The following is a 576,716-nucleotide window of genomic DNA, read 5'->3' on the forward strand; positions in this document are numbered from 1 at the left end:
TGGTACATGCAGGGGCTCGATTTGCTTCCAAGTGATGACAATGACAGCTGAAGCACGGCAGACATTGATTTGGGTATGGGGATTGTGCCATGGGATCTATGTGTCATGGTGGGTTGTGGTGGTTGGCACTGCTGTCATTGCCATGTGAAGGGAGGCAGTTGTAGCAACCAGTAGGTGTGGGCTGTGATATGGTTGTCCATGTAGGTGTTCCACTGTGAAGTGGTACAGTGAATTTTGGCTTTGTGGGGTGTGATGCATTGTGGGAGTTGTGGTTCTTCCCATTGTGATTGTTATCTGTGCATTGGGGGAGTGTGTGGGGATGGTGAGAGAAGGGTGGTGTTGCATGCAGGAGAGGGGTTGGGGTGATTGTAGGGTTGCAGTAGTGTTGGATGGGGTGGGTAGGCGAGTGGTGGGTAGGCATGGTGGGTAGGAGTGGTTGGTGCCTGGGGAGTATTGCTGACATACCAGTGTTGAGACCTCTGATGATACCAGTGAGGCCCTCAGGATGCATAATGTCCAAGACCTTCTTCTCCCAGGATGTTAAGTCAAAGGGAGGAGGCGGGGGCCCACTGCCAATTTTGTTGAGGGTGATCTGGTGCCTGGAAGCCATGGAATGGGCCTTCTCCCTGAGGTCATTCTACCTCTTCCTGATATCCTCCCTTGTGTGTGGATAGGTGCCGACTGAATTGACCCTGTCAACGATCCTCTGCCATAACTCCATTTTCTTGGACAATAATGTTGGCTGGACCTGGACTCCCATCAGTTGTGGCTCTACTCTGATGATCTCGTCCACCATGACCCGCAACTCATTGTCTGTGAAGAGTGGATGCTTCTGGCGTGACATGTTGTGGGGGTGTAAAGTGTGCAATGTGCAGGTTTTGTAGTATATGGGGTGTGCTTTGTGGCTCATGTCTCTATGACTGGCCGTGGTAGTCGCAAGAGATTGTGGGTGTGGTACTGTGAACAGATGTGTGTGGTCTGTGTATGTGTTTCAGGTGTGGGGTAATCAAACTGTCCAATGTGGTGTTGGCTACTATTGGCAGTGCCTTTTTGTTCCGCAGTGGTGCAGACCACTGTTGGTTTACCGCCGTGCATGTGCCACTGTGATGAAAGCTGACTCGTAATAGGGCAGTCGAAACGGGGTCGGAGTGTCAGTCACCATTTCACCATCGGACGGCCTGTTGGTGTTGGTGGCTGTATTTGGGCGGTTTGTTCTTTGTGACTAGTAGTACAGTGATCGCTGTTCCGCCACCACTGGCAGAATGGTGGCAGCATTTCTCATGAAGGTTTTGCCCAAAAACCACCAAAGTCGTAATGAGGGCCTCATTCCTCAAATATTTGACCTTGGTCCCTTTGTGCTCACCTGATGTAAAAGCAAAAGTGCATTCCTGTTTTTCAGTTGTCTGGTTCAGGATGCTCCCAGGTTCTACATGACTAGCATTCCTGGTGGCCAGTGATTTTAAGGTTTCATGAAAAGACCCTGAGGAAGGAGTGCACTGCAGAATTCTCTTTTATTTTTACACACTATTGTCATATATAGCCTCCTAAACAAAGTCCACCACTTTTTTCTCAGTTTTGCTATAAGAGCAATCTTTTCACTCACTGATGTAAAATAACAACAAGTACTTTTCCTTGTAGGTGCAGGGTAGTGACTCTACAAAAGCAGACAAAACAGACAATTTAAAATGTACAGATCAGTCTCAGTCACAAGTCAGATATTCAACTTGAGGTTAAATGGATTTAACATTTGATTTAATAATGTTGAGCTACTACCATAAATTATGTGCAAGGCTTTCCATAAAATGATATTGATTTGTTCTCTGCGAGAGGCAAAAATTAACAAATCGTCTTGAAAGGAATGACTACTTTTCATGACTTGAAGACATTTTTCATCATCTGATGAAAAACAGCAGATGTCAAGCACAAGCCAAAATGGCTACTGCAAAATCAATATGTTCCCTCCAGTAAGGATTATAAATGCAGTCAGTTTCCTGTAGTCTTGGTGCAACTTGGCCCTACGGTATGCACCAATGAAGTAAAAGGCGAAGAACACTCTTGTCTATTAGGGACATGGCCATCTCTTAGATTAAAGGCAAAAATTGGAAGTCTGTAGGCATGCTGTGATGCATATGGCCTAAGTCAGTACAGAGCCTTAGGTCTCCCTCTTTTCATTCTTGTTATAATGACAAGGGATTGCAATTGTGTAGCTTTCATTGACTTTTTAACCCCTGCCTTAGACTATTCATTCAAAATGTTCTTCATTTCTTTTTGAGAAGATAAAGTGATATTTCTTATTTTTTACTCCACAGGTTGAACTCCTTCTACTAACACTATTTAGTTCCACAAATTGCTTCTCCATGTACTTGCAGAGCATTGACCAAAATCATCAACCACAATACCAAAATGTATAGTTTTTTAGAATGGTTCAGCTGCACCTTGACCATCACATATACTATTGGTGTAGCAACCCTCTCATGAAATTTTAATTTAAACTTGGTTATGAAGAATTGGTTTGAATTTATCTTTGACCCCATCACACCTCAGGGGCTGTTTTGTCATACATCAATTCTTCCTTGTACTGTATGAATGCACTAAGTTTCCTTCTCATTATAGTAAGTCTTGACCATGTATCAACTAGGAAGAACACAAAACTTTGTTTAGTTTCACCGCACACACATGTTACATTTTATCACCATACTCCAAACCCAATGTGGCCACCATCGGCAGCAGGTCCTTAATCTATTCTTCTGTCTTTTACTATCTTATGTTCCTCAACTGCATATACTCTCTTTGTAGTCACATATTTGCAGACTTAGGAAAAGTACCCTTTCCTTACATTTTCTGCACCCTTTTCCCACTACTGGGCACTTCCATTTTGCATCATGGTTTTGGCACCATGACAGGTCATATAAATGTGCTTGTCGGTAGAGCTGTCTTTGCTCCATCTTGTACCATTGCTTTTTTATCTTCAACCTTGCATAATACACATACTTTTGTTGCTGGTTGTTCCGGCCTCCACAAGATGTTATCACTTTTGCTGATGTTCTATACTCTTGATGATGGTGACTACCTTTTCCAGACTCTGATGATCTCTGTAACCTGTGTTGGCACACCTGATTTGCCAATTTTCTGTACAATGGGGCATTCTCTGGGACAGGCATGTGGCTGCTTCACAGTAAATACAACATTAGTAGGGCTAGGATATGAAGTGAGTTGTGCAAGCCACCACTCGCAGTCATGTAGGGACCCACTGGAAGAAGAAGTGGAAGCTGCCACCCACATGGGTCATGCTGACTGCAACTCCAGCATGCCATCTCCATGCTTCTGGGAGTATTTGGTGGTCTTAACACACGGATATTCAATTCTCCTGGAATACAGAACCATTCTCTTACCTCCTTTCCAGTGCAAAAAGTGAAAAGACTCAAGCCAAAAGGAATATAAGGCTGGCCTTTTCTGACCACTTTACAGCTACAATACAATGACCAGAAGCTCACTTGTATGCTGCATTCTGTTGTGGGCCTCCTCTGTTCTTGCTTTACTGTTTTTGTTTCCAGGATAGTCTTCCCTGCCTAACCTCTTCAGTGACCTCAGATGCCTAACCTCTTCAATGACTTCAGGTGCCTAATCTCTCCTCTGAGTTCAGTTCCTTCCCCTGTCAATTCTCCCCTTGTCTTTCTGAGTCTCACCTATCAAAATCTGCTAGTAAACTGTCACCAAATGAACTCAATTCTACTGAAATTCACCTCTTCTGTTGCTACCTCTGTCTCTGTTTTTTCTTTGTGTTGGTTCACTATGGTGTAGGAGACTCAAGGAGAGACTCTGTATAAAAGCTATCCACAGGTCTAGGGACCTTTTTGAGACCTACTTTTTTTAGTATCTAAATTGTCCCCCGGATTAGATTACCCCCTTCTTTGGACTTTTTTCTGTTTTATGCAAATGATAAATAAATCATTATTAGACTTGATAGCAGACTTGCACTTTCTCAGTCTTGTTTTCAAAATTGTCTTTCTGTAGTAACTTTGTGGATGTGAAGAATCTCTCTCAAGCTGAATTCTAAGAAAACCAAAAAGCTAGTTGTAGAGGGCCCACCTCTTGTCCTGATAGTAGTGTAGTCCTATAGGCCCCCTTCTAACAACTGCCACAATGGTCCAACAGAAGTCCTTTCCTCGCCCTGCATATAAATAAAGCCACCTTGAACTACTTTTGTTGTCTTAAAGTTCTCAGTAGGATCATCCACTATCTTCTTCCCTCTTATCACAAGATAGCTGTCACCTCCCTCAGATTACATTATGGAAAGGATTTATTTTCCAGATTATATTATGGGAGGGTTTTCCATCATTAGTAAATGTTTCTAGGAAAGCATGCAGTAAATTGAAAAAAGAAATACTACTTGTTAGACCTGACAGCCTTAGAGTGGTCTTCTCCCAACTTTTTCCCTGCCTCCCTCCATTTTTCTGACCTCATTTTTTGCTAGTTTTAGGACTTTACTATTGCTGACCAGTGCTAAGGTGATTGTGTTTCCTCCCCTTAAAATTGTAATACTGGCTCACGCCCAACTGGCAGATTTAATTTACTATGAAGTCCTTAGCAAAATGCACTACATGTGGCAAGGGCCTATAAATTAAGTGCTACTAGTGGGCCTGCAGCACTGATAGTGCCACCCACTTAGTTAGGCCCTTAACCATGTTTCAAGCCTGCCATTGCAGGGCCTGTGTGTGCAGTAAACTGCCACGTCGACTTGACATTTAAAACCCTTGCCAAGCCTTAAACTCCCCTTCTATTACATACAAATCACCCCTAAGGGAGGTCCTGGGTAGCCCATAGAGCAGGGTGCTATGTAACTAAAAGGTAGTAAAGGTACTTGTAAGATTTACCTGTCCGGGTGGTGAAAAACTCCCAAATTCATTTTTCACTATTGTGAGGCCTACTCCTCACATAAGCCAACACTGGGAATTCCTTAATACACGTTTAAGCTGCAATTTCTGATCAGAAAGGAGAAGCTTCGTCATATTCCATATATTTGGATGGTAATGATAAATCCTTTTGACTGGTAAAGATTGCTTTAACATTACGATTTTACAAATGCCAGTTTTAGAAAGTATTATTTCTCTGCTCTTACAGATCTGACTACCTTAAGCTTGTTTCCTACACACGTCTGGGGTGGGTGACAACTACACTTTGTGCATTCCCTCTAGACAGCCACAAACACAGGAAGATTAGGTGTGTCTGAGTACTCATCTGCTTTCATCTGCATTCTGATAAAAGAGCCTCTGTGCACTTCAAAGATCCTTCTTTGAAGTCCCCCCCACTTCAAAAGCACAACTGGGTATAGGTACTAGGCCTCTGACCTCACCAAATCAGACACTTCTGGACCTACAACTGGACTCTGTCAGAAGAACTGCTGTCCTGCAACAATGACTGGTACTATGCTGGACTGCTGTCCTGGAAAGACTGTTTTTCTGCTGTACTGCCCTGCTGCTGTCTGAGCCTGCTGAGGGAGAATTGGACTCTGCCTTGCACCACAAGTGATCTACAAGGTCTTGCTGGCTTGCCTTCTGTTGCTTGAGACTCAGGGATATCAAATTTTCTACCCCTGCTACTGTTTCACTGAAAGTTGACCCAAATACTTGTGTCACAGAAATTGACGCACCTCCTGTCTGCTTGCAGCAGAACCGGTGCATGGACCCGGTTGCTGGAGCAGAATCAGCAAATCACTCTCAGAACCAACCCATTGTCTTGAGAGCCCAACACATCTGAACCATGCTTTGCAGCCGCAGCAGTCTATGAAAACAGACCCATCCCTAGACTTTGTGTAGAAACCCAATGCATTGCACTTCGGAACCAACGCATCTCGGCTCCTGCACTTGTCTTCAGAACTGACGCATCACCATCACTGTGTGGGACAGAATGGCACCACTTTCTTCCCCAGGGCCTGCGTGGGTCCTGTAGCCAGCCTGCGATCCATTGCAGTCAGTCCGAACTTTGACTTTACCTCGGTCCACACTGCCTAAAGTAATTCCTAAGAGTGCTATTTGATTCTAAGTGCCATTTTGCATTTATTCTTTGGAAAATAATATCTCAACTTCTACTCAGTGGATGTTGGTTGTTCTAGTCTTATTTATAAAATCATAATCTATTATTCTAACCTGGTATGGAGGTTTTTTTGTGGTGTTTTCATTGTGTTACTGTATGAGTTATTGCAAAATACTTTACACATTGCCTTCTAGGTTAAGCTTGCCTGCTCTGTTCCAAGCCACCAGAGGGTGAGCACAGGGTGTTATGACTTAACCTGATTAGGATTCTGGTACCTATTTGGACAGGGTGCATACCTCTGCCAACTAGAGACCAAACTACTAAAGCAGGTGGATTTGCAGAGAAAGGTTACCAGCGTCCGAAGTATAGAATTTGCACTGGCTCGTACACAGATAAAACTGGTACCTCCCCACCACCTTCTCTGAACATCGCTGGACTTGGGAGACATCAAGAATAGAGAACAGAGAAGATCTGACTGACTGCGTGGTGAAAGAAGATTAAATGACTCCTGCTGGCAAGCAGAGACTGGAACTGGTCTCTAGGAAGTTCCTCGCCTCCTTTTGCTGTTCCAGTGGAAAAGGCAGAAGGGCTCCCTGTTCTGAATTAGGCCAAGCAGACCAGTGGACATGGAAAGTTTAGACTTCCCTGGCTGGAGAGATACCTGGTCTCTGGAAACCTGGTCCTGAGGACCTAGGGTCTGTAGGAGATACCAGGAGTGACTTTCCAAGCATAGAGAAATGTCTGGGACTTAGTCCTCTGGAGAATTGGGACAAAGTGCTGAGGTTACCTCAGGAAGGGTGCTTCTTCTGTTGGCAAGACATCTAGGTTTATCCCACAAGAAGCTTTTTATCAAAAAGACAAGCAGTACCTCATGGTGAAGGTATCAACCTCAGGGAGCAGCCCAAATACTTGCTCTCCTCGAGTACTTTGAGAACCAAAATAAGAGACTACATCAAAAGATAAATCTCGGGATCGTGGCAAGGCAGCAAAGTAACTCCAATGCTAAAGCACCCTTCATGGCTACAAAATCCTGATGTGTCCAACTTGCTGCTTTTGGCATGAAAACTGAAGGTTTGTTTCAGCAAAAAGGCAATAACATCAAACCTGTCTGTGAAGAACCAATTTCTACTTCTGCATCTTTTGTTCATCTGTTGAAATATGTCCAGAACAAAACATGTATCACAATCACAAGGGAAAAAAGTTTGACCAGTGTGACCTGTTCGACTTTGCAGTCAGCCTAAAATGTTGCTTACAACCCAGTCGCCGTCAAACAGTGACTTTCAATAAGCGATCTGTGTCTTCCTGGTGCTTTTTCCCATAACACTTTAAAGTCCTGTTCTCCTTATCTTATTTTAACTATTTTCCTTTCTTTTTGTTTATTAAAATGTTCTTGGTTTTTCTAAATTGTTTGAGATTTTATCTTGGGTTGTTCCTAACTTTAATTTTGCTTGGCAATGTTTGAACTTAGCACACATATATTTGTAGAATTGGCTGCTGTTCGTGTCATAACTACCAAAGGAGTAAACAAAGAGCCAATCAAAAAATGTTGTGACCAACCCCTCTCACAAATGAATAATCCACTTTCTGGCAAATGCTTATGAAATGACCTTCTTTCATTCATTCAGGACTTGTGAGAAGATGCTTGGCAGGTTATATCTTACAGCCCAATCTACAAATGTGAAAAGAATCCTGTAATGGTTCCTCATGTGATCTGAAGCAATTTCAAAGTTAAATTTATTTAGACATAGCCCATTTTGCAACCACTATGTTACTAGAAACATGGCACTTCTGTGTGGGTATGGCGCTGCCTGTTAGGAAGTGGGTATGGTATCTGGTCTAGGTATTGTGAACACTATATACATACTATGTTACTTCAAGTGCCTCCATTTTTATATTCATTCTCAGTAAACCCACTCTGTGTGTGTATCAACATACATAAAATAGATATGTTCCATGATAAGTTACTTATTTACTGTATTCCCTGTCGTATCACAGCAGAATAGCAAATAATTCAACAATAGATTTCCAGAAAACCAACTATTTACATTATCACAGGTTACAAAACCACAAACACTCTTCCCTGACTTGATAGAGTTTAGCTCACAATGGTGAGGTAATTGCTCTTCCTTCACTCTATCTCCAGCAGGGCACCACAAACCTGCCTAAGACGTGGTCTGTCCCAGAAGCATCCTAAATCTAATTTGGGAACTAAGCAGTGAATTGTGATACAACTTTTCATGGAAGTTTGTGTGGGATATGGTACGTTAATGCCCCTCTTGGGTCCACCTAAGGTGTCGGGTTCTGCCACTGCTCTCTTGTTGAGGAGCGCAGAGATGTACATCAATTACTACGTGCCCAAGTCTTTGTGGGAAGGAACCCACTAAAAGTGTGCTCCTTTCAGATCGCAATACCTGTTCACGTTTTTGGTAGACCTTAATGGTGAATCACTGCTCATCACCCAATTCATGTACACCAAAAACTTGCATATTCAAGTCCTCTTTTTCCTCTCCTCCTACTCACCTCCTGAATTCCAGGGCATACATGTGCTCAGGTAGTCTTCCTGCCCGTGCTGTGCCCAGCCTTTATGCCTGTCACTCAGTTCTTTTGTCCCTTTTGTCCCAGAGAGGGTCTGGACACTCCTTTCATGAGTGGAATCCTGGACAACCAGGTTGATCCACCTTTCAGAGATGATGACAGGTCCTTGCCACTTATGCCAAGCATGTCAGGGCAGAAGCTTCACCAAGCTGTCCATGGAAAGATACCACAAGTGTCACTCAGCTCTACTCACAAAGCACCTACTCAGTAACTGCAAATTGATCAATGCTGTCATACATTCATAGAAATGCAGTCAGCAAATCACAGCACACTCCACAGGCATAAAGTAGAGAGACCCACTACTTCACCCACTTCAACATGAACCTGCTCTCCTTTGTTAACTTCCTCCCAGTCCTCCAATCTTGGATCTCCTCTTTTGCTCACTCAACAAGGTGCATGCTGTAGTTCTCAAACTCTAAAATGAATTTTCACACATTCCTGTAGTGAGGGCTGAGCTACATCCTCTCTCACTGAAAGCAGATAAGCCCCTCTGTAGAGGTCACCATTTTGCATTCACACACACACACAGGCACCAATTACCATAACTGATAAATTCCTAAATTTACAGCAGTGTCTGGATATCCAGTCAGTCCTTAAGTACATATTCACCCCGCAGTGGACAAACAGTCTATGAACTTAATTCATACCATAAATCTAATACACTCAGCAAATTGCTAGCCTATATATGTACAACCTTGTGAATCGGCCATCCTAGGCATACTCATTATCAAATCATCTGTTCTTGTGTATTTACTGAGCTCAATTGCTGTTCCTTACCCAGGAAGTTATAAAAATATAATATACAATATAAACAATACTTCTAACACCCACTTACTTATATGAAGCAGCTTAGTCATCAACACCACTGTTAGATCAAAGCATGCAGCCTATGGCCTCTCCCAGCCCACTCATATGGCCAAGTATCGCACATGAGTTCTACAGTAACTATGTAGTGTCTCTCCTATCACACTTTTGAGGAACTCAAAACAGCACACCAGAATCCAACATTTAGAATGAGAATGTGTCTCATCTAACAATAAATGGTTTGCCTGTAGACTGTGATATAAAACACAACTCTTGAGAAAAGCCTAAAATGTCTAACATGTTTGATGCAAAAACAGCCACCATGCATGCAAAACAGTGCACAGCAATTGCATTAATGACGGATAAGGGTTCCCGCCTTACATCAGTTGGTGCATAAAATGCTAAAATCCATACACTAGATATATTGTACACAGTCTTTTCTCAATACAAGATAATGAAAACAAAGACATGTGATTATACTGTTACTCAGTGAAAATAAATGAGCAGAAGCCAGGATCATCTCCTGAGAAAGAGTGTAAGTAGTCCTTGAAGATAGGTATTGAAGACACAAACAAGCTCTGACCACACAACTTTCCAAAATGTACACTTTATGGTAGAAATAATTAAAACGAGGTTATGCTTACTACACAGTGCAAATGTGCAATTGTACACTAAATAAACTCCTTCTAATGAATCAATTTCATACAAGCGTATAACTTCAGTTTTACCATCCTCACATGTTGCAAGAAGATAATTGTGAACAGCGTTTTTATTAGCACAATTTAGCTGGATGATGCACATACTTAATTTTATTAAAACGTATCATGGTTCCCTCCCCAGTGTCAGCTACAGCCTCATCGCTTTCACCTGCTATCTTAAACTGGTCCCTAATAAAATTAGCAAGGGCCTGTCTTTCCCTACTCATGGGAATCCTACACCCTCTGTCAATACACAAACCCTTCATCTGATCTGTGGACATGGTGCTAAGGTGAATTCCCAAGCTTGTGTTCACCTTTTCCTATGTATGTTACCTTAGAGCAGGGTGGGAAGGAACAGAATGATGTGGTGGACTTTGTTATTGGCCTCAGGAGGTTGATGGCGCAATATGTGAGTCAGGCAAAGGAAAACCTTCTGACTAGCCACAGAAAAGCCAGGAGATGTTGGTGCAAAAACCTATTTGTCAAAGGGCTTTGAAGGATAAACGTTGTGGGCAATACAAAGTATTTCAGAAAGTATCTGAGGTAAACTACTTGGTAGACACAGGTGCCACAAGGAAGCCCAAGAGGGAGTTTCGTGTGAGCAGACTGAAGCCTTTCCTTTGGAGAGACTACACAGAAAATGTCACGGCTATAGCAGAGAAAGTTGAGCAAGGTAATGAGTGTCTTTCTGACTTGCTGCATAGTGACATGAAGTATGGCACAGTGGAAGGGTTTCTCTCAGCCCCTGAGTTAATGCCTCAGCAGCAGACAGAATGTACAGAGGTACTGGGGCAGTATGTCAACCACTTCTCTCTAACTTCAGGCGTTGACAACTGTCTGTGTGCATGACAAAGACATGGGGGACAGTCCATGAATGGCAGAATGTGCCGAATGTCTGACTGGGTTCAGGGATGCATTAAGGTGGACGTTGCCAAGATGTCCTTGAGTCCCTCCTTAGGCAGTCTCAGTGAATTATCTAGTCCCAGGAATCCAATAAAAAGTCTTGAATTCTGGTTTGTCTCTGGCCTAACTTTTAACTCGCAAGAAAAAAAACAATTGCAGCTAGCTGCTTTGGCATCTTGAAATTGCTGTGTAAGGTCATTCATCTACTCCCTTCCAACGGAAGACAAATAGTCATTCAGGCCCTTGTCTTAGCCTGCCCTGACTATGAAAATGCCTTATTTTTAGGATCCCTGGCTATGTCATGAGGAAGTTGCAGATGGTACAGAAAGTGGCCACGCACTTCCTGATGAATGTTCCCATACATGCTCGGCATCGATGGCCCTGAGGGACTTGCACTGGCTTCCAGTAGAATGCCTAGTGCAGTTTAAGTCTCTCTGTATCATACATAGAGCGATTCATAACAAGGGCCCCTCTCTGTTAAGAATTTTAGCCTCTTTTTATCAACCAGGTAGAGTTCTTTGCTTTTCGTCTGCCACACTGTTGAAGGTTCCCAGGATTCACAGGTCTCTCTGGGGAAGCCTGTTCACTTCTTTTCTAGTCCCCAAGCTTTGGAATATTCTGCAGCTGAAACTGCGTCTTCTGAAGCATAAGCTTTCTTTTTGCAAGGCTCTGAAGACCTGGCTCTATAGAGCATGATCCCTTTCAACTCCTATCACCATCAATCTATTATGGTGTCGGTAACAGTGCTGGGAGGCCTTTGGGTAGCCATACGCTATACAAGAACGCAAGAATAGAATAGAATGTTGAACCTGGGAGTCATTGAGAGATCCTGCAGTCCTTGATCTAGTGCTGTGGTTCTAGTAGCAAAGCAAGGGTCTACTGACATGCAGTTCTGTGTGGAATACTGAGCTCTCAATGAGGTAACAAAAACCGATGCCCATTGTGAGGTAGCATAAATGCTGGATTAGTCTTGATGGAAGAATGAGTCTTTCTTGTACAAGTTACACGTAGATAATATGTGCAGCTGCAGCTCCTCCTGTCCGTCAGCTGTCCGTTGAAGCTCACACACCAATAGTCCAACATTAAAATCCCCACATGTCAGCCAGTAATGCAGAACAAAATAAATACAGTGAGTGCACAATACATCTTCCCCTTTCAAGTAATAAAACAGACATAAAAACACAGCACAACAAAACACAATATAAACAACCAAACAAAGTTGGCAAAAGGACAAATATAAATACTTTCTACTCTATGCTATAAGAAAGTATGTCAACAATTTAAAAATAGAAACACAAATTACTATAAGTTGTTAAACTAATTGATCCAAGAACTAAGGCCCTCATTATGACACTGGTGGTAAATCCCACGTACCGCCACGCTGACGCCCCCAACTTACCGCTGCGGCGGTGGATTTCCATCCACCATATTATCACACACACACACACCAATCCGACAGAATACAGCCACATACACAAATCCGCCAGACCAAAGGTCAGTGATAAAGTGGCGGTCCCAAAACCTACACAGTTACACCAACAGAACAACACCCATCACATTATGACCCACGAATCACCACGGAAGACATTCAACGGTGGTAAACCATTGGCAGTACATACCGCTGCACTCAGAATGGACACCAACAGAAAAAACACCACCACATTAGACAATTCAAACAACACACACCTGACACACACACACACACCACATCCACTCACCCACACCACTATAAAACACACACCCACATTACCCACAACCCTTACGAATACAAATCATTGCCACCAGACTGACACCAAGACCACTACCACAACTAGAGCCACACGCCACTCACACCCATAAACCCTTCAGGCACTCCACATCACACACCCCAACATATTACTCAACACACCCTCACCAACACACATCACATAACACCCATGGCACCACAAAGGCACCCCTGTTTCACTGAGGAGGAGTTAAGGGTCATGGTGGAGGAAATCATGAGGGTAGTGCAGCAAATATCAATAGCTAGGAAGATGGAGCTCTGGGGGCAAATCGTGAACAGGGTCAATGCCATGGGACAGCACTCCAGAACAAGGGACAACATCAAGAAGAGGTGGAACTACCTATGGGGGAAGGTACGTTCCATAGCAGCAAGACAACAGCTTGCTATACAGAGGACTGGCGGTGGACCCTCTCCTCCTCACCCACAACTCACAGCATGGGAGTAGCAAGTCTTGGCAATACTGCATCCTGAGGGCCTGGCTGGAGTCAGAGGAGGACTGGACTCTGGTATGTCAACTTCCAACAATTATCACCTCCCATACCTGCATGCCATCACATACACCCACCCTCACTCCCATCACTCCACTCCATCCCACACACCCCACCATCACATCATACAAATCCCAATGCCAAGCCCTGCATGCATTACCAATACAGGGGCACCCCTCTCAGCCCTCCATGGACACTCATCACTAAAGCATTCACAGCATAGGGAAACTTACAATTCCACAATACACCAACACACACAAGTAATAGCTGGAAGGGCAACACCAACCATAGAGGGGAAGCCAGGGATGTACAATATGTCATACACATGAAGCATAATACATCATTTACATCCCCACCGGTACCCCAGCCAATGCCACTGAAGAGGAGGTGCCACCACTATCCAGTCCCCCAACAGAAGAGGCCCACAGTGATGACAGTAACTCTGGTCTTCTGGATCTGGATGATCTACCTGGCCCATCAGAGACCACTGGACAGCCGGTCACCCAGTCACAGAGCACCACAGAGCCTCCTCCATCAGGAACCAACATCACAGCACCCACCCAGCGTCCCCAAACCTCTGTCCCCAGGACACGTCAAACAGCAGTGTGCCCACCTCTACAGGGACCCCAGGCTACACCTCACACACAAGACAATCAGGGTCATGATGGGCTAGATCCTAGACCACATGCAGGAGAACAGGTGGCTGCAGGAGGGACAGTATCAGGGGATCAGAGAGGACTTGCAGGCCATCAACAATACCCTGATCTCCATAGCAGGGGTGCTGGCAGACATGGCTAACAATATGAGGGAGGCAGTGTCACACCAGCGGGCCCCTGCCACTAGCCAGTCATCTGAACAGCCATCCACTTCTGCTGCCGCTAGCGACCAGGAGGCCCCGCCACAGGACCAACAGGCCACCAGCAACCCTCCCCCTGCAGAAGGTGAACCACCCCGCAAATGTTCCCTGTGATCCAGACAGAAGCCGGAGACACTTGCCAAGACCCCCACCAGGAAATTAGACTCTCCTGATTGTCCCCCTTGCGTCCCACTCTGTCACCTTGTCCACCTTGAACTGCCATTGCTCCTCTTCCTATGTCCCCTTGGACACCCTGGACTTTCCTCCACCATCACATCATCCCATTGCACTTTCCCTTCTATATGTTAGCACCACAATTAACACCCTTTGTCAAAAATCGACTTCAAGTATGTCATGTATTACAAATATGTATTGATTGAAACAGCTACAACCATTGCAAATGAACTGTACGTAGAATGAGCATATAATTAATTACCTTTAGCTGGCTGTTGTGATCACACCAGGAGAATTTGTCAAATCACCAACATCTGCACGATGAATATCCAGAGGGAACAATAAGTGGGCAAAGAAGTGGGAAATGCCAGCATGCCAATGCCACTCAAACTACAACCAAAGTCATTGAAATGTAAAGGTGCACTGTCTCACCTGTGTGTCATTGGAAGTGCTGACGGATCACAGATGTTCAGTTGTCCACATCCTCATCCTCTGCCTCCTCATCCTCACTGTCCACAGTGTCCACTGCTGCCACAGCAGCATCTTCAGTCTCCTCCTCCTGCAGAAAAGGTACATGGCATCTGAGGGCCAGGTTTTGCAATGTGTAGCATGCCACTACTATCTGGCAGACCTTCTTGGATGAGTAGCACAGCGACCCACCTATCAGATTGAGGCACCGGAACCTGGCCTTCAGGAGACCAAAGGTCCTTTCAATGATCCTTCTGGTTCGCCCATGTGCCTCATTATAACGTTCTTCTGCCCTGGTCCTGGTATTCCTCACAGGGGTCAGCAGCCATGATTGGTTTGGGTAACCAGAGTCACCTGTAAATATCGAGGGATAACATTTAGCCACACAATATCATATATGGCCAACACCATAGGCATACACCAACATACACTGGGTGGGAACCAGGGCTCCCCTATCAGCCACACCCTGTGCCTCTGTAGTTGGACCATTACATTTGGGATGCTGATATTCCTCAGGACAAATGCATCATGCACCGACCCAGGATACTTACCACTGACGTGGGAGATGTACTGATCCACCAAGCACACCATCTGCACATTCATGGAGTGGAAACTCTTACGATTCTTGAACACCTGTTCATTCTGGTGGGGGGGCACAAATGCAATATTAGCATCATCTGGTGGAGGAGCAGAGCCACCGGTGACAAAGGGAGCTGCATCCCACAGGACCCTGGAGGCAGAGTCCACCGACGCTGAGGACACCAGTGGGACGGAGGGAGAGGGAAGCACCACGGAGGAGACTGGAGGGGACAATACAGAGTATGATACCTTCTCCGATGGGAGCCCTCTGGTGGTGGCGGACACCTCTGTGACCACCCCAGCTGCAGGTACTGCTGCCACCCTTAGACCAGCACTGCCCTCCCAGTGGCCCCTCAGCAAGTTGCCCGTACCCGCTCTCTCAGGAGGGTGGGCATCTCCTTTGCCCCAGGAACCTCAGGCCCTGCCCCAGTGAGCTCTGCTGCCCTGAGTGAGGAGGCTATTGACCTCTTGAGATCCATCTCTGTAGGGCAGTCAACCATTGTGAATGCCATCAAGGGGCTGGCAGCCCAGATGCAACAATCTAATGCATTCCTGGAGGGCATTCACAGTGGATTGGCGGCCCAACAGAGATCAATTCAGGCTCTGGCCTCCTCTCTGATGGAAGCCATTGTCCCTGTTTCAACCGTCCCCCCTCCAACTTCCACTTCCCAGTCCAATTCTCCTCAACCCCAACCCATCCCAAGCACACAGCCAGAGGAGCATGCACACAAGACAACACCCAAGTGTGTCACAGGCAAACACAAGCACCACACTTCATCCCACAGGCACTCACACAAACACCATTCATTTGCAGACAACATCCACTAGTTCCACTGTCTCCCTCTCTTCCTCCTCCGCCACCCCTCACCCAGTTACGTCCACACTCACACCTGCATACACTACATCAATTTCCACTACCAGTATCATCACCACACCAAGCAGAACACACACCTCACTGGCAGACACCTCCACAACATCCATGCACACGTCCCCTGTGTCCTCTCCCACTGTGTCTGTCCGCCCTCCTAAAGTACACAAACGCAAGCACTCAGACACCCAACAGCCATCCACCTCAAAACAGCATACATCCCATGCACCTGCACCCACATGCAGAAGACAAAGTCCCATTACTCCTCACTCTTCCCGTTCCAGTGTCCCTAAAACGCTTTTCCTTTCACAGATTGACCTCTTCCCTACCCCTCCAGCCCCCTGTCCTGCACGTATGGGCCCATCCAAGCACATCAGCCAAACAGTCCACGGGCCCAGTGGTAGCAGCACCTACTCGTGGTGGAAAGGATTCCAGGCCAAAAATACTGAAGGGGAAGGAGCCTGCACCAGCCACAAAGAAGGGGAAGGCGCCTTCACCAGCCACAAAGAAGGGGAAGGAGCCTGCACCAGCCACAAAGAAGGGGAAGGAGCCTGCACCAGCCGCAGGGAAGGAGAAGGAGCCTGCACCAGCCACAAAGAAGGGGAAGGAGCCTGCACCAGCCACAAAGAAGGGGTAGGAGCCTGCACCAACAGCTGTCACGGAGCCCCCACCGCCAGCCATGGTTGTGCAGCCATCAGAGAGTGCAGGGGCTGAGCAGGAGCCTCCCACAACCACCATCACAGTGCAGCCATCGGAGGGTGCAGGGGCTGAGCAGGAGCCTCTCACAACCACCTCCACAGTGCAGCCATCGGAGGGTGCAGGGCCTAAGCAGGAGCCTCTCATAACCACAGTGCAGCCATCGGAGGGTGCAGGGGCTGAGCAGGAGCCTCCCACAACAACCACCACAGTGCAGCCGTCACCGCCGGCAGACACCATATAGTCCAGCCTGTAGTGTAGCTATTTTTAATATAGCTTCATGCACGTTAGTTTAGCATACTAGGCCGCTGTGCACTTTGCCCTAGATATATTTTATTCAACTTCGTACTGTTATTTTACAATAACCAGTTTTACGGTCTTGTTTTAATTTCTTCTATTTTACTGTTTAGCTTAGTTCAGCACTGTGTTCTCAAATAATGCATTCTTGATCGCCCTGTGCTTCAGTCAAGGTTACAGTCTGGTACATTGCCGGTAAACGTGGTAGAAGTTTAGTCTCCAGTATTCATAGAAAATACACATCCTTACGTAGTGACATTTTCTTAGCACATCTGCATGTTAGTATAAAAACACTTCCTAGTCCTAGTACACGTCAAGAGGGAGATTCAGGCCAGGAACCTACAACTAGATGCTGAATGCCCCATTGCAGATGCTGCTGCAGATTACAGGCCTTTGCTCAGGTATGAGGGTTGATGTCCTCCTGGGGGAACCTGAAAGGCAGACTTAGAGGTTCACATGCTGTGCTCAAAATATAACTTAGAGAGAAAATAATCTAGCGGCACTATGATAGCCTTATTCTTGTGCTTCACTCTCATCGTTACAATTTTAATCCTACTGTGTTGTGTAGTTCTGATTATTGTAGCTCACACTTTGCTATCTAAAATGCAGTCGTTTTATTAAACCAATCTTTAAAACTTAAACTGCCTTTGTCATTTATATATGGGACCCTACTGTGTATGAGAGAACCGGTTGTGACCTGAGTGACCACGACTTCCCTGGGAAGTGATAAGATGTCATGCGCTCGGCTGCCCAATTTTCTCTCCAATTTGGGAGAGATGAGGCACTGCTAGTTAGCCAGAGCAAAACCTGGATTTAGAGTGACAAGGGTCCTTCACCGTTGGTCAGACTTAGTCCCCCACACTGTGAACGATCTTGCCGCTCAAAATCCAGTAATCTCATTAGGATAATGAGAGCCTACACGACAAGCCTTCATGGTCTGCTGTGCAGCCTACCCCCTCCAGAACCACTGGGCAAGTCACCCACCTGAGAGACTGCGGCCTTGCACTCCTCAAGACCAAGCACAGGGCATGTTGCCCCCTCCAGAACCAGTGGGGTATTCACCCACTCGAGAGACTGTGGCCTTGCACTCCCCAGGACCAAGTACAGAGCATGTTGCCCCCGCCAGAACCAGTGGGGTATTCACCCACTCGAGAGAATGTGGCCTTTCACTCCCAAGGACAAAGCAATGGGCATGTTGCCTCCTCCAGGACTAGTGGGCCACTCACCCACTCCACAGACTGTGGCCTTGCACTCCGCAGGACCAAGCACAGGGCATGTTGCCCCCTCCAGAACCAGTGGGGTATTCACCTACTCAAGAGACTGTGGCCTTTCACTCCCCAGGACAAAGAGCACAGGGCATATTGCCCCCACCAGAACCAGTGGGCAAGTCACCCACCTGAGAGACCGTGGCCTTGCACTCCCCAGGACCAAGCACAGGGCATGTTGCCCCCTCCAGAACCAGTGGGGTATTCACCCACTCGAGAGACTGTGGCCTTGCACCGCCCAGGACAAAGAGCAGAGGGCATGTTGCCCCCTCCTGAACCAGTGGGCAAGTCATCCACTCGAGAGACTGTGGCCTTGCACTCCTGAGGACAAAGAGCACAGGGCATGTTGCCCCTCCAGAACCAGTGGGCAAGTCACCCACCTGAGAGACTGTGGCCTTGCACTCCCCAGGACCAAGCACAGGGCATGTTACCCCCTCCAGAACCAGTGGTCTTTTTCCGCATCCGGCTGAGGTGCCCCCCAAGGTGCCTGCCTATTTGTCAACTGTTGAACCTGCAGTGCTCTCCGTATTGGGCCAGGATTCAGGTGGGGCCTTGGACTTTGCCCTGTGGCCATGTGGGCCCTATGAACTAAGGACTGGGCAGTGTCCCTTTTTTGTACATTTGTACATATCTGTTCCATTGCCACACTGATGTATTGTTTTTTTTGTTGAAATGATTACAATCACTTTAGTCAATTCCTGTTGTCCTTGCATTATTCTGCTGATTATCAGGGACAAATTGTTTTTGTAATGCAGCTGGTTGTGTGTATGGTGTATAGGTGTCGGGTGTGTGTGGTGCATGTGTGTGTCACTCTCGTTTTCCTCCCCGCTCCTTTGTGTGCTAGGCGGCTGTACTCACTGTTGTCATATTCGCCCGCGTTGGAGTTCCAGGTGGAGCATAACATAGAAGATCATCTGGAAAACATGCAGTTCTGGTTCCATGGCTGCATGGTTCTTCTCTGTGTCTCCAAAGGTAAGTCCTTTGACTTTTGTGTTCTGTTACCGCCAGCCTTTTGATGGCGTTGGTACCGCCCCAGAAAGGGTGTCGGATTTAAAGGTCATAATATGGTGGGTGGTACTTTGTCTTCCGCCTGGCTGTGGGCGGCTACCACCGTTGTTTCTGCCCTGGTGGTCGGTGTGGTACATTGGCTGTCTATTGGAGATATCACCGCCATTGTCATAATTTGGCAGTAGTAACCACCAGCCTGTTGGGGGTATTACCGCCACTTTACCACCGACCACCAGGGTCATAATGAGGGCCTAAATCATTAAATCTGGCTGGACATTATGCTTTTCTTTCTACTGAGATCGCAGAATTCATTGGTTTTACCACAATCATTGAAATCACTGATAGGAGTGTTCTACAAAAGGATTTCCAACTACTTATTCTACTTTGACTGCCCCTGCACAATTCCACCATTGTCCACTGTTAAATTGGACAGCACATAAGTTTTTGACTCCATCAACCAAACAAGGATCTTTCCCTTCATCACTCTTGATTCAAGTAGATTGACTCGGACCAAATCACTTTTTTGAAATATACTTCCCTGGTCCTCTTTAGAATATCATAAGCACTCTTGCTTTTCTCATTACTGACCTCAACTTCCGTATGAGCATGATTTCCAAATTTGACCAAGAGACTATTTTTTCAGCAGATGCAACATTCTCAAAATTATTTAACAATGTAGGTCTGAAAAGATCACACTCAATGCTTTACAATGTGAAATTCCTGTGGCAGTGTGGGGTGTGTTGCAGTAAGACCATTTCATTTACATCCACACCCTCCATCATCACTCCTCTGACACACTCAGTAATTACTCTGTTTGCTCTTTCTACTTGACGATTCTTTTGTGGGTGATAACAAATACATTACTTATGTTTGATTCCTGTATCTGTTAAAATGTCTTCATTTTCACTGACATAAACTGTAAACCATACACCATTATCAGATACAGGCTCTGACCGGAATCCTTCTCTATCAGAAACATTAGTTAAAAATTGAATAACACTTTTGGTGTTGGGATCATACACAAACTAACGATTTGGATAGATGGTCTTACATAACTATTGCAAAAATCTAATTTTGAACTAAGTGCTAACTGTGCACTACATTTATTAGGATGGTAAAAGGGCAAACTGTGCTGGGATGTGAGCAGTGTGCTCCCAACCCTCCTTCTGTTTAAAAGGCTCCCTTGACAAGCTTCGGAGATGTACCTGTGTGCCTGTGAGTGGTACTGTGACCTGAGAGTAATTTGGCAGCATTTCTGGCAGCTCCAGATGAATTTGCTTTGCTCTCTGTTATGTCTAAACTCTACTGATGAAGGGCTAAACCCAGAAACACGTGTCTTGTGATATACAGCGATGTTTGCACCAACTTTGGTGAAAAACTACAGCTAATTTTGAAGTAAGCACTGTGTACTGCATTTACCAGGATGCAAATGGGCAAACTATGCCTGGATGTGAAGCAGTATGCTCCCAACCACCCTTCTATAACAAAACAATGTTTTCATTGAAGAAGATAGAAAGGGTCAAGAAAATCAATATACTCTATCTCCCAAACTCCCTTGGGCTCTTCCACTTGCCCATGGGAGGAGTTTTGAACTTAAGACTCTTGTCATTATGCGCACATGCTATACACTTATTATTCCATTCTTTAAAAATAGCTTTACCTAAAATTACATGTTGTAGATATTCTACCTCTTGTACTTCAAATACACTTTTGCTTTCCTCAGTCATTACCCTTTGATTTTAGTGCGGTGAGAATTTAATCTAAACTTTGCCTATGTTCATCATAATCTTTACCAAAAACATGTATGTCACCCTGGAACACTAACACTCCACAAAGAACTTTTAATACATTACCAATGACACGGTGAAAAACTACTGCACCTGAGGTGAGTCCCAAAGGCATCCTGCAATATTAGAAGACTCCACAAGGAGTGAGAAAAGCTGGGAGATCTCTGGACTCTTCAACTAATACTACTTAATGGTATGCAGATTGTGTATCAGGTTTAGAAAATATTGCGTATCAAGTTTAGAAAAGAAATTAGCACCAGCTAGAGTGACAATCATTTCGCCACTTTTGAGCAAAGAATGATCATCAACCAATATTGTTTTGTTAATACTTCTAAGGTCAATGCGCATCCTTAATGAATTGCTTTTTGTGCAATCACAACAGGCGACAACCACAAAGGTGATTCCGTGGATACTATGACCCCCTCAGAGCACAGTTTCAGAATACGTTTCTTCAGACTTCTCACAGTCAAAGGCAGACTACTCAACTTATGCTTCACAGGTATGCTTCCTTCTTTAATTTGTATGATATGCTTGAAACCATGGTGTTTGCCAAGCTTTTCCACACAAACCTCAGACTTTTTCTTTAACATACTCTGTAAATCTGATTCTTTCAACACAATGTTAACATCAAGGACCTGCAAAATTTGATTAGTGCAACTAGGTTTGAGGGTCAAACACAAACACCCTTGATGGTATCAAGAAATGATGTCAGGGCTAGAATGTAAAACATAAACTGTTCCTAGAACATCCCTCCCTTTATACTTAAATGAAGTGTCAAAATAACCTTTAAGATCATTTATCCCGCAATCATAACCTTGAGGACAAATGTCAAGAGAATTTAAATCTCTGAATAACTTCTGTATTTCAAAAGTCTTCCTGGAAATAATAGTGATTTTCAGACCAGAGTCAGTTACCAAAGGCCTGGACACAAGTGGCAAAAAGCTCAACTGGATCTCTGGACTTAGGGAAGTCATCCTCATTCACTCTTACACACAGTACTAAATTGTCCCTGTTACTAGTTAATTCATCTTCATTTCTAGTCTAAGATTCAATAACTGTGTTGGCACTAGATTATATATTAATCATACGACATACTCTGGCAAAATGATCAGTAGTGACACACTTCACACACTGCTTACCCATAGTAGGACACTGTTTAAAGCAATGAGAATTTTTGTTCCTCAACGAAAACAGGATCCATTTGTTCCCCTTCTTTGTGCAAAACTAGATTTGTTGGATTTACAACTTTTTATAACAGAAACCGTGCGTTCAGCTTTCTTATTCAATGCCTTGATAGATCCCCTTGTATACTGTTGGCAATTCTTACTGTCTCTTCTAGGGATGGACTCTTGCACATCAACAACCTCTCTTGTATATTTTTGTTTTAAACAGCTCGTAAGCAACTGGTCTCTGATGAGTTGGTCAGTGAATGAATTAAATTCACATCTAAATGTCTGACAAAGGAGTTGCACTGGTGTTTGCTCAACTGGATGACAAAGGCATACACAGTCCAGAAGCCTTTATTAGTAGGATAATACTTGAGGGGCAGAACTTGGTGGCTCTTGAGATGGAAAGCTTTGCCATATTGAGTGCTTTGCTTAAGTTATGTCCATATTTGTTTGCCACTAAGTTTGGGGTGCAAATGGATCATAAGCCACCGAAATGGTCAAAGGCTATGAAGAGAGAGAATCCCAAGTTGTTGAGATGGTCTATTTCTTTTTCGTGGAGCACAGAGCCAGATTGAGTCATAGGAATTCTCACAGACTTTCCCACTAGTTTTACTGATCTTACCAGCCAACCTTTCCAGGTTAGGAGTTGGTTTGGGATGTTCGGATCTGGGTGGGGCATCGGTTGGAATGGAAAATTGCTCTGCATTGTAAAAAATGTGTACCCCCTGCCGTGAGTGTCCAAATGTACTTTGTCTGGATCCCTAATGCTGATTGCTTTGTCATGGGGAAACAAGGATAATGTGTGTGTGCCATGAGATAGGTCTGTGTCCTGGATTGCAGTCTTGTTGGACCAGAAAGGATGCCCAAAGCACTACTCTCAAAGTGGTCAAAGGGTACCACCTTCTCCAAGAGTTAAGCAGCATGAGCACATGGTAGCAGCATACCATGTAGTGATTAGTAGAAGTGAACGGGTTCTTATCACCCTATGTCACTGTAGTGAGACCTAAGAGCTCATTCAGCTTTTTTTTAAAAGTTCAGCTGCTGTGTGCTTAACTAATACTGGACCTACATCAGTTGGATGTAGAGTGCTGCACAGAGCAAGAGTGGTTACTCTTTGCTGTGTATATGTCTGCCTGCGAAGGGCATGGTACAGGAATAGAGCAGTGCTGAGCAGTAAAAGCATAGAATGTGCATGTACTGAATGTACGTATGCCTGCGAGGAATACATTATATGAGAGATGTGCTGTAAAGCATGTGCTGGGTGTATGTGTGCTTGCAAGAAGTACAAGACATGAAGAGTGGAGTTTTGTGCAATGTGTGCATGGTGAGTGTGTGTGCACTGGCAATGTGTGTTTGCAGACAGCACACCATGGCACAATACAAAAAGGGTATAGTACTGGCAGTGCACACAGTGGGATTATGTATGCTGGATGTATGTGTGACTGGGGTGGTACAATACAAGGAGATAACAGTACTGGACAATATGTGTTCTGTGTAGATACAATGCGTGCAAGTGTGCCTGCAATGATACATTACATTGGTGGACCTTGGGTTCCATTTTGGGAAGCCCAGGCCTGCCTGGTAAGGAAATGAGGATTAGAGGAATCTTGCCCAGATGGATTTGTTTTACTGCATTCTTTAGAGCTAGGTAGGGCTCAATGGAGGAAGGGAGAGAGAGAGAGACCCCTACTACATGTCAAAATGGTGCTCTTTGATTCAGTGATAGATCACAAAGAAGGAGCCTGAACACGTCTATGGATGGGGATGGTGCAGTAAGGGAATCATTTAAGAGTAGGATGAGCACCTGGGAGTAACTTTTTGATGCACATATCACTGTGGCTGACATCCAGGTATGAACTCTAGTCATTCCCATGGCCTGTGTTGTAGGACTATCAGCTTCTAAGCCTCCCCTGCTGTAACATACTGTCTTTCAAGAGGAAGAAGAAAGAAAAATATACACTTCAAAAGAAGCAGAACCCCCAACATAAAACTTCAAAGACCCAGACCCTAAGTCACATTTGGTGTCTGGAAATTGACTATAAGAAGGGGAGGTTGAGACTCCAAGATTTGTCATCTGCCAAGCAGCCTGATGATAATAGGAACCTCTGTATCACCTTCGCCTGTGACCAGGACTGGGGACCAAGGTCTGCTAGTCTCCATGCTGGGTGAAGGAACACCACCCCGGGAAACCAAGACCACCTACCTGGGGCCTGGAGCACTTATGCCTGCATGCTTGCCAAAGACCAGTGTGCCCTGTGAGGCAGTGGAGAGTGTTGGAGGGACCAAGGTCCAGTGGGGAGCCTTACTGAGAGGACTCCCAGTGTGAGGAGGAAGAAGTTCACCAATCGGGTTGTTGCCCATGTGTATTGAGTGCTGTGTGTGAAGCACCAACCCCATACTGCCTTGTTGTGTTGTCACCCTATATGCCAGAGCGGGCACCAGTAGAAGTGACTGTGTCACCAATGTGCCAAGACTTGTGTAAGCCTTATTGGTGCCCCTGTATGATGAGCAGGTGCCGTGGTATTGATGATTGCAAAGGAGACATCTACACCTTGCCAAAAAGTACCACGGCCATCCGTATGCCCGGGGGCTGCCATAACTGTCTATTGCCAAGTTCAGGCCGTCACCCCAGAAAATTGAAGCTGCAACTGATTGTCAAAATTGTGCATCAAGATCTGCCCCTTAACCAACCCCATGGACTCTGTAAGATGCCAAGAATACTTCACTCCGTCACTTGCACCGGTCAGGAGCACAGAGATTAACTCCTCCCCATGTGTGAAGAAAACTAAACTTACTGCATTGACAGAAGCTGTAAGTACCTCTAATCACTTTTGAGGCTGGCAGTGCTGCTTGGGAGACAGCCTGCATCTGCTGGGTACTGCTGCGTGTACCAGGAGCAGCTCGACTACTCAGAAGAAAATCAGAGCTTGCAAGTGCCTGCAGTCGGGTCAGCCACTGAACTGCTGAACACTTCCATGCTGCTCTTGGTCCCTGAGGGACTAGCTGCTGAAGCTGCTGCAGTACCATAGACACTTTTGACTATTACCTAAAGTTTCAAAGGGGTCTCTTGTGTATGACTAATGGCCATTCCCTGGATGCAGCCACCAGTGAATGGGGAATAACACCGACCACAATGCAAGGAAGAGGGTGGGACAGAGATTTGCTAGATAAACCCTAAAGCCTTGCCCTCACGGCGGATTGTGTTATTGATCAGGGATGTTGTTATTTCTATGAATCTGTTGACTTAGAGATAAAATACTTTTTCAAATAAAAGCAAGTATTTGCCTGGACATTGATTTATCCACATTGCTGAGTGCACTTTTAGTTATGAGTCATGTTAATTAAGCTGTATCTACACTCCTCCACCAACGCCCCAAGGGAGGCTTTGATTGCTGATCCACAGCTACCATTGAGAGTCAAGTACTGAATATGCTCAGTATCCATAGTAAGTTGGGCCCCAGGACATCAGGAGTAAAAGGCCTCAACTACCATGGTTGGGCCCAGTAGCCCCTACATGCCCTGTGGCCCTCAGAAAGGGGTTCTGACAACAACAATCAAAATTAATGCAATTGCAAAGATTTTTCATCTCACAATTCCCAAATATCCCTGGCAACTACGACCAGAATTCAATTAAGTTAAAATATAATCTGTTCTGAATCTCATGTATTTTCTTAACACTATCCTTAACATGCTTGTTAGACTTTTCATCCTTGGCGTGGTCTCCCTTAACTTTTTGCTGGACTCTGATTTTACTGTTTGTTTTACTCTGGGCACTTTTCCACTGCTAACCAGTGCTAAAGTACAAGTGTTCCTTTACAAAATGTGTATGTAATTGGCTTATCCATGATTGGCATATTTGATTTATTAGTGAGTCCCTAGTACAGTGCACTAGAGGTGCCCAGGGCCTGTAAATCAAATGCTACTAGTGGGCCCGCAGCACTGGTTGTGCCACCCACATAAGTAGCTCTGAAATCATGTCTCAGACCTGCCACTGCAGTGTCTGTGTGTGCAGTTTTAACTGTAAATTCGACTTGGCAAGTGTACCCACTTGCCAGGCCTAAACCTTCCCTTTTCTTACATGTCAGACACCCCTAGGGTAGGCCCTAGGTAGCCCTAATGGCTGGGTGCAGTGTATGGTCAAGGTAGGACATATAGGGGGTCATTACAACATTGGCGGTAAAAGCCGCTTACCGCCGTGCAGAAGACCGCCAACACACCGCCGCGGCCGCGGAATTCCCCCACAGCTATTATGACCCACATTTCGGAATCCGCCAAAATTCAGACACCCACACAAGTCCGCCACACCAAAGGTCAGTGATAAACTGGCAAAAACAAAACCTCCACCGTCACGCCAACAGAAACACGCCCATGCTATCACGACCCACGAATCTACTCGGCAGTACACACCGCTGCACTCAAAATACACACACATCTCCAAAACACTGCCACATTGGACAATTCGAAATACACACACCTGATACACATACACACACCACTCCTACACAATCAATACTATATAAAACACACACCCACATCACCCACAAAGCCTTACGACCAAAAATTTAGACGAAGGCCAGAGAGACAGCACAGGATAGACAACCCCACCATACAGAGGCACACAACACCATCACCCACACTACTTCCACGCACAAAACACCACACACCAATACATATCACCACACTCATCACCACATACACCACCCCACACATCATCATGGCACGGCAAAGACACCCCAGGTTCTCGGAGGAGGAGCTCAGGGTCATGGTGGAGGAAATCGTACGGGTAGAGCCACAGCTATTTGGATCACAGGTGTAGCACACCTCCATAGCTCGGAAGAGGGAGCTATGGCGAAGAATAGTCGACAGGGTCAACGCAGTGGGACAGCACCCAAGAAATCAGGATGACATCAGGAAGAGGTGGAACGACCTACGGGGGAAGGTGCGTTCCGTGGTCTCCAGACACAACATCGCGGTACAGCGGACTGGCGGCGGACCCCCACCTCCTTCCCCACAACTAACAACATGGGAGGACCAGGTCTTGACTATTATGCATCCTGAGGGCCTCGGAGGAGTCGGTGGAGGAATGGACTCTGGTAAGTCAAATCTTAACTATCATATCCCCCACCCTACCTATATGCTATCACAGACCCCCACCCTCACCCCCTCCCCTATCAATCCAACTCCTCACTAATGTACTACTAACACAAACCACACATCCCAACCCCAAGCCCAGCATGACACAACAAAGCATGGACACCCCTCACTAAAGCATGCCCACTGCACATACCCATAACACCCCCCTCAACCATCATGACACAAGCCCCCACACAGGAGTGCTAGCACTGGGGTACACGCTCACCCACCCATTGCACACCATGACACAGTAAGATGCAATAATCATGCTTTTATACCCCTGTAGGACCACTACCCAACGTCACCAGACCCAGATCAGTCATCTCTACCCCACCCACAGAAGAGGCCCACAGTGATGACAGCAGCTCTGTCCTACTGGATCCAGATGACCAGCCCGGACCATCGTGGGCCTCGGGACAGTCGGTTCCCCACACCCAGTCACAGGCCACCACAGACCTTCCACTCTCTGGTAACACCAGCACAGCACCCACCCAGCGGGCCCATACCTCTGTACCCAGGACACGTCAATCAGCTGTGTGTCCACCACTACAGGGAACCCAGGATAACCCACCACCCCAACAACAGGGGCCTGGGGGCAGTGGTAGTGGGCACACGGTCCAGGGGACGGAGGCACAGGAACACAGGGGAACTGGGAGGGCTGCCGTGCGACAGAGGGCGGACAGGCCTAGGGAACCCACTCTCCACTAGGCCCTCTCCTCCATCATGGGAGCCTACCACCACTCCCAGGAGACAATGGCAATGGTACTGGCCAAGTTTCAGGAGACCCAGCGCATGCAGGAGGAACAGTATTTGGGCTTCAGGGAGGAACTCAGAACCATCAGCTCCGCCCTGGGCACCATCGTAGGGGTGCTGAAGGAGATACTTAACACCAGGAGGGACACCGTGGCACTCCAAGGGGCCCCTGACACTAGCATGGACAAAGAAATGCACACCACCTCCGCCGGCGCTAGTGGACAGGAGGCACCGCCACAGGACCACCACACCAGCACCCCACCCCCTGCAGATGGAGGACCACCCCGCAAGCGGTCCCTGAGATCCAGGAACAGGACAGAGCACGATGCCAAGACCCCCGCCAAGAAATGAGACCACCCTGATTGTCATCCCACTGTCCCAATTTGTAACCCTGTCCATATTGGAACTGCCCCAGCTCCACTTCCTATGCCCATATGGGCAGTGCACCTGTGAGACTAATAGACTGGACTCTGCCATGGACATTCCTCCACCGTCACCCATCACCATTTTACCACCCCCCTCCAATATTTAGCACTCCAATAAACACCCTTGAAGCACAAAACAATCTGGAGTCAGTCTGTGATTTTGAAAATGTGGGCAATGACAGTGACAAAATCTGTTCTCAAATGTAATGTCAACATACCTATGTCACACATCTCAAGTCCATGAGGAATCTAAGCAGATGACACACGTTGGTAACTACACCTGTGAAACCATAATGGAAATGTACAACTCAGTTACCATATACTGGTTGAAATCGACAGACAGGATAGAGGTAGAAGTGTGAAAGTACTTGTAGTAGGCAGGAATGTGTACTCACCTGTGTGTCACTGGAAATATTGATGGATAACTGAGTCCCTGTTGTAAATGTCTTCTTTCTCTGCTTCCTCCTCATCACTGTCCACAGGCTCCACAGCTGCCACAACACCGTCATCTGGACCATCCTCCTGCAGAAAAGGCACCTGCCGTCGCAAAGCCAGATTGTGAAGCATACAGCAGGCCACGATGATCTGGCACACCTTCCTTGGTGAGTAGAATTGGGAACCACCTGTCATATGGAGGCACCTGAACCTGGCCTTCAGGAGGCCAAAGGTGCATTCGATCACCCTCCTAGTCTGCCCATGGGCCTCATTGTAGCGTTCCTCTGCCCTGGTCCTGGGATTCCTCACTGGGGTCAGTAGCCATGACAGGTTGGGGTAACCAGAGTCCCCTAAAAGCCACACCCGGTGCCTCTGGAGTTGACCCATCACATAAGGGATGCTGCTATTCCGCAGGATGTAGGTGTCATGCACAGAGCCAGGGAACATAGCATTTACCTGGGAGATGTACCGGTCTGCCAAACATACCATCTGTACATTCATCGAATGATAACTCTTCCGGTTCCTGTACACCTGTTCACTCCTGTGGGGGGGTACCAGAGCTACATGGGTCCCATCAATGGCACCTATGATATTAGGGATATGTCCAAGGGCATAGAAGTCACCTTTCACTGTAGCCAAATCCTCCACCTGAGGCAAAACGATGTAGCTCCGCATGTGTTTCAGCAGGGCAGACAACACTCTGGACAACACGTTGGAAAACATAGGCTGGGACATCCCTGATGCTATGGCCACTGTTGTTTGAAATGACCCACTTGCAAGGAAATGGAGCACTGATAGCACCTGCACTTGAGGGGGGATCCCTGTGGGATGGCGGATTGCTGACATCAGGTCAGGCTCCAACTGGGTACACAGTTCCTGGATTGTGGCACGGTCAAACCTGTAGGTGATGATTAAATGTCGCTCCTCCATTGTCAACAGGTCCACCAGCGGTCAGTACACCGAAGGATTCCGCCATCTCCTCACATGTCCCAGTGGACGGTGCCTAGGAAGGACAACAGCGACCACAGAGTCAAACAACTCAGAGCTATGTACCCACAGTCTACACAGAACACGAAACATAATCCAAAAAGTTGCCTGTATGTGTGTTGAGTCTAGGCCTAGGTTTGTGTGACGCAGTTGAAATTGAAGCCATGTGGGCCCCTGAAATGGCGACTGCCTGACCTCTAAACTGGGACAATGGGATGTGAGGTAACTGCGCTGGCGTTGTACACCGTCGCGGTAGGCGGTCGAAGACCGCGGAGCAATGATGCATTGGTTAACATTGGACCCTATGGGTCCCAGGAGCCAATGACGAAGTGCGCCGGCGGTGATGATACGCACCGCCACGGACGTCACCGCCGCAGACGTGACCGCCATTTTCTATGTGTTCAATCACTCGATACCTGATCTTCAACAGGAGAGGACCTACACTGCAAGTGCTGCTGTGACCTCGGTCTGGAAGAGACAATGGCTCGTGCGTCTGGGGAAAGGGCCCCTGCCTTCACTGGAGTTGGAGAAGCTTGTGGATGGGGTCTGCCCCAGTACACGCTACTCTACGGTCCTCCAGACCAACAGGTAAGTACACAGGGAGCACGTTGTATGGGATGTGCCTGAGTGTAGAGGGCTGGTTGTAAGAAGGAAGGGGCCACAGTTCTGCGTGCATGAAGGACTGTGAATGCCTTTGCCACATGGCAAGGATAGGGATGTGGGCCACTCAATTCGGCGGTGCAGTTGCTATGACTTCTCTTCTTCCCCTGTACATTTCATCTAGGTTAGCGCCCACCAGAAAAAGGACAGTTGGCGTGCCATCGCCAAGGACGTCCGGATCCTGGGGGTCCACCACAGACAGAGCACCCACTGCCGGAAGAGATGGGAGGACATTCGCCGCTGGAGCAAGAAGACGGCAGAGGCTCAGCTGGGGATGGCCTCCCAATGTGGGAGGGGTGCCCGTCGAACCATGACCCTCCTGATGTTCCGGATCCTGGCGGTGGCCTATCCTGAGTTGGATGGGCGCTTGAGGGCATCACAGCAGACACAAGGGGGTGAGTACAACATCATTCTGCGGACTTTGCGCACAGTGAAGGTGTCTGGGTGGGGGAGGAGGGCTTTGGGTTTCCCTAGGCCAGGGCGAGTTCCGTAGGCTAGGCCCCTCCGTAATGCAGGCCATGTGGCACTCCACCCCACCTCTGTAGAGTGCCAAGTACAGGTATACATGCCCCTGTGTCATCTATGTGTGCAGATGTCCACCACAGCCATGTAGGCCATATCCCAGGAACTGCATCTGTAGAGGCCAACAGCGCGGCATAGTGCAGGGGACTGCTGTGTCTGTATTGTCCGCCAATGGTAGCGGTAAGCCATGCACTCAACCTGTCTTTCTTCTGTCGTCGTCCCCCCTTTTTGTGGTCTCCCTGTTCTTGTGTGCTTCAGCATCATCAGGCAGAGGTACAGTGGCACCGGAGCACGAGGGAGCTGCATCCCACATGGCCATGGAGGGCCACACCACAGACTCTGAATACACCAGTGGGACGGAGGGCGAGGGGAGCTTTACGGCGGTCACAGGATCTGCAACGAGCGACAGGGACTCATCCTCCGATGGGAGCTCACTTGTGGTGGCGGCAAAATCTGTGCCCCCCACTTCTACAGGTACAGCCGCCACCCCCCCTACCAGCACCGCCCACCCAGCAGCCCCTCAGCCTTCGCCCCGTGCCCGCTCACCCAGGAGGGTGGGCATCACCTTCGCCCCAGGCACCTCAGCCCCTGCCCCTGTCACCTCTGCTGCCCTCAGTGAGGAGGCCATTGACCTCCTCAGGTCACTCACTGTTGGGCAGTCTACCATTTTGAATGCCATCCAGGGTGTAGAAAGGGAATTGCAACACACAAATGCATTCCTGGAGGGCATTCATTCTGGTCAGGCTGCCCTTCATCGAACCCTGCAAACTCTGGCCTCAGCACTGATGGCAGCCATTGTCCCTGTCTCTAGCCTCCCCCCTCCAACTTCCTCCACCCAGACCCAATACCCTGTACCCCAGCCTACCCCAAGCACACCATCAGACCAGCATGCACACACGTCAACACCCAAGGAAAGCTCAGGCAAACATAAGCACCACACATCCCACAGGCACTCACGCAAGCATCACACACATACAGACACAGCAACATCTACTGCCTCCACTGTGTCCCCCTCCTCGTCGTCTCCCTCCTCCCTCCCAGTGTCATCTACACTCTCACCTGCATCCACTACCACTATAGCCACTAGGTCCCGCACCATCACACCCACCAGCACACCCCGCTCACCTGCACTCACCACCCCCACTACCATTTACACATCCCCTGTGTCCTCTCCCAGTGTGACTGTGACACCCCCTCCCAAAGTACACAAACGCAGGCACACACCCACCCTACATCCACCTTACGACAGCCTCCAGTGCATGCACCTGCACCCAAAGCCACAAAAGTTGCACCTCCTTCAACCACCTCCTCTTCCTCCACTCCCAGACCACCCCAGCTACCCGTCTCAGTGTTCCTAAGAAACTTTTCCTGACCAAGCTTGACCTCTTTCCCACCCCCCACCCCCTCCAATTCATTGGTCCCGTACTAGCACCTCAGCCAAAAAACCTCCGGGACCAGTGGTGCCTGTTGTTAGAGGTATGTGGAGTGCACCGGGCACCAGGGCAGCCAGTGTGACACGGAGCCACAGCACAGCCACTCCCCCCCCCCCCCCACTGTGAAGCACCGGAAGTTGGACAGTGCCCGGCGGGAGTGGCGGAAGACTCCAGCCAGCAAAGTCGCTCACAAGGGTCCGGGGTGAGTGTCCACTCAGCTGTGACTCCTCCCAAGGTGGGGAAGGGGCAGAAGAAATCGCCAAAGTCTGGGAGGAGCAGCACTGCGGAGAAGACCGCCATCATCCCCGCTGCCCAGGAGGCCACCGCCAGCCCGATCGTCACTGGCCAGGAGGCCACCGCCAGAGTCAGTACCCAGGAGGGCAGCCCGATCGTCACTGGCCAGGAGGCCACCGCGAGTCAGTGCCCAGGAGGGCAGCCCGATCGTCACTGGCCAGGAGGCCACCGCCAGAGTCAGTGCCCAGGAGGGCAGCCCCATTGTCACTGGCCAGGAGCCACCGCCAGAGTCAGTGCCCAGGAGGGCAGGCCGATCGTCACTGGCCAGGAGGCCACGGCCAGAGTCATTAACCAGGAGGGCAGCCCGATCGTCACTGGCCAGGAGGCCACCACCAGAGTCAGTGCCCAGGAGGGCAGCCAGATCGTCAGTGGCCAGGAGGCCACCGCCAGAGTCAGTGCCCAGGAGGGCAGACCGATCGTCACTGGCCAGGAGGTCACCGCCAGAGTCAGTGCCCAGGAGGGCAGCCCCATCGCCAGTGGCCAGGAGGCCACCGTCACTGGCCAGGAGGCCACCGCCAGAGTCAGTGCCCAGGAGGGCAGCCCCATCGTCACTGGCCAGGAGGCCACCGCCAGAGTCAGTGCCCAGGAGGGCAGCGCCATCGTCAGTGGCCAGGAGGCCACCGCCAGCCACAGCCCAGCTGCCCAGGAGGGCCCTGGCAGCCACAGCCCAGCTGCCCAATGAAGGAACGCCAGCCCAGCTGGGCAATGAAGGACCACCATGGCAAGCACCGCTGAACAGGGCAAGCACCGCTGAACAGGGCAAAGACCGCCATGGCAAGCACCGCTGAACATGTCAGAAACTGCAAACTCAAGCACCACTGAACAGGGCAAGCACCGCTGAACAGAGCAAAGACCGCCATGGCAAGCACCGCTGAACAGGTCAGAAACTGCAAACTGAAGCACCGCTGAACAGGGCAAAGACCGCCATGGCAAGCACCGCTGAACAGGGCAAGCACTGCTGAACAGGTCAGAAACTGCAACCTCAAGCACCGCTGAACAGGGCAAAGACCGCCATGGCAAGCACCGCTGAACAGGGCAAGCACCGCTGAACATGTCAGAAACTGCAAACTGAAGCACCGCTGAACAGGGCAAAGATCGCCATGGCAACCACCTCTGAACAGGGCAAGCACCGCTGAACAGGTCAGAAACTGCAAACTAAAGCACCGCTGAACAGGGAAAAGACTGCAAACTCAAGCACCGCTGAACAGGGCAAAGACCGCCATGGCAAGCACCGCTGAACAGGGTAAGCACCGCTGAACAGGGCAAGGACCGCCAACTCAAGCACCGCTAGCCCATGAGCGGCAGGGGCAGTGACGCCACTGGGACCGTCACGGGGAGAGTGATGCACTCTGGGCACCAGTCCCCCTCCAGAACCAGTGGAGACATGCATCCACTCTGTCTGTCCTTAACAGGATGAAGCACTCTGGGCACCAGTCCCCCTCCAGAACCAGTGGAGACATGCATCCACTACCTCAGTCCTTAGCAGGATGAAGCACTCTGGGCACTAGTCCCCCTCCAGAAGCAGTGGAGACATGCATCCACTACCTCAGTCCTTGGCAGGATGAAGCACTCTGGGCACCAGTCCCCCTCCAGAACCAGTGGAGACTGTTATCCACTTGTGAGACTGTGGCTTTGCACTCCCCAGGATGTTACAGTGGGCAAACCACCCACTGTAGAGACTTGAGAGACTGTGGCTTTGCACTCCTCAGGATGGTACAGTGGGCAAACCACCCACTGTAGAGACTTGAGAGACTGTGGCTTTGCACTCCCCAGGATACATCAATGGGCATGGAGCCCCCTCGTGGATCTGGCGTGGTGCACTCAGCCGGCTGAGGTGCCCCCCCTTCCCTTCCCCCTGAGGTGCCTGTTGTATTTCTATCTGATGCCCCAGCAGTGTTCTCTCCGTTTTGATCAGGTATCGTGTGTGGGCCTCGCCCATGCATTTTGGGCCCAGTGGTCCACGGACAATGAATGGTGCATTACCTGCACTACTAATCGTGATGTATATTTTGTTGAATGTGTATATATATCTGTATATATTTGGTTACTGTATTTTGATATATTACAATGGTTGAACTCATTTCCTTTTGTCTTTGCATTCTTCCGGGGGGGGTTGGGGGTTGTTACTGTAATGTTTGGATATGGATTGGTGTGTGTGTTGTAGTGGGTGAGGGTCGGGGTGGGGGTGTTGCGTGTGTGTGTCCCTGACTTTTGCCTCCCCCTCCCCTATGTCGTAGGTGCAGTACTCACCGTTGTCTTCGCCGCCGGCGTTGATGATGGTCGTATAGGACAGGAAGACCATCTCAGGGAGAATTTGGAGTTCCGGTTCCATGGTGTTGTCGTTCCTCGTGGGGTGTGTAGAGGTGAGCGTTTTCCCTTTGAAATGGCTGTTTCCGCCGTGTTTTTATCCGCGGTGAATCCGCCCCGGAAAAGGTGGCGGATTGGTGGGTTGTGATACTGTGGGCGGTACATTGCCCTCGGCCTGTCTGTTGGCGGTGACCGCCAAGCTGTTTGTCTGTACCACCGTGGTGGCCAGAGTGTTAAAGTGGCTGTCTTTGTTGGCGGTTTCCACCACGGTCATAATTCCCATTTTTTTACCGCCGGCCTGTTGGCGGTCTTACCGCCGCTTTAACACCGTCCGCCAGGGTTGTAATGACCCCCATAGTACTGTGTTTTATGTGTCCTGGCAGTGAAATATTGCTAAATTTGTTTTTCACTGTTGCAAGGCCTGTCCCTCTCATAGGTTAACATGGGGGCTACCATTACATCTGATTAAAGTGTAGATTCCCTTTGGGAGTGGATGGACATGTGGAGTTTGGGGTCTCTGATCTCACAATTTAAAATTACATCTTTTAGTAAAGTTGATTTTAAGACTGTGGCCCTCATTCTGACCTTGGCGGTCTTTTCGCAAGACCGCCGAGTTACCGCCGCGGTGAAGACCGCCGACCGCGGCGGTATGCCGCTGTGCGCATTCTGACCGCTGGGAGCGTTCCGCCGGGAAACCGCCAGCAGCCACACTGGCGGTCGGCGGGAAAGTGGAGACTGGTCAACCTCCACCGCCACGCCAGCAGAACACCGCCCACAGAATTACGACCCACATTTCTGTGTGGCGGTCTTCTGTTGGCGGTCTTCTGTTGGCGGTCACCTCCCCATGGCTCCCGTCGCCTCCCGGAGGACCAACGCACAAGGTAAGTTGATCGTCCGTGAGGGGAGGGGGTGGGGGGGTGTTGTGTGATGTGGGCGTGCATGGGGGTGTGCGTGTGAGTGTGTAGAGGGGGTGTGTGAGTGCGTGTATGCGGGCGGGGGGTGCTGCTGTGTCTATGGGTAATGTGTGCTGTTCGGCAGGTGCGCGTGTCTGCATGTATGTGTGCGGGTATGTGTCCCCGTTGTGTATGTGTGTGTAGGGGGTGTGTATATGTGCATGTTGGGGGTGTGTGCATGTCGGGGTGCATGTATGTGCATGTCGGGGTGGGGGTGGGGAGGGGGTTCGTACCACCTCTGGGGGGTGGCAGGGGGGTGGAGGGTGTGGGGGGAGGACTTGGGTGGGTAGTGGGGGGTGGGGGAGACCCCTATCAGTGCCAGGGAAGGAATTCCCTGGCCCCGATAGTGCTTACCGCCATGGTTCGCACGGCGGTTCCCGCCCGCAAGAAACCGCGGTGGTAGGCAGGGTCATAATACCCTTGGCGGTCTTGGGAAGACCGCCGGGCCGGAGTGCGCAAACTCCAGCCCGGCGATCATGACCGCCGTGGCGGTCGGAGTGGAGAAGTGGCGGTCGGTCGCGGCGGGGACCGCCGCGGTCAGAATGCCATTTTTAATACCGCCGGTCTGTTCGCGGTCCGACCGCCGTCTCTCCGCCGACCGCCAGGGTCAGAATGAGGGCCTGTGTGTTTAAAAATGCCACTTTTAGAAAGTGGGCATGTTCTTGCTTACACCATTTCTGTGACTCTACCTGTTTGTGGATTCCCTATCTGGGTCAGTGTGACAGTTGGGCTGGTTGCACCTCACACTAGACCGTGACACAAAGGGAGCTGGGGTGTAGCCTGTATATCCTGATGAGCCATCTGTGCTAGGAGGGTGGGGAGGAGTGGTCACTCACACCTGAAAGGGCTGTGCCTGCCCTCACACAATGCAGTCTCCAACCCCCTGGTGAGTGTCTGGGGCCTGACCTGGGCAAGGCAGGATTTCACATTCCAAAGAGACTTTACTTTGAAGTAGGCCTACTTCAAAGGAGAAATTGGGTATAAGATGGTCACCCAAAACCACAGACTTTAGAAACCCTTCTGAAAACAAGAGGAACCTCTGTCTGGAGAAAAGCTGAAGAGCTGAGGAAGAAGAGCTGCCCTGCCTGTGACTGTGCTTTGTGGAGCTATCCTGCAGTTGCTGCGTCTGCCAGAGTAAGAGGGCAAAGACCGGACTTTGTGTGCCTTCCATCTTGAGACAAATCGCCAAGGGCTTGATCTAGAGCTTGCCTCCTGTTCTTTGAAGTCTCAGGGACAGCAAAGACTTCTCTCTGCCAGCACCTGGGTTCTCTGGAGAGACTCTTACTCTGCCCTGTGGTGCCCATCCAGTTCCTGGGACCCTGAAAGGAGAAGCTGGAAGCCTAAAGACAAGGAAATCCACACACACAGCGCCGTGCGGGGAAAAGATTGACGTGACTCCGATCTGCGGCTGAAGAAACGACACGCTGCCGGCTCCGCAGGTGAGAGACGACACTCGCAGGAAACACGACCGAAGAATCGGAAAGAGCAGGAGAAATGACGCACAGCATCACTGACGGAGGCTGGGAGATCACAACCCGTGCTGCGGGGTTTTCGGATCATCATGCGGCTGGATTTCCAACTCAAGTACCGCCGTGCGTGGAAAAACAACGCAAGGCCTGCCCGGACCCGAGAGTGCTGACCGGATCGTCGCACGGCTCTCCTGTGGAGAGGCAACGACGCGCCCCGACCCAGTGAAATGAGAAACGACGCACGGTCCTGCTCGTAAGTGGAATCAACGCCTCACAAGCCCGTTTTGACGCGCACTCGCCCGTGCAGGGTTATTTTTGACGCGCACTAGGTACATTTTCACGCTAGCAGCGCTAGTGTGTATTTTAAACTACTTAAAGACTCTTTTTGCAATTTTATTGATAACTTTGCTTGTGTATTGTGGATTTTTGTCGTTTGGTCTTGTTTTGTTTAGATAAATATTTCCTATTTTTCTAAACTAGTGTTGTGTCATTTTGTAGTGTTTTCATTAAGTTTCTGTGTGTGTTTGTACAAATACTTTGCACCTAGCACTCTGAAGTTAAGCCTACTGCTCTGCCAAGCTACCAAGGGGGTAACTAGGGCTTAGCTGAGGGTGATTCTCTTTTACCCTGACTAGAGTGAGGGTCCTTGCTTGAACAGGGGGTAACCTGACTGTCAACCAAAGACCCAATTTCTAACAGTGCTCTATTTCGTCATGTCTGCTACAAGAGGTGTTGGAGAAGTATGTGCAGCACTAGTGGTCAGATGTACATACACTGGATTTGCTTAAATTGGTCTCAATTTGGGCACAGAATTATAGCAAAACCAAATAGGCCGCTTCACAAGATACCAAACTGCAGTGGGTCACAATTTGATCTAATTAGTGAATATTAATGAGGTAAGTCACAAATTAAAAACCACTACGATTCGCTGCCATCACGGGCGTGGTGGCCTGCTGGGGTTAGCAGACAACCATGTCTTTTAAATAAAGCATTTTATTTTTTAAAAAGGGATGCCCTACAAAAAGAAACAAAAGAAAATGGATTAACACCTCTTTTGAGGTGTTGGTTTTGCGACCACATTTAAGTCATGAAACATTAATACATACTCTAAGAAGTCGCTATTTGGGGGGGATGCCCTTAACAGGCCCCTTATAAACAGTGACTCCTTATGATTTCCTAAAAGCTTTTAGGGGTGCGATAACATGTTACAGAATTGCTAAATGAGCTTAGTACATTTGAAAAACATTTTTTCTAGTCATAAACCTGGTGATTTACAAACCCTGTAATTTACCAAATCGCAATGTTTGCGACAAGAAAATGTTTCAGTGCACATGGCCGTAGTCTTCTTCTATAGCACAGACAACACCCCTGGATGACAAGAGGTAGTCTAAAGCCTTTATATTCTCTAGGAGCATGGTAAACATTTAATAAATCCAATAAATCAGTAATCAATCCAAAAGCAGTGGTGGTTGCATTTAACTACTTCTAATTTTTCAGCATTGTGTCTAGTTTATGTCATACTCCATATAAAGCAAAGAGAAATGAAACAAATATGTTTGTTTCAGATATCTCACAGCAGATTTGCCATTGCTGGAGAGTGTCAATGGCAGAATGGCTAATAGCAGGGACAATGTGACAGAGCGTAGTGCCACCTCAATCGAGTTTCTGAACGTATGTTTGCCATCTTATTTGTAAGGGCGCCATTATTACTCTCTGCCTTGCCAGCTGACTCTGGGTGGTTTGCACAGTGAAATGCTGCTCTATCCCTAAGGCTTTACAGATCTCCTACACTCTAGTCAGGATGAAGTGTGTTCCTTGGTCACTGTATAGCCAGTTTGGTATTTCAAAACAGTGAGTAAAATCCATAAGTAAGCACTTTGTAACAGGAATGGTATGTAGATTTGCGCAAGGCTAAGCTTCCACCCACCCTAAAAACATAGATCATCTCTGGGATATATAAATAAAATGTACACCTCGTGATCTATACAAAATCCATATGTAGGTGCACGAAGAACCCGAAGGGTGAAGGTGAGCAGCAGGAATGATCTTGGTCACTTTCTCAGCACGTCTGCAAAGGATTCAACAAGGTGCGAAGTGACAGCCACAGAGCAAAGATATGGCAGGAGCCCAGCTGCAACTGGGTCCAGGCTGCAAAATAGTATGTCCAAGTTTATCCACAGGCAAATTTTGTGTGTTCATGATAATAAAAGGTAAAGGGCTTAGCATATTCAGGAATCCCTAGAGCAGGCACAGAAGGTAATGTATGTTTTATTTGTACAAATAAATTCTCATCTTCCCTAGATAAATGCAAGGATTTGAGGGTGTCTCTTCTGACATACAAATAGAAGGCCTTACCATAGTGGTGTAGCCCAGAATCTATTACATACACTATCCAGCAATACCCAGAAAGGTACTTACCTGGGAAACAACAGGACTGGGCAACTAATGAATGGCATTAACGTGGTCGTGAGCCAGGTGGGACTTACCAGCAGACCAAAGAACCACCCTCAGGAAAGACAAAATGTTAGTTTTTATTTTGAAGCTTTGTGTGCCCTTTTTATTCAATTCGGTGAGGAGTTAAATTGAGCAAAACTTGCAGTGATCTAGATTAACAGATGCCAACAATAAATCATCAATGTATAAACCAAAGTCGAACCTCAGGGAAAAACCAGTTGACATCCTTCTTTAAAGCTTGGGAAAAGATTAATGGAGACCTCAAGGGAGTCTTTGACAACAGAGTTGAGACTCTCGACATGAGAATGGGAAGAGGAACTGATTTTCTTCGTCTATGGTGATGGAAACAAAGGCAGAATAGGGATCCACCATGGTGAACCATTGGGCATTTGCAGGGATGCATGAAGAGATGGTGGCAGGATGGATGGATTTTCATTGGTTCCATAGATAATATGACCCAATCATTGGCCCAGTGAGCTACAGTGTGGGCGGTACCTGGGGAAGAAAGTCAGTTGGATCTGGGGAAATTTCATTTTTGTTCTTATGTATGTTTAAATAGACTCCATCTCGGTACAAAACAAAGTGCAATAAAGTATATCCCTCTCTAACACAATAGATGGTAAAGTATCACTGAGTAGCAAAGAAAGCTTGTCAGTGATGGGTTCCAGGGAAACAGAAAGAGGGTCTGAAATGTGATGGGGAACTCACTGGATAGAAATACTGACTGTGTCTATGGACAAGCCTGAATGAGGTAATGAGGGAGACCGTGTTTTTTTTAAGGCAGATTGGCTAATGCCAGTGTCTATGGGGCAAGTGGTACATTTACCTTTTAGAACGCAGTCTACATAGGATCTTTTCTGTTCTACTTGGATTAAGGTATTCATGGCACAGTTGCAACCCCTTGGTTTGTACTAAAATTCAGGATAAGGATTCTGAGTAACTTGATAAACTTCAGTGTCGTTGGCAAGGGCTGGAACATTAGACAATGTATCAGGGCAATCCCGCTTCCAATGACCCAGGTGACAAAATCAAAATAGGATCCTCTGGTTCCTAGGGCTTCTTCTTTGCCCCTTCCACTTCCTCTCCCTCTCCCTGCTCTTGCGCTGTCCTGTCTTCTGTTCCTCCTTCTTTGTTTCCCCCTTTGGAAGTGGAGGGCTTTCCCTCCCTTCACTGCCTGCTGAATAATCTGCAATTTTAATGACATCAGTTTTGATTCAATATTCTCTTTCCTTCTTTTTCCTGCCAATTTCTTTGTTTGCTATCCAATACATATTGTCATAAATTGACTTGTAAATATTTCAGTAACAATCCCTGCACAAAAGTGACACCTACAGCTTCTTGAGCCAATTGTGTCGCACACGCAATGCTCAAATATTTTTCAAACATATCCGTGAGCCTGACTAGATAATCTGTGGGGGCTTTACCTTATTGTGCTTACCATTTGAGATCTTAGTCCATTAGTTTTCAACAGGCACACAAGTGTGACTGCATTCAGCAGCATATCCTTTGCAGCATTCAAAGTTCTAACATTGGCGAGGCCTGGGCCTCAGCCATGCTGTCTTACCAACAACGGATCTCTCATTTTGCTAGTTATCAGCAGACAATTGGATCTAGACACCTCAAGCACACTTTGTAATTCTTCATGGAACTGGGTTGAGTTTCCCCTGAAGTTAGTGAATTGCTTCTTAATACTCGTTAAAGTAAGTAGGGGTCCAAGAGACTTGAACCTTAGTTCTATCCCTGGAGCAGTCCAAGAGTGTGCCACACATCAGCATCACTAGAATAGGGAGAATGAAATTGTCTACTATCTGGTTGGTCTGCTGTCTTTCTTAGGCTTTCCCTTGTAGTTTTGGGGCTGCACTCTCAGGGGTCTCTACAACCTGCGGGGAAAGAGTCACACTTGTGCTCTAGATCAAGACACAGTAGCCTCTTCTTTTGTCATTCACACCCTTCTATTGGGTACTTTATTGTTAGTCACTAGTATTGCAGCACTCGTATGCACTTTAACTCCTTATGCTCGCACATGGCTTTACCATACTAATGAGATAAAGTATGGGCAGGAGTCCCTTTAGTTCGGGGCACACTAGGTTTAGATTTTCCAGCCCCATCACAATTTCCTGTCATTCACTCACATGAGTAACAAGAAAAAGGAGCTGCTGGCCTGTCTCCAGAGCTCATCTCATAATGTGAGGGTGGAAAGGAAGCAGAAAAACAGGATAACGGTTCCCTCAGGTATATCTCTAACTCTTATGGCTATCAAGCACTAATTTGTGTGGTTCTGCAGGTGGACAGTGGAGATCCGAGAAGCTGACCCTCAACTTTTTCTCGGTCCCGGGCCCTTTCTGTGATCTCCACATGGCTAGTATGAGGGCACCCAGGGGGAAGGGGAATGGGATGAACAGAGAGAACAAAAGAGAGCGCGAGAGAGAGAGAGCAGTGTGAGGAGAATGGTCCCTTGCTCTGCTGTGCTTTGGGTAAGCAGGTAGTAGTTCCTTCTCCCAATTGCTTGTGAAGACCATTAGGATCTTCTTTTGGCTTGTAATATTAGGAGATGTCTTATCATACGCTCTACTTATGTTGGCTTTAATCCCTCTCCCTGCTTCCCCTCAGTAGTGGGCATTGTATACTTTTAGCTGTTCCCTTTCCCACGCTGGTGAACTCTCTTCCTCTGTTCTTGGGTAATGTGTCTGTAATTGACTTAAGAAGATAGAAATTGATAGATAGTTGTTCTAAAGTGTTCTGACTAAATCCCACTGTGCCTCTCAAAACTTTGTGGTGTATCTACCAGGATCTCCCTATCTCCCTGACTGTAATGACCAGGAGCAGAGTTCAGCAATGTCTTTTTGCAGATACTCTGTGGACACATCGTTTAGTAGTTGTCGTTCAGAATCTACATATCTTAAACAACACCATGTTTATGTCCCAAATACAATGTGCTTATTGTAAAAGTAATGCACTGTTATACAAATGCTCAGTACTTATCTAATAACAAGCGAGCTACAAGCTCCAGACAAACAAGGATTAATTCTAGTCTTTCCTTCCTTATAGAACAAGAGAATGCTGGTAACACTCAGGGTAAGTTTTTGATTCGTCTTAATTAAGCACTAAATTCATAGCATGTTACTGCTTGATACATAAGCTCAAATGTTGTCCCAAACCCTTCTCTTTTCTTCCCTTTTAGATGTCCACTCATGGTGAAGACTGTGCAGAATCTGAACAGGAATCTGGGTGCAGGCTGGAGCATCGACGTGGATGTGGATTCTCTCCAGGTAAGTATGCACTGGTAATTTAGAGTTTAAAATACATTTTAACATCAGTTTTATCTTTTTAACTTGTGATTTAAATTTAAAAAACACCTAAGTCAAACTTTGAAACAAAAGCAATTGCAAATTTAAAATGCATGTCAGTAAACATTACTTTTTCTCTCATTTACTTTCACAAATTTAAACTTGTCACATTCTGATGACTTATGTGACATGACTTATAGCACTACATTTTAAGCTCTGTCAGTCCTCTTTTGATGGCAAAATACACCATCTCAAAAGGCCACATTCTCATTTTAAAATGACAAGTCAAAATTTTGGTGACTGATCCTGATAAGGTCTGAGGTAATCCTCTGATTTCTTGAGGTTACAATCATAAGTGCATCTCCTAGTCTTTGTTTCGATCTCCTCTTTCTTCTGCCATACCCTTTGCTCTTTTCTCTGTCCATATCACGTATAGTTTGTAAAGTCCAAATGTAACTATGATACAGAAAGCCACAACCAACAGGGATCTCACAATGATTCCTTCTATCCCACATTCCCAAACCATTCAAAATGGGTGAGAAACCACTTCCAATAGCTTCCCATGCACCAGTGGCTGCCAGACTTTTCAGGTCATTTTTCAAATTGGTCATGTTTGTAATGCACTTTCTTAGCTGTTTACTATTAGCAGGATTGTATGTGAAACAAAGTTGTGCACATGTAACTTTTCACAGACTCCACCCTCCTTTGCAAGTAAAATGTCTAACACAGGGCAATTTTGCAAAACCATTGATCTCACAGTAACCATCTCTGTGTCTATTAATGGCATAGCTCCTGCAGTGTCAGTAGATAATTTGTGTACTATTGTTGATAACTTCCTAATCTTGAAATCCTTAAATATTACTCATGCTGATGGAATTATGGCACCAAAAATATCTCCCACTTCCTCTGAGGCACTCACTCCTCTTTTTACTCTGGAGTTTGATTTTGCATCCCAGACTGGATCATTAATGTTGTCCATATGAGAAATTTTCTGAAAAACAAATCCCTTGTAAAATATTCCATACCAGCCTTTCAATAGCTTGTGATAGGCCTTTTTTACATATATAAAATCTGCACCTGGTATGGTGGGATCCTATCCATTTAACATAAAGATCCATGTGGTTTTCAACACAAAACATATCTACATTTGCTAGTACCTACAAAAGGTGTGTCTGTCTTTGACTTTGGTGTGTTTACACATAATTTCCCTACATGTTGTCAATCCAAGTCTTAGAATCTTTGACTATTCTACTGTGGCATGTGCAGGGGTCCTTTCCCAATCTAATACACAACTCCCTTTTCCAATTTGGCTTTCATTGCCCTCCTTCTTTCCTCAACCTGTCAAAAATCTATTTTTCTACTGGGCTAAGAATGCATGTCAAATTCTTCTTGTGGGCATATACTATTCCAAATGTCAAGGTAGGTTCAAAGAATCCTCCCACAGTTTCAATGTTTTTCGCTTTAGCAAAGCTACTCAGGTGCTTCATGATAGGAACAAAAGAAAATACCAGATCATACTTAGAATAGAAGCATTAGTAATACTTCTGCTCATACAGTAGCACTAGTAACAAACTACAAGAGATTTCATATATTAGTGGCAAGCTCTGGTGTGTGATTCCTCTCTGTACTGATGAGGGGATTTGTGTGCATACCTAGCAATCACAAATTTCCATGGTTTTCTCTAATACACATTTGATGTCAAATCTCCCTGAGAGCTATCAGTATGTAAAAGTCTCTCATTCTCATACTGGGGATCTTGATCTATGAATAAATCTTCTAAATTCAGGGCTCTTGTGACAGATGTTTTCTCAATCTTATGCATAACAGGCACACTCAATCTAACAATCATCAAAATATTCACAGTCACACATACTAATGCTAAACTTACACAAACACACTTACATATACTCCTTTTACTTCGATTGGGTTTCATGGCTTGTCTAGATTCATTATGGCTGTGTTACAACAAACCACATGAAGAAGGACTCCCTGAATTTCTTAAGGCCACAGGGCAGGGAAAAATACAAAAGAAGAAGAAAAAAGACCCCCGCTCAGACTGCTTGATTAAAAAAGACTTTGGCCCTCATTCTGACCCTGGCGGTGTCTCACCGCCAGGGCAGAGGAAGCACCGCCAACAGGCTGGGGGTGCTTCCGGGGCATTCTGACCACGGCGGTAAAGCCGCGGTCAGAAAAGGGGAACCAGCGGTTTCCCGCCGGTTTTCCCCTGCCCCAGGGAATCCTCCATGGCGGCGCTGCATGCAGCGCCGCCATGGGGATTCCGACCCCCTTCCCGCCAGCCTGGTTCTGGCGGTTTTCGCCGCCAGAACCAGGCTTGCGGAAACAGGTGTCGTGGGGCCCCTGGGGGCCCCTGCAGTGCCCATGCCACTGGCATGGGCACTGCAGGGGCCCCCTAACAGGGCCCCAACAAGATTTTCAGTGTCTGCATAGCAGACACTGAAAATCGCGACGGGTGCAACTGCACCCGTCGCACCCCAGCAAATCCGCCGGCTCCATTCGGAGCCGGCTTCATCTTTGCTGGGGCTTTCCCGCTGGGCCGGCGGGCGATCTTTTGAAGATCGCCCGCCGGCCCAGCGGGAAAGTCAAAATGCTCCCCGCGGTCATTTGACCGTGGGGCGGTGTTTGGGCGGTTTCCGCCCGGCGGGCGGTGCCCGCCGGGGTCGGAATGACCCCCTTTGTCATGTAATTATACGAGGCTCAGTGGGATGCAAAAAATATTCAATCATATTTTATTAATATCACAATTTAGACATTTGAGAGTTAGCTTGTAAGGTGTTGGGTAAGTCACTTTGAAAGAGAGTATTACTAAGTGAGTAATGTTGTGGTATGAGTCTGCAAGGTGTGCGTTTAAGGATTGTTTGGAAGTAGTGAACGTCTGGTGGTAATATCTAGTTATAGCATATAAATTTTTTATGAAAATGTTTTTTTTGTAAATTGTGCTATTAATAAAATATGATTTAATATTTTGTATGAGCCTTTTCACGGACTCTCGTATCATTATGTTTTTTTTCACTAAGCAGGCTAAACGGGGGTCTTTTTTCTTCTTCTTTTGTCTAGCTTCAGACCAGATTATACTCCCTTATCCGAAACAAAATTAAAAATCCAAAAATAAAAAATGCAAAATCGGCATTCAATTATGTCACTGTCTCTTTCAGGTTTTTCTCTGTTTCAGCAAAGCAAAATCAAAAATAAAAATTGCTGCGATTGTTCACAAAGTTCTTTGATCTTCCAAAAACTTCATCAAGATTCTCTCTTAATTACAAAGATCCAAAAGGTCCCACTAAAAGTCCAAATTACTGTAATAATAAACCATCTGATAATCACTAACAAGCATTTCCAGCAAATAATATCTTTGTTCATCAAACGGCAATGAGATTTCAGAGTTCAGTTTCAAAACAATTTCAATTTCTAAAATGTTCAACTGGAGTCGAATTGTTAACACAAAAGGCAACAAACTCCTTCTTCTGGTCATCAGTTGTGAAATAAGTACATTCAGGAGCAGAATATCTTTGACTTGCCACTCTTTTTCTCTTTGACCTCTTTGTTAAACGACCCTCAGTTTCACTTTTGACCTGATTCTTCAGTTACTTCTGCACTGGTATGAGGCATTTTTATCACTGGCTCTGGGATTTTCTTGGGCCGCAGGTCTCCAGGTATAACTCTTTTCTATGGCACGACTGGGGTTTCAGAGTGATCTGAGCTAGCAGGAGTCACCTGACTATGTCTTGACCCTTCTGTACTTTCACCTGCTGTTGACTCGCTCAGAATCTCACCAAACGATGCATGCTCCGAATTAGCTACTTGTCCAGTTCCCACAGTTTGGCCAACCTGGACCCTCTCTCTCACTGTAATCGACCCTTTGGGAACAGGTGCTGTTTCATCAACAGAACATAGAACTTTGTGCATGTGGCTTGCATGGGTCCAGTTTGGGAGACCCGCACATTTCACAGCTGTCGTTGTCACTGGAACAACCTGTTATGACCCTTTCTTATGCGGTTCCATTTCTTTCTTATATGCTTTTTCATCAACACTCATGTGCCAGGACTCAGGTCATGACGGAGTTCTTGTTGCAATTGTGCAATTCCTTCTCCAACCTAGCAAGACAAAGAATGAACCACATCAGCTAGTCCTTTGCAATAATCCAATACAAAGTCTGCAGGCACTGCTCACAATTGTATAGCATGCCCCATGATGATCTCATGTGTGTGATAATCCTGTATTTCTGTCAGGTGTGCTGTGCATACTCATCAGGACAAGAGGAAATAGATCTGACCATTGTAGTGTTAAAGATGCACGTACGTTTGCCAGTCAAGACTTTAGTGTTCCATTTATCTGCTCTCCCAGTCCTGAAGCTTCTGGTCTGTAACTGCAATGCAAACTTTGCTCAACTTGTAATGCTGCACACAATAATTTAAGAATCTCACTGTTGAAATTAGTTCCTTGGTCTGATTCCAGAGAAGTCAGGAAACCGAATCGAGGTATCAACTCTATCAATAGCAGCTTTGCAACTGCAAGGCTATCTTTCCTTCAAGTACACACACCACCTCCAAAATGTACCTCAGCCCATTGCACACTGGCAATTCAATGACATCAAGCTGCATTCTGTTGAATGGTCCTCTTGATCTGCCTATATGTGTGACAAGTGTGTTTCCCTACATTCATCTGCTGACAAGTTACACATCTGTGACACTCTGTTTCTGCAACCAATCTAAACCTGGGGTTGTACCATGTTTGTCTGAATGTTCTGAGTATCGCATCTCTACCTGTGTATGCCTGTCCAGTTAATACCTTGCCATCTGGGGCAATAAGCTATTTGGCAACACTGCTTTACCATCACTCAACACCCAAACATAATCCTCATTCCTCTGGACACATCCTGGTCTAACCCAAACCTCCTTTTCTTCCTTTATCACCTTTCCTGTAATCTTTTAACGTTTTCCTAACTATCAAAGCTGCCATAAAGAAATTTTGACTTGCCTCATTGTCATTTGCATAGCTCCATTCCTCATTAAATGAAGTGCGATGCAGGGCACAATAACTCACCACTTCATGTGCGCTGGTACTGCCCAAGGATATATAATCATTTGAGTTTTGCTGAGCTTCACAATTTACAAATGCAATTTTCACAGGTAACTGTAGTGCTTTCAACAATTGATAAACTTTGTCACCATTTTAGATAGGTGAGTCAGAAGAGGTCATGAAATCCTTCTTGGAACACAACTGTCCAAAGTAGAAGTAGTGAATGACACTAAACCCATTGTGGCTAACAGTGAAAATGGTCACTTTTGAGCTGTTCAGAAACACAGCATGCTCTAGCAAAAGCAATTAATTCAGCAACTTGGACAGAAAAGGCTCCTCAATGCCAGAAGGCTTCTATCACACCAGAGATTGTGCAAACTGCATAACCTGCTCTGTACCATCAGGAGCTCTGAAATAGGAGCCATCAATGAACATGATATAGTCGTTTTTGTCCAAGGGGACATCTTGAATTTTTGGTCTTGGTTTGGTGCCCAGTTCAGTCACATCGAGACAGGCATGTTCAACCTCACCTTCGCGGTCACTTGCATTTTCAACTGGATTTGCAAAAGAGTGACTACATGTAATACATTGCATCTCTTTATACTAATATTTGAATAACTCAAATTAACTTGCTCATAAGAGGTCAAATGTGCATTAGTCAGATATCCAGTCTTGGTATGGGTTAAAAAAATCTCCACTGAATGGAGGATAAAAAGGTGCAGTTGATGGCCCATAACAATGCCTTCGCATTGTTCAATGCTGACTCTCAAAGCTGCCATGGCTCTTAGACAACCAGGAAATGCTGCAGCTACAGGATCAAGTGTAGTTGGAAGATATGCCACTGGCTTATTTGCAATTCCATGTAACTGTGTCAAAACAGAGAGAGCATATCCATGTCTCTCACTGCAGAACAAAGAAAAACATTGTTGTAATCGGGCATTCTCAGAGCTGGGGCTCAGCACAAACTTCCTCCCTGCTCAGTGAAGGCACGCATGTATTCCTCATCTACTGGTACCGGATCACACATATCCTTGTTTGTCAACCTCTGTAAGGGCTTGGACAAAAAGGAAAATTTTGGAATTCACTGGCAGCAGTAACCAGCTATTCCCAGAAACATTCTGACTTCTTTCTCGGAATAACTGAGGGATTCATCTGATTCTTCTGCATGATTGATTAAATTTTATCTTGAGACACCTTTCTTGCACCTTTCTCTATGTGATAACCTAAGTATCAGACTTCCTTATTACAGTACTGCAATTTTGCTGGGGAAACTTTATGTCCTTTTTCTCCTAAATTATTCAAGAGAGCTGTGTTATCTCTACTTCATGCTTCACTAGTGTTTGACGCAACCAAAAGGCAGTCAATACATTGCACTAAAACTGAATGATTTGGCATTTAAAGGGTTTCTAAGTTCTTCTTCAAAGTGTGATTAGATTTGATGTCGATTACATACACCCCTGTGGAGTACAAACCCATGTTAAAATACAACTGCCACATTTCAAGGCAAAAAAGAACTGGCTATCTTCATGTAGGGTAATGGAAAAGAAGGCCTGACACAAGTCAATGACCGTAAATTACTCTGCTTCACATGGGATCGGAAACAAAATTACTGCTGGATTTGGTACCACTGGACGACATGGAACGACAATCTTGTTCACTTTTCGCTAATCCTGAACTATGCCGTATTGTCCATTGGGCTTCTGCAATCCTAACGTAGGGGAATTATAAGGACTTTCCAAAATTTCATTCAGCAGACATTGCTCAATCAGCCTCTCAATCAAGGGTGTTATGCCTGCAATTGTCTCGGTGCCATGTTGTAAATTGGTATCCTCAGATACATTGTTATTTTGCCTGAATCAACTCCTTTCATAAGTCCTATATCTTTTCCTGAAATATCCCAAATCCCAGAAAAAAATTCTCTCCTGCAATTCTTTGGGTAGCTCATTACGTCATCACTGGATACAGTGACACAAATGGCTACTGTTCTACAGTTTTACAGGGGACATCTCCTTCCTCATTTGTTTGTATTTCTATTCCTCAAGGTGTGCAGCTAATTTAACAGTTTAGCTTACACAACAGATCGAATCCTAAGAGGTTTAACGGACTTGAATTGCAAACCACAAATTAACGCTAATCTTCAAATGAACCTCTCTTTACTGGAACATGTTCTGTAGCGGGATTTGTCGATTGCTTATTTGACACTCTTACAACCTGAATTCTCCTTCCTAAGAGGGGCGAGTGTGCCACTTCTGCAGTTCTGACAGTGGAACATGTAGCTCCAGTGTCTACCAAGAATGACACATTATGTTTCATAAGGTTGGCATTTACATAGGGACTACGTTGATCTTCCTGTGCTGATGCAGCTAACATGCAATCTTCATTATCAGAACTATCACTGTGAAAGGTCTCTAAGAATTCCTCATCATTCTAATCCAGTGGTTCCCAACCTTTTGACTTCTGTGGACCCCCACTTTATCATTCCTGGAACCCAAGCACTCCCACTGAATCAGTATTAGAATCCGGGGACCCCCCACTGAGTCATTACTGAAAGCTGGGGACCTAATCAGTTAATGTTATTTAATTTTCTAAGTAGTCGCGGATCCCATGATGAGGCTTCGTGGACCCACAGGGGTCCCTCGACCACAGGTTGGGAACCACTGCTCTAATCAATTAAGGGAAATTGTGATGCTATCTGATTCACATTTGCATTTGCCACCTGATTCATGTTTTGTTGATGAAAAATCACCAGCTGCTGTGTCATTGGGGGCTGGTGGTACCTGCATCTGTTGTCCTAGGGACACTTGTACATTTAGAATTTGGGGTCTTTGGACTCTCTGAGGCTCTGATTTATACTTTTTTAGCTCCGCATTTTCATCATTTTTTGATGTAAAAGCGGCGCAAACTCACAAAATATAATTGAATTGTGTACGTTTGCACTGCTTGTGCGAAAAAAAATGACGCAAATGCGGCGTTACAAAAGTATAAATCAGGCCCTGAATTTGAACTTGATTAACTTGAGCTGTAGCTACTCCATCATTCTGTACCAAATAATTTACATTATTATAGGGACATTCTCTCTGCAAATGAACAAAGTTTCCGCAAGCATGACAAAGATTTGTTTTCTTCAATGACTGATTGTCAATCAAATTTCCATTCTGATCTACCTGAACACCACGATTTCTACTTCTAGGCTGAACCACATTGCTAACCTGTTGTTGTACATCTTGCATTCAACTTGTATCCACCATCATCTGTGGGCTCTGACTTTTTTTCTGTGCAGCATTCAATTGCATCACAATCAACTTTTCTTTTTTCAATTCAATTTCATCACTACAGTACCTTGCATACCGCAGGATCTCATCAATGGGTTTGTTCTGCCAACAATTCAAGTGCGGCTGAATTGTTTTCACTAATGTCTAGATTCAATCCTTGCACAATTCTAAACACAAAAGAACCCATATCCTTAGGCTCTACATTCTCTGTCCCGCTACATTGTTCAAAAGCTTGGACTCTTTGGTTTCCTGTGATACTTTGTCAATTTTCTGCCAATCATTATAATTTGGGGACACTTTGGCCCTCATTATGAGTTTGGCGGTTTTTGGGCAAGAGTACCATGCGAAATTGCACCACCATACCGCCAGGAGTAGCGGTAAAGCGACCGCCGGATCACGTGTCACAAAACATGAACAGCCTAAAAATCAACACCGCCAGGCCGACCCACGGCAAAAGAGTGACTGGTCAACTGCCGCCCCACCACGCCGACACCATTCCGACCATCATATTTAGAGGCAAACTCCAGCACAGCAGTACATGCACAGCGGTAAACTGTTGGCGGTTCGCACATGGGTGGTACGAAAAAGCACTGCCGAAAATAGCCAACACCACATTGGCCAGTTCTAATATCTTACACCTGAAACTCATACACACACCACGCACATGCCACCATATAACCACCCCACACACACACCCACAATCCCTAGCTACAAATACGAGCTGACACACTCGACACTAAGCACACCCCAAACACAACAAAGACAATCACACTGCACACAATGTACAAATTTCCACCATAGCCCACCAGCACACACAGCCAAACACCCCCACATCACCACACAACCCGTACTGTACCCAACACGCACACCACATACCCACTCCAAAACATGTCACACCAGAAGGACCCACGGTTCACCAACAATGAGTTGCAGGTCATAGTGGGCGAGATCATCAGAGTAGAGCCACAGCTCATGGGAGTCCAGGTACAGCAAACATTGAGTTATGGCAGAGGATAGTCAACAGGGTCAACGCAGTTGGCACCTACCCACGCACAAGGGAGGACATCAGGAAGTGGTGGAACGACTTCAGGGGAAAGGTCCGTGCCATGGCGTCCAGGCATCAGATAGCCATAAACAAGACTGGGGGAGGGCCCCCACCTCCTCCCCTTGACTTGACATATTGGGAGGAGAAGGCCCTGGACACAATGCAGCCTGAGGGCCAGACTGGCATCAGCGGAGGGCTTGACTCTGGTAAGTCAGCAATACCCCCCAAGCACCAACAAACCCTGCCCTGCATGCCTCCCCACCACCCACCACCTTCCAACCTACTACAACCCTCCCACTGCACCTGTCCCAAACACCCCACGCCCATCCTCTGCATACCACACCACCCCACTCCCACCATCCCCACTCACTCACTACTAATGCACAGATGACAATCACAAAGTGGAGAACCACAGTTCCCACAATCCAGCACAACCCACATAGCAACACACCACAGACTCACTGCACAGTGGAACATAAGCATGGACAACCATACCACAGCCCACAACAACTGGCTGCCACGACCTCGTCCCAACACTTGGCAATGACAGCAATGCCAACCACCATCCACAACCCCCCAGGCCTCATGGAAATCATGCTACAACCCCCTACACCAAATCAATTTCTGCAGTGCAGCAGCTGTCATTGCCATCACTGGGAAGCAAGTCGAGCCACTGCATGCATCACAACATGGACATAACAACTACAGTTACACAACTAATCTCTACCGTTTCCATCCACAGATCCCCCTGCCACTGCCACCCTGCAGAGGATACCAGGCTCAGACAGCCCTCCCCGGATGAAGGCCCCACTGGATGTCTGGATGGGGATGACTTGCCTGGGCACTCTGGGGCCCTGGACAGTCCACCAACAGCAGACCCACCCTGGACTCACCGGATGCCCCCACCTATGTGGCAACAACACAACAGCCAGCCCCTGAACCCCAAACATGTGCCCCAGGGACCTCACAATCAGAGGTGTGCCCCATAGTACAGAGGCCAGAGTCAAGGACACACACCGGCTGCTACTGGGAGTGGCCACACTGTGCCAGGGGCACACTACCCCTGGCCACACTGTGCCAGGGGCACAGGGGGCCAGGGGTAGTGGGAGGGAAACCGTGGTCCAAGGCTCAGGCAGCCACAACAACTGACTGCCCAGGAGGCCCTCAACCACGTCCTGGGTGTATACCAGCAGACCCAGGACACAGTGGCACAGATCCTTGCTACTGTGCAGGAGACCCAGAGGCTGCAGGTGCAATATACTCAGGAGACCATGCAACAGTGGCAGGCCCACAATGCCGCCATGGCCTCCATAACAGGGGTGCTCAAGTACCTGACCACCATCATGCGTGAGTCCACAACCCACCAGCGGGCACCTTCCACTGGCCACGTCCCATCAGAGCCCTCCATGTCTGCAGCAGCCAGTGATATGGAGGCCCCACCACAGGACCCGTAGAACTCCAGCACCCCTATCTCTGTAGTTGAGGAACCCCCACATAAATGAGGACATCCACTAGACATCCAGCAGGACATGATGCCAAAACCATGACCCACCGCCAAGAAGTGACCCTCTCCTGAACATTCTCCCTTGTGTGCGTCTGAGACACCCTGCCGACTGTCCACTCTCATGTCTACATTTTCCCATGGCCAGCATACTGGACCTGGACTACCTACATCTGGCCTCACCACTCTGATGTTCCCAGCCGCCATGACCATACTCATCACCCCTTGCACTTGTCCCTCACACATAAACACCATTGAGCACAGTAACTGCCTATGTCTTTATTTGCCATGTGTACGAATGGAACAGCCAATGCATGTGCAACTGGCAACCAAGCACATGCATGGAAGGGTGACAGAGGGGGAGCAAAATGAAGGGAGATCAATCGTGGAGCAGTCAGTGGCTGGAGATATGTGTTGAGGAAGGCAACATGTCAGACAGAGACCAGAGTACACCACTACAATGTCCTCAAAGTAGAGCAAGACAGGGACAACGTTTACTGTAAGAGTCACAGATCCCAAGTCAACACAAAGGCACTGTAGGAACAGGTGTCCAAGGATCTGATAGTCAAGTCCATCCATGTACACTGTGACTACCTAAGTCATGGGCACATGTGACACCCCCTAACCCAGCCAGAGGCAGAGCTGAAACCAATACCGTCAGGTCACAGACAACAGGTGGTAGCAGGGACAACGCAGACAGGTGCAGAGGACACATACCAGACAGTTGACACATACCTGCATCTCAGTCAAAGTACTGTTGAATCAGCTCTGCCCTGGAGTCAGCTACCTCCTCATCATCATCCTCTTCATCACACCCCATGTCCCTTTCATCAGCCACTTGTACAGCTACCCCTCCTCTGCATCCAGCAATGGGATATGATGCCTCAGGGCCAGACTGTGCAGCATGCAGCAGGCAGCAATGATCTGGCACACCTTCTGTGGGTTGTAAAGCAGGGCAGCCCCGGAGATATGCAGACACCAGAATCTGGCCTTCAGCAGGCCAAAGGACCCGTCTGGTATAACCGTGGGCCTCATTGTAACGGTCCTCTGCATGTGTAGTTGGATGCCTCACAGGTATCAGGAGCCAGGGCACGTTGAAATAGTCAGAGTCACCTGTGTGCACAGAGGTAAGAGGCATGTTAAGACCGGAAGGGCGATAGGGCAGTGACACAAGAGTGCAGAGAGCTGATGGGCACACATATGCAGGGATACATACTGTTAAGCCAGGGCCGGTCCCTCTTAAGTGGTGCCATCATGTGTGGGACGCTGCTGATCTGCAGGATGAAGGAATCATGCACAGAGCCTGGGAACCTGGCCATCACCTGGGAGATGTATTGGTCCATGCGACACACCACCTGCACGTTAAGGGAATTAAAGTTTTTACGGTTCCTCCTCCTGGGTGGCACCAGGCCAATGTGGGTGCCATCAATGGCCCGAATGACATAAGGGACGTGTGCCAATCATAGAACGCAGCCTTGACAGTGGGCAGTTCTGCACGTTGGGGGAACCAGATGTAGCCGCCCAGATGTTTGAGCAGGGCACGTAGTATGTCTCTCAGGACGTTGCTAAACATGGGCTGCAACATCCCTGCTGTAAAACCCACTGTTACCTGGAAGGAGCCTGAGGCCCCTGCACTGTGGGAGGGATGGCATTGGGATGGCGAATGGCAGGTAACAGATCCGGCTCCAACAGGGCCATCAGTTCCATGATGGTCTCACTGTTCAGGCGATATGTCTGGATGATGTGACGCTCCTCCAGGGTGGCGTGGTCGACTAGGTGCCTGTACACCGGTGCTTTCCTCATCCTCAACCTTACATCATACATGGGAACAGGAGAGAATGGGTATCATGTTGTGCACCGTAGACTGTGTAGACGGTGTTGATGTGGCCACCGGTCACCAAATGCCACCCATGATGCACTAACATTTCACCCATAACACACATTGGACATGTAAAATGTCAGCCCCCTGCCCTGCATGCATAGGACAGGTGGAGGTGAGGTCATCCCACTGGCATAACACGTCATGGCGGTAGGAGGTCATAACTGCCATGCAACTCACCATTGGTTAACACTGTTGCCTATGGGAGGCAGGAGCCAATGGTGATCACCGCCGGAGGTGTCAGTGATGTCCATGGCGGCCGTGACCGCCATTTCATGTGCTCATGCTCACTTGACACCTGAACCTCATGCACTGAAGACCTCCACTGTGTGTGGTGCTGTGTTCTGACTCTGGTATCTGGTAGCCAAGATGCCACGTCCTGCAGGAGACAGTGCCCCAGCCTTCATCGAGGAAGAGTTGGAGCGGCTCGTGGTCAGGGTCCTGCCCCTGTATGGCAGTTGTATGGGCACCAGAGCAGCTGGTGAGCCCAGTGTCATTGTCCTTTATGTGAGTTGTGCGAATGGGGATGGGGGCCTTGGTGGGTGGCAGTGTGTCTGGAGCATGGATGTGGGTGAGGGGCCTATGGCTACATTGGGTGATGACTGTGGGTGTGGAAGTGTGATGTGTGCTATCCACTGGTGTCCCAGGGTTGCCACTCTGTATGACTGTGTCCTTCTGTCTGTGACTCCCATGCAGGTCAGTGCCCATCAGAAGAAGGGGATTTGGCGTGCCATCGCCAAGCAAGTGCGGACCCTGGGGTTCCATGCCCAGCGGAGCACCCACTGCAGAAAGCGGTGGGAGGACCTGAGACGCTGGGCCCGGAAGACAACTTAGGCCCAGCTGGGGACATCCTCCCAATGAGGGAGGGGTGCCCGTAAGACCTGCCCCCCCATGGCCTTCATATTGGCGGTGGCCTACCCTGAGGTGGATGGGCGCTTGAGGGCAGCACAGCAGCCACATTGGGGTAAGTACCCACTCTCTATTGCTACATGTGTTGCCATAGTGGCGCTGGGTGGGTACCATTGGGTAGCTGTGACGTGGTTGCTTGGTACAATGATGTCTACTATGGGTAGAGTCTATTTGGGCAGGATTGGCATCACAGGTGTGGGTAATGCCTTGCAGGCAGTAGTAGCAGGGCAGCCACCTCCAATGTTGAAACAGTGTGGCCACTTACTAGATAGATGTGCTTGCCAGCTCATGGCAACAGGAAGATTGGACCTGGGGTGTCAGAACGTTGTGATTAGTCTTTGCCAAATACTGTGCCAGAGGTGGATCCTGGGACCTCAATCAGCTGGCAGGCACTGCATGTGTAATGGGGTAGGGTGCACCAAGTGGTCAGAGTGCTAACTGACAATAGCCAAGTAGGCCTGCCAACTAGCCATGCAGGATTCTCTTGGGTGTGCAGTCCATCACATGCATGTCTCAACAGTCATGGGTAGGGGACAGGTACTGGACAGGTTTTGCGGGTATGCCACTCCTAATGTAGATGTTTGCATCAGTCAGACCATCAGTGGTTGACATGGGCATTGTTGTGGTTTCCCCCATGGTGTTCCCTAGATGTAGGATGTGCAGGGGTTGGCATAGAGTATCATGGCATGGCGCCAAGTGCTGATGTTCTACCCTGTGTTTCTGTTGTGCTGGCATTGACCGATTGCACTCTGTCTCTCTCTCCCTCCCTTCCTGCCCTCCTCTGTCTTTGTGTGCATCAGCATCATCTGGTGAAGAAGAAGGGACACCACCAGTGGGGAAGCTGCCACCACCAGAGCCGAGGGGACGAGTGGGACAGAGGGTGAGGGGAGTGCCAGAGGGCAGACAGGATCGACCACAGCATCTTCTGATTCCTCATCTGGGACCACCCCAGCACCATCCTTGTCTGTCACCCCCTTCACCAGCACCCCTATCCCTGTAGCTCCCCACCCAGTTGCCCATGCCTGCTCACCCAAGAGGGTGGGCATCTCCTTTGCTGCATGCACCTCTGCTTATGCCCCAGTCAGCCCTGCTGCCCTCAATGAGGAGGCTATTGACCTCCTGAGGTCCATTTCTGTGGGGCAGAAAGCTATCATGAATGCCATCCAGTTACTGGCATCCAACAGAGCAATGCGTTCCTGGAAGGCATTCATGGTGCCTTGTCTGGCATACAGATATTGTTTCAGGCTCTGTCCTCCTCCTTGACGGCAGCCAGTGTCCCTTCTCCTTCTGTTCCCCCTCCAGCTACCTGTTCTAATACATAGACCCCTCTCCCCTCACCCATCCAAGGCAAACCTACTGACCCACATGCATCCACATCAACAGACACGGTACGCAAGGACAGACATAAGCACCACAAATGCTACAACCTCCCTGCACACACACAAAAGACACATGCAGACATGACAACATCCACACCCTGCACTGACTCTCTCATCACCTTCCCCCTCGCAGTCAGTATTCCACTCACACCAGCAGTCAGCAGCTCATCAGTCACTGTTCCTGTCACATGTGCCCTCACTGCCACCGTCACCACATTATCTGACCCCCATTCTTGCACCTCATACTCAACTAGCGCAGACACCACAACTGTCAACACACCCACATGCAGCACTTCCACGCTACATGTAGACACCACCCCAAAATACACTCACACGTCCCCCCTGCCATCTCCCTGCATCTCCACCCCACCTCCTCCCAGAACATCTAAACACCCACACTCACCCACCCAACAGCCCCCAGAACAAACATTTCATCTACCCACGCACCTGCACCCAAGACACCTCCACGTACACACCTCACAACCCTACCCACTCCCTCCGCTCCCAAACATCTTTACCCTGACCTCCCTTGTGTCCCCAAAAAATGTTTCCTCAGAGAGTTTTCCCTGTTCCCCCCCATGCCCCCTGCTACCCTTCCGCGGGTCCCTGCCTTCAGCCTCTCAGTCCACCACTGCCCCTCGACATGTCCCTCCACCACCTACCACTTCTGCCCCTGTCACGTCCACTGCTTTGTTTTATTCAGAATTTAAACTTTTATAACATATAAGTGGCACAACAGCGTTGGTGTCAATGGTACCTACTTTGTCCTATCTTTCCTTCCACATGTAGGTTTGGTGGTTGTGAGTATTAGCGTGTATGTGTGTGTTGGTACGAGAGTTTGTTTGCGTGTGTGTGTGTGGGCATGGCTTCCTGTGTCATGTGTTTTGTGTGTGTGTACTAACTTCGTTCACTCCAATGTGTGCTCGGCTGGTGCACTTACGGTTGGTATCTTAGTCACCGTCCTGGTCCAGGAGTTGCATGGCCAGGTAGATCATAGGGAGGAGTTGCAATTTGCATGCCATGGTGCATACGGACGTGCCTGTGCTCATGAAGGTGGGTGTTCCCCTTTATATTGTTTGTTTCCACAAGGATTTTGGTGGCGGTGGATCCGCCTCAGAAATCCTGGTGGTGTGCCTCCTCATTATGTGGTCGTGGGATACTGCCTGACCACCAGCCTTGCAATGGCTTCTGCCAGCCGCGCTGGCCCCTCCACTGTGGCGGGCCGAACAGTAACTTGGCTGTGTTATACAGTTGCCTTCCCAGTACTTTTGATAAGGCAGTGCGACCGCTAACTCCACCGTGGCGTGACCGCCAAACTCGTAATGAGGGCCTTTGTTCTATAGAAATTCAATTACCTTATAATCCTTTTTCATCACTTCTTTAGAAGGCACACCTGTTACTGGATCCCTCCAAAGTTCACAATCTGGCCAATCAACACTTATTTTGCTCTCAGTTCACAAGTAAGCTGGAACCACAATGTCAAATTATTCAAATCTTCCCACAGGCATTTTGAAAGTTTCACAAATCTCTCTGTCTGCTTGTACCTTTCCACTGGCTTCTCCTTCAAGCTCCGGTAATCATTAGTGAATTGACAAGTATATCACTTCAACTCAAGGGTACATGCATATAACCTCCACCTGGTATTTCCTCATATGCATCATTTTTACTTTGTCCTCAGCTTATATTTGCTCCATCCAGAGACAAATTCTGCTTTGCTTTCTTCTTATCTCTTTTCTTTGCCCATCTGCCTTCCCGTATATCCAATGCTCCCCATGTTTGAATGTATGTAATAAATTCCTTAATGTGCATTATCATTCCGGGTGAACTCATGTTGATAATATCTTTGGTGCTGCACTTTAATCTGTAACTCCTCTTCATGGGTTTTGATTTTTCTAAATCAACTTCATATTTCTCAGCCAATTCTGCTATCTTTTCATAAGCCTATCCTGCATATTGAGTAAAATCATTAAACAGGATATGCAATTCATCTTCTGTGTATGTTTCCCATTACTACATAATTAATGTTTCCCAAATAAATTGGTTTAATTCTAATTTTAATATGGGCACATTCACTGTCATATCTCTCTCTCTTCTGTGTCTTCTGATCTATTAATGCCAGATTGCAGGCTCAGATTGTTTAACCAATCCTTTAACTAATGTGCTGAAAGACCTTGCAAACTGATAATATTACCATGTAATTGATCTGGTGTGGGCATGTAAGGAAGTTGGGTTCTCTGTGTAAACCTTGCATCACAAACTGGTCCTGCCTGGTTTAACACCTAGTTAGGTTCTGTAACTCAATTAGGAATCAAAGGTGTACCAAAAGAAGCTGATCCCTCCATCTCTGAATTGTCTGAGTGAACTGATCTCTGCATACCAATTGGTGATATCCCAGCAGATGCAGCTGGCATCTCAGGAAGGGCTGTAACACTCATTAAATGGGCATTCATTCTAGAATTATCTGAAGCACACAAGGGAACAACTGGACCTATAGTCACAAGAGCTGTTAATGCATCAGGACCCCTCAGATTTGTCTGATTCTGTGGAGTTGAAATTCCTGTACGTTGACCTGTTAAAGCAGTACCAAAGGTCTGTCTTGTTTGATTCGGGGTAACATATGACATTGTCTGTACAGCCATAAACATAGGTAAAGGCTGATTCTACACAGGCGTAGTCATATTAGGCATCCGCACTATATGGTTCCCACTAGGCTACTTGGCATTACCTGATTTATAATTGGGCTTGGTATTGCTTGACTTACAACTAGGCTTGAAATGGACTGTGTTGTATTAACATTTGGAACTTGTGGATAAACTGCAGGCACTTGTGTCACTGAATTAGCAGGTGTATCTAGAACTGTCTGTTACTGGACATGTGCGACTGGAGCAGTTGGCACATTCAGGACTACATTCTGTACTGCTTCACTACTCGTTTCTGCTCCAACTGAATAATACAGTGGGGATGATTCATCAAAACCTGATTTATGAACTTGTCTTCCGAATCACTCTCATGTGACTGTCTTTTTACCATCATCTTCTGCTGTCTGTTCTGTAATAGCTGGTAACATTCCCATTCCAGCTAATATGCCTACTCTCCACGTTGTTTTTTTCTGCATCCCATCTAGCTTCTGCTGTCTTAATTGGTTTCTGCATTCTATTCTCTAATTTTGTCATTGTTTTCTGTCTTGCAATAAGTTCCCAAATACTAAGGGCTTCAAATTGTGTGGGTCGTGGAGGTGGCTTTGACTTACACATTATTTTCCTCAAATTTGTCTAATACTCTCAATTGAAATGTTCCATAATTGGGGATACCTAAAACACCCTCTTTTGCAGTCATTTTACATCATTGTTCAAGCCATACTCACCCTGAAACTCCTTTTAGTGATGCCACATGATAAGCATGGGTTCCTTTGGTTGGTCTCCTGCACCCTTTCTAACTGGAAATAAACACATCTCCTCTTAGCGCACAAACTAATGCCTTGAACATTTTCATTTTTGCTCAAATTCAATTATCCACAATGACTTTCAATCAAATCAGGAAGTAATTTCAATCCCACAATACTTTTCACAAGCTGTTCTCACTCAATAGCAATGCAATACTGTGCACCACTTCTCTGAGCAGCCGCAATCCCTTTGCAATTGTCTCTCACACAATCGCTCACTCACACCTAATGCAAAGTTTTGCGAGCAAAAACCAACAACCTTTCTGCACACTATGGGTAGGAATTCAAACACCTCAAAAGTTGTACCTGCTACATTTCTGACTGTAGCTTTCACATTTACACACCAAGTGAAACTTGACCTGCAATTCTCACTCTGACTGATATAGATCTTCCATGTTCACTCAGGATTCAATAAATACCAACCAACAACTCACACTCATTCAAGGAAAAACTACTGGCACCGTCAATGACGTCTCATGACAAGTACCTCACTGCAGACAATAAATTAACCAAGTGTTGCCTACACTTGTGCATTATCCCCGGATCTTAGGGCCACGATGGACCCATCAACAACAACCAGGACATTTTTTAGCATAAAGCGCCACGATCGCTTCGAGTACGGTGACTCTGGAAAATACTTCACATCACGACACTTCACCACAATCGTCAAGCCAAAAGCATTGCAAGCGCAAAACCCTATTTATAATCATTCAACACGTCACTTGTAGGCACAACACTGGAAATTCATCAGTCTCAGGAACGGACCAGGGGACAAATTATGGGTTGGGCAATTTTTGGACCTGGCCAAAATGTGCGACCAATCCTAACTCCCTAACACTGAACAAAACCATCAGCCTGCTACCAGATCTGTTGATGAATTTTTCAACCTTCCCAGGAAGCAAATGTTCAGTGATGTCGATAGACCTTTTGACCCAGAAAGTAGTGGGGTGAATCCTATTAACAAAATTTCAACGACACCCCAAACAATTTAGACACTATGGCCAATGTGGCCACGGGAAAAAAACACCATCCGTGAATAAAGTTAAAAGATTTATCACAACCACAAAATCAAAGTCATGAAGACAGTGCGCAAAACCAATTTACAAAGATACATTATTTCCAAGGGTTGTCCAAGGCATCAAAATAGATTCAGGCGAACTAACATTAATAAAACTAAGCATTCAAGAAGAAGAATACATAACATCAATACGAATATCTGAGACACAGATATTACTCACAGCTCAGAATTTACAATCATTAGTCAATGAAAATCTTTCTTTGGGCACAGGTTAACCCTACGGCTACACAAATCAGGGAAATACATGTGTGAAGAGAAACACATGTGGGCAAAATACAAAAAGAGCACAAAAAGCACAAAAGTAATTTGGAAAAAGATAATCTCGGACTGCAGAACACTAACCAAGTTTGGCAAAAGATACATAAAAAGTGAAAGCGTCAGCATATCAGAAGCTTAATTACTAGTCTTCCGAAGGAGCAAATAAAAGAACTACTAAATCTAAAAAGGCATTTCAAGGGTAAGGAAACATGGGGGGAGTGGAAGATACCTCTTCAAGGGTACATCATTCAGGGAATCTGCATCAGCAAGACATCCAAATCAGCAAGCATCATCACAACCTCTGCAAGCTGCAAAGGTCTGCTCAAAACTGCCTAGGAAAAAGGCTGCATGTCACATTGAATAGACATTAACCAATGAGGGTAATAGAATGACTCCAAATTGACTCAATCACATATCTTCCCAGGTCTGTCATGGGAACATCTCCTTTCCGTGTGACTCCAAGCATGTTTGAAACAAATGCATACAATCTCAGTCCATGTTCCTGCAACATTCTCTTTCTCAACGGCAAATGAATGAATTCTTCCATGTTTCAACAATAGGTCTATTACAAGAGGACTTTGCTTCTCAGTTGAACGGAATCTGAAAAAAGACTTTATGTATGAAAAAAGAATTCAACACTTTTACATGACTGCAAAATGCAAGCTTTGTAGGCCTAATGTATGCTAACACAAGAAAAATATAAAATCCATTTAATTAATACATTTAGTAAAACACAGAATATGCAAACTTATAAATTCAACTATAATAATAATTAATCATTATGAGTAATTTCATTTAAATGGAAAAACTTTTTTATGAATTTCATTAAGTTTAACCGAGAAGTGCATTTCTCTCACTTGCACATATTTTTAAACTCATTAATCTTTCATTAATCACAAGAATTTCAAAACTGTTTCTATATGCACTGCTAATTTAGAGTCTAAAATACATTTTAACATGTGATTTAATTCAAAAGGCACCTAAGTCCAATTTTGAAATACAGTTGCACTTTTAAAATGCATGACAGTGCAGCTTTCTACATTAGTTATTTTTCTCTTTTAATTTCACAAACTTAAACTTGTCACATTCTGATTACTTTTGTGACACGAGGGACAGCACTAAATTTTAAGCTTTATCAGTTTCATCTTGTCCTTCTTATCTATGTTCGAAGACTCAATCCTCAAATTAGAAGGGAGTATTTGGCTTTGTGATCTCCTACCCTGCATTATGGGACATGATACCAGTCTTACTCTGGCTATTTGTTGGTCAGTATGTGATCTGATAATTGAAATTAGAGAAGAACATCCACCAATTAGCCTGCTGTGAATGTATCCACTTCCTGGAGATGAGGACTAGTAAATGTCTATGGTCCATCCAGACCACAGATGAATATTAAGCAAGTTCCCAAAAAATGCTTCCAATGACAAAAGTCTTCCTGGACTTCAAATAGTTCTCTGTGACATGTGGTATTATTACTTTCGGCTGAATGTAAGGTGCAGAAAAAGACAGCAACTGCATGTAACTCCTGAAACATGCAGTTTCATTGTGATAGGATTCCCCATTTGCATATGATGAGGAATCTGCCTCAATGAAAATTGGAAGGTACGATCCGATTGCTGGAGGATGGGAGCTGATGTGAGTACTGTCTGTAATTGACAAAGGAGCTTTTATTGGCTTTGACTTCAAACAAAGGGGGATGATTTCTTTGTCAGTATTGTATTTGACAATGGAATGGAGGAGAGATGCCAATAAAAACTGTTGAAACCCAGAAATAATTGTACTTCCTTTTCACTGCTTTGGGAGGGCCACTCCTGATCTACTGAGTCCTGCCTCTGAGCCATATTAATCATTGCCCCACCCCCAAATGCCTGAGGCAGCTGGCACAGTATTTATTGAAAACTCAGTTTTAAACTCAGTTTATCTAAACCACATTCACATTTGAATGCCTACAGTCCAATCGGAAAAAACATGCTGGAGTTCAGAAGGTGAATAAACAATATAAATGACTTTTTTCATTGATTTTCTTTCACTGCATGCTCAAAGACAGAGGTTAAATATCAGGCTATATCTTCTGACAAACTTGAGATATTGTTTACTTTACTTTCTATGACTGCAAAGTGAGAGGATTTTGCAAAGTGAACTATGTGACAGGCAGGGCCACTGGAATTATGCAGCAACAGAGTCCCAAATTATGCCGCAAGATTGACTAATTTATGTAGCAAGAATATACCAAGTATGCAGCTTAAATCGTCACATTTTGTGAAAGTATTACTACATTATTTTGACATTCTTACACATGTTAGCACCTTCTAGGTAAAGGTTTCACTTGATTAGTACCACGTCCACATCCAAATACAGGTATAAGTAACTGGAAGGTGATCAGTTAGCCTTTGTGAAGGACCTTCCACCTCTTGGCAGCATGTGATGCAGCATTTTAAGTAACTTTTGATTAATTTGAGCTAGAAACAATTTGTTTTGTTAAACTCTTCAGATTATGCACCAGATGATAGATTATGTGGCAAATAGGGCAAACTCATAATTATGCAGAAAACGTAGCAGCTGCAAAATCGAATAATTCTACCGGCCCTGCGTATAGGAAGTGCAAACAAAACAACAGTAGGATTCCAATTTATTTCCAATCCACAAAAAAGTAAATACTTTTAAATAAACTGTACAAATATTTCAACATATATCAGCAGTTATAAAAGCACATGAAGCACATTTTGTATTATAATTCTGGATTACACTGGAAACAAATATTGTAATAGAATCAAAACAAATCTTGGTGGTACCCAAATTATAAATATTGTATTGTATTGCAACATTTGTATAGTGCTTACTATCCCTATGTGCAGAACTGAAGTGCTTACACACATGGGCAGCAAGCCACGCGATATTGTGGGGTGTGTGTTTGGAAGGGTATTGTTTTCTGACCCTATGTTGGAAGTGTTTTCTTTGTGTGTGTGATGACCACTGAGGTGCAGTTATCTTGTTATCGGATGCAGCACATAGCAGTGTGGTGGATGATGAGGTGTGAGAGACACAGATACACAGTGTATGTTTTTTCAGTACTCTGGCACCTTTAAACAGCTCTGCAGGTCCCTTTATGTTTTGTTTATGACTATAATGTGCTTAGTTTTGGGCTTAAGCTTACATGTTTGGAGGGAGAGAGAAGTGGAAAGCTCTCTGACAATCTCTGATAACAATGTGCACTGTTACTATCATCCCATATCTGAGTGTCATTGTGAGATGTAAAGCAGCGGCCATAGCGAATAGATTTTAGGGAACTAGATTAAAGTCTTCTGATTGACCCACAGTGGGTGACAGATTTCTTCTTTTATTCCATGCCTGTTCATTTGGTGATGGCTGGTTTACTGGCTGCACAGTGCGGGTGATAGACAACACTTGTAGCAGATATGTCTTGTGTGAATGTAAGAGGTGTAAGTTATAGTTGACTACTGACTGCTGAGTGTTATAGTTTAGTAGAAGTGTGGGCCAGAAATAGTATTTATAAATTACATAGCTATATCATAACCCAGTTAATCACAGGTCAGTCCTCCTTAAGCTACCTGCCTATCAAAAGTAGTTTGCTGGCTGGGTTGTTTCCAATCTGTGGATTGTGAGCTGAAGATTGAGCTTGAAGGTGCAACTGTCTTTCTGGGTTCTGCTGCCCAAGTGTGGTGGTGCAGTTGTCTTGGAAATAGCTATTTTTTCAACTGCCTTCTGAAGCGTATATGCTCCTAAGTGCTTTGAATGCTGTCTGATGGTGACAGCCTGTCAATAGGTACTGAGAAAGCAGGGCCTTTTATGGATTTCTTATAGTAAGGTTGTATGACAAGTGGTGCATGCCTGCAGCCCAGTGTCCTGTTTTGTTTGTATTGCTTGGATTTAGCATGTAGGTATAATGGTCCTTTTCCTTGTACACTCTTTGGAAATGCAAAGTGCTTTGAACATTGCCCTTTTTGTTAGACGTAGCCAGTGGAGTAATTGCAAGACTGAACTTGTGTTTTCGTGGGTGAAGGTAGAGAAAAATTCTTGCAACAGCATTTTGGATGAGCTATATTTTGCGCATGATGAATGCGAGTGCAGCATTGTGGCCAGTTGACATATACAAGCTTGGAGATTCTGAGTGTGAGTATAGCTTGCAGTTTCTGTTAATATCCAATATAGACACATCCCTGAATGCCCTCCTGAGCCAACAATTTGCTCCCAAACACTATGACCACATGAGCCTCGCACTGTCATGTTACATCATCCCCCCTCCATGTTAACTTTTACAGAGGTATCCCGACTCACTAACAACACGATGGAACACCATACCCCTCAGAACACTTGGTTCAGACCTTTCAGTTAGTTTGCACTGACCCTATCCCGGCAGTGATCAGCGTATGGCTCTGACCCCACCTCCAAACCAATCCAAGCGCGCTGAGGACTTACCTTAAGACAGATATGTATATCTTGCCTCCTGCTAACTGTGAACTGCATGTTATGTTGTGATTATCCTGCCATGTCAAATAGTGTCAATAAAATATCTCTATAAAAAGAGTTTGAAAAATAAAAGAAAGAAGAAGTAGGGAAAAGGTTTAGAGAGGCATTGGGAAGAGATTAGGAGACGGGGTGAGAATAGAGAAAGTCAGAGAGAGAGCCTAAAGGAGAAAAATGAGACCTGGATACAAGTGAAGGAAAGGTGATTAGAGAGCTCAAAACATGATAAGGCACAGTACTACTGCTTTAGATTGGTAGTGAAACACGTCAGGGGTTGCTTTTGCTCATTCCACATTGGTTTGGATGGTATTTTACCAATCCAAAGCTGTAACACTGTGCCTGGAGTGGTGAAAGGCTTGTAATTTTACAGCTCAGCAAGGATGGCACTGTGCCAATCCTATCCTTGGCAAGGAATGCCTCAAATATTTAGAGGCATTAATGGCAAAAGACTTTGGGGCATATTTAAGAAAAATGGTGCTGCACCCACTTTTCTTGGGCCCTCTAGCGCCCCCTACCGCCACCATGTGTGCGCCCTATTTAAAATACGGTGCACCATGGCGCAGGGTAAGAGGCAATGGCGTTTTTTTTTTTTGTTATGCTATTGATGTACTCTGCAGGAGTTGTGCCCAAATTTTGGTGCTACTCCTGCAGAGTACATAGGGGCCCATTGTATACAATGGCATGCCCCCTTTTAAAGCCTGCTCTAAGCAGGCGTTAAAAGTGCCGAATAAAGATGAAGCAAGGAAATCTTTAAGATTTCCTTGCGCCGTTTTTTAAGCCCAACAGGTGAACACCCCCTTTGCATACATTATGCCTGGTGCAGGCATAATGTAGAGCAAAGGGTTACAAAGTGGCGCAATGCATGCGTTGTGCCACTTTGTAAATATGGTGCTGCATTTTACCTACTAATGCCACATTAGCATCAAAAAATGATGCTAAAGTGGCAATAGAATGGCGATAAGGCTTCTAAATATGCCCCTTTGTGCCTTTTTAGCTTGGCATGGATGGCACTCTGCTAATCCAATGCTTAAAAAGTTGATAGAAAAACAGACATTTCAGGTGAGCAAATCTAGAGTGGCACTGGTGTTGAAGGGTGCTCCTTACTGGAGCTGCTGTCCAGCTAAACTTGGGAAATAACTAGAGCTCTCTCTTCTTCTTTGTGTATATATATATATATATATATATATATATATATATATATATATATATATATATATTATACATTTCATTGTGATTTTCCCGTATTTGCTTTTTATACTCATTTCTTCCTTTCATGAGCTAGCTGTACTAATCATAATATGTAGAGTAATTTAATTTACCTTGATTACATGTTGAGCTCTAATGTGTAATTTTTTTTATTTTCTAATGCCTTAAAAATGTATTAAAATTGTAACTAACTACATTCTCAGAATCGACAATGTAAGGAAAGCATGAATTAGGCAAAAAGCACAACACGTTCCCCTCGGGAGTCATTCTAATGGGAACCGCCAAAGACTAGCCCCTGCGGTTTTATCTACTTGGTCCCTCTCTCTTAAAATCTGGAATTCTCCGACCACATCCTCCCACCTCTCGCTACACCGCTCTGCAAGGGGAGAGTGTTCTCTGCAACGTGCTGTCTCTCTGGTGAATGCTTTGGTATGCTTTGTCTTCGCTGGTGTTTGTTGCTGCTGGCATCCCAGTCCTGGCTGTGACTGCCCCCGACTGTGATCCCGAAACTTGACTCACCAGCGCATGCCACAGGTGGCTGAATCATTTACTTTTAAGGCCACTTTAGGAAAAATCGTACTACTTTATATATTCTATCACAGGACCGGAGGCGAGGATTATGCAAATCTTTCTTCACTCTTTATTCAACAGCAAGTTCAAAGTTAAACAAAACATGAACAAAAAAACTACAAGTTCCATGAGCCCGCCGCCATGGTAACGAGTATCCAATGAGGTGCCCTCCTTCACGTCGGTATAAATAGCCCGAGACACGTCACACTTCCTCTTTCTTCACTGCTCCGTCAGATAAGTGCCTTTACTGCCTCCGTTTAAATTTGCTCTTGGCTTTGTGTTTGCTTTGCTTGGCGCGTTATTGCCTTTTGTTTCGACTGTGGTAGCAACGAGTGTTGCTACGGGAGTGTGCTCGACTCGGAACACGCGTTCCGCTCGAGCGCTTTGACTTTTACATTTTTCCGTTTAGGCTGTTGTAACAACGAGCGTTGCTACGAAGGTGCTCGGAACACGCGTTCCGCTCGAGCGCCTTTATTTTCATTACTTTCAGTCTTCTACACACGCGTCGCACTCGACTGAGGGCGCGCAGTGTTTGTTTAAAGCGTGTTTGAGCGCTCGGGTGTTCTGAACACTGGGCGCTCGGTTTGTGGATTTATTTCTTCCATATTTTTCAACACCTCTGTGTTTTTTGCTGTTCCCTACCCCGTGACACCTGTTGGTCGGTAATACCCCCGAGGGGAAGACATTTTTGTTTATAATTGTGATTTTCTTGACAGAGGGGGTAGGGAATTACCCTTTATATATTTTTTTTATAGGGTGTAATTCTCTGCCACATTATTGTGCTTCGTCTGAACCTCAGCATGCAATCCTCTCAGGAACATGAGTCTTTTGCCAACATGTCCCCAGGTGAGGGTCCCTCTCACCGTACCATTCCCCCTGGGGTGGACGCTTTGTTCTCGCAAGCGTTTTCGCACGCTTTGGCCCCTCTTAGGGAGACCGTAGCTGAAGTCACAGAACAGGTGTCCAAGGATACGGGCATGTTTGGCGTGACGGGAGCGGAGGGTGATACATCTACCCTTCCAGCTCCCAAGAATAGGCGCAAGCGCGACGCGGGGCACCTGGAGGATGGCGATTTTTTATCACACTCCAAGAGTGCGCGCGCGCATACGCGTTTACCCTCCCGGGAGGGTCGATTGCCCGGAGTAATGGGTGACATGCTTCACCATCTATGGAACCCTGATTCAGGTTCACCTAAAGGCATCATGGGTGGTTCAGACGAGGATTCCTCATCTTTGGACGGTGACTCAGGTCGCCCTTGGCGTCCTAATGCTACCCTACCGGATCCTTCTGACCCTGGGGATTCTGACTCAGATATGTTTGAACCGGAGGGTATCTACCATCCACGTTCCTCTGAGTGGCGGCCAGACCTCAAGGTTGCGGAGTATGTCGCCAGTAAAATTAGGCAACCCTTGGACAAGGAAGTGCGTGCTCGTTTACGGGCCGAATGCCCACGCCCATCTTTATCAGATGAGGTCGCTTTTACTCCGGATATAGACCCTTTTATAAAAGACTTGGGTAGATTCGTTGCTACTTTTTCGGCTCTGGATAAGGCTCAGTCATCCATTAAAAAGATTTTTTCCAGTAAGGTTTTTGGCGGGGCCGGACGAGGCAGGGGTCGCTCTTCCGGCCGTCCTTACCAACAAGGCCCCGGTTCCTTCCGAAACAACGGTTGGCATGATGGCCGACAGGGAATGTTCTTCCCCAACAGAGGAAGGGGAAAAGGCAGAGCTTCCAGAACCGCACGTAGAGCAGCCAATGCCCCAGGAGGTCCCTCTGGTAAGGCTTATCCCTTTTTCCCCTCGAAATTTCGGAGGGAGATTGCGGTATTTCAAGACCAACTGTGGACGTATTACATCAGACGCTTGGGTGCTACAGACAGTGTCGGGGTTTCAAATAGAATTCTGGGGTACCCCAATTCAAGGGAAACTGCCACCACCGATAGTGTTTTCTGCAGCAGACTGCGAACTCATGGATTTAGAAGTTCAGGATCTTCTGGACAAGGGCGCCATAGCCTTAACTTCCCGGCACCCCAGGGGTTTTGTAAGCAACATCTTCTTAGTAAAAAAAAAAAAAAAAAGGACAAGGGTTTTCGGCCTGTTATCATTCTTCGTGCATTCAACGAATGGGTTGTTTACAGGCATTTCAAAATGGAAGGTATTCATTTGCTCCACGACCTCCTTCTTCAGGGGGACTGGATGGTGCGCCTAGATCTCAAGGACGCATACCTCACCGCCCCTATTTTTTCCCCTCATCGCGGATTCCTTCAATTCATCTGGAACGATCAGGTATTCGAATTTACCACTCTCCTGTTCGGTCGCTCGTCGGCACCGTAGTGCTTTACCAAACTCCTCAAACCAGTGGTGGAAACACTGAGGTTGCAGGGCATACGGCTCATCATTTACCTGGACGACATCCTTTTATTGGATCAATCCAGGTCTCAACTTTTATCCAATATAGAATACTTGGGCGGATTGGAAATCCCGTTTTCTCATGGATTCCAGCGATTGGCAGTTACATCGACCGATTTTTCAGGCGATCATGACCCGTTGGGGTCCCTGCACAGTAGACCTCTTTCCGTCCAGGTGGAATGCTCATCTTCCCCTATACTTCAGCTGGCGCCCGGATCCGGGAGTGGCGGCAGTAGATGCGTTTCTCCAACATTGGGGGACACTTCAAGGTTATGCTTTCCCACCGTTTCTTCTTATCCCGTGGGTCGCAGCTCAGGTTCGCCGTCACGAGGCGACAATAGTTCTTATCACCCCCTGGTGGAGGTCTCAGGCTTGGTTCCCGACTCTGCTGGAACTCTCCTGCGAGTGCCCCCTTCGTCTCCCAGTTTTTTCCTCGCTCCTCCGGGACCCGTCGGGATTTTATCACCCCCTGGTCCTTCAGGGTCATCTCTCTCTCATAGCTTGGATGATTTCAGGCATCGTTGGCAAGACGACCGACTTTCGCAGGAAGCTAACAACTTAATTGCGCAGGCCTGGGCCCCTGGGACATGCAGACGATACAGTTCAGCATGGAACAGATGGTCTCGTTGGTGTGTGGGCAAACACCGTGATCCCATGGGGGCCAGTATTACAGACATCATAAATTTCCTTGCAGAATTAGCGGAATCTGGTCTCGCTTATTGTACGATTAACTCTTTTCGTTCAGCTATATCTGCGGGTCACCCCCCTCTGAACAACCTCCCGGTCGGCGAACATCCCTGGATATGTAAACTTCTCAAGGGTATTAGACTCTCCAGACCTCCACAACCCAGATATGCGAATCTCTGGGATGTAAACATAGTCCTTAATCTTTTAGCCTCATGGCAGGATAATCAGTATTTGTCACGGAAGGAGTTGTCTGCCAAATTAGCCATGCTTTTATGCCTCATTTCATGTAAACGTGTGTCAGATATCAGAGCTCTGGATGTATCAGCTCGTGTTTTTTCTCCAGAAGGAGTCACGTTTACTATTTCTAGGAGAACAAAGAATAATACCAGGTCAGTATCCTATCCAGCTTTTCCTGATTCCCCAAAATTATGCGTGGTTAGATGTCTCAAGGTCTATGAGGAAATAACCGTGAATCATAGACCTCCAGGTGGAAATCAATTATTGATTTCCATAAAAAGACCGTTTAAGGCGGTTTCTTCTCCTTCCATTGCCAGATGGATCCGATGCATTCTGTCTGAGGCAGGTATCGATATTCAGGTTTTTGGCGCCCATTGTACACAGGGAGCCATGGCCTCTAAGGCCATACAAGTGGGGGGTAGATTGGAGGACATCATGCATGCTGCGGATTGGTCTTCTGAATCTACTTTTAAAAAGTTTTACTTTAAACCAATTCATGAGGCAGCCTCACTGGTGGTGGGTAAGCTTTGAACTTGCATAATCCTCGCCTCCGGTCCTGTGATAGAATACGAAATTTCCTAGCTATCGTGAAGGAAAGTTTCAATTCTATTAAGGACACGGAGGCGAGGATTATCCCACCCACATACATTTCGCGGATATGTTCCCTCCCGATTACATCTATCTGCGTAGCAAGGTAGTATACTTGCGTTTATGCCTTTGTTTATTGGTTATTCTGCTCATGTTTTAATTTTCAGGTAAACACTTGATTCAGATGTATTTTCATTTATATGTGTTTTACGGTTCATAACTTTGTTGCCTTTGGTGGGTTTTCCTGTGTTCTTTCGGATTTGCATCTAATTATACCTATTTTTTAGGTTCCGAAACTACGACCAATTGACTCTACTAGGATTCCTTCCGCAGTGAAGTCGAGGAAGTGTGACGTGTCTCGGGCTATTTATACCGACGTGAAGGAGGGCACCTCATTGGATACTCGTTACCATGGCGGCGGGCTCATGGAACTTGTAGTTTTTTTGTTCATGTTTTGTTTAACTTTGAACTTGCTGTTGAATAAAGAGTGAAGAAAGATTTGCATAATCCTCGCCTCCGTGTCCTTAATAGAATTGAAACTTTCCTTCACGATAGCTAGGAAATTTCGTATTTTTAACTGAATATAGTCATGCGATTGGTAGCTGCACCATACAATGAATAACTACTATTTCAACTTCCGGTTCACTTTTGCAACCAATCGAAGGATTTTGTGCTGTCTACGTTAAAAGCATTTAGGCGTTTTAATACTATCATGCTTTACTGCATCTTGTAATGGCTATAATATATGTTTTGGGCAAAGAATGCAATGGAAGAAATATAAGATGATGCACTGACCACTTGCCGAGAAATTCAGTTCTTGCTTTAAAAAAGCAGACGGATTCTAAATGTCGGTACTGATAGAATTAAAGGCAGCGATAACCTGATCTGTTTTTCAGCCTGGGGTGAAATCATGTTTGGGATAACCAATCCGTGACAACTGGATTCCTACCGAGAGACGAAAATGCCGTCAACACACTGTTTCAAGTTACAGAAACCCAATCGCTTCCCCTTCGACAGACCCCGCCCTGTTCCAGTCCATCCGGTTTTACCTGCAAATTAAACATTACTTCACATTTTGAAACCAAGCCACACTTCTCCGTTTTGTTATTGCATGCAAATTTTGCATAAAACAATTGCTGTGTTGGTGTAATTGTGCAATATTCACGAGGATACAAGGTAGTGTAAATATTAGTTCCTTATAGAACTCAGGTTGGTTCGCAAATGAAATACTGAAGGGAGGAGCCTGGATAAAAAAAATTCTAGCATTCGCCTTAAGAATTTTTCAATTTTATTAAGGACACGGAGGCGAGGATTATGCTTCTTTTTCCATGCTCTTTATTTTAACAGCAGCCAATGAAAACCATGGAAAACAAAAAACTACATATCCCAAATACTGATATGTCATGTGATAACCATAGAGGAGGGAGCCTATAAAGTGGTGCTTCACACCCAACCACTCCTCTTTCTTTGTCCAATATTCGCAACAGATAAAGTAATAGTCTTAAACATGAATCTTGCAAACGCAATCCTGGAAAAAAAGATGAACTGGGTAATGAAATATATGGATCCAACTCGTCTGGAAACTTGAAACGGTGACACAACGGACCGAAATTTACTTCTTGTCATTTCCTAGGAAAAAAGAAAATTCAGACCTTAAAACCTGAACATCATAAAATGATACTTGTATCTACTACCAAATAGGGGGGGGTAGCACTGAAATACAGAAATTTGTACATGAACTTCATATTAACATGACGTACTACAAGATAACATATACATACAGTGCGGTGGGATAATCCTCGCCTCCGTGTCCTTAATAGAATTGAAAAATTCTTAACGCGAATGCTAGAATTTTTTTTCTTCTATGTCAGGACCGGAGGCTCAGATTATGCTTGTTCAAAGCTGATTCACCACCACCGATGCAATATCCACAATAGGTTTACAATAGAAAGTTTTAAAAGTAGAAGGGGAAGACCAGTCTGCTGCCCTTAGAATGTCCTCTGAATGAGCACCCAAAGCAAAAGACTTTGAAGCCATAGCACCTCTGGAAGAGTGAGCACCAAATTTAGAAACATCAATGCCTGCTTCATTTAATAACCATCGCATCCATCTAGCGAGGGTGGCCGATGAAACAGAATGATAAGGCTTAACCAAGGAAATGAGCAACTGACCCCCCATATCAGAACAAAACTCTTCTGTACTCACCTCAAAATCTCTAAGACACTGTACAACGCAAAGTTTGGGGTTGTCCACAAAACAGGGATAAGAAACGGACTTCAGATTGCATTTAGTTCTACGTGAAATAGAAAAAGTAACCCCTTCGGGGGAAAACTCTCTCCCTGCCAAATCCAGAGCTCTAACATCTGATACTCTCTTACATGAAATTAAACATAACAACATTGTGAGTTTCGCTGAAAGTTGTTTCCTAGACAAAAATCTATTGGGAGGCCATGATTCTAAAAAACGAAGAACAATGTTCATATCCCAAAGGGAAGAGTAACGAGGACGAGGAATATTAGCCAGTCTGATACATCTCATAAATTTACAAACAATGGGAAACTCTCCAATAGGTTTGCCCTCAATAGGTAAATGTCCTGCCGAAATAGCAGACTGATAATTATTAATAGATTGATAAGCTAGACCTGATGCTGCTAAGGAAGATAGAAAATTTAGGACCAGACAGCAATCTGCTGAAGAAGGATCCGCACCCCTAGCACCACATCAAGAACTCCAGCTCTTCCAAGCCGAAGCGTATCTCTTGTGAGTACTGGAGGACAAGGAACCTGCAATGAAATCGGAAGACTCTTGCGAAAGCCCTGGGATACTCCATCTTTCCCTGAAAGACGCCATGCCACCAGAGATAGCTGACCTGACAGGATCAATGGATGTAGAAGACCTAGAGGGTCCTGGAGAAGATTCTCCCGGAAGGGAAGCAGGATCGGATGATCGCAACTCAACTCCATTGCCAACGGAAGCCATGCCTGAGACCTCCAAAGAGGTGTCACCAGAATCAGCTCCGCTTGCTGACGTCTTATCTGTGCCTATACCCTGGGTATCATTAAGAAGGGGGGGGAAACGTAACTCTGTTCTTGAGACCAGTTCTGAAGGAAGGCATCCGTGTTCGTTGCTTACGGATCCGGCCTCCAACTGAAAAAACGTTTGATCTGCCGATTGAGGCGAGACGAAAACAAGTCTATCGAGAAGGGACCCCACCGAGCAGAGAAAGAGAGCCGGGAAAACCTTGGGGTGTAATCTCCAATTGCTGTAATCTCTCAGGTGTCGTTCCAGTTCGCCACCATGTTGCTGGGCCCTGGAAGGTACTCAGCGACAACTGAAATCCTGTGCTGAAAGCAAAAGTGCCAAAATTCCTTGGCTATCTCCGCTAAAATGCGGGAACGAGTTCCCCCCAACTTGTTGACATATCTCACCGCCGAGATATTGTCCATGCGTAGAAGAACACAACAATTCGCCCTGAGAGGGGAGAGACTCTTGATCGCAAATGAGCCGGCTAGGAGCTCCAAACAATTGATGTGAAGGTTCAGCTCTGTGTTGGACCATCTGCCTCCCGTGGAAACTGATCCGCAACGGGCTCCCCAGCCCCAACGACTGGCATCGGACTCTATCACAACATCCGGGTACGAGCTGAAAATAGCTCTGCCGTTCTAACCACCAATTCATCTCTGCATGAGATTCCTCGGAGAGGAGAACCTGGTCCGCATAACTGAGACCCCTTTGTAGATGGGAGATCTTTAAACGTTGAAGGGCTCGGTAGTGTAGAGGGCCCGGAAAAATCGATTGAATCGAAGAAGAAAGCAGGCCCACCATGTGGGCAATCGCCCTCAAAGATACAGTCTGTTTGGACAATAGAGACCTCAACTCCCTCTTGATCGAATGAATCTTCCCGGAGGGAAGTACCAATTGAGATCGGACTGAGTCTATCTGGAAACCCAGAAAATCCATCTGTTGTGAGGGGGTTAGAATGGACTTCTGGGCATTGATTATAAAACTCAGGCTCTGAAGCAGAGCCACCGTGCACTCCAGATGGGAAAACAGCAGGTCTTGATTCTGGGCCATGATCAGATATCGTCTAGATAAATTATTAGACGGACCCCTTGAGAACGAAGGAACTCCACAACTGGAAGCATCACCTTCGTGAAGCAGCAGGGGGCAGAAGACAGGCCAAAGGGGAGAACTTTGTACTCGTAATTCTCGCCCTCCCACTGGACTGAAGAAATCTCCGATGCGGAGGAAAAATAGGAATGGCCAGGTAAGCGTCCTTCAAATCTAAACTGACCATCCAGTCTCCCTCTTGGAGAATGTCTCTCAACAAATGAATGCCCTCCATCTTGAAATGACGATACAGTAAAAAAACGTTGAAGTCTTTTAAGTTTAGAACCGGGCGAGACCCGCCCCCTTTCTTGTCCACTAGAAACACTGGACTGATAAACCCTGAAGGGTGATGCGGTACCTTGACAACGGCACCTTTTGTTATCAGGGCAGATATTTCTGCGGAAATGAGACTGTGTTCTTGAAGGGAAAAATATGTTGGCCGAGGAGGGCACAGCTGAGACGGGGACTCGTAAAATTCTAGTTTGAACCCCTGCACAGTCTGTAAGACCCAAGCATCTGAAGAAATCAGACCCCATGCTTGCAGAAATTTCCGAGTTCTGCCCCCCAACATTACATCTGAACTGGCAATCAATCTCACCTGTGGCTCCCGACTCCTGGGAGAAAGAGTGATGGCCTTTGGACCTCCCTCTGCGGAATCTGCCTCGACCAGACCTTGGTCTTGATGGATAGAAGGTTGAAGAGGAGTCATACTCCTGAAAACCGCCTCTTCCTTGATGGTAGTAACCACGTTGAGGGCCTTGTTGGTTGAAGCGGCCGAAGGCACGCCCTCTGTAGCGTCCGGCCCCTCTAAAAAGTGGACGTAGCACCCTTCCGATTGAACCTTGGGCCTTGTCCAAACTGGCGTAGGTTGAAACAAATTTTGAAAGTTCCTTTATGAAGGGGGAACCAAACAGCAAACCCTGGGCCACAGGGCCTGATTCAGAGGTAGCGCGGTCTGTCAATTTGGGGTCTAATTTCATCACCACTGATCGGCGACGCTCCGGAGATATGGCGTAATTGGCATTGCCCAGGAAACAAAGCGCTCGTTGAGCCCAACCCACTAGAATGTCAGGGTTGATGGGCTCACCTGACTCCTTGGCCTGAAAAGCCAACTCTAAAATCTTCGTTAACGGACCAGAGACGTCCAACAGCTTATCCTGACATCCACGACAGGCGCAATCTATACCCTTCTTTGGGTCCTTGGCAGATTTGTTGAGGAAAGTGCCCAGAGTAGGGTCTAGTTCGGGGGTCTCAGTCACCTTGGAGGGGAAATCCGGCCTGGGGCATTCAGACCGCAGCCTGGAGCGAACCTCCTTATCAAAGCTATGTCTAATGTGGGATTCCATTTAATCCGCCACTTCAGGAGGTGGTAACCAAAGCGAAGACCTGGGATGTACAATGTCTTCCAGCTCGAATATCATGACCCTAGGGGTAGGTGCTTCCTGATGATGAGCCTTCTTCTTGCGCTTGCGAGGGGGATCATCCCCCTGCTCGGAGGATTGTTCAGAAGAAGAAGAAGCTGGGTCACTTGCAGCTTTCTTTTGTGATCCCGAATTATAATCATGCTCCCTTGCCATATTTCTAATAAGGCTTTCAAAGTCCGCAGAATGCAGATTAGTACTCAGCTTAGAGGCTTGGGTGTTCGCTGGAAGGGGAGGTTCCATAATGGGTTGAATGCCTGACGGGGCTACCCAGCCTTGTTGTTCCGCAAAACCCAAAAGGTGGTGCTTAATGGGCTTAATAGCTTGAGCTAAAGCTTGATTAACAGTATGACGCACTCCTGCGTAAACAGCATATACCAAGTCTTGTTCAAAGGAACCAGCTGGTTCATCCAGATAATATCCATCATCGGCTTGGTCTTCATAGACAGCCATACTGTTATACAGCAGATGAGCCCCAAAGGAGCAGTAGTAATAATAACAAAACAGGGCAAACAAAATTCGTTGTTTAGGACGTGGAGGGAGCTGCCCTGGGATCAGAAACACCTTTAGTGCAGGCCCAGCCTGAATAAATAATTTATTGCAACCCCAGAGTAAAGGCACTGGTGTGTAGATGGGGAGCTGAGCCGGTGTAAATTTCTTTGGAAGAACCTTGTATTTAAGTCAATAAACGCTCCAGACTACGAGCGTGTAAACATGGAACTCCTCGAGATTCAGAAGGAAAAACGCTCTTGAGAAGAAGCGTGTAATTATTTTTATTATTGCCCAAACCGAAGCTTGACTTCTCATAAAAGACGCTCTGGACAAGAGCGCTTGATAATTAGGCCCCCCGGGGCAGAGTAAACAGAGCCTCGGCCCGGCTCATAAATACGCTCCGGACACGAGTGCCTGAAGAATTAGGCCCCCCGGGGCAGAGTAAATAGAACTCTGGCTCCTCTTCGAGTACCAGTTGAATAAATATGCCCCCAGGGCAGAACAAATATCCGTCAGGATCCGGCACAGAAACGCATGCTCGAATAAGCTGCTGCGCGGACTCTAGACGGCTGAGGCTGGAGCTGAGAGCGCGTTGCTGTTTTTAATCGGCAATAAAAAGAGGACTGCGTGGAGACGCGCGAGTCCTCGCTCCCCTACTCCCAACTCCACAAAAGTGAAAGCGAGCCGAGCGGCCGCTTTAGGGAGGGAAAACACCGCTCCCAAACACATACAGAGTAAAACACTATTTCATGTGAAATAAATCAAAGAATCACTTAGCTGGCTGCGAAGCAGCAACGAAAGAGGTGTGGTTGGGTGTGAAGCAACACTTTATAGGCTTCCTCCTCTATAATTATCACATGACATATCAGTATTTGGGATATGTAGTTTTTTGTTTTCCATGGTTTTCATTGGCTGCTGTTAAAATAAAGAACATGGAAAGACAAGCATAATCTGAGCCTCCGGTCCTGACATAGAATTCGGGAAATAGGAAGACTATGAAGCAGTGCTTAATTTGTGCTGCTTGTTTCCGGTGCGAAGCACCTGCACTTCTTTTTGAGGGCCGGCACTTATTTTTCATCCTCAAGCATTTACTGAGAGCAAATGACACACACATGGGAAAGATGGAGGAAGAGAAAAGCCAAAAAGCGGCACAAAGGGAGAAAGCAGAAAGCTGCAAGAGTGAGCTGAAGGGGCAGAGAGTGCCTGTCTATAGATTAAAGAGGCCCGAGATAGCTTCAGGATTAATCTACCACAGAATTCTGTGTTCGCACATTTAATTGCAGCAGCTGCCTGTTTAACAGGAGGACTTTGGGCACCGGCACGTTTTTATTTACAAATTAAGCACTGCTATGAAGAAGCCTAGATGGACCATGGAAATACACAGGGGAAGCACGTATCTTGTCCTAATGCAAGGATTTGCAGGTAAATGAACAGTTACTGTAAAGATGAAAGCACAGGCCAACTTCAAGTTCCAAAGGTTTATTTGTCCAAGATGGAAAGTATGTCTTAACACAACCGCTACCAATCCAAGAATGCCAGATACCTCTCTCCCCACGTTCCTCGTTCCCACATTCTACATTCCACACCACTCAACCTTCCACTGTGATTGCATACATGACACACTTTCCCTCCTTAAAACAAAAAAAAACATATAAATAGAATATATGTATACATGGCAACAAAATACAATAAACACATTGTAAATAAATATGTATCAACAAAATACAACACATACATTGTAAATAAAGTTCACATCTTTTCCTTATTGTTCTCCTATTTTCTTTTTTTTTATCTTTAAACAAAATCTTTGCACTTGGCAGGTTCACGTCTTGTCCTGACATTGGCTTTTACTTGTGATGCAACATAGCTATCTCCCATAGCAACATTAACCTAACTATCATCCAACTGCATAATATTCTCTCCTTCACCAGACTCCCCCTCTCCAGATCCATTCTCTACGACCTCCTGTTGATCACGACCAACTCCTTCATTCCTACATTCAACAGACTGCATACCATTACCAAACTTAATCAACGTATCTATTCCATAATTCCTGTCCTGGTACTTAGCATTCCGTGCCCACTTAGCTAATCTACTCACATTCCACACTTTACCGTCCTGTGTAACAACACTTTTTCTGAACACTTTTATCACTTTCAAAGCCTCTCCGAACTTAGCTGCCCCTTTCATCAAGAAACCAGGCTCACACACCTTCACCCAATCACCCACCACAAAACTAGGTTCTTTCACTTTCCACTTATCGTCATACCTCTTCTTGAATTTCTCTTGTTTCCTCCATACCCTTTCTCTGACTTCCTCTACTGAGACTTCCTCCCAGTCCTTACCGTGCTTCTTCTTGAACCACCACAGGCACAATTTAGACACAGGATGTCTACCTTTAAGTAGTTTGAACGAACTCACCTCCGTACTACTTTGAGGGGTAATACGATAATACCACAACTTCTCCCTTAACTTCTCTTTCCACATTCTACCAAATACTCATGCCCAGAAAATACTATCCTTAAGAACACAATTGAATCTCTCTACTTGACCATTACCTTGAGGATCATACAAAGGAGTAGTAACATGTTTGATGTTACTATATTTAAAAAAACTTTGCATCTCACCAGTAGTCAACTGGACACTATTGTCCGAAATCAAAACCTCCGGATAGCCTTCCTAGCAAACACCTCCTTGAAAAACTCAATGATGGTTGCAGATGTCGCCTGGGCAACCAATTTCACCTCTGGCCATTTGGAAAAGTAGTCAATCAACACCAAAGCGTAACGTGTATCTGTCAGAAGGGAAAAGAATGGGCCCGAAATGTCGAAACCCAATTTCTGCCAAGGAGAATTCGGCCAGGGAACAGGAATTAGAGGAGCAGGTGCCGTCTTTAACATTTTCTCTGCATTCACACACACACAACATTCCCTCACTACCCTGTCTGCCATTTTATCCAACCCTGGGCACCAAAAACATGTGCGTATCAATCTTTTCATAGATGACATTCCTGGATGACCCTGTCAGGATACTTCAATTCGATTTCCTCAGAAGCAGAAGATAACTCCTCAGTCCCGACCCGAGCTACTCACAACGAATATTAATCCTTCGTGCTGAGTACCCCGGAGGGGGAAAGGGGAATGGGATGGTAGAGAGACTGCCACAGAGATGATGAACGCCAGTACTCAGTCTGCCTCTTCACATCTAAGATTGGATACAGCACCTGCAAGAGTCACAGTCGCAATTACTAGGGACATACAACATCAGTTTTTCACTTTCTACTCTCAACACTTAATTCTCTTTAATTCTATTATTTCTTCACTCATCCTGAGTTCTCTGTAGCCTTGATTCTCTCTATAAATGATAGCTCTTCTTTAAAAAAATGCTTATTACTGATTCTGGAAGAACTTCTCAACCTTTGTTAGAGATTGGTTTTATGTTGCTATATATATATATATATATATATAGTTGGTGATAATGCGTTCTTCAAATCAGCTGATGTTATTTAATTTCTCCTGTCTTATTGTGACTTCTGTCAATACTTGTATTTGTAAATGCTTGTTTATTAAAGTTCGTTTCTCCTTTCTTACTTCGACATTTGTTGATAACTTGTATTTGTAAATGCTTGTTTATTACAGTTAGTTTCTCCTTCCTTACTTCGACATCTGCCGATAACTTGTAGTTGTAAATGCTTGTTTATTTAAGTTTGTTTCTCTTTTAAACTCTATTTTGGTTTATTACCATTGAATTTGTAAATGCTTATTTGTTAACAGTTCGTTTCTCCTTTAAACTTGGCCTTTGTTTATAACCTTGACATTTGTAGATACTTGCTCTTTTAAAGTTTGTTTTTTCTTTGACTTTAATATCTTAAACAAGAACCTTGTAAACATAAGGTTAATTCATACATTAACTCTGTAGCCTTGCCGACTTCCACGGGAACGGTCTACTATCAAACTCTTCGAATAAACCTTGACAATATTTATCCGTTTTCTGTAATATAATCTTCAAATGTAATTTTACCTCACAGGAGTTTCAGTTCTGAAGCGCGCTCTCTCTCCACAAAGCTGATTCCTGTCAGACCTCAGTTGAAGTGCAAGGCTTCCAGCTGGAGAGCTCGTAACCTAGCAACCAACTGATTGCAAGACTAGAACTGTAACTAACCTTCAGGACTCACAGCGGCCATCTTGGATCTTCTCTTCTTGATTCTTCCTTTGAAATAAGCGCAAGATTAATCTGCAAACCTTCTTCCAGTTTGGGCTTTGCTGTCTCCACTGAGGATATCTCTTTGCTTTTCTCATGCACTTCTTTGATTTGACTTGGCAAGTTTGTGTGGTCATGACAGTACTCCCCCTCAAGGAACAGTTCTCCAATTTAGGTTTGCTTGGGTAGGTTCTATGAAAGTTTCTCACTAATCCTGAAGCATGTACATACTCGTGCGGCTCCCAGGATCGTTCCTCTGGACCATAACCTTTCCAATCAATTAGATAATAAAGCTGGCCATTACGGATTTTGGAATTGAAGATTTGATTGACCTCATACTCTTCTGCAGAGCTAATCTGGATAGGAATTGGAGGGGAGTTTTGACGTAAATTTGGAGGACTGTTCTTTAACAAGGAGACATGGAAAACAGGATGTATCTTTAGATGAGCTGGCAACTGCAATTTAACTGCCACTGGATTGATCATCTTGTCAACTTTGAATAGGCCTATAAATCGTGGCTGAAATTTGCGATTTCCTTTGAGACGTAAATGACGAGTGGATAACCAAACTTTGTCTCCTTTCGAATAAATGGGGCTCTCTCTTCTTTTTCTATCAGCCTGAGTCTTATATGAGTCTTTTGCTTGAATGATGTTTTTTCTAACCCTAACTAACGTGGTCTGCAAATCCCTCACCATCTCTTCTACTGCAGGCACTGAATCATCTTCTTTACCCAACATTACATTAGGATGTCTACCATGGTTCAGATAAAAGGGGGTGAACCCAGTGGTGGAATGAACAGCATTATTGTAAGCAAATTCAGCTGCCCACATCAACTCGGACCATTCCTTCTCTTTATCGAATAAATTGAGTCTTAAATACTGTTCTAACTCTTGATTCACTCTCTCTGTTTGCCCATCGGTTTCAGGATGGTAACTGGTAGAGTAACGAGAATCAATTCCTAATCTTTTACTAAAGGCCTTCCAAAAGCGAGAAACAAATTGGGACCCCCTGTCTGAAACTAGAATTTTTGGGATACCATGGGCGCGTACTATGTGTTGTGTAAACAACTGTGCAACCTGTGGGGCTCGAGGGATTTCTTTCAAAGGAATGAAATGCGCCATTTTAGTGAAAGTGTCTACAAAAACTAGGATAGTGTTAAAACCTTGGCTACTAGGGAGGTCCACTATAAGATCAATAGTAACAGTATGCCAGGCATGGGGTGCAGTGGGCAAAGGTCTTAACAGACCTTGTGAAGCTGTTCTATTTGATTTCCCTCTTTGACATTTGTCACAAGTTGACACATATTGTCTTATCTGAGTTTTCATTTTTGGCCACCAAAATTCTCGTTGTATTAGATTTTGAGTCTTTTGAATTCCTTTGTGTCCAGCCAATTGATCGTCATGATAAGCCTGAAGAATTTTTTCTTGCAGCTCCACAGTCAGAACATACAGTGCACCTTTAAAGTATGGCAAACCTTTTTTGATTTCTCTTCCTTGGCCTTCTTTGGACCACTTCAGCATTCCTTCAAATGTTAAGTTTTCTTGAATTTCTTTGGTTAAATTTTCATACAATATGGCAGATATGAACTTCTCTTGTGGAATAATCAATTCTTTTTCTGGAGGCTCTTTAACTGCACTGGTATCAATTCGAGATACAGCATCTGCCTTCCCATTTACTTTTCCTGGTCTGAAAGTGATAACAAAATCAAAGTCTGCAAAATATAGGGACCAACGCAGTTGTCTAGCTGTTAGAGTTCGAGCTGATTTTAAAAACTGTAAATTTCAGTGGTCCGTGTAAACGGTCACTTTATGCTTAGCTCCCAAAATGTAATGCCTCCACTCACGAAAAATGTCTTTGACTGCCAATAGCTCCTTATCCGCAATTGAATAATTTATCTCTGGTGGTGTTAATTTTCGAGAGAAATAGGCCACTGGATGTAATTGACCTGTATCTTTATGACGCTGGGAAAGGATACCTCCTATGGCAACATCTGAAGCATCTGCCTCCACATAATATGGCTCATCTGGATTGGGGTGGAGCAAGATTGGAGCAGAGACAAAGGAATTCTTCAAAAAATTAAAAGCATTTTCAGCTTCTTTTGTCCACTCAAACTTCACTCCTTTCTTCAACAATCGAGTAATGGGTGTAACTGTTTGAGAAAAATTGGATATGAATCTTCGATAAAAATTAGCGAACCCCAAGAAACTCTGGATCTCTTTGACATTGCAAGGAGAAGGCCAATGTTGCACTGTCTTTATCTTGGCAGGATCCATACTAACTCCTTCTGGTGACAAAATGAATCCTAAGAACTCAACTCGTTCCACATGAAATGCACACTTCTCCAATTTTACATAGAGATGGTTTTCTTGCAACCTTGTGAGGATGGATCGAACATGGGAAATGTGCTCCTGTAGATTGTCGGAAAAGATTAAAATGTCATCTATATAAACCACGGCAATCCGGTCGAGGAATTCTCGTAATATATCATTAACGAAATGCTGGAAGGCAGCGGGAGCATTGCATAACCCATAAGGCATCACTTGATATTCAAATAATCCGTATCGAGTCCAAAAAGCGGTTTTCCATTCATCCCCTGAAGCCACTCGAATCAAATGATATGCTCCTCGCAGGTCCAATTTGGTGTAGATTCTAGCATTCTTTACTTGATCTAATAAAACTGACACTAAAGGCAGTGGGTATCGATTCTTGATGGTAACCTGATTGAGGGCTCGATAATCAATGCAAGTTCGAAGACTCCCATCCTTCTTTGGTATGAAAAATAGTGGGGATGACACTGGAGATTCAGTAGGACGAATAAAACCATTAGCAAGATATTGATCCAAATACTCCTTTAAATGTTGATTCTCTGCTTCGGTCAATGCGTATATTCTGCTACATGGCAATATCGCACCTGGCTCCAGTTCAATTTTGCAGTCGTAGGGTCGATGTGGTGGCAATTTCTCAGCCTCCTTTTCATCAAAAAACGGCGACTAAATCCTCATATTCTTTTGGGATTTCTGCTGTCTTTAGTGCACAGATCATTGAAGAGTGTGATGATAAACAGGCCGCTTGGGACTTGGTAGACACTTCCACTCCATCATGAAAGCAATTCTCTTTGCAGTAAGAGGAATTCATCTTGATCGTTCTTTTGCTCCAATCAATTTGTGGATTATGTTCTGTAAGCCAGGGCAGACCCAAAATGAGTTGAAATTGTGGAGCATCTATCAAATTAAAGATTATCTGCTCCTGATGTCCACCAAAACCTTGCATCTGAATTGGTTCGGTCTCATGGGAAATGGGTCCTGAAGAAAGATTGGTTCCATCCACATTAGATTTCTTGATAAATCGAATACCCATTTTACGAGCGTATTTGATATCACAGAAGTTGCCCGTAGCTCCAGAGTCTATCATAACTGAGATCCCTTGATTTTCCTTCTCAAGGGTCTTAACTGATACTGTTTGTACCAAATGTGGCGCTGCGGTTTGTAAGGTATTCGCCACTCGTTGATCTAAAGGAGTTGTCTTGGGTTATGCTTTCATCAGGGCAACTCCCTCTACTGATGAAGCTGGCCTTTTCCCGACTGAAGAGCTTTGGGTTTCTTGGGACAGTTTTTAACAAAATGCCCAGATGCACCGCAATATAAACATAGTTGATTCACTCTTCTTTTCTCTTTTTCTTCCTTAGATAAAGGACCTCGGATGGAACCAATTTGCATTGGTTCTTCTATCGTTATCCCTTCTCCGGCTCTCGTATGATCATTTCTTACACGATCAATTCTCAGTGGAAATGGTCAATACTCTCTTCTCTTTTCTGCTCTTCGTTCAGTTAACCGGTGGTCAATCTGTAACACAAGATCAATTAACTCTGAAATTTCGGTGGGTCTATTTGGAACTTGTGCTAAGGCATCTTTCAATTCATCTCTCAGTCCACGATAAAATATGGCGGCTCTTTTTGACTCCGGCCAGGCAGTCTCTACAATGAGTTTATTGAAATGAGCCAGATAGGCTACTAGATCTTTATTACCTTGCCTGATTTCCACTAGTTCATTGTCAGTGGCTTGAGCTGCATTTCGCCGATCAAATATTCTTAAGAACTCTTCCTTGAAATTTTGGAAATTATATAAAACAGGATCATTTCTGGAAATTATTGGCATAGACCATGCGGCCGCATCTCCTGTCAGATAAGACAATATAAATGCCACTTTGGACTGGTCTTCGGAAAAAATGACTGGTCTACATAAAAAATGCAATGAGAATTGGGTCAGAAAAATCTGCGTCTTATTTGGATCCCCACTGAAGCGCTCAGGTTGAGCCAAAGGAATAATAGGGGAAACCGCATGAATTACTTGAGTGGATATACCTGCAGACTGTGAAGGGCTAGGGATTTGTGAAAACACAGATTCATTTGATTTAGCGGTGTTCCCTAACTCATTTATTCGCTGTTTTTTTTGGACTGTTTCTTCTATGGTGTTATTTAATTGTTTCTGTAACCCTTCCAAAACGGTGGCTAATGCTTTTATATCAATTCCTTCTGCCATTCTGCTCAGGAGGAAATCTGTTTTTTCCCTAAAATTAGGGTGTTGGCACTTCAATCTGTCAGGATACTTCAATTCGATTTCCTCAGAAGCAGAAGATAACTCCTCAGTCCCGACCCGAGCTACTCACAACGAATATTAATCCTTCGTGCTGAGTACCCCGGAGGGGGAAAGGGGAACGGGATGGTAGAGAGACTGCCACAGAGATGATGAACGCCAGTACTCAGTCTGCCTCTTCACATCCAAGATTGGATACAGCACCTGCAAGAGTCACAGTCGCAATTACTAGGGGCATACAACATCAGTTTTTCACTTTCTACTCTCAACACTTAATTCTCTTTAATTCTATTATTTCTTCACTCACCCTGAGTTCTCTGAAGCCTTGCTTCTCTCTATAAATGATAGCTCTTCTTAAAAAAAATGCTTATTACTGATTCTGGAAGAACTTCTCAACCTTTGTTAGAGATTGGTTTTATGTTGCTATATATATATATATAGTTGGTGATAATGCGTTCTTCAAATCAGCTGATGTTATTTCATTTCTCCTGTCTTATTGTGACTTCTGTCAATACTTGTATTTGTAAATGCTTGTTTATTAAAGTTCGTTTCTCCTTTCTTACTTCGACATTTGTTGATAACTTGTATTTGTAAATGCTTGTTTATTACAGTTAGTTTCTCCTTCCTTACTTCGACATCTGTCGATAACTTGTAGTTGTAAATGCTTGTTTATTTAAGTTTGTTTCTCTTTTAAACTCTATTTTGGTTTATTACCATTGAATTTGTAAATGCTTATTTGTTAACAGTTCGTTTCTCCTTTAAACTTGGCCTTTGTTTATAACCTTGACATTTGTAGATACTTCCTCTTTTAAAGTTCGTTTTTTCTTTGACTTTAATATCTTAAACAAGAACCTTGTAAACATAAGGTTAATTCATACATTAACTCTGTAGCCTTGCCGACTTCCACGGGAACGGTCTACTATCAAACTCTTCGAATAAACCTTGACAATATTTATCAGTTTTCTGTAATATAATCTTCAAATGTAATTTTACCTCACAGGAGTTTCAGTTCTGAAGCGCGCTCTCTCTCCACACAGCTGATTCCTGTCAGACCTCAGTTGAAGTGCAAGGCTTCCAGCTGGAGAGCTCATAACCTAGCAACCAACTGATTGCAAGACTAGAACTGTAACTAACCTTCAGGACTCACAGCGGCCATCTTGGATCTTCTCTTCTTGATTCTTCCTTTGAAATAAGCGCAAGATTACTCTGCAAACCTTCTTCCAGTTTGGGCTTTGCTGTCTCCACTGAGGATATCTCTTTGCTTTTCTCATGCACTTCTTTGATTTGACTTGGCAAGTTTGTGTGGTCATGACAGACCCTCATGTGCCAATCTCAAAATCTCCTCTTGCATTCCCTTGGGAGGAATGCATTTCCCATTCTTAAACAACAATTCATTCTCTGTATCCAATTCATCCCTAACTTTAACAAAGTCTCTACCTCAGCAGCTACACTATTCAAAGTCTCTACCTCAGCAGCTCATCAGCTACACTATTCCTTGCTGGCCAACCATCCCTCACATATCTCTTAACTTCTTGGAGCACTAGATCTTCCTCATCACATCTTATCCATTCATTCTCTTCTATACTACCAAATTTAGCAGACATATAACCGGACACAGCAGATACAACGTCACTCTCCAAAATACCCTCAAAACCTCCTCTCTCCTCTTGCGGAAGACGCGATAAGCAATCCGCTACAGCATTGCTTCTTCCTGGCACATACTCAATTTTAAAACAATACTCTTGCAACCTGGAAACGAATCTGGCAATACGTGCAGTAGCATTCCAGCCTCCACCTGGAGATAAGATACCAACCAAAGGCTTGTGGTCTGTTTGCAGAATAAATTTAGACTCCCAAATATAGTCCCGGAAATGCTCCACAGCCCAAATGCATGCTAACAATTACTGCATACCTTCTTTCTGCCTCAGTCAATGTACGAGAGGAAAAAGTAACATTCCATTTGTCCTTCCCACACAACTGAGACAAAACTCCACCAATACCATACATACTTGCGTCCACCATTACAATGCATTGCGCTCCCACACAGAAAGGCCTCAAAGTAGGTGCCTCCACAATTTCTTTTTTGATCTTCTCAAATGCATCACTCTGTTTTTCTGTCCAAGCATACTGAACTCCTTCGCGTGTAAGCTCCCTCAAGGGTTAAATTTTTTAAGCAAAATTCTTAATAAACTTGCTATAATACTCACACAGGCCGGTGAATGATAATAACTTCTCCCGAATGTCAGGAGCAGAGGCATTGACTATTGCTTCGACAAGGGATCATTTAGGTACCACCCCTTCTCTCAAAATTGTGTGACCTAAGTACTCAACATATTTCGAAAAGAACTTGCATTTCTTCTCCTTTAAGGTTAAACCACTCATACTCAGGACTTTAAACACATTTTCCACATTCTGTTTATGTCCTCTCTCATCCTTTGAGAAGATTAGAACATCGTCCTGAAAACACTTCACGTATTTGTCCATGTCCTTGAATAGATGAAACATCGCTCTCTGGACGACAGACGCTGCTGACGCCAAACCAAATGGCATCCTTTTAAACTGGTATAATCCTTGCCGGTTGATAAACGCTGTGAGATGTCTAGAGTCTTCCGTTAATTCAATTTGGTGATACGCTGATCTCAAATCCAGCGTGGAAAAAATATTTGCCCCTTCCAACATACTAATAACCTCATTAAACTTGGGTAAAGGATGACAATTCACAATGATATTAGCATTTACAGCTCACAGATCCACACACAGTCTCAAAGATTTGTCCGATTTTCGTGCCAAAACAATCGGAGAAACCCATTCAGAAGATTCAGTCTCCTCTATCACACCCTCATTCAGCATTTCCGATAAGATCTGCTTTAACTCTTCTCTTACACTGAAGGGAACATTCCTAAGTTTCTGTATCACAGGTTTAGCATTAGCCTTAACTTTAATTCTGTGACTATAATTGGCCAATTTGCCCAACTTACTAGTGAAGACCTGTGGAAACTTAGACGTAATCCACTCTGTCGCTTCCTTTGACTCTACAACTAAAACAGGGTCGCTACACCGGGGATACAAAATTATTCCCAGTTTGCCTTGGTCTCTCCACCCTAGGACATTGATACCTTTAACAGAAACATACAATTTAATGTTGCCACATCATCCCTTATAGTTGATTACAGTATCAACAAAACCAATCACCTCAATGGTTCCCCCTTCAAAACTTTCAGCAATAATATCTGGTTCTTTCAAATCAGTCTTATCCCAAATTCCATCAAAGATTTGTTTAAAATAATCCTGTGTGACACTTGTCCAAGGTGACCCCGAATCTGCCATTAACTCCAATTTCCTCCCAGCAACTCGCACCTCACATCTTGGTTGACTTAATCGTTCGTACTCTACCTCATCTCCCTGCTTAAGTGACAACACCATGCCCCTTTGCTCACCATCACACTCCAGCCAGTCTTTGCCATATTTGTTGCTACTTACACACGCCATCTTTCCTTTGACAACATAGTTACTTTTCTTGAAATATTTGCACACCCGAGCAAAATGTCACAACCTCCCACATTTCATACATTCTTACCCCAACCGCAGGACACTGCCAGATGGTTCAAACTACCACAACGAAAACATAATGGTTTTTCCATCCTATCGTGCTTCACCCATTTCCGTCCGACAGCAGTATTCTTGACAGCAGAGTTATCGCTCAAATTACCATCCACCATTGCACCCACCATCTCAGTTTCTAAACATTAACTTTATTGGTATCCTGTACTGATCTCATCCATCGTTCGGATTGCTCCTGGGCTTTCGCAGTAGAAATGACATCCTGCAATTTAGGATCTCCTATAACCCACAGATGCTCCTGGATTTTCTTACTTTTGACAAGCACTATAATTTGATCCCTTATCATCTCATCAGTCATATCACCAAAATTGCAATGTACAGATAATCCATGCAGCGCTGTAAGGAACTCATCAAATGTCTCCTCTGAATGCTGTACCCTGGTGTAAAATTTTAATCTATTTAATGCTAGGCTCGTAGTAGGTTTGAACCTCTTCTCCAACCTCATTAGTGCCTCTTTGAAGACGTCCACTACTCCATCAGCCTGATCTTGTATTGGTACTGGGGGTAAAGTTCTGAAGACCATCTGCCCCTCAGAGCCCAAACAATGCAATAAAATATTTTTCTTCCTTTCTTGCGACATGTCATCATCAATAGCTTTCATGTAAGTTAAGAACTCCTCTTTCCACCTAGTCCAGTGCATTGGTGGATCTCCATTGCTCTGTAAAAATTTAGCTGGGGGTTCAAACTGCATTTCTCTCTTTTTTTCCACAATAAGAAGAGAGAAAAAAAATGCAACACAAGCAGAACAAAATTAAAAAAATATATGTAGCGGTTTCCTTTTATCCACAAGATATCCTTCTTTAACAGTAATGTATTTTGGTCCTTAATAACTGACACTGGAAGGAGGAATTGCACTTTAGTCCTTTCTTAGTGTCAACACAAATGTTTTTTAGTCCTTCGTTATTGACACTGACAAGGAGAACTGTACACAATTCCTTTCTCAGTGTCCACACAGTTAAATCCAGGCTCCACCCAGAATTATCTCAGCGAACAGCAAATGTGGTCGAAGCAGTGCTTAAATGCAGGGCGCATACCAGGTAAGATACAGTTCCCGATTTGGTCGCAGCGCGACATTAACAACTTCAAGGAGTCACGCGCATGGTTCTGAGGAGTTCTGAGGTTGAGGATTCATCGTGGACTTCGCGCATAGCAACGTGATAGAATTCTCAACCGGGTGTCGCGCGGCATGTTGTTTAAAATGGAGCTGCGCAACTGTCCACAACTGCCGTTAGGAAAATGGGCAGTGAAGGTAGAAAGGAATAAGAAACAAAAAAACGTGAGAGACCCCTTAACCCCTTTACTACTGTGTCTGTCATGACTCACGTGCTGCTTACGCCTGGAATCCGCAGATCGAGTGGCGTGGGTCTTGAGTGTTCGGCTTTGGCCCAGAAAGGGGCGACTCTTTCTAGTAGCCACGGTGCTGTAGGCAATGGTAACGCCAAGAACAGACCGTGCCTTTCAGAAATAGCGCCAGAGGGAAAAAAACCCTGAAAGGGGAAAAAACCTCCAAAAAGTTGATTCCTGAAACAAGAACAAAAAACCAGGAATCAAAAAGAGACAAAAATGCAGGTAAACGCTAATCTTGACGAGATTCAGAACCGAAGGCAAATAATCAGGAGCGAAGACACAATCAGAGCAGAAAGTGTTGCAGCGCAAGGAAAGGAAGAAAACAGGACCCTTAAATACCAAGAAACAGGAAATGACCAACAGGAAGTAAAAGGACACCATCTTAGATAGGGAAAAGTACATAGAACAGAATAGAGTAGGAACCATAGAGAATAAGGAACAAGGAATGCTGGGAAGAGAAAGGTAACATGGGAAGGGGGAAAAAACATAAAGAAAGTACAACAAAAATGCCCCAAGAAAAAAAGAAGAAAGAAAGAAAAAAGAACAGGTAAGGAAGGGTCAGGGGGCTCCAGGAACGCAAGGAAAAGCAGAGCGAGGCCCCAAGCAAAATCTGGGGCCTCGTGAGGTGCACAGAAGGCTCGGGGCGCACCGCGTCCTGAGGACGCGCTGTGTGGCGCGAGCCGAATGCTCGGCTCGCGCCGCGTGGTGCGGCGCGACAGTAGGTCCCCCCCGAAGGCCCAGGCTTGAGGGGAAACAAACGGTGAAAACGAGAAATCAGAAGAGGTGCGTGAACAGAAGATGCATCTTCCGAAGAGCATTCACTAAGAGGATATCCCTTCCAGTGAATCAAATATTGAAGACGTTTGTGAAAAAGGCGAGAGTCACAAATTTCTTGAACCTCATATTCAGGTACATCATTCACCAACACAGGAGGAGGACAAGGAAACTGACGAGAGAAAGGGTCAGGTACATAAGGTTTGAGCTGGGAAACATGAAAGACTGGATGAATTTTCCAAGTATGAGGTAAGCGAAGACGAACAGTGACAGGATTAATCAACTGAAGAATACGGAAAGGCCCGTAATAGCGAGGTGTGAACTTATTTAGAGAAAGGCGTGAGGGCAAGAATTTGGAGGAAAGCCAGACTTTATCTTGAGGGTGATAATCTGGAGTGGGTCCACGTTTCTTATCTGCGATCTTCTTCATATATCTCTTGGTGTTTAATAAATTAGATCGAATTAGTCTATGGATTTGTAGAAGACGTTTGGAAAAAGAAGTAATCGCAGGCAGAGGAGAGGTAGATTGAGGAGAAGTAGGAAAAGAGGTAGGATGATAACCATAGGAACAGAAAAAAGGAGTGACTTTGGAGGCACTATGGACAGTATTGTTGTAGGAAAATTCAGCAATAGGGAGATAAGTGTTCCAGTTGCTTTGGGTAGAATTACAAAAACAGCGAAGGTATTGCTCTAATCCTTGGTTCAGACGCTCAGTCTGTCCATTGGTCTGAGGATGGAAACCGGATGATAGTGCTATATTGATATTTAGTGTCTTGCAAAAATATTTCCAAAACCGGGAAATATACTGAGGTCCTCTGTCAGATACAATGGTATGTGGAAGTCCATGGAGACGGAAAATATGGTCGATAAATATCTGGCTTAATTCTTGGGATGTAGGTAACTTTTTTAGGGCAGTGAAGTGAGCCATTTTAGTAAAGGAATCTACAGTGACCATGATGACCCGGTTTCCTGCTGATGGTGGAAGTGAACACATGAAGTCAGTAGAAATAGTATGCCATGGAGCTGGTGGAACAGGCAAAGGCTGTAGTAATCCTGCAGGTCTGGTACGAGGAATCTTGACCTGAGCACATATGGGACAAGCCTGAACGTATCTTTCAACATCCGACTTCCAGGTAGGCCACCAGAAAGATCGTGAGAGAAGTTCTTGTGTGGCCTTGATGCCTCTATGACCAGCAACCGGTGAATCATGGCACATCTGTAATGCCTGTCTCGAACTCTGTTAGTAGGGAGGAATAACAAATTCTGATGATAATAGTATCCTTCCTTCTTGCATAAAAAGGGTCTTAGTCTCTCTACTTCGCGGTTAGACAGGCTGGAGTACTCCAGTTGTACCTCCTCCAGGAAAGACTGAGCAACTCCAATGATTTTACTAGGTTCAAGTAGATACTGAGATGGGGAAGGAGTACAATCTGGATAACGGCGAGACAGAGCATCAGCCAGAATATTTTGGGATCCAGGAATATAGGTGATGTAAAAATCATACTGACTGAAGAAAAAGGCCCAACGGGCCTGGCGACTATTCTGGCATACAAAATTACGTAGACATTGTAGATTACGGTGGTCTGTTCTCACCTCAAAAGGCTCCTTGGAACCCATCAGAAACTGTCTCCATTCTAGGCAGGCTGTTTTCAGAGCTAATAACTCCCTTTCAAGTACTGAGTAATGTTGTTCTGCTGTAGAGAGTATATGGGACAAATAGAAAACAGGATGTTCAAGCCCATCATCTTCTTGTCGTTGGAGTAAGACAGCTCCAATGGCTCTTTTGGAAGCATCGGTAACTACAATAAATTGTTTGTTGGTATCTGGGTGTCTTAAGATGGGAGCTTGAGTGAAAGCCTTCTTTAAATCTTGAAAAGCTGTTTCAGCCGCCTTAGTCCAGACAAACCCCTTCGTTAAATTGTCCTTCTTTAAAGTGTGAGTTATATGGCTGGTCTGTTTAGCAAAGTCTAAAATGAACTGCCGATAAAAGTTTGCTAATCCTAGGAAACATTGTGTTTCTTTAATAGAAGAGGGAGAAGGCCAATCCAGAATGGCTTGTACTTTTTCTTGGTCCATAGCTATGCCAGTGGGACTTAAATGATAACCCAGATATTTGACTTCCGTCTTATCGAATTCACATTTTTCGGGTTTACAGAATAGTTGATGTGCCCGGATTCTTTGAAGGACTTGTTTCACATGGGAAGAATGGAGTTCGGGGTGTCTGGAATAAATAAGGATATCGTCTAAGTAGATTACAACTGTCTGGTTCAAAAGATCAGAAAACACTGAGTCCATAAATCTTTGAAATATTGCGGGGGTATTAGTAAGACCAAAAGGCATGACCCTGTACTCAAAATGACCAAATGGTGTCCTGAATGCTGTTTTCCACTCGTCTCCTTCCTTAATACGTAAGAGGTAGTAGGCTCCCCGAAGATCCAATTTGGTAAAACGTTGAGCCCCTCTGACTGCCTCTAGAATATCCTTGATGAGAGGCAAAGGATAACGATCCTTTATAGTTATCTTATTCAGGCCTCGAAAATCCAGGCAAGGACGAAGATCTTTTGTCTTCTTGGGTACAAAAAAGAGAGGAGGCCCTGCCGGAGAAGACGATGGAACAATAAGACCACTCTGTACATTTTCTTCCAGATACTCCTTTAGAACTTCCTTTTCAGGTTCCGTGAGGGAATACATCCTTCCAAAGGGGACGACAGTTCCAGGTTCCAAGGGAATAGCACAATAGTATTCTCGATGTGGAGGTAATACAGGTCTGGATGGTTTTTGGAACACATCTTGAAACTCTAAATAGTGTTCAGGAACTCCTTGGACTGTATTGATGGAATATTCCGTAGTAATCGGAATAGGTGTTAATCTGTTCGGTGACCAATATTTGTCAGAAGCAAAACAGTTCTCGTGACAAAACTGTGAGGACAAAGAAATAGTCCGGGTTACCCAATTCACATACGGATTATGTCTTGTAAACCACGGAATTCCGAGAATGATGGTATGGTTGGGGGATGATATGAGATCAAAGGAGATGTGTTCTTGATGATTACCAAACTGTAAATTTAACATCAGGGTAGTAGTATCGACTGGACCAGAGGATATCAAGGATCCATCCACTGTGTGCACTTGTTCAGGCATTTCTTTGGGTTGTGTTGGAATCTGTTGATTAGTGGCCCAAGTCTTATCCATGTAAATACCACCAGCACCACAATCTAGTAATGCCATAGTCCTTTCTTGACGGCCGTCTGGTAGTTGTAACATGACAGGTAACACGAACAAGTATGTCGTATTGTCATTAAATGAACTGATGGAAGGTATAGCTGATGATCCCGCCCCCTCCCTTCTTACAGAGGACGGGAAGTGGCGTTTCCCGATGGTCTTGGTGGACGTACAGGGCAGGTACGAAGCATGTGACCAGCAGAACCACAGTACAGGCACAATCCTTTCTTACGTCTGTCTTCCCGCTCACTAGCAGAGAGCGGCCCTCGAGTAGTATCCACTTGCATGGGTTCCCCCTCTATGTCTCTAGCAGGAGGACGAGATTCCTCAGAACGAGGCAGATACACCCGTGAAGTGCTTGGCTGGGAAGACCCTCTACTCCTTCTCTTCTCCATTCGTCGTTCTTGAAGACGATACTCGATGGAAAGTGCTTGATCCATCAGGCCAAGAAGATCTTCAACTCTGGTGGAATGTACTAATTCATCTTTTATTTCTTCTTTAAGTCCTCTGCGAAACAAGGTCACCAGGGTACGCTCCACCCAGGTGGTCTCTGCCGCTAACTGACGAAAACGTGTAATATATTGAAGGACATCTTGTGAGCCTTGTTGGATGTCACATAAGGCTTCTTCCGCTGAGGCCTCCAATCCTGGACGACTAAACATTTGTTTGAAGTGAGTCACGAAAGCGGAATAGTCCGACAATACCGGATCGTTGGATGACACCATCGGGGTTGCCCAGGCCAAGGCAGGACCGGATAACGCACTGATAAGATATCCCACCTTTGTCCTGTCATGGGAGAATTGGGTAGGTCGGAAGGCGAAATGCACCGTTAATGCATCAAGGAATTCACGCAGTTTAGTTGGTTGACCAGAAAAACGAGGAGTAGAAGCGGAGATAGTCGGAACATTGCCACTGCGGAAGGCCAAAGCCTGTCGTAATACAGCATTCTCATTGCGTAGTTGTTGCAATTCCTGAGCTTGTTGCTGAATTGTTGTCAGAAGAGATTGATCTGGATCTGCAGCAGCCGCCACTGTATCATCCATGGTGTCAGAGGACGTCGGGATGGTTAGGCGCTGCAATCTGTCACGACTCACGTGCTGCTTATGCCTGGAATCCGCAGATCGAGTGGCGTGGGTCTTGAGTGTTCGGCTTTGGCCCAGAAAGGGGCGACTCTTTCTAGTAGCCACGGTGCTGTAGGCAATGGTAACGCCAAGAACAGACCGTGCCTTTCAGAAATAGCGCCAGAGGGAAAAAAACCCTGAAAGGGGAAAAAACCTCCAAAAAGTTGATTCCTGAAACAAGAACAAAAAACCAGGAATCAAAAAGAGACAAAAATGCAGGTAAACGCTAATCTTGACGAGATTCAGAACCAAAGGCAAATAATCAGGAGCGAAGACACAATCAGAGCAGAAAGTGTTGCAGCGCAAGGAAAGGAAGAAAACAGGACCCTTAAATACCAAGAAACAGGAAATGACCAAGAGGAAGTAAAAGACACCATCTTAGATAGGGAAAAGTACATAGAACAGAATAGAGTAGGAACCATAGAGAATAAGGAACAAGGAATGCTGGGAAGAGAAAGGTAACATGGGAAGGGGGAAAAAACATAAAGAAAGTACAACAAAAATGCCCCAAGAAAAAAAGAAGAAAGAAAGAAAACAGAACAGGTAAGGAAGGGTCAGGGGGCACCAGGAACGCAAGGAAAAGCAGAGCGAGGCCCCAAGCAAAATCTGGGGCCTGGTGAGGTGCACAGAAGGCTCGGGGCGCGCCGCGTCCTGAGGACGCGCTGTGCGGCGCGAGCCGAATGCTCGGCTCGCGCCGCGTGGTGCGGCGCGACAGTGTCTCCACCATGCGCCCGCCTCCTTATTCGCGTTCCTCAGACCGTACAGCTTTCATAAAATACAGTTCCTCTGTATTGTACACATCCTGTTACCCTGTAGTGCGTCATCCAGATTAAACTCTTCGCCAAAATGTAAAGATGAAAGCACAAGCCAACTTCAAGTTCCAAAGGATTATTTGTCCAAGATGGAAAGTACATCTTAACCCAACCACTACCAATACAAGAATGCCGGATACCTCTCTCCCCAAGTTCCTCGTTCCCACATTCTACATTCCAAACCACTCAACCTTCCACTGTGATTGCATACATGACAGTTACACTGATGGCTTACTAGTCTATTGATTATTACAGAAACCCTTTCTGTCATTGCTCCTCTATTTTATGGAGAGCTGTCTCCACCCATGCTGTTCCCTGCTCTCCTCCCCACACTCCCATCCTGTCCAGTCCTCTGGACAGGAAGTGGTGTCCAGTGTCCTGGCTATGGATCTTGGAAGGACTCTGCCTGCAGGGTCCTAATGCCCCCACTCCCCACCTGCACCCCACCTCTCCATCCCCCTGACAGCTGGCAAAAATCAACAATGGACTCTGGCACGAGCTGTCCAAGATGGACATGTCTAAGAGGCGATAGCAACATATCTTTAATAATGATGTATCAAGTGGAAATGACCTGTCGCTGTGCTCACTGTATTTGACATTAAACTACTCTCTGCAAGCAGCATGCATTCTTTGTCCTTAGTTGTAGCGGAACGCCATGGCCTATTCCGCTGTTCATTTGTGGTTGGGTGATCAAGTGATATCACAAGATTTCATCCTCACTGAACTCACATCTATCCAAAAAGCAGGATAGTCTGCTGCATTGAACACAGACATGTTCTCCTACCCTGAGTGTGCAGCTGCATGTGCAACTGGTATCTTGATTTGTTTGGCTCTAGCACCACATTAACCTAGCATGTGCTCAGACGCTTAGGGCTGTCCCTGGTAATGTGAGGTCCACACCTGTCCTATGAGCTGTGGGAGCACACATGGCATATCATCATAGTAGGTATAGGACTGCTGCCCTTGCCTTGGGGATGTCACATAAAGTGATAATGGAAGCAAGTTTTATGAATCAATAGAGTGGCCAGACCTTTTGCTCTGTGTCCAGTAGAGCGTGGTCTATTGACCCCTCTCGTGCTGTTTCACTATTGTATGAAGCCCAGATCCTTCAGTTCCCATTTTGTATGTGTGTGTGTGGGTGTCAAGGACATGTATATGCAGTGAGTGTGTGGCACATGTATGGTGGTAGGACACTGTGTGTGATGAAAGTCCAAGTGCCAGAACCAGTGCGATACACCTTGAGGCCCCTTGGTTTAATATGGCAAATGACAGAGGGTGGAAACAGCTTAGTCAGACTGTATTGAGTACATTCCTTTGACTGGAGGAGGGAGAACCAAACATTGAAGTGAAGAAGGTTTGAGACAGGGTTACCTTTAAGAAATTAATAGATTGAGGGCCTTGTTAGCAAAGGGCTGCTGATTAGTTATTCCTGAACATAGCCATTCTGATGTTAGTAGAGATGCGGGAAGGGATTGCGGTTTCCATTATTGAAGACCTTTTAGGCAGGGACAGTCCTTCAGTTTGTCCATGACTGCTGCTTCTGGGAGGCTAGTGACAGGCAGGTGCAGAGATTTCATTCTTCATTGTACCCTCTTTGGATACTCCTGCCTGGAGCCAGCCCTGATGCTACCTGTTGTGAGAGCCACCACCTTGGACAAAGACTGTCTGAGGAACAGCCAGAAAATAACATTTGAAGCAGAACCAACCCAAACCAGTTCTGAAACCTTAGCCAGTAGATCAGCATAACCTATCAGGAAAGGTGTATGAAGTGGCATACAACACATCCACTTTGCTTCGAGTTTCAATGTGTTAATGATCAAGGAAGGGACTGCTCTGCAGAGGAGTCGATGAGCTGCTGAGTTACCAGGATTGTGGTCTGCATGACAGTTAGTTGCCCTGATGTGAGAGGATTTTTCCACTTTCTGCTAAAGGAGCTAAGATTCTGCCTAGAGCCTATAAGCCAGGCCACTAGAATTATGCAATTTTTTTGCAGCTATAGCATTTTACACATAATTATGGAGTTGCCACATACTTCATCATCTGCTGCACAATATGCAAGTTTCAGCAATAAAAACATTGTTTATAGCTTATACTGATTAAATGTTACTATGTGCAGTTGAAGTACTTGTAAAGATTAACTAGTCACATCTAATTGAAGTATTTGGGTGTTAAACTGTTACAATAACAGCAACAAAAAATAAGTAAAACTATCACAATATGTTCATAATTTGCCACAAAATGTAGTCCTCACCTTCTGCATAATTCCAGTGGCCCTGCCTGTCTGGCTGGTGAGAGAGGGAAGGTATGTGCCTGGCCCTGCCGAAGAAGATACTGTCCAGGAGAAAAAGTCTAGCACCTTCTTGGTGTGGGGAAAAAACAAGGAAACAACTGACTAAGAGAGAAAAAACTAGGTCTGAACCATGTTCGCAGGGGTCCCCTGGTCTCCCTAAAAAGTTGTTGCTGGTAACTGCACCAAGACCTCTAAGAAGTACCAAGAATTGTGTGTAACTGGTAGCCATCCCTGGGACTGATGCTGCTGTTGCAGATGTCACAGCCAAAATACCTTTTTAGCGGCGAAGTGGGAGCTCTGACCATCCTGGAGGATGCAAGTGCTGAAGACTTATGTTCACTATTAACCTGGAGGTTGCAACCAACCTCCTTGTGCTTGTCTGCACCTGGCCAAGGGAGGCTCTTCTGAAGATGAGTGCCACCATGTGAGCTGCCAAGCTGACATCTTCCAGCCTTCAAGTCAAATCATGGTCGCCTCTGCCCCTACAGTTTGGGAGGCTCACCCATAAGAGCGAGACAGTTGCTGGCATCTGTCACGCAACAATAAAAATGGAAGTGATCACAGGACCTAAAATTGCAAGTGGAATCAGGGACTGAGGAAGCCCTCTGAGGTCTGCTATACCAACTTGGGACTTTTACTGAGTAAGTTTAAAGAGGTGAAAGAGAACTGAACTGTTATGTTGGTTGACTGTTGAGTTATGAATTCTTCCCCCTCCATACTCCTTTCCTGTGATAATTTTGCTCCCCTTCCCCACTCTGAGAACCACTTGCAGACAGGGTGTACTTGGCCAGTTGGGGAGAGATAGTAGGACAGACCCAAGCACATCAGAGGCAAACACCCTGGTTAGATCACATAGACGCTGTTTTCCCTGTGGCTCACCAAAGGGGGTCTGGCATATGGGCAGGAAATCTAAACCCTTTATGACCCTGTAGTAGGTGTTGCCATGTTAGCATAATGTAGATATTTTGTCGCTGCTGTTACCATGTAGCTACAGAGGTGATGACATAGTACAAGCACATTATGAGGTAGGATGGAATGTTTGAGAGAGGAGCAAGATAAACTAGCTGTACAGCTGGATGGATGGCAGCACCTTTCCACTGCTCTCTGTTCTGCTAGTTTGTTTTAACGGGTTAACAGGAGTTAGCTTAGCCATAGGCTTGTAAACTCGTGCCCCCGTCACCCAGTGACTTTTAACCTACTTAGCTTGCTCTGGCTTAGTCCATTTAATTATTTATTTCCGTTAAGATGGCGGCCTTGTTTATAGTTAGGCAACTTGTTATGGGTTCTATTATCAGTGTCACTGCGCCAAGGCGTCAAGATCAAGCACGAAAGACAAACATACAGTAGGCATTCACACTTAGGGATTTTCCCTCTCTATACTTTCGAGGGATTGTTGATATTAATTGCCGTCCCAAGCATGCCTGTTATTTATTGTTATGAATAACACTTATGACAGGGGACCTTGTAGATCTGTATAAATACAACACACTTTTAGACAGATAATCAGAGGGATTCCGACCAGAGGGCATCGCCACCATCGCTGATACCGATGCTGCAGTCATCTTGACACTGATCCAGTCTTCGTGTCCCTGCGGAGTCTGAGATAGAGACCTCATTCCAAGGTAACGAGGGTTGGGGCTCCACTCATGGACACGGTTTTGGCAGATTAGGTTTAACGAACCCAGCTCTTCCTTTTTAGGTAGAAGGTTAGACATACTCTCCTTAGGGTATTAGGGCTTATTCCATCTTTTACATATACATATATTTTATCTTATATTGCATAATGGTGGGGGTCTTTATAACAATGACTCTCCTCTTTACTATACTGTTGCTTGGTATATTCATTATCCTAATCATTGCAGTTCATGCAACTTATCACAAATTGCAGTTATGTTGAATAAAAACTATTATAACTTTACTGCATCTGTGTTATTGCCTTTGTTTGTATGAGACATTATAAATCTGTGAGAAAAGGGTAATTTCCGTTTAACCACGACAACCCTGAGATATTGTATTTTGAGTCCATGCGTAAGCGACTGCTACAAATCACCTTTTACTATTGTGTTTTCGGTGAGGTACTGCTAGTAAGCCGGTAAGGTTTGGACAACAGTTACAAATAGTTGTAGGAAGAGACCTAGTCACCTACGAACGAAAGTACTGTCATCCTGAGACCAGCAGTCTTGCTCAGAGCAAGAGTCCAAACTATGACAAGGCCTTATTTGACAATAAAGCTTTCTGTCAAATCTACGATGTGTGTTCTTCGTCACTACATTAGGCATTGTGAGAAACTTATACTGCTTTCAGTCTCAATTCCAGAGCTCTCAATTGTGCCTTGTAATAACACTCATACAAACCCTCAACTCACCCTACAAGCCTCATATGCTCTTAAGAAAAAACTACCAAAAACATATGGAAAAACAAAATACACTTAGGCAAGATGAAGTCAAACGTGATAACATGAAATACGTTAAGGGTTTTTAAAGCCATTGTTGAGAATTTTACGACTGTTGTTACTTACAAAAAGTAAGGCAATGAATATAGAAATTAAAGTCAGCTTTAGTTAGTGCTGTGTCTGAGCACTCACAGGGCCCGCTCCACTTTTTTTTTTTTTTTTTTTTAAATCTGTTTATTGGTTTTTTAATTTGGATACAACATACATAATAAAACATCACTGTATAAATGATCTGTTACATATCGTTATAAAGCTGTTATACAACAACGCACAGCAAGCAAAGACTAGAATTGTGGAGGAGAAAAATGTATCTGTACCAGCAAGGCATCACCTACAGTATTATCGACAGTAGGGCATAAGTAGGGTGGTGTATCATGCGTGAATCAAATGCTGGGAGATCTTGTACCATATTTATACAGAGTGGAAAAAGTCAGAGATACATGAGCTAATAATTGAGTGTATACAATTCTATAAGTGAGACATTATGGGGCGTAATGTAATCCAAGATAGAAAAAATATAGTAAGCTACAGGAACCAAAAAGATTAGAAAAACAATGAAAACAACAATAAAGAGCTACTTGGTGAAGAGGAGGCGCATCGGCAAACAGTTTGGATGGGCACATCATCGAGGGAGGCGCAATAGTTTGATGTGAAATAATTACGATCAGAGAGAGTGGGGGGAGAGGGAAGCAATAAGTGATGCAACACAGCAATTGTAAAGTAGGGGTGAGACGATGTGAGGGAGCAGGGAGTTCAGAGCACGAGAACTGATGGCGGGTCGGGACTATGGAACTGACATATACGATAAGTTTAGCTAGGATTGGATGGGGTGTCCGCACAGAGTGTAGCGATGGGGGCAGGAGCGGTCAATTTATCTTCTACTTTCACTAGATACGTGTCCCATAATGTAATCCCGCCCTCACCCCCACGTTTGCGGCTGTCATATTCAAGTGCTTGTGCTTCAACCGTAGTCCAGTGTAGCACCCCTCAAAGCCATTGCGATATATCAGGAGGTTTCGGGGCCTTCCAGTTCATAGCAATCAAGCGTTTAAAGAGGATGAGGGCGAGATCCACAAACCTTAAATAATATTTGGACAATTTAGATCTGCGAGTTATCCCTAAGAGGCATAGTAGTGGGTCTAATGGGATGGGAACATCTACAATATCGGAGATATGCTGCACAACGTGTGCCCAGGTGCGAGATATGTCAGCGCATTCCCATGTCATATGTAGGAAGGTGGCATTGTTTTGGACGCATTGTGGGCATACCGAGAGAGCTCCCGGAAATATTCGATGCAGTCTATGGTAAGTTTGGTGGATGTAATTGAATTGTGTAAATTTCAGTCTGCCATTCCGCGATACGTATTTGACTTGTTGTAGGGCCATTATCCACTGGGGGTCTGTGAGGGTCACTCAAAAGCCCTGGTCCCATTTAGATCTACTATGGGGGTGGGGTACCACAGGTGTGTCCGTTAATAGGGCGTATAAATTAGTAATTGCTTTCCTTTCCCCCGTCCTGGTCAATAAATGGTGAAGTATGGCGTGAACTGGAGGTTCCAAGGAGCAAAGACACCATATTTTCCGAACTACAGCCTGCAGAGCTGCATGAGCTAGGAGTTGTCCGGGATCTAAATGATAGAGGGTACTGAGTGCCTGGAAAGTGTGCAGTTTCCCATCTTGAAACAACTCACCAACGCAGGACAACCATCCCTCGTGCCACACGTGAAAATCATATAGTCGCTGGAGGTCATGAACCTGGGGCAGTTCCCAGTTTGGGAGCTCTGGGGGATAGGGGAATTGCTGTCGACGTCTGTGGATAAACTTAACCCAAGTGGCCTTCGCCGTGCGAAGGAGCAAGCCCACGCGTGTGCCGGGCTGAGGACGGCCAAAGAGCCAATGCAATACCCCCGCGCCACCTGTCATCTGGCAGATCATGGTCCCCTCCATGGAAGGGGTCTCTGATAGCCAAGACATAAGCCAGTGGAAATGAGCCGCAGCATAATAACTGCACAAATCCAGAATCGCCATACCCCCCTCTAGAGTTGGGTGTTGTAATACATCGAGGGAACCCCGTTTGCGGCCCGAGCCCCAAATGAGGGAGGTCAATAAACTGCATGCGGCTGCGAAAAAAGGTCGCCCCGGAAAGAATGGAAGGGCCATGAACAGATATAAGAATCGGGGAAGTATTAGCATTTTGGCAATAGCCGCTCTACCCATCGGGGAGAGAGGCAAACGCAGCCAAAAGGGCATGGACCCACGAATAGAAGAGAGCACTCTATTATAATTGCCTTCCACAAAATCTGTGGCAGTGTGATATATATCTACACCGAGATAGCGGAATCTGTCGGCCACCCACGGAAGTCTGTCCTGAGGAGACGTCCAAGATGCAGCGTCGCCATCTCTGCATAGGGGAAACATACAGGACTTACCCCAGTTTACTCGGAGGCCGGACAATTCACCGAACTGGTCTAACAGGAGGAATAAATTGGTCAGGGCAGTAGTCCTATCGCGTAGATAAATTAGTACGTCATCGGCGTATAAAGAGGTAATGTGCCAGTTACCATCGGCCCACAAGCCCCATGCAGTTTCCTCCTGCTGTAATCGTATAGCAAAAGGTTCCATCGCCAGGGCGAAGAGTACTGGTGATAGGGAGCATCCCTGCCGGGTCCACCTTTGAATGGGAAAGGAATCAGATACACATTGTCCAGTACGAACCCTAGCACGAGGAGCTGTGTAGAGAAGTTTTATCCATGGCAACATTTGGGGACTAACACCAAAGCGTTCCAATACCCACAATAAGTACGGCCATCCCAGAGTATCAAACACCTTCTCAAAGTCTAAAGACACTGCCACTGGACAACCGTCCCCTCCGGACAGTGTATCAATGAGGTGACAGAGACGTTGAACGTTACCATAGGTAGTTCTATGAGGAACAAAACCATTTCGGTCGGGGTGAATCAAGGAAGGAAGTAGGGGGAGCAACCTGTTGGCCAATAATTTACTACGGATCTTATAATCAATATTGAGCATGGAGAGGGGACGATAGGAGCCCACTTCTAGGGGATCTTTACCAGGCTTTGGAAGAACCACAATACGTGCTTCGTTCAATGTAGAGGGGAGTGTGCCCTGTTGGTACGATGTCTCGTACAAAGTCAGTAATTTGGGTGCGAGAGTGGTCCCATAGGAGGCATAGAACTCTACGGGGAGACCGTCTGGACCTGGAGTCTTCCCTCTAGCCATCTGTTGTATTACGAGGTTCACCTCATCAATTTGTAGTTGGTGGTCCAGGTCCTGTCTCTGTTGTTGTGTAAGGGAGGGTCCCCGAAGATCCCTTAATAACGGATGAAGATCAAATGTAGGGGGGGGTCGGTCATGCTGTATACAGATTTTTATAATAATGAGCAAAGGCTGCGTTAATTGCTTCCTGCGTATTGACCTCTGTACCATGTTCGTTACGGATTGCACCTAGCACTGTTCGTGGAACCTCAGAACGCAGTAACCACACTAATATACGCCCTGGTTTGTCACCCTCTCTGTGTTGTTGCAAAGAGTATGTCTTATAATCCAATTTGCCGAGTCTGTGGGAGTCCTCCCGATGTTGGCGGCGCCGCGCGGACAGACATTGACGGACGGAAGGGTCAGTGACAGCTGCAACTTCCAATTGCCGTATTTCACGTTCAAGCTTCCCTATACTGTGGGTAAGGGCCGATCTCGCTCCCCCGGAGGAGGCCATGCAATGGCCTCGAATCACAACCTTCATAGCATCCCACTCTGTTCCAGGGTCCCCAACAGAGCCTTCATTATGTTCAATATATTCCGTAATGGTGGTACCGAGTTGAGTTTTAAATGGCGCGTCTTGGAGAGCTGCCACTTGCAGCCTCCATAATGGGATTCGCAGTCTGGTCGGCCCCCATTGGAACGACACCCTAAGGGGATTATGGTCCGACCAAGTTCTACCTAGATATTCAGAGCTACGAATGTGTGGCCACAGAAGGGAATTACAAAAAATATAATCTAGCCTAGTGTGTATATGGTAGCTAGGGGCATAATACGAATATTCCCTATCGTCTGGGTGATGTAAACGCCATATGTCGGATGAGTGCATAGTCGAAAATGTTTAGTGGCTAGGAGACCAGGGGTGTTTGGCAGAGGAGGAGTCGAGCGATCCATTGCAGTATGTTGAATACAGTTAAAATCAGTCCCCCACAGACTGGGAGTATTGGGATCTAACAATAAGGTAGGAGTTAAATCATCGAAAAACGTGCCTTATAGGGTGTTAGGGCCATATACAGAAGTCAGGAGAATAGGGCGCCCATTTAGAAGGCCGTCCAATATGACATACCGACCATCTTGATCAACATGAGATCTAGTTTTAGTGAATGGTACCTCCGGCGTGAGCCATATGAGGGTGCCTCTGGCATACGCGGAGTAGCTGGTACCAAAAACTTGACACTTCCAGCGCCGCTGCAATTTAAGTAATTCACCATAGGTCAAGTGTGTTTCTTGCAGGCAGGCGATATGGATATGGCGCCGTCGGAGGTAAGTATAGATTCTATATCTTTTTATGGGATTACCCAATCCACAGATATTCCAGGTTAATATATTATAGTCCGTAGACATAGGCAGCAAGAGCGCAAAAGCATAGCAGTAAGCCCCCGAACTCCCAAATAGAAGCGATCTCCCTCATGTCTAACACCAAGCAGTCTCTAACTACAATAAACATTAGAACAACTCCCAGAACCCAGGCCTGTATCGTAACAGATAGCATGCCACAACCCCATGAAAAAGGAACAAAAGCACATAACATTTTATGAGAAACAGCTCTGACTAAGAGATAGTATACACGCAGTATCCCCTGCGGTCGGGGCGGGTTGTATGTATCATGACGTACAATAAAGAACATCCCAAGGACCCCAGAATAGCACCATATAATTGTGCCCTGGGGCCACGAGAGAGACAGGAGGTGTCACTAACATGGAGACACGGGACAAAACATCACCAATATTCAGGAGCCATAGATTGTGATGTGTCAAAGATCATCAGCCAGTCTTGGAGTTATCAAGGGGGCACGTTCATCACCAGAGGTCTTGGAAGGTGACGTGGCCCCAGCATCTGAATCGGAGGAGAACTGAAACTTGTCGGATAAAGCCAAAAAGGAGTTGTGAGAGAAGTGCGCCGCTTCCTGTATCGCTTTCTCTTGTTCAGTAACCGCTTGAGCGCGAGAGGGGCCAGCTTTACTTGATTTCCGCTTGCGTCATTTGGAGTGTGGGGTTAACCAAGTGGTGTCCTCCAGAGTATCTGAAGCTGAGTGTACCAAGCCCTTCGCATGCAACCAGGTCCACGCATCCTCCGGGGATTGAAAAAGTCTAGTGGCCTCACCGTCAATCACCCGCGATTTGGCTGGGACTAAAAGTGCATATTTATAATTTAGTTCCCGGAGACATTGTTTCACTTTGGTGAAGGAGTTACATTTCGCTTGTACTTCGGCCGTAAAGTCAGGATACGCTGATATCGTGCCATTTTCATACTGCCATGGGCCGTGGGAGCGAGAGCGCTGTAAGATTAAGTCTCTATTGCGGAAATTCAATTACCGGGCGATAGTAGGTTGTGGTGGTGCCCCTGGGCGGGGGGTTCTGCCGGGGACTCTGTGTGCCCTCTCCACGGAGAAAAATTTAGGAGGCTTGCCATCTAGCACGTAATCAATCAGCCATTACTCCACAAAGAGTTCAGTATTGGGTGATTCAGCCTGCTCAGGAAACCCCACAAGTCTAATGTTATTCCGATGAGAGCTGCCCTCGGCGTCCTCTGCGCAGTTATGTAGGGTAGACAGATCCAATTGCATTTGTTTTAGTTGGGAATGCAGGTCTTGCACTGTGGGACAGAGAGCTGACAATGAGGATTCAGTTTCTTCCACACAATCAGCTAATTTACGATGGTCGGCCCGGAGTAGGGTAACGTCTGTGGCGATTGTGTTGATTCTGGTTTCCAAGGACGTTTTGGTGTCGAGAATAGCTTGAAGAACCCTATCGAATTGGGCAGAATGGGATTTGAGTGTAGTGTCTAATTGTGCCAGGGTCTCCAGGACTCCCCCTTCCTTTAAGGTGAGATCAAGCTCAGGCCCCGGAGACCTGGGTGCCTTAGGTTTGCCCATCATTGCCGCCCAAAGAGGAATACAGCGGGCGATGGAGTGGAACACTGGGGGGAGCAAAGTAAGGAGCGGATGCAGCGGTGTGGGGTTCCGTGAATTTGAGGTGCAACAACAAGAGCAGGAAGCGTCGGAGCTACGGGAAGTCGCCAAGCACCCCCAAAGCCCAGAGGAGTCGCAAAGTTTCTAGGCGGGTAACAGTCAGGGCGCTTCCAACAGTTCTGCTCACCTCTGTGTAGTAGTCCGTCACCTCGCTGGGTGCACATACAGATGAAAATCCCTCCTGGTGTCTGCGGAACGTGCGCTGTAAGTACTATATGCAGGGACCCAAAGCAGGGCACATCAGTAAAAGGAAGGATCGGCTGCCGTATCGGAGTAGCTCGCTGCGGGTAGCTAGCGGTCACCCGTGTCTCAGAGTCTCTAGAGATGCATCCCAAAAGCTCTGGGCCCTCCGGGCAGGGGCCAACAATTAATTCCAGTGTACAGCGTAAGTATGTGAGGCCCTGGGGGGCCCAGCCGGGCAGATCATGCGGGCCGCCGTCATCAGTGGGGGAGACCCCCCGGGCAGTGGGGGTACGGCACAAGCACCTGACGATGGGAAGATGTGCAGCGCACACGGCCCTCCAACAGATCATGGGGCTCCGTGGGCCCGGAGGTGGGGCACGCCCACAGCGAAGGCCGAGCGCCCACTCAGATCCACCTAGGTACTGTCGGGTCCGGTTTGGGTATCACAATAGGGGTCCTCTGTGCTGCTCCACTCAGCGCTTACTTGGTTGGTGCTGGTGCGTTAAAGTGTGCCATCCGCGAGGGTCCTCCCTCCGCTGGCGCCGCCTCAGCGCATCGTTGGGTCGGGCCGTCAAGGCCCCGGCCGCGGTGGGGCAGCGGGGCAACTCGCCACCCCAAAAACCACCAGCCAGCTGTCTCCGGAGCCACCAAGCCGCCTCAAGACAATGTTCCCTCGGGCCCCAAGGCAGCAATACCGCCGTGCCAGGATAAAAGTTCTGGGGCCGTTGCGGAGCTCTGAACTACGCGTCCGCTCCGGCCGCCATCTTGGCTCCGCCCCCTCGAGCCCGCTCCACTTAATGCCCTGAATGCATCCTGCAAGGTTTATTAGCAGCTGATCTTCAAAGCCCCCAAATTAAATAGAGAAGGACTATTTTTAATAATATAACCCCCTTCTCTCAGGCTGGTAGGGTGTAAAGCCCAGGCCAGGAATAACATATCCAGCTACACCCTTACTTTTGACCGTCCTGTCACATGCACACAAAAGAGTACGTGCTATTTATTATGCAGGTGAATCAAAATGGGAGGAAAAGCACAGGCGACACTTGAAATATGAATAATAACACAAATAGACATGGCTGGGCCAGAATGCTCCCTTGGGAAGACCCAATATCGGGCCCCGGGTCCTGGGAGGTGCCAAGACAGAGCCTGATAAAAGTTAACTTAGTGAGAGGGCAATGGCAGCGTTTTGCAACTGTGCCAGTTTTGGGCTGTCCCAAAATAATTTTGAAATGTGTGACTGCAAAGTTTTCAGAGGTTCATTGTCCTAAATAAGGCTTTCTCCCCACTGCACTACAGCAGAGCAGTGGGCATATACATATGACAAATGAAGGGAAAGCAAAGGTCATTACTGTGCAACGAACCTTACTGGCACAAGTGTTGAAAATACCAGCAACATACTTTTTCTCTACACTTAGTACCGTTTTTGAAACATTTATACTATATTTTAAGTTTAATGCTTTTTGAGCTCTCAAAGTTCCCTTCCAGAATGGCATGAACCTTATGTCCCTACCTTTCTAGCTGAAATGAGCCTGCATCTCGTTCAAGGCCACTAAAACAGCTCGCGTAGTGATGGGCAGAGCCCTTCTGTCACAACGACAGTAGAAGTAGTGCTCCCAAGTAGGGGGTCAACATAGCACATTGGACTACGCGGACCACAGGATCACGACCAGGGCATAGGCCTAGTCATTGATGACTTGCAACCGGCCGCCTAATAATAGTAGCGGATGTGAGGCAAAGCTATCCCCTATTTTAGACAGAAAGGTACAGTGTGTTTAGCTAAATCTAGAGAGGGAACCATCCCACAGCAACACTCTCACCTCCCTATCCACCTGGACAAAATAAGACTCAGGGACCACGTGGTGGGTGACCTGCAGAATATACATATTTTCTTATTTTTATGCTTGTTAACACTGTCTGGGCATTGATTGCATCTCATTAGTATCAGTTTAATACCCACGTATGGTAATAAGCAACGGAAAGATGAACAGCCAACCGTTGCAAAGATCCTTCCATTGTGCAGCAACATGTGCAGCTGTGTTTTGGAACTTTTGAACCGTTTGAGTCAGAACCAATTATTTTTTGTTAAATCTGGAGATTATGCAGCAGATGATGTATTGAGTGGCAAATGCAGCAAATCTATAATTACGTAAAAATTGCCAGAGCAACACAATCAGACAATTCGAGCGGCCCTGGATATCCCCAAGGCATCCACACTCGTTTCAGGATGCACCTACATGATGGACTAGTCTTCCAGTATTGTAAATGACCTACCCACGTCTGCTTAACCCCAAACATTATTTCACTTGTCTTCACCGCTTTTAAATTGGTTTGGTCCCGATATGTTTCCATTTCAACTTGTTCAGCGGGATGCTAGATGCTCATTTTGTAACATTAAACAATTTTACTCTACCCAGTTAGTGTGGGATTAGCCTCCCAGCTTTGTACTTATTCACTATACAAACACAGTGATGTTACTGTAATCTTTTTAGTAACCTAAACTGTGTGTTGTGTTGTGTGCCTCCAACACATGGGTAACGTGACAGCCTAAAACCTACCTTTCACTGTCATTGAAGCAGATATAGCAGTGTGATACAATTTACCATTTGTGGTTTGGTAGTCACCTACTTTATTTCAACTTTTGTTTGCTTTCTATGCAGTGCCCAGTTTGCTATGTATATTTGACTTCTGGAACAAAACAGCCAAGAGTGTGTGACATTTATCATACTTAACAGAGGACAAGGAAAAGTTCCACTGTGTGGTTCTTGGTCAAATCGTTTGCCTCATCGGAAATTCCTGAGCGATTACCTTTGGGTACCAAATCAAATCCCAAAAAAGAACTCTGATGGGTAGTGGGATGTTTTCCTCAGAAAGTAAAACTGGTCATTTGGGATACCTGGTATTCGATTATAGGTGTCAATAAGAAGCTATCAATAGGCCTGAAGCCTACAACATAAACATGACAAAATAGTATAATGCCAAGTTAGGTGTCAAACCTTGGCAACATATTAGGAGGTCACAACAAGGGAAACATTAAAATCTTACTTGCTGAGCCCCTGTTAGAATGAAGATGATTGCAAGGGCTGTGGAATCAGTCTTCTCATTTAGTCTCCAGTTTTTGGGAGACTCTATAAATTGCAAAGAGATCTAGATGCCCATGTGTAGCATGAGTGGGGCTGCAGCAGATGTTCCATGGCCATCAAGACATCCGAAGCGCTGTCAAGCAACCAATAAGGAATTATGTCACATGGGGGACCTTATAGGTTATATGTTTTTAAAAAAAATCTCCCTTAGAAGTGTGGCCTAGCTGCTACAGTGATCCTTTATCCTGGGGAGCCCCAAGAGCTTTGTGCATGGCCCTGTGACAAGGGGCGGGAACCCTGCAAAGCATTCAGACCAATAGCACTGCTCTCCTACTCCTCTCTCCGCCCACCGTCAACAAGGGGCTGAAGAGCAGGAAAACGGGAGACAGAAAGATTCCACTTGTCACAACCAGGAGGATGCCAGGTATTTTGGGGCTCTTAACAGCGTTTCTGCACTCCAGTTAATGCTGCAGTAAGGGTGATTTTGCACCAAAATGGGTTTTCCTTTTTACATGTGGTCCCAAAAGCCTAACTGCTTTGCACCACAAGGTGATTGTGAATATCAATATGCTGTCACCCAAACGTAAGGTCGTACTGGTGCGCACCTTTTACAGATAATATAAGTTACCAACGCACGTTCTTCTTGGTATTGAGGTATACCCGGGGACTGCATATCGTGGCTGTCCCATGCGGAATTTGATATGATCAACGATATACACCTTTTTCATGTGACCTTATGGCCACCAAACCTAAAACAAACAGAGCATCACATCAAATCAGGCTTCAGGATGCAAGTGACAACACTGGGAGATTCTGCTCCCGCTGGTCTATCCCTAACGGCTGTCAAATACCAGAAACCCTGGAGAAAGCAGAATATTGATTGGCTTCTTTGAGTTCACAGACTTGAGTCTTTTATCATCATTATGTATTTATAGGGAGTCACGCTAAGGAGAGGGAATGGATATTGGTGCTTGCAAGTATACTCTTTAGTAATCATTATTTAACTAGTGCGGACTCCGCTTAAAATATATCAGAAGGCTGGCATGTCAATGCATTTTGAAAGGCGTCCCATATGAGCAGAACTCTCAATGCAAAGTAGAAGTGAAAGTGGAGGAAATAATTAAATAAAACAAATATCGGTGGTTCATTTTGATAGCAGTTACAGAATGCTAACAAAAAGAGAACATGAGTTGAACAAAGGATAGAGTATCAGTTTTTGTTACTTAAAGCAAAATGTTAAACCTTGGGCATGGCTCTTTAGATGCATGACTATGAAGAGTTGGCAGCCTTCAACTACTTGAAGAATCTGCATGTCTGCATAATGATCCATTAGTGATTTAGATATAATGCTTGGAGTCATTTTGTGACGGCCTGAATTGAAACCAAGCTAAGCAGTACAGACATCTGAAAGTTGGGACATGAAGTAACAAATGACATGACAGTGATTTTCTTTTGTGCATTCACAAATACTAAACCACACCCGTTGTAGTGGGTATTTACATACATTTGATGGGTATAGAGGGCGGTCCAATCACATTTGATATTGGTGAGATACCTGCTCAGGAGAGTCATTAAAGTACCTATCATTCTTGACATTTATTTTGGTGCAAGAGGAACATTAGATCAGAAACTAATTTGTTAAAGTAATGGAACGAAATACTAAAAGTATCAAAATGAAGACAATTTATTTTAAAGCTAGTGCTTCACAGGGGTCAAAGACTTAATTTGGTTTATCTGCAAATGTCCTGCTTATATCTTCTGCTGCATTCATCAAGAAAGGGTGCCTCTGAGGACCATGATCAAACTCTCTTTTGTTTACAAATGATGGCACTGCTTTGCCTCATTTGCAAACAGTGAACATTGTTGAATAGCCCATTGCTACATACTACACTATTTGGATTCCAGATAAAGATGACTCATGTTGGACCTGACTGGTTTTGCAGGGTTATTCCCAAACTTTGTGCCTTCTTCCTCCTATTTTCTCTGACCTATTTTTGTTGGCTTTAGAGCCCTGGGCACGTTATCCCTGCTAACCAAAACTAAAGTGCGATCGCGCTGCGGGGAAAATTAACAGATGAAGTAGTCCAGAAACCAGGCTCAAAACATCAAGCCTCGTATGTTTCTAGTAGTTCACCGGTGCTGTGTAGGCGGGCTAAACACCGGAAAAGGTATGACGTACGCATGCCTTTCACAAATGAAAGCAAGCAGATTTTGAAGAGGAAGCCCAGGAACCAATGAAAGAGACTGACGTGACCTGGGTGTGGCTTGAAACCCAAAGAGAGGTTACTTTATGGACGGAGCGCTTTGCGCTCACCCATAAAAATGGTAGGACATGTACTGGTATGTTTTACATGTCCTCACAGTGAAATACTGCTAAATGTGTTTTTCACTATTGCAAGGACTATCTCTCCTATGGGGTAATATGGGAATTGCCTTGAAATATCTTTTAAGTGTAATTTACCATGGAAAGCAGATAGAGATGTGGAGTTTGGGGTCTTGGAACTCACAATTTAAAATACAACTTTTGGTGAATTTATTTTTTGTATTTCAAGTTTGAAAATGCCACTTTTAGAAAGTGGGCATTTTCTTGCTTAACCATTCTCTGCCTTTGCCCGTCTGAATACACATGTGGGTCAGGATGACAGTTGGGCTGTTTGTGCAATCACTCTAGGCGGTCAGACAGAGGGAGCTGAGGTGTGCCCTGCATATTCTTATGGCCCATCACCAGGCTGATGGGTCTTCCTGAGCTAGAGTGGTGGGAGGAGCTGACACTTGTACCTGAATAAGGCTGTGCCTATCCTCACAAAAGCAGTCTCCAACCCCCTGGAGTGTGTCTGGGGCCAGGGCAGGGAAAGGCAGGGTCTTGTGCACTACAAAGACTTCTCTTTAAAGTTTGCCTACTTCAAAGATATAAATGGGTATATGTTCTGGACCTCTGACACCACATAGTTAGAACACGTCTGGCTGAGGACATTCTGCCAGGAAGAAGTGCAGGATGCTGTAGGAGGGACTGCCACTCTGCCTGTTGCTTTGTTGTGCTGGCCTGCTGCTTTCTGCTTCTGTCCTGGAAGTGAAAGGACTGGACTTCGCTTTCTACATCCTGCTTTTCAAGGTTCTCCAAGGGCTTGAACTGAGCTTGCTTCCTGTTGAGGAGTCTCAGCGCTACCAAAGGCTTCACTTGCCAGTGCCTGGGCTCTCTTGCTGAGAGCCCTGACTTGCCAAGTGGTGCGAAATCCAGTTACTGGGCCCTTGGAAGTGAGCTCTGGTGTAACCAAGAAGAAACTAAGCACATCCACTCCCGAGCGACTTTGGAACCAGCGCCGCTCTTTGACTCCACGACGCTGCCTGTACTGGAGCCGTGGTCCCCGCTGACTGCAACAACCGTGACTGGCAACACAAGCCCGACGCTGTCGCAGCACCTCCAAAGTCCCGCCACAGTGTCAGTCCCGAATGGTGTGTCACCAAGGCATGTGGTGTGATTGCGAAACTGCAAAGTCAACGCTTCAAATCCTGACCTACTGAATTCATCAACCCCACCTTGTCGTAAGGAACAGATGTCTCACTACTGACGCAGCATCACCTCCGCTGCAACCGCAAGGAACCGATGTCTCACCTCCCCTGCCTAGCAGTAAGGAACCGAAGCCTCACCTGCCCAGTAGCAGTATGGAACCAACGCCGCACCGGCTCCAGCAACACCTCACCTTCCTGACTCTCTTCAATGTCTTTGTGTCCTCATCTTTTTCCAAGGTGTCCCCGGTGTCTACTTGACTGCGAGAGCGGCCCGCATTCCCTCGCGAGTGGCGTCAGACTATTGGAAGTGATTCTGTCAAGACGCTGTGATAGCCCCAGTTGGAGCTATTGTGTTTCTAAGCACTATACTAGGATTTAATCTATGTCTTTACTTGTGTAGGTTGTATTCTTGTTGTTTTTGTACTGTTTTACTATGATAAATATTTACTGTTTTTTCCTAAACTGGTGTGGAGTTCTTTTTTGGTGTTTTCACTGTGTTACTGTGTGTGTGTGTACAAATACTTTACACACTGCCTCTGAGATAAGCCTGAGTGCTTGAGCCATGCTGCCAAGGAGTTAAGCAGGGGTTATCTTAGCTGTGTGATCCCCTTACTTTGAAAAGAGTGAGGGTTCCTACTTAGAAAGGGAGCAATCCACTGCCAACTACAGAACCCATTTCTAACAAGTCTTGTTATGTGATTTCTGATTTTGGAACATACATCACTTTATTTACAGATAATACACTGTAGAATAATTCCAACAGTAAAAGCATTGACTAAGGAGGGAGAAAAAATAACACCAATTAAGTCTCATTAAGTGTGGCCACTTAATTCCGGTATGGTTGGAACAGAAGCTACTGGCCCATTAGAATTATGATATGTTTTTTCACTCAGTAAACGACGTGAAAGACTAGAATGAAGTGTGGAATTATGAGGGAAATCTGACCAGAATGAACAACTCCTCAGGTTATTCCTGATTTTGTGGTGGACCTTCAGGCTCCAACTTGTAATGGACTGGATTTTCCCTTCAGTTACCGTTATCCCAATATCAGTAAATCTGGGGATAGGGAAAATAATGGTCAACTTCCGTGGCCACTTGTAATGATGGCCTTTGTATCTCTTTTGGATGCTGTGGGCCGGATTCACAAAGCCCTGATGTTTAGGACTGAAAATGGTTTTAATTATGCCTGTCTGGTATCCATAAAAATAACTGGAAGGCATACTATTTTTTGTATTTCTGCATAATTGTATACCACAACTGCGTACAATTCTGGATAGGTAAAATACATTGAACAATTATACAGTCTTTCCTTAATTCTGAGTTGTATTGCGAGTACAAATCCGCGTGGGAAAAGAGCAAAAGTCACATGACAAATGAGCTGACACAGCTTTCCAGATGTGCTGTTGGGAACGTTTGTGAGTTTCCAAAAGTCTTAAATGTTCACCCCTACCTAAAGGTAAAGGTGTAAATGAATGCCTTTGTGAATCACACCCTGTGCGTTTATTAATTTCTAAGGAGTTTCATAAAGTCATTAAATGTTGACTCGTGGCCATTCCACAACTCTGGTGTAGTTTCAGAGTTGACTGTGACCCACAATATTATTCATTGTGTATCTCAGTCATCTTGATCTCTTTATAAAACAGATCACAGCATTTGAGTAGTCCATGGACTGATTTCGAAAAGATCTCGAACAAAAGGGAAGGGTGGGTGAGAAATATTCTCACTCCTTCACGACACAATAGTAAGGGGCTTGCAGACATCGGCTTTATGAATCAAAACACAATCATACTTGGCTCCCTTTCAAAATAATTAAGCATATACAAGACCTGTAGCCTCAAGGGCAATAGAAGGACGTTTTAAAATAAATGAGACAGAAGCAGGTAGGGCTCACAGAGCAAAAGCCAGGGGGACACAGCGTTCAGGTACAATACGTCTACACCGAGAACATTCTCCTGGAACACTCTCAGGTGGCTCTTGAGGGACTAACCAGGCAGCCTACACAATGTGTCAGGTGACAACAGCTGGTGTATACCAGACACCTTAGGACTAAAACTTAACCCCACCTTCCGCTGAGGAATAATAAATGTGCCTTTTCTTCTGCAAACAAAGAAAGTTCTCCGTAGGCAAAGCCAAGGTGTTAAGCGTTTACTCTCGTCATGTAGGACAAATGCATGTAACTCGGGTTACAAGCGAGGAGTGCAGGAAAATAACATCTGTACAGCCAGAGACGGGATCGGGTATTGCGGATGGCGGGCAGTGAGAAGCCCTGGCGGACTCGCCTCTACAAACTAATCCCCATCTGCTGCGCTCAAACAAGTTGCATGAGCAGTTGATCACTCATATTTCACAAACTACACCTTGTTCCTGGCTACATTCAGCAGAGCTCTTTCTATGGGCACACAGTGATGCGAGTGACAAATGAAACAGCGGGCATCGAACCAAATTAATATTATAAGTAAACAGTGAGCGTGCAGAATGAATGACAAACGATAGCTTTAAACCAGGGCCACAAGAATTATCAGATTTTGCGAGTGCAGAGTTTTCCACTACCTATGTATTTGCCACATAATCTGCAGATTTTAATAAAAACAATTTGCTAGCTCAAAAGGATCAAACGTTACTAAAAACGAGCAGACACGTGTTGCCACACAGTCGAAAGACCGTCACAATGGATAACTGGTCACATTTTTGTTACTTATTTCTATAGTTGGGTGTCAAACTGGTACTAATGATAGTGTTATCTTGTGTAAAGATGACAAATTATTGAGGTAATACTGTCAAAAAATGTACCGCATTATGCTGCATAATTTGCCTGCTCTTGATGTATAATTTAGTCAGTCCTCCCCTGTCGCAAATTCCACTGGCTTTGCTCTAAACCCACAGGTATCAAGCAGGAGAAATCCGTTCAGTGGAAAGATTATGCAAGACACTATTTTGATCAAAGTTGTAAAAAATTAAGTTCTCAGTGTTAAATTTAGCTCTACTTTCAGTTTAGAGTATACAGCTGAGACTTGATCTCAAATCGTTTTAAATACTACACTATCAGTAAGGCCCACTACCAATACTATATTATAGCATTTCTTCCCAATTTATAGTCCTGAGCTGCATAATGAAGAAGAGGGCCTTTATCAACCAACCAGCCTGAGCTAGATGGGCTATAATGCACCAAGAAACCAACGTATAATGCCATACATTAAACGGGGAGAAGCATTGGAAGGGTGGAGCAAACGGCCTATACCGATCAGTATTGCCTTTCTGCTGTTCCGTTGTCTTCAATGGATGTCCAATCATTTCATTGTTCTGCTATAGCACACATCCCCTGCCAATGGTTATATCTGTTATTAAAAGACCTGTAGGTGAATTACAGACCCCCAGGGTGAGGGCCTACAACAAGTAAAATCAATCAACAGTTTTTGTAAAGTGCGGGTACTCACCGTGAGGGTCTCAAGGGCCTTCAACAACAGTATGAAAAAACGCAAACTGCTGTTAGCACAATTAGAACGATCCATACACTGATGGTAGAATGTTCTAAATTAAACAGAAAGACAACATTGCAATGCTGGAGCAGGAAGTCTCTATCAATAATTTGTGGCCCCATGCCACTTACTTGACTTCAGTGGCGCTTCATATAGGCTGCTGTTCTAATTAAGTGCTACTGACTGAAGATATAGGCAATATTAAGGGTGCATTTACCCACTAAGGCAGTATTAGGCACAAACCGCAGACGAGGGCCCATAAAGAGAGGGAGAGTCATTTAGAAACATTGGACCTGATTTGGATTTCGGCGGACGGGATATCCGTCACCGTTGTGAGGGAGTACCACGCCCGCCAAAATCTAAATCATCCCATTATTGTCTAAAGGTGAGGCAAAAAAAAAGCTTTTAGCACCTGGCCACAGCTCCTTAGCGTTCCTCATCATTGAGCAACTGTTTTCACCACCTCCGTGGTCACCTGCTTCTCGGCCTGGAAAAACACGTCAAAAGTGTCACCCTTTTTTTTTGTGCAGTAACCCCTGGACTTCATACGGATCCATAGACATTCAAGTCCAACCCATAGGAAGGACACTTGCTAGAAAAAAAACCACAGAGGTCTAAGGAGAGAGGAAGATGTGTGCAATCGGACAGGTTTAGGAAGAGGGGCTATATCAACACGACGGATAGCAGACAGGCTCAAAATGCCTTCTAAGCAGGCCTATTCCAGTAGCTCTTGCCCACAAACGAAACGTTGTGACTGAGTATGGAACGCATGCTTGAAATCATTAGTAATACATGTTCCTGCACATAACGATCCAGACACAGAACTAACACGAGGTACTACTACTACTACAGATTTATGAATGTGCTTAATATTAGAATATATGACCTGTAAACATAATATGAGAAACCTCAGTGATGCAATGTGGTGCTAAATTAAAATGACGGTGTAACAAAAACGAAGTCGTATTTCCTACCAGTGCCACTGCTGCCACATTCATGTTTTCAAGTTTGTACCGTGTGTGCATTCTGTTTCCACATTTGCTGTAGTAAGAATGAACTATGCCACACATAGGAAAACATAAACGTAATTATTAATGCAAAGAGGTAGCGCAGAGAGTTAACAACTACAGTAATTCACAGGAGGCATGTCAATTACATCATTTGTACAGGTACGGCGTTCTGAGAAAGGACAACCTGAAATCTAGGAGACATCTATGAATTCCCACAAAGAATCCTCAAGCCCTTTTTCTTTACGAGATATATTTAGACAACACTATATTCTAGGTTGTTTTCTTTAAGGCCGTGGACACTGGGTTTGCCACAGGTGTAAACAGTGGACTATCGTAAGTGTGGCAACAGTAATATTTGGACAGTCTGCTCATGGTTCTGTAGCACGATTTAAACCTATGTCTAACTGTGGGATGACGTTTACAACATTATTTGCACCCATTTTGCATGCACAATTACGATTTGTACACAGGTCTGCACAGGAAATTACTACCATTTTGAGCCTAGTGGTAAATTCTCAAGTAGAACAAGGAGCAGCATTTGCACTCAACTGCTAATAGGTACAAGCCTAAAATCAAGGCATAGATTGAGTTTGCAACAATTTTATACTAGCGATCGGATTTAAATAATCCAGTTTGTGTTGAATAGCAGGCAAACATAGAAGCCCTTCCTGTGAGGAAGGTTAGGAGGATACAGAGGGTCTGAATTGCAGTAGACCTTTGGCAGGTATCCGCGTATCTAAGTTTTTATTGGACTGTGTGTGTCAAGTACAAATCCTGCAGTAGACATTGCTAGCTCGCCTTTGCACCACAGCTGAAGCCTCACCTTTGCACTAATTCCGGCCTTTTTGTCTGAAGGCTGCCAACTTTGTGTGAACCTGGTGCTGAACAATTTTTTTGTCCTTCAAACAATGCAGTTGAGGAAGAACCCAGAAAAAATAAGCACCGTTAAAAAACAAATCAACAGTTCACAATGAAGCGTTTTTCTGATACACCAAGAAGGTCAAATACTTCACCTTTGAACTTAGGGGCTGATTTAGAGTTTGGCGGAGTGGGTAGTCCGTTGCCTGTTTTATATTTGGGCAGACCTTAAGTATGTTTGCGACAGAGCTTAGTATTTTTGGTCATGGACATTATCTATCGGGGAAGACTGGAAGATGTAGCCAGGCAGGGCTCCACCAGACAAGATACATTTATCGCGAGGTCCAGCTGAGTCCATTTTCTGTGCAGCAAAATGCTCTGAGTGACAAACCTAAATTTCTTACCTGACTTGGATATAAACTCCTTGAAACACAGCTCAGCAATTTGTCCCAGTCCTATTCGACGATGGAAAAAGATGACCAAGCCCCTCTTCTGTCCTGCTGCTGGAAAAGTTTCTTCTGGTCAGTCTTTCAGTCCCTAGCTCTTTTAAGACAGATAGTTAGGCTTCAGATTTCTTTCCAGCCAGATCTGCAAAAGAGTTCAGTCTTCGATGGTGAGCTGGGCCCTCTTGGAGTCAGGAGTCCTTCAGCTTTTTGTGCCCCTGAAGTAGGCAAACAGCAGTTAAACCACTTGACTCACGGAGAGCAGTTCCAATCTCTGTGTACCATAAGGAGTCAGAAGTTTTTTAAGTTAGTCCTCCTCTTCCAGCAGGAGTCAAGAATCGGCTTCATTCTTGCAGGGTCTTTTTTTTCAGGTGCAGTTTTTTCAGGTCTAGGAATGTTCTTTAGAGGTGATGGCGAGGTACAGAAATAACTCCATATACAAAGGGAGAGAAAGAGGAGAACATGAAAGCATACCTTCCTTGTTCAAGGCAAAAAAAGTGTTTTTGTGTTTTGGGTTTATTTCTTTATTGCGAGAAGAATGTTTTCAGAAGGAGAATTAAGATTTTGGAAAGGTGGCCGCACCCACAATTTATCGTGGCATGCTTCATCGCAGGTGACCTCTCCGCACCAGGGCAGGTAAATACCACTGTTGTGGATTCACCTTATGAAGGGAGTTCCTAGGCAAGACTTTTCTGGATCACAGTAAGGGTCCAGATAAAAATATCTTAAGGTTATACCCAACAAGGAGTTTCCTATAATCAATGGGAACCTTAGATATCGTTAAAAACAAAACAGATAAATACAAACCTGCAATAGTTAAATTACCCTTATAGATAACCCAACCTGTTTCTGACGGATATTTTGCCCATTCTGGTCAGCAGCCTTTTTTCAGGGCTCCTAGGTTCCCTGGCTGCTTAATCAAAAGTGCCATGCACAGAAATGAGCCTAACACTCCGATACCTGTAATATTTCTCCCATTAGTAAGCAGTCAGTGTGGATTTGTGCTTGGCTCGTCAGTGCAGGGGGCACAACCCCTGTAGTCAGATATTAATCAAGGGGTAAGTGGTGCCATCAAACGTATTGCTTTCCCGCTGCTGAAACCAGCAGGGGTGTAGGAGTCCTGAGGAAGGCAGCTGACCCGAGTGGGCAGAATATCTAGCCAAAACATGCCAGTTTATTTGGCCCACCTTTTTTAGTTGACCATTTTTGATAAAGCATTACTAGATCCCGAAGGGCGGCACAGCACTTTACAACTAATCATTCAACGAGGCTGCAAGAACATTTGCACACCATTTGGTGGTCGTATAGATATACATAACGTACAGTGGTGAGGCAAGCAAGAGAAAACTGCATTTGTAGTCGGTAGTATGGCAAGTAAAAGATACATTCATTTCTGGACAGGACCAGTACAATATTTACTAACTTCAGGAATTTGAAAACGTTTAAAGATGTAGGCCTGAAAACAATGCGTGCAACAGAATCATACACGTTTTCCAGTGTACTACTGGAAAATGTGTTATTAATTCAATTTTCGCATGAGAAAATAGACGTGTAAATGTGCTCAATTCAAAAATTCCCAAGCAAGGGCAAACACATTTGTTTCCTTTTTCTTCGTAGAGAATATATTTTTCCTAATGGGGAAACTCCTTGCCATATACACTCACCAATTTTAGGGGTGTTGATTTTCCCTTCCCAACCTGGAAAACAGAGTTCCACATGCCCTTATCAGTAATACATTTCCAACTTTTTCAAGAGTGGAGAAGGCCAGAGAGGATTTGTTCAATCCCCCCAATTGCATACTTGTGGGTGTGGAGAAATGCACAGGGCAGTCCTGGGATGTCTATGTCCTGCTACTATGGGTAGATTTGCTCAGGCGAAAATATTTCTGTGCCTAAATGTGTTAAAGAGATTCCCAAACGGGTTGTGCACTTAAGAAAAGGCTATTTGTGTAAGAAAACTTACTCCTACAAATAGCTTTATTAATTGGGCTGATTGTGTGCAAAAATGCATTAAAAACACAGTTGCAACTGTTAAGTGAGACACTAATGGCTGCATGGTGTGACGTAGAGGTGGATTTAGAACACGTAGGCAGAAGAGCTTCATGGAACGCACACGCTGAGACCGAATCTTGACACAGGAACGTGTTCTCGCAACTATGAACGTCCAATGTTTGCAGTGCTTGTCAGTTTTGTGACACATTAGAGGATATGATGGTTGATTAGTAGTATCCTCTGGACTGTAGTTATTCCTTTCCGGTACTGTGTATATTTTGTGGTGATTTCGATTTCAAAGCACCCTGCCCTCACAAACAAGTTCGCTCTGACAATGAAGTAACTTTTTCACGCTCCTTGAATTTAAAAAAAAAAAAAAAAAAAAAAAAAAGAGGAAAGCGCCATGTTGACCTAGGTTAGGAGTGTGGTATGCAAAGGAATAAATACACACTTAATGGAAATCTATTGCCTGCTAAAGTAGTTGTAGGGGAGTCAGCAGCAGCTCCAAAAGAGGAACATTTTCCTGCTAACACCACCTGGAGCATCTGTTTCAGCCAGAGAGAAGGTAATGCTTCCTGGAGACAGATGGTGATAACTTTGAAGGTGAGGTGACGTACCTTCATATGTATGGCAATATCAACTACTCAAATTTTAGACTAGATTATTAGCGAAAAACAGAAGAGCATACTCCAGTACAACTTCAAGGCAAAGACGTTCTTCTGCTCTATACGACCAAACAACCGTGTAAACTGAAGTCTATGGCAAATCAGAAATTCAGTGACCAAACTGGAGTACAAAGAACATACAGTATAAAAGTCAGTGTAGAAACATGTCAAATGCATTAAGTCGTATGGCTAATATCTTAAAAAACGGCAAATCATAAGTTAGAGAATTTAGGGCCAGGTGTAGCAAAGGTTTAGCGACTCGCAAACTGCGAAAAACGACGTTTGCGAGTCGCTAAAGCCACTTTGCTATGTTGAAATGCATTTTGTGAGTCGGAACCAACTCGCAAAATGCATTTCCGAGTCGCAAATAGGAAGGGGTGTTCCTTTCCTATTTGCGAGTTGCAATGCGATGTAATTCCATTTGCGACCGCGAATGCGGTCGCAAATGGACTCGCAGTTACCATCCACTTGAAGTGGATGGTAACCCAGACACAAACGGGAAGGTTCCCCTTTGTGTCTGGCATAAAAAAAAAAAATTCAGAGCAGGCAGTGGTCCAATGGACCACTACCTGCCCTGAAAAATACCGAAACCAAAGGTTTCGTTTTATTTTTCAAAGTGCAGCTCGTTTTCCTTTAAGGAAAACGGGTTGCACTTTGAGAAAAAAAAACTGCTTTATTTAAAAGCAGTTACGAACATGGAGGTCTGCTGTTCCCAGCAGGCCTCCATCCCCGTGAGTGCCCTGAATCGCTATGGGGTCGCAAATTGCGACCCACCTCATTAATATTAATGAGGTGGGTCTTTGCGACCCCATAGCGACACGCAGACGGTGTCTGAGACACCGTTCTGCATAGCAAATTGCGAGTTGCAATTTGCGAGTCAGAAGGATTCGCAAATTGCAACTCGCAATTTGCCTTCTTGCTACATCTGGCCCTTAGCATCGCTCCAAAAGGTGTCAAACTAATGTGCTTCTAGTGAGTGGGATGTATTTGTTTGTACAACGTCTGCAAATGGGTAACAGAGTAAACAGAGACAGCTTCATCCTGTATTGACAAAGCAACATCCTCCATTCCTCCAATGTGTTATAGCATGAATACATTTTCTATAGCAGTTTGCATTTGTAATGTACAGCTCACCTAATGGAAGTAACTTTTGTCCAGATCTACTGTGGCACAAAACAAGCACATTTGGCTGTCCGTGATTTTGGATTTCAGTTTTTCACCAAATAGTATTCTGACACATTTTTGTCTTCACGTCATTATATAATTGATCCCATCTATTTATTTTTAAGGTTTTAGATTCCTTTCTCGTCTAGATAGGTTTGTTTGATGAAGGCAATGGTGACAAGCTGCTGCAGATACAATCTTTTGCTTGAATGGAATACTTATCTGCTTGGCATTGCATGGGACATATTTGATAAACACATTAGGTCCTGATGTTTTGGTGTGCAGAGTTTCATTCAGGTAATGTGTCTGTTTGGCTGGGTTGATCTCCCTTGCAGTTTCTTTTGTTCACACATTCATAAGGACAGCATAAGTTCATCATTTTCGTCTGGCGTGTAGTGAATCCTGATTTCTTTTCAATCTGCTTTCCTGTTGGTGCATTCACTGTACTGGCAACCTTCTTTCCTCGGGTGGTTTCTCGTTCTCTAACTATGTTTGTGAAAGGAGCTACCGCTGAAAGTGTGTGGTACATGGAAGACAACAGGGGGGTGTTCATTTTGGAGGCAGCGCCTTTTCCTCCACATGTGCTGCCCAATTGTTTTCTGAAAATGTTTCACTATGGAGGATTTATTAATAACTCGGTTGTCTCTTAGTCATCAACCGGTATGTAGGTCAGGTACTAGTCTGACCTGCTGGACTGATTTCCATTTTTTCTGCCGAGTTCAACTCAAGGAATATTTTAAGGCCACTGGTTTATCAAATATAGTGGTCCAGCCGTCAAATGTGATTTTGTATTTGTCTGGATGTATTTTAACAAATCGTAGCTTGTGGTATCTCCTAGTGGGCATCATGTCCGTGACTGTCATAATTCTTGACACAGTGGCTTTTACGAGGTCCTGTTATATGTAAAGTTGCTGCCTGCCCCTGGAACGTTTAAACTTGAGGAATTATATGATAACGCCCCTTGTTCAAAGGAATAGTTATGGTTGTTATTTGCTCAGGCTTAGGTAGTGAGCTCTTTGGATGTTTAGAGGCCTTCTGCTGGTAACTCCAACATCTTTGGCAGGTTTGTTAGGAAGCATAAACTTCCATTCAGTCAGTCTCCTCTTTCCCATTTGTCACCATATAGCCTGATACTGTACCCCCTGATTTTTATTTTCCAAATCTTCCTGAGCTCGCTGTAGTAAGTGGAATTGGAACTCCAAGTCTTGTGGCCTTCTTGAAAGACATTCAAATCAACTGTGGTTTTGCTGTCACTGATCCTGCTGTCATCTAGTTTTCCTTAATTTACACATACCACGGCAGAGGCCATGAAAGGTTTAAGTGACTTCATTTCCACCATGAAGCATACTATGGTCAGCTCATTGGAATTCTTCATGGACTATGGTGGGTTGCATTTATGTATATTACAGCTTGCATTGAGAGTGGTAGAAAGGTATTTTTTTGATCCGAGGCCTTGTCAGAGGAGGATTTGTGACTTGTGTTTCATCGAGGTCGATATCTTTAATGCTGACATTTAATCTTTTCTGCATTAGTTACAAACTAGATTAGATACTTGATTATCCTGGTTGATTGTGATCCCATGCTCTTCACTTGTCTTCACGGTTGCTTGTTGATATGCTAGTTTTTTCAGTTTTTGATGTTTGCTTCATACCTTCTTGCTTGCTAGTTCACCTAACTTGAGGTTTGCTAATACTATATTATTTACCTGCTTGCTTAACAACTTGGTTGTTCACTGTGTAATTAGTTTAGTTACAATCTTGTTCACTTGTTCCTAATTGCCTACTTGCTTATTAATCTGCTTACTTGTACTCTTGCTCACTGGTTAATTTTGCTTCCCTATTATATTTGTATACTGTGCGCCTTGTTTCTTGCGCTGTGTTTTTAGCATTCTTTTCTGTCGTGTCTCTTCTTTCTTGTATCCTTATGTTCAGTCTCTGGCTTCATGCTGCTTGCTTGATTTCTTAAGGACTAATTACTGCTTACTTGCTGGCCACACTATGGTTAGTCTTACGTATTACTTGCCTTAACTGTTGGTTTATTTACTTGATTCACTTGTTTGGTTTGCTGGCTTGATCCTGGTTGCTTGATTTCTCACTTGCCTAGGTTGTATCACGTTCTCGGTTTGCTAGTTGTTACTTGCTTGAGTGTAAGTTTAACCAGTGAGTTAATGGTACTTGTCGTTTCTTATCATTTATTTATAAAGCAGATCAAAGTTCTTGTGAATCTGTTAATTCCCTCTATGTTAGATTGCAAAAATGCACCTGTACACTGCACACCAGTCAGGCTCTATAACCCTGTCTGACCTTAAAATGGTACATCAGAGGACTTCAAAATGCTACCCTGAGCAGTTGCCAGCGGTTAGACTTATTGGAATCATCCCTCTCATTACCACTTGTGAGTTTAATAAAACATAAAAAAGGAAACAAAAAAGGCTGTTTTGTTCAAAAGTTAAACATAACGTGATCATTCAGTGTTCTTTAGAGATGTAAAATAGTACCGCATATATTGCAATGCCAGCACTCCATAGAAGTTGGAATGATACACCAACAGCATGTAGTGACATGTAATGCTCTTCTCAGTGTAGTCAAAGCCCACTTTATGTATAAAAAGGATTAGTAACAATAGGTCTAGCGAACACTTGTGCTTTCAAGCCAGACATGAAAAAAATTAAAGGGTGGCATGAGTATTATGGTCTACACAGCTATCTTGGGTTCTGGTGCAATTTATAAACAAACAAACCTTCAGACTTCTTGTTTATTACATTATGAGAACGTCTTAAAGGCATCTGTCGACCACATTACACAGTTATTTGATTTGCATTGTGTTTATCTAATAAAACATTATTTGTTATAAAGGACTGCTCTTAGAAATTAGGAATTGAAAACAAGAGAGTATTGCCTCCAAATTGTATACCTTTTTCAGAAATTTGGTGGGTAACTCATATGATCCAGAACTGATGCCATATATACGTGGTTTAGATTATAGAACTGTGAACTGAAAGCAACTGTTCCCAAATGATTTCACTGTCTTATATCAAGGAGGTACAGATGACATGGAGGCAAGAGTACATACCAAATTTGGGAAGGATAATAAACGTCATGGAAAACGTGATTAAGTGTGAAATGAAGGATTCTAAATTTATATCACTTCATTTTACCTATACACCCACAGACACAAACTCTTACCATATCCATTGTCTCCTCTTGAAGTGTTTCCCAGTGACACTTGGTGCATAACAACCCCATCTCAATTTCTAGATGCATTCTGTATTTCAGTAGAACGAGGTCAAGAAAACAGTGCATTGATGTAGCTCATTCTGCTCTCAAAACAAAATAAATCTATGCATTTTGTCACTCATTATCTATTTAAAACACTTAGGGTAAAACAACTACCTTTGGATATTGGACAAATTCACTAGAGTAGTCCCATTCTTTAGACATTCACATCAAAAAACTGAAACAAGACGTTTCTTAAATAGTTAATATTCCCTCTTTGATAAACTCACACACACCTACTTAAATGTGTTCACTATCACACATGCCCAATTCTTTTTTGTAAAACAATATCTTGTATGCCTTACAGAATTTGCTTTGAGATACACAAAACTGTTTATTAATGCAAAATGTGAGCAACCATAAATTATAGCAACCAGCAATGGAAATTAGGGAATTAAAAAGTGTCTCAGCACACTGAAGTACAGCAAAATAGTCGTAAGGATGTATTATAAATATTCCTAAAACAAACCACAACTTTGCAAATTGGTATTTCATCTCCGCATAAACTGAATTCAGTTGTTTTGACTTAAAGTTTAGCTTAGCATAGTTTATGGTGTCTCTGTTATCGACTGTTGTTAAAAGTGATTTTCTATTGATCAATGGTTAGTAAATCAACCAGATTACCTTAAACCAGTCACAAAACAATTTTGGAGCTGCTTTTGTATGTTTCCAACAGTACATAAGCTACACCGAATTAATGTCTAATTCATTGTATACCCATTCATTACAAAATGCATTCTGTTAAACTAAATTAATTGGTAAAACGATTCATCCTCAATTTTCAAATCACGAAAGGGAAAACAATATAGATAAGTGGGTGGAAGGTGGAGGTAGTGTCTGGTGTTATTCTACAACTCATACGATTTGTTGTTATACAATAGCATTACAAAATGTTAGAAACACAGTGATAATATTTATGCATAGAAGTGCTTGCAAAAGGAAATAACAGTGACATCTACATCTCAACTCTCATAATTCATGTAGAAAGGGAAAACACGGGGGGTCGGGAGAACGAAAAGTTTAAACGTCAAATATGCTTCAGATTGTACATTTTTGCACAAATGATAATTCTGGCACATGGGTGTCTGGAAAATGGACTATAGAGCCAAGGCTGTGCATGTCCACGAGAAACATATATTAAAAAAAAATTCCCGGGAATAAATATGCATTCTGTACATGATGTCAATTATTTTGAGACTTCACATTGTAGTGAAACAAACATATGCTTAAAGTTTACACTGCAGATGTCCACTGCTGGTTCATGCTTTGGTGACTGTACCCGTTTGACACTCTTGCTTGACTTCTTGCAATGATTACTTTCTTCCTCTCTTACTGGTCTTGACACAGAGTGATGCTATGTTACAGAATAAGAGGAACAACATGGAATCCATTAGAAACTTGTAGAGAAATTAATTGTGATCTCATGGTACAGAAACACTAAACGGATTCATAGTTTTATAAACAATACTCTGCTGGAGGGCAGTTGTAGCCAGCCTTAATATAAAAGCAACAGATACACCAGGATCAGGACCCAAAATGAGAAAATCTATTGCCAATCAAAGAGGTATTAAGGGAGTACAGAGAGGCGCAGCTCCTCCGCATGGGCGGAGGAGCGCCCCCACCTGCGCCCCCCCCCTCACCAGCAGCAACCGCTGCAAATCCTTTTACACGAAAAGGATAATGAACTCCGTTTATTATCCTTTCCACGTAAAAGGGGTGGGGCATTGGGGGTGACAAGCTGAGGGGAGTGCACTGTGCAGTCCTCTCAGAGCGCATGTGTGTTTGGACGGCTGTCTCGGGCCAGCCAAACACATGCGCACAGGGCTTTCTCCAGACCAGCAGCACGGGTCTGGAGAGAGCCTGCACAGGCTCCCAGTCTTCCTGGGAGCGCCCTGGCTGGGCACTCCCAGCCAATCCTGACGCTGCTCTAAGCAGTGTCAGAATTGGCACAGAGCAGACTGGGAGCCTGTGCCTGCAGCAACGACGGGTGAGGAGCCCGGCATGGGAGGAAAGCAGGTACATTTTTCTGTTTGTTTTCCCCGCGCCCTCCACGTCACCCTGTGCTTCCAGCCCGCCCAGGCACACGAAATGGTCCTGAGTACAGAGGCCTTAGGGGACTTATAAGTCCCCTAAAAAATTAGCCCAACTCTTAACACAATAAACAAGCAAAGTACTTCGGTATATAATAGCACAATCATTTTTTTTTCTTCTAAAAGACTTGACCATTTATTCACATTCACTAGACACGGACATTGCAAAAGAAAAATCAAGAGTCCTTCTTGCGCCATCCTTTCCACATTTTGAACATTTTCCTCATGCTGTATGAAACCGTCTTCTTCACACCTGTAAAATAAAACAGATTTCTTTAGGACCCTCCCACTAAGAATGAACAATTCGAATTTGACTTACAAAACATACTGCTACTGCCAAAATACAACAATATTCTCACCTAATGTAAACATAATTACTTGCAGACCCAACAAATTACATTATTGCCTTGCTCTTTTCAAATAGCAGGTCGATGCCACTGTTCATCCATGGCTCACCAGAGATATAATTTGGAGGATTTGACTAAGGTAAACGTAGTGGCAGACAAAGTGATCGAAGTTTTCAAATTGTAGTTTGAAGTAGGTAGGAGTCAAAAATAAGAATAGCCCAAACAACAGTCAGACCGTGATAGACCTCAAAAGTATGGAACTCACTTGATTTGTAATAAGACCATTGAAGGAAAATAATTTATATATAAAACGTGACAATCAAACGAACGTAAAAATTATACTACAGAATGTTTACCCTATACTGTACTATGTTCATGTAACCGAACCTACATTGGCAAAACAGATTGGAAAAATAAGATCACGGATAATGAGAACAAATCTAGGAAAAAATGTAAAACACCAAATGCAGCCTTAGTTGAATATTTCTAAAATGCGAACCCCTCAGATAAACATATTCAGTGGACAGTGCGCTGACAAGTCACCCAAAATCCCAGAGGTGGAATGAGAGAGAAAAACAACAGCTCAAAATAGAAGCCCGCATGAAACTAACTTTTGACTCATACCACGCAAGTCTGAAAGCAATAGAATTACAAAACGTATTCTAACCCAGAATAAATTATAGCTGCCACCTATACAGTAATGGTCAGAGGGACTTACGTGAGATGACAGATAAAAATCCATACACAAGCTAATCAAATTACGTGGGAAAGGAAAGCTACTAAACCAAGACAAAGGGTAAAATCCATACAATATATACGTCCTCCCGAACCACAACTCTTTGCTGCATTCCACAAAACAAGATTCTGATGGCCAAGTAACCTACGAAACATTCTGCATAAAAATTTAGGAGTGTGTTCTCACCACTAGATGCTCACCTCATACGTAATGACGTGAAATAATTCTATTACACATCTTTTAAAAATAAAACACCCAAAATACATATGCTCCATCGAACTACAACCCAATTAAACAAGGACCTACTTCCCGAGGAATCCATGATACATTCTTAGTTATAACTTATGCAACAATGTTCCCACCGGTTCAGAGTCACATGGAAAGGTTTCCACAGACCAGTTAAGAAAGTAGGATAAGCCCACTAGAAAGTCTGGCGCCTGCACAAAATTGTCATCCAAGGACCTGCTTAACGGTTAGAACCTTTCACTTTACTCCTCAGAAGCCTGCAAACTAATCTGCAGAATGCCTAAGGTTCATCGCTCAGCCCCACCCTCTTTAACACATGCATGATCCCTCTGGCCAATGTCACAAGACAGCAACATCCTCTCCTTCGTAGACAACACACAGTTCATACTCTTCCGCTCAGACAAGAGCCCGAACACAAGAAACAAGTTTGCTGCCTGAATGAACTAAGTCACTAACAGGATGAAAGCCAACTGTCTCAAGCTCAACACAGATAAGGCAGGAGTAGTGATCTAAGCAAGAACACCTCATCATCGGACTCTTAATTGGTGGATGAACTTGGACCAACACTCCTATCCAGAATCCATGCCAGGAACCGCAGAATAATTATCAACTGTAAACTGGACATGATCACACATGTCAACACTGTTACTGCATCCTGCTTTCACACCCTGAAGATGATAAGAAAAATCTTGAAATGGCTCCCAAGCAACACTAAAAAAACTGTTACTCAAGCCCTAGTCACCAGCAGGCTGGACTGTGGGAACTACACTGGGATCACCAAGCAACTAACTAGAAGCCAATAAATCATCCAGAACTCGGCAGCCAAACTCACCTTCAACCACCCACAGAGAACTCACATCAGATTGCACCTCAGGGGACTACACTGACTCCCAATACACAAACACGCTCAATTCAAACGCCTCATACACACACATTCAAGGGCCCCACCTACCCGAACAGTCCATCTCCTTCACCAACCGTCCAGACACCTCCGCTCTATAGGACTCCTACTTGCACACATCCCATGCATGCACAGAACCAGATCAGGAGGACAGGTGTTCTCTTAAATCGCTCTTAAAGCATGGAAAGACTTTCCACTCCACATTAGAACCTTGTCCTCTCTTCTTGAATGCTGTAAGAAACTAAAGACCTGGCTTTTCAATTAACCAGCCTACCATAGGCAGGGCTAGGCGTACACACAAATGCTCAGTACCAGGACACCCTTGTCGGTGAGAGAGCTCTTTACAAATACACATAACATAACATTATATGCATCAAAACAAGCTTGTTGCAAGAAAAATCTCTGGACTTCTTAAAATCAACACAAAATGTGCAGTGCGCAACCAGAAGACCACCCCCAAAATTCCACTGTAGACTCTACCAGGGTCAGGCAACCAGTGAGAGAACCTAAACAACCCAAGTAAACCGACCAAGAAAGGAGCCCTGTAACCATAGGCACCAAACTCCATGTTATACCAAACCGCTAGCACTGATCTGACTTTAAAACACACCAAAGCAACCTAAGGCCGTACAGCCCTAGGAACACCAGGGAACCCTGAGCTTGTGCCCCCAAACTACAAGACCCACCATCCATTCCCCAATGTTGATTGTTGATGGTAAGCTTATTAGGTAAGCAGGACAATTATAAGCTCACTACTGATTTAACGTGTACCATAGTCACTGACATCAAACTTACTTACCTTCATATATCCACAAGCACGAGGACCACCAAATCTCTGCATGAGGTACCTGTCAACTTCTTGACAGATTCACTGAATTTTACAGATCCACATACTGAGCAAATAGTTACAGCTTTATTTTTCCAACTATGCAAGTCTGGACTGTTTCCTGAGGAAGACCCAAGGAAGTAGGGACAAGGGTCAGAATGCAACGCATCAACCAGCTAACCCAGAGGACCTACCCGCAAAAAGAGAGGAAACGAATACAACACAAATTAAAGAGTTTCTTGAGCAAACAGTGGTTTGCACTCCATTATGTTTCCATGCTGGACTATTTTCTAAATTAGAAAGCATATGTAAGAAATCTCCATTTAAAGGACAATATAAAGACTGCTATTATGAACTATACTTTTAGTACCAGGTTCTAATCCTAGCAATACCAACAAAGAACCAGCACTTTACTTTGTATGCTGTATGTTTGCACTAGATTGGCACTGAGAAGGAATGTGGTCTTAAAGCAATATGTATACATTAAAAAATATTCTTTTTAAGCTATAAGGTTGCAATGTTTTCAAAGATGATCAAGCTACAAAGACCTGAAAAGAAGAGTCATGACAAATACTTCCTTTAAAAGTAACTAAATTATTTTTTAATTAATTCCCACAGGATCCCTTTTACTAGTACTTCATAGATTAAAAGCAAAATGTTGCATTGTTTTGGCAGGTATGGTTCCTTTTAGTAGCAGCTGTAACTCAGGTTTGGCCATGCCCCTCTACCCGGCCTTATCAGGCTCTCCTTCATCCTTGATCTTGCTAAGTTTTCAAATTAGCATGACAGTGGAAGCTAACTCACTCCAGGCAGGTACAGAATTAAAGGTCTCTGGAGCTTGTTTTATTCCTATGACTCACACACTCAGCCAACTAGCATTTGGAGTCACTTGGGTAGTCCTGGGTTCAAGCAGCAAGGCAGTCCTCAGACAGCAGGGCAGTCCTGGTAGGTTACAAGGCAAGCTTCAAGCAGGAGGCCAGTCCTCTGGTAGCAGCAGGGCAGCCCTTGGAGGTACAAAGTAGGCCTCAATCAGCAGGACAGTCCTTCTGAAAGTATTCCGCTGGTCCAGGCGTGAACTGAAAAGTTGGTATGAGGGTCTAATATTTATACCTGGTGCCAGCCTTTGAAGTGCGGGAAACATCTAGGCTACTCATACATATGGCTCTGGAAAGTTTCTTCCTTTCCCTGTCCAGAATCCAAGTGGTCTAGGGTGGCATTAGGCTGATGTGAAGTTCAACTGTGAGTGTGGGACATGGAACAGCTCTGTCTCACCCATCCTGGCAACCCCTTTGTTTCCGTCTGGGAACATGTTGCAGACAGTAAAAAACAAGTTACTTACCTCCAGCAACACCTTATCTGCTAGAGACTCTAGCTAAGCCCTGTGCGGCGGTAGGTGGCATAGTTTGGCTCTGGGGAGACTGTCCCGTAAGTGATACACACGGTGTCTACATAGGTGTCATCCCAGAGTGCTGACATCAGATTCTTTTCGCGACTTTTCCACACCAGAAGCATGGAGCCATGAAGAATGCTAGTGAAATGGTGTGCATAACTTTGCGTCTCAAGAGGATGACCATATGCAGAAATCCATTTGTAGAGAGGGTAGGATGGGAGGGTTGGTTAGGAAACTGCGGCTAGATGGAGTCTATACCAGATAAGGCATTACCGAAGGTAAGTAACTTATTCCTCTGATAGAGAAAGCTATCCACAGATAGATTCCTAACCTCAGAACAGATACTCAAGCAATACCTCCCTGGAGGTGGATCTGTGAACAGATTAGACCAAACAAATCCTGCAGGATCGAATGGGCTGACCTGGCATTTTAGCCAGTAGTGCTTATTAAAATGTGCTAACACCTCCATGCCTGACAGATGTCCAGAACAGGGACTTTGGGAGCTAAAACTGTGGTCACAACCTTGGCTCTGGTGAAATAAGCACACAAATCCTCAGTAGGTTGCTTTTTGGCCAGTGCACAGCAGATCTTAATGCAGAGCAGTATTCACTGTGAGATGGCCAGCCTCTTCAGAGACTTCCCTTTCTTCGTCCTGGAATACCCAACAAACAGTTGATTGTCCACCCGGAACTCTCTAGCACAATCAATGTACAACGACAATGCTATTTGGGTCCAGATGGTGAAGTCTCTCCTTTTCTTTAGAAGGGTGAGGTGGAGCAAAGAAAGCAGACAAGTTGATAATTTGGCATAAATGCAAGGGTGTCATCACCTTCAGAAAGAAGGAAACATGGGTTCACAAAAACAGTTTGTTTGGATAGAATGTTGTGTAGGGAGAGTGCAGGGAGTGCTTACAGTTGGCTCACCCTACTGACCAATGTTATAGCCAACATGAAAGCTGATTTTATGGTTAGTAACAGGAGTGGGCAGTTGTTCAATGGCTCATTGGGCGTGCACCTGAGAGAAGCAAAGATCAGGTTGAAGTCCCATCCAGGCATAATGAATGGCCTGGGAGATAACAAGTATTATAATCCCTTAAGGAAACAAGTCACAACAGGTAACTTGAATAAAGGAGGTTGGTCCGGCAACCGCATGAAAGTTGATAAGGCTGACAAGTAAACCTTATCAGTGCCCAGAGCAAAGCCCTGCTGGGCCTGAGAATGAACAAACAATCACACTTGGGATAAGGTTGCAGAAAGAGGAAGAATACTTTTGGATGTACACCATGTGACAAACTTGTCCCAATGGCAGGTGTGTTCCGCCTTGGAGAAGGAACGCCTGGCTGCCAAAATAATATCACAGACTTCGTGGAGAAGGTCAAAAGCTGTCACCACTCACATGTATGAATGAGGAGGATGCATGGGTTTGGGTGCAAGAGGCAGTCTGATGATAGGACTGATGCTCATACTCGGAATTCAGGATACCAAATTCTCCCTGCCCAATCCGGGGCCACAAAAATGACTTGGGGCTAGTCGTTCCTTATCATCTTGAGAACTCTGGGCAAGAGTGGTATTGGTGGGAAGGCATAGAGGAGTCCTGAGCTCTACTCGAGATGAAAAGCAATTCCCTGGCACACAGAACTGCTGGCATTGCGCATTCTCGGTGGCGGCGAACAGATCTAACCAAGGTTATCCCCAATCTCAGAACAGACCTTGCACCAACTCTAGATGGAAATGCCATTAGTGATCTGCTAGGCATTGGCGGCTGAGCTCACCCACTCCGCATTCAGAGAGCCCACCATGAGTTGAACCACAAGGGAAATGCTCTGGCACTTGAGCAATGTCCAGAGACGCAGGGCCTCTTACACAGCATCCATGACCCGAGCCACCCTTTTTGTTGCAGTATCACAGGGCAGTGGTGTTGTCTGTGAACACCAGAACTTGCCTTCCGTTGATCAAAGGAAGAAAGGCTTTTAATGCAAGCTGGATTGCCTGCTGCTGCAGCAGGTTGATGTGGAGCTGAGACTCCGCCGAAGACCAGAGTCCTCTGATCTCTATCTCTCTCGGAGGGCTGCCCCATCCCATTAGTGATGCATCTGTCACTACGGTCATCTGGGTGTGGAACGGAGAGGCATCTGCTGCTGATGCAATTGCGGTTGGTCAGCCACCACTGCAGACTTCTTTTGTTTGTGGGACTTACACAGCTACTTTGACTGGGACGACGATCTCCGGGAGTGACTCTGCAAGAGGTCACAGGACCTTCTGCATGGCCAGGATAGAGAGCACTGCTGGGTTGTCTAACATCAGCTGGCAAGAAGTTTTCAAAAACGTTCCCTCAGTGTGTTCAGGTTCATGGCATGGCTGTCCTCGCGGGTAGTTTTGGTCCTGCTCCAAGCAAACCAAGCGTGAGTCTGTCACATATATCTGCTTGTGATAGGCGCCACATGGTTTGTAACCCAGTGGCTTCTTAGGAGGCATCCCTAGCACACCAAGAGAAAATAAATTCACAAAAATAGCTTGACAAAAAATTGAAAAAGGTCAGTCAAAAAAATAACCAGGGATAGCTCTCTCTGGATCTGCGCTGACTGGTGCAGAAAGAAAAGAACAGATGTCACCATTCTGGGATGGTGCCCATGTAGCCGCCGTGCACATGATTTACGGTGTAGACAGTTCTGCAGAGGCAGAGCTGAACAATGCCACCTACCGAAATGCATGAGTGCTGCTCTGGAATTTCCGGATCCAGACTGATGCCTTGTGATAATTCTGAGGTAAGGACGCTATGGCTAGTAGTCTCTATCAGATTTTCTAGGTCAAGAAAATGTCAATTTTTTAAAAGTGGCATTCTCAGAACTGTGACCTAAAATTCAGCTTTACTATTAAAGAGGATTTTAAATTAAAATTCTTGGAAGACTAAACATGACATTTCTACCTGTTTTCAATCAAAAGTTAGCAGTTATTAATTGCAATGAGGCAACCCATTGTTATCCTATGGGAAAGATAGGCCTCACAGTAGAGAATAACACATTTGGGCACATGTCAAACTTAAAAACACATGTCCTATCTTTTAAATACAATGCACCATGCCCTATCGGCTGTTTAGGACCTACCTTAAAGGTGACATATATATATTAAAAAGGATATTCTAGGCCTGACCAAAGATTTATTTGGCCAGGTCGAACTGACAAGTTGAACTATGCACAGGCTGCAACAGCCGGCCTGAGACTACTTTAGTGGGTAGCATGATAAGTGCTGCAGGCCCACTTGTAGCATTTAATATACTGTACTTGGGCACATATAGTAGCACTTTCCTAGGACTTATAGGTAAGTTAAGTGTGGCACTTGAGTGTAAGCCAATTTTACAATGTTTAAAGGCAAGAGCACAGGCTTGCTAGCACTGGTTAGCAGTGGTAAAGTCCTAATGTCAATTAAAACAAAATCCAGACAACCGGAAGGGGAGAAGGCAAAAGAGTATCTGGAAGTCTACACCAAGGATGTCAGGTCTAACAACTGGGAATTAAAAGACAATGTCAGAAGGTAAAATGTTTGATGGGATGAACCGAGTTGGTGCATCCGACCCGTGCTCCATTGCAGTCTGCCTGAATTGTGTCTACGTCCCGTGACCAGACTATCATTGGGACTATTATAGCCACCTAGCGCTTTCTGTATCTATTCCTCCTAAAATCTTCAAAAATTAATCTCTGGTTCCCCTTGCTGGAGTTTTGTCATTTTGGTATATTTTTGTTTATTAAATGTTACTCTATTTATCAAATTTGCTTTGGGATCTTTATTGCCTTGAATTCTGACTTTATTACTGTTTCAGTACTGTGTAAATATTTACGCATTTGCTCTGTGCCATAGCTACCAGGGAGTTGAGCTCTGCTCGAGGGCTTTCAATTTGTCAGGATGAGCGGCCCAAGTAGGAGCACATTCAGTGGGGATCTGCAGTGGCTGCAGAGGGGAGGAGCAACTGTGAGGCAAGGTTCCAGCACAGTAGGTGCAACACCGCAGGGTAGTGGGTCGTGGTACGCGGATGCGGCCAGCGCAGGGGGCGGTGCAGCTTGCTCACCACCCAGCCTTCCCCTGGCTGCTCCCATTTTCGTTTTTCATGTGACAGCAGCCAGATCCTGGCACCAGGTTCCTGATAGCATTATTAGGCCTGAACAGTGAAGAAAGTGAGGAGAAGGAGATTCCTACCTGACTCGGAAGGTTTAAGTTCTAGTTTGTAATTGCTCCCAACTGAGCTAGACGCAACATCATCCAGCTCAGTTTAAAACTACAACTATTTATATGTGAATGCTGCTTGGATCCAACCACTGACAAAGGTACTGAAGATATAAATGACCCCTTTTTCAATCTCATTTCACATTTCTTTTACAACTGTAAGCTCTCACTATCTTTCAGTTTGTTTGCCCTCTTGCGTGCTTAAACAAGTAATAACTGATTTTGAAAGCTGAACATAGACAGCCAGTTCTTCTCTGAGTGGGGAAAGTCACTGCTATAAATCAACGGTCAGTGTTTTACCCACTAAACAAGTGCTTGGCAGATGAGTGCAATGAGAACTTGCTGAGTTAGATCTAGTGTTAACCATACATGTAATCACAACTTGGTGATCTCAAGTAGATCTAAAGGCTCAGCTGTGAAAACCTGTCTGCCGTTCACCAGACAAAGCTGTAGTTCAAACTGTCATGCATACATCACAATACAATCATTGTCAGAGGGAAGATGTTGATTCGTTTGCAATGTGAAAGCTCGTAAAACCCAAAACCAGACAACTGATCCATGGATTAAACTAGATAAAACACAATGGGGGTCATTCTGACCTCGGCGGTAAAAGGCGCCTACCGCCGGTCAGAAATCCTCCATAATCCCGCCGCGGTCGCGGAAACCCGCCACGGTCATTCTGACCCGCAGAAGGCAAACCTCCGAAAATCCGACCGCCACAACAGACCGCCAGACCAGCGGTCGGCGGAAAGGTGGAGGTGACCAAACCTCCACCGCCACGCCAACAGAAATACGCCCATGCCATTACGACCCACGAATCCACGCGGCGGTCATTCAAACGCGGTATTCCATTGGCGGGACACACCGGCGCGGTCAGAATACACACAAACGAACAAAACTCACCCACATTGGACGATTTGAATCCCACACACCTGATACACATACACACACCACTCCCACACACACAATACAATATAAAACACCCACCCACATCACCCACAAACCCCTACGCTTAAAAATTTGTAAAGAAGACAAGAGCGAGACACCAGCATCCAAAACATAACAGCCACAGCCACTCAACACCATCACCCACACACAAAACAACACACACCACCACACTCAACTCACTTAAATACACATACTCCACCCCACACATCATACACACCACCCCATGGCACCCCAAAGACAACCCCGCTTCACAGACGAAGAACTCAGGGTCATGGTGGAGGAAATCGTTCGGGTAGAGCCCCAGCTGTTCGGCACACAGATACAATACACCAGTATTGCCCGGAGGACGGAGCTATGGCAGAGGATTGTCGACAGGGTGAACGCAGTGGGACAGCACCCCAGAAATCGGGAAGACATCAGGAAGCGATGGAACGACCTACGGGGGAAGGTGCGTTCCATGGTATCCAGGCACAACATCGCAGTGCAGAAGACTGGCGGAGGACCCCCACCTCAACCCCCACAATTCACATCATGGGAGGAGGAAGTCTTGAACATCCTGCATCCTGACGGCCTCGCAGGAGTCGGCGGAGGAATGGATACTGGTAAGTTGAAGCTTCAATACTGCTTCCCCACCACCTGCATGCCAAATCAGACCCCAACCCTCACCCCCATCCTCGAACCCCACCCTCACCCCCACCCCCATCCTCACCCCCACCCTCACCCCCACCACCATCCTCACCCCCACCACCATCCTCACCCCCACCCCCAGCACACCTATTCCCCGCCAATGTCTCCCCATCACAACCCACACATCCCAAAACCTAGGCCTGCATGCGTCCACTAAGCATGGACACCCATCACCAAAGCATGCCCAATGCATATACACATCCCCCCCACAAGCCACCCTCACCAAAGCCCCCACACACGAATGCCAGCACTTGGGGACACGAGAACCCACAGATACACCCATATGCCACACATTGAAACTATAACCATACCTCTATACCCCTGCAGGACCCGACCGTCAACACACCGCGGCGGAGGGGCCAGAATTCTCCACACCCCCCACCCAAGAGGCCGTCAGCGATGACAGCAGCTCTGTCGACCTGGACACCGATGACCAGCCCGGACCATCGGGGACCTCTGGACAGTCGGTTCCCCTCACACAGGCCCAGGCCACTACAGACCCTAACCCCTCTGGGAACACCAGCACAGCTCCCACCCAGCGGGCCCATGCCTCTGTCTCCAGGGCGCGTCAATCTGCGGTGTGTCTACCACTACAGGGCACCCAGGATAACCCACCACCCCAACAACAACAGGGACCTGGGGGCAGTGGTAGTGGGCACACCGGCCAGGGGGCAGAGGCCCAGGGAAACAGGGCAACTCGGCGGGCAGCTGTGCGACAGGGGGGGGAGGAGAGGCCCAGGGAACCCACTCTCCACGAGGTCCTCACCACCATCATGGGAGCATACAACCGCTCCCAGGAGACGATGGCGACGGTACTGGCCCGGTTCCAGGAGATCCAGGTGCTGCAGGAGGAACACTATCGGGGGTACAGGGAGGACATCAGAGCCATCAACACCACCCTGGTTACCATGGTAGGGCTGCTGCAGGACCTCGTAAACAGCAGGGCGGACACTGAACAACACCCAAGGGCCCCTGCCACTAGCCTGGACCAAGAACAGCCATCCACCTCCGCCGGCGCTAGTGGACAGGAGGCCCCCGCACAGCAGCAGTCCACCAGACCCCCACCTCCTGCAGGAGAAGAACCACCCCGCAAGAGGGCCCTGAGATCTCGCAAGAAGACAGAGTAGGATGTCAAGACCCCCGCCAGCAATGGATACCACCTGATGTCATCCCACTGTCCCACATTGTCACCCTGTCCATCCTTGAACTGCCCATGCTCCATCTCTCCACAGGCCTCTGGACAATGCACCTGTGTGACTGTTACTCTGGACTCTGCCATGGACATTCCTTCACCATAGCCCACACCCACTTGAAACCACCCATCCCATTTTGAGCACTTCAATAAACACCTATTTTGCACCAAAATATCAGGAGTATGGCTGTGATTTCAATAGATTGTAATTGACATGACAGTGCAAATATGTCCTTGTACATGGTGAAGTCAACAAACAGCTGCCACAAAGCTGTAGTCCATGGGGAAACGAAGCACAGGACTCGTAGTGGGGACCCCAGATCTGAAATAGGGAGGGAAAAGCCAAAACTCAGTCATCATACACTGGGGCAAATAGACAGGCAGCAGAGATGCTGCAGAGTAGTTAACATTTACTAAATTATCTTTGAAATGTTACCTGTGTCCTATTGGAAGTACTGTTCAATGATTCTGTCCCTGTTGTCTGTTTCAGCTCCGTCGTCTTCCTCCTCGTCACTCTCCTCAGGTTCCACCGCTGCCACAACACCACCGTCTCGACCATCCTCCTGCAGGAAAGGCACCTGGCGGCGCAAAGCCAGGTTGTGAAGCATGCAGCAGGCCACGATGATGTGACACACCTTCTTAGGTGAGTACATTAGGGATCCACCGGTCATATGCAGGCACCTAAACCTGGCCTTCAGGAGGCCAAAGGTGCGTTCGATCACCCTCCTAGTACGCCCATGGGCCTCATTGTACCGTTCCTCTGCCCTGGTCCGGGGATTCCTTACTGGGGTCAGTAGCCACGACAGGTTGGGGTACCCAGAGTCCCCCACTAGCCATACACGGTGTCTCTGTAGCTGTTCCATCACGTAAGGGACGCTGCTATTCCTGAGGATGTAGGCGTCATGCACTGACCCAGGGAATTTGGCATTTACATGCGAGATGTACTGGTCAGCCAAACACACCACCTGGATGTTCATTGAATGGTAACTCTTTCTGTTCCTGTACACCTGCTCCCTGTCTCTTGGGGGAACCAAAGCCACATGGGTCCCATCAATGGCACCAATTACGTTGGGAATATGTCCAAGGGCGTAGAAATCACCCTTCACTGTAGCCAATTCGCCCACCTCAGGGAAAATGATGTAGTTCCTCACGGATTTCATCAGGGCAGACAACACTCTGGATAACACCTTCGAAAACATGGGCTGAGACATCCCGGAAGCAATTCCCACGGTTGTCTGAAATGACCCACTTGCCAAGAAATGTAGTACTGACATGACCTGCACCAGAGGGGGAATCCCTGTGGGTTGGCGGATGGGGGACATCAGGTCGGGCTCCAGCCGGGCACACAGTTCATGGATAGTGGCACGGTTAAGACGGTAGGTCAGGATAATGTGGCGTTCTTCCATTGTCGACAGGTCCACCAGCGGTCGGTACACGGGAGGATTCATCCGTCTCCTCGCCCAACCCAGCGGACGGTGCTAGGAAGGACAACATGGAGCACACAGTCAAGCAACCCACAGGTACGTACTCACAGCTAGCACAGTATACGATTCTCTATGCAGTGAATGGCGTGTCTGAGTGGCTATGCAAGGCCTAGGCCTGTGTGACGCAGTTGAAATTGAGCCATGTGGGCCCTGGAAATGGCGGCTGCCTGACCTGTGAAGTGTGACAATGGGATGTGAGGTCAATGCGCTGGCGTGGCACACCGCGGCGGGCGGCGGGCCAAGACCGCGGCGCGAAGCCGCATTGGTTAACATTGAAGCCTATGGGTTTCAGGAGCCAATGGCGAAGGGCGCCGGCGGTGGCGGGACGCCCCGCCGCGGTATGCACCGCCGCGGACGTGACCGCCATTTTCTATCTACTTATCCACTTGCGACTTGAACTTTCACAGGAGAGGACCTATACTGCAAGTGTTGCTGTGACCTCGGTCTGGAAGGGACAATGGCTGCTGCGACTGGGGAAAGGGCCCCTGCCTTCACTGGAGAGGAGTTGGAGAAACTTGTGGATGGGGTCCTCCCCCAGTATGCGCTACTCTACGGTCCTCCAGACCAACAAGTGAGTTTAATTCAATATGGATTTGGGGCCACTGGCTGGCTTGGGGGCCTGGCGGGGGGCCTGGCGGGGATGGGGGGCATGTTGGGCCTGGCGGGGGGCCTGGCGGGGATGGGGGGCATGTTGGGCATGGCAGGGGGCATGGCGGGGGGCCTGGCGGGGATGGGGGGCATGTTGGGCCTGGCGGGGGGCCTGGCGGGGATGGGGGGCATGTTGGGGCTGGCGGGGGGCCTGGCGGGGGGCCTGGCGGGGATGGGGGGCATGTTGGGCATGGCGGGGGGCATGGCGGGGGGCCTGGCGGGGATGGGGGGCATGTTGGGCCTGGCGGGGGGCCTGGCGGGGATGGGGGGCATGTTGGGCCTGGCGGGGGGCCTGGCGGGGATGGGGGGCATGTTGGGCCTGGCGGGGGGCCTGGCGGGGATGGGGGGCATGTTGGGGCTGGTGGGGGGCCTGGCGGGGATGGGGGGCATGTTGGGCATGGTGGGGGGCATGGCGGGGGGCCTGGCGGGGATGGGGGGCATGTTGGGCCTGGCGGGGGCCCTGGCGGGGATGGGGGGCATGTTGGGCCTGGCGGGGGGCCTGGCGGGGATGGGGGGCATGTTGGGCCTGGCGGGGGGCCTGGCGGGGATGGGGGGCATGTTGGGCCTGGCGGGGGGCCTGGCGGGGATGGGGGGCGTTGGGCCACTGGAAAGGAAAATGCTGAGTAACTTGAACGTGGTATTTCTCCCTCCCTGTACGTGTCACATAGGTCCGCGCCCATGAGAAGATCGGGATTTGGCGTGCCATCGCCAAGGAAGTCCGGGCCCTGGGGGTCCACCATCGACGGGGCACCCACTGCCGCAAGAGGTGGGAGGACATCCGCCGCGGGACCAAGAAGACCGCCGAGTCTCTGCTGGGGATGGCCTCCCAACGTAGGCGGGGTGCCTGCCGTCAACTGAGCCCCCTGATGTTCCGGATCCTGGCGGTGGCCTACCCTGATTTGGATGGGCGCGTGAGGGCAGCACAGCAGACACAAGGGGGTGAGTACAAGCATTATCTACTCTGTTGTCGCGCAGTGGAGGTGTCTGGGTGGGGGAGGAGGGCTGGGGGTCCCCCTAGGCCAGGGCGATATCTGTAGGCTGGGCACCCCCGTAAGCCCCTGTGTCCCCAGCCACCACCCTCAGTAGTTTGTCAGTACAGCCATCCCTGGGCCGTGTCATCCATGGGTGCAGTTGTCAACTCTAGGCGTGTAGGGCATGTTCCACGGAATGCGTAGCGTACCCCAAGTGCGCAACTTAGTGCAGGGGGCATCTGTGTCTGTCATGTCCGCTAACTGTACCGGAGATCCATGTACTCAATATCCCTTTATTTCTCTCTCCCCCCCCCTTTTTGTTTGTCTTTCTGTGCTTGTGTGCATCAGCATCATCAGGCGGAGGAGAAGTGGCATCGGGGCAGGAGGGAGCTGCATCTCACATGGCCCAGGAGGGCCATGCCACAGAGTCAGACTGGACCAGTGAGACGGAGGGCGAGGGGAGCTCCACGACAGGGACGACTGGAGCCTGCAGCGACACGGACACGTCCTCGGAAGGGGGCTCCCTTGCGGGGGTGGCACCATCCGTGCCCCCCGCCATTACAGGTACAGCCGCCACCCAGCGCACCATCTCCGCCCTCCCAGCAGCCCCTCCGCGTTCGCCCCGTGCCCGCTCTGCCAGGAAGCCGGGCATCTCCTTCGCCCCAGGCACCTCAGGCCCTGCCCCTGTTACCCCCGCTGCCCTCAGTGAGGAGGTCATTGACCTCCTCCGAACGCTCATTGTTGGGCAGACTACCCTTTTGAATGCCATCCAGGGGGTGGAGAGGGAGGTTCATCGCAGCAATGCGTACCTGGAGGGCATTCATTCGGGTCAGGCTGCCCATCAGCGATCGTTCCAGGCTCTGGCCTCAGCACTGACGGCAGCCATTGTCCCTGTCTCCTGCCTCCCTCTACTAACTCCCTCCTCCCAGTCTCCTGTTCCTCTGCCTGTCCCACCCACACCATCAGACCAGCCTGCACACACCTCAACACCCAAGAGAAGCTCATCCAAACATAAGCACCACAGATCACGCAGACATTCACACACCCAACATTCCGATGCAGACATGCCAACAGTCACTACCACCTCTGTGACCCCAACCTCCTCGTCTCCCTCCTCCCTCCCTGTGACGTCTACACTCACACCTCCATTCACCTCACCATCAGCCAGTGTTTCCATCACCAGCACACCCTCCACTCCAGTCCGCACATGTGCAGTCACCACCCCACTGCCATTTACACGTCCCCTGTGTCCTCTCCCACTGTGTCTGTCACCCCCTCTTCCACACCACACAAACGCAGCCACCCACCCACCCAACAGCCATCCACCTCACGACAGCCTATCCCTCCTGCACCTGCACCCAAAGACAGCAAACGTGACTCACCTACAACCACATCCTCTCCCTCCACTCCCATTCCCACTGTACCTACCACTCTCCATTGTCCCAAGAAGCTCTTCCTCGCCACTACTAACTTCTTTCCTGACCCTGAGCCCCCCCCTCCTTCTCGTCGGGGTAAGAAGAGCACCTCAGCCACCACCAGCCCTGCAGCCCCCTTGACAAGGGTGCAGGGGTATTGGAGCCCGCCAGCCCGCATGTCTGGATCTTCGCCCAGCAGCAAGGGGACAGCCAGCCCACCCCCTGGGAAGAGGAGCAGAAGGCGGAAGGGGCGCCGCAGGAGCCCGCCTTCTACATCCCCCCCGGACACCACCCAGAGACAGTCACCAGCCACAGCTCCAAAGGGAGGAAAGGGCCACAGGCCGACGACTAAGGAGGGCAAGGGCAGCAAGTTGGAGAGGTCAGGCAGCAGGCCTGATGCCCAGGAGGAGCCCACAACCCCCATAGCCGCTGCCCCGGGAGGAACCGGCACAGCTGCCCCGGGAGAGCCCACCAGCCCCATAGCCGCTGCCCAGGGAGGACCCAGCCCAGCTGGCCAGGAGGGCCCCACCACCCACAGCCCAGGTGGGCAGTGAAGGAGCACCATCCCCGCTGCCCAGGAGGGCACCACCAGGCATTTAGCAGTTGGCCATAGACCGTCCGCCGTCTCAAGAACCGCTGAACTGGGCCCCGCCGTCTCATGAACCGCTGAACTGGGCCCTTCAAGGCAAGAACCGCTGAACTGGGCCCTTCAAGGCAAGAACCGCTGAACTGGGCCCCGCCGTCTCAAGAACCGCTGAACTGGGCCCCGCCGTCTCAAGAACCGCTGAACTGGGCCCTTCAAGGCAAGAACCGCTGAACTGGGCCCCGCCGTCTCAAGAACCGCTGAACTGGGCCCCGCCGTCTCAAGAACCGCTGAACTGGGCCCTTCAAGGCAAGAACCGCTGAACTGGGCCCCGCCGTCTCATGAACCGCTGAACTGGGCCCTTCAAGGCAAGAACCGCTGAACTGGGCCCCGCCGTCTCAAGAACCGCTGAACTGGGCCCTTCAAGGCAAGAACCGCTGAACTGGGCCCTTCAAGGCAAGAACCGCTGAACTGGGCCCCGCCGTCTCATGAACCGCTGAACTGGGCCCTTCAAGGCAAGAACCGCTGAACTGGGCCCTTCAAGGCAAGAACCGCTGAACTGGGCCCCGCCGTCTCATGAACCGCTGAACTGGGCCCTTCAAGGCAAGAACCGCTGAACTGGGCCCCGCCGTCTCAAGAACCGCTGAACTGGGCCCCGCCGTCTCAAGAACCGCTGAACTGGGCCCCGCCGTCTCAAGAACCGCTGAACTGGGCCCTTCAGGGCAAGAACCGCTGGCCCTTTGGCAGACGTGGCAGGGCAGGATCTATCTCGGGCAGGGCTGCAGGATGTCCTCTGGCCAACTTGCCTCCTCCAGTGGCAGTGGGGTCTGTTATGGACTGTATGGACTGTGGCTTTGCTCTCCCCAGGATGGCCCAGTGGGCAGGCCACCCACTGTATGGACTGTTTGGACTGTGGCTTTGCTCTCCCCAGGATGGCCCAGTGGGCAGGCCACCCACTGTATGGACTGTATGGACTGTGGCTTTGCTCTCCCCAGGATGGCCCAGTGGGCAGGCCACCCACTGTATGGACTGTTTGGACTGTGGCTTTGCTCTCCCCAGGATGGCCCAGTGGGCAGGCCACCCACTGTATGGACTGTATGGACTGTGGCTTTGCTCTCCCCAGGATGGCCCAGTGGGCAGGCCACCCACTGTATGGACTGTTTGGACTGTGGCTTTGCTCTCCCCAGGATGGCCCAGTGGGCAGGCCACCCACTGTATGGACTGTTTGGACTGTGGCTTTGCTCTCCCCAGGATGGCCCAGTGGGAAGGCCACCCACTGTATGGACTGTTTGGACTGTGGCTTTGCTCTCCCCAGGATGGCCCAGTGGGCAGGCCACCCACTGTATGGACTGTTTGGACTGTGGCTTTGCTCTCCCCAGGATGGCCCAGTGGGCAGGCCACCCACTGTATGGACTGTTTGGACTGTGGCTTTGCTCTCCCCAGGATGGCCCAGTGGGAAGGCCACCCACTGTATGGACTGTTTGGACTGTGGCTTTGCTCTCCCCAGGATGGCCCAGTGGGCAGGCCACCCACTGTATGGACTGTTTGGACTGTGGCTTTGCTCTCCCCAGGATGGCCCAGTGGGCAGGCCACCCACTGTATGGACTGTTTGGACTGTGGCTTTGCTCTCCCCAGGATGGGCCAGTGGTCATGGAGTCCCCTCGTGGATCTGGCGTCGTGTACTCAAGTGGCTGAGGTGCCCCCCCTTCCCTTCCCCCTGAGGTGCCTGTCCTATTTTCTTTCTGATGCCCCTGCAGTGTTCTCTCCGTGGAGTTCTTGTCGTGGGACTGGGCCTTGCCCCTTTGCAAAGGACCCCTGTGATCCACGGACAGTGGTTGGACTACATTTAGTAGCTGTATATATTTTGTACATAGTTTATTTATTTATTGGGATTAATGGCGTACATATTTCAATATATCTGCCCGTTTATGATCTCTTCTTTTGGTCTTTGCATTATTTCGGAGGGGGGGGTTTGTGGGTTGTGACAGTGATCTGTGGGAATGCATTGATGTGTGTGTTGTAGTGGGTGTGGGTGGGTGGGTGTGTGCCGGTAATCTTTTCCCTCCCCTGTGTCGTAGGTGCCGTACTCACCGATGTCTTCCGCACCGCCGGGCGTGCTCCTGGTATATGAGGAGGAATAGGAGTGCGGGGATGACCTGCAACTCTGGCTCCATACTGCCGGAATCTCGCGTGGAGTGCGTAGAGGTGAGCGTTTTCCCGTTCGTAGTCTGTTTCCGCCGTGTTCTTATCGGCGGTGCTCCCGCCCCGGAAAAGGTGGCAGATTGGTGGGTCGTAATAGGGTGGGCGGTACTTTGTCTGCCGCCGGGCTGTTGGCGGGAACCGCCGCGCTGTTTGTTTGTACCGCTGTGGCGGTCGGAGTGTTAAGTTGGCGGGCTGTGTTGGCGGTTCCCGCCAGGGTCAGAATTGCATATTTTAGACCGCCGGCCTGTTGGCGGCTTGGCCGCCGCTTTATCACCGACCGCCAGGGTCAGAATGAGGGCCTTAGTAACACATTGTGCTCTATGACTGGTCTGGGAATGCCACAGTTGAAGTGAGGGAGGTTCCTTTGGAACCAATCCAAGATGCTGTAGTACCTAGTAAGAATCCACATGCAATTATCATGGCTGCAGACTTATTACCTCCATCTGCTATGAACATCTTAGAAGGACAGCACACTATCTTAGAGTAATCGGTTAATGAGGAAAACCAGGAAACTGATTAATCTATGGTCGAAACTGCTGAAGACTTGTCAGACTCTGAGCATGAACATGATCATATTGCAAGGATAATTAACTCATTTGACAATTCAATACTGCAGGATCAACTGCAGTGATGTGAAAATCTGAGGGAAATGTATTATCCCACTCAATTGCTGGCAAACACCGAGGTACACTATAAAATTCAGGTCTCTGAAAGATTAAGTAAAAAGCTTAAAAATTAAAAAGAGAAGAACACATCCCCGACTTATCCAGTACTGGCAGCAATGGGGGCAATCAGTAACACTGTCACACAAACGTCTGACATACTAACTAATAAGTCTTCGTTACTTACAGAGCAGGCTACATTATTAAAACAGATTACTATGGAGCTGGTATTGTTAAAAGACAACTATAAAATGATATCTTCAATTAAAGTTTGAGTGAATTGGTAACTGCCTCAAAAGCTCTGCAACGATCAAGTGACTTTGTCGACCTGCTACAACTACTTTCAACTAAGATCAATAACATCCTAGTAGGTGCTATTATGACTCAATTGCCACAGCTCCTATCTATTTTAAATCCTGAAACATGTATTCTTAGTGAAGCTGTCCACCAGATTTTCAAAAGCACCACATTGGGAAATTGAGCATTACAAGTAGTAAATCAATTATACAAGACAGACAAGATTCCCAGCATGATAAATCTTTAACTGATCAACAGTCAAAAACATTTCAAACAGATGAGTTAAGTAAAAATGTGCCACTTAAGAATCCTTAGGTTTTGTTCCATATTTAAGCAAAAGACGTCTGAAGAAATAAAAAAAGACTTAAGCAAAACTAACTCATGAATCAGATAAAGACAGACCAAAACTCAGACTCAATATTGGAAAACTTCCATATATATTTAAAAAACAACTTAAAAAATGGCCTCCCATAATGTAATTGAAACCAATGCTACAACATCTGCAGTGATCTTGGAATCACCTATCATGACGGATTTGGTTCTGTCTGCCACATTATTTTCTGATGATCAGCCTAAAAAAATGAATATAGATGTGGCCCTACTGAGGGGGACCTATCAACTTTCATTTTTAACACCACATCACCACTAAGAGCTAATGGTACCTTAACAGTAAACACTCAATCAACTTACAGGGAGATTGCAAAATCAAGATTGCCCTTAGCAAGGGCCAATGATATGAAGGAAGATGTAATCCTGGTCACTAGCAGCTCCACTCCTTGTACAATTGTTTCAATAAACCCACACCTTTGTCATGGTACACCAGAACCAACAGACAGCTGATGTCTGAATACTGGTGTCAGAGGAAGCACCCCCTCACACCCAATCTATAAAAATCAAGCAGAGATTGTGTTTGAGAGTCTCCAGGGCACATCATGAATGCAAGAGAATCAAATGTAGCAAATATCGCAAACAGGCAAGTTGCACACTATGCCAACCAAGAAATGTGTAAAATAGATTTTACACCCTTGTATAAATCAGAAGGTTATCATGACATATTAAATCGTCAAAATATGACAAAATTACTAAAGTCATCGATGAACTTAAAGATGTTGATGCTAAATCTTGGTTAAACGCGTGCTTACTTCAAATTAAGAAAGCTATTATTGATAGTGAAACCATCAGGACAACCTGGTCAGCAGAATCTATGGGCCAAAAAATATGGGCATGGAAAGAAATTGTTGCAGACTGGGGGATTATAGTTACAGAGATGGAAAAGCGAAAATATCCACACTTTCTCAGGCATAAACACCATTATCCACATCTTTAATCTCCCTATCGCCGACCATCCCACAGTATAAAGGCCAAGACTGGAACACAACGTTTGTAAACCTACAGATCACAACCAATGGATCTTCATCAAATAACCAAGCCATTTCCTAGCCTGAGGGCTCTTGTGTAAAAAGCCAACTGTCGACCTCAACCATTAGCCACTATACCTAATGTTACGAGAAGTTTGAAATATTCCCCTAGTGAACTATCCATAATTTCATGGAACATCACAGGCTTTGGTAGACTTTTAAATACAACAGGGGGAAAGTTGTTAGCCATTTAACAACCACTGTGTAGTATGTGTCCAAGATACATGGAAACTTTCCAAATTATTGACACCTATTTTTACTACCCATGAAATCTTCACAAGGAAGAATGACTTGGGGAGACCACGTGGGCGCTGTTAACAATGATTAGTGATAAATGTAACATTAAAAGTATTAAACTTAAACCAACCACTGATTATATACTACCAGTCCCATTAAAAAAATCGAAATTCTACAAAGTTTTTGATTATAAATGTCTACTTCTCCCTGCACCTCTTTAAAAACAAACAAGTACTCTGCTGCCCTAGAAGAACTTGACTTCCTTACTGAAAAATATAGCCTGCTATTCATCATCATAACTGAGAACTTCAGTCAGAATCTTTTGCCACCAGCATTTTATACTCTAAGCTCTGAGGATCTGGATCTAACCTACAACATCCCTCTTAACAATATAAATTGGACAGTGAAGATTGAGCTGGTAACCCCAATGAACAGATACATCTATAATCTTCTGGTTTACTGGGGGTACAGGTCACAATGGTAGGCTGGCAAATGACCAGCCAGCTAAGCCAACATTTTGGGGCCCGACTGCACACACCATAATCGATTAGACTTTTATTCACTATTCCAATTTTTTAACTTGTAAGACTTTTGAAATAGTACAAAAGACTGAAAGTGATCATGACTTCTAAAAGATAGTTTTTAATATTAAACTAGACCAGTTAGAATGGAGTAAAACTTGCAAATATCAATCATATGACAGTTGTAGAATTTTTAGAAGCTTAAGTGGAACATGGAGCTCAAGAATAAAGCTTCTAACCTGAGACATTAGCTCTGCTGGTTGAGATCACGCTTTGAGTATGAACAGTCCTATAACAGCAAAGATTGGATTAGAACTTGGCAGCACACTTCAGCAAGCATTCTGAATTTTTTGATGGTGAAATTAACAAACATGCGGAACACCATTCTTTACATGACTATTAGCCAGGAAATAGGTAATGCAAAACGGATTCCTCACAAGACACTGTGACACATATTAAAACAAGTCCCCTTTAAGTAACGCAGTAGAACAATTAGGAACCTGAAGATCACGCTCAAGATGAGAATAGCAGAAATAAATCATGACAATCAAGAAAAAGCTTGGGCCAAATTAATGCTTGTAATCTCAACTCGCAACAAGAAGTCATTCTGGACCCTGGTTAGAGAGTTTTCTGGGACATGTGTATAGCAGGACTTACACATCTCAAATGATAAATGAGATTCTCACATAAAGATGCTATATAAGTCAATTGCCAGTACTTCATCTGAATACTCACCAGACTTTGTACCCTTTTCAACTGTACGGAAACAGGATTTTTGAAGATTCCCCCTCACTTTTGCCTCATTTGGACTACTACCTGCTGGTTTTTCAAGAGTACACTGAGGCCTGCTAACCAGACTTCAGTGCCAGTGTTCTGATCCATTACAAAGTGTATCTTGAATTGGTAAGTGCTGACTTATTATGAGTCCCTTGTATATGGCACCCATAATACCAAGGGCATGCAAGGCAGCGTGTCCAACCAGGGTTGCAGCACTGTAAGCCACCTTCAGAGTGGCTAAGGACAAAATGGCTCCCGCCTGCCACTGCAGACAGAAAGGGCAGTGTTAACACTGCTAGTTCAATTTTTCCATTCAAATTAATGGCAATGCCACCTCTTCTCTTAACCCTATATCTATGTATCCCACAAGGAAGGCCTATAGACCGTAAGGCAGGAGGTTTATATTATTAAGTAGGGCATATATTGTTATGTATGTCTTAATAGCAAAACCCCACAAATTGTCATTTTGCTGGGGAAAAGTTTGTAGCCCCATTGGCGAACAATTGGTTACCAGCTGCCACCCCAGCCTGGCTAACTTCTGAATGAGACTACCTAACTGGGCACTGTAAGGTATCAAATTAATTGAAGCATTAAACTCAACCTCATACCCAGGTCGAATTTAATGTCACAATTAACGTTCTACAACTTTTAGAAAGTTAGCACTCTGTGACCTAGCTGGTCCTGTAGTTTTGCAGAAGCCCTGGACAACAGACAGCTTTTTGCCCACCTGTGGAGGCATGCAAGCGACACCCAGGCATAGGAACAAAGGCAGATACTGCAGGGTGAGATGTTACCTCCCCTCTCAGAAAGCCACTCGGGGTGTTAGCCTAACAGGTGAGCTTCAGAGTGGAAGACACCTTTGAAGGGCAAATGGTGATAACGCTTCCAAGCAGGCTGCAGATTTTCATGTAGACAAGCGAGAAACAGGACCAGAGAAGGAAAACTCGTCCTCAACCTGGTTTTCCCATGGATGTGTAGCTCTTAGGTACTACACATCTGGTGCTCCTCACAGTTGAGAGAAGGTCCTGACATCTTGAAAGTGGCAAGAATATTGCACCTTGGGATCGCCAAATGCCACAAATTACCAGAACTTTGTCACCAAAGAGGAGAGGACCTATTAGCTTGTTGGCTAGCAACTGGGTTGCCATCTCGGGGCATTTTCCTGAGATAAAATGGGTACCCTCCTGCCCTGGACCTCAGTACACACTGGATTTGGAGAAAGGACCCTTGAAACTACTGTTCTCGAGACTGCACAAAGAGAGGCTGCACCTTAGGATTTACTACACCTGCTGCACATTGGGCTAGTGATGTTTGGACTGTACCTGTGGTTCCTGCCTCAGAGAAAAGTTGATTTCCAGACCCAGATCAAAGCAGTGTCTCCAAGGGCCCTCTGGAAAATACCAAGGAAATCAAAGCTGAAAGTACCAAACTGACAAAGCAGTAGCCACTTCTGAGGGATCGCCGCTGACTGCTGCAGGACACCCCAAGAGACAAATAAGACTCTAGCTCCCACCAAAGGACTGCCCCTAACAGCTCTGCCACAAGATTGGTAGCCCAACCCTAGCGGCCTTCCAATGTTGCAAAGAGGATGTTGTCTACCCAGAGTTCAGTGGCCAAAGTCACCCCTACCTCACCTGTGGACCGAAGGATCCCCACAAACTTACCCCAGTCGTACAGCACAAGGAGCATATTCGAGCATCTTTTCATCCTGCATCCGCAGCATCAGGACCATTCCATTGTTGTCTATGGTGGTAGTTTACTAAAGGCCGGAACTGGACTGGAAAAGGCTCTGGTGGCCAGGTAACTGTTTAAAGTAAACTTTCTGGTCCTGTAGACCTCCGCCCTGTCGGATTTGATCACTCAAGGCGGGCCAGAGTTGCCAAACAAACTCTTTCAAACTTTTCAAAAGTTTCCAAACTTTTTGTTGACAAACGTTCATTTGCAGTTAAATTACAAAGTCATTAAATGCTTAAAAATTCATATCTCTGGAACTCTCCAGTGGCTTTTGATGGCCAAGGACTCTAAAAATTCATAAACATATACTCTATTCTTATAAATTATTGTTGTGCCTCTTCCTTATTGGGTCGCTCTCTTATTCCTTTGTTTTGGTGCTGTTAAATGTTTTCCACTAAGTTACTTTGTTAAGCTTTGCTGCTCAAAGCCACTGCTTCCCAGGGTTGAGCTAAAGGTTGTACAAACGAGCCTGGCTGGACCCAAGACAGTTTTTGTGAGTGTATTCCATGGTACGGCCCCATAGCCTTAGCATATAATACACCCAAATCATCACACTGATGCTTAGCGGTGGGATCAAGAACTAGTGTTTAGCTGTACCAGACAATTAATAAGTTGGGTACCACCGAAAGTACATACCGAATAGAGTCTAAAGTAACAATTTAAAAAGTGTGCCAAAGTTCTGTATGTACTAGGCACAGTTTTTTCCAAGAGCTAAAGTCGTCAACAACCAGTTTTCCCGAAAGTGGAAAAAAGCTTTTGTAAAGTCTTAAAAGATGGATAACATGCCACTTGATGTGGCTACCCTGTCCACACTAAATAGCAATGAGTTGAGAGGGTTGTGCAGGAGAAGGAAAAAAAATCGGTCCAGGCATGACTGCCAAAAGGAGAATTTAGAAAAAGTCCTCTGAGAATGGGAAGAGGTAAGAAAAGCCCAGACACAACTGGCAGGATCAGTCACAAGTGATAGCGATGATGAAGAGGATATTGGAATAAATCCTTTTGAAAATGAGGGGGCAAAAGGAGTCTGGCCCCCAGCAGAAGATCAAGGAATGGCTCAATATCTGGAACTGAAAGGACCTTCACTTCTACAGGGAGATCCCTGGAACTGGATGACCAGCATAGCCTTCAAGAGTTTGAAGAGAAGAAGCTAGCTCTCCAAGCAAGAAAATTGGCCCCAGTCAAGTACTGGACCGAGATGGGGTTGACTTCCCAAATATTTGGTGTCAGCAACAAAAAAGAAGAGTTGTATACAGGTGGTGCCTATGATCCCTGGTTGCCCAAAGGGAGAGTTCCTAAGTTTGTATAATGAACGATATAGACAAATGACAGGCATCCTATGAGAGAGGACTCAGGATGACAAGGGTGAGTACTCACATTAGGGGGCCCTATTGTGGGAGTTACTACCAACAGTAGGGAGAGATAGATGGCTGACACTAGAATATGAGGTGGCAGAACCTTACACCCACATGATAAAGGCACTCACTGACCTATCTGGTCTTACACCAGAGGACTACAGACTTAAGCTGAGGTACACCAAAGGGGTCAACACAGACATGAATGGACTTTAGGGATTCATCTATGAAGATGGAAGGCTAAAGTAAGGGTAACAAGGTTGATACGTATGAGGAGCTCTACAGTGTATTGATTAAGGAACCCATTCTTACAATTTGTACCTCAGAGAAGTTATACCAGCATATAGTAGATTCAAAGTGTTCTAGTCCTACAGAGTTGGGTAAGAGAGCTGATGAGTGGGTAGGGGCAGGTGTACCCAAGAAAAACCAATGTGTTATCCCAAGAAAGGGGGATTAGGCCCACAAAAGGGAAAGGAGGGAGGTGGTAAACCCACCAGGAACGTCTCTCGGAGCAGAACTCTAAAAGAGGGGCGAACAAGACCCACTCCACCTCTAGTAAACAGAGTAGCGGGGATCCAGGGCTTAAACAACTCTTGGATAGTAAGCCTTATTTTCACAGTCGGCAATAGGGCACTACTAAGGGGATGCACCCTGTTCCAAGACAAAGGTTACCACTGGAGTGACCAGTGTAGCCTTAGAAGAGGATTCTCTGATGAGGATAACCTAGTAGCTTTTAACTGAGAAAAGGGCCTAGATAAGGAGTTGGTGATGCCTGAGAGTGGTCGTTCACACTTCTACCACCTCAAGGTGAATGGGATACCACCCAATGAAGGACACTTGTGCCAGTCACATCATAGTGGTGGACAGGTTAGTGTCCCCCAGACTAGTACATGCCAGGAGAAGGAAAGAGAGTAGGGGCTATATCAGGGAATGTCCCTACAGACCTGTGGCCTTAGTACCCTTAGAGATAGGTGCTAACCTTAGATGCCATAGAGGGATAGTCAGTCCAGACCATCACCTATATTGTCTTGTTGGCAGTGACCTTCCAGAGGTTGGTCTGAGCCCAGAGGAGGCAGCTGTCCAGAGCACTTCCTCACCCAAGGATCCATGGGGGGAAGGCAACCCTTAACAAGTGACCTCGAGACCCAAGAGAATTCTAACCCAGTAGGAGAGAACCCCAAAGTTGGCACTTGTACAGCCTGTCCTATTCCCTTAGTCCTGAGGAGTCGGGCAGCTGTACAGAGCCAGGGTGTCAGCCCTGAACTGTAGGAAGGCGTGAAAGACAGGCGGTGGTGGCCCCCAATTAGAAAAAGCTGGAAGGCTCTAGGAACTTAAAGTAGCCCCTGAAATAACCCATCCACTGTCAGTGGAGCGCTAAGTGTGTGGTTCTGGGCACTGACAGCTGTCAGTAGCCTCTCCTGGCTGTTTGCCCTTATGGTAGCACTGTCCCTAGCATGGTGGTCAGACCCTATGACAGGAAGAAAAGCAGGCCCCCTGACCCTGTTGGTCATGGTAGGGTTAGTCCAATGTTGGATAACGTCTTTGGCTGAGCTAAGTGTTGCCCTAGCTAAGGTAGGGTTAGGGGAGGCAGTTAACTCACTGCCCAAGGTACATGTCAAGGATGGGGAAGAAAAGAAGTAGCTAAAGTCCTGTTTAAGATTACATTGCCAAAACTGCACACCAGACTAGAGGCTAGTCTAGAAAGTAGAAGCTTCAGGAACACTGCTGTAGGGTAGGTCCATAATGAAGGACTGGCTGCAGAATATTATTGCACCTGTCTCCTGGCAAGTGTTTTCCTAGGGAGACATTTTCATAATTTGGGACGGGCGATCCCTACTTTCTAGACTAGCCTGGTGCGCAGTTTTGACAATGTAAGTGACCACAGTCTAACTGACTGATGTTTCTAGTTACACTCAGGTCACATTTGATATATAAGGAGAAGTATGTTTTGTTTTGGTCCTGAAGAAGCGTCGTTGGATTCTTTTGGACCCGTGAGACGCGAAACATGTTGACCCACTTTTAGAGGGCGTTGGGTAGTGTCCTTCTCCCCGTGCAGTTCTGATTGAGAGAGTGATAGAGCATTACCTCTACCCCCACTCTCTGCTTTCTTTTTAATCTTGGCCTTAACCTTTTGCTGATCTAATAAATTGAAGACAAACAAGTGGTTTCCAGCCAATTTTATCCTTTTTTGCTCTCCTATCCTTTTTGTGCTTGTAAGGCGGCACTGCTTGTTTTATAATTTCTCAAGGCACAGTGGCCCCCACCGGATCTACAACAAAGCCAGCCCAACCATCGCCCCCATACTTCGAGACATAATCACCAGCTCATTCAACACCGCCACCTTCCCGGACCCCTGGAAGCACGCAGAAGTTACTGCACTGCTAAAAATAACCAAAGCTGATCCAGACGACCTCTCCAACTACAGCCCCATCTCTCTCCTCCCCTTCCCCGCCAAGGTCGCTGAAAAACTAGTGAACGCCTGCCTATCCCACTTTCTCAAGGAAAACCACACACTCGACCCTTCCCAATCTGGGTTCCGCAAAAAACATAGCACGGAAACCGCCCTCATCGCATGCACTGACGACATCAGAACCAAAGTCGACAGAGGCGAGACTGTTGCACTCATTCTCCTGGACCTCTCCGCAGCCTTTGACACTGTCTGCCACCAAACACTTTGTACACGCCTCCACAGCTATGGAATTCGACACAAAGTCCTAGACTGGATCTCCTCCTTCCTCATCGACAGAACCCAATAAGTCTGCCTCCCACCCTTCCAATCCACTGCCACCAAAATCATCTGCGGAGTCCCCCAAGGATCATCCCTCTGCCCCACACTTTTCAACATCTACGTGATCCCATTAGCCAACATCCTCCAACCACACGGCATCACCATTCTCTTCTATGCAGACAACACCCAACTCATCTTCTCCCTCTCCCACAACCCCAATACCGCTAAAAGCAACCTCCACACAGCACTCCTCGACACTGCCGCCTGGAAGACAGCTAACCACCTCAAGCTCAACTCCAACAAAACCGAGATCATCATTTTCGGCCCCCACAAATCCATATGGGACACCTTCTGGTCCCCCCGCACCTATCCCAGCACCCCACGCACGCAACCTTGGCATCATCCTCGACCCCTCCATCTCTATGACCCAGCAAATTAACGCCATCACCTCCTGTTTCAACACACTGCGCATGCTGAAAAAAACCTTCAAATAGATTCCCACAGAGACCAGAAAAACCGTCACCCACGCACTTATCAGTAGCAGGCTAGACTACGGCAACGCCCTATATGCCGGCACCACACTCAAACTCAAGCGCAAACTCCAGAGAATCCAGAACACAGCCGCACGCCTCATCATGAACCTCCCCCGCCACGAACACATCTCACCACACCTCAAATCCCTTCACTGGCTCCCCATAGACAAAAGGATCACCTTCAAAATCCTCGTCCACACACACAAATCCCTCCACAACACCGGCCCATCCTACCTCAACGATAGAATAAACTTCCACACCCTCACCCGCCACCTCTGATCTACCAACCTTGCACTCGCCACAATACCACGCATCCAACACACCACCACAGGGGGCAGATCCTTCTCATATCTCACCCCAAAGGCCTGGAACTCCCTCCCCATCAACCTCCGCAAGACCCAAGACCTCCTGCTCTTCAGAAAAAACCTCAAGACATGGCTATTCGAACAGTGATCGTCCGACCCTCACCCCCCCCCCCCAGCGCCTTGAGACCCTCACTGGTGAGTAGCACGCTATACAAATTTCTTTGATTGATTGATTGATTGAATAAGATCTCCTGCAAAGAGCCCCCTTAATGGGGAGCCCGTCAGACATTGCAGCACCGGTCTGACGAGGAGCATGCCCAATGATGAAGCATGACATCTTAATGGATGTGTGAGGGCTGCTTCTCTTCTATTAAGAGGGTTACCCTGTGTCTCCTTCTTCTCTCTTTTTTGGAACAGTGTACCTGCTGTAATTTGGCCTAGTGGAGTTGGACTGTGTCTGTGGCTATGGGAAAAGTTGATTCCCAGCCCTGAATAGAAGCAGTGACTCCAAGGGCCAGTCACCTGCCACCCTGGAAAAGCACCAGGGACATCAAAGATAAAACAGCCCAAAATGGCAAAGCAGCAGCCACTTCTGAGGAATCGCTGCTGACCGCTGCCAGGCACCCCAAGTGACAAATCTGAAATTGCCAAACGCTGCACCAGAGTCTGCTGAACCAAAGAGTGCTATCTCATTCTGGATTTGTCGCACATGAAGGACACTAGCCCCCACCAAAGGACTGCCCCTGAGTGCTGCGTTGTGAGATCGGCAGCCCAGCCGCAGCTATCCTTCCACTTTCACAAAGAGGATGTACTGGGACCCCAGAGTTCAGTGGCCAAAGTTCATCCACCTCACCTGTGGACCTACGGATGACCAGGAACTTACCCCTGTTGACCGCAAAGCACCAAGAGCATGTCTGAGCAACTTTTCATTATGCATCCCCAGCATCAGGTCCACTCCACTGTCATCTACGGTGGTTGCTTACTAAAGTGCGGAACTGGACTGGAAAGGACTATGGTCTCCGAGTAACTTTACTGGCACCCTAGACCTCTGTCCTGTAAGATTTGGTCTCCGAAGCCAGCCTGAAGTTGCCAAACAAACTCTTTCAAACTTTTCAAAAGTTCCCAAACTTTTTGTTGACAAATGCGTGTTTGAGGTTAGATTTAAGAAGTATTAAATGCTTACAAATCCATATCTCTGGCACCCTCTAGTGGATGTTACTGGTCAAGGACTATAAAACTTCATAAAAATGTACTCTATTTTCATAAACTGTTGCCATGTCTCTTTCTTATTCTGATGTCTTGGAACTGTTAAATGCTTTACAATATCTTGCTTTGTTAAGCCTTGCTGCTCAAAGCCATGGCTACACAGGGTCGAGCTAAAGTTTGTATAAGCAAGCCTGACTGGACTCAAAACAGTTTTTGTGAATTCCACTGTATGATCTCACAACCATACCATATAATATAACCAAATCCTCACACTGACTATTACTAGGAAAGAGATAGCAAAACGTATTAATGGTTCCCACCTCTCAAAAGCTGCTGAACCAAATGACATTCCTTTAGACTTGGTTAAACATGACTTTTCACTTTGGAGCTCCCTATTGAACCACCTATTTTGTAACGTAGTGGGATGGTCCCTGCAGCACAGAAATGTGCAGTTATTCTTCCTATATTTAAAAGGGGCCCCAAACAAGGTCTGACAAGTTATTGCCTAACAGCCTTCCTGTATTTTGTTGCGAAACCTTTTGCCATCTCCTTACTAAATACTCTGCACACTGGGCAACAAGACAACTTTTAATACCACTAACCATAACGGGATTCTGTTTGGGCACTTCCACCGTTGATAAAATACTGTAGCACCGACTCATGAAAAGAAATCACTAAAAATAAAAACAGCTCTGTATGCCTGCTATGTAGACTACTTGCACAGTTTTGACAATGTGAATCACCATAGACTGTAGACAAAACTGGGGGACTGATACATCGTTCTTAGACTTCCTGGTCGAATTGCACACAGATACTTGGTTACAAGTAAACCTTTCTACTGATAACGTTCTGCAGAATACAGTTTATAAAGAGAACGTTCTGAAACAAAGCTGCATTCTCTTTATATACTGCCGACTTGTTTCTCAATCCAGAATATGGAGTACCATCAAAGTGGGGAAACAAGGGGTGACACATCTGGCCTGTGCTGACAATATGATGAAAATTTTGCAAACCCCTAAATGGCTACAATATAAATTAAACCATTTAAATGACTTCAAGTTGGAGAACACATTAATTAATAATTTATCAAAAGCTAAAATTATCTTATTCGGAAACAAACGTAGGACCCCATCCTAGGCTTTAGGAGATGCCACAATTGAAACAGCCAATCAATATGAGTCCCTTGGAGTTACGACTGACACTAGGTTATCATGGAAGAACCATCTGTCAACCAGAAACCTTAAAACTAACTACCACTACCACTATCACCAAATCCATGAGATTTTCCAAACTATTTTGAGGTAGAACAATTAAAAGTATTAAGAATGAAACGTATTACGTTTTTACTTCATGCATCGCCTGTTCTCAATAGTAGGACTATACTTAATCTTGACAAAACTCACATGCAGAGTTTATGAAATATTTTACATCTTTGCACAGCCATCCCTCACTGTGGCATCAGCTTAGAATTGAACCTAAAATCTAACTCCACTCCGTAATGGAGCTACCCTGAACTATCTGTGTGATTGTGCCAGGGCAGATTTTACAATCTTAAAATCCTTACTTTACTCTGAACTAAAAAAAAATACTCATAAGGACTGTGGAATTGAATGTTGCATCATCAAAGTTTTAAAAATGAATAACTTACCTGATTGGATATGCTGGCTAAGTTAAACCAAATGACTTGTAAATGTACGTCACAAAGGCCTTACTTAGCAGGCAGAGGGAGCACAACCGGGCCACGTTAAAGAATCAAACATGTGTCTCTAGTCTCGGAAACTTAAGTTTTTTACAGCTCAGGAATACAAAAGGTAGTCTCTGCTTGGTCAAAATTAAACTGAAATATTTAAGATTTAGACTCCTCTACATTTCTATCTACGACTTTGGGGCTGTGGAATCGAGTTTTCCAAGGCAAGTCTGCATGTCGACTCTGCCCACATAAAATGGGAACTCTTATGCATATAGTATATATTTGCTCTAACCTTTTGTATTTAAGAAGACTGTACTTGTGACCGATTTTTAAAGATGTAAAAATAAGATCTACCACAGAGGATGTCAGATACTGCTTTTTTTTTATCAAAGACAATACTCATATTATAACATTTCTAGACCATGCTTATAAACTGTTAGGATCTTGTGGTTATTGTATTTTAACTATTTTCCCATTACACATTCATGATTCATGTTTGGAACATTCTAACCATTTTTTACTACATATTTATGATGATTGTGAAATGCTGTTTTATTGTAATCTGTGGGATTCATACAATAAACTTGATTGAGACAAAGTTAATTTAGTGACCGAGGATTCACCCTGACAAGAGCTGTGATTATTCCTTAGGATGGACAGTTGTTGTGCGCCAATAATAATCCAATTTCGTAAATGGACCATTTCCTGTTCAAGAAGAAGTAATCCTTTTAGGAATTTCCTTATTGGAGGGATATTCCACATAGTTGGACAACAGAAAACATTAGTCAGAAGAATGCACATACACCCAACACTGCTCGAAAAAACAAGGAATAACACCCTAAACCACCACCAGCCAACACCTGTAAGCTAACATGACTTAAAAGGATACTGTAGATCCTAACAAGACAACAAAGACTCAGTTCCCTCCCGCACATACCTCAAGCTGACCAATACACACATCAATCTTCAGGTGGCACACCGCTAAAACTGATTAAGATCTCCGGCTACCCACACTCCAAACCACACTATAATCGAAGTATAAAGCATACATGACCAAGTAGCGTTCGTAATGAGACAGAAAACAGACTCAGGCCTGTGATGTAATCCTCAAAACCTGAGTGCAAAGGTACAAAAGCATGCGAATGCTACAGGGCCCTACTAAAGCCAGTATAGCGCTATACAAAGCTCTGTGAACATAATATAACAAAGTTAGCAGTGAGCAACAACAAACTCCAGTAAAGCCCCAGATGCACCAATGCATACCGACTATAAAGCTGGCACCAACCACAATGAAAAGTCCAATTGCTCACATAAACATCCTGGAAAACGAAATGCTGCTTGTTGTTTTTAGGTCTCTGTTTCGTGGTTTTGGAGAGTTTCCACGACACCCTGTTGGGACAGAGGACGTGACGATCTGATAATCAGACAGAGGTCTCATAGCAGACAGTGTGTGGAAAAAAAACTGACTTCATCACCAGGTGTGCTGGGAAAGAACCTCAATCGTTTGATCAAAGCAGCAAACCCGTGTTCCATGAGTAACACCGGCAGGATCATTAAGACAAGCAGGTCATTACCGCAGCTAAATGTTCAGGCCCCAAATGAATAACTGCACTCAGACAGAGGTGCACTCGGGAATAAAATGTCGCGATGATGTAAGCAGCAATTCTGGTGTATTTTACTAGATACGCATGAGTGCGTCACGGGTTTTCATATCTTGGAAATATGCAGCATTTCAACATGCAATATTTATGAGCTCTTATGTATCTGTTCTTAATGATGAGTATTCAGTACTGCAACAGAACTCGCTTTCAAAGTAACAGGATTTATGTCTAAGAAACACATTCATGTTCAAAATTAAACAGAAAGCAAAGGGGAGGTTAGATATTACAAATGCACGTTACATACGATGCCCTAAAATTTTACAATTAATCACACGGTTGAGTTTCAAATCCCTGGATTGAGAACGCAAAGAAGCAAAAAAAAAATGGAATGTTAGGCACACATCAGAGGAAAAACAAGAGGCAGGCGGCTAGAGAGTGGAAGATACATTAAACACAATTGTTCTCATTTCTGCTGCTTGCTAATTATAAATCCACTAAAAAATGATGAGGACAAGAAAAAAAAAGTTTATATTCTTCAAAGAAAGGTAAGAAAATGTTTGAGCGTTTTGACGCCTTTTTTTGTTTAGCTTACCCGCCGCCATCCTCTTTTACATTGTGAGAAGGATTATTTTAAATACTTCTTTAATATCCCACTGTGACCAACCAAGTACTAGTATGACAAGTGATAATAAACGCATGTTTATATGGTGCTTTATCACCACCACTGCAGGAAATGAAGGTAGGGTGACCAGGTTTTAGAATCCAAAAACTGGGAGCGGCCAGACACAGAATTAGGACTGGAGGCTGACAATGATGGAGATGTACGATTGACACAAACATACACACCGCAGTGTGGCGCAGTGACTTTCAATTTTTTTTAAACTCTAGATTTACAAAGGAAAGCTATTTTTGCATAACATTAGCATGGCAGGACCTCCATCCATCCTGACACCCCCCCCTCCCTCTGCCGCCCCCTATGCCACCTCACTCTATCATCCCTCTGCTGGGAGCATATAGCTGACCCCCCTACTGCACTGCCTGAAAGAAAACGATAAATGATCCTACTTATTTTAGACTTTAGCAGTGCCTGTGGAAACCATATTTTTAATTTTGCTTTGCAGGATGACTCAACCTTGGTTCCAAAAACTAGGACATGTATTTAGAAATTCAGAAAAGGGGGACTGGCCAGAGAAATCCAGAATGAGTGATCATCCTAAAGGAGGGGGATCCAACCTGACCCCAGTGAAATGCTGAATTTGTCCTGGATTAATTTGCAGCAAGCTACTTTCAGTAGCTCCTGCAAGTTGTCTACTTTCTGTTCTGAGCATCACCATGCAGGCAGTGAGGGGGATTTCTTATTTTTATCTCCAGCTGGGCCTGAAAAAAGGCTTTATTTCAAGGCCTGGCACCCTTCTTGATTGTAGCATCTACCTGCAGCCTAAATTCTAGATGCCAATGCAATTGATGAAAACAAAGACACACTGCTTAAGAGAAACTATGATTTGTAGACAAGGTTTTTGATTGTTTTCAGCTGCTGTATATAAGCCCTGTAAGAATCTCAAATGTATCCGTAATGTACCTGTCTATATTAGTAATACACAAATATTTTAAATAGGTCTGCATTTTTTTCAATTTTTAATAGGGCTTCTCATGCCATTTTAGGATGACAAAGAGCTCTACATCACAAACACAGATTATAAAGAGATGCATCGTATGATAATGTGTAAATCAATGTACAAGAAATGTTACATAAGGCTATGAGGGTTACATGGTGTAGAAGTCATATACCGTCCATAATGGTAAGCCTTATATGTTAAGTGTGCATGGCCAGGAGGAACACACAGTCAACATTTAAAATGTAGCTTTGTAGTTGACTTTGCCTGTACATTAAGATTGCATAAAGGAGTTCCTCTTAGCAACATTAGATTGCTTAAGAAGGTTCGAAACCCATGTCTTGCAGTCTGCATGATGATATTAACCGCTTGTTCATAGTTCACTGTGCTATATTAGAAGGAATGCAACTTATGAAGTGCAAGTAAGAAGAAGATCTCTGTGTTAAAAGCAGGAACTCACCTATCTACATAAAATACAAAGCTGTGATCTGCAAATTCACAACATGCTTTGCAGGAGGCATACTGACCCTCTATGCTACTGAATGAGTCTAAACTGTAACTAGACAAAACACAGATCCCCAGCAAGTACATTACCCATCAGAGTTATCCTACTGTTATTATTATCCCCCAAAATTGCTAGGGACACACAAGTCTCTGCAGCAGGTGCCTTAACCCCATACGACGTTAACAAATGCAGCCTCTGTGATCAATTAAGAAAACCTAGAAACAATTTACTGTCATGTTTTTCCTTGTCACCAATTTCTATGTGGTAGAGTTTAAATAAATAAAAAAAAGATGTATAAGTTGAGCGTCAGGCTCTGCTTTTCACGACTCTGCCCCTTCTGACTCTCCCACTGTTATGCTGCCACACTTTCACTCCCAATTTAATGGTACTAAAATTCTATTGACTGGAAAGGGATGAAAGCAGGCAAATATAGGGGTACTCTTAGGAGTTGTGTGATTTTCAATAAACATTGACATTGCTAATATATTATCAATACTCCCTTTTTCATTTCGAAAACCTGTGTGATACCAGGGTAATGTTTAGTGTTTATTAAGGGGTTAACTGCCGTTTTTAAATAGGGGATGTGGCAAGAAGCTGGAATTACATCTGTCTGGTATCAGCCCTTCGTTGTTCAAGGAGGTTAGACAAGCTGACCAGTACGAAATCTGATGCTTAATGTCAAAGGAAGACCATTTGGCTATGGGCACAGTCCGTCCCACTATTTTTCAAACGGTCTCCCAACGATTTCAACCGGGGTCCAATCCTGTTGTCATCAAAAGGTTTTTATCTGGGGCATTTCTTGGCCTTTTTGCATTGTAACACATAGTAAAAGCAACACATACGTTCTATTGATCAGACCAGGCATTTTGCCAGATTCTACGTTGGGGGGGGGAGGGGGGCTGCAAGGTGATTAACAGATGATCAGAGTTTCATTGATTCTTTTTGAAGTTATTCTTGCCGCTAAAACAAGGTAAATAAGATATTTTAGGTCTCGTAGCTTCCCAAACAGCTTGTATTTACATTCATGTTTCCATTTACTAATCGCCCGTATGACCTTATGGCAGAGGCTAACTTTGCTCCCTTGCTATCAATTTTTTTTTATTGTTTCAAATATTTTACTATAACAGCTCGACATAATCTGATGTAAGTTTTTATCAATTGTAGGACTACTAGTCTCACAAAGAATTTTTAACAGAATTGACATGAACTTAAACTACACTTCAAAGAACGTGGGGTTCTCCATGTTAAAGAAGTTTTAGTGTGAATGTTGATTAGGACAAAAGTGACCTGACTGAGAAGGCTATATTTAACATAACCAAACTGAACAACTGAGAGGATCACAAATCAGTGGTCCACGGATGCCAATGGAGAGAAAGCCTTCCCTCTGCTGGTGTTAGGGACCATATTCTGAGCCAGGGTGCTCCTCAAATTAAATTGCCTAAAAGGGCACCTGAGCTGTCACAACCATCACCACCATCAGTACGAGGCATGGGGAGGAACCCAGAGAACATGAGAACTTCTCCCGACTCCTAGTTGGAGACAACACCTCACAGGCAGGGCAAAAGTTGGGGTACACATGAGTGGACGGCGTCCACCCACAAATTTTACAGGGTAGACACCGTCCACCCTGCCAAGAGGCTAGGCCCCACTGTAAAATATTGTGAACTTCTACCGGGACTCATTCAGCAACGCCTGCACGTTGTTTGCTTTGGATCCAAGCAACAACGTTCACTTGGGGCAGCGGGTGGGGCGGGGGGAGGTGTCTTATTTCAGATTCCGGTTGGGCCCATAACAAAGCCCTAACTTAAGGGGCCATTTGGCCTCTTTTTGTTCGAGTCTCCTGGCTGGAATCTTTTGGTAGCCTCACACCAAGATGCAAATACAGTGAAGGGGAAACAAAAGCACACAGCTTGTTAACCCTTCACACGTACTTAAGAGAGGCATACTTTTAACTTTGGTCAGTCCTTGTATCACACAAGCCAACGTTTTAGAAGAGGGAAGTGGGAGATAAAAAAAAAAGAACGAATCAGGAAAATGTATTTCTCACATTGACTTTCACTGAGGCAGAGGCAAATTCCGGCGGGAGACAGACAAAATAAAGCATTTCTTGCTTTAAAAATAGTGAGTCTCCTGCCTGTATCTGGTCTATTGGCATGGATGTTATACTTAAAGAGATATGCAGGCACTTTAAGAATGCAGGATGCGGTGGCCTGTTGCAGTATTTACACGTAGTGACAATTTAAATACATATATCTATCATTGCATATCCCAATGCATGGTGTCAGAGTGCTTTACTTTACACGAACACATTATATTGACTGTCAACAGTACAAGTTTGTAAATTAATGTACAGGATATGTTACATAAGACAGTGAGGGTACAAGGTGTAGCAGTCACATATCAGCCTTCATAGCTTACTCTGCTATATTAGAAGGATTACAATGCAACTAGGAATAACAAAATGATATGTATTAAAAGCAGCAACCCACTTACCAATTTATATTAAATAAAAATCTGTCATCTGCATTTTACATGATGTGCTTTGCAGGAGGACAGATTAACCCTCTATGCTACTTTGAGTCAAAACAGGGACTAGACAAAACAAAGATCTTTCCAGCAAATGCGTTAACCATCAATCAATCAGGGAATTTGTAAAGCGCGCTACTCACCTGTGAGGGTCTCAAGGCACTGGGCGGGCAGGCAGGTGTGGGGGGGGGGAGGGGGGCAGGGTCTTGGGATGTGCTGCTACTGCTCGAACAGCCGAGTCTGGAGAAGTCTCCTGAAGGTAAGGTGGGTCCTTTGTCTGACGCATGTGGGTGGGAAGAGTGTTCCACGTCTTGGTGGCGAGGTGCGAGAATGATCTTCCGCCGGTGGTTGTTCTGCGGATGCGTGGGACAGTGTCGAGCGCAAGGTCGGTGGAGCGAAGATGTCGGGTCGGGGTGTAGGAGGAGAGCCGCCTGTTGAGGTATTCTGGTCCGGTGTTGTGCTGTGCTTTGTAAGCGTGGGTGAGGAGTTTGAAGGTGATTCTCTTGTTGACGGGGAGCCAATGCAGGTCTTGACCAGAGTTATCTTACCATTGTTATTTCCTCAGATGTACTAGGAACACAAAAATCTCCGAAACAGGTGCCTTAAGACCATTAAAATATTTTAATATTCAGAATTTGCAACCAGTTAAGCAAAATAGACTTATTGTCTCCTTTTGTCAATGTCTTTGTGGCAGAATCACAAAAACAATAAATGTATAAGTTCAGGCCCTGATTTTGCACTGGGATTGTGTCACTTTTCTGGCACACACCTGATGCAAAATCAGTTTTGGATTCACAGTGGCACAGAAATCCTGTTTTTATGGCTTTGTAAAAAAAAAAAAAAAAAAAAAAAAAAATATATATATATATATATATACATAAAAAAATAACGTAAGGCAGCACATTGCCATGCCTTGCATTACCTTGCATCATGTAGGCGTTGCATGGGTTGGTGCTTGGGCATTCCTGTACATTCACTCATGTATTTTGATGCAAACTAACCTTTACAAAGACTTGCAACCACAGATTTGCACCAAACTGGTGAGTCTATCTGAGGCTGGTGTTACAAGGAGAAATGTCTTTATTTCTACTCATTATTTCCTCTTTGTATGTATGCTGCATTCTGCAGAACACACACAAACAGGAAATAGCCTCAAAAGATATTTTTTGGCGCAGCACTGTAAAATAAATAAGTAATTTTTTTTTTTTTTTTAAACAGAAAGCAAGGCAGTGCATTGTGCTGCCTTGCACTACCATGTGCCAGGTAGGCATACATGGGTGGTGCATGGGCAATCCCATACATTCACCCTTGTATTTTGTGTACAAATAATATACACAGTCTTCTTAAGGTAGGCACACTAGCTTTCCTGGATCAGCTCTTGCATCCCACTTCCATGTCAAAGAATCATGTTTTTCCCCATTTATGTGAGGTGCCATTCCAGCTAGGCCTCACTAGTGAGTTCAAGTCTTAGCAGTTCCATGATGAGTTTGAGAAAGGTAAAGTGCCTCCACACAGTACTGTGTCAGTGAGCGAAAGTGCCCCCTACGCCTGGTAGCCCAGTAGAAGTCTTACCCACTCCTGCAAGGATGGAGGTTTAGAAGTCTGCATTACCTATGTGGTAAGCCTCCCTGAATATGGCGGGAGGTCTAGATTCCTCCCAGATTGTTGGGTAGTTGAATAGTTGCTCTTCCTCTGTGGGTAATTGCTTTCTTCTCCTTCACAGCTGCACACTGCTCCAGAGCGACAGCACTCCTCCGACTATACGAGGTTTGTGACAGCGTACACAGGGAAACGGCCCCTTCAAATCACAGCATTGCACAGGGAGACGGTCCTCTTCTCATTAGAGCAATGCACTGGGCGACAGCCCTCAACCATCACTGCGGCACCCACCTGGCAACAGAGGTCATGGGCAGCACACAGCTTTCAGGCATTCACTTTGTGCAATGCAGCCACTAAATGGACATGTCATTACTTCTCCTAATTCACATCAAAGGTTAATGTTTGTTCTTGGTGCATAAGGTTAGAGTGTGGCTGGCAGGCAGACACCACATGAAAGTCAAGTGTCAAATCAAGTACATCCTACATGTGGGCCTAGACTCTTATTATGCATGGTGCAACATTACAGCTTATTAAATCAAACACAAAGAGAGATTTGCCTAGGATCACAAATGTGGTCAAGCTAGGAAGCTTGGATTGATCCCAGGTTTTCTGCTTTCACACCGTGCATTTTAGCCATTAGATGGACATTTCTTTATTTCTCCTGTTTTACATCAAAGGCTAATGTTTGTCTTTAATTCTTGGTACATGAGGTTGGAGAGTGAGTGGGAGACAAATGCCGCAACTGTGCATATTTCACTTCAAGTAAGGACTGCCCTGCACAATCCTGCTTGATCCCCCAGATCTGTCATTTTTGTGCAGAAGTATATAAATCTGTCAAAATACAACACAAAATGATTTCCAAACATTTGAAATTATGTGCTTAATTTGCAGTTCCAATCACTAAATGTTGAAGGGCTGTTTCCCTTGAAAGGAAGACAAGTTGCTTTTTTATAGCTCTGGAAATTCGAGGGCACTGTATATGGCTGGGTTAAAAATTACGAAGTTGTTACCCTGCCCTGGTGTGGGTGGTCTTATCTTTTGTCATTCTCACACTTCCCTATTGCAGCAATGTTTCAAAGTTTGCAATATACTGTATTATTAGACAGTAACACAGGGTAGCTTTGTTGCATTGATGTTCTTAGGTCTGGGAGACTGATGTAATTCAGAGTTAAGCTATATTTGAAATGAAAGATCATGTGGGTTTACTTACGGCTGGCTCCTTCATCATGAGGTTACCATTAATGGAAAAGCCCAAAGGTCAGTGCTACTCTAAACAGGTAGGTCAAGTAGGCAATCTCCACTGCACCATGTGGGCAGTGAAACATGTCTAGGACATGCAGAGTTCTTATTAGCAAGCCAACCCTAGTGTAGATTCTGATTACTGGCCAAAGTTTGTGGTGTCCATCGTTGTTCCTACATATCCCCACTTGGAAAGTTTTCCTATAAACCTAACCATATTTCCTTCTGAAGGCCAATATTTTCTTGAAAGTGCTAGTTGTGACTGGAATCGCATGTGCTTTCTTGTGAGTTAACTTTATCACCATTTCCTTCTCATCCTTGGATTCTGTGTGGCTTACATTTATTTTGATGTGGAGCTTATACTGCTTACTTTGAAATTTATGGTCTATTCTTTGTGTGGATATTCTGATGGTACTGGTAAAAACATGAATGCAGAGCACTTAACATTTTCTTAGGGTCCTATTGCTGAATGCAAAGGTTGCCATAACCTTTTTCTTTCACCAATACACAATTGCTTATTCTTGCAGGTTGTTTTTTAATACGCTTTCTGGTCTTCATAATTATTTTCTTATCTCTATTTCTCCTTACTTACCTGTCTGTCTTTCTATCTTCCTTTGGGTCATGGTATGTTGGTGAAAAATTAGCACAATCTGCTAAAATGAGTGCATATGGGTAAAACTGGGAATGAATACTTCATAAAGGAGAACCATCTCACCTCTGGAGAGTGCAGGTAGCTAAAACAATCAGATATACCGGTACATGGAAAAGTGGTGCATATGGAATATTATGCCTGTTGGACTAGGATGGTGACAAAGACGTAAAACAAAGTTTAAACACACCCTCCTTTTCCCTCTGTAAACTTGGCTCTCCAGGTCCTTCAAACCATATTCCTATTGTATCCCAGTAATTTCCATCTTCAGCCAGCCCCATAAAACCTTTACCTTAGGGAAGGGGGTAATGTACATGTTAAAAAAACATAACGTAATATAACATACATATAATATCCTTACTCCCTGCTGCACATTGGGACATTGCTGCAATTAATTTTACATGGGGCTCTAGTCACAGTTTTTAGAATACTTCTACTAAAGGTACCACTTCCCTTTAGGTTTGTATTATCAAAATGCCATTGTATGCCTAGTAAACTAGATGGCATTTTATTATGCCATTCTGAAAAGTCCCTTTCAGCATGCTGCAACCACTGAACTATGCCATTCATATGCACGGTACAATGCATGGAAGCAGATAAAAATCCTTGTTCAACTATCAACATTAGCTGAGCTGTTTAAGCTCCTCAAATCTGACACCTAGTGCATTCTCTGAATACTGAAGAGCCCTAGATCTTATTAACAGAGATAATTGCAGCCAGTTGCACTATAATACCACTCTACGGTACTCTTGCAGTGCCCACAACCCACCAGGCCCTAACAGTGCTCTTACTGAGACCACTGGGGATTTCATTAAAGCTCTGTGCTAGTTAGTTCCTTAAGAGGGCAGGAGGAGCCATTTTTTATGATGCAAAAATGGCTTCCTAACAGAACTATTCATTGAGATAAGTCTCTCAGGCAGTTCTTAGCCTTTTGACTTTTGTGGACCCCACTTACTCATCATTGGGATCCAGGGACCAGGCGACGGCTCCTCCGTTAGGGTGGAGAAGCGTCGCAATCCCTCAACACCCCGCCAGCAGCTGCAAAACCTTTCATAAGCTGTGTTTATTATCCTTTCGTTGTGAAAGGGGCAGGGTATTGGGGGTGACGAGGAGTGAGGGGAATGCATGTGTGTTTGGCCCGCCGTCTTGGGCCAGCCAAACACACATGCGCAGTGTGCTCTCTCCAGCCTGGCACTGTGTTGCCGGGCTGGAAAGTGCAGGCACAGGCTCTCAGTCTGCCTGGGAGCTTCCAGCCAATCCTGACGCTGCTCTGAGCAGCGTCAGGATTGGCCAGAGGACAGGCTGGGAACCTGTGCCTGCAGCAGCGGGAGAAAGAGCGGATTAGGTATTTTTTTTTGTTATTTATTACATTTTACCCCCCCGACCTCCGCGTGCCCCACCCGCCCCACCTCTTGTGAGCGCAGCGAGCCGTTACTGCCAGGGAAGGCAGGGACTCCGGATTTTTTCATGTTTTGAAACGCTAAACACAACACACAAAAAATACAGAAACAAGCATTTATCAAACAAATGAAGAAATCACTATTTTTTTTATTTTAATGGGAATTTTTTTTGTAAATTCAGTTGAGGCCACTCATCACTCATATTTATATTCTGTTTTAATACATTTGCACTGCTTCCAAAAATCAATCGGAGGATACTTACTTAATTTTTAGCCTCCAGGTTTAAATACCTTCACATTTCCCGAACGTCTACATTTTTTAAATTTACATTTTGCTTCTTTTTTATATACACTTCATTATTCTGTTAACATTATTATATTTTCTAAGCGATTGCAGACCCCCTGAGAAGGCTTCGCAGACCCCTAGGGGCCCCCAGACCACTGGTTAAGAACCACTGCTTTTTGGAGTATATTAATGTATAAGGGATGCACACAGGACTAGTGGAAGATTATCTAGCACTTCGGGCAAAATAGCATTTTGATGTTGGAGCACTTGCTGCATCCCCTCTCAGCTCCCACCACCTTTTTGGCTTTGCCAATCCTTTTTAATATTTATCTCTGTGTTCACTTTTAAGAAGCAACAAGAACTGTTCCATAGGGTTTGCGTGAGCCAGAAATTGCGCCTCCTCTTCTCCAGGCTTTCCAGCGCTCTCAAAGGCGTGGTTTGGTGAGTGGTAAAGTAAAGCACACACAAGCCGAATGTTCCGATTTACAAAGACTTGGATTTGTTAAAGGAGATCGGGTGTACTTTCCATTAGAGGGGCTCCTCAAACATGTTAGTAAAGTGTACAACACAAATCAATATGTTCCTATCACAGTCTTGGTGACTGCTAATATATATTCGCTCTAAATAGGAAAGAATTTCAGAATAACTCACGATTCTGCTTTCTGTGCGTGCTGGGTCTAAAAATTATTTGCGTTCACTTTTCTCTGGACACCTGCACACTTACAAACGTGCCAGAGACTCAGTTCAAGTTGAAATCAGAAACGTTATAATTGAACGAAAGGATCACATCGACACACATAAAATACAGTTTGTTTATAATGGCCATAAACTAAACATTGTTTAAAATACTTGTTGGTCTAATAAAAAGCATTACTCCTACCACAAAGTGTACTTTTCAGGGACCAACGTGGCGTTAAAACCCTTTTCTATAAGATGTAAATGCATTTCAACACAAATAAAACCATTATGGAATACCATAACATAGATCTCGCAAGGTATTGCATTTCACTCACTCAGTATCCCTCTTGGTACAAATTCTTACCAGCTGTGAGTATGCCCTTGGCACTCTGACTTAGACTGGACGGTTTCACAATTCCAGAAATGCCTGTATACAGTAAAGATCAGACAGAAAACAGATGTTAGTGATCTCATATAGATTCTGCAACAGACAATGTGTCTGTGTTTTAATACAGCTTCTCAATTTAAAGGAATACAGCTGGGCTGCTCCAGGTATCTATTGCAGCTATTCAGTACGTTTGGAACATACTACTGCAATAACAAAACTATTTTAATTCCTATTATCATCCAGAATCAAGACATTGCTACTGCTGGGGCACGGGGGCAGGGGGGTTGGGGGAGGCAGAACCATCTTTTAAAACTATGTAATCTTTCACCAATAATTTCAAAGTCGGAAGTGCATCTTTTAAGCCTTTGGTTACTAGGGTACAGTGTTGTTGGAAGTCAGTGACTGTGGTTACTATAGTATGGGTTATATTAAACTACACAAACGTTCTCAATGGTTTTGTTCTTGGGCATTATTGACCACATAGGGTCTGCAGGGTCAAAAAAGAGGTTATGCACTGATTCCGAAACAGCGCCATTTTAGAGCTTGATTTGGTGCCGGGCATATGCATCAGTGGATATGTTAACATTAGTCTATGGACTAAGGCACGGAATTCATATGCAGGAGCACCTGAATGCAAGGCTGAAATTATTAGATTGGAATAATATGCTGCTGCTAATATCCCTTGAGTAAGAATTAGATACACTTCGTATTGATATATTGGCGGCTGATATTATCTATGAATAGTTATGTACAAAAAATCTTGAATAGGACAAATACTGGAAGATTCTTTGGCAAATAATAGTTTGTGATATGGAATGACAAATTTGAAAAATATACAACACTCGTGGCAGGGGTGGCACTTGACTGTGCAAAATTTCAGCATAATATCTGCGGCTGTCACTTTGCATGTATTTTAGACCTGGCAGAGAGAGACAGCTTTAGCTAATTAAGATCGTGATAATTATTACATCATATTTTTTAAAATACTACAAACATCGTTCAGCCTTCCGCAGGACAGCATACATAAAGTGGAGACTGAGTCAGCCCCTTTCAGTTACTGCCGTGTTGGCAATATCAGTCACAGTCTGAATCATCCCACAGGACACTCATTCTATGTTTGGCTGGTCAAGCAGTCTGAGTAAACGCATTTAGCGGCTTCCGCATCAGGAATGGACAACCACCAACAGGCGAAATAGTTCATGTCAATCTGTGAGCTTCTGGAATCCTGGTTTCCTGCTCTGCCCTTGTTTCTAGGACTTCACTACCGATTCACAGTTGATCCTGCTCTACCAAAGCCTCAATGTTACCGTGGCTTACAGAGGTCATGCCACATGACCGCTCATTTCTTTTCAATGGTAGGTACCTGACAGCCATCCTACATCGGAATATTTATTAAGAGGGTATGCAGTCCCGCTGTATCATATTTTGAGATGTTGACAATGCAGTGTCTAACTACTGTCGCAACTACCATTACCATGACAATTATCATCACCGTTAATACCAGTTTTATCAGTAGTGCCATCACCACGAGTACTAACACAAACACAATCTTTACCAACACCATTAGCATCATCGCCGCCATCACCACCAGGACTTTGGTTACCAGCACACATCTACCACTGCTCCCACTACTACTATTACTATAATAACTAATACATCCACCATTACAATTTATCACAAACAGCATTACCACCACCTCCAATAAAACCACACCACAATTATAATTAGCACTGTTATCGTCACCACTTCTACACCACTACTACTGCTACCTTCCTAACCACTACTAATGCCATCACACTATCACCTACATCTATGGGGAAACGAAAAACATCTTATATCAACCCACTTTTGAAAAAGCAACTACTAGATCAGAAGGATCTGAAAACACAGAAAAATAATCATCCATCCAGCTTTCATACTTTGTCGAAAAATAACCTCACCTTTCACCTCAAGGCACTCTATCAGCATTGATAGCTATCTAGGACACACTCAAGAACAGAGTATACACTCTGCTAGAGTCGCTACCCTGTACTACTGGACCTCTCAGCAGCCTTTTATACTGTAAGCCACCAACTATTACATAAAAGACTAGACAATATAAGAATGTAGGGCACTGCACTAAAATGGAAAGTTACACCTCAACAAGGCAGCAAAATTATATCACTAACTCCATTCGCATCATTACCATTCACATAAAGTGAAGGTGTACCCTAGGATCAACAATCACACTTTTTAGTTTCAACACATACCTGCCCTCAATAAACATAATTTACTCCAAATACGCCAGCAAAACCCAGATTATACATAAACTATGAAAAACAAACTCAAACCTTGGGACATCTGGACATACAAACTGTCTGCAGGCTCTTTATACCTTGATGAAATAATTATCTAAAATTAAATCCACCTAAAATAGCTACTACGCTCTGGATTATGGATAAGTGGGAGACAATAACAGCCTCCCTATGGAATTCACCTTTACTCCTGTCACCAAAACAGAACAGAAGTGACTGGGTGTGTCACAGACTTTAAATTGTTACTTGAATGTTAGGTCAATGATGTGACAAAAAATACCTCTAACATCGTGAGAACGCAGGCTGGGTTACCCCCATACAGTACAAGCCTCCACAGTTTCAGTGCTGTCAAGACTACATTATGCCAACAGACTCTATATTGATCTCACAAAACGCCTAATCACCAAACTCCAAGAACAGAATGCCACTGCCTGACAAGTTCTTAATCTAAACAAGAGTGATTACATTACTCCAGCCCTGAAGACCTTGCATGCCTAGTGGCCGAAAGAAGAATATAGTGGGCTGTACTGGCCATTAAAGGCCCGCTACAGCATTAAAGGCCTGAGTCGAAATTTTATGTCAAGACCGGAAGCTCATATTATGCTTACTTTTCCTGCTTTAATATCAATAGCAGCAGCAGTCAAGAATATTAACCAATCCCAGAAGGATAGCAGAACAAGCTACCAATGGGAGATAAAGAGTTAAAACAAACCAATCAGAATGCAATGCACATAAAGAAATACCCAACTTGACTGCAAGCAGCCCTCTTTTCTTGTTGCTCACAGTCGAGGTAAGTATATCTTTATAGCGTTCTTCACATGTGCATTTTACTTTGTCAAATTGTATACTTTATTATTATTATGTATTATAGCTTTATTTACTTTTGATACCGATATTGCCTTGTTTTTATGTATTTGCGTCTGTAAATTCCCTTTTCTCCTCCTACGGTCGTTGCGACCGTTCTTCTCGCGTTTAATGCACGTCGCCGAGCGTTCTGACATTCTCTTCAGAACGCTCCGGAGCACCTCACCTCATCGGCCGCAACCCTTCAGCACGTTGCTTCATTTCCTCGCTTCGTTGACTGGCATCCAACGTCTCAATAACTCAAATTTATTGGTGCTGGGCTATTTTTAGCCTCGGCTCGCACCGGAGTTCTTCAACTAGAGATACTTCCTGGGGGCGCGGCTTCCTGATACCTCACGTTCCTGTTGGCAGGGAAGTTTCATTTTACACGCCCCTTTCTCCCTCCCATTATTTTTAACCCTGTTTTCACCAGATTAAATCCCCTACTACGCTAAAATGGATTTTTCCAAATTTTTTGAAAATAATAAGGATGAAAATAATGATGACAACAATATATTTTCTGAAAATGTAAATACATTTATTTAATCTACCGTGGCAAAGGCAGTTTCTGCCTCCATGTCAAAAATTTCTAAGCAGTTAGAAAACACTGTGTCATCCTGTTTAACTCAATCACAACTGGCCCTATCTGCGGGGGAAAGCAGAAAGCGCAAAGCCGCGGAAGCTTCTAAAGATAATCATAATAAAGTTTCTGCGCTATTGGATAGTGAGTCTACCTCACACAGGTTAGAGGACGACGTTCCTCACAGGCCTCCTACTAAGGGGGGGGGGAAGTTCTATGGGTACTAAGAGCAAACAAAAATCAAAACATATACTCTCAACCCATAAAATAGTGATTAACAAAATAAATGACACGGATGACGACATGGATGACATAGACTCGGATAAAGACATAGACGATGCCAGTAATTCCGATTTTTGGGTCGGTCCTCCTGCCAAGAAGGCTAAATCAATGCCAGGAGATTTTGACTCCTCAATTCTTCTGGATGCTGATGGGATACCTATGTTCGATTCCCTCTTAATTCATCATCCCAATTCCACTGAGTGGCTACCATCTGAACATGTTGCTAATTACATTTCCGCAAAACTGCGCCTACCTCTCGACAAGCAAGTGCGCGCTAAGCTGAAATCTGAATGCCCCAGACCTTCGCTACCTCTACACATTACTGCTACCCCTTCCATAGATACATCCATGATAACTTTTTTCTCAAAATTTGGAAAAGACCCGCGAAAAGGAGTCGACACAGCCTGGTCAGTTTGTCAAGACAAAGTCTTAGATGTAGTAGGTCCTCTTGCACGCATCTTTGACATGGCAGAGTCGGCACGTCTAAACAACAATTCAATTGATCCAGAAGAGCTTTCCCTTTGGATCCAACAAGCGTTCTGTCTTCTGGGTAACACAAACTCAGCAATGACTCACGACCGGCGTAAGGGATTTTTACTCAAACTGGACCCTAAGTTAGCTAACCTTGCTGTTATGGACCCAGGTCCTAAAGCTGATGGTCTTCTGTTTGGCGATTCCTTCATTAAGGAATTAGGCAAATACGTCACTACCTTTGCGTCGCTTGATAAAGCGCAACAGTCGCTCAAGAAAGTCTTCAATGCTCGTGTTTTTGCCAGGGCCGGTAGAGGAAGGGGTCGCTTTACCAGCCGCTACACCAGAGTTCAAGGCTACAGAGACTCCTTCAATTCCCAACCTCAAGAATTCAGACCACAGTTCTATCCTCAGCGAGCCAGAGGCTTCCGGGGCAGAAACCAGCGTAATCCCAAGAATTATTCTACCACAGGTAAGCCCTGTTTCTGGCCATCTTTCCATAGGGGGTCGTCTAAAATTCTTTCTCAACGGGTGGAAGGAGATTACGTCAGATCCTTGGATACTCGATACAGTCAGAGGTTATTTAATAGAGTTTAGCGAAATCCCTCATCAACCTTTTCGCCCCCCCCCCCCCCCCTCTAAAATTCTCCACAGAAATGGCAGGTCTGGTTTCCTCCTAAATCCAATCCCTTCTTCTCAAATGCGCTATTCAATTGGTTCCGCCTCATCAAGTGGGTTTCCTGAGTACCATATTTCTGGTGATCAGGAGAAACAAAAAGATCAGGCCAGTCATAAATCTCAAGAAATTCAATAAATTCGTAGTTTATCGCCATTTCAAAATGGAGACAATCCTGCATCTCAGAGATTCTCTCCTTTTGAACGATGGGTTATTACGGCTAGATCTTCAGGACGCCTATCTAACAATACCTATTCATCACTCTCACAGAAAGTTTCTCCAGTTCCAATGGCAACAACAGATCTATCAATTCTCCTGCCTTCCTTTCGGTCTTTCCTCAGCTCCTTGGTGTTTCACCAAGTTAATGAAGCCAGTAGTAGCCCATCTCAGAGGACAGGGTTTCCGCCTAATCATTTACCTAGAAGATATCCTTCTCATGCATAAAAATCCCACCACCCTCCGCTCTGAACTTTCCTACACTACTACCCTTCTTTCAGATCTAGGTTTCATCAACACAGTCAAATCTGTTCTAACGCCATCCCAATCCATAGAATTTCAAGGATTTCTGGTCAGAAATAGCCCACTCTTTACGGCAGACTTCTCTCTCCCTTCGGTCTCTTGCAAGGATTTTAGGTCTTATTTCTTCTTCAATTCATGCGATCTTTCCGGGTCCCCTTCATTATCGAGCTCTCCAAAGGTTGAAAATTCAACACCTATGCAAGGGTCTTGCTTATTCAGATTCCATCCTCCTTGATCAAGAATCCCGTACAGAACTTCAATGGTGGTTAGACCATCTGGAAGCCTGTAACGGAAGGACTATCTTTGCGTCAGCCCCAGATCTTGTCTTAGAATCAGATGCAAGTCTAACAGTTTGGGGCGCATGATGTGGTCAAATATCAACTGGAGGCACATGGTCTCCTCAGGAGTCTTCATTGCACATCAATTGTTTAGAGATGCTTGTAGGCTCCTTTGCGATCAGAAGTTTTACCAAAAACAAAGTTCATTGTTCGGTCCTTCTTCGTTTGGACATCCTCTCAGCCGTCAGATACATAAATCATCTCGGCTGTACCAGATCCAAACCTCTAGCCAAATTCGCCAAAAGCTTCTGGGAATTTTGCCTCCAACGCAAAATCTCAGTTCAAGCAGAACACTTGCCAAGTTCTCTCAATTCAGTGGCAGACTGGTATTCTCATCTCTTAGACTACAGCGATTGGAAACTTCATTCTTCCGTCTTCAACCTAATCCACCGCAAATGGGTCCCTTCCACACAGACATCTTTGCGTCACGTCTAAATACTCAACTTCCCCACTTCAGTTGGAGACCAGATCTCCAAGCTCTTGCAACCGATGCCTTTCTTCAAAACTGGTCAAATGCAATAAATGATACCTTCCCTCCATTCATAATGATCAACAGAGTGCTTGCTCAAGTACGTCGACAAAAAGCCACAATCATCTTAATAGTTCCATTTTGGCAGTCTCAAGCCTTGTTCCCACCCCTCGTCGAACTATCTATAGACTTTCCGATCCTTCTTCCCTCCTTCCCATCAATAATTCGCAATCCCCAATGTCGTTCCCACAACCTAATTCTCAATCAATCCCTTCTCCTATCAGCCTGGAAGGTGTCAGGACTTCTTCCTCTTATCCAGAATTTTCGCTCGAAGCTTCAACCTATATCAACAATTCCTGGGCCCCCGGTACATCTAAAGCTTACAAGTCCGCTTGGTCAATCTGGTCTAGCTGGTGTATGGGAAAATCTTGTAATCCCTTTTCAGCAGATTTATCCTTAATAGCTCATTTTCTCGCTTCTCAAGCCAGTTCCGGAAATCTTACAGGACCATCAATTTGTATCGTTCTGCTATCTCTCTTCATCATCCTTTTATTAATAATAAACCAGTTGGAGAACATCCTCTCATTTGCCAGCTATTAAAGGGAGTAAAATTTTCCAATCCGCCTTTACCCAAATATTCTGTGTTATGGAATGTTAATCTTGTGTTACAAATGTTTTAGCTTGGCAAGATAATGAACTGTTATCTCTAAAAATGCTCTCTGCTAAATTAACAATGCTATTGTGTTTAGTCTCTATTAAGCGTCTTTCCGATGTTAGAGCTTTAGATGTGTCTGCTCGGCATTTCACTCCCACGGGTGTACTGTTTAATGGTTCTAGACGTACAAAAACCAATATCTCCTCAATGTTCTATCCCTTCTTTCCCAACTAACCTAAGTTATGTGTAGGTAACTGTTTAAAAGTTTATGAACAAAAGACTTCGGATCTCAGAACGTCTTCCACCTCTCAACTATTAATTTCCTTCAGAAAACCCTTTAAACCAGTTTCCTCTCCTACCTTGGCTCATTGGGTCAAATGGATTATGTCCCTCGCTGGAATTGATATCTCTAAATTTGGGGCCCATTCTTCCCGAGGTGCTATGGCATCTAAAGTCTTTTGGGCTGGTTCCCGCTTGGAAGACATTATGAGATCTGCAGATTGGTCAAATGATTCTACCTTTCATATTTTTTATTGCAAACCCGCTGTTAATGCTTCTTCTCTAGTGATTGATATGCTTTAAACAAGCATAATATGAGCCTCCGGTCTTGACATAAAACGTAGATTTTCCAAATAATTTATGACGGAAAGTCTTAATTTTATTAAAGACACAGAGGCGAGTATTATCCCATCACTCATCCACTATAATTTGTTTCTTCTTTCCCTCCCTCTAGTCTCTACAAACGCTCCAGCGACAACTTCAGGATAAAATCCAGTGCTCACCTTCCGCCATGGATCAGAGGCCTATTACTACTACAACAACTATGGATCTCTACCATTGTTCTCTCCTCAAATTGGACTATACTCTGGTTTTGGACTGGTTCCAGGAAGCGTTCTCTCTAATTTTAGCTATTTGTATAATTGCTTGTATATTTCCATTATTTCAATTTTATTAATGACTTTCTCGCAGAAGAAAAGAGGGCTGCTTGCAGTCAAGTTGGGTATTTCTTTATGTGCATCGCATTCCGATTGGTTTGTTTTAACTCTTTATCTCCCATTGGGAGCTTGTTCTGCTATCCTTCTGGGATTGGTTATTATTCTTGACTGCTGCTGCTATTGATATTAAAGCAGGAAAAGTAAGCATAATACTCGCCTCCATGTCTTTAATAAAATTAAGACTTTCCGTCATAAATTATTTGGAAAATGTATATTGTAGCCCAGCTACGAAGGGTTTTAAGGCTATTAGAAGATTTTGCTACTAGAGGGCAGAATTCTCAAATAAATAAAACAAAGGCCCCATGGAGCCCAAGAGGGATTGAAATCCCCTTAGGCCCCTTAAGGCCTTTGTTCACAGAATGTTGACGCTCCAGGCTTTTACCAGCCAATAAACTCCCCGAGCACTCTATTGTCTCCAATGGAGCTCCCAACATTCTAATGTTCTAACATACTTTAAAGCTCACTGCTTTGCCCACAAGGCAATATACAGCCCTGGAACAAATATTTTTTGCAAGTCAAATTCACACTCTACATTCAAAAGCGAAACCTCAAATCAGGAGCAGCACAACTACTAACTGTCTCTTTTTAAGAAGAATCTAAATCAGTGGTTCTTAACCTTTTGACTTCTGTGGACCCCTACCTAATCATTTCTGGAATCCGGGGACCACCATTCAATCATTATTGGAATCAGGAGATCCCCGCCTCCAAGTCACAACTGGAAGCCAAAGAACACAGCCTAAGCCATTTCCGACTATTTGAACTACAAAACAACACACATAAATACAAAAACAAACATTCATCAAACAAATATACAGAGGATGGAATATTTGATTTATTTCACAAATATTAAAAATCTTAATTTTAATAGGAAGATTGGAGCTTTTCTAAATTCAACTGAGGCCACTCATTGTCCCTACTATATTCTATTTGATGGTTGCACTGCTCCCACAAATCAACATGACAATAGTAAATTAATTTTTAGCCTACAATTTAAGATTCCTTCACATTTACAAACGTTTTTAATTTTTCAACAGCTTCTTCATTTACAACCACTTTATTTATATGTGAATATTATTTAATCGTCTTATATGTTGCGGACCCCCTGAGTAGGCTTTGCAGACCTCCTAAGTAGGCTCTGCAGAACCCCATGGGTCCCTGGACTATAGATTATGAACCACTTCTCTAGATATGTTGTAGCTTGTTCTCAGTACAAACATGAAAACTACAGAATACCTAGAAAATAAGGACAATCTGCAACCACCCCAAATTCACAAAGCAATAAAAACATGTTTCTTACTGAGATAAGGCATGACATCTCAAATGGATAACACTGCTTAAAGTGCCACCATGGACTACACTGATCGAAATCTTACTAGCTTGGAGCGAATGTCTTGGAGAGGTTTTGACAAGAACACCAATGGATAAGCCAATTATTGAATGGTTTACCACTCAATCAATTCAAGGTTCAACCCATGGAACCTACAAACACCACAAATAGCTTAACCCAATCACTACACAAAACGCAAGTACCCGCACGTGCTGCTACGTCTATCTTTACACTACTTTACAACACTTATGCTTATGTCCCAGAAAGCCAACTGTATATTTCTATCTATCTACAAACCACATGCATTACAACAAATTTCCTATACTGTTCTAACTGCAACTACCACACTTTCAGTCATGCCCTGATGGGTGACCAGGAACTCAATGAAAGTCAAAGCGCTTCAGTAACCTCATGAGAAATGACCCCCTATATAAAGGATACACACAGAAAAGATACTTGTGAAATAATCAGAAAGCACATTAGGCCTCACAGGGGGTATGGAAAGTGCTACACAAATAACCATATAGTCAAATTTTCTAAATCTCTCTCACAAGTGATTGACAACTCCAAGGTCCTACAGAACTCTGTTACGAAAAGTGCTGACATTGTGAAGTCCCAAATTTTTCCTGCAGCCTAACACAGCAGTTTTGTGAAGTAAAGAACATTCTTTCTTAGGTAAAATGATCATATGTGAAGAGGGAAGTACGACCTAGACTAACTGATTTAAATGGCAGTCAAACAGTGCTCAGAAAATAGCCATCTTGGAAAATACTTTGTTACTCTTGACAAAAACGCATTAGAGGGACACAACAACAAAGTTGCTTGTGCACCTTAATTTAGTCACAAATCTAGAGGGCCACTCAGCCGCCCCAGAATTTTTAACTCTGATGTGTCCCCTTTATTTTCTTAGAAAATTGAGGAAGACATTCCTTTCTTACACATTCTGCATTTCACCATTTATTTTATAATTGGTTGTTAATTATTTATTTTTTTTATTTCCTGGTGTATATTTTGTACGTGGAGAATAAAGCTTGATAGTTGGGGTTTGCTTTAATTCTCCCTCTTCTTGAGCACCATGTGCATTTAGTCTTCATTTACCTATTTACCTATGTTGTCTTGGTGGCATGCTGTCCACCTATTTCTGATGTACTCTTAATTAATCAAATCAGTGGTCTCTCACTTGACTTTGGGTACTAGGGCCGATGATACCAGAGCTTTTATGATTAAGAATGCTCTAAGAATTTTCTCTAGAATGTTGAAATATTGGGATATAGTCAACTGGTGCCTTATGTTTGAATCTTTATAGGCTATTTACATTTCTTTGTTTGCAATTTTAATTTAACCAGACAACAATGCCATCTAATATGATATACATTAACATGACCTAATAAAGTTTGCAGTATCAAACTGCCATGAAGGGACCAGCAATTATATGAAGTTTTATTTTCTTCATAAAGCAATCTGCTTGCTTCTACTTTGCAGTTTAATTATCCTAATGCAGTTATTTTCAATATTTTTTCCTTACCTGCAGATCTTAATGCATTCCAAAAATCAACTTCCCTAATTCATTTATTCAAATCTGCAGAACAAAACTGGCGTCATTTTTTCAGAAGAGATTACCTATTGGATAAGATTAGTTGCCACAAACTGTCTCCTAAAAAAAAAAAAGAATCTACAATTCAAAGCACATTTCCCATTCCACGAATAAGGTAAAGAGCATTTTCAGGGAATACTTTTACACTACATAGAAAGAACTATGGGTGCATAGACAGTTTAACAAGTATATTTGGTACTTAACCCTAAGTCAATGATTGTCTCTGATAAGTCACTGGTTCTCTCTTTTTATCCTAATTTGATGGACAACAGTCCTATCAGTGAAAAATAAATTAGTTTCAAGATTAGTAGTAAACTTTAAAAGGAATTCCATATTAAGGGATTGAATTCCTCCTGTTTTTATCAGCTGTAGACTGTGAATGATGGTCGATTCTGCCACAAATACCACTCCCCTCTACTACGAAAATGTTCTTCATTTGAGGCAACATAAATTGGTATCAGGACAAATGCTGTTGGTTAAGAAAGTGGCATCCAGACTTTCCAATAATCTCTAAGCCAGTCTGCACAATTTATGAAATCCTAATCTAGGAGATAGCCCCGCATGGGTGCTTTTTTTCAAAGATCCTTTGTAAAATTCACTGCCTTGGCTATCATGCCATGCATGAGGTTGCAAGTGACAATTCTATATCCCACATTTCCCTGCAAGATGTCTTTGCCATATACGACCATCTGTTCATCTTGCCTACTGGCATAAAATTAAAACTCACCCTTCAAAAACCACCTGCAACCCACTGGTTCAATCTATCAGTTTTTGAACTACTATTGTTTCCTTATCACCCTAACTCAATTTCTACAGCATCTCAATAAAGAACTCTTCTGGACTATTTCTTCAGTTGAGATCTTCCTAATATAGTTCATTATTTCCATGTATTTTTTATCTAGTATGTTTCTTATATCTTATGTTAGTTCAACTAGTTTCTACGTAAAGTGCCCTACTACTAGTAATGATGAAGGAGTACTATATAAAACAATGATTAAATAAAGGGGCTTGTGGCTGGTCATTGCAAATATGCAGAACACTACTCTCAAGCTCTGCAACCAATGCACAGCTCTCCCCTGATGTGGCCAGAAATACTGTATGAAGTGCTGTGATGTGAGATGAACCTGACAAGGGAAGCTACCCTGCATGTTGAGGTGGTGACTGCCACTACGAGGACCAACAGGAATCCTCAATAATGTGCCACCTGTGTCTGTAAAATGGTAGCCTGCAACTCGCTAACCTAGCAAGTAATTTATCCTGCCGTCTGAGTGTTCCCAGACCTGGAGCGGTCAGCATCAGAGAGGTCAGTGGTGGGGAACACTAGAGTGTGGGTGGGTGAAGGCTGCCCACGGACATGGTTCAGCCGAGGCCGCTGGATTGGAGGGACCCACTCAGACTGTTTTGACATTCTGCGACTTGTGAGTGAAAGGTTCCTCCACTTCCACTGTTGGCAAAGTACATTTGATGATTTGTATGGAGGACTGGGGCAATACATCAGTCCACTGCTGTTGCCGCATTACCACATGCTGGCCTCTATTCCCACCCCTGCCACTCTTAGGGAGTATATTCACAAAGGTCTGCTCCATCCTTCTTTGACTGCTCAATGTGGACTAGGACAGTAAAGGGTTACCAAGGAAAAGTGGCCTGTGAGGTGCCCTATCACTGGACCTTGAGTCATTCTTTCCATTCAGCGATCATTGTTTTCTAAACCTATGAGTGAACAGTCAAGCGGTCAGGGGGCACAGATAGAGGATACTGGCTGCAACAATTTTGCTGCCATCCTGGGTCTTATAAAGCCCTCCTGTGCCATCACTCTCTCATCATGAAGAAACTGAGGCTTGGCCACCAAAATTTACTGCCCTGAGCTGCCCGATGTTCTGGGCCCCTAGTCACAGTTAGGAATGAATAGACCAGCTGATACAGTGGAGATACTTAACATGTTTGACTATATCCTGTAGATGATTCAGGACACTCACTCTGCTTTGGAAGGTATAATGAATATGGATGTGGGACTACTCAGGGTGGATCACAAGCTGCTGGACAAGGCTTAAGCGACAGGTGTTATTTGCCTATTCCGGAGCCTGCTGTACTGGGACTACACCATCTTTAGGAGCAGGTGTGGTTTTTGGAGTTGCGAGCTGAAGATACAGGAGACATGAAGATACGGAAAACGCTACAGATGTAATAACATCAGAATAGTGAACCTCCTCAAAAAGTAGGAGCATCTCAACAGGAAAGTTTTTGGGAGGATTAACTGAGCAAATTTGTGAATTGTAAGGTACTCTCCAAGTTCTTCACAGGTCAGTGGTCACTGATGCTGCCAGACACAGAAAGAGAGGGAAGATAAAAGGATACTAATTGTCAGTCCTCTTTTCGACAGATGCAAGCCCATAGACCTAATATTACATGTCTGGTGTAAAGACTTCAAACATGCACTACAAGATACGTTTATGACAGATACAGTGCTGGTAGATAATTTCACATACAAACAGGAAAAGTGGTGCTTACCATTCATTACCCAATGGTTGCTCTGAGGAGCTATCAGGACGACGAGAATACCTCTTGTCTGAGAAAGAGTGGAGTTTGTGTTCGGACTCTAGACAGAGTCACAACAACCCCCTGCAGAATGGAGGAATGCAAGGAAAACAAACCAAGAAACAGAGGAAGGAAGAATAAAACAAATGTGTAGAACATCAAAGGTCTGTGTCCAAACTAGTACTTAGAGCAGGAAACCTCTGCAAAATAGGGAGTTGCCAGACACATTAGTGACTATATGAAATGTTTGTGTACTACTGATGCTACTATACCCCAGAAGTGTATGAAGTCTCCACAATCCAGTAAGCTTCACGGTCATACCCATCCTTTGTGTGACCATCCCTTTATTGGAAAAACTGCAATAAAACTTGGTTACGAACTTGGGGATAAGAACAAAGCCAACCATCTCCCAAGATCTTTCTGATGCAGCATAACCTTTCTAGGATTTCAAATACTGACGATAACCTCTCATTCTACTAAAACTCAAGACAGCAATTGAGGTGATTCATCAACTAAAACAAGAGGTTGGAGGAAAGAGAATGGACAGCTATAGCAGTTTTATATCTAAACATGTGCAACACCAGATGAATGTGCTAGTGAGAAGTAAGGGAACAGCTTCAAATTGAGAATTCCTACCCAGAAATGAGGAGACCACATCTGCCACAGGCCGCTGGGCTGTCTGAGTACATCCTTGTCAGCCTGGCCAGTGTTAGATAAGTCCTTTGTAGATAATGTAATTGTGTGAGATTGAATCTGGTGTTAGGGGAGACCTGTAGAAAGTGTTCGCAGGCTCTTCTCCATTCTGCCCCAGTAAACTCCTCAGGGCACTCCACACTCCAATGTTCCCTGTCTATAGATTCTGCTCTATCCTGCACTACTGCATGAACAACTCACCAGCACCCAGCCAACCTCAGGAACTGCTTTGCCACAGCATGTACAGGGAAGGAGGGCCAAACCCCCCTCACTACTTGCACCAAGTGCACACATGAACTGTCCCAATCCCAGATAAAACAGCTTCTGGACCTCAACAAATGAGAAAAATCTGTTGTTTGAACAAAGGTCTCCCACTCTCACACCCCACCTCCCTCCATTTCCCATATGATCTGTTGCGATCCAGGGCAGTGAATTGTTTCAATATGTATAGAGGATGACTGTCTCCAAATGGTGCCCTTTGAAGGACCCTGCAGGCCACTCTGACCCACATCTCTGCCATTGGGTGCATTAAGGACAAGAGCTCTGTTGGGACTCCATTCACAATCATGAGCAGTTCAGGGAGGGTGTATGGTTTGTGCAGGCCCGCTAGAAGAGGCTTATCCAGTTAGAATTGTTGTAAACCAACTAACAGCATGCTGGAGCTGGGTCGACGAGTAGTATAAAAATAGGTTGGGTATACACAACCCTCCCAGGGAGGCTTAAGACCCCCTAGCTGTACTCAGCTTCTCTTTCCTGCCCATACCAATGTGTGCAAAAGCCTGTCTAGCTGGACAAATGTGCTGCAAGGTTCCGGGCACATGGCATTTTGTAGTGCATACAGACATGTTGGCCATTTTAGACAATAGGACGCGCCCCATAATCGAGGGAGGCAGGGTGTTTCAGAACTCAACCAAACATCCCAGACCCTCTAATAACCGCCCCTCATTAAGATCAATGTGGGCTAGTGTACCGTTCGCCACCCAGATACACAGGTAGCGAAAACTGTCAATTTCCTACTACTATTCCAGTTCCCTAGACTGTGTGCCTCAGTTTTCCTAAACAGAATAGACTAGATTCCTTATTTCTAAGTTAGGAATCTGCTTATTAAGGTCTGGATGAAAGCCATATGACCCAGCGTGGCTGACCCATGTAGACCGTGACTGATTATAGACGTAAAGGATCACTGTGTTACTCCCGCTCTATATTGCCTTTGATTTTAATCTTACCCTGATTCCAGACAAAAAAAAAAACAAAAAAACAAGAAAGAATCGGAGGTAAATTTACTTATACCTCACATAGATCCCACTAAAAACAGCACACTTAGAAGTCCTCCCTACTTTCCAGAGGTTGAGCCCATTCTGACACACTAGGTGTTCAGAGTGATGAAGCATGCCACTAGTTGATTCTGGTGGGTGAGAGTCTCTTAAAAAACCTAATAGACTCCCTGTACACACAGGTTATTTGGGACCCCACTCACTTGTGATTATAGACTTGCCATTGGAAGCTGAGTAACTGTTTTCCATATCCTTCTTTCTCCTTGTGCATTGTTACTTAGTAGATTTCAATCAAAGCCAGGTCCCCGTCAGACAGACTCCCCAGAGATTCAGCCAGGCCCACAGCTAGCCCACCAGTGGCTCCAACGCCAGCACAAACAATACCAGGGACAAGGGGCGACCCTGTCTTGTTCATCTACCCAAACTCCACAGATCCAAGACACACGCACCCTGGCAACCAGTTCAGTATACAGCAGCACCAGTCACTGGGTGAAGGGGGGTCCACAGCCCATCGCCCTCAGCACCACCCAGCTATACTGCCAGCCAACTGTGTTGAAGGTACACTCTAAGTCCATCACTACCGGCACAAAGTCCCCATCGGAGGTCTCAAGTGAACGCAGTACATGGTTCAGTTGCTGAATGATGAACATTGTGCTACACCCAGGAATAATTCCTGTCTGATCCATTTGTACTAATGTCCCTACCACCCACAGCAATCTGTTTGTCAGGACCTTGCACATCCACTTTACGTCTGCATTTAGCACTCAGCAAGGTCTTCAGGAGGTTACATCTTGAGGATCCTTCCTTTTCTTGGGAATAAGGATCACTGTTGCCTCTCTCATGGAAAGAGGGAGGACTTTCAGGTCTCCCCGTCTAATGGAAAGAAGGAGTACTTTCAGGCTTCTGGCTTCCGGAAAACCTCCAGCAGTCGCTCTAGAGCCATGCAGCCTGATACAGTTCCACTAGGAACCCACCTGTACCTTGCATTTTACCCCATGGGGCCACTTCTAATGTCTCTTTCAACGCATTCAGTTCAATGATTAGCGGTTTTCCCCTGATAGCCTTGGCAAGGGTGACTCCGCCAAATATTGGTTCAGGACGTCATGCATGATGCTCTGGGTCTCAGCAAACCCCAACTTCAGGTACTCTGAACAGGTCCTGATCCACTATGTCAGAGTCATCAGGCCCTTGCAGAGACAAAATTTGTGCGAGGCTTCTCTCGTTTCAGGAGACATGCAAGCAATGTTCCTGGTTTGTTAGCTTCACTAAAGAGTTGTTATGTGTATCGTGTGCGGGTGTACTTCTGTAGAATAGTCCATGACTCTCCCACTGGTCTATTTCTAGGTGAGGCTGGAGCTTCACTGGGTCCGTTCCCACCTGGCCCTGGGCTGCCGATATTCCAGGTCGGTTAACTCATATTTGAGTTGCTCACGCACTCCATAAAGTTATGCACTCCCCTCTCAGTGCCACCTTGTAGGCTTCCCATTCCACACCTATACTTCCCTACATACTAGCAGGTTGCTGAAAAAATGCTATTGTATACTCCCAGATTTGAGCCCAAAATTGCTCATTCATCTCGGCCTCTACCGGCAAATTCTACAGTGGGATCCTAGGCCTATTCCAACCAGTCTCCAGTGTCACCATCTGCTGGGAATGATCCGATAGATACCTTTTAAGATAGACCAAGGACTCATAGGCATCCACATCCACACTTTGCACAAGAATATAATCTATCTGGCTCTTACTGCCATGAATATGGGAACACTAAGAGTATGCACTTTCCTCCATATGCTGGTGTAAATGTAAAGAGATTTGTCAGAGTGCATGGCTACTCAAGATAGTATCCAAATGTCCAGCAGTTGGAGGTCTTCCTTTGTGTGGATTTGGCAGGGGGTTTATCTGTCTGCCAGACCTGGATGCAATTAATGTCCCCCTCCCATGTGACATGTATTTTCATGTAGGTAGCAATGGCTCGAATCAAAGCAACAAAGAAAGCTTTATCATATACATTTAAGGCATAGATATTAACCAGGAAGGTATGAAAACTGCCCCCCCACTACCATTATGAAGCAGTCCAGTGGATCTATCAGGATTGCCCGTTCTATTAACAGGACTCCACAGCTGGATAGGTCACCACTCTAAGGACATAATTTGAGGATGTAGCCACATACTTGTGGCCTCTCCTAGCTTTTTTGCCCCTGCCCGGAGTGAATGGGTCTACTGTAGAATCACAATCTGTACTTTGTATCTGCGAAGATAGGAGCATCTTCTATGATGCTTAAAGTAATCATTCAGGACCGGACATTTCGAGTAACTAGTTTTCTGGTTAGTGGGAAGATATACTCCCTGCAGCGCCACCAGCAGGAGGTCTCTTGGCCATAGGGATGGGACTCCCACCCTGTCTGTCATCTATGGCTGATGCAAAACACTCCCTTGTGCTCACCGGTACGTGTCCGCGTAACTTCCCTGTCCAACAAATCTCTACTACCTGGTACCCGCACCCAGGAAGGCTTTTACGCATATTGGTATGTGCTGGAAAGAGAAGCCAAGTACAGCTGGAGGGACTTAAATTTTCCTGGGAGGGAGGAGGGTTGGGTGTACCAACCCTATTTTTATACTCCTCATCGATCAAGCTTCAGCAGGCTGTGAGTTGGTTTAACAACAATTCTAACTTGGTAAGCCTACTCTAGCCGAGTTGCACAATCCATACACCTCCCAGAACTGCTCATGAAGGGAGTCCCGACAGAGCTCCCATACTTAATGTGCCTGATAGCAGATGTGTGGCACTGAGCAGGGTCCTTCAAAGGGCACTGTTTGCGGATGATCAGTCTCCATGCATACTGAAACCATTCACTGCCCTGAATCATGACAGATTGTATGGGAAATGGAGGGAGGTGGGGTGTGAGAGAGGGATACCTGTATTCAAACAACAGATTTTTCTCATTTGCTCAGGTCCAGGAGCTGTTTTAGATGGGATTGGGACAGTTCTTGTATTATGCGAATGGTGCATATAGTGAGGGGGTTTAGCCATCATCCTGGGGGGGTCACTCTCACTCCTCCCGCAAGGGCAGCCCTCAACTTTCATCCAACTGTAGGACTCACCAGGTGTAACACCACCTCTCGCACCCTGATGGGTAATTGTGTACGCTACACAGCAGATAGTTTTGTCAGTCCTTCCGGCCACATCACTTCTTGAACCCTCTAGATAGATAGCTCTCTGTGTCACTTTCATCTGCCTGCTCCAGGAAGTCAATGAAACCTAGGTTCTTGGAGCAGGAGCGGTTCCCTGCTTCCTCTGCTGTGTCTTCCAATACAAGCACAGCTGATGTTTGTTTTGACAGTTGCGTTTTCAGTTTTTTTTAAACCCCCTTCTGTAGGTCTGACACTGTGCCTTCCACAGCTTGTATTCAGCCATCATCTTCCACAAATCAGTCCTCAGCAGGATCACATCGATCGAAACTGCCTTTATTTGTGACACGACCCACAAATGGCCTCCAGAAGATCTGCCCTGGAGGGCTCCCCCTCAGCCTCCTCAACTCCCTGCAGCATTGGGAATTTATCTGCCTCATGGACCTCTGTGTGTGGGCCGTGGCATCCTGCGTGATGTTATGCCATTGAGGTTTCACTCCCCTGTCCTTGTCCCATAAGGACTCTGCACCTGCCCTTAGACCTCACAGCCTCTCCTGATCAGGATCTCCATCATGCACTTTCAGGGTAGGGCCAGGCAGGGGTGCTAGAGACCAGGCCTTAGGTCATTTTGCTCACCACAGTCCCTCAGCGAGCAGTTCCCCCACTGTGCATTGACCAATAGGTCATCACCCCACCAAGCCCCAGCCACCACAATGGGGTTTGAAGAAGACTGATCTCTCTGCTGCAAATCCACTTTCCACAGCTCTCAGCCTGCACGACCCCCGACTGGGGCCGCCGCATTTCGATGACTCAATGTCTGGCACAGATGGGTCCTACAAGCCCCTGCAGAATGTCTGCATGCCTGTCTCGGGCCCAGGGCAAGTAGATCACAAAAAGGGAAGCTTCAGTTCCCGTGAGCTCCCACTCGGCATGCCGCTCCTCTCGGACAGGTCAGCTCCTCACCACCTGGTCGGTGCACCAGCTCTGCATTGCAGGCCGCTCTCTCATGGCTCAGTACTGTAGGCTCCCAATCATCGAGCCCCTCACCTCTGTTCCTGTTTGACTTGCTTTCTCGGCCAGTGGTACTGTCAGCACCGGCGCAGGCATCCTCTCTCCTGTTGCCAAGAGCTGTGGCAACAGGAGAGAGGTAGTACTGCTTCCAGTACTACCTCTAATCAGGGGCACCCACAGTGGCTTTGGCTGCTGCATCCCTGCAGCTCACAGGCTGATCCATTAGGGCCCCAGTGTTATGGCCGCATGACTGCTGTGAGGTCAGGGCAGCAGGGACATGCCAGGGGCCTCTCGGTCCTCCCGGGCATCCCTTCACAGCAGGCGGCTGCCTTCAGCTGCATGAGCCCTACCTCTTCCGGCGACCTATCTGACGTCATCTCTCCAGGGCCCTCCTCACCAACACCATACTTCTGGTCTCACGCTCTTGCGACTTAGTTTCCGCCGTTGGTCCCCTCTTTTGATTCTCTGCCCCCACCCAGATGGAGGGAGGGAGCTTGTAGGATTCGACGTGGAGCTCAAAAAATTCAGGGTAGTGTGCAGGATGAAGCAGGATTACTGTGGGGCTGGCGGAGCTCTGCCAATTCCCTTCTTGTTGCTCACCTTGCCGGTTACACCCCCTGTCGCTTGTGCTGTTTAATTTGTAAATGGAGTTACTGGAAGATCTTGCCAACAAGCTTAGTTTCTCACAGTGGTGGCCTGTAGGTTTAGCAGGACAGCTGGTGGTGGAGGGGGCATAGGGGTGGAGGGAGCTGGGCGCTCCCTCATGCATTCACACACAAACACACTCCCAAATATTCATGCATGCACGCACTAAACATTAAAAATAAAATCATACTCACCAGCACAGTTCTGCCTCGGAGATCCCATTAGAGAAGGACTGCTGCCTTTCCTCACTGGCTGAGCTAGGATCATGCAGTGAGGAAAGGCAACAGTCCCTCATTCGTCAGAGAAGAGTGGGATGGGGTCAGTGAGACTGCTGACTCCACCCCACTTTGTGATGAGGTGTCAGTGACTGACACTCAGCTATGGGCACTTCAGGGCTTAGAACTGAAGGACCCAGGTCCGAGGCAATCCGTGAACGCCCCCCCCCCCCCTTTGTGACAAGGGGAAGGGCCTTGAGGTGCTTTGCCAGGCTGAAGATATAAAGCCCACAGGAGCTGTGACTTCTTTAGCCCAGCAAAGTTGAGCTCTGGCAGCCAGGTGCCTGCACATTTAGCACATGTTTAGCTCCTGGCTACCTGACCTGAAAACAAAGAGTATCTATCAGGCTGACCTTTACTCAGCTTGAGAGGCATTCTTTTAAGTGGCCAAAAAATGAGGGGGCGTGGACCCTCAGCCCATTAGGACAGGCCACAGCTGGTCTCCGCGTACATTTTGGGTGTAACAAATCAATACTGGAAAACTTAATACTCACACAGATTTAAATCTCAGAGAATGAAATGACTTATTTTTGACAATTCTATTAATAAAGAAACAAATTAAATATTTACACAGGGACTGTGGGTGGTTCCATCTGCTTTAATGTAGGATTCAGTTACGTTAAAGTATATTTTTCACTTTTGTTCACATTTCTTTCTGTAGCCTACTGTTCCTTTTGAATCCATAAAATAATTAAATTGTCTGCATTCGTTTTTGACATTTAGAAAGGGATATATAAATACAGCACAATTACGTTTGCTACATGTGACCTGCAATGTGCACAATTTCAAATGAAATTGTCTGAGTGAATTAAACCATCAACATTTAAGTTGATTCTACTGGGTAGCTGCAAATGGGGGGTAATCGGGTCTTATAGGAAAGAGGGGCATCCTATGGGTATAAAAACACAACTATGGGGTTTTTATGTGAGAGAGGTATGTGCCCCAGTGTAGTCTCATATGTTCATTGAGATAGCCACAGCAGCTTGAATCCTGCTTAGCTATTATAAGACATGTTACTAAAAAAGTGTAATACAAACACCAGCTGCTATCAGAAAACAAGTATTGGCAAAGTCAATATATTTTACTTTAACATGGGAAAGAATTAAACCCAGTCCAATACTGGTAAAAGTAGCAATAAAAGATTGCTTTTTTCCTTGAAGGCATACAGGATATTCGGTTTGACTGTATGAAGCCCGATTCTACTTTTCTGGTGAGAAATAGTTCCTCAGGCATTCCAATGGAAACACTTCCTAGAAGGTGGAATGACGCACCAAAAAGGCATTAGGATGAGATGGAAGACAGATAAGCATCTGGGTGGCGCCAAAGCCCTTTCAATGTACAAGTTAAGGAACTAGTAAAAATACGTCGGGCAGACGGGCATGATCACTTAAACGGGTTTTCTCCTGTTAGCATACCTAGCTCCACAACTACTCCACAGTCTGGATCCTGTGCTACTTGCAGTAAGATCTCTTCCACGTCTCGGTTCTTTCCCGGAGGGTCCACTAAGGCAGTTATCTTTTGCTGCAGGGTTTTGGGCAGGGCCATTAGTTGTGTGAACTGCCCTTCAGGGCTTTTATCAATCTAAACACAGAGGGGGGAGAAAAAAAGGGTGTTAAAGAACAGATCCATAGAACAGATACAATTTCACATTTCTAGAAGAAAATGGACAACTAACAATGTCTGATCAATTTCCACTTCATCGTTCTCATGCACAGCGTCTTATAAGTGTGGAGCTGTGATTCTTTGAGTATACTATAAAAAGTCAAAGTGAAACACTAACTATCTTGTGAGAAAAAATGTACAGCATTTAAATGCACAGAACGTGTAAATCAACTATGCCATGCGAGCACACAGATCCAGACTTGCCCCTTTCCTCGGATTTACTGTATTTATAGATCATTTATACAATTCTTCCCTTTGTGGAAAATGATGTGAGTAAAGGTATTCACTTAGGGCACACTCCATAAATGCCATCCATTCTTAACATGGCTTGTAGTGTGAGATCTCTAGAAGGAGTGAAGTCAAACAGTCCCTTGACCCATAACCGAAACACACTTGGTTTCAGTGTGCATCATAGCAGTAGCTCACAAAGGAAGGCACAGCTTTGGACTACAGCTCTCTTAGTATGCACCTGAAATGGTCAGGTCCTCAATCAACCTCCACTAAATTCAACTCAACACACATACCCCTAAAAAGTTTTACTTGCAGTCCAAAGAACAGATGTTTTATCTAGCAAAACGTATATAATTGCATGAACTTTCAAATGATTTTTATCAATCAAACTCAAAGATCTAGTACTCCCATTTGCTATAGAAACAGGGAATGTGAAGCTGAAAGTGCAACCAGCCTGTCTTACAATAATCACCCTGACGGGCAGACTTAGTTAAATACAATAACATAATTGGCTAAGTAGACTTTCAATCATGGCGGAAGGGATTGCTTACGATGAGGAAGAGGTCCAGGCCATCCTCTCAGCACCATCCCTGTTAGGAGACTCTACAATTTCTAAAACAATAGCTCAAATAGGCGACTGGGACACCCTAATAGAACTAAAAAGGACACAGGTGAAAACCATCCTCCATGGAGCAGTCCTGACAGAGTACTTGTGGAACAATTCGGCACCTAACGGGCTGATCGTGACCACTGAACCCCATGTCTTTTTGGAAGACCGGGAGTTCAGGAAAGATTGGTCCATGATTGCCTGGAAATGTACGCGAGACTGGCTGATCTTGATTATCAAGACAGCAACCAGATTATATGAGGCCCTGGAAATCCAGATAAAGACTGCTGAAAATACCCTCAAAACAGATCTGACAACAGCATCCTTTAAGAAAAAGTTAGAAGAATCAAATAAGGTCATTAACAAATTTAGAGATTATTTGACATCGCAAAATTTAAAAATTCCAAAAAGACCTGCAAAAATTCTCACTTGAAAGAATATATCCATATACCAGGGAAGATTATGTCCCCAAAATCTCTAATCCCTCCGATACATCCTCAGGAGGATACACGAGCTCTGAGTCAGACACTGACCCCGCACAAACATCACGCCTCAGACGTGGTCGGTGGGGCCCTCAAAGGAATAGATGGAACCACCCACATGTGGTCCCCCAGTTCCCTCCTATGAGCAGTCAACCATGGCGATGGACTCCACATTCCAGGCGCCCCACTCACTTCCAACCCCCAATTTAATCACAACCAGTCGCACCCTGGCCCTATCACAATATTCCTTTTTTAGAAAAAGGCTAGGGAAGAGGGAGAGGCAAGAAGAAGGTGGTCATCTGGAGACCAACTGGAGACCACGGGAAGAACTAACAGAAACCAAAACCCCCAGCACAAGCAAGATCTGACAAACAAGTCAACCACAGTAATTAACCTTAGCCAAAGGATGCTAAAGGACAACAAACTAAAAGCCCTGGAGAAGGGCCTCAGCTTTGTCCCCACACCCAAACCAGACATCTTCAAACTGATAATTGAGTTGGCAGAGTTTTTCCGGAAAATCAGACTTAAGACCTACTTTACAGAGCATCCTATTACTAGTACTGGACTAGATAAGAACACAGGGCTACGTCCCAAATCCAAATTCACCCCCTCCAGTAATCAAATGCCACCGGAGGTGCTGGCCTTTGAGAAATCAGTTAGATGGAAAATCGACAACTTACGAGAGACTCCCTCAGACATATTCCAGAATATAAGCACTCAGGAACTAACAGCTCAACGGGATCTCACCATGGACCCCTTGATATCTATTAAACCGGCAGACAAAGGGGGTGACACGGTGTTAATGCCGACCGTATTGTACAATGAGGAGTGTTCACACCTGTTGGAGAACACTCACCATTATAAAAAACTCTCGAGAGACCCCACCAATAAGATCCAAGAGGAAATAGCCTCCCTAATATCGAAAGGTTTAGACAATGGATGGCTCACCAAACACGAGGCAGCCTTCCTAAAACAAGAGAACCCTAAAACACCTTACTTCTAAATATTACCCAAAATGCATAAAGGAGACCAATAGTATCCAGGATCGGGTCTATTCTAGAGCCTCTCTCACAATTTTGCGACCGGTTCTTACAACCATTTGTGAAGCAGATACCAACATACATAAAGGACACAAAAGATGTACTTAATCGGCTTGATGGTCTGGAATTTAGTAAAGAAAAAGAACACTTGATAACCCTGGATGTTGAGTCGTTGTATACCAACATTCCTCAGGAAGCCACACTGGAGGTGATGTGTGATCTTTTCAGAAATAGTGCCTGGAACTCCATGACCCCTCCTGAGTTTATTCTAGACCTAGCACACACAGCACTCACAAGAAAATTTTGTTAATTTAACAACTACTATCTTCAAATACACAGAACATCGATAGGCAGTACTTTTGCCCCAATTCTGGCATGTCTTTACATAGACCACTTTGAGAAACAATTTGTCCTTAATGAAGAGAATCCATACTATGACCAAATTAGGTTATGGAAACATTACATCGATGATGTCCTCTTGATCTGGACAGGCACGAGAGAAGACGCGATAACGCTTGTGGAATTGCTAAACGCTTTAAATCCTTTTCTGAGATTTACATCAACTACAGTTGACACAGAACTCTCCTTCCTTGATCTTCTTATATCCGAAAAGGATGGCTTCCTCAAGACGGAAGTCTTCTATGAAACAACAGGTCAGGAATAACTTGCTCCAATTCCATAGCTTCCAACCACGCTCTCTCTGAGAACCTGCCAGTAGGTCAATTCCTTCACCTAAGACGTAACTGCTCAGAATTGTCAGACTACACTAAACATGCCAAGAAACTTACGAAAAAATTTCGGGCAAAAGACTACCGGACCAATCTTATAAGAAGAGCCGAAAAAAGAGCTTGTTTCAGTCACAGGGACATGTTACTGCAACCAGCAGTACGAGCTGAAAAGGACAGCTTAATATGTGTAACCACCTTCAATCCATTGTCCTATACAGTCAAAAAGATAATCAAGGAAGATTGGAAGATCTTAACATCCGGAGGATTACCTTTTGACCTCCCGCTCAATGCCTTAAAAAAAGCAGAAAGCATCCGAGACATGGTACTCCAAAAACGTCCACGTGATAGGACCCCTGTAAACAAATCACTTTATGGCACCTACCGCCCCCCACGGGTCACTCCCCCTATGGCAACTGTAGTATGTGCCGGTTCACTAAAAAGACTACCAAATTAGAACTTGGTCTGCAGACCCCCTGGGAATTGAGGTCACTCACAAACTGCAACAGCAAAAACGTAATTTATATGATAAAATGCCCTTGTCAACTCTTGTACATCGGCATGACAGCCTGGAGAGTGGGTACACGCATATGCGAGCCCCGAAGTACCATCAGATGCCGACGGGATGCAACCCGTCCAACGGAACATTACATTCAAAGCAATCATGCTCCCGACGACATGGAGTGGTATGTCGTAGACAAACTCAGCAATCTGACTACAAGCATGAAACAAAAACTCCTATACTAAGAACAGAGATGGGTATAGAGGCTGCACACTGACACCACAGGACTCAACGATAATATCCAATGGTCATTCCTGTAGGTCCGACCGTCACTAATACCTCCTTCTCTTCCTCTCTAAAAGTATAACCCCCTTTTTCCTTCTCCTTGTCTGTTTCTTCCTCTCTTCCTGTTTTTTTCCCCCTCTTTCTTTTCATTTCACTTTTCTCTTCACTCTTTCCTCACTCTTTTCTTCCTTTTCTTTCCCTCTTCCTTCCTTTCCCTCACTCATCGCTCTCCTTCCTCCACATCCCCTGCCTTGACCCCGCTCCTTCTCTTTCCTCTTCCCGCTCTCTCAATTTGTCCTTCTCTTCTTTCCATCTTCCTCTTTATTCCACCTTTTTCCATTTGTCACACCCCCGCCCCTTCCCCCGCTCTTGTTGTTTTTCTCCTTCCTCCCCTCCCCCTTTCGTTTACCCCTCTCTTTCCCTCTGTGTCTCTGTCTCTTCCCCTTCTTTTTTTCTTTGCCAATTGTCTCTTCCCCTTCTTCCACTCCTTTTGCTCCGCCCCCCCTTTATTTCTTTTCTTCTTCAGCTCCCAAGAGTTGTGGGCTTAAGGCTCCCCTACTCGGGGAAGAACCCAGTACTCTGTATTGCACCATCGGGAGCAGCAGCTCCTAGGAGCCTCAGCATGGATCTTGGTTGCCTTAGCAACCTCTACACAAACGGCCCTCCGACAGCTGGGACTACATTTCCCAGCAGTCAGAGGCCTGGATAGATGCACAGCGTCTCTTGGACATTTCCTTCCGGCCTGCCAGTCAGCTGATACTCGCGTTCCCAGCACCGGAAGTCTGATAACAACGGTGCCCGAACGCAGGGGCACATGTGAGGTTAATTGGTATTAACGAACCCCCTGGGCTTCACTACTTATAGCGCACCACTCCCAGGCTCCATTGAGCAAGCAGCTAGGACACGGACCTCAAAGGTGCACTATTGTGTTGCTTCCTTTGGAGTAGTAAGTCAGTCCCCCCCCTATGTAGGCCCACCTTTGATCTTCTTTAAGATAAGTACTCCTGCATGGTTGTCTAGTGCTTGTCTTTTCATACTACAGGATTATTCTTATTTACCCCCTTGTAGCAGATTGCTATAGTTTTATTGCAATGCAGTTTCTACCTCCTCCATTGAACTAAGCCTTTTTCCATCCAGCTTTATTCTAAACTTTACCTTCCGTAGCCCAATTGTATCCCTGTTTCCCAAATAGAGTGTGACTACAAGGGGCAACCCCACTCTGTCAGTTCCGAGACCAGAGGCTATTCGCCTTGTTCATACAGGGTAAGACAATCAAGCAGGTTTCCCCCACCCTTGCATGCATGTGTGTAGTGTCCATGGCATGATTTTGTCACCCTTAGTGTGCTGTAGTTTGGAGTGCAGTGGCACAGAGATTTCACATCTTTTGATTTTTATACTCTTTCTTTTAAAGGCCATACCCCTTTAACATATTCAGGTAGGCCCTCTTCCTTTTAAACACCTTTACCAACGAGCATATAATGATGCTCTTCACTTCTAGGGAGACGACCTTGATGAATGCCCCAGACCGTTATGGCTCTAAGCATGGGAAGAAACATGTTGGTCCCCAATTTTTAGACTCCTTGAGTCATTATACCCAAAGGCGTCTCCATCCCTGTTTTTATTGTTACCTACAAACACCGATATTAAATTTCCGAACCCAACAGGTGATTTGTAAGGTAATTTTATCTATCACCACTCTATCTGGATCCCTTTTAAAATCCAGCTAGACAAAATTTCAGCACTCCCTCTGAAGTTCCTTTCACTACGAGGTTGAGTCCGCCCAGGTAGTACTATCTTCTTTGGGTGGGGCTAGGTGGCCATATGATGAAGCATGACATCACTAGTGTGTGTGAGACCACCTAGTCCGTAAAGGGAACTCCCTCACAGGTTTCGCCGACTGTCACATCCATATCCCCACAGCCACGAAGGCAATTGCCTAACCGGCATACTTCGAACAGGCCAAAAGAGGTTTGTTCTCTCTACTACCACCCACACACACTTTGTGTGATTGCTGCTGAAAGTGCAACCAGCCTACCTGCGCACACAGGTGATCAGTCAGCACCAACTGTTAATCTGATGCTGCACTCAAATACAAGCCAAATATAGTTGCAAACTGTATATTTAGCGATAAGGAGTCTTTTTCTGTTTAGCAGCAGCATCTGCGAAGCCTCACTACTCTGTGGGGACTTTTCTCTCCATTTGTTTCTCACCAGTGTGGCTTTTCTGTTATTTGTTTTATTTCCACTTACAGATTTGTTTTGCTACCAGTATAGCTTTGCCTTAGTGGAACTGGACTTATAAGACATGACCCACTTCCTTTACTCTTTCCTGCCCTCAAGATCACGCCCTTGCTGTTTCAAGCCCTTCTCGAGTCACACAACTTTTCAAAAAGGCCTTCAGATCCTCCCTTATTTAGCCCCTTCTCTCCTGGCACCCGGTAAAGTTTAAGTAAGACCTCTTGTGAAGACTGTCCTGTTTGGGCCTGTCAACACCCTGAGGCAAAAATCGTAAACTACTAAACATCTATCTCCTTCCCCTCCACTTATTAATCTAATAGCTTGCCCAATACAGGAGATCCTATCCCATCACGAGAAGAACCAATAAACTACTACTGTAGTGCTGTTTAAAGTGTCTTTCTAATCCAGTCGGCTGTACACGTGGCCTCTGCATATTCAAACTAGGTCCCTATGGGTTTTAACCATTGACCTACCACGGTGGAGGTTAATATTTTTAGAGCTGTAACTTAGATGCTTCTAGGCTGATTCTATGGATTCACTCCAGTGGGGTATCCAGTTTTCATTAATCCCTGGTCTGTTCTTAGCTGCTCCAGGGTCCAACAGACCTACTAACAATTCAACATTAACAAGGCTCTGTGGTGGAGGAGGGGTGGGATTTGCCACTTGTAGGGTGCCCCCACAGACCCAATAGTGAATGGTCTACGTAATATACAATGGCCATATCCTAACTGACCCTGGATTGACCCACGGAGATACTGCAGGTTTGTTTCTATTCACATCGCATTGCTGCATGTTAACTGCTCCTTGGTTAACCCAATAGGCTTTGTATTGTAGTATCTTTTTAAATCTTAGGGTTACGTGGTACCTGTTCTTGGATCACCTCTATAGGACATCTACTGTGGCATCTATTTAAATCCTGAGACATGCCGAAGCTGCTCCTAAATTGACCTCCATTTGTCCGCTTTTGTGTTGTCCATTTTATTTACAAGGACTCTGAGTTAAGTGTTCATCTTTCAATCCAACAGGCCCACTATTGTGGTGTTTAAACTCCTACGGCTACATCCTACTTCACCCTCAATGACAAAAGTCTCTAGTGCATTGGGATTCTGGCAGACTCCTAGCCTAGCCAAGAATATCATTTTTGACAGCTCAGGAGCAGCAGAGAGCAACCCATCGGTTTGGGCATTATACAATAAACCATAATATAACCCTAAGGAGACAAACCAGGTTTGGCAAGAAGCAAACTACTGGAAAAAGCATTATGCGAGGAGCTATATTATATGCTTCAAGGAGTCCACACATGAACAGCAGAGGAGAAACCTATACACACAAAAATTATATATTCAGCCATGTGAGGTCCAGAAAGGAGTGATGATAGCCCAATTAACTGATGTACGTGATATTAAGGAAACCAGAGAGGAAGTGCAATTATCATTTCCTGGATGGTGTTCTGAAGCCTTCTTGGGCCCACTTTAGTTTGCCATTTTAGCTTAGCTTTATCTTTCACACGTTTTAGGCTGACATCGCTTTAAGAATTACATTTTTAATGCTTCATGCTTGCAAGATATTATTCTGAGAATACGCTGTACATGTTGCTTGTTTTTAGTAGGCATTTCTTGACATGTAATCTGTGCACTCTGTTCAAGGCTAGGCACACAGAATAAGATATCCTGATGCTTGTGTTGTCCGTTTGAGACAGCTCCTGTAACACAGACATATAAGTGCATCAGGGCTGCACATCTAACACAGTGTTTCTTTCAATTATATAAACAGTGCACTGCCCTACAAGGGGCAGAGGAGCACTCTTGCCATGACTGTCCTAGGACGAATCCTGTGTTCGATATGCAGCTCTGTAGATTCTGATTTTCCATCTTACAGAAAAGGACTGCCACCTTCACTCTAGACCAGCACCCTGGCTCAGCTCTCCAGGTATGGGGGTCTCAGGCTATCCTCCTAGATCCGGCAGAGTGGACATCCGCTTTGCTCCCAGACTGTAGGTAGTACTAGGTAGGAAGATTTAGATCTAAGATTACTATGGTTGGACTGTTTATCCTTTTAACCATGTTTGTAACACTGGTTACAATGCTTTGTTTCATTTACCTTATAATTTCAGCTCATTCTCTCTATGCAAGAAAAGGATTGTTTCAATAAATATTTGAAAACCTTTATTCATATCTCTTTTGTGTTCATCCTGAGCATGACTGAGTAAAACAACGAAAGGGTAAGATCTGTTTCCACTACTTTATTGGAAGTTAGAGTATCATGTTCGAGGTTTCCGAAATCATCTGTTACCCTGGGAAGGTTGGGGTTTCAGGTAAGGCACAATGAACCAGTTCAGAATTGGGCAGACAGTTCCTGAGGGTGTAGACAGACTCAGGCGGTCATTATGAGTTCGGTGGATGTTTTTTACCGTCAGAGAACTTCCGACGAGGAGGTTGCTGCTACACAGGCTACCTCCCCGCCAGCCCCATTAAGAGTTTCCCTCTAGACCAGAGGGCGTAAACCTGAGTTTCAGCCCTCTGGCCTAGCAGCAAACAGGCTACAGCATTGTCTCCGGCTTGTAATCGAGCCAGTGGCAATGCTGCAGCGAGCAAGGTGCACAAGCACCCTCACAATGTTCACTGTCTGCAAAGCAGACAGTGGACATTGTGTGGGTGCTGGCCAGGGGGGACCTGCACTGCCACTGGCAAGGGCATGGGCAGTGCAGGGGCCCGACATGAAACCACTGGCGGGGAAGGGAGTCATAACCCCCAGGGCAGCGCAGCTTACACCAGCTCTAGACTGCTGCGATCGCCGATCCTGGCAAAGCTGGCGTTTCCTTGGCAGCCCGAGCGCCGAGGTTGCAATGTGGCACTTGGACAACTGCATTGGCGGCGGTCCGACCGTCATCCGCAAGTCTGGCGGTCTAGTGATTACCAGACTCGTAATGACCCCCATAGTCTACACATCCTGAAGTTCTGTCATCCTAATACACAATCTTATCTTTTAGAAACGTATAACAGTGGAGGACATTTCGATTAGTGAGAGGCAGGGTGTGTGGTTCAAGAGGGGATGCAGTGGCTCTGGTCCTAGCCCAAAACAGGTCCTGTATTAGGCCCAGAAAGAGAAGAAGGCACATGAAAATGCCCTCAACCTCTTCGCCATATGCCTTGCTGACCTAGGAAATTTAAATAACTAGAATTATGGGAAGGAAGGCCTAGGGGAAGGGGACCGTACCCTGGTAATGGAACCGAGGAGATGGTGATGGTGCATGCTGAGGGGTCCCAGTCCTTGACTGTAAATAGTGACAAAGAGCTACACATGTAAAAGGAAACCAGCCTACAACAAAGCAAAATGGCAAACAGGCTCTTTTACAGTAGTCAATGCTGCACTTTCAGCATACTTTACAATATGAACAAGCTCCTTACATTCGGTAATACTCTTTCTGGTGGACTATCTAACAAACAACCGATTCTTCATCCTGTGAGTATCCTCAGGCACCATACCGAATCAGAAAAACTCTAAAAGATTTTATGCTCCAGTAGGTGGCATTGTGCTACTGCGTCAACTCTGTTCCGCTCCGACTAGCAGAACCGCACATATATGGCAGGGCCTCTGAGAATGCCTCCAGGGTCACTTCTCAGGTCAGCTCTGTTTGCCCTGTTGATACCTTTGCTCTTCTTATAAGGGCCAGTTTCCCCGCACTGTGGCATGTCTGGTATTGGTCTCAGAAATGGTGGTGCTTTTGTGTTAAGAAGGATGGCTCTCTGGTGCATGGTGACGATTCAATAACTGGGTCTAATAGACTGTATCCAAGATTGTGTAAAACGCCATCATTGCTACCTTAGATAGGCAAATGTTTTCTTAGGACTGCAAGTCCGACAATCCCTTGAGTCGTGTCTGGAAACCGCGGCCATCATGGCCGGGTCCGTAGTATAAATGCAGCATGGCTCAAAACACACTGTTCGTTATTCAGCAGATTCCAGTAGATTTGAGTAGGTAGGAGTCTTTTTGTTCCAGACACAGAGATAATGGAATATCTTCAAGACAGCTGGTGCGGTAAGGGCATATCTGCCCCAGTCTTGACTCTGAAAAGCACGCTGGAAGAAAATAACTATTGACATTGCTATGGGTAGGAATCTGCTAGAGTTGCGTTTATCATGTGACAGCACTGAAACAGTGCGAAGGGGGTTTAAGTCGGCTCTTTTGGACTTTGGTACCAGCTTGGCAAAGTGAGAAACTTGTTCCAATGCAAAAAGTGACCACGGACAACAGTCACTCTTGAATGGAAATAAGGGATCCCAACTTGAAAACAATTCTGAATAAAAGTTAAGTGCTATTAGAGATTATTAAGTTCATTTTGAGACTTGCTTGATGAAAGAAACATAGTTTGATTACGGTCAAAACTAAAGTTTCATGTTATCCACATTTCCTTTGATTTAAAACTAGCAGGGTGACACCGATGACAACTAAGAATACTCTGCAAGCCCTTTCGAACTTAACTTGTGGTATGTGCTGATTGGTGAATTTTAATGTAAACTGACCCAATAGAAAAGAAGGAATTAGTGCATACATGAGAATCAAGAAAAGTTGAAACTCTTTCTGTAGCTTGTTTTCTCTAAAGAGAGAACAGGCCTGCCTGATATATGTAAATAGAGTTCGGAAAAAACAACACTAGCAAAGACAGACTGAAACATTTTCATAAGGTAACAATCTTTTGATTTTGGCACTAGACATTCTCCAGGGAGAAGACACACAGTATATTAACATTAACTTCTGAATCTAATCTCTTCCAGCAGTCCCTCGCAGCAGTCACAATCCCCAACCATTCTCCTTGCTCTTTGACTCAAATATTCTGCCCAATTATAGCAAACAAATTTGGAGCTGTTGAGAGGGGGACCAAATCTAAGCACTGAGCTGAGCCTGAGGATTTGTTTAGCTGACAATAAGTGCCACCAATGTGCACTGCTATCAGTTTCTTTTCATAAGCCAATTCATGCCCTCAGATGTGGCGCCCACCAGAGAACAGGAAGAAGCAATGTGTAGATTCCTAAACTGGGACATTTTTAGATGTAAATCGACCATTACAGAGCACAAGAAAGTGGGATGGCGGTGAGGAATCTGCAGTTACACATAGTATCCATCAGAAAGAGCATTACCGAAGGTCAAAAACTTGTTCGGCTGACAGATACTTCTAATTGCAGATTTCTCATCTGGTGAACAGATATCAAAACAGTACCGCCTAAGGTAGTGGGTCTGTGAAATGGATCGAACTAAAAAGCCCTGCAGGACGGAGCAAAATGCCCATCCAGACAGACCTGACTTTTAAGAAAGTGGTTCCTCATGAATGTGTGCACTGATGCCCATGAAGCTGCTGGACAGATGTGTCAACGGAGCAGTAGCAGCCTTGGAGCTGGAGGAATGAGTGCTCAGACCTTCAGAATGCTTTCACTTAGCCAGTGTGTAGCAGATCTTAATACAGAGGGCTATCCATCAAGAGATGGTTCATTTCTGAACCACCTTACCCTTCTTTCCCTCAGAGAAGCAAAGAGCTGATCACCCACCAAATGTAAAAGCTTAGTGCTCAGTAAACGCTCAGTGGTCCAAGCAATGGAGTCTCTTTTCCTCTTTTGGTGATAAGGCAGATCAAAGAAGGTCGGGGTAGTGATGGTTTGTCCAATGTGAAAAAGGCTTCACCGCTGTTGGCAGGAATGCTAATCTAATCCTTAACAGTTTGTATAGAAAAAAGGTGGTATAAGGAGGCCAGACCGAGGAGGACTGAAGCTCACTCACGAGGTGTGCAGATATTATCACGATCAGCAAGTCTGTTTTTAAGGTGAGGAGGTGCAATGGAAAACTATACATTGGTTGAAATGGAGTACACAGGAGAAAAGTGAGAACTAGATTTAAGTCCCACTGTTGCCTCACAAAGGGCTTAGGCAGAAGCATATGTTGCGAACTTTAAGGAAACAAATCACAACTGGACATTTGAAGGAAGAGGTCTGGTCCAGCAAAAGTAAAAAGACAGAAAGGGCTGATAAATAACCCTTAATAGTGCCTACAGCAAATCCTTTCCGGGTCAAAGACAAAACAAACAGTACATCTAACAGATTGGCCTGTAATGGGTTTGTCTGGTGGGTACTGCATCAACGCACAAACTTATCACAACACCCAGCAAACACATATTTCGTTGGGTGCCTGGATGCTAGGATGGCATCAATGACTTAGGGAGGGAGGTCAAAGGAGATTTACTGTCACCACTCAATATACACATACAGAGGAGGAGGTTAGGCTGGCCCAGATGCAAAACCCTGCCCTGTCGCTGTGACAGATGATATCCTCGAAGAGGCAGCCTGATGGTCAAGCCCAGACGTCTCAGGCACTACACTATCCTGGCCTAACCTACAATTACTAGGAACACTTGGTCCTGGTGGTTCCTGATCTTCATCAGAATCCAAAGCAGGATAGGTAGTCGTAGAAAGGCACACAGAAAGCACCGGCTCCATTCCTTGAGGAACGTGTCTCTGAGTGGGGAGTGTTCTTGGAAACTCAAGAGCACAAAAGAACAAATATTGTGCATTCTTGTGGTGATGAAAAGATCAAGCAAAAGTTCTCCAATTGTTTGAACACATCCCACGTAACCTCCAAGTAAAAGCTATTTGTGATCCGCCAGGCATCATAAGCTGAGTTCATCCGCTCTGGCATTTAAAAATCTTGCCAGGTGGAATACCATCATGGAACTGTCCTGACAAGTTAGCCAGTTCCAGAGGGGGAGATCCTCCTTGCACAGGACCCAGGCCTCCACTCTCCCTGCATGTAGCAGTACCACTTTGTAACTGTGTTTTTCTGTGATAAGCTGCATCAGACTCCTCCTGATGGAGTGGGGGCAGGAGGGCCTTAAATGCCAAGCGACTTGCCTACTTTCTAGCAAACTGTTGGTGAGGCAAGTATCCTCTGGAGACCAGAATCCTCTGAGCTCCATCTCTCCCAGATGGCCTCTCCAACCCAGCAGTGATATGTCTGTCAATGACAATTCTGGGTGGGGTAGGGATATGTTTCAGCCGCTCCTCCAATTTCTGTTGCAAAACTGCCATTGCACATCTTCTGAAGTTTACTATGACACCTGGATGGTGTATGACAGGTTCCCATAGTGCTGGGCCCACTAAGATTTCAGATCCCAATGCAGAGCTTGCACGTGCCATTAGGCATGGTCGGTGGGCAGCATGCAGGAGACTCGCAGGGCGCGAAGCCTCAGAGCCATCCTCACTGAGAACCACAAAAGAGGCATGAAAACTTATCACATCCTGATGGTGCCAATGAAGGGGAGCATCTGTGAAGGAGTCAGGTGTGACTTCAGCAGGGTGAGGGAAAACCAAAACAATGTCAAGAGGTTTGGGTGGTCTGGATGTGGCCTACAACGTTGACTGTAGCAAGACCACCTTCAACAGCCAGTTGTCTAGACAGGGGAAGACCCACCTACGAAGATAGACAGTTACCATGAATATCTCACATGTGAACACTCGAGGTGCAATGTTAAGCCCAAAAGAGAGCATGACAAGCTGAAAGGACTTATGGCCTCCCTTTAGCTGCAGTTAGCGCCTGTGGTCCTGCAGTAAAGGCATGTGAAAATAAGCAACATGCTTGTCCAATGCTACCATCCAGGCTCAAGAATTCAGGATAGATAGAACCTGGGCCAGCATGAGCATCTTGAATTTGACTTTGCGCAGGAAAGAGTTGACAAGGTGAGGGTCTAGAATATGAGGGGCTCCGTCCTTCTTCAGCACACGGAAGCAGAAATAACATCTAGTCCTCATTTCTGAGGCTGGTACTATCTCTATGACTCCTTTGGCCAAAAGAGCATGCACATTTTTGCATAAGACGGACAGATGGTCATCCAAAAACTGCTTTGATGTAGGTGGAAGGAGCAGTGTGTTGAAAAGGAATAACAGGACGTTAAACAAACTGAGGGTGCCACCAGTCAGACATAATGTTTTGGCAGCTGTGAAGGAAGTGGATGACCCTGCTTCCGATCAGATGGCTGTGAGAGTGCACTAAAGAGGTTTTGAGGTTGTCAAATTAATTGTTAATTCAAACCCGACAATGCTAAAATTGGATTTAAAGCAAAATCACCTTAACCCCGATTTAATGCTGAAATTGGAGTTAAAGTAACAGTTTATGATAAGGTGGCTTTAGAAAGTTACCACTTTCTTGCCTTAAACTTCTAGTAACCGTTTCTGGTTACCTACAGCAGTTGCCACTTGAGACAGCCTGCTGCCCCCTCCTGCTAAGAGATGTGACCTTCTCCTGCCAAGATGGCCCAGGGGCGGTGACCACAAATGACCCAGCTTCAAAGGGGCTACTGACTCTGAGAGGCAAATGTGAGTCATACCTTAGGCTGCCCGTTCCCTCGGAGTAGGTTGGCAGGCTGTCATGTTCTCCAGAGGGGAAACCCCTGTTGCAGAGCCGGTTTTCCAGGACCTTGACTTCAATTTGGCATGAGACCTGCATGGAGTCATGTGGTGCTTTGCTTTCGCGGAGGCACCCCTTGTGGGATCAGTCACAGATCTAAATTTGTGACATGTCCTACAAGATTCAAACTTCATAGTTCAGGGGGAGGCATGTTCCCTTACACACTGGAGCCTTGTGAAGAATAAAATCTCTTCTCAGATTGAAGGAGCGGAGGTGAGCTCTGGATCAGCATCTGAAGGAGCGGAAAGAAAGGAACTGATGTCAGCTTGCATGGGTGGCACTAATATGCAGCTCCACTCATTAGTTCTAGAGCATAATGCACTCTATGCAAAGTAACATGCCACCTATCGGGTGGAAGGCGCACTGCTTTTCGGAGTTCTCTGGATCCAGTCTGGTGCATGGATATATTTTACAAGATGAGGAATCGTCAGCTAGAAGTATTCCTCAGAAAGATGGGTACTGTCAGTGCAGCTCTGTTGTTGTACTAAGTGCATGTTACCTAATCTAGGCCGCAAGAGCGGGACTAGCTAAGTGAAAATGTACACACACTACCCAATACCTCCAACCCAGCCCAAACCATCCACCAATCCACTTACATTTTCTCAATAAATACAGTTTACCTTGCTTCAAAATCCCTTTTTCTTTGTTACAAAATAAGTCATCCACCATTCTCGAGAGCCATCAAAACTTGAAAGGGACTTGAAAGTCAGGTACTACTTTGGAGAATATACCAGAGGGAATATTTTCATTCATCTTAGTTGGGAAACAAAGCTTTTGCCAGCACATGACAAACTTCAAGCTTGACACTTACGATAAGTCACCAATATAACCTCTGCTTCAGAACCACAAACCTGACCTGAAGGAACTCAGCAACTGCCACTTCTTCACTTGACTCCTTTTCCTGGTAAAATCCTCAAGAGGGCAGGTGCCAGGCTAACACAACCTGTTACAATAACCTTAATCTGACTTCTGCGCCGCTCGAAAACATCACCCAGCCTCACAACCTCAACACCATCTCCTACACAGATGATACCCAGCTGATCCTCTCCCTCACCAAGGACCCCGCCACCGCAAAAAACAACCTCCTTGAGCTGCCTGAAACTGAATTCTGACAAAACTGAGGTCCTCATCCTCGGTTCCACCCCCTCTGCATGGGACGACGACTGGTGGCCTGACACAATGCGAACCGCACCAACACCCACCAACCATGAACTCAACCTGGGATTCATCCTGGACACATCGCTATCAATGACCCAGCAAGTCGACGCCATCTCTTCCTCCTGCTTCAACACCCTCAGCATGCTTCGGAAGATCTACAAATGGATCCCCACTGAAACCAGAAGGACAGTCACCCAAGCCTTTGAAAGCAGCAAACTAGACTACGGCAATGCCCTCTACGCAGGAACCACGGCCAAGCTCCAGAAAAGACTGCAACGCATACAGAATGTCTCTGCATGCCTCATCCTGGACATACCCCACCACAGCCACATCACAGCCCACCTGAGAGATCTGCACAGGCTCCACATCAACAAGAGAATCACGTTCAAACACCTCACCCATGTTCACAAGGCACTACACAACACCGGAACAGAATACCTCAACAGACGGCTCTCCTTCTCCCCGACCCGACAGCTTTGCTCTGCTGACCTTGCCCTCACCACCGTTCCACGCATCCACAGAACGACCGCCGGCGGCAGATCGTTCTCCCACCTCGCAGCCAAGACGTAGAACACTCTTCCCACCCACCTACGACAGACGCAGGACCTACTTACCTTCAGGAGTGACCTCAAGACCTGGGTGTTCGATCAGTAGCAGCCCCCTCTACACCCATCAGCACCTTGAGACCCTCACAGGTGAGTAGTGTGCTTTACAAATGCTTTGATTGATTGATTGATTCAGACGTTGGATGACTCATCTGGTACCTTTCAACAGTGCAGAATAATCCTGGGTCTTCAGTCCAAAACACCAGTCCAAACTGAATCTACAGCAAACCACCGGCATGAGGGCAATGTAGGACATTATGGCCCTCATTACAACCCTGCTGTTCTGGAGGAAGCACTGCCAACAGGCTGGCGGTGCTTCCCAGGGCATTACGACCGCGGCGGAAGCGATGCGATCACAACGCCGGGGCCGGAAGTTTCCCGCCACAGTGGCCCCGGCGGTTGTAATCCGCCAGGGCAGCGCTGCACAGGGGATTACCAGTCCCTCTACTGCCAGCCTTTTCCGGTAGGCTGGCGGTACTGGGAGTTATGGGGCCCCTGCACTGCCCATGCCACTAGCATGGGCTGTGCAGGGGCCCCCTGACAGGGCCCTGTGCAGCTTTTCACTGTTTGCTATGCAGACAGTGAAAAGCTCGACGGGTGTAACTGCACCCGTCGCACGGCCGCAACACCGCTGGCTCCTGTGTTGCGGCTGAGATCCCCAATGGGCCGGCGGGCGGAAACTAGGTTTCTGCCTGCCGGCCCAGCGTGGATCTCCAAATGGCTGTAGCCGCATTGGCGGCTGCCCGGCGGTCCGATCTTGGCAGGCGGCTTAAGCCGCCCGCCAAGGTCGTAATGAGGGCCTATGTCTTTTGATGAAGAGGAAGTCTGTGGAGAATGTAGTACACAGTTCGACCTAAGAAGCAGGATCCATTTGAGGCAGGTCCTGGTACTGGACCTTGTCACCAGGTTCCACCATCAGAGAATATTGCTCCCTGCAGCCTTCCTGGAAGGGGTTATCAAGGTACTCCCCATATAGTAGGAGATTGTGATTGCCTCTGCATCTGCATGGTGCGTACATCAATTTAATATAGGTAATATATTTATCAGAAATTCTCTCCTTTCCTGGGACATTTTTTCACCTTTTCCTTCAGCAATTTAGAGAACCTTATTGAATGTGTAATTTCTCCTTCCTCCTCTTTTCTCTACTTGTTTTTTCGTCTGGACCACTCCACATTAACCTTGTCATATTCAGGGTTTACAGTTACCACATTGAAGTAGAGGAGGATGCCAGACAGACTATAATTACAGTGGGCACTTGTCAGTGTGACTTAGAGCCAATTCCTAAACACTCTGATGTCAAGGGTGCAAGCATGATCTTCAAAGAGTCTTTAGTTTCCAGCTCTTAAGGGCTCATTACGAATGTGGCGGTCAGACCGCCACATTAAAACCCTGGTGGTCAGACCGTCAGGCAACCGCCAGCACCGCAAGGATCTTGGATCCCAGCAGTATGGTGGTGGCGGATATCCAAATCCACCAAGGCAGCGCTTCAAGCAACGCTGCCCAGGAGATTATGACCTTGTTCTCCACCAGCCTCTTCATAGCGATAACACCGCCATGAAAAGGCTGCCCCCTGCCCAGCACCATCATAATGTTCACTGTCTGTTCTGCAGACAGTGAACATTGCAGTGGTGCACCATGCGGGCTACAGCATTGCCACCGGCTCGATTACAAGACTGTCACAATGTTGTAGTATGTTTCCCGAGGTTTCCGCCAGCCTAGCAGGAAACTCTTAATGGGGCTGGCAGGGAGGTAGCCTGTGTGGCGACAACCTCCCGGACGGAAGTTCGGTGGATAGTAAAAACCATCTGCTGAACTCGTAATGACCCTCTTAATGTTGGATCAAGATACATTAGAAAAAATAAAATGACTGGATGATTCTAGCCTTGTGCCATGTGAACTATTCAAAGCATAAAAACTGTTTGTGTGGGGGGGGCATGGTGGGACTTAATCTTTAATCATTATTAGCATTATTAGTGAAATAAGATACCAGTTTATGAAATGTTTTGCTTATAGTTCTAATAATTTTGTCTGAATGAGCGCGAATATGAACTCTGCAATAAGATATTATTACATACTCCTGCGATACAGGGCACAACGCTATAAAAGAATATAAAAACACATTGACCTAATACAGACATTTAGGTCAGACCTCTTTTGCATCAAATACAAGGGAAATATTTACCTCCAGTCTGCCCTGTGTGTGCTTATACACCACCTGGGGGCACTCTTCAAGCATACTGCTGTATAACTTCTGAAAATGTGACATGTTGGCCTTCACTATATTTAGTACCTTTGACCGATCTTCCCCGATTATCATCCTGAAGTCACCTATTCAGATGAAAATACAGAAACTTATTCATGATCACATGACAATTCATTAGAAATGTACAGTTAGCAATTTTGGAACCATAAACAAAAAGCTATACAAAAGCTAATACAGGGCATTAAGGCGGTCATTCTGACCCTGGCGGTTGAAAACCGCCAGGGCAGAGTGCCGCGGAAGCACCGCCAACAGGCTGGCGGTGCTTCATGGGCAATTCTGACCGCGGCGGTAAAGCCGCGGTCAGAAAAGGGCAACCAGCGGTTTCCCGCCGGTTTAACCCTGCCCCAAAGAATCCTCCATGGCGGTGCTGCTCGCAGCACCGCCATGGGGATTCCGACCCCCTTCCCGCCATCCTGGTCCTGGCGGTAAAAACCGCCAGGAACAGGATGGCGGGAACGGGTGTCGTGGGGCCCCTGGGGGCCCCTGCACTGCCCATGCCACAGGCATGGGCAGTGCAAGGGGCCCCCTAACAGGGCCCCATAATGATTTTCAGTGTCTGCCTAGCAGACACTGAAAATCGCGACGGGTGCCACTGCACCCGTCGCACACCACCAACTCCGCCGGCTCCATTCGGAGCCGGCTTCATCGTTGCTGGGGGTTTCCCGCTGGGCGGGCGGGCGGCCTTTTGGCGGTCGCCCGCCCGCCCAGCGGGAAAGTCAGAATGACCGCCGCGGTCATTTGACCGCGGTGCGGTCTTCTGGCGGACTCCGCCCGGCGGGCAGCACCCGCCGCCCGCTGGGGTCGGAATGACCCCCTAAGTGTCCCCTTTGGTTTCCTGAGGCTCTAGGCAGGATGACACCAGGTAATAAGCTGAAGCTGCCTTTTGGAACAAATCAGGGTGCAACGCTACATCTGTTTTTTACTGGACCAGGTAGTATTCCAATTCAAAGATTAGAGTGTGTTTGCTCATAGCATCAATATTTCAATTATATTTAAATTACATTTGTTTGCGAATCTTTTGTTACATCGCATTTAGCAATTTCCAAACGACGATTTGGTAAAAAAACGCTATTTGGGAATCACAAATGTGGTGCTTCATACATATGGCCCTTAGTCACGCACAGAATTTTGTGAGAGTAAATATTATGCCAGTTGGAGAGAGTGGGTGTTCCAGAGCATAATGTCCGGAAGGTTTGTGCAGTTAATTTCCGATGTTTATTAAGCACCATTCACCAACCATTTCCAGACCAACTCCCACCATGGAAAATGCAGAGATTTACCCCAGTCAAGGGGAGGGATAAAACCCTTTTCAAGGGCGGAAATGGAAGGACACATCCCAAAAATGGTGGCAGTGTGGTAAAAGGAAGTTTTCTTCATGGAAAATATTTGATACATGGAGAAAAGTGTTTAAAAAAGAGGAATGGAGTGCATGTTGACTTATCCCATATTGTTGCATGAGCGAATATAAGTTTTTGAGTGAAAAAATTGAATTAAGCAAAGAATTTCATGAGTACTCCTGTGAAACTGCATCAGCTGTAACTGTCCACTGGTAACTCAGTGGACTAATGCATCCTCTACTAGAATATCTGTTTGACCCCACAATCATGAGTTTGGATCCTAGAGGGTACAGTCAGCCTTTCTTCCTTCAGAGGTCAATCAAATGAGTACCTGTGCACATCTCTTATTCAATGCCAAAATACCCCAGAAGGTGACGTTGTGCTTCGCCAATGTATGTTATGCCATGTTTTATATGTGTTTTCTTGGAAATGTTTGAGGGTTCTATGTCAGGATCGGAGGCAGAGATTATGCATCTTCTCTCTCCACTTTATTGCTCAGCAGCCATTACCAACATTACGAAAAACCTTGAACAGAATAAATACTACATATCCCGTGAGTCTTTGGGGGTTGAACTCATAACATCCATAAACAGAGTAAGTTCTACATACACATCCATCAAGGAAAAGTACTTCCTCTTTCTTAGCTGCTAACCAGCCAAGTGATTTTCCTTTTTGAATGTATTGTATTTCTGTTATTATTTGCTCTGCATTTGTGGTGATTCTGAGTCAGCGCATTTCGATTGTGCACATAGTGTGAACGGTGACGGATTCAAGCATGTGAAACAGGCTACCATGTCGGCTTTAGCCGCACCGTAACATTACTATAGGCTGCTCGAGAGCCCCACGCTGAACCCGATCTTCCCCAGCAGTTTAGCAGTGCGCTGCCAGGCCCTCTGGGGAGTGCATGGTGCACAGCCCACCAGCTTCTTACTCACTTCGGGAGCCTGAAGTGAGTTGCTCTGCTTTCCTCTGTGCAGCTCGTTGTCTCCTCCTTCCGCTTTGTGAAGGGAGGCGTTTTTGTTGTTCAAAAGAGTGCGCATGTTAGCAGTGTCACTCTGGTATTGCGCCACATTAGCGGCTCCTTTGCTGCAGAGCTGTAAATGACAGTCCATACTTAATTAGAGAGCGTCTAAGTGTCTTTTCAGTTCTAATATAAATAAGCATTGGCACACACAATTCTTGTGCTTAAGCATCTGGGGAGTCCTCTTATCTTTTGGGCCCGTGTCCAGTACACTGTGCCTGAACATCCATGGCAGGTGCAGGTAATTATTGGGAGTCGGTGGAAGAGAAGCACATGCTCCTTTCCATCCACGAGGACTTAGTGGACGCCACTGAATGCCTCTTTCCAGAGAGTCATTTCCTCAGCCCTGGAGCCTTTGAGTAGGCAAACTGTACAGCTTACAGCCCAACACAATATGTTAACCCGGACAGGGAAGGCAAGGGGCCTTTATCCCCTGTTGACACTCAGGACGATAGTAAGGGCAGGAGCACAGCTAATTCCGCCACCAAGGCAAGGTAGGTTTCGCCATCCTCAGATGCTTTTGATAGATTGCGGAAAGCCTTCCTGAAACAGCATCTCAATGCCCTTGGGGATCAGGAGGTAGATTCCCCACCCAGGGTGACCCCAGTTGATGATTCCTATTCCCCAAAGGGAATAGATGGGAATGCCGGGGACGACTGAGATAATCCCAATGGGCACTCTTCTGATCAACCAGGTTCCAGTAGATTGTGGTGGCCGGAAGGTGGTGCCAAGAGACCCAGGCTGGACGATCAGAGTAAGCCTAACCCGCAGGCAGCTGCAGGTGTGCCAGATGAACAAGTTACTTACCTTCGGTAACGCTTTTTCTGGTGGATACACTGACTACCTGTGGATTCCTCACCTTATGAATTCGATCCTTGCGCCAGCATCCGACGGAAAGTCTTCTTCCTAGCCGTCGACGAGGACGTCATAATGGCACGGCTCCGCGTGACTCCGTCTGACGTCAACGTGCCAATAAGAGGTCCTCGTCGGCGTACTAACGTCAGTTTCACCTCATTTTCCGTGTCCTTAAAGCAAATAGGAGTAAACCGACCATGAAAATTGATAAATAATATAGAAAGATATAGGCACACAAAAACCTTGACCATTTAAACCATCAATTCTTATTGAGAGTTGAAATACATGAATATACGAAAATATATAGAGAAATATCACTATATACATATAAATATATATGCGCATTCATATACATACAAATATATATATATATATATAAAAATATAAGAATAAATATTAATCTAAATACTGCAAGATAAGAATTTAACCAGGCAGGCAACGGGGAGGCGGGAGGGACCGTGAGGAATCCACAGGTAGTCAGTGTATCCACCAGAAAAAGCGTTACCGAAGGTAAGTAACTTGTTCTTCTGATGGATACAACTACCTGTGGATTCCTCACCTTATGAATAGAGTCCCAAGCAGTACCGCACTCGGTGGTGGGTGCCCGCCTGATTACACCAAGAAATCTTGCAATACCGAGCGAGCAAAGTGACCGTCCCTCCTCATCTCAGAGTTTAAACAGTAATGTTTTACGAAAGTATGGAGGGACGCCCATGTTGCCGCTTTACATATATCTATCAATGGAACTCCCCTCGCCAAAGCCGAGGATGCGGATTTAGCCCTAGTAGAGTGGGCCCTGATACCTTCAGGAGGGACCTTTTTTGCCAAAGAGTAACAGATCTTGATACACAAGATGACCCACCTGGAGAGTGTTCTTTTCTGTACAGCTCTTCCCTTTTGCTGACCAGCATATCCAACAAACAGTTGCTCATCCAAACGAAAGTCTTTAGTTCGTTCGAGATAAAAACTCAGGGCCCTCTTAGGGTCCAACCTATGGAGTCTCTCTTCTTCTTCAGACGGGTGAGGAGGAGGGTAAAAAGCAGGAAGAGTGATATTCTGCCCTATATGAAAAGGGGTGACAACTTTCGGCAGAAAAGCAGCCCTGGTTTTTAGAACCACTTTATCAGAGAAAAACATAGTGAAAGGGGGCTTAACGGAAAGTGCCTGAAGCTCTCCAATCCTCCTGGCAGAAGTAATTGCTATCAAGAAAACAGTCTTGAAGGCTAAATATCTCAATGGACATGAATGCATGGGCTCAAAAGGCGAACCCATTAAGAATGTTAAGACAAGATTTAAGTCCCACTGAGGCATGTGAATAGGAGTAGGAGGAAAGCTATTCACCAAACCCTTAAGGAACCTATGTGCAATGGGAGACTTGAATAAAGAGGGCTGGCCCGGAAGGCAAAGAAACGCCGACAGAGCTGCCAAATAACCCTTAACTGTAGCTATAGCACAGCCTTTCTTCACCAAACTAAGAACGAACAAAAGTACATCTGAAAGATGGGCCTTTAAAGGATCTTTTTGGTTCTCTCCACACCACAGCACAAATTTTGCCCACCTTCCGGCATAAATAGATTTAGTGGAGTGTCGCCTGGACGATAGTATAACATCCACTACATCCGGTGGGAGAGAAAAGGAACTCAGGTTGCCCCGTTTAATCTCCAGGCATGAAGGTGCAGGCTCTGGAGGTGGGGGTGTAAAACCTGCCCCTGCGATTGAGAGAGGAGATCTGCCCTGAGCGGGAGACGGAGCGGAGGGCACTGAGAGAGTTGAAGTAGGTCTGTATACCATACCCTTCTCTGCCAGTCCGGTGCCACCAATATGACTTAGGCCCGGTCTTGAAGAACCTTCCTCAAAACCCGAGGAATCAAGGGTATGGGGGGAAACACGTAAAGCAACTGGCCGCTCCAGGACATCTGAAACGCGTCCCCCAACGCCCCTTGCATCAGATACTGGAGGCTGCCGAATAACGGGCAATGCGCGTTCTCCCGAGTGGCAAATAAATCCACCTGAGGAGTACCCCACATCTCGAAGATGTGGAGGACTAGATCCGGATGGAGACGCCATTCGTGATCTAATGAGAAGTGACGACTGAGAACGTCTGCATGTACATTCAACACTCCGGCCAAATGATTCGCCATCAAGCAAATCTGATGGTCCTGAGCCCAGGACCAGAGTCGTAGAGCTTCTCGGCAAAGAAGATACGACCCCACTCCTCCCTGCTTGTTTATATACCACATTGCGGTAGTGTTTTCCGTCAGGATCCAAACTGACTGACCGCGAAGGGAAGGGAGGAAGGCCTTGAGCGCCAAACGTACAGCCCGCAATTACAACAGATTGATATGCAACATCTGTTCTGCTGGAGACCAACGACCCTTGATCTCCAGGTCCCCCAGATGAGCTCCCCACCCTATAGTGGAAGCATCCGATATCACTGTGGCCACTGGAGGCGGCAGTGAAAACGGTTTTCCTTGGGAAAGGATGCCGTCCTCTGCCCACCAAAGAAGATCCGCTACAGCGTCCCTGGAGATCTTTATTGAATCCCTGAGATCCCCCTTGTGCCGGAACCACTGTCTGCGGAGGCACCACTGAAGAGCCCTCATATGCCAGCGAGCATGAGTGACCAACAGAATGCAAGAAGCAAACAGACCCAATAGGCGTAAGACCTTGGGGACTGGAACTGCCGCTCCACTTTGAAACAAAGGAATCAGCCCCTGAATGTCCCGTACCCGCTGAGGCGGGGGTAGGCCCGAAACTTTGTCGTGTCCAGTACTGCCCCTATGAGCAGGAGGCGTTGAGAGGGCTCCAGGTGAGATTTGGGTACGTTCACCGAAAAGCCCAGATCGAACAACAACTGCGTTGTCATTCGCAGGTGAGACAACCCAATCTCTGGAGACTTGGCTTTGATCAACCAATCGTCCAGGTAGGGAAAAACCGCTACCTCCCTCTTTCTGAGATGTGCTGCCACAACTGCCATCACCTTTGTGAAGACCCGGGGTGCTGAAGTAAGACCAAACGGAAGGACCGCAAACTGGTAATGTTGCGATCCGACCACAAAACGGAGATACTTCCTGTGCGACTTGATTATGGGAACATGAAAGTACGCGTCCTGCAAGTCGACAGACACCATCCAGTCTCCTTCGTTCAACGCCAATAGCACCTGCGCTAGGGTTAGCATTTTGAATTTTTCCTGCTTGAGGAACAAATTCAAAATCCTCAAGTCTAGTATCGGCCGCAACCGACCGTCCACCTTGGGAATCAGGAAATACCTTGAATAACACCCCTGACCCCTTTCCTGCAACGGTACCAACTCTATAGCGCCCTTTGCCAACATGGTTACAACCTCCTGTTGCAACAACAGAAGATGGTCTTCTGAACAAAAGGAGGGACGGGAGGGAAGGGAGGAGGAAACTCCTGAAAGGGGAGAGCATAGCCCTTTTCCACAACTGCTAGCACCCACGAGTCTGTTGTAATTGACCTCCATTGCTGTAGAAAAAGACTCAATCTTCCCCCTACAGGAGAAGTATGACTGATAAAGTGGGGAAAACTAGGGCTGCTTCTGCTGTTGTCCACCAGAGGAGGATGAAGAAGAAGAGAGCTGCTGGGCTGGTCCTCTAGCCCTACCCCTACCTCGCCCTCTGAAGGCACGATAGGGCGGGTTGACAGGTTGTTGGGCATAAGACTGAGACCTACGAAAGGCAGAACCTCTAGCAAACCCTCGAAACCTACGAAAAGGTCTGTACAATGTAGCAGAAGGGGTCTGCAAACCCAAGGACTTAGCTGTAGCCCGACAGTCCTTAAACCGTTCAAGGGCAGAGTCTGCCTTGTCCCCAAACAGCTTTTCCCCATCAAATGGAAGGTCCATTAAAGTGGATTGTACATCTGACGAGAAACCCGAAGATCTTAGCCAGGCATGCCTTCTCGTAGCCACTGATGTTCCCATGGCCCTGGTAATAGAATCCGTGGTATCCAAGCCAGATTGAATAATCTGCTGTGCAGCAGCTTGCGCATCCAAGAAAAGGGACCCAAAAGATTTTTGCACTTCCTGTGGCAGATCTTTCGCCATCTCCTTAGCAGAGTCCATTAGGGCATGGCTGTATCTGCCTAGCACACAGGTGGAATTGGTAGCTTTTAGGGCCATGCTGCAAGAGGAGAAAATTTTCTTCGAGGATTGCTCCATCCTCTGTCTGTTGGAACACCAGGGAATGTACCAGGGGCAGACTTTGCAGAACATGAAGCCTGAACCACCAAACTCTCCGGAGACGGGTGACGAGATAGAAAAACTGGATCTCCTGGGGCACTTCTATGCCTTCTCGCCACTGCCCTGTTCACAGCAGGAGATGTCACCGGCTTTTTCCATAGGTCTATAATAGGCTCAGTCAAAGCCTCATTAAAAGGCAACAAAGGGTCAGCACTGGAGGAAGATGGATGAAGAACCTCTGTGAGCAGGTTAGTCTTAACTTCTGCCGAGGACAAAGGCAAATCCAGGTAGTCAGCTGCCTTCCTCACCACAGCATGGAAGGAGGCGGCCTCCTCAGTAAACTCCCCCGGAGAAGCAATGTCCCACTCCGGGGAAGTATCCAAACCACTTGCAGTGGCAAGTCCCTGGAAATCATCAGAAGGCTCTATCTCACCTTCCCCAAGCCTTCTGTATTCCTCTTCCTCCAGAAGCCTCAATGCCTTCCTTCGAGATCTTAAATGCGTCTCCAGAGCCGGCATCGACAAGGACTCCATCGACGCCGATGATCTCAGACCCCAAACCGGTTCAAGAAGGCTCCCAGATTCAACCGGCGCTGGAGCCGGCGCTGGCCCGAAGTCGGCAGATGACCTCCTCGACGCCGAATGAACAGAAGGAGATGGAGCCGGTCTGGATGAGGCCATCAATGACGCCGGATGGCGCGGAGAAGGAGTCGGATGAGAAGCCAACGGATCCACGGTCCCAGGCGAAGGACTCCTGCCAGGGGAAACCCCCAGCGCCGGACCACCAGGCTCTGTAGGGCAGACAGGAATGAATAGAGCAGCCCTGTACGACGCCAGCGAGCCCAAATTGAATGCCAATGGCCCCTTGGGACCCGCCGGTGCACCAGCAGGGGCCATGGATTGAAAAACAGCATACATCGCATTCAAAAATGCGGCCGGATCCGTCCCTGGAGTCGGGAAAGCCGGGTACTGCTGTGCAGAAGTCTTGGGAACATCAGGATCCCTCGGCGCCGGCAAGAAGCGAGGACTACGTTGAGTGACCTCATAGACTGAAGGCGCCGGTGACAACCCCGGACTCTCCGGCTGAGGTGTGACCGTAGGACTCATCTCCCACGTCTCCTGGCGCAGTGACGAACGAGATCTCGACCTCGAACGACTTCTTGATCGGCTCCGCTCCGAACGGCGCCGAGAGTCATGATGACGCCGATTCTTATGCTTTTTGGGAGAAGCATGGGAAGACACCTTCTTGTGTTCCTTCTTCTTTGCCTTGGCCAAAAAGAGCTTTGCTTCGCGTTCCTTCAGAGCTTTCGGATTCATGCTCTGGCACGAAGAACAACCTTCCACATCATGTTCGGAGCTTAAACACCAAATACAGTCCGAATGGGGGTCGGTCACTGACAACCGACCCCCGCATTCCCTACACGGCTTAAACCCGGACTTCTTCGGAGGTGACATTGTAACTTCAAGAGATCGCTACAGTTACCAACGGGCCAGGAAGAAAAAAACGTTGGCGTCGAAGCACGGAAAAAGGAAAAACTGACGTTAGTACGCCGACGAGGACCTCTTATTGCCACGTTGACGTCAGACGGAGTCACGCGGAGCCGTGCCATTATGACGTTCTCGTCGACATGGACGGCTAGGAAGAAGACTTTCCGTCGGATGCTGGCGCAAGGATCGAATTCATAAGGTGAGGAATCCACAGGTAGTTGTATCCATCAGAAATGTTAAACCTGGAAAATATATATCATCCCCGCTCTGCGGATTGTGTTCCCACAAACAAGGTAGCACTGTATGTGGCCAGTTGTATCCAGAAACCCATGGTAAAAGAGGTCCAGGACCTACTAAGGGCAGAATGTCATAGACCCTCAGCTGGCAAAGTCGCCTGTACCCGTGAGATTGATAGCAAAATGACGACCTTTATTGCTACGTTTTTCAAGAACCCGAAGAAGGGCCTTGATTGGTCCTGGAAGTCCTGCCAGGATAAAGTGCCTGATGTCCTAAGCCCACTCGCAAAGATCTTAGACATGGTGAAAGAGGCCCGGGAATTGGGCAACTTAATCAGTTCTACAATCCTCTTTAGCTAAGCACAATGGGCACTGTGTTTTTTAGGAAAAGCCAATTGTGCTTTGTCAATGGAGCACAGACGTTTTTGCTTATAAAGACTGACCCCAAGCTGAGAAAAATTGGCTACCATAGCAGCAGGACTTGTAGCTGATGGAGGCCTCTCCGAAGACCCTTTCATTAAAGAACTTACCAAGTTTGTCACAACTTTTTCTTCCCTGCATAAGGAGCAGCAGTCTATGCGAAAAGTCTTTGGCCAAAAGGTTCTACAGGGACTGGAAGAGGTAGGGGTCACTCCTCCGGCCGGGCGTATAAATCCAACCCCCACAAGTTACAAACCAGATATTCAATGCAGTGGCAGGACCAAAAGAGTTCGGGGGTTTCTTCCCCTCCCGTGGATGCAGCTGTGGATGAAGCGGCAAGGGAGCCTTCCAAGGAGTCAACAACATTGCTGAAGATACCAATGGTAAGCAATACCTCTACTTCCCCTACAAGAGATGAGGGAAGGTTGTAAAGACTCCTGCACAACTGGACAAACATAACAAGGGATACACAGTACTTCAAAAGGTGAGAGCTTTTCACATAGAGTTTTACAGTACTCCTCATCAAAGCTCACGTCCCAGGACTCTGGTTTTCTCACAGGAAGGTATGAAGGTGGTAGATCACAAAGTGAACAATTTGTTACTAAAAAGTGTGAGAAGAAAGGCAAAGTGTTCAGCTTCAAGATCAATTTGAAAGAATTCAACAAATGGGTAGTGAAGTGACATTTAAAGACGGAGTATATTCACGTCCTTCGAGATATACTTCTTTCAAACGATTGGCTAGATAAACTGAATTTGAAGGACACCTACCTTACCATCCCAATTTTTCCACCCCACAGACGTTTTCTGAATTTGAGTGGAGGGGACAAATCTTCAAATTCACCTGCGTTCCGTTCTGTCTGTTCTCTGCATCTCTGCACCATAGTGCTTCAGCAAGGTACTCCGGCCGGTCATGGAAAGCACGATTCCAATTGACATTATCCCTTTGCCAGCACCTAGGTTTTATTGTCAACTCCAAAAAAACGGAGTTACTCCCCACAGAGAAGCTAGTGTCTTAGGCTTCAAGTTAGATTTGATACTCCAGTCACTCAAGTTACCCCGGAGTGAATAATCCTCATTCGCAGTGAACTGTGCAAGATATTGGTGAGGGAAAGCATATCTCTTCGACATTTAGCCAGGATTGTAGGGCTTTTTCATCGTCTATCCAGGCTATTTTTCTGGGGCGGTTACATTACAGAGTGCTCTATCATTGCACCTCAGAAGGGGGTTGACATATGCTCAGGAGATTAGTCTTTCTCCAGAAGCCTGGATGGAGAATCGTTGGTGGCTCGACCACATGCACGCATGGACCAAAAGGACATCTTCGGTACGACCACGGACGTAATTACAGAATCCGACGCAAGCCGTCAGGGATGGGAAGCTCGATGTGAGGATGTTACCATAGAAGGACTGTGGTCAGAAAACAAAGAGGCTCTGCACATCAACTGTTTAGAATTTCTGGCAGGGTCCTTTGTGGTGCGAAGTCTAGTGCCAAACAAGACCTCTTATTCCATTCTCTTGAAGATGCACATCTTCAAGAAAAGATAGTCCATTACATAAATCACATCAGCAGCAAGCGCTTGAAGGCACTGGCAGACTTAGCCAGAGAGTTTTGGAGTAACTGCCTGTTAAACAAGATATCGGTAACAGCAGAGCACTTACTGGGCTGTCTGAACCAGACAGAAGATTGGCATTCCAGATATCTGAAGGATTCCAGTGCATGGAAGCTGGATCCAGGTCTGTTCCAAACAGTTATAGACATGTGGGGCCCATGTCAGGTGGACCTCTTAGCCTCCCGTCTCAATCATCAACTACCCCGATTCTTCAGCTGGCATCCAGATCCCCTGGCGGAGGCAGCAGATGCCTTCTTACAGGATTGGAGCCACATGAGGGGTTATGTGGTTCCTACCTTCTATATGATTGTCAGACTCAGCACTGGTTAGGCAATAGAAAGCAGAGGTGATCCTGGTGACACCACTCTGGTAATCACAAGTTTGGTATTCAGTTCTTTTGGAGCTTTCTATGGATTTTCCAATCCTGCTTTTCCAGGCTCTGCATCTTCTGATGGACAGTCACAGCAAACTGCTGCAGCTGCTTCAGTATGGTAATCTTCGGTTGATGGCATGGAATATTACAGGGGATGCTGGGACATCCCAGGCCTTTCAGCACAAGCTGCTCTCCTTATCAAAAGAGAATGGGCAGATTTTACAATCAAGCAATACAGCACAGTTTGGCATAGATGGTCACGCTGGTGTCTGCGATGGAATCTTGATCCTGTGAGGTCGGATGTAGTTTACATCATGAATTTTTGTCAGTATTGGCGGGTGCTAGTTTGGCCTATGACATGATCAATGCTTGTAGATTGGCTATATTGGCGGGACACATGCCATTACATGACGTTCCTGCAGGTGAACACCCACTGGTATGTAGACTGTTGAGGGGTATACGCTTGTCAAAACCCCTTTAAACACATTTTAATCCCTTTGGGATGTAAATGTGATTCAGTGCCTACTGCAATAATGGCAAGACAATGAGTATTTATGGCGAAGAGAACTGACAAGTAAGTTGGAGATTTTACTATGTCTAATATCATGTAAAAGAGTCTCAGATGTGAGAGCACTGGATATCATTGCATGTATGTTTACCCTAGATGGGAGCTCATTCACTATTTCCAGGAGAACCAAATTCAGGGTGGTTCACTACCCTGCTTTCCTTCTTACCCCATTCTGTGTGTCATTAGGTGCCTAAGAGCATATGAGGCCATCACCATTTGGGACGGCTCAGCTTCTCATAGCTCTCAAGAAGCCTTATAAGCCAGTTTCGCCGGATGGATCTTACAAGACACTGGCACTGACATGTCATCTTTTGAAGTGCACTCTGCTAGGGGAGCAGTGGCAGCAAAAGCCTTCACTTTAGGTGGTTTCCTGGAGGATATTCTCAGGGCTGCACAGTGGTCTTCCAAATCTACAATTAAGACCTTCTACTTTAGATCAGTCCCAGGCATGGCATCTCTGGTGGTCAGCCAGCTTTAAACAAGCCAAATCTGAAAGTCTGGTCCCGACACAGAATCTAAACTTTCCTAGCTAACGTGACAGAACGTTTCAATTCTATTACTGACTGGGAGGCAAGGATTATCCCTCCCACTCATTCATAGGACTCTACCTCACTAGTATGAAGCTCCGGACATATAATATTCTAGTTACGTTATTGGACTACTGTTTGAAGATCCCACAGTGATGTTGTTTCTCAATGTGTCTGGATTTAGTTTTTTAAATTATACATGATGTTGCAGCTTATTTCAGTGTGTCATCTTTTTTTTTTAGGAGCGGAACTGATTAGATATGATTTAGCATGAAGAAAGATGAAGAGCCTTTCCTTAAAGGATGTATATATAGGACCTACTCTATTATATGGATGTTATGAGTTTACCCTAAAGCGGAGAGAGAAAATGCATAATCCTCGCCTACATGTCCTTAACACGAGGTGACCAGCCTACCTCAATCACAGACTCTCCTTCTACACTCCCGCCAGACAACTTCGCTCTGCCGACCAAGCCCTCGCCAAGGTTCCCCGCATCCAGAAAACCACAGCCGGAGGAAGATCCTTCTCCCACATCACCGCCAAGACATGCAACACCCTTCAGCAAGGGCCTCAAGACCTTGCTCTTCGACTGATCCTCAGCACCTCCCTGTTCCTCCCCCAGCGCTTTGAGACTCTCACGGGTGAATAGCCACACTCTACAGATCCCTGATTTGACTAACAGAATTGAAACTTTCTGTCACGCTAGCAAGGACATTTTACACTTCCAAAAATAACCTGCTAGAAAATAGGGATATTCGTTTATTTTTAAGCCTCTTTGGCTATATCTTTATTGAAAAACCGGTCCTTTGGAGCTCTGGTGTTGCTCATATTGTGCCCGTGTAATGCCATAACAGACTGCCATGTTGGAGGGGAGAGGCGAGAATATTTAGGTCGCCTTCGCACTCAATAACATTTTTAATTTGTGCCTTGTTTTGAAGAGGAAACAAATAGAGAAAAGAAAGGAAATGCCTTTGCAGCGTCACGTCTTTCACAGCATTGTCAGGAAACCTCCTTTGCTGTTGCAAAAGACCAGAAGTCCTTCCTTGTTTTCCTTGCTAGGGAAGCGTTACCTCATGCGTTGTCTAGAAACCGCTACATCTGTTGCAGTTTGAAGGATATACCAACAGCTTCCGTCTGTGCGTTTTTTAGTTTTGCAGATAAGGAGCAATCTCTATTCTAGACCCCCCCCCTGCTGACTTAAGGAGGCAGTTACTTTTATATTTACTTTTTCCAAATTGTCATTCGTTATTCAAAGCTCATTTCCATCATTACCACCCTGAGCCTTAGTTTATTTTTCAGCCGAGCCCCCAGTTTGCAATTATTTGTTGATTAAAAAAAAAATATATATATATATATAGATGGAAGGCCCTAACCAACCGTCCCAAGCAGTAGCTGACCTTATGAGAGAATCCATTAAAAACATTTTGGAAAAGGAACTTCGGTCCTATGACCGAAGGCGGTGGACGCTGCACTGGCAGAGAGGAAGAGGGACCCCCCTCTCACACCCTCCACCGAGGAGAATTATTTTTCCCTCTTGGAAGGGAACTCCCCTTCTTCCTCTAAACCCCATGGCAGGATGGCAGGGGAAAGGCTTTCCACAAGGACAAACATGCTGAGAAGACTTTAAGCCACACATGTACGGAACAGGTAGCTTTGTGCTACAATGGAAAGTGGTGTTCCTAGCAGCACAAAAAGAAGGGGCTACATTGATGGGGCGCAAAGAAAAGTTGCCCTTAGTGGCATGTTTGAAAGAAGTGACCTTCATGGCACAAAAGAATTATTGGGCAGTCTAAATTCCACTGTCGACGACACTGACTTTGATTACATGGATTTGGACGAATACGTTTTTGATGCACATGATCTTTTAGGAAGCCTGGATGTTGACCTAGTTCAACAGGCCTCGACTTCTAATGAAGTAAAAGACCCCTTTGGGGGAGAGATGTTTAACCCAACTATGATTATACATCCATGTAGAGTGGTGGCCAATGGACCACGTTGCTAAATATATGGGTCAGAAAATCTATGGATAAGGAAACCTGGAATTTACTTCGGGCTGAATGTCCTAGACCCTCTATTGAGGATAACATTTGCAATACCCCTAACCTGGACCTGGAACTAATAACACTTCTGTTTAAGTTTGATAAAGATCTTAGAAAGGGTATTGAAAATGCCTAAAACAGTGCCAGGACAAAGTCCTCGACGTCCTGGGTCCACTTTTCCCACATCCTTGATACGGCCAAGGAGGCCAGGGGCAAGAATGGAAGAGTTAATATAGATCTCTTGAGGGGCTGGACACAAAGTGCCATTTGCATGCTAGGCAATGTCAATGCTAGCCTCATAACTGAGAGGAGAAACGCAGTGCTTATGAGGATGAACCCCAAGTTGGCTCACCTGTCCACTAGAGAGAGCATGGGAAACTCAAAAGGACTCCTCTTTGGGAAAAGTTTAGGGAACTCCTTGGGGAAATATGTTTTCACATTTACGGCCTTTAGTTAGGCCCTAACTACCATGAGAAGGGTCTTCGGCTTCAGGAGAGTTTTTGGACGGGCTCACAGGAGGGGACTGGCTATCAGCCATGGTGCCTTCAGGTCCCAGTTTTATTTGCAAGAACCAAGGAACTATGGTATCTATGGCAGGGGCTATCACCTCAACTCAAAGTTCTACCCACAGAGAGGGAGAATCTCGACAGGCCATGGTGGAAGATTTAGACCTTCCAGTTCTAGATTAGAAGGTGAGTGTTGTTTCTTCCCAGCCTAAAGTAGGAGGAAGGTTAAAAAATGTAATACAATTGGGAAATAAATTACAAGAGATATTTGGGTTTTAGAAACTGTGGTTGGTTTCAAGATAGAAATTTAGGAAATACCAGTTCCGGTCAAACAACCCAAAGAGTTGACTTTAGATGCAGAAAAGATGTCGCCAATAGATTCAGAGGTGGCCCAGATGTTATAAAAAAAAGGGGCACTGATTCGAGTTCCAGATCAAGAAAGATTATGAGGATTTGTGAGTACAATTTTCTTAGTAAAGAAAAAGGACAATGGTTGGCGACCTGTGATAAATGTAAGACACTTCAAAATGGAAGGCATCCATCTTTTAAGAGATATATTGCAGACAAAAGATTGGTTAGTAAAGTTAGATCTGAAAGACGCCCCCCCCTCCCCCTTTGGGCTGTCCTCAGCCCCATGGTGATCACCAAGGTGCTGCATCCAGTGGTAGCCTTCCTCAGACAGAAGGGAGTTCAAATAATCATGCACTTGGATGACATTTTACTAATGTCCTAGGACAGGTTAGAGCTCTTAGATCATCTAGGTTGGACAATCAAGCTTCCAGAGAGCCTAGGTTTCATAGTGAATACAAAGAAATCTGTCATGGTTCCAACTTAGAAACTAGAATTTTTGGGGTTCCAGGTAGATAAGCTACTATCTCAGTTAATTATTTCTCAGAAAAAGAGTAACAAAAATAAGGAAGTGAGAACAGTATTATCAAAGAAGGAAATTTTGCTAAGGGATCTTGTGAGAGTTTTGCGGTTTCTGTCATCCTGCATTCAGACAATTTCTCCTGGCCTTTACATTACAGGGGTCTCTGGAGAATGAAAGCTTGGGGACTGAGGAAAGGCTTACGGTACAGGAATTCTCTTCTCCTATCTGTGGATGCTCGAGAAAACCTAAACTGGTGGTTGAGGAATCTCGAGGCCTGGAACAGCAGAGCTATTTTTGGGACTGTCCCTGAATTAGTTTTAGAATTACATGCCAGCAATTTAGGCTGGGGAGGTCGATTGAATGATTTAGAAACAGGTGGAAAATGGTCCAAAGAAGAAAAGTTCCTTCATATAAATTGTTTAGAAATGTTAGCTTGTTTGAATGCTTTAATGAGCTTCAAGGAATCATTGACAAATTTGGTCACATTGACTGATTAGACAATTTCACAGCAGTATCTTATCTAAACTGTTTGGGCGGTTCGAAATCCAAGGCCTTGGCAAATTTGAAAAGGAGAATTTGGTATTTTTTGTTGGGAACATAAGATTGTGTTAAAAGCAGAATTTATTCCAGGCCTTCATAATGTGAGACCAGATAGAAATTCCCGGTATCTCTAGGATTCCAGTGGCTGGAATTTGAATCCAGAGATTTTCAAATGGATTCATGCATTATGGGTCTGATTCAAGTAGACTTATTTGCAAGCAGGTTGACCCATCAGGTTCCCATCTATTTCAGTTAGAGGCTGGATCCAGAGGCAAAGGCAATGGACGCTGTTCTGCAAGTCTAGAGAAAGAAGGGCAGTAATGCCTTTGCCAAGATTCAGAGAGTTTTAAGGAGGGTAAGGTTAGAAGGTCACAGCATTATTCTGGTAAGCCCCTTTTGGAACTCTTAACTTTGGCTCCCAGGGGTTATGGAACTTGCTGTTGCCATACCTCAGTTGGTCCCAGTATCCTTCGGTCTGCCGCAGGATTAAAACAGAGAAGAATGTTCTTTGGTTTTAGAGGTGAAAATTATCCATCTTGCCTGAAAGATTTCAGGGGTACAAGCAGATATTCATGCCTTTCAGGAGAAGCTTAAGGACTACAGGATGAATCTTGGGCCCCAGGAACAAGAAAAAGATACAGAAGTGTTTGGAAAAAATGGTGTAGTTGGTGCAGGGAAAGGGGGTTTCACCACATGTAGGTTCCTGTGCTTGAAGCAGCCAACTATCTAGGGGAATTGTTTAACTCAGGTCTGACATATAGGACAATTAATTGATACATATCTGCTATTTCCGCAGGTCATGCTTTGTTTAATAATTTTGCAATTTGAAGTGACCCTTTAGTAAGCAGAGTTAAGAACGGTGTGAGACTAAGGAGGACTCCCCCCCCAAAAAAAGTTCATTATGAGTCTCTCTCGGATGTCTGATTAATTTTCAAACTTTTTACTTCTTGGCCAGGTAATGATTACCTTTCTCTTAAAAAACATTACCTTAAAGTTAGCAACCTTACTTTGTCTAATTTCATTTATAAGGGTTTCAGACATTAAAGCTCTAGAAATAGCTATCTGACTTTACTCCCCAGAAGGGGTACATTTAAAAAAAGAACTAAAACAATGTCTGACTCAGTCTTTTACCCTTTCAATGTCAAAGAATCAAATCTGAGGTGATTATTTTAAAGAGAGTAGCTCTTCCCAGAAGTGAAGGTGGGAGCACCCTTCTATGGAGGATGTCTCCCTGAATCTATCTGGCAGAACTATCAAATTCCCGTCTCTCAACTTTGTTTGACTTCTAGAGTATCAATGCTCTGGGGAAAGATATCTTTGCACTCTAAATAGACAGGATGGGACATCTACCAAATTTTGGCAGATGTCCAGTATCTGCCAAACTCTGGATAAGTACTCACATAACTACTCTTATTTGTACACAGCTCTGGTCCAATAGATCTGTCTGTGTGCTCTGCAACCAAACTCCAAATCAGGCACTTAATATTCAGTGCAGATATAATTAATACATTTTCTGAAGTGAACAAATCCCTTATAACGCTCAGGTAGGGTGCCAGTTTAGCATACTTTCGCTGTATTCACTCATAGTTTTCATTTCAGATATGCTTAGAGATTTCAACAGATCCCATAATCCACTATTATGTCTGTGGTCTCAAAGTAGCTTAAAGCCAGAGTACTCTTAGCAAAATGATCGAGTACGGAGTAAAAGGTAGGGTACTTCCAAGTAGCAAATGGGTCAGAGGGCCCCATTGCGAAGCTGAAGGCTTCCACTGAAAGCTGAACAATGCCAGCCACCTATTCTGATGATTACTCAGATCTACGACAGTCCATCCCATCCTTTGCCCTCACAATGTCAACGGTTTTTAATATAGACAGTGCAGGAAATCCATCTTTTGTACTTGGTCCCCTGATATTCTTTCGTTTCTGTGTACCAGGTAGCTTGTGTTTTTGACATATGGACATTAACTACAGTACGGAGCTGTCTGCCAGAACCTCTGAAAGGAACTAGTATAGAGCTTCTTACTACATTTGTCTCTCCTCAAAAACATGACAACTGTTTTGGCTACTGAAGTGGCAGATTTGATGCTTTTATTACCCAACTGTAGAAGTGCACCGAAATGGTGACTTCTGCTTAAAAGGTCAAATACAACATGTGAGCCTTTAGAACAGATTTTCCCACTCAGATCAGAAAATCTTTATTTTAGCCACAATATGACCATAAAGTGACCAGCCTGGCATTTACCTTCAAACTTAATACAATTCAAGCATTAAAACCACATTCCCCCCAAAAACGCACATATTACGTTAAAAAGCTAAACAAATCTAAAAAGCAATTTACATTAAAAAAAATCAGAGAATTACATAATTTAACAGCTGCCTTTAAAAAAAGACCCATTCTAAAACAGACGTCCTGTGAATGCAATGACTAAAGGAAGAGGAGTGCTGGCCTAAACTTTGTGATACTTGCTTTACGAAGTACTAAAATCAGCAGGCTCCTAGTCAAGTCTCTGTAGAACCTACAAAAGAATAAGAAGTGTAATAAAGTGTGGTCAAACAACTCTTCGCAGGGGCAGCGACAGATAGTAAAAGTCTCATCTTGATAAAAGGGAAACATAGTTTACACCTAAGGGACCCCAGGCGGAATCTGGTAAGAAGAGACTGCTCCTAAGGGCTGGAGACCCACTCAAGGTATCGTTCAATTCCAGTACTCATCTGAGTTGACACAAACATGCCATAAGAATTAGCACTAGAAGGGCCAACGCCTTTGCCCTAGTGGGCATCAAAAGAACATTTCCGTAACCCATCTCTTATCCTCTTTTTTAATTGATGAGGGTTCATTAAAGAGGGACAGTCTACAGAGACTGGATAAAGTGTTCTGAATATATGCAACCAAGGCTGCGAAGGGCCGAGCACACAAATCAAACAGTCCTCTATTACATCCCTAGTGAGAGAGGCTTCTTCATTACTCCAGATGGTGCACCATAGTAACAGAGGAGCTAGTTTGATACAGTTTTTAGCAAAGTCTAGACCATGCTCCTTATGCACTTTTAAAATTACTACTACTGGGAGGGACACTTGACAACTTACGCAGTACCCTATTTTCCTCCAGCTGCAAGGTGTCCGTATTTGAACAGCACCAGATCCTAGAACCATAGGTCAAAACCGGCCCATCTGCGTTTATATATCTAAATAAGTGGGCAAATTGGTGTATTCCAAATACACGCTGACACATTGAAGACTGACCCTGTTGCTCGCTTAAAGCTAGAGCACCTGTTAGCCATGTACAGGGCCCAACTCACACTTTCATCATATCTAACACCTAAATACAGAAACAAACGCACCCTGTCAATGCGGTTGGCCTTAATATAGATGGTGCGAGTCTTCAAATTTTTTGGGCCACAAACCATTATAAAGGTTTTTGATTGATTAGTCTCCAAATTAAGTCCCTCCAGAAAATCCACAAAGCATCCGATAAGGTTCCTTAGGCCATTGGCAGTTCTGGCCACCAACACAGCGTCAACAGCGTAAAGAAGCACCAACCCAATCTTAATCTTGGCTCTCGGCACGTCAGCACCTAAGCCAACTAAAGCAGTCTCTAACTTGTTAATATATAAAAGAAAAAGGATTGGGGCTAAAATAAACCCTTGCCGGACCCCTCGATGTAAGCTCAAAAAATCAGAACATTCCCCTTTAGCCCAAAACCTCACTCTGGCATGTAGGTCCCAGTGCAGCTCTCACAAAAACTGCACAAGTCCGTTCTCCCTTACTATGGACAGCCAGACACCTCAGCACTCAAACCTGATTACTGTAGAAAAATGAAAGGAGTAAAAGCTGTGTCAAATTAGATTTAACCAGGGCCTTAACGACTCAAAAGACTAGGTCTTCCACAATCCTGGGCTGTGTAAAATTCTCAACAATACAGTCCCCATCAAAACTCTTCGGGCTCAAGACCACCCACCCACCCAATTCTCCGCACCATTAGGATATTATTGGTAAAACTGACAGGTAGATTGAAGTTAACCAAAGGCTAACCTTGTTCTTTAGTTCAGTAGTAGTTTCAACAGAACCCGGGGATACAGTGGGGACGACATTGGCCAACACCGTAACATAAGGACAAAAAGCTGACGGCTGAGGTAATGTCGAGACCCCCCCCCCTGTGCTCCTCCCTGAATGGTTTTGCCATTGTCTACTTATCCATTAGCTGACTGCTCCCTTTACAGCAGCAGTACCACTCCTCCGGATTCAGTCCTCTGCAGACAGAGGCTGAGTTGAGGGACCAGCAGCAGTGCTCCGGTCCCCAGCTGTATGGAGTAATAGGTGGGCAGCTCTCTCATAAGAGCAGAAGAACAGCGTTCTCTTGCTCCACTGTCCCAGAGTCAGTAAAATTGCTGGCGAGGCACCGTTGGCCTCTACTGGTTTGGATAGTAAAGAATCAATAATTGCCCGCTTGGAGATAACCGGGTTCGACCTACCACTTAAAGCGTCATCAAATTCTGCCTTAATTAGACTCACCAGGTCGCCCACAAAGCTAGCACCCGAGTGAGAGATGGTGGAGTCCAACTCAAGCGTCAGTGTAAGGGCCCCCTCTCCGTGATAGATAAATGACGCTCCGCTAGCTCGATCTCCTTGGCCACAACACGGACTGTTCACGGCAGGAAGCTGCTGATAGTCGAAATTCTTGAGGGAGCCAGGGAGGATAATGGTTTTGTTAGGGGCGTCCTTACTTTTCCCCATACTTAAATTATAACAAGGTGATCGCATGTGAAATCGGAGGTTCCAGGAGCTAGCAGATAAAAAGGGGTCGACAAGCAAAAATTAAAACCTCCCCGAGGTCCAAAGTACGAGAGGCGAAACCAAGGGGGTTTGCTCAGCTCAGGCGCTGTCAGGCGATGATGGGAGAAGACGGGCCCAGTCTTGGCCCGGTCGCGTCCCGGGTCCGCAGGAGTAGACCAGGCTTAAAAGCGCCTCCGTCCGAGCCCCACCTCCTGAAGCTGCAGATGTCTCCTGAGGACTTAAGTCTTCCCTTGGACAGCAGTGTCCAGCAGAATAAGCCAGCAAGTGTTCCACAGCAGCAAGCATCCGTGGGAGCACACTGCGCTTAAAATTGCCTCCACCCGCGCTCAATCTCCTCAAGCTGTAGATGTCTCCTGGGGATTGAAATCTCTCCTTCGGCAGCAGTGTCCAGCAGAATAAGGCAGCACGTGTCCCACAGCAGCTCCTGTCCCATAGCACCACTCAAATCAGGGGCAAAAACCAATCACACTACAAGGTATTTGTGACATTGCATGCAAGCCTCAGGGTTGGATTTAAAATCAAAAAAATTTCAAGTAAAATGCTGCATTTAACATTCGGTAAGTCAGTTGCGACTTTTCTTGTAAACGTTAGTCCCAGCTGCACAGTGCTTAAATCAAAATAAATGTTACAGCAGGCTTACATGTACAGAGGGTAATATGAGCTGAAAAGCTATAAAAGATAATGTTCGTGGAGAGCTTTTAAATATTTATTGACGTATATCCTTGGTTTAGATTATAACTAATTTATGAAAATAAAAATCACTAGTAAACATTGATTTTTATTTTATATGTTGCAAATATGTTGTAAAAACGGCATTAGCAGACCAACTTTAATCCCCAGTTTCTTGCTGGGCCCTTGTAGCTCCTTAGTATTGTCTTTACTTTACACTTCATCATTGATCAAGAGAAATTCTTCATGCCCACTAGTGAAATGCTGGCCTGAAAAGTAAATAACTTCATGCTGTACAACCACATGTTTAACCTCCACGGTCAAAGCCTTGTCTGTCAATCTATCATAGGCTCAATAGAAGCACAATTTCACCACAAAAAACCCTCCCGCCACTTCACTTCTGTTTTGTTAGCTATGGGTCAAAGGTACATCACAACACTGGTTTGCTCACAGAACCTAGTACGTAAAGAGCTGAGAGAGCGTAGCTTATATAATCTATATTAACATGAAATGTTTAGGAATTAATAATGCTGTATAGAAACAGATGTAGTGATTTTGCTTAAACGCGCACTTGAAATGTGACCACGGGGAGTGGCCGCCAATGTATATGTTGACTAATAACGATGACTAAAATGTTTATATAATAATATACTGAATACGTTTTATACTAATTATTAATGATTACGCTACTGATTTTGTGCTGAAATCCTTGTAGGCCTTAAGTTAGCATGAGTCGAAGCTTAGCTGCTTGGCTCTCATATTAAATGCATTTTTCTTATCTTGCAGTGTGCTGACTCGCAAAAGGACATGACCTCTTGTTTTCTTCAAAGTAGAAGCCGAATGTAACCATGCTAGATCCATTCTCACGAATTCTTCATTGCTTGTAGGGTGATATTAAACAAAATGCAACAGTGTAGATCAATGTAATGTATAAGGTCATTCAAACCGGTGAAGACAATGGATCTACTGACCAAAAGATGTGCAAAGAATTACAGAAAGATGAAATCATACCGGACGTGCCACCTCTGAAGACATCGAACTGGAGAACCAATGAGAGACTTGTAAAATAATATGGGGTGAAAGATTAATGACCTAATGTATTTTCTAATAGGTTAAAGATAGTGGGGTATAACCAAAGACCAATAACATTTTAGGGGAATGTACAACGAAAAAGGGATAAAAACCCATGACACGGGGAGCCATTTAGGTGGGTTAGGGAATGCTATTGATTTTATCTAGAAACTTTGTCATTCGGTTTGGTGACTTATTGGTTCGCTTAGAACCATCCTCGTCCTATGATTGCCCATATTACACTTTACCTCCTTATGAGGGAAGTGCCCCATTTTGCCCCGGAGCGGAGTTCTGACAGATGGTGATTTGACTGATGTCCTGAAGACTGACCTAAACTTTGGAGGGTAATTATGACAATGCATTTGTGATTTGTCTGTTTGCTTTTCTTTCTAGGTACCAACTGTTTACTTTTGACAGAGACCATAGTTAGATGTTTTCCAAATTGGTGTTCTAAATTGTTTTGCATGAAGCCCAACATGCTAATGCTAATCAGTGGGTAGGATAGGTGTTCACTAAATTGACGCAAATAGACAAATGACCGAATCTATGCTTTGTTGAACTGACGCGTTATTGACACTCTGCTAAAGTTGATCTATGTTTACGCCGTGTTATGTTTTGATGTTTGTGATTCTCGCCTTAATGAAATCTTATCAAAGTTGCCATATCGTGACTATTATGTTTCTTGGTTTTGAGATTGACGCATCTGCTTTTAGAATTGTAATCAATAGGGAATAAAACTTCATAAAATTCTACTAAACTGGTGTGGTTATTCATGACTGCAAGGTCATGGTAGAATCTTGAATTAATTGATGACTTTGACTAAAGTGAAATGTATTGTTATGATAGATATTGATGACATTGACATATTGATTGACATATTGATTAGCTATCTCGTCCTAAGGTGTCTCTCAACTGGGTCAAAAGATTCATTGGCCTAAAACGAGTCCTGATGTGTAATAAATTATCATAAAGGGACGCGTTACCAGAGCCATATTTATTCCATAAGGCAGGGTTCCTATGAGTGGTGTGTTTTGTTCTGATCTTAGATGAGCCACTGAGAAGAACCAGATCAGTGATACAAAGTCAAACCATGCTCTGTTCCACCATTGTAAATGCCAGCGAACAGGTGGTATTATCCTGGTCGTAAGTCAGCTTTGTGTACTAGGACTTCAGTGATGATGATGAAAAGGGGGGAGTAGATTGCATAAAAATACTGCCATGAATTGCTTAGAGAAGTCTATCAGTCCCTGCTTTCTTTACATTAAATAAACGGTTACACAAAACTCTCAAATCAGAGTGCTGTTGGAAACCGAGACGACACAGGAGGATTGCCTGTAAGAAGAACTCTTGCCTGTGTGCTGAAGGATTAAGTAGTGTAACACCTTCAGGTCGAATCTCTGAACCTTAAAAAAGTTGCCCTCATGGTTCAGGAAGTTGGTATCATGTTGACAACAAGACATCGATGCTTACTACAGGATGTGCAGGTGACCTGAATCGGTAATGACATTTGTACTGAGAATATCTCACTACTCAGTGGGAGGCAACCTAGATTACTTCATACGGATTGGCTAATTATCGATTCCAGTGTTGCTTCACTCGAATCCCAGTACTAAGGTCTGGTGATGACGTTACCAAAGTACTTCAATGCCTCCACATTATTATTATTTTGTTAAAGTTTATGGTCAAAAGACATACAACATGGTCTATGGCTCAGTGTGTGCTGTTTCCTTAGTGATATGCTGGCCCATTATCCATACATGATTGAACATCTGGGCAGAATCTCTGTCCAAGCTCAGCTGACAGGGTGCTTGGTGGCTTCTCTGAAGATGTTCAGGCATTTACTTCTCTCAGGCTTACAACCACACACACACACACACACACACACTCACTCACACTCACTCACTCTCACTCACTCACTCACTCCAGAATGAAGTATGGGTGTTGCATCTTCAGGCTCAAGATACTACTCACTTGCTTCTCAGATCTGACAGCAGAGAGCAGACAAGGAGCAGTGGCGGAGTGTTTATAGCGCAGAGCCACGCAACATGGTCAGTGGGTTAAGACGGAGAACTCTTGCAGTCTAGGGGAAGCTCCGGAGTACTGATGAAATTTGTTTTGTCCTTCTGGTCCTGTTTAGATCTGTAGTTCAGTTTCAAAGGTTGAACAATGCTGCAGTATTGACTAGGGAGCGAGGCGCTTTATGGAACTTTCATGGATCTGGTAGTGGTAGTAGAGACTCCTTGTAATATAGACTGAACACCTCTGTTGTCAAGGAGCATACTGTTGGTGCTAGGAAAATTCGCTATCACTAATCATTTGTGCCACATAAAACTGTCTTGTGTCCAACGTCTTGTGTCATTCTCTCTACTTTTTTATCATGGTTTTACTGCACCATTACTAGCTTTAAGTTGAAAAATGAGGATGCACCACAGGAAAATGAATTTGCACACTTATTCACACATCTTTTCACCTCCATCTCACTCAGCCACTCTATCTTCAGTTAAATTCTGCCTCCGTTCCCCGGGTGGAATGAGTCTAGACAAAAACAGGAAGGTGTAGTTTTACCTGCACAACAGGTAATCTTAATTCGGCCACTTACTGCAAAATAATCAAATTAGGATTTACAAAAAACAAATAGATCTTAATGAACACAAAATGAGATCCGTGATCTTTTCAGGAGAGTCCCTGCTAATGTGAAAGTTCTTTTGTGGGACCAAAAAGTAGAAGATCTAAGACAGAGAGAAAGCAACATCTGCCTCAAATAAAATGATCAGGACCAACTAGGACTCCAGGTTTTGTTGGAGTACTGATTGGAAGTGCGAAACAGTTTTTTTTCTCAATTGAACTTGTGGCAAAATGCCCAATGAACCTCCTGCACGCAATAAAAGCCTGGTGCAGGGGTCTCCAATCTTTTCTTTAGTAAGAGCTACTCGTGTTCAGTAAAAATCATCCCTTGCTACAAATATAAGTATTGTAGTGCTGTGATAATGACAAGATAATGACATGAGACAAGATTACTTTAGTGGCTACACTATGTAAGATTAGCTTCAGTGATCACCTCTGTGAATCAGGCAGGGATGTTAGCAGTAACGTAAAAAAGGATTTGCCTGTTTGCAATGCCATAACATCAGAAATACACAAAGGTCATAGCTGCAATTCCCCTGGCACTAGGGTAAAAATAGTAATAATATGTCTCCCCAGCACTATCAGCTTTAAATATATTTTGGAATTTCAACCATTTTCGTCTACAAACCTCAGTTTAAGAGTTTTAAAAATACACACAGTTGTTGCGCCGCGGCGGCCGCGGCCGCAGGCTCATGCGGTCACGGCGTGGCATTTTACAGCGGCCTGCATGCGGGCAGCGGGAAAAGCCGTGGCCGGCATGCAGACCACGGGGGAAGCCGCGGCTTGCGGGCAGGCCGCGGGGGAAGCAGCGAGTCCGGCCAGGGGTCGCGGCACTCGACGCGCCCCCTTCTTCTGTCTCCACAGCAAGGGCAGACGCGGCAGGAGATAAGACCCCGAGTTGGGTCTAGATCCTGCCGCGCATAGCGCATTTAGTGCGCTTTACATTTAGGCAACCTTCTGCACTTACCAGTATTCACAGGCAAAAGCCGGATACCTGCACATGGTGGTGTTTATATGCATGCCTTTTCCCTTTCCCAGCATGCTGCCCACTTCCTCTCTTCCCAGCATGCATTGTTTCTTTTTGTTGGATGCATGTTCTTTATTCAATGTTATACTCTTTTCCCCAATCCAAGATGGTGGTGTTTCTACTTCCTGTTCCCTACTTCCTGTCTAGGGGTATATAAGGGGAATTCAGCTGCTTGTTCATTGCGTTGTAACACTCCTTTGGTGGTAGTCACGCTCCAGCTGGTTTCTTCTTGTGGATCCAGTGTTTCCTGACCTGTCTTCGTCTCCAGTCTTCCTGTACTCTCAGATCTTCAGTTCTAACGCCCTTGTGTCCTCCTTCTGTTTCAGAGAGTTCCTGTTGGAGGTTTTTTACCCTATTGGGGTTTTTCCTCTGGGACTCCTTCTGGACGGCACGGACTGTAGTGGCTTGCTATTGTCAAACAGCACCGTGGCTACCGGAAGGGGTCGCCCCTACCTCGGCCAGAGTAGAACCTGCCGTAACCGGGGTCGTTCCCCATCCCTCATCAACTTCGACGGTAAGCCCAGTGAAAACCGTGACAGATTGCAACGCCCAAAAATCCAGTTGCAGTCCGGAACCATGGATAATCCAGTGGCAAATACGGAACCCACCAGCCAAACCCTGCTCATGACAATACAACAACAGGCTCAAGAACTCCAACAGCTACGTACTGAAAATACCGTCTATCGACAAGCCTTTGCATCCAGGACCACTGATGTCCCCTCAGTATCTGCCACTACACCTCGTTTCTCCGGGGAGCCTAACAAATTGAGAGAATTCCTGGATGCCTTGACGGTTTACTTTGCTTTTCGCCCCTCTCAATTTGTGCAAGACAAGACCAAGGTGGGGTATTTGATTAGCGCCTTATCGGGCCAGCCTTGGCTTGGGCCACTCCTTTAGTGACAAGAAATGATCCCTGCCTGTCTAATTATTCCACCTTTGTCACCAACTTTAAACAGATGTTTGAGCGCCCTGGACTCGAGGCTTCAGCAGAAGAAGCTCTTTGCGATATCCAATCAAGATGTATTACAATACATCACCCGTTTCAGACAATTAGCAGCAGAAACATCCTGGGTGGAACGTACCTTGGTGACACTGTTCCGCAGAGGTCTCAGAGAGGACATTAAGGACGAACTGGTGCACTCTGCTAGAATAGAGAACCTTAAAGGATTGATGGATCAGACTCTGACGATAGAATATTGGTTGAATGAACGAAGAATGGAGAAAAGGAAGAGTCGTTTGCCATCACACTCAGTGACATCTCGCACCTTCTCTCATCGTACCGAGGAAGTCCGCCCTGAACCTAAGGGGGCTACCGAGGAAGAGCCAATGCAAATTGATACGGCTCGAGGACCTTTATCAGCTAGTGAAAGAGAACACAGACGAAGGAAGGGACTTTGTCTATATTGTGGTGCAGCTGGTCACCTAATTCGCACCTGTCCCATTCGTCCAACCAAACCTTTGGGAAACGCCAACTCCCATCCTCAGTGAGAAGGGTGAGGACGAGATATTGTGAAATACCTTCCATTTGTTCTTCCAGGGAGGAAGGAACTGTTCTTTTTCTTTCACCAGTTATCCTTCACTTGACTGATGGCCGAGAAGAAAGAACCCTGGCCTTATTGGACTGCGGAGCCAGTGGCATCTATTTAGATGAAGCATGGGCCAAAGAACGACAGATAGCACAAATACCTAAGGAAGTACCAGAACAAGTACACACGGTGGATAGGTCACTCTTGGCCTCAGGACCCGTACAATATACCACCCCTACTTTCTGCCTACAGTTTGGGAAACACCAAGAAAACCTTTCGTTTGATTTAATTTAATCACCACACCACGTCATGATCCTGGGAATTCCATGGCTCACACAACACAACCCTTACATCAACTGGGAAACAAGAACTATTTCTTTATCCTCTCACTTTTGCCAGCACCACTGCTACCTAGCAGGGGATTATTGGTCCCCAAAAGGTCTTCTAACCGCACCCCCTAAGGTGGGATGCTCTATTAACGTCCTACAGGGAGTTCCCAGGCAATATCAGGAATATGCAGACGTACTCCAGAAGCCAGAAAAACCTGAACTGCCACCCCATAGAGAATACGATTGCACCATTCCTTTAGAACCAAATACAGTGGTTCCTTTCGGGCGAATGTACTCTCTCACGGAACCTGAGAAGCAGATTCTTAAGGAATACCTTGATGAGAACCTACAGAGCGGGTTGATTGCTCCCTCCTCTTCACCTGCAGGGGCTCCTCTCTTCTTTGTTTCTAAGAAGACTAAAGATTTGCGTCCCTGTATTGATTTTAGAGGATTAAACAAGATCACTATTAGGGATCGGTACCCGTTACCCCTCATTAAGGACATCCTAGAAGCAGTCAGAGGGGCAAAAAGATTCACCAAGCTGGATCTCAGAGGAGCCTACCATCTTTTAAGAATTAAAGAAGGTGATGAGTGGAAGACCGCTTTTAGAACACGTTTTGGTCACTACGAATATCGAGTAATGCCATTCGGACTCACCAATGCCCCTTCCATTTTTCAAAGGTTCATGGATTCTATCTTCTCCGATCTTTTGGAACAAACAGTAGTGGTTTATCTTGACGATATTTTAATTTTTTCTGTTCACCCAGAGGAACACTCTAAGCATGTTCGCCAAGTTCTAGAGCGACTCCGACAACACCATTTATTCTGCAAACCGGAAAAGTGTGAGTTTGACCAGACGGAAGTAAAATACTGGTATTGCATTAACCAAACCGGAGTCGCCATGGATTCAGACAAGGTACAAGCTATATTGAATTGGCCATCTCCTTCTTCCATCAAGGAGACTCAGTGTTTTTTGGGATTAGCCAACTTCTATCGACAATTTATAGCAGACTTTGCACAGAGAACCAGCTATATTACTCAAACCCTTAAAAAAGACAATCTAAAAAAGGGCTTTTGTTGGACACAAGACGCAGAGTTAGCCTTTCAAGACTTAAAGAAAGCCTTTATTCAAGCCCCCATTCTACGACACCCAGACACCAGCAAACAATTCATTGTGGTGGCAGACACATCCGAAAGAGCCATTGGGGCTGCCCTACTGCAAAGACAAGACGATGATGATTTAGAGCACCCGGTATTCTACCTTTCCCATATCTTATCCGACTCAGAACGGAACTATTCCGTGCTAGAACGTGAATTACTCGCCTTAAAGACCGCATGCACGGAATGGAGACACTTTCTGATGGGCTCGAAAGAACCCTTTGAAGCCCGGACAGACCACAGAAATCTACAGTGCTTAAGAAACTTTCAGTGTCAGAATAGCCGGCAGGCTCGATGGGCTTTCTTTTTCAGCCAATATGACTTTTATATTACATACATCCCTGGTTCTCAGAACATCCTGGCGGATGCCTTGTCCCGACATTACCCTGAGCGCAGTGATTCTCCTGTTCAGAACCTATTTGACAATAACAAAATCATTGGCTTAGTACAGACTTTTTTAGACCAAGTCAGGTCCGAATATACCCGTCTAGAAGACACAGAGTTGAATAAGTTGCGGCCGCAACTTCATATATAGCAAGGGTATTACTATCATGATAAGGCCCTGTTCTTACCCACTAAACGAGTACAGACTGAAGCCTTACGTATGTGCCATGATTCCCCCATCGCAGGTCATCGAGGAATGAAAGCGACTCAAGAACTTCTGCTTCGCTCCTTCTGGTGGCCAACTCTCAAGACAGATACGGAAGAATATGTATCATCCTGTCCTATTTGTGCTCAAGCCAAGACACCCCTTACTAAACCAGTAGGTTTACTTCGCCCACTACCAGTTCCCCCAGGCCCATGGCACACCATATCCACAGATTCCATGTGCTCATTACCCTCTTCAATGGGAAATCGCGTAATAATGGTAACCGTGGACTCCTTCACTAAGATGGCTCACTTCACGGCCTTAAGAAAGTTGCCAACAGCAAAAGATTTAGGTCAAATCTTTACACAAGAAATCTTTCGACTTCATGGATTACCTCAGGTCATTATATCGGATAGGGGTCCTCAATATATCTCCCGATTCTGGAAACAATTCTGTAAGACCTTGGGAATCGAAGTGGCCTTATCATCAGGGTTCCATCCTCAAACTAACGGACAGACGGAACGACTAAATCAAGGCCTCGAACAATATTTACGTAGCTTCTGTAACGCTACACAGAGTAATTGGGCTACCTATTTACCGCTTGCAGAATTTTCTTACAACAACTCCATACACAGCGCCTCGAAGGTCTCCCCTTTCTATGGCTCCTACGGTTTCCATCCTAAAGCCTTTCCAACTCCCCTGAAAGATACTTCCAATCTTCCTGCCATTTCCTCCTATGTTCGACAGCTACGGGGTGTCCAACGTGTTATCCATTCCAACCTTGTGGCCACTAAGTCTCGCATGAAACGGATAGCTGGTAAGAGACGTTGTGCGGCTCCTCACTATCAGGTCCATGATAAAGTTTGGCTCTCCTCTAGATTCCTACCTCTCCGTCTCACTCAGAACAAATTCAAACCCCGTTTTTATGGTCCCTTCCTGATTCTCAAAAAGATTAACCCAGTGTCTGTGCGTCTTCGCCTGCCCCGGACTTGGAAGATACACCCTGTATTCCATGTCTCTCAACTTAAACCTTGTCTTCCTGATCCTTTTCACAGACAATTCTCCTGTCCTCCCCCTCTGTTGGTTGATAATGTGCCCGAGTACGAGGTCCAGGAAATCTGTGACTCTCGGTTTTTCCATGGGCGCCTCCAATATCTTATTCATTGGAAAGGCTACCCTATGAGTGAGTGTTCCTGGGAGGATGCCCCTTCAGTTCATGCCCCTCTTTTGGTCCGTCGCTTTTTCCGACTCTTCCCTCACAAACCTGGGGCCTCGGGGGCAGGGACTTACTGTCGCGCCGCAGCGCGGCATTTTACCGCAGCCCGCAGGAAAGCCGTGGCCTGCATGCAGACCACAGGGGAAGCCGCGGCTTGCGGGCAGGCCGCGGGGGAAGCCGCGAGTCCGGCCAGGGTTCGCGGCACTCGACGCGCCCCCTTCTTCTGTCTCCACAGCAAGGGCAGACGCGGCAGGAGATAAGACCCCGAGTTGGGTCTAGATCCTGCCGCGCATAGCGCATTTAGTGCGCTTTACATTTAGGCATTTAGGTAACCTTCTGCACTTACCAGTATTCACTGGCAAAAGCCGGATACCTGCACATGGTGGTGTTTATATGCATGCCTTTTCCCTTTCCCAACATGCTGCCCACTTCCTCTCTTCCCAGCATGCATTGTTTCTTTTTGTTGGACGCATGTTCTTTATTCAATGTTATACTCTTTTCCCCAATCCAAGATGGTGGTGTTTCTACTTCCTGTTTCCTACTTCCTGTCTAGGGGTATATAAGGGGAATTCAGCTGCTTGTTCATTGCGTTGCAACACTCCTTTGGTGGTAGTCACGCTCTGGCTGGTTTCTTCTTGTGGATCCAGTGTTTCCTGACCTGTCTTCGTCTCCAGTCTTACTGTACCCTCGGATCTTCAGTTCTAACGCCCTTGTGTCCTCCTTCTGTTTCAGGGAGTTCCTGTTGGAGGTTTTTTACCCTATTGGGATTTTTCCTCTGGGACTCCTTCTGGAGGGCACGGACTGTAGTGGCTTGCTATTGTCAAACAGCACTGTGGCTACCGGAAGGGGTTGCCCCTACCTCGACCAGAGCAGAACCTGCCGGAACCGGGGTCGTTCCCCAACCCTCATCAACTTCGACGGTAAGCCCAGTGAAAACCGTGACAACAGTTCATCTTGAATACACACTTTCTAATTCAGCCAAGTGAAAGCTTCCAATTTAATAGGCTGGGCTGCGTACATAAGAGCTACTTATATGTAGCTGGAGAACTACCAGTAGCTCATGAGCTAACTGTTGGAGAAGTCTGACCTAGCAAAATCAAAACAGATGTGATTATGTAAATTCTTGAGATTTCCTTTGAACCCAAACTGAAAGGTATGAATCGTAAATGGTCAAAATTGGACTCTGCGTGAGAACTGTTAAAAGTAACAGAGTGAGACCAGTGATAAGAAAAGCTCGACAGTGTTAACAACAAGTAATTTGCTACAAGTATGTGGATTTAATACTTATGCTGTGTTTGAAATTCAGAAAGAAACATCATCAGTTGCATAGGCGGTAACTGAGGAGGATACAGTCACAGAAAATAATATATACAACAAAGTACATGTATTCCTTTTTGAGTGAATGGGTAGGTGTTTGTACCTCTGCCAAGGCTTGAAGATTCTTTGAAAAAGATTCTAGAATATGTATCAACAGTATTGAAAGATAGCATAGATTTATAGTTGTGATTCAAAGAACAAAATATTAATCTAGGCAATGTCCTAGGCATGTATAGTGAGTGGGTGTGGCCTAGCGGCTACAGCGGCTTCCCTTGGAACCTGGAAACCCAGGTTTGAATCTTGGCCTCTGTGCTCGACTCAACATTATGTGATTCTGGGCAAATCACGTAATCCCCCTGTGCCTCAAAAAAAGTGAAATGTAATATGTATTTGTGTAATTCATACCTGATGTGAACAATCTTGTAGATCATGTCCTATCCCTATCATGTCCTATCCCTATCCCTATCCCTATCCCCTCACGTCCTACACATAAATCCGTTACTTCATATCTAGGTCCACACTCTATATAAATACATACATATATGGCATTTTGAACCTTTGTAGAAGCATACCACACATTAAGAGTTCAGAAAAAGTAGACGTAAAGACTGCATAGGATTGAAACAAAATTAATTTTAAAATGTTTTTTTGAATAATATGAATCTTCTCATATTTTTTTTTTTACATTTTTGAAACAGAGTTTTATCAACAGACAATTGGACTTGCAATGGAAAGGCAATGGGAAACAATGTAGCCCCCATGTATGTGAACATTGTTATATTTGCCTTTAGAACTGGAAACATACTTGCTTGTAAAAGAAGAAAAAGGGCATTACCCCTTGAAGATATGTAATGGTGACATTGTATACCCTGTATATGCATGCACTGGTACCGACACTGGATTAAGGGAATTTATGGAATTCATTCAGTTGTGTATTTTAAAAAAAACAACAAAAAAAACTGCCATTTACAAAAGGCAAACAAAAGCACACTTTCTGGTTCTTATGATACCACCAGTGGACACATCTTTGAAACTAATCTGCATGTGAACATAAATGGATTGGAACAATTTGCACTACACCCATAATCTCTTAGAGAACATTTACAATAGAGTCAGTTTTTAAGGGTACTTACAAATGACTGTATCTTTCGGAAAAAAAAACCTTTGATAAAACAAGATTAAATACTGGAGACTGTTCATAAAGGAGGATGTAATAAATGATTAACTGTAACCATGGCCATACTAAAAGCAATACATACAACCTGCTATGAAAAAGCAAAACTGGTTTTGAAGAAGGTCGGGATATAGGAAAATTAATTAAATGGATTATGCCAGACAGCAGACAGTCACAGGAAAAGTAAGAAAACTATGCTATGTAACAGAAGCCTACTGGCAAAAAATAACAATGTAGAAAAAAAATGAGCAATTGAGAATTTAGCAGACAAACAGATAAAAGTAAAAAGTAACTTATCTCTGACTATAGCGTTCTAGTTGTAATAATGTTATAACAACATTTTAAAGCACCAGAAAATGGGCAAATATTTTCAGTTAATGACTTTCAACACCAAGAACATGACATATATGATCAGATGCCCTTGTGAGGAAGCATATAGGCAAGTACGGGGGCAAGATTTCTTGAGAATAGATTAACATAAATCTAGCTTTCACGAAAGAAATTCTATTACAATAATGGTGGGGCATTTAAGTGATACATTTTATAATGTCTCACAGTTCCAGTTAAGAGTATATTGTACACCCAGGTGGAGGACACATGACATCAAGACAGTTATCAATGTATTTCAATGTTATTTTCATATAAAAAAAGGGTGTGTTTGAGTGGTATATTTGTAAGTGAATAGCATAAATCTAGCCGGCAAGTGAAATGCTGTACAGTATCAAAGGCAAATATATAATAATGGAGGGATTGTTAGGCACCCAGGATCTGAGAACAGAAATGGACTGTTACTTTATAGTGATGTTTGGTCTTTATAGAGATGTGTCTACAGATCTTTACTAAATTGGAGATGAGTTGAAGAGGTCATAATGAACACCAGGATATTGTTTCAGAATCTGGATGCATAGATGGAGATGGCATGTTACTTTATTTTTTTCTTTTTGGTACCACTTGTCTCTAGCATCCTGACAAAAGGATAGTAAATGATCCTGAAACACGAATGGGAACTGTATCATTTGTAGACAAAATCAGTTTCAATTGTAGAAGATCAAATTAATGAAAGAAATGTAAAAAATATTAATCCCATGCATGCTGAGGACGGAACTGTTCTGTCCTCGGCCGTGGTGTGTGTGTGCTGAGGATGGAACCCTTCAATCCTCGCACCCACCCATGTAGGACGCGCTGCTGCTCCCCCCCGGGCCTCCCTTTTCAACAACCCCACAGGGGACAGCAGTGGAAGCACTTCTGCTGCCACCCATCACCCCCTGATGGCAATCGGATGATGACTGTGCACTCACGGCGTGGCATCATCAAATTGAGCCAGGGATGCCCTGGAAACCATTTGCTTCCAGGGCATCCAGAGAAAGGACGCATATTAGGTGATTCCTTTGGGTGGATTCAGGTATACAGAAGTGGGGGGAAGGATTCCTGCTCCAGGATCGTGGGTGGGGCCATGATCATGGAGCACTGGACCACCAGGGATTTTCTTACTATATTATTGGGGGAGCGACCCCTTAGGCAAGGGTTGCTCCCAAAGGCATGTTGTATCTGTGTTTCAGTCCCTCCTTCTCCCCCCGGGGTCTGATTTGGCTGTTTTTAGGCCAATCAGCCCCCTGCAGGCAGAGGGGGAGTCGAAACCCACTAGAAGCCAGGGAATTTTTTATTGTGATGATTATGGGCAAGGGTCTCACCCCTTAAGGGTTTTTGTTTTAATGAATTTCATAACTCCCACCCCCCTCAGAAAAGGCAGATCGGATGTTTTTATGCTGATCTGCCATCTGGAGGGGGGCGAGACATATGTCACTAGAAACCAGGGATTCTATGCTTTAGATGTCGGGGAGTGGCCCCTTGGGCAAGTGTCACTCACCTTCACTGGGGAAATGTTTTAGCTGTTATTTGCCCCCACCCTCCCGGGTATGCAGATCAGCCATATTTTTAGGACCATCTGCCCTCACCGGAGGGCAGAAAGCCACTAGACACCAGAGATTTTTACAGTTATATGTTGGGGAGCAGCTTCTTTGGCAAGGGTCGCTCCCCTTTATCAGGGCAATCTTTTGGCCTTTTCTGCCCCACCCCGTGGGCAGATTGGCCATATTTTTAGGTCCATCTGCCCCCCACAGGGGTGGGAGTAGAGTAGGGGTTGGGGTGAGTTTGGGGCAGAGTGTGACAGATAAGTGATTGATGTGTTCACACTATGTTTTGGGTCCTTCCCGGTCATGTTGCCAATCTCAAAAGTGAGATAGCTTTTTTTAATCAGAGGATCTGGGGGAATCCTGGGTGGTAAGAAACGTGTAGCTTACTGCAGATTCCAGGACTTTTCCTGACAAACGGTTGGTGCCTTGTTGCAGCTTTACAGGTCTCGAGCTGTGAGTCATTGGTTCAGTTTTTTGACCTTTCAGTTATTAACAGTGCATTTCATTTTGTGAAATCTCTTGTAAATAAAATTGTATGTCCTAAACCTTCACTAACCCTCGTGCCAAATCCAACCAGTATGTGTGCATACTTGAGGAATAGATGGTTGTGCAGTAATATTTGGAAGGGACCAGAACGTGTTGTGGAGACATCAAAATTACCTATCACAAAATGACATGGTTTTGCAAGGGGGGGTACATGTGATACCTCACTTGTGTGGGTGCCAAAAGCAGTCAGCCTAAAAACTTATCTGAAAAAAAAATGTCCTTTTGGACCCGCTTTTGTTCCCCCTGAATCTCTGCATGTTTTTTGTCACTTCCCTGTCGCAGGCACTTAGCCCACCTGCACTGGAGGTATAATTTTCATCGGAAGACCGAGGGGAGCACTGGGTGGAAGGACATTTGTGCCAGCACGGTGGTCCCACACTGAAATGTGAGGAAAATTTGTTTTTTTATCTAAATTTGAGGTTTGGAGGGGATTCTGGGTAAGAAAACAGTGGGGGAGCCATGCATGCCACACCTCTTTGGAATCCTCCGGGTTTCTAGGTTTCAGAAATCTCTGGGTTTCGTACGTTTCCTTAGATGGCCGCTGAGCCCAAAAACACAGGTGCTCCCCTTGCAAACACAGGTTGCTTGTGATAGATAATTTGAATGCGCCCACAATACATTTTATGCCCTTCACCGTTGTGGTCACTTGACCCACCCACCAAGTGACTTAGCATTTTTATCAGAAGACCTTGGGGAACGCTGGGTGGTAGGAAATTTGTAGTGGACTGCAAATTCTGTGACTTTTCCTGACAGAAATGCAAAGAAAATGTGTTTTTCAGGCAAAATTTGCATTTTGCAGGGGATTCTGGGTAAAAAAAAAGACCGGATGAGAGACACATAAGGTCACCCCATCCTGGACTCCCCCGACTGTCTAGTTTTAAAACATTTGCTGGCTTGGTAGAGCTGGGCACCATAACCAACAGCTACCCTCACTGAAAAAAACACATTGTTTTTGGGTGGAAAAATGTGATGCGTCAATATTGCATTTTGGGCCATTTCCTGTTATGGGCACTAGGCCAACCCGCAAAAGTGAGGTATAATTTTTATCGGGAGACTTAGGGTGTTGTGGGGCGAATGGCTCCACACAGATTCCAAAACGTTCCATCCCAGAAATGTGAGGAAAATGTATTTTGTTTGTCAAAGTTTAAGATTTGAAAGGGATTCTGGTTAAAAAGAAAAAATGTGATGACAGCCAAGCAAGTCAGCCCACTCTGGATACCCCTATGTGTCTAGTTTTCAAAAATATACAGGTTGGCTAAGTTTCCCTAGATAACGGCTGAGCTAGGTTCCAAAATCTACAGCTACCCACATTGGAAAAAAAGCCTGTTTTTGGTGGATAAATACGATGCGTCCATGTTACGTTTGGGGCCGTTTCCTGTCACGACCACTAGGCCTACACCCACACAGTGAGGTACCATTTTTATCTGGAGACTTGGGGGAATGTGGGGTAGGTGGAAGTTTGTGGTTCCCTGCAGATTCCAGACCTTCCCATCACAGAAATGTGAGGAAATGTTTTTTTTTCCAACGTTTGAGGTTTACAAGAGATTCTGGATACAAAACTAGAGTGGGAGCCACACAAGGTAGCCCACCCTGGATACCCCCAGGTGCCTTGTTTTAAAAAATGTACAGGTTTGCTAAATTTCTCTAGGTACCAGCTGAGATGGGGCCCAAAATCCAAAGATAGGCACAATGCAAAAAAAAGGAGTTAGTTTTCTGTGGATAAATGTGATGTGTCCACGTTGCATTTTATGTCACGGGCACTAGGCATACCCACACAAGTGAGGTAACTTTTTTTTTTTTTTAATCGGGAGACTTGGAGGAATGCTAGATGGAAGGAAGTTTTGCGGCTGCCTTCAGATTCCAGAACTTTCCACCACAGAAATGTGATGAAAATGTGGTTTTAGACATACTTTGAAGTTTGCAAGGGATTCTGGATAACAGAACCGGGTGACAGTCACACAAGTCACTCCATCCTGGATTCCTCTAGGTGCCTAGGTTTATAAAATGTACAGGTTTGCTAGGTTTCCCTACATGCAGGCTGATCTAGAGCCCAAAATCCACAGTTAGCACATTGCAAAAAAAAGGGTCAGTTTTCAGTGTAAAAATGTGATGTGTCCACACTGTGATTTTTGCCCTTTACTGTTGAATTCAATAGGCCTACCATACAAGTGAGGTACCATTTTTATCGGGAGACTTAGGGGAATACAAAATAGTAGAACATGTATTATTATCAATTGTCTTTCTCTGCATTTGTGCCTTCCAAATGTAAGACAGCGTGCAAGAAAGAAGTCTTTTTGAGAAATGCCTTCTAATTCACATCCTAGTATGCGTGTCCACAAATTCATAGATGTGCAAATAACCACTGCTTTTAAATTCCATATCTTGTGCCCATTTTGGAAATACATGGGTTTCCTGGATACCTATTTTTCACTCTTTATATTTTACTGAATGAATTGCTGTATACCCGGTACCCAATGGAAACCCATTGCAAGATCCAGCTCAGTTATTGGCTCTGGGTACCTCAGGTTCTTGGTGAACCTACAAGCCCTATGTAGCCCCACAACCTGAAGGGTCTAGAGGACGTAACTGTATATTGCTTTCCAAAATCTGCCATAGTTAGAACTTACGGATGAAAACGTAGACACAAATGGCTGTTTTTTCAACTCAATTTTACTATTTTTTTATGTCAACTGTTACCTTCTATAGGAAACCCATGAAGGATCTACACAAATGACACCTGGCTGAATTCAGAATGCTGTCTACTTTTCAGAAATATATAGCTTTCCAGGATCCACCATTGGTTTCACACCCATTTCTACCACTAACTGGAGGGAGGCTCAAAGCACAAAAATAGGAAAAATGGGCCACATCCCAGTAAAATGTCAAAACTGTTTTGAAAAATGAGGCTTTCTGATTCAGGTCTGCTGTTCCTGAAAGCTGGGAAGGTTGTAATTTTAGCACCACAAACCCTTTGTTGATGCCATTTCCAAGGGCAAAAACACAGACACTTTCTTCTGCAGCACTTTTTCCACGTATTGTTTTAACCAAAAAAAACAACATTTAGCTGTATTTTGGCTAATTTTTACACCCCCTTCAGGGGAATCCACAAACCCTGGGTACTTTTAGAGTCCCCAGGATGTTGATAAAAAAAGGAGACAAATTTGGTATGGATACCTTATGCGGACAAAAAGTTATGGGGGCTTAAGCGCAAACCACCCCAAATAGCCAAAGAAAAAGCTGAGCACATGGGGGAAAAAGGCCTAGCAGTGAAAGGGTCAGAAACTGAAAGGATTACATCAAGAAACGATGATGGACTATAAACAGATTTCATATTGAAAATTAGTGCACTGCTTACTCAGAGCACTTAAATGAATAGATATATTAGGTAGTGTCCAAGGAATATTCCTTGGAAGTTTGGGAATGTTTTAAGAAATGATAAAATAACTTATATAACAAGTTCTGTAAGATTAGAATTAGTAACATTCTAATCCAGGGAGGTCTGAGAAATTTTGTCAGGCTTATTAATGAGACACCACCTCAGCAAGTAAGAACTGGTTTGTCTGGCTCAAGGTTTTAAGCCGGAAAAGTTAAACAAAACCTTGCGAACAAGATATGCAGCCTAATGGAGCCAGGCCTGGACACGTTCTTTGACCTTACTCAGTGCACTGGTATTTTGGGAGCGACATATGTGCTAATAGGTCATTCACAATGTTCCAAATCATAGGGGGTTGCAATTTGACTTCCCTCATAAATATGCTAGGTCTCAAATTACAACCCACTAGTTTCTTGCAGTTACAGGAATGGTGTTCTACTAGGGTCAGCAGACCGCTATGTCTGAAATTGCTTTTAAATAAACCAATCATTCTTTTACAAAAATGCAGCTTGGTTTGCTGAAAAAGAAAATGGAGTGAGTAAAAAAAAAAGAAAAAAAAAAATGTTACACAAACACATTTTTTTAAAGAATAAATAGTGGTTCCAGTGCCGACTGCCTACTCCTAAAAATGTTTTTTAACACTCAGAAAGGGGAGGTGTCCCTTGAGGACCCCTTTCCGTGTCCGAAGGGCTTGCTACCTCTCCTTTGAGTTGTTGGTAAAATAGTAATGTTTTTTCCAACTGCATTTCAAAACAATAATACATATCATAAGAAATCAGTGGGAAGGGACACCGTCAACATTCCCCTTCCAAATACCGATTCGGTATGATTTCCTAAACTCTTGTAATAGGCTATTTTAACAGTCACTCTTCCAATTTACATTTGTATGTGAAATTTACAGAGTGTATTCTAAAATGTACTTAATTCTGTTGTAAATGATAGACCTATAGATCCGCATTATGTTCCAAAGTAGTCCACCTTTTTAACACTATACTTTGTGAATTCGTAATTTTTATCTATGTTAGTTTTCTGACTTTTCAGATTATCACTTATAGATGAATAACGTTTTTTTGATTGATTTCTTTACTAGTGAAAATCTTTTCCGGCTCATTAAATGACCTTAGCACATTTGAAAAGGGGTTTTAGAATGTGCAAACCCTCGGATTTACCAAATCTGCGGGTTTAGCTAACGCTAAAACCCTTTGTATATCTGGCCCTTAATCGTTTTAAATTAATAGGTTTAGTAATTACAATGTATTTTTTACTTAACTGTAATATTGCTGTGGTGCAGCTGTAAATGTGCCACATGAACTATTTTTTTCCGAGAAAAGCTTTGCTATTTGACTCAAACTACCAATGTTAAACTCAGTGACTTGCTTTTACTAGTTAGGCATTGGAGTATGCGGGAGCTCAGTCAGTTATAGGTCTTTCTTCCCCAATTTGGATTCCTAAAGTATAATAAAGTAAAACAGAGGAATGCTTGCCAATGAATGTCTAAATTCAGCGTTTGTCAGTCAGCAGGAAAAGATATGGTAGTCTTACGAACCAGAATAGGAGAGCCCGGCGATTTGGATGTAGAGTTCTTCTTCTGAGAAACTTTCAGGAAGCATGAGAAATGCTGCAGTGACTGCGCTCTTCAGGTTACTTATTAGTGCAGTATGTAGTTTACCCTTCTCATTCTGTGTTAGGATCTTCACCTATCAAAAGAAAATCAGTCTTTACTTCACAGAGAAGCATAAGAAATAGTGGACGAATTAAGTACTGCGGTATTTCAGCTGTGAAAAGAAACATTAATTTTTGGACCTTCTAAAAGGTGTTGTAGTGACAGGACCAGAAATAGAGGTTCTTTTTATGTCTCAGTAGTCTCACCTGTGTATGCCCACACATCAAATAACCAGCAACTCTGTTCACTAAAAACAACAGTACCCAAATCCCATGTTCATGAAATAAAAAATCTATCGGAATTGAAATATTTTGAAGATATATGTCAACGACATACCTCTAGCTGGAACACAATGTTGGATTTTGGATTTTATATTAACCATTACCAGCGAGAACCGGCAAAGCTCTAGAGGTCTAGCTTTTTAAAAAATTCTGAAAAGCACTTCTAAATTGATCATGAAGAATGACTGCGTGTACTATTTTGTAATTTAGTGTGTGCATATTAGTTAAGAGGGGCATGGGGTCAGTCATACGATCAAAGCCATTTCGGCAACTCTGAGCATTAATACACCTGTTCCAGAGGTCTGTGTATGAAAACAAAGTCCCAAGTTTCTACCACAGACAGGTATTCCAACAGATTATCACCCACTGCAGTGATCACTGTACAATGTGCACATGATATGTTCCAATCAGGGGAGGGCGTACTCCACTCTTCAAAGTTGATAATACGAGCAACAAATAGTTTGGTATAAGCATCCGATACAAATGGAAAAACACAATTTTCCTTGAGTCACGGAGGGCACTAAAGTGTAGTTCATCTCTTAGGGGGGAAAAGACTTAGTGGGTTTATATACCTGCATGAACCTGTTGTGAAAAAGGTGTAATTGTGTGCGCTGAAAGCCGGTCGAGGGTCCACATCTAGTAAGGGATGGCTCATCTATAAATCATGGTGAAGATGATAAAACGTTTACCACGGAGATGGAAAATGTGACTTGAGGAAATTTTTCGTGTGGGCTAGCATGTGTGAAAGAGTAGTAAACCTGAGGCAGAACGAGCGAATTCGGGTGTGCCCAGCTATTTGACAGGGTTCAAATACACAGCTGACTCAACAATTAATCTTGTGGGTTACTACTTTTGTGTATGTAACACTTAAATCTCAAATAAGTAAGGATATTTGAACCAAGAAGAGTAAATGGTAAAGCGTGCTGAATTCTCGCAAAACTGCAGTATTTGTAAGCAAGAAGTAATCTCTTTCATTAGAGATGACTTGCAGGAGACCTATTTTTCCAGCTTGATGAGATGAGTTATAAGAGGACCCATCGAGTCTATAAAGCTGGGTCTGGTAGCTCATTGGATTAATACATCTACTTCAGGAATCTGTGCTTGCCCTCAAGGCCACAGGTTTGAATACCAGCGAGCCCCACTCAGTCTTTCATCCTTTGAGCCCTTCATCTTTCCAAGGTCTAGACAACAAGTGCCGCTGGACTGGGTAACAATAAACATCTGTTATTTCAGCACTAAGAGACCCCAAGACTTGGGTGAACATGTATTATACAAATACTTGGTACATTTAGCGAAAAACCTAAGCTACAGGTTCCTAAAGTATACATAGGCTAGCTCCTAGGAAACCAGATTGCTAAACATAGAAAGGGAGTGAAAGGAAGGAGAACTAGGCACCTCAGGGAAAATAATGTAGATTCTCTAAATTTCATGATTAGAGAGTCTGGATTTCACTAAAGACACAGAGGCTACCATTATGCATTCATCATTTATTGCTGCTCCATGCAGCCATTCAAATAGAAATAGAATTAAGAAGACAGTCTATATAAACTCCAACCCAGCAGTCATCTTTCTGTTACATCGTGGCCTAACATTGCCAACGTTGAAAACTTATTAAAACATATTAATTAGAAATTCTTAAACTTGAACTTTTTTTCTTCGATTAAATCTTGGAATTTCTCTTTCCTTTCCCTCTGCAAACTATCCTTTGCAAGTTTTGATTATCTATCAGGAAAAAAGGAAGTTATTATTTGTCCTCCAAAGTCATTTAAAAATGGTTTTGTACAAAATTTTCAGAAATTACATAACATACTCAGAAAGTCATTTACAGTGCCAATGGCCTGAGTACTCAACCTCCTCCCAAGGGAAGGGAGGGTGGGATAACACTAGCCTCCATGTCTTTAATGAAATCAGATTCTCTCATCATGAAACTTGTAGAATCTACATTTCAAGTCAAGACCGGAGGCTATCATTATGTAGGCTCAAAGCTGTGAACAGCCACAAATGAAACATGTTCCACAGGTTTCAAATGGAATTGCGCAAATACATATGCATTTGATCAATCTGCAGCCTTCAAAATCTCCTCCCAGCTGCCCACTGAAGAAAAATCCTTGCTTGCCAAAGCCCCTCTCACAGAATGCGCACCGCATCTCTCCACATGAACATCTGCCTCTTACATACACATTCGGACCCACTGTGAAACATCTGCTGAACTCACAAGATTGTGTGGACATACATAATACAATAGCAGCTAAGTCACAGCATCCTTCCTGAATTCTGCCATCCTAGATTCGTATTCCTTCACACACCTCACTAAGTATAAGTTAGGATGATCATCAAAACGTGGGTAAAAAATGGAAGCTGACTATGGCCCTCATTATGACATTGGCGGTCCTTCCCGAACACCGCTGTGCTGGCGGCCGCCAAAAGACCACAGTGGTAGCAGTAATTCGCCAGCCCAATTACAACACACAAAAACAAAACTGCCAGAACACAGCCACAAACCTGACACCGTCAGGCCGAATGATGGCCGCAGAGAGGCAGTCCCACCACCCACACCGCCATGGCAGAGAAAGACGCACCCCCTAATACGACACACAAATCAGCACAGCGATCATAGCGCAGCAGTAATCCATTGGCGGTTGGGACCGTGGCAGTTGAAATAGAACCTCCACTACAAGACAACACCACATTGGCCAATTTGAATACCCCACACCTGAAACACATACACACTCCACACCACTATAAAACACACACACAACACCTTGCAATGACAAACGACTGACATACTTTGCATGCAACGCTGAAGATCGCACTGCACACAGACATCACAGACACCTGCACATCTCTCATGCATCACACTTCACTCAAAATATTTTACACACACAAACACACACATATCACTCTCACCATGTCCCGACAAAAGCACCCCTGTTTCACCGATGATGAATTAAGGACCATGGTGGATGAAATCATCAGAGTAGACCCACAGCTGTTCGGGGCACGAGTCCAGCAAATGTCAATGGCAAAGATGATCGAGTTTTGGCATAGGATCATCAACAAGGTGAACTCAGTGGGAAGCCACCCACGCACAAAGGACAACATGCGGAGGAGTTGGAACGACCTGAGGGGGAATGTCCGGTCCATGGCGTCCAGACAACAAATCACCCTCTTTTAGACTGGCAGTTGGCCCCCACCTCCTCTGCTGGAGATCACATCATGGGAGGAGAAGGTCTTGGCGATCCTGCACCGTGAGAGCCTCACAGGAATCCCCAGAGGACGGGAAACTGGTAAGACACCTATAATCCCCTTGTAGAAAGGGTACCTGTAATACATGATTCCCCATCCCCTGCATATCCTCCCTATCCCACTAACACCAGTCCCATAGTCTACACACCCAAAAGCACACAATGCATGTACAGCATGATGCACTACGACTCCCACAATACATCACCCTTTAGCCACCTAACAATGCACATTCCCCTCGCATGACTACACCTGAGTACTGAGGCATGACACATAGCACTCACCTCACAACAACTGGGAAGTACATCAGGCAGATGTGAATAGCAATCCCTGTCATCCACAGGTGCCACTGAAAATGTCGTCAGACAACCAGTGCCACATACAACCACCTGATGAAGACCCCAGTGATGACATTGACACAGGATGTCTGGAACTGGAAGACCTACCTAGCCCATCCAGGCTCTTCGGGCAGTCCACCTCCACCAGCCTCACCCAGGACACCAAAGAGCACCTACACAACCTCTGCCACCACAACACCTGTTGCCCAATGCAACCACACCAGTGTCTCAAGGCCACGTCAATCCATAGTGTGCCCACCTGTACAGGGACCTGAGTCAGCACCCACCACACAAGACGAAGAAGGTCCTGGTGTAAGTAGGAGTGGGCACACCGTGCCAGAGACACAGGTACAGGGGGCTAGACCCAGTGGGAGTGCACCTAGAGGCCACAGGGTGGGGCAACCCAGAGAGCCACCTGCTCATGAGGCCATAGCACAAGCTCTGGGAGCATACAACCTATCCCACAACAAGATGGGCCAGATATTAGACCTGTTGGGGGAAAACCTGAGCCAGCAGAGGGAGTACCACCAGGAGGCCAAACAGGAGTGGCATGCCCTCAATGCTACCATGGCCTCCATTAAAGGTTTTATGCAGGAGGTAGTCACAGTCCTGCATGAGTCCTCCACCCACCACCAGGCCCCTTCCACTAGCCAACCTACTTACCAGCCCTCTACATTTGCAGCTAGTGGGATGGTGGCCATGCCTGAGGACTCATAAGCCACTATTGAGCCAGCCCCTGTTGTTGAGGAACCCCCACGCAAACATGGTCGCAGACCCAGACATCCTGCAGACCAACCCCACTGCCAGGAAATGAGCCTCTCCAGAACTGTTACCCTTGTGTTCCACTGAGACATCTTGTTGACTCCATGCTGCCATAACCCATTTGCAAATACCACTGCTTGGCCTAACAGACTGATGTCGCCACACACCATGGTCCCACTTCTTTGCACCCTATCATTCCCTTTGTGATGCACAATAAATACACTTACACACAAGCTATGGTGTTATGTGTTTACTCATTGTAATAGTGCAACAAATATTTGACATGTCACAGCAATGGAGTCATAAAACACAGTGAATATGTGTATGTATCATCCTGCCATCCGGTTCCCTGCAGCAAAGCCAGTGTCCATACATCCCTGGGTCCTCAGGAAGCAGAGAGGGAAGAGTGTGAAACATCATCCACATCACATCTGCAAGTTATAGCACAGAATGTACATCGCATGTGAATTGCATGTTGCCAACAGTATGTACCTGCACATCATGATGGTTAACTGATTTACAATGTAGCTTTACCCATTGATAGACAATCCAATGCTATTGCACACGACCACAACCCTGTTCAGGTAGTATGAGACAAGGTAATCGCTGCATCTAACAGTAATTATCTGAGTAATAGACACTCATTGTAGTTGTACTACACTTCTCACATCCTTGGATGCCAAGTATTTACAACAACTGAAGTCACAAGAAGCAGCATACAATGCCAATGAGCATATGATACCAGCATGTAAAAGTCACAAATGTGTGAAGAAGAAGATAGGATGTCTAACATATATGCAACACAGAGAGATGAACTAGATTAGAACACAGTGGGACTGTTAACTACTTGTTAGACCACTCTTGTATACACACATCTGATACCCTAATGGGATCAACACCTACTCCTATCAGGAATAGATCAGGAAGTACATTTACCTGTACTCCAAAATGTGACATGTAGAGAAGTACCTACCAGTAGCTTAGCTGAAGTACTGCTGTATGAGCTCTGTCCTTCTGCCTACATCTTCCTCGTCCCCATCTTCGTCACTCATATTTCCTCCCTTCTCTGCCACCGGATTGTCCCCTACTCCTACCTCCTCCAGCCATGGAATATTCCTCCATATGCACCGATTATGGAGCATGCAGCAGGCCATCACAATCTGGCACACCTTCTGTGGTGAGTCCTGCAGGTAACACCTCAGAGATGTGCAGACCTCTGAATCTTGCCTTCAACAGACCGAATGTTCTTTCTATCACCCTTCTTGTTCTCCCATGAGCCTCACTGTACTGTTCTTCAGCCTTGGATTCCTCGCCGGTGTCAGTAGCCAGGAGAGATTGGGATAACCTGAATCACCTGTGGATAGGGTAACCTAACATTTACAATCTGCTATGTTGCATGCAGACTGAGTCAGAAGGCTGGGGTAACAGTAGTTAAATATACACTCATCATACTCACAGATGAGGTAGGCCCTCTCTTTGTAGAGGTGCTATCAACCGTGGGACACTGCTATTCCTGAGGATGTACGAATCAAGGACAGACCCTGGAAACATTGCAGTCACCTGGGAGCTGTACTGGTCAGTTAAGCAGACCACCTGCACATTAATGGCGTGAAAGCTCTTACGGTTCCTGTACAGTTGCACATGAGCCCTGGCTGATATTAATGCAATGTGGTTGCCATCTATGGCCCCAATCACATGAGGGATATGTCCCATTGCAAAGAAACCAGCCTTCACACTGGCCAAATCAACATTATGGGAAAACTGAATGTAGCTGTCCATATGTTTGACTAAGGTGGTCAAGACATTCCGCAACACATTGCTAAACATAGGTTGTAACATGCCTGTTGCCATTCCCACTATCACCTGGAATGAGCCAGGGGCCAAGAAGTGGAGGACGGATAGCACCTGCACAGTTGGAGGAATGGCTGTAGGTTGTCGAATGGCTGGCAGCAGATGACACTCGAACTGGGCAGACATCTCCCTGATTGTAGCACGGTTCAGTTGATAGTGGGAGATGATGTGGCGTCCTTCCATCATTGCCAAGTCAACCAGGGGTCGGCATAAACACATGGCATACAACGCAAGTGTGTCAAAGATTACACTTCATGCACCCTATTACATGGTCGCATATGGAGAATCAACATCACATGTGCTACCACTTGTTGCATGCGAAGCAGATTTCAAAGTACCAAGCTATTGCAATTCTCATGTTAGTTGCACATAGATCTTGGATTTACAATGGATGACATCAGTTAGCTGCATGTCTGTCACTGCTAGTGTAAGGTCACCATCAATATTTAAGTGTATTTCCTATCTGTCATGATGTCATATTCTGATTCTCTGCACACTCCGAGTTAACACTGCCTGATGAACAAGTTACGTACCTTCAGTAACGCTTTTTCTGGTGGTTACAGTAGCTACCTGTGGATTCCTCACCTTATGAATTCTTCCAATGCGCCAACATTCAATGGAAATTTTCTTCTCAGCATTTAATGTCAACGAGGACGTCACACTTGCACAGCTCCATGTGCGACTCCGTCTGACGTCATTGTGGAAATAAGAAGTCCTCGCCGGCATGCTGTCGTCAGTTTCACCATTTTGTACGTGCCTTCGAGGCAAACAGGTGAATACCGACCTCACAAGAACAATATATACCAATCCAAATACAAATATAAACCACAATATTTGTTTATATAAAGACACCAAAAACATATATACATTTATAATAAAAGAAGTCTTGGTATGACCAGACAGGCAACGGGGAGGTGGGTGACTCTGTGAGGAACCCACAGGTAGCTACTGTATCCACCAGAAAAAGCATTACCGAAGGTAAGTAACTTGTTCTTCTGATGGATACAACTACCTGTGGATTCCTCACCTTATGAATTGAATCTTAAAGCAGTACCGCACTTGGAGGTGGGTGCCTGACCGGTCACTCCAAGAAATCCTGCAACACAGAATGTGCAAAATGGCCGTCCCTCCTAACTTCCGAATCCAAGCAATAATGCTTCACGAAAGTGTGGAGGGAAGTCCAAGTTGCTGCCTTACAAAGATCCACAACAGGTGTTATGGGCCCTAATACCCTCAGGAGGAACCTTCTTTGCCAGTGAGTAACAAATATTTATGCAAAGAATGACCCACCTGGAAAGGGCTCTCCTGTGGATGGCTTTGCAACTTCATCATGCCCACATATCCAAAGAAGAGTTGATCATCAATACGAAAGTCTTTTGTCCTTTCAATGTAAAAGCTCAAAGCCCTTCTTGGATCTAGGTGATGAAGTCTTTCCTCCTCCTTTGAAGGATGGGGAGGAGGGTAAAAGGATGATAGTGTTATAGATTTCCGTATATGAAAGGGAGTGACAACCTTAGGAAAGAAAGCTGCCCTGGTTCTCAGCACCACCTTGTCAGCATGAAAGGATGTAAAAGAAGGCTTCACACTAAGAGCCTGGAGCTCACTCACACGCCTAGGAGATGTGATGGCTGTGAGGAAAACAGTTTTGAAAATTAAAAATCTCAACGGGCAAGAAAGCATAGGCCACAACGGTGAACCCATTAAAAAAGTAAGAACCAAATTCAAATCCCACTGAGGCATGAGAAACGGAGTGGGAGGAAACGTGTTAGTCAGGCCTCTTAAAAACCTAACAACTATAGGAGACTTAATAAGGAATGCTGATCAGGAAGGCGCAGAAAGGCCGACTACGCCGATTAATAACCCTTCACAGTTGCAACTGCACAACCCTTCTGTGCCAAGGAAAGGGCAAAAAGCAAAACATCAGACAAATGGGCCTTTAAGGGATCAATTTGCCTCTCTCCACACCAAGCAAAAAATGTGCCCATCTGTTGACATAGACAGTTTTGGTGGAGTGTCGCCTAGATGATAAGATAACATCCACCACCTCTGGAGGGAAAGAAAAAGATCTCAGATTGCCCTGTTCAATCTCTAGGCATGTAGGTGCAGGCTATGGAGGTGGGGGTGTAAAGCCTGCCCCTGCGACTGCGAGAGGAGGTCTGCCCTGTGAGGGAGATGGAGCGGAGGGCACAGTGAGAGTTGGAGAAGGTCTGAGTACCACACTCATACAAAAAAATGGACAACTCCTCTCCTATCTAAATTGCAAAGGAAAGCGTTATTATAAAATACAAATCAAACATAGAAAAACTACCTTTTATTATATATCACATAAAACTAAACATAAATGCCCAAACTTAAGAGAACAGATAACAGACACCGAAGATCTTATATATAGATAACAACACAACTTAGACTTACACAGACACAATCAAGACAACATATAACATACTATGTCAAAAACAGACGCATTATAACAAAATATCAAACAATCAAAAACAGATAACACAATCTTAGACACAAATAATATCTTCAATATAATCACAAAAGTTAATTTTCAATATCATTCTCAATATAAGCAGACATATATAACAAAAATAATAAGTATCCTTTCTTTATGTGTGGTGGTTTCATATATATCATCCACCCAAATCATATGTATTTATCCTCAGCCCATTTCTTATAGATCTCCAAAATATATATCGAAGTCTCTGCCTAATACGAGTCCTCCATACAAAACCTTTTTCCAAGTTCTTCAATTAACAAACACCTACTGATTCTCAACAGCAGAAAAAGTTTGAAATGTTGTTTATTGATGAAATGGTCAGAGTATAATAATGTGTCACTAAACATATTAAGCTTGAGCACTCCGTTGCCAACTTTAGTACTCCATTGCCAACACACGTTTAGATGGATTTAAGCTTTCTAATGTATTAATAATTTCGTAGCCACCTTCCTCAGGGCATATATGTAAAAGCACCAAAGGTAGATTTATGCATCGGATGGAGTTTGCCCTTCCAAGATAAGTCAAATATATTCATTGTTTGTCACTCTGATGGAGTTTCACCCTTTCAAGATATGTCAAATATATTCATTGTCTGTCACTCGTATGGTAAAGGGGTGATTGAATTCCTGCTATTACTGCATTCCGTCCATTCTGAGTACCACACCCTTCTTAGCCAATCCAGAGCTATTAAAATGACTTGGGCCCGATCTTGACGAATCTTCCTCAGAACCCGAGGAATCAAGGGTATGGGGAGAAAGGCGTAAAGTAACTGGTCGCACAAAGACATCTGAAACGCGTCCCCCAATGCTCCTTGCACCGGATACTGGAGGCTGCAGAATGACGGGCAGTGCGCGTTCTCCGGAGTGGCAAACAGGTCTATCTGTGGAAAATCGCACATCCGGAAGATGGGAAGAACCAGGTCTGGATGGAGACGCCAGTCGTGAACGTCCAAGAAATGCTGACTGAGACTGTCCGCACGTATGTTGAGAACCCCGGTTAGATGGTTTGCTACTAAGCAAATCTGATGGTCCTGTTCCCAGGACCAGAGCTGCAGAGCATCTCTGCAGAGAAGATACGACCCAACTCCTCCCTGCTTGTTTATGTACCACATCGCAGTAGTGTTGTCCGTCAAGACTTAAAATGACTGACCGCGAAGGGTCGGGAGGAAGGCCTTGACAGCCAGGCGTATCGCTCGTAATTCTAACAGATTGATCCGAAACATCTGTTCTACTGGATACCAACGACCTTTGATGTCCAAGTCCCTTAGATGAGTTTGAGTGTAAGCATCCTTTATGACTGTGGCCACCAGAAGTGGTAGACAAAATGGCCTTCCTTGGGAAAGGTTGCCATCCACAGCCCACCTTCGTAGATCTGTTGCAGCGTCTCTGGAGATCGTTATAGACTCCTCGAGATCCCCTTTGTGTTGAAACCACTGCTTGTGGAGGCACCATTGGAGAGCCCTCATGTGCCAACGTGCATGAGTGACCAACAGAATTCAAGAAGCGAACAGACCGAGCGAACATAGGACCTTGAGGACCGGATCAACCGCTCCATTTTGAAACACTGGAATCAACGCCTGAATGTCCTGAATCCGCTGAGGCAGATGATAGGCCCGACTCAATGTGGTATCCAGTACTGCCCCTATGAACAGGAGGCACTGAGAGGGCTCCAGGTGAGACTTGGGCATGTTCACCATAAAGCCCAGGTTGAACAACAACCGTGTTGTCATTTGCAAGTGACGCAGCACAAGCTCTGGGGACTTGGCTTTTATTAGCCAATCGTCCATGTAAGGGAATACAGATTTTCCCTTCCTTCTGAGGTCTGCTGCAACCACCGCCATCCCCTTCGTGATGACCCGAGTTGCGGAAGTAAGACTAAAAGGAAGAACCGCAAACTGGTAGTGTTGTGACCCTACCACGAACCGTAGATACTTACTGTGCTACTTCAGAATGGGGATATGAAAGTCGACTGACACCATCCAGTCTTCCTTGTTCAACGCCAGAAGCACCTGTGCTAGAGTCAGCATTTTGATTTTCTCCTGTTTCAAAATCCTCAGGTCCAGGATAGGCCTCAATCGACCATTCTTCTTGGGAATCTGGAAATATCTTGAATAGTAACCCTGACCCCTTTCCTGCTCTGGAACCAACTCCACTGCACCCTTTATCAAAAGGACTTGCATCTCCTGCTGAAGCAACAGGAGATGATCTTCCAAACAAAAGGAATGAGGGGAGGGATGGGAGAGGGAAACTCCTGAAAAGGAAGTGCATAACCTTTCCCCACAATATTTAGTACCCAAGAGTCCAATGTGACTAACTCCCACTCGTGGAGAAAATGAAATATCCTGCCTCCTACGGGAGAAGCATGATCCAAGAGTTGGCAGGCTGTTGAGTGTTGGACTCTGGCCTTCCACGAAAAGAGGATCCACGACCAAAACCCCTAAATCTCCGAAATGATGTAAAGGGTGTGGATACCCAAGTCTGTAACCCCAAGGATCTTGCAGTAGCTCTGCTGTCTTTAAAACGTTCCAATGCAGTCGGCTTAGGACCCAAATAACTTTTCGCCATCAAACTGAAGGTCCAAAAAAGTTATTTGAACGTCCGTGGAAAAGCCAGAAGACCTAAGACATGCATGCCTTCTGGTCGCCACCGAAGAGCGAATTGCCTTGGCCTCTGAATCTGCTGTATCCAGACCTGACTGGATAATCTGTTTGTGCCCCCAATTGAGTGTCCAGAAGGAGCTCATCAAACTGCCCCTGCACATCCTGAGGCAAGCTCGGCACCACAACTCTTGCCGTGTCCATCAGGGCATGAACATACACAGGTAGCATTGACCGATTTCAGGGCTATACTACGTGAGGAGAAACCTTTCTTGGCTGCTTGCTCCATTTCTTTTTAGACTCCCTGTCCAATGGAGTGGCAGGAAACGAGCCAGGTGCAGATCGGGCAGAAGCAGAAGCCTGAATCACCAAGCTCTCAGGAGTCGGATGTTTAGATAAAAACGGAGGATCCCCAGGTGCAACCCTTTACCTCCTAGCCATAGCCCTGGAAACCGCTGGAGTAGTGACAGGATTTCTCCAAACGTCCAAAATGGGCTCAGTAGGGCATCATGAAAAGGGAGTAGGGGCTCCACAGAAGTAGAAGAAAGATGCAACACCTCCGTCAAGATGTTTGTCTTCACTTCTGATGCTGGTAACGAAAGTTACAAGAAATCGGCAGTCTTCCTTATAACAGTGTGATAGGATGCCGCCTCCTCTGTATATTCACCCGGGGATGAAAGATCCCACTCAGGGGAGGTATGCAGTCCACTTGCAGAGTCCAGACCCTGAAACTCCCCCATAGGTTCAGGAATCTCTCCTTCCTCCAACAGCTGTTGCTGATATTCCTGCTCTTCTAAGAGCCTCAAGGCCCCCTCCTTGATCTCAATCTGGCCTCCAATCTTGGTGTCGACAGAGTTAGCCGACATCAACAATGCGGGTTTCAAGGCAGATTGATGTGGTGGAGGAGATGGTGGAGATACACTACGTCTCGAACAGGATTGATCCTGCGACGGCATCAACTCCATCGTTGGTAACATCATCTGGGGCGACGACGTCATCGGCGCCGAACCAGCACTCTCAGCCAGATAGAAGGGTACAAACGGAGCCTCTTTGTATGGCAGCGGTGAACCCAAAAAGAACGCTAATGGACCCGTGGGACTAGCTGGTGCACCAGCAGGGGCCATAGCCTTGTTGAAAATGCTAAACATAGCATTAATGAAAGCCGCTGCATCTGCTCCCGGAGTCGGGAAGGCAGGAAACCTCTGCTCATCTTGAGGCGCTTGGGTCAGATCTGAAACTTGCGCCACCGGCTCCTGAACCAACACGGGTGAAAAGTGAGTCAGAGGACTTGCAGGGGACTCAACGACCTCAATCAATGATGGCGCCGGAGAAGGCTGTGGACTCTGAGGCTGGGGAGTGATAGTTGGACTGATCTCCCACGCCGTACGACGTCTCTGAGGGGACCGAGACAGACTTCTGGAAGAACGGCGTCGAGAATCGTGCTGGCGCTGCTTCTTATGAGCTCTTGAAGACTTGTGAGAAGAAAAGTCCCTTGCCTTAGATCTTCAATTACCTTTGTGTCTCCTCTTAGCTTTTGCTAAGAAGAGCTTAGCCTCTCTTTCTTTTAAGGCCTTCGGGTTCATCCCCTGGCAGATTTGCACCCCTCCACGTCGTGGTCCGATCTTAGGCACCACAAGCAGTCTTCATGAGTATCTGTGACTGACATGCGACCCACGCACTCATGACACAGCTTAAAACCTGATTTCTTTGGCAGGGACATTGTAACTAGTACATCAAGACACCCTCGAAACAGTAGCTGTTCGAGAGCCAGGAAAAACCATTAGCATCGAAGGCGCGGAAAATGACGTCAGCCCGCCAGCAAGGACTTCTTATTGCTAAGATGACGTCAGACAGAATCGCGTGTGGAGCCGTGCAATTGTGATGTCCTCGTTGATGTGAAGAGCTAGGAAGAATATTTCTGTTGAATGCTGGTACATTGGGAGAATTCATAAGGTGAGGAATCCATAGGTAGCTGGATCCAACAGAATGTAATGTACACAATCTCAGGGCGTAACTCATCACATGTCCATGATGAAAATGAGAAGTGACGCTATAAAGTTATGCAATCGTAACAGTTGCACTGCAAAATGGATGCTGCCTGTCCTGCATGTAGGGGACAGATGTCAGTGAGGTCATTCCGCCGGCATATGCTGTCATGGTGGTCGGAACCACAGTGCAACTCCTCATTGGTTCACATTGATATCTATGGCTTACAGGGACCAATTACGATTACCGCCGGGGGTGACGGTGCAGAAGGCTGTGTATCTCACTTGACTTCTGACTCTCCAGCCATCAAGACTTCCACTGAGTGTGCTGCTGTGTCGTGTTCCTGGGAGCAACGATGCCACGTATTACAGGGGATAGGGCCCCAGCCTTCACATCTGAAGAACTGGAAAAACTTGTGGGTGTACACCTGTACACAAAGCTGTATAGGGCTCCAGAACAGCAGGTAGGTTGCTTTATGGTAAGATTTTGTTACTACATGGTTATGTAACTGTGTTAGTATGTGTATGCACAATGTTACAGTGGAGGGTGTACCTACGGATGTGAATGCTAGGAATGTTGTGGAAGTGTGAAGTTGTGTACAATGCTGACATTGGTACTGTTAGTAGGCCTATGAATGTCGTAGGTTGTTGCGTCTACATTAATGTGCCTTTCTTTCTGTGTATCCCATGCAGGTCAATGCCCATCAAAAGAAAGGGATGTGGAAAGCTATTGCCAAAGAAGTGCGGACCCTGGGTGTCCATATCCGGCGTAGCGCCCACTGCAGGAAGCAGTGGTAAGACCTAGAAAGCTGGGCCTGGAAGATCGCAGAGGCCCAGTTGGGGACGGCCTCTCAACAAGGAAGGGGTGCCTGTCCGACCCTGACCCCCCCGATGGCCCGCATACTGGCAGTGGCCTACCCAGAGTTGGATGGGCGCTTGAGGGCAACACAGCAGCCACAAGGGGGTGAGTGACAAAGTACGTTTCCTGTACAGTTTGCTTTAGACTGGATAGGGTGTGGGATCAAGGATGTCTACTGTAGGTATGACAAGTCATGTAGGTAGGACACAGTTATACTGTGAACAGACGTAGCTGTGATAGGTGAGCATCTGAGCAACAGGTTGTCATGGCATTTTTACAGTGCCAAATTGTAGGATATGACATGGACATACAGGATCTTCAGTTGGTTTCAATACCTATCTATACATGTCCATTATGGGTGACACGGGTAGGTATGGCAATGTACAAATGTCACTCATGGACAGAATTCTCACAGTAATGATCCTGTATACATGAGCCCTAACAATGTAAAGTAATACCCGAGTGTAGTTGCAGAGGTATAAGGGAAATGTCTATTGACGCTGTAGAGAGTTCTTTCAGGGATGTTCAAAGAGTCATGTTGTTGAAATGTACAAATGTGCAATGGGGATTGGTATTGACCCTATGCTCCCAGCTTTTTCACCTCCTCCCTTCCTATTTGTACTATCCTATCTCTGTGTGCATTAGCAACAGCAGGCAAAGGAGTAGGGGCACCAACGAGTGGGGAGGCTCACAGGACCCAGGAGACAGAGACCACTAAAGCCGAGGGGACCAGTGGGTTGGAGGGCAAGGGGAGCACCACAGGGAGACTGGAGCAAATACCACTGACACTGATTCCTCCTCTGATGGAAGCTCCCTGGTGGTGGCGGCATCTTCTGGGACCATCCCAGCACCTTCCTCATCCGCCACCCCCTTACTAGCACCACCCTCCCAGTAGCTCCCCACCCAGTTGCCTGTGACTGCTCACTCGGGAGGGTGGGCGTCTCCTTCGACGCAGGCCCCTCTCCGCCTGCCCCAGTCAGCCATGCTCCCCTCAATGCTGAGGCTATTGACCTCCTGAGGATCATCTCTGTAGGGCAGTCAACCATTGTGAATACCATCCACGGCCTTGCATCCCAGATGCAGCAGACTAATGCCCACCTGGAGGGCATTCATGGTGCCTTGACTGGCCTACAGAGATAATTGTAGGCTCTGGTTTCTTCACTGATGGCAGCCAGTGTCCTGAGTACTTCCGTCCTCCCTCCTGCTACCTGTGCCCCCATCCCAAAGCCCTCTCCCAGCCAAGCCACATATACAGATAAGCACTCACCCAAATGAACAGACAAGGTACGTAAAGACAAACACAGGCACGACAAATCACATCACAAGCATGCACACACTCAACCCACAAAAGCAGACACAAAACCAGCCACTACCTCCCCTGTCTCCTCGGGACCTCCTTCCTTACAGTCACATTACCACTCACACCTGCCAGGACTGCATCCTCACTCCCAGTTCCTGTCACCACTTTGCCCTCAGTCACCACAACTGCACCCACTAATACATGCACCCCATCCGCAATCACCACAACCACCATCACTGACACATGCAGCACACCCACCTTACATGCAGACACCACCCCAACATACATCCACAAGACCGGTCTGTCCTCTCCCAGCCTCTCTCCCCCTCCCTAAACACAAACGCCTGCACTCACTCAACATTACTCCACCTCACACATACTCTGCATACATCTGCACCCATGTCCAGCATATCTACTCATCCTACTATCACTCCCTCTACCTCCACTGTCAAATCTGTTTCAAAATCCATCCTCTGTGTTCCTAAGAAGCTTTTCCCTGCCCACCTTGACCTGTTCCCTACACCCGTCCCACCCCATGTTGCCCCTCGCCGCCATTATTCCCTCCAAGTCTTCCCATGACCTGTACCTCTGCTGCCTCTCCACCTGCAATAAAACCTTCCCCTGTCCCCCAAAAAACACCTGCCCCTGTCACTCCCTTCAGGGCAAAGATGAAACCCCCACCTCCTCCAAGGCCAAAGCCAAAGGACCACCCTCCCACGCCAAAGTCCAAGGACAACACTCGCAAGCCCAAACCCCCACCCCCAGACCCTTGAGGTGCCTGCCTTCCCCATTGATGCCCCTACCTTGTGGAGGCCATTAGGCTGCCGGGAGTCAAGTTTGGGCCTTTGCAGGCTCACTTTCAACTTCTGGACTGGCCTATGGGCCTTCAGCCTTTTTGTTTCACATTTCCTTTGCATGTGTTCCAAATAGTCACACCACCGGATTCCTGTTGGTTTCCACTCCATACATTTGTTGAGTCTTTTTGTTTACTGGTAAGTTTACATTAATCTATCATGTATTGAACAATGTGGATTTGCAGGCATTTTTACATTCAGGTTCACTGTTCTTTCTTGTATTTGGGGACTGTCTGTTGTGTTGTGTGTTTGTATTGATTTGTGTGACTCTGCGTGTTGGTGCTATTGGTGTGGTTGTGATCCGGGGTGTGTATATGTGACGTGTATGTTTGGCAGGCTATGTTTTATGTGTATCTCGGCACGGGTGTTGTGTAGCGTGTGTGTGCGTGTTAGGGTCCGTGCATGGTGTGTATGTTGGTGTGACACTCTCCCAGCCCCCCTTATGTGCTCCATGGGTGTACTCACCGATGGCGGTCATAGAGGAGGAAGGTGAGGAAGAGCGCTTGAAAGATTTCAAGGTGGCATTCCATGGTCACCTGTGTCCCTGGAGGTGAGTGGGTCCTTTTCTACTTACTGGTTCCGCCAGGCTTTGGGTGGCGATCGCCCGCCCCAGAAATCGTGGAGGTCTGCTGTGTTGTAAGAGGGTGGGTGGTGTAGTGGCTACCGCCAGCCTGGCAATGGTAACCTGTCGGTAAACTGGCTTTGTTTCTGTGGGTTTACCGCCCTGGTCGTAATATGGTGGTCTGCATCGCCAGCTTGGCGGCGGTCAGACCGCCATCGCTGGCGTGGTGGGCCCGTTACTGCCAATGTCATAATGAGGGCCACAATCTTTGTTCTCTTTGTAATGTGAAATAAAACACCATCTGGATTGTAAAATCTATTACTTACCTCCAAGGCCCTAACATCAGATACCCTTCTGTAAGATATTAAACATAATAAGGTTAACAATTTGCAAAACATTTGTTGCATAGACAAATACCTATTTGAGGGCCAACTCTCCAGTTTCCTCAAACCAAATTTTCATCCCTCAAATCACTGTATCTTGTGTTAGATGGTCTATATAATATACCATTCATAATCCTTCGAATCAATATGTCTCTTCGTATTGAAAATCCACGAATTGGAGGATGGCATCGGCCTCTGCTGATCTGTAACAGTTATTGGTTCTGTAACTTAAACCTATTTTTATATAAACACAACAAGAAAATTCTACAGAAGATGCTTTCACGGGATCCAGGTTCCTCTCCAGGCACAAACATACCCAACTTTTCCATGCTCTAACATAATCCTTGCTAGTTCCTGGGTCCCAGGAGTCTTTGAACAACTCCTGAGCATGTTCCGAAATACCAGCAAAGTGCTCAAAGTCCTGAAATCTTCTGAAAAAGAAAGTTCAAGGCTCCTTTTGCTACCAAAGGATGAACCTCATCATCTGGTCCTTCTACCATCTCTTCTGAACACTGAGCCAAAAATGTTTCCTTAACTAAAAGTTTGAGTAACCCTGGAAACCAAGGTTGAGTGTGTGATCAAAACTATCTGACACCTCTTTCTTACCATCAACAACACCCTCTGAATCATAGCAAATGGAGGAAAAGCATACCCTGTAAATTCCTCCAATCGTGTCTAAAAGCATCCAGCCCCTCTGCTAATGGGTCTGGTCTCCGTCAACCTTGACGGAAACAAATCCACGTCTAGAGGGCCCCGAAGTTCATGAAAATTCGAACATCCAAATTCCAATCACCGCAATCTCTCAGATATCTAGAGTTCCAATCTGCACTTTGTTGTTCAACCTTGGAAAATACTTTCTTTGTAACTCTATTTTGTGATCAAGACAATAGTTCCAAATCTCTTTTGCTATCCATTACAAATTCTTGCACTTGGTGCCACCTAATTTGTTTATATAACTGTGATACTATTAGATTTGAGCATAATTTTACTATCGACTCCATTTTGCTCGAATAACTCCATTTTGTGCCTAGCAAAGAGTTGGACAGTGCTGAAACATACTATGTGGGATGCGGACTTGACAAGAGTCCACAAGGCTAAGACTGATTTTACCAGATGAATGTACAAATCTGTCTCAGAAAAAATATTGGGAGCCTGGCCAGCTTCTATGGGTGTTTTTGACAGCCGGCGTTTAGTTTCATAACAGAGGGGAGAGGTTTCTAGAACCTTCTTCTTGAGGTGTTTTAAGGTGCAAGACGGGGAGACTTGGCGATCAGGTAGGAGCTCTCTTGTAGAGTGGAAGCGCTGCCCAGGATCTGATTTGTGATCCCAATCGGGTCTCCTGCCTTGACTGATCGGGGGTTACCTAGTTGCACTGATGAGGATGATATCAACCCAAGTGGTGAAGTATTTTAAATCTTGATTATTTAGTTCATGTATACATGATCTGTTAATGCATTGCACATTCCTTTCCAAGTCTTGACCACTTGATATGTGTATTTATCTTTGTATGTACACATGTTCTGCATTTGAGTTGTATGCTTATTCTCATATATTTGTATGACTTATTTGATATTTGGGAAGTGCCTTAATAAATTCATTATTCAGACTAAGAGTGTTTAATTCTTTTGGCATTTTGTCCTCTTAGTTCAAGTAAGAGCAATACAATAACGTACACAAGACATTACTTGTCTTTAACTCGTATGGTCCCTCTTACGAGCTGGTCTTGTCCTTGCACACCGTGCGCCAAGGACGAAACCAGCTCGTCCTGCACCGGGCCCACGGGGGAGCGCTAGCGCTCCCCCCATGGGCCTCCCACCCAGGACAGGGATGGAAGGAGAATCGCTTCCCCTTCCACCCACGACCCCTCCACCCCCCCCCCCCAGTGACGTCTGATGACGTCAGTGCGCAAATCACTCGCTGACCTAATCAGAGGTCACCTCGGGCGGTGGGGCGGTAGAAGCATGAAAGTAAAGGAAAGACCTCCATGCGATCGGGCAGCAGAAATGTCTACTAGACACTTGGGATTTTTTTGTTTTTTATATATTTTAATAAGGGGAGCGGGCCATTGGACAAGGGTCGCTCCCTAGGTAGGCAATTATTTTGAAAGCCTTTTTTGACCCCCCTGGGGCAGGTCGGCCTATTGTTATTAGGCCGATCTGCCCCCAGGGGGGGCAGAAACCTCTAGTCGCCAGCAATTATGTATTTTTGTTTTGTTTTGCAGGAGGGGAGCCACCCCTTAATCAGCATATTTTTATTAGGCCAATCTGCCCCCAAGGGGGGCAGAAACCACTAGATGCCACAGATTTGTTTTCTTTATTTATATTTATGTGTAAGGGGAGCAGCCCCTGGGGGGGGGGGGATATTTCTAGGCCTTTTCTGCCCCCAGTGGAGCAGAAACCACTAGACACCAGGGATTTTTTTTGTCAGTTTGATGTAAGGGGAGTGACCCCTTTGGCAAGGGTCACTCCCCTGGGAGGTTGGGGGGAAGGCGACAAATTTGTTGTAGGCCGATCTGCCCTAGAAAACCCTAGACACCAGGGAATTCTTTTAAAATTATTTTTTTTTTTTTATGTGGGGAGCGACCCATTAGGCAAGGGTTGCTCCCCTGGGGGGCAAATTGCCTTTAGGCCATTTCTGCCCCCCTTGGGGGCAGATTGGCCTATTCTTATTAGGCAAATCTGCCCCCCGGGGGGAGGGGGTTGGACAGAAACCACCTAGGCACCCAGGATTGGTGCGTGTGTATGTGTGTTTTGTTTTGCGGGCAACCCCTTGGCCAAGGGTCACTCCCCATGGGGGACAATACTGATGGCGTATCTGCCTCCCTTGGGGGCAGATCGGCCTATTTTTGGAAGGCCCATCTGCCCCCAAGGGGGGCAGAAAGTCCAACAGAGACCAGAGAAGATTATTTTTTTCAAAATAAGAGGGTGGGGGTATGGCCATACCCCCACCCCAAATAAATGGGGCCAAAGTTGTTCTGCCCACCAGTGGGCAGATGAATCAATTACCCCAAATCCACACCCCGGGGGGCAGAAATTCTACTAGATGCCATGGAATAAAAAACAGAAGTAGTGGGGTGGTGGCTACCAACCAGAATGGGCCTGGTTATGCCCCCACCCCAACTGAAGGGGGAAACAGTCTTTCAGCTCTCCCCCGCACACTAAAACATCTTATCCCACGGCAAGCAAGAGAACATTTGATTATTTTGGGTTTTGGTTTTACATTTGGGCCATGAGAGCTTGGCTAACTCTCAAAATCATCCCACTTGGAATGGTGAAGGCTGCACTTTTTGGACTTTGGGACGTTTCCATGTAGAAAAATCCACAAGACCTAGACACATCTGAAAACCAAACATCTGGGTGATTCCAGGGTGGTGTGCTTCAAATGCACCCTGCATCATTTTCTTACCCACAATGCCCTGTAAACCGCCAACTTTTCTGGAAAATCACACATTTTTCCACATTTTTGTGATGGAACCTTCGGGCATCTGCAGGAATCTACAAAATTCCTACCACCCAGCATTGTCTCATCTATACCGATAAAAATCCTGCCCCACTTGTCAGCCTAAAAATGTTATTTTTCAAACTGCTCTTTTGGACCCGCTTTGGTTCCCCCTCAATTTCAACATGTTTTTGGCTCTTCCTTGTCACAGGCATGTGGCCCACCTACACAAGTGAGGTATAATTTTTACCGGGAGACTAAGGGGAACATTGGGTGGTAGGAAATTTGTCCCAGTGCGGTGATCCCACACAGAAATGTGGGAAAAAAACGAGGTTTGCTGAGGATTCTGGGTAAGAAAACATTGGGGCATCCACGCAAGTCACACCTCCCTGGATTCCCTCAGGTGCCTAGTTTTGAGAAATGTTTAGGTTTGGTAGGTTTCCCTATATGGCTGCTGAGCCCAGGACCAAAAACGCAGGTCCTCCCCACCCCGGCAAAAACAGGTAGTTTAGTATTTGATCATTTTGATGTGTCTACATAGTGTTTTGGGCCACTTCCTTTCGCAGGCACAAAACCTCAAGTGAGGTCCCATTTTTATCGGGAGACTTGGGGGAACACTGGGTGGAATGAAATTTGTGGCTCCTCTCAGATTCCAGAACTTTCTGTCACCGAAATGTGAGGAAAAAGTGTTTTTTAGCCAAATTTTGAGGTTTGCAAAGGTTTCTGGGTAACAGAACCTGTGAGAGCCCCACAGGTCACCCCATTTTGGATTCCCCTATGTGTCTAGTTTTAAAAAATGCACATGTTTGGTAGGTATCCCTAAGTGCCGGCTGAGCTAGAGGCCAAAATCCACAGCTAGGTACTTTGCAAAAAACAGCTCTGTTTTGTTTGTGAAATTGTGATGTGTCCATGTTGTGTTTTGGTGCATTTCCTGTAGCGGGCATGAGGCCTACCCACACAAGTGAGGTACCATTGTTATCGGGAGACTTGGGGGAACACTGGGTGGAGGAAAGTGTGCGGCTCCTCTCAGATTCCAGAACTTTCTATCACTGAAATGTAAGGAAAAAGTGTTTTTTTAGCCAAATTGTGAGGTTTGCAAAGGATTCTGGGTAACAGAACCTGGTGAGAGCCCCACAAGTCACCCCATCTTGGATTCCCCTAGGTATCTACTGTAAAAAAAATGCACATGTTTGGTAGGTTTCCCTAGGTTCCGGCTGAGCTAGAGGCCAAAATCCACAGCTAGGCACTTTCCGAAAAACACGTCAGATTTTAGTGTAAAAATATGATGTGTCCATGTTGCATTTTCTGTCACAGGCATTAGGCCTATCCACGCAAGTGAGGTACCATTTTTATTGGGAGACTTGGGGGAACACAGAATAGCAGAACAAGTGTTATTGCCCCTTGTCTTTCTCTAAATTTTTTCCTTCCAAATGTAAGACAGTGTGTAAAAAAAAAGACGTCTATTTGGGAAATGACCTGTAATTCACATGCTTGTATGGGCACCCCGGTATTCAGAGATGTGCAAATAACCACTGCTTCTTAACATCTTATCTTGTGCCCATTTTGGAAATACAAAGGTTTTCTTGACACCTACTTTTTTACTCTTGATATTTTACCAAATGAATTGCTGTATACCTGGTATAGAAAGAAAACCAATTGCTAGGTGTAGCTCGTTTATTGGCTCTAGGTACCTAGGGTTCTTGATGAACCTACAAGCCCTATATATTCCTGCAACCAGAAGAGTACAGCAGACATAACGGTATATCGCTTTTAAATCCCAGGAAAAAGTCACAGAGTAAAATATTGAGAAAAATGGCTCTTTTTTTTACCTCAATTTCATTTTTTTTTTTATTTCAGCTGTTATTTTCTGTAGGAAAACCTTGAAAGATCTACACAAATGACCCCTTGCTGAATTCAGAATTGTGTCTACTTTATAGAAATGTTTCGCTTTCTAGAGTGCAGCACTGGTTTCACACCCATTTCTGTCACTAAGTGGAAGGAGGGTGAAAGCACAAAAAAATAGTAAAAAATGGGGTATGTCCCAGTAAAATGCCAAAATTGTGTTGAAAATGGGGTTCAAGTCTGCCTGTTCCTGAAAGCTGGGAGGCTGGTGATTTTAGCACCACAAACCCTTTGTTGATGCCATGTTCAGGGAAAAAAAAACACAAGCCTTCTCCTGCAGCCCTTTTCCCCCATTTATTTTTTAAAAAAACCTCTTTTTTTGCTGTATTTTGGCTAATAACTTGGTCTCCTTCAGGGGACCCCACAAACTCTGGGTACCTCTAGAATCCCTAGGATGTTGGAAAAAAAGGATGTAAATTTGGCGTAGGTAGCTTATGTGGACAAAAACATATGAGGGCTTAAGCACAAACTGCTCCAAATAGCCAAAAAAAGGCTTGGCACCTGAGGGGAAAAAGGCCGGGCAGCGAAGGGGTTAATACAACATTGCAAGTATTTTAAAATCCTTCCAAAACTCTGGATTGCAAAAAGACCTGCGCTCATCTCATGTGTTTTGAACTCTCTTCCAAAGACCATCTTCCACCTGCTTCCAGTTGATTAAAATATGCACCCCAGCCACAAATACTCATGGCTTTTTCTAGAACTAAATCTGGACAAATTTCTGAAAATTGCCCAACCATTTCAGGCATACAAATTGTCCAACCACCAGTGCAATTCTTCCTGCGCCTCCATGGAAAGAGCCACCTGATCGCCATACCACAAACCTTTCAGCAAATTGTTTGCCTTCAAACTTTGCAAGGCCCTGTAAAGTAGTGGCCCCGGAAAAACTGCCTGAATTGATGAAGAAAACAATCCTATAATTCTAGCCAAAGTCTGTAACGTTATGAAGGCTTCTTCAAAACCTGTTTCACTTCCATCTTTATTTTTATAACCTTCTTCTCTGGGAGACTCAAAATTGCTTCAACAGTCTCCACCTGAAATCCCAGTAATTCCAACTTCTGACAAGGAAATAATACTGACTTCTCCTTGTTGACAAGAAATCCTAAACACTCTAAAAGATCTATTGCTAGATGTAGCTGCCACTTCAAATCGTCCAGATCCTGGGACATAATCAAACAATCGTCCAAATACATTATCATACAAATTCCTTTCTCCCCGAGAAACACTGCTACAGGCTTTAAAACCTTAGTGAAACACCAGGGAGCTGATGCTAACCCAAGAAGAAAGACAAGTGAATTGATAAATTTCCTCTAGCCATCTGAACTGGAGATAATTCTGACTGCCTTCTGCAATCTGAATTGTGAAGTAGACATCCTTCAAATCGAGCTTCACTAACCAGTCGTTCAACTCCAAAATATTCCTTAAAATATAGATTCCCTCCATCCTGAAGTGCCTATACACCAGAAACCAATTCAAATGTATCAAAGGACGCCATCCCTTGTCCTTTTTCCTTATCAAAAAAGTTGTACTTGCAAAGGTCAACTGCTTCTCTGTCACGCTCTCTATAGTTCCTTTTAAAACATTTCCTGTACCTCGCACTCACGCTTCTGCTGCGCTTTTGTATATATAGAAAAAAAGAACAAGAATGAAGGACATAAACTTCAGAGGAGTTGCCCATTTCGATTTGCTTTGTCTTTGACTGACCTTCTTTTTGTAAATTTCTTGTTTAAGTTGCCTCTCCAATGTAAATAAATGCTATCAATGTTGGCCCATTTGGTGGATGGCATATCGAGGTCGGCAATTGATACTGTGTACTGAGTGACAGGCTGTGCAGTAAAAGGTTCCCTAGCTGTCAATATTTGTTCAGGATCTTTACAGGGTTACTAGCACTCCTGCAATGAATTACACATACAGAATGGCAAGCTTTGATGATGATACAGAGGCATCTATTTGGGACTGGTAACCGAAGCTGCAGTACTATATTGTTGGCTGGTACAGACAAGGAGGGTTCAGTAAACTTGAGAAACTTAAGAAAAATGAACTATCCAAATGGTGGAATGGCTATTGTGGCCGCTGTATATCAGTTGAAGGTCCATGTAAACTAAAAGATGGAAGCAGTATGATCAGTATGAACCATATGAAGGATGCCCTGGATTATTTTCCATCTTAAAACTTACCAGGTTATTCTAGAGAAGTGACCCTCCTCATAAAGGGTTTCTGTGAGGAGTATTTGAACAAGATTGCCGCCTCTCCTATTCCTTTTGGATTATTTTTCATCATTGTTTTTTGTTGCAGGCCACCTGCCGTTTGAAAGGTTAACAAAGCTGTTGGAACCTGCGGTATTTTTGTATTATCAAGTGTTAATGGAACTGCCCTGATGAAGGCAGCCTCCTTATTCAGAGGATTACCGACCGAAACGCGCGTAGGCTTGGTTCCTACTATTGCATATGTGAAGATTTATTGCTTTATCCTTGTAGAATTATTTTATAGTATGGAAGATCTATTCCAGGTTACTACAAGACAAAACTAAGCGATAATTGTTATTTATATATTAGGATGCATTATACTGAATTGTGTTATAGTTACAGTTGAAAGATGAAATGTTTATATTAAATTGTATTTGGGTATAATTGCACGATCTAATGTTCTGTGTGTATATATGTTAATTATTGTGGTATCACAATTATATTGTCATGTCTTGTGTGGCACATTGTCTTTGTGAGTAGTTGTATGTTAATATATTTGTGGTATTTTTTGTGTTTTGTGTATTGTGTTTTTTAATATTTATGAATGAATTAGATGTATTTGGATTAGAAGATTGTTAATCTCTTTGCACAGGTTGTTGTACATTTATAAATTTGTGATATATTGGTTTGTTTTTATGTACATACACATTTAATAAATATTTTGTTGGAATTTATTGCATTGTTTTCGTTCTATATATTATCTTGTGAGTGTGTAGTATTGATTAAGTAGCTCAGTTTTTGTTCTTGTACTTCAAGTTACCCTCAGAAGGTACCTGGAGAATAAAAAGTACCACATGGCTTGAGAAGTCTCACTTTTCCTAACTTTGATAATTTGGACCCAAATGTATTACAGGGGGTAGGGGGGGACCTTGAAATTCCTCATTCACAATGATGAAGATCTTAATACAACATGCTGAGAGAAAATCTCTCTAACTCAGATAGGAAATTAAATCCCTAGAAGAAGAAATAAAATGCCTTAATTTGAAAGAAGCTACATATAAAAATGGTGCTCTTTTGATAAAACAGATCTAACAACATCAGAAAGCGGTTAAGGATAAGAAATTGAGTAAAATTGAAAGGGATGACAGGGACTACGCTAATGGGTGGATCTTCATGTCTGCTTGGAGTTTGACCCCGTCTTAGTTCCAAAAAGTAGTATTCAGCACTCATCAGAGATGGGAAGCCTCTCAAGTATAGGTAGTAGCTTGGATGTGTCCTCCATTGAGGAGGCAGGCCCAAGTGGTATGGTGGTGCAACTGAGCTCCTCCACTATTTTCAAGCAGGTCCGAAGATATTGTATACGGAACAAAAAACAAAGACTCATTGCAGAACAAGGAGAGGGAAGAGGAGAAAAAAATTGAAAGAAATGAAGGGGTTCAATCATAAAACCAGAGAAAGAAGATAAACAAATAATGGCAACTAACCTGATATCTAATCAGGACTTGACTTTGGTTACCCCTACTTTTGATAACCTGGTTGTTAATTTGTCTGATCGTGTCTTAAATGAACATGAACTTTCCGGTCTGATTGGACAAAATCCAAGCACTTTAATCAGACAATGTACTATTGTGTTTTCTCTGACTTGCATATTGACCTTTACAAATTTGTACGTAATGTTAATTTAAATGCCACTTCCATCTGCATGAGTGTAGAAAACCACCTACAGACACCAGATCTATTTTGTCAGAATTATCAGTTTCCCATCTTAAGGATTTCTGCACAGTGTTGTCGCTGAACACTTAGAATGAGCTTACTACTGATGATCTGGCTTGCGATCTTGGCATCACACAAGACTATACATGTGACAGTAGAATGAAGCAAAGAAGTACATTTACTCTACAGGGAACATACCTTAACAGCTGTGATGTTTTTTCAAAATAAGTGACTGATGATCTATACAGTATGCACTTGAAGAGAAATTCATGAATACGTCAAATATGTATATCAAAGACAACCTTACTAAGCATGAAAGTGCTGCTCTAACTAGTCTGGGGAAAGATACTTCACTGATCATCCGTGAGTCGAACAAAGGGGGAAATGTGTTGATGAATTGAATAGATTATGTATGGGAGGTACATAGGCAGACAACACAATCTGTTAGAAATAGCTTCAGCGGAGCCCCTATATTTCTGCAAAACAACTAATTAATAGTAAGCTGGCACACTGAAGAGAAGTAGGTCTAATATCAGACTCTGAATTCTACTTCTTAAAAGTGAATTGTCCTATATTTCCCTATCTTTAATTGCTGCCCAAAATTCATAAGAAAGAGCGTCCTCCTGGACGTCCGATAATTTCTAGGATAGGTTAATTAACGGAACGTTTCTCGCAGTTTGTAGACTCTTTTCCTCAAACCACTGAGCTTAATCTTCCTTCCTTGGCACGCAAAACCACAGACATCCTAAAAAATTTGAGGACCTTGTGTGGGAAGAAAATATATGGTTAGCCACTTTGGATGTTGAGTCCTTATATACATATATCAAAAAGGAGTAAGGATGCCTGGCTGTAGATTTTTTCCTCTCAATAAGGAGAGCAAACTATCTGGAACACAACAGAATGTTGCTACAAATGGTGGACCTGAGTCTTTCTAACAATATTTTCCTCTATGATAGAGATTGGTACCAGTAGCTACCTGGTAGGGCTGTGGGGTCAAAATTTGCCCCATCTTACGCTAACTTGTTCATGTGATGAGTTGAACACGTTCATGCTTGGGCCCCTTGGGCTAGAGAATGGACCAGTGAGATCCATTATTGGGGACGCTATATAGATTACATAATTATCATCTGGACTGGTACAGAAGAACAGATGAAGTCATACTTCAGGTACCTAAATGACAATCCAAACAACGCCATTTTTACCTTAAACATGTCCTGAACAAAAATCGGTTTGAAGAGCATGTCATACTTAAAGGTAATGGTAGTATTCAGAAGGGGCCAATGCAAATTTGTTATGCAGGATGGGGTAAGGGAGGACCCGACCCTGTGACCACAGGTCTCCCACCTTTGACATGCTGATAAGGTCCCACTTGGCAAATCCAGGGAGATTGCCCAAGGTGCTGAGTGCTGCAGTATCCCAGAGTGGAGTGGCCTGGGTCATCATCTTCTCTCAGCTCAACGCTCAGTGCGCATCACACCACTGACTGAGCGTCACTGCCGCTGGCCTCAGGGAGCTGTTTGACCCAGGGCATATGTAAAGGACTCCCAAGTGTCCCCTCCAGGTGCAACAGTCGCCTGTTCATACAGTATGCAGGCTCATCATGGGTGCATGTATCTAATAGTTTACAGTAGTGAGTTGCGCTACCCAGTGATTTTCCTGAGATCAGGGAGGAAGATCCCCCTCATTCTACCACCCTCTGGTCAATTTAGTCAAGGATATCCTTACCTGGCTGCCATCCCATATCAAAGTTCAAAGTTCACACTCAATGTTTTTAAAGTATTTAGAGGGTACGGGATAGGGAGTGTTATGCAGGACATATAGGAAGCATGGGAGGGCCAACTCAGATATAAAATTGAGCGGTATAGTGGCTGGAGTGGGTGTAGCGCTTGTATGCACATTGCCTTCGAATCTAACAGGTTTAGTTGTCTTCTATGTTGATTGTGCACGTGGCGTACACAAGGCTACTACTGGACTACACTACGACATGCCAGTACTCTGGAATAGAATTGAGCGGTGTAGATGCTGGAGTAGGCGTGGCATTCAAATGCATGTCGCCATAGAATTTAACTGTGTAGTTATTTGAGTGGGAGTGGCGTCGCAGCATTTAAGCTGTAGCAAGGCTGTTACTCGGCTTGACAACCTTTACATTTGTTGACATTAGACACGGACATTGTTGCTGAACACGGGTAAGATGCACATTGATAGGGATATGCATTAGTGCATATTAATGTAGTGTGACTGTACAAGGACGTTACCTGTCCCTGGATGCTTTGTGTATTGGTTTGGAGAAATGCACAGATATGTTACACTGGGACTGTGACCACACTGAGCAATTTCTTTTTCTTTTTTTAGTTTATAGTCTATTAAGAGTTCTGTTTTAATACAGTTCTTGGTTTTCTGTTCCCAGGTAACCTCTTTTCCTTTATATTCCTTTACAGGTATCTGGTTTGCCTCTTCTCAGCTCCCAAGTCGCCAGAGAGTATTTTCACTTTATTTCTCTTTTCTGTTATATTGTGCAATATAAGGAGGATGTGCTATTTTGTTAGTTGGGGAGGGGGAGATTATAAATCACAAGAACCAGCGGGGTTACTTTTTCCTTGATATCCTTAACAAAAGAAAATTTTGTTAGACAAGTGTGTCACAACATGCACACAGGTTAGAATTCCGTTCTATTATTCTCCTTTCTTTCTTTTCTTCCAGTATCTCCCTCTCTCCTGGTGGGTCTGGATTCTTCCCTCTTCTGCTGCGGGACAAACTGGCCGTTTTCTGGACTTCCTTCGGCTTCTCGGTCGTTCCCTGCACCTTCTTCTCCGTGTTGCGTTGTTCCTGTTTCTCTTCGTCGGGGGTCCTGTTGCGCCAGCTCTCCCCGCCTGCCTCTTCTTCGTCCGAGATCTTGCCTTGCCTCCTCTCACCTCCTCCTTCTTCTTTAGGGCTCCCACCATCACTCTTCCCACCACCACCACGCTCCGTTGTGCTTGCCGTAGGTTCACTTTCCTGAGCGCCCCAGGGGGACTCCTGGATCGCCCCGGGGATTCCCGTCTTCTGTGCCCTGACACACTTGCTCACCCCAGAAAGTGGCTGTTGGAGCCACGAGTCCGTAGGATACCAGGATAAATCATCAGTATTGGTTAGCAGAGAACCCGGTGTGTGTTTGACCTGAAACATAAAGGGTTGGAGGAATAAAAACCATCGAAGAACTCTTGCATTTGGATCCTTATGTTTGGCCAATCACGTCAAAGGAGCATGATCTGTAAGGAGGATGAACAGTCTCCCTAACAAATGATATTGGACAGCCGAAATAACCCACTTGATAGCCAGACATTCCTTCGCCAATGCTGGATAATTCTTCTCTCTGGGTAGTAATTTCCTGCTAATATATACAACAAGATGTTTTTGTCCATTATCATCATTTTGTGAAAGCACTGCCCCTAGACCTTGGTCAGATGGATCGGTCTGAAGGAAAAACTGCTTATGGATGTTGAGACATTCTAAAACCGGTTCAGTAGTGAGGACGGTTTTTAGGGTCATATAACTGTGATACTGTTCATCAGACAATCCGTTTATCCTGTTAGGATGGACTTTTTCTAACAAGGAAGTTAATGGAGCTGCGATGGAGGAAAAATGAGAAATGAACCGTCTGTAATACCTAATCATCCCTAAGAAGGCTCTTATGTCTTTTTTTGCGCATAGGTACCGGTATCTGTTTTATAGCCTCTACCTTATCGATTTGGGGTTTAATACATCTGTTTTCAATGAGGTATCCCATGTATTTAATAGCAGTCTGCCCCAGGTTACACTTCTCTGAATTTGCTGTTAGTTCAGCTTCCCTGAGGGCCTGGAATACTTTAGATAATTGATCTAAGTGTCGTGCCCAAGTGGGACTATAAATAACAATGCCGTCTAAATACGCTGCTGCATATTCTTAATGGGGTCATAGTACAATATCCATTAACCTTTGAAAAGTCGCAGGAGCCCCGTGTATTCCGAATGGTCACATAGTAAAGTGATATAGCCCCAAAGAGGTAGCAATGTCTGTTTTCTCTTTATCGGAAGGGTTTAGGGGAATTTGCCAGTACCCTTTCGTCAGATCCAGAGTAGTCAGAAACTTGGCCTGTCCTAGGCGCTGGAGCAAATCATCAACTAGAGGCATTGGGACAGGAAATTAAGTTGACGGAAATCAATACAAAATCTAACATTTCCATTTGGTTTGGGGACTAAAACCACTGGGAAATACCAAGGACTAGAAGATGGTTGTATGATGCTTGCCTCTAGCATCTCCTTTGCTTCTTTTTGGAGTAGCTGTCATCAAGCTTCGGGGATTCGATAGGATTTTTGTCTAGAAACCTTTCCTTCAATGGTTCTAATGTAGTGCTGAATATGTAGGCCCATATATAGGTTCTATCAGTTGGTCTTCTTACTCCAGTGGGGGAACTACTGGTATTTCTAAAGGCTGGGTCGTTGTAACGAACATTGTGGTGTTGTTCATAGAAATAGGAGTTTCATTCTCTTTCCATTCTTTTAGTAAATTTATATGGTAGATTTGGCGTGTATTGGAACCTTCTGGTATCTCTACCCTGTAGGTAACTGGAGTTATTTTGTCCATAATTCGGTAGGGTCGCTGCCATTTTGCTAGAAGTTTGTTTTCGGATCTGGGTAACAGGATTAACACATGGTTACCAACGTTTAATTCACATAGTTTCTTACCTACATCATATTGCTTCTTCTGTCTTTCTTGACTCCCTTCAAGATTGGAATGTACCTCGTCCCAAACTGTGTTTAGGCTTTCTTTCAAATCCCTGGTATTCGTGAGAATGTCTTTAGCATATTCATTAGTTTCCTCCCACTGTTCTGCTGTCATGTCTAAGAGAGTTTGTGATTATCTTCCGAATAACAACTCAAATGGGCTTTGTCTAGTAGAAGATAGCAAATAGGACAAACAGTAGTTTTTGTCCCAGTCATTCCTTGTCTCATTTATGGTTTTCCATTACAAATTTTTAATGGTTTTACTATACCTTTCGACCAGACCTTCTGTTTGTGGATGATAAACAGATGTTCTAATCAGTCGGACTCCTAGTAATTGGCAAACTTCGGCCATTAATCGAGACATAAATGGAGTTCCTTGGTCCGTAAGTATTTCCTTCGGAAACCCCACTCTAGCAAAGAAACGGATCATGGTTTGTGCTATGCTCTTTGTCGTCATACTGCTGAGAGGAATAGCCTCTAGATATCTGGTGGCATAATCAACCAGAACCAGGATGTATTGATAACCTCTGGAATAAGAAACCAGGGGTCTCACCCAATCCATACCGACTCTTGTGAAATGTGTCTCTATAACTGGTAATGGAAATTACCAGGGTTCACCAATTGACACTTAGGACACTTTTGGCAGTGTCTCCGAATATCCCCATACACTCCTGGCTAATAAAACCATCTTAGGAGATATTCTTTGGTTTTGTCTCTGCCAAAATGTCCACCCCCCACATGCCCATGGGCTAAATAAACACCTGCTCTCTGTAGTCCAGGGGGAAAAACTGCATTTTTGTACTTCCTTGTTGTTCGACACACCTATACAATAACCCTTTTTTAACCTGAAAATAGGGACCCACCTGCTCTCTATGGTTAGATGAGGCTGTGTTCCAGGCATTTTTAAGGGAGGGGTCATCTCTTTGGCATATCCTGAACTCTCCTTTAATGGTTAGTACCCGTTTCTCATTAACACCATTCCCCCCAGCATTACTTGGATAATTCAGTTGATATGTGGTTTTTTGGAGTCGTTTTTGTTTCTTAGTCAAGTGTGTTTTGAGTTCCTGTGGTTCAATAACTTCCTGGCAGAAGGGAGCCTCTTGTAACCATGTTTCTTTTGAGTCTATTGTATCTATATTATCTAACAGGGGTGGGAAAGCAGCATAATCAGTCTCAATGATGAGGTCTTCAACCAGTTAGGGGATCGACCCCACCTTCAGTTTTTCTTCCCATCCTCTCCAATTTATAAAGATCTCTGCAACTGGATATCTTTTACTTTCCCCATGGACACAGGTAATAACAACAGTTAAATCCGGTAGCCATTGGTCTGGTCTAATCCATTTGTCATTTACAACACTATGGCTGCATCCAGCATCTACTAATGCTTGTTTGGACTTCTTGTTTACAGTTCAATTCCTTATATATTTAGGAGAGGTACCCCCTTCCCACTGCACTCTTTCCTTAGCCATCCCTATTTCCATGAGCTCTGCTGTGTAGAGTTTATGTGGACAATTTTGTGCTATGTGCCTCCATTCAGCAGAACTGTAACATTGTGGGGCCGACATGGGTTCTCTTAAGGGTGCACGGACTGGTGGAGTTTTGTCAAGGGGGGAGGCTAACAATATTTGTTTAAGGCAGTCTGGAGAGCGTCTCTATCCGAACGTGCCTCTTTCACTTCTTCCCATAGGAGTTGTAAATGTCTTTGTCCCTTAGCCAACTGCGCTATCATGTCCACTAGTGTGGGTTGTCTCTCCATGGAAGGTTCTTGTCATTGGGCCAGAAGAACCCACTTCTGACACCACTGTACAAGGACGTTACCTGTCCCTCGACGCTTTGTGTATTGGTCTGCACAGATACGTTACACTGGGATTGTGACCACACTGAGTAATTTTTATTGCTGTCCAGGTATTTTAAATGCGTTGTGAGACAATTGTATGTTTTTTTTTGTTTATAGTCTATTAAGAGTTCTGTTTTAATGTTCTATTCTTTGTTTTCTGTCCCCGGGTAACCTCTTTTCCTTGATATTCCTTTACAGGTATCCGGTTTTTCGCGTCTCAGCTCCCAAGTCGAGGGAGGGAGGGAGAGAGAGAGAGAACATGAAGTCTCCATCAGGTACGTAAGTTTACTATTCTCTTCATTTCCTTTTTATTATTTTTATTTTATTTCTCTTTTCTGTTTCATTGTGCAATATAAGGAGGATGTGCTATTTTGTTAGTTTGGGGGTGGGGGGGTTATAAATCACAATAACCAGCAGGGTTACTTTTCTCTTGGTATCCTTAACAAAAAAAGATTTTGTTAGAGAAGTGTGCCATAACATGCACGCAGGTTAGAATTCCATTCTATTATTCCCCTTTCTTTCTTTTATGGTGCTCTTATCGCTTCCTTATGTGGGCCCATTGACCTGACAGGCAATTGGTTAATTCAGTGATACTGAGTAAGTATTGATGAACTAGGGCTCCCTCTAGGTAGATGTGTTTGGTAGTTGGTTGAGGTTCTTAGCCCTCTTTCACACTTTGTTAATTAGGCGGTGACCCATATGCCTCCCCCCCTGCCCTCCTGCAAACACCAGCCAATCAATTCCTGGTCCGTATACACAGCCCTGTAGCTGGGAAAGCCACATCCCTCCAGGGATGTGGCGGGGTCTTCCGGTATCTCTGTCTCTCCTGGTGGGTCTGGGTTCTTCCCTCGTCTGCTGCGGGACAAACCGGCCGTCTTCCGGGCCTCCTCCGGCTTCACGGTTGTTCACCGCAACTTCTTCTCCGTGTTGGGTTGTTCCCTCGTCTGGGATCCCGTCGTGCCCGCTCTCTCCGCCTGCCTCTTCTTCGTCCGAGGTCACGCCGTGCCTCCTCTCACCACCTTCTTCTTCCGGGCTCCCGCCGTCACTCCTCCCTCCATCACAACGCTCTGTTGTGCTTGCTGTTGGTTCACTTTCCTGATTCCCCCAGGGGGACACCTGGATCGCCCTGGGGAATCCTGTCTTCTGTGCCCTGTCACAGTGATCTCTTGATACAGCATGTGCTACTGGTTGTGCTAGTGCTTTTGTATGCAATGTCTTACTCGGCTTGACTACCATTATAAATTTTCTTTTTTTTTTACTTTGGCCGGGTCAGTCTTGCACAATATGGGAAAGTTGCGTATTGATATGGATAAGTATGAGCTCATTTTAACGTCTTATAACCTTTTTGATCCAGCATGTGATGTCTGTTGCACTAATGCTTCAGTATGCAGCGCAAGTGCATCAAAAAATGACAGGAGTGCTTGGTGAAGCAATAGCGTTCTAATTTGTTATTAAAGCTGAGGGCTTTAGTAGGCTCTGGTGTCTTCAAGTGTATTTTAGCTCGGCCTACTGAGTATGACATACATTAGGTCATTCATTTGAACTTTGCTGATCTTGGTCCTTGTTAGACCTGACATCTTTAGGGTGGTCTTACCCAAGACGTTTTAACTCCTGTTTGGTTGCTGTATCTTTCTGTTGGCCTTCGGACTCTGAGCACTTTACTGCTAACCAGTGCTAAGGTGCATATGCTTCTCCCCTAAACATGGTAACGTAGGTGTATCCACAGTTGGCATATTTAATTTACTTGTAAGTCCCTTGTAAAGTAGTATACCTTATACCCAGGGCCTGTAAATTAAATGCTACAAGTGGGCCTGCAGCACTGATTGTGCCACCCACTTAAGTAGCCCTGTGGACATTCCTCAGGCCTGCCAATGCAGAGCCTGTGTGAAGTTCACTGCCACTTTGACTTGGCATTTAAAACATCTTGCCAACCCTTATACCCCCCTTTTCTTACATATCAGTCACCTCTAAGGTAGGCCCCAAGTAGCCCATAGGGCACCGTGCCGTGTAATTAAAAGGCAGGACATGTACTTTTAAGTTTTACATGTCCTGGTAATAAAAAACTACCAAAGTCTAAGGCCTGATCCTCTCATAGGCCAGCATTGGGAATTCCTTAAAATATTTTTAAGCTGTAATTCCTCATCAGGAAGAAGTAGCTGTATCATGTTTGATATAATTGAAATGGTAATGATAAATCCTCTTTACTGGTAAAGTCATATTTATTATTACTATTTTAGAAATGCCACTTTTAGAAAGGGGGCATTTCTCTTCCCTCACTGCCCCGTGTGCCTGAGAGCCTGTCTATAATACACATCTGGCCTAGTATGGGTGACAGCTAAATTTGTTAATTCTTTTCATACACCCACAACACAGGATACTCAACTGCATCTGCACTTATCTGCAGACATATGGGTCTTCCAGGGGAGGAGATTGGGAAGGGCTCACACTTACACTGCAAAGGGTAGTGGCCTGAGCCCACATAAAGGGACTGATCACCTCCCACTGATAGGGTGGAGACAGTGCTGGGTTGAAAGGGGTCCTGTGCGCTTCAGAAAGATCCTCTTATGTCATCCTTCACATCAAAGGCACTTTTGGGTATAAATACTGGGTCTCTGACCCCCCGAAATCAGACACTCTGGATCTAGAAAAAACAACACTGAAGTAAAGGCTGCTGTGCTGAAGGACTGCAATCTTAATGGGTTTTACTTTGCCTGACTAAGCTATCTTGCTACCTTCTAACCTCTGCCCTGCTACAGGAACCAAGAACTAACCTCAGGGTGACTTTAAGGTTTGTTTTCTTGACCCTTTTTCCCTGAGGTCCCAGGGACATAAAAGACCTTGTGAGTGGTTCCTCACAGTCCACTGCGCCGCTCTGCCAAACTGGAGTTTTGTTTGAGAATTCTCCCCTGCGAGCACGGTGCTTCCCCACAGCCCCTGTGACATTCTGTGGAAGTGGTGACTGAGGATTCTCCCCAGCGAAAGGGGTGCTTCCTCGCAGCCCCCATGCTGCACTGCTGAAGTGGTGCCTGCCTTTGAGGATTCTCCATAGCAGATGCGGTGCTTCCCCGTAACCCCAGCATCGCTCTGCTACCCTGAATCCTCCCTTAGGGAGCTCCACGAGTGCTCCAAGAAGAGTGCTGCTCTTACTTTCTCCGCGCATCAGGGTTTTTGTGTGATTTGTTGAATAGTGGCCGCCTCTCACCCACAGGTCCGTGAGATCTGTTGCCGTCCCCTCGACAATCCAAGCAGTTAAGGAGAGAAAGGTCTCTTCAAGACCACAGAGGGTTATCACGACCTGGACAAGGGTCTCTGTGCTTGTGTTTAGACATTACTGCATAAAGGTTATTATGAATCCATTGATTTGTGAAATACTGCATTGATATATGTAAACGTGAATACCACGACTTCTAGCTATTGGATTTTTGTCATTTTGGTCTTGTTCCACTTAGATAAATATCCCCTATTTTTCTAAATCTGTGTGGTATCTTTTTGTGGTGTTTTCATTGGGCTAATGAGAGTGTGTGTTGCACAAATACTTTACACATTGCCTCTTAAGTTAAGCCTGACTGCTCTGTGCTATGCTAGCAGAGGGTGAACACAGGTTAATTTAGGGAGTGTATCTGACTTACCCTGACTAGGATTGTGGTTCCTACTTGTACAGGGTGCACAGCGCTGCTTACTAGAGGCCCAATTTCATAAATGCCTTAGGATCTGAGACCTGTTACCTTCAATAAGGTATTTTAGTACTTACAGCACAGAATGAGTTATAAGTGGTTTTTGCACTACTTTGGTTGTATTTAAGATAAACGTTATCTTAAATACATCCAAAGTACACAATGGGTGTAATGGTGTAGCTATTTTATCACACATTTTGCATTTCTTAGTTTCGTAATTGCGCACTTAGTAATTAGGTGATGAATTATGGAGTTGTTTGGGACCTTCTTATTTCCTCTTTTTCATTTTTTTTTCTTTCTCCCTTTTTTCTTTTCCTGATTTAAAGCCAATTTCTTTTTGCTCTTAGTCTCACATGACAACTGATTATGGTCACCAACGTAATATTCTAGTATAGCTTTGATACTGGCTGGTCTTACGGGAATTCATGATTCTATTCTGGCCTTGATGCTGTTTACATTGGAACCTGGAAAGATTATGGACGTAGCTTGTGAGTTTGTCTATTTCTGTTTGATCGAATATGGCCTTAAGATGTGATATGTGGCAATTTACAGTGTTTCTTTCATTCTTCTTTTCTATTTTTCTTTTCCTATCCTTTCTCCTTTTCTTTGACATATAAATTCCTTACAATGTTTGTATTATTGTTGACCTAGATACTCATGAGAGATTTTTTTTTGGGGCGTTTGAATTGTTTTATTAAGAATATGGGGCGGTACATAATGTATAGAAATAAGCTTTCAACTTTCAAAGCATTTTCTTTTTACCACAGGTGGTTCCATAATAGGTATATAAGCTCTTACAACCAAACAAACAAATATTCCTGATTAGATAACTGAAAAATTGTACACACATTTTAAGAGAGCAGGTGGGGGTTAAAAAAAAAAAAAAAAAAGATAAGGTGGGGGATTGATCTTGGAATAAGGGAGAGATGGGGATGTCTTGTGAAATGAGGGATATGGTAAGAAAGTTGGGGGGGGAAGGTTGCTAGGTAGAGAGACGGGGGGATGGATATGGGAGGCCATGAGTCCTGGAGCTAGACTGGAAGGACCGGAGGGTAGGTTGTTCCAAAGTTCCCCATCTGAAGTGAGTTACCGCCTGGAAGTGGGCAGTGTAATACATGGACCTAATTTGTTGTGATATGGAGCAAAGCAGAGGTAGGGGCTCCAGCATCTGTGGGGAGATAGCACCAAAAGAGGCATGGATGAGCAAAAGAAAAAAATAAATAAATAAATAATTGTCCATAGGGGCATGTTAGTTGTAGTGAGGTCATTTAAGGAATGGATTCTTCTTAAATGCGTTGGTTTCTCAAACACTAATTGCGTAAAAGGGCAAGGGAAGGTGTCAGGTTGTTTAGTCCAAGGTCCAGAGCGTTTGTCAAGGTGAGGGATCTAGGAGGTGATAGAGGGAGAAAAGGGGGAAGAAAAAATAACTGGAGAGAGAGGGAGAGAACAGGAGGGGGGGAAGAAAGAAAATGATAGGTTCTAAGAGGGCGGTTGATGTTCCTCGCCTGTTGGTCATTGACCATTGACCATCCGTCAGCTGCTTCATGGACTTGTCAGAAATGGGCGCCAGACTTCCGCGAATAGCGCCGCTTGGTCCTGCAGGTTATAAATCACTCGCTCATGGGTGGCAGTTTGGTACATGGCAGTCATCCATTCTGTCGGTGTGGGGGCAATACTGGACCTCCAATGTCGGAGTATGCATATTTTGGCCGTAGCAAGTGCTGTATGAAGTAACCTATTATGGGCTCGTTATAGGGAAGGGTACGGGCGTGTATCATGTAGAAGAATAAGTGATGGCGGGGTCGGGTTTGGTATCTGTGTGAAATCCAATAGGGCATGGCGTACCGCGTCCCATAGGGGCTATATCGTCGGACAATGGCATAGGATGTGGAGTAGATCACAATAGGGTTCTATGCATCTCCAGCAGTTCGCGTGCGACATCAAGCCTGCCCTGAGAAGTTTAGCGGGGGTCCAGTACCATTCTTGAAGGATTTTGAATAGGCAAAATTTCAGGCGGGCTTTGCGTACTCCCCTGTGGAGGGCTTCTAGTATGTCTGGCCATTCCTCATCAGTATAGGTTATCTCAAGTCTGTCCTGCCATGTTAAGCGTAGTCGTTCGAGAAGAGGCTGCGAATAGAGGTGGTTTGTTAACTCGGCATAGAGACCAGCCATAACACCTCTGTGCCGGCCCCATTTCTGGAGATAGGTGACGATGGGTGAGGTTTTAAGCGTCCACGCGGGGGCTCCTAGTATTCTACGCATACAATGTTTAAGCTGTATATATCGCCACTCTTGATTACTGTGGATACTGAACTCTTCCTGGAGAGAGGCGAAGGTGCGAAAGATATTTCCGTCTATAATATGAGATATATTGTGGATACCTGCCTCAAGCCATTGGGGCCACCTGAGAATATTTCCTCCTGTTTTTATGCTTTTATTCCCTGCTATGGGAGCCTGGGTATGCAGGGAGGGGTGTACTCCTAACAAGCGATAGGCTCTGCGCCACGCTGTGTTTGTATCCTTGAGAATGGGGTTAGCTAAGGGAATATGGTCAGCGTATATCCCTCCCATCTCTGTATACTGTCTACTTAGGAGTTTCTCTGTGGCTACCCATTGCGGTGGATCGGGTATATCTGGAAGTGTGTATACTAACTGTGAGAGTTGTAGGGCTAGTGAGTATTGTTCTACCGAGGGTAGGCCTAAACCTCCATAGGGTCGTCGTGCAAGTATGGTTGCAGGTTTCAGTCTTGGGCGTAAGGAGCCCCAGACGAAGGTCCTTATGGATGCGTCAATCAAGCGGAGCAAAGAGATGGGTACCTGTAGGGGGAGCATACCTAGTACATACGTAAAACATGGCAGGGTAACCATTCTGACCACCTGTGTCCTGCCCCACATGGACAGGCCTAATAGTGACCACTTGGCAAAGTCCTGTTTCATTTTAGATATAAGGGGGTCTAGGTTGTCCCTGACCATATGTTCCAGGCCTCGATTAATAAACGTTCCTAGGTATTTAAGACGGGTCGGGTCCATTTAAATGGGAGGCCATGTATTGCTGCTCTCGTCGTTATGCGGGATAGTGGTAGTGCTTCGCTTTTGTCCCAGTTTACCCGGTATCCGGATAGGGATGCGAAGTCCTCTATGGTAGAGAGCAGTGCTGGTAGGGAAGTTTCCAGATCGGACAAGGTTAACAAAATGTCGTCTGCATAGAGATAGATTTTGGATATGCCCCCGATTATAGGAATACCTTTTATCTTTTGGGAGTTCCGTATGGTAGCTGCTAGGGGTTCCATGGCCAATAGGAATAGGAGCGGTGACAGGGGGCAGCCCTGGCGCGTGCCTCTTCCAATAGGGAATGGGTCTGACAAGAAACCCCCACAATTAACCTGTGCCATGGGATGGTCATATAACAGACGTACTTTGAAAATAAATTGTTCCCCAAGGCCAAAGTACTTCATGGTAGTGAATAGATAGGACCATTCGATGCGGTCGAATGCTTTCTCCGCATCTAGGGACAGGGATAGGGCTTCTTCAGTTAGTTGTAGAAATTCCAGCAGTGTATGGCAAAGTGTACGCATGTGATTTCTGGAGGTGCGGCCCGGTAGGAACCCCACTTGGGTATTGTGAATCAGAGATGGTATCACCTTGCGTAGGCGTGCTGCTAAAACACTGGCTAGGAGTTTAACATTTCCGTTCAGAAGGGAGATAGGATGATAACTGCCACAGAGGAGGGGGTCCCTCCCTGGCTTAGGCAGGATGACAATTGTGGCATTGTTGGATAGAGCGCCCAGGGAGCCTTCCTGACATGCTTCCGTCAGTGCTTCATGTACAGCGGTGATTGCCTCTTCCCCGGCCCATTTATAAAATTCCGCAGGGAATCCATCCTCTCCTGGAGATTTATGGTAGGGGAGGTTTGTTATAACTTGCGTTATCTCTTCCTTGCTTATATCGCAGTCTAGGAGAGCCCTACCTGCCTCCGACAAACGAGGTAGGTTGGGCGCATTAAGGAATACCTCCAGTTGTGTCTGATCGGTCGTTGTTTCAGGAGTATACAGATGTAGGGAGTACTCGGCAAATTCATTCACAATATCTTGTGGGCGTGTCAGCACTGCTGCTGAGCAAGATGTTATGGCCGGGATGGCAGAAGTAGCCTCTCTTTGTCAGAGCTGGGCTGCTAGAAGACGTCCTGCTTTTTCTCCTTGTTCGTAATGGCGGTCTCGTAATTTTTGCAGTGCATATTCCGCCTGAGATGTATAGAGTTCATTGTGTGCCATGCGGGCCTGTTCTAAGGAGCAGCGTAGCCTAGGGGACGGTTGGGTGGTGTATTGTTTAGTTAGGTCCTGAATTGTGGCCTCTAAGGTGGTTTGGCAGGCTATTCTGTCTTTATTGGCCAATGCTGCGTCTCGCATCATGTTCCCTCTCAGGGTCGCCTTTGCCGCTGCCCATAGGACCCTTTTGGAGGTCGCAGTACCTGTATTCTCGGTCATGTATGTGGATACGTGGGCTCTTAATTGTTCCTTCCCTTGGGGGAAGCGGTATCTGCGTACAGCGAGGCACCATGATTTTCGGCCAGGAGGGATAATCCTACCTGGATCAGAATTAATATTGGAGAGTGAGCTGAGAGGCCACTGTCTAGGATGTAGGTGTCTTGCATGTGAGGAATTACAGTGTGTGATACCAAGAAATAGTCCAGGCACGATTGGGTGCCATAGGCAGCAGATAGAAAAGTATATTCCTTATCTTTTGGGTGTTGTATTCTCCAGCAATCAACTAGACCAACATCCGTAGTTAGGTCCGTCAGAAGTGCCCTATCATGATTGTTGCTTACATCAATGGGGCCTGTCCTGTCCATTATGGCATCTTGGGCGAGATTCCAGTCTCTCCCGATTATATATCGAGTAGTTCCGATTTCTGTCAGGAGGCGATTTAGTTGTAGGAGGAATGGGCGTTTTGAGATGGTTGGTGCGTAGATGGAGCCCACGCATAAGAAGGTATTCCCTAGTTTTAGTTTGGCAAATATATACCTTCCTTCCGTATCGTTCCATGTTTTAATGATTGTGATTGGAAGGGATTTACGCATTAGTATCGCCACTCCGCATTTGCGGGGCACGCTGCCTCCGGGTTCTTGGTTCACTGGGCAGCACCTGAAAGCCACCCTCCCTACCTAATCCCATTTAAGTTTACTGGATTCCAGAGTGTCAAGCTGGATCTCCCAGATCAGAGCGATATCTGCTTTTTTGGATTGAAAATAGGACAGTATCTTTTTCCGCTTAACATAACTTGTCATGCCATGTACGTTCCAGTTCCGTAATGGTTGTGTCGCTTGGGGGGTGTTCCTCGACATCCTGGATGAGTGTGAATAATCAAACTTGTTCCTCAGTTGGTGCTGGTGGGGGGGGAGGGGTGGAGGAACTGACTCAGTTGTTAGAGTGGGAGTTGTGTTTGTTATAGTACAGTAGTTTATGGGGGAGGGTAGCAGCTGGCGGAGGCCGAGGGTGCTCTCTGGAAAAGGGAAAGAAAGGGAGGCGGGGTGAGGGGAGAGAAGACAGAATAGATAAAGCAAGAGCCGGGGGAGGATATAGAGGAAAGAGGAGGCAAGGAGAAAAAAGAGAGGAAAGGGAAAAGGAAAAAAAAAAAAAGGGGATGTATATACTAAAGATTAAGAAAATAACGAGAAAGTGTGCAAGAGGGGAAAATGAGGAGGAAAGGGATGGGGGAGCTAGGAGTCCAACCTCCTTAGTTAGATCTGTAAACGGCGAGTCAGATTCTTCTCGGAGCTCACGTGCCGTCGGGGTGGTCCCTGTCGGGGGGGGTCAAGGTGGGGGAGGGAGGGTGCAGACAGGGCAATATAGTTCTAGTACAGGCGAAGGTACATAGAGGTGTAATATATATTTATTTTCAACTATAACATCACTTCATCACACACTACAACATTTCTGTAACCTATTAATTCAATTAACATAATACGTCCTAGTACCTTATCGCACTATTGTATTATGAGCCGTTGAACTAGGCGTCAAGCTATTTATCATAGAATACGTAATGAGTGCTGCTGAGCCCCAGTCTATGCGAGGGCAATATGTGTCTCACCCCGTTGTAGATATCTTGTCGTGTATTATTACATCATAATACTGTAAGAAGGGGTGTATTCATGTATTGCCAGTTTACTAGCTTGGCATGTGCTACCATCATGGTCATCCTATCTTAGATGGGAGTTACGGGTAACGGCAATAGTTAGTCTGGGGGCAGGTACATGCGTTCGGGGGTGGGGTAATTGGCAGTTTATACTGTAATATCGTAGTGTGGGATACCATATTATTTCGCTTTATTATGTGATATTGTATTATATTATTTTATTTTATTATAGTAATGGGGGCATTGATGTACCTTAGGTCGTGTTGTGTGTCCCAGAGTTTAGATTAATTTATCTTTGTTTGGTCTAATCCCGGCCCCTGGGATAACTATGGGGGTTAGTTAGTTCTAGAGTCGGCGTTAGTCGTATGTGTTGGGGTAGGTTTGGGTTGTACTGTGTTGTTTGCTGCTATGGGATATTTTGTTGTGCATTGAGAACGTGTCAGTTTCTATAACAGTTAGTTGTTATTTGATACCCCTTGTACATTGTTGTGAGGCCAGGTCTGGACCCTTATGTAGCTTACGAGGAGACAGTAGAATCTAGTCCCTGCATTGGTGTGTGTACCCTATCGTTCCCTGAGAACAAACTACAATTTACTTGATAGTTTCACATTATAAGGCCTTATATCGATTCATGGAGAACATGGGCTTTTTAATCGCCTGGTTTTAACAACAACACTAGCAATCTTAGACAATTATAGTAATGATACACATATATGATCTGAATAGGTACTCATCCGTCCTCGGGGTCAGCAGCTGCTGTTTTTCGATTGTCAAGCAATTGTCCCTCATATACTCAGCATTGCGTCGTCTTCTCAAGAAGATGCAGTCGTTGGTTTTAAAGGAGAGCGGGATTTGTCTATTTCCGATAGTTAGGTGTGGGTTACTACTGCGTGTAAGACCTGCCCCGGTCATCATGTAATCTGGCTAGTCTCTCTATGTCTCTGCCTCTTTGGCTGGCTTCAGTGTCATATAGAGCCGTATTCGTCTTCTCCTTTCCCAAGGGGAAGGTTCCGACACCTTCGCTATCTCCTGCGATATCATGCGAGCAGTCTGTACTAGTGGAGTCCATAGGTTGAGATTGGAAGGAATCAAGGAAAAGTCTCAGTTTGTCGGGGTTGTAAAAGTCCTTGGATACTCCGTTTTTGTAACCCACATTCTTGCAGGGTCAAAAAGGCCATATTTCATCTCTAGTTGGTGAAGCCGGGGTCGTAGAGCTAGGAAGGCCTTTCTGCGTTCATTGGTCTGCTTGGAATAATCAGCAGTTATTCGGATATCATGCTGATCTATTCGCAAAGGGCCATGAGTGCGTGCCGCTTAAGGTATTTGACAGGTTTGGTTATGCCGCAGCAAGCATGCGATGATTGGTCGGGGCCTTGAAGAGTTGTCGGAGCGTCTTGGGCCTATTCTGTGTGCCCGTTGGAATTCTAGTGGTGGGTCGAAGTCCAGTGAGGTCAGTTTTGGGAGGGTGGAGCTCAGAAAGGGGTGCATATCCGTGCCTTCTTCATTTTCAGGGATCCCTAGTAGGCAAATGTTATCTCTCCGGCTTCTATCCTCCATGTCCGTTAGTTTACTCCTGAGGTAGAGGAGATCTTGGTCTCGTTCCTGGGACACATTGGCCTGCGCCTCTAGTGATCCCATGCGCTGTTCCAGTCCCGTCACTCTAGATTGAAAGCCTGCAATGTCAGATCGCATGGATTTGGTCTCTAGTGTTAGCGAAGTTATAGAGGCGTCCATCCCTTCTATGCAGCGACTGACAGTGGTGATCTCCTGTAGTATCCGGTCCATAGTTGTGGAGTGATCTTTATCAGACATTGTGGTAGGCTTGGTTGGAGGTGGCGATGTATGAGGCCTTGTCGTTGTGGGGATTAGGCGTTTGTGATGTAGCGCTTCTGAAAATAATAGCTGTCGTGCAGGTTTGCAGGCAGGTTTATGGTTCGGTTTGTTACCGGGCATCGCCTCAACTGTCTGCAGAGACTGTCCACTTAGGGCCCGGGTTTCCATCCTCAAGGTCCGATAAGGGTATGGGTTTTCCATGCCAGCCAGTTCTTGTTTTTATTCTGTCTCTCCCCTTTTTTTGATTCTTGATTTTTGATCCCCCCCCCCTTGTTTCTGTGTCCGATTATTTATTGTCCTCCACATTCCTTTTCCCCCTAGCGGATTATTGTGGGTTGCGACGGCCTGTCATTGTCTTTGGGTCGGAAGAGAGGTTATGACAAGAAGAATTCCGCTGCCGTAGGGTCGATGTAGAGCCTACTGTAGCCCAAAATGTCGAAAAGCTATGTCCACTATCTGTCGTGCCTAGCTCTTCTGTGGTTGGCGTTGATTGCGGTGAGTATTAGGGGGGAGGGTAGGGACGGACTTGCTTTCCTCCAAGTCTTTTGCCAGCTGTCTAACCTGGGCGGGGATATGTATGACTGCGCTGTCCACCTGTCGTCGCCAATAACCCCCTGGTGAATGTGGGTTGCGGCAAGGGCGTTGGTTCCTACTCTTGAGCCGAGGTGACCTGGGAGGAGGGGGGAGGAGTAAGTGATGATGAGGCCCTCCCCAGTCTTCTAGCTTGGGTCACTTGCCCCTGATGTAGCTTTCTTTTCAGTATATCTTTTCGTGTCTGTTGCCTTGTCTTTCTTTTGGTGTTATTCCGTCTTGACTTTGGGCATTTTTCTTTTTTTTGGGTACCCTCCTGTTGTTCTCTGGTCCTCTCTTACTCGAACATGTCCTATGGGGAGGGGGGTATGGGGTGTTTGTCCCTCTCTTGATGTGGTGAATTTTCCCATCCATCCTCCCCTCTTCCCCTCTCTCCTGTCTCTCTGCTCCTCCGGCTCCCTCTGCTCACCTCTCGCTCTCTCCGTCTCCTCCGGCCTCTCCCCCTCTCCACCTCCTGTCTCTTCACCTCTCCTCCGCTCCTCTCCGTTCCCCTCCCTCTCCCTCTCCTGTTGTTCTGTTCTCCCTCCTCATCTCCTGCTTTATTGATATTGACTGCTTTGTGGGGGGAGGGAGGATTAGATGTGGTGTCCCAAAGAAGGGATATCGATGGCGTAGCTCACTGTCCCTCGGCGTCGGAAAAGGGGGGGAGGGGTTGTACCTCTGCTGCCAATGGTGGTGTTCTGCTGTATGGACTGCTCCGTCCTATGTTCGAGAGGCGCAGTCCTGCCTCTCTAACAAAACTCCTGCTCCCTCCTCGGCCGTCAGAGGTTCCGTGACGCTTCAATGGATCTCTCCGCCGGGGGCCGGAGGTCCATAAATAGGATTAAATAAACAGGCGTGGGTCGTCGGGTGACGAGACTCCACCCTCCGGCCAGGCCTTCTCCGCCGGGAGCGAGCCGCGGGTTTCTGGCCCTCTGACCCGCTCTTGCAGAGTCCCAGGATGCAAGTCAGGGGCACCACTGTTGCAGGTATAAGGAGCGCCGGGTGCGATGGATTCTCCGGCTGTCCCTGCGCCCCAGTCGTCCTCCCGGGATCGCTGAGGCTCGGAGCTCACGCTCTAAGCAGCCATCTTGTTTCATGGCCCAGCAACGCCCCCCATGAGTGATGTTTTTAATTGTAATTTATGTTTGTATTTTACGGTGTATATGCATATGTACATTTATTTGTTTTTGTATTTGTATTTTTACTGTTTTTACATGCAGTTAGTATGCACACTGGATGCACATTAGTGTGTGCATCTATACACATAATTTGAGTTTCCTTTAGCCAATATAACTGGGATGATGGATCTTATGTTTCATGTTTTAAGGGCTGTGAATTGTGTTACATGTTTGTCTAATTGTTGTATTTGCATGTTGTGTTAGACTGGCTCTTATATGTTGTAATTAAGATTTTAACTTCCTTGCCATGTATGTAATGTGGTAATTCGTAGTATATTATGTTTTATCTTTGTATTTTTGCACACTGCAGCCATGAGGAAGTTCTCCATTGGGTGAAACATGTTGGCTGCGCTTTTATATATATTGGAAAAAGAACAATAATACAGGATATAAAGGACAGACAATCTGCCTGTGTTGCCTTGAATAACATCCTCTTTGTATATTCCTTATTTAACCTGCCTCTCTAATGTAAATAAATGCTATCAATGTTGGGCCATTTGGTGGCTGTCCTATAGAGGCGAGCAATTGATATTGTGTACAGTGTGGCTACTACAGTAAAAGGTTCCATCGCTTCCAACACTTGTAAAACAGTACAATGGAAGTGTGAAGCAATAAACTAATTATAAGGTTTAATCTTTGAGTATGTTTTAGTGGTTAAATTCTTCACCGGTTGAGTGCTGAAGAAGTGGAAGTGTGTTTTCAGAATTCGGATATGCATTCTCGGAATTCAGATGTTGAAAATGAATCATCTAAAGTGGATAATGATGAAAGAAATGCTTTTTTTTCTGAAGGCAGTGACGTCTCAAATTTCTCATGTTTCCTGGTGCATCCCTTAAAGTTGCTTATCTTTGTACTTCTAGGTGTGTGATTGAAATTTGTAGTATATGAATGTGATAAGTCTTTAAGGTAAATAATAATTAGTTGAATGTTTTTTTTCTATTTCAGTTCTCTTTCGTTTTCTATTTTTATTTCCTTTATTTTGGGTTTTGGTGAAAAAAGGAATGTATGCTATCATATAGGTCAGTGGTTCCCAACCTGTGGTCCGGGGACCCCTGGGGGTCCGCGAAGCCTTCTCAGGGGGTCTGCGAGAGCCTAGAAAATAAAAAAATATTAACAAATATTGACAAATTAGGTCCCCAGCTTCTAGTAATGACTCAGGCGGGGGTCCCCGGATTCCAATGAGGATTCCGTGGGGGTCCCTGGGTTTCATTAATATTAAAGTGGGGGCCCACAGAAATCAAAAGGTTGGGAACCACCGATATAGGTAATAAGTAGAAAGTCACATTAGAATGTTCTGTGTTATATTAAAGGTGATTAAAATGATGGCAAGTGGTTGTAGACCTAGTGTTGGACCAAAAACCTTGAGGGGATCTGCTTCATATGGTGGTTGTTCATCATCATCACGTTACTTTATTTCGGTAAAACATACCATAAAAGTACAATACATAACAATCCGGAAAAAGATTATAAAAGGAATACCAATAAAAAATAAATAACAAATTCTAAAAAGAGTTATGTTAAAAACAAGGTAAGAGAATCCTGTAAAAAGGTTATCTTTGCTCTATAAATATAATGCTTTAAAAACATCCAGTCCCAACTATAGCATCAAACTAATAAGCTTACACTTAAATACAACAAATATGCACTATAATACCTACTTCTAAAAACTACTGCCCAGACTTGTTTGGTGGTTGTTCACAATAAAAGAAACTAACAACTTACTTGGAGTGAGGTGGTTGAGCAGGCTATAACTGCCTTTACGATGTCTATAGCAAAAGAATTAGCATCTTCATCAACTCAGGCTCTAGCGCGTTCTGATACAAACGATCCTAGTTAGGCAGAAAACTCTAGGCCCATCCAACACAGACTTGGCTGGAATAACAAAGTTCAGTGCATTGTCATTTTGAGGCTAATCGCTACTAACCTGATGGACATATGTGTTGACTTAAGAAATAAACATACCGTCTCATAATGCAAATCCACTTATTAGAATAATAATTAGCAATTTAAGTTGTGAAGGGCCTTTGCAAAATAATAGTGGGAGATTTGGCAAACGTGCAAAACCATTATCACAGTGGATTTGCTATAAGATAGTGATGAAACAATGATATTACTTGTGAAGGTAATAATGAGGACATTTATGACTGTTTCAGGTCTCCAAAAAAAGAAACAATGTACAAACTTCTATATTCAAAACACAGAACCGTCAAACCTCAGAACATTCAAGACGTTTGTGGAGGGAAGCCCAAGACAGCCACCTCCATTTTGTGAGCCCAGCATTTTCCCTGTGCCCTAATACAGTCCAGTGTTCAAGGATTCCTAAGAGACCTAGGTAAGGAGCCCCAGACATTTCTGGGAAATGGTATTATTTGTTTAAAAGTATTTTTCACTGCTACCCGTGCCTGTTTACTGAAGACTCTCTGTGTTTCAGGCAGCTTGACCTTTTAAAGTGGTGTTTTTTAGCCGTGACCGTATGAATTTCCCTTCTAGTTTGTGGCACAAGACTGCATAAAAGCACCCCCCCCTTTTCTATATACAAAGGCTACATACATCTTGCACAGTGTGTTTAGGAGTCTGCTTAATCGTTTTCTGTGATTTAAATTGTGTTTAGAAACTGTCTGCAACCCTTGTTTTGTGCCTTTAAAAAGCCACATTTCAGAGTGCGCGACAAGCAGTATTTCAGTGTTTTTTAAACAATCTCTCCCTTACCTGGAAAGTAGACTCTGCCAGCTTGGAAGTGTGGATTCAGCCTGTCTGTATCCAAGGAGATTCTGAATAGAGCAGCAGCTGCCTCCTCCCTGCCCACAGGGGCTGGACTTAGCTGTTTGGCTCTCTGAGTCCCTGGCAACCTGAGCCCTCCTCCCATTCCTGCTCTGGCCCCTTAAGTTTGTGGAGGGAAGCCCAAGACAGCCACCTTCTTTTTGTGAGCCCAGCATTTTCCCTGTGCCTTAATACAGCCCAGTGTTCATAGATTCCTAAACAACCTAAGTAAGGAGCCCCAGACTTTCTGGGAAATAGTATTATTTGTTTAAAAGGGTTTTTTACTGCTACCCGTGCCTGTTTACTGTAGACTCTCTGTATTTCAGGCAGCTTGACCTTTTAAAGTGGTGTTTCTTTTTAGTCGTGACTGTGTGAATTTCCCTTCTAGATTGTGGCACAAGACTGCATAAAAGCCCACCCCCCTCTTTTCTAAGTAAAGAGGCTATATACATCTTGCAGAGTGTGTTTGGGAGACTGCTTAATCTGTTTCCGTGATTTAAACTGTGTTTAGAAACTGTCTGCATCCCCTGTTTTTTGCCTTTAAAAAGCCACATTTCAGAGTGCGCGACAAGCATTATTTGAGGTGTTTTTTAACAACCTTTCCCTTACCTGGAAAGTAGACTCTGCTAACTTGGAAGTGTGGATTCAGCCTCTCTGTATCCAAGGAGATTCTGAATAGAGCAGCAGCTGCCTCCTCCCTCCCAGAGGGACTGGACTACAGTTAACTTGTCCCTTATATATGTTCGTATGGGTTGTTGCATATGGTGTTGTGATAGGTTGTTCGGGGCTGGTCTTTCTACTGGTTTAGGGATTAGAGTTGGGCTTTTAATTGGTAGTAGGGCTGAGATTCTGATTGGTTCCTGGTTCTAGGGCTGGGCTTGTGCTTGGTAGTAGGGCTGAGATTCTGATTGGTTCCTGATTCTAGGGATGGGCTAGTGATTGGTAGTAGGGCTGAGATTCTGATTGGTTCCTGGTTGTAGGGCTGGGCTAGTGATTGTTAGTAGGGCTGAGATTCTGGTTGGTTCCTGATTTTTAGGGTTGGGGTTGTGATTGGTTGTCAGGTTTAGGGGTAGGATTGGTGATTAGGGCTGGGTCTCCCATTGGTTGTTTGAATCAGGGTTACAAATCTGATTGGTTAGGGTTAGTAGTAGCTTTCTATTGGCCAGTAGGGCTATTTAGGCTCAGGGCGTCTCAGCCCGGGCGTCATGGCTAAGGGCGGAGAGGACAAGGGCAGTTGCCTGTTTGGGCCTGTTCGGGACTGATCAGGCCTAGTGCCAGAAATGCTGCCCAATTTCCCTTTTATCAGAAAGGAACGTATTCCCTACACATCAATCAACATGCAAACACATTATCTGCAAAGACATCCAACTCGTGCATCGCGAACTGACCGCAGACAGGTTGCAATGTCCCATCATCCAACACGATACCCCATATACAACACATATACACATATCCACCACAACTACAACAATCAAACCCCTGCATTCTGATAGCGAACACTACTCTGTCCACTCCCACTAACACAACCTGCCATCACCCACACAACACAAAACCACACTATACATTACATTCAGCCTTCCAGATACACACTCCCTGTTCATACAAACCAACAACACTATCCTCTGTTTGCACCACATAGACCACCTTTCATCATAACAATTCCTAAACTCAGCCTTCCAACACACCATCTACAAACACACTTCTCCTCTCTTCACCAGTCACACAATACAATCCTCACACTCCACTCCACCACACATATTACCTCTTCCAGTCATCAAAACTAACAAACTCCACTGACACACATTCATCCCTTCTTACACACCTCATACATCCATTCAACACATCAACATCCCCTGTAAGACTCTAATTCCACTCACCAGCACTAACTCACATACAAATCCCTCACCAAAAACTACATCAATATCCCCTCTCACTATTCCACAAAAACAATACAGACCACACACATCAGCACATCAAATCAACACAAACTTTCATTATACTTATCGTCACACTCACTCCCACCCTCATGACTACGATACAAATAATACAAAACAAGTCCTATCTTTACCCCCTACATTCTCACTCTTCACAAACACCTAACACAAGCACCACAACCCAGCAACTTTCATTCACTCGCCTCTCCTCCACTGCACAATTTAGAGCCATACATCATGATCCACATGCTCCTCCACCACCCCTAACCCATACTCCATCCACACTAAACAAACGCAAACAAAATAAAAAACATGCCACTCATAGCAACCTCGGATCCCCTTATCTGTTACATAATAAAACTACCCTACAAAAAACACTACACTCTTCATGTCTCTCTCGGCCACCAAGTCCACCACCCACACACACAGACCCAACAAAATGCCTCCTAAACCTGCTGGAAGAGGAACACTATATTGAAAAACAAGACTATTGTGACCCTCACACAGTTATCACAACTAACAACACACCTGCTTCAAGCTCAAATTATACTGCTTACCCTTCTCCGAAGCAAAACAACACCGCCACTAACACACTTTTTCTAAACTGCCAGCTCCACATCTACGACCTGCTCACAGACACACAACCTGACTTACTATTCATAACAGAATCATGGATGGGAGAAGACATGGCCCCAGTGTTGCATGAAGCCCTTCCTCCGGACTATCAAACCATCACACAAAACTGTATAGGCAAGAGAGGAGGTATACTAGCTATTATAGTCAAACAGGCAATAAATCTCAGTAAAACAGACAACATTTCCATACAAGGTTGTAAAGCCCTCCTCACCAGATGCCACCCTACTCCAACTTCCTCCTGTAATTTTCTCCTCCTTTACAGACCTCCACCTAACAACTCTACATTCCCAGACGCTTTTCTAGATACAGTCTCAAACCTTACTACATTATACTCAAACCTATGCATTCTTGGGGACCTAAACATTTGGTTTAAGAAAACCAATATGCCCCGTCCAAAAGCTATCAGCACTGGCCTAGTCTCATTGAACCTACATCAGATTGTACAAAATCCCACACACATCGCTGGACACATCCTAGATGTCATTTTTGCTAAGCCTGAACTAGTTACCGTTCATAGCATCTCGCCAATCACATGGCCAGACCACCATTTGATAACTTTCCAACATAAAACTCCACAATTCAACACACCCCACAACTACTTACATACATGCACCTATCGACCTTGGAGCAAACTCAATTTTGATGACTTAGAAACACAACTAACAGCCAACATAGAACTAGATACAATTAATTCTGTTCCAAAACTTTATGAGTGCTACAGGAAGCTTTTGATTTCCTAATACCACTGAGAAAAACTAAACACGATAAAAGAAAACCAACACCTTGGAGAAACACAGAACTTAAAAAGATAAAGCAAGAAATCAGAAAGTTGCAGTGGACCTGGCTCAAAACAAACAGTCAAGACAAACTGCAGCTACACAAACTTAACAGAATATACAAATAATCAATCAAAAAAGCTAAAAAAAGGTACTCAGACAGAATTCTAAATGCTAAATCTGCAACCAAAGATTTTTATAAAGTTCTCAATGAATTTCAAAAACCCACATGTATGGAAGGAAGTCATCCCACTACTCAAGATTTCACAAACAAACTGGCAACTAATTACACAACCAAGACAGACACACCGGACTCCTATTTAAAACAGAAAAAAAACATCAGCACCAACCCCTTTCTTAAAATACCCTCTCAGAATAAAACATCCCAGCCTCTACAATCCTTCAAACAAATACTCAAAGGTGAAATTATGGATTTGGTCAAAGCAAGCAGACCTTCCGATTGCCCTTCTGACCCTTGTCCACCAAACATCTTCAAGAACATTCTTTTATCTACTTCTGCTGCCGCACCAGTAAGAAGAATCATCAACACCTCTTTAACTACAGTAACTTTTCCTGTTGATCTGAAAAAGGCATACATACGACCGTTAAAAAAGAAAACAAACCTAGACCCGCAAGACCCCAACAACTACAGACCAATCACAAATAAACCTTTCCAGGGCAAACTGATATAAAGAGCAGCATTCGCCCAGATGTCACAATTCATTGAAGACAATTCTATACTTTCAGACTTCCAAACTGGATTCTGCCCACGAAGAGGCACTGAATCGGCACTCATAGCAATCCGGGATGATCTTGAAAACACAGTCGACCGCAATGGAGTTGCTGCACTACTTCTCTTGGACCTCTCGGCAGCCTTTGATACGGTTGACCATGACACTCTAATTCAAAGACTCCAGGAAGCCGGAATAGAAGGGACTGCTCTCGAGTGGATTACATCCTCCCTTCAAAAAAGTTCTAATATCATCTATTCTCCCCCCTTCTCATCCAAAACCTACTTCACAAAAGCAGGGGTCCCCCAAGGATCAATCATCTCACCTTTGCTTTTCAACATCTACATGATATAATTACCGGAACTGATCAATGATTTTCATCTCACATTCTACAACTATGCAGATGACACACAAATACTACTTAAATTAGAATGCCCCCAAAACATTGAAAACTCAGAAATCTTCAATTGCCTCAGAGCCGTTGATCAGTGGATGACCTGGAGCCATCTCAAACTAAATGCCTCCAAAACAGATATACTCATATGTGGTGACTGGAAAAGTTATGACCCACTGTGCGCCTGGCCTGACGATCTCGGACCACCTCCTCAATTATCCAAGGAAGTTAAAACCTTGGAATCACCATGGACTCCAAGTTAACTATGAATGCCCAAGTGGACAAATAAGCACAAACAAGCTCCTTCAACTTGAAGACTCTATGACGCATCTTCCCCCACCACGGATTTCCACACAAGGTGCAACCTACTATCTCGCTTGTACTATCCAAACTGGATTATGCCAATGGCCTCTAACATGGATTCAGAACTCCGCAGCCAGGCTACTATTACATGTAAAGCCACAAGCCCACATCTCCCCTGCCTTGAGAGCACTACACTGGTTACCCGTTGCCAGAAGATGCACTTTCAAGCTGCTTTGTATCACCCACAAAGCTATACATGGAACGGGACCGCTTTTTATCAGAAACAAAATAACCAAATACATTCAACAAAGAAACCTCCGCTCAAGATTGGCACCCCGCCTTAGAATACCACCATACAAGAAAAAGACTATAGGTGGTACATCCTTCTCCGTTCAAGCAGCCAAACTATGGAATTAATTACCCCCAGCTATATGATCCACAGATAACTATCTTGTCTTCAGAAAACTACTCAAGAGTTGGCTGTTTCCTTCATAACCACCATATTGAAACAGCTATGGACTGCATGCGCCTATGTTGATAAATATTTTTTTCTTATTATGTGTATATTCTAGTTATATATAGTTCTTTAGAAAATATGTATCACTACTATGTCATAATAATAAACTACACACACACTCGTGAAACCTGTTTAATGTATATTTACTCATGGTTTAAATATGTATATATACATATATGTGCACATATGTGTGTGTATTCATGTGTGTATGTATGTGTGTGTGTATATATATATATCTACATATACATATATATATATATATATATATATATATATATATATATATATATATATGTTATTCTATGCTTAACATGTTCATAGGTCATTGCATAACTACTAGATAAGTTGTTATATATACTAGATATTTATCAGTCTCTGCTCTCATATCACACTTATCACCATAAGGCATGTCTCTATCAATCTATCCTCCATTCCCACTTTGACTCATCCCAAATCCATTCTACTACTTTCATCTCGTAAATAACTCTGCCTAAGCTCTTCCCTTCGTTTCCACATCTAACTCACCCAAACCTCACTTTACTACCATGATCTCCCAAACAACCCTGCTATATTCTCCTTCATTTATCTCACCCTGCTACTATGATCTCCCTAACCCTTCCCACAGACTCTTCCCTCCTCCATCCCCCTTTACTCATCCCAAGCCTAAATCCTATTACCATAAACTCCCAATTAACACTTCTGGATTCTTCCCTCCTCCACCCCTCCATTACTCCAGTCAATCTAACTAACAAACTCACATATCCGCGGATCAAATTAACTCATAACAATACTAAAACTGTACTCATATTTCCCTATACTAATCGAACCTTAATTCCTTTTGGGTTCTGCAGTAGAGTGCTACTCGCCGAAAAGCGATTCGATGCCTCGTCAGGGGTAGTAAGCGCTATATAAATACTATTACAATACAATTACAATACTCTGGATGAGGCCAATCCATCTATTCAAATACCATCTTACATTCAACATGCCGTTTCTACTAATAAAGCTCTATGGAGCCTGTATGAAAATATACTGACAGTAGAATAAGATCCCTTCTAGATGAACCAGTCAGTAATAAGATGAAACAGGGTTGTCCTCTTTCAACCACTATGGCTAATGGTGTATTTACTCAATGCATTACTGACACAAAGATGGCTATCTTTTTGTTGAAATACCAAAAAATAGCCCCCAAAAAAGGCATAGATGGTGACTGATCCTCTTGACAGATTATTTTTAATATGGCAGCGCAACCAAGACTGGGTAAAACTCCTGCAGACCCAAATGATTTAATGGATTGACTCAAAGAGCTTTTATGTTACCTGGTGAATGCTAACTCTACAATTTCTCAGAAAAGGCATAAGGTTTACTCTTAAGGAAACCACCAATCCTAAATTAGACGATATCAGAAGCAGGATCATCCACAAGAAGTATTTAATTCAGAGATTTTGATTAACAAAATGGAACACCATTCCGCATTTGTGACCCTAGACAAGTCACAAAAGCTTTTAAGAAACTGATATTTTGGTTCCTTTGTCTTCACAATAGCCAGAAAAGGTATGAAGCACTCTACCATCCACTTTTAGAAAAAAGTCTAGTTACCATTCACAATTATGTTAATCCCACTGCAGCTCTTAAGATTACAAATCCCAGTTCTTTTAACAACGGTCAAGAAGCTTCTAAGCCTATGGATTCAAAGGTAAACGCAAAGGACAAATGCCCGAAAGAAAGGTTAAAATGGAAATCTTCTCTTCAAACAAGAAGGATATTTGAACTTGTTATAATCAAATAGGGGAAGATATCCGTGGATAGAATTTAAAGTGCATTCCATACAAAAACTCCATCCACATTTCATTGATTCTACCAGAACAAAGCCACATCGAGTTTAGTGCAAAAAAGAGCAACAGCGCAAATATCAGTCGACATTTTTATATTTATAAGCAAACCATTCCTGAGTCAGAAAAACGTTTTAAATTACAAATCTAATGGAATTTAATATACTTGTTTACCGACATCTCAAAATGGAAATAATCAGCTAGGGGACTGCATTAATCAGGGCACCCACTGGCAAGTTTCGACCTTCTAGAGCAGGAGTCTCCAATCTTTTCTGGTATGAGAAACACTTAGGATCAATAAAATTATCCTGAGCTACTGATATCATTAGTGTTGTAATAATGACTACACCAGAAAAGATTATATTAGTTACAGTCCTAGTAAAATTATCCACAGTGATCGCCTCAGCATCAGGCAAGGTAGCCACCAGTATTGTAAAGAAATACTTTGTCAATTTGAAATGCCATTATGATGGTAATACATAACAGTCATAGCTTAAATGTCCCTGTCCCTGGCACCAAGGTAATATTATTAGTAATAAACCTCCCCAATGCCACATGATTAAGAACTCAAAAATCAGTCTTAAATTTTGAAAATTCAACCATCAGCTTATCAGTTCAGAAAATACACAGATTTTAGTTTCAAATACACATTTTTTCAATTTTGGTATACATATATTAATTAAATCAAGCATCTAGTTTAATAGGCAAGACTGGACACAGGTGAGCTATTTCTAGGCAGCTGGAGAGCTACCAGTAGCTCATAAGCTACTTGTTGGAGAACCCGGTTCTAGAGAAATACCTCAATTCCAAGGTCACTAACACTGCAAGCGTCTGCTACTGAAGGAAGGCCGTGGCTACCCTTTCACAAACAGTGCCATTTCCTAACAGCCCTCTTCTTAGCACCCACCTCCCTGATTCTAATCAGTCTTTTCTGTTTGTCTCGATTTTGCTGGGTAATGCTCACTTGCAGTGTTTGCATGTTCTCATCAAACTTGCAGCTGAAAACAAAGATCAGAATAACAAGTGTCATTTTAAAAAAACAGTCCACATAAAAACAGCAAACGGAATCTTGATCTTTCTTCTCTTTTTATTATTTTCGGGCGTATCTACTCGCTTCATAAACTGCTTCAGATACTCTAAACTCTCGATAAATGAAATACATTCATTCATTGAGCGTTTGAAGATTGATAAAAATCCATTATGTAGCATGTACAATATTTTGGGATCATTCGTAGTATTTTATCACCCGCATTTGCATAGCGTTGTTGCCGCGTGCACAAATGACTGAAATAAACGATAATTTGTGTGAAATAAAGGAAAGGGATCCAAGCACGCATCGTTCATCGAGTCAGCTACAGTTTACATGATCGAGGTAAAGTTTTAAGGTTGAATTGGAAACTATGAGATACTGTTACGTTTATTTTAATAAAACAATATTTTACATGTACTATCGTTCCGTTCTCCAATTATTACCAATAGTATTCCCATAGAATGACTTGATTTCGAAATAGTTCAAGGAGAAAAAAAGGTCCAGAAAGAAAAACATACGTGAGAATACTGCCACCTACCGCCAGTACTAAAAGCGTACCCTGTTAATCACAATTCTTTTGATTGAGAAAGTAAAGTTATACGGTTATATTTATGTTTCTATTTTCAAAGTATCATGCAAAATAACACAATCATAGTATACCTCATTTGTTGTGCAGCATGTTATAGCTACTTTGGTCACCACCACTGCGTTTAAAAAGGGGACACATGATTTGTGGTACTAACCACCCAGGCCATCTAACCGATCAAACGGTACCAAACGGATGACAATTATTAGCAGAGGAACGTTTTAACTTCTTTTGGAAACGCAAAACAGAGCACTGTAATACGGCAGCGAATCTGGAGCTTCTTGCTGAAATAGGGCAGGAGATTCTCAAACAAAGCCTTCTGAGTCAACGTCAGAGCTCCAGACATTTTAGCAGACAGTGTGATCCAGTATGATTTTATAGCAAATGTCCTCCTAGCAGATCTCTGCAGCACAAATAGTTTGCGCGTGTTTTTGCTGAGACTATATTTTGAAATAATCAATCTTAGATCAAACGACTGAATGTTCTATGCTTGCTGGACAGGGATGGATATCTACTACTTAGCAACTTATTTTCATTAGGGGTTTCTGGGGAGTTCCGCTCCACTGGAGGAGCTAATAGAGTTTTCGGAACTCCGTGCTCCGCTTGGAGTGCGGAGTAAGTCCAAAAACTCCCCTAGTCCCATCATCGGAGCGGAGCTCAGCCGTTGCACGCTGCATCCCAGTATGGGCTGCACAGTGCAAGCGCAGACAGTCTGTGCTTGTGCTGTGCAGCCCATAACTGGGCTGCAGCGTGCATCGGAGCAGAACAGAGGGAGGCAGCTGATGAGACTCGCCGTCAGACGGCGAGGAGGATCCCCAGGAAGACCCAGGTAATTTGTTGTCTCTTTTTATCATCGTTTGTGCACACTGGTGCATAAACAAGGACTGAAACGGTAGCTTTCACTGCCTATGGACCTGACTTGAATTCAGGCCAGGGCTGCAGGCAGTTTCAGGCCTCTTGTGCACAGGGGCAGGCGGGTGCACAAGAGGCCTGGCAGCTTTCACTGCCTACAGCCCTGGCCTGAATTAAGGTAGGGGCAGTAGGCAGCTACAGAAAGCTGACATTTCATGCCTCTTGTGCACCAGCCGCCCCGTGTGCACTGCACTGCACACGAGGCAGGCGGGCGCACAAGAGGACTGAAACTGCAACTTTCACTGCCAATGCCCTCTCCTGAATGTGCCCGATCTCAGAAGCACTGATTAGCGCTTCAGAGATCGCGTGCATTCAGGACTCTGCGGGTCACGGAACTCCGCCCTGAGTTTTTTTTCAACTCCGCAGAGTCAGACTCCGTGAACTCCACCCAGGCCTAATTTTAATATTGGAAGGAGCCCTAAGTATGTTGGGGTGACCTGGCACTGACAGAATGAATCAGAAACAATAACAATGGTTTTGCCTTTTCACAGAGGTGGGATAATAATCTCAATTTTGTAAACAATTTTCATTTTTCGAAGATGGTCATACAAGAATCAGTAACAATAGATTTTTGTGTGATACCTGAGTGGGGAAGTTCTTCTTTCCACTTCTAACAAAGTTTCACATTCACCACATCCATTTGAATCCGAACCAATCTCCTATAACATCCAATTAAAGAAAAATATCTATCAGAGTAAAACTCAGTTTCAGTTATGTAAACCTCGGCTCAACACCCTGATAGCTATGGCACAGAATAGACAGGTTTAAGTTTGGAAATGTTTTAAGTATTTAGCAGTAAAAAAAAGGATAAATGGTCAAAAACAGCATAATACTAATCCTACAACCAACTTCTATAACTGGAGAAAAATATCATGAGCAAAATGTCCCAAAATGCCAAAAAGGCAATAAGAGAAACCAAGGATAAGTTAAAAAAATATATATATATTGGAGCCACAAAGTGCCAAGAAAAAGTAAAGCACCAATCAGAAGTATCTGTTCTGGACTGATCAGGAGCTCTGGCTGACTGCAATGGAGCAAGGGTAAGCTACACCATCTGGGTCATCACACCCAAAGATTTTACTACCTGACAGTCTTTCAAATCCTGTAGTGGGGCAAGATTTCAGGTTGCACCCAGTGAAGGCCTCGTAAAGCCAGACAACCAACATCTGAAGACGTTGGTTTTGGGGGGAAATCTCAGAGTAGGACAAATTCAAGTTTTGCAGCTACCAAAGTTCTTGAGTCACATGGATACTTCTCACACCTTTGCTCAGTTTTCCATCTTTGGAATGAGTCTTTTTTATGGAGCTTTTAATTGTCCACAGGGCAAGTCTGAAGCTGCATCCGATGAAGTCCTTTAAAAAAATGCAAATTACTGCAAGGTTCCACCAAAGCTGTGAAGGTCTTGGAAATCCAAATATGTTCTAAGGTACAACGTTTCAATGTTTCTGGAGGAGGTCCTCTTATTCACTTGTAAGTCTCCTAGGAGCTCAGAGTCAGCACTTGGGGTCAAAACTCACTATGCAGAGGTCACCAGCAGTGTCCAATTCAGGTCAGGTCAGTTGCTACAAGTCAGCTATAGTTTTCAGGAAAAAAGCCTCTTGAAGATTGTTGTGTCCCTGTAGCCACACAAGAGGGTATCTAACTGACTCTTGGAGTCCACTTTTCAGTCCTTTGTTACAAGAGGGGACAGGTCCAGTGCCTTAAGTCTCCAAACAGATCTCGGACAGCAGGCCCAGTCCTCTTCTGTTGTTCTGCAGGTCCAGAAGCTGTTCTGATGTGCTGTGGGCGAGGTACCAGCTCCAAAGGTTTCACTAGCAAGTGGGTGGGGGTAGCATCTGAATACTCCCAAATCAATGAGGAAAAAGTTCCTACAGGCAAATCTTCCCACTTTTACAACACATCCCACTTGTGTTACTACAAACTATCCCATAGTGCACTATTCCGATGCACGTCCAACATGGAAGAATCTTTTTGCAGGTGAGGAAGCTTGTGTGCCATCCAGAGGTGTGTTTAGGCAAATGAGCAGCAATGGTTCTGGGACCACTTCCTCCTCTCACTGGGCTGGTGACAAACTGGCTACAGAATGCTTTGTAGACAAAAGGCTTCCCTAGCCTAGGTATCCCTTTACACTCACCTGGCCACTTTAAAGCTAGTGGAGGTCCAGAACCTTCTCTAGCTGATATCTGTCACATACCTCAAATCTCGGTCTTCCTGTGAAAAGGTCTAACACATTATTTCTGCTCTTGGAGAAGTGTTCAAACCTCATTAAGGGGAAGCACTGACAAGGTCGTCTGCCAGCAGGTTAATACTAATTAGCTGACTTGAGGTGCAGGCAATGTCTAAGTTTTTAAAAGTCTCCTTTCCAAAATGTGTATTAAAAATACAACTTCAATAAACATTAAAAATAGTGTTTGAATTACTCCAGTAGCTTCTACTATACCAGAGCCCTTATTTTGAATTTTAGTTATTCACATAAAACAGCTACAATTCTTTACACTGAACATAGCTTCTGTAGGCTGGTCGCTACAGGTACATACTAATGTTAAAATCTTGCATGTACCACTTGTAAATACGATGCACTCTAACTTGTGGCCAACAAGGTCTAATTAGTGGTGAATTGTTAAAAATATAAAAGTAAGGTCCTTTCATTTGAAAAGGGGTTATTTTGACAGGTTTGCCTGCAGGTTTAAAAAGCTGCAATAGCCAGGCTACACAGGTCAGAAGTCATGTTTTCCTTGTCACTCTAATGGATAGCATAATAACGGCTGCACTCCACAGATGACATTTCACTTTCCACTCCAAGGGTGTATTTTCCTATATATGTTCCTGTACAGTCTCGTCTTAGTGTGACGTTAAATAACTCATTTGGGTTTTGAGGGGGGAGAATTATCAAATTTTACCATGTTTTAGGGGGTCAGAGCACACAGACTATGGCCTTAACAGCAGTGCCACATTATGCAGGGTTCCCGGAAGCGTGTAATATCGGCCAGTGTAAAATTGGTTTGACCAAGCAGTTGTCTCAAGCCAACATTTGGTGGATTTTGTTCAGTGCTGTCACTCTGCTTGCAGTAATCTTTAAACATCTGAAGCACTCACACGTGCGGTCAGTAGTAAGTGAGTTGGCTCAGAGCTGTTGCATGTTGACTCAGCAATTCCCATATACCATCTGAATAGGTGCCCTGTTGGCATAAGCTGTGAGATCGTCTCAAGCATCAGTGACTACCAAAGGGAAAGTATCTACTGAGACAATGATGAGGCACAATTTTTATCCCCAAATTTTGTAATGAGTCTCTAAGCTGCTCCCAACATAAGGGACAAACAAACGGTCCAAGCCTTAATCCACTCCTCCTGGCAGAGCCCTTGCATATTAAACTTGATTACCATGGGGTGAGCCTCGACTGGCTATTTCAGGATTTGTGTGACACGGCTGAGTATTTCCTTGCAGCTGGCTCATATTCAGACACAGTTCCACTAAATGTGTTCACTACAGAACCACATTTCCAGCAGTTCACATTAGCATCTGGTCATATTGGTTTTAAGGACTAGGGCATAAGGTCAAGAGGAATTACAGTAGTTAAAGAAGGGGCTATTTATAAGCTGGAAGTGCTAAAATACTTTTATAGCGGTTAGGAACATAAGTATTTTGCTGCCAGGAAGTTATATTTTGAAACATATGGAAAAAAAAGTGTAAAGGCTAATGCAAACAGTTACTTAACATCAAGGAAATTTGCTTTTACAAGTAATATTATCAGCATCAAAAATTAGTTTTACAAATATTTAACTACAGCACTGTTTAGTTGAAGCATTCACGTAAAGGATGTAAGTAAGAGTATGTATTATATAAACTATTTTTTTCAGAAAATATGAAAATATGAGACTGGTGAAACAGCTGCCGTGGGCTCAAGGACACACAAACAATAGCATGTGGCAGTTGCTGGTCAGCCGATGGACATCTTACACCTTTATACTCAATTTTGTTCTTGAAACTGTTTAAAATCAACACCTTCAAGAATCAAATAAATAAAGTTTTAGGCCAGTTTCTTTGCAGGTAAATCCTAATGTTTGCATCACTCAGAAAGATATGGTTGGTGACTTTACCCTCATCACTTGTAGTGAAAGCTCATGAAGAATACTTCCTTAGCTATTTCAAGGGTTGCATGAAGCTGCATGAATGCTTGAGCAACTTCTAAACAAAAAATATTAAACATACCAAATTCACTAAACTTTCACTCAAAGTAAAATACAAGAATTGCTTCTTCATCTTCTGAAAAGTGTAACAAACAATACATCGGTGTTATGTTTACTTACGGGTTTGTGTAGCCTTCCAGCAACATACAAAGTCTTCCAGTGAAGGAGATCCATAATCAAATTGTCAGTGCTCACTACCCCATATTTTATCATCTGAAATATTCAAATAAAACAAAATTAATGCAGTTATCTGTCGATGTTCATAAGAGCTGGTAAGTTTATCGGCCCTATATAGATCATTATTGGACATACATTCTAAATTATATTTTGAAAAGTTATTAAATCATCTTGTTCCTTGATGCCTTTTTGTCAATTACAAATCTGACAATATGTCACTACTCCTGCAACCTCAAATGCACTTTTGCAAAACCTGAATATGCTGTCCAACTAACATATTCATGAAGAACTGCTCACATTAGCCAATTCTGATTTAATAATGCCCTGAACAGTTACTGGATGGTCTCTTAGACTTTTAGGAGTTTGATACAGGTAAGTTTCTTTTAGGAAGACAGAGGTTTTGTGGCTGCTGAAGGAAGAAAAAAGAACGGCAGTTACTCTGGTATTTACAGACAGAGTACAGAATAACGTTCTTGTTATTTCTGAAAATGTAATACGTATTTGAGATTTCCACACCTCGGAACAAAACTATTGGGGTTTCATCAAAATTAATGGGATTATAACATATGTGAGGGCATCTATTCTTAAGTGGGAGAATAAAAGTTGTTTTTGAAGATTTTTTCATTTCGTTCTTTAACAACAACTGTTATTTAAAGATCACCAATTGAACCTGTGTTTAACATGTTTATATTTTTGATGTTGTTTTATTTCACATCATGCTTTAATGTGTACGTTACACACATAAGATCAATAACTGTCATGTAATTAAATCACAAACTGATGTTACCCAGTTCTGCATGAATATGAACTGAAATAAACACATCCTTTTATGGAAGAGACAAAGCATTATGTACCTTTATAATGGATGAAAGTGTAAGAAATTAGTTAACAAGACACCGGATGCACGCAGGGGGTCACATTCTACAAAGGATTTGTGTTGCCATTTAAAGTAAGGAGTTAGGGAATGAGTATCGAAGGCAAGACGTTTAACCCCTTTGCAGCCATGGACGTAATGGTTATGTCCATACACCGGCCCTCGGGGGAAGCGCTAGCGCTCCCCCAGAAGACTGCCCCCTCACCCCACCAAGTCAGGGCTGAAAGGGGAATCGCTTCCCCTTCCACCCCCCACCGAACCTCCCACCTAACCCCTGAGTGAAGTCTGGTGATGTCGCGTGCTGACCTCATCAGAGGTCACCTCCCATCGCACTGGAAGCATGCTTCCAGCGCGATTGCAGAAGAGAAATGCTCAGCATTACATTGAGAAATGCCCTGTAATTCACATGCTAGTATGGGTACCCCACAATTCAGAGATGTGCAACTAACCACTGCTTCTCAACACCTTATCTTGTGCCCATTTTGAAAATACAAAGGTTTTCTTGATTGCTATGTTTCACTCTTTATATTTCACCGAATTAATTGCTGTATACCCGGTATAGAATGAAAACCCATTTCAAGGTGCAGCTCATTTATTGGCTCTGGGTACCTAGGGTTCTTGACGAACCTACAAGCCCCATATATCCCCGCAACCAGAAGAGTCCTGCAGACGTAACGGTATATTGCTTTCAAAATGTGACATTGCAGGAAAAAGTTACAGAGTAAAACGTAGAGAAAAATGGCTGTTTTTTTCACCTCAATTTCAATACTTTTTTATTTCAGTTGTTATTTTCTGTAGGAAACCCTTGTAGGATCTACACAAATTACCCATTGCTCAATTCAGAATTTTGTCTACTTTTCAGAAATGTTTAGGTTTCTGGGATCCAGAAACACACCCATTTCTGTCACTGACTGGAAGGAGGCTGAAAGCACAAAAAATAGTAAAAATGGGGTATGTCCCAGTAAAATGCCAAAATTGTGTTGCAGAATTGGGTTTTCTGAATCAAGTCTGCCTGTTCCTGAAAGCTGGGAAGCTGGTGATTGTAGCACTGCAACCCCTTTGTTGATTCCATTTTTAGGGAAAAAACCACAGGCCTTCTTCTGCAGCCCTTATTTCCCATTTTTAAAATAAAAAAACGAAATTGTCACTGTATTTTGGCTAATTTCTTGGTCTCCTTCAGGGAAACCCACAAAGTCTGGGTACCTCTAGAATCCCTAGGATGTTGGAAAACAAGGACACAAATTTGGTGTGGGTAGCCTATGTGGACAAACAGTTATGAGGGCCTAAGCGCGAACTGCCCCAAATAGCCAAAAAAAGGCTTGGCACCTGAGGGGGAAAAGGCCTGGCAGCGAAGGGGTTAATGATGGCATCTACATCAACACAGCCTCCTAGCATTAGGGTACACGTCCAGCTGTTATTCAAAGAAAATGCAACTAAAACAACTGCATGATAAACCTATATTTTCGCATTTAATCCAAGAATACTCTGTTACATCCAAGGTACAATACTTTTTCAAGATCATGGCTTTTTAATTCACCAATATCTGAATTAACAAAGCTGCAGGTTGCTTATTTTTTATCATTTCGAGCTCAAATATACTGCGTTCGGGAACATTCACAGTACTTTGGCAGAAACACCAATAAGGATAACACAGATTACATATATATTGAAACACATGAAATCTAGCTTGGGGAACCAAAGTGAACCACAAAGTACAGAGTTGGAGCAACTGAAGGTTGTGTACAAAGATTAGAGGGGCATTCTTCATGGCTTTGAAAAAGGGGTGCAGGAAAAAAGTAACAGTTCTTTATGGAAGGAGGAACAAACTGCTTTTTAACATGTATTTTCAGCTGTTTTCTGAAGACAAGGGAAGAAGGAGAAGGTCTATAATCTATGGCTGCATGCAATTCTAAATCTAGGTTGTTCAGCTTCAGAAGGCTTGTCTTATGCTATGGTAATTTGTGCATCTCTCAATTTCCAACCTAACAAGGGATCTGAGTTCATGGTGCATATTTTTCATAGGATATGGATGCCAAAGCTGTCATTTGGGGCTCATCTATTGAAGTCAATAAGGGAGCTGGTATACTGTGGAGTTGGTTCTGGTGGTCATGACTTATTTAAAAGACTCTTTATAGGACTAGTGCTGTTGGTCTTTGTGTTGTACTTGAATAGTTTGAGGATCTGGATAGCAGCATAATTGAACCAGTCCAATGGTCTAGAAGATTTAAGTAACAGTTCTAAAGGGAGATAAACATAAGGTCAAGATTGTAGCTTTTTTGTGTGTTTTTCCTTGGTAATTTTCGGTTTGGGGAGCAGAGAGATGAAGAGGCCATGGATCACTTCTTCCTCAGTCATGGTTGATAAGCTTCCTGTGAGGTTCACATCAAGGAAGAAATTGCGTGAATGGTTGACTGGTGAGGTGGGTAGTGTTGTTAAAACACATGAAAGCACAGCATCACACTACAAAAAAGCCAAAAACATGCAGAAAAATGACAGTCAGTTAATCAAAGGAAATAAGAAAATGAGAAGGAGGAAGGGGGAAGGAGGATCAAATTACAAATGTAAATAATTATAAAGGTCTTTCAGGCAGCAAATGAATTTATCCAAAGTACAATTTTGCAAAAGCCATTTGATACGTCAGTTCATAAGTCTTGTTAAAATACTCTCACCATTCCCAATAAGTAGGTACTTGGTTATTTGACCAATTTTTAGAGACAAGTATTAATGCAACTGACAGCATAAAACAGTGTCAATGTTATACATTTGATCTTCACTAATTTGTTCAGCTGACCACTGAAATAAAGCATGACAAACCATCCGATTTAGGTCATCCAAGGCCAGAATAAAAGTCTGACATAGAAGCTACTGAGAGGCCTGGAATTATCTTTAAGAAAGTACACAATTGTAAAAATGACAAAGTGAGCACTGCTTCACCTGCTTCATCATAAAAAAATGTGTGTGTGTTATTTAAGGTTTAAGTAATCCAAATTCACATCACAGACTGCAAAAAGACTTCAATGATCGATCTTGAAAGCGAGCCATTAATCTGTTAATCCCTGCCTCATTCCGATTTAGAATGTATTCATCTACAAAAATGGCTGGTAGACCTGGATTTTTTCAAATTGTGGAATTGTGGTAGTTGAAGAACTCTTGTAATCTGCCAAATTTACACAAGGTTGTTAGTGTTTTAAATTTGATCTTCTTAAAAACAATTGATCCTTAAATATACAAAGCATTTGCCCTGAGTATAAATTCAGGAGACATGTTGATAATGATGTTACCTGAGAAATCTCAGACATTAGATTGTATTGTCTAATTCTCTGAGAACTTCCAAATATAGAAAAGCTATCTCATCTACTAGACATTTATAAATCTCCGCTGGTAAACACTATGGTCCATCTACTTTATCAGGGTCACATTCAAATGGATAACTTCATCGTTTTGATTATAAAATGAGCCCATAGTGATTTTAAGTACCCTCACTGTCAATAGTTGAAAGATTGACATAATCAAAGAAGCGGCAGTGATCCTTAATATAAATGTCTTTGCTGTCTTTAAAATACTTTTTAACTACCTATGGTTATAAATAAACTCCCTTGCTTTATTGTTTAATGCTGTAATATGGTTCAAATGCTCTTGCTGGCTAGTGAAAACTACTTGTAGTTTCAGTTTCCAAAATGTTTCTTTTATATAAGAGAGAAGTTTTAGCAACTCTAACATGGTGTATGGCCTTAATAAGGCATCCAGCAGCCATAATTGCCAGGTAAGTAGAGTTTCTTTCAGCAAACGTAGGAAGCAAACATCATATACAGTTATAAATCAGAATTGGCAATTTATTTCTTAACTTTTCTTCCTCTAGCCTTTTTGATTCTGATACGTCATAAGAGAAGGACAATGTAATGCCATGATAATGGCTTTGATTGGGTTCCAAAGAAATCAAGCAAGTACCTTACCTAGATTTCCTTTAAGTAACTCTAAAATTTCCTTCCTAAGTAATCTTGTTTTAGAAGATAATGTGGAAAGGACCAGTTACTTTTAATACTGTTCCAACATAAAACGCTGCTGAACGATCAGTAATAGGGGCACTGACCCCATTTGATATGGCAGAGTTTATCAGAAAAAGATCAGTGCGTCAGCATTGTTCACAAGAGGACAAATGTAAAGTATTCTCTTGAAGTAGATTGATATGACAAAAGACGCTGTTAACATCTAGTATTTCTATTAGCGTTGAATACTCGAGAGAACTTCCTCAATGGGCACTTTGAGTTGTATTAACTGTCTCAAGAGTCCCGCAATAAAGTCTGAGCATTAGATTCTTTGCCTCCTTTTTAATACTCTATTTAGCTCTAAGTTATTATAGCGCTACCTATTCTCCAGTTTTCCATTACATTTGAGAATCCTTGCAGGTTTTCAGAGAGTAGATCCGCATCTTTAACAGCTTTAGAAGAGACAGCCTTTTCAGGAACCATTTTTAAAAAAATCTCTTTAACTCGGGCATTAACATCTGCATTTTACTGTAGTTAATATCTAAAGTCTCTCTATGTAAATCGACTAAGTCACTTATAACATTCAAATTCACAGGTAGAGGAGGATCACATTCTCAAACACCAGCCACAGCCGTGCCCATCAATGCCAAAAAGAGTTTAGTTGCTCCCTTGAGCTTGACTAGTTTGCCCGCTGTGTTGTTTTCACAATAGGGAGAGAGAGATGACCTAGATGTATATTAACAGAAATTTTGAAATAATATTAGGATCTCAATGAATGACCCTGTTGCTTATAATAAAAATGTTCTATTGTGTGTACTATTGTCCTGTTAGAGAGAAGTTCGTATAATTTTTCATTTGAGAGTGTTAGAACTGGGGTTTCTTGTTGGCTAAGGTATGCACCCAAGCCAGGCAGAACCCACCACTCTAGTCAAGGTAAGTCAGATACACACCAAAGATAACCAGTGCTCACCCTCTGGTAGCTTGGCGCAGAGCAGGCAGGCTTATCTACAGAGGCAATGTTTAAAGTGTTTCTGCAACACACTCAAACAATAACACAATGGACACACCACAAAAGAGACTCCCCAAAGGGTTACACCAACAAAGCAGATTTATTAAATTATATATATATACACACACACACACACACACACACACATATATATATATATATATATATATATATACACTTTTTAAATTATGTAATTGGCAAGTATCACAGTGAATGCATGAAAGTAATCACAGCGCTCAAAAATATAGTAGCTGCATTAAAAGCAGACAGATGATGAAATGCCCCCACATGGGAGAGTCAATGCATTACTCCACATGGCATACCGTGATACCACAGCCCTCCCGATCCGTTAGGTGCTGGGTTCTAACCCACCACCTACACCGGTGTGTGTAGGTGGTGGGGAGGGAGGGGTCCGTGTCATGGGGGTCTTCTTGTGGGAAGGTGGGGTGGTGACGGACCACTCAAGTCTGAATGGGCAGCAGATGAGATAGTCCGTTGCAGTAGAAAGGGGAATCCACATGCTATGATTCCACGGTCACTGCAGGCATGCAATGTCGGCTCCTCCCACAAGTGCGGCCAGAACTGTGGTGAGGGAGTTCCTGTTGTCACGGTAACCAGACTTGCTTGCGCTCACAGGGCTTCCCTTGGCACTGTTGTGTCAGTCTCATAACCCAGAACACTTCGGACTGACAACGGCACATGCGCTTCAGGCTCAAGCAGAACGAAACGCTGGACACGCACTGTTCTTCAGAGGATATGAAGCCCTCAACACGCGCTGGTGCAACACGAGTGCCCCACACATGCAGATTCTTATGACCTAGGGGAAATCTGAAGCACTCAACACACGCTGGTTGTAGAATGCAAAGCACGGAGTGATCAATCATGGCTCCTACTTAAAACACACTGCAGCCGTACTCATGTCTGACAGAGTCCCACAGCAGCGGTGTGTAGGCAAGATCTTTGATGGTCCTGAGATTTCAAAACAGGGGGGCAAGCAAAAAAGCCCTTGGAGAACATTTGAGGCACAAAAGCAGGTAGCAGGCCAGCTCATCCAGATAAGTTGCAAAGTGGCAGCCCCTCCTTCAGCCCAGTAATCAACAGGCCAACACAGCAAAGCAGTTAACAAGTATGGCCACTGCTCCTGGCAGCACAGCATTCCTCCTGACAATGTGCAGATGTGGGGTCAGAAATGTCTGGTTATAGGTCCCACACAGTGTCTGATTAGATGGGGCCAGAGCCCCAGTACTTATACCCAAAAGTGGCTTTGATGTAGGGGTGACTTCAAAGGAACTTTCTGAAGTGCACAAGGATCCCTTTCAACCCAGCCCTGGCTACAGACTACCAGTAGGGGGTAAATCATTCCTTTGGTGAGGGCAAGACAAAACCTATTCAAATGTAACTGCGAGCCACCTCTCCACCTTCTTGCCTGGGAAGGCTTTCAGTGTGCAGATGAATGCAGATGTATTCCCTGTCACAGCCAGCACTTCCTGTGTGGTGGCTGTCTAGAGGAAATGAATCTAGGACAGATGTTTTTTCGAGGCAGGCTGTAAAGCACACAGTTATAAGCACAGAGAAATGCCCGCTTTCTAAAAGTGTTAGTTCTAAAACAGTAATGTGAAATCCAACTTCACCAGTGAGGAGGATTTATCATTACTATTCTAAACATACAAAACATGACAAAGCTACTCCTTTCTGATCAGCAATTCCCACGTAAAAGTGTGTAAGGAAATTCCCACGGCTAGCCTATGAGAGGAGCAGGCCTCACAGTATTAAAAATGAAATAGCCTGTTTATCATTACCATGACATGCAAAACAAACATACATGTCCTACCTTTTACTCACATGGCATCCTGCCCAAAGGGTTATCTGGGACCTACCTTAGGAGTGACCTATGTGTAATAAAAGGGGAGTTTTAGGCTTGGCAAGTAGTTTTAAATGCCAAGTCAAGGTGGTAGTAAACTGCACACACAGTCCTGCAGTGGCAGGCCTGAGAGATGTTTAAGGGGCTACTTAGGTGGGTGGCTCAAGCAGTGCTGCTAAAGCACTAGTACCATTTGATTTACAGACCCTAGGCACAGGTAGTGAGTGCATCTTACCAGGGACTTAGGAGTAAATCAAATATGCCAATTGGGTATGAGGCAATGTTACTATGTTAGGGAGACAGTACATGCTCTTGAGCAATGGTTAGCAGTGGTAAAGTGCCCAGAGTCCTAAAGCCAACAAAAAAGAAGGTCAGAAAAATAGGAGGAGGAAGGCGGAATGTTTTGGGATAACCCTTAGGAAAGGGTCAGGTCCAACAGAGTAGGAAAGCAGGTTGTCCAGAAATCCCTTCTACTTTCTTCCCTGTATGATTGTTGCATGTTGCACAACAATCAGTTGCTAAATGAAAGATATTAAATGTATCCTCAAGGTTTCCAATACCTTCAACAATCTTTGAAGTGTCGACGTTTGATGGTCATGCCAAACCTAATGCAGAAGCAAACATTTAGTGTAATTATCTATGGTGTCTACCCATTTTCATGCTGAGTGGTAGCAGAGGATGACAACCAGGCCAACAAGCAAAGACATCTTCCATCTTCAATTTTGGTTGTGGGTCCATGCCACTTTTGGCTTCCGTTGAGGTCTTCTCTGTATTCATTACAGCAGGCCAGGTCCCACAAAAACACTCCATCTGATGTGTAGCCTGAGAGGAGGAAATGGAGTAAAGCAAAACTCAAGCCACATAGAGCCATAAAGTGTACTATCTGCCAAGCTCCACAATCAATTCACCAACGACACACAAAAAGAAAAAAAAAAAAAACAACATGGTTGGTGGTGCAAGTTATGACGTGTTTTGTGCACTGGAAACCAAATATCAGCAAATTTCAGGGGTTGTACATGTTTGAGCAAAACCATAACTGTGTTTTAGTCGGCTGATTTATCTCTCTATATAACAGAAACAGATACACAGAATTCTTATCATAGCCATTGGTTAAAATAAAAGCATGGTGCGCACTAAATGTCCTTCATGAAGCTCTTGATTTCAGTCCTACTACATCTGTATTTGGACAGAACGCAGGAGTAGCGGTCTCTGTGATACCATGGAGCAATGCAGAGGCACAGCAAGGCATGGGTACACATAGATAAAAAATGTATTATGCATATTATGCCCTTCCATATATCTAATAATAATTACAATTTTATAATAGTATTAAAAAAGATTTATTTATATACTCCAATTTGAGCTATTTATTAGATTAGCTAGAAAACAGTCCAGAACTACTATCGCACGAATAACGGTTGACTCGCTTCCACAAAATTTGTTTGCCACTATTCATTAAACTTAGCAACTCTTAGAAAAGAAGATTTCAGTAGCTCCTGAAAAGCAACTGTGTACTATGGAGAATTGGTGGCGGAGAGGTGGCAGGTAAAAGATACACTAGCAATGAGGTCCGTCAGCGGGCAACAGCTTCTAGCTAGACCCACCTATTTATTCTCATTGTCACTCACTTTTCTCTTTGGTCCCTGTGGCCAAAGAATAATAGGTCAGCAGTTGCACTACACAGGGAACCAAGGTGGCTGGGGGGGCACTCAGTTTGGGTAGGCCCAGTTGACTCCAGGTATTTTTAATCTAGGATTTTTAACACCACCTGCCCTTTTCATCGTCGTCTGTCTTGGTTCAAGATCTGCTAGTACTATAGATTACATATGCTGGCTCAATGCCTTGCGACCAACATTGTGGACCTTGACCTACAACTGTCAGAACATATACAGTCTTTAAATGTAGATACTGCAACTAGTACAAACTTCTTTGTGCATCTGAACACAAATATACTCATGTTGAACATAAGAAGAATAACAAGCCACAACAACCTACTGGTCTAAAACCTTAACTCTACAAAGTCAATGTGCACTGGGAAATATCTCAAACAGACACAATCACAGTGGTATTTAATTGGCAGCATGCAGACATCGACAAACACAGGAACTAATTATAGTTAAAGTTTTAGACATTCTCAGTCTATGTTAAACCTAAAGAAAGTACTCACCAGTGTAATTAAACATTCCACACTACAAGTGTAACTGTCTTTCCCCGTCCTACTTCTTTAGAAGCGTTGTATAGTTTAGGGACATGACTTCCAGAGCTACTTACTCAGGTGATGCCAGCCATGTTGCACAGCAACTGCAAAGATCCTCTTTAGGTGTATAAAACCAGCCCTGACATTCACACAAGGAGGTTGTAAAATCAAGAATAAAACCTTTTTGCAAACCAAGGTTAGTGAGTATATCTACTCTGTAGAGTGGCGGGTAGGCATTTCAGAGTGGGAGCTCCGGACAGTTTGTGCACACCCTAAAATATACTTGTTTATAGGAACTCATAACCTTTTTCATGACCAACAATGACATCCCGTACATTTTTAATGGATTTCTCTGATAAAAAGGAGTTGACCAGATGCACAACTCCTTACATGAGGAAAGACTGAGTCACTCGGAGTAATTCGCCGGAATTACATCTCCAGAACTCCAACAGTACTTCTTAAATCATCTGACGTAAGACTTGGATATGAAGCATCAACCCCCACACAGGCTGTAACAGTGAAGTTCATGGTTCTCTAAATAGCTCAAATTAATTACACATGCTAAGGGGTGAACAAGAACTGCTTCAGGCCCACCTCCCAAACACTAATGGGTGGGCCTCTCCACATACACAGCAATCACAGACAAAAAGATCCAACTCCTTTCCCCATAGATGGTAAATGTGAGACACTCACATGCTTTCAGGCCACCTCTCCAAGGCGGCCACAGGGTGAAGCCAACATGCATCTAGAAGGCTTTATAAATGGGCAACATCTAAACTACTTTGAATTATTACAAGGAAACTAGGCTTCCAGGAAAACACGCAGGGGTCCTATTAATGGTAGAGGATGACACTATCACTATTAATTACAGTTAGATTAACAAGACGTGTACTGGACTCCAGCACTTGTAATTTCTAAACAGTGAGGGATATTTCTCCCTAAAACCCAGGCCAAATGTGTACTACGTTCCCTTTCTTGGCCTCTTCACTTACCAGTTGTCTCCACTGGCCATGGAGTGACAGACTATTCAATTTCCCTAACCTCAACTGTTTCTGGAGGCCTCAAGAACAATTGTTCACCAAATCAAACAAACAATTAACTCCCATTAACATGCCCTGCCAAAACAGATGTTTTTACCCACCAGGAAAACATGCTAATGCTCTACACCAAATATTCTTCTCTGTGCTTAGTGTGTTTGTCTTACCATCTCACTAGAAGTGACAAGGTCAACTCAAGGGGCTTACATGTGATCTACCAAATAAGTTCAGTGTAGATTTTCAGCAAGCAAGGCCCTGAGTTGGCAAGCACTGAAGTCAGCTAAACATAAACCCTGAAGAGTTAAGTTGCCGAAATAAAGAAAAAAGGCATACTTTACATTTCACATCAGTAAAGAGGTGCAGAAGTTTTGCAGCACAAACATCTATCAAAGCAAGTGGTACAAAAGGGTCTGGTTCCTAAAAAACCTATTAAAATGATAAAATTAGTAGCTAACACCACTGAGCGACTTACTTAAATTTAAATCAGCATTTGCCTGCTTCATGAACTGTCAGTGTCATAAAGCTCTGTGTTTCTTATATTTTAAGATGCAGCAGCAATGAGTCCTTCTTCACGTTTCATACAGATAAAATGTTTTCAGGGGATGCAACACATTTTACTAAGTTAATTTTTATTTAAAAAAAAAATCAAAAGCATGCTTTCAAGAGAACAAAGCAACAGCAATGATTGCTCCTTGTTTCTACTTAGAATTAGATTCCATGCCGTCTACACCACTAAGAAAATATATATTTGCCTCTCACAATCACTTACCTTGCCATCACAGGGTACTAAAGTATTGTAGTAAACTCCTGCTCCATAGTTATTCTGCAAGACACTGATTTGCTTTGAACCAAGATACTTGAGGAAAGAATAGTGGTTCCGATTTCGCGTCATGTTCATTGTATGCCACGTAATAGGGTCATCGACAGCAAACACGAAGTCCAGCATATTGTTCTAAGAAAAAAATGCAAGCGTTTATTGAATACCTCGTGAATGGGCCCTTTAAACACTGAAAAAGAGTTAAACAAGACCTAATGAAACACATTTCTAATTCAGTTTGTCACTAGGCTAGTTGTTAAAGGCCCAAAACATTTAACAACAGACCAAGATCGATTTATTGAAGGGAAGCACTGAAGTGGAAAATATAACTAAACCACAAAGAAATGAAGTGCTATTACATTTCATCTATTAAATATAACTATACTGAGAAAAATAATGTCCTAAAGGTATCATATTTTTTGTTTCAAAGAATAAATACGTTATGTCAGTTCTGTTTTACATACATTTGGCATAGGCAATAATTTGCTTAAGATATTTGATACACTATGTCCAGGTGCTGAAGCTAAAGTAATTACACAGCAAGGGCACAAAGCAAGGATGCCCATTGTCTGTTTTTCCAAATCTTGCTGTAGTATCCTTGGCTATTCCAAATCAACATGACTCACTTTTCAGGGATTTAAGCATGGAGATACAATTTGCCTTCCTTAATGCTGATGATAATGCAGTTGGTGATCTCCAATTCAAAGAAAATAAGTACCAACTAACTGTAAATAATGAACAGTTTTGACTGACGTCCAGGACAGAAAAACTGAAATAAGACTGAAGTCCTCCCATTTCTTCTGGTCACAGTGTCAAAATAGCAGTGTAAAGTTGTCTTTTGAAGACACCATCTTGAAATGTTCTTGCAGGGATTTACTAAAAAATAAAAATACACTGTGGAATAATTTAGATCCTGTCTTTGCAATGGATTGCAGGAGACAGTGCAAGACAGGAGGGACTACATTAATATTTATGAAGTAAGGCAATCACGATTAAGATGGGTGTATTGCCCACGGTTCTCTCTGTTCTGCGAAAACTTCCACTCCTGCTGCCTTATGATTTGTTTAAGAGATTTGATATACTTATACCAACATTTTTGGAGAGTAGCTGCAAAATTGCAAGGTACTGTAGTATTTTTATTTAGATATATCTCTCTTTTAACAAGACATTTTTTAATATGACTTAAGATCGCTTTCCAAAATACTTCGATCACTGGCAATGACCACCATATTTGTACTTGGATCCCACCATATTATACCCTCACTAACATCTTCTATCTTTCTTTGGGAAGATAATGTGCAATTTTTGTGGGGTCATGTGCCAGTCATACATAATTTCGTCCCAAGTTTCCCTTCCGTGGACACTACGGGCTACTTTCGGTATATCCTTCTAAAATGCATTCCTAATTATTAACTCTCATTTTGGTTTCAGGAGAATGGGCCTGAAACCCTGACTGATGCCATGGAGAGAAGACATCCATAAATGCCTTTAAATTAATTTCTTTACAGACCATGGAGAATGTACAGCCTCAAAAAGAAACCTGTCAACTCTAAAACTTAATATTGCTCTTTTCAAACAAGTATTACGGTGAAACGAATGAGAATTATATATGAGAACATGCCTTGTAGAGGCATAACTTGGCTTTAAAGCCTAATAGCAACTGCCTTTTTAGGAAAAAAAAGACATATGGCAACATAGTACAATGGTTTCCTTTGAGTTCTTACAATATACCTATGTGATCATCCACAAGGAACCCTCCAAGTACGAGAGACTTTAATTAGTTTGATGTCCAATCAATATCAATTTTGTTCAATATGTTACTTCTGAATCTTCTTCCTGTCCTCACCTTAAAAATAAAAAAGAATTCAACTGGCAGCATAATGACACTTTTTAGTGTGAAATCCAATAAAAATCAAAAAATCCAAACTAGGATTTTCATAGGTTAGCCTACAATCCAGACCTAAATTTCATATGTTGGCCATCAATCCTTAAAGCAACTGCTATGGCCAAACCTGACTTAAATCTAATTCACATGACAAAAAACATAGTGCTCTGATTATAGTGAACATGGCTTCAAATTGTACACCTAGTATTGTCTAAGTCAAATCTTTTTTGAAGATTTAATGCAGAACAAGAAACTTGGGAACAAATGCTTTGGAAATGCATCAGGAATAAAAACAAACCTGTGTGAAGCCAATAGGTTTCCCCTATGTGGGTTCTATTTGCTTTGTCAATGCTTTTTAGACAGCATAGGCTGCTGTGCAACACAACTTAAAGGAAAGACAATAATAGTGCTATGACGCACCAGCACTGACCATGTCATAGCTCTATTATTTTCTTTACCTCCAGCCATGTTGCACAGACGTGTTTGTGCAACACGTCTAAAGACACTGATAAAGCCAATATATCTTTCGTAGGAGAAACCTATTGGCTTTGACAAAGCTTGTTTTCTAATGGTGTCGGGGAGGTCGGATCGGGTGGGGTGGTCTCATTACACCATAGAAACGTAGCATGAAACTGTCCCTTTAAGGGGGCTTAGTATTCATTAGCTCTACCCAGTGTCTTCAAGCACAGATTTATAGCAGAACGTGTTCCTTTACTGAATGCTGCTTCCAGGTGACAGATGTTGTTATATATGAACAACACAGAGAATGTATACAGTTGTGATTAAATGTTGATTATGAGAGTCAATGACTATCAGACAGCCCACATCACACAAACGTTTATCTATAGCATGTGCACACGCTCAAGCAATTGGTACTCTGTACAGCTAACTGCCCAATGAAAGCCACAAACTTCTGACACTGCAGCTCTTCTGAACATAATTTCAGCCGATTGTTTGTGTGAAATACATATTTACTAGTCAATATCAGAAGCAGACTGTAATTTCACCACCGGTCGCAACACATCTATCAAAGTAAACTGGTAAGTGCCCACAGCGACCCATCTGAATGGTGCCCATGATGTTGGCCTCGGAAAGATGAATATCTGAGTAGACCCTATTGCCAGCTGGATGCTCAGTTCACTGTGTTATCTCACCTGCCAATATGAATGATAATAAAAAGTGCTGCCAATTGCAAACTAATTCTGTTCTGCTAAGCATCAATGCTACTTGCCAGTAGCAAATGTCAATGCATTTGCATATTGAAGGTTGGGTGCATGGTAAAATAGTTCTATTTTGTACAACTGGCTCCTCGTGCTATCCTCTGCATGCACAAACCACATCTGAAAAATAGGAGGTCGAGCAAGAATCCAAAAAGCTAATGGAAATGACATTTCCAATTGGCGCTGCTCAGTGCACGTTGTCATTTCTGCGCTGGCACAAAAGTAAGTAATGTTTTTTGTGAAACACGGACCTCGACGTTCAACTCAGTGACTTTCCCCGGCTCACTAAAATATTGCATCTCTATGTCCAAAGCAACAATGTAGATATGTCTTGATCGATCAATGAAGAATGCCTGCATGTTTGTTAATTATATTAAAAACCTGGATGAATTAACAGGGAGTGCAAAAATAATAGCTCTAAGCAGAGGTCAAAGCTGGCCACCTCATAGTGCTATTATTTTCTTTACTTTAAGCTATGTTTAACAAAGCCACCAATCTCGCATAGGCAAACCTACTGACTTTATACATCAGTCAAGAGTGTCCCTAACATAAATAAAGGGAGCATAACAGGAGGATTACTTTGAATTTGATGGAGATATGTATAAACACATCAAAGGAGTGAGTATGGGAGGGGCACGTGCCCCAAATATAGCAAACATCTATACGGACTTGAGGAACGGTACTTCACCAATGGGATTGCTCCATTTGTTGAAAATATTAGACTTTTGTGGCGTTTTATTGATTATATATATTTTTTCATCTGGGAAGGAGAAGAGGAACAGTTGAATGAATTCCTTGCATGGAATAATGCATGCAACATTAATCTAAAATTTTTATACAAGACCGGTATCTCCTATTATGCTGTTTTTCTTGCTCTAATATAAGACAAGACAATAACAATTAAACTACATTTCCCAGGAGACCATTGGAAAAGAACCACAAAATGAAGTCATAAAGAATGAACCAATAGGTAGTCCATTAGCTTAATAATGGTCTTAACTGCGAGCAACACTTCCTTTTTTCTCGCAGTCAAGATAAGTATCATTTTCATATGTGTGTGTTTGTATATATATGTAGGCAGTTATAGTTAGGACCATGTTTCCATTGAAAAAAGCGTTTTTTTTGTTTACTTGTCTATAATCTTTGGTACCGTATGACGAATTTTCATAAAACGTTCCCAAAAAGTGTTCCGGTGATTCTTGTTGCGCACAGAAAGTTTCGGGGTAATCCGCAAAGGCAGGGCCCAGAAAAAGGGCGATTAAAAAATGTATGCTTCCCATGTTAATACCCATAGATGGTTTGAACACAACTGCAGTCCGAACCACTGGACGGATTTAGACTAAATTTATCAGAAAGCTAGCTTTCGGTACACAGATTGTGCTTTCCTTTAATTGTTGTAAAGCCATTCAGTAGTTTTCGAGAAATGAAAGACTTTGTGATAATTTCACAAAAATAAATTGTTAAAATTAGCAAATTTTTGTGAATGCGGGTGCGAAAAGGATCGCTGTATTTGACTGACCGCAACCTGTCTAGAATGCTGTGGCCGCCATTTTATTTTACGGGCCACGGTCCCCTGGGGTGAAAATCCTATTTGAAAGAGGCATAAGGGGTCACCGTGAAGGTACCCTGACCCCAGGTGTGTGATATAGGTATGTTTGAGGGGCATATTATAGGTTTAAAATAATTTTGCGTCACCATGTGCGGTATTTGCATAAATTCACTAAATTTCTGCAAATGTTTATGTGAAATAATGTGAAAAAACACTGACTCGTTCATACACTAATTCAGCCACTCATACATGCACTCAGACTCATGGGTCCACTCACACACTCACTCAGACACTCCTGCCCTCAGACTCACACATCCAATTTCAGACCCCCTGAGACACTCATGCACCCACTCGCAGATCTACTGATAGAGATAGGTCCTGTGGCTAACGGCGCTGTGCACGGTCAAAGACTGGGCGGTTATAAGGGCTTGGCTGCAAGATCTGGCTGAAGGCCAGGCCTTGGGACCAAACCCCACATGGAGGGGGTTGGAATAACATAGTAGTTAAACGTATTTCTGGGTCAGTGCCCTTCATCAGTAGAGACCAAAGAACAAAAAAAATATCTGGGGTTGCTGGAAATGCCGCCAATATCGTCTCAGGTTTAGTACCACTCACCGGCTCACACGTGCGTCTCCAGAGCTCGTCAGCTCAATGGCTCGAGGGAGCCTTTTAAACATGAAGTCCAATTGGGAGAACACTGTCTAACACTCCAGTCGAGTTCGCCCCCACATCCTGGTACGTGCAGTTCGAACAATCAACGCTTGCTTGAAAAAATCTGTAGTATTTCACTAAAGTTAGTGCAGACAGTACTGTTCATCTTTTGACACGTGTTTCTGGGTTAGTGCCCTTCCTCAGTAGAGACCAAAGAACAACAAACATATCTGGGGTTAGAGGCCCCCCTCGTGGAGTCTCAGATGGCCCTGGGGACCGCCACCACCAGGGCCAGCTCTTGCTATGTCCCAGGGGTGCCCACCCCCAGAACATAGCTGTTTGCTGTGGCTTGGCTGCAGTGCTGCAGGACTGCATGCAGTGATACAGTCAAGCCACAGCAAACACTTCGGGTTTTGATGGCATGACCTGTGAAGCAGATCCCGCTGTCAAAATACGACGTTTTATCTCTGTCCCCTGCAGACGTGCAGAGGACAGAGATGAAATGCTTCAGCAAGCACGGAGCTGCTGGCTGCTGTCAAAGCAGCTCCATGTTTGCTGAAGCATTGGCAAACTCAGGGAAGGCTTCCCCTGCAGTGCCAAGTAGCCCGTAAGAGCTTTTTAATAAAAAATAAATAAATAAAATAGAAATGTAAGGACCGTGGGGGGCCCTCCGTCGTGGTCCCACATAGCCTGCAAAGGGCTTTTGATTATTTATGCTTTTATTTAAAAAAATAAAAATAAAAAAAAGGAACCCTCATAGCTCCAGTATGAAAGTCACATGCCTTCAGACTAAGGTATGGGGGTTCGAGTCCAGCTGAATTCATTACCATTTTTTTTAAATTAAAATAAAATCGTTTTTTTTGTTTTTTTGTTAAACCCAACAAAAATATCTCATTCTAAGTATATGAGATATTAAAGTCTAAAAAAACTCTCTCTCTCTGCCTTTCTTTCTGTTTCTGTCTCTCTTTCAATCAATTTCTCCCATTCACAGACCTACTTAGACACTTACGCACCCCACTCACTCACGCACCCACTCACAGACCCGCGCACACACTGATGCAGCTACTAAAACACTGATGTACGCACTCTCACAGCCAGACAATCTGACAGCCACTCTCACCCCCAAATAAACCCTCTCACATCTAGCCTCACACCCAGAGAAGCTGCAGCTAACTCCTGCTTCGAACAGCGAAAAGGCTATGCACAGCATGGGTTTGGATGGCTGGGGGGTGTTGGCCGCAAGGTCTGGCTGCAGACCAGGTCTTACGGGCAACCTCCCCTGTGCATGGGTGAAGGACGTGCACAGTTGGGTGCTTATAGGGGGTTGGCCTCAGGACCTGTCTGTGCTCTAAGGTAACTATAACTCACACCCTCACCATGCACTGCTAATTAATCCACAAATTACGGCACTCAAGACCTCCTTGATAACATTATTGATAATATCAATGTTATATTTGCAGTAAATGAGTTGCTTTACTGGCGGCTATGTCTCCTGGTGAGCAATCCCTACACAGGCTCCTTCACATTCACTCAAGATTACAAACCCTAGTTCTACCCACATAAAGTATGAGGCCTCAGAAGCAGGGTTTTCTGTCAAAGAGGAACACAGAACATAGGTAAGACATCTCAGATCTAGTTTTTATCCCATGGGTGCAGGTTAGCAGATTTTCTCCCAAATTGGCGCAATGTCAATTCAGACCCCTGGGTCTTACAGATGGTTCAAGGTTATTGCATAGATAATTTATCAGGCCCCTATTCAAACACATCTCCCCCCTCCCCTAAAGTTTTCCCAGGAACAATCCTAACTGATTGATGCTGAAATTCATTCTCTCCTTTCAAAGAATACAATAGAGATAACAAATCTACACCAAACAGGATACCTCAGTATGATATTTCCTTAACAGAAGAAAAACAAAAAATATTGTCCCATTAAATCTAAAAATGTTATGGTATACAATTATTTTAAGATGGAAACCATCTTTCATCAGGGTGAAAGGAGGATCCTTTTGGACATACAAGATGTTTATCTAACTATTCCAGTCCATCTGTTTTACAGAAAATGCCTTCATTTCCGTTGGGGGAATACCATTTATCAATTCACAGCTCTTCCTTTCGGCCTTTCTTCAGCACCATGATGCTTTACTAAAATAATGAAACCTATGGTGGCTCTTCTGAGAGCTCAGGGAACAGGGTTAATTGTTTTTTAGACAACTTTCTTCAGGTGGCCTGGACTAAAGTCTTCTATTAGGTCATTTGGAGGCATGCTTCTACCTATTACACTCTGGGTTTTCTTGTGAACGAGGAAAAATCTCTTTTTGTTCCCTCAACTCAAACAGAATCCCTAGATTTCTTAAAGATGCAAAAACCTCATCTTCTTCCTCAACAAAAGGTCAAGCATACCAAAAGAAAATATTCAACAGGTTCTCAATCTATGAATTCTCTCTCTTCGGTCTCTAGAAAGAATTGTAGGGCTTCCTGCCCCTTCTATCCAAGCCATATTTCCGGGTCCTTTACATTACAGGGCTCTAAAAAGATTCAAAATTCAATATCTTCGCAAGGGCCTTCATTATTTGGATGTAATTCAGTTACACCAGGAGTCACAAGAAGAATTCCAGTGGGGGATGGATGATCTAGATGGCTGGAACGGGGGAGAGATTTGTGCTATGGCCCCAGATCTTGTCCAGAATCAGAAAGAAGTCAGACATGTTGGGGCGCAAGATCTGGCAATCTCTTGACGTGGGTGCACGGTCAAAGAAGGAGTCCTCAATGCACATTAACTGTTTAGAGATGCTTGAAGGCTGCTTTGCAATTCGGACATTTGCAAAACACAAAATCAGTTGTTCAATTCTTCACTGTAAATAGGAATAAAATCCAAACCTTGAGCAGATCTGGCAAACGTTTTTTGGAAATTCTGCCTATAGCGAAAACTGTTGGTCTAAGCAGAATATCGTCTGGGAAAGCTGAAAACTATAGCAGATTGGTGGTCCAGGTACTTCAAATATACCAGCAATTCATGTCTGCACTCTTCGGTATCCAGAATCCTTTCTTTGAAATTCGGCACTATGTCAATAGACTTGTCTGCATCCTGTTTGAACACTCAACTTCACAATTTATACAGTTGGAGACCAGATCCTCAAGCTCTATCAACGGATTAATTTCTTCAGGACTGGACCCTTCACCTTAACAAAGCCTTTTCTCTGTTCATTATGACAGCCATAATTTTAGCCCAAGTGTGCCACCAGCAACTTTTGCTGCTACCGGTAACACCATTTTGGCAGTCTCAGCCTTGGTGCTGCGGGTTGATTTCCCAATTCTCAACCCAAACTTTCTCATTCCCCTTCTCAACCCAGAGGGACAGCCTCACAACATGATTCTCAACCAAACCCTAACTGTGGTGGCCTGGAGAATTCTGGGTCACTGTGGAGAACACCTGGAATTTCTGAAGAAGCTGCTCAATACATCCGCTATTGTTGAGTACCAGGAACAACCAAAACTTATAAATCTGCCTGGATAGTGTGTAGTAGTTCAGATCCCTTTTCAGTCGATATAATCTTGATTCATTTTTAGCATCTTTGGATTCCCAGGGAAAGGCGTACATAACAGTAAATACTCATAGATCGGTTATTTCTGCTGAACATGTATGAGTGGATGGAAAACCTGTCAGTGAGCACCCTTTGATTTGTCGTCTTTTGAAGGGAATAGGATTTCCTAACCCTACTATTGCAAAGTATAATTAAATGTGGGATGTTAATGAGATTTGAAGACTGTTAATTAAGTGGCAAGATAATGTTCTCTTACCTTTAATATTCTTGTCCACAAAATTGACAATGTTGTTATGTTTGGTTTCGTTTAGAAGAATATCTGATGTTGAAGCTCTAGACATATTTTAAGTACAATATACGCCTTCAGGCGTTTATTTTAAAAGTCCCAGAAGAACAAAGACAACATTTATTGTCTGTACATTACCATTATTGTCCTTACCAGCCTAAACTTTGTGTAGGAAGTTGTTTTAAAACATATTTCAAAGACTGCAGATTTGAGAACATCCTCTTATGTACAGTAGATTTCTTTCCATAAACCAGTGTTATCCACTACACTTGCTGATTGGGTTAAATGGATCATGTCTTTAGCAGGCATTGACACCAATTATTTTGGGGCTCAATCCACTAGGGGGTGCTATGGTTTCCAAAGCCCTCTGGGATGGGTTAGAGGACATTTTCAGAAAGGCAGACCAGTCAAATGCTTTTACTTTCAGAACTTTTCACTGCCAGCATATTACTCATGTGGCAAATTCTGTCATTAATGTGTTTTAAACAAGCAAAATAGGATCCTCCTGTCGTTGTAAGAAAATGCAGATTTCCCTAATTTTAGTGAAGGAATGTCTAGATTTTAGCACAGACATGTAGGCGAGTATTATCCCACCGCTCACTGTTGTTAATCCCCCTTTACATTACTTTGCTGTGCCAGTTGTTTCTACAACCACTCCTTCGTCGTAAGGATTAACTAGATTCTGCTTAGTTACTTCTTCAGGAAGTGTCTACACCATCAGTAGTTCACCAATTGGAATACTCAACGTCGTGTCAACCTTCTGCAAACTCGGATACCACTTCAGTTACTATGCTGGATGTCACCAAGGACCTTTTTGCTCTTTTGTTGGCCATTTCTACTATTCTAGTTATCATTCTTATGTTTAATTGTTCTTTTTCCTTTCTTGCAAGAAAAGAGGGTGTGTTGCTTTTATTCAGCTAAAGGACTGTCTGTTGGTTCATTCTTAATCACTTCATTTTGTAGTTCTTTTCCCATAGTCTCATGGAAAATGTAGTTTAATTTCTATTGTCTTAAATGCTCTTAAAATTAAAACAAGAAAAGACAGAATAATACTCACCCTTTCCTTCCCTAAAGCTAGGGAAATCTGCATTCTTCCCCAAAATGAGTAGAAGAGAGGTTGAATTTTTAGATACATGGATACAACACGAAGAGCATAGCTTGGAGGTTTTCTTATATTCAAAGCCCACAGCAAATGTTAAAAGGATCGTTACCATTTTAGGTGTATCCCCGGTGGGTTCCACATTTGCCCCCCCATGAGGGGCAGCATCCTATGCGCCAGAATGGGTAGCATCAGTGTCAAGCAGTTATATCAGTATGTAAGGGGGAAGAAGCTGGTTCCCCTTTGGCATCTCTTGATGGAACCAATGTAGCTCCTCCTCCTCCAGTCAGAGTCAGCCTATCTGACTCAGGAGCTGGCGGTTCCAATGAGATGGTGCTGGAAGAGGGCAAGGAGTCTCTAGTTCTGTGTCTTTCTTTAAAGGAGTAGGTAGGGATGTGTTTCCACTGTCGGGTGGGTTTCTTATGCAGTTGAGCAGACGCTGCGCCAAACACAGGGAGCAATCTCCTGGTCTAAGAAGTTGCTTCCCCTCTGTAAGCCAATCCCACGCCGATTCAGGTGTGTCAAAAACAACTGGGTTTTATTTGTGTGGATTACTTTGAGCATAGCTGGAAAAAGAAGTGCGTAGGAGAAGAGTGAGGGCTCTAAGCTTTTGTTTTACCGCTTCATAGGAATAGTGCTTCGTCTGCACTTCTTTTGTGTAGTCTGGAAATATGAGAATTTTGGCATCTTGATAGCGAAGCGCTGGTTGGGACCAGGCTTCCTGTAAAAGACAGTCTCTCTCCTTGAAATTAAAGAAGAAAGTGATTATTGGTCGATGAGGTGCGCCCGGGGGGTGGCTTTGGTGTGAGAGCTCTACATACCTACTCCACGGCGAACCATGGAGTGAGCCGGTCAGCAGGCATACACAACTTGACCTACTGCCTGAGGAATTCAGTTGGTTTTGTGGATTCCGCATATTCCAGAAACCCCACAAATCTGACATTACTGTGCTGGGAACGGTCTTCTGTGCGGTGATGCAGCTTGGCTATCCACAAGAGTAGGCATGTGACTTTGAGTTTGAGGTCTGACACCTCGTCTTCGACTGTGGAAATTCGCTGCTCCACCTCCATGACCGAAGTAGCAGCGCTCCCTAGGTCCTGACGCAGGAGTGCCACATCGACATGAACTTCCTCTATTTTAGCCTCAACCATCTTTTGAGATTGCTGAATAGCTTGTAGAATCTTGGCTATAACACCATCAGGAGTCGCTCCGATTTTGGATGTCCCTTCACCACTCGCCCCCTGTCCTGTGGTGTACTGGTCAATGTGTGGATGTGAAGAGGGAGGCTTTAAAGCTTTCCGCCATGATTGAGCAGGATCCTCACTAGAGGGCTTTCTAGGTGTGGCCCACTTGCCGCAGCATGAGCAGCTATTCCATGTATAAATGTTCTCAGACTTGGGGATAACCAGTCAACTGAAAGCACTGCCTACCGGCCTGTTGAAGGAAGAGCCAGTTAGCACATCTAAGCAATCTAAGCCAGTAATCACATCAATAAGGTGGTGGATTTGCCTGGTGCATTCATCTACGCAGTCGGTGAAAGCATGTGCTGCATTAATACCTCAAGAGGACTCCAGATATGGCATGTCCAGAGGCCACCAGGGTGATGCTGCTTAGAAAACTCACTCCATAAGGGTATCTGGGCAGAAGATGAAAGCCTGGCGATGAGTCCACACTGGCACCCCCGGCCTGCGGCCTTCCTGCCAGTCTTCACAGGACCTGCAGCGCTTGCGTCCCATGAGGGTGAAAGGAGATGAGATGTTCGTCGCTCGGGGCCCTCACCCACTCTCCAGGGCAAAGGTAGCTGTACTGAGGGCTCCAGTATGGCAGTGCGTAGCCTCTCACTGCCGCACCTCTTGCTCCAGAAAGCAGACCGCCCCCAGAGCGGGGACATTAGGAGCCTGAGTCCCGGCCGCCAGCTGGCCCACGCATGGCACCAATCATTCTATCCCCTGTTTCTGGGTCAAAGTCACACACTTTTTTCTTGCCCCAGGGGCACTCCGCTTCAGGTCTGACTATGTCAGGAGAGGTGGGGAGGGAGACGTTGCTCCCCGCAAGGCGGAAGCGCTGGGGGCACAAGCAAGGACGTGGCAAACACCCAGTCACACTCATGCCACAGATGCAGCCCCTCAGGTCGGTGCGGCTGTCCCCGTCGCTCGTCTTCTTCCGCAGATCGCATGGCAGGGTCCCAGAAGGTGCCTTTGGCTGCACGTGTTGCAGCTTCAATAAAGCGCCGGCTCTACAGCGCTCCTGGAGTCCATCACTCACAGCAGCACCGTGCTAGAAGGCCCATCTCCGCCAGCTTGAGTGCAGTGTGGCCGCGGCGGTACTTTCACTCTACGAGGAACAGATTGCGGCATTGCAGGTCACTGGAACGACGGCAGCAGGAACAAGAGCTTTAATCCGCCAGGTTGTTACGCCGGGAACTCTGATATTAGATGGTGGATGGTGGGGGAAGAGGGAGGGGTCTGGAGCACTCTTAGATTGCGACCTGAATGTTGTCGCCCTAAGCCAAGTCTTGTTTTTGGGCATTTTATCAATTGTGATAAAATATTTATGTTATGATTAAATCAAGTGCAAAAGAAATGTGTTTGATCTGAGAATATAGTAGTTTACCTTAATAAGTATGTTTTGATATCAGCTGACTTCAAATGCAATAAGTCTATGGTAAGAAGTAGCTTTTAGTATTAAGTGACTATATTGGAGTCTTTCAGTGTTCCATGGGGAGGCTGGTTGCCTTTTTGTTTGAAACCTTTTGGCTTTGCCAAATGCCTGGGGAGTAGAAAGAAAAAAGGAGGTGGGACGGACAGGGCAAGCACAAGGTTGTGGGAGGGGGTGTGAGGGAGGAGCAAGCAACAGAGTTGGGAGGCAGGGAGAGATGGTCTGCAAACACATGCACTCTTATGAAGTGCTGGTGTAAAAAAATTAAAAAGCACCCCTGCAAGCCTGCAGCCAGTGGAAGGACACTGGCCAGAGACAGGAAGCTATACTTGGTCCTAGCTACAAGAAAGACAGGAAGACACGAAGACAAAGTGGAAGCAAGAAGTACTGACCAATGAGAAGCAAGGAAATGAGAGTGATAACCACTGGTAAGTAAGGCGCAGGCTCTAAGCCCATTTGGAGATGTTGAGGCAAAGCCTAAAAAAAAGTGGGGCAGGGGAACTCAATAGGATTGGTTTTGTGTTGCCATAATATGTATGTGTCGCCCATGTTTGCTATATGTCACATGATATTTACGGCCTAGTTTTCAACACTGGCTAAATCATGGACCTGTGATTGTGTAACAAAATTAAACTGAAACACCTGAAAACTTTAAATATGGACACATAAGTTCTAGAGAAAACAGTTCATTCACTGACGTAGGGCTATTTCTGTACAGTGTATCTAGTTTGTGATCGCGAGAGATGACTCTGGTAACAGGTAGCATTTATAAAGTTTATTTTCAGTTTCTGTAATGAGAAAGTCATCGTCAGTCCTCTAACAGCCAATCCGTTATCAACGATTTCCCTCACCTTTAAATACTCACTCACCAATTCCAACCATTGCAATAGAACTCAAACCCCAAAATTCTGGGACTGCATGGATACAGAATTCTTTGTCTTTTTTAAAGAAACGAACAAGAACAAGAAACGAACAAAAACCAACGAATAAAAAACCTCCAAGACACACAGCCTACATCACCCAATGAACACACCACAGAAAAACATTTACATATGCATCCTAAATAATAAAATTAACATGCTTACCTAAACTTCCAAGGCAACCGTTTGACATGGGTAGATCTGCGAGGAACACAATCAGACACATGGGCACCATTAAATTAATCTTTGTCGTTGCCACGGAACACGTGCTCTGAATCACTAGAATCTTTGTCAAATGTTAACAGCTGTGCTTGTTCTTTAGAGATATATACAACACTCTCTACATTCCACCACTGACCACCCTGAACTATTACTATATTGCCACATACCTTCTTAACCTGTAAAAGGTTTTCTAAAAGATGAATATCCTTTCCGTATAAAACCAGGCTTCTTTATACACACACACAATCCTGCATCTTCAGTACTCTCTGTTTAGTGCACCATCTGGAGTTCTACTGAATCCTTTTTTCCCTGGGCTTTGCTTACCCATTTGCGTACCTCACCATTCAGCACTTCTTCTGCTTTACGTTTATGAAGCTACTGGGACATCTAGGCTGGACAGAAGACTGAGGTTGATTTGCATAAAAACAAACACATAGCTGAGCTATGCAGGAAGGAAATGTAAAGGTCCAACAATGTCTATACCAATCTTCTTCCAAGATTGATCATGGAACACAGTAGGCTCTAAAGGAAGAGTGATCACCTTCAACCCTTTCTCTGAACTACAAGAAATTACACAAGTTTTGACAACATCATCAATATCAATGTCTACTGTGGGCCACCAAAAGTTCATTCTAATTCTGCTCATGATCATCGTCCATTCCAAATGTCCTCCATTACCTAAGTGGACCAGATCCCTTCTAATGCCAGCTGGTGGCACCAACCTATCCCCACTCAACATCAAACCATCTTCAACTGACAATTCATCAGCAACCTTTGCTGAAGGCTGCAATACAATTTGTATATTCCTCTCTTTGGGCCAGCCATTGGTAATAAAACTCTTGACCTCATTAAGAACCGGATCATTATCATTGGACTTTCTCCACATCTTTTCAAAACAAGCTCTAGCCTTTAAAATATCAATGGCAGGAATGAAACAATTCTCTGTGTCCCCTTCATCTCATTTTTCCAAAACATTTAACGTACATCTAGCGAGAAAATCAGCTATGAAATTTTCCCTTATCAGGAATATGTTATACATTGACATTCTACTGTAATAGGTACCTATATGTGGTATATCATTTTTACCTTTTCCCCATTAAGGATAAACAGAAATTCTTTGTGATCTGTTTGAAGAATTATTTTTTCCCCCACACATATGAACACAATTTCTCTATATCCCAAAAACAGGATAGCAGTACTTTCTCAATCATAGAATAATGCACCTCAGGCTCCCTTAGTACAGGGATGTGGAATTCCTATCGCCCGACGCCCGGGACATCTTGTTTGGGGTCAAGGGCTACAAGTTTTTATGTTTACTTTGTCCTTGGGACAAGAAGGCCCAACCCCTTGCAGCACAAACCCTTTGGCTGCCTGATTACAGAGAGTGGAACTCTCTGCAGTTGAGTTAATGTGTTTCCAAAAGATAATGCTGTTCGAACTTGTATTTATGGTTCATTATTTGAAAGTCTTCATTATTAGGGTGAGTGCTGTAAATAAATGTTTTAAGGTCACACTTCACTACTGACCTTGGTTCAAGTACAAAAAAAAAAAAAACGTGTATACACATGTTTGAAAAGTTTAGGCTATGAGGCTAAGTTTAATGCTCCCAGAATGCTCTCTGATTATATGCAAATGAAGTGTCATTTAGTAAAATGTGTTGATGCATGCTAGTATTTCCCAAAAATATTTCTAATGGAAAATCAGTGTAACCATTTTCAACACGATTATGGGAAGCATGAAAATAAACAAACACTGACAAAGCGAACTGATCTGACATATTTTTATAAGTCTTTTAGTTTCATCAATGCATGTCTTGTTTTGACATGGCTTTTGTAACACTTTATTGTTGTGGGAGCTACCAGGCCCTCAACATTGTAACAAACACTGGCAAACCCCCCCAAAAAAGTTTTTGAACTCTCTAAAAGCACACCAGCAGCATAACAAAGGCCCCGCAGCCGCCCTCCAGGGGGCCCCTTCAGCACAGCACCTGCCCTGAGTGAGTCTGGAGAGGGGGCTCCTCCATGTTCTTTACAAAGGGGCACCCTCCAGTTTAGTTACGTCACTGATTGCCACTGTAGTTCCTGACACTGAACAAAACTACTTTGTGTGGCAATATGCTCCCTGTGGAAGAGCAGAATGCGATCACTCACAGTAAAGCCGGCCGAAAGAGAGAGAAATAGAAGTTTAATAAAAACAAAATGTCTTTGTTAACACCAGACCTAATTAGGGACCAAGACCCACATGTAGGTAGCTTTTTGCATGTCGCAAACAGCGACTTTCGCTGTTTGCGACATGCAAAAAGCACACTGCGATGCACAAACCCAGTTTTGCGATTCGGTAACCTGGTTACCGAATCGCAAAACGGGTTTGCGACTCGCAATTAGTAAGGGGTGTTCCCTTCCTAATTGCGACTCGCAGTGCAATGTAGGATTGTTTTGTGACCGCGAACGCGGGTGCAAACCAATCGCAGTTTGCACCCATTTCAAATGGGTGCTAACACTTTCGCAAAAGGGAAGGGATCCACATTGGACCCCTTCCCCATTGTGAATGTCACTGTAAACATTTTTTCAGAGCAGGCAGTGGTCCTCTGGACCACTGCCTGCTCTGAAAAAATGAAACGAAAACGTTTCATTTTTCATTTTTGTTATGCATCTCGTTTTCCTTTAAGGAAAACGGGCTGCATTACAAAAAAAAAAAACTGCTTTATTGAAAAGCAGTCACAGACATGGTGGTCTGCTGTCTCCAGCAGGCCACCATCCCTGTGAGGGCCGCCATTCGCGAGGGGGTCGCAAATTGCGACCCACCTCATGATTATTCATGAGGTGGGCATTTGCGAAGCCCTTGCGAATCACAGATGGTGTCAGGGACACCATCCTACATTCGGATTTGCGACTCGCAATTTGCAGGTCGCAAATCTGAACCTACCTACATGTGGCCCCAAATTCTTAAAGAAAGTCACAAAAGTGCACCCATGGTATATGTTGTACCCTATAAAATATTTGTGAACTGTATTTTAGCATGGGTAAATACGATGTGTAGATTTGCTCATGTAAAAATCTATTGACCATTTGCAAGTTCATTTTCCCTCCAGCCACTTTCTTCCCAACCCTGGAAGAAGTTCTAATTCTGCCATTGTCAAGAGTAAATGTCCAACCTTTCTTATTATGGGAAAATATTAGAGAGAAGCTGGTAAAAATCTTTAAAATATGCAGGTTAGTAGGTTTGCAGACTCAAAGGCATTCCAACCCTAGAACTATTGCTTACTGCTTCCTCCAGCCCCAGTATGCAGATCTGCAGAAAGGTGGCAAAATAAGGAAATTGTTACAGTAGGGATTGAAACTGCAAGTATTTAAGCCCTACTATGGTAGTAGCCCTGGCATAATCAGAGAGGCTATTATCAGAGCACTTACATAATGAGATTGCTGCCATAATTTGTCGCCACACTACATGGCACCAAAGGGACAAGTAGATCTTTTTACAGGACAAGTAGATTTGAGAAGCAACCTGTCCACTGGACAAGTAGATATTTTAATAAATTCCACACCCCTGCTTAGTACTTTGGAATTAAAGAAAATTGTGAATTCTCTTCCTCCAATATTCTAGGTAAGAACCACACCTAACCGATACTCGCTAGCATCTACAGTAATAATACACGAACAAGCTGAATCACAGATCTTAAATGCTCCCACACTAGACATTTCACTCTTCACAGATTCCAAAGTGGACTGAATTCACATTTCAAACAAATGATAACACTTCAACAAGTTAGAAAGTCCTTTCTATTTTGTAGTTTAATCTAGAATATATTTTTAATAAAATTTATACAGAGCAACAATTCGTCCTTATTCTTAGGCAAGTGGCAATCCACTACAGCCTGAACCAGACCAAATTTAGGCATTATATCATTCACCAAAATGACACGACTCAGAAAATCAATAGACTTCTTCCAAAATTCACACTTACGTCACTTACTTAACCACAATCCCTCTCTCAGAACAAATGTTAAGGACTTTTCGTAAAAAAAGACATCAAGCTGTTTCAGATTCTTGTGAATACCAAAACATCATCTTGTATATCACCAAACCTTAGACATCACCAAGAAGCTGAAATGTGACCCCTTGAAAAACCGATGCAGCAGACGATAAACCAAATGGCATGGAACAATACTGAAACATACCAAGATGGGAATTAAAAACAGCATATGTCTAGAAGATTCCTCCAACTCCACCTGGTTGTAAGCAGCTACCAAATCTATCTTAAAAACAATTCTACAGCTCCCAGTTTTCCAAACACTCAATATTTGGGAGTTTAAACTACATAAATTCCCACACATTCTCTCATATCCCCACTACGTTTGTGGACCATCACCAGAGGAGACAACCAAAGAGAGGAATCAACAGGTTTGATCTTTTTCCTGCAAAAATTTCAACTCCCTCTTCAAATCTTATCTAAAGCTAAAAGAAACAGACTTTATTTTCTGTTTCACAGACATAGCTCCATCCTTAATTTTTATTTTAAGCGTAAACATAAACTTATGCCTGTAAAAACATTTGGGAATTCTTGTGAGAGGGTATCCAAAGAGGTCTGGTCTTTCATTGCCAATCCCTGTCCTTTAGCTCCTAGTATAAGAACCATCCCAAACAGTCCATGGTAAAACCATCCAAAAATGCTGAGCTCTTTTTTGCAGCATGCTTTTTTCCCTTAGTTCTGTGTCCCTTGAATTTGAGAATATCTTCTATATACCCGTCCAGAGTTATCCTCCTTACTGCGTATGAAACTGGAGATTTGTCAGGAAGAAAAAGCTTTCTGTCACCCCACTTTTCGTAAAAGAGGTCCCATGTAATCACTGTAATCTTTGCACCTGGATCAACTAATAAGTGAAGTGTTTTGTCTCCCACAAAAATGTCCACATAACAGTCAACATAAAGTAGGGGATCCCCTTTAACCACTTCTTTATCCGAAACTATCATTACCACCTCATCAAACTCCTGAATAACCTGACCCACAGAAGATGTTTGAACATCTCCATCTTCAACATTAGCCACCTTTGATGGATGAAGATGACTACTTTGACACACATTTGCAAAATGATCCACTTTGGAACATAACCTACAAGTTACATTTCTACCAGGGCAAAGCCTGCAATCTTTTGAATGGGAACAAAAACAAATATGGGTCAACCCTGTAACCCTAAGAACCAGGGTGATAATAATGTATCAAGAACAAAGGTTCACTCTGGAGAAACAAAAACATTTTTTAAGAAATAAAGGGACAACCCTAGGTAATCTAAAAGTTATATAGAAATACAAACAATTATGTTCTCTAATGAAATATCTTCGCACACACAATAGCAAATTTCAACAAGGGGAATCATTTTAATAAAGTAAAGATAATTGTGCAAACTATTACTGCAATAATTCAAAGAAAAGAAACAAACAATTCTCAACTGTCCTGGAATTCATATGCTATCCAAGTAATTTATCACAAAGTAATGCATCATAAACAAAATAATAGGCTGCAGTAATAGATTATTGTTTAATGATCAAATGAAAGAATCACAAGAATCATAGATGAAAGGTTACAACTTAAACCGATTTATACAGTCCATCTTAAAGAAAGTCCAACGTTTCAGCCTAAAGGTAAACTTGACCATGGCCATCAGTAGGACAAGGTGTCACAAGGACATTTAGTAGATAGCAATCCCATGATGAATATAAGAAAAATGATAAAAGAAAAAAGTAAGCCAAGGAATGGTCCTCGAATTGCGGTAAATAGCCACACAATAGAGGGTGTCCATCCAAAGGACAGGCTGCGGAATAATATTATGATGGGTAGAATTATAATCTGGCCAATATCGATTGGTCTACGGTGGCAGGACCCAACAACAAAGAGTGGGCCACAAGGAAAGTAGAGGGAAATCCCGGAATGCCAGGCTCGAGGAGCGGGGGATCTGAATTACGGCAATAAAGGCAGCTGGAGACAATTGAAGTCTGCGTGCAACCCAGGAAACGGATAGTGTGTCTTTTGAAAGACGCTGAGCGCTCCCTAAATAAGCAAGAATTGAAGCAAGGGGCTTGGGAAATGTAGCTGAGTTACTCAATGAGGCAGCTGAATGGGAGCATTACTTCACCTAAAACAAATGTTGTGAAGTTTGAAAAATCTTTTGTCACTTGGTTTACCATCTTTCTTAACAAAATCCCTCATGCTAACAACTCACACTCATGTATATACTTTATAGAAATCTGCAAGAGTTCTATATTCTTGCCAACTTTAAAAACATCATCCAAAGACCTAGTTCCCATTGTGAGTAATTTCTGTTGCTTGCGTCTATCATAACAATGACCGATGAACTGATCTCTAATTAGTCATTAAAATTTTCAAACTGACACTGTGAACTGAGCCAATGTCTATCGCTCACATATGTAGCTACATTTTCTCCTTGTGGTTGGGTTCTTTGAAAACATTTATGATGCAACACAACTAGGTTTTACATCAAACCTGCTCTCTATTTTTTTTACAACTTTTTGATAACTTTCTAGTTCTTCCCCTCTGTTAACTGACAATACCCTAGGTCTTTAAAATCTTCTCTGCCCTCAAACCTAAGGAATGTAACTTTTCTTTTATTTCAGGAAAAAAAAGATGCACCAATAGCTCCAAATACATTTCAAAATCATCAATCCACTGTTTCAATATATCAGGGGAAGACTTCCCAGAAAAGACGGAGTCGCCAACTGCACAATGTTCAAGGAGTGATATGCAGGTAACGAAACAAGTGTAGTGTGCCTGTTACCGCAAGTAATAATTACACTAAAGTATTTTAAAAGTGTGTGTCACCGCAAGCACTTAAGATCACTGACAAGAAAAACAGACCTCAAACTCCTGGCTATCCAACTGCCAAATACCAGCCTGCTCAAACAACCAAGATGGCCGCCACGCACACTAAACAATCTGGTCTCAATGGTGAATAAGGCTTGTTACCTGAAAATGAGCTGCAGACGTCTTCAATGGCTGCTGAATTATCAGCCTGCCTTTTTATAGGAAGTGAAGCTCTGGTGTTCTAAAACATACAAGATGGCTGCCAACTGTGTCACCAGCTGTCTTGGAAACCGATAGGGCATGATGATGGATTGGCCACAATCACGAAGAACCGACCACTAGGAAAATCCTATGCAGCTGAAGAGGATGCCGTCGGGCATTAAGCGCGTTGCACCGAGAAGACTGAAGAAAGTGGAAGAGCCACGGTGGGCTCCCGTGAGACGGACGCCTTCAGAGGAAGTTGAGACAAGACAAGCAAGTGAGTTCACAAGAGAGGGTGACTATCCCATCCTTGTCGCCAGTATATGTGATGGCGAGAGATGACTCCGGAAACAGGTAGTGTTGCTAAAGTTTATTTTCAGTTTCTTTAATGTGCAAGTCACCGCCAGCCACCCAACAGCCAAAATGCTACCAAAGCCATTGCAACAGAACTCAAATCCCAACATGCTAGAACTGCATGAGTACAACATAGTTCTACATGTTTTGTTAAAATTTACATTTCTTTTTTCTTACCACTGTTCTTCCTTTATCTGTTCCCCACCCTTCATCTGATGACTATGTAAATATCAGAACTGCTGCAGTGAAAGTGAAAACACAGATTCAAACTTTATACAAATCACTACTGGAGAATACGTTATGGGATATAGTAACATGATGTAATTTAGGCATTTTGTTTGATAACCATGTTATACTTTTTACTTTTAAATTAGATGGAGTACAGTATAAAAATCCCTTAAAATATTAATAAAAATGAAATAAGCAGACATTTTATTGTTATCTCAGGGCGAAAACTGAAAATGGTTACTTCAAATCCCCTAACTGAGACACAGCAGTACATTTATGTGTGGGGTCTCAGTAATGATATCAAAGGAAGGTGAAACTCCTGCACTAGAATGTAGGATGTTGAGCAAGTCAGGATCATGACACTTTGGCACAGACGTGATCCGCAAGACAAAACACAAACAAATGCCTGCACTGGGGGTAAAAAGTTGTTATAATAAATTTATATTTATTCCATCAAGTTGCTATAGAGAGTATGTTCACAAGTGGCCTAGCATTAGACCTGATAGTCTTTCCTTCGATCCTGGCAAGTATGACAGGTTTGTATTCAACTGAACAAATACAGGTTAGTGCTGGCTACCCATTCCTTTATCATGCTTGGGCTCTCCTAGCTCAAAATGGTTAAAAAAAACTAACCTTTAATTTCTTTTACTTACATATACATTCTGAACTTACTTTCTTTAGTCTATGAAAATTACTTAATCTAGGTAATCAGAGGGAGATGTGTAGACAGGTTTCCTCCTAAATACTATGCATTCAGCAAACTTTTCATAATATTTATTCAAGCACCTTAAACAGCTAGCAGAGTGACTAGTCAAATATTTGTGTTCCCTTCCTTCTCAGCCTTGTAAGCAGCATTGACATACAGGTTTAATGGGAATAGGAGCCCATATACATCCATGTCATGGTATAACAAAACAAAACAACAGTCATACTAGCCTAAATCTTACTACACTTATGTAAAACACCTCTATAAGCATATTTCGTCATTTATTTAAATTTGGTTAGCCCCACCACACCACTGACCACTCCATACCCTAGGGTGAATTTTCATCTCCTGCATTTTCTGCCTGGTGGTATAACCCTTGTGCTTTTTTCAGGAGACAATTTCAAACCACTCACCGTGGCAAGAGTTTGAATAGGAGTTGGTAATTACCTTAAACTTGATAGTTTGTGGGTGTGCTGAGACGCATGTGGTGTTCCAACCCTTAAACAACCACCTCCACTTCCTTTGTATAGGTCTGCAGAAATGTGGCAAAAGCAAAGCTTTGCTGAATCCAACCACAGATAAGCTGTAACATTATCAGAGGGCTATTATCAGAATTCTGATATGAAAACTCAACCAAAATGTGTCTCCTCACTTCACAGCACCGAAATGACAAGTGTTTTTTTTTTGTTACAGGACAAGCAGAATTCTGAAGCATACAGTCTCTTGGACAAGTAGATAATTTGTACAATTCCATACCCCTGTTCATCATACCTCGAAAAACTGCCCTGTAAGGATTTGTCTTGGGCCATATCCAAAACAATGGGGGTTTCAGCTAGGTTTGGTGAGGAAAAACGTAGAAGGCCCTACTGCTTATGTTGTTGCAAAGTGGAAGTGGATTGGGGAAGAAGAATAGATATTACAAACTTATTTTCAAGAACAGATTGAGAGTTTACTTCAGACTGACATCAAAGTTCTGCTTTATAATGTGAACCTTTCAAGCATCTGGCCCTATAAACAGTCAATGCAGCTGAACAAAACACAGATGCTGAGCTTCTGGTTAAAAGACTACAAACCAGCCATGCTTGAACATAACACATTGCCAGATTTTTTCTCTTTTAAAAAAAATCCATATAGCCCACTTCTCTAGTGCAACAAACCGAAGAAGTGGTCTTCGGTATGTTTGGTGTCTACAGCCATCATCTCATACGCTTGTATGTTACTAATTATAGATGCAGTAAAAAAACCTTTATCTAACACTGCCAAGAGCAGCTCTAGTACGTTTTTTATGAGCAGATAAGAATGCTTTTTAAAAAGACAAAGGGGCTAAAACTGAGCCTTGGAAATTTACTTTTCCAATGTCCAAATCCTATGTAAGTTTATATCTGGTCCATAATGAGAACAAGCTGGTGTATTTAAATGTAGTAATTCACCTACCTATCAGGCTTAAGTCAAACCTCACTTTATTAACAATGATAATTAAGGTCTGTCCACCACATCGAAAGTGATTTATACATGAAGAAATGCTAGATAAATGCATACATTTCATAATTAATAATGGCATGTAAAAAAAATGCTCAAGTATGCTGCCCATGACCTTGTGGACCTCTGCCTCAATTTTGGTCCACCTTGAGAGTTTCGGCAAGACATAACTTTCAAAAGTATTTCAAAGGAAATCAAAGAACTATATTGGACAATAATATTCTGGGTGGATCAGTTTTTTATGTTCACATGGACTAGTTCTGTTCTTCTTCATGATCCTGTACTCTCACTTTACTATTACATTCGCTATTTGCTTTAAAGAAGCTAGGACTCATTTAACTTCTCACCATCTAAATTGTTCTAGTCTAGAAAGACAATCAAAGTCGGGATATTTGTAGAGTCAACATTAGTGTCTGTCTTATACAATACCTGGAAATGTGACACCCATTGTCTCCAACGAAATAATAAGAATTATTTGGAACCTAGCACCCAATTGCTCCAAGCTACCAGTTTACAGAAACCTTTGACATCTTTTCCCTCAACAGCTGATGCATATCCTCTCGATTTCTTCTATGGAAATCATCTTTTTTAATTGGCTATAAATGTCTGCAGACTAACCGCAGGGCTCTAATTTATGCGATACATATACCAAAAAGAAGTATAGTCAGTCCTCGGACTTTAATCCAAGAATGACTGTAATCCAAGAACATAAGAGAGCGGCTAAGATGCAACAGAAAAAAGTGTTTGCACTGCAAGAGGTCTCACATTTTCTTGAGTTAGGACTATTGGCATTGTAAATTCAGAACTGGAATTGTATTGCCACATAAATTGGCCCACCCTTTTGCCTTTTTCTGCCATGTTTTGGTGGTCACAGGCGGCTACTGACATCAGAAATCACAAGCCCTTGAGGACAGATGAGATGACTGTACTATCTGACATTGTGTAAACGTCTGAACAGAAATTGTAAAATAAGGCTGGGAAAGTATTTTCTCTCACAGAGCAGCCTGAGAAGATTTAAGGCCTAATTAAAAGAGATAAGCAATGCCCTGTGAGCGATGTCCTGAGTGCTGGCGGGGAGGGGCCTTGGAGGAGAGACTCCAGATGCGAGGCTAAGCAAGTTTCACATCATTGCGTCTAGGTTTAGCAACATTATACCAGAAAAGGCATATTGTGGATTTCCTGAGCAGTGAACTTAATATTTAGGCACCGGGTGTTCCTTTTGTAAAATAGGTTTATTTTAGGAGCCAGAAGTAAACTTGGACAGCACTGGAATAAAGACAAAACAAATGTTGAGGAGATGGGAGGAACGGAATGCCGAAATAAATCCCAGGCAGATACCAGCCTAACACACCCACAGGGAAAGTGATCACCAAAGAAATAACAAAAAAAAGTCAGTCACAGCAACAGATAAAGAAACCAAAATGGAATAATACAGTAGTTGGTCACTGCTCTGAAACAGAAAAGGGAGGGAGAAAAAGGCAGAACTGACCACTAGCGAGCAAGGACACTACAACCAACAAATGGAATCGCTTCAAGCCATAAGAAGTATACTAAAAGTATGCAAGAGGTTGAATGCTTACAATGCTTCAAGAGACATCAGTTTAATCATTTTTTTTTAATTGACAAAAACCTTACTTCCCCATTTAAATCCTTCCACAAATTACAGTTCTATACTAACAAAGATAGAATCAGAAGGTCATGATCGCTTTCAATTCTAAAACTCATGACCACCACAAATGTTGGCACTGTTGCAAACGAGGGATAAGTCAGCACTTCTCTCAAACTGTACACATGTTAGAACCAAAATATGAAAATGAGTGCTGTTTTGGTTCATGCTTTATTAACAGTTGGAGCAAAGCATTATTATATATAAATATGTACTTCACATTACCTAGAAAGCTTATAAACAACTAGGTTACCAAGCTGTTTCATACAAACTTACAAACAGGAATACTGCCAAAGAATTTGAAAGGGTGAATAGTTTACCCTTTTCTGAAAAAACAGACCTTAATCCCAAAGGCCCTGCAAATTACTATCTATCACACTCTTACCCAGCCTAATTAAAATTCTGGGGAAAAAAAATGTTTCTGCACAAAACTCCAAATTTCTTGAAGTCAGCAATACTTGATCAAAGGCAGCTAGGCATTTGCTCGGATCATGGAGCTGAATCTGTGCTGTTGATGACCATGGAAGTAATGTATCAGATATAAGATGAATTTTAAATGGCTGCACTCTTCATGCTGGAGTTATCGACCGCTTTTGATATGATCAGCCATGTCCTCTTAATTACACAACTGGTTAAAACTGGCATACACAGCACTCTCTTTGTATGTCTTAAATCATTCCTAGGCAACCATACACAGATGTTACTTTTGCCCACCTTATTTTCAAATAAAGTACCTGTGAGCTCCATAGGGATCATCATCACCACTACTTTTCAACATCTATAAGATCTTTGGGGCGTACAGCATACAGCACTATAATATGCAAGAAATACTCAAATCATTGGAGGGCCAGTCGGGTGGAGATTCAAGAGTGGTTGAACGCCAATTTCCTAAAACTGAATCCAAGCAAAAAAATATATATATATTATCCCAGGAAACAACCCCTCGCTCTGGGATTGCATTTTGTACCCATCCAGAGCTAGAGAACAACATCCTTCCACTGACCACAAGAAAGCCAAAGTCATCAGAACAACAATCAGTTCTAACTCATACCTGATGTAATAGTCTATTCTTAGGTCTTGGGGATATATTTTGGCCAATCTTCTACTTATGCAGAATGTAACCATCTGTACGGCTTGTAATCTTCACTAATTTACTCACTTTACGGAGACTTGGCACTCTCTGTAGTGACTTCAAATTTAGAAGTGAATACAGTTTAAGACCCTCTATATCGCCCACAGGGAATCCTACGACATTGAGGAATCTGAATAAGAAAATTATCTTTGTCCCTAAGCAAACTTTTTCATCAGTAAACAAGCATTGCCAAAGCCAATAAGTCTAGCATTGCCAGGCATGCTTGTGCAATGGTTAATTTTGTTTTATTTTCTATTGCAAGAATGTGCCACAAAAAGTAAAGGGGAAAAAAATACATGTACAATTATATGCGTCCTCCATATACCTTCATTAAACATTTTAACTGAAAAAACATTGACTGATGTGGCCATTTTTGTAGTGACTGTGTATTTATATAAAAGCCTATCAGTTGTGCCACAAATCTGTAACTATTTGTGAAAGAGGCAAGAACGAATCTGTTAGACCTGACAGCCTTAGGGTGGTCATCCCTAACTTTTTGCCTGCCTCCCTCCACTTTTTAGATACTGTTTTTGCTGGTTTTTAGACTCTGAGCACTTTACCACTGCTAACCAGTGCTAAAGTGCAAATGCTCTCTCCCTTTAAACATTATAATATTGGATCATACCCAATTGGATTATTTAATTTATTTATAAGTCCCTAGTACAGTGCACTATATGTGCCCAGGGCCTGTAGATTAAATGCTACTAGTGGGCCTGCAGCACAGGTTGTGCCACCCATTTAAGTAGCTCCTTAACCTTGTCTCAGGCCTGCCATTGCAAAGCCTGTGTGTGCAGTTTCACTGCCAATTCGACTTGGCATTTAAAAGTACTTGCCAAGCCTAAAACTCTCCATTTACTACATATAAAACACCCCTAAGGTATGCCCTAGGTAACCCTTAGGGCAGGGTGCTGTGTAGGCAAAAGGCAGGACATGTACCTGTGTAGTTTACATGTCCTGCTAGTGTAGAACCCTGAAATTCGTTTTTACACTGCTGTGAGGCCTGCTCCCTTCATAGGGTAACATTGGGGCTACCCTCATGTACTATTTGAGTGGTAGCTGCTGATGATCTGAAAGGGTTAGGCAGGTCATATTTAGTATGGCCATGATGGTGATACAAAATCCTGCTGACTGGTGAAGTTGGATTTAATATTACTATTTTAGAAATGCCACTTTTAGAAAGTGTGCATTTCTTGGCACTTAAATCCTTCTGTGCCTTACAATCCACGTCTGGCTGGGTTCAGCTGACAGCTCCCTTGTGCATTCACTCAGACACACCCCAAACACAGGATACGCAACCTCACTTGCATATATCTGCATTTTGAATGGGTCTTCCTGAGCTGGGAGAGTGGAGGGTCTGACACTTACATGTCAAAGGACAGTAGCTTGTCCTCACACAAAGGACTGCCAGACCCCCCTACTGGGACACTGGCAGACAGGATTAAACTGAAAGGGGACCTTGCACACTTCTAAGTCCAGGGCCCCTGCCCCTACCACCTCAGACACTTCCTGGAGAAGAGAACCTGAACCAGAATCTGCAACCTGCCCAGAAGAACTGCCTGGCTGCCCAAAGGACTCACCTGACTGCTTTCTCAGAAGGACTGCTGCCTTGCTGTTGCCCTGCTGCCTTGCTGCTCTCTGGCTGTGCTGAGAAGTTCTCTCCCTGGGCTTGGATAGAGCTTGCCTCCTGTTCCCTGAAGTATCAGGACCAAAAAGACTTCATCTCTACAAGGACTCTTTGTGCGGTGAAAAACGATGCACAGCCTGCCAGAAACGACACACAGCCTGCATTGCGGGAAAAATTCACAGCACGCCAAATCGGAACAATGCATCCTGACTCTGCAACGAGAAGATCGATGTAGCGACCGGAAATTCGACGCACGGCCCACTGGAACGACGCACAGCCCACTGGAACGACGCACAGCTGAGCCGGAAGGACACAGCCCATCTTCCAGAGAGGAATCAACGCAGCGGCTGCCGCGCAGTAGAAATTTCCACGCAACTTCCCACCGGATCGACACAGCCACCGCGACTTCATCCTGTCCACGCATCGTCCACCGGGCATCCGAAAACCCCGCAACCTGAAGAGGATCCAGGACCGAGCGCCGGAAATCGATGCACAGCCGTCCCTGCGTGAAAACTAAATGAGGCATTACCGTGTGCGACCCGAGAAATCAACGCACATCTCCTTGCTTTCCACGCATCTCCTCCTCTGCAGTTCTTTGCAGAGATTTTGAACGCAAACCAGGTACTTTGTGCTTGAAAGAGACATTGATTGCTTTTAAAAGACTAAAGACACTTTATATCATTTTTACAGTGATATTTCAACATATACTTATTGCATTTTAAACATTTTGACCTGCATTTTATCAGATAAATATTATATATTTTTCTAAATACTGTGTGGTGTATTTTTGTGGTGCTATACTGTGTTCTTGCATGATTTATTGCACAAATACTTTACACATTGCTTTCTAAGTTAGGCCTGACTGCTCAGTGCCAAGCTACCAGAGGGTGGGCACAGGATAATTTGGATTGTGTGTGACTTACCCTGACTAGAGTGAGGGTCCTTGCTTGGACAGGGGGTAGACTGACTGCCAACCAAAGACCCCATTTCTAACAGAATCACTAGCTAACCAAGCACACACTGCAGAGAGCTACAATTTCACGACGTTACCTAAACACTTTATAACAGAAAATAAGTCCCTGTTTTAACTGGGCACCCAAAGTGCGGGCAAAATAAAAAGTCACTATTTAAATATAATATAAATATACTAAAATGAAGAAAAAAAAAAACACTTGGAACCAGGTTTAGCATAGAAGAGAAAGGAACTACTTTTGGGTGAATGGGGAGTAATGTTCACAGCTTTGTGCAGTCACTCAAAGTAGAGGCGGATAATGGATAAACTGGGCTGGATCATTGTCACATGCTCTAGCTTGTAGTTGCCAAAAGTAAAAACTTGAATGACCATTTAACAGACCAACAGATGAAGCCTACAGGCATAAACCCCCTTTGTTTATGTATATAAAGTCTTCTGGAAAAAATAATGTCTGAAGAGATAGCTAAAGCTGTGTCAAATACCAGACCTAAAAATGACCTGAGTTGTTGGTTGCTTCCTCCATCACCTAGCCCCATAAGGTTTGAAATTATTACCTTAGAATAGGCAAGGTGCCGACCCTGGAAAATAGTATGTGATGTGACGTGAAATTAGTTAACTTGTCTTTTGTTTCTCCTGAAACTTTCTAAAGGCTGAAAAATAGAGAATACAATTTAACACCCTAGCTGGGCTATGATCAGAACAAAAAATGTTGAGTCTCTAGTTACTTTAAGGTTAAGAAACGAGATTTATACTCATATAAGCCCACTTGTTACACAATGCATCTTTAGGTGAAACGCGTGGAATTAATAGACCAGGCGTGCACAGAAAGAAAAGCCACATTATTTATGAATGTGAAGGGAAGAATAAAAGATATTCATTATGAGATTGCGAAAGTAAAAGAATTGTCAATGACGTGAACAAAACCGAAGCGAGCAGGTAGAGGAGCATCGATTACCAGAGTCAACTCTGCCTTTCAGAATATGGCAGATTAGAAACGTGCAACATTGAGTCGAGTAACCTTACTATTAATTATTTACTAGATAGGCGCGAAATACTGGTAACAAGCGCTTCAAAATAAAAGCACGCATAGTGTTAATAAATTGAACTAACTGATTTTCAAGAGGAAATGGTAATTACTTGTATTAAAAGGGAAAAAAACTGCATACATTTTTAGATTAAACAAATATTTTACATCCCTGGGCATAATAATCTGATGTTATTGCGATGGCATCCACAGATCTCTATTGTGTTGTTATTTTGAAACGCTATTCCACATTCAACTTTTTTTTAATAGCAATGCCAGAGATTCGTAAAGTAGAAATTAAGCTGTTTTGATGTTTCACAAGCATGCCCCTAACAGGTTTGCAGTCTTACCCCAATTTGACTTTGTTTGGTCCCGGACTGCCTGAACACCCCCGAACCATAGGCAAATGCCAAGCTAACATCCTGGGGGAAATATGACAAGATCTTTCTCAACGTAAAGCCCGTGCTTTGTATGGCAGAGGATGTCATGCCCGAAAACAAACACAAAAGGCAACAAACGTAGTTTGCTTTTTCGCGAACGTCAGCGATAGAGAACACTCAGCATGACAGATACTAGGGAACTAAAAACAAACCACGAGCCGCACACTTCCACTAGACCTACGAATCACAGAGACAGACACAAAAAACACTACTTCCTTATTGACAATGTAAGGTGGTCTTTGACTGGCTACTTCTACTTTCATAAACCTCCTTGCCATTGGTACGTAGAGTATCCCTACCGATGCGCTAGTTCCTTTCACTTTCCTGGTAATTCCCGTTAGCGCTATTTTCTCAGTCTCGGTCCTTCGTTTGTCTGAGTAGGAGGATAACGGTTTGAACCTAGTTTTGGTGTGAATCATAGAACTGGCCGAAGTGCGTACAATGGTTAATGACAAATAGTTGCCGTCCTCCTTTCATCTTGTTTAGATGTGGCAAGCTATCTGAAAGTAAAACACGTGAAGTAACAAATTAGAATGTCATACTTGTACTCCTTTGTAATGCGTTTCATCAAAGAGGCGAAAAGTCAAGCAACAGCGAACACTTTCATTGTTCCAACGTTACATCTAACATTCATAACAAGCCTTAGCACGATCAGTCTCTTTCATAATGAACACCGTGAGAGCCATAGACATAGAAATGAGACTTTGTTTCGGGTGGCCTGTGTTCTAAGCTTCCCCTTCTGTTCTGTTGTACGCGTCTTTCTTGCCTCCCCAAAAGTGATCAAGGGTTAGGGCAGTGGTCCCCAAACTTTTTCGACCCGTGGCTCCCTTGACCTATTGGCAGTTGGCTGCGGCTCCCCACTGTGTTATTTTTGTTTTGGGGGGAGGGGTGGGGGGCTTGTAAGCCCGGCCTATGGAGTTCTTCCATTTTGTTCCCTCAAAAATACTTGGTCGGAACTATAAAGGTATTATAATCATAGATGTAGCAAAATAAAATAAAAATATAACAGTTGTTTAATAAAAAAAAAAACTTTCATTGGTTAAGATAGAAACAATGCTCTTCAGCATAGTGGTCTGCATAATGATTTTCTTTAAAACTATGTTTTGTTCCTTAAAAATTGCCTCCAGCACAGGGAGCTCTCTTTCAAGTCATTCTAGTAATCAAGGAGCTACTTTTGATATATAAGAATGCAGCTCCACTAATCAGCTCTACTATATTTCACTTTCAAGTACTTTACTAAATGTTCCAGCAGCCACCATTATCTTAACTCTGATTCTGTCTCTTCTAGCGTCTGATGGAGTCATTGCACTCTCCTGTCTCTGACCTCAGTATTTGTCTGCAGTCTCTGATTCCTTCTCACTATAGTCGTGTGTCACAGTTCGTGTCAATTCAGTTTTTATTATGGTACAAAACTCTGATGGAGGTCCACATAACACCATATCAAAAAAGTAAAAACACATTTATGCATGAAACATGTTCCATTCTATCATAGTTATAACAACTTATTCATACACTACAAGAGATGTTAAAACGTCTTCCCACCAACTAACATTAACAAGACTAAAAACAGTGCCCTTCAGGATTAATTAAAATATATTATTAAAACAATACCACAATTTCCTTAAAAGTGACATCGTACATGCTAAAGTCCAAAACGTGCCTCTGTTTTTATTTCTGCATTGCTCAAAATTTGTGTTAACTGTTCTGACAGATAGGAGCAATTCCTGTGCTATTTTGCATGTCGCACTGCCATCTAGTGGTACTAGAGGGAGTTTCATCTTAGCAAAACATGTTTGAAAGCCAGCTTGAAAAACGAAATAAATTGCACTCGGAATATTGAGGATTCACGTCGTGGCGCCCCTGGGTAGTTTTGGAGGCGCACCAGGGTGCCACGGCGCACAGATTGGGAACCTCTGGGTTAGGGTGACCAGATTTTGAGGAGCAAAAACGGGGAAAGGTCACACATAAAAGAAGGACTAAAGACTTTACTCTCACATTTATATCTGGCCTTTCCTGTTTTTTTTGCGTTTGTGTGCCTATATATGTGTATGTGCTCGCACACACACACAAGCCCACATACATAAAACAAACATTTTCAATGCAACGGGTCTCGCATTTGCTCGAGTTAGAGCTATTAGTGTTGTAAAGAAAAAAACAAAACGCAGCGCAATCGTGCTATGTAAAGTGCAGCGCGATCGCGCTCCGTGGAAAATAAACAGATAAAGTATTCCAGACCCCAGGCTGAAAACATCATCCTCGCATGTTTTTAGTAGTTTATCAGTGCTGTGTAGGTGGGCTAAATGCCGTAAAAGGCATGATGTATGCATGCCTTTCACAAATGAAAGAAAGCGAATTTGAAAAGGCAAGCCTACGAACCAATGTAAGTGACTGACATTACATGGGCGTGGTTTGAAGCCCAAAGAGAGATTACAGAATGGACTGAGCGCTTTGTATTCGCCCATAATTAGCTATGGCTTGACCTCCCACCCTATACCCCTAACCCGCTCCCCACCAGCCTCTCTCTGCTCTCCACTCCCTCTCTCTGCTGGGAGCAGACAGGGGACTGTGCTGCCTGATAGTAACAGATAAATTACTTTAATTATTTCATATTTTGTAGTTGTCTTTAATTTATCCTTCCCTAGATGATCTGACTTTTGTCCCAAAAACCAGGGCATTTATTTAATAATCAGACCTTTTTCCTAAAAACCGGGACATTTATTTAAAATTAAGAGAAGCATCGGGACATGGGGACAGTCCGCTAAAAACCGGGACTGTCTGGGGAAATCCGGGATATCTGGTCACCCTATCAATGGTGTGTAGAAACACATAAATATTGCTTAACCCTTTCACTGCTAGGCCTTTCCCCCCTCCTGTGCTAAGACTTTTTTGGTTATTTGGCATAATTCGTGCTTAGACGCCCATAACTATGCACGCCAAATTTGCGTCCTTTTTTTCCCAACATCCTGGGAATTCTAAAGGTATCCAGGGTTTGTGGATTGTTCAACACAGTTTTGACATTTTAAGAGATGTAGCACATTTTGCCTATTTTTTGTGCTTTCAAACTTCCTTCCACCTGGCATTCCCCCATGTCTCCGGATAAAAATGGTACCTCACTTGTGTGGGTAAGCCTAGTGCCTGTGACAGGACCCCACCCCCATAAAAGCAATGTGGGCACATCATATTTTTCCTCTGAAAACTGACTCGTTTTTTGCAAAGTGCCTAGTTGTGGATTTTAGGCTCTAGCTCAGCCGGCACCTAGGAAAACCAAGCAAACCTGTACATTTTTTAAAACTAGACACCTAGGGAAATCAAGCATGGGGTGACTTGTGGGGTTCTCACCTGGTTCTTTCATCCAGGATCCTTTGCAAACCTCAAAAATTGTCTAAAAAACACATTTTCCTCACATTTCTGTGATGGAAAGTTTTGGAAACTGTGGGGAACCACAAAATTCCTTCCACCCAGCATTCCCCCAAGATTCTCAATAAAAATGGTACCTCACTTGTGTGGGTAGACGTAGTACCTACAAAAGGAAATGGACCAAAACAAATCATGTATGCAGCGCACCAAAAACTGCCCTTGTTTTTCCAATGTGGGTAGCTCTAGATTTGTGACCCTACCACAGCTGGTACCTAGGGAAATTTTGTTAACCTGTACACTTTTGAAAACTAGACAACTAGGGGAACCCAGGACGGTGTCACTTGTGTGGATCCCATGAGGTTTTCTTAACCATAATGCCCTGCAAACTTCACACTTTTCCTGAAATCATCCATTTTCCTTATTTTTCTGTGATGGAAACTTCCAGAATCTGCAGGAGTCCACAAAATTCCTAACTCCCAGCATGTGCCCACCTGTGTCAATAAAAATGCTGCCCCACCTGTGTGGCTGGGCCTAGTGCAGCAACAGGAACAGATCAAACCAAGGGAATGCTTGCCTGGAGACACCTATTGACCGTTCCTGCCAAGCACCGTGACTGAGGACGACTGCCAACCGTCCTCAGCACGGAAAGGTTTAAGGCAATATGTTTAACTGTATGGTTATGCTTCTCCATTTCCCCAAAACACCTTTATGATAGTTGAATTTTGCACATGAAAGTGTTGCTGTAAACTTTCTTTTCAATTTAATTGTGCATATTTAAAGCACACCACAGGCATAGAAATATAAATGCATCTTTTCGTTATGGAAATGTGACATTTGTAGCAGTGAAAGAAAACTGGTCTGAAAAAATCCCTGGGCCAAATTATTATTTAAACTGAAGTACATGATGTATTGTGCTTTTTTTGTGCATTATGATAATTTAGGCAATTCTGGTCAGATAGCTGTACATTTGCCATTGAAATGCTCCTTAATCTGCTGACATATTCCAAACCAGCTGTGGCAACTGGTGACCCTTAAAAATGGTGGTCTGTAACCTGTGAATCTAATTCCAGCGAGAAATCTTGACTTCTCAGTGGGTTATGGCTGGTGGCTCACTAAGTCCCACTCTCACTCACTCTGGCTTATTTTCACTCTGACTCACTCACTTAGTTTTACTCATTCTCAGTCTAACTCAGTCTCACTAAATCTCATTCATTCTCACTCAGCCTCACTCACTCTAACGTAATCTCACTCTGATTCCCCTATCACTCAGTCTCACTCTGGCTCCCCTAGTCTCCAGAAGTCTCACTTGTTTCTACTTAGTCCACTTAATCCAACTCACTCATTCTCACTCATTTTCTAACTCACTCAGTCTCACTCTTTCTCTGTCTCACACAATCTCACTCATTCTCTCACTCAGTTTCACTCATTCTCAGCCAGAGTCATTTAGTTTCACTCATTTCACTCACATTCAATCAAGCTTTCTCTGATTCGTTCTTTACACTGACTCACCTAGTCTCAATCATTTTTATTTGTTCCTTCTCAGTCCCACTCATTCACTCACTTTGCCAAAATCAGTATAATTGATTGTCACTCTGTCTCACTCATTCTGGCTCACTCAGACTGACTCACTCAATGTTACGCAGTATGACTCATTGTCAGTCTCCCTCACAGTAGCATAAACACTCACTGTCATTCTCACTCACCATCATTCATTCATACTCATATTCACTGTTAGACCTGGCAGCTTTTTGGCGTATCTCCCCTGTCTTTTTGCCTTCTGACCTCCTGTTTTTATGGTATACTGGACCCTGTTTTTGCTGGTTTATTGTCTCTGCACACTTTTCCCCTGCTGATCAGTGCTAAAATGCAGGTGCTCCCTATGTAAATTGTATTGGTGATTGGTTTATCCATGATTGGCATATCTGATTTACTGGTAAGTCCCTAGCACAGTGCACTAGCGGTTCCAGGGCCTGTAAATCAAGTGCTGCTAGTGGGCCTGCAACACTGCTGTGCCACCCACATCAGTAGCCCTGTAAACATGGCTCAGACCTGCCACTGGAGAGTTTGTGTGTGCAGTTTTAAACTGCCAATTCAACTTGGCAAGTGTACCCACTTGCCAGGCCTAAACCTTCCCTTTTTATAAATGTAAGGCACCCCTAAGGCAGGCCCTCGGTAGCCACATGGGCAGGGTGCAGTGTATTTAAAAGGTGGGACATGTACTGGTGTGTTTTACTTGTCCTAACAGTGAAATACTACCAAATTGTTAGGGTTTGTGCACAGCAAAGAGCATGTCCCCTCTCACTGCACTAGTGGGTTCTGTAATAGCCCCCTTTTAAACTTACTATTGAAAGCCTTTCTTGTTATCTCACCTTCCCCCCCCCCCCCCTAGGCTTCTGTGTATGTTGTTTAATGTGCTGTTTTGTTTACACATTGGGCCTTGCTTTTACCAAGGCTTCTTTAAAACACTCCGCTCTAGGCCATGTGTTAATTTAACTCATTTGCATAATAACTGAAACTCTGCACACTTTTCAAGAACATGTGCAGCATGTGAGGACCACACCCAGCTCTTCAAACCACACCCAGCTCTGCACACCTTTCAAGAACATGTGCAGCATGTGAGGACCACACCCAGCCCTGTCTATAAAAGGCAGCCCCCGAGCCTCACCCAGTGCTTGTGCTCGTCTACCTCCCGCTTACCTGAGGACAGATCCCTCGGCGCTGGCACTCCTGCTCTCTACAGACTTTCATTGGCTTCAATGGGCGCAGCTGCTGGCTCTTCCTTCTTCCGGTTTCCGGTTCCTCCTTGCCTCAGCCTCTCTCCTACAAGCAACCTGCAAAAGAGAAAGAAGACAAGGTTAGACTGATCAGTATCTCTTGCCAGCAACAAGTAAGTGCAAAACTTTTATTACCTGAAAGAACTTTGACAACAATTTCTGGATTCGTGTATAGACAATTTGAAACAAGATACCTTCCACGAACATTGTGATTCAAACTCTTTGTTACAAGAATACTTTGCGGAACTTTGTGAGGCAAACAGTAAATCAAGGACTTGCACAAATTACATGCTGTATTTTGACGTAAAAGTACAGTATTTGTTTTATAAAAGATTCTGGAAATATGGGAAAAGTGAGTCTGCTATTGGGAATTTAGGCTTTAGTTATATTAAGATGAATGTTTGATATTGGTAATTCTGATAACGGTATTTGTTTAATGTTTTAGAAGCTTTAGAGTAATAGAAAGCACATCCCAGAGCAGTAACACATTCCAAACCTGGAAACTAGAGACCAGGATCCAAGAGGTACTTTTAGAAGAACATTTTTAATGAATAAAGGGATAGTCAGGAACTCAGTTAGGAATAGGTTGTACTTATCTGTTCTTTGTTTATGTTTCATTAGGCACTAGTTTCTACAGAAGTCAGAGAGGGCCGCAGATTTGTGCAGCACTTCAACAGTGGAAACGCAAGAACGTGTTGTCTCTTTATTTTATTTTATCCATTTCCCCCCTTCCCTTGAGCTTCTGTTCTTAGTGCACTGTTTTAAAAACTAGTGTGCTGGAACAAGCAGTTTCAGGGTGGGGTCGGATTGTCTCCAACCTCCATCAGAACTGAACAAGGACTCAGGTGAGCTGGGCTTTGACAGAAGCACAAGCCTTAAAAAAAAAAAAAAAAAAAATTCAGTTCTGGTGGACGATGAATATCGGGGAAGAAATAGAGGGCATTGACGTCACGGATATGGCGCAGGCCCTAAATGAGGATTTGGCTCATAATGAATCAGTGTCTGGCATCTTGCAACATATGCAAGAGGAAATAGAGAGATTAAAGATGGAGAATACCTCTGTAAAACAGGATTTAAGCAGGTATAAATTTAGGGTATCTCAGTGGAACACAGCTTTTACGCCTTTGTTTAAAACCTCCTCAGAGACAGGGGCGCCATCAAAACATACAACTTTGCCTCCCCCAGTTGAGGTCGCTGTTAATGTTCCTAATGCTGTGCCCTTAGCAGCACCTGAACGTTTTCATGGAGATAGTAACAAATTCCATGTTTTTATCAATCAATGTCAATTACACTTCGTTTGTAAGCCACAACAGTTCCCTACTGATGCTACGAAAGTGGCATTCGTCTTGTCTTATTTGGGTGGCACAGCAGCCAATTGGTCAATTCCTTTGGTGGAGAGAGATGATCCCATCCTCCATAATTGGAATCAATTTAAACGTACCATGACCAGCCTTTTTGCAATACCACACTTTCATGCAGGCAAGTGATAATGAGCTTTTAAATCTTAAACAAGGTAACAAGGATTTATTGACCTATCTCACTAGTTTTAATCGTTTACTCACCGAGACACAGTGGCCAGAAGAAAAGCGTGTCTCCCTTTTCTATAAAGGTTTGAGAGACGAGTTAAAAGACGCGCTGGCTCATATCGTTGATTTGCCAGAAGACTATTCGGACTTTGTAGATTTAGTTGTGAAATTAGAACATAGACTAGGAGAAAGAAAGGGAGATAAATACAAACTGGAATCACGGTTAACTTTTATTAGACACAAGAAGAAAGACCCAGATAATAAACTCCCTGAACCTGAGCCTATGCAAATAGGGACACTCAGAGGTCCACTCACATCAGAGGAAAAAGAAAGAAGGAGAAAACTTCAATTATGTTTATATTGTGGAAGGGCAGGTCACTTTGCCAGAGAATGTCCAGTAAAGCCTAAAAATCCACGAAAGGGTTCTGTTTCCTCCACCTCCTTAACTGAATCGGGAAACGATTAAACTCGACAAGGGGAGAGGTTACTTGTTCGAGAAAACATCTTAATCAAACCTCTAATGCTGCAGCCTTCATGGTACCGCACATACCTAGACATTTCATAATTCAGGTCGTTTTAATTGTTACTACCCAAGTGAGGCATTCTCTCCCTGTCCTACTGGACTCAGGCGCGACAGGAAATTTTGTGGATAATAAGTTAGCTGAAAACTTAGGACTTCCTATGTGCCTAAAGCCTTGTCCAGAAGCAGTATGTGCAGTGGATGGGTCAGAATTGACCTCTGGATTAATCACAAAACAAACAAGTCCACTTGTTATGGTCTGTCAGAACGGGCACACAGAGGTGATTAGCTTTGATCTGATAGATACTCCTAATTTTGGTTTGATTCTCGGGGTACCCTGGTTAACAACTCATAACCCAAAAATTGATTGGGTGAATAGAACTGGTACTTTGGATTCCTCTTTCTGTAGAACCAATTGCTATCAAGAAGCAGGTACAGAACAGAGCACAGTATTACACTGTGCTAGTGTTACACAAGATGAACCAAGTCTCCCTCCTGAATATTCTGACTTCAAAGACGTCTTTGATCCAGTAAAGGCTAGTGCGCTGCCCCCACATAGGTCTTATGACTGTCGTATAGATCTTATCCCAGGGGCCCCTTTACCTAATAACAGAGTATATGCTTTGACTGACGAAGAAACCAAATACTTAAGAACCTACCTAGATGACCTACTACAGTCTGGGTTCATCTGTCATTCCACATCTCCGGTGTCATCTCCACTCTTTTTTATCCCAAAGCCGGATAAATCCCTGCACGCGTGTATCGATTATAGAGGACTAAATAAGGCTACAATAAAGAATAAATATCCTCTTCCTCTAATACCTGTGTTGTTGGATCAATTAAGACATTCTACTGTATACACTAAACTAGATCTGCGGGGAGCTTACCACCTGGTCCGAGTAAAAGAGGGGGATGAGTGGAAGACAGCTTTCAAGACAAAGTTTGGTTTATTTGAGTACACAGTAATGCCCTTTGGGTTATGTAATGCCCCTGCGGCCTTTCAGTTCTTTATAAATGAGGTCCTACACGAATTCCTGGATGTTTGTGTCATAGTATACATAGACGACATCCTCATTTACTCTAAGAACTCAGAAGAACATACCCAACATGTTCGTGCAGTATTATCAAAGTTAAAAGAAAATCATCTTTTTGCTAAGTTAGAAAAGTGTACTTTTAATGTCAGCAAGGTGGACTTTTTAGGATACTGCCTGTCACCTCAAGGAATAACTATGGATGTAAAGAAAATCAGTGCTATTGCTGATTGGCCAGAACCATCCTCTGTAAAAGATATTCAGAAATTTCTGGGTTTCGCCAATTTTTATAGGAGGTTTATTGCACATTTTGCAGACATTGCGGCCCCAATAATTACCTTGTTGCGGAAAGGGCAACGATTTATTTGGACTGATGAGGCGGCACACGCCTTTCAACTCCTAAAACAAAAGTTCACTTCAGCCCCAATTCTGAAACATCCTGATCCTGACTTGCCTTTTTTTGTTGAAGCGGATGCTTCACAAGTAGCTTTAGGAGGAGTTCTCTCTCAACGAGATGCAGTAGATGGCCAGTTACATCCTATAGCCTTCTATTCCAAAAAGTTATTACCAGCTGAACAAAATTACACTGTGGCTGAAAGGGAACTACTAGCTATCAAAGTAGCCTTTTCAGAATGGAGGCACCATTTAATGGGAGCCAAGTACCCAGTTACAATCTTTTCTGACCATAGGAACCTACAGTTTTTTGGATCACTTAAAGCACTAACACCACGTCAGATGCGCTGGTTAATTTTTTTTAGCACATTTGACTTTGTAATAACCTATAGACCAGGTGCACAACAAATTCAATCTGATGTGTTATCTAGATACGGACATACCTCAGACATGAAACAAGATAAAATAGGAGAACCCATTATTCCTCCCCAAAAGTTTTTGGCACCAGTACAACAGAAGGATTTAATCACAGATCTATATAATGCACACATGCAAATAGCACCTCAGGATTGGTTAAAGGATTCCCATAACACAATACAACGAGGTTTATTGTATCACGACAACATGCTGTTAGTGCCCACCTCTGAATTACAAACACAGGTGATAATTTGGCATCACGCCTCACCGTTGGCAGGTCATCCTGGTTGGGTAAAAACCCTGGAAAATGTGCAAAAACACTTTTGGTGGGACACTATAAGAAAGGACATTAAGCAATTTGTCACTACCTGTCCAATTTGTGCAAGACATAAATCTTCTCATAAGGCCCCTGACGGCTTGTTAATACCAATGCCAACACCCAAACAACCTTGGCACACTGTGAGCGTAGACTTTATTGTAGGTTTACCACCTGTAAAATCTTTCACAACAGTGTTGGTTATAGTGGATTTTTTTATCTAAAATGGCACATTTTGTACCATTACGGAAATTACCCACGGCGGCAGAATTTGCAGATATTTTTATAAGGGAAATTGTGCGTTTACATGGTTTGCCAAGCAAAGTGGTGTCAGACCGAGGGAGCCAGTTCAACTCTAAATTTTGGAAAAAATTATGTAAAAAACTGAAAATAGATGTGGCATTATCCACTGCTTTCCACCCAGAGACAGATGGACAGACTGAACGACTGAACCAAACCTTACTTCAAACGCTATGTTGTTTATTGGCTGATTATTCTAGTGAATGGTTGGAAGCTCTCCCTGTAGCGGAGTTTGTTTATAATAATACTGAGCATTCAGCTCTACTTTGCTCACCATTCTATTTCTTGCAGGGGTATCATCCAAGAGCTATACCCATTTTGTTAGAAGATTCTCTGTTACCTACAGTAACGGATAGACTAACGAGGTTAGGTGACATACAAGACAAAGCCAGGAAACATTTATTAAAGTACAAGGAAAGCATGAAAAGACAAGCAGACAAACACAGATCTGAGGCCCCAATGTATAAAATCGGTGACAAGGTATGGCTCTCCACAAAGAACCTAAACATAGAGGGATCCCGAAAGCTGCAACCACGTTTCATTGCACCCTTTAGTATAACTGCCATAGTAAACCCGGTAACAGTAAAATTAGATTTACCAAAAGAATATCCAGTACATACTACATTCCATGTGTCCTTGCTTAAGCCGTACAATCCAAAAACCCGACCTGAACCACCACCTCCACCCATACCAATTAAGGGAAATCTAGAATATGAAGTGAAAAGCATAAAAGACTCAAAAAGAATTAGTGGACGTCTGTTTTATTTAGTAGAATGGAAAGGATATGATGAATCTGAGAATTCATGGGAACCAGCATCATATGTACATGCCCCACAGCTGATTAGACGGTTTTATTTAAAAAATCCAGGAAAACCCCGTCCTGTAGGAGGGCCTTTGAGGGGGCAACTGTTAGGGTTTGTGCTCAGCAAAGAGCATGTCCCCTCTCACTGCACTAGTGGGTTCTGTAATAGCTCCCTTTTAAACTTACCATTGAAAGCCTTTCTTGTTATCTCACCTTCCCCCCCCCCTAGGCTTCTGTGTATGTTGTTTAATGTGCTGTTTTGTTTACACATTGGGCCTTGCTTTTACCAAGGCTTCTTTAAAACACTCCGCTCTAGGCCATGTGTTAATTTAACTCATTTGCATAATAACTGAAACTCTGCACACCTTTCAAGAACATGTGCAGCATGTGAGGACCACACCCAGCCCTGTCTATAAAAGGCAGCCCCGAGCCTCACCCAGTGCTTGTGCTCGTCTACCTCCCGCTTACCTGAGGACAGATCCCTCGGCGCTGGCACTCCTGCTCTCTACAGACTTTCATTGGCTTCAATGGGCGCAGCTGCTGGCTCTTCCTTCTTCCGGTTTCCGGTTCCTCCTTGCCTCAGCCTCTCTCCTACAAGCAACCTGCAAAAGAGAAAGAAGACAAGGTTAGACTGATCAGTATCTCTTGCCAGCAACAAGTAAGTGCAAAACTTTTATTACCTGAAAGAACTTTGACAACAATTTCTGGATTCGTGTATAGACAATTTGAAACAAGATACCTTCCACGAACATTGTGATTCAAACTCTTCGTTACAAGAATACTTTGCGGAACTTTGTGAGGCAAACAGTAAATCAAGGACTTGCACAAATTACATGCTGTATTTTGACGTAAAAGTACAGTATTTGTTTTATAAAAGATTCTGGAAATATGGGAAAAGTGAGTCTGCTATTGGGAATTTAGGCTTTAGTTATATTAAGATGAATGTTTGATATTGGTAATTCTGATAACGGTATTTGTTTAATGTTTTAGAAGCTTTAGAGTAATAGAAAGCACATCCCAGAGCAGTAACACATTCCAAACCTGGAAACTAGAGACCAGGATCCAAGAGGTGCTTTTAGAAGAAATGTTTTAATAAATAAAGGGATAGTCAGGAACCCAGTTAGGAATAGGTTGTACTTATCTGTTCTTTGTTTATGTTTCATTAGGCACTAGTTTCTACAGAAGTCAGAGAGGGCCGCAGATTTGTGCAGCACTTCAACAGTGGAAACGCAAGAACGGTGTTGTCTCTTTATTTTATTTTATCCACTTCCCCCTTCCCTTGAGCTTCTGTTCTTAGTGCACTGTTTTAAAAACTAGTGTGCTGGAACAAGCAGTTTCAGGGTGGGGTCGGATTGTCTTCAACCTCCATCAGAACTGAACAAGGACTCAGGTGAGCTGGGCTTTGACACAAATTCGGGTTTCACTGTTGCAAGGCCTATCTCTCTCATTGGTTAACATAGGGGCTGCCTTTAAATAATTTTAAAGTGCAGATTCCCTTTGAGAGCAGATAGAAATATGGATTTTAGGGTCCCAGAAGACACAATTTAAAAATATATCTTTTTGTGAGGTTGGTTTTTGGATTGTGAGTTTGAAAATGCCACTTTTATAAAGTAGGCATTTTCTTGCTTAAACCATTCAGTAACTCTGCCTATATGTGGATTCCCCATCTGGTCAGTTTGACAGTTGGACTGTTTACACCTCTCCTCTAAACAGTGACACAAAGGGAGCTGGGGTGTAGCCTGCATATCCTGATGAGCCATCTGAGTTAGAGTGGAGGGAGGAGTGGTCACTTACACCTGAAAGGACTGTGTCTGCCCTCACACAATGCAGTCTCCAACCCCCTGGTGTGTGTCTGGGGCCTGGCATGGACAAGGATGGATCTTGCAAACACTTGGGACTTTGCTTTGAAGTTTGCCAACTTCAAAGGCAGAAAGGGGTATAAGTATTGGACCCAAAACCCCAGACTTTTAGAATCTTCCTGGAATCAAGAACCTCTGCCCAGGAGAAGAGCTGAAGAGCAGGAGGAGGATGTCCCTTTGCTGTGTTGCTTTGCTGGATTGGCCTGCAGTTGCTGCTTCTGCCGAAAATAGTGCAAAGGGTGAACTTTGTTGTGTGTCCTGCTTGAGAAAGTTCTCCAAGGGTGTGGAGTAGAGCTTGCTTCCTGTTGAAAGTTTCAGGGACACCAAAGACTTCAGTTTCCTCGACCTGCAGCACTGCAAACTGTGTTTTGTGCTGTTCACGAGGAGAAACCACAGCGACGCCACCAACAACGCTGCTGGCCTGCACCATGCCCTGCCAACGCCACAACAAGCCTCACTGCCCCACTTCGCACTGTGATCCTGGTCTCACCAACGTCGTCATCAGATGCTTCATCAAGCCGCTGCTCGAACCGCGACTTGTGGGGCCCGCATTCTGGCATTGCCTTGCTCACACCGCAGCCTGGGCATCTCCGACGACACTGCTCCTGCTGGCCCTTGCACTGCTGCCTGCACCGTGGCCTGTGGACACGGCTCGCGAGGTACACAAAGACCCGTCCCGTCCTGCACGCAGCTCCGGTCCACCGACATCAGCACCATAGACTCCAGTGTCATCACCAGGCATCCCTGCCCGCACTGTGGACACCGCTCGTGAGGGTCACAAAGCACCATCCCATCCCACACTGCCGGCTTGGGCCTCTGACGACAGCGCTTCAGTAATGACGCCACCACTGCCTGCACTGTGACCTGGTGACACCACACGTCGCACCGCCCCACCCCACTTCACATCGCAGCCCTGGTCTCACCGATGCCGCTGAACACTGTCACCGAGCCGCTGCCTGCACTGTCACCTGTGGACACCACACGTCGCATCTTCCTGCTTCACACCGCAGCCCTGACACCACCCACACCAGCGTTCCTGACTTCATCAGCCCGGAGTTCGATCTGCAATGTGTGTGACTTCAAGGGCCGATGACTCCCACAACGACTCCGGAACTGACACCGCAACACCAGTGACGCAGCTCTCCAGAGCTCACTGCGGGAATCACGTTGCCTTGCAATTCCAAAGGTGCTATTTGCGGGTCTTCGTGACAGTGTAGCTGGCCTGCGATGCTGCAGCCGGCCTGAAGTGTTGGTTTTGTTGATCACGATGCCGTGATAGCCCCAGGTGGAGCTATCAACTTCAAGGAACTGTATTTTTGAGTAAATCTTGCAGAATTCATATTTTACTACTGTATGTTGGATTTCTATGGTATTGAGTCTTGTTTTATATAGATAAATATTGGCAATTTTTCTAAAACTGGTGTGGTGTCCTTTTATAGTGTTTTCACTCTATTACTGTGTGTTATGTGCAAGTGCTTTACACATTGCTTCTGAGATAAGCCTGACAGCTCATGCCAAGCTACCAAGCGGGTGAGCAGGGGTTATCTGAGCAGGTACCTCCCTTATCCTAACTAGAGTGAGGGTCCCTACTTGGACAGGGTGCAAACCGACTGACAATTAGAAACCCCATTTCTAACACTCACTCTTCTGATCACTTATTGTTGCTCACTGACTCCCTCCACTGATTCTGTCACTTTCACTTAGACACACACACACACACATGCACCCCACATGCACATGCTGTCTCTCACAGACACACTGTTACCCCCAAACATACACACTTACCCATATGCACAGTGCTAGAAATGGGCCTCTAGTTGGCTTAGGTATTCCCCTTTGTCCAAATAGTGACCACAGTCCTAGTCAGGGTAAGTCACACACAATCCAAGCAGTCAGGCTTAACTTAGAAGGCAATGTGTAAGTATTTGTGCAATAAACCATACAGTAACACATTGAAAACACCACAAAAGTATACCACACAGGTTTAGAAAAATATAAGATATTGATCTGGTTAAATTAGTGTCAAAACGATAAAGATTCAGTAAGCACAAGTTGAGATATCACTTTTGCAAGATTAAAAAGAGTCTTAAATCTTAGAAATCAACAGTTGTCTCTTATTTGCACAAAGTACCTGGTTTGCGTCAAAATTACCACGCACGAAGACCGCAAAGGAGGAGATGTGTGGAAAAATAAGGTGTGCGTCAAATTTTCTGATGCGGTACAGACGTTGTGTCGTTTCTTTCCATTTTGCAAGGGGCTTTGCGTCGGTTTCTGGCACATAGTCTTGGTTCCTCAATGCGATGCAGGGATCTTTTGATGCCCATGGACGATGCGGGGAAAATCCTGGGCGTGCGGAAAGAAGTCACAGGCGTTGCATCGATTTGGTTGGCAATGCGTCAATTTTTTTGTTGCAAGGCATGCGCTGCGTCGATTTCTCACTCAGGAAGTCGGGCTGCAACTTTTCAGCTTAGCTTTGCGTCGATCCGGTAGGGCTGTGTGTCGAATTTCCAGTCGCAATGCAGGCGTTGCGTCAATCTTCGCTCAGGAAGTTGGGCTGCGTGGTTCTGGCTGTGGATTTCCTCATCGCGGGGCAGGCTGTGCATCATTTCCGGCAGGCTGTGTGGTGATTTTTAGCGCACTGGGAGTTTTCTTGAAGAGATGAAGTCTTTTTGGCCCTGAGACTTCAGAAAACAAGAGGCAAGCTCAATCCAAGTCAGAGGGCAGTAGGGCAACAGCAGGGCAGCAGTCCTTCACAGCAAAGCAGTACAGATGAGTCCTTTGGGCAACCAGTCAGTGCCTCTTGACAGGTTGCAGGTTTAGGTCCAGAAGTGTGTGAGATGGTGGGGACAGAGACCCAGTTTATATGCCCAAAAATGCCTTTGAAGTGGGGGAGACTTCAAAGAGTGGTTTTGAAGTGCACAAGGTCCCCTTTCTGTACATGTCTGTCTGCCAGGGTCCCAGTAGGGGGTTTGGCAGTCCATTGTGTGGGGGCAGGCCACTACCTTTTGAAATGTATGTGTCAGTCCCCTCCACCCTTCCAGCCCAGGGAAGACCCATTCAGTATGCAGATGAGTGCAAGTGTGACTGAGTATCCTGTGTTTGTGCTAATTTGGGGGAAATGCAGAAGGGAGCTGTCAAACAGTCCAGCCCAGATGTAGATTGGAGAGAGGCTGCAGGACACAGATGTATTTTAAGTGCAGAGAAAAGCTCACTTTCTAAAAGTGGCATTTCTAAAATAGTAATATAACATCAAACCTCACCAATAAGCAAGATTTTCTATTACCATTCTTGCCATACTAATTATGACCTGGTTAATCCTTTCTGTTCAGAATCTACCACTCGAACATCATATGAGGGTAGTCCTAATGCTAGCCTATGAAAGCAGCAAGCCTCACAGTAATGGAAAACAAATTTAGGAGTTTTCCACTAACAGGACATATAAACAACACATGTACATGTCCTGCCTTTTACTTACTTAGCACCCTGCCCTATGGGTTACCTAGCGTCTACCTTAGAGGTCACTTATATGTAGAAAAAGGGGAGTTTAAGGCTTGGGAAGTACTTTTAAATGCCAAATCAAAGTGCCAGGGAAACTACAAACACAGGCCTTACGATGGCAGGCCTGAGACATGGTTAAGGGGCTATTTATGTAGGTGGCACAATCAGTGCTGCAGGCCCACTAGCAGCATTTAATTTACAGACGCTGGGCACGTGTAGTGCACTTTACTAGGGCCTTACAAGTAGATCAAATATGCCAACTGGGTATGAACCTATACTACCATGCTTAAGGGAGAGAGCATATGCACTTTAGCACTGGTTAGCAGTGGTAAAGTGCGCAGAGTCCTAAAGCCAGCAAAAATGAGGTCAGAAAAAGAAGAGGAGGAAGGGAAAAAGTTTGGGGGTGACCCTGCAGAGAGGTCATTTCAAACACACAGTAGCACACAAAATTTAAAAGCTTAGTGTCACCTCTGCTCAATGCATGGGAGTTCTGGGTGGTGCCCAAGAGGTCTTCCTTCCATGTGGAACCTAGACCCAGTGCTAAGAGAGCTCTCTCTGCTGCCTGCCATTCTCCCTGGTACCTGATAGCTGTGTATGGTGCCCAAAGATCAGCCTGGTACACAAGCACCCTGTCAGATGTCACCTAGTGCCAAACGGCTCTATTTACTGACTAGCGGTTTCTTCTAAAACGTGAGAGTTCCCTCTGGTTCCTACCACTTTCCTTGGTACCTGAAACTGTGTCTCCTGCCAGAAGATCTGCCTGGCACCTGAGCAGATTGTCAGATGTCACCTGGTACCACAAGGTCAGCAGTGTTAACTGTGGATCCTTCTGATACCAGGGAGGTCTCTCTGGTTCCTGCCACTCTCCCTGGTACCTGAAAGCTCTCTCTGGCACCTTCCCATCTCACTGATGTCCAAAGATCTGCTTGGTACCGAATGACCCTTCCCTGGCACCCAGGGTCTCTGCTGTGCCTCAGTTATGAAGTCCTGCCATAGCTCTGAGGTGGTCTGACTCTTAGAACATCTTGACTTTTGAGGGTTGAAATCTTGATTAATGATCATGTAGAAGGCAATATGTTTTCTACATGTATTTGAGTCATGATTTCCTTATGTAGGATTTTGCTGGAGAAAATAAGATTGGAGATTGTCAAGGGTCATTGGGACTGCATTTGTGTCTAGAAGGGCTGTGATAATAAATTTCATGACTGGTTTAGGAATTAACCCTTCCAGGAACAATGTGTTAATCACATTATCACGCAAGGGAGGTAATGAACAAGAGTTGTGATTCACTGTTTTGTGCATGCATGTTCCAAAGCCATGTTATAAGCTCATTACCTACTCCGATTCTAACAGATGCTCTCTTGAAAATTTCATATTTCCCTTTTTAGAAGTACACAGCATTGTTGCAGTGTTGTAAAGACGTCTGGATTTATCAGTTCTTGAAAAATATTGAAGATTTCTCTAGTCTAGATCTGTGAGGTTCCTCTTATATGGATTTTAAGAAATAAGCCCTTTTGCCCTCTTTGTGGCTTTGTGATATTTCTAGTTTGGCTTCTGGGTCTTCTGACATCCTTGCTGGGAGCTGTGAATGGGTACTTTGTGATCACTCTGTAAATGTCACAGAAATAATCCATTCTTATTTCTAATGAGGAAGTGTGAAGAAAACCAAAAATCTGATACTTCCTGTAGATCAATCAATCAATAGGTTATATAGGTATCTCTGATTAGTACAAGTCAAGGAGGGTATCCGATTCATCCAGACCTCATTGAAAATCACTTAATACCTTCAAGTCAGTCAGTCAGTCAAAGAGAACTTTATTTCGCCCACAAGGGCCATAAAAGTACATAGCAGCAACAATAAATACACAGTAATTATATAAAATATGTACAATACATGTAAATAAAATAAGAATGATAAAACCTAAGTGATTTTAATACATTGTTACTAAAACTATTATACAGATAAAAAATTGTCTCTAGCATTCTAACTAGCCCCAAGGAACTTGGCAACGGCGATATCCAGCGTCAAGCAAGTATCTGATCTAAGAATTCGAAGGGCTACATTGGACATACTGGGGGTCATTACAACCTTAGCCAAGCTGTAACCGCACTCCCGCGGTCCCCATTACAACATCCCCGCTGGGCCGGCGGGCGCAAACCTAGTTTATGCCCGCCGGCCCAGCGGGGATGCGGCCACAACATAGGAGCCGGCTCCTAATGGAGCCGGCGGTGTTGCGGCCGTGCGACGGGTGCAGTAGCACCCGTCGAGCTTTTCACTGTGTGCTATGCAGACAGTGAAAAGCTGCACGGGGCCCTGTTAGGGGGCCACTGCACTGTCCATGCCAGTGGCATGGGCAGTGCAGGGGCCCCCAGGGGCCCCAGGACTCCCCTTACCACCAGCCTCTTCCTGGCGATGCAAACCGCCAGAAACAGGCTGACGGTAGGGGAGTCATAATCTCCAGGGCAGCGCTGCTTGCAGCGCTGCCCTGGCGGATTATCACCACCGGGGCTAAAACGGCGGGAAACCGCTGGCCCCGGCGGTGCGACCGCGGCGCTACCGCCGCGGTCATAATATGGGTCTCCGTACCGCCAGCCTGTTGGCGGTACGGACGCCACTTTAGCCCTGGCGGACTCCGACCGCCAGGGTCGTAATGACCCCCACAGACTCCTAGCAACCTAGAAGCCGGGGCCAACCATTTCCTACAAGAGACAGCATAGGCAGGGCAGACAGATAGAACATAGGGGAGATTTTCAATAGGTGCTTTGCAAGCTGGACAAATAGTTGTGCCCTCAGATGACTAGCAACTGGTAAGTAATCTTAGTGGTAAGGTACTTATGCGGAACTGGAAGTACAATTTCCTTTCTCTAGGCACCGTGATTATGTCCCAGAAGGCCTCGTATTTGCACTTCTCTTTTATGTTGACAAATTTACATGATAGTGTAGTATGAAGTGCTACTCCCAGTACCTCGGAGTCTACCATCCTCCAAAACCGTTTTTTTAGGTTGATTTTTGATGGAAAGTAGGCAGTGGTTGGAGAATCCCAGAGTTCACTAAGCCCAGGCAAATAAAGTAGCTCCTTGATGTGTCTGAGCCACGGGATACTATGAGAGCGGTTAGTTTCTAAAATGACCTGCAGAGCTGCAGTATAGGAGGCAAGCTCTGGGGTCCAGAGACACCGCCAGTACAAGAGGGGATGTAGGTGAGCCTTGTAGCCAATGCGCTTCATGCGTAGGTCCTTAAAAAGGGGAAACAGTGGAGTGCTTGGTGGGAGGGACACATGATTTCTTAAGAAATTATTTTCCCAGATTGTTAGTTCATGACCTTTGGCATAACCCCATAGTTCAGGCCCATAAAGAGCCAAGCGCACAGCCTTGGCTTTGTATATTTGTAGTGCAGGGTATACTGGCTTACTGTGTCAGAGATTAAAATCCTTTATTAAAACCCCTGTTGTTTGCTTTAGTTTTAATGCCTGCTTTGCCATATGTGGTTTCGAAGACAATTTTGCTGTTAATATTAGGCCCCGGTAACTAAATATGTCCACCTTTTCAAGTGGGGTACCCTTAAGCACAAACTTTCCTCTGAAGGATCTGTGAGGATTAAGCGTCATTAATTTAGTTTTGGAAGCATTGATTTCAAATCCCCGTGTGGAACAACATTCCTCAAAGTATGTGAGGAGTTTTCGTAATCCGCTTGGGGTCTTAGATATCAGGAGTGTATCGTCTGCAAAGAACAGGACCGGAATATGTGCCTATTGAAGGTGCATCAGCCTCCACTCTAAGTAATTAGGAGACAATATTATTAATATTTAAAGAAAACAAGGTAGAGGCAAGGACACACACTTGGCGTACTCCCCTTGACACCTGGATTCTGCAATTTAGCTGCCCCTTGTCATCCCACCTAACATGTGCATAATTATCCTCATGAAGTCGAATTAATAATGCAAGAATGTGCTCGGGGATTCCCATCAGAGAAAGAACTTCCCACAGCTTGTTACGAGGGACTAAATCAAATGCAGATTTTAAGTCAACAAAGGCGACATACAAGTTCCCTTTGCCAATGAAAACTGTCTTCCAATATAGAAGCAAGAACCTGAAGGCTTGTTCAATAGTGGATATTTTGTTACGAACACCAGCCTGTAGAGGACTAAGAATATCATGTTCAGCCATCCAATCTTGAATCTTGCCCAGAAGGCAGTGACAAAACACTTTCTGCACACAGTCTATTAGGCATATTGGCCTATAATTACAGGGGAGGGCTCTACCACCCTTTTTAAAAAACGGGACTACAATGGCACCCTTCCAGGACTCAGGGATTGGCGCCCCAGTTGCCATTGCATTTGATATGATAGTGACATATCTTGACTAGATTTCAATGTCAGTTAAGAATAGGTCTGCTGGAACATCATCCAAACCAGGCGCCTTACCACACTTTATAGTACCTAATGAATATACTATATCCGCATGGGAAAACAATTGCGACACTGGAGGGATAGGTGTTGGAATAATAAGTGAACAAGAGACCTTATGCTCAGAAGCTATACTATCATGATCAGGAGAGTACAACCTTCTGAATTGTTCTAACCAGTCTTTTGGAGCAATGTTTGTTGTGATGTTCAGTGCGCTGTTTTCAGGGCTGCGCACTTCCAGGGACCTGAACTCGCTACAATTCCTCTCACGTGAGGCATGATTAAGTACAGCCCACCACTTGTCATCCTGCTCACGTTTGGCTTTGCAAACAGCTAATTTATAAAACCTCCTAGCTGAGCAAATGGCATTTACATCCTTAGATTTAATGGCTTGGATTAAACGCTTGTTTGATGCCCCACATTCTTTATTGAACCAGCGATGTCTGCCCTTAAACCTCTTGCAATCAGGGACTATATCTACTGTAAAATGGGCTGCAATACCCCCAAAGCATGAGGTGTGAGTTAAACTTATTTGCTCATTGAGGATTGCGGTACCTGCCTCTAAAGACATCAATGAGGTCTTCAAAACATCATTAGCAGCATTAATAAGCTCCGGTCGAGCCATAGCCTCATTCCACTTCATGCGACGTTTGTCATTAGCCAAACCAATTCCCACGGGTGCTGTTACTGGGGTATTAATCATAAACATGCGGTTGCACAAAGCAAACATATGGACTGAAAGAGGGTTATGGTCACTTTCTGATCTCTCAATAACCATTGTATCGATGATTGACCTTATTAAAAATATGGCAACCCTTTGTATCAGATTTGGTCCTGCCATTGAATGCCATGAACCCAATTTCCATGGTCAATGACTTTGCTTGAACAGCAACTTGCGCCCACCTTTTGTTTGGAGGGAGATCCTAGGCGGAAGTAGACCATGCCCGATCCTCCTCGTGGGTAAACCCAAGATCATCTCAGTCAAGAGGTTCAAACGTGACATTGAAATCACCTGCCACAATGATTTTATAATGTTGGGTACAGTTTTGCAGAAATGTCTTCAGAACACAAAGGGTTTAGGAGGTCCGGCCCCCTGACCCATCTAGTTTAGATGTTAAAAATTATCACAACTGCATCTGTCCCAAATAGGTCAGGGGAATCAACGAATAGCTGTGATATGCAACAGTTTAATGATGTTCTGGCCCAAATGGATAAACCACCAGAAGGCCTACCCCTGGTACCAGGAAGAGCAAGAATATAAAAATGTAAGTAGCCAGTCTGAAAAAGTAGATCAATTGAGCATGTCTTTTGGAGAAGACATAGGTCATGTTCCTTGATAAAAGAAGTAAAAGACGGAAGGGGGAGGACAGATCTCAGACCTGCCACCTTCCACAAAACAAATCGCACTCCAGTGTTTTGAGGAACTTCCCTGTCCACAGATATGATATTTGCAGGATTAGCTACCAGACTTTGGCTTGGTAGGTGGAGTTGGTGGAGGGAGTGGGACGTCATTATCACTATTGCCCAGTAAGTCCTGGGTTGACTGGTGGAATCTATCTAAGGGAGCTAGCCTACCCATATGTGTAGTGTTTTCACACTTAGCTGCCTGATCCTGGACTAGCAGGTGTGGTTCATGGGGGAATGAAAGTGCAATGTTATCACGGTTGAGCAATAGGTCCTGGGTAGTCTGGCAGAATCTGCCAAGAAGAGGAGTGTGAGTGCTTGTGGTGTCAATGTTAGGAGCTGTAGCCAGACCAGACACAGTTCTTTTATATGAGTCAGAGGGTAATTCAGCAAGGGTTTTGGATGGTACTTCAAGTCAATCATTCTTACTGAGAGCAGATAGGTTACCTGCTGGATAACGAGTAGGCCCAACCCAATAGTACACATGGGGCCTAGGGTATTTGAACTGGGTACAAGATTGCCCTGAAGCACTTGTCCTTGCGTCTAGGGCCACCAAATTATCCACCATGCTCCTGTCCCTAAATGTCACCTTTAACATATCATAGTGTGTGTCTGGATTGAGCCTTCAGACCGCACCTAAGCTGTTATGTGGGGAAGGCTGATAAGAGTTCTTGGTCTTGACACCCGCTAAAGGTTGGCCAGCACAACTAATCACTGGCAATTTGAGCAACTTTACCGGGGCATCTGATGGATTGGGCATTGGACTACAGATACGATTCATGATGGCCGTGGCATCTGAAAGAATTAACTGCTTGACTATTGCAATTAAGGAATTAACCGTAGATTTAAGTTCAGTCACCTCACTCTTCAGATCTTGTATGTATGAGATGTACTATGCATTGGATTGAGCTGACTTCACGTCTCCGTCTACTGTCCCACCCACCATGATACTTGGGTCAGGATCGTCATGAGGATCTGAAATATTGATTAAGAGGCTAAAGTGGTTGGTACATTGAAGAGTATCACAAACATCGAGTGATAGCTCATTCACTGGTAATGAGAGGACGTGGGTGATGACATTCCTACCCTCACCCTGCCCTATGGTGGCTGTAACCTGTTCTCCACATTTTATAAACATATCTGCAATTTCCTTATGTCCTGCACTCTTTCTAACTGGGGAACGCTCGCCCTCAGTTTTGAGGGAGCCAGTATCTGGGGAAGAGGTTAAAATTCCTTCACATTCGCCCAAAAGGTTGTCAATTCTATCCATAACACAATTGCTAGCTGCATGCTTATGCCTTTTCCGTTTGTTTTTCAGCACCGCCCCTGCCCCACCCTCAATTGCTTTTCTTTTGCCCATCAAAGGGCTGTGATTAGTGAATAAGTGCTTGATAAGCAATTAGATTAATGGTACAACCTGCAAGAGGATACGACAAATAAAAGAGAGACACCAGCGAGGCCTACTTGGTGGTAAATGTTAGAGAAGTGGCCCAGCTCAGCCTCCTTCAGGCTCCAACGGGTGTGGATGGGCCCACCCTTGGCCCGGGTTCACCCGGACACATCCTGCACTGCAGAGTTCTCCTTAGCGCTTTATAGCGCTCATTGGTGTGGCAAGTGGGAGCAGCTGTGGCAGAAAATGGCCACCTCCTAGGGCCACAAAGCAGTCTGGGATATGTAGTCCCCCTTAGAAGAGTTAGTGCGTAAAGTTAGTTGTGAAACACTTCTTGAAGTCAGCCGGTTGAATTGAACAATCAATAATAAACTTCATATTTCTAGTGTCACTCTAAAGTTTACTAAGTGAATGTTCATCAAGAAGAAATGGTGTGCCAGTCTGTAATCATGCATGCTCACTTGCATGAAGCCATAGTAAAACTTACTAAAACTGTGAGGCAGCTGATTCCAGTCTCCAAGAAAATACCTTAGGGAAACTTGATTTAACACTTCTTTTCAATCTGCAATTCTTGTCTGTTTTGTTAGGTACAACAGAAGTAGTTAAATCAGTAACATCCAAAGTTTTATAAAATTATTTGGTTAATACAGCTAGAACTCGGTTAAATATTAAACCATCCTTATATTGAGAGCCACACAGAAAGCACAGTGGAATAAATCCACCAAAGTGAGAGTTAAATTATTTAAGGCAATCAGATTGCATACAGCTTTCCTTTCAAGTTCATTCAAATGTAAGTGCTAACTCATTATTGTTGCAAGGTCTAGACACATAGGCCCTCATTACAACATTGGCGGTAAATCCTGCTAACCGCTGTGCAGAAGACCGCCAACACACCGCCGCGGAATTCTGCCACAGCTATTACGACCCACAGCTCAGAATCCGCCAAAATCTAGACACCCACACAAGTCTGCCACACCAAAAGTCAGTGATAAACTGGTGATAACAAAACCTCCACCGTCACGCCAACAGGAATATGCCCACACTATCACGACCCACAAATCCATGCAGCGGTCTTTTTCAACCGCAGTATTCCATTGGCGGTACACACGCGCTCATAATACACACACATTAACAAAACACAGCCACATTGGACAATTTAAAATACACACACCTGATACACATACACACACCACTCCCACCCCCCAATACAATATAAAACACACACCCACATTACCCACAAACCCTTACAACGAAAAATTTGGAAGAAGCAGAGAGACAGCAAAGCAAAGACCACACCAGCATACAGAGGCACACAATACCATCACTCATACACATCCACACACAAAACACCACACATCACAACACACACCACCTCACACATCACCCACACCACCCCATGGCACCGCAAAGACACCCCAGGTTTTCTGGGGAGGAGCTCAGGGTCATGGTGGAGGAAATCATCCGGGTAGAGCCACAGCTATTCGGATCACAGGTGCAGCACACCTCCATAGCTAGGAAGATGGAGCTTTGGCACAGAATTGTGGACAAGGTCAACGCAGTGGGACAACACCCAAGAACACGGGAAGACATCAGGAAGAGGTGGAACGACCTACGGGGGAAGGTGCGTTCCGTGGTCTCAAGACACCACATTGCGGTTCAGAGGACTGTGGCGGATCCCCACTTCCTCCCCCACAACTAACAACATGGGAGGAGCAGGTCTTGGCTATACTGCATACTGAGGGCCTCGCAGGAGTAGCAGGAGGAATGGACTCTGGTAAGTCAAATCTTTAACTACTTCATCCCCCACCCCATCTGCATGCTATCACATACCCCCACCCTCGCCCTCACCCCATCACTCCAACTCCTCACATCTGTCCCACTATCACAAACCACACATCCCAACACCAAGCCCGGCATGCAACAACAAAGCATGGACACCCATCACCAATGCATGTCCACTGCAGATACCCACACAGACCCCTAAACAATTATCACAAAAGGTCCTACACAAGAATGTAAGCACTGGGGTACAGGGTCACTCACCCATTGCACACCATGGCACACACAGATGCAATAATCATGCCTTTACACCCCTGCAGGATCCCTACCCAACGTCACCGGACAGGAGGTTCCAGATATGTCCACTCACCCCACAGAAGAGGCCCACAGTGATGACAGCAGCTCTGTCCAACTGGATCGAGATGACCAGCCCGGCCCATCTGGGACCTCGGGACAGTCGGTTCCCCTCACACAGTCACAGGCCACCACAGAGCCTCCCCCTCAGGAAACACCAGCACAGCACCCACCCAGCGGGCCCATACCTCTGTCCCCAGGACACGTCAAGCAGCAGTGTGTCCACCACTACAGGGAACCCAGGCTAACCCACCACCCCAAAAACAGCAGGGACCTGGGGGCAGAGGCAGTGGCCACACGGTTCAGGGTACAGAGGCCCAGGAAAACCGGGGAACTGGGAGGTCTGCTGTGCGACAGGGGGACAGGGGGAGGACAGGCCCAGAGAACCCACTCTCCACGAGGCCCTCTCCAACATCATGGGAGCATACCATCATTCCCAGGAGACAATGGCAACGGTACTGGCCAAGTTTCAGGAGACCCAGCGGCTGCAAGAGGAACAGTATTTGGAGTACAGGGAGGAACTGAAGTCCATCAACACCACCCTGGGCACCATTGTAGGGGTGCTGAATGACCTCGTGAACACCAGGAGGGACACTGTGGCACAACAAGGGGCCCTTGACACTAGCCTGGACGATGAACTGCCCACCACCTCTGCCGGCGCTAGTGGACAGGAGGCACCGCCACAGGACCACGACACCAGCACCCCACTCCTGCAGATGGAGAACCACCCCACAAGCGGTCCCTGAGATCCAGGACAAAGACAGAGAACAATGCCAAGACCCCCGCCAAGAAATGAGACCACCCTGAATGTCATCCTTCTGTCCCACTTTGTCACCTTGTCCATCCTTAAACTGACCTAGCTCCCCTTCCTATACCCCTTTGGACAATGCACCTGTGAGACAAATAGACTGGACTCAGCCATGGACATTCCTCCACCATCACCCCTGACCATTTTACAACCCCCTCCACTATTTAGCACTTAAATAAACACCCTTGAATCACAAAACAATCTGGAGTCAGTCTGTGCTTTCACAAATATGTATTTGCAATAACTGAGGGAAATAGCAATGTCCATTGTATTGTCAACATACCTATGTCACACAGCTCTAGTCCGTGAGGTAACATAGCAGAGGTCACACAGTAGGACCCACATCTGTGAAATCGAAAGGGAAAGCGACAAATTAGGGTCCATACACTTGGTGAATGTGACAGACAGATGATAGGTCGAACAATTTTATCAGATGTCGGAGGCAGTGATGTCTTCTTACCTGTGTCTCACTGGAAGTATTGCTGGATCACGGTGTTTCTGTTGTCTATGTCCTCTTCTTCTGCCTCCTCTTCACTGTCCACAGGCTCCACAGCTGCCACAAGACCTCCTTCTGGACTATCCTCCTGCAGAAAAGGCACCTGTCGTTGCAAAGCCAAGTTGTGCAGCGTACAGCAGGCCACGATGATCTGGCACACCTTCTTTGGTGAGTAGTATAGGGAATCACCTGTCATATGGAGGCACCGGAACCTGGCCTTCACGAGGCCGAAGGTCCTCTCTTTAACCCTCCTAGTTCACCCATGTGCCTTATTGTAGCGTTCCTCTGCCCTTGTCCTGGGATTCCTCACTGGGGTCAGTAGCCATGACAGGTTGGGGTAGCCAGAGTCACCTGCAAATGTCGAGGGACAACTGTTAGACACACACTAACCCTTAGGGACAACCCCAGACCCATACAACTATTCACAGTGTATAGGGTCCTTGTCCTCACATAATAGCCACACACAGTGCCTCTGGAGTTGCCCCATCACATAAGGGATGCTGCTATTCCGTAGAACGTAAGCGTCATGCACTGAGCCAGGAAACTTGGCGTTCACATGGGAGATGTACTGGTCTGCCAAACACACCATATGCACATTCATGGAATGGTAGCTCTTCTGGTTTCTGTACACCTGTTCACTCCTGCAGGGGGTACCAAGGCCACATGTGTGCCATCATCTGCACCTATGATGTTGGGGTTATGTCCCAGGGCATAGAAGTCACCTTTCACTGTAGGCAAATCCTCCACCTGAGGGAACACGATGTAGCTGTGCATGTGTTTCAGCAGGGCAGACAACAATATGGACAACACGTTTTGTTTGAGAACATAGGATGGAACATCCCTGATGCTATGGCCACTGTAGTTTGAAAAGACCCACTAGCCAGGAAATGGAGTGCTGACAGGACCTGCACTAGAGGGGGGATTCCTGTGGGATGGCGCATATCTGATATCAGGTTTGGCTCCAACTAGGCACACAGTTCCTGGATTGTGGCACAAACAAGTCTGTAGGTGACAATTACATGTAGCTCTTCCATTGTCGACAGGTCCACCAGCGGCCTGTACACCGGAGGATGCCGCCATCTCATCACCTGCCCCAGCGGACGTGCTCTATGGATAAGAACAGCGATCAGAGGGTCAACCAACACTGAGGTACTAAAACAACAACTTTATTGCACACATTTGTCAATCGCTATGTGCCTGTCTTAGTGTGTGTGCAAGGCCTAGATATGTGTGACACATTTAAAATGAATGCCATGTGGCCCCCTTAAATGGCGGCTGCCTGACCTGTAATGTGGGACAAGGGGATATGAGGTACCTGCACTCGCGTTGTACACCGTCGCGGTAGGCAGTCGAAGACCGCAGCGCAATCCTGCATTGGTTAACATTGGACCCTATGGGTCCCAGGAGCCAATGACGATGTACACCGGCAGTGACGGTACGCACCGCCGCGGACGTGACCGACATTTTCTCTCTGTTCACTCACTTGATACCTGATCTTCAACAGGAGAGGACCTACACTGCAAGGGCTGCTGTGACCTCAGTCTGGAAGCGACGATGGCTCATGTGTCTGGGGAAAGGGCCCCTGCCTTCAAATCGGAGGAGTTGGATGAACTAGTGGATGGGATCCTCCCCCAGTACACGCTTCTCTACGGTCCTCCAGACAAACAGGTGAGTACACTGTGAGCATGCTGTATGGGCAATGCCTGTTTGGAGTGGTATGGATGGGAGATGGGGGGGGATGAGGCGTGCATGATCCGACGGTGAGTGTATGTGCGTCAGGGCAAGGGTGGGAACGTGGGCCAATGACTGTGACGGTCCGGACGGTTAATGTTGAACCTTTTCCCCTGTACTTTTCCTGTAGGTCAGCACCCACCAGAAGAAGGATATTTGACATGCCATCGCCAAGGACGTCCGGGCCCTGGGGGTCCAGCACAGACAGAGCACCCACTGCCGTAAAAGATGGGAGGACATTCGCCACTGGAGCAAGAAGGTGGCGGAGGCCCAGCTGGGGATGGCATCCCAACGTGAGAGGGGTGCCCGTCGCACCATGGCCACCCTGATATTCCGGATCCTGGCGGTGGCGTATCCGGAGTTGGATGGGCGCTTGAGGGCCTCACAGCAGCCACAAGGGGGTGAGTACAGTCACATACATCTGACTCTGCGTGCATTGGAGGTGTCTGGGTGGGAGAGATGGGCTGTGGTTTCCCGTAGGCTAGGGCGAGCCTTGTAGGCAAGGACCCTTAGGGGGTCATTCTGACCCCGGCGGTCATGGACCCGGGGGGCCAGGGTTGGCGGGAGCACCGGCAACAGGCTGGCGGTGCCCCGCAGGGCATTCTGACCGCGGCGGTTTTGCCGCGGTCAGAAGTGGAAAACCGGCGGTCTCCCGCCGGTTTTCCGCTGCCCTTAAGAATCCTCCATGGCGGCGCAGCGAGCTGCGCCGCCATGGGGATTCTGACAGCCCCTACCGCCATCCCGTTCCTGGCGGTTCGCCCGCCAGGAACAGGATGGCGGTATGGGTTGTCGTGGGGCCCCTGGGGGCCCCACTTTGTATTTCAGTGTCTGCTTTGCAGACACTGAAATACGCGACGGGTGCCACTGCACCCGTCGCACCTTCCCACTCCGCCGGCTCAATTCTGAGCCGGCGTCCTCGTGGGAAGGTGTTTTGCACTGGGCTGGCGGGCGGCCTTTTGGCGGTCGCCCGCCAGCCCAGTGCAAAACCCAAAATACCCTCAGCGGTCTTTCGACCGCGGAGCGGTATTTTGGAGGGGGGAACTCTGGCGGGCGGCCTCCGCCGCCCGCCAGGGTGAGAATCACCCCCTTAGTGAGGCAGGCTAAGTGGCACCCCAACCCCACCAGTAGTAAGAGCCATCTACACCTAGTCAGGGTCCTGTGACTTCCATGTGTGCAGCAATCGGGCATAGGCCATGTACCCCATGTCCCTGTGAGGAATTAGGGAACTCTAAGTGCATGGCGTTGTGCAGAGGGCTGCTGTGTCTGTAGTGTCCCCCAACAGTAGCGGTATTGCACGTACTGAACATGTCTTTCTACTTTCTCCCCCCCCCCCTTTTTGTGATCTCCCTGTTCTTGTGTACATTAGCATCATTAGGTGGAGGAACAGTGCCACCGGAGCATGAGGGAGCTGCATCCCACATGGCCCTGGAGGGCGAGACTATGGAGTCAGAATTCACCAGTGGGATGGAGGGCGAGGGGAGCTCCACAGCGGGGACTGGAGCAGAGACCAGCGACACCGACTCCTCCTCTGATGGGAGCTCCCTTGCGGTGGAGGGCCCCTCTGTGCCTCCCGCATCTACAGGTACAGCTGCCACCCCCTACCAGCATCGCCCTCCCAGCAGCCCCTCAGCGTGTGTCCCGTGGCCACTCACCCAGGAGGGTGGGCATCTCCTTCGCCCCAGGCACCTCAGGCCCTGCCCCACTCAGCCCTGCTGCCCTCAGTGAGGAGGCCATTGACCTCCTGAGATCCCTCACTGTTGGGGAGTCTACCATTCTAAATGCCATCCAGGGTGTAGAGAGGCAGTTGCAACAGACAAATGCATACCTGGAGGGCATTCATTCTGGCCAGGCAGCCAAACAGCGAGCATTTCAGGCTCTGGCCTCAGCACTGATGGCTGCCATTGTCCCTGTGTCCAACCTCCCCCCGCCGACTTCCTCCACCCAGACCCAATCCCCAGTACCTCAGCCTATCCCAAGCATGCCATCAGACCAGCATGCACACGCCTCAACACACAAGGGTAGCTCTGGCAAACATAAGCACCACACATCCCACAGGCACTCACACAAGCATCATACCCATGCACACATATCAACATTCACTGCCTCCACTGTGTCCCCCTCCTCCATGTCTCCCTCCATGTCACATCTCCACTCACACCTGCATGCACTACATCCTCAGCCACTACCTCCATCACCAGCACGCCCATCACCACACACCGCTCACGTGCAATCACCTCCCCCACTACCATTCACACATCCCCTGTGTCCTCTACCAGTGTGTCTGTGAGCCCTCCTCCCAAAGTACACAAACGCAGTCACACACCCACCCAACAGCCATCCACCTCATGACAGCCTCCAGCCCATGCACTTTCACCCAAAGTCAGCAAACGAACACCTCCTACAACCACTACCTCTTCCTCCACTCCCAAAGCCCCTCCATCTACCCGTCCCAGTGTGTAAAACATTTTTTTCCTGTCAAACCTTGACCTCTTCCCTTCACTCACCCACCCCTTCCGTCCCCTATGGCCCGCCTTTCCAGGTCCCAACCCAGCACCTCAGCCACCACATCACGGGCACAGTGGTGCCAGCAGTAACCGGATTCTTGAGTGCGCCAAGCAGCAGGGCTGCCAGTGTCCCAAGGAGCGAGGCCAAGGACATTCCCCCACCTCCAAAACAGAAGAAGTTGCCCACATCCCAGAGGGAGAAGGCCAAAACACCTGCCACCAAGGTGTGAGAAAGTAGCCTCTTTCTAGCCTTATTACCCCCACTTTTGGCCTGTTTGTGAGTGTATGTCAGGGTGTCTTCACTGCCTCACTGGGATCCTGCTAGCCAGGGCCCAGTGCTCATAGTGAAAACCCTATGTTTTCAGTATGTTTGTTATGTGCCACTGGGACCCTGCTAGTCAGGACCCCAGTGCTCATAAGTTTGTGACCTATATGTATGTGTTCCCTGTGTGATGCCTAATTGTCTCACTGAGGCTCTGCTAACCAGAACCTCAGTGGTTATGCTCTCCCTTTGCAAATTGTCACTAACAGGCTAGTGACCAATTTCACCAATTCACATTGGCATACTGGAACATCCTTATAATTCCCTAGTATATGGTACTGAGGTACCCAGGGTATTGGGGTTCCAGGAGATCCCTATGGGCCTCAACATTTCTTTTGCCACCCATAGGGAGCTCTGACAATTCTTACACAGGCCTGCCACTGCAGCCTGAGTGAAATAACGTCCACGTTATTTCACAGCCATTTACCATAAACCTGGTAAAGGTTGGGTGCTAAGTTACTTAGTGTGTGGGCACCCTGGCACTAGCCAAGGTGGCCCCACATTGTTCAGGGCAAATTCCCCGGACTTTGTGAGTGCGGGGACACCATTACACAAGGGCACTATACATAGGTCACTACCTATGGACAGCGCCACAATGGTAACTCCGAACATGGCCATGTAACATGTCTAAGATCATGGAATTGTCTTCCCAATGCCATTCTGGCATTGGGGAGACAATTCCATGATCCCCCGAGTCTCTAGCACAGACCCGGGTACTGCCAAACTACCTTTACCGGGGTTTCACTGCAGCTGCTGCTGCTGCCAACCCCTCAGACAGGTTTCTGCCCTCCTGGGGTCCAGCCAGGCTTGGCCCAGGAAGGCAGAACAAAGGAATTCCTCAGAGAGAGGGTGTTACACCCTCTCCCTTTGGAAAAAGGTGTCAGGGCTGGGGAGGAGTAGCCTCCCCCAGCCTCTGGAAATGCTTTGATGGGCACAGATGGTGCCCATCTCTGCATAAGCCAGTCTACACCGGTTCAGGGATCCCCCAGCCCTGCTCTGGCGCGAAACTGGACAAAGGAAAGGGGAGTGACCACTCCCCTGGCCTGCACCTCCCCTGGGAGGTGCCCAGAGTTCCTCCAGTGTGCTCCAGACCTCTGCCATCTTGGAAACAGAGGTGCTGCTGGCACACTGGACTGCTCTGAGTGGCCAGTGCCAGCAGGTGACATCAGAGACTCCTTCTGATAGGCTCTTACCTCTGTTGCTAGCCTATCCTCCTTCCTAGGTAGCCAAACCTCCTTTTCTGGCTATTTAGGGTCTCTGCTTTGGGGAATTCTTTAGAAAACGAATGCAAGAGCTTATCACAGTTCCTCTGCATCTCTCTCTTCACCTTCTGCCAAGGAATCGACCGCTGACTGCTCTGGACGCCTGCAACACCGCAACAAAGTAGCAAAGACGACTACTGCAACCTTGTATCGCTGATCCAGCCGCCTTCTCATCTGCTTTCCTGGTGGTGCATGCTGTGGGGGTAGTCTGCCTCCTCTCTGCACTAGAATCTCCGAAGAAATCTCCCGTGGGTTGGCGGAATCTTCCCCCTGCAACCGCAGGCACCAAACGACTGCATCACCGGTCCTCTGGGTCCCCTCTCAGCACGACGAGCGTGGTCCCTGGAACTCAGCAACTCTGTCCAAGTGACTCCCACAGTCCATTGACTCTTTAGTCCAAGTTTGGTGGAGGTAAGTCCTTGCCTCCCCACGCTAGACTGCATTGCTGGGTACCGCGTGATTTGCAGCTGCTCCGGCTCCTGTGCACTCTTCCAGGATTTCCTTTGTGCACAGCCAAGCCTGTGTCCCCGACACTCTAACCTGCAGTGCACGACCTCCTGAGTTGTCCTCTGGCGTCGTGGGACCTTCTTTTGTGACTTCGGGTGAGCTCCGGTTCACTCTTCTTCGTAGTGCCTGTTCCGGCACTTCTGCAGGTGCTGCTTGCTTCTGAGTGGGCTCCTTGTCTTGTTGGACGCCCCCTCTGTCTCCTCACGCAATTGGCGACATCCTGGTCCCTCCTGAGCCACAGCAGCATCCAAAAACCCTAACTGCAACCCTTGCAGCTAGCAAGGCTGGTTTGCGGTCTTTCTGCGTGGAAACACCTCTGCAAGCTTCTTCACGATGTGGGACATCCATCCTCCAAAGGGGAAGTTCCTAGTCCTCTTCGTTCTTGCAGAATCCACAGCTTCTACCATCCTGTGGCAGCTTCTTTGCACCCTCTGCTGGCATTTCTTGGGCATCTGTCCACTCACGACTTGAGTGTGACTCTTGGACTTGGTCCCCTTGTTCCACAGGTACTCTCGTCTGGAAATCCATAGTTGTTGCATTGCTGGTGTTGGTCTTCCTTGCAGGATTCCCCTATCACGACTTCTGTGCTCTCTGGGGAACTTAGGTGCACTTTACACCTACTTTTCAGGGTCTTGGGGTGGGCTATTTTTCTAACCCTCACTGTTTTCTTACAGTCCCAGCGACCCTCTACAAGCTCACATAGGTTTGGGGTCCATTCGTGGTTCGCATTCCACTATTGGAGTATATGGTTTGTGTTGCCCCTATACTTATGTGCTCTCATTGCAATCTATTGTGACTGTACATTGCTTGCATTGCTTTCTATTGCTATTACTGCATATTTTTGGTATTATGTACATATATCTTGTGTATATTTGATATCCTCATACTGAGGGTACTCACTGAGATAATTTTGGCATATTGTCATAAAAATAAAGTAACTTTATTTTTAGTATATCTGTGTATTGTGTTTTCTTATGATATTGTGCATATGACACCAGTGGTATAGTAGGAGCTTTGCATGTCTCCTAGTTTAGCCTAAGCTGCTCTGCTAAGCTACCTTTTCTATCAGCCTAAGCTGCTGGACACCTCTTCTACACTAATAAGGGATAACTGGACATGGTGCAGAGTGTAAGTACCCCTTGGTACCTCTACAAGCCAGGCCAGCCTCCTACACAAGGGCTCAGCCAAAACAAAAGTTGGGAGTGGCAAGACAGCTGAGCCACCATCTAAGGTGGGGAAAGGCCTGAAAAAGAAAGGCAAGTCAACGTTGTCGCCAACCTGCATGGCGGACAAGACCGCCACATGCACCGCCGCCACGGGCACCTCCGCCAGCACCCAACATACTGAGCCCTTCACCAGCACCGCAGACACTGTGCCCTTCAGCAGCACTGCAGTCAGTGAGCCCCCCACCAGCACCGCCGCTCATGACACCGCCGCCAGCACCGAGGTAAGTGAGACCAGCACCACACCAGCACCGCCGCTCATGACACCGCCGCCAGCACCAATGTCAGTGCGCCCCCACCAGCACCGCCGCTCATTATACTGACGCCAGCACCGAGGTCAGTGAGCCCCCCACCAGCACCGCCGCTCATGACTCCGCCGCCAGCACCGAGGTCAGTGAGCCACCCACCAGCACCGCTGCCCAATGACTGCCGCAAGCACCGCCGCTACTGAGCCCGCCGCCAGCACCACCAGCGGCCACGCCACATCCTGAGCCAGTGGCACCACAGCAGACATGGCTGCCACCCCAAGTGGTCATTCGTACGAGGCTGGTGGTCAGTTCCAGGAGCCTGGGCAGCTTCCATGTTGCCCCACCGTCAGTGGAGTATCACTTCCACTACCTCAGTCCTTGGCAGGATGAAGCACTCTGGGCACCAAGCCCCTTCCAGAACCAGTGGAGTATCACTTCCACTACCTCAGTCCTTGGCAGGATGAAGCACTCTGGGCACCAAGCCCCCTCCAGAACCAGTGGAGTATCACATCCACTACCTCAGTCCTTGGCAGGATGAAGAACTCTGGGCACCAAGCCCCCTCCAGAACCAGTGGAGTATCACTTCCACTACCTCAGTCCTTGGCAGGATGAAGCACTCTGGGCACAAAGCCCCCTCCAGAACCAGTGGAGAAAGGCAACCACTACCTCAGTCCTTGGCAGGATGAAGCACTCTGGGCACCAAGCCCCCTCCAGAACCAGTGGAGACTGTTATCCACTTGAGAGACTGTGGTTTTGCACTCCCCAGGATAAAGCAGTGGGCAAACCACCAACTTGAGAGACTTGAGAGACTGTGGCTTTGCACTCCCCAGGATAAAGTAGTGGGCAACCCACCCACTGGAGAGACTTGAGAGACTGAGGCTTTGCACTCCCCAGGTAAAGCAGTGGGCAACCCACCCACTGGAGAGACTTGAGAGACTGTGGCTTTGCACTCCCAGGATAAAGCAGTGGGCAACCCACCCACTGGAGAGACTTGAGAGACTGTGGCTTTGCACTCCCCACGATAAAGCAGAGGGCAGCCCACCCACTGGAGAGAGTTTAGAGACTGTGGATTTGCATTCCCCAGGATACAACAGTGGGCAATCCACCCACAGGAGAGACTTGAGAGACTGTGGCTTTGCACTCCCTAGGATAAAGCAGTGGGCAAACCACCCACTGGAGAGACTTGACAGACTGTGGCTTTGCACTCCCCAGGATAAAGCACTGGGCAACCCACCCACTGGAGAGACTTGAGAGACTGTGGCTTTGCACTCCCCAGGATAAAGCAGTGGGCAAACCACCCACTGGAGAGATTTGAGAGACTGTAGCTTTGCACTCCCCAGGATACATCAATGTGCATGGAGCCCCCTCATGGAGCTGGCGTCATGCACTCATCCGGCTGAGGTGCTCCCCCTTCCCTTCCCCCTGAGGTGCCTGTTTTTTTTCCGATCTGATGCCCCTGCAGTGTTCTCTCCGTTTTGATCGGGTATCTTGTGTGGGCCTCGCCCATGCATTTTGGGCCCAGTGGTTCACGGACTATATTGGTGCAGTACATGGACTTGAATTCTTGGTGTACATATTTGTTTATAGTGTATATAAAATTTTAATTAATGGATTTTACATGATTACATTGTTCAACTCATTTCCTTTTGCCATTGCGTTCTTTAAGGGGGGGGATGGGGGTGTAAATGTAATGTTTCATCATATATTGGTGTGTGTTGTAGTGGGTGGGGGTGTTGAGTGTGTGTGTCACTCTCTTTGCCCTCCCCTGTGTTGTAGGTGCAGTACTCACCGTGGTCGTCGCCGCTGTCAGTCGTGCTCCTGGTAGAGGAACAGGAAGACAATCGCAGGGAGTATTTGGAGTTCAGGCTCCATGGCGACCTGGTTCCTCGTGGGTTGTGTAGAGGGGAGTGTTTCCCCTTCCAAGTCCTGTTTCCGCTGTGTTTCTGTTTGCGTTGAATCCACCACAGAAAAGGTGGCGGATTGGCCTGTCATAATAGTGTGAGCGGTACATTGTCTTCCGCCTGACTGTTGGCGGTGACCGCCATGCTGTTTGTCTGTACCGCCGTGGCGGTCGGAGTGTTAAAGTGGCTGTCCATGTTGGCGGTTTCTGCCGTGGTCGTAATCCCATTTTTTTTCCACCGGCCTGTTGGCGGTATTACTGCCACTTTAACACCGACCACCAGGGTTGTAATGAGGGCCATATTGTGTAGGAGCCTGTTACAGCCAGTTACGTGTTTGAATTAGAGCATGAATACATCTTCATCCACCTTCCAAATCACACAGTTTCCAGCTTTTCCAAACTAAGAAATGTCCTGTGCTATTGGAAGAAAGGGCAGTCAATCACCAACACATTGAAAAGCAGTCTGCATTCATAATAAGGGATATGTCGCTGTTAAGTAAGCCACCTTTGTTAAATCTTATTGAGTCTGAAATGTAAATACTGAAAAGCAGGTATATCTTGGGCACTTTGCTTCCTCCGTGGTGCTGGATAAGAGAATTGAAAAAAGGACCAAATTATAGTGAGGTATAAACCTGATTTTATTTCCACGTAATAAATTTGAACAATAATCAATTATGTACAGAATGAAGACATGTCTAACTTGGTTTTATTCACTTTAATATCACGCATTGCATAATTGATTTTCATTTAGACACACTTAGAGACTTCGCTCCATGCATGAGCAGGTTACAAGTTTTTGGTAATATTGAATTTAATGGCTGAGTTTACCTTTCCGCTAGTACTGCAAGGTGCACAAGGCTTACAGTTCAAATGGGTAACAACATGATCATGGGGATATTGATATTGGCAGATGGAGCTACATTTCTCTGTCCTTGTGTAGAGTTACTGGTAGTTTATTTTGATTAGCTGTACCCCACATTGCGTCCTTCGTTCCTGGCATCAATAGTCCTTTTGCTTGTGTCTTGAATTCTTTTCAGCAGTCTTAGACCTGGCAGCTTTAGGGTGCTCTTCCCCCAACTTTTTGCCTGCCTTCCTCCATTTTTCTGATATCGTTTTTTGCTGGTTTTAGGACTCTATGCACTTTATCACTGCTAACCAGTGCTAAAGTGCTTATGCTCTAGCCCCTAAACATAGTAACATTGGCTCCTACAAAATTGGCCTATTTAATTTACCTATAAGTCCCCAGTAAAGTGCACAGTGTGTGCCCAGGGCCTGGAAATCAATGGTACTAGTGCGCCTGCAGCACTGATTGTGGCACCTGCATGAGTAGCCCTGCAAACATGTCTGAGGCCTTCCCTTGCAGTGCCTGTGTGTGCAGTTTTAAACTGCAATTTCTCCCTGGCAAGTGCAATCACTTGCCAGGCCCAAACATCCCTTTATTACCTGTAAGTTACACCTAAGGTAGGCCCAGGGTAGCCCCATTGGCAGGGTACAAGGTATTTAAAAGGTGGGACATGTAATGGTGTGTTTTTACATATCCTGATAGTGAAATACTGCTAAATCTGTTTTCACTATTGCAAGGCCAATCTCTCCCATTGGGGTAACACAGGATTGAATTGAAATATCTTTTAAGTGTAATTTCCCATTGGGAGCAGATAGAGATGTGGAGTTTGGGGTCTCTGAACTCACAATTTAAAACACAACCTTGGGTGAAGTTGGGTTTTGCTTTGTAAGTTTGAAATTACCACTTTTAGAAAGTTGGTGTTTTCTTGCTCAACCATTCTGTGCTTGTGTCTGACTGTGGAATACATGTCTGTGTCAGGATGACAGTGTGCCCTGCATATCCTGATGGCCCATCACCTGGCTGATGGGTATTCCTGAGCTAGAGTGGTAGGAGCAGCTGACACTTGCACCTGAATAGGGCTGTGCAGTCTCCAACCCCCTTCGGTGTGTGATCAGGGTCTTTTGCAGGATAAAGACTTCTCTTTGAAGTTTGCCTACTTCAAAGACAGAAATGGGTATAAGTACTGGACCTCTGACACCACATAGATACAATCCTTCTGGACTGAGAAAATTCTGCCTGGAAGAAAAGCTGGAGGCTGTAGGAGGGACTGCCAGTCTGTCTGTTGCTTTGTTGTGCTGGCCTGCTGCTTGCTGCTTCTGTCCTGGGAGTGAAAGGGCTGGACCTGGCTTTCTGCATCCTACTTCCAAAGATTCTCCAATGGCTTGGACTGAGCTTGCCTCCTGTTAAGAAGTCTCCGGGACATCAAAGACTTTACCTGTCAGTGCCTGGGCTCTCTTGCTGAAAGTCATAACTTCCAGAAATACTTCAGAGGTGGTGCTGCTCTCTGATTTGGTGCTGCCACCAAGGGCTCAGCCAAAACAACATTTGGGAGTGGCAAGACAGCTGAGCCACCATATAAGGTGGGGAAAGGCCTGAAAAAGAAAGGCAAGTCAATGTTGTCGCCAATCTGCACGGCGGACAAGACCGTCCTTGGCACCGCCACATGCACCCCCGCCACAGGCACCTCCGCCAGCACCCAACATACTGAGCCCTTCACCAGCACCGCAGACACTGTGCCCTTCAGCAGCACCACAGTCAGTGAGCCCCCCACCAGCACCGCCGCTCATGACACCGCCGCCAGCACCGAGGTAAGTAAGCCCACCACTAGCACCGCCACTCATGACACCTCCGCCAGCACCGATGTCAGTGCGCCCCCACCAGCACCGCCGCTCATGACACCGCCGCCAGCACCCAGGTCAGTGAGCCCCCCACCGGCACCGCCGCTCATGACACCGCTTCCAGCACCGAAGTCAGTGAGCCACCCACCAGCACCGCTGCCAAATGACTGCCGCAAGCACCGCCGCTACTGAGCCCGCCGCCAGCACCACCAGCGGCCACGCCACATCCTGAGTCAGTGGCACCACAGCAGACATTGCTGCCAGCCGCAGTGGTCATTCGTACGAGGCTGGTGGTCAGTTCCAGGAGCCTGGGCAGCTTCCATGTTGCCCCACTGTCAGTGGAGTATCACTTCCACTACCTCAGTCCTTCGCAGGATGAAGCACTCTGGGCACCAAGCCCCCTCCAGAACCAGTGGAGCATCACTTCCACTACCTCAGTCCTTGGCAGGATGAAGCACTCTGGGCACAAAGCCCCCTCCAGAACCAGTGGAGTATCACATCCACTACCTCAGTCCTTGGCAGGATGAAGCACTCTGGGCACCAAGCCCCCTCCAGAACCAGTGGAGTATCACTTCCACTACCTCAGTCCTTGGCAGGATGAAGCACTCTGGGCACAAAGCCCCCTCCAGAACCAGTGGAGAAAGGGAACCACTACCTCAGTCCTTGGCAGGATGAAGCACTCTGGGCACCAAGCCCCCCCCCAGAACCAGTGGAGACTGTTATCCACTTGAGAGACTGTGGTTTTGCACTCCCCAGGATAAAGCAGTGGGCAAACCACCCACTGGAGAGACTTGAGAGACTGAGGCTTTGCACTCTCCAGGATGCAGCAGTGGGCACACCACCCACTTGAGAGACTTGAGAGGCTGTGGCTTTGCACTCCCCAGGATAAAGCAGTGGGCAACCCACCCACTGGAGAGACTTGAGAGACTCAGGCTTTGCACTCTGCAGGATAAAGCAGTGGGCAACCCACCCACTGGAGAGACTTGAGAGACTGTGGCTTTGCACTCCCCAGGATAAAGCAGTGGGTAACCCACCCACTGGAGAGACTTGAGAGACTGTGGCTTTGCACTCCGCAGGACAAAGCAGTGGGCAACCCACCCACTGGAGAGACTTGAGAGACTGTGGCTTTGCACTCCCCAGGATAAAGCAGTGGGCAACCCACCCACTGGAGAGACTTGAGAGACTGTGGCTTTGCACTCCCCAGGATAAAGCAGTGGGCAGCCCACCCACTGGAGAGAGTTTAGAGACTGTGGATTTGCATTCCCAGGATACAGCAGTGGGCAATCCACCCACAGGAGAGACTTGAGAGACTGTGGCTTTGCACTCCCCAGGATAAAGCAGTGGACAAACCACCCACTGGAGAGACTTGACAGACTGTGGCTTTGCACTCCCCAGGATAAAGCACTGGGCAACCCACCCACTGGAGAGACTTGAGAGACTGTGGCTTTGCACTCCCCAGGATAAAGCAGTGGGCAAACCACCCACTGGAGAGATTTGAGAGACTGTGGCTTTGCACTCCCCACGATACATCAATGTGCATGGATCCCCCTCGTGGAGCTGGCGTCATGCACTCATCCGGCTGAGGTGCTCCCCCTTCCCTTTCCCCTGAGGTGCCTGTTTTTTTTCTCGATCTGATGCCCCTGCAGTGTTCTCTCCATTTCGATCGGATATCTTGTGTGGGCCTCGCCGATGCATTTTGGGCCCAGTGGTCCACGGACTATATTGGTGCAGTACCTGGACTTGAATTCTTTGTGTACATATTTGTTTATAGTGTATATAAAATTTAGATTAATGGATTTTACATGATTACAATTGTTCAACTCATTTCCTTTTGCCATTGCATTCTTTAAGGGGGGGGTTGGGGGGTGTAAATGTAATGTTTCAGCATATATTGGTGTGTGTTGTAGTGGATGGGGGTGCTGCGTGTTGCGTGTGTGTGTCACTCTCTTTGCCCTCCCCTGTGTTGTAGGTGCAGTACTCACAGTGGTCGTCGCCGCCGTCGGTCGTGCTCCTGGTAGAGGAACAGGAAGACAATCGCAGGGAGTATTTGGAGTTCAGGCTCCATGGTGTCCTGGTTCCTCGTGGGTTGTGTAGAGGTGAGTGTTTCCCCTTCCAAGTCCTGTTTCCGCTGTGTTTCTGTTTGCGTTGAATCCGCCACCGAAAAGGTGGTGGATTGGCCTGTCATAATAGTGTGGGCGGTACATTGTCTTCCGCCTGACTGTTGGCTGTGACCGCCATGCTGTTTGTCTGTACCGCCGTGGCGGTCGGAGTGTTAAAGTGGCTGTCCATGTTGGCTGTTTCTGCCGTGGTCGTAATCCCATTTTTTTTCCACCGGCCTGTTGGCGGTATTACCGCCACTTTAACACCGACCACCAGGGTTGTAATGAGGGCCATATTGTGTAGGAGCCTGTTACAGCCAGTTACGTGTTTGAATTAGAGCATGAATACATCTTCATCCACCTTCCAAATCACACAGTTTCCAGCTTTTCGAAACTAAGAAATGTCCTGTGCTATTGGAAGAAAGGGCAGTCAGTCACCAACACATTGAAAAGCAGTCTGCATTCATAATAAGGGATATGTCGCTGTTAAGTAAGCCACCTTTGTTAAATCTTATTGAGTCTGAAATGTAAATACTGAAAAGCAGGTATATCTTGGGCACTTTGCTTCCTCCGTGGTGCCGGATAAGAGAATTGAAAAAAAGACCAAATTATAGTGAGGTATAAACCTGATTTTATTTCCACGTAATAAATTTGAACAATAATCAATTATGTACAGAATGAAGACATGTCTAACTTGGTTTTATTCACTTTAATATCACGCATTGCATAATTGATTTTCATTTAGACACAGTTAGAGACTTTGCTCCATGCATGAGCAGGTTACAAGTTGTTGGTAATATTGAATTTAATGGCTGAGTTTACCATTCTGCTAGTACTGCAAGGTGCACAAGGCTTACAGTTCAAATGGGTAACAACATGATCATGGGGATATTGATATTGGCAGATGGAGCTACATTCCTCTGTCCTTGTGTAGAGTTACTGGTAGTTTATTTTGATTAGCTGTAGCCCACATTGCGTCCTTCGTTCCTGGCATCAATAGTCCTTTTGCTTGTGTCTTGAATTCTTTTTAGCAGTCTTAGACCTGGCAGCTTTAGGGTGCTCTTCCCCCAACTTTTTGCCTGCCTTCCTCCATTTTTCTGATATCGTTTTTTGCTGGTTTTAGGACTCTATGCACTTTATCACTGCTAACCAGTGCTAAAGTGCTTATGCTCTAGCCCCTTAACATAGTAACATTGGCTCCTACAAAATTGGCCTATTTCATTTACCTATAAGTCCCTAGTAAAGTGCACGGTGTGTGCCCAGGGCCTGGAAATCAATGGTACTAGTGGGCCTGCAGCACTGATTGTGCCACCTGCATGATTAGCCCTGCAAACATGTCTGAGGCCTTCCCTTGCAGTGCCTGTGTGTGCAGTTTTAAACTGCCATTTCGCCCTGGCAAGTGCACCCACTTGCCAGGCCCAAACCATCCCTTTATTACCTGTAAATTACACCTAAGGTAGGCCCAGGGTAGCCCCATTGGCAGGGTACAAGGTATTTAAAAGATGGGACATGTAATGGTGTGTTTTTACATATCCTGATAGTGAAATACTGCTGAATCTGTTTTCACTATTGCAAGGCCAATCTCTCCCATTGGGGTAACACAGGATTGAATTGAAATATCTTTTAAGTGTAATTTCCCACTGGGAGCAGATAGAGCTGTGGAGTTTGGGGTCTCTGAACTCACAATTTAAAACACAACCTTGGGTGAAGTTGGTTTTTGCTTTGTAAGTTTGAAATTGCCACTTTTAGAAAGTGGGTGTTTTCTTGCTCAACCATTCTGTGCTTGTGTCTGACTGTGGAATACATGTCTGGGTCACGATGACAGTGTGCCCTGCATATCCTAATGGCCCATCCAGGCTGATGGGCATTCCTGAGCTAGAGTGGTAGGAGCAGCTGACACTTGCACCTGAATAGGGCTGTGCAGTCTCCAACCCCCTTCGGTGTGTGATCAGGGTCTTTTGCAGGATAAAGACTTCTCTTTGAAGTTTGCCTACTTCAAAGACAGAAATGGGTATAAGTACTGGACCTCTGACACCACATAGATACAATCCTTCTGGATTGAGAAAATTCTGCCTGGAAGAAAAGCTGGAGGCTGTAGGAGGGACTGCCAGTCTGTCTGTTGCTTTGTTGTGCTGGCCTGCTGCTTGCTGCTTCTGTCCTGGGAGTGAAAGGGCTGGACCTGGCTTTCTGCATCCTACTTCCAAAGATTCTCCAAGGGCTTGGACTGAGCTTGCCTCCTGTTAAGAAGTCTCCGGGACATCAAAGACTTTACCTGTCAGTGCCTGGGCTCTCTTGCTGAAAGTCATAACTTCCAGAAATACTTCAGAGGTGGTGCTGCTCTCTGATTTGGTGCTGCCACCAAGGGCTCAGCCAAAACAACAGTTGGGAGTGGCAAGACAGCTGAGCCACCATATAAGGTGGGGAAAGGCCTGAAAAAGAAAGGCAAGTCAATGTTGTCGCCAATCTGCACGGCGGACAAGACCGTCCTTGGCACCGCCACATGCACCCCCGCCCCAGGCATCTCCGCCAGCACCCAACATACTGAGCCCTTCACCAGCACCGCAGACACTGTGCCCTTCAGCAGCACCACAGTCAGTGAGCCCCCCACCAGCACCACCGCTCATGACACCGCCGCCAGCACCGAGGTAAGTAAGCCCACCACCAGCACCACCACTCATGACACCTCCGCCAGCACCGATGTCAGTGCGCCCCCACCAGCACCGCCGCTCATGACACCGCCGCCAGCACCCAGGTCAGTGAGCCCCCCACCGGCACCGCCGCTCATGACACCGCTTCCAGCACCGAAGTCAGTGAGCCACCCACCAGCACCGCTGCCAAATGACTGCCGCAAGCACCGCCGCTACTGAGCCCGCCGCCAGCACCACCAGCGGCCACGCCACATCCTGAGTCAGTGGCACCACAGCAGACATGGCTGCCAGCCCCAGTGGTCATTCATACGAGGCTGGTGGTCAGTTCCAGGAGCCTGGGCAGCTTCCATGTTGCCCCACTGTCAGTGGAGTATCACTTCCACTACCTCAGTCCTTGGCAGGATGAAGCACTCTGGGCACCAAGCCCCCTCCAGAACCAGTGGAGCATCACTTCCACTACCTCAGTCCTTGGCAGGATGAAGCACTCTGGGCACAAAGCCCGCTCCAGAACCAGTGGAGTATCACATCCACTACCTCAGTCCTTGGCAGGATGAAGCACTCTGGGCAGCAAGCCCCCTCCAGAACCAGTGGAGTATCACTTCCACTACCTCAGTCCTTGGCAGGATGAAGCACTCTGGGCACCAAGCCCCCTCCAGAACCAGTGGAGAAAGGGAACCACTACCTCAGTCCTTGGCAGGATGAAGCACTCTGGGCACCAAGCCCCCTCCAGAACCAGTGGAGACTGTTATCCACTTGAGAGACTGTGGTTTTGCACTCCCCAGGATAAAGCAGTGGGCAAAACACCCACTGGAGAGACTTGAGAGACTGAGGCTTTGCACTCTCCAGGATGCAGCAGTGGGCACTCCACCCACTTTAGAGACTTGAGAGACTGTGGCTTTGCACTCCCCAGGATAAAGCAGTGGGCAACCCACCCACCGGAGAGACTTGAGAGACTCTGGCTTTGCACTCTGCAGGATAAAGCAGTGGGCAACCCACCCACTGGAGAGACTTGAGAGACTGTGGCTTTGCACTCCCCAGGATAAAGCAGTGGGCAACCCACCCACTGGAGAGACTTGAGAGACTGTGGCTTTGCACTTCGCAGGATAAAGCAGTGGGCAACCCACCCACTGGAGAGACTTGAGAGACTGTGGCTTTGCACTCCCCAGGATAAAGCAGTGGGCAACCCACCCACTGGAGAGACTTGAGAGACTGTGGCTTTGCACTCCCAGGATAAAGCAGTGGGCAGCCCACCCACTGGAGAGAGTTTAGAGACTGTGGATTTGCATTCCCAGGATACAGCAGTGAGCAATCCACCCACAGGAGAGACTTGAGAGACTGTGGCTTTGCACTCCCCAGGATAAAGCAGTGGACAAACCACCCACTGGAGAGACTTGACAGACTGTGGCTTTGCACTCCCCAGGATAAAGCACTGGGCAACCCACCCACTGGAGAGACTTGAGAGACTGTGGCTTTGCACTCCCCAGGATAAAGCACTGGGCAACCCACCCACTGGAGAGACTTGAGAGACTGTGGCTTTGCACTCCCCAGGATAAAGCAGTGGGCAAACCACCCACTGGAGAGATTTGAGAGACTGTGGCTTTGCACTCCCCACAATACATCAATGTGCATGGATCCCCCTCGTGGAGCTGGCGTCATGCACTCATCCGGCTGAGGCGCTCCCCCTTCCCTTTCCCCTGAGGTGCCTGTTTTTTTTTCGATCTGATGCCCCTGCAGTGTTCTCTCCATTTCGATCGGATATCTTGTGTGGGCCTCGCCGATGCATTTTGGGCCCAGTGGTCCACGGACTATATTGGTGCAGTACCTGGACTTGAATTCTTTGTGTACATATTTGTTTATAGTGTATATAAAATTTAGATTAATGGATTTTACATGATTACAATTGTTCAACTCATTTCCTTTTGCCATTGCATTCTTTAAGGGGGGGTTGGGGGGTGTAAATGTAATGTTTCAGCATATATTGGTGTGTGTTGTAGTGGATGGGGGTGTTGCGTTTTGCGTGTGTGTGTCACTCTCTTTGCCCTCCCCTGTGTTGTAGGTGCAGTACTCACAGTGGTCGTCGCCGCCGTCGGTCGTGCTCCTGGTAGAGGAACAGGAAGACAATCGCAGGGAGTATTTGGAGTTCAGGCTCCATGGTGTCCTGGTTCCTCGTGGGTTGTGTAGAGGTGAGTGTTTCCCCTTCCAAGTCCTGTTTCCGCTGTGTTTCTGTTTGCGTTGAATCCGCCACCGAAAAGGTGGTGGATTGGCCTGTCATAATAGTGTGGGCGGTACATTGTCTTCCGCCTGACTGTTGGCTGTGACCGCCATGCTGTTTGTCTGTACCGCCGTGGCGGTCGGAGTGTTAAAGTGGCTGTCCATGTTGGCTGTTTCTGCCGTGGTCGTAATCCCATTTTTTTTCCACCGGCCTGTTGGCGGTATTACCGCCACTTTAACACCGACCACCAGGGTTGTAATGAGGGCCATATTGTGTAGGAGCCTGTTACAGCCAGTTACGTGTTTGAATTAGAGCATGAATACATCTTCATCCACCTTCCAAATCACACAGTTTCCAGCTTTTCGAAACTAAGAAATGTCCTGTGCTATTGGAAGAAAGGGCAGTCAGTCACCAACACATTGAAAAGCAGTCTGCATTCATAATAAGGGATATGTCGCTGTTAAGTAAGCCACCTTTGTTAAATCTTATTGAGTCTGAAATGTAAATACTGAAAAGCAGGTATATCTTGGGCACTTTGCTTCCTCCGTGGTGCCGGATAAGAGAATTGAAAAAAAGACCAAATTATAGTGAGGTATAAACCTGATTTTATTTCCACGTAATAAATTTGAACAATAATCAATTATGTACAGAATGAAGACATGTCTAACTTGGTTTTATTCACTTTAATATCACGCATTGCATAATTGATTTTCATTTAGACACAGTTAGAGACTTTGCTCCATGCATGAGCAGGTTACAAGTTGTTGGTAATATTGAATTTAATGGCTGAGTTTACCATTCCGCTAGTACTGCAAGGTGCACAAGGCTTACAGTTCAAATGGGTAACAACATGATCATGGGGATATTGATATTGGCAGATGGAGCTACATTCCTCTGTCCTTGTGTAGAGTTACTGGTAGTTTATTTTGATTAGCTGTAGCCCACATTGCGTCCTTCGTTCCTGGCATCAATAGTCCTTTTGCTTGTGTCTTGAATTCTTTTTAGCAGTCTTAGACCTGGCAGCTTTAGGGTGCTCTTCCCCCAACTTTTTGCCTGCCTTCCTCCATTTTTCTGATATCGTTTTTTGCTGGTTTTAGGACTCTATGCACTTTATCACTGCTAACCAGTGCTAAAGTGCTTATGCTCTAGCCCCTTAACATAGTAACATTGGCTCCTACAAAATTGGCCTATTTCATTTACCTATAAGTCCCTAGTAAAGTGCACGGTGTGTGCCCAGGGCCTGGAAATCAATGGTACTAGTGGGCCTGCAGCACTGATTGTGCCACCTGCATGATTAGCCCTGCAAACATGTCTGATGCCTTCCCTTGCAGTGCCTGTGTGTGCAGTTTTAAACTGCCATTTCGCCCTTGCAAGTGCACCCACTTGCCAGGCCCAAACCATCCCTTTATTACCTGTAAGTTACACCTAAGGTAGGCCCAGGGTAGCCCCATTGGCAGGGTACAAGGTATTTAAAAGATGGGACATGTAATGGTGTGTTTTTACATATCCTGATAGTGAAATACTGCTGAATCTGTTTTCACTATTGCAAGGCCAATCTCTCCCATTGGGGTAACACAGGATTGAATTGAAATATCTTTTAAGTGTAATTTCCCACTGGGAGCAGATAGAGCTGTGGAGTTTGGGGTCTCTGAACTCACAATTTAAAACACAACCTTGGGTGAAGTTGGTTTTTGCTTTGTAAGTTTGAAATTGCCCCTTTTAGAAAGTGGGTGTTTTCTTGCTCAACCATTCTGTGCTTGTGTCTGACTGTGGAATACATGTCTGGGTCAGGATGACAGTGTGCCCTGCATATCCTGATGGCCCATCCAGGCTGATGGGCATTCCTGAGCTAGAGTGGTAGGAGCAGCTGACACTTGCACCTGAATAGGGCTGTGCAGTCTCCAACCCCCTTCGGTGTGTGATCAGGGTCTTTTGCAGGATAAAGACTTCTCTTTGAAGTTTGCCTACTTCAAAGACAGAAATGGGTATAAGTACTGGACCTCTGACACCACATAGATACAATCCTTCTGGACTGAGAAAATTCGGCCTGGAAGAAAAGCTGGAGGCTGTAGGAGGGACTGCCAGTCTGTCTGTTGCTTTGTTGTGCTGGCCTGCTGCTTGCTGCTTCTGTCCTGGGAGTGAAAGGGCTGGACCTGGCTTTCTGCATCATACTTCCAAAGATTCTCCAAGGGCTTGGACTGAGCTTTCCTCCTGTTAAGAAGTCTCCAGGACATCAACGACTTTACCTGTCAGTGCCTGGGCTCTCTTGCTGAAAGTCATAACTTCCAGAAATACTTCAGAGGTGGTGCTGCTCTCTGATTTGGTGCTGCCACCAAGGGCTCAGCCAAAACAACAGTTGGGAGTGGCAAGACATCTGAGCCACCATCTAAGGTGGGGAAAGGCCTGAAAAAGAAAGGCAAGTCAACGTTGTCGCCAACCTGCACGGCGGACAAGACTGCCCTTGGCACCGCCACATGCACCCCCGCCACGGGCACCTCCGCCAGCACCCAACATACTGAGCCCTTCACCAGCACCGCAGACACTGTGCCCTTCAGCAGCACCACAGTCAGTGAGCCCCCCACCAGCACCGCTGCTCATGACACCGCCGCCAGAACCGAGGTAAGTGGGCCCACCACCAGCACAGCCACTCATGACACCGCCGCAAGCACCGATGTCAGTGCGCCCCCACCAGCACCGCCGCTCATGACACCGCCGCCAGCACTGAGGTCAGTGAGCCACCCACCAGCACCGCTGCCCAATGACTGCCGCAAACACCGCCGCTACTGAGCCCGCCGCCAGCTCCACCAGAGGCTACGCCATATCCTGAGCCAGTGGCACCACAGCAGACATGGCTGCCACCCCCAGTGGTCATTCGTACGAGGCTGGTGGTCAGTTCCAGGAGCCTGGGCAGCTTCCATGTTGCCCCACTGTCAGTGGAGTATCACTTCCACTACCTCAGTCCTTGGCAGGATGAAGCACTCTGGGCACCAAGCCCCATCCAGAACCAGTGGAGTATCACTTCCACTACCTCAGTCCTTGGCAGGATGAAGCACTCTGGGCACAAAGTCCCCTCCAGAACCAGTGGAGTATCACATCCACTACCTCAGTCCTTGGCAGGATGAAGCACTCTGGGCACCAAGCCCCCTCCAGAACCAGTGGAGTATCACTTCCACTACCTCAGTCCTTGGCAGGATAAAGCACTCTGGGCACAAAGCCCCCTCCAGAACCAGTGGAGAAAGGCAACCACTACCTCAGTCCTTGGCAGGATGAAGCACTCTGGGCACCAAGCCCCCTCCAGAACCAGTGGAGACTGTTATCCACTTGAGAGACTGTGGTTTTGCACTCCCCAGGATAAAGCAGTGGGCAAACCACCCACTGGAGAGACTTGAGAGACTGAGGCTTTGCACTCCCCAGGATGCAGCAGTGGGCACACCACCCACTTGAGAGACTTGAGAGACTGTGGCTTTGCACTCCCCAGGATAAAGCAGTGGGCAACCCACCCACTGGAGAGACTTGAGAGACTGAGGCTTTGCACTCCGCAGGATAAAGCAGTGGGCAACCCACCCACTGGAGAGACTTGAGAGACTGTGGCTTTGCACTCCCCAGGATAAAGCAGTGGGCAACCCACCCACTGGAGAGACTTGAGAGACTGTGGCTTTGCACTCCCCAGGATAAAGCAGTGGGCAGCCCACCCACTGGAGAGAGTTTAGAGACTGTGGATTTGCATTCCCAGGATACAGCAGTGGGCAATCCACCCACAGGAGAGACTTGAGAGACTGTGGCTTTGCACTCCCCAGGATAAAGCAGTGGGCAAACCACCCACTGGAGAGACTTGACAGACTGTGGCTTTGCACTCCCCAGGATAAAGCACTGGGCAACCCACCCACTGGAGAGACTTGAGAGACTGTGGCTTTGCACTCCCCAGGATAAAGCAGTGGGCAAACCACCCACTGGAGAGATTTGAGAGACTGTGGCTTTGCACTCCCCACGATACATCAATGTGCATGGAGCCCCTTCGTGGAGCTGGCGTCATGCACTCATCCGGCTGAGGTGCTCCCCCTTCCCTTCCCCCTGAGGTGCCTGTTTTTTTTCCGTTCTGATGCCCCTGCAGTGTTCTCTCCGTTTTGATCGGGTATCTTGTGTGGGCCTCACCCATGCATTATGGGCCCAGTGGTCCACGGACTATATTGGTGCAGTACCTGGACTTGAATTCTTCGTGTACATATTTGTTTATAGTGTATATAAAATTTAGATTAATGGATTTTACATGATTACAATTGTTCATCTCATTTCCTTTTGCCATTGCGTTCTTTAAGGGGGGGCTGGGGGGTGTAAATGTAATGTTTCAGCATATTTCGGTGTGTGTTGTAGTGGATGGGGGTGTTGCGTGTTGCGTGTTGCGTGTGTGTGTCACTCTCTTTGCCCTCCCCTGTGTTGTAGGTGCAGTACTCATCGTGGTCGTCGGCGCCGTCGGTCGTGCTCCTGGTAAAGGAACAGGAAGACAATCGCAGGGAGTATTTGGAGTTCAGGCTCCATGGTGTCCTGGTTCCTCGTGGGTTGTGGAGAGGTGAATGTTTCCCCTTCCAAGTCATGTATCCGCTGTGTTTCTGTTTGCGTTGAATCCGCCACAGAAAAGGTGGTGGATTGGCCTGTCATAATAGTGTGGGCGGTACATTGTCTTCCGCCTGACTGTTGGCGGTGACCGCCATGCTGTTTGTCTGTACCGCCGTGGCGGTCGGAGTGTTGAAGTGGCTGTCCATGTTGGCTGTTTCTGCCGTGGTCGTAATCCCATTTTTTTTTCACCGGCCTCTTGGCGGTATTACCGCCACTTTAACACCGACCACCAGGGTTGTAATGAGGGCCATATTGTGTAGGAGCCTGTTACAGCCAGTTACGTGTTTGAATTAGAGCATGAATACATCTTCATCCACCTTCCAAATAACACAGTTTCCAGCTTTTCGAAACTAAGAAATGTCCTGTGCTATTGGAAGAAAGGGCAGTCAGTCACCAACACATTGAAAAGGGGTCTGCATTCATAATAAGGGATATGTCGCTGTTAAGTAAGCCACCTTTGTTAAATCTTATTGAGTCTGAAATGTAAATACTGAAAAGCAGGTATATCTTGGGCACTTTGCTTCCTCCGTGGTGCCGGATAAGAGAATTGAAAAAAAGACCAAATTATAGTGAGGTATAAACCTGATTTTATTTCCACGTAATAAATTTGAACAATAATCAATTATGTACAGAATGAAGACATGTCTAACTTGGTTTTATTCACTTTAATATCACGCATTGCATAATTGATTTTCATTTAGACACAGTTAGAGACTTCGCTCCATGCATGAGCAGGTTACAAGTTGTTGGTAATATTGAATTTAATGGCTGAGTTTACCATTCTGCTAGTACTGCAAGGTGCACAAGGCTTACAGTTCAAATGTGTAACAACATGATCATGGGGATATTGATATTGGCAGATGGAGCTACATTCCTCTGTCCTTGTGTAGAGTTACTGGTAGTTTATTTTGATTAGCTGTAGCCCACATTGCGTCCTTCGTTCCTGGCATCAATAGTCCTTTTGCTTGTGTCTTGAATTCTTTTTAGCAGTCTTAGACCTGGCAGCTTTAGGGTGCTCTTCCCCCAACTTTTTGCCTGCCTTCCTCCATTTTTCTGATATCGTTTTTTGCTGGTTTTAGGACTCTATGCACTTTATCGCTGCTAACCAGTGCTAAAGTGCTTATGCTCTCGCCCCTAAACATAGTAACATTGGCTCCTACAAAATTCGCCTATTTCATTTACCTATAAGTCCCTAGTAAAGTGCACGGTGTGTGCCCAGGGCCTGGAAATCAATGGTACTAGTGGGCCTGCAGCACTGATTGGGCCACCTGCATGAGTAGCCCTGCAAACATGTCTGAGGCCTTCCCTTGCAGTGCCTGTGTGTGCAGTTTTAAACTGCCATTTCTCCCTGGCAAGTGCAATCACTTGCCAGGCCCAAACCATCCCTTTATTACCTGTAAGTTACACCTAAGGTAGGCCCAGGGTAGCCCCATTGGCAGGGTACAAGGTATTTAAAAGATGGGACATGTAATGGTGTGTTTTTACATATCCTGATGGTGAAATACTGCTAAATCTGTTTTCACTATTGCAAGGCCAATCTCTCCCATTGGGGTAACACAGGATTGAATTGAAATATCTTTTAAGTGTAATTTCCCATTGGGAGCAGATAGAGCTGTGGAGTTTGGGGTCTCTGAACTCACAATTTAAAACACAACCTTGGGTGAAGTTGGTTTTTGCTTTGTAAGTTTGAAATTGCCACTTTTAGAAAGTGGGTGTTTTCTTGCTCGACCATTCTGTGCTTGTGTCTGACTGTGGAATACATGTCTGGGTCAGGATGACAGTGTGCCCTGCATATACTGATGGCCCATCCAGGCTGATGGGTATTCCTGAGCTAGAGTGGTAGGAGCAGCTGACACTTGCACCTGAATAGGGCTGTGCATTCTCCAACCCCCTTCGGTGTGTCTGGGGCCAGGGCAGGGTCTTTTGCAGGATAAAGACTTCTCTTTGAAGTTTGCCTACTTCAAAGACAGAAATGGGTATAAGTACTGGACCTCTGACACCACATAGATACAATCCTTCTGGACTGAGAAAATTCTGCCTGGAAGAAAAGCTGGAGGCTGTAGGAGGGACTGCCACTCTGTCTGTTGCTTTGTTGTGCTGGCCTGCTGCTTGCTGCTTCTGTCCTGGGAGTGAAAGGGCTGGACCTGGCTTTCTGCATCCTACTTCCAAAGATTCTCCAAGGGCTTGGACTGAGCTTGCCTCCTGTTAAGAAGTCTCCGGGACATCAATGACTTTACCTGTCAGTGCCTGGGCTCTCTTGCTGAAAGTCATAACTTCCAGAAATACTTCAGAGGTGGTGCTGCTCTCTGATTTGGTGCTGCTGACTGCACCGGAGCCATGGTCCCCACTGAGTGCAACGAGCACGAGAACGAACTACAATGCTGGGACCCTGCCCACACTGTGCCTCCGAAGTCCCGCCAGAGCATGAGTCCAGAATGCCATGTCACTGACCTCCATGGCATCTGACTCCGCCGCACCGTCAGTGCCCCATGGTGTGATCATGACACCGCGAAGTTGAAGCTTTGCATCTTGACCTGCTGGATTCATTGACCCTGCCTTGTCGTAAGAAACTGATGCCTCACTGCCAACGTTGCATCACCTCTTCTGCAACGGTAACGAACCAATGTCTCAACCCCCTTGACTAACAGTAAGGAACTGACGCATCACCTCCCCAGTGGCAGTAAGGAACCAACACCGCACCGCTCAAGTGATGCCTCACCTCCCCAACTCCATGCAACTTCTTTGTTTCATCATTGTTTTCCAAGGTACTGTAACCGGGGTCTACATGACTCCGTGGTCAGCTGCGCTCCCTCACAGGTGGCCCCGGGCTGTTGGAAGTGACTCCATCAAGCTGTTGGATATCCCCCATTGAAACTATTGTGTTTCTATGCCCTATACTACATTTCATCTTTGAAAACTCCTATCTTTACTTGTGTATGTTGGATTTTTGTCGCTTTGGTCTCTCCTAATGATCTGCCCTTGCCAAGGTGATGATCTGCTGATTCCTTGGGTGAGCATAAAGGGCTTCTTGAAGCTTACGGTTGGCGGCCCTGAATGCTTTGTGTCAACCATCTTGTTTTCAGTGTCTCCCTAGGGCCAGAAAGATCAAGCATGATTGCTTTAGTAGTGTGATTAAGAGTCTGAAATGCATCTAAGATTACCGTAGATGGGGTATTAGGAGTTAAGAGTATGTCTGTCACCGAACCCAGGTTGGATCCAAAGAGGGAGCTGGTCAAAGCAGGTATGGAAATTCCTCGCCACTTTATCTGACCGCCCTTTTCTTTTGAGGTCAGCCCAGTTACACCAGGGGAGGCAAAGGGGGGGCCTGGTGGCCTGGCTATCAGGAACGCTGAATAGAACCTTAATGGGGTTATGATCACGATAACCATTCTCGCGCATCCCACAAGCAGACTAATGGTTCCAAATGTCTGATATAAAAACATAACTTCTACCTTGGCCCCAACCAAGGGAGGGGGTTGATTAAGAGAACCCTCCGCCATAGCCTTCACATTAAGAAGGCCTGCATGATATACCTTTAAATAGCCTCCTCCCCCTGTGGTCAGATGACATAGAATAAGTGAAAAAATCACTAGTCACAAAAGGGTCTGCTATTGGAGGGTTCAGGCGCAATTTGACATTGATGTCCCCTCCTACAATCAGGTAAAAACAATAAAAAACTGTAAATGATCTAGCCTCCAGGCTCAACAAAACTTCAAACAGGGTCTCAATCTAACATCCTGGGTCATACACAGAATTATAAAAAATAACAGTAAAAAATAATTACATTTGTTAGGCCAAACTATAGACGAGATCTAAATCACATTATGCTTATTAGGAACCTGCACAACCTTGAAGGATTTAAAAATACGAATCATGATGGCCAGGCCACCCCAAGCTCTCTGCCCCCGTGAGGACAAAGCAGGGATATCAAAACTCTCAAAACCATCCCACGTAATAGCCTCACAGGCCCAAGTGTCTTGAATCATGAATGTATCAAACTGGGTAATAAAATCAGCCCACTTAGGCCCTCATTACAACCCTGGCGGTCGGTGTTAAAGCAGCGGTAATACCGCCAACAGGCCCACGGAAAAGAAAATGGCATCACGACCATGGCGGAAACCGCCAACATAGACATCCACTTTTACACTCCGACCTCCACAGCGGTAAAAACAAACACCATGGCAGTAACCGCCAACAGACGGGCGGAACACAAGGTTCCGCCCACTGTATTACAACACGCCTATCCGCCACCTTTTCCAGGGCGGTACCAACGCCATCAAAAGCACGGCAGAAACAGTACTTGGAACGGAAACCACTCACCTTTCGGCACTTTACGAACAACCAGGACACCATGGAGCCCGAGTTACAAGTCCTGCCCATGATATTCTACCTTCCCTTGTATCAGAAGCAGCAAAGACGCCGGCGACGACCACGGTGAGTACTGCATCTAGCACACAGGGAAGGGGGGGACGGAAAAGAGAGTGACACACACACGCAACACCCCCACCCCCACCCTCACTCCAACCCCATAGACACAAATACATGCAGCAACATTACATATACACCCAGTCATCCCCTGGAAGAACGCAAGGACAAAATGAAATGATTGTAACGAGTGTAATCATTGAAATATCAGATAGGCCAAATTCAAATATCAGTATATACAAATTTGTACACCAACTACACAAGTCCGGATATTAGTGAAATCATTGTCCGTGGATCAGTGTCCCAAAATGCATGGGCGAAGCCCACACAAGATACCTGACTCAAAACGGAGAGAACACTGCATCAGATGGAAAATATACAGGCACCTTAGGGGGAGGGAGAGGTCGGGGGCACCTCATCCGGATGAACGGACGATGGCACTGCTCCATTAGGGGGTCCTGGGGAGTGCAAAGCCACAGTCTCTCAAGTCTCTCCAGTGGGTGGGTTGCCCACTGCTTTATCCTGGGGAGTGCTAAGCTACAGTCTCACAAGTGGATAACAGTCTCCACTGGTTCTGGAGGGGGCTTTGTGCCCAGAGTGCTTCATCCTGCCAAGGACTGAGGTAGTGGATGTGAATCTCCACTGGTTCTGGAGGGGGCTTTGTGCCCAGAGTGCTTCATCCTGCCAAGGACAGAGGTAGTGGATGTGAATCTCCACTGGTTCTGGAGGGGGCTTTGTGCCAAGAGTGCTTCACATGCAGTGTGGCAGGTCCCATTCCCTCACCTGGTTGTGTGTGCCACGAGATTGCCTGGGAACAGGTATCATGATACTCCATGGAGGCAGAGACACACTCCACCCTGCTGCGACTTCGCCTGCCACCTGCTGGTACAAACAGTGCTGGGAGTCATGCCTCACGTACGCTGGCAGGGTCCAGGACGTCTCCTGCAGCCTCGGACGGCTGGCCACTGGGGATGATTGCCATGTCAGCTGTGGTGGCACTGTCTGAGCATGCCGCGGGGCTGGTGGCGGTGGTTGCGGCAGTGTCTGTGGCGGAGGTGCTGGCAGTGGTGCATGTGTCTGCACCTGTTGAGGGACACAGCAGGACGTCTCCTACAGCCTCGGACGGCTGCCCACAGGGGATGATGCTGGGGACTGTTGCCGAGGCAGCAGACGTGCAGGTGGCGGTGCAGGTGGCGGTGTCCACCGCCGTACAGGTTGATGTTGTGGTTGACTGAAAGGGTGACTCTGGTCCCTCAGCAGGAGCCTCCGTGCCCTGTTGTGACCTGCTCTTTGGTTTGTGTCCCTTCCCCACCTTTGATGTTGCTGCTGGTGCCTTGCCACTGTCCTCTTTTGGCTTGGAGGAGCCCTTGCTTGCTGGTAGGTGCGGCTTCTCCCTCCAGCATGTGGGCACCTTCTTCACCTTGGCAGGTGGCGGAATGGCCTGCTCCTTGGCCTCGCTAGGTGGCACACTGGCAGCCCTGATGGGTGCCGCCCGCGATGTGACCGGACTTTCTGAGACCACTGTGCTGGAGGATTTGGTGGCTGAGGTGCTGTGCTGGGATCTGGACAGCCTGGCCCTAGGGGAAGGACGGGGGGAGGTCAAAGTTTGCGAGGAAGTGTTTCTTAGACACACTGGGATGGGAAGATGGAGGGGGTTTGGGAGTGGAGGAAGAGGTAGTGGTTGAAGGAGGTGTACGTCTGCTGAATTTGGGTGAAGGTGCATGGGCCGGAGGCTGTTGTGAGGTGGATGGCTGTTGGGTCGGTGTGTGCCTGCGCTTGTGTACTTTGTGATGAGGGCTCACAGACACACTGGGAGAGGACACAGGGGATGTGTGAATGGTAGTGGGGGTGGTGATTGCACGTGAGCGGTGTGTGGTGATGGGTGTGCTGGTGATGGCGGTAGTGGATGAAGATGTAGTGCATGCAGGTGTGAGTGGAGACGAGACAGGGAGGGAGGAGGAGGACGTGGAGGAGGGGGACACAGTTGAGACAGTGGATGTTGGTGTATCAGCATGGGGATGGTGCTTGTGTGAGTGCCTGTGGGATGTGTGGTGCTTATGTTTGCCATCTCCACTCTTGTGTGCTGATGAGTGTACATGCTGGTCTGGTGGTGTGCTTGCAATAGGCTGAGGTACAGGGGAGTGGGTCTGGGTAGAGGAAGTTGGACGGGGGAGGCTGGACACAGGGACAATGGCTGCCATCAGTGCTGAGGCCAGAGCCTGAAATGCTCTCTGTTGGGCCGCCATGCCAGAATGAATGCCCTCCAGGTATGCATTTGTTTGCTGCAAATGCCTCTCAATACCCTGGATGGCATTCAAAATGGTTGATTGCCCAACAGTGAGGGATCTCAGGCGGTCAATAGCCTCCTCACTGAGGGCAGCAGGGCTGACTGGGGCAGGGGCTGAGGTGCCTGGGACGATGGAGATGCCCACCCTCCTGGGTGAGCGGGCAAGGGAAACTCAATAAGGGGCTGCTGGAAGGGCGGTGCTGGTAAGGGGGGTGGCGGCTGTACCTGTTGATGCGGTGGGCACAGTGGTGGCCGCCACCGCAAGGGAGTTCCCATCAGAGGAGGAGTTGCTGTCGCTGGTGTCTGCTTCTGTCCCCGTCGTGGAGCTCCCCTCGCCCTCGATCCCTCTGGTGCCTTCTGACTCCGTTACTTCACCCTCCAGGGCCATGTGGGATGCAGCTCCCTCCTGCTCCGGTGCCACTGCTCCTCCGCCAGATGATGCTAATGCACACAAGGACAGGGTGACAAAACAAAAAGGGGAGGAAAGACAGAAGAGACACATGGTTAGTGCCTGCAACACCACTACTGTTGGCGGACACAACACACAGAGCAGCCCTATGCACTAAGCCATGCACTGACAGGGCAGGGGAAAAGCACGTGCCCATAGGGGACTCTGTCGAGAACCATTTTATGCACAGCTGAAAGCCCTAGGAGCCTGACTAGGTGTAGAGGGCAAATACCACCTTTGGGGTTGGACTGGGAATGATGCTGCAAATCAATGGATCTACCTTTGCGTGTCTGCCCTGGCCTAGGGGAACCCACAGCCCACCTTCCCCACTCAGACACCTCGTAAAGCGCGCAGAGTCAGCTGAATGAGAGTGTACTTACCCCCATGTGGCTGCTGTGATGCCCTCAAGCGCCCATCCAACTCCGGATTTGCCACAACCAGGATCCGGTACATCAGGAGGGTCATGGTGCGACGGGCACCCCTTCCTCATTGGGAGGCCATCCCCAGCTGGGCCTCCGCCCTCTTCTTGGTCCAGCGGCGCAGATCCTCCCATCTTTTCCGGCAGTGGGTGCTCCTTCTTTACTAGACCCCCAGGGTCCGCACTTCCTTGGCGATGGCACGCCAAATACCCTTCTTCTGTTCTTCTGGTGGGCGCTGACCTAGAGGAAAAGTGAAGTAAAAATGGATGTTACTCCCCCGTACATTTCTTCTCACACATTGGCCACAAACCTCCCACCCTGGCCCAGAAATACATACACACACCATCCTCACATGCTGGCCTGTCCCCCACTCCCGTCTCTTCCATCCATGACACTCCATACAATCATGTGCCATCCACCAGGCACACAGTTTACTCACCTGTCTGTCTGTAGAACCGTACAGTTGCGTGTACTGGAGGAGGACCCCATCCACTAGTCTGTCCAACTCCTCCGAAGTGAAGGCAGAGGTCCTTTCCCCAGACACTCTAGCCATTGTCACTTCCAGACACAGGTCACAGCAGCACTTGCAGTGTATGTCCTCTCCTGTTGAAGGTCAGGTATCAAGTGAGTGAACAGATAGAAAATGGCGGTCACGTCCGCGGCGGTGCATACCGTCACCACCAGCGTACATCGTCATTGGCTCCTGGAAACCATAGGGCTCAATGATAACCAATGCTGAATTGTGCCGCGGTCTTCGACCACCTACTGCAACGGTGTACAACGCCAGCTCAGTTACCTCATTTCCCCTTGTCCCACCTTACAGGTCAGGCAACCGCCATTTCAGGGGTCACATGGCAGGCCAAATAACTGCGTCACACCTATTTAGGCCAGGAATACGGACAGACAAAGGCACATAGAGAATGTTTAACTTGTAAACAGAAAGTACCAGGGCACTCCAATGAATAAGTCCACAGTGAGCAGAAATCCAGAAAAGTTTAATTCCTTATGTTGGAAACAGAGATAACATAGACGTTCAGAAACAGCCAACACGTGTTTCGTCCAGCAGGACTTTTTCAAGGCTGAAACAAGGGAAAGATGATGTCTCTTATATACAACATAATAACGTAAAGAAGTACAATGTTGCGCACAAATACATAAATGTGTGAAAACATTAGGAAAAGCTACAGAGCAAGCATCCAAAGAATACAAAGCCTTAAAAATCCTACAAGAAAATGAGATTGAGATTCTCTCATGCATAGTGCAAGACTAAAATTGACCGTGAACCTCCCAAGAGGTGTGGATAAGAAGTAAAGCAACGTGTAATTACGATCAGGATCTAAGAAATAAACCAAATGTGACGCAGTTGAGAAACAGGAAGAATGTTGAATCATCAAAGTTGACTTTACAGCACGGTTCAGAGGGGGCATCCGTCCCTTTCTCCTTGTTCGGTGCAATTTAATACCCGTGGTGGTTGGGTATAAGTACCAGGCTGGCACCTTTCTCATGATTCAACTGTATCCGCTAGGACATTGCTGTTTCGTTACGGATGTGCGTTTATAAGCATCAACCACTTTTTTAGTAATCCTAATCAGAGAAAATGTAACGTTTGTACTAAACAGCCTTGTGAAACCTATGTGTTGTATGACCCTCTGCTCACCGTTCTCCTCCATAGAGCACGTCTGCTGGGGCAGGTGATGAGATGGCGGCATCCTCTGGTGTACAGACCCCTGGTGGACCTGTTGACAATGGAAGACAGACACATAATTATCACTTACAGACTTGATCGTGCAACAATCCAGGAACTGTGTGCCCATTTGGAGCCTGTCCTGATGTCAGCTATCCGCCATCCCACAGGCATACCCCCTATAGTGCATGTCCTGTCAGTAATCCATTTCCGGGCCAGTGGGTCTTTTCAAACAACAGTAACCATGGCATCAGGGATGTCCCAGCCAATGTTCTCTAACGTGTTGTCCAGAGTGTTATCTGCCCTGCTGAAACACATGCGCAGCTACATCGTTTTCCCTCAGGTGGAGGATCTGCCCACAGTGAAAGGTGACTTGTATGCCCTGGGACATATCCCCAACATCATTGGTGCCATTGATGGCACACATGTGGCATTTGTCCCCCCTGCAGGAATGAACAGCTGTACATAAACCGGAAAAGCTACCAATCGATGAATGTGCAGATGGTGTGTTTGGCAGGCCAGTACATCTCCCATGTGAATGTCAAGTATCCTGGCTCAGTGCATGATGCTTAAATTTTGAGGAATAGCAGCATCCCTTATGTGATGGGGCAACTCCAGAGGCACCGTGTGTGGCTAATAGGTGAGTCTAAAGTCCCCACACAGTTTTATTTGCTGTCTGGGTATGGGGGATTCCCTAATGTTTGGAGGATGTCTAACAGTTGTCCCTCGATATTTGCAGGTGACTCTGGTTACCCCAACCTGTCACGGCTACTGACCCCAGTGAGGAATCCCAGGACAAGGGCAGAGGAACGGTACAATGAGGCACATAGGCGAACTAGGAGGATAATAGAGCACACCTTCGGCCTCCTTAAGGCCAGATTCCAGTACCTCCCTCTGACAGGTGGATCCCTATACTACTCACCGAAGAAGGTGTGCCAGATCATCGTGGCCTGCTGTATGTTGCACAAGCTGGCTTTGTGAGGTGCCTTTTCTGCAGGAGGATGGGCCTGATGGTGGTCTTGTGGCAGCTGTGGAGCCTGTGGACAGTGAAGAAGAGGAGGCAGAAGAAGAAGATGTAGACAACCGAAACAACATCATCATGCAGTACTTCCAGTGAGACACAGGTAAGAGGATGGAACTGCTTCCCACATCTCACACTATTGTAGGACCTAGCATAAATCTGCCTTTTTACCTCTGTGTATGGACCCTGACTTGTCACTTTGGCTTTCCATTTCACAGATCTGGGTCCCACTTTGTGCCCTCTGCTATGTTTACTGCTGGTCTACAGCTGTGTAACATTGGTATGTGAACAAGTACATTGACATTGCTATAGTTCAGAGATGTTGCAATTACACATTTGTGAAAGCACAGACTGACTCCAGATTGTTTTATGATTCAAGGGTGTTTATTTCTGTGCTAACAAGTGGTGGGAGGTGTGCAATGGGCTGGGGTGATGGTGGAAGATTGTCTATGGCAGAGTCCAGTCTCTTGGTCTCACAGGTGCATTGTCCAATGGGGCATAGGAAGGGGAGCAATGGCAGTTTAAGGTGGACAGGGTGACAAAGTGGAACAGAAGGGTGACATTTAGGAGGGTCTTATTTCCTTGCAGGGGTCTTGGCAATGTTCTCTGTCTTGTTCCTGGATCTCCGGGACCGTTTGCAGGGTGGTTCTCCTTCTGCAGGGGTTGCTGGTGGCCTGTTGGTCCTGTGGCTGTGCCTCCTGTCCACTAGCGCCGGCGGAGGTGGAGGGCTGTTCATCGTCCAGGCTAGTGTCAGGGGCCCGTTTGTGTCCCACTGTGTCCCTCATGGTGTTGACAAGGTCTGCCAGCACCCCTGCAATGGTGACCAGGGTGTCGTTGATGGACTTCAAGTCCTCCCTGATCCCAAGGTAGTGTTCCTCCTGCAGTCGCTGAGTCTCCTGAAAGTTGGTCAGTACCGTGCCCATGGTCTCCTGGGAATGGTGTTATGCTCCAATGATGTTGGAGAGTGCCTCATGGAGAGTGGGTTCCCTGGACCTGTCCTCCCCCTGTCGCACAGCAGTCCTCCCAGCTTCCCTGTTATCCTGTGCCTCTGTCCCCTGAACCGTGTGCCCACTGCCACTAACCCCAGGTCCCTGATTTTCTTGGGTTGGTGGGTTTGCCTGGGTTCCCTGTAGTGGTGGACACACTACTGATTGACGTGTCCTGGGGACAGAGATATGGGCCCGCTGGGTGGGTGCTGTGGTGGTGTTTCCTGAGAGGGGAGGTTCTGTGGTGTCTTGTGACAGTGGCAGGGGAACCGACTGTCCAGAGGTCCCTGATGGGCCGGGCTGGTCATCTCGATCCAGTTGGACAGAGCTGCTGTCATCACTGTGGGCCTCTTCTGTGGGGTGAGTGGACATGTCTGGAACCTCCTGTCTGGTGACATTGGGTAGGGATCCTGCAGGGGTGTAAAGGCATGATTATTGCATCTGTGTGTACCTCTCGAGAGTCCATTACTTAATTTCCCTACTGTTTATTAGGATGAAGTTGGAACAGTAAATTCTTTTTTGGGGAAATTAAATTTTTTTTGTTTGTTTTATTTTATATTTTATATAATGTTTGTTAATTTGCATTTCTAGTATTTTTATTGCTATTTAGTACTGTATGTTTTATAAAAGAAATGTCTATTGTTTAAGGTTTGTATTAGTTTATAAATGTGTTTATTTTCATCTTAATTGTTTTGTGTTTATTATATTACTTTGTTACATTTTGGCAGAAACATTTCTTAAGTAGTTTTTAAGTGTTAATATAAATTTTGTGAATTATTTTCTTACTGAATATATATGATATATGTATATATATGTATATATACATATATATAAGTATATATATGTTCTGTTTTTGTCTTTTTGTATAGTTTAATTAAAGTGGTAAATACAATCCTTTTTATGTTTATATAAATGCATAAAGCTAGTGGTATTTTTTAAGTATGTTTCACCCCAACCCTGGTGAAAGTACACTGCAAGCTCTGACTGGCCTGCACCGTCGTCAAAATCATCTAGAAAGCCATCCTTGTCAGTTTGGCTGAATAGCCCACAACATCTCCTGCAGCAGGGACACTGTAAGGCTTGAGGAGAAAAAGAAAAAGCAAATCAACTACTCTTCCCCAGCTATGCACCCAGTATCAGGAATGGCATCCCGATATCCAGCAGAAATGTTCTAATTGTATTTAAAAAAGATGCAAAGACACACCTTTTTAAAAGAACAGTACATCACGACATACATATTTACCTTTGCTTCTGAATCCAGATGCGCCTCCAATCACTCATTAACTGTATCTTTGCCTTTGACCCTGTAGAACGTAGCACTGTTTTTTTGTAGGGACGTCTAGGCACAGTTTTGTTTTTTCTCAAATTTGGGGTCTCACTAGAGGCAATTTCCTTGTTTGCCAAACTGCTGTACTTGCAACCCCTGACAGAAACCACTCAGTATATGGGTAAAGCTTTTGCTGCTGTTTTTTGTGTGAAGGGAATGCCTGCCAAGTAACTGATTGGCATATGACATCATCCAACCAGTCCTGGTGTTTTAGCCAATAGCACTAGTAGATGCAGTTTTTGAGGCCTTACTTGCAGTGATTAAAGAGAAATTGCAAGTCCCAGAACCCAGCTTGCTTTATGTTACAACTATGCAAAGGCTGGCAGAGACGGGATGCCGGGGGTCCCCATGGGGGCCCCTGCACTCCCCATGCACTTGGCATGGGCAGTGCAGGGGCCTCCATGGGCAGCCCCGTCGCGTTTTTCACTGCCTGAATTACAGGCACAGGCAGTCTTCTGTGGACTGCGGGATTGGAGATGATCATCTCCGGCCCGGCAGTTCAGACCGCCATGGCGGTATGAGGGGAGATGTGGCAGGTTGGCAGAGGCCAACCCGCCACACTCATAATGTGATGTTCTACACCACCAGCCTGTTAGCGGTGGGACTGCCACAATTACCCTGGTGGCATTTCCTGCAGAGGGGAGGTGTGAAACACCTCCACCCAGAGCAGGCTTTGTTTCTGGCCTCAGAGAGCACAGTCCAGTCAGTCCTACACTAAAGGATTAGGAAGTGGATTAGGTAAAATACAGGGGGCATGTCTAAGATGCCCTCTGTGTGCTTTTCAGAATAAATCCAACACTGGCATCAGTGTGGGTTTGTCCTGCTGAGAAGTTTGATACCAAATATACTTACTATGGCCACACTGCACTTACAGTGTCTAAGAATGGACTTAGACACTGTAGGGGCATATTGCTCATGCAGCTATGCTCTCACCTGTGGTATAGTGCACGCTGCGTTAGGGCAGTGATGCCTGTTAGAGGGGTGACTTTCCTATGCCATAGGCAGTGTTTTGTGGGCATGGCAACCTGAGGAGGATGCCATGTCGACCTTGCCTTTTCTCCCCATCAACACACACAATCTCACCTAGGCAAGTGCAGTGTGTAGAGGGGCGCTGAGAGTATAAGAAAACACCAAAGATAAGTAATAGACCCCACCCCAGAGCCAGGAAAGGAGGAGTAAAACACAGCAAGTTTCCTAAAACACACTAGAAGTCGTGATAGAAGATTATGCAAGAACCAGAAGAGACTACAAGACACCAACGATGGATTCCTGAACCTGAAGACCTGTGGAAGAAGGAGACCAAGTCCAAGAAGCACTGAAGAGTCCAGGGAGAACAGGAGCCCCTGCTAACCCGGGTGAAGGTGCAAAATAAGAACCACCAATGAGAAGACAAAGTCAGTATTGCACCACAAAAGACAGATGCAGGTTCATGGTTGGTTCAGAAGATGTCCAATGCCGGATGGATGAATACAGTCTGGTTTGCGTTGCTGGATTCCGCAACAAGCCTAGGCACATGCAAAGCTCAGGGTTAGCGGAAAATGTTGCTACCCGGGACCAGGAGGTTACTGGTGGCCTCTAACCAGGAGGGGGAGACAGAGGGGGCTTTCAGCACCTCAGGCAGCATGCACAGGAGTCCCACAGCCCGGGGACAAAGAAGGTGCAAATGGCCAAGCATCACGACACAGAGGATTCCCACACTGCTGGAGAACCACTCAGGAAGCTGTGCGTCGCAGGATGGCGAACTGGGGGCGTAAGCTGTGCTGTGCATGAAGAACTTCTTGGAAGGTTGCACACAAGCCTTGGCAACTGCAAGAAACACTGTGCATGGGGGTACTGTCTTGCTTGGGAAGGCAAGCTCTTACCTCCACCAAAGTTGGACAGCTGGACGTTGGGACTGTCGGAGTCACTTGAGTCCACCACCGGTGTTGCTGGATCCATGCCTTGTCATCTGGTGAGGGGACCCAAGCCACCGGTCATCGCTGCAGAGAGGGGCCTGCTGAAGCAGGGAAGTGACTCTGTCACTCCACAGGAGATTCCTTCAGTTTTTCTGGTGCAGGCTGAAGATAGGCAGTCCTCGGAGGATGCATGACCTGGAAACTGTTGCAGTTGCTGGCAGGAGCTGAAGACACAATGTTGCAGAAGTCATCTTTGCTTCTTTGTTGCAGTTTTGTTAAGTTCCTGGAGCGCTCAGCAGTTGTTCCGTTGGTAGAAGATGAAGTAAAGGATGCAGAGGATTCCTGCTGGAGTCTTGCAATCCGAATCTGAAGAAACACCCAGAGGAGAGACCCTAAATAGCCCTGAAAGGGGGATTGGTCCCCTAGCCGGTAAGCACCTATCAGGAGGGGTCTCTGACATCACCTGCTGGCACTGGCCACTCAAATGCTCCCAGAGCGCCCCACCATGTTGGAATCCAAGATGGCAAAACACAGGGACACTCTGGAGGAGGTCTGGGCACCACCCCTGAGGTGGTGATGGACAGAGGAGTGGTCACGCCCCTTTTCTTTGTCCAGTTTCATGCCAGAGCAAGGACTGGGTGTCCATGAACCAGTGTAGACTGGATTATGCAAGGAGGGCACCATCGGTGCCCTTCAAAGCACGTCCAGAGGCTTTGGGAGGATATACCTCCCATGCTTGTAACACATATTTCCCAAGGGAGAGGGTGTAACACCCCTCTCCTAAAGGAAATGCATTGTTCTGCCTTCCTGGGATTGAGCTGCTCAAGCCCTAGGAGGGCAGAAGCCTGTCTGTGAGATGGCAGCAGCTGGGTCTGCCTGGAAAACCTCAGAAGGCTGGTATGGCAGTACTGGGGGGTCCACCGTGGAGCCCCCAGAGTGCATGGGATTGTGCAACCAACACTGAAATCAGTATTGGGGTACAATTCCCACTTGTTAGACACCTTACATGGCCATATTCATGGTCACCATTTTGGGAAAATGGGTCTGGACGACATGGGGGCACCTCTGCTAGTGCAGGGGTGCCCTCACACGCAGGTACTTTGCACTCAGCCTTCAGGGTTGGAAGACCTGTTATATAGTGACCTGTTGCAGTGAACATGGCTGTGAAATAGTGCATGCACTATTTCACACAGGCTGCAATGGCAGTCCCGTAGAAGCATTTGCATGGGCTTCCTATGGGTGGCAAAAGAAATGCTGCAGCCCAAAAGGATCACCTGCAGCCCCAATGCCCTGTGTACCAACGTGCCATATACTATATATATATATATATATATATATATATATATATATATATATATATATATATTCTGAGTTACCAGTATGTGACAAATTTGGAAACAGAGAGAGCATGAGCAATGGGGTCCTGATTAGCAGGACTCCAGTGATAATTTAGAAAACAGTGAACCACACTGACAAGCAGTGTCATAAACAGTGTTATAAACCATAAGCACTGGGGTCCCGACCAGCAGGATCCCAGTGACACAGTCAAAAACACATTGATATCAGGCAGAAATTGGGGGTAACATGCCAAAAAAAGGGTACTTTCCTACACCGAAGTCCAGGGCCGGGGCAGCCCGGTATTCATCTTGAATTTGTCTTAACACTTCCGGAAGATTGGCAAGTGTTGGTGTACCGAGTGCCATAGTATGAAGCGTGGCAAATACTGTGCCCCAAGTGTTTCAGTTATCTACTGTAGGAACCATCCCAAATGGCAAGCACATAGGGGGTTATTCTAACTTTGGAGGAGTGTTAATCCGTCCCAAAAGTGACAGTAAAGTGACGGATATACCACCAGCCGTATTACGAGTTCCATAGGATATAATGGACTCGTAATACGGCTGGTGGTAAATCCGTCACTTTTCCGTCACTTTTGGGACGGATTAACACCTCCTCCAAAGTTAGAATAACCCCCATAGTGAGGATTCTATGCTATGTAAATGGAAGATAATTCAAAGAAAGCAATAGGAGGGCCTGCATTATATAGTTGACAAATCAATAAGGGCCTCTGTGAAGCGAAGTCTTCCAGAATAACGTTCTCCCTCTTTAAAATTATTATTTTTTTATACCAAATAGAACTGTTAAGGAATTGATCAATGGGAGATAAGGTGAAAACATAATGGGTCTCATTATGACCCTGGCGGTGAGTGATAAAGTGGCAGTAATACCGCCAACAGGCTGGCGGTATAATAACGCCAAATTATGACCATGGCGGTGATAGCTCCCATAGGCAGCCAAAGTGCCACACTAACCGCCAGGGTGGAAACAACACGCACCACAATGGTAGCTGCCAACAACCAGGCGGAAGACAAAGTACCGCACACCGTATTTTGAGTCTGCAATCCGCCACCTTTTCCGGGATGGTACCAATGCAATCAAAAGCATGGCGGAAACACATTACCAAAGAGAAAGGACTCACCATCGGAGACGCAGGGAAGAACAACGCAGCCCTGGAACCCGGACTGCAAGTTTTCCCAATGATCTTCTACGTTATGCTCCACCTGGAAGACCAATGCTGCCGACGACAGTGAGTACAGCCGCCTAACACACAAGGGAGGGTGGGAGGAAAACGAGAGTGACACACACACTCACGATATACACCACACACACAACCAGCTGCACACTAAAAACAATTTGTCCCCGAAAAACTGCTGAATAATGCAAGGACAGCAGGAATGGACAAAAGTGATTGTAATCAGATCAAATTCAAAATCAATAATTTGATTTGTCAATGAAACAGATATGTACACATGTACACAAGGGTACACTGCCCAGTCCAATGTTCAAAGGGCCCACATGGCCACAGGGCACAGATTAAGGCCCAACTCGAATCCTGACCACATCCGAATAGTACACTGCAGGGGCACCAGTTTGCAAATAGGCAGGCGCCTCAGAGGGAGAGGGGGGCACCTCAGCCGGATGTAGGAACAAGCCCTCTGATTCTGGAGGGGCTCCATGCCCATTGCTCTGTCCTGGGGAGTGCAAGGCCACAGTCTCTGGTGTGGGTGACTTTCCTACGGGTTCTGGAGGGGGCAACTTGCCCATTGCTCTGTCATGGGGACTGCAAGTCCACAGTCTCTCAGGTGGGTGACTTTCCCACTGGTTCTGGAGGGGGATCCATGCCCATTTCTAATTGCTGGGGAGTGCAGGGCCACAGTCTCTGGAGTGGGTGACTTCCCCACTGGTTTTGGAGGGGGCAACATGCCCATTGCTCTGTCCTGGGGAGTGCAAGGCCACAGTCTCCAGAGTGGGTGACTTTCCCACTGGTTCTGAAGGGGGCAACATGCCCATTGCTCTTTGCTGGTGAGTGCAAGGCCACAGTCTCTCAGGTGGGTGACTTTCCCACTGGTTCTGGAGGGGGCAACTCGCACAGCAGCCCCTGTAGTGTGGCCTACATGGCGTCCGCTGGTGGTGACGGCTGCAGTGTGGTGGTGGATGGAGGAGCCTCCTGGGCAGCGTCTGTACTGTCTGATGGCTGCAGTGCGGTGGTGGATGGAGGAGTCTCCTGGGCAGCCTCTGCACTGTCGGATGGCTGCAGTGTGGTGGTGGATGGAGGAGCTTCATGGGCAGCCTCTGCACTTTCTGATGGCTGCAATTCATCAGCTGGTGGTGGGGGCCCCATTACAGCTGGTGATGGTGGAGGTGTCACCCTGACAGCCTCCGCTGGAGTAGAGGACTTCGTCTCCTCCAGTACATGGGGCGTGAATCCCTTACCCTTCCTGGCTGGGGTGGATGGGCTCATTCCCTTCTTTCCTGGTGGTGCAGGCTCCTTCCCCTTGTTGCCTGGTGGTGCTGGCTCCTTTCCCTTCTTCGATGGAGGAGTGGTATCCTTACCCCCACGAGTAGGTGGTGCTACTACTGTCCCTGAGGACTGAGGACAGAGTGGCTGAGGTGCTGGGCTTTGTCCGTGGTACCCTGCTCATATGGGCAGGACGGGGGTGTAGGGACGAGGTCAATTTGGGAAAGGAAAAGCTTTCTAGGGACATGGGGAGGGAGGACGGAGGAGTAATGGGAGCAGAGGTTGAGGGTGTGGTTGTTGGAGGTGTATGTCTGCTGGACTTGGGTGAAGGTACATGGGCTGTATGCTGATGTGAGGTGGATAGCTGTTGGGTGTGTGAGTGCTTGCGTTTGTGTCCTTTGGGGGGACATTCAGGGAGGGAGAGAACAGAGGGGATGCGTGCATGGCTGTTGTGGAGGTGTCTGCCAGTGAGGTGTGTGTTCTGCTTGGTGTGGTGATGCTGGTAGTGGATGTTGATGTAGTGCATGCAGGTGTGAGTGTGGACATGACTGGGAGGGAGGTGGAGGCGGAGGAGGGGGAGACAGTGGAGGCAGTGGTTGTTGATGTGTCTGCAACTGGTTGGTATTTGCGTGAGTGCTTGTGGGATGAAGTGTGGTGCTTGTGTTTACCTGTGACACTCTTGGGTGTTGTCTTGTGTGCAGATAATGGGACGGGAAGTAGGAGTTGGAAGGGGGGACGGTAGAAACAGGGACAATTGCTGCCATCAGAGAGGAGGCCAGAGCCTGAATCGATCTCTGTTAGGCCACCAATCCATCATGGATGCCCTCCAGGAATGCATTGCATTGCTGCATCTGGGATGCCAGACCCTGGATGGCATTCACAATGGTTGACTGCCCTACAGAGATGGATCTCAGGAGGTCAATAGCCTCCTCACTCAGGGCAGCAGGGCTCACTGGGGTAGGGTGGAGGTGCCTGGGGCGAAGGAGATGCCCACCCTCCTGGGTGAGCGGGCACAGGAAACTCGGTGAGGGGATGCTGGGAGGGAGGTGCTGGTACGGGGTTGATGGCTGTACATGCAGCTGGGGTGGTCACAGAGGTGTCCGCCACCACCGGGGAGCTCCCATTAGAGGAGGTATCTGAGTCTGTGTTGTTTCCTCCAGTCTCCGCCATGGTGCTCCTTTGCCCTCCATCCCACTGGTTCCCTCAGCGTCCGTGGATTCTGCCTCCTGGTCATGTGGGATGCAGCTTCTTCTGTCGCCGGTGCCCCTGCTCCTCCGCCAGATGATGCTAATGCACACAAGGACAGGATGACAAAACAAGAAAGGGGGGAGAGAGACAAAGGATACACTGCGTCAATGACTGCACCAACACCACAGTTGGCATACATCTCACCGTCACACACAGGGAACAGGCTTAAGCGATATCCATTGCACTACTAGGGATATGGCTAGTCACTAAGGCAAGATGAGGACAACAGACCGCCAACTGCAGTACTCCTGGGACCCACGATGCCCTGCCTGAAATGGACTGCTAACAAGCTAGGTCACCAGTTTTTGCCATACACCCATTACCCTTCAGATAACCCATGCTGCAATGTCTAGCCTGGCCTTAGGGGCATCCACTGACACACTTCCACCACCCGGATACCATCCCACCAGCCAAAATATGTATTGATAAACACTGTACTCACCCCAGTGTGGCTGCTGTGATTCCCTCAAGCGCCCATCCAGCTCAGCGTAGGCCACCGCCAGTATGCAGGCCATCAGGGGTGTCAGGGTCCGACGGGCACCCCTTTGTCATTAGGAGGCCTTCTCCAGCTGGGTCTTTGCTGTCTTCCATGCCCAGCGTCTCAGGTCTTCCCACTGTTTCCAACAGTGGGTTCTCCGCCTGCCACAGACTCCCAGGGTCCGCACTTCCTTAGCGATGGCACGCAATAATCCCTTCTTTTGATGGGCGCTGACCTGCAGAGGCAATACAGACAGGAGAACACCATTAAACAAACAGTCCAGCCTGTCACACAAATGGCCCACCATACCCGTTTCAATCACCATTGGCACAGACATAGCCCAGCGCACAACATGTACACTGCCAACAGACAATCCTGCCACCCTTACACAATGCTTGCACACACTTCTCCATGCATACTTGCCACATGCATTGTTGCCAGAGTGTACTTACCTGTTGGTCTGGAGGCTCATACAGCTGTCCATACTGGGGTAGGGCCCCATCCACCAGTCGCTCCAACTCCTCCGAAGTGAAGGCAGGGGCCCTTTCCCCAGTCACACGGGCCATGGTAGGTTCCAGACACAGGTCACAGCAGCAGTGTAGGTCTTCTCCTGTTGAAGGTCAGGAAACAAGTGAGGATTGAGTAGGAAAATGGTTGTCACGTCTGCGGCGGTGTACACCATCACCGCCGGCGTAGATCCACATTGGCCACTGTACTCCATGGAGCCCCATATTATCCAATGAGGATTTGCAGGGCAGTGCAAGACCGCCTTTCGCCACTACGCCCAACATCAACAGAGTTACCTCACTTCCACCTGTCTCTACATACGGGACAGGCGGTCGCAATTTCGGAGGGGGAGGAACAGGCATATCATTATTAACTGCGTCACAGTTAGCACATACCTCACCATTAACACTGTCCCAATACATAAGTGCACCATGTTGACTGCTGTTGTGGTTTTGTTGTTCCAATTGTGACAGCCTACTAACTCTTGTGTCCCTTAGATACCTACCGCTGCAGATGAATAGGAGGTGGAGACATACCCCCATGTACAGGCCCCTGGTGGACTTAGCTACACTGGAGGACAGGCACATTATATCCGCTTATAGACTGGACAGGGCCACAATCACAGAGCTGTGTGCCCAGTTGGAGCCTGATCTGATCTCATCTATCCGTCATCCAACTGGGATACCCCCTATTGTGCAAGTGCTTTCAGTGCTCCATTTCCTGGAGACAGGTTCTTGCCAAGTAAGAGTGGGCTTGGCAGCAGGAATGTCACAGCCAATGTTCTCAAGCGTGCTGGCAAGAGTGTTGTCTGCCCTGGTAAAACACACGTGTAGCTATATAGCTTTCCTCCAGGTGTAAGATTTGGCCACTGTGAAGGCCAGATTCTATGCAATGGGACAAATCTCCAATATTATTGGGGCGATTGACAGGACACATATTGCGTTTGTCCCCCACCCCACCAGAATGAACAGTTGTACAGGAATCATAAGAGTTTCCACTCCATGAATGTGCAGATGGTGTGCCTGGAGGACCAGTACATCTCCCACGTCAATGCTAAGTATCCTGGGTCGGTACATGATGCCTTTGTCCTGAGGAATAGCAGCATCCCAAATGTGATGGCCCAACTACAGAGGCACAGGGTGTGGCTAATAGGTGAGCCTTGGTCCCCACCCACTGTATGTCAATGTATGCCTCTGGTGTAAACCTCATAGGATAGTGTGTGGCTAAATGTTGTCCCTCAAAACCTGCAGGTGACTCTGGCTACCCAAACCTATCGTGGCTGCTGACCCCTGTGAGGAATGCCAGGACAAGGGCTGAAGAACGTTATAAGGAGGCACATGGGCCAACGAGACGGATCATCGAGAGAATCTTCAGCCTCCTGAAGGCCAGGTTCAGGTGCCTCCTGACAGGTGGATCCTTGTGCTACTCACCCGAGAAAGTCCGCCAGATAGTAGTGGCATGCTGCATGCTGCACGACCTGGCCCTCAGATGCCATGTACCTTTTCTGCAAGAGGAGGAGACTGGAGATGCCCCTGTGGCTGCAGTAGACCCTGATGACAGTGAGGATGAAGAGGCTGAAGATGAGGATGGGGATAACAGAACATCAGGTATTCGTCAGTACTTCCAATGACACACAGGTGAGATAGTTCAACTTCACATTTCTATGACTATTGTTGTATTCTGTGTGGCTGTGGCATGATGGCATTAAGCACTTTTTACCTCTACTTACTGTCACCTATGGATTATCATTTTACAGTTGTTGGTCCAATGACAACTGTTTTCTGATGTGCTGACTACAGCCAGCTACAAGTCATTATTTCTATGCTCTCATACTGTACAGTTCATTTGCAACGGATGCACTGTTTCCATAAATACACTGTTTCAACACATGACATAAAAGTATTTGAGTTGTGTTCAAGGGTGTTTATTGTAGTGCTAAGAAATTGAGGGGAAAGTGCTATGGAATTGGGTAATGATGTAGGAAAGACTAGGGTATTGTTCCAGTCTGTTTGTAGCACAGGTGCAGTGTTCAAGTGGCCATTGGAAGGAGAGCAAAGGCAGTTCAAGGTGGGCAAGGTGACTGAGTGGGACACAAGGGGGACAATCAGGAGAGTCTCATTTCCTTGCAGTGGTCTTGGCAAGTGTCTCTGGCTTCTGTCTGGGTCGCATGGAACATTTGCCGGGTGGTTTACCTTCTGCAGGGGAAGGGTGCTGGTAGCCTGTGGGTCCTGTTGCGGGGCCTCCTGGCCACTAGCAGCAGCAAAAGTGGTGGGCTGGTCAATGGACTGGCTAGTGGTAGTGGCCCGCTGGTGTGCTGTTGCCTCCCTCATGATGTTAACCATGTCTGCCAGCACCCATGCAATGGAGATCAGGGTGGTGTTAATGGCTTGCAAATCCTCCCTGATCCCCTGTATACTGTCCCTCCTGTCTGGCGCCTGTTCTCCTGCACGTTGTCAAGGATCTGGCCCATCATGTCCTGGGAATGTTGGTAGGCTTCCAGGATCTTGGAAAGTGCCTCCTGGAGAGTCGGTTCCCTGGTCCTGACCTCCCCCTGGTGCACAGCAGTCCTCCCAGTGTCTCTGTTGGCCTGTGCCCCTGTTCCCTGAATGGTGTGCCCACTGCCACTGACCCCAGGTCCCTGATTGTCTTGGGGCGAGGTGTGGCCTGGGGTCCCTGTACAGGTGGGCACACTGCTGATTGACGTGTCTTGGGGACAGAGGTGTGGGTACGCTGGGTGGGTGCTGTGGTGTTGGATACTGATAGGGCAATCTCTGTGGTGGTCTGTGAGTGGGCTTTGGTGACCAGCTTTCCAGTGGTCCCTGATGGGCCAGATAGGTCATCCAGATCCTGAAGTCCAGAGTTACTGTCATCACTAGGGGCATCTTCTGTTGGGGGACTGGATAGTCGTGGCACCTCCTCTCCACTGACATTGGCTGGGGTACCTGTGGGGAGGTAAGTGATGTATTATGCTTCATGTGTGAGACATTTGTACATCCCTGGCTTCACCTCTATTGTTGGTGTTGCCCTGCCACCTTTTGATTGTGTATGGTGATGTATTGAGGGAATGTTAGTTTCCCTATGCTGTGCATGCTTTATTGATGGGTGTCCATGCAGGGCTTTGAGGGGTGTCCATGCATTGGTATTGTATGCAGTGCTTGGCATTGGGGTTGTGTAGGTGCGGTGCGTGGGATGTAGTGGAGTGATGGGGGTGAGGGTGATGGGGTGTGATGGCATGCAAGTATGGGGGTGATAAGTAGTAAATGTTGACTTATCAGTGTCAAGTCCTCCGGCTACTCCAGCGAATCCCTCAGAATGCAGAAATTCCAGTACTTGCTCCTCTCATGCTGTGAGCAGTGCGGGAGGTGGTGGGGGTCCCCCAGTCCTCTGTATGGAGAGCTGGTGCCTTGCTGCTATGTAACATACCTTCCCCCGTAGGTCGTTCCACCTCTTCCTGATGTTGTCCCTTGTTCTTGGGTGCTGTCCTACAGAGTTCACACTGTCCATGATTCTCCGCCATAGCTCAATCTTCCTGGCAATTGATATTTGCTGTACCTGTGCTTCAAACAGCTGTGGCTCTACCCTGACAATTTCCTCCACCCTGACCCTTAACTCCTTCTTAGTGAAACAGGGGTGCCTTTGTGGTGCCATGGGTGTTGTGTGGTGTGTGTTGGTGAGAGTGTGTTGAGTAATGTGGTGGGGTGTGTGATGTGGAGTGTGTGAGGGATATATGGGTGTGAGTTGTGTGTGTCTAGGTGTCTCTGTGCTGTTGGTGTCAATCTCCTGGCAGTAATTGTTGTTGGCAAAGGGTTGTCGGTAATGTGTGTGTGTGTTTTATAGTGGTGTGGGTGTGGTTTGTGTATGAGTTTTTCATATTGGCCAATGTAGTGTTTTTTTGTATGTGGGTGTCCATTCTGAGCGCGGCGGTATGTACTGCCAATGGTTTACAGCAGTTGAATGTCCACCGTGGTGATTCGTGGGTCGTAATGTGGTGGCCGTTGTTCTGTTGGTGTAACGGTAAGGGTGTTGGTTCTGCCACTTTTGCACTGACCTTTGGTCTGGCCGATTTGTGTATGTGGCTGTATTCTGTCGAATTGGAGTGTGTGTGTGTCATAATATGGATAACGGATATCTGCCACTGCGGCGGAATGTTGGCGGCCGTCAGCGTAAATGGAAATGGAACACTGACAGCACCTGCACTAGAGGGGGGAAACCTGTGGGCTGGCGGATAGCTGACATCAGGTCTGGATCCAATTGGGCACACAGTTCTTGGATTGTGACCCGATCAAGTCTGTAGGTTAGGATAATGTGTCTGTCCTCCATTGTCGCAGGGTCCACCAGGGATCTGTACACTGGAGGATGTCTCTATCTCATATTCATCCTCAGCGGTTGAAGCCTAGGGAGGAAAATGGTGTGCAGAGGGTCATATTCACACATCAATTGCAATAAAGATGCATCTCTTCATTTACAGAACCAGTATGTGAATCCGAGAGTCAGTTGATGTGCCAATGTCTGCTGTGACGCAGTTAGGTGCCATCGCCTGTGCCCCCCTGAAATGAGGAGAGACAAGTGGAAATGAGGTAATTCTGCTGGCGTTGTGCGCCGTTGCGGTAGGCGGTCGATGACCGCAGCACAACTTTGCATTGGTTATCATTGGGCCCTATGGGCTCCAGGAGCCAATGGCGATGCACGCCGGCGGTGCTGGTACGCACCGCCGCGGACGTGAACGCCATTTTTTTTTGTTCACTCACTTGCTACCTGACCTTCAACAGGAGAGGACCTACACTGCAAGTGCTGCTGTGACCTGTGTCTGGAAGTGACAACGGCTCATGCGTCTGGGGAAAGGGCCCCTGCCTTAACTGCGGAGGAGTTGGAGAAACTGGTGGATGGGGTCCTACCCTAGTACCGTTTACTTTATGGTCTTCCAGACCAGCAGGTGAGTACACTGTGAGCACGATGCATGGGGCATGAATGCATGGAGTGCTCTGTGTGTAAGCCTCGTGTAAGAGGGGTTGGCTGAGGGGTCCTGGGCAGAGTGCTGCATGTATGGTGGTCAATGTATGTGCGTTAGTTGATGGGAGGGATATGGTGGGCCATGAGTGTGACAGTCCGGATGGTATTACTAATCCCTTTTCTGCTGTATTTTTCCTGCAGGTCAACGCCCATCAGAAAAAGGGTATTTGGCGTGCCATCGCCAAGGAGGTGTGGAGCCTGGGGGTCTTTGACAGGCAGAGCACCCGCTGCCGCAAACGTGGGAGGACCTGTGCCGCTGGGCAAGGAGGACAGCGGAGGCCCAGCTGGGGCTGGCCTCCCAACGAGGAAGGGGTGCCCGTCGTACCCTGACCCCACTGATGTTCCACATCCTGGCGGTGGCCTATCCGGAGTTGGATGGGCGCTTGAGGGCATCACAGCAGCCACAACGGGGTGAGTAAAAATTCTGATTCATGAGTTGGCGTGTGTTAAGGTTTTACCTGGGTGGGGGATGTGGACTGTGGGTGCCCCTAGGCCAGGGCGAACATGGCAGGGTAGGTCCCTTGTAGGGTAGGCTCTGAAGCACTCCAAACCCAATGGTGTTAGTGGACATCTACTACTGGGCAGGGTCCTGAAGGTTTCAGGTGTGCAGCTGATGGCGTAATGCCATGTCCCCCATGGGCTGGTGACTAGTATTGTTACTGGTAGTGCGTGCCCTAGTGCATAGGGCAGCTCCCTGTGTATTGTGTAAACCAACGGTAGTGTTGTTGCTGGCATTGACCAAGTGTATCCTCTGTCTCCCCCCCTTTTTGTTTTGTCACTCTGTCCTTGTATGCATTAGCATCATCAGGTGGAGAAGGAGAGGCACTGGCGACGGAGGGAGCTGCATCCCACATGGGCCTGGAGGCCGAATTAACCGAGGGTGAGGGCACCAGTGGGACGGAGGGCGAGTGGAGTACCACAACGGATACAAGAGGGGACACTACAGACAGCAACTCCTCCTCTGATGGAAGCTCCCTTGCGGTGGCGGACACCTCTATGCCCACCCCATCAACAGGTACAGCTGCTACCCCCCTACCAGCACTGCCCTCCCAGCAGCCCCTCAGGGTTTTTCCCTTGCCCGCTCACCCAGGAGGGTGGGCATCTACTTCGCCCTGCCCCAGTCAGCCCTGCTGCCCTCAGAGAGAAGGCTGTTGACCTCCTGAGATCCCTCACTGTTGGGCAGTCAATCATTCTGAATGCCATCCAGGGTGTCGAGAGGCATTTGCAACAAACAAATGCATACCTGGAGGGCATTCACTCTGGCGTGGTGGCCCAACAGGGAGCATTTCAGGCTCTGGCCTCTGCACTGATGGCAGCCATTGTACCTGTCTCCAGCCTCCTCCCTCCAGCCTCCTCTACCCAGTCCCAATCCCCTCAACCTCAGCCTATCCCAAGCACACCTTCAGAGCAGCAGTCCCCCAAATCAACACACACAAGTGGCTCAGGCAAACACAAGCACCACACTTCAACTCACAGGCACTCACACAAGCACCATCCCCATGTAGACACACCAACAGCCACTGCCTCCACTGTGTCCCCCTCTTCCTTGTCGTCCACCGCCCTCCCAGTAGCGTCTCTACTCACACCTGAATGCACTGCATCCTCATCCACTACCTCCGTCACCAGCACGCCCATCACTACACATCCCTCACTGGCAGTCACCACCCCAACATCCATGCAAACGTCCCGTGTGTCCTCTCCCACTGTGTCTGTGACCCCTCCTCCCAAAGTACACAAACACAAGCACACACCCACCCAACAGGCCATCCACCTCCCAACAGCATCCAGCTCATGCAGCTGCACCCAAACACAGCAGGCTGACACCTCCTACAACCACTCCCTCTTCCTCCACTCCCAAACCTTCACCCTCTTCCTGCCCCAATGTCTTTAAGAAGCTTTTCCTAGCCAACATTGACCTGTTCTCTACCCCTCCCCTCCGTCCTTCCCATCGGGCCAGCGTGGCCAAGACCCAGCCCAGCACCTCAGCCACCAAGTCCACGTCCGATGTGGTTCCTGCAGCTGTCAGACGGGTGCCCCATTTCAAAGGGGGCACCTGTCAGGCCAGCCAGTGTGCCACCAACCCCTGCCAAGGCAAAGAACATTCCGCCACCTGGCAAGGTGAAGAAGGGAGCAGCATCCAGTAAGGGGAAGGAGACACAACCACCCAGCAAGGCCACCTCAAAGACTCCAGCTGCCAGACCCAAGATGACACCACCATCTGCCAAGGACAGGAAGGGGCACAAAACACCAGGCAAGGCACTTCAGCTGTCCGAGCCTGCAGGTGAAGGCCTGGTGGCTACCAGCACAACCGTCAGCAATGCCGCCGGCACCGCCACCTGCACCGCCACCTGCACCGCAGGCAGCACTGCCACCTGCACCGCCGCAGCACCACCGCTAGCACTGCCACCTGCACCACCGCAAGCACTACAGCAAGCAACGCAGCAAGCATCGCCACCTGCACTGCTGAAAGTGGCACCAATGCCAGCAGCAGCAGCCCCAGTGGGCAGCCGTCCGAGGCTGCAGGAGAAGGGCTGTAGCCTCCCCCCACCAATGGCAGCACGGACCTCCACCGTGGCCAGCACCGCCACCTGCACCGCCACAAGCACCGCCACCTGCACCGCTGAAAGTGGCACCACTGCCAGCAGCAGCAGCCCCAGTGGGCAGCTGTCCGAGGCTGCAGAGGAAGGGCTGGAGCCTCCCCCACCACTGGCAGCACCCCCATCAGCACAGCCACTACCACCACCAGAACCAATGGAGACATGCATTCACTCACCGCATCCTTCCCAGGATGAAGCACACTGGGCACAATGCCCCCTCCAGAACCAGTGGAGGAAGGCATCCACTCACCGCATCCTTCCCAGGATAAATGACACTGGGCACAATGCCCCCTCCAGAACCAGTGGAGAAAGGCATCCACTCACCACATCCTTCCCAGGATGAAGCACACTGGGCACAATGCCCCCCTCCAGAACCAGTGGAGAAAGGCATCCACTCACCGCATCCTTCCCATGATGAAGCACACTGGGCACAATGCCTCCTCCAGAACCAGTGGAGGAAGCCATCCGCTTGACAGACTGTGGCCTTGCACTCCCCAAGACCAAGCAGTGGGCATGCCACCTATTTGGGAGACTTCGGCCTTCCACTCCCCAGGACCAGGCAGTGGGAAAACCACTCACTAGAGAGACTTGAGAGACTGTGGCTTTGCACTCCCCAGGACCAAGCAGTGGGCAAACCACCCACTTGAGAGACTGTGACCTTGCACTCCCCAGGACATCGCTGTGGGCATGGAGCCCCCTCCAGGACCAGTGGCGTTGTATGATCTTCCGGTACCTGTGCACCTGTGAGGTGCCTGTGGGTTTTCAACCTGATGCCCCTGCAGTGTTCTCTCCGTTTTGAGGCAAGTGTGGGCTTGGCCTATGTGTTATGGCCCAGTGGGCCACAGACTATTTTTGTGTGGACATTGTCCCTCATTTTGTATATATTGTATATATTGTACATACTGTTTATTTATTTATGAACATATTTCTCTTGAATTCTAATATTACACTAATTTGACTCAATTCCTTTTGTCCTTGCGTTCTTCCAGAGGGTTATGGGGTGTATTTGTGATGTTGTTGCATGTGTTAGTGTGTATGGTTAGTGTGTATGGTGTTGGGGGTTAGGGTGGGGGTGGGGATGTTGCGTGTTGCGTGTGTGTGTCACTCTCTTTTTCCACCGCCTCCCCTGTCTACTAGGTGCTGTACTCACTGTGGTTGTCGTCACTACCGTTGGTGCTCCTGATATATGAGAAGATACACCAGCATGGGCAGAACGTGCAGCTCGGCCTCCATGGCATCCTGGTTCTTCGTTGAGTGTCGAGAGGTGAGTGGTTTACCTTCCAAATACTGTTTCCGCTGTGCTTTTGATGGCGTTGGTACCGCCCCGGAAAAGCTGGCGGATGGGCGGATTGTAATGGGATGGGCGGTACATTGTCTTCCGCCTGTGTGTTGGCGGTGACCGCCGCAGTGTTTGTTGCTAACGCCGTGGAGTTCGGAGTGTTAAAGTGGCTGTATGTGTTGGCGGTTTCCACCATGGTCATGATCCCATTTTTTTACCACCGGCCTGTTGGCGGTATTACCGCCACTTTAACACCGACCGCCAGGGTTGTAATGAGGGCCAAAATGTTTAACTTTTCATCCAATGCAATGCACATTAACATTTGCCTACCAAATCTTCCGTAACCTCACATGGAAACCTTGCTTCCCTGGCATACATTAGTTGAAATGGAGAAACTTTGGTTGTATTATGCGGTTTTGATCTCAGTGCAATAATCACATGATCCAAAAACATTCCAAAGTAGGTTTGATGTACATTTACATACATGGAAAATGTGCTGTGAATTACTAAAAGTATTTATAAATGCAATATATATATTTCAGGATCTCAGGCTTTAAATCCTGAATCACCAAGCACTATAATTTCAGACCTACAATATGGCTTAATATAATCATTAACATATAAAATACAATCATTATATAACAGAAAACTTAAAAACTTAAGTGAATAGCATGATTAATAACAACATTGTCAGGTAATATGCCCATAAAATATTACCCTTACTTTACCTCCTTATGTTAGTGTTGTAAAGTGCCCTTTTTGGATGGTCGCCCCCCCACTTGTTTGCTGCTTGATGCTGTCATTTTTTATCTGAAAGTGCACTGCTACTCAGACCCCAGTGCCAGTGCTCATTCCCTAAACTTGCACTGTGCTTGGTAAACCCAATTGGCAAGGATTTTACTGCCCTTGTAAGGCCCTAATAAACGGTACCAGTGGTACCCAGGGCATGAATGGTAGAGGAGTCATCAGAGCTACAGCACTGATTATGCCACCCTGCTTGACCCGAGTAAAAACAAAACCTGCAGAGCTGCCATGTCAGCCTGCACGGCAGCTTGCCTGCTAGAGTTTGAATCTACCCACACCAGGTGCAGGCAGAGTCCCTTCACTGCCCATAGCACAGGTCAATCACCCCTAAGGGAGGCCTCCTATAGCCCAGGAGACAGGATGCATTGTGTTATAAGTGTGGACACATATGTGCAAGCATATATGGCCCTGTGATAGCTTTTAAAACTTTATGCTACCACAAGTGACTGGCAGTCAATAGGATAACATGGGCTGCACCCGGGCAAACCCCAGATGTCCCGCTCCATGATGGCCCAACCAAATTCCCCCGTGTTTGGTGTCAAACACTGTGCTTTTTAATCCTGAGCACGATTCACATGCCAGGTTTACCTAGCATGTACCCAGATGGCGTCCTAAGAGGATGCTCACCAAGTTGCCAGCTTTCTCCTGCTTTGGCGGGCTTCCCCTAATGCTTGCCACCAAGACAAGAGTCTGCCCTCCTGCTGATTGTGCTATCACTTTCCCAGGATGTTGGGAAGACTCCTATGAAAAATGATGCTATTAATGTAAGAGAACACAACCACCCCCTGAATTATTACAGAAATCAAAGTAAAACATGTACTTCAAGATTTAAAAAAGACAAGCACTGGTTCCCAGCAGCACACTACCAAAATTCTAAAGATACACTCCATAAAGTACCTGAACGTATCAGAGTACAGCTACCAGCTATACCCACATTAAAACACCTAATAGCACAACCTAAGAAAGCCATCTGTGAGGCTCCTGGTGCCCCTAGAAGAAATGAAACCATCCAAATTCCTGAACACATCACCACAGATAATGAGGAACCATTCCTCCTACTCAACAACCTTAATAATGACAAGCAAATCATTATATTTGCTACAGCAGATACTTTATTAAGACGGAGCCAATGTCAAACATGGATGAGGGATATAATATTCAAAATGTGCCCTAAACCAGTGGTTCCCAACCTGTGGTCGGGGGACTCCTGGGAGTCCACGAAGCGGCTGCTTAGAAAATGTAATATTATTAACAGACTAGGTCCCCAGCTTTCAGTAATGACTCAATGTGGGGTCCCCAGATTCCAAAAATGATTCATTGGGGATCCCCGGGTTCCAGTACTGATAAAGTGGGGCTCCACAGAAGTCAAAAGGTTGGGAACTATTGCCCTAAAACAGTTCTCAAATATACACTAAACAAAGTGAATATCAAAACACAAATATCCCCCTCATATATTGCCTTGCTACATAATAAACAAAGTAGCACTTACTACAAACTACTAAACCACAATATAATTAAAACAAACAAACTACTCCCCACATAAAACAATATTCAAATTTGAACAAGCCATAATACAAAAAATACTTAACCCAAACCTAAACACAGTAATTCAAGGCTGTAACTACCTTTTTAATCAAATAATTTAGAAACCTTTCCAACAATCTGCACTGAGGGCCTGATTGCAAATTTGGCGGTCCAAAAAGAGAGCCCAAAGCTGGAGGAAGGACCCCCCCTCAAGCATATTACAATGTTCCCGCCTGGCTGACTGGCGGGAACATTGTATCACACGTTCCCTCCGCGCTGACAGACGGGAACAGTGCTACGATATTGGCCTTGGTTTCTTTACGGGAGCTGAGGACAATGTCATAGCGCAATAGCACCATGGGAATTCGCACTGTGTGCAAAGCAGACAGTGTGCACAATGTGCATTCCGATGGTAGCATGGGCAGTGCGAGGGTCCTCCTCTGGCTACCGGCAGTGGCTTTCTGCCAGCCTTTCCATTTCAGAGTCCCCACAATGGAAGGGCTGGCGGAAAGCTGAGTTGTAATCAGCCAGGCAGCGCTGAGTTCAGCGCAGCCCTGGCTGAGTAAGACTCCAGCTGCCATCACCCTGTCGGGAACGATGTTCCTGGCGGTGACAGCGGTCATACCGCCACAGTTGCACCGATCCGACCGTCATCACGGGGCTGGTGATCCTTGGACCGCTAGCCTCATAATGAGGCCCTAAGTGTAGAATATGCAACAGACAGCCAGTTTGCCTTTGAAATGAAAAAAGAGTTAGTTGCACTAGCCTTGGTCACGGTATTACTAACCACTACAACCTACTGATAGAACCCAAAAAATCAAAAAAGAAGAACCACTGCAGAAAACCAAAAAAAGGAAAGGAAATTAAATATAATAATATTGATTTAGTAGAGGCAAAATTATTTTTCTTTAAAAAAAGCAATAATCACAGATCCATGGAATGACTGCCGATCCATAAACCTGTAAAAAAACATATAATGCCCACCCTCAAAAAACAACATGGTCAAATTTAACATCCACATTAAATTACAACTACAATAAACTCAAAATATAACATGGCAATATGTAAAACAATACAACACTACTGCCAAACTCTAAATAGGCCTAATGCACAACATTACTGAACAAGTGAACACACACTACAACTAATAGCTCTTAAAATGAAAACTGACAATATAGCTAACAGTAACTAGATCTACCCACATTTCTCTACCTCCAAAACCCTATAGAAAATCTTTTTAAAAAGTTTTTAGCTTAACCAGTGATCAGTAGCAGGTAACTGTGACTCACTCCTAGCAAATCCATTGAAAATTGACAGGAATAGACTACAAAAGTACCCTAAGTCATAAGAAGTGGCTGTTAAATGCAAACAGAAAATAGTATCTCTCTATATAAAAACAATGAGACTTTAACTAAGAATTGTAAAAACATGTATTAGAATATGTGATAATGTTCTAAAAAAATTTAAACACTGTCAATAAATATATTACAAATATAAATAATTATGTAAAGCAGAACGTAAATGGTAGTATAAGAGCAATAAATATTATAATATAGAACTATTTATAATATACATGTGTAAAAATGTATGTATAACAAATGCATGTGGTTAACGCAAATTGTACCATATTAGCAAACATGTTGCAAAAGTCCAATATCTAAAACAATGTTAAAAAATGTATAACATATTTTGTTTTTCACAAAAATATGAGAAATGGTGTTAAAAAATGAGAATGACTTTTTTTGGTGTAGAATATGTATATATATAAGTGTTCAAAAAGGAAAACATATAAATTATTAAAAAAAACTGAATAAAGAACAAAATAAAAACCATTAATGTGTAATTTACTGTCTTTAAAAAAAAATCAATACTAATGATGTGTGTAAAACATGCAAAGTGGGGTATAGATTTTTTTTTAAAGTTCCATATCTAATACTCATACTGTGATATATCATATTATAATAAACATGTTGTACACCTTGGCCCTGATTACTAGTTTGGCTGACGGGAACACCCGTCTGCCAAGCTCCCGACTGGGTGCCTTCCTGTCGGCCCCGTTATGACTTTCCCGGTGGGCTGATGGGAGGAAACCAAGATCGTATTGAGGCCCTAGTGGTGTTAAATTTACTATTCCCACTCCAATCTAAGCCATTTAGGGGAAAGTGTTGGACACTAAAGGGGTAACATTTACAATCTCTACTCCAATCTAAACTATTTTGAGGAAGGTGCTGGATACTAAAAGGGGTAATATGTTCTATTCCCACTCCACTCTAAGGGCCTAATTACTAGTTGGCCGGTTGAACTGCCACAACTCCGGTACGGTGGTGATGAGGCTGCCGTCAAGGCGGCAGACTCACCACCGTTGTATTATAATGTTTCCACTGGGCTGACCTGGTGGAAACAGTGCCGTGACATTAGCATCAGCTCCCTTAGGGGGCCGGGGGCAATGCCATCGCACACAGCACCCTTGGAATGCGCACTGTCTGTTATAGCAGACAGTGCGCATTCCAAGGGTGCTGTAAGGGGCCTCCCTGTGGCAACCATCACCACCTTTCTGCCAGCCTTTTCGTGGCGGGGACCCCACCATGAAAAGGCTGGTGGAAAGGAAAGTTGTGATCAGCATGGCGACCCCGAACTCGGAACTGCAGTGGCTGACTATGATTTTTACCACTGCCAACCACTGGGATCCCTGATCCCAGCCGAGGTGGCAGTCTCCTGGCGGTCTGCCCACCAGGATTGTAATCTGGTGGTCGGACCGCCAAGATTGCGGTGGTCCGACCACCACCGCGAGTTTGGCGGCCCGTAGACAAGCAATCTCGTAACTAAGCCCTAAGCCATTTTGGAATGTTTTGGACACTAAACGGTTCACATCTGCTATTTCCACTCCAACCTAAACTATTTAGGGGAAGGTTTTGGACACTTATGTGGTCATATTACCTATTCCCTGTCTAATTTAAATTAATTTTTTGAAGGTGGTTAACACTAAAGATAGCACAACGTATATTCAACACTAAAAAAATTGCAAAGCATTATCTAAATATTATTAATTATAAAAAACAACCCAAAAATGTACATATATATTATATAAACAAACTAAAATATGACATTTTACAAAAAATTGCATACATTAACATTAAAGTATGTAAAAACACAAAATCATTTGTTAAATTTAATTAGTATATAATCATTTTCCATCACAAATGTAAAAAAAATGAGCAGGACATTAAAACACTAACTAATTACCTATATAAACAAAATATAACCAATATAACTATAAAAGTAAAATTATACAAAACTATGAAATAAAAAAATATACACCATTTAAAAAATAACATAACAGTATACCTGTTCATTTAAAAACATATATAATTCACTTATGTTTTTCTACAACACACTTAGAAGCAACATTAATCAACCAAACACATACATGATCATTATCTATAATAAAATGTAAAAAAACTGATACTTAAATTTGAATAAAAAATGAAAAAGCTATAATTTATAAATTAAAAAAATATCGAACTTTGTATTTTTTTACTTCTAGTATACAAAATTCTAAATCTTAATTTACTTAATATTTTGGGTCTCATTCCAAGTTTGACGGTCCGAGGACTGCCATGTTGGCGGTCAGACTGCCATCAGGCTGGCGAAGAAGACCAGCAACAGTCAGGCGAAGAAGACCGCCAAATTATGACTTTGGAGGTATTGCCCACAGAATACAGGCAAAGCACCACTGGCACCGCCAGTGCGGTCAAACCGCCACGGACGAACAATGACACCAGCAGGCTGGCGGAGATCATGTGTCCATCGGACCTATTACGAGGCTGCACACAGCCAGGATTTCCGCCGCAGTTGCAGTACCACGGAAACCCTGGCGGAAACGAACTGTATAAAAGGAGACAAACCTTTGGGAAGCCATACTTGTCCGGACCCGCCATGGAACAACATCTAGATGTCATCCCGCTGCTACTGCTCGTCAAAAGACTACGGAATCTTCACCGATGATAACAACAACCAAAGTACACACACTTAACTGCTACTGTTGTATATTGTTACATTTTGTACACTTACATAACATATCATAGGGAAGGGGGTACAAGGGCTACACTCACACCTAACAGTATACTGACATGCATACTCACATACAACAACAAATACAACCACACATACACAGCACACACACTGCAGCCACCACACTCACATGCTACTTGTCAAAAGCATACACTTACGCATGACAACACAGCACAGGCCCAGTCTCACACAATACCATACAACATAACACCACGTCAGAACAACACCTCAAACACACAACCAGAAACACATTGTCAATCACTCACAAAAGACACTACCCAGGGACACATAAACGCAATGTGCAACCAGCAGGCCACAAACACACACAATTATACAATCATACAACTTACCGGTCAACACATACATCACACACAGCACATCGTACCTATCAGTCCATGCATAATACATGCACACTCACAACACATGTCAACACAAACACTTTACAATACCATCACAACATGTCTACTACATACACATGCCCATCAGACAACACACACCCTATCCATAGGGGACAAAAGCACTGCACACACCATCACATACTGCCAATACAATACAGGAAGCACCAGATCCACACACACACACACAAATACTGGCACACAACCAATGTCAGCCAGGAACAACTTTAACCTAGGAAAGGAAATGCAGGACAAAGGTGGAATCTGGAAACCAACAACAAGTTGGTATCTTTGATATGTTTTGGAAGCAAAAAATAGAGAACTACAAGGCCATTAGCCAGTTCAAGATCCAAGCAATTGTAAATTGCCAAAGGCACCATAGGGTGCCTGTTCTTGTCTCCTGACTGCCATGTAACCCTCACAGGTAGGGGCATCAAGAGGGCATGCAGGCACCTCAGGGATGATCTGGGGGGAGGTGACAGCGGGGTGGGGCTGAGGCTTAGGAGGGGGTTTGGGATTTGGCTTGGGGGTTTGTTTTATGCTGGGGGGAGGGTTGGGTCTTCTTAGGAAGGGTAGACTTCTTGGCGGGGAAGGGCATGGGTACTTACAGGGGCGTAGGGGAGGTCTTGGAGGTGAAAGGGATGGCCTTGGGGAGGGAAACAGAACATTTAGGGGTTTCACTGGGGAGAGGAGTAAGGGAAAGGGCAAACTCAGAAAGGAATGATTTCTTATACACAGGAACAGTCATAGAAAAAGGGTTTGGGTGTGGAGGGAGAGGGAGTGGTTGTGACAGGTGTTGGTGTGGATACCTTGGGTGCGTGCTTGTGTGAGGTAAGCTTGTGGGTGGGGGTGTCTGTTGGGTGGGTCAATGAGGGCCTTTATATGTCAGGCTGAGGGGGGTGGAGGGATACTGTTGTGAGTGCATGACTGTCTGTTGGGGTGGTGACTGTAGGTGTGGTGGATTTGCTGCATGTAGGCGTGTCTGTGGTTGTGGTGTCTGCGGGTGGGGTGACTGGGGTGGATGTCTGAGGGTCTGCTTGGGTGCTGTCTACAGGTAGGATAGGTATAGTGGCTGGATCTGTGAATGTTGGTGTGATGTCTGCAAGTGTATTATGTGTGCTGTCTGTGATGCTGGGGCTGGTGGGGGTGTCAGGTGAGGATGTGACTGTTGCTGTGTGTGCATCTGAATGTTGCTTGTGTGTATGCTAGTGGTGTGTCCTGTGGTGCTTTGGTTTGCACTACCCTTGGATGTTGAGGTGGATGCATGCCTGTCTGTGTGCCTTTTCTGGCTCTGGGAAGGGGGGACAGGGATTGGGAAGAGGAAGAGGAAGGTGGAGGGGGAACTGTAGACAAAGGGTGACTTTGCTGCAATCATTGTGGAGGCCAGAGCCTGAAATGATCTCTGTAGGCCAGCCAGTGCATTGTGGATGCCCTTCAGGAACACATTACTCTGTTGTATCTAAGTTGCCAGTCCCTAGGTGGCATTCACGATAGTGGACTGAGCCACAGAGATAGACCTAAGGAGGTCAATAGCCTCCTCACTGAGGGAAGCAGAGCTGACAGGGGCTGGGGCAGAGGTGCCTGCAACAAAGGAAATGCCCACCCACTTGGATGAGCTGGCACGGCCGTCTGGGTGGGGAGTTACAGGGAGGGCGGTTATAGAAAGGGAGGTGACAGACAGTGATGGTGCTCGGTGGTCCCAGGTGGGTTTGCCACCGCCAGCGAGTGTCCACTGGAGGAGAATTCTGAAGAGAATAACCGGATCCAGTCTCCCAAGTGGCACTCCCCTCGCCCTCCAGGCCACTGGGTCCCTCGCTGTCGGTGTTCTCATGATTGTAGGTCCCGTGGCCAGCAGCTTCCCCACTCAACTGTGCCCCATCTCCTTTGCATGCTGATGCTGGAAAACAGAAAGTGAGGTAGGGTCATCACATTCTTTACATACCACTTACATCACACTGAACACATCAATACCATTACATCCAGTTGTACTACACTTCCAGGTAGAACAAGTTTTGTGCCAGCATCATGTCACAACAAGATACAATGTACACCCGACATAAAAACCTTGCACACACCAGCTAAACCACCTATCTCACACCTACAATACCCTCATATCAGTAGGGCTATCACATTAACCATTCCATGACAAGCTGGCATGGCCATATGGTACTGGTTCCCTATCCACAGCAACATAGTCAACCAATAACCAGGCTATGTGCTTTCCACATGTCAAATACACAAAATCTACACATACTAACATATTGACCTGATGTCGTGTACCAGGCAAGGGACCATATCATAAGACAGCATGTTGCTTACAAGCCATACCCATTTCATGTCACTGAGTTCACAACCTTCACAATGGAAATCAGCTAAAATTCAACTACTCTAATTGGCAAATACCAATTTAGAGTTTGATAGAGTCAGAACACATGTCACTAACACATGTACCAATAGTGATGTAGGATAGGATGTTACATACTTTGTGGGCCATTTCATCTAAGTCATTGTCCTCCTGTAAACAAAGTATTGCACAGTTTTAGGGCCTATTTAGCCCTGAGCATTTACCCACACACAACCACAGGTAGTATAACAACTCTTTTCAACACAATGGACTCCTGGCATGTGCAGGGAGGAGACACATAGTTCAACGTATCATACTAGTATTCCATCAATAGCCCAATGACTGAGTAACAACATCACCATCCACACATCAGACATAACTAGCCTTACATCTTTTTTTTTTTTAAATAAGAGACACAAACCATATCTGAGGCTACCATGATAGGGACATACACCTTGATGCAAGCCAAATGCCTGAATACACATGAACAACATGTGTATGTGAACTACCACAAATGCACCACAATGTAGTCAGTGCAGACAATAGGTTTCCATACAACAAGCATTCAAACCATATCCAAAATAGCAAAAAATTTATGTTTAAGACGCATCACAAGTGTGATATTAGACAGAACCTTACAATGTACACATGATGTTGGCAAAAACCTGTTCTGATTGTAACTGTAAAGAAGAGGTCTTGGACTATTTATCTTGCCTACAAAACTATGGCTAAGAAAATAGCTGCGTAGACATTTACCGTCTACAGAAATGCCCATCCAACTCAGGGTAGGCCTCCGCCAATATGCAGGCCATTATGGGGGGTGAAGGTCCGACAGGCACCCTGTCCTGCTTGGGAGGAGATACCCCGACCTGCCTCTGCAGTCTTCCGGGCCCAGCATCTCAGGTCCTCTCACCACTTCCGACAGTGGGTGCTCTGCCGGATGTGGACCCCAGGCATCCGTACTTTCTTGGTGATGGCAAGCCAAATCCCCTTCTTCTAATGGGTATTGACCTGCATGGATGACACAGAGAAGAAAAATATGTCATGTCCACATGCACCATAACAAAACAAGCAGGATGAAAATACAAGTAAGTGCAAGTAGCTATACACAGACTTCCTTCAACATCCCTTTCTATGTGGAGTGACCATCTGCAGTCAGGCCATTTGTGACGATGAGACAGGCATACAGTATGCATATCCAGCACCAGGGATCGGTTTCAAACATATGACTAGACCACAAACATGTCTCTGAACATGGTATATCTGTCCAAGTATTTTTCACACCACCTTCAAATATGATGCAATACAATTTGTAGGTTGGTCAGGGTACATACATCACACACTCCCTACTATGTAACAGGACTCAAAATCTAGATATGAACATGTGCACGTGTCCATCTACCCACACATATCACCACAATCCTTCATTCAACCACATTTCCAGAACATCATCACACAGTCAACAATTCAAACTTTGGTATTGCTATGCACTTGCATGCTCCTCTGGTGCACCATACAGCTGTCCATACAGGGATAGGACCTCCTCCACAAGCTTGTCCAGCTCATCAGGTGAGAAGGCAGGGGCCCTATCACCTGTAGAACATGGCATAATTGCTCCCAGAGGCAGTACACAGCAGCTCAAGTAGTGGAGGTCTTGCTGGCAGCAGTGTCAGGAGTCAAGTGAGGGATGAAGTTTGAGATGGCCACTACGTCTGCCACGTACAGGACCGTCACCACCGGCAGACATCGCCAGTGGGCCAAGTCTGCCAAAGGCAGCAATGTGTTCCAATGGCAATGTCCACCGTGGTTGTAGCCTCCTACCGCCTTGACGACATACGCCGGCGGAGTTAGGTCACTTCCCAATGTCCAGTACAGAAGGTCAGGCAGGTGACATTTTAAGGCTTACAGATGAACGATGAGTTTAAGAAATGTGCATCACTAACTGTGAAACATATCTACAACATTGTGTTCAGTGCTGCCTTTGTTTGGGCTTACATGCAGAAATGTGCATATATCATATAGAGAATGTTAAATAGATCTATCCTGAGTTATGTACATTGTTAGAAATGGGGTTTCTGGGTGCCTAGGGTATGCACCTAAGCCAGGCAGAACCATCCACTCTAGTCAGGGCGAGGGAGTTATACACCCAAGATAACCCCTGCTCGCCCCTTTGGTAGCTTGGCATGAGCAGTCAGGACTATCCGAGAGGCAATGTGTAAAGCGTTTGCACAACACACACAACACACATGACACACTATCCCCACCACAAAGGAAACGCAACACCAAGTTATATAAAAGTAAACTCTATTGTACACAACATCATTAGACCAAACACAATATGTCAGTAATACCCTGCTACCCACGCAGTTGCCAGAACATTACACATTACTGTTACACTGCAGAAATCAGCAGTAGTCACATATAACATACAGGTTACTCATTATTCTGCAACATAAGCAGTAGTCAGAAAAAATATTACTACAATAATGCACGTCACATGATCCTCATAAATGCCCATAACAGGAACATTAGCAAACATATGTCACGTCATAAAAAGAAAAAAGGTTAGCATAATATTCCCAGATTGCCCTTAAAAGGAACATTAGAAATAAATATGGCAAGTCAGGTGCAGAAACATGTCAGCTTGAATGCCACATTGAACATGTTACCCCTGAAATGAGCCTCTCCTTTTACGATGTAGGCACCTCCAGTGCCACAAGGAAGAAAAGGGAGCCCCTGGAGCTCCTCAGTGCCAAAACGGGGGCTGTTTCATGGTTGGGGGAGGGGGACGACAGGCACCCGCTCTGCTTATATGCAGGGGCCCCTCATAGGGCTTGCACCTGAACTAGGGCACCCACGGTCTCTGCTGTCCCCCAGAGCCACTACCGGCACTCCCGGGGGAGCAGAGCAACAAAACAAGAGGCCAAGTGTTACGGGGGGCCTTCAGTGAGGCGTCCTCCCCGCCCGCCACCTCTGGCAAAAAGCTGAGGGCCTGGTGGAGCAGGGAGCCTCCGATGAGGCCTCCTCCCTGCCCGTTTTGCACAAGATGAAGGGGCTTAGTGGTTCGGGGGGCCTTCGATGAACTTTCCTCCCCTCCTGTGACTTCTGAGGTCAAATGGGGGCCCGCTGGGGTGGGGAGCCTCCGATGAGGCTTCCTTACCCTCCCGTCCCTGGAACACAGACTTGCCCACTCCCGATCTGGTGCGTGAGTCTGCTGCAAACCACCTGGGTCACAGTGGGGTGATCAGCCCAGAGTTGGGGCCGGCTGTTTTCCCAGAGGCGTTCCTCAGAGCATGCTTTGCCCCGGGGGCACCGCTAGGAGCGCACTCGCTCCAGTCTTCACTCTGTGATGCCCTGGGGGCACAGGACACAGCAAGCTCACGACACGCTTGTGTTTTGTAAATGCCCGGGATGTGGCGGTGATTCCTGCACTCCGACAAGCGCTTCCCAAAGCACGAGGCCTATCAAAAGAGGGCACTCCCCACTTTAACAAATAAAGTGAGGCGCTCTCGAGGCGCCAAGGCAGCATGCAGAGTGCTTCTCCAGGTGCTATATTCACACAAAAGAAAGAGCTTCTCCAGGCACTATGCAGGCAGTTGCAGGGGTCGGGCCACAGCACCCAGCCCCTGTGGACACAAAGAGGGAGCACAGGGTGGCAGGGCCCAGCAGCAGGCCAGCACAAAGGGTGTAGCCAGTGGCAGTTCCTCCTCGTGGCCCAGCAGGTCACAGGTAAGCACAGCAGCAGTGGTCCAAGGCGATTTCTGGTGAGTTCCTCCATCAACATTCTGTGTCCAGTTACAAGCAAGTTAAAAGTGTCTCTAGTGACTCCTTTTCATAGGGATAACCCCCTGTACTTATACTCAGTTTTGCAAAGATTTAACAAAGAGAGGGAGAGGAGGTTCCAACCAGTTACAACTGGTTCTGGGAGTGTCCCCTCTCTCCTCCAGCACATGCTCCAGACATCAGCAGGGGGTAAACGAGCCATTTATGTGACACCAGGGCACAGCCTTTACAAATGCAAGTGTGCCCCGCCTCCCCTACTCTCAGCCCAGGATGAACATTCAAAATGTAGGCACACCTCTGTGACACCTCCCTTTGTACAGGGTGTCTGAAAAGTATGCACAAAGCCTAACTGTCACTCTGCCCAGACGTGGATTGGAGTCAAGCTGCAGAACACCAGAGTCATAAGTACAGAAAATCGCTCACTTTCTAGAAGTGGCATTTCTGTAATGATAATAAAAAATCCACCTACACCCATAAGTAACATTTCTCACTACCAATACAACCATACCAAACATGCCCAAACTACCCCTCATAAAACAGACAATACTCCCTGGACATAAGGGAGGTCATTTCCAATGCAATCCTATGAGAAGGCAACACTCACAGCAGTGAGAAACCAAATAGGCTGTTTGTCACTACCAGAAAAGGCCACGCAACCAGGCACATGTCTTGCCTTCTACATACATAGCACCCTGCCCAGAGGGCTAGCTAGAGCCTACCTTAGGGGTGACTTACATGTAGTAAAAGGGGAGTTCTGGGCCTGGCAAGTAATTTTAGATGCCAGGTCCCTGTGGCAGTAAACTGCGCACGCAGGCCCTGCGCTAGCAGGCCTAAGACAGGTTTGAAAGGTTACTTCTGTGAGTGGCACAAGCAACACTGCAAGCCCACTAGTAGCATTTAATTCACAGGCCCTAGGTATGGCGATACCACTATACAAGGGACTTACAGGTAAATAAAATGTTCCAATTAGGTATAAGCCAATCATACCAACTTTTAGAAGGGAGAGCACCTGAACTTTAGTGCTGATCAGCAGTGGTAAAGTGCTCAGAGTCCTAGAGCCAACAGCAGGAGGTCAGAAAAAATAGGAGGAAGAAGGCAAAAAGTCTGGGATTGAACCTGCAAAAAGGGCCAGGTCCAACAAAAATGAAATAGTATTGTCAACAGAGTAATGACAATCTGTAAATGGTAGTTAATGTTACATTCACTTTCAGGGACATGTTTCTTCATTCAAAGTACATGAGATGTGTTAGGGGATCTGAATGGAGTTATAAGCCAATTGTTGCCTAGGTACATGCTGACTGCAACTTTTTCACAGTCATGTGTCAATAAGTAGCATTATATGTGAAGTTGTTGTGATCATACTTATGCTGTACAGATTGTGTGACGCACATGCATTCTGATTTTCTCCCACATAGTTACCCTGGCATGAGAAGAGCAAGACAACCTCCAGTGTACCATCCACTAGCAGATCTGTAGGCCATGGAGGAGCAACATGTGATTCAAATCTACTGCCTGGATAGGCACACAATCATGGATCTCTGACGTCAGTTGGAACCAGATCTGATGCCTGCCATTTGTAATCCCAATAGCATACCTCCCATTGTACAAGTCATGTCAGTACTGTACTTTCTGGCCACTGGGTCCTTTCAAAATACAGTGGCCCTAACTGCAGGGATGTCTCAGCCTATTTTCAGTCTAGTCTTAAAGGCTGCACGGTCTGCGTTGTTAAAACACCTGGACAGCTAAATCAGATTTCCACAATTTGAAGATTTGGCCCATGTAAATGCTGCTTTTCCTTGGGACACATTCCACATGTGGTGGGAGCTATAGATGGCACCTATGTAATCTTAGTTCCCCCAAATGCCAATGAACAGGAGTATAGGAACAGGATAAACTTCCACTCCATCAATGTTCAAGTGGTCTGTTTGGCTGATCTCTAAATTTCACAAAGTATCTGGACTTAGTCCATGATTCCGTCATCATGCGGAACAGCAATATCCCACTGCTAATGACACAACAGTACACAGGGCCTGGCTGGTTGGTAAGTCACATATGTCAGGTGTGTCTGTGACTTATATCTGGTAATAGAAATGTGGATGTCCACGATTTATGTGAGGCTTGTTGTGACTATTCCTTACAATGGACTCTGCCTACCCAAACCATTCTTGGCTTTTGACACCAGTGAGATAATCAACCATGCCAGGGGATGTCTGCTTCAGCGAGGCCCACAGAAGGACAAGGCGTGTCATGGAGTGGACTTTTGGGATCCTGAAGGCAAGAGTTTGCTGTATCGATAAGTCTGGGGGATCCCTCCTCTACTCACCCAACAAAGTATGCCAAATTATTGTTGCCTGCTGCATGCTCCATAACAACGCCCTGAGACGTCAGATACCATTCATACCAGATGACGGTGAGGCAGCAGTTCCTATGGGTGGAAATGCAGATTTGCCAAGTGAGGATGCGCATGATGAGGATGAAGCTGGATACATCAGAGCTGATCTCATCAATAAATACCTCACCTGACGGAAGGTATGTGATGTGATGTAATTAAAGTGAATCAGGTGGGAATAGGTGAGGTTAGGAATGCCTCATAAGGTTCTTAGTATGACCACCAGAGAGGTCATAAGTGGCTCCAAGGTCCATGATTCAGATATGCATGCAGATTGTTACATGGAGTTGCGTACAGACATGTAATAAACATAGTCAAATTTTAATCAATGCACACTCAGAGCTACATTTGTATATATGAATTACCTGTGTTATGTATATGTATCAATGTGGCCTATACCTTATCTTTGTCATTTACAGATTTCAGATTTACTTTTCAGCTCATCCTCAATTGGCAATTTTAGACAGTGTCACAGGCAGATGGGATTTGCAGACTGACGTGAAGTGAACATGGATTGAACCAGGTACTGCCAGGAATGGGATTTGTGGTGTGTGAGTTCAATGCCCAGACTGTGAGGACTGTTGGATGGTAGCGTCCTATTTCACACAAAAGACCTGTTTGGTATTGAAGGTAGGGCCAATAGTGCCATGTGTGTATTCATTTGTCTCAGACACATGCCATAATGTGGTATCCATACCCCTTAACATCATGATGGATTGTGTTGGATGAGAACTAACTTGTATGTAGTTGTCAGTGTATTTCCTCTTTGCAAACCAATGTGTGTGCCTGAAGACTGCCATAGGTGGATGGCAAGCCTATGGGTACCTGACCATGGTAAGTGGAAGGTTCCATGACTGGTGACATTAGTACTGACCTCTGTCTGTTTCATGGGGGTCTGTAAATTTAGGAGTTATGGTGTGGGCTTTAGCTGATGATACATTGAACCAATATGTTTGCCTCCTGGGATAGTGATAGACTGGCATGTCCCTAACTTCTGTAGTCTGCGGGTTGGGAGTGTATGACATCTATGCCGATACACTGAAGTTAGAAGCAGTACTTCTCTGTGTGATAATTGGCATTCTTCCAATCTAAATGTTGGAAAGTGCTATACTAGTGAATTGAGTAAGGTCTATTATAACTAGTCAATGCAACATCTAGCCTGGTAATACAGTACATGTGTGATGTTCATGACAAAGGGTTTACATTTGAGAGAAACATTTATGTGCAAGTGTTGTTATACATGACAGTTGTATATGGTTGATAAAAAAACTGTAATACATGATCTGTGGTTAAGTGGCATTTATTGGTGAGTGCACAGCTAATTGAATGAAACTTAACACAAATACCACAGAGTAGACAGTGAATAGTTCAGTCATGGTGGATGAAATCATAAGGGTAGTTGCTACACCATTTGCACCATTTGAAAACACAAGTCCAGTGTCATTGTAGCATAGGAAAAGGGAGATAGGTTTTAGAATAGTCAATTGGGTGTATTTGTGCCACACAAGGGGATCCAATCAATAGAGGTTCACTTCCTGGCAGAGGTTTTGGTCTTGGCATCTGCTTCTCCAGGATGTTTGGGGGGACATCCACGTTTGCGGGGGATTCCTCAGCTACAGAGGGTGGGGCGTCTGAGGCATATTCTTCCCCTGGCAGGGCCTCCATTCCACTAGATGCAACATATGTAGAAGGGCCTGATGTTTCCTTGCTAGTGGGAGAAGCCAGATGTTAGGTACAAAACCTTCTCAAGGTAGTATTCAGGTTCCTCAGCACCACAGCAATAAAAGCCAGGTGGGCATTTTGGCCCTGCCACTGCTGCCTTACTTCCTAGTGGTTGTCCCTCTGCAGCTGTCTGATCTTCCCCATCATGCTAGTACCTGGCCCATCATGCTTTGGGATTGTTGGGGAGCTCCCAAGACTTAGGAGATGGTTTCCTGGCCAGTTGTGTCCTTTGGAGCTTCCATCCTCTTGCCCACACCACCCCTCCCATGCACCCTACACCCACGTGCCTGTTCCCGTGGCACAGTTTGCCTACCCCCACTGGTGGCAGGTCCATCATTGTCTGGGTTTAGGATAGGAGACTCAGGTGCCTGTACTAGGGGACGACACTAGCCATCGGACACAGGTTTGTGGGTGAATGGTTGCTTGTTATGTAGATGCAACATGGCTGGGAGGAGTCGATGTGGGCAGAGTAAGGCTCACAGTTGTTGACTGACCAGGTGTCCCTGATGGGCCAGCCTCGTCCTCACTGTGCAAACATCCAGGGGTGTTTTCTTCACTGGGCCTTCATCCGGAGGGGTAGTATCAGTGCCTGGTGTCCTCTCCATATTGAAAATGGCAAGATTACCTGTAGGAAAAGTGGAACACACAGTTGCTGAAAGTAGTGCAACAATTGATAATTATGTTTAACCACTAGGCATGTTATGTGACATGCACACAAAGCCCTTACATGATCCCCTGATATGACAGTGACAGCTGCTTCAAAATCTGGGTTAGATCTATGAGGGACACAGAGGTTTCCAAATGCACACACAATGCTCCAAGCTCTTGGAGTACCTTGGTGGTAGATGACTGTTGATTGACTCAGATCTTGTCTGAGGAAAGACACTGCAGTGTACAGTTATCTCCTACTAAGGGGTATGACATCATTAAGTCAAGTAACAGCTGCACAATGTACAATGGTAACACAGCTAGCCAACTGTATGGGAGTTACCATTTAATTTGGGCCTCTGTATGGGTGTCCAGCAAGTACATGCAGCTTCCTATATAGTTTCCCCCCCTGGTGAGTACAGGACATTGTTTGGATGGTAATTTCAAAGGCCAGTTTAGTAGGGAACACAGCTGTAGATGTGTATTGCTTGTAATAGTGCTGGTAGGGGGCCATAGCCTTGCTGTCATTGCCGTAGGCTGTTCAATTGTTTAGCATTCAGGTGGGTTTTATTGATTGTTAGGCAATTTCACTGGTCTGGTTTTCTTACAGGTGGAACTGTGCATCCTGGGAGTTGTAGTGCTGTCAGTCCCTGTACTTCACATGCCATACACACTGTTGCCCCAGGCCAGTTTACATAACATGTGGCATGCCAGAGAGGGGTATTTAGACATTTAGACACAGGGGTGATGGGTGGTTTGGTCGTTGAGGTGGGGAAAGGTGATCGGTGGGCATGGAAAACTAAACTGTTTGGTGGCATTATTGGTGTAGTGACTTTCCTGACTCCATTCCCCCAGGCGTTCTTGTCATGCCTCAGGTTACAGGATGTCCATGACCTTCTCCTCCCATGATATGAATTGGGGACTGCCAGCTGGTGCCTTGGCAGCCATGGAATGGACTTTCCCCCGAGGTAATTCCATCTCTTCATGATGCCCTCCCTTGTGCATGGGTAGCTGCCTCCAGAATTCACCCTGTCGAATATCCTTTGCCACAACTCCATTTTCCTGGCTATTGATGTTTGCAGGACCTGTGCTCCAAAAAGGTATGGCTTTACTCTGATAACTATGGTCCTCAACTCATCATCAGTGAAACATGGATGTTTTTGTGGGGAGATGGTAGTGGTGGATGAGACAGTGAGGTAGTGTTAGGGTTTGTGCACAGCAAAGAGCATGTCCCCTCTCACTGCACTAGTGGGTTCTGTAATAGCTCCCTTTTAAACTTACTATTGAAAGCCTTTCTTGTTATCTCACCTTCCCCCCCCTAGGCTTCTGTGTATGTTGTTTAATGTGCTGTTTTGTTTACACATTGGGCCTTGCTTTTACCAAGGCTTCTTTAAAACACTCCGCTCTAGGCCATGTGTTAATTTAACTCATTTGCATAATAACTGAAACTCTGCACACCTTTCAAGAACATATGCAGCATGTGAGGACCACACCCAGCTCTTCAAACCACACCCAGCTCTGCACACCTTTCAAGAACATGTGCAGCATGTGAGGACCACACCCAGCCCTGTCTATAAAAGGCAGCCCCCGAGCCTCACCCAGTGCTTGTGCTCGTCTACCTCCCGCTTACCTGAGGACAGATCCCTCGGCGCTGGCACTCCTGCTCTCTACAGATTTTCATTGGCTTCAATGGGCGCAGCTGCTGGCTCTTCCTTCTTCCGGTTTCCGGTTCCTCCTTGCCTCAGCCTCTCTCCTACAAGCAACCTGCAAAAGAGAAAGAAGACAAGGTTAGACTGATCAGTATCTCTTGCCAGCAACAAGTAAGTGCAAAACTTTTATTACCTGAAAGAACTTTGACAACAATTTCTGGATTCGTGTATAGACAATTTGAAACAAGATACCTTCCACGAACATTGTGATTCAAACTCTTTGTTACAAGAATACTTTGCGGAACTTTGTGAGGCAAACAGTAAATCAAGGACTTGCACAAATTACATGCTGTATTTTGACGTAAAAGTACAGTATTTGTTTTATAAAAGATTCTGGAAATATGGGAAAAGTGAGTCTGCTATTGGGAATTTAGGCTTTAGTTATATTAAGATGAATGTTTGATATTGGTAATTCTGATAACGGTATTTGTTTAATGTTTTAGAAGCTTTAGAGTAATAGAAAGCACATCCCAGAGCAGTAACACATTCCAAACCTGGAAACTAGAGACCAGGATCCAAGAGGTACTTTTAGAAGAACATTTTTAATAAATAAAGGGATAGTCAGGAACTCAGTTAGGAATAGGTTGTACTTATCTGTTCTTTTTTATGTTTCATTAGGCACTAGTTTCTACAGAAGTCAGAGAGGGCCGCAGATTTGTGCAGCACTTCAACAGTGGAAACGCAAGAACGGTGTTGTCTCTTTATTTTATTTTATCCACTTCCCCCCTTCCCTTGAGCTTCTGTTCTTAGTGCACTGTTTTAAAAACTAGTGTGCTGGAACAAGCAGTTTCAGGGTGGGGTCGGATTGTCTTCAACCTCCATCAGAACTGAACAAGGACTCAGGTGAGCTGGGCTTTGACAGAAGCACAAGCCTTAAAAAAAAAAAAAAACAAATTCAGTTCTGGTGGACGATGAATATCGGGGAAGAAATAGAGGGCATTGACGTCACGGATATGGCGCAGGCCCTAAATGAGGATTTGGCTCATAATGAATCAGTGTCTGGCATCTTGCAACATATGCAAGAGGAAATAGAGAGATTAAAGATGGAGAATACCTCTGTAAAACAGGATTTAAGCAGGTATAAATTTAGGGTATCTCAGTGGAACACAGCTTTTACGCCTTTGTTTAAAACCTCCTCAGAGACAGGGGCGCCATCAAAACATACAACTTTGCCTCCCCCAGTTGAGGTCGCTGTTAATGTTCCTAATGCTGTGCCCTTAGCAGCACCTGAACGTTTTCATGGAGATAGTAACAAATTCCATGTTTTTATCAATCAATGTCAATTACACTTCGTTTGTAAGCCACAACAGTTCCCTACTGATGCTACAAAAGTGGCATTCGTCTTGTCTTATTTGGGTGGCACAGCAGCCAATTGGTCAATTCCTTTGGTGGAGAGAGATGATCCCATCCTCCATAATTGGAATCAATTTAAACGTACCATGACCAGCCTTTTTGCAAAACACACTTTCATGCAGGCAAGTGATAATGAGCTTTTAAATCTTAAACAAGGTAACAAGGATTTATTGACCTATCTCACTAGTTTTAATCGTTTACTCACCGAGACACAGTGGCCAGAAGAAAAGCGTGTCTCCCTTTTCTATAAAGGTTTGAGAGACGAGTTAAAAGACGCGCTGGCTCATATCGTTGATTTGCCAGAAGACTATTCGGACTTTGTAGATTTAGTTGTGAAATTAGAACATAGACTAGGAGAAAGAAAGGGAGATAAATACAAACTGGAATCACGGTTAACTTTTATTAGACACGAGAAGAAAGACCCAGATAATAAACTCCCTGAACCTGAGCCTATGCAAATAGGGACACTCAGAGGTCCACTCACATCAGAGGAAAAAGAAAGAAGGAGAAAACTTCAATTATGTTTATATTGTGGAAGGGCAGGTCACGTTGGCCAGAGAATGTCCAGTAAAGCCTAAAAATCCGGGAAAGGGTGCTGTTTCCTCCACCTCCTTAACTGAATCGGGAAACGATTAAGCTCGACAAGGGGAGAGGTTACTTGTTCGAGAAAACATCTTAATCAAACCTCTAATGCTGCAGCCTTCATGGTACCGCACATACCTAGACATTTCATAATTCAGGTCGTTTTAATTGTTACTACCCAAGTGAGGCATTCTCTCCCTGTCCTACTGGACTCAGGCGCGACAGGAAATTTTGTGGATAATAAGTTAGCTGAAAACTTAGGACTTCCTATGTGCCTAAAGCCTTGTCCAGAAGCAGTATGTGCAGTGGATGGGTCAGAATTGACCTCTGGATTAATCACAAAACAAATAAGTCCACTTGTTATGGTCTGTCAGAACAGGCACACAGAGGTGATTAGCTTTGATCTGATAGATACTCCTAATTTTGGTTTGATTCTCGGGGTACCCTGGTTAACAACTCATAACCCAAAAATTGATTGGGTGAATAGAACTGTTACTTTGGATTCCTCTTTCTGTAGAACCAATTGCTATCAAGAAGCAGGTACAGAACAGAGCACAGTATTACACTGTGCTAGTGTTACACAAGATGAACCAAGTCTCCCTCCTGAATATTCTGACTTCAAAGACGTCTTTGATCCAGTAAAGGCTAGTGCGCTGCCCCCACATAGGTCTTATGACTGTCGTATAGATCTTATCCCAGGGGCCCCTTTACCTAATAACAGAGTATATGCTTTGACTGACGAAGAAACCAAATACTTAAGAACCTACCTAGATGACCTACTACAGTCTGGGTTCATACGTCATTCCACATCTCCGGTGTCATCTCCACTCTTTTTTATCCCAAAGCCGGATAAATCCCTGCACGCGTGTATCGATTATAGAGGACTAAATAAGGCTACAATAAAGAATAAATATCCTCTTCCTCTAGTACCTGTGTTGTTGGATCAATTAAGACATTCTACTGTATACACTAAACTAGATCTGCGGGGAGCTTACCACCTGGTCCGAGTAAAAGAGGGGGATGAGTGGAAGACAGCTTTCAAGACAAAGTTTGGTTTATTTGAGTACACAGTAATGCCCTTTGGGTTATGTAATGCCCCTGCGGCCTTTCAGTTCTTTATAAATGAGGTCCTACACGAATTCCTGGACGTTTGTGTCATAGTATACATAGACGACATCCTTATTTACTCTAAGAACTCAGAAGAACATACCCAACATGTTCGTGCAGTATTATCAAAGTTAAAAGAAAATCATCTTTTTGCTAAGTTAGAAAAGTGTACTTTTAATGTCAGCAAGGTGGACTTTTTAGGATACTGCCTGTCACCTCAAGGAATAACTATGGATGTAAAGAAAATCAGTGCTATTGCTGATTGGCCAGAACCATCCTCTGTAAAAGATATTCAGAAATTTCTGGGTTTCGCCAATTTTTATAGGAGGTTTATTGCACATTTTGCAGACATTGCGGCCCCAATAACTACCTTGTTGCGGAAAGGGCAACTATTTCTTTGGACTGATGAGGCGGCACACGCCTTTCAACTCCTAAAACAAAAGTTCACTTCAGCCCCAATTCTGAAACATCCTGATCCTGACTTGCCTTTTTTTGTTGAAGCGGATGCTTCACAAGTAGCTTTAGGAGGAGTTCTCTCTCAACGAGATGCAGTAGATTGCCAGTTACATCCTATAGCCTTCTATTCCAAAAAGTTATTACCAGCTGAACAAAATTACACTGTGGCTGAAAGGGAACTACTAGCTATCAAAGTAGCCTTTTCAGAATGCAGGCACCATTTAATGGGAGCCAAGTACCCAGTTATGATCTTTTATGACCACAGGAACCTGCATTTTTTTGGATCACTTAAAGCACTAACACCACGTCAGATGCGCTGGTTAAATTTTTTTAGCACATTTGACTTTGTAATAACCTATAGACCAGGTGCACAACAAATTCAATCTGATGTGTTATCTAGATACGGACATACCTCAGACATGAAACAAGATAAAATAGGAGAACCCATTATTCCTCCCCAAAAGTTTTTGGCACCAGTACAACAGAAGGATTTCATCACAGATCTATATAATGCACACATGCAAATAGCACCTCAGGATTGGTTAAAGGATTCCCATAACACAATGCAACGAGGTTTATTGTATCACGACAACATGCTGTTAGTGCCCACCTCTGAATTACAAACACAGGTGATAATTTGGCATCACGCCTCACCATTGGCAGGTCATCCTGGTTGGGTAAAAACCCTGGAAAATGTGCAAAAACACTTTTGGTGGGACACTATAAGAAAGGACATTAAGCAATTTGTCACTACCTGTCCAATTTGTGCAAGACATAAATCTTCTCATAAGGCCCCTGACGGCTTGTTAATACCAATGCCAACACCCAAACAACCTTGGCACACTGTGAGCGTAGACTTTATTGTAGGTTTACCACCTGTAAAATCTTTCACAACAGTGTTGGTTATAGTGGATTTTTTATCTAAAATGGCACATTTTGTACCATTACGGAAATTACCCACGGCGGCAGAACTTGCCGATATTTTTATAAGGGAAATTGTGCGTTTACATGGTTTGCCAAGCAAAGTGGTGTCAGACCGAGGGAGCCAGTTCAACTCTAAATTTTGGAAAAAATTATGTAAAAAACTGAAAATAGATGTGGCATTATCCACTGCTTTCCACCCAGAGACAGATGGACAGACTGAACGACTGAACCAAACCTTACTTCAAACGCTACGTTGTTTACTGGCTGATTATTCTAGTGAATGGTTGGAAGCTCTCCCTGTAGCGGAGTTTGTTTATAATAATACTGAGCATTCAGCTCTACTTTGCTCACCATTCTATTTCTTGCAGGGGTATCATCCAAGAGCTATACCCATTTTGTTAGAAGATTCTCTGTTACCTACAGTAACGGATAGACTAACGTGGTTAGGTGACATACAAGACAAAGCCAGGAAACATTTATTAAAGTACAAGGAAAGCATGAAAAGACAAGCAGACAAACACAGATCTGAGGCCCCAATGTATAAAATCGGTGACAAGGTATGGCTCTCCACAAAGAACCTAAACATAGAGGGATCCCGAAAGCTGCAACCACGTTTCATTGGACCCTTTAGTATAACTGCCATAGTAAACCCGGTAACAGTAAAATTAGATTTACCAAAAGAATATCCAGTACATACTACATTCCATGTGTCCTTGCTTAAGCCGTACAATCCAAAAACCCGACCTGAACCACCACCTCCACCCATACCAATTAAGGGAAATCTAGAATATGAAGTGAAAAGCATAAAAGACTCAAAAAGAATTAGTGGACGTCTGTTTTATTTAGTAGAATGGAAAGGATATGATGAATCTGAGAATTCATGGGAATCAGCATCATATGTACATGCCCCACAGCTGATTAGACGGTTTTATTTAAAAAATCCAGGAAAACCCCGTCCTGTAGGAGGGCCTTTGAGGGGGGCAACTGTTAGGGTTTGTGCACAGCAAAGAGCATGTCCCCTCTCACTGCACTAGTGGGTTCTGTAATAGCTCCCTTTTAAACTTACTATTGAAAGCCTTTCTTGTTATCTCACCTTCCCCCCCCCCCTAGGCTTCTGTGTATGTTGTTTAATGTGCTGTTTTGTTTACACATTGGGCCTAGCTTTTACCAAGGCTTCTTTAAAACACTCCGCTCTAGGCCATGTGTTAATTTAACTCATTTGCATAATAACTGAAACTCTGCACACCTTTCAAGAACATGTGCAGCATGTGAGGACCACACCCAGCTCTTCAAACCACACCCAGCTCTGCACACCTTTCAAGAACATGTGCAGCATGTGAGGACCACACCCAGCCCTGTCTATAAAAGGCAGCCCCCGAGCCTCACCCAGTGCTTGTGCTCGTCTACCTCCCGCTTACCTGAGGACAGATCCCTCGGCGCTGGCACTCCTGCTCTCTACAGACTTTCATTGGCTTCAATGGGCGCAGCTGCTGGCTCTTCCTTCTTCCGGTTTCCGGTTCCAGTGAGTCTGCTATTGGGAATTTAGGCTTTAGTTATATTAAGATGAATGCTTGATATTGGTAATTCTGATAACGGTATTTGTTTAATGTTTTAGAAGCTTTAGAGTAATAGAAAGCACATCCCAGAGCAGTAACACATTCCAAACCTGGAAACTAGAGACCAGGATCCAAGAGGTACTTTTAGAAGAAATTTTTTAATAAATAAGTCAGAGAGGGCCGCAGATTTGTGCAGCACTTCAACAGTGGAAACGCAAGAACGGTGTTGTCTCTTTATTTTATTTTATCCACTTCCCCCCTTCCCTTGAGCTTCTGTTCTTAGTGTACTGTTTTAAAAACTAGTGTGCTGGAACAAGCAGTTTCAGGGTGGGGTCGGATTGTCTTCAACCTCCATCAGAACTGAACAAGGACTCAGGTGAGCTTGGCTTTGACAGGTAGACAGTGAGGTAGTAAGAATTGTGCGAAAACAGAATAGGGGATGAGGTGTGGGTGCTGTGATGTGAGTGGGTTACGGTTGGTGTGTTGAGTGTGTTGTGAAGGTGTGGGATGAATGATGAGTGAAATGGGTAGGGGTGCCTATTGTTGCATTGGTATAAATCTTTTTTTTGCTTTTCTCTGACTGTGTGTGGCGTTCTGGTTTCAAATTATTGTGTGGTGTGAAGGGGTGCATTATAGAGTGCAGTTTGTAGGTGTGTCATATGTGTGGATGTGTGTTAGGTATGGGGTTTTCAAACTATCCAATGTGGTGTGATGTTTAAGAGATGTGAACGCCGACTGCCAGGGTTCCCACCGCCAATGGTTTTCCTCCTTGGTAGAACCGCTCTTGTGATATGTGGATCATAATATGATAAGAGGTTTTTTGGCGGGCTGACTGTGTGGGTGGTGGGACGACCTCTTTCCTGTCCTGCTGTATCCTGGCAGTATCAAAAATTTGGCTGGATTTTGGCTGACTTTGCTGTGTGATGGATCACCGACAACATAGCGGTCTTTTGGAGGTTGCCACCGTGGCGGTCTTACTGGCAGATGTCAAACTCATATTGAGGTCCTTACATTTTAACATTTATTTTTTTAATAAAAAAAACAATATTTTTGTAAATTACATTTTTGACATGATATTCACACCAGTCAATATTCTTGGTCAGGACATTCCATCATTCAACCGCCTTGCAGGAGGAGAGGTTATTTAGGGGAGAAGCCCAGCATGTTTCTAGTGTGAGGAAACCCAGACGAAGCTGAGTTTCAGAGGGAGCGAGGCCAGGAGTTGGCCTATGTGTTGTGGTGGGTGTTCCAGGCTCCCTGAGGCATTTATATAGTGGAATGCCCCAAGACATTCAACTAAAAAGCATCACCACGCCTTCCAACATCCTACCAAGGAGCCAAGATCCTGGTGCTGCCACTGCCTGATGTTTGGTCTTCCATGAATGAGAAGCAATCACCATGGCAGAAGCATTGATTTGGCCTGGGATGCCACTGCTTGATGTTTGGGCTTCTATGCATTCGGAGCCATTGTTATCACCAATACCGAAATCCTGATTCAAATCAAATCAAATCAGGGTTTATAGAGCACAACTACTCACCTGTAAGGGTCTCAAGGCACTAAGGGGGTTTGCCCTCTGAGCTTCAGTTGAAGAGCCTGGTTTTAAGGTCCTTCCTGAATTGAGGTAGCAATGGTGACTGCCTGAGGTGCAGGGGCAGGGTGTTACAGCTCTTTGCCTGGAGGTAGGCAAAGAGTATTCCACCGACCGGGGTCTTCCAAATGAGGGGTACGGTTAGTGCCTGTTGAGTGGAGTGGAGATGTCTGGTCGGGGAGTAGAAAGGGATGTGGTGGTTGAGGTAGGCTGGTCCTTAGTGGTGGAGGGTCTTGTATACACAGACGAGGAGTTTCAAATCAATTCTTTTCTCAATAGGAAGCCAGTGCAGGTTTCTTAGGCAAATGGAGATGTCTTTGTGGCGGGGAATGTCAAGGATGAGACTTCCGGAGGTGTTTTAGATGTGCTGCAGTTTCTTCAGGTTTTTGTGGGTGGTGTTGGTGTAGAGGGTGTTGTCATAGTCGAGTCTGCTGTATCCAGGGCATGGGTTACAGTTTTGCTGCAGTCCCTTGAGATCCATTTGTATATCTTCTGGAGAAGTTGGAGTGTGTGAAAGCAGGAGGATGCGACAAAGTTGACTTGGCGGGTCATGGTGAATGATGAGTCCAGGATGAAGCCAAAGTTGCGTGCATTGTTTGTTGGGGTAAGGGGGTGCTGAGGGTGGATGGCAATCAGGAGTCATCCCAGGCTGATGTGTATGGTCCCAGGATGAAGATCCCGGTCTTGGCCGAGTTGAGCTTGAGGCAACTGTCCTTTATCCAGGCGGCGATGGCTTCCATCCCATTGTGGAAATTCTCCTTGGCAATAGTGGGTTTTTCAGTCAGTGAGATGATCATCTGGGTATCGTCAGCTTAGGAGACGATGTTCAGCCCGTGGTTCCTGACAATGAATGCAAGGGGGCCATGTAGGTGTTGAAGAGTGTGGGGTGCAGGGAGGAACCCTGTGGAACTCCATAGCTGATCTCTGTAGGTTCTGACAGGTAAGGTGGGAGTCTGACTCTCTGTGTTCTGCCAGAGCGTATCCATTGTAGGCCCTTTCCAGGGATGCCAGCTGCATGGGGTCTGGAGCAGAGTGTGAGGTGCGAGACCGTGCCAAAGGTGGCTGATAGATACAGTAGGATGAGGGCTGCTGTATGGCCGGGGTCGAGTAGCGAGCGGATGTCATCTGTGACGATGAGGAGGGTGGTCTCTGTGCGGTGGTTGCTCCTGATACCTGATTGGGAGGTGTCCAGGCTGTTGTTGTCCTTGATGTGCTTATGGCGTTGATGACCTTGGCTGGAAAAGGCAGCAGAGAGATGGGGTGGTAATTCTCGAGGTTCAGGAGGTCGGCTGTGTGTTTCTTCAAGAGCAGACGAATCTCAGCGTGCTTCCAGTCCTCTGGGAAGGTGGCTGTCTCTATGGAATAGTTGAGGGTGTGGCAGAGCTCGGGTGCGATGGAGGTGTTTGCTTTATTGAAAATGTGTTGAGGATGGTGATCCAAAGGGGCTCCTGAGTTGATGCAGCTCATGATGATTCTGTCTGGGAGGCCACAGTTGCTGAAGACAAACTCCTAGTGGAGATCCAGCCTGGAGGCTGCACTTGCTGAGACCGAGTACCTGTCTTGGTTCCATCTGGGATGCTACAACTGGGGAAGTTGAGTGCCCACTGTGCAGTCCCTTTCACACAGATCCCTGCCCAGCAGTCTGTCGGACGAGTGAAGATGCTGCTGCCTGGATGAACTTGTAGTGGCATAAACTGTTGGACTGATCAACGCATTAGACATTGGGGGATCCAGAGTGAACAGCACTTGTGCCTGATCAATGCCTTTGCCCATGCTTCATATGAGGGAGCTATAGACATTAGGAGCACGCCTAGGTTTTGAAAAGGCACAGTAGAGGGTGTAACACCTCACTGCAATTCATAGATGAGATTACAACCCTGCAATTATATTCCTATTTGATCCATACAGTGAGTGATTTTGCTGTGAGACTTTCTTTTACCAAGATAAGCACTGGGTTCGAAAATATGTTTTTTCATTTGTTGATTGACTGTTAAGTTCTGAGCTCTTTTCTTCTACACTGCCTCCCCGAGAAGCTTTGACTCTCAGCCCTACCATAAAAGTTAAGTGTGAAGGGGTATTCTTTACCTTGCTTGCAGGTCCTCAGTAAGATAGACTCCAGGACTCCAGTGACAAATGGCCCGAACCACAACAGTTGTGATCCAGTAGCCGATGCCTACCCTCTGGCTGCCGCTGGAGATGACAGACAAGACAGTGTAGAGGATGTTCTTCAGTGTGTCACTTCTTGCTACAGGTCTTCCTAATCTACTGTCATTAAATAACTGTGGGGGTCATTACAACATTGGTGGTAAAAGGCGCTTACCGCCGTGCAGAAGACCGCCAACACACCGACACGGCAGCGGAATTCCGCCACAGCCATTATGACCCACAGCTTGGAATCCACCAAAATCTAGACACCCACACAAGTCCGCCACACCAAAGGTCAGTGATAAACTGGCGATAACAAAACCGACACCGTCAGGAATACGCCCACACTATCACGACCCACAAATCCACGCGGCGGTCTTTCAACCGCAGTATTCCATTGGCGGTACACACCGCCGCACTCAAATACCCACACATTTACAAAACGCTACCACATTGGACAAATCGAAATACACAATCCTGATACACATACACACACCACTCCCACACACCCAATACAATATAAAACACACACCCGCATCACCCACAAAACCCAAGACAACAATTGCGACAGAATGCCAAAGAGAGATACCACCAGAAACAACACTAGCATGCACAGGCACTCAACACCATCACTCACACAACATCCACGCACCTCACACAACACACCTCACAACACACCCCACCCCACACATCACCCACACCACCCCATGGGACCGCAAAGACACCCCAGGTTTTCTGAGGAGGAGCTCAGGTTCATGATGGAGGAAATCATCCGGGTAGAGCCACAGCTATTCGGATCAGAGGTGCAGCACACCACCATAGCTAGGAAGATGGAACTATGGTGAAGGATCGTGGACAGGGTTAACACAGTGGGACAGCACCCAAGAACTAGGGATGACATCAGGAAGAGGTGGAATGACCTATGGGGGAAGGTGCGTTCCGTGGTCTCAAGACACCAGATTGTGGTTCAGAGGACTGGTGGCTGACCCCCACCTCCTCCCCCAGAACTTACAACATGGGAGGAGCAGGTCTTGTCTATACTGCATCCTGAGGGCGTTGCAGGGGTAGCTGGACGAATGGACTCTGGTAAATCAAATCTTAAACTACCATATCCCCCACTATACCTGCATGCTATCACCTACCCCCACCCTGGCCCTCACCCCCATCACTCCAACTCCTGCATGAAACATCAAAGCATGGACACCAATCACCAAGGCATGGCCACTGCACATACTCATACACCCCCCTAAACCATTATTACAGAAGGTCCTACACAAGAATGCAAGCACTGGGGTACAGGGTCACCCACCCATTGCACACCATGGCACATACAGATGCAATAATCATGCCTTTACACCCCTGCAGGACCCCTACCCAACGACATGAGGGTCCAGACATGTCCACTCCCCCCACAGAAGAGGCCCACAGTGATGACAGCAGCTCTGTCCAACTGGATCTAGATGACCAGCCCCGCCCATCTGGGACCTCTGGACAGTTGGTTCCCGTCACACTGGCACAGGCCACTACAGAGCTTCCCCCCTCTGGAAACACCAGCACAGCGCCCACCCAGCGGGCCCAAACCTCTGTCCCTAGGACACGTCAAGCAGCAGTGTGTCCACCACTACAGGGAACCCAGGCTAACCCATCACCCCAACAACACCAGGGACCTGGAGACAGTGGCATTGGGCACACGGTTCAGGGGACAGAGGCCCAGGAACACAGGGGAACTGGGAGGGCTGCTGTGCGACAGGGGGAGGACAGGCCCAGGGAACCCACTCTCCACAAGGCCCTCTCCAACATCATGGGAGCCTACCACCATTCCCAGGAGACGATGGCAACGGTACTGGCCAAGTTTCAGGAGACCCAGCGGCTGCAGAAGGAACAGTATTTGGGGTTCAGGGAGGAACTCAAATCCATCAATTCCACCCTGTGCACCATTGTAGGGGTGCTAAAGGTACTAGTTTCTCCAACTCCTCCGTGCTGAAGGCAGGGGCCCTTTCCCCAGACACACGAGCCATTGTCTCTTCCAGACTGAGGTCACAGCAGCACTTGTAGTGTAGGTCCTCTCCTGTAGAAGATCAGGTATCAAGTGATTGAACAGAGAGAAAATGGCGGTGACGTCCGCGGCAGTGCGTACCGTCACTGCCGGCATACATCGTCATTGGCTCCTGGGACCCATAGGGTCCAATGTTAACCAATGCAGGATTGCGCCGCGGTCTTCCACCCCCTACCGCGACGGTGTACAACGCCAGCGCAGTTCCCTCATATCCCCTTGTCCCACATTACAGGTCAGGCAGCTGCCATTTCAGGGGGCCACATGGCATTAATTCTGACTGCGTCACACATATCTAGGCCTTGCTTAAACACTAATACAGCCATATGTCGATTTTCAAACATTTTCCTATTAAGTTGTGTTTACGTACCTCAGTGTTGGCTGACCCTCTGATCGCTGTTCTCATCCATAGAGCACGTCCGCTGGGGCAGGTGAGGAGATGGCGGCATCCGCCGGTGTACAGACCGCTGGTGGATCTGTTGACAATGGAGGAGCGACATGTAATTGTCACCTGCAGACTTGATCGTACCACAATCCTGGAACTGTGTGCCCAGTTGGAGCCAGACCTGATGTCAGCTATCCGCCATTCCACAGGAATCCCCCTCTAGTGCAGGTGCTGTCAGTACTTAATTTCCTAGCAAGTGGGTCTTTTCAAACAACAGTGGCCATTGCATCAGGGATGTCCCAGCCTATGTTTTCCAACATGTTGTCCAGAGTGTTGTCTGCCCTGCTGAAACACATGCGCAGCTACATCGTTTTCCCTCAGGTGGAGGATTTGCCTACAGTGTAAGGTGACTTCTATGCCCTGGGACATATCCCCAACATCATAGGTGCCAATGATGGGACACATGTGGCCTTGGTCCCCCCACGCAGGAGTGAACAGGTGTGCAGAAACCGAAAGAGTTACCATTCTATGAATGTGCAGATGGTGTGTTTGGACGACCAGTACATCTCCCATGTAAATGCCAAGTTTCCTGGCTCAGTGCATGACGCTTACATTCTGCGGAATAGCAGCATCCCTTATGTGATGGGGCAACTCCGGAGGCACCGTGTGTGGCTATTAGGTGAGGACATGGACCCAATACAGTGTGACTAGGTGTCTGGGTCTGGGGATGTCCCCAAGAGTTAGTGTGTGTCTAACAGTTGTCCCTCAACATTTGCAGGTGACTCTGGTTACCCCAACCTGTCATGGCTACTGACACAAGTGAGGAATCCCAGGACAAGGGCAGAGGAACACTACAATGAGGCCCATGGGAGAACTAGGAGGATTATAGAGAGGACATTCGGCCTCCTGAAGGCCAGGTTCAGGTGCCTCCATATGACAGGTGGTTCCCTATTCTACTCACCAAAGAAGGTGTGCCAGATCATCGTGGCCTGCTGTATGCTTCACAACTTGGCTTTGCAACAACAGGTGCCTTTTTGCAGGAGGATGGTCCAGATGGAGGTGTTGTGGCAGCTGTTGAGCATGTGGACAGTGAAGATGAGGAAGCAGAAGAAGAGGACATAGACAACAGGAACACTGTGATCCAACAATACTTCCAGTGAGACACAGGTAAGAAGACAACACTGCCTGCTACATCTGATTTCATTGTTCTACCTGTCATTTTCACCCAGTGTATGGACACTGAGTTGTCACTTTCCCTTTCGATTTCACAGATGTGGGTCCCACTGTGTGACCTCTGCTTTGTTTCCGCATGGACTAGAGCTGTGTGACATAGGTATGTTGACATTACATTGGATATATCATTTTTCCACAGTTATTGCAAATACACATGTTCGAAAGCACAGACTGACTCCAGATAGTTTTGTGATTTAAGGGTGTTTATTTAAATGCCAAATAGTGGAGGGGGTTGTAAAATGGTCAGGGGTGATGGTGGAGGAATGTCCATGGTAGAGTCCAGTCTATTAGTCTCACAGGTGCATTGTCCAAAGGGGCATAGGAAGTGGAGCTAGGGCAGTTTAAGTATGGACAGGGTGACAAAGTGGGACAGAAGGATGACATTCAGGGTGGTCTCATTTCTTGGCAGGGGTCTTGGCATTGTTCCCTGTCTTTGTCCTGAATCTCAGAGACCGCTTGCAGGGTGGTGGTGTCATGGTCCTGTGGCGGTGCCTCCTGTCCACTAGCGCCGGCAGAGGTGGTGGGCAGTTCATCGTCCAGGCTAGTGTCAGGGGCCCCTTGTGCCACAGTGTCCCCAGTACACGCTACTCTACAGTCCTCCAGACAAACAGGTGAGTACACTGTGAGCATGCTGTATGGGCAATGCCTGTTTGGAGTGGTGTTGATGAAAGATGGGGGGGGAGAGGGAGGCGTGCATGATACGACGGTGAGCGCATGTGCGTCATGGCAGGGGTAGGGATGTGGGCCAAAGACTGTGACGGTGCAGACGGTTAGATCTTCTCCTTATCCCCTGTACTATTCCTGTAGCTCAGCGCCCACCAGAAGAAGGATATTTGGCGTGCCATCGCCAAGGGAGTCCGGCCCCCGGGGGTCCACCACAGACGGAGCACCCACTGCCAGAAAAGATGGGAGGACATTCGCTGCTGGAGCAAGAAGATGGCGGAGGCCCAGCTGGGGATGGCCTCCCAAAGTGGGAGGGGTGCCTGTCGCACCATTAGCACCTGATGTTCCGGATCCTGCCGGTGGCGTATCCGGAGTTGGATGGGCGCTTGAGGGCATCTCAGCAGCCACGAGGGCGTGAGTACACTCTAATTCTGCTGATTCAGTGCGCACTGTAGGAGTCTGGGTAGGAGAGGTGGGCTGTGGGTTCCCCTAGGCCAGGGGGAGTTCAGTAGGCAAGGTCCCTTCTTAAGCCAGGCCCTGTGGCACCCCACCTGTGTTCAGAGCCAACTACACCTAGTCAGGCTCCTGTGACTTTCATGTGTTCAGCAATCGGGCATAGGCCTTGTAACCCATGTCCCTGTGATTAATTAGGGAACTCTAAGTACACTGCATAGTGCAGGGGGCTTCTGTGTCTGTCGTGTCCGCCAACGGTAGCGGTATTGGATGCACTCAAGATGTCTTTCTGCTGTCTTCCCCCACCTTTTTGTGATCTCCCTGTTCTTGTGTGCATTAGCATCATCAGGCGGAGGAGCAGTGCCACTGGAGAAGGAGGGAGCTGCATCCCGCATGGCCCTGGAAGGTGACACAACGGAGTCAGACGCCACCAGTGGGAAGGAGGGCGAGGGGAGCTCAACGGCGGGGACAGGAGCTGAGACCAGCGAGACGGACTCCTCCTCTGATGGGAGCTCCCTTGCGGTGGCGGGCCCCTCTGTGCCCCCCGCATCAACAGATACAGCCGCCACCCCCCCTACCAGCACTGCCCTCCCAGCAGCCCCTCAGCGTGTGCCCCATGGCCGCTCACCCAGAGGGTGGGCATCTCCTTCGCCCCAGGCACCTCAGCCCCTGCCCCAGTCAGCCCTGCTGCCCTCAGTGAGGAGGCCATTGACCTCCTCAGGTCCCTCACTGTTGGGCAGTCTACCATTCTGAATACCATCCAGGGTGTAGAGAGGCAGTTGCAACAGACCAATGCATACCTGGAGGGCATTCATTCTGGTCAGGCAGTCCAACAGCGAGCTTTTCAGACTCTGGCCTCAGCACTGATGGCAGCCATTGTCCCTGTCTCTAGCTTCCCCCTCCAACTTCCTTCACCCAGACCCAAACCCCTGTACCTCAGCCTATCCCAAGCACACCATCAGACCAGCATGCACACACGTCAGCACACAAGGGAAGCTCAGGCAAACATAAGCACAACACATCCCACAGGCACTCACGCAAGCATTACACACATGCAGACATGTGTAAAAACAGCCACTGCCTCCACTGTGTCCCCCTCCTCCTTGTCTCCCTCCTCCCTCCCAGTCTCGTCTCCACTCACACCTGCATGCACTACATCTTCAGCCACTACCCCATCACCAGCACACCCACCACCACACCCCACTCACGTGCAGTCACCACCCCCACTACCATTCACACATCCCCTGTGTCCTCTCCCAGTGTGTCTGTGAGCCCACCTCCCAAGGTACACAAACGCAGCCACACACCCACCCAACAGCCATCTTCCTCACGACAGCCTCCAGCCTATGCACCTTCACCCAAAGTCAGCAAACGTACACCTCCTACAACCACTACCTCTTCCTCCACTCCCAAACCCCCTCCATCTACCTGTCCCAGTGTGTCCCAAAAACTTTTCCTGTCCAACCTTGACCTCTTCCCCTCACCTCCCCACCCCTTCAGTCTCCTAGGGCCCGCCTTTCCAGGTCCCAACCCAGCACCTCAGCCACAACATCTGCGGGAACAGTGGTGCCAGTATTAACCGGCTTCTGGAGTGCGCCAGGCAGCAGGGCAGCCAGTGTGCCAAGAAGCCAGACCACGGACAGTCCCCCACCTCAAAAGCACAAAAAGTTAGCCAGTGCCCGGTGGGAGAGAGGCAAAACATCTACCACCAAAGCCTCTCCGAGGGGTACAGTTGGGAGTGTGAAGACAGCTGCGCCACCATCCAAGCTGGGGAAAGGGCACAGAAAAACAGGCAAGTCTGCAAAAACCTGCATGGTGGACAAGACCGCCGCCAGCACCGCTGAACAAGACACCGCCGCCATAAGCACCGCTGCCAAGGACACCGCTGCCACCAGCACTGCTGAACAGGACACCGCCGCCACAAGCACCGCTGCCAAGGCCACCGCCGCCACAGGCACCGCTGAACAGGACACCGTCGCCACAAGCACTGCTGAACAGGACACCGCCGCCACAAGCACTACTGAACAGGACACCGCCGCCACAAGCACCGCTGCCAAGGACACCGCCACCACAAGCACCGCTGAACAGGACACCGCCACCACCAGCACCGCTGCGAAGGACTCCGCCGCCACCAGCACCGCTGAACAGGACACCGCCGCCACAAGCACAGCTGAACAGGACACCATCGCCACAAGCACCGCTGAACAGGATGAATCACTCTGGGCACAAGGCCCCCTCCAGAACCAGCAGAGATTTACATCCACTACCTCTGTCCTTGGCAGGATGAAGCACTCTGGGCACAAAGCCCCCTCCAGAACCAGTGGAGATTTACATCCACTACCTCTGTCCTTGGCAGGATGAAGCACTTTGGGCACAAAGCCCCCTCCAGAACCAGTGGAGTAAGGCATCCACTACCTCAGTCCTTGGCAGGATGAAGCACTCTGGGCAAAATGCCCCCTCCAGAACCAGTGGAGATTTACATCCACTGCCTCTGTCCTTGGCAGGAGGAAGCACTCTGGGCACAAAGCCCCCTCCAGAACCAGTGGAGATTTACATCCACTACCTCTGTCCTTGGCAGGATGAAGCACTCTGGGCACAAAGCCCCCTCCAGAACCAGTGGAGTAAGGCATCCACTACCTCTGTCCTTGGCAGGATGAAGCACTCTGGGCGCCAAGCCCCCTCCAGAACCAGTGGAGACTGTTTTCCACTTGAGAGACTGTGGCTTTGCACTCCCCAGGATAAAGCAGTGGGCAAACCACCCACTGGAGAGACTTGAGAGACTGTGGTTTTGCACTCCGCAGGATAAAGCAGTGGGCAAACCACCCACTGTAAAGACTTGTGAGACTGTGGCTTTGCACTCCCCAGGATACAGCAGTGGGCATGGAGCCCCCTCGTGGATCTGGCGTTGTGCACTCATCCGGCTGAGGTGCCCCCCCTTTCCTTCCCACTGAGGTGCCTGTTGTATTTCTATTTGATGCCCCAGCAGTGTTCTCTCCGTTTTGATTGGGTATTGAGTGTGGGCCGCGCCCATGCATTTTGGGCCCAGTGGTCCACGGACTATGATGGTGGAATACCTTGGACTTGTATTCTTGGTGTATATATTTGTTTATAGTTAAAATTTATATATATATATATATATTTTTGATTACTGTATTTGAATAGATTACAAACGTTCGACTCATTTCCTTTTGCCCTTGCATTCTTCCAGGGGGTTTGGGGGTTGTAAATGTAATGTATCAACATGTACTTGTGTGTGTGTTGTAGTGGGTGAGGGCGGGGTGGGGGTGGGAGTGTTGCGTGTTGCGTGTGTGTGCCACTCTTTTTTCCCTCCCCCATCCCCTGTGTCGTAGGTGCAGTACTCACCGTGGTCTTCGCCGCCGCCTTTGTTGTTCCTGGCAGAGGAGCAGGAAGATAAAGGCTGGGAGTATCTGGAGCTCGGGTTCCATGGCATCTTGGTTCCTCGTGTGGTGTGTAGAGGTGAGCGTTTTCCTTTCCAAGTCCTGTTTCCGCCGTGTTTTTGTTCGCGGTGAATCCTCCCCGGAAAAAGTGGCGGATTGGACTGTTGTAATACAGTAGGCGGAACCTTGTCTTCTGCCTGTCTATTGGCGGTTACCGCCGCGGTGTTTGTTTGTACCGCCGTGGCGGTCGGAGTGGTAAAGTGGCTGTCTATGTTGGCGGTTTCCGCCACAGTCGTGATTCCATTTTTTTTACCGCCGGCCTGTTGGCGGTTTTACCGCCGCTTTAACACCGACCGCCAGGGTAGTAATGACCACCTGTATGTGCAGTGTTGGACATTGTGAGGTGTGATGATATACAAAGCCATCACTACAGCTATTTTCTTAACTGGTGTCACATTCTCCATTCAGATGCTTCAGGCTTCCCCCTCTCTCATTCTGCCCTGGAGATTGTAATCCACCCAACTTATTAATGTGGCTCTGATCTTATGCAGAACAATTCTGTCGTAGGTGACAAAGGCACACCTTGCATTAGTGACAAAGTGAAGCCATGTGAATGAATGGATGGATGAAATACAGGTATATACCAACTGCATGATTCATAAAGGGACAATATAAAGAGTTGGAAATATGTCCCAGATTTCCACTTTTGTAAGGATTACCTGTGATAAATAAAAAAAACTGTCTTTACTGGGTTGCTCAGCACCTTGTAGCTCTGTTTCGGATTAAAGTTGCACCAAATTATCAGATAAAATAAGTGCACATAGGTTCCGATTCACAAAGGCAAGCTTACACATGAATAAATCTTCACATGTAAGTTTACTTTTATACTTTTGAGTAACTTTACTGCATTGGCTATTCACCATATACAAGTGCAAAGTTACTCAGAAGTATAGACTTACTTACTCTGTTTTATGACAACATTAACAGAATCTGGCCCATTGCTCCATTATCCACAGTTAGGGCCTCATTACGAGGCTGGCGGTCTTGAGACCATTAGCATTGCAGTGGTGGTTAGACTGCCGCACTCCAGGTGGTCCAACCACCACATTATGACCCTGACGGTCGGACTGCCAATGGACAGCTGTCCTCACCAGGAACATGGTTCCAGACGGGCTGACGGCGGTCGGACTCAGGGTCAGCCAAGGCAGCGCTGAGTTCAGGGCCGCCTTGCTTATCACTAGTCCCCTTTCCCCCAGCCTTTTCTTGGTGGTTTAACCACCATAAAAAAGCTAGCAAAAAGGAAGTGCTGGGGCAGCAGGGGGGGCCCTGCTCTGCCCACGGTCATAGCACTGTTCCCGCTGGGCTGATCAGCAGAAACGTCATATTATGATGTTCCCAACAGTCAGTTTATGGGGGACATCATAATATGACTGGGGGTGATGCTGCCGGGTAGACAGAGGTCTCATTCCCGCAAGTTTGGCGGTCGGCTTGTCTGACCGCCAGACTCACAATGGGGGCCTTATTATCCAATTGATTATATTTGTTGTTCCTGCGTAGGTAATCATGCACAGGTAAGATTATAGGATGATAGTACATATCCACAACTGTGACTAGCTATCTTACCCATTTCTTCCACCCTTCATGCACAAACACATGGCTGAAACATTCTTTTGAACCTCTCACATGATACTTATTACTTTTCACGTAGGCCAGCTACAAACCGATGAAAAGCAGACTTTGCCACACACATCTTTCTTCTGCATGCTTTTACCCCGCAATTTTTCTCACTATTGTTTTTACCAAGTGATTATGGCCCTCATTATAACATTGGTGGTAAATACCGCCTACTGCCGCAGTGACGCCCGCCAACATACCGCCACAGCAGCTACCATCCACCACCATATTATGAGCACTGCCTGACTTGCCCCACAATAAGGGTGGAAATTAGGCAGTGTTCATAGTGGCGGAAGGTAGTAACCTGGCGCTACTAACACCAGCACTGCCACACCAGTAGAAAGCTGCCAGACGTATTATGACCAGTAATACGGCCTGGCGGTGTTCTGCTGGCGGGACGCTGCTGGAGGTAGCAGTGCCCCTTCCCTGCTGGACAACCTCCTCACCTGAAAAGGTAAGTCGGGCATCCGACAGGGGAAGGGGGTGGGAGGGTGGGGGTGTTGTGTGTGTGTCTGAGTGTGTGCATGAATGTGTGAGTGTGTATGTGAATGCGTCTGTGAGTGTTGTGTTGTATGCGTGGATGTGTGAATGTGAGTGAATGCGTGTAAGAATGGTGAAGTGAGTGCGTGTCTGCATGTCAGTGTGATTGTATGTAAGAATGTGTGTGAGTATGTCTGGAAGTATGCATGTATGAATGCGTGTATGCCAGTGTAAGTGAATGGGTGTATGCGTGGTGCGTGTGAGTGTCTGTGTGCGTGTCTGTGGGTGTGTGCGTGTATGGGGTGGGGGTGTGTGTGAATGTATCAGAGGGGTGGGGGAGAGTGAGTGGATCAGAGGGAGGTGGGCGGTTAGTACATGTATCGGGTGGGTGGGGGTTTAGTGTGTGTACGGGTGGTGAGTGGGGAGGTGAGTTTGTATGGGGGTGGGGGGTGTCAGGTGAGTGTTGGGGTGTTAGAGGAAGGTTGGGGGAGCTGCCTCCCAGTGACAGGAAAGGGGTTCCCTGTCACCGGTAGGGCCTACCTCCATGATTTTCGTGGCGTTGCTAACGCCACAAAAACCATGGTGGTTGGCCGGATCATAATGACATGGGTGGTACTATGTCGGCTACCGGGCTGGAGATAGACACCTCCGGCCCGGTGGCTCATACTGCCATGGTGGTATGAGAGGAGAAGTGGCGGGTTGGCTGCAGCCAACTTGCAAATCTCATAATGTGGCGATATGTATCACCAGCCTGTTGGCGGTAATACCACCAGGGTCATAATGAGGGATTTTTCTATGGTAATAATCTTCACCATACATGTCTTTGACATGCTTACTTGATTAGTTTATATCCTTTATTTCATTAAAATAACTGTTCAACACATGTACTAAAGATGACCACACCAAGATGGTGCCCTACATGTACTAAACATAAAGGGAAAAACCCTGCGTAAAATTAATAAAATGCATTATTATTTAATGCATATTTGAGGACACTTTTTGTTTTTTAATTTTAATAAACCCTTAAACCTTAAAAATGCTACACATATAAAAAGCCATCATTTTGTGGTCAATCGAGTGATTGTCTTTCAGGGGAGCACACAAAATTGCCTTGTCAGAGAGCCCTTACATGACACTGCCATCTAGCATTAGATTACATTTTTTTTAATTTAAGAAAATGAAATCTGATCTTCCTACAGGTGAGAAGACTGCAGTACACCTTTCAAAGCCACTACACCATTATCTTGATAAAAATGTGAATATTTTAAAAAACAACATATTTTTACCATTAAGTACTACTATTCTTCTTTTTCCAAAAAACAAGCACTAACTATACTATTAATGTCTTCCACTGATATAATTTTAAACAAACATACTAATAATCTTTTGAAGGATCTTATTTGAAATTGAATTAAATACATTTCTAATACAGAATCGAGCCATAAATAAAAACAGCCAACAATAAATCATTCAAAATTGAACTGAACTAGATATTTTTTCTTCTTTGTCCTAGAGCAATATATTAAGCTCCTTAAATAAATCTCTGATCACTTATTAAAACAATCTGCTGGAACTACCCAACTATCAGCCTCATTATGAGTTTGGCAGTCCCACAGCGGGACTACTAAACTTGTGGTGAGAACGCAACCGCCATGGCGGTGGCATCTCCCCCTGCCCTATTACAATGTCTGACTGGCAGGAACATTGCAATAGAGTGTTCCTGCTGGTTAGACAGGCAGGAATAGTGCTACGAGATAGCACTCAGCTCCCTTAAAGGAGCTAAGTGCTATCTTCCAGCACAGAGGGGGGCCAACCAACACCCTTGGATGCACACTGTCTGCACTGCAGTGTCAGTCAGACCTTCTGGAGTGCAGCGGTCTGACCACCAACGTGTGTGTGGTGGTCCTCTGACCGCCACACTCGTAATGAAGCACTATATGATTTATTTACTAAGGACAGTTTTTTTCTTATGTTAACATAAACAATTTTTTTTTTTATTGTTTAAAATCAGTTTTTAAATAGTAAACATTGTAATAGTCAGTTTTGCACCAACTAGAAGAGGCACCAAATTGCCTGTATGTATCCCAGAGTTTATATTCCAGTGGTACATTTATTCTAAGGACAGAAACACTGAACAGAGGTGGGTAAACTATGTCTACATCTTGCAGAGGCAGAGCTGTTACTATTGGTGACCATGGAGAAAGAACTAATGAACCAAAGCCACACAAAGTAACACAGACCCAGGTTTTCTGTTTTTAATTCCACAAGCATACCTGGTTTGCAAGATTTCCAATCTTCCTTCCCAAATTGGGTAAAAGACAATCTTTAGCTAAACACATATTCCTGCATGAAACCATCAAAACCCAGAAAGTATTTTGTACAGTTAAACACCTCCAATTTCAAATGAAAGAATATGTGCATATGGAAGGTAATTATGTGAGATATTCAACCCAATACCTCCTTGCATACGACCCGTCCGAACATCGGAATTGATCCACTATGCCAAGCTCCAGAAGTCAAATAGTCCTGCATGAAACCATCAACATCCCAAAAATGTATTTGGACAAAAAGGTTTTCCGAAGAAGAAAAGGTATGGATAGGGAGGGCATTTAAGTTGGATAATATATCTTATTCCCCTTAATTACTCCTGATAGATCCACAGATCCAAACTGGTTATAAACTCAAAGAAACATAGCAAAATATTTAAAAAACTAATTAAACCAAAGAACCTAAAATTTCTTCCCCGCAAAACATCCCCGTTATCATCTTCTACAACCTACATAGAAGCAAAAAGAATCCAAATATACATTTTCTAACTTTTATCTTGCACTACTAAATTTCCTTGGATATTGTATGTTTAGATAAAAAAGGTACTACTCACCCCAGCAGCACAGCAGCATGCTTCATGCTTTTAGCGTGAATTTCCACCAACTAAATAAACACTGAAACATGAAGCATGCCAATTACATAAGAAAACAAATGGCTGCTGTAAAAAGAAAAAAAAGGTAATTTCTACCATTAAATGTAATGGAAATTGTGGTAAAACTGTTTTAAAATCTAAATAAAAAAAATATAAAACTGTAATAATACATGTTTTATTTTTTAGAAATTGAAGTATAGTTATAATGTTTATTGGTATTGTATTAACACATTTTAAATACAAAATGTTTCATTATTTATTTAAAAATATACATTTTAATTATTATAATTACTATGTAACTTTTATTTTTTAATTTTAAAAAACTTCTTCCTTTAATACTCTAGTGTTAAACAGCTGCACTTCATTTGTTTCCAAACTAAAACTCCTAAGTGTCCTCACCCATAGACAACAAACAATCCAAATGACTCCTTTCCCCTTACTCTTGGAGGAGTATATTACCAAGCCCTCTTTTTTCTAAATGAATATTATTCCATTCTGTTAGAGAGGGTAATAGTACTCATTTTTTCTAAATAAATGTTACTCCTTTACTTCTTGCTATGGTGGGGGTAAAACTCCCAACCTCCTTTGTTCTGAATAATGTATTCCTTTACTGTTACTTAGCCCAATATAGCTTTACCATATACCCTTACTTACTTCAACGTACCTATGCTTACCTCAGTGCATTTTAAAGGCACACTCAGTAACTCATTGTGGTAAATGGAGCTACAGAGTAAAAACTGGACAGTAAAGGAAACGTGTGTTAAAACCAGCATTGTAAACTAAACATACCCAAAATGACAATCTGCTAATCAAACTAAGCACAACCATCAAGAACAGGGCACATGTTTGAAAAAGCAAATCTATCTCTTTTAAAACTCTTTACCTCACATCATGCCTACACACAGCCACAGGTTTGCTATGAAATTATTGTAGCATATTTTTCACCCTCACACATGATACCCAGTGTTTCCCACATATGCTATACAATATCAGCCAATCACAAGAAACTGGGCTGTTTTTTAGCTAATGACACAAATTTTATTTGAGACAATGCCAGGGATTTGAAGCACTATAAATGGCTTGCAATACCAAATAGTAAAATGCGGGAGAAGTGCTTCCTCCTTTTATTGTTCAACTTTTCCTGGATTCAGAGGCCAAGAGACATAGGTCAGACAAATGTGGAGTGGTCAAGTTGTTCTGTTGTTGATGCCAGGGCAGCTGTCTTCTCCATCTGCATTCATAGCAACATATGAAATGAGGAATAACTGAGATTCACTAGATTGGGAAGAAATTTAACGTGACAAGGGAATACGTCTGCAGCTTTCTGCCAATTTACCGGCTACAACTGGCATGGGAAGTAGTAGCTGGAAGCTAGCATGTCCAACATGGACATGGCAGCAATGCTGTAGGATGCAGGATGCACCAGGACCCTCGTGATGTTCACTACATCACGAGAGTGCTGGCCAGGGTGGCCCATGCAAAGTGCATGGGCAGTGCATGCCCCCTTGGGCCCCCTGCACCTGTCCTCCGTCAGCCTTTTCATGGTGGAGCTACCGCCATGAAATGGCTGGCAGAGAACAAGGTCGTAATCACTAAGGCAGCGCTGCTTGCAGCACTGCTCTGACAGATTAGGACTGCCACCTACTGCCAGGTTGCTGGTATCCTGGTACAGTTGGCTGTCCCACTGGGGCCGACCAACAGGGTGGAAATATGGCGCTTGGACCACTGCATTGGCGTCAGTCCGACCACTATGTGTGAGTATGGTGGTCTTGTGACCTCCTGATTCGTAATGAGGGGCGTAGTCTAGATAATATTCACTTGTGGAACATAGCTAAGAAGGCATAAGACAAAAATGTGGCTGACATTTGGCTTGGAACATGTATTTTATTATTTTAAAAGTTATACAGTTTTTCTTTCTTCTGTCATGAAATTGGAATGAAGCCTCTCAATGATACTGAGTTGGTGACTTGCATAAGAGTCCCTATGCAACTGGTTCTGTTTTGAAAAGATCACTCGATATCCTATAGTGGCATAGAGATGGAAGAATAATTTCATTGTTGCTCTAATAAGCACATAAAGTTAAAAGATGGTATGCATCTTACTTACATGCATAAAATAAAAGAGGTTCTGAGACGTAACCACAGCTCACCTATGTGGCTATACTTGCTGACTCTGTAGTCTGAGTACTGGCAAATGAAATCAGTGGTAAACTGTTAAAAATCTACAAATTATTGAAAGAAAGGATAATTGATACCCACAAGTTTGAACATCAACAGGTCTACAAAGGTATAGAGGCTGCCTTATAAGAATAACATACTTGGTATTAGAAATGGGGTCTTTGGTTGGCAGTCAGGTTACCCCCTTTCCAAGCAAGGACCCTCACTCTAGTCAGGGTAAAGGAGAATCACCCTCAGTTAACCCCCGCTCACACCCTTGGTAGCTTGGCACAAGCAGGCAGGCTTAATTTCAGAAGAAAGGTGCAAAGTATTTGTACCAACACACACAGTAACTCAGTGAAAACACTACAAAATGACACAACACAGGTTTAGAAAAATAGATATTGTAAACAAAACAAGACCAAAACAACAAAAACATACACAAGTCAAGTTATGAATGTTCAAAGAATAAGAGTCTTAAATCCTTTAGAAAACAGTGAGATTGATTTTAGCGCGTAAAAGTACCTGGGTATCGTCAAAATAACACCACACAGGCGAGTGAGCGTCAGAAAAGGCCAGCGATGCATCCATTTCTGTCAGAGTCACCAGATCCTCGGGGTCTGTGCACGTTCCCAACACGTCCACCACTGAACAGCTCCAAGACTCTGATAGATAAATCACAGAGACTGAGAGAGTTCAAGAGGGGAAGAGGGGATTAGGAAGGGAACAGCTGGGAAGGAGACCTGTAGTAAGAAAAATGTTAGAACACACAATATGAAAATTATATCTCCTGAAATCAATACTAGACTATGATTCTAAGCCTAGTCACTCTGAAAATATGAACAATCTAAGAGTTAAGTTTAAAATGACTAAGTTTCAAGATGGCAGATACCTGTAAGGGAATCAAGATGAATTAAATGAAAACTTTCTTATTCAAGTACTTTCCTTTACATGAGAATCAGAAAAAACATTCTGACTACATTTTAAACCAGTCATATAAATCCTGTTTTGAGAATGTATACTAGGACCATACAATATTGCATCTAGAAACTCTGGCCTTCTGTGTACTCTTAAAATGTTTCAACACAAATTGCGCATATTGCAGATATATATATATATATATATATATATATACACATATATATATATAGTAAACACCATAAAAGGATTGTGCACCATGAATAACACAATATGGATTCAGGAAACAAATCACATAACTTGCCAACTCGAATATTACATAATAAATATCTTAGAATAGTGGCATACAATAAACAACATGAAATAAACTCGAGGAGAGAATCGTACGTCTTGCCGATTCGAGTGTCACCATGTAAAATACCAAGAAATGGTAGCACGCAATGAATATCAAAGTCAAATCATCATTAATCGAATCGCGTGTCTTGCCGATTTGTAAAACACGATGTAAATGTCAAGAAATAACAGCTCACAATAAATAACAAGATCAAAGTACAATGAAACGAAACGCGCTTCTTTTGCAGATTCGTAAGCCACCATGTAAATGTCAAGAAATGGTAGCGCGCAATGAACAACAAAGTTAAATCCTCATGAAACGAGTTGGGCGTCTTGCCAATTCGTAAAACATCATGTAAATGTCAAGAAATAGTAGCGCGCAATGGACAACAACGAATGAAACGAATCGCACATCTTGCCGATTCTTAAGCCACCATGCCAATGTCAAGAAATGGTAGCACGCAATGAATAACAAAGTCAAACCTTTATGAAACAAATTGCGCATCTTGCCTATTTCTAAACTACCATATAAATGTCAAGAAATGGTAGCGCGCAAGTAATCTGTTACTCATTTAAGAATTAAACCAAGAATATGAAAATTCTCAATAACGTTGTCGGAACAGTCCAACCACCGTCTTACCGCCTGGAACAATGATCACCAATGAAGGATGAAGGGCAGAAGACTGGAAGATCCAAATAGGCCGCCGGGACAGGAGCTCAGGAATAAGCTGCTGCTCTGCACCGGGACCTCTGAATAGTGAGCACTGGGAGTTGGGCTGGCTCTCTTTTATAGAGTCTTGGCCCAGCCCAGAACCACGCCCAGGCATGTTGCAGGGAAAGTCTCTGAAAGGCCCTGGAAAGTGGCCACACCCTAACACACTCTGAAAACCTGCAGCAATACATTGCAAAGGAACAGTATTTGTAAGCATATTAAAAATAAGTTTTCAGGATTGAACTCTGCAATGCAAAAGGTTAAACCACAACATATCAGCACAATGCATAAATTACGTTGTTTTGAGAGTGCTTGGTTTTTGCATTTTTGTCGCCAATAGAGCGCGTACTGCTCTGGTGTTGACAGTACTCCCCTCTCCCAGATGCGCTCTAGGGCCTGGTTTGCTTGGGTTAAGACGATGAAAGCGTCTCACAAGTACTGGAGCATGAACATCAGATGCGGAAACCCATGAGTTACTTTCAAGACCATAACCTTTCCATGAGATTAAGTACCATAGATTACGCTCTCTCAATTTAGAATCCAACACTTTCTTGACTTTGTATTCTTCTTCCACTTGTACTAGAACAGGAGCTGGATGAGGGTGGACCTTTTGGACTGCCTTTTTCAAGAGGGAGGTGTGGAACACTGGATGAATCCGTAAGGATCTGTGCAATTGCAGTTTATAGGTCACCGGATGATTTGCTGAAGGACAGTATAACGACCTATGAATTTGGGGTTAAACATGTGCTTCTTCTTGAAGTCTATATGTTTTGTGGAAAGCCACACTTTGTCACCTGGTTGATATTGCGGTCCCTCACAATGTTTCTTGTCATAATGCCTTTTATATTTTTGTTTGGCTTTTTCTAAATGCTGTTGAATCAGTTTCTGGTTTTGATGTAAATGCTGAATGGTTTCTGACACAGCTGGATTAAAAGAACTTTCTTGAGGCATTGTGATGGGCAAGGTGTCAGGATGATAGCCAAATAAACCAAAAAAGGGTGTAACGCCAATAGAAGTTTGGAATGAGTTATTGTAAGCTAACTCAGCTAACCAGAGCATAGATGTCCAAGAATGAAGTGCCTTTTCAGTGTAGGCACGTAGGTATTGTTTCAAAGTCTGATTTAGTCTCTATGTTTGACCATCTGTTTGATGATGGTGACTAGTAGATAGCGTAGATGTCACTTGGAGTGTTTTACACCATGTCTTCCAGAAATTGGAGGAAAATTGAGACCCCCGATTGGAGAGGATAACCTTTGGCAGTCCATGATAACAAACCACTCTGTTCAGTAAAATAGTTGCCAATTCACTAGAAGTGGGCAATTTTTTACAGGCAATGAAATGTCCATATTTCGTGAGACTATCTACTACCACCAGAATTACTGAATGCTGTTGAACCACTGGTAGACCGGTAATAAAGTCTAAAGAAATGTGCTCCCATGGACGACTTGGGGTTGGAAGTGGATGTAACAACCCTTTTGGTTTTGAATGACTTGTTTTAATGCGAGCACAAACTTCACAGTTGTTTACCATTGCTTAAATATCTTTTGTTAGGGTAGGCCACCAAAAATAGCGTTGGATCAGTTCAAGAGTTTTCGGAGTACCTGGGTGACCTGCCGTAGGTATAACATGCAACCAATGAAACACTATCTTGCGAAGTTTGGTAGTGGATATGAACAAACGAGCGTCATGAAAGGGTAAACCTTGCTTGATTGACCTTTTGGGATCTGCTTGGGCCCATGTTTGCCATTTTTCAACAGTGAAAGAGTTGCGAATTTCTTCAAAGAAATATTCAGTTTTTATGATACATAGAACCTTGTCAGGAGCAATGATAGCTCTGGAGGCTTGAAATGCAGGCAACGTGGTAGACTCTTGACGGGACAAGGCGTCAGCCTTGAGATTATCTTTACCAGGCCGGAAGGTTACTACAAAATCAAATTCGGCAAAAAAAAGCATCCAGCGTAATTGCTGAGGGGTCAAAAGTCTGGCGGAACTCATGAATTGAAGATTACGATGATCAGTATATACTGTGACAGTGTATTTGTCACCCAACAAATGATGTCTCCATTCTTTAAAGGCGTCACAAATTGCCAGAAGCTCTTTTTCAGCAATGACATAGTTCTATTCGGCTTCGTTCAACTTCCGAGACATTTAAGCTACAGGACGAAGTTGACCAGTGTCTTTATTTCGTTGTAATAAGACGGCTCCTATTGCTACACCTGAAGCATCAGCTTCCACTATGAAAGGTTGATTCACATCAGGATGAGTCAAGACTGGGGCAGTGGAGAAAGCTTCCTTCAAAGTCGAGAAGGCTTGATCAGCTTCTGGGGACCATACAAACTTTTCATTCTTTCTTAGTAGCTTAGTGATTGGAGCCACTGTCTGGGAGAAATGATTTATGAACCTCCGGTAAAAATTTGCAAACCCCAGGAAACATTGTACATCACGAACAGTCTTTGGGGTGGGCCAATCAGATACGGCTTTTACTTTCTTTTCTGCCATCACCATACCTTGAGGGGCAAGAATAACCCCTAAAAACTCAACTGTGGTAACATGAAACTCACACTTGGTTAGTTTGCAATATAAATGGTGTTTTCGAAGGGCTGCAAGAATTTTCTTGACATGTTGGACATGTTTGTTTTCATTGTCTGAGTAGATCAAAATGTCATCGATGTAGACTATGGCAAATATGTCGAGGTACTCTCTAAGAACGTCATTCAAGAAAAATTTAAATGCTGCTGGAGCAGTACACAGACCAAAAGGCATGACGGTGTATTCATAAGGCCATATCTTGTCTTGAACGCTGTTTTCCTTTCGTCACCCTCTCTCATTCTGACCAAATGATAAGCACCTCGAAGGTCAAGCTTCGTGTAGATTTTTGCTCTCTTTACTTGTTCCAATAAGACCAGAATTAGGGGTAAAGGATATTTATTCTTGATGGTGACTTTGTTCAAACCCCTATAGTCGATGCAAGTTCGAAGTTCTCCATTAGCTTTTGGAACAAAAAACAAAGGTGAAGCTGCAGGAGACTTAGAGGGGTGAATGAAGCCATTCTCTAAAAATTGATCTAGGTGTTTTCGTAAATGTTGATTTTCATGTTCTGACAGGGCATATACACGACAGTTGGGAAGTATCGCACCTGGGGCTAGATCAATTTGACAGTCATAAAATCTCTGCGGAGGTAGAGTCTCTGCTCCTTTCTCATCAAATACATCTTTGTAAGATGAATACTGTTTAGGCAGCTGAATTTCTTTCTCCGCGGCAGTAGCTATGTAAGAGTTGCAAACTTTTGGTACTTGAATCTTTTGGAGACATTGTTCGTTACATAGCGCAGATGAGAACACGATTTTTTGTTCTGCCCAATTGATCTCAGGATTGTGATGACTTAACCATGGCAAGCCGAGGATAATCCCATATTGGGGAGCATGGATCACGTCAAGGATGATTTTCTCTTTATGTTTCTTTCTTTGATTGTTATCTTCACAAATCATCGACAAGGGGATAGTCTGAAGAGTTACCGGACCTCCAGTCAAGGGTTTTCCATCGACTGCCTGCATGATTTCTGGGGTCTTCTTTTCAATACATGGGATCCCCCATGCACAAACCAATTGGACATCAACAAAGTTCCCAGTAGCCCCAGAATCGACTAGAGCTTTTTTTAAATAGATCTTTTTCTTGACCTGAACTCTTATTTCCAGTTTAAGATGTCTAGATTGTGAAGGGTCCACGGTGACACCCAAGAGCAACCCTTCTCTGCATCTTGGGTGTTTTAGTTTTCCAACTCGACTGGTGCAATGGCTGCGAACTTCTGAACTGGAACTTGCTTGTTCTTTGGTTTGATTGGACAATCTTTGGCAAAATGACCTTTTCGCCCACAATGAAGACATTGTCCATTTTTTCTGCGTAGGTCCTTTTCATCTTTGGTCAAAGGTCTTCTGATGGTTCCAGTTTCCATTGGTTCCGGCGTTCTTTCTTTCGGAGTTCTTGAGTCTCTGTTATCATGAACTCGCCATGAATATTTTTCAATCTTTTTGCGCGTTCCTTTACGTTCTGCTAAACGATGATCAAGTCTCAAGACAAGATTTATTAATTCTTGACAGTCTGTAGGTTGTGGGTCGATTTGCGCTAAGATATCTTTTAGTTCCTCTTTGAATCCCTTGTAAAACAAGACTGCTTGTTTTTCTTCAGGCCAGGATGTCTCGGCATTAGGATATAATGGACTCGTAATACGGCTGGTGGTATATCCGTCACTTTACCGTCACTTTTGGGATGGATTAACACCTCCTCCAAAGTTGTAATAACCCCCTGTGTGTCGTTCCACCTCCGGTCCAGTTGGCATGAGTCATTTCTCCTCTTGCGCAAGAGAGCGATGGGTCAATCCATACAGGCACCTCTGGTCCGGGCAGGCTTTGCGTTGTTTTTCCGCACCCAGTGATGTTTCGTTGAAAATCCAGTTGCACGGTATCACAAAACCACGCTGCATGGGGTTTGCGTCGTTATCAGCTTCCGTTAGCAGGTGTTGCATGTTGTTTCTCCAGCCATGTTGCATCGATCTTCCAGCCGCAATGCAGGTGGAGCGTTGATTTCATCCACAAAGCCGACAGCGCGTCGTTTATCAGCTGCGTCATGGAAGGTGCATCAAAGATTTCCCAGCACGGTGGTCTGTGCATGGATTTTCAGTCTTTGTCTGCCAGCTGTACCTTTCAAGGGCCCAGGAACTGAATAGGGCACCACTTGGCAGGGCAGGAGCCTCAGCAGAGAGTCCAGGTGCTGGCAGGGGAGGTCTTGGATGGCCCGGAGACTTCATCAATAGGAGGCGAGCTCAGTTCAAGCCGTTGGAGATTCTTCACAAGCAAGAATACGCAACAAAGTCCAGTCTTTGTCCTGTTTCACAGGCAGAAGCAGCAACTGCAGGATAGCTCCACAAAGCACAGTCACAGACAGGGCAGCACTTCTCCTCAGATCTTCAGCTCTTCTCCATGGCAGAGGTTCCTCTTGAGTCCAGAAGTGATCTAATTTTCAGGTGTTTTGGGTACTCTTCTCATACCCCTTTCTGCCTTTGAAGTAGGGCTACTTCAAAGGAAAGTCTCTCTTGTTTGTGAGATCCTGCCTTGCCCAGGCCAGGCCCCAGACACACACCAGGAGGTTGGAGACTGCTTTGTGTGAGGGCAGGCACAGCCCTTTCAGGTATGAGTGACCACTCTTCCCCTCCCTCCTAGCACAGATGGCTCATCAGGATATGCAGGCTACCCCCCAGCTTCCTTTGTGTCACTGTCTAGAGAGAGGTGCAAATAGCCCAACTGTCAAACTAACCCAGACAGGGAATCCACAAACAGGCAGAGTCACAGAATGGTTTAAGCAAGAAAATGCCTACTTTCTAAAAGTGGCATTATCAAACACACAATCTCAAAACCATCTTTATTAAAAGATGTATTTTTAAATTGTGAGTTCAGAGACCCCAAACTCCAGATGTCTATCTGCTCCCAAAGGGAATCTACGCTTTAAGCATATTTAAAGGCAGCCTCCATGTTAACCTATGAGAGAGATGGGCCTTGCAACAGTGAAAACGGAATTTGGCAGTATTTCATTGTCAGGACATATAAAACACATTAGTATATGTCCTACCTTAAGCTTACACTGCACCCTACCATGGGGCTACCTGGGGCCTACCTTAGGGGTGTCTTACATGTAAGAAAAGGGAAGATTTAGACCAGGCAAGTGGGTTCACTTGCCAAGTTGAATTGGCAGTTTAAAACTGCACACACAGACACTGCAGTGGCAGTTCTAAGACATGATTCCAGGGCTACACGTGTGTGGCACAACCAGTGCTGCAGGCCCACTAGTAGCATTTGATTTAGAGGCCCTGGGCACCTCTAGTGCACTGCACTAGGGACTACCAGTAAATCAAATATGCCAATCATGGAAATCCAATTACACATTCATTTTACATAAGAACACTTGCATTTTAGCACTGGATAGCAGTGGTAAAGTGCACAAAGTAACAAAACCAGCAAAAAGAGAGTCCAGCACACATCAACAACCTGGGAAACATATGCAAAAAGTTAGGGGAGACCACGCCAAGGATGGCAAGTTTAACACTTGGAAATTAGATTATGAGGGATATAATCTTGATCCATTCTTCTTGACACTTATTTTAAAGGAATTAGACTTGATTTATGAAGTAATTGACAACCATACAGTCATTTGCCATATTTAGGATATACTTGCTGAACATAGCTACAAAGGTATATAACAAAAAATGTTAATTGATATTTGGCAAGGTACATAAATTCTATTTTTTGAAGGATGTAGGGGCCAATTATGAGTTTGGCAGTAAGGTCACCGCCGTGGAAATTGCGTGGTTCTCCCTGACCCCCAAATCAGTGGTCCTCCAGCCCAATTATGAGTTAAGCGGGTGCACATAGGAAACAACGGTATGTGAAAGTGCAAGATATTTGAACAAACACGTCTGTAACTGCATTCCTCACATACAACTAAAGTAGGTGTAAACTACACACAATATAATGGACAAATGTTACAAAAAGAAGACAAGATGCCATGACAACCAACAACCCACCAAGTGTGGAGGAATACATGTCTAACTTGCACGCAGTCAACACATATCCAACATACATCATAGGAAGAAGTGTAACCCAAATGATTATGACAATGCACAAGACTAGCTGAACACTTTGCCATTTGAAATACCACTCAAAACAATATCAGGCCCAATTTGAGTACATCACACATATACATCCATGCAACAGCGCCCCTCAACCTAATTAAGTCCTTTACTGGTCACAAAAATCAAATATAAAAACCATGTCATATCGATCTCCATTTGGGGTGAAAATTACAGACCTGCAGTCCCACACCCCAATGTCACAAAGCACAGAAATTAGGTGGGGCTGTAGTGAATCCTAGTTTGTTTTCATGGGATTCAGGAACTAGCTTAGCAGTTGACTTGCAGAACTCGTGCTCCCATCACCTAGTGACTTTTGACCTACTTAGCCTGCTCTATTTTAGCACATTTATTAAATTAATTATTTTAAAATTGCTGCCTTGTTGTGACTTAGGCCCATGTTTTGATTTCCCTTATCAGTGCCACCGCGCTAAGGTGTCAAGACCAGGTGACAAATACAAACAAACTGGGGGTGTCCGCATTAGGGACTTTCCCTCTTCACGCTTTTGAGGGAATGTTTATACTAATTACCGCCCCAAGACGCCTTGTTATCTATTGTTTTGGAACTAACCGACGTCAGGGGTCTAGGCAGATCTGTATATATACTCCTCATTTTATCAGATAGATGGAGGGATTCCGACCAGATGCCATCGCTGCTATCGCTGCGGCACGTCGCCTTGACACTGATCCAGTCTTTGTGTTCCTGCGGAGTCTGAGCCTGAGACCTCATTCCAAGGTAACCGGGGTTAGGGGCTCTCTTCATGGACATGAGATTGGCAGATTGAGGTTTAACACACCTAGCTCTCTTCTGGGTTAGAGATTAGGCCTATATACTGGGGTATTAGGACATATCACACACTACACGAGATTGAGTGATATTGCGAGATGGTGGGGGTCTTTGTACTAATGCCTCTCGTCTTTTCCATCCTGTTTCCTGCACTATTCATTACTGTAATCATTGCAGCCCATGCAACTTATTGTAGATTGCAGTTCTGATGAAATAAATATTATTGAAACTTTTACTGCATCCTCTTCTTTGCCTGCGTATGTTTGAGACTTGTTGTTGATGTGAGATAGGGGTACTCTCCGTTTAACCACGATATCCCCTGTGATGTCACACTTTTGAGTCCGTGCATAAAGACTGCCACAAATCACCTCGACCCATTTGGGGTTTAGGTGAGGTGCTGCTTTTAAGCCGGAAGGGTTGGGACGACGGTTGCGTTTTGTTGTAGGAGTGGCATAGTCGCCTTCAAACATAAGTACTGTCATCCTAAATCAGCAGTCTTGCCCAGAGCAAGAGTCAAAACTACGACAGGGCAAGGTGCTCAACACCATCATGAATGCCTGCCCAGAAAACCCCACCCCTAAAACATTCCACCTCAATACGTGCATGTACATAACAAAGTATACCATAAACATGTGAGGAGCATAACCTGCCATAATGTGTAGAGCCAATGACATTGTGTCACATTAACAACATTAAAACATTTGGATGTTCACAGAAGTAGCTAGGGAAATGTAAAACATGGATCAAGGTTTTCAAGAGGAAGAAACAACTTTTTAGACATCAAAGATTGTCCCCCAAAAAAAGTCCAGTGGTCAGTCCATTTATATATGTTGTGCATAGTGGTGTACCATAAAACTTTCCTATTCAGACACTGCCAGGTATCTTCCTGAGAAGGGGCATCCATTGGGCAGGGCAGGCACGTCTGGGACATTATTTGGGTGGGGGACGTTTGAGTTTTGGGTGTGGACCTAGAATAGGAAGTGTTGGGTTATATGTGGTGTCAGTGGTGCTTGCTGATTTGGAAGTGATGGGAGTGGGTATGGTGGATGTTGCTGTGGTGGTGACTGTGGATGTGGTTGTGTGTGGTGTGTGAATGGATGTGACTGATGGGTGCATGTGGGTATGGTGTTGTCAGTACTGGATGTGGTGGTGGGTATATGTTGTGTGCATGTGTGCTTAATGCTGTCTGTGGATGTGATGGAGGAGTGTTGTGTGTTAGTGGATGTTGAAATGTCTGTGGTGGTTGTGGATTTAATGCATGTGATGGAGTCTGCGGTGGTTGTGGGTGTACTGTCAGTGTGATTAGATGCATGCCTGTTTTCTTCTTGTGTTTCTGCCTATGTGTGAATATGCTGCTTCTGTCTGTATGGGTGCAGGGAATAGAGTATTAGTATGGGGAAGGGGTGGAACAAGTGATACTAGGTGGGGGATGGGAGGCTGTACTAAGGGAGGAGGCCAGAGCCTGAAAGGATCACTGTAGGTTAGATCTAGCACTATGAATGCCTTCCAGTTAGGCCACCATCTGCTGCAGATGGCTGCATTGCCCCTGGATGGCATTCAGAATGGCAGTCTGACCACAGAGATTGACCTTCGGAGGTCAATAGCCTTCTCACTCTGTGCAGCAGGTGAGACCAGCGCAGAGGCTAAAGTGCCTGTATTAAAGGAGACTGGCCCTCTCTTAGAAAATCGGGCCCAGCCAACTGGGTGCGGGGCGACAGGGAGGTTGCTGATGGACCTGGTGGTGGCAGACTGGGATGAAGATGGCACTGATCCTTTTGGGTGTGCCACCATTCAGGAGTGTCTACTTGAGGAAGATTCAGAAGATGACGAACTTGAGCTAACGTTCTCCGTGGCACCCCCTGCACCCTCACGACCACTGGGTCCCTCGCTGTCCTGTGACCCATAGCTAGAACCACTGAGGCCAGAAGCTTCCCCAGCAACATTGGCACTGTCTCCTTTGCTTGCCCTGAATGTTTCTGAAATGACACATTAAGCAGGGGAAGGGAAAGACTACTGCACCTGCTTGGCTCACTACATGTCACCAAACATTGGCAGGAGCAAGTGCATGCAAACTGGATTATCAGAAAATAGTTGGGCACAGTGATGTCACCCCCCCCAACCTAGATCAGATTTTTGCTTATGAACGCTCCCTCATCATCCATGTCGTCAGACAGTTGCCCACCATGTATACTTGTAAACCATGACACTGCTGAACCAATGACACAAGATATGATGCCTAGCAACAGGGCATCTTTACAGTGTCCACAAAAGCCCCAGATTCCCCCTAATGCTAATTTTCCTTGAAAGGCATCATGATTGGATGATGGGCAAGTCACTCAAAAAGTAGATGCAATAAGTGCTGTGGCAGGGATCATGTCACATGCAAATGCACAGTTCACACTGATTACATTTTTCTTGTGATACCTATCCGTATGACCTGTTTCAAGATAGTACAATGGAAGCTGTACTGGGGTAGCTTGACTACCTGTCACATGTGGCATAGAAACATGGGCTGGAGAGAATCATGGCCTAGACATTGGGAGACACTTACTACAATTGCACACAACATATTAGTTTTTATGGCACCAGGAACATCACCAATCTGGCTTGTGTAGGAAGGTAGCCTCTTTCTAGCCTTGTTACCCCCACTTTTGGCCTGTTTGTGAGTATATGTCAGGGTATTTTTACTGTCTCACTGGGGTCCTGCTATCCAGGGCCCCAGTGCTCATAGTGGAAACCCTATGTTGTCAGTGTGTTTGATATGTGTCACTGGGATCCTGCTAGCCAGGACCCCAGTGCTCATAAGTTTGTGGCCTGTATGTGTTCCCTGTGTGGTGCCTAACTGTATCACTGAGGCTCTGCTAACCAGAACCTCAGTGGTTATGCTCTCTCTGCTTTTAAAATTGTCACTGCAGGCTAGTGACTAATTTTACTAATTCTGATTGGCACACTGGAACACCCTTATAATCCCCTAGTATATGGTACCTAGGTACCTTGGTATTGAGGTTCCAGGAGATCCCTATGGGCTGCAGCATTTCTTTTGCCACCAATAGGGAGCTCAGACAATTGTTACACAGGACTGCCACTGCAGCCTGAGTGAAATAACATCCACATTATTTCACAGCCATTTTACACTGCACCTAAGTAACTTATAAGTCACCTATATGCCTAACCCTCACTTAGTGAAGGTTAGGTGCAAAGTGCAAAGTTACTAAGTGTGAGGGCACCCTGGCGCTAGCCAAGGTGCCCCCACATTGTTCAGGGCAATTTCCCCAGACTTTGTGAGTGCAGGGACACCATTACACGTGTGAACTACATATAGGTCAATACCTATGTGTAGCTTCACAATGGTAACTCCGAACATGGCCATGTAACATGTCTAAGATCATGGAATTGTCCCCCCAATACCAATCTGGTATTGGGCTGACAATCCCATGCATCCCCGGGGCTCCAGCATGGGCCCCAGGTACTGCAAAACTAGCTCTCTGGGGTTTTCCACTGCTGCCAGCCCTCAGACAGGTGTCTGCCCCCCTGGGCCCGGGGCAGCCCAGTCCCAGGAAGGCAGAACAAAGGATTTCCTCTGAGAGAGGGTGTTACACCCTATCCTTTGGAAATAGGTGTTAAGGGCCTGAGAGGAGTAGCCTCTCCTGGCCTCTGGAAATGCTTTGAAGGGCACAGATGGTGCCTCCTTGCATAAACCAGTCTACACCGGTTCAGGGATCCTCCAGCCCCTGCTCTGGTGAGAAACTGGACAAAGGAAAGAGGAGTGACCAGTCCCCTGTCCATCACCACCCCAGGGGTGGTGCCCAGAGCCCCTCCAGTGTGTCCCAGACCTCTGCCATCTTGAATGCAGAGGTGTGAGGGCACAATGGAGGCCTTTGAGTGGCTAGTGCCAGCAGGTAATGTCAGAGACCCCTCCTGATAGGCTCATACCTGGTTAGGTAGCCAATCCTCCTCTGAGGGCTATTTCGGGTCTCTCCTGTGGGTTTCTCTTCAGATAACGAATGCAAGAGCTCACTAGAGTTACTCTCCATTTCTCTCTTTGACTTCTGCCAAGGATCGACCGCTGACTGCTTCAGGATGCCTGCAAAACCGCAACAAAGTAGCAAGAAGACCACCAGCAACATTGTAGCACCTAATCCTGCCGGCTTTCTCAACTGTTTCCTGGTGGGGCGTGCTCTGAGGGCCGTCTGCCTTCACTCTGCACTGGAAGTCAAGAAGAAATCTCCTGTGGGTCGATGGAATCTTCCCCCTGTTACGCAGGCACCAAACTTCTGCATCATAGGTCCTCTGGGTCCCCTCTCATCTTGACGAGCGTGGTCCCTGGAACACAGGTGCTGGATCCAAGTGACCCCGACAGTCCAGTGGTCCTTCTGTCCAAATTTGGTGGAGGTAAGACCTTGCCTCCCCACACCAGACATTAATCCTGTACACTGCGTGATCTGCAGCTGCTAGGGCTTTTGTGCACTTTTGCAAGACTTCCTTCGTGCACAGCCTGGCCCATGTAAATGATTGGGCACAACACAATCTCATGTCTTGCTAACTACTGGCAGAGCATACCAGTCCAAAGTGAACCTCATATTTAATGCATTCTAAAATTACAATTTGCAACTTTAGGTAATTAGGCCATATGTGCGCTCAAGGTTGTGTGGCACTCTGAAAGTGTCCATGAGCTATCGCTAGTTCACAGATAACATATTGACCAATGTGGATGTGGATATCCAAAGGATAGATATCCCAGTACAACACTATGGGGGTCATTACAACCTCAGCGGTCTTTTTTGAAGACCCCCGAGGGACCGCCGTGCGGAAAACCGCCAGTGGTGGCGGTTTTCCGCTCGGTCTATTATGACCGTTGGCAGCGCTCCGTCCTTTTACCGACAGAGAGCTGCCAACAGCCGTACTGGCGGGAGGCGGGGAAGTGGAGGTTGCTCCACCTCCACTGCCACGCCAACAGAACACGCCCAGTGAATCACATCCTGTGATTCGCCGTGGTGGTGTTCTGTTTGCGGTGTGGTGTCGGCAGAGCTGCCCCCATGGCTCCCGTCCCCTCCCGGAAGGATCGTCGGACCAGGTAAGTCGATCGTCCGTGAGGGGATGGGGGTGGGGGAGTGTTGTGTGTTGTGTGGGTGCATGGTGGGGTGCGTGTGTGTATGTAGAGGGGGTGTGTGAGTGCATGTATGCTTGCGGGGGTGTTGTGTGTATGGGAATGAGTGCGTGTGTGTCTGTGGGTATGTCTGTATGGAGGTGTGCGTGTATGTTTGAATGTGGGTGTGCGTGTCTGACTGTGTGTGTGGATGTAGGCATATATGTCGGCGTGTGTGCGTGTAAGTGTGTAGGTGGTGCCTGCGTGCGTGTCTTGTGGGTATGGGTGATGTGATGTTGGGGGTCGGGGTGGGGAGGGGGGCCCTGCCACCTTTGGGGGGTGGCAGGGGTGGTGTAGGGGAGGGAGTCGGGGTGGGGGAGACCCCTATCAGTGCCAGGGAACTAATTCCCTGGCACTGATAGTGCTTACCGCCATGGATTTCATGGCGGTTCAAACCGCTGGAAATCCACAGCGGTAAGCCGGGTCCAAATACTGCCGGCGGTCTAGTGACGGCCGCTGGGCTGGAGACCCAGGTCTCCAGCCCAGCGGTCGTCTCCGCCCTAGCGGGCGGAACAGAGAACCGGCGGATGACCATGGCGGTAACCGCCATGGTCATAATTCCCCAAAGTAAGACCGCCAGCCTGTTGGCGGTCTTACCGCCGGTTTAACACCGACCTCCAGGGTTGTAAGGACCCCCAATATTTTGTTCCAGTCACATGTATATATGTACATAGCACCAGTGCACGTTTTTCACTTTGTCACTTTGCACTGCACCTTCACTTTATAGGAGCAACGTATATTTCATGCTATTATAACCAAAATTGCTTTCTTGATATTTAATAAAAAATATATAATTTTAAAAGAAAATGTACACTTTATATACAACAGAATAGCTGTGGAAATCAAGGGCAAGGATTTTAACTAACCGTTTCATGTGTGCGTTAGTGTGCATGTTGGCTTGATTAGTGCCGTGCACTGTACACCGTCGTTAACGGTATCTTCCCCATTCCCAAATATATGGCACATATGTTTTTCTAAACTATACGTAACTGTTGTACATTTTGCCCATTAATGCCCTTTGAGATGGCGAGGACAACAACCTACTGGGTATTGCCCATTGCCACAGCTTCACACAATGGTAGAAAGGGACATCATCCGCAAGTTTCAATTGATTAGGAAAACCGTACTAGACCTATGTCATCAGTTGGAGCCTGATCTCCTGCCACAAAACATGAATCCCACATGTTTGACACCAGTAGTGAAAGTAATGGTAGTATTGCATTTCCTGGCAACAGGTTCCTTTCAATATACCGGGCAGTCTGTGGTGATAAGTCGCAATCAATGTTCTGTTGTGTGCTAAGAGATGTGCTTTCAGCACTGATGCAACACCTGGAAAGCTACTTCCGGTTCCCCAGGTGTGACGATTTAGCTAATGTGCAGGATGGATTCTATGGAGTGACAAGGATACCACATGTTGCGGGAGCCACTGATGGCACCCATATTGCCTTAGTACCCCCACATAACAGAAACAGGAAGAACTTCCACTGGATCAACATGCAAGTTGTCTGCTTAGCTGTTCTGTACATTTCCATCATCTGTGCATTCTATCCTGGAACTACCCATGTGTCCTTTGTCATGCGGAACAGCACCGTTCCCCTGCTGATGTCACAACTACAACCGGAGAGGGTCAGCTTTTTGGTAAGTATGATGTGAGCCAAGTTTGTGTAGGTGATGTGAGGTAGTATAAACAGGAAATGTGTAACTTATTGTTGCACCTCTGACTGTCTTCCATCTAGGAGACTCAGCCTATACCAACGGGCCATGATTGTTGGCCCCTCTGAGGAATCCTGCAAAACCAGGGGATGTCTGCTACAATGAGGCCCATGTAAGGACAAGGCGGCTAGTGGAGCGGGCTTTTGGATTCCTGAAGGCCAGATCTCGCTGTCCAGACAAAACTGGAAGAGCCCTCCTCTACTCACTCAGGAAGGTCTGTCAGATATCTGTGGCCTGCTGTATGCTTCACAACCTAGCCCTGCAAATGAACATACCTTATATTGCAGAGGACAGAGAGCCTGAAGTGCCACAGGGTGAGGAACATGGAATGGCAAATGATGATGATAGTGGTGAGAAGGAAAGAGCTTAGGGAGCCGAGACCAATGCTGCCACTGCTGCCAATGCTGTCGCACACCAGCACCCTCGGAATTCGCACTGCCCCCCTGAGGCTCCAGCACTGGCTTTCCGACAGCCTTTCCATGGCAGTGCTACTGCCATGGAAATGCTTGCAGGAAGTGGAGTTGTGATCAGCACGGTGTTGCCAAACTGGGAACCGCTGTGGCTGACCGTGACTCTGACTGCCCCCAATCCCTGGACCACCAAACTTGTAATCAGCCCATAAGTGTCTCTAGAATAAAAGATGTGTATACTTTCATAGAGATTCACATACATGCTGTCACATATTTATGGTCCCTAAATATAGAACTGACAGTTTTGGTGAATGCTGGAATACTGTAATGAAACTGAAATAATACCTATTAAGTAACTTTAAACTATTTTTATTACAACAAAACAATTCAACAGCAATACAAAGCTACAACAACTACATTAACAAATAATATAAACAACTTATAAAACACACCCAACTTTAAAATATATAGCATTTTTGTTACACTCATAATCACCTCCTAAAGCCCCCCTCCTTTTTCATTTATTTGCCTACTGGATTTTGATGTAGGTAGCACTTCTTTTTCAGTCTTTTAGCCACCTTAGACTGCCAAAGAGCCTTTAGATGTGTGCTGTGTTATGGCAGGCTTGGTGGTAATAAAGACTCAGCAAAGTGAGATATATACAGTTCACAAAGCCTATCTCGCCCAGAGTTTGCTTGTGCTGCTGAAGTACTCAACTGTTCAGGTGACTCCACATCGTTCCAACCTGAGTACACTGTGCCTAAAGAGGGAATTATTGCTGAACAGCACAATAATCCTGCTTGTTCTAACAAGGCTCTTTTTTGTTGTTTATGTAAACAGATAATCATCAGCCGTGCCAGAATCCCACACATGCTGTCAGCCAGAGCACCTTAGTTTTTACAGTTGGTGCCCACTGCTGTTCCAGGACTGGGACCTCGGGTGCAGCTCCATCAGTGCACCTGAGTTCACACACTCCAAACCCGTCAGCCGTGCCAGGGCCCCACACATGCTGTCTGTCAGAACACCTCAGTTTTTACAGTCAGTACACATTGCTGTTCCAGTACTGGGACCTCGGGCGCAGCTCCATCAGTGCACCTCAGTTCACACACTGCAAGCCCCTCAACCATGCCAGAATCCCCACACACGCTCTGCCAGAGCACCTCAGCTCTTACACTCAGTACACACTGCTGTTCCAGTACTGGGACCTCAGGCACAGCTCCATCAGTGCACCTCAGTTCACACACTCCACGCCTCTCAGCCATGCCAGAACCCCACACATGCAGCCTGCCAGAGCACCTCAGTTCTTACAGTCAATCCACTCTGCTGTTCCAGTACTGGGATCTTGGGGGCAGCTACATCAGTACACCTTAGTTCTACACCAGCAAGGTCACCTCCTTTCCTATATTGGGAACCCACTAACATACAGTTGAGTTACAGCAGCACAATTCTAATATTCAGTCCCACTGCCAAGCCAATACTGGGCCCAAAAGAGCATAACACAGCTCAGTCACTGCACATCAAGTCTAACATCCAACATCACTGTTCATGGGAACCACCACAGCTCCACCAGAATCCATCAATTCTAACATTTAATGCGCGTTTCTTCTCAGTACTAAGGCTCGCACACACCCCTCATCGCTATTGTGGTTCAGAGGCAAAGCCAGTCCCATGCTGGTCCCCACTCTCAGCTTCACCAGGGCACCTCCAGTCTAACAGTCGACAACACTGGCACTTCAATATTAGGTTCCCCACATAGCTCCCTCACTTCTGACCTTGTATGTCCGTTACTATTCCAGTACTGCAGCTCACATACAACTCTGTCAGTGTACCTCAACCTTAACCTGCAGCACCCCATTATTCCAATAACCGTGAATTACATGGCGCTCTGTTTCTCATTCCTCACCCACTGCTTTCCTGTTATTCCAGCACTGGGCTGGGACATAGCTCTGTCTATACCCCCAATCCTAATGTGAAGCACCCCAATTTTCCTGTATTGTGGTTCACATACAACTCTGCTAATGCACCTCCTGTGGTTCTGCAGTGCCCCCTGCTGTTCCACTCTCTGACTTCTGTTGGGGGATGCGGGGGAGCCAGTTGAATCTTATCTTAGCTCCCATCTTTATTTGGGAGGGTCTGTATCACCTATCTCACTCCGTTGTTTCCTTTACTCTGTTTATTCTCAATGTTTTCTTTCTCCCTTACTTTTCTATTTCCAGCTCTTAAAATCCACACATTAACAGTTTTACTCTTTCTTTCAACTCTTTCTTTCTGCTTCACTCCATTTAAAAAAAATAATTCCTACTTCCTCTTTCTACCTTCTCATTCAAACCCACAAAAATGCGGTTATTTCCTTCCTTGTTTCGTTGCTCTCTTTTTCGTTCATCAGGCGTTCATTTCTTCACTCTTTTTTCTCTTCCCCTCATTCTTTCTTTGTCTTTTTTATTTGCTCTTTCCTTTGACTCGGTATGCATCCTCTCACTTTTTATTTTAGATTTTTCTTCCTTCCTTTCTCTGATGTTTTTCATATCTTTATCTGTCAATTCACATTTTACTATAAATCCATCTTTTTCCTGTCTGTGTGTGGAAGCCACAAGTTACTTGTTGGGACCCGAAGTGTCAAAGTGGTTTCCCCATTCTGTGTCTGTGGGAAATGTGTCAATGCATACATGCCCTGTTTTTTTCGCTGCTTGTTTCTCTCACCATCTTTTTCTCTAATGTTCATTTTTATCTTTCTTTTCACACTTCTTTCATTATTTTTTCTTCTTTAGCTTTAATTCGCTAGCTTCCTTCCTTTTTTCTTATGTCTGACACGTTTGCTGTATTTCTTCTTGTGTTTTAATTTTCTTGTTCTTTCTTTTATTACTTTGCAACCCCTTCTCTTTCTTCCTTTTGTCTGTTGTAGTCCTTCTGCTTTTTTTCTGCCCCATCTGCTCTCTCTCCTGAAGCCTAGTTATTAATGGAGCAATGGGTGCAGTGGCACTGTGGCCCAGAGATCTGCGGACATCATTCAACTCTAATTACTGCTCTATTTTCCTATTGAAATTCCAGTCAACCATTTTCCTGTCTTCCTTCAGGGCCCATGACACAGTTACAATGGGGGTCATTCCGAATCCCGCCGCCGGCGGCAACCGCACGCCCGGCGGGAGCCACCGAATGACCGCACCTCAGTCAAATGACCGCGGCGGTCATTCTGAGTTTCCCGCTGGGCTGGCGGGCGACCGCCAGAAGGCCGCCCGCCCACCCAGCAGGAAACCCCCTTCCACGAGGATGCCGGCTCCGAATGGAGCCGGCGGAGTGGAAGGGGTGCGACGGGTGCAGTTGCACCTGTCGCGATTTTCAGTGTCTGCCACGCAGACACTGAAAATCTATGTGGGGCCCTGTTAGGGGGCCCCTGCAGTGCCCATGCCAATGGCATGGGCACTGCAGGGCCCCCCAGGGGCCCCACGACACCCGTTCCCGCCAGCCAGGTTCTGGCGGTGAAAACCGCCAGAACCAGGCTGGCGGGAAGGGGGTCGGAATCCCCATGGCGGCGCTGCTTGCAGCGCCGCCATGGAGGATTCCCTGGGGCAGCGGGAAACCGGCGGGACACCGCCGGTTTCCCGTTTCTGACCGCGGCTGTACCGCCGCGGTCAGAATGCCCATGGAAGCACCGCCAACCTGTTGGCGGTGCTTCCGCGGTCGTTGGCCCTGGCGGTCCATGACCGCCAGGGTCAGAATGACCCCCTATGTCCCTTATCCTCTCCAGCTTTACTCCGGACTCCCTCTTTCCTTTCACCCTCCAATCCGTCTAAAATTATATTTTTGTTATGGTGTTTGTGCATTACACTCTAATGCCAAAAGCCTATTTCTGATAAAGGTTTATATGATAATTGTATATGTTTTAAGATAGAGGAAAAGGTAAACGGAAGTGCTTTAGTTAAATTCTGGGCCACTGGAATTATATAACAGGAAAAGACGACATTATGATGCTCTAACTCATGAAAATGCAAGACCTGTTGCATTGCAAATGCTTGTTACTATTTGCAATCCCTCAAGAGTCCTGTGGGATAATAAAAATTAGTTAAAACAATATACATTTATTTACTTCACAGTAGTTATCCCTTAGACACCTCTTTTCTCTAGTCTGCACACACACAACAGTCTCAACTAAAACCTCTCTCTTGGTACAGATTTTCTCTACCCCATTTCTTTGAGATCCCTCCAGACTTCTGTGAGCATGGGAGCACCCAAACCCCCACCTTTAGCCGTGCCATGAAAGTCTTATGAGCTCGAACATTTAGTGCATTTTCTAAAAGACAACAGGTCTGTATCCTTCAGTGTGGATAGTAGAGTATTCAAACACATAAGCCTGTGCATTGACACTATTCTCTATAAACAATTTCCTCTACCACCTTACACTGTCCACGATCTCGAAAGACTCTCATGAGATCATTAAATTTTTTAGGTCACATGTACACCTTCATTACAGAAATTAAAACTTTTACTTCCTTCTCCTAGGACTTTAGGAAAAAGTGACGACTCCAGTCTCAGCTTTCCAAAGTATAGCATTAGTATATAGTGGGGAGTGAAGAGAGACTGGACTTTTCAAACCACTCTTCAGAATAGGGTATAATAGGGACTGGCCATTCCATTAAGACCTCTCACTAAGACAATAAGGATGCACCACAGTGTGGGAAAGGATAGGCCTCAACACTAAGCGCTCTTTCTTGGATGAAGTGTGTGTGTACTAGGGTGTAGGAAAAAACTGGCCTCAAACTGAGACCTCTCTCAGATCACAGGTGTGCATAGTAGTGTGTGGGGAGGTACTGCCCATTCCTCTGAGAGCTCTCTCTGGGATGACGGGTGCATGTGGTAGGGAGTGGGGAAGGACTGGCCCCTATTCTTAGATCTCTCTCTTGGATGATGGGTATGAGTAGTAGGGCATTATTATGGACTGGCCCCTCTGCTGAGACATCTCTGTTGAATAACAGATGTATAACTATGATGTGGAGAGAAATTAGGTTCTATACTGAGATGTTACTCTTGATGACAGGCATACAGACTAATGTATAGATAGACTGCCTGGTCAGCAAAGAGTAACATGTGCAAAATAGGCTTTGGGTAGAGACTGCTCTCTGCTCATACCTTTCTTTATCATAATGAATGTCAGTAGTAGAGTATAAAATGGATCATCATCTCCGTTGACAAATGCTTCTTGGACAATCATTGTGCATATTAGCATCGAAGGATACACTCACCTCTCTTTCAGACACCTCCTTAGGGGGGGCAGGCATGTGTAGTAAGGGGGAGACAGAGACCAACCTCTGCGCTGAATCTTCTCTCCGGAGTGACAAGCATATCTACTAAGATGTGCAAAAGAACTGCCATCTCCACCAGATGACAGCAGTGGGTAGTATACTATGAGGATGCATTTGCCTCTGTGCCAAAACCTCTCTCTTGTATAAAACATCTTTATACTACAGTGGGAAGAAGCACTAATCTCTCTATAGTACCTTTTTTATATATATATATATATATATATATATATATATATATATATATATACATCAAGCAGCACAGTTAACAGTTCTTGAAGATGGAACTGCCACTTTAAGTCAACATTGCAAGACTGTAATACTATTAAAATCTTTAAAAGCTATTAAGGAAGGAAATCAGTAGTAACTTTAAATCTTTTATCCTAAAAACAATTTAACAATGTTACAAACAACAGCATTAACAAACTACAACAACTGTAAAACAAAGAAAACAACAAACGTAACTCATCTATAACATTTTTTCCTCACTACGATCACTAGGCACCTACACCTCCTCCCCTTTTGCTTCATTTGCCTATTGGCTTTTGAAGCATATAGATCTTCTTATCCTTGTTTATGCCTCCTTAGCCTGGCAAAAAATATCTCATTTCAATTATTTTTCTGGCAGGCTAGGTGGCAAAAGAGTCAGTTCAAATAAAATAAAATTTGCAAAAAGAAGTTCAGCAGGGAAATTAGAAACAACGAGTGTGCTATATCCATTACAGGAATGTAGAACTATTATAGATGCAGTTATTCTGAAAGGATATCTAAGACAAACTCAGCTTGTGCATTCAAAGTATGCGGTTCTTCACCTGCCTACACATTCTTTCAACTGACAGATTCAACCTCTCCCCAGGTACTTACTGCTCAAGCAGATAACAACCCTCCTTTTGTAAATGAAGCACTGTTTTGATGCTAAGTAAGCAGATCATTGTATCATCAAAAACAAGTGGAGCTCCACAGAACAAGCTTCTCTAAGGAGACACATGCCGCTCTAGGCAGTATCATCATCAATTATGCAATTATTTTCACTGACTTTCCACATAGTTACTGTTCCCTCTTTCTTCCAAGGTGAGCAATTTTTGTTTTCCTCCTCCATATATTAGTGACATGATACTTCTGTTTGTTTTCTATTTTCCACCTGAAGAAGACAAGATAATGTAAACATTTAAAGTTACATACTGATCAATGATTGATAACATTGATACATCACTAAATACTCTGAAGGTTTTCTTACATCTTGTATCCACAATCACAATTATATGTACTGTACCACTAACTTCATATTCTTTTCTCTTGAATTCAACACCCTCAGCCAGTGCATTTTTTTTACAGTTAAATTATACCGTGCCATCATACATGGTTCCATAACAGTTTATAAAGTAACACTCTCCGCAAGACACTTTTTCAACAGTAAGCACAGTGTTTTACTCGAGCAATAGCAATATCTCCACTCAAACATCTCATAGGAGTAAAATATGTGTATGGTAAGGTTGATAAAAACAATAGGCCTTTCATTAACACATTGGAGATTCTTTGTTTTATAATTGAAAAAACACTGTCTCTTTTACTTACAACTACATAACGATTGAACATTTAATTTTTTACACAACGTCCAGTACTTGGTGATATCTCTCTACATCCTAAACTCTCCCTTTTAAAACCTTTACTAAAAGACATGCACCTCTACAAACAGCTTTTGACTCGCTAAACCTTGTATAGGATATGTTTACCAACAGTAATGCACTTACTGTCAATTCTCAACAAAGTTCATAAAGTACATTTTTAATTACCTGAACTTAGAGCAGTTTATTATATGCAGCTGAAGACACCAGTCTTTATCGGTTCCAAATTCTGTCACTTCAGTTGAGCACAACTCCAACAGGCTTCTTTCTCCTCTAAATGACCAAGCACAATATGAATTATCTCTGATTCTACACTCAATCACATCACAGCATTTCTTTGACCATGTAATAAATATGGTAACTATTGCTTGAGCCCTGGCCCTTTTTTTTTTTTACTTCCCCCCATGCGATCTCGCTAGTCTCTCGCCGGATCATACAACACCTCATGACAGACCCAGTAATTTTCCATGCGGATCTTCTGAGTGGCTTGCGTGATTGTAAAACACCTTGTTGCAGGCTCAGCAATTTTCCCTCAGGTCTTGCGTGTCTCTGTTCAGATCGCACATGTCGATGCAGCAAGCTTCACTCCCTGAAACTTGTGAGCTACTCTTGCAAGAGTCTTGCAGGATTGCAACAGAATTTTAGAGAAATAGTAGTATGTGGGATGGAGCATCCTTTCCACTGAGACCTATCTCTTACATGACAGGTGTGTGTAGCAGGGTGTAGGGACAGACTGGCCTCTCCACACAGTCCTCTGTCTCAGATGACAGGTGTATGTAGTAGGGTGTCTGAACGGACTACCCTCTCCTTCCACACCTCTCTCTCAGATAACAGGAGTACATAATAATGTGTGTAATGGACTGCCTCTCTTTCCAGACCTCTCTCTCAGATGACAGGTGTGCATAGTAGACCGTGTACGTAGACTAGCCTCTCCTGCCAGACCTCTGTCTTTCAGACAACAGGTGTGCGTATTAGTCTGTGCACATAGACTGACCTCTTTTGTCACAACTCTGCCTCGGATGATGACTGTGCCTCTCCTCTCTCTTGGATGACAGGTGTGCAAAGTATGCTCTGTCCAGGGACTGTCCTCCCTGCTAACACCCCTGTCCCTAATAATGGGTGCGCATAGTAGTATGTGGGAAGAGACTATACCCATACTCACAAATCTTACAAAGCCGATAGGCATACATAGTACACTCTGTCAAACACCATCTCCAGTAATACTCATTCCTACAGTAGCAAGTGTGCATACTATAGTGTATTAAAAGATCACCTACTCCTTTCAACTTTTGACAATCACGCAAGGGTCTCGCAAGACCTAAGATTTTTTGAAAATAGGAATTAACCATCTACTCATACTCTGCCAATTTGCTATACAACTATTGGAAAATAAAAGCTTTTCCTTACATGAATAGAATCCACAAATTGGGTATTGCCATTGAGCTCCTTTGGTGTGATTGAAGTAGGCCACCCTAGACTCCAGTTTCACAACAAGTATATCAATAAAGGTTACATACTGAAATCATTCTCTGTCAATTTGCAATACATCCATTGGAAAACAGAACCTTATCCTCATAGGCATAGAATCTGCTAATGAGGCATTTCGATTGAGCTCCTATGACTTCAGTCCGCTGTATGCCTCTGACCATCAGATTACCTGGGCAGAAGATTTTCTTTCTGTGTTCAATTTTGGGCCATATTTGATGGTTGTTTACTTTGTGCTATGAGTGTTCCATGGCCTCTTGGCTACCAAGATTTTACAGAGATTTATTATGTCTCCCTGCCTGCACCTCCAAAGCTCTTGGGATTTGTAGCTTGGAGTTTGTAGTAATCACTCATGGGGGACCCATAAACCACCCACTACTGGTCCTGTAATGGAGTCAGGGGCCTAAAGCCTCTAGTCCTGGAGTCAATGTTCACATAAAAACCCAAAAATTCAAGTCCAAGGTAGATGCCTACACACAGTGGACTCAGTTTCCCAGCCATGCGTCTACAGCTTCCTGCTTCTATTGTTGTTCTTCTACTCAATTATTATCTCCTAGAACACAGGAGGTATCTTTCAAATCTAGTGATGCCTCATCACCCTTCCACTCCTAGCTGAAAATTCCATGTATCAGCAAACTAGAAGTGTGGAGGAAAATTCAAGCACACTCTTTCTCTAAAGCAAGCTTCACCCTTTAAGGCCTGGATTCTTCCCTGCAAGGGTTCTAAAAAGTGCCCTGTGGTGTCTGGAGCCAGAGGGCTGCTTGACCTCCATGTGTTCTATGTGAGAACATCCTGCACACTACTTGACATGGAGGTGCTGCTGATCACCTTAATGTGTTTTCATCCCAATCCTTTTCTACGCTAGGGGAATTCAAATCCCTAAAGGATGGGCCTGTTATGTTCAGTGGGACTTTAATCTGAGATCTGGGCAGCTGAGTAATTAACCCTTTTGCCATGGCAGTGCAATACATGACACCCATTTTGAATAGTTCAGAACACTATATTAAATTATTATAAATATGAAATAGCAACTATAGACCCATAAGGACTCTTTATATGTGTTTGTCACCCATCGGTTAATAGGAAAAAACCATGTCAATGTACTCTCTAGTATGTCATGCAAATCAAAACTACAGTATAAACACATGATACCAAAAGTGAAAACCAGTTTAAACACTACAGTTTAACAGTTGAGTCAAAAACAAAATTGAATTGTCAGCCCCTGCCAGCTTGAAGATGGCAGGCTAAGTCAGACAATGGTCTTTCTTGCTTAGCCTTCACACATGCACACACGTGTGAGCACAGGTGTTCAATCTAACCCTGCACAGAGACTCTTAGCTTAACTGCTCACCAGCGAATAATATATGAAAGGTGGGCACTGGAGGTTACAGCTAAAACCCATATTAACATTGAGCACACAGAGCTTGAGTGCAGTGCTCTAAAAGTAAAAACACTAGGGCTTTTCAATAATTAGAACCTTTTAACATTGATTTTTACATGGATTGCATCATATTACATTTGCCTCTTGTGACTCTCTTTCTCAGTTATTCTGGTGCTCTCAATCATTAAGTGACATTGAACCTTACACAGTTTGTGCAGTTCAATTGCCCTAGTTTATCCCTGCATTTTTGCTGTTACCTTTTGCCAGAACCCCTATCATAGGGACAAAGAGCCCACATGGGATACTTGGCCCAACCGTGGGGGGGTTGAGGCCTTTTCCACCTGATGTCCCAGGCCCATCTTACTATGGATTCTGAGCACCTGGGCCAAGTACCCTTTCTGCATATGACTCTCAGTGGTAAACGTGGTCGAGCAGTGCAAGGCTCCCTCAGGGGGAAATGTGGATACAGAGTAGTAAACACAAGTTTAAAACTCAAAGTTTGAGGGCAGGAGCAATCAGTCATTGACCAGCCAAATATTTATGAAAAAAAGAAAAGTATTTTATTTCTACTTCAACCCACACAAAGGAAAAATATGACATTCATAAACAATAAAACAATTTCCCTTAAAGGTGGAGCTCTAGTGTTTCAATATCTTTTTCCTATCCCACTCCTTCCTAGCATAAGCAATAGTGGTTATTCCCCATTAACTGTTGGCAACATTGAGGGAATGCCCTACTAGCAGTCTGTCCTTAAGTTCAAGTCACAAGTGTCCTAGCGCTGCAGCGCTCTCAGCAGCGAGTTCCCCTTGGGCTGATAGACCCAAAACATGTCTTACCTGCTCCGTAGGGAGTGTGGTGCACAGCGTCCTGGAGTGCACCACATCTGCAGGTACTCACAGTTGCTGAGGCCCCAATCAGGTGAGTCTGATGTACGTTGGCTCATCAGCTTCACTCAGCATGCACATTTTTTCTCTTTCTCTCCCCCTCGCTGTCATGCTCCAGCAGAGATTGGAGGTTCCCTGCACTCCTCCTATGGGAGCGGGGGTGATTCCAATACTCTGGTCCTCGATCCCTAACTTGGGTGACAATGCTTCCAAGGCATCCTCACTTGCTCAGTGGCATCAGACCAGTCTCAGTCATGTTGCTGCTGGTGACCTATAGGTCACTGCCGCTTGCATCCTACTGGCCCAATCAGCACAGCATGTTTTCCTGGCAGCCCCTCATGGCTTATGGGTTTGCAACACAGCTGGCACACAGAGCTTCAACCCTTACTGCACATCAGTCTTTAACACGTCGGCCTCTCCTGGCATATGGAGTCACCGCAATGTTACCGCACAGGCTTCGTCCCTTACTTCATGGCAGTCTTTACCACGATGGCCTTCCGGGCATACGATGGTGCTGCAACACTATCAAGCAAGGCTTCAGCCCTTACTGCACGGAAAGACTTTTCCATGGCTACCTTTACAGCAGTTCTCCCCTGGCATAAGGGGGTTGCCTATTGAGCTCTGCACAGAGGCAAAGACCTGATCGGTCCAGCATCTGTCTCCTCACATCTTGCACGAGAGTCCACTTGGCCCCCCGTCTTGGACACAGGCAAATGTCTTGAAAAGCTTCCGCTTCACACAGCCTGTCTATCTGCTTGGCAGATGAAAAGTCTCAACCTACCCTTCTTATAGTCCATTTACAGACACCAAATGTGATTTAAGGTCTGAGACTTTGACATCTTATGTTGAGGTTTGTAACGGGGAATTATGAGGGCCCATCATGGCAGACACAGAAGGATCCAAGCAACCTGAGGTCAGCATACTAGCAGTATGGCCTCTCACTGAAACCCAGAAACAGCAGCAGCCTAAAGAATATGAAAAGCTTGGTAAGAGGGGGCAACACGTGACCAGGAAGATGCCAACCAACTGACTGATTGATGGTGACGGAAGGTTGGAGGAGACTGAGGAGTCCAGGAAGCAGGAATACAAAAAACCAACATCAGAGAAGCACGACCCAAGCTGGCAGAAGGAACATGGAGAAATGAAAGCCGAGGAGAATAACAGCTGTCCAGCCAAGGACCATGACATGGAGAGAGTGGGAGAGAGAGCTTCGGAGAGTGGAGAGGAGGCAGCTGATTCCAACGGTGACCCAAGAGAGAGAGGTCCTGCACACCCGACTGCTGCGCCCCACATCCAGAGCCGTTGCCTCAAGCAAGTGAATGTGTTCAATTATACCGCATGGGTAGAGGAGAACAAAGAGTTACACTTCCTTTGTGGGATTCACCGACATTGAGGTGTTCAGTAAAAAGGTGGGGAAGGAACAGTTCTTCATCACTGTCAGACACAGTTGAACTGTAAATCACCTAGAGCGGCACACTTCATAAGGTGAAGGGTGTTGATTTATTAGTTTTTTATTTTTATTTTATTTAATGAGATACACAGATTATTTGTCTTCTGTGTGTGTTCTCCTGAAGGACCAAGCGGGATATACTTGGAGCAACTGTCCGAAGGAGGAAGCAATCGAGACAGTATTCCCTGACAGTGAGACAAATAAAAGTGGACACTACTTTTTTAATTTAATTTAATTTGTATTAGGATTATAATGACCACCTTAATCAAATCTTTGTGGTATGAACACCATGGAGATTTGAGCTGAGACTACACCTTGTCACAGGGTTCTGCTTGTTTAGAAGTGCATACTCCTCTGCTCCTTCTTCCTCCTGAAAAGCAGTCGTTCACAGCTGGTATATCTCTCACGTTGATAGTTCATGAACATAGGCCATTTGAGTAAATAGAGTTCACATCTGGATGTCAGCCACTGTGATATATGCATAAAATAGGTAGCCCTGGCCTCCCAGACCAACTCTTTGTGATTCTCTTATAAGCCCCATCTCCTTCCTGAGATGTGCCCAGGTCCCTTCCTTGTGACCTCTCACTGAATCAAATAATTCATTTTGAAGTGTACAGAGGAGACCTGGTCCTCCCCTTCCATGTGTGTGTCCCACCCAGCTTACAGGATTGCAGCAATACACAAATCTGTCTTGGGGATCTCTCTACTTCCACTCCATATTTCACCAAGCAGGCCTATTTCTCTCAATACGGAACCCAAGGCCCTTCATGTATTGTACCATCCACAGGCACACACACTCCCAGTGCATGCATGCAGCATACATGTACTGAACAGTACAGTACCCTCCATGTACTGTACTACTCACAGACACACAAACAGCCAGCATATGCATTTAACATGCATGTACTACTGAGCACTGAATCCTTCTTGTACTGTACCACTCACAGGTACACATACACCCAGCATGTGCATTTAACATGCACAAACTGCACCCTTCATGTATTGCATCAGTCACAGGTACACATACTCCCAGCACATGCCCCTATCCTGCATTCACTGCACAGCATTACATCTTCCAGGTACTGTATTACTCTCAGGCACATGCCCCTGCAACCTATGCATACACCATGCATGCACTACTCAGTACTGCATTATCCCTCTATGGCACCCTCTCCAGGCACACATACACCCATTGCAGGCACACCACTTTTGCACTGTGCAGCACCTCACACTAACCTGATGTAGGCCAAGAGTGAATTAAGCATACAGCATTGGAACCTTTAAAAGACAAGTGAGTCTGTAGGCCTCACTCCAGTGGCAAAGGTTAAAAGAGAACTGTTCCCTCCTACTGATCACTACACGGCATGCTGCCATCACCATGCTCGTGCTCATTACTTCCTGGCAAAGGTAGTAACCGCCCACCACTATGAGGGTAGTGCTTTGGGTGTCCCTCCCGATCCAACAAGACCGCATGAGACAGGCCTATGTCATGGCACTCACCTATCATCCTTGTTTGCCTGTAACAGCAAAATCAGTATTAGGGATCCAGGCATGAGAACAGATCACCACTGAGGGCAATGGTGAATGTCCTATACCATAAAGAGGACTTTTCCGTCCCAACACCTTTTTATTGTGAATTGAACTGTCTGTTTTACTATTTGCTCTTCATTTTTACTTTACCCATAGTTATATTTTTGGCATTATATTAAAGTGTTGTCTCTTAACTAAAATTAACAACCTTGTCTTGAAACCCTTCCTTCATTGCGGTTGTATGTGGTTTCATACAAAAATGAAGTGATAGAACACCAATTCTGAGAAATAATTTCACCTGTTTAATTAAAATGTTCAATAGAAATGTTATTACTATTTGTAGAACCTCAGAAAGAACTGATTTTTAATTTGTAAATGCCATTACTATTGATTCTGGATTCTTTTCTACAGATTTGAATAGATAATTTCTCCTCTGTCCTCTTCCCTTCCCAAGTCTTCACACTGAGTGTTGTTGCACTTTTTTATGTTGTTCCAATGAGTTCCCTAGAAGCCGTATTCCCTCTTTCCACTACTAGTGTATCTCCCGTGTTAAAGTTCCTTCCCTTTTATTTCAATTTTATATTATATTCCCTAGTTTGGATTTGCTGTGGAGTGCTGTAGCCAGTTAGCTTTACAGCCCAAGGTAGTGTCCCTCTCTCGAGTGCTTAAGTAGATGTTAGTGCTGTCTGAAGACAACTTGTCCCACTCACCTCCCCCTCATGACTCCTTTATATGGTAGAATAGATCTATACAATAGGGTAGAGGGTTAAATTGATCCTCTGAAGCATTGGCACCAATGAGTAATTGTGGCACACATTCACTAATACATTATTGCCACCATCAAAGAGAACATGTTCATCTATTTATGGGTTTCTGAATTCCAATAAGCCTGTTCATGTGGCTGCTGAAGTGGTAGCAGTTGCCTGGTCAGAAACTGGCTGTTGTCTGCAGCAAGGACCTGCCATAACCCCACCATGTCAAATGCCATGGCTACAATTATTCAGGCCAGAAGGGTGGGCCAACTAGGTAAGAGAGGGCACTGATTATCAAAAGAGATGACTCAAGCCAGTCAGGTCATCTCTAGGTCATAAAGGGCAGGGTTCAATTCTTCCCCAGGGCGTGCCTCAGCTTGATTACATAAGGAAGGCATTCCGCCACAAATTCAAACCCTATAATCCTCAAACATGTAAAGAGAAGAAAACCACCCTCTAAGGCCATTTTTAATTTCTGCAAAAACTGATACATAAAGTGCACTATGTTCTGTTCATGATCAGAGAGGGGTTGTGCAAGCCTAGATGTGACCCAGCCTTGCTGCAAGTAAACAGCTTCTGTAACACATGTCTCAATACCGCACATTAAAATGTACTAACATTGCAGAGTAGGATATGTAGGGAATAGATAACACAAGTATAATGCTTGTTTCTTTTATTTTGTATACCTTCTTTGTGTTTGATATCACCAATATATTTGTGTTTACTTGTACGATGTTGATGCATACATTCTGGGCAACGGTTTGTGTTTAGTAGAGACCTGATGCATTCTGATATCCTCTTCTTGTGTGTCTACTAACCCAGCATGTGGGCAGATGGAGATGTGCTAATAACATGATGAGTTTCTGGTAGGACTCATTGTCTCTCTGCGTGTGGGCCCTTCCTCTGTCTGGTGTGAGAAGAACCTTTGGCATGAGCTGTAAACATGCGTTCACCTCCTTACTCAGTAAACTTCGTAATGCAATTGTTGCCAGTGCCTTTCAAGTAAGGTGGTATAAACAAAGGTACTTAAAGAGGGAATTGGAGATGCAAAGAAGGAAATATGAAACATTTCCTTATTACACTTTTTGGCGACTCTGTCTACTCATTTGTCCACTGAATAAGTCGGTGTGCGTGTGCATGTGTAACCAGTTTCATGGCCTACTTATTTCAGTCGAATACTTTGCATTGCATGCGCAAACATTCTGTTTTTTCCCAGATATTAAGGTTTATGAGATAGAAAATTAGAAAATGACATAGAAAATGACAGTTGTTTAACTGGGATATTGGACATAGGAGGCAAACTCCTAATTCAGTAGTTGAAGAATACAATGCCTGAACAGACTAAACAAGCGTTAGAACCGTTAATTGATATGGTCTTGTATTAGTGGAAATGCTTGCCATTTTTTAAGCCAAAAGCATGTATTTTTAAATTAAATTAAAACTTAAGAAAAACTCTCCTATTTGTGAACCAGCATATTTTAAATGTGCTTCAACTGAAAACACACAATTAATATAAAACGTCTGATGCGCAGTTGTTTCAGCCTGCTCCATAGAAAATGCTGACTTCCAAACTCCTACTCTAGCATCCGTGGACTTTTGAACTGTCATCATTATACAGAGTTAGCACATTAGTTCTTTATCAGAACATTGAGTCACTGCCCCACTGCCTTGTGTGTGTTGCCTCGTGCCACCAGACATGTATACATGTATGCACGTAGGCAATAATGGATGCATGTAGAGTCTTGCTTGCATGAAGGCATTCCTTAAATCACAAGTCGAGCTTCATATCATTTATAATGAGGATGCAAGTGTTTGGATGCTGCTGTCAGGCCAGAAAAGGGAGATGCTGATGGTGAGAGGAACACATGGAGTAAAAGGCCTGAAAGGTTTATGCTTAGCCAGCCTTGATACCCTTTTCTATCCCACCCTGTTGTATAACTTTTGCAGCATCCGGGTTAGTGGCACCAAGGGCCAGAGGTCTGATGAGCCCATTGCACTCCAGTAATGGGTGACTTTTGCTGTCCACTTGAGGGCAGCATGCCCGTTTACCTTTTTCAGATTGGTTTCACCCTTGCTTTGACATTGATTTAACCAGTTGCTTCCTAAAAAGGGCCCAACATGAATATCCTGGTCGTTAGGCCCTAGGATGAAGTCTAAGCACCCTGGTGGGAGTGGCATTGTGGCTATCTGGCAGTCTCCTCATTCTGCAGAACCTGTGTCACCTAGAACCATGGCCTTCTGTGAGATCTACTTAGCCCTTGCCTACGACACCTTCCTTTCCTCCTGGCCACTCTCCACCAGTCCCGGATAAATTTCAGTGGCTAGCATCTTAATACTAATCGGTCAATTACATTTTCATGAGTTGCTACCAGCTGAGCTGTAGAATGTCTCTAGATATATCAAATAGTGCACCTTTGCCAGAAGAGGGGGAAGCAAAATGTAAATACTCCAAGGAGATCTAAAATCCTAGCACCAGCCTCATTGGTGGTGGAGGGGGGATCTCAGTTAACTATTGGTTTACGAAGTAAGACTCATCAGGGTAGAAATCCCCGTGTCACGGGGCACTGGACCTTGGACGTAAGTTGAGATTGACTAGGAGCTGCACATCAATTAAATAGTCATCACAACTTCAATTATTATTTTCAGTCAATGATAAGAGTTGGTGTAGGTTAAAAAGCTTTATTTATCAGTTGTTTTAATTGCTCGATCTTTATTGAACTCATAGAATGTCACCCATATCAATCAATAGTTAATAAATCATAATAATTCACCAATAAGGATACATGCATTAAGCACATTTCATGATAGAAAGAATCCTTATTCAAAGATTCAGAATGGATTTGGGAAGAATGAGAAAAATATGTCAGTCGGAATCCATAAAGAACTCCCCATACAGAGATTAAAACATGAAGCTTCACAGTCAAATATCAAATATCAGTTAAAGCAGAACTTCCCATAAAGAGAGGTTCAAGATACTCAGTAGGGTCACAGAGCAGCACAGAGTTAGGCAGAAAAGTGAATGAGTCAGGAGAGAGTCTCTGCCCAACTGCTCTAGGAACACACACTAATATAAACCAACACATCTCAACTTTTCCAAAATGTTTTATCTTCTTCGTCTTGTCAGCAAATCAGCAATCGATCTCCTTATAGGAATAGGAACAATTCCTGTCTTCTCACTGCAGTAAAAATAGCCCATAGACAGTAATGTTTAAGTGCATCATTTTTGTCAAATACTTTGTATAAATCCATGAGAGTTCTAAAAATTTTCTTTGATGTAAGAAAACGGCAGTTTCATGGTTAGGCTTTTTACTAAAGCATAAGTCTCCTAATGTTTCTCTATACTAAGTCAGTATATGATTAGAAACATTTAGAAGAGTTAAACTAAAACAATTGAATACATTATTGTCGTCTAGGAAAAAATGACACATAATAATTGTTGTGTTTTACTACCCCAACAGCAGTCACAGGGGCCATTTCTCTTGCTTGCATGAGGGCCCAATGGCATCCATGGCACGCTACTAGGCTCAACCTGCCTTTATATTTGTGCTTGAATGCAGGTGGTTCATTGCCTAAATCACAGCCCCCATCTGTGACCTGCGGGCTAGTTTAGCATTTTTTGCTTCGTTGCGGCCCAAGATGCACATTCCGTGCTCCGGGTTGCGCCACAGCCCCTGGAAGCCTCCCTGACTTTCCCTTCCTACTTACCTACTTGGGTCCTTTCTCTTTTTTCTCCTTTTTCTTCTGTCTTCATGTCTTCTTTCTTCTTGGTCTTCCATAGTGTCCTCTTCCTTGATGTTTGTCTTCCCAGCATGCCTTTTTCCTTTTCCTTTTTTACTTGGTCTTTTTTCTCATTCATTTGTATGTGGTCATTCCCAATCCAAGATAGTGTTTTTTTTTTTTTAAGTCCTCATACACCTCACAGGTAAGTCACACCTTAATTCCGCAGGGATCTTACTTCTATATCCGAATCAAAAGTGGCCATACCGCCCAAGGAGGGCCCGTATCACCTACTCAGCCTTCCTGGGGTTGCCCCCGGTGGCTGGCACTGGTGTAAGGGGGGTATTGAATCATTGGACAATATATCCCTGGAAAAGGGCCAATTCCAGGAATGGAGCCCATAGCTTCCTCTTTTTCAACCTCTGTTCAGGGCCACCCACCTTCAGATCTAGTTTGTCTGTGTTCACAAGCATGTCCAGCCAGCACCAGTGTAAAGGGGGGGCTGCTGTCACCCACTTCAAACAAATCTCTCTTCTGGCTAATAAAATAGCAAAAAACAGCAGGCTCCTGCTATTTCTCGACCACCCTGCTGAGTCATACAGTTTGCCAAAAATAATGAGAGGGAGATTTACTGTCAACTCTTTAAAAAGAAAATGATTTGCTGCCCCCGGGATAGATTGTGTCATCGCCTTGATATAGCACCCATAGCTGTATCATCCAGGGAGGTGAATAACAACCTCGAATTCCTCAGCAGAAAGGCCCAAGCGTACAGCTGTAGATCCGGCAGTGATAAACCTCCCTTCTCCCTCCTCCCCGCAGCTTTTTCCACACAATTTTAGGGCCCTTACAAGCACAAATAAAAGAAGTGATAACCTGCTGCAGCTTATTGAGATATCTTCCATTCATTTGTAATGGAATAGCATTCTGGATAAAATTAATTTTAGGGTGAAGAAACATTTTAACCAGGTTTACCCTTCCCAGTACTATCAACGGAAGATAGACCCAGCCCTTCATTAAATTAATACACTCCTATAGCAATGCTTCCTGATTTTTCACCACCAATTTCTCAATATCTTGTGTAATTAATAAACCTAAATAGTGCATTTCAGCCTTCCCATGCCAGCCATCCCCTTCCTGGTTCAATGCCATTTATTTCGGTCTTTTCTGAATTAACCTAATAGCCAGAAACAGAACCAAAATCCTCAGCTAGCCTTAGTAGAGCTGGGAGTGCGGTCGACGAGTCTGCGGTGAATACCATTAAATCATCTACGTCAAGTGCAACTTTCCTCTCCCACTGTTCCCATTTAAAAGGAGCTATTTCAGGAAGCTGTCTTATCCTCCTGGCGAAAGGTTCGATATACAGATCAAACAAAAGTGGAGACAGCGGGCAGCCCTACCTAGTTCCCCCTGATATCCCAAAAGAGTTTGTTAGTTTCCCATTAATTAAAATTCTGGCAGAAGGGTAATGATAAATCCATTTTATAGCCCTGCAAAAGTTGTCTCCCAAATTGTAGTTACTCAAAATCTGCACTAAATAACCCCAACTGACCCAATCAAAGGCTTTCGTACCATCCAAAGCTATAACCCCCAAGGGGATCTTATAAGTGGTTGCCAAATCCATTGCCCCAATTAAAGTATGGGTGAGCTCATGTAAAAACCTGCCCTTCACAAACCCCTTTTGATCTGGATTAATCAAATGCTTTGCCACAAGATTTACTCTATCCAATAGAATCTTTGCAATTAACTTGTAGTCCGAGTTTAGCAACGAAATAGGTCTATATGACTCACACCTAGCCGGATTTTTACCTGGTTTCAGACTCAGTGAAATTACTGCCTCATTCCAAGATGCAGGGATGGGGGAATCATTTGTAAAGACTTCAGAAAACAATCTTAGCAAAAAGGGCATTAATACCTGCTCCAAAGCTTTATACAATTCACCCGGAAGACCATCAGGGCCTGGAGCCTTCCCCCCCTTACTTCCCCTCAAGACAGCTGTAATTCCGCCTGAGGTAATAGGTCTATTCAACCAACGCTGCTGCTTTGGGGATAGAAAAGGGAGAGTATCTTCCCTCAACCAGGTTTGAACAGCCGATTCCGTAACCTTAGTCTCTTCTGTATAAAGTTGGGAGAAGAATTGCAAAAAGGCGCTATTTATTTTCCCACTCTCTCTGGTCCTCTGTCCTTGCTTACCTCAACTTCCTTGATACAGTTCCTCACTTGATCCCTTTTAACTTTCCAAGCCAATAATTTCCCTGGGCTTTCCCCATATTTGAAATGCGCCGACTTGCTTGCCTCCCATCGCTTTACAACCCTTGATTGCAAAAGAGCTTCAAATTGCTGTTTAGAAACATCCAATCTCCGCTGCTTTACACGCTTCTCCCCTTCATCTGTACTCTTCAATAACTGCTCTCTGCAATTCCTCATCTCCATTTCCAGGTGCTCTAGTTCTTCCCTATACAGCTTAATTTTATAGCTGGCAATGCTCATGAGTATCCCTCGTAACACTGCCTTATAGGCATCCCAAACCACATGGAATGAGGCTGTATCTAGGTTCTCTTTAAAAAACTCCTCCGTCTCTACACGCAGCTTGGTTCCAGCTTCTTCATCTAGCAATAAGGAGCGGTCTAACGTCCACCGACTCACCTCCCTCTCTTTTAGTAGGTTCATTTTTAATACAACCACTCCATGATCAGATAAATGAGGGGGAAGATACACTATACTAACTATCGCACAACGCCATAGCTGATCCACCAAGAAATAATCAATCCATGCAGAGTGGCTATATTTCTTGTTATTATATGAAAAGACCTGCTGAGAACCTGCTCTATCCCTCCACCAATCATCCAGTGCCCTTTCCTTCATCATCTTTCTCAGAAACTGCTGAGAATTCACTATTCTCTATTCACTATTCATTAACTATTGATCTGCTTTTAGTTGATCTGTCCAGCTTATTATCAAGTATTATATTGAAATCTCCTGCCATTAACACCGGATCAGAAAAAATCCAAAAGCTGACAAAACAGCTTCTTAAGGGGCTCAGTATCATCGCTGTTGGGGCCATAAAACCCCACCAGTATGATAGGTCTACCAAGTAGCTTAGCTTTAATTATTATCTGTCTACCTGTATTATCCGCACTGACCTCTAGTATTACTGGATCACACAGATGCTTAAACAAAATTGCCACCCCCCCTAATATGAAGGCCCTGTTCAGTACATACACAGAGGCGGACCCAATTCTGATTTCTAAATAAGGCTTTACATTCATCCCCGGTGAAGTGCGTTTTTTTGCAGTATCAAAACCTGAGCCGAAGAGTCCCTCAGATACCGTAAAATCCTGTCTCTCCTGCCTCTCACCCTCAGACCATTCATATTCCAGGATAATATTTGAAGTTTTTGATTACAACTGACACCTTGGGCTGCCCCCTTCTTATACATCCCTTACGGGTTGTCTAATGAGCTGAGGTGTACAGGACTTATTTTTTTTCAATATTTTCCCCATCTGCTCCCCACCCTGTGCTCCCCTAACCTCCTCCCTCAGTTGTGCCCCCTAAACCCCTCTAAGAGAACCCTCCCTTTATTCGGGTCAATGACCCAATTTAGAAGCACCAATTGGCCATCCCTCGGCAGGCACAAATTATTTTTCAATACCTCCATCTTTAATAGTCTCCAGCTGCTCATCCGCTGCTTTCACCTCTCTTATATTGTAGTGTAGCCATTTTTAATGTAGCTTTTGTGCGGTTGCTTAAAGCATTAGGCCTCTGTGCACTTTGCTCTAGATGCATTTTATTTAGCCTCGCACTGTTATTTTTCAATAACCAGTTTCACGGTCTTGTTTTATTTTCTTCTATCACACTGTTTGGCTTCCTTCTGCACCGGAGTTCTCAAACATTACATTCTTGCTCGCTCTGTGCTTTAGTCAAGGATACAGTCTGGTACATTGCCGATAGACGTGGTAGAAGTTTAGTCTTTAGGGTTCGTAGAAAGTACACATTCTTACGTAGGGACATTTCTTAGAACACAGGCGTGTTAGTTATAAAAACACTTCCTAGTCCTGGTACACGTAAGAGGGAGATTCCGACCAGGGAACCACAACTAGATGCTGACTGCCCTGTTGCAGATGCTGATCCCAATCACAGGCCTTTGCTCAGGTATGAGGGTTGATATCCTCCCGGGGGAACCTGAAAGGCATGCTTAGAGCTTAACATGCTGTGCTCGAAATAGAACTTAGAAGAGAGAACGTAATCTAGTAGCACTATGATAGCGTTATTCTTATGTTTCACTCTCCTCGTTACTATTTCAATCCTCCTGTGTTGTATGGTTCTGGTTATTGCGGCTCACGCCTTGTTATCTAAAATGCAGTCGTTTTATTAAACCAATCTTTAAAACTCAAACTGCCTTTCTCATTTATATATGAGACCACACTGTGCATGAGAGAACTGGTTGGGATCTGAGTGACCACGACTTCCCTGGGAAGCCCTAAGATGTCATGCGCTCGGTTGCCCAATTGTCTCTTCCCTTTGGGAGAGATGAGGCACTGCTAGTTAGCCGGAGCTCAACCTGGATTTGGGGTGACAAGGGTCCTTTGCCGTGGGTTAGACTTAGGGGGTCATTCTAAGTTTGGTGGGCGGTGGTCGCCACCCGCCAAACTTACGCCACCAAATGACTGCTCCGCGGTCAAAAGACCGCGGGGGCCATTCAGACTTTCCCGCTGGGCCGGCGGGCGCCCGCCAAGAGAGCGCCCGCCAGCCCAGCGGGAAAGGCCCTGCAACACAGAAGCCGGCTCTGAATGGAGCCAGCGGTGTTGCAGGGGTGAGACGGGTGCAGTTGCACCCGTCGCGATTTTCACTGTCTGCTATGCAGACAGTGAAAATCATGCTGGGGCCCTGTTAGGGGGCCCCTGCACTGCCCTTGCCAGTGGCATGGGCAGTGCAGGGGCCCCCAGGGGCCCCAGGACACCTGTTCCCGCCATCCTGTTTCTGGCGGTGAAAACCGTTAGAAACAGGCTGACGGGAAGGGGGTCGGAATCCCCATGGCGGCGCTGCTTGCAGCGCCGCCATGGAGGATTCTCCCAGCCGGGGCTAATCCGGCGGGAAACCGCCGGACCCGGCTGGGCGAATACCACATGAAGCACCGCCAGCCTGTTGGCGGTGCTTCCGTGGACAGCCACCCTGGCAGTCTATGACCGCCAGGGTTGGAATGAGGGCCTTAGTCCCCCACACTGTGAACGATCCTGCCACCCAAAAATCCAGTAGTCTCATTAGGATAATGAGAGCCTACGCGACATGGCGCTGCCAACGATTGGTCTGGCTCTAATTTTCAGGTCCACCAGTCTCTCTCGGTCTCATATATTATAATTATCCCTCAGTTCCTTTAACGGAGACGTCCGTGGCACTGAGGACTTCCACCACCGCAATATAGGTAACCCTAGATATGGCAGATGGTTGTTCAAGCTTGAACCTTAAAAGGAAGTCTTCTCTGAACCATCGCTGATTTTCTAAATGGTGAATCCCCAGGTAATACAAATAGCTCTTAACATGAGAAAGCCGCTCACGGCACATTTGCTTGCATATGGTCTTATGATCCAGGGGGGTCCAGTCACGTTTGTGGTGGCCGCCCATGCAGCCTATAGAACAAAACCTTTTTACTCTTGGGTCACATTTCCAGCAGTTGATGGGAATACAAATACACTTCACACATATACGATTGCGAACGCACCTGGCCAGTACAGGGCGTACGCATACCTAGAGATACCTCTATCTTATCAAGAACATGATAATTGGCTTGATGGAGCCCTACCCCATACAATATTGCCAGTAAGGTTAGGTCCACTGAGTAATGATGGTCCGACCTGGCCTTTATTGGCCACATATACACCACATCCTGCGGTTGCAAACATGCCGGTGGCTGAAGTTCGTCGTTTATATACAGACTTAACGGCTACATATAGACGCTTAGTACAATTTGTGATGCAGACACTAAATACAAACCCAGCACGTGCTGCTCCAGCACAACCACATGCAGTAGCTCCAGGAATAAACCCAGCGACTGTACACTCCATCATGGGTAAAGTCCCAGCAAAACGGGAGGAGACTCCATTTTGGCTGGCACAGAAAATTAATACGCAGGAGGCGGTATTTCCCCATACGGGACCTCAGAACAAACATAGAATATTAACTATGTGTTTACCATTTGGCATGGTTCCCACAGTGGAACATTGTAATACATGGGGCACGGTGTTTGCCGCGCTCTACACAACAGCACACGGTACACCGACATTGGCAAACCTACTAGAAGTGCTTAAACAGATTCAGGATGAATATGGGGCTGCCCCAGCCTTAGATTTGGGAATGCAACTGATGGGCAATTTTGCCACGGTTTCTTCAATAATACTAAGTAATCTTAAAGGGGAGGCAGTTGCACTAGCGGTGCGTATGCGTCTTCGTGACGTCCCGCAACTAGATCAGGAGCGGGAACTGCCTAAGATAATAACAGAAACATATTCCAGTATCGGTCGAGATAGCCTAGGGGCTAGACCACAGAAACCACAGTTTAAAGGGAAAATTAGTAAAGATAATACTAAACAGCAACCTGAGGGTAATAAAAAGTGCTGGGAGATAAAGCAACAGACAGCTAAAAAAGAAAGGGAAGAATCTCCACTAGGATTAATCTCAGAAATAGGGATAACTTGAAAACGCCTGATAGATATCAATACACTGATACACGCCAATCTCGTTCCTTTCAGGACTCATCGGAAAAGAGAAATGAGAGAGGTGGGCGGTCAGAGCGGAGAACAGAGTACGTGAAACCAAGACAGGAATCACAACGCTCTTCAGAGCTTTCTGTCAAGAGGGAAGAGAAACCGATACAACAAAAACAACAGTTTAAAAAGAAAAAAGTGGCGGCAGTCTCAGTTAGACATGCCACATAGGAAGAGAGCTCTCTTGAAGAACAAGACATGGGCCCTAGCACTGCTGGACAGCGCGGCAGAGGTCACAATAGTTTGCCGGAATCTTCTAGAGCATCTGGAGGTGAAAGCAACTGATGACTTCATACAAGTTGAAACAGCAGATATGCGTGTCTCTGAACCCAATAGGGTATATACAGTGACTTTACAATTGGAAGGAGACATTGAACGCACTATAAACGCAATCTTTTGGGATCATGTAGTCAAGATATATGACATTTTGCTGGCTGAACAGGATTGGCCGCCTGACTTTGTTTGCACCTGCCCAGTTGGGGAGGAGGTTATTAAACCTTCGTTCTCACCACTTGTTCCAGGGGAACTCGCAGAGTCCTATAGCATCAAATGGGCTCTAGCACAGGCACCTGCCTTATATAGAAATGACGTAGGGTGGGATAGGGATTCTCCATATCATGTAATTCCGATTAAAGATGAACCTCAGCCACAACCGCAATATCCAATAAAACATGAAGCAAGGGCACCGGTGAGAGAAATACTTACGCAGTTAGAATACCAGGGAGTGATTGAACCCTGTGTCTCGCCGATGAATAATCCCTTATTCCCTGTAGCTAAACCGGACCATTCATACAGAATAGTCTTAGACTACAGACACTTGAACGGACATACACGTATATATGCTATACAAAATTCACATAGCGCCGCACTGATGCACAACATTGTGTGTAAAAAGTACAAAACGACTTTAGACATCTCGAATGGTTTCTTCTGCCAGAATTTAGCACCCGAAAGTAGGGACCTCACAAGCTTTAGTGCGTTAGGATCCCAGAAAAAATTCAGTTGTTTGCCTCAGGGGTATAAGAATAGGCCGGGACTGTTTGCGGCTCGTGTGACTGAAATTTTACACGGGTTGGACCCTGAAGCATTGTCATATGTAGATGACATATATATCACGGATAACGAGTTACTACAACATTTGAAACGGTTAGCCCGCATTGTTGTTGGGTTTGCCAAAATCGGCTACAAATTTTACTTCAAAAAATCAAAAATTGCCTTCCTCAGCGTCATATTCCTGGGATATGAGCTGTCAAATGAAGGTAAGAGCCTAGCGCCACAATTTTTAGAAAAATGTGCACAATTGCAACCACCTAATACGATTAAGAAACTCCAATCATTGTTGGGCTTTCTAAATTTTGGCAGAACATACATTCCTGATTATGCTACACGCATAAAACCTTTATACGAATTAATACGTCCTGATTCTTCAAGCAAATTCTGGACAATTGAACATACACATACTCTTCGGGAGTTACAAGCAGATCTCCTAGCTGCAAAACATTTACACACACAGGACAATAAGACGCATTTGGTCATCAGGGTGATAGCTGGGGCCATTGGGTTTATGTATGTCACATTTAATGAAGGTGAGACAGTCCCGATTGGATACAAGTCCCACTTGTATTCGGCTGCTGAACAACGATTCACACCAACGGAGAAAATTCTCACTGCTCTACAGATGGCTGTTATTAAAGAACAACCTCTTGCCCAGGGTAAACACATTATTGTCGTTTCCCCTATTCTGGCCCTGGAGGCTGTTACAAAGGCTAGCGTTCCTAACGCGAAAGCACTGCACCCGCAATGGATACAGTGGGCTACTTCTTTAACAGCCACTGATGTAGATTACATTTTTGACCCAAAGTTACAGACTCAGGAATTTCTGCAATATGAAATTGAATACCCGGTTCCCACTGACACGTTGCCTATTGATCACTATCAAGTAGTCATGTACACCGATGGCTCTGCACAACCGGCGGTGGGGACAAAACACCAATATTCTGCTGCATGTGCATTAGTGAGCGGCCATATGGAGGGGGAGAAATTCTGCCCCCAACATACTTATACACAAACCTTAGGGGACTGCACGGCACAATTGGCTGAGCTGGAAGCTCTATTGATGGCATTAGAACATACAGATCCGACACAGTACATACTGATTGTTTGTGATTCGTATTATGGTGTCCAGTCTTTTAATGAATACCTACATCACTGGCGCTTTAATGGGTTCAGAGATTCAAAGGGCAACACCATAAAACACAGACTACTGTGGGGGAAGGTAGCAGACCTGAAGGAGACGCTACCCAAAGTCCATATTATACATACTCTTGGACACCAGCGCGTTGGAATACACGTTGCTGGGAACACTCTGGCTGATGAAGCCGCAAAGTCGGCAGTGGCAGTTGCCACTGTAGCAGCAGTGACTCGTTCAAGTTCCAAACCATACACAGAGATTCTGGCTGCCATAAAAGCTATGGTTGATGGCACGCCTTATCCTAAAGGATTTCCTAATAAATACCAATACTTTATGGGAAGTATGCTGAATGCTGAGGTTAAAATTCCAGGCGTAGGCGTACGCGAGATCCCCAATAAAGTTGTAAGACCTCAATTGATTAATGCAGCGCATAAGGGGGTGGCATCTCACATGCTGGCGTGGCGGCACAATTTCGCTATTACAGGCCCGTTACTGGTGGCCTGGTCTCTTTAAGGAGACTAAGCAGTATGGGCCTGATTCTAACTTTGGAGGACGGTGTTAAACCGTCCCAAAAGTGGCGGATATACCACCTACCGTATTACGAGTTCCATAGGATATAATGGACTCGTAATACGGTAGGTGGTATATCCGCCACTTTTGGGACGGTTTAACACCGTCCTCCAAAGTTAGAATCAGGCCCTATGTCTTTTGCTGTGACATCTGTCAACAAATTAAAGTTTCAACAGCTAAGCGCCCGCCGCAGACACCCCTCTTAATATCAAGCAGACCATTACAGTGTGTGTACTTGGATCATTGCGGTCCACTCACACCGGATAGTGCATACAAATATATACTGGTGGCTGTAGATTTTTGCTCCAGATTTGTGTGGGTATGGCCACAGCGCTCGGCTGACGCTCAAACTGTTATTAAAGATTTGCGTGTCTTTGTCGGTACATATGCAGTTGCGGCGTTCCATTTGGACCAGGGCCCTGCATTTGCCTCAAGGGCATTCAGGGACACCATGGCTTCGTTGGGGGTCCAGCTCCAGTTCTCGTCTCCATTTCATCCCGAGGGAAATTCTGTCGTGGAGCGTTTAAATCGCGATTTAAAGCAATCCTTAACAGCATTAGAGTCTTAGGTACGGGTTGTAGTTGGCTAACCCACCTGTATGGAGTACAGAGAGCACGGAATAACCTGCCTAGAAGGTCCCTGGGGGGCCGTACTTCATATGAGTGCCTGTTTGGAACACGAATGTTTGTTCCGGATCTAGATGGCCCTGGTGTGGAGGCGGCGGAAACGCCTTTTGACATAAATGATCGTGTCACTGTTTTGCAGGAATTACAACAGTTCAGTGAAGATAACTCTTCTAAAAGTGCTGCCTCCACAGGAATTAAGGATGTGCCAGTAACACCTACTGGTTGGATTCCCAGAGTTGGGGATCTTGTGCGTGAAAAGGTTGCAGTGAAAAAAGAATTTGGCCCTTCTTATCGAGCACCAGTCCCTGTGTTGGGGATACTCGGAACAAGAACTGTTATTTTACCACCGTTGCCAGGTGCCTAAGAAAATCGCTTTGTTTCTATTGACAATGTCAAGTTACAACATGTGGCCGATTCTGCACAGCAGACCAAGAGGAACATCCAGTAGTTCCCGAATCCCTCTCACTACTGGGAAAGATGTTCCGCTCCAAGTTATTTATACCAACACTGTTGCCTCTCCGAGCTTGGGGAGGGTGGAAGATGATCTTGCATTAATTCCACTAACGACAAATAACTTGGAAACATTTCATTGAGTCACCATGACTACTGATGTTGCGGATGCTGCTATCTACAGTGTACCACCGCGAGAAACACCAACTCCTCCATGGAAAACAGCGGCACCTTTTACACTAACTGCCTCTGGGTACTTTGCCAACAACAACAATAGTCTATCGGACTCGTTTGCCTCTTCAACTACTGACCCAGGTCCACATAAGCTAATTTATTGCTTAAAGATACGTATTTTGTTTTTCCTTGGAACTATCTGTGGCTCTTATTGAATATGTCAGCATTTTTTCTCTGGATAGGGTTTGCCGTTACCTTTTTTCTGTTGATACATGGTCATTTTCTTCCTGAGAGATCAGCGGTTGAACAGGTGGAGGAGGTGTTGAAGCCACATTTCTCATCATATAAGGTTTGAAGAGACTTGTCCTTTGTGAACATTTCTGCAGTACCAATTCCGGATGGGATTGTGTGAGATAAAGTAATGTTTGATATATACGGTCCCACTGAGATAATTCAAATACCGTATGTTCTAAAGTTATCTATGAATGATATAGTAATACCAGGCATTGTATCTGATGATTGGGATGTGAAGACAGTTGATTCCATGATGACTGAATTACAATACTATACTGTCTATGAGAATGAAGATGTTTACCAGATTAAAGACAATTATGGTGACATGTTTTGCTATAATTATTATGGGCACCAATTTATACATAAAGCAAGTAGTCCGAAAACTATATTTGATTACACGCAATGGGAGCATTGCCCAACTCCCCCGCAAGGGAGTTCTAAAACTTATTCAGACAAATTTGCAAATTTTTCTGGGCATCATCAAATGAATGCTAAGTCATATTATTTTAAGTTAACTCCGTCTAAAGATAAGCAAATGTTGTTGACTAATACGAAATTCATATACTCAGATTCTTTTGTTTCCCGACTGTCGATTGAAGGTTACGATTATTGGTAAAATAATATTGATTTGAAAAGTGTTTGGGGAACAAAACATTGGCAGACACAGGGTAGAGAAACATTGTTTAGAGCATGCCTCATTCCCGTCCAAATGATTTTTTTAAATGAAACAGTACAACAGACTAGCTGTTTGGGCTTAGCAACGATTAGAGAATTGAACATGCCTAGTATACCTGTCCCTACAAAAATTAATGATTGGCAGAAATACATAAATGCCACTTTAGTGAGCTTCAAGACTGGGTCCAGAATGGTACATTTAACACTTCATTGACACGTCCGGGCGCGTGGTTATTGTAGCCTATAGACACCAATGGGTGTCATCAACGTTTTGTCACCTCCTCGGGGGGTTTCAGGACGAGTCGGGCACACCCTCGCTACATATCACCTGAACATGCTGAAATTAATACTACATAAAGTGTGGGAAAATTGTGTCAACAATGGTTAAAATCATCCTCGCTCGATGCAGTCAAGACACATCTCACTCTCCTGTCTAATAACACTGACTTGCAAGATTTTTTGTCAGGCCCGAAGACACCACGTAGGAAGCGTTTCTTGTACGAAGTGTACAATGAAATATGGAAACTTTCCCAACAGGAGGCTGCGGCCCGGTTAAGGCAAATAGATCAGGAAAATTTGAAAAAGGCATTAGCTGTAATGGATAATGGAATTCACACCTTGTCCGACCGAATATATACCATTGACAACATTGTTTCTTCTGCTATAGACATTATACGATCTGATATGTCTTCTTTATATCATGGACAAAGTCAAACAAGGTCCATTATGCAGTTGGGTTGGACACTTCAGACATTAAAGACGGGTCGCGTTCCGTGGCAGCACATCAGTGCCAGGGAGATATTTTTTTCCTTTAATTTGACAGGACAACAACAACTGATGGCTAAGAAGGAGGCGACTTATGTCATGCTTAACATTGAAAAATTGGAAAGATTGCCTTTTACTGTGGCTGAGATTCCCTCAGCTGAGTGATTGATACACGGGGTTATTAATCTGCCTATTTCTACACTACAATTCACGTCTTGTTTAAAACATGTTCCGGTAGGCAGATATGAAAAGTTGGGAGATAGATATATACATGAGGTGTGGGAACTTCCCTTCTTGTAAAAATGTCTCAATGGCATGAGAGAGGTTTTTCTTAGCGGTAGTGAATGCGAGACTTCAGTCAGCCATTTGATGATCTGTAAGCAGCTGTCCTTGCTTGGGGCATGTAATGCCTCAGTTGCGAACTTGGCTTGCTATCTGAAGGGAGTTCCAGTCCCCTTGATTAAATGTACATTCCAGGTGCTTTCAAACGGCAGCTACGTCCTCCTTAATAGTGAAGACTGTTGTGGCATGCGGGCCGGAATAGTTTACGTTGTTTCGGTCACCAAGGTCGTTACTTGCTGCGGGAATGTGTTGTTTCCCCCCACTAAATTAAGGGAGGTAACAAATCTCTGGCCTCACATTGCTACTTCCAAGGTGAATTTCGACAAGTTAAGTAGACTAAAGGCTTTATTGTTTCAGAAGCATGTGGCCCTTACATCTGCACGCGAGACCTACGCACTTCAGGTGGCAAGGTCATGAGCAGAAATACAGTCCCTGTTAAATACCAACTTCCTGAGCCACTTTGGTGAACTCGTGGGACGTACATTTAATGCGTCCAGCACAGCTGGATTGGCGCATTTTTTCAAAGCCGTAGGTGTTGGTTTTGTTCACACCTTCTCTTCCATATTCGGTTTAATACCTTCGGCTATACATTCAATTTTCGGAAGCATTTTTGGTGGATTTCCGATCACTTTGGCTTTATTACCCGGCATTTTGCTGTTGCTGTTGTTTTTCCGCAATGGCTGTCCTGCCTCAACAAGGGCGAATGTGGGCGCTCCCATCAGCGCAGCTGTATCGTGAACGCATGATGCAGCACTTTGGAGCAACACTCCTGGGACATTTGGAGTTTGACTGGTCTCTGTCATTCAGACCGCTCTTGGATTGTGTGCAGCCCGTGTTTTGGTGCCGTTGGTGCTCTTTTGAACATCCACTAGATGTCTGTCTCTCACAGCAACGCCCCCCAGTGGTTTATGCTGATCTGTTGATGTTCCCGATGAAGGCTCATTCCCAGACATGCGCTCTGCGGCTGCGTTTGCTTCGTGAGGCTGATTACGAGATACCCTTCCTGGAGAAAGTTGATATTAACTCGTTCACAGGCTCTTCACGGGATGCCGCCTTGGTTGATTCTGGGGCTTTGGGAAACACCTGCTCCTTAATAGTCTTTGGCGTGGATTTTCTGGTCTTGTCATCTGCCAAAGTGGAGAACCTCTTGCTTTCAATGACCACTGTTTAAATTGGATTTGGTCTAAATTGACACTGTTAGATGAATTTGGCTCTTAGCCGCATGCTTATTTTTAAATTTAGATTTATTGTGCTTTGGTGTCCTCTTGACTTGTTGAAATGATATAGGGGGTCATTCTGACCCTGGCGGTCAGTGTTAAAGCGGCGGCCAACCCGCCAACAGGCTGGCGGCCTAAAAATATGAATTCTGACCCTGGCGGGAACCGCCAACACAGACCGCTGCGCTGTTTGTTTGTACCGCCGTGGCGGTCGGAGTGTTAAAGCGGCGGTCACCGCCAACAGGCAGGCGGCAGACAATGTACCGCCCACCCTATCACGACCCACCAATCCGCCACCTTTTCCGGGGCGGGAGCCCCGCCGATAAAAACACGGCGGAAACAGACATCTCCAATGGTAAACGCTTACCTCGACACACTCCACGCGGAATCGGAACAGCATGGAACCCGAACTCCACATCCTCCCAGCCATTGCCTTCCTGCTCTTCTTCCAGGATCACGAACCTCGCAGCAGACGACAACGGTGAGTACTGCACCTACGACACAGGGGAGGGGGGAGGAGGAAAGGTTACGGGCACACACATACGCCACACACCCACCCCCACCCTCACCCCCACCGAAATACCTACACACCTATGCAGATAAAAAAGTCAGAGTGACACCCCCAACCGCCCCCCCAAAGAACAAAGACAAAAGGCAATGAATGTAAAAGTTGAACCATATTATTGCAACAATAAAGTATAGCGACCTTAGCAATATATGAAGAATGAATACACATCTAGAACTCCATCCATACCAGTAGCAAAAGTCCGGCCCAGTCATTCAAAGTCCAAATGTCCGTGGGCCAATGTGCAGCAACACATGGGCAAAGCCCACACACGAGATCGAGTCCATTGGAGAGAACACTGCTGGGGCATCACTAAAATAAAAAGACAGGCACCTCAGGGGGAAGGGAAGGGGGGGCACCTCAGCCACATGAGTCCACGACGCCAGATCCAAGAAGGGCCTCCATGCCCACTGTGCCATCCTGGGGAGTGCAAAGCCACAGTCTCACAAGTCTCTACAGTGGGTGGATTGCCCACTGTGGCATCCTGGGGAGTGCAAAGCCACAGTCTCACAAGTCTCTACAGTGGGTGGATTGCCCACTGTGGCATCCTGGGGAGTGCAAAGCCACAGTCCATCAGGTGGATTACAGAGACCACTGGTCATGGAGGAGGCATGGTGGGCAGAGTGCGTCGTGAAGGCCTGCCCGACACAGAACCGGGACTGCCAATGGGCCAGCGGTGCTTGACAGGAAGGGCCCAGCGGAGCGGTGCTTGAGATGAAGGGCCCAGCGGAGCGGTGCTTGACAGGAAGGGCCCAGCGGAGCGGTGCTTGAGATGAAGGGCCCAGCGGAGTGGTGCTTGACAGGAAGGGCCCAGCGGAGCGGTGCTTGAGATGAAGGGCCCAGCGGAGCGGTGCTTGAGATGAAGGGCCCAGCGGAGCGGTGCTTGACAGGAAGGGCCCAGCGGAGCGGTGCTTGAGATGAAGGGCCCAGCGGAGCGGTGCTTGACAGGAAGGGCCCAGCGGAGCGGTGCTTGAGATGAAGGGCCCAGCGGAGCGGTGCTTGACAGGAAGGGCCCAGCGGAGCGGTGCTTGAGATGAAGGGCCCAGCGGAGCGGTGCTTGACAGGAAGGGCCCAGCGGAGCGGTGCTTGAGATGAAGGGCCCAGCGGAGCGGTGCTTGAGATGAAGGGCCCAGGGGAGCGGTGCTTGACAGGAAGGGCTCAGCGGAGCGGTGCTTGAGATGAAGGGCCCAGCGGAGCGGTGCTTGAGATGAAGGGCCCAGCGGAGCGGTGCTTGACAGGAAGGGCCCAGCGGAGCTTGACAGGAAGGGCCCTGTTCAGCGGTGCTCCTCACGGCGGGGCCCTGTTCAGCGGTTCTGGTCACGGCGGGGCCCTGTTCAGCGGTGCTCCTCACGGCGGGCCTGTTCAGCGGTTCTGGTCACGGCGGGGCCCTGTTCAGCGGTGCTCCTCACGGCGGGGCCCTGTTCAGCAGTTCTGGTCACGGCGGGGCCCTGTTCAGCGGTGCTTCTCACGACGGGGCCCTGTTCAGCGGTGCTCCTCACGGCGGGGCCCTGTTCAGCGGTTCTGGTCACGGCGGGGCCCTGTTCAGCGGTGCTCCTCACGGCGGGGCCCTGTTCAGCGGTTCTGGTCACGGCGGGGCCCTGTTCAGCGGTTCTGGTCACGGCGGGGCCCTGTTCAGCGGTTCTGGTCACGGCGGGGCCCTGTTCAGCGGTTCTGGTCACGGCGGGGCCCTGTTCAGCGGTGCTCCTCACGGCGGGGCCTTGTTCAGCGGTTCTGGTCACGGCAGGGCCCTGTTCAGCGGTGCTTCTCACGGCGGGGCCCTGTTCAGCGGTTCTGGTCACGGCGGGGCCCTGTTCAGCGGTTCTGGTCACGGCGGGGCCCTGTTCAGCGGTGCTCCTCACGGCGGGGCCCTGTTCAGCGGTTTTGGTCACGGCGGGGCCCTGTTCAGCAGTGCTCCTCACGGCGGGGCCCTGTTCAGCGGTGCTCCTCACGGCGGGGCCCTGTTCAGCGGTGTCTGTCTTGTGTTTCCAGTGAACCACACCTGGCCAATACTTGCCGCTCAGTCTGCATCGGACCTTTCCGTTGCGGGGCCCTCCTGTGATGGAGTCCTGGGGCCCTGGCTCTCCTTCGATACCCCCGGAATGGGGCTGGTGGGGCCCTCATGGCCAGGTCGGCTGCTTCCTGCCTTTTGCTCCTTGCTGCCCTTGCCCTCCTTGGCAGACTGTCCGTGGCCCTTGGCTCCCTTACCCGATGTGGCAGGTGACGGTGCAAGGCTACCCTCCTTGGGGGCAGGCGTATTAGGCCTGTCGCGCCTGCCCTTCAGTTTTTTGGTCCTCTTCCCAGGGGGGGGGCTGGCTGTGCCTTTGCAGCTGGACGATGTCCCAGCCCAAGGAAAGGGTGGACTCCAAAAACCAGCACGACGTTCTTTGGAGTTGCTGGGCTGGTGGTGGCTGAGGTGTTTGTGGAACTCTTACGGGATGGAGGGGTGGGTCAGGTGAGGAAAAGAGGTCCACTTTAGAGAGGAAAATTTTCTTTGGAGCCATGGGAAGGGTGGCTGGAGTGGGTATGGGAGTGGAGGAAGAGGATGTGGTTGTAGGAGAGTCAATTGTGCTGTCTTTGGGTGCAGGTGCTTGGGCAGGAGGCTGACGTGAGGTGGATGGCTGTTGTTTGGGTGCCTGCCTGCGTTTGTGTGGTTGGGAAGCGGGGGTGACAGACACACTGGGAGAGGACACAGGGGACGTGTACATGGCAGTGGGGGTGGTGACTGCACGTGTGCGGACTGGTGTGGAGGGTGTGCTGGTGATGGGTGCAATGGCTGATGGTGGTGTGCTTGCAGGTGTGTGTGGAGACGTCACAGGGAGGGAGGAGGGAGACGAGGAGGTGGGGGACACAGAGGAGGTAGTGGCTGTTGGCATGTCTGCATCTGGATGTTGCTTGGGTGAATGCTTGTGTGTCCTGTGGTGCTTATGTCTGGATGAGCTGCCCTTGGGTGTTGAGGTGTGTGCAGGCTGGTCTGTAGGTGTGGATGGGATAGGCAGAGGAACAGGGGAGTGGGACTGGGTGGAGGGAGTCAGAAGAGGGAGGCTGGAGACAGGGACAATCGCTGCCGTCAGTGCTGAGGCCAGAGAGTTGAACAATCGTTGATGGGCAGCCTGACCCGAATGAAGGCCCTCCAGGTATGCATTGCTTTGATGCACCACCCTCTCCACACCCTGGATGGCATTCAAAAGGGTAGACTGCCCAACAATGATGGTCCTCAGGAGGTCAATGACCTCCTCACTGAGGGCAGCAGGGGTGACTGGGGCAGGGCCTGAGGTGCCTGGGGCGAAGGAGATGGCCGGCTTCCTGGCCTTGTGGGCACGGGCCGAAGGCCGAGGGGCTGCTGGGAGGGCGGAGCTGGTGCGCTGGGTGGCGGCTGTACCTGTAGGATCGGTGGGCACGGATGTTGCCGCCACCGCAAGGGAGCTCCCTTCCGAGGACGTGTCGGTGTCGCTGTCGTCTTCACGGGTCCCCGTGGTGGAGCCCCCCTCGGCTTCCGTCTCACTGGTCATGTCGGAGTCCGTTGCATGGCCCTCCGGGGCCATGTGAGATGCAGCTCCCTCTTGCGCCGATGCCACTTCTCCTCCGCCTGATGATGCTAATGCACACATTCACAGTAAAACAAAGAAAATGGGGGGGGGTGGAAAACATAAAGACAAGTTGAGTGCATGCATTGGGGACACCGTTGGCGGAGAGGACAGACACAGAAGCCCCCTGCACTACGCTGCACACTTGGGGTACACTACTCATTCACTGGGACATGCCCTACAAGCCTATGGGCGACAACTGCCCACACAGTATACACTGGTCCATGAATCGCGTTACTAGGCACCCTACAGAGGTGGGGGGCGGGGGCACAGGACCATTCTTCACGGATGGGCCTATCCTACAGAAATCGCCTTGGCCTAGGGATACCCACAGCCCTCCTCCCCCACCCAGGCACCTCCACTGCGCGCAAAATAGCTGAATGTGCTGGTACTCACCCCCTTGTGTCTGCTGTGATGTCCTCAAGCGCCCATCTAAATCGGGGTAGGCCACCGCCAGGATCCGGGACATCAGGGGGGTCAAGGTACGACTGGCACCCCTCCTAGGTTGGGAGGCCATCCCCAGCAGAGCCTCCGCGGTCTTCCTGCTCCCGCGGCGGATGTCCTCCCACCTCTTGCAGCAGTGGATGCCCCTTCTGGTGTGGACCCCCAGGGCCCGGACGTCCTTGGCGATGGCACGCCAAATGTCAATCTTCTGATGGGCGCTGACCTATGTGACATGTACAGGGGGGGAAGAGAAACATCATCACTTTTCTGCATGCTCGATGTGAGTGGCCCCCCCTCCCCAACCTTGCCATGTGGCACATGCTTTCATCTGTCGTGCCTTGCATTCGTCATTCGCTGCCCTCCCCTCCATCGTACATCCTCCCCACTCAGCCCAGGCATTGGGCACTATGCATTCCCCCCGTGTACTCACCTGTTGGTCTGGAGGCCCGTAGAGTAGCGCATACTGGGGGAGGACCCCGTCCACGAGCTTCTCCAACTCCTCGGAACTGAAGGCGGGGGCCCTTTCCGCAGTCGCAGCAGCCATTGTCACTTCCAGACCGAGGTCACAGCAGCACTTGCAGTATAGGTCCTCTCTTGTGGATGCTCAGGTCTCGTGTGATCAAGCCGAGAGAAAATGGCGGTTACGGCCACGGCGGTGCGTGCCGTGGCGGTGCGTGCCGCGGCGGTGCGTACCGCCGGCGCTCACCGCCATTGGCTCCTGAAACCCATAGGGTTCAATGTTGTCCAATGCGGCTTTGCGCCGCGGACTGCGACCGCCTACCGCCACGGTGTGCCACGCTTGCACAATGACCTCACTTCACATTGTCACACTTCACAGGTCAGGCAGCCGCCATTTCAAGGGCCCACATGGCTTCATTCCTACTGCGTCACACATGGCTAGGCCTTGCACCGACATTCATACTAGCCATTCAATCCCGAGAGATTCGTGTACTGGGCATGCTGTGGGCACTTACCTGTGGGTTGCTTGACTCTGTGCTCCATGTTGTCCTTCCTAGGCATCGTCCGCTGGGACTTGCGAGGAGACGGAGGAATCTTCCCGTGTACAGACCGCTAGTGGACCTGTCGACAATGGAAGAAAGACACGTCATACTCACCTACAGACTCAACCGTGCCACTATACAGGAACTGTGTGCCCAGCTGGAGCCAGACCTGATGTCACCCATCCGCCAACCCACAGGGATTCCGCCTCTAGTGCAGGTGCTGTCAGTACTGCATTTTTTGGCAAGTGGATCATTTCAAACTACCGTGGCCATTTCATCTGGGATGTCTCAGCCTAAGTTTTCAAAGGTGTTGTCCAAAGTGTTGTCTGCCCTGATGAAATACATGCGGAGCTACATCATTTTCCCTGAGGTGGGTGACTTGCCTACAGTGAAGGGTGATTTCTATGCCCTTGGACACATTCCCAATATCATTGGTGCCATTGATGGTACCCATGTGGCTTTGGTTCCCCCAAAAGACGATGAGCAGGTGTACAGGAACCGTAAAAATTATCATTCGATGAATGTCCAGGTGGTCTGTTTGGCTGACCAGTACATCTCCCATTTAAATGCCAAGTTCCCAGGGTCAGTGCATGACGCGTACATCATGCGAAATAGCAGCATCCCTTATGTGATGGAACAGCTACAGAGACACCGTGTGTGGCTAATTGGTGACTCTGGTTACCCAAACCTGCCTTGGCTATTGACCCCAGTGAGGAATCCCAGGACCAGGGCAGAGGAACGGTACAATGAGGCCCATGGGCGGACTAGGAGGGTGATTGAGCGGACCTTCGGCCTCCTGAAGGCCAGGTTTAGGTGCCTGCATATGACTGGTGGATCCCTAATGTACTCACCAAGGAAGGTGTGTCATATCATCGTGGCCTGCTGCATGTTCACAACCTGGCTTTGCGACGCCAGGTGCCTTTCCTGCAGGAGGATGGTCCAGATGGTGGTGTTGTGGCCGCTGTGGAGCCTGCGGAGAGTGAAGAGGAGGAAGACGAAGAGGACGACACAGACAACAGGGACAGAGTGATACTGCAGTATTTCCAGTGACACACAGGTAATAATCTACTCCTGCATTGTATTATATCTGTAACTGTAGTGGCTCTCTACTGTCTGACCTTTCACCCCAATGTATGGTAACTTAGTTGTGTATATCACTTCCTATTTCAGTGATCTGATCCCCACGGAGTGCCCTCTGGTTTTTTTCCCCATGGACTACCGCTGTGTGACACTGGTATGTTGTCATCACAATGTAACTAGAAATGTTTTGTTGGTTATATCGAATACATTTGGTTTAAATAAATAGATAGCAGAATCCAGTTGGTTAATGTGCAATAATTGTGTTTATTGAAGTTTTAAAATAGGTGTATAGTTCAAACAGGGTGATGGTGGAGGCATGTCCATGGCAGTGTCCAGACTGTCGTTCCTACAGGTCCATTGTCCATATGCCTGTGGAAGGTGGAGCAGGGGCAGTTCAAGGTTGGACAGGGTAAACAAGTGGGACAGTGGGATGACATCCGGGGGTTTCCGTGCATGGCGGGGGTCTTGACATCCTACTCTGTCTTCTTCCTCGATCTCAGGCCTTTCTTGCGGGTGGTTCTTGTTCTGCAGGGGGTGGGGTCCGGGAGGGCCGTTGCTGTTGTGTCCGGGCATCCTGACCACTAGCGCCGGCGGAGGTGGTGGGCTGTTCTTCCTCCATGCTAGTGGCAGGGGCCCTTTGGGGGGCCACATGGTCCCGCAATGTGGTGACAATCTGGTTGAGTGCCACCACGATTGTACCCATTGCGGAACTGATGCTGCGCAGTTCTTCCCGGAACCCCATGTACTGGCCCTCCTGCATGGCTGGATCTCCTGGAACCTGGCCAGGACCGTCGCCATCGTCTCTTGGGAGTGGTGGTACGCTCCCATGATGGTGGTGAGGGCCTCTTGGACAGTGGGTTCCCTAGGCCTGTCCTCCCTATGTCGCACAGCAGCCCTCCCAGTTCCTCTTTGTTCCTGGGCCTCTGTCCCCTGGACGGTGTGCCCACTACCAGTGCCCCCAGGTCCCTGTTGTTGTTGGGGTTGTGGGTTACCCTGGGTGCCCTGTACTGGTAGACACACCGCTGCTTGACCTGTCCTTGAGACAGAAGCATGGGCCCGCTGGGTGGGTGCTGTGCTGGTGTTTCCTGAGGGGGGTAGGTCTGCTGTGGCCTGGGGCTGACTGAGGGTAACCGACTGTCCAGAGGTCCCCGATGGTCCGGGCTGGTCATCAGGTTCTAGGTCGACAGAGCTGCTGTCATCACTGGGGGCCTGTTCTGGGGTTGGGATGGACAAATCTGGACCCTCCTGGCCGGTGTGTTGGCGTTTGGGCCCTGCAGGGGTAAAATAATATGGTTATTGATTTTGTGTGTGCCGTGGCGTGCGAATTGTGGGTGCCCTTGTCCCCCAGTGCTGGCAGTCCCATGTGGGAGGAGTTGTGAGGGTGGTTTGTGGGGGGGGATGGGTATGTGCAGTGGTCATGCTTAGGTGATGGCTGTCCATGGTTTGTGTTGGCATTCAGGGGTTTGGGTTGGGTTGGGTGGGTTGTGCTGGTGAGACATTAACAGGGAGTATGTGTGCTGGGGGGTTAGGGGTGAGGGTGGGGGTGTGGGTTGGCATGCTGGTGGTTGGGGGGGGTGAAGTAGTTGAGATTAGGCTTACCAGAGTCCATTGCTCCGCCTACTCCAGCGAGGCCCTCAGGATGCAGGATGTTCAAGACCTCTTGCTCCCATGCTGTGAATTCGGGAGGAGTGGGTGGGGGTCCGCCGCCAGTCTTCTGCACAGCGATGTTGTGTCTTGACACCATCGACCGCACCTTCCCCCGTAGGTCGTTCCAGCGCTTTCGGATGTCTTCCCGATTTCTGGGATGCTGTCCCACAGCGTTGACCCTGTCGACGATCCTTTGCCATAGCTCCGCCTTCCTGGCTATTGTGGTGTGCTGCACCTGTGTGCCGAAGAGCTGGGGCTCTACCCTGATTATTTCCTCCACCATGACCCTGAGTTCTTGGTCCGTGAACCTGGGGTGTCTTTGGGGTGCCATGGGGTGGTGTGGATGAGGTGTGGGGTGGTGTTTGTGGTGATGAGTGTGGTGGTGTGTGGTGTTTTGTGCGTAGATGTGGTGTGGGTGATGATGTTGGGTTCCTGTGTGTGTTGTGGTTTGCGTTCCCTGTGCTCTCTCTCTGTGTATTGCGCCTTGTCTCTGAATTTCGATTTGTGGGGGTTTGTGGGTGATGTGGGTGTGTGTTTTATATGGTGATGGGTGTGTGGGTGTGGTGTGTGTATGTGTATCAGGTGTGTGTATTTCGAAATGGCCAATGTGGCTGTGTTTTATAAATGTGTGTGTATTTTGAGCGCGGCGGTGTGTACCGCCAATGGGATACCGCGGTTGAAAGACCGCCGCGTGGATTCGTGGGTCGTAATGGCATGGGCGTGTTTGTGTTGGCGTGACGGTGGAGGTTTGGTCATCTCCAGTTTATCGCTGACCGCTGATGAGGCGGGCTTCAGTGGATGTCGGGTTTTTGGCGGTTTGGCAGTTGTGGGTCAGAATGACCGTGGCGGTTTACCGCGGCCGCGGCGGTATGATGGCGGTCTTCTGACCGGCGGTAAGAGCCTTTTACCGCCAGGGTCAGAATGACCCCCATAGGGTTTTAGTTAATTTTTTTAACTTAGGGCATTTTTTAGCTTCGACATAAACCACTTTCTACCGACAAGGGGAGGGTGTAGTGTAGCCCTTTTTAATGTAGCTTTTGCGCGCTTGCTTAAAGCATTAGGCCTCTGTGCACTTTGCTCTAGATGCATTTTATTTAGCCTCGCACTGTTATTTTTCAATAACCAGTTTCACGGTCTTGTTTTATTTTCTTCTATCACACTGTTTAGCTTCCTTCAGCACCGGAGTTCTCGAACAATACATTCTTGCTCGCTCTGTGCTTTAGTCAAGGATACAGTCTGGTACATTGCCGATAGACGTGGTAGAAGTTTAGTCTTTAGGGTTCGTAGAAAGTACACATTCTTACGTAGGGACGTTTCTTAGAACACAGGCGTGTTAGTTATAAAAACACTTCCTAGTCCTGGTACACATAAGAGGGAGATTCCGACCAGAGAACCACAACTAGATGCTGACTGCCCTGTTGCAGATGCTGATCCCAATCACAGGCCTTTGCTCAGGTATGAGGGTTGATATCCTCCCGGGGGAACCTGAAAGGCAGGCTTAGAGCTTAACATGCTGTGCTCGAAATAGAACTTAGAAGAGAGAACATAATCTAGTAGCACTATGATAGCGTTATTCTTATGTTTCACTCTCCTCGTTACTATTTCAATCCTCCTGTGTTGTATGGTTCTGGTTATTGCGGCTCATGCCTTGTTATCTAAAATGCAGTCGTTTTATTAAACCAATCTTTAAAACTCAAACTGCCTTTGTCATTTATATATGAGACCACACTGTGTATGAGAGAACTGGTTGGGATCTGAGTGACCACGACTTCCCTGGGAAGCCCTAAGATGTCATGCGCTCGGTTGCCCAACTGTCTCTTCCCTTTGGGAGAGATGAGGCACTGCTAGTTAGCCGGAGCTCAACCCGGATTTGGGGTGACAAGGGTCCTTCGCCGTGGGTTAGACTTAGTCCACCACACTGTGAATGATCCTGCCACCCAAAAATCCAGTAGTCTCATTAGGATAATACTATATACCAGTGGTTCCCAACCTGTGGTCGAGGGACCCCTAGGGGTCCGCAAAGCATTCTCAGTGGGTCCGCAAGAGCCTCATAAATGTAAAAAATATTAACAAATATTGACAAATTATGTCCCCAGCTTCCAGTAAAGACTCAGGCGGGGGTCCCCGTATTCCCATGATGATTCAGTGGGGGTCCCTGGGTTCCATTAATGTTAAAGTGGGGGTCCACGCAAATCAAAAGGTTGGGAACCACTGCTATATACTATACATTCTATTGTTAAACATATTCCTGAGGGTCGCCGGGAATTTCATCTGAACCGAGGCGCCTAGTTTCCTAAAATCCTCCATCCGCCTCCCCAGCTCCCACTGCCTATTTATAGTTGCACTGGACAAATCAGACCTTACCTCAAACATAAAATGGTCTCCCTTTAGTGCTTTCTGTCTAAGTGCCATGGTCAGGATTTGCTCTTTCAAAAAATAAGTTTGAAAGTTTAGCTAAATCTTCTGAGGTTTAAGACTATCTGGCCTTTTCTTAAAAAGGACCCTATGAGTCCTCTGGATATCCCTTGCTATTTCTCCCGGAGTCTCTTCCAATGAAAGCAAACCTTTAATAAGAGAACTCAAACATTTAAAAAATTTCGCCTTCCACACCCTCCGGAATATTCAACACTCTCAAATTGTTCCTCCGAGAGTTGTTTTCCAGCTGTTACAGCTTATTCTGTAGGAACTGCACCTTTCCCTTTGACATATCGATTTCTCTTTTATGATTTCTGATTTCCTCTCTCATTTCTCCCACCGCCTCCTCCAATGCTTGTGTTCTTAACACCAAAAGGTCCAGTTTTTTTTTCAGAGCTCCTCAGTCCTCCCTTATTTCCCCTTGATTATTCTCAGAGATAGCAAAGCCATTTTTAATATCCTTCGACAGTGTTGAGAACGCTATCTCAATAGGGGAGACTGGGCTGCTACCAAATACAAATGAGCCAGAAGTGGAGGTCAGAGGGGGGAAACAGGTGCCCCACTTCCCAATGGCGTCGCAACCAACGGAATTTCAGATTCAGGGACTACCTCTTCACTATCCATAGCCTCTCCAACCTTCTCCTGGCAAACCAGAGTTCTATGGGCGCCATCAAAGACTGTTGTCGCAAATTTTGAGGATGTCTCCCACCTTGTCAGCCACCTTCCTCCTTGGCCTCCATCACCAGTGCCTTTGGAACACTACCAATCATCCCATCTTCCATAATAACCAACTTAGCTGCGGACTTAACTTTAAGAAAATATTTCACCAATGGAGTCAACTTGGAACTTGCAGTTTTCTTTCTGATTTTAATGTTTTTTGGGGGCTTTACCCCGCCCTTTTCACTTCCTTCCCCAATTTCAGGTTTAACACAAGGCAAACTTTGCCTATCAAGAGGATTATGGCGCCTCATAGAGTCTAACTTGCAGTGCACAATGCCCGGCTGCCCCCCCCCGCTCCCCCTGCCTCCTACCTTATCTTGAAATGCTACTTTTCTGGAACGGGAACGAATAGTAATATTGCTGCTACACCACCTTCCTGCCGATTTCAGAATTGGAACTCCTCTGCCTTCGAGCGGCAGCCTGTCAGCTTCAGTGCTGACTCTGCCGGTCTTGACCCGGAAGGAAAGTCGGGCCGCGAGTTGTCTGGAGCGTCCGAGCTAAAGACCTCGCCCTGAACCAAAGCAGCCCGGGGGAGGCGCCGGGAGCCCCGCAGATGGTCCCACAGAACTGCAGCGGTGCTCCCATTCACAGGAGCTAAGGAATCACCAAGGAATCGCCGAAGACGCCGTCTCCGCGTGCCGGCGCCCACCGAGGAGACGGTAGGTGCTTCAGCGCGCTGCACCGTAAGCAGCCGCCATGTTCTCCCTGCCTCCAAGATAGTGTTGTAGGTTCTTCCTGTTTTTGTCACTTCCTGTTTCATGGTATATAAGCGCTGCAGTTCCCTCCTTGCTAGTGTTGCAAACACTTCCGTCTTGGTGGTGTTCCTCGCTCCTGTTTCCAGTTTTCTACTCGCTCCTGCTTCTTCCCTGCAGAAGTGACTTCTATTTTTTTCCTTTTTTCATTGTTTTTTCCTCTTTTACGGGAGTTGCTGTGATAGAGGTTTTTCCCATTACTTGCGTTTTTCCTCTGGGACTCCTTCTGAAGGGTACGGTCTCTGCCTTGGTGTTTTTTCCAGTCAGCAGCACCGTGGCTACTAGAAGGGGTCGCCCTTATCTTGGTCAGTCCAGAACCAGTAAGAAACCAGGCGTCCCTACAAGTACTGCAGCCTACGGCGGTAAGGGATGTGAAGACTGTGACACCATCTAGGAGTTTTTGTGCGCGCAACTGGTATTTGCCCAAGTCACTGTTCCTTCCTCCATTTGTTATTTGGAAACATGGCCACGGCCCAAGCTGCCTGCCCTAGGACCCGTTGTCAAAAACAGTCCATGAAGAACATGAAGTGTTGTGTGAAAGGAAAAGTGGGCAGCGCGCGTTATTTCAACATTCTTTCAGGATGTAAACTGTCAATGATTTTAAGAGCTGCCAGCTCTACAAAACTCGCCCGCTTCCGCGGACTCCTCATGCTTGTGCCCGATACCTGTTCCAAGTGAGACCAGTTTTGCAAGAGGCCACTGGTCACAGTACTTAATTGTGGCACTTTACGGCCTACATTTTCTTTCATAAATGAAAATAAATAGTTTATCTTTTTATGCTCTTACACCATCGCGGAACAACATATTTTAGAAGAAGTGCTAAAAACAAATTACATGAGGCCCATCGCACATCTTTCTCTGTGCATATACTCCCATCTAGTGGCTAACATCATTATAGCACTCGCAAAGTTATTGGGAACACAGTTAGCCACACTACATAGATATAAACAATTTAATATTAGAATGGATGGGGTAAAATATATCTCAGCCCCTCCAGCCTTTTTTGCTTTACAAAAAAAGATGGAGCACCAGAGAGTACCTGATAAACTATTCCAGTATCAAACATTATAGATAGAGTAGAGAAAAAAATATATAGTTTTATATAGTGAACACATTGTGAACATAGCTATGGTAGCAAGCATTCGTTTTCGGCGAATTGATATTTTTTTTCAAGCTACCGAGACACACAGTTGCTGATCAACCACAAATATATATAAAACAAAATAAGTTGACTTTCTGCTTAGAAGGAGAAAATATGTTATCGGATGCGATACAAACAAACTACACAAAACTGGGAACTGCTGCCACGTAATTAAGTATTCTTATTGCATAATCTAATATGTTCAGTTCTTGTGATGCATTCGTTTATTACATTTTGTTTAAAAAGCAGGGGCGATGTAGGTGTTGGGCGCTTCTGCAATACATTCCACTCACCTCTGATTGAAATAATTGCATTTTCATATGAACAATTTAAAAATAACTATCACTTGTTTTCTAATCTTTACTGATTATATCCACAGGGTCATTTAAACCCTGAAGCATGACCTGCTGGCACGCCAGGTCAGTAGAAACTGTGGCACGGCTTAACGGGCAGAAGACTGCCTGTCAAATTAAGAAATCTATGCCGGGAAGTGGGGATCTCTGTGCCTTCAGTGGAGCTGCCAAAACGGGAGCCAGGGCAGAGCTGAGGCTCAGCCAGCGGAAACCTGGTCTGCTCTAAGTAGGCCGGAAGGACCAAACATTTGGCAGAGCGGTGCATTCACTGGTTTAGGGTAGATGCTACATTACTTCAAACTCTAAATAACGTCCCCTTCCTTCCCAATAAAATGTTTTACAGTGGCAAAATGCAGGAGTTTAAGGGTACCCTTATACCCCATAAGAACTAGAAAAACAGTCTAATCTTGTTCAATTTATCACATTTAACGAGCTGCTCATTATCTGCTTTTTCCATCACCTCTCAGTAAGCACCCAAAAATGATGTAAAACCAATATGATACATTTTTCCACAGAATAGGATCGTTTTGTGATAACAGTAATGGACTTTACTGAAAGTTGACCTATGTGTTCTATAATCATTACGCCAAGAGCCTTATTTGTTTAAAACTTTTCGGTATTTTGACAAAGCTTCTGCACTTCATATAAAACGATTTTAGTGCTTGAATCAGAAAGCATTCACAGGTTTTTATTGAAATTCTCTATTTTAGGTGAGCGCTGTTGTCATTATTTTCTTCTAGCACATGTCCTTTTACACAGTAGTTCCTAGCCCGTGATTCGGGTACCCTTGGGGGTTTGCTAGTCCTCTTCAAGGGGCTTGCAGCTGTTTAAAAAAAATGATATTAAAAGTAATGAAGTATATACAAATAAAGGAGCTAAATTGAAATGTATTCCATGATGTTATGATTGTTAATTGAAGTAAATATTCCAATATTTTGGCATCTGGTTGGTGTACACGTTCTTGTATTATTCCAGTATTTGAGCATTTGGTTGGTGTATATGTGTTTTTGTATTTTTGTATATTGTTTTGAGGTTGAAATCATAAAAAATGTACGGGATGGGGGTCTCTGGCTTCCATAAATGACTCTGCGGGCGTCCCTGTAATATAGGTATGATTCAGTGGGGCTCTACAGCAGTCAAAATGTTAAGAACCACTGCTCTAGCGTGTATATATTGCACAGAGAACGATTAGTCACTCGGTCGAGTTCTGTAAAATGGGGATGATTAGGAGTGGAGCCATAGTGGATCTGGTGTGTCAGCTCTGCAGTCTGATCACATGAGTCACCCAGTGGGTGATGCAGAGAGCTTTAATTGAGATTCTTCTAGCGACAGGCAGCCAGTGCACACCTAAGGGCGATAAGGTTTTCTCTGCTCAAGTTTAGCATAGCTATGGCATTCCCAGTTTGTTTCAGTTTGCTGATTTGTGTACCAGGAGCCCAAATTAATTGCGGTGGCATAGTCTGGGAATGGCAAGACTAGTTCTCTTGAAGCATGTGGGGGAGTCCCAGGTGAGATGTAAAATTCTCGTGTTGAAGACACTTCAGTACTTTAGTACTTTAACAGATACACTAAAGATTATATTCTGATTAATCATGATACATTGAGCTCACATAAAAAAAAAATGATCCTCTTCTTTCTGCGTTAAAATTGTATTTTATTCACATATGTTGCATTTATGATTTCATAGCCCTTTGGTATTCTGCCTAACAAATGTATACGTTACTGCATGATTATTTTGTGGTTTTGTTAGCCATAGTGCATTAGAACCTTTTTATGCCCTGTACATCCTAATTTTAAATTCTTTTAAAAATGTTCAGTAATTATTTTATTGTCATCTATGTGTAAATGTCCATTGTGCAGTGTAAGGAATTGCATCTTTTTATATGGTCATCCCCACATCTTTTGAATGATGCTGCTACGTGTTCTTGAGAGTGCACTGAGGCCTGCCAAACAGACCTCAGTGCCAGGGCCCTGATTCTATAATGTATGTTGAATTGGCTGTACCAATTGGAAATAGCTAACTTACCTGTAAGTCCCTTGTATATGGTACCCTGATATTCAGGGCATGTAAGTTAGAGGGGTACCCTAGGGGTTGCAGCACTGGTTGTGCCACCCTGGAGGTCCCCCAAGTAAAACAAGTTTCTCGGTCTGCCACTGCAGACTGGTAGAGCAGATGTGCACTGCTAGTCTGACTTTGCCCTTGAAAGCACTGGCAAAGCCACTCCTTCCCCTATACCTCTGTGTGAGACACCCCTCTGGCAGGCCTACAGAGTCCTAAGGCATAGAACATCAAAGGACACAGACAGGGTATGTACTTTACATGTCCTGGCAGTAATCACGCAAAACTACAATTTTTACTGTTGAAATACTTGTTTGCCCAATCAACGAGTACATGATTCCATGCTGACCCCTCAGGTGTGCTAACTCCTGAACGGTGCGACCAAAATGAGCACTCCAAGGTATCAATCAACTTGTTACGTTAAGCCCAACTTGTATGACAAGTTGAAATTAATGTAACTTGTTGCAGTATGCAGCTTTAGCAAAGCTGCCACTTTGTTGCCATTAAACTCCTCTGCCTTCTGGGCACAAGTAAACCTGTTCCACAAGATACTTTGTTTACCCTCCTGGAGAGACGTGCCAATGACTCTCAGGAATGAGAACAATGAAGATTGCAGGCCAGGGATGTGTTATCTCCCTCCTGCAGGATGCCACTTAGGTGTTAGCCCCAAAAGGCAGGCTTCTAGGTGGAAGCACCTTTAAATGACAGATGTGTCTAGTGGAGGAATGCTGCCCCATTGCTTCGGCAGACAGGATGACATTGGGAACAAAGAGTGGAAATCAGTTGACAAACTAGTTTCCCCCAGTGGCATGTAGCCCTGAGGTAGACACACCCTGGAGGTGGGCCAGGGGGTCTGAACACCGAGAGAGGTGGCTTGTTTTCTTGGGGATTGGCAGAATGATGCATCCTGGGATTGCCAGATGCCACACTTCACATGAAGTTGTCGCCAGGTGGGGCGTGACCTGGTAGCCCATTTACTACTAAATGCATCCTGCCCTTAGGGAATTTTCTGAGCATAAGAAGGGCACCACTGATATCCAGACGTCAGATCTCGACCAATCTAGAAGGGCTGAAGAATATTGCCCTACTGCACCCAGGGACCAGCAAAGAGAGGCTAAAGACAGCACCTGCTGCACTTGGTGTCTAGCAAAGAGAGGGACAGTGCCTGCCGTTTCCTGCTCAAGGAGAAGCTGTCTTCAAAGCACAGTCAAGCCAAGAGACTCCAAGGGCCAGCCTACTGGCCTCCTGTTCTCAGCACAGGGTCAAAACAGCTGAAGAAGCCTTCTGGGGCAAGTTGGTAGCCCAAAGTCTTCCAGTCGCTACCACTGCTTGCGTGCAGCACCAAGGTCTAAGACCTGATGCAAAGAGTTGCATCAAAGCTTGCTGAACCCAAGACTGCTGTAGGGGAATCGCTTGGACCCTCAGAAGGTGAGTTATTAACCCAGGAAGTATCGTCCTGTGACCGTGACACCGAGTGGCTGGTAGTCCAGTGGCGACTGGACTTCCGGCAGACCAGAAAGAACCTCTTGGGATAGTGATCCTACAACCAGATCCCCCTTACCATCTTCATAGACTGAGAAGTACCTGCAGGAAGATACCAATTGACAATATCACATCCACAATCTCCTTGGAGCAGCCTCAGTATCCTTCATTCCTTTCATCAGGACCATTCCATAGGAATCCTGTGAAACGCAGATAAAGTTCCTGGACTTGCTGGAGGACTGCTTCTTCTGTGAAGGTAACTGTTATTGAGGACCGTGCTGGTCCCCCTGACTAGCTCCCTTAATACTAATGAGGTAGTTCTATTGTGACCCCATTAGGAATCGCTATTTCAAGCTTGTATGTTTTTGTCCATTAGGAATTACAATTTCCTAATTTTGATGCACAAAGAATTGCAATAAGGAAATCACAGTCCCTAAATTCTGTTCATATAGCCCTATATTCTAAAGTAAGTGCATTAGGAAAAGAGTAAGAATGTGTCAAGGATTCTGAAAGAGACTGCCTACACGACCTAAATATTCCTGACTTCTATGCGAGTATATGCCAGTTTGACTGAGAGGAGGTTAACAGAGCATTTGGTGTGAGAATTAAAAGGAGAAATCCATGTTTCAGTAATACAATGAACAGATAATTTTTAAGACAAAAAGAGATCCAATGTAGGAATAGTTTTGTTCATCAAAGATTTTGCATTCCAAAGACAAAGCATGAACAACAGAGGAAAAATAGAAACACAGGGTAAATTATGTTGTCAGAATTTACTGCATTGTGGTTTTGCCTAAATGTTTATGTTTTAGTATCATTAAGTCCCACTTCAGATGTCTTTATAACACATGGTGAGTGTCTACAGTACTCTCCTGAAGTAGCATGCTAGATTATAGTAGCCAGTTCAATGTAGAACAACCCCACTATTTGATAGTGTGCAGGTAGACCTTTAGCCTAAACTACGGTCCCATCCAAGTTCTTGGGGTGTGACACAGAACAGAGATAAGGGTGTGCAGGTGAGTGACCAATTAGTGGCCTCATATTTTACATAAACTGCTAGACTTGTTTCCCAATCACACTTATTGGAAACTGTTGTGTCATTGATAAATGGTGGAGTATGACACAGTCTACATATTCTATTCTGACACACCAATGTTACACCATCACAATTTCAGTACTAAACCTATCACTATCAATGTAACATTCACATCCACAAACACATTTCACCCATATCAATCAATACAACTCATTGTCCCCATCTATTTAATTTCCTATTTATTCTAGATAGATGGTGGATTTCTCTGCCTCTGTAATAGAGGAAGAGAACTCAAAAGCAGAGGAGGACTACGGGCGGAGACAAAGTTTTTCTCCAACTGAGATAAACAGGAAGTGACATACATGAATGGAAAGTAGATTTTTCGTGAGTCATTCAAGAACCACCTACAGTCTGCCTCTGCTCTAAAGCTCTTTTTTTATTCCAGAAATCCCCCAAATGGGTGAGGATAGAGAAGCGAGGGTCCCTGGTTTCTTCCAAGAGGAGATAAAGGTTACTGGGAGGGAGTCCTCCAAATATATCCTCAGCTCCACAGGGGACAATAAAGCCAGCTTAGCCGGTCATCACTACATGTTACAGGGCAGCGGATATTCACACCCATAGAGCTACGGAACGCCCCAAATGATAGGAGGACCAAATCGTTGGTCAAACCAGAAAGCATGGTATGTGCTGGGGGTGGCTTTACAGCCCAATATCTATTACACCAAGCTTTACATACTGTATAGGGCTGTCCTCAGATCAGTGTGGCTGGCCATCCACATTCAGCTAGAGATCCACAAGAAGTAGGAAGGTGAATTGAAAGTTTTGTAGTGTTATTGGTTTAGTGTGTTTTTTGTATGTCCATTTCTTTGTAAGATATGTCGTTCCTTAAATGAGTGTTAAATGAATGTCATTAATGTTACTATTTGTAAAATTTTATTTTCATCACCTACTTTTTTAAAGTCATCACATGTTGGCACATAAGAACTTATCTTTGTTTTTACAAAAATAATAATTTCACCATTGCCATGTGATCCTATTTTTTTTAAATCAGTGACAACATTGTTAAGTGCACATAACAAATACTATTTAGTTTAATTCTTTCACATCCAATGCAAATCATAGGTAGTGTGAAACACACAACATGACTATTTTGGCATTGGAACACACAAAATGGTCGTTGTCAAGTCCTCTACATATAATGTACACTAAAGGCCTGATTATGACTTGGGCAGTCTTGGTACCACTGTCGCAGCAGCATCAGAAGCACTGACCACCAACTAGGTGGCTTGCCAGCTGAATTACGATGTTGGCGGTCCCATTGATGAAAGCCTGCCCGTATCCCACCGCCCCTGCCTGTCTTTCCCTCCCCATCACTGGCGGTCACAGGCTATAGTGGCTGACGGCTGGAGTCCAGCCCCTAATCCCACTGGTGGGATTATGATGTTGCTCACTTGCAAGCCGACTGTGGCAGGCAGACCTTCAGACTCGACTTGGGGGGAACAAGCGATATAAGATAAGAACTCACCTTATATCCAGTTTCCACTCCTCTTCCCATCACAGTTCCCCTTGTCTAGCTCCTCCCTTTGCTGCAGACACTTGCCCACAATGAAAATACACACCATGGCCTTCAAATCCTAAGGTAAGCCACTCGTACATTTCTTCACTGTTACAATGGCCCTGGACCCGTGCTGTTGGTCAAGGTATGTTTTCCATAGGTGTAATACATACATGTGTATTTTCAGACTTGCTTTGTGTACATACACACATATGTATTTGTATTGTGGAACAAAACCTACAAAAAGTGAGGTTCCTATCCATTGGAAGACCACCCCCACAAGACTGCAAGCATAACAGAAACATCTTAATATGACGGGCAGGAGGCCACTGGCTTGGCGGCCCTGACTTGCCTGCTGCTACTGTAGGCCGGCGGTAAAACCGCCAAACTCATAATCAGGCTCTTAGTCCCTGATTGTCATCTAGGCAGAGTGAAATTAACACATGATTTTATGAGTTAATTTCCACCACCTGATTATAAATTGTTACGTTTTATAGGTGTGGGAGAACCAAACATGATTTTCTGGCCTGAAAAAAAAGCCTGATAAATCGCATGAGCCTTTGGCTGCAGGTGTAGCCAAGTCTCCTTCCTCTTTCTTTATCTAATAATGTGAAACATACAATGCTTTGCCAAGTTAGAAAACCATGTTATCTCCTCTAATTCCCTCACCATCACCCCATGCACTGTGCCTGCATATTTTAACCACCTGTTCACAGCAGGTGTTAAATGTATGTGGCAAACCTTTCTGCACTGGCAAGGACTGGATGGTTTTACGGCTGTAAAAAAAAGCCCCACATGTTAATTCTCCAGTCGATAGGTGTCTGTTCGTAATTGCATGGTTATAGGTAATTTTACTGTTTGGTAATGGTAAGTTAATGTGTTTTAATACAATTGCCCCACTACTGTACAACTCGTAATTAGGGCTATAGAAATAATTGCCATTCCACGTCTAGCTTTAAGCCTTTTATGCTACATCCATCACTTATCATTGTTTGAACTTTGAATCATGGCTATGTTCCCCTTTCTCGTTATAAGTGAATATAACCGACAGTGAGTCAAGGCATCCATCTCATGTGCTACGGGGGCATTTCTGTATGTATATCATGTTTTAGTGGAAAATAATACATACTTCAGGTGCACTTTTGTTAACCATAATTACCCACAGTTAAAAGTGAAATTTTGGAATAATACCCTTGCTTGGGAAAGGTGAGTAGTTGTTAAGGGCTGGATGTTTGATTGATCTTCGGAGTCCCCTTCTAGAGTACCTCAAAAATGTTGACTTCTTCCAGTGGCCATGGTGCCACCCTATGCAGAAAAGTAGATGTGAAAAAGGCTGTCTGTTCTTAAGACGGTCTCAAATTTCAGGAAAACCTAAAAGGGGAAAAACCCTGGCAATCTTAAAAGACTTAATTGAAGATGCAGGAAATGTATGATGGGAATGGCAAGCAGCAGACTCCTCCTGAAGGGTAAACATCCTGATAAATTATCCAGTGTAAGTCTCAGATAAAAGAAGCAAAAATCTGGAACAAAAATAAAAACAAAGGAATAAAGGACACAATGCGAATTAGAGAACAAATGTGTTGCAAAGCATGCTTCATTCAGAACTGCCTCCTTATATATTTTATAGAAGGAATTGACATCACTGGAAAAGGAATGTTATTCATCTTGGATTGAAATCCCCAGATTACATTCTATTGATTGATCATTGTTTTGGAAATGCGCTTTAAAACAATTGCCCACATCTCTGCTCTGAAAATCAGGGCTTTCACTCAGAACGCGAAGAACAAGCCCAGGTTGAACATGGGTCATCCAGCACAGCATTAATCTAGCCAACTGCTGCTGCATGTGTCCCAAGCACAGAACTGCTCACAGGATGCTCCATGGGTGTCCATACGTGTTAATGTTCCAGGGCAGTTGTGCTCTACATTCTGAGTGCTTCTCAAAATGTGCTGCTTATGAATGCAGTAAATGCTTCTCCCTCTTTGGCCCACACAGGGCCTCTGGTAATCCTTTAACTTATGTCTTGAAAACAGTGTTACAGTGGCCAATGGGACAATATCACTCTTTGTCTTATTAAGTATTGTAATAATGAAACATATTATTATGTACAGGAGAGGATGGACTTTGGCCATCAGAAGGGCACAGGATAGAGACCACCACTGAAACAGAGGACTACTCCACCAGCAGGGAATGTTCTTCTGCCTGGAGAGTCACTTGCTCCCAATCGATGTGATTCAGGAAGGAGACTGTGGAGACCACTCAGGGGTGGTAGATCTGACACCATAGGCTAGGAAGAATTGGACAGCGGAGCAACTCCTGGCACAGAAAGAGAAACATCCAAGGCATCACAAGAGCCGTCCCTTCTGTAATTGGTCTGAAGTCACCCCTTACACCACTTCAGAGGCCCCACAATAATGGGGTCTCAAGCTGCACTCCCTGCCACCCCTTCTCATGCTACTTCTCTGCCCCAAAATCAGCAGCCATGGGCAATAATCACACCTAGCACCACTGAGTACTTATGTATTATCCCATACACTGGTCCAGAAATATATTACAACTGCTACTTTACAGGCAACCAGGAGTCAGCTGATTGCTTGTCAGTGGTTAAACTCTCGGGATATCAAAAAGGTAGTGGCAGAGGTGAAGACACATTGAGAGGTGCACGCTGAAAGCACTGGGGGATCTGCTGCCTTCTGTCATACTTGACTTCATCCATTTCATATTGTCCAAACACCGCACCTCCAACCACTGATGTTCTGTATCCCAGTATTTCCTCCTCTGTCCCTATGACTATATTAGTGTGTCCAGAATCTCCACATATGTCTGTCCCATCCCAAACCCAAATATCTGCACCTGAGGAGGGGGAGATCTAAGTCCTCCAGATGTCAGACCCTGAAAATGACCAGAAATCTTTACCTGCAACCTAGAGTGTTGGGAACACCACCTGGATTGTGAATGGACTTCAAATTTCTGTTTGGCTATGGAATTTGCAATTGTATTTGAATTTTATTTTGAGCCACTTTAACTGCCAATTTACAATACGTTTTGAGTTACCCCCATCGGACTCTGTAAATAGACTTTTCCCTTGATATTCCCAGGGCTTTTTCCATGGCCCATTCGCTCCAAGTTTACTCTTCCTCCCTACCCTCAATTACTAATTTTCTTCTTTCTCCCCTTGCCAAGGAGAGTTGATGTTTATCTCCAAAACGTCCCCTAACACCTCAATGTTCTTTTTCCCTTATCAAAAATGTATTTGAAACATATTTTGATTTGACAACTAACTTAGATATGATGATATTTATTTCTGAGCATTTGAGCATGCCTGTAGACATATGTGATTGTGTTGCTCCAAGGAAAAATGTTAAATGATATGTAATATATAAAAGAGCACAGTATATTATTCTCATACACCCATCTTCATGGCCAGACACACATGAGATAACACACACGCTGAATGTAGGTACAATTAGTATTTGTTGAAAATGTTTTAGAAAGTATTTTTTTGTACATATAAAATGGTGGGATTTATAACTCCAAAGGTTTTGCTGTGTTTTGTGAGGATTGGATAATGAGTAGTGGGTGAATTGTTCATGGGAGTGGTAGTTGCTGTCCATGCCTATGAACAGGGTGGGGATTTGTGCATGCTTGCCTATGCAATAGTGGGCCCTCATTGGGTTAGTATCTGATTATGAAGTGGGAACAAGTGGGTTTGTTGATGCTAAATGTGGGTTGTTTGAAGTGTCAGCAGGTGGCACAGGTCTTGCAGATTGGCATTTATCCTCAATTGATTTGGCCCATGACTTCTAGCTGAAGTTTAAGATGCCCCTGCCCCATGTCATCTGCCTGGCTAAGTCATAGTCCCTGATTATGACCCTGAGTATTTATAGACCGCCAGGGTTGTGGTGGTGGTCAGATCGCCGCCAAAGCGGTGGTCCGACAGCTTTGGCGGTGGCCAGACCTCCACATTATGACCGCAGCAGTCGTGCCATGGTCAGCAGCGCCACTCCTCTGCCACAGGATGGACTTGTGTTGTTGGGGGTCCTAATCTGCCAGGGCTGCCCTAGGGATTGCAACTCCCCTCTCCATCAGTGGTTTCATGGCAGTACCACCACCATGAAACGGCTGGTGGAGAAGGGGTGCAGGGAGCCCCGGGGGGGGGGGGGGGCCCTGCACTGCTCATGCACTTGCCAAGGGCAGTGCAGGAACCCCCTTGGTGAGTCCCATCGCGATTTTCACTATCTGCTTTTCAGACAGTGAAATTCGTGACGGGTGCTTGTGAACCCTATGCACTTGAGCATTGCAGCCGACTCTATTATGAGCCAGAGACAATGCTGTAGGCTGTTTCCCATTGGGCCAGCAGGCGGAAACTCTGTTTCCGTGCGCTGACCCAGCGGGAAACTCATAGGTGGGTCCCGTGGGGAGGCGGCCAAACTGACGGCAACCTGCCCAATGGGACTTTGGTAGACAGTGTAAACCGTCCGCTGAAGTCATAATGACCCCCATAGTGTCTTGCATCTCCTCCCTTTACACCTGGAGAGGTGCCCTGCGCAACTTCATGGTGTTTCATAGGCATTTTTCAATGTTCTCCAAGATACATGTCTGCCTCTCCATTAACCTTGTGATTTTTTTTGTTTAGGGTTGCTTCTATTTAGTGAATATTCCTCTGCGCAAAGGATTGCTGTTGGAACAGCTGATACTCACAGAAGACATAGGCCCTCATTATAACTATGGCGATAACTACAGCCTACCGCCATGGCGACGGCTGCCAACATACCACCGCCGTGGTTACCAGCCGTCCACGCGTATTATGACCATCAACGGTATTCTGCAAGAAGGCTGGTAGAATACTGCCGACGGTCAATGCGGCGGACGGCGATAAGGTGGCACTGCTGACAGCAGCACCGCCACGCCAGAGAAACACAGACAATCGTATCATGAGCAATGATAAGACCTAGTGATGTTTTGCTGGTGAACGCTGCTGCTGACAGCAGCGCCGCGTCCCGTCTCCAGCCGGAGGACCTCCTGCAAGCAGGTAAGTCAGGTTCTCTGACATGAGAGGGGGTTGGAGGTGTTGTGTGCATGTGTGGGGGTGTTGTGGGTGTGTGTGTATGGTTTGGTATGCATGCATGCAGGTGTGAGTCGCGTTGAATGAGTGCATGAATGACTGAATGGGAGTGTATGTCTTGTGAGTTGTGAATGTGTGTGCGTGACAAAGTATGTTGGTGTGTGTGGCTGTGTGTGGGTATGTATGTGTGCATGCATGGGTGGATGGGGGTATGCGTGTGTGCATGTGTGTAAATGGGTGCGCGTGTGGGTGTGTATATGTGTGTGGGGCAGGAGAGGGAGGGGGAGGGTGAAGGAGGACTCTGGGGAGGGGAGGTGGGCAGGGGAGACCCCTATCAGTGCCAGGGAAGGGATTACCTGGCACTGATAGTGCCTAAAGCCAACGTTTTGGTGGCAGTATGATTGGTACGAAAACCCTGGCGGTAGGCTGGGTCGTAATCCTGAGGGTGGGATTGTGATGGCCACCGGTCTGGAGACCGAAGTCTCCAGCCCAGCGGCCGTTACCACTGTGGCGGTCGGTGTGTTGAAGTGGCTGTCTGTGTTGGCGGTTACCGGCAGGGTCATAATCCCATTTTCTTTTACCACCGGCTTGTTGGTGGTAATACTGCCGCTTTAACACTGAACGCCAGGGTCATAATGAGGTCCATAATTTGCCCAACCCACCCCCACACATCCTCTGCATGCTTGACCATCTCATCTTGTAGAGGATTGACATTTGAGAGGTTGCGGGAGGGCATTTGCTGAATGTAGGAGAAGTCCTCCTCACCAAGGGTTTCCCCTCCCTCAGAAGACTGAAGTTGTACATTGGTTGAACGGTGAAGCAGAGGTGTCTACTGAGGTACCTGTAGGTAGGCTGAGAGGTATTTGGAGGAGAGACCTGCATAGCTGACATAAGCATCTATGGCGTTTTAGCTGCATTCTGGGACTTCTATCCAAGGGAGATGCCTAGGAAACAGACTGCAAGCTGGATGTGAGTTTGTTTTAGATGTTCGACAAGGGGGCCATTAGCCTCCTCTTACTCTTCAGTGGTGGAGGCTGAAGAGATCTCATATGGTTTTCTTCCTGCATTACACACTGCCCTTTGCTCATGAATTGTATGGCATCATCATCAGGCTCTTGGTCTCCCTAAAGCTGTTGAGAGTGATACATTGAGGGGAAGGAAATATTTCTCCAGATTTAGTATGATGCACAGACCTAATTGCCAGCCACAAGGGATAAAGGTATTTTGTTTTTGAGACATTGACATAATGCAAGGGTGCCAGTTACTGTTACAAAGAACATATCACTCAGTGATTCAATGACTGTCTACAATGGGGACTTTGGAGGACATAGTGGGTGGCGCACAAACAAATGCTTACTAAGAAGGTAGCACAATGGATGGATGTCTTTTGTGACATAAGGAAACAACATCAGAGATTTAAGTTCAGCCATTAGTACTGTTATAGAGATATGCTGAACAAAGGATCCTAATTGTGGAAAATATTTTCAGTATACTGACACTAATGTAGAGAAAGATATGGTTAGACAAATCAAAACTGAGCAGACTGTAGACTTTCCAGTCTATATCATTCATCAACAGTGTGGCTAGTCCACATGCTGGCACACTGATTGGAGCAGAAGGGGAGGCGGTGGCAGATGGAGGATGAACAGATAACACAAGACATTCAAAATAGAAGATGTCATGATACTAGTTAACATACCTGAAGCCTATTCACCTGTGATGAGTACACTGTTTTACCATGCATAAACAAGGATTAATTTTTAATAGGTGTGTGTGAATTAGCTTTAGTGAATACTGTTTCCCTGTTCGCTTTCATTCTGAGTTTTCCATAACAGAGGAGGAGGCATAGGCCCTTAGGCCTATGCCAATATTAAAAAAGTCCAGTGCAGACCCAATGGACTTGGTTAACCTCCGGCCCGTATCACTGTTGTGACATGAATTGTTCCATTCCATTCCATTATTTCCTTACTTACCAGTTCCCTGCTGTTCAGACAGTGTGTATGTGTGTGATGTCATGGAATGTTGATGAGTGCCTGGTTGGTGTGAATGGTGAGTTGATGAGAGTGGGATGAGCAGCAAGGATGCTGCTCCAGGTGGGGCATTACCTGTAACCTGCAATTAAGCCGAATAAACATACATCTTATATTCTACAAAGGATCCATCTTTAACTACAACACTAGTGATGACTGGAGAAAGGATCTGTGCATGGGAGGAAATTGAGGAGAAACTGAACCTACAGTAGAAATTAAAAGGAAGATTAAGAGAAAAGGAAATGGAAGCCTGAAATGAAGAAAAATGCCCTGGAAGTCCCACCAGTGTCTTTGTAATCAGACAGCCTGCAGTTAACTGAAGTCTTGGGTGTTTTTACTGGCTTAATTTTATAGTGTATACTGATTTATTGTTACTTTGGTGTCAACATGATTGGAGGACAACTATACCCCATTTCACCGCTGTGGCCAGACATGCCAGTGGAGTGCGAACCAGCAGCGCAGATTAACAAAGAATGCAGCATTTTTGATGTAAATTTAACCCGGCATCAGCCACTTGAGGAACTAAAGTGCAGCTTTATTGGCGTACGCTGTGTCATTTTGCACTATATTTAGCACAAAATGCATCCTCGCGTTAATATTTGACACAAGGACACACTTCATATAAAAAAATGCAAAAAATCAAATCATTGCAAACAACAGCTGCTCACACTTGTTGTTCCTCTGCATTTACAGTAAAATCTTACTGCAAATAGCACATTTGACTGTAAAATTTTACTATGAATGCCATGTAATCACGCAAAGTGAAGTAATGGCGTAATTTTGTGAATTTTTCTGAACAAGCCTGTGAGATAGTGGGTTCTTATTTGGGGTGGTTTGTAGTCTACTACAAATAATAATGGGCCATATATACAAAAATAGAAATTGCAATTTTCTAATTGAGATTTTTACCGAATTGCAGTTAGGAAATCGCAATACCTAATGTCTGAAAACCTACAAACGTCAGATAGTGATTCCTAATGGAGTTGCAAATAGACCAACCTCATGAATATTTACAAGGTAGTTTGCTATTTGCTACCCATTCGGAATTGCAGCCATCACAGGGATGGTGGGGTGCTTGGGTCAGAAGACCACCATGTCTCTGGTTGCTTTTTACTAAACAATCTTTTTTTTTTGCATCCCGTTTTCACTTGGACCACTGTCTGATCTTAAAAAATATTTATTTCATCATTCACAAAGGGCAAAGTTTCCAGAAGGGACCCCTCCCTTTTTGCAAATGGTTGCCACCACACTTGAGGTATCGGTAAAAAGTTAATGATTTGCAAACGTAATTTGGTTGCAAAACATTCATACACAGCACTGCAATTTGGTATTTGGAAGGGATGCCCTAATCATGCCCAAATCCCAAATCGCTACACACATATTATAATATAGTATCATGTGACTGGAGTGCAATTTGTGTTTTATACAAATGGAAAAACATTTTTGTGGTCGGAAACAGCCCAAATATGCAAATTGGGCTATTTCTGACTGCAAAAATGCTTTTGTACATATTGCCGTACATCTCTATTCCTGCAAGGTCTGTTAAAGGTTTCATTAATTTAAACCAGAGCTCAGTCCCTGGAACTGAAAGTCTTAACTTAAGAAAATGAGTAAAGCATTTAGAAGTACCAAAACAATTAGAAAGTCAACAAGACAATTCAATAAAAATCCCACTTTAATTTATGAAAAAATATATTATTTTCATGAACAAAATGGCACCAAAATGACAAAATCCAATAGGAAGAAACAAAGATAAGAATTTTTAACTTTCTAAATAAAAATAGAGCCAAAAAGCACAGCATGGCAAACAAGGGCAACTAGTTCTGCTGGATCCTGACAAGGGTACGGTTTGAGGCTAATTATGATGGAGCATGTGTCGAATACGAGGACCCAGTTGGTCTGGTCAAAGAGTTACCTAAGGACTTAGAAATATTTTGAAAAGGTAGAGTCAGAGACTTTTTAAGGAATGGGCAAAGTGGGCATTTGCCCTGGTCCCCACCTTCTCAGGGGCTGCCTCGGAATATAATCTTCCTCTCACTCTGAACCTCTCTAGCTCTACCTCTGCTTCTGACTCTGTCTCTCACTTAAAGGTCCTCCAATATCTATATAAATATCTACATTTTTGTTTGTATATATAAGCCTGCATCAAGATCAAATTACATATATGTGTGTGTGTGTATATATATGTATGTATATTATGTATATATATATATATATATATATATATATATATATATTTATATATATATATATATATATATATATATATATATATATATATATATATATGGATTGTGTAACAATACATTATTAAATTATAATTTAGGGTTTAATGTAGTGGTAGTGAACTTTTGTGTAGTATCCATTTTTCCTTTTTAGATTTCTGTTTTGTAACTTTGACACTATGTCAATCCTATGCTTAAAGATTTTGCTGTACAAATGGCAAAAGACTTTGTCACTATCTAGCTCGGCGAGGATAGCACTGTGCTGATCCTATGCTTAAAAACTTTGCTAGATAAGCAGACATTTGAGGTGAGCAAATCTAGAGTGTCGCTGGTGTTGCAGAGTGCTCCTTACTAGAGCAGCTCTCCACCTAAATTGGGAACTTCCCAGAGTTCTCCTTTGTTTTTTGCATAATGTATGCATCACTCTAACCCTGAAAGGGCCTTGGTTTGACTTATACTGGGTGCTCCCTTGTGTCTGGACAAAGCTATACCCCTCTGAATAGCTCAAGTGAGAGCGAAACACGTGTCAGGGGTTGCTTTACTTATTCCAGGTTGGCTTGGACGGTATTTGACCAGTCCAAAGCTGTCATACTGTGCCTGGAGTGGTAAATGGCTTTTGTCATTTTACAGCTCGGCGAGGATGACACTATGTCAATCCTATGCTTAAAGATTTTGCTGTACAAATGGCAAAAGACTTTGTCACTATCTAGCTCGGCGAGGATAGCACTGTGCTGATCCTATGCTTAAAAACTTTGCTAGATAAGCAGACATTTGAGGTGAGCAAATCTAGAGTGTCGCTGGTGTTGCAGAGCGCTCCTTACCAGAGCAGCTCTCCACCTAAATTGGGAACTTCCCAGAGTTCTCCTTTGTTTTTTGCATATATATATATATATATATATATATATATATATATATATATATATATATATATATATATATTGATGCAGAAAATAGATTATAAAATTCTAAGTTATTCAGAAACAGGGGACTGCAAAATCTGCCTGGCTGGAGTCCTACTTTTTTTAGGATTACACTGGGTAGAGACTTCACTGGGGCAAGGCTGCAAGCTAAATCCAAAGACAGACTTTATGAGGACAGGTTGACAAAGGATGAAGTCTCAGTTAACCTCTTGATGAAGGCTAGAAAAGTCAGGAGTTCACACCTATGAAGCTGTCAGACCCAGTGAACATTTATACCTTCAGACTTAGGGCCTCATTGCAAGTGTGGTGGTTTTCCGACCACCACACTCATGGTGGCAGTCAGGACTGCCGCTGTTGCAGCGGTCCGACCACCACATTAAGACCCTGGTAGTCAGACCACAAGGGAACCACCAGCACCACCAGGATCCATGATCCTGACTGCCTGGCGGTGGCAGAGATCGTAATCCGCCAGGGCACCGCTGCATGCAGTGCTTCCCTGTGGATTATGACCTTGTTCTCCGTCAGCCTTTTCATGGTGGAAAAACCACGATGAAAAGGCTGGTGGAGAACAGGTGCAGGGAGCCACGGGGGTCCCCTGCACTGCTCATGCACTTGCCATGGGCAGTATAGGGCCCCCCCTGCCCAACACCGTTGCACTGTTTGATAGTGACCTTTGCGAGTATGCTGGTGCTCCCTATGGGCTACAGCATTGCAGCCAGCTCGATTATGAGCCAGAGATAATGCTGTAGCCTATTTCCCCCTACAACGATGGGTGTAAACTGAGGTTTCAGCCCACCGACCTTGCAGGAAACTCTTAATAACTCTGGCAGGGTGGTTGCCATGAAGGCTGCAGTCACCCTGTAAGGAGTTTGGCAGATGGAGTTTTCCATCCACCAAACTCTTAATTAGGAGCTTAGACTCTTTTCTGGAGGTCAGATTTCATCACTGGAGGGCAAGCCTGCAGGTTGTAGCCAAAGAGAGTTTGACTTTGTCAGATGCTAGTCAGCGTTGCGCCTTGTGAAGGAGATTTGCTACTGCAGGAAAGAATGAAGCTGGAGCTGTGGCGAATTCAGGGCCACCAACGATGCACCCTTAGCGAACCGGCTAGCAGGTTGGTCCAGGTCCTAGTAGGGTTTTCCAGGCAGAACGTCTCTTAAAAATTTCTAAGTTCCAGCTTTTGTGTTAGGGCAAGAGGAGTACACTCTGACACCAACCAACTATTCCAGGATTTCGGGATTTGGGGGTAAGAACTTATTCTGACAGAAGCCACCAGCAGGGTGCAGGGCAGGCACAGTTGAAACTGATCGGCTGGGCTTTGAGATAGGTGTGCTTCTTGCAGCTTTTGTATCCCTTTAGCTTAACTTAAGGTCATCCCACTGACCCTCGGAGTCCACATTTTTGTCCTGGGTACAGGTGGGATTAGCTCCATCCCTTATAGTTCTCCTCACAGGTCTCAACAGCAGGTGCAATCCATTTTCTGTCTTCCATATATCCAGTATTGTTCTGAAGAGGGTGACCAGGAGTGCCACATGTATGCCTGGCACTAGCCTTTGTGTATGAGTGAATCCTGACTCCTGCCTAACCAATAGGGAAAACATTACCAGAAGTAGCCCTACCCACTTTAGCAGCAGTTATTTTGTGCTGGACAGTCCTACAAGGCCCCTCTCTACCAAAATCCAACAGGGTATAGCTATACCTTCCTTGTGCAGCACTCCTGTGCCCACCCTAGAGGTATGGCCAGGGACATAAGCAGCTCCTCATTTGTGATTCTAGGGGCAGCTCCCCTCCTATTGGGACTGGTGCCTGGCTTCTTAGAAGGACAATAGGGAAGCAAGCCCAAGTGTGACCTATATACCAGTGACAAGGTAGGCATCCTTTAAAAGTATTCAAGGGACTGGGCACATTCTGTGAGGGGAGGAGCAATGTCTCTCCAGCCCCAAGGCCTTTGTATCAGCTCTGGGAGTCATTTAACACCTAATAAAGAACTATGCACCTAGGAATTGTTCCGCTCCTGGGTGACAGTTGAAAGCACAGCAAATGGGGTTCTAGGGGCTCTAGGCAGGCTAAATGTAACTTTTTGAAAGTACCTTTTGTAACTTGTTGCAAATCAGACTTTACTAATGCACTGCATTTGTAATAAATGTTTAAAAAGTCGAAGAATTCTATTTTATGTGGTTCCTGGTGGAGATAACTTTATTGAATTGAATCGCTTATACCAATGTTTTCCTATGGAACAGCAAATCCTGTTGCAGTGAAAATAGCTGTTAGGGCATTGTCACTGTAGGAATGTAAGGGCATATTTAACACTAAACCTTTGCATGTCCTACTTTTAAATAAGATGTTTCCTTCTTCAGAGGCACTTCAGACCTTGTTGGAGGTACTATTTAAAAAGAGAGTCTAGGCCTCTCACACGGTTACTTTCTATCATCAGGCCTGCTATCATGTTTTGCATTGTCAATTTAGTGGTGGCACAATGTGTACTGCAGTCCACTAGTGACATTACATTTACAGGCCCTGGGTACACTTTGTACCTGTTATAGGAGACTTATAGGTAAGTTAATTAGTTCAAACAGGTGTACACCAATTTGACATGTTTTTGGGTCCGAGCATGTACACTGAGCCCTGGACTGGCACTGACCCAGTGGCAGAGTTAAAAAACCAGCACCATAACATAGCAAAACAGGGATTGGCTGCATAAAAGGGGTAGAAGGGGCTAGTCCTAAAAAGTGTAAGACAAAATTCCCAAAATGATACAACTTATGCCGGTCTAATTTATAGTTCGCCCAAATCTATTTAAGACACTTTGCACAGTACATAAGCCCTTCTCAGCAAAGGTCCAATATACCACCAGGACAATTTTAGGAGTTACGTACCAATCCAGCAGCTCTGTTCTACCCAACAGATTAATGTTTCACTGCCTATGGTGAAGAAGTCACAAATGGGAGAAAGAACCTTCCATTTTGCGGGCCAGTTTTGGAAAGTTTTTCTGTTGTTGATTAAAGACTTCACCCCTCACTCACAGTTTTGTATGAAGCTAAAAACCCATCTCTCCTCCTAATGTGTCTGGTGACCTTGTCTTCTGCCTGTTCCCTTCTAAGTGTCAGGACACCTCTAAAAGTAACAGCTGCAATTTACAAAACTGCTGATGACGATAATGATGAAATCCAGCCGTAAGGTAATTTTAGGAAGGAAATTTTAGGAAATGTATAGTAGTAATTTCAGTTGGAAGAATCTCCACTTCCACATTTAATCATACAAAAGGGTGGATATTCCCAAAGATAAATAATGAATACCATCCATGGAGAGATTTGTGCGCAGGCTTATGCGATCATTAAAGTGTGGGGAGAACGCTGCACTTTTATTTCCCCAAGTGAGTTGGCCCCTCTGTATTTAGGCTGTGTCGGTTTTGGTGGGCGTGTTAGGCTAGCCATCATTAGTTACCCAGCGAGTGCATTGCTGTGTGGGTAAGAATCAGAAAAAATTGATTCTGGCCTCCTCTCCAACTTCTCTTTTTTAATTGTTATGTGTTTTTTATTTAGCATGAGTTTAACCAATAGCCATACAGCCTCCCACAGTGACATCCTCTGCTTATTGAGTTTCTTCTACTCGCTGTTTCTAGTTGTTCATGCCCTACAAGGCCACTGCTTGACTTAGATTTTTAACCTTGCTGTTGTCTTACCAACACACATTGTGGGATAAACCAATTGTTTTCAAGGATAAACTGTAAATTTACATAGTTGGCCTGTCTTAGTTCAATTGAGCGATTCATAAAGATCAACACACTGCTATTATATATGTTCTGTAAACCCATTCTCCAAACATCAGGGGATTGCTTTCAAACCTCGCCACAACCCAACCTACACGATTTGCTTAAAGATTGTTTTTGGGTATACCCTCAAAATAAATCATATCCAGTCATTCACATATCAGAGTTACAAAACAGAAATCGGAAAAGGAAAAACGGATACTACACAAAAGTTCACTACCACTACATTAAACCCTAAATTATAATTTAATAATGTATTGTTACACAATCCATATATATATATATATATACATATATATATATATATATATATACATGTTTATAATACACCTGCAAACAAAGAGTCCTTATAAAAGACAGCACCAGGAACCACAGAATTTGAAAAGTTATTGAAAAAGTGAACCAGGTGTTCAGCATTAGCTAACCAGACATTTGACTACTAGCTGGAGCATTTAATATGTTCAGTTATATAACAACATCCATAGAATCCCTGGTGTAGAAAACATCACCAATTTGGAGCAACCTTAATAGATGGCAGCCTTCTTTAGGACATACTCTTAGTAGCTCTGTGTACCTCACAATTTCCTCTGAGCTTTGAAGGTGTAATAGTAAGCAAAATAGGAACTACACAAAAAATGGTTAAAGCTAATAAAAGCAAAGGAGTGTATCATCATACTAACATGAATTTAGTTTGACAACACACATCAAAATGTATATTACTAAAACATGTTTTTACCAAAAGTATGCCATTCTGATTAATTCTAGAATGATTTTTCTAAACAATTAGGAACTAAGGGCCAGATGTAGCAACAATAGCCTAGAAACTACTTTCATGCTCTTTTGAAAAACTGAAACATTTTAACATGTCTACCAAATAAATCTAAAGGCAATGTCAAGGTTATAAAGCAAGGTTCAAAGTGAGCTGCTATTGACTCCAGTCGAGGCGATGACCGGAGTGTGCATTCTGAATGGATGACTTAATTTGCGATTGGTTATCAAGAACGGGCCTGGACGCAGCTTGCTGTATCTATTAGCTGTCAGTTTGTTGCTTGGCTAAGAGGCCTACGCTTGCTGCGCACTACTCTGGTTGAAAGATGCTGAGAGGTGGGAGGAGGTTAGTAGAGCAGAACACCAGTCAGCAGCGAGCTGCAGGCAGAGCAGCACTAACATGAAGCAGCAACCGCTGCAGAGTTTGCAACTTGGAAAAGTAAAGTAAAGGGAAGAGGTCATGATGATATCACTACCCCAGTTGGCTATTTAAATATAATGACCTTTGGTCGGTTGGTCATTTTTTGTTGTGTGGTTACTACTGTGTGCACAGACCAGAATTTCGCCACAAGCGATGTCTGCGGAATCGCACATAGTTTTTATTTAACTCCGTAGAATTCCACAAAGTAGAAACTCTGTGAGTTCTTCCCAAACTTAATATATGTACTATAGATCAGCTGAGGCAAGGCCCACACCACAAGTAGTCAAACATTGGTATTGGAACACCCTCCCTTAGAAAATAAAGGAGGCAGGGACTTCATATCGCACCCCAAAGTAAATAATTTTAAAATAAATTAATTTATTTAAACCTTTTACAAATGTATCTAAGCATGTTATTTAATCATACTAATTACATAGCAATACTACAAAAATATTTTATGACAAATTATTTTAATAATCCTTTTTAATTTAAACATAATTTCAACTTTAATTTTATAACACATTGGTGTTATTGGGTCGCTCCCCATGGGGCGATTTTATTATTAGGCATTTTCTGCCCCCCCCCCCAGGGGGGAGGGCAGAAACCATCAGACACCAGGATTTTTTTTTGCACCAATTTCACTTAAGGGGAGTGACCCCTTAGGCAAGGGTCGTTCCCTGGGGGGCAAATTTATTTTAAGTCATTTCTGCCCACCTTGGGGGCGGTTCAGGCTATTTTAGTAAGGCCCATCTGCCCCCAAGTGGGGCAGAAAGCCCCCCAGAGACTAGGGAAGATTTTTTATCAAAAAGAGGGTGGGGGTATGGCCATACCCTACCCCAAGTAAATGGGTACAAAGTTTTTCTGCCCACCGGTGGGCAGATGGGGCAATTGCCCTCGATCCACTCCCTGGAGGTGGCAGAAAGTGTACTAGATGCTGGGGAATAAAAAAAAAAAAAAAATAGTGGGCTGGTGGTTACCAACCAGTATGTGCATGGATATGCCCCCCACCCCAAGTGAAGGTGGTGACAGTCTTTCAGCTATCCCCTCGCACACTAAATCATCTTATCCCATGGAAAACAAGAAGACATTTGATTACTATGGGTTTTGGTTTTATATTTGGGCCATGACAGCTTGTCTAACTCTGAAAATCATCCCACTTGGAATGGTGAGGGCTGCACTTTTTGGACTTTGGGATGCTGCCATCTAGAAAAATCTACGAGACCTAGACACTTCTGAAAACTAACTATCTATATGAGTCTAGGGTGGTGTGCTTCACAAGCACCCGCACCATTTTCTTAACCACAACACCCTGCAAACCTCCAACTTTGCTTGAAATCACACATTTTTCCCACATTTTTGTGACGGAACCTTCCGAAATCTGCAGGAATCCACAGAATTCCTACAACCCAGCATTGTCTCATCTATACCGATAAAAATTCTGCCCCACTTGTCAGCCTAAAAATGTTTTTTTCAAAACTGCCCTTTTAGACTCGCTTTGGTTCCCCCTCATTTTCGACCTGTTTTTGGCTCTTCCTTGTCACAGGCATTTGGCCCACCTACACAAGTGAGGTATAATTTTTATCAGGAGACTGAAGGAAATTTGTACTGGTGCAGTGATCCCACACAGGAATGTGGGAAAATGTTTTGTTTTAGCTAAATTTGAGGTGTGCTGAGGATTCTGGATAAGTAAACACTGGGGGATTCATGCAGACACACCTCCCTGGACTCCCTCGGATGTCTAGTTTTCAGAAATGTCTGGGTTTGGTAGATTTCCCTAGATGGCTGCTGAGCCCAGGACCAAAAACGCAGGTGCCCCCGCAAAAAACAGGTAATTTTGTATTTGATAATTTTGATGTGTCCACGTAGTGTTTTGGGGCATTTCCTGTCGCGGGCACTAAGCCTACCCACACAAGTGAGGTACCATTTTTATCGGGAGACCTGAGGGAATGCTGGGTAGATGGAAGTTTGTTGCTCCCCTCAGATTCCAGAACTTTGCCTCACTGAAATGTGAGAAAACGTGTTTTTTGCCAAATTTTGAGGTTTCAAAGGTTTCTGGGTAACAGAACCTGGTTAGAGCCCCACAAGTCACCCCATCTTGGATTCCCCAAGGTGTCTAGTTTTATAAAATGCACAGGTTTGGTAGGTTTCTCTAAGTGCCAGCTGAGCTAGAGGCCAAAATCCACAGCTAGGCACTTTGCAAAGAACACATCAGATTTCAATGTAAAAATGTGATGTGTCCATGTTGCGTTTCCTGCCGCGGGCTCTAAACCTACCTGCGCAAGTGAGGTACCATTTTTATCGGGAGACTAGGGAAAACACAGAATAGAAGAACAGGTGTTATTGTCCCTTGTCTTTCTCTAAATTTTATCCTTCCGAATTTAAGACAGTGCATA

The 576,716-nt window shown here is 45.4% G+C and overlaps 1 protein-coding gene across 2 annotated transcripts; it reads right to left on the bottom strand.

Annotated features, from left to right (window-relative positions):
• Nucleotides 1-129,367: 129,367 nt before the first annotated feature.
• Nucleotides 129,368-365,784, bottom strand: TAMM41 (TAM41 mitochondrial translocator assembly and maintenance homolog). Of its 2 annotated transcripts, none has more exons than XM_069206661.1 (9): nucleotides 365,654-365,784; nucleotides 334,389-334,571; nucleotides 322,599-322,691; nucleotides 259,043-259,193; nucleotides 217,498-217,643; nucleotides 198,749-198,914; nucleotides 176,705-176,767; nucleotides 132,154-132,245; nucleotides 129,368-131,256 (listed from the first exon to the last, which is right to left on the bottom strand). In XM_069206661.1, exons 2-8 carry the CDS (start codon nucleotides 334,563-334,565, stop codon nucleotides 132,169-132,171), a joined length of 873 nt encoding a protein of 290 aa, XP_069062762.1. In that variant the 5' UTR covers nucleotides 334,566-334,571; nucleotides 365,654-365,784; the 3' UTR covers nucleotides 129,368-131,256; nucleotides 132,154-132,168. The 2 variants fall into 2 exon arrangements, with proteins under 2 accessions (XP_069062762.1, XP_069062761.1); XM_069206660.1 differs by lacking the exon at nucleotides 365,654-365,784 and adding an exon at nucleotides 365,022-365,311.
• Nucleotides 365,785-576,716: the final 210,932 nt, after the last annotated feature.

The sequence above is a fragment of the Pleurodeles waltl genome, chromosome 9 (assembly GCF_031143425.1).
Source record: "Pleurodeles waltl isolate 20211129_DDA chromosome 9, aPleWal1.hap1.20221129, whole genome shotgun sequence".
NCBI lineage: Eukaryota > Metazoa > Chordata > Amphibia > Caudata > Salamandridae > Pleurodeles > Pleurodeles waltl.

Excerpts from the sequence above, each read along its gene's own strand:
- TAMM41 (XM_069206660.1), bottom strand. The coding sequence starts at position 365,159 with ATGACATCCTCTGCCATACAAAGCACGGGCTTTACGTTGAGAAAGATC. Across the intron at positions 322,692-334,388 it reads TAGTACCCTGTGATGGCAAG|ATGATAAAATATGGGGTAGT; the intron begins GTAAGTGATTGT and ends TGAATATTTCAG. Across the intron at positions 259,194-322,598 it reads CTGGAAGGCTACACAAACCC|GTGAAGATCCTAACACAGAA; the intron begins GTAAGTAAACAT and ends TTCTTTTGATAG.